The 573,966-nt window shown below is 36.9% G+C and overlaps 41 protein-coding genes across 70 annotated transcripts in view; 22 read left to right on the plus strand and 19 right to left on the minus strand.

The window, feature by feature from the left end:
• bhlha15 (basic helix-loop-helix family, member a15) overlaps window positions 1–2,021 on the minus strand; it is a 3,431-nt gene extending 1,410 nt beyond the window's left edge. Inside the window, exon 1 of the mRNA XM_058793977.1 lies at window positions 40–2,021. The gene's annotated coding sequence lies outside the window, so the exon portion shown is untranslated. The remainder of the gene's footprint in view (window positions 1–39) is intronic.
• Window positions 2,022–13,021: 11,000 nt separating this feature from the next.
• On the plus strand, window positions 13,022–14,160 carry LOC131551011 (parvalbumin, thymic-like). The gene is made up of 4 exons (XM_058793588.1): window positions 13,022–13,140; window positions 13,284–13,416; window positions 13,911–14,020; window positions 14,106–14,160. Exons 1-4 carry the CDS (start codon window positions 13,080–13,082, stop codon window positions 14,132–14,134), a joined length of 333 nt encoding a protein of 110 aa, XP_058649571.1. The 5' UTR covers window positions 13,022–13,079; the 3' UTR covers window positions 14,135–14,160.
• Window positions 14,161–15,249: 1,089 nt separating this feature from the next.
• LOC131551013 (parvalbumin-2) lies at window positions 15,250–17,169 on the plus strand. The gene is made up of 5 exons (XM_058793590.1): window positions 15,250–15,282; window positions 15,697–15,767; window positions 15,863–15,995; window positions 16,112–16,221; window positions 16,671–17,169. The coding sequence occupies exons 2-5, from the start codon at window positions 15,707–15,709 to the stop codon at window positions 16,694–16,696; spliced, it is 330 nt and encodes a 109-aa protein (XP_058649573.1). The 5' UTR covers window positions 15,250–15,282; window positions 15,697–15,706; the 3' UTR covers window positions 16,697–17,169.
• Window positions 17,170–19,504: 2,335 nt separating this feature from the next.
• On the plus strand, window positions 19,505–21,272 carry LOC131551012 (parvalbumin alpha). Its single transcript, XM_058793589.1, has 5 exons — window positions 19,505–19,595; window positions 20,023–20,090; window positions 20,525–20,657; window positions 20,769–20,878; window positions 21,007–21,272. The coding sequence occupies exons 2-5, from the start codon at window positions 20,030–20,032 to the stop codon at window positions 21,030–21,032; spliced, it is 330 nt and encodes a 109-aa protein (XP_058649572.1). The 5' UTR covers window positions 19,505–19,595; window positions 20,023–20,029; the 3' UTR covers window positions 21,033–21,272.
• Window positions 21,273–33,791: 12,519 nt separating this feature from the next.
• On the plus strand, window positions 33,792–36,274 carry pvalb9 (parvalbumin 9). The gene is made up of 5 exons (XM_058793873.1): window positions 33,792–33,937; window positions 34,343–34,410; window positions 34,527–34,659; window positions 35,324–35,433; window positions 36,040–36,274. The coding sequence occupies exons 2-5, from the start codon at window positions 34,350–34,352 to the stop codon at window positions 36,063–36,065; spliced, it is 330 nt and encodes a 109-aa protein (XP_058649856.1). The 5' UTR covers window positions 33,792–33,937; window positions 34,343–34,349; the 3' UTR covers window positions 36,066–36,274.
• A 5,520-nt stretch (window positions 36,275–41,794) lies between these two features.
• Window positions 41,795–51,967, plus strand: ccz1 (CCZ1 homolog, vacuolar protein trafficking and biogenesis associated). Its single transcript, XM_058792610.1, has 17 exons — window positions 41,795–41,953; window positions 42,554–42,629; window positions 42,734–42,830; window positions 43,035–43,132; window positions 43,220–43,313; window positions 43,436–43,516; window positions 44,050–44,097; window positions 44,215–44,298; window positions 45,088–45,263; window positions 46,009–46,090; window positions 47,031–47,092; window positions 47,752–47,863; window positions 48,286–48,319; window positions 49,790–49,907; window positions 50,553–50,711; window positions 51,180–51,307; window positions 51,473–51,967. Exons 2-17 carry the CDS (start codon window positions 42,616–42,618, stop codon window positions 51,526–51,528), a joined length of 1,443 nt encoding a protein of 480 aa, XP_058648593.1. The 5' UTR covers window positions 41,795–41,953; window positions 42,554–42,615; the 3' UTR covers window positions 51,529–51,967.
• Window positions 51,968–52,718: 751 nt separating this feature from the next.
• dlgap5 (discs, large (Drosophila) homolog-associated protein 5) lies at window positions 52,719–60,956 on the plus strand. 2 transcript variants are annotated; one of them, XM_058794410.1, is made up of 20 exons: window positions 52,719–52,877; window positions 53,651–53,871; window positions 53,951–54,132; window positions 54,217–54,273; window positions 54,947–54,980; window positions 55,092–55,172; window positions 55,346–55,420; window positions 55,498–55,575; window positions 55,715–55,743; window positions 55,841–56,016; window positions 56,104–56,298; window positions 56,561–56,649; window positions 56,942–57,102; window positions 57,195–57,293; window positions 57,383–57,623; window positions 58,148–58,838; window positions 58,933–58,981; window positions 59,969–60,143; window positions 60,248–60,285; window positions 60,644–60,956. In XM_058794410.1, exons 2-20 carry the CDS (start codon window positions 53,652–53,654, stop codon window positions 60,746–60,748), a joined length of 2,775 nt encoding a protein of 924 aa, XP_058650393.1. In that variant the 5' UTR covers window positions 52,719–52,877; window position 53,651; the 3' UTR covers window positions 60,749–60,956. The 2 variants fall into 2 exon arrangements, with proteins under 2 accessions (XP_058650393.1, XP_058650394.1); XM_058794411.1 differs by lacking the exon at window positions 60,248–60,285.
• Window positions 60,957–61,026: 70 nt separating this feature from the next.
• Window positions 61,027–66,773, minus strand: rsph10b (radial spoke head 10 homolog B). Of its 2 annotated transcripts, XM_058794412.1 has the most exons (18): window positions 66,439–66,773; window positions 66,275–66,350; window positions 65,760–65,828; window positions 65,432–65,605; window positions 65,258–65,343; window positions 65,013–65,133; window positions 64,732–64,908; window positions 64,536–64,656; window positions 63,975–64,102; window positions 63,700–63,889; window positions 63,500–63,593; window positions 63,345–63,424; window positions 63,061–63,206; window positions 62,871–62,978; window positions 62,676–62,804; window positions 62,374–62,428; window positions 61,446–61,593; window positions 61,027–61,204 (listed from the first exon to the last, which is right to left on the minus strand). In XM_058794412.1, the coding sequence occupies exons 1-18, from the start codon at window positions 66,690–66,692 to the stop codon at window positions 61,036–61,038; spliced, it is 2,325 nt and encodes a 774-aa protein (XP_058650395.1). In that variant the 5' UTR covers window positions 66,693–66,773; the 3' UTR covers window positions 61,027–61,035. The 2 variants fall into 2 exon arrangements, with proteins under 2 accessions (XP_058650395.1, XP_058650396.1); XM_058794413.1 differs by lacking the exon at window positions 65,760–65,828.
• A 122-nt stretch (window positions 66,774–66,895) lies between these two features.
• On the minus strand, window positions 66,896–73,900 carry pms2 (PMS1 homolog 2, mismatch repair system component). Its single transcript, XM_058793200.1, has 15 exons — window positions 73,763–73,900; window positions 73,442–73,581; window positions 73,273–73,359; window positions 72,580–72,682; window positions 72,214–72,397; window positions 71,972–72,139; window positions 71,781–71,878; window positions 71,534–71,633; window positions 71,353–71,437; window positions 70,954–71,106; window positions 70,031–70,865; window positions 68,245–68,412; window positions 68,058–68,158; window positions 67,798–67,967; window positions 66,896–67,627 (listed from the first exon to the last, which is right to left on the minus strand). Exons 1-15 carry the CDS (start codon window positions 73,774–73,776, stop codon window positions 67,484–67,486), a joined length of 2,550 nt encoding a protein of 849 aa, XP_058649183.1. The 5' UTR covers window positions 73,777–73,900; the 3' UTR covers window positions 66,896–67,483.
• Window positions 73,901–73,938: 38 nt separating this feature from the next.
• On the plus strand, window positions 73,939–80,743 carry eif2ak1 (eukaryotic translation initiation factor 2-alpha kinase 1). Of its 4 annotated transcripts, none has more exons than XM_058793201.1 (16): window positions 73,939–74,064; window positions 74,853–74,931; window positions 75,493–75,660; window positions 76,018–76,154; window positions 76,263–76,300; window positions 76,840–76,939; window positions 77,028–77,108; window positions 77,212–77,308; window positions 77,423–77,483; window positions 77,574–77,928; window positions 78,034–78,145; window positions 78,486–78,592; window positions 79,547–79,676; window positions 79,897–79,976; window positions 80,081–80,314; window positions 80,443–80,743. In XM_058793201.1, the coding sequence occupies exons 1-16, from the start codon at window positions 73,939–73,941 to the stop codon at window positions 80,560–80,562; spliced, it is 2,025 nt and encodes a 674-aa protein (XP_058649184.1). In that variant the 3' UTR covers window positions 80,563–80,743. The 4 variants fall into 4 exon arrangements, with proteins under 4 accessions (XP_058649184.1, XP_058649186.1, XP_058649185.1 ...); XM_058793203.1 differs by lacking the exon at window positions 73,939–74,064 and adding an exon at window positions 74,083–74,467; XM_058793202.1 differs by lacking the exon at window positions 73,939–74,064 and having other exon boundaries at window positions 74,501–74,931.
• Window positions 80,744–81,120: 377 nt separating this feature from the next.
• On the plus strand, window positions 81,121–92,238 carry usp42 (ubiquitin specific peptidase 42). 6 transcript variants are annotated; one of them, XM_058793196.1, is made up of 20 exons: window positions 81,898–82,362; window positions 83,088–83,179; window positions 83,307–83,557; window positions 83,680–83,889; window positions 83,973–84,083; window positions 84,391–84,490; window positions 84,637–84,704; window positions 84,930–85,000; window positions 85,109–85,191; window positions 85,448–85,559; window positions 85,801–85,941; window positions 86,028–86,128; window positions 86,230–86,383; window positions 86,492–87,130; window positions 87,256–87,350; window positions 88,921–89,826; window positions 90,095–90,351; window positions 91,142–91,296; window positions 91,519–91,565; window positions 91,653–92,238. In XM_058793196.1, the coding sequence occupies exons 3-19, from the start codon at window positions 83,317–83,319 to the stop codon at window positions 91,537–91,539; spliced, it is 3,465 nt and encodes a 1,154-aa protein (XP_058649179.1). In that variant the 5' UTR covers window positions 81,898–82,362; window positions 83,088–83,179; window positions 83,307–83,316; the 3' UTR covers window positions 91,540–91,565; window positions 91,653–92,238. The 6 variants fall into 6 exon arrangements, 5 of the variants coding, with proteins under 5 accessions (XP_058649178.1, XP_058649180.1, XP_058649179.1 ...); XM_058793195.1 differs by lacking the exons at window positions 81,898–82,362; window positions 83,088–83,179 and adding an exon at window positions 81,121–81,660; XR_009273628.1 differs by lacking the exon at window positions 83,088–83,179 and having other exon boundaries at window positions 81,896–82,362; window positions 91,485–91,565.
• Window positions 92,239–93,023: 785 nt separating this feature from the next.
• cyth3a (cytohesin 3a) lies at window positions 93,024–108,756 on the minus strand. Its single transcript, XM_058794552.1, has 13 exons — window positions 108,491–108,756; window positions 101,885–101,967; window positions 101,593–101,657; window positions 101,415–101,481; window positions 101,176–101,294; window positions 100,136–100,216; window positions 99,287–99,399; window positions 98,165–98,313; window positions 97,952–98,063; window positions 97,486–97,562; window positions 96,694–96,765; window positions 96,415–96,569; window positions 93,024–95,431 (listed from the first exon to the last, which is right to left on the minus strand). Exons 1-13 carry the CDS (start codon window positions 108,513–108,515, stop codon window positions 95,359–95,361), a joined length of 1,191 nt encoding a protein of 396 aa, XP_058650535.1. The 5' UTR covers window positions 108,516–108,756; the 3' UTR covers window positions 93,024–95,358.
• Window positions 108,757–114,114: 5,358 nt separating this feature from the next.
• Window positions 114,115–115,914, plus strand: LOC131551539 (dual specificity phosphatase 29-like). Its single transcript, XM_058794550.1, has 4 exons — window positions 114,115–114,182; window positions 114,333–114,535; window positions 114,637–114,823; window positions 115,662–115,914. The coding sequence occupies exons 1-4, from the start codon at window positions 114,115–114,117 to the stop codon at window positions 115,912–115,914; spliced, it is 711 nt and encodes a 236-aa protein (XP_058650533.1).
• A 2,802-nt stretch (window positions 115,915–118,716) lies between these two features.
• minpp1b (multiple inositol-polyphosphate phosphatase 1b) lies at window positions 118,717–122,864 on the plus strand. Its single transcript, XM_058793636.1, has 5 exons — window positions 118,717–119,425; window positions 120,102–120,296; window positions 120,410–120,507; window positions 120,832–120,962; window positions 121,091–122,864. Exons 1-5 carry the CDS (start codon window positions 118,852–118,854, stop codon window positions 121,467–121,469), a joined length of 1,377 nt encoding a protein of 458 aa, XP_058649619.1. The 5' UTR covers window positions 118,717–118,851; the 3' UTR covers window positions 121,470–122,864.
• Window positions 122,865–124,074: 1,210 nt separating this feature from the next.
• Window positions 124,075–132,722, plus strand: papss2b (3'-phosphoadenosine 5'-phosphosulfate synthase 2b). Its single transcript, XM_058794120.1, has 12 exons — window positions 124,075–124,657; window positions 126,000–126,114; window positions 126,339–126,574; window positions 126,664–126,802; window positions 127,556–127,674; window positions 127,816–127,929; window positions 128,381–128,492; window positions 129,304–129,509; window positions 129,614–129,749; window positions 130,003–130,271; window positions 130,412–130,641; window positions 131,681–132,722. The coding sequence occupies exons 1-12, from the start codon at window positions 124,631–124,633 to the stop codon at window positions 131,820–131,822; spliced, it is 1,845 nt and encodes a 614-aa protein (XP_058650103.1). The 5' UTR covers window positions 124,075–124,630; the 3' UTR covers window positions 131,823–132,722.
• atad1b (ATPase family AAA domain containing 1b) lies at window positions 132,526–137,555 on the minus strand. Its single transcript, XM_058794121.1, has 10 exons — window positions 137,350–137,555; window positions 136,365–136,552; window positions 136,023–136,121; window positions 135,789–135,909; window positions 135,503–135,703; window positions 134,636–134,742; window positions 134,437–134,526; window positions 134,257–134,307; window positions 134,050–134,174; window positions 132,526–133,886 (listed from the first exon to the last, which is right to left on the minus strand). Exons 2-10 carry the CDS (start codon window positions 136,536–136,538, stop codon window positions 133,766–133,768), a joined length of 1,089 nt encoding a protein of 362 aa, XP_058650104.1. The 5' UTR covers window positions 136,539–136,552; window positions 137,350–137,555; the 3' UTR covers window positions 132,526–133,765.
• A 3,231-nt stretch (window positions 137,556–140,786) lies between these two features.
• On the minus strand, window positions 140,787–147,908 carry LOC131551324 (outer mitochondrial transmembrane helix translocase-like). Its single transcript, XM_058794162.1, has 7 exons — window positions 147,590–147,908; window positions 142,451–142,638; window positions 141,840–141,938; window positions 141,631–141,751; window positions 141,334–141,534; window positions 140,991–141,097; window positions 140,787–140,875 (listed from the first exon to the last, which is right to left on the minus strand). Exons 2-7 carry the CDS (start codon window positions 142,622–142,624, stop codon window positions 140,843–140,845), a joined length of 735 nt encoding a protein of 244 aa, XP_058650145.1. The 5' UTR covers window positions 142,625–142,638; window positions 147,590–147,908; the 3' UTR covers window positions 140,787–140,842.
• A 195-nt stretch (window positions 147,909–148,103) lies between these two features.
• On the plus strand, window positions 148,104–267,987 carry ptenb (phosphatase and tensin homolog B). 2 transcript variants are annotated; one of them, XM_058792947.1, is made up of 11 exons: window positions 148,104–148,831; window positions 152,256–152,340; window positions 154,436–154,480; window positions 154,754–154,797; window positions 154,913–155,151; window positions 156,181–156,322; window positions 157,747–157,815; window positions 158,174–158,340; window positions 159,298–159,519; window positions 159,642–159,907; window positions 267,977–267,987. In XM_058792947.1, the coding sequence occupies exons 1-10, from the start codon at window positions 148,753–148,755 to the stop codon at window positions 159,816–159,818; spliced, it is 1,269 nt and encodes a 422-aa protein (XP_058648930.1). In that variant the 5' UTR covers window positions 148,104–148,752; the 3' UTR covers window positions 159,819–159,907; window positions 267,977–267,987. The 2 variants fall into 2 exon arrangements, with proteins under 2 accessions (XP_058648930.1, XP_058648931.1); XM_058792948.1 differs by lacking the exon at window positions 157,747–157,815 and having other exon boundaries at window positions 148,105–148,831.
• Window positions 191,511–230,060, minus strand: rnls (renalase, FAD-dependent amine oxidase). 2 transcript variants are annotated; one of them, XM_058792955.1, is made up of 7 exons: window positions 229,815–230,060; window positions 227,999–228,104; window positions 227,645–227,790; window positions 226,275–226,433; window positions 205,522–205,695; window positions 197,500–197,675; window positions 191,511–192,062 (listed from the first exon to the last, which is right to left on the minus strand). In XM_058792955.1, the coding sequence occupies exons 1-7, from the start codon at window positions 229,930–229,932 to the stop codon at window positions 191,910–191,912; spliced, it is 1,032 nt and encodes a 343-aa protein (XP_058648938.1). In that variant the 5' UTR covers window positions 229,933–230,060; the 3' UTR covers window positions 191,511–191,909. The 2 variants fall into 2 exon arrangements, with proteins under 2 accessions (XP_058648938.1, XP_058648937.1); XM_058792954.1 differs by having other exon boundaries at window positions 191,512–192,062; window positions 226,275–226,436.
• lipf (lipase, gastric) lies at window positions 230,295–242,436 on the plus strand. The gene is made up of 10 exons (XM_058792952.1): window positions 230,295–230,593; window positions 231,516–231,627; window positions 235,480–235,597; window positions 238,742–238,940; window positions 239,563–239,672; window positions 239,983–240,119; window positions 240,590–240,736; window positions 240,824–240,895; window positions 241,640–241,708; window positions 242,088–242,436. The coding sequence occupies exons 1-10, from the start codon at window positions 230,571–230,573 to the stop codon at window positions 242,319–242,321; spliced, it is 1,221 nt and encodes a 406-aa protein (XP_058648935.1). The 5' UTR covers window positions 230,295–230,570; the 3' UTR covers window positions 242,322–242,436.
• Window positions 242,753–247,535, minus strand: ankrd22 (ankyrin repeat domain 22). Of its 2 annotated transcripts, XM_058792958.1 has the most exons (7): window positions 247,398–247,535; window positions 246,319–246,355; window positions 245,390–245,581; window positions 245,071–245,178; window positions 244,741–244,818; window positions 244,525–244,623; window positions 242,753–243,220 (listed from the first exon to the last, which is right to left on the minus strand). In XM_058792958.1, exons 2-7 carry the CDS (start codon window positions 246,337–246,339, stop codon window positions 243,143–243,145), a joined length of 576 nt encoding a protein of 191 aa, XP_058648941.1. In that variant the 5' UTR covers window positions 246,340–246,355; window positions 247,398–247,535; the 3' UTR covers window positions 242,753–243,142. The 2 variants fall into 2 exon arrangements, with proteins under 2 accessions (XP_058648941.1, XP_058648940.1); XM_058792957.1 differs by lacking the exon at window positions 247,398–247,535 and having other exon boundaries at window positions 246,319–246,484.
• On the plus strand, window positions 246,586–257,123 carry stambpl1 (STAM binding protein-like 1). 3 transcript variants are annotated; one of them, XM_058792950.1, is made up of 12 exons: window positions 246,586–246,626; window positions 247,786–247,850; window positions 249,450–249,556; window positions 250,431–250,648; window positions 250,837–250,912; window positions 251,632–251,727; window positions 251,841–252,150; window positions 252,925–253,049; window positions 254,266–254,403; window positions 255,227–255,339; window positions 255,618–255,717; window positions 255,843–257,123. In XM_058792950.1, exons 3-12 carry the CDS (start codon window positions 249,527–249,529, stop codon window positions 255,897–255,899), a joined length of 1,263 nt encoding a protein of 420 aa, XP_058648933.1. In that variant the 5' UTR covers window positions 246,586–246,626; window positions 247,786–247,850; window positions 249,450–249,526; the 3' UTR covers window positions 255,900–257,123. The 3 variants fall into 3 exon arrangements, with proteins under 3 accessions (XP_058648933.1, XP_058648934.1, XP_058648932.1); XM_058792951.1 differs by lacking the exon at window positions 246,586–246,626 and adding an exon at window positions 246,703–246,753; XM_058792949.1 differs by lacking the exon at window positions 246,586–246,626 and having other exon boundaries at window positions 247,537–247,850.
• acta2 (actin alpha 2, smooth muscle) lies at window positions 257,697–263,461 on the minus strand. Its single transcript, XM_058792953.1, has 9 exons — window positions 263,303–263,461; window positions 261,863–262,034; window positions 261,374–261,502; window positions 260,661–260,771; window positions 259,743–259,827; window positions 259,497–259,658; window positions 259,120–259,311; window positions 258,846–259,027; window positions 257,697–258,218 (listed from the first exon to the last, which is right to left on the minus strand). The coding sequence occupies exons 2-9, from the start codon at window positions 261,989–261,991 to the stop codon at window positions 258,075–258,077; spliced, it is 1,134 nt and encodes a 377-aa protein (XP_058648936.1). The 5' UTR covers window positions 261,992–262,034; window positions 263,303–263,461; the 3' UTR covers window positions 257,697–258,074.
• A 15,388-nt stretch (window positions 267,988–283,375) lies between the features above and the next one.
• ch25h (cholesterol 25-hydroxylase) lies at window positions 283,376–285,019 on the minus strand. Its single transcript, XM_058792956.1, has 2 exons — window positions 284,876–285,019; window positions 283,376–284,592 (listed from the first exon to the last, which is right to left on the minus strand). The coding sequence occupies exon 2, from the start codon at window positions 284,476–284,478 to the stop codon at window positions 283,723–283,725; it is 756 nt and encodes a 251-aa protein (XP_058648939.1). The 5' UTR covers window positions 284,479–284,592; window positions 284,876–285,019; the 3' UTR covers window positions 283,376–283,722.
• Window positions 285,020–285,449: 430 nt separating this feature from the next.
• Window positions 285,450–290,639, plus strand: ifit10 (interferon-induced protein with tetratricopeptide repeats 10). The gene is made up of 3 exons (XM_058792945.1): window positions 285,450–286,049; window positions 288,490–288,612; window positions 288,984–290,639. The coding sequence occupies exon 3, from the start codon at window positions 288,986–288,988 to the stop codon at window positions 290,411–290,413; it is 1,428 nt and encodes a 475-aa protein (XP_058648928.1). The 5' UTR covers window positions 285,450–286,049; window positions 288,490–288,612; window positions 288,984–288,985; the 3' UTR covers window positions 290,414–290,639.
• On the plus strand, window positions 286,041–288,609 carry ifit9 (interferon-induced protein with tetratricopeptide repeats 9). The gene has a single exon (XM_058792946.1). It carries the CDS (start codon window positions 286,379–286,381, stop codon window positions 287,786–287,788), a length of 1,410 nt encoding a protein of 469 aa, XP_058648929.1. The 5' UTR covers window positions 286,041–286,378; the 3' UTR covers window positions 287,789–288,609.
• A 1,250-nt stretch (window positions 290,640–291,889) lies between the features above and the next one.
• Window positions 291,890–296,774, plus strand: LOC131551062 (interferon-induced protein with tetratricopeptide repeats 1-like). The gene is made up of 2 exons (XM_058793677.1): window positions 291,890–292,168; window positions 293,981–296,774. Exons 1-2 carry the CDS (start codon window positions 292,155–292,157, stop codon window positions 295,404–295,406), a joined length of 1,440 nt encoding a protein of 479 aa, XP_058649660.1. The 5' UTR covers window positions 291,890–292,154; the 3' UTR covers window positions 295,407–296,774.
• Window positions 296,775–314,704: 17,930 nt separating this feature from the next.
• slc16a12b (solute carrier family 16 member 12b) lies at window positions 314,705–321,864 on the minus strand. 2 transcript variants are annotated; one of them, XM_058793222.1, is made up of 7 exons: window positions 321,428–321,864; window positions 320,052–320,299; window positions 318,565–318,668; window positions 317,470–317,613; window positions 316,784–317,369; window positions 315,455–315,714; window positions 314,705–315,082 (listed from the first exon to the last, which is right to left on the minus strand). In XM_058793222.1, exons 2-7 carry the CDS (start codon window positions 320,159–320,161, stop codon window positions 314,844–314,846), a joined length of 1,443 nt encoding a protein of 480 aa, XP_058649205.1. In that variant the 5' UTR covers window positions 320,162–320,299; window positions 321,428–321,864; the 3' UTR covers window positions 314,705–314,843. The 2 variants fall into 2 exon arrangements, with proteins under 2 accessions (XP_058649205.1, XP_058649204.1); XM_058793221.1 differs by having other exon boundaries at window positions 320,052–320,302.
• LOC131550808 (5-hydroxytryptamine receptor 7) lies at window positions 320,881–355,582 on the plus strand. The gene is made up of 3 exons (XM_058793226.1): window positions 320,881–320,937; window positions 349,979–350,484; window positions 352,162–355,582. Exons 1-3 carry the CDS (start codon window positions 320,902–320,904, stop codon window positions 352,913–352,915), a joined length of 1,296 nt encoding a protein of 431 aa, XP_058649209.1. The 5' UTR covers window positions 320,881–320,901; the 3' UTR covers window positions 352,916–355,582.
• pank1b (pantothenate kinase 1b) lies at window positions 323,491–331,951 on the minus strand. 2 transcript variants are annotated; one of them, XM_058793224.1, is made up of 7 exons: window positions 331,419–331,951; window positions 329,173–329,525; window positions 328,707–328,960; window positions 327,901–328,077; window positions 327,678–327,801; window positions 327,129–327,254; window positions 323,491–326,039 (listed from the first exon to the last, which is right to left on the minus strand). In XM_058793224.1, the coding sequence occupies exons 1-7, from the start codon at window positions 331,678–331,680 to the stop codon at window positions 325,980–325,982; spliced, it is 1,356 nt and encodes a 451-aa protein (XP_058649207.1). In that variant the 5' UTR covers window positions 331,681–331,951; the 3' UTR covers window positions 323,491–325,979. The 2 variants fall into 2 exon arrangements, with proteins under 2 accessions (XP_058649207.1, XP_058649208.1); XM_058793225.1 differs by lacking the exon at window positions 331,419–331,951 and adding an exon at window positions 330,486–330,699.
• An 8,996-nt stretch (window positions 355,583–364,578) lies between the features above and the next one.
• Window positions 364,579–382,403, minus strand: kif20bb (kinesin family member 20Bb). 5 transcript variants are annotated; one of them, XM_058793076.1, is made up of 31 exons: window positions 382,165–382,403; window positions 381,842–381,964; window positions 381,658–381,747; window positions 381,327–381,446; window positions 381,079–381,217; window positions 380,577–380,761; window positions 380,411–380,468; window positions 380,086–380,283; window positions 379,855–379,966; window positions 379,692–379,763; window positions 379,469–379,618; window positions 379,172–379,334; window positions 378,833–379,078; window positions 378,516–378,652; window positions 378,175–378,304; window positions 375,407–375,611; window positions 375,270–375,331; window positions 375,039–375,158; window positions 370,971–372,028; window positions 370,628–370,766; window positions 370,402–370,524; window positions 370,252–370,312; window positions 370,024–370,146; window positions 368,955–369,058; window positions 368,747–368,863; window positions 367,987–368,139; window positions 367,656–367,847; window positions 367,179–367,253; window positions 366,932–367,070; window positions 366,683–366,819; window positions 364,579–364,961 (listed from the first exon to the last, which is right to left on the minus strand). In XM_058793076.1, exons 1-31 carry the CDS (start codon window positions 382,357–382,359, stop codon window positions 364,863–364,865), a joined length of 5,025 nt encoding a protein of 1,674 aa, XP_058649059.1. In that variant the 5' UTR covers window positions 382,360–382,403; the 3' UTR covers window positions 364,579–364,862. The 5 variants fall into 5 exon arrangements, with proteins under 5 accessions (XP_058649059.1, XP_058649060.1, XP_058649061.1 ...); XM_058793078.1 differs by having other exon boundaries at window positions 364,581–364,961; window positions 382,152–382,295; XM_058793075.1 differs by having other exon boundaries at window positions 364,581–364,961; window positions 381,842–381,954; window positions 382,152–382,286.
• Window positions 382,404–382,484: 81 nt separating this feature from the next.
• rpp30 (ribonuclease P/MRP 30 subunit) lies at window positions 382,485–390,986 on the plus strand. Its single transcript, XM_058793080.1, has 11 exons — window positions 382,485–382,625; window positions 383,044–383,099; window positions 383,178–383,234; window positions 383,316–383,381; window positions 383,469–383,537; window positions 383,668–383,757; window positions 389,759–389,875; window positions 389,956–389,985; window positions 390,075–390,112; window positions 390,204–390,283; window positions 390,471–390,986. The coding sequence occupies exons 1-11, from the start codon at window positions 382,544–382,546 to the stop codon at window positions 390,581–390,583; spliced, it is 798 nt and encodes a 265-aa protein (XP_058649063.1). The 5' UTR covers window positions 382,485–382,543; the 3' UTR covers window positions 390,584–390,986.
• Window positions 390,987–391,120: 134 nt separating this feature from the next.
• Window positions 391,121–397,519, minus strand: ankrd1b (ankyrin repeat domain 1b (cardiac muscle)). The gene is made up of 9 exons (XM_058793082.1): window positions 396,970–397,519; window positions 396,245–396,388; window positions 396,060–396,158; window positions 395,880–395,987; window positions 393,753–393,851; window positions 392,097–392,195; window positions 391,905–392,003; window positions 391,728–391,826; window positions 391,121–391,250 (listed from the first exon to the last, which is right to left on the minus strand). The coding sequence occupies exons 1-9, from the start codon at window positions 396,994–396,996 to the stop codon at window positions 391,164–391,166; spliced, it is 861 nt and encodes a 286-aa protein (XP_058649065.1). The 5' UTR covers window positions 396,997–397,519; the 3' UTR covers window positions 391,121–391,163.
• A 6,139-nt stretch (window positions 397,520–403,658) lies between these two features.
• Window positions 403,659–426,456, plus strand: pcgf5b (polycomb group ring finger 5b). The gene is made up of 9 exons (XM_058793081.1): window positions 403,659–403,803; window positions 410,208–410,485; window positions 411,914–412,010; window positions 412,513–412,568; window positions 412,658–412,717; window positions 416,335–416,474; window positions 416,981–417,079; window positions 423,970–424,059; window positions 425,573–426,456. The coding sequence occupies exons 2-9, from the start codon at window positions 410,374–410,376 to the stop codon at window positions 425,618–425,620; spliced, it is 702 nt and encodes a 233-aa protein (XP_058649064.1). The 5' UTR covers window positions 403,659–403,803; window positions 410,208–410,373; the 3' UTR covers window positions 425,621–426,456.
• An 8,511-nt stretch (window positions 426,457–434,967) lies between these two features.
• Window positions 434,968–456,202, plus strand: hectd2 (HECT domain containing 2). Of its 2 annotated transcripts, XM_058794057.1 has the most exons (21): window positions 434,968–435,494; window positions 436,246–436,372; window positions 437,192–437,330; window positions 437,415–437,517; window positions 438,084–438,173; window positions 438,308–438,372; window positions 438,484–438,529; window positions 440,112–440,221; window positions 440,428–440,576; window positions 440,695–440,818; window positions 442,670–442,766; window positions 443,131–443,238; window positions 443,526–443,658; window positions 444,827–444,915; window positions 447,171–447,329; window positions 449,335–449,409; window positions 449,572–449,659; window positions 449,774–449,880; window positions 453,075–453,190; window positions 453,279–453,422; window positions 453,506–456,202. In XM_058794057.1, exons 1-21 carry the CDS (start codon window positions 435,417–435,419, stop codon window positions 453,624–453,626), a joined length of 2,268 nt encoding a protein of 755 aa, XP_058650040.1. In that variant the 5' UTR covers window positions 434,968–435,416; the 3' UTR covers window positions 453,627–456,202. The 2 variants fall into 2 exon arrangements, with proteins under 2 accessions (XP_058650040.1, XP_058650041.1); XM_058794058.1 differs by lacking the exons at window positions 438,308–438,372; window positions 438,484–438,529.
• Window positions 456,203–477,809: 21,607 nt separating this feature from the next.
• On the minus strand, window positions 477,810–481,457 carry ppp1r3cb (protein phosphatase 1, regulatory subunit 3Cb). Its single transcript, XM_058793651.1, has 2 exons — window positions 481,222–481,457; window positions 477,810–480,357 (listed from the first exon to the last, which is right to left on the minus strand). The coding sequence occupies exons 1-2, from the start codon at window positions 481,233–481,235 to the stop codon at window positions 479,418–479,420; spliced, it is 954 nt and encodes a 317-aa protein (XP_058649634.1). The 5' UTR covers window positions 481,236–481,457; the 3' UTR covers window positions 477,810–479,417.
• Window positions 481,458–484,489: 3,032 nt separating this feature from the next.
• Window positions 484,490–500,069, minus strand: mpp3b (MAGUK p55 scaffold protein 3b). Of its 3 annotated transcripts, none has more exons than XM_058793534.1 (21): window positions 499,949–500,069; window positions 499,569–499,605; window positions 496,820–496,930; window positions 496,292–496,410; window positions 496,132–496,209; window positions 494,585–494,665; window positions 493,905–494,042; window positions 493,695–493,776; window positions 492,571–492,656; window positions 492,376–492,450; window positions 492,072–492,268; window positions 491,267–491,331; window positions 490,709–490,729; window positions 488,892–488,933; window positions 487,487–487,552; window positions 487,011–487,172; window positions 486,863–486,943; window positions 486,542–486,635; window positions 486,148–486,256; window positions 485,592–485,720; window positions 484,490–485,466 (listed from the first exon to the last, which is right to left on the minus strand). In XM_058793534.1, the coding sequence occupies exons 3-21, from the start codon at window positions 496,842–496,844 to the stop codon at window positions 485,287–485,289; spliced, it is 1,830 nt and encodes a 609-aa protein (XP_058649517.1). In that variant the 5' UTR covers window positions 496,845–496,930; window positions 499,569–499,605; window positions 499,949–500,069; the 3' UTR covers window positions 484,490–485,286. The 3 variants fall into 3 exon arrangements, with proteins under 3 accessions (XP_058649517.1, XP_058649519.1, XP_058649520.1); XM_058793536.1 differs by having other exon boundaries at window positions 499,759–500,036; XM_058793537.1 differs by lacking the exon at window positions 487,487–487,552 and having other exon boundaries at window positions 499,949–500,068.
• A 277-nt stretch (window positions 500,070–500,346) lies between these two features.
• On the minus strand, window positions 500,347–542,399 carry lrp2b (low density lipoprotein receptor-related protein 2b). The gene is made up of 79 exons (XM_058794551.1): window positions 542,183–542,399; window positions 536,797–536,907; window positions 536,588–536,710; window positions 536,361–536,477; window positions 535,544–535,654; window positions 535,308–535,421; window positions 535,072–535,188; window positions 534,837–534,980; window positions 534,412–534,528; window positions 533,073–533,201; window positions 532,356–532,525; window positions 532,026–532,249; window positions 531,731–531,937; window positions 531,037–531,239; window positions 530,783–530,923; window positions 530,438–530,647; window positions 529,699–529,891; window positions 529,367–529,492; window positions 529,074–529,204; window positions 528,797–528,934; window positions 528,168–528,446; window positions 527,838–528,077; window positions 527,529–527,651; window positions 526,917–527,033; window positions 526,245–526,622; window positions 525,889–526,137; window positions 525,455–525,663; window positions 525,139–525,323; window positions 524,053–524,281; window positions 523,754–523,931; window positions 523,537–523,665; window positions 523,272–523,438; window positions 522,716–522,859; window positions 522,458–522,567; window positions 522,168–522,345; window positions 521,873–522,086; window positions 521,291–521,527; window positions 520,939–521,127; window positions 519,927–520,847; window positions 519,667–519,832; window positions 519,005–519,163; window positions 518,623–518,912; window positions 517,951–518,154; window positions 517,586–517,828; window positions 517,075–517,200; window positions 516,835–516,954; window positions 516,624–516,755; window positions 516,335–516,536; window positions 515,931–516,226; window positions 514,918–515,434; window positions 514,679–514,831; window positions 514,426–514,596; window positions 513,846–514,069; window positions 513,579–513,756; window positions 513,295–513,491; window positions 512,865–513,110; window positions 512,651–512,779; window positions 511,986–512,105; window positions 511,789–511,905; window positions 511,215–511,331; window positions 510,978–511,115; window positions 510,663–510,785; window positions 510,062–510,187; window positions 509,803–509,934; window positions 509,527–509,652; window positions 509,307–509,450; window positions 508,495–508,660; window positions 508,270–508,398; window positions 507,790–508,010; window positions 506,944–507,126; window positions 505,715–505,834; window positions 505,403–505,490; window positions 505,222–505,286; window positions 504,942–505,089; window positions 504,723–504,792; window positions 504,113–504,244; window positions 503,772–503,885; window positions 502,632–502,697; window positions 500,347–501,253 (listed from the first exon to the last, which is right to left on the minus strand). Exons 1-79 carry the CDS (start codon window positions 542,397–542,399, stop codon window positions 501,212–501,214), a joined length of 13,959 nt encoding a protein of 4,652 aa, XP_058650534.1. The 3' UTR covers window positions 500,347–501,211.
• An 841-nt stretch (window positions 542,400–543,240) lies between these two features.
• On the minus strand, window positions 543,241–557,858 carry muc13b (mucin 13b, cell surface associated). The gene is made up of 18 exons (XM_058793066.1): window positions 557,147–557,858; window positions 554,858–554,944; window positions 554,203–554,289; window positions 553,542–553,628; window positions 552,877–552,963; window positions 552,218–552,304; window positions 551,553–551,639; window positions 550,324–550,431; window positions 548,919–549,038; window positions 548,644–548,750; window positions 548,403–548,461; window positions 546,335–546,453; window positions 546,085–546,216; window positions 545,529–545,577; window positions 545,332–545,369; window positions 545,140–545,227; window positions 544,523–544,718; window positions 543,241–544,356 (listed from the first exon to the last, which is right to left on the minus strand). Exons 1-18 carry the CDS (start codon window positions 557,205–557,207, stop codon window positions 544,213–544,215), a joined length of 1,743 nt encoding a protein of 580 aa, XP_058649049.1. The 5' UTR covers window positions 557,208–557,858; the 3' UTR covers window positions 543,241–544,212.
• Window positions 557,859–561,556: 3,698 nt separating this feature from the next.
• On the minus strand, window positions 561,557–570,729 carry znf281b (zinc finger protein 281b). Of its 4 annotated transcripts, none has more exons than XM_058793063.1 (8): window positions 570,534–570,729; window positions 566,529–566,941; window positions 566,306–566,419; window positions 565,835–565,958; window positions 565,641–565,724; window positions 565,445–565,563; window positions 563,187–564,892; window positions 561,557–561,951 (listed from the first exon to the last, which is right to left on the minus strand). In XM_058793063.1, exons 1-8 carry the CDS (start codon window positions 570,595–570,597, stop codon window positions 561,897–561,899), a joined length of 2,679 nt encoding a protein of 892 aa, XP_058649046.1. In that variant the 5' UTR covers window positions 570,598–570,729; the 3' UTR covers window positions 561,557–561,896. The 4 variants fall into 4 exon arrangements, with proteins under 4 accessions (XP_058649046.1, XP_058649045.1, XP_058649048.1 ...); XM_058793062.1 differs by having other exon boundaries at window positions 566,306–566,422; XM_058793065.1 differs by lacking the exon at window positions 570,534–570,729 and adding an exon at window positions 568,704–568,928 and having other exon boundaries at window positions 566,306–566,422.
• kcnj19b (potassium inwardly rectifying channel subfamily J member 19b) overlaps window positions 569,643–573,966 on the plus strand; it is a 5,995-nt gene continuing 1,671 nt past the window's right edge. Inside the window, exons 1-2 of one of the 3 annotated variants that reach the window (XM_058793067.1) lie at window positions 569,643–569,725; window positions 573,808–573,966. The exon at window positions 573,808–573,966 is cut by the window's right edge and continues 58 nt beyond it. In XM_058793067.1, coding sequence (XP_058649050.1) covers window positions 569,723–569,725; window positions 573,808–573,966 — 162 coding nt within the window. In that variant the 5' untranslated portion in view covers window positions 569,643–569,722. The other 2 variants (XM_058793069.1, XM_058793068.1) reach the window with 2 other exon arrangements.

A 573,966-nucleotide genomic window follows, 5' to 3' on the forward strand; every position in this document is an offset into this window, starting at 1 on the left:
TCAATCATCTCTGCTGTCTGGAAACAAAGTTTTGCTTACCTCGAAATAAATGTCCACCAAACTCGTGGTGATGTGAGCGCGATAAGAGGCTTGCGGAGAGCGATAATGAGTTGACGCGAGGCGCTGTAGTCTTCCTGACAGCCGCAGACAGAATGAAATGATAACGGTCACGCGCTCTACCTGTTGCTGCTCGATGTCCACGTAGCGCTTTTGTGGCCAATCAAAGGAGGGATCCGTTTCGTCTCGAGTCACCCATGAGCTGGCGCAAGCATCGGAAATAGCGATCTGAAACTCTGTGCAGGCTTTCAGATGATGATAATAGCGGGTCTGCTGCTGCAGGTGGTATATGCAGTGTGCACTCTTAATGCTTTTGTTTTAAAGCTGTGGACGGAGTTGACAATTCAAATCACATAATGTTGCATTACATTAGTTGGGACTTTCCACTGATGAACATACATAAGTTTATTTAGATTAATTATTTTATTTTTGCAAGAAAGAAAGAAAGAAAAATACAGACGTGGTAGTGGTGGGTTCATGCAGATGATTAAGTTGTACTATTTCCATGGTACTTTATCAAGTGAAATATTTGCTTATATCTTTGCATTTCAAATGGGCCTTGCATACATATCATTTAAGCACTTTTCAGAGCTTTACTTTATGGTGATGCATTCTTGAACGTATATGGTTCTTTGGAGATTAATAGGCCTATTTGTATTTATTTATTATTTATTCACACAATCACAATTTTTCTACACTTCTACGTCTGTATATAGTGCATTATTTAATTTTCTGTTTTTCTGTATATTATTATATTCCATCTCTACTGTGTTATTATGTATGTTGCACTATTTGCACTGTCCTAAAGTCAAATTCCTTGTGTGTGTAAACATACTTGGTAATAAAGCTCTTTCCGACTTGTATTCATTTAGTTTTTGACATTAGGCTCTTCAGATCACTGTATTGGTTTCTACATTCTTCATTAAAGCTATGTTTTTAAACCAGGGGAAAACAGAAAATAGTTTATTCTGCTTTTACTTTGTTACATTTGCGATTACATGTATGTATTTGACAGAGCGATTCAAATAAGTGATTGTGATTAATCTCATTTCCTGTTTCAGGAAAGAAAATGTGTCTAATATATAGGTTTTGAAGTGACTTAAAGTTATTTAAATAAATATAATAAAAAATATATATATAAATAAATTTGAAATGAAATTTGAGAGACCAGAATCATGGTAGTCTAAAGAACAAAATCCTTTGTGGAACCTTTTGAACCTTTCCAATAGGATCAGGCTTCTTACTGGATCCTTTATTTGTAGAAGTGTAGATGTGTGCAAAGAAACACCCTTTTCATAAACTGTGGTATCAGACAGATCAAACACAGACATGTTTATTTTGTATCTGAGTACAGCGAACCTGTTCTAAGTGTGCCTGCGTTAAGATAAGTCTCTTATTCTGATCTTAAAATTGTGTTTTTGAGCTTTCTTTACAGCGTTGCATGAAGCAAAACTGCAAACATGATTTTGAGTCAGGGATGGATGCACACTTTTAACATTTGACATAATATTAAGGCACAAGTAACGCGGTGTTGGACAAACAGGACATTTTCACATAGTTTCTGGGAACAAGTACATTTCACACCTGTTTAACTCACAGCAGCTATCAGCTCAAATGTTCCCTCCCCCACATCACTGATGGCCTTGGTCGAGCTGGGCAAGACTTACTCCCTGCTCCGGTCTCAATGCTGAGACTATGGAAACAGTTTCTATCCCAACCCTCAGTTTATTCAGTGTGGAACCTCCGGTATACACCACTTACACTGATAACAATCTGCCTGCGAGCAAAGCATTACAGACAGAGCTCAGAAAACAGCAGCAGGCATAAAAACTGTACAAACACAACTAACATTCATGCAAATCCATCCAGGTATTCACTAGTAGTAGTCTAGTTTATCAGCACTTGGTAGTACTGATAAATTGCACCTCGTGTATAACGCACCTTCTATAGTTTACAACTGTTCAACATCATGTTAAATTTCAAGATAACTTTTTGATTTGCATACTCCACACAGAGGTATCTTTAAAGTCCTGCTCAAATTTCCCTTGAGTAAATAAGTCACTCATTAGCAACCCCATGCTAAGCGCTACATTCCAGTGAGGGGAGCTTGTGAGATGTAAATGACAAATGAAAACGTTGTCAGAAGCTTAATGGGCTGTTTGATGAGAACTTAAGGTGATAAGGAACCATGTACACAAACTATTTTGATTAGTAAACAAATATAACGTTTCATGGCTTAATCAAGACCTAAAGCTCACAGCTGGCTACCTTCAAGGCTAAATGCAAAAATAGCTGTTTAAACATGGAGCCTCTCTCCACTGCTCTGCACACCTGATGTGTCTTCACACAGAACAGTGTTTGAATGAAGTCAAAGGTAATTTGTTTCACTGAATGAATGCTTATTTGAAGGGTTAGATGATGTTAGATATCAAAACTACTAATTAAAGAGACAGTTCATCCCAAAATGATAGTTCTGTCTTTTACTCCCGCTCATTTTGTTTCTAAATCCATATGATGTTTTTTCTACTGTGGAACACAAAATGAGATATTTAGCAGAATTTTCACGTTGCTCTTTTTCATATGAAAATTACTGGTAACCTCGAGCTGTAAAGCTACAAAAAATTCCAAAAAGCAACATAATAGAATTGATATGACTTGTGTGGTAAATATTACAAGTCTTTTGGGGTGATGATATAATTATGTGAAGAAAAAAAGACAGAAAGACTTGGTCACCATGGTCAAAAAAGCAGTGTGACCATTCATCCTGCATCTCCTGTCTCATATGATTTTGGAATTTTGGTGTGAACTATTCCAAAATGATCTGGCATGCCTCATCTAATAACATTATGCTAATAATGCTCTCTGTTTTGCTCCCTCAAAATTACATAATGATTTAAAAAAAAAAAAAAAACAGACTATCTAGTTTTAGTGCTTATACACACTTTTGATTCATTGATCTGATCTGTAATGTGAGCAAATAGATCATATTTTTCACGCATCATCCATTGATGTCATACTGCCACTTATGTCATCATTTGTGATCTGACTGGACAAAACAGCAGCCAGGGACTAGTGCATTAAAGCCTGACTCACGCAGCATCATAAAAAGGGAAAGAGGGGGACAAGTCAGTTTTTCCATGACCCAAAAGCTGGTCAGACGAGAGGGGTAAAAGTACAACCTGTTATATCAGTATGGCTTGAACAGATGCTAAGGAAATGCATCTTCATAATACACACACAGAAAACATCTGCCATTAATATGTGTGTAAATGATCATTTATCTAAATCATTTAATCATATAAAAAAGTATAAAATAATAATAAAAAAAATGTTAATAAAATAATACAAAATAATACAATTAAAAACTATTTTTTATTGTAATTATTTGTATTTATTTCTATAAATGCATGTCCATCTCATATTTCTGTTGAAGATCATCCACTTGCAAAAATGGCTTGTATAAATCATTTAGCATTTTGCAAACTATGCAAACCACACATAACCACCGATAATTATTAATAATTATAAAGTAATGACTTTCCATTGAACTGAAAACTGAAAACTATCATTTAAAAGTAACATGGATTTTTCTGCTTTTGAGGGAAAAGCAGGTCAACACTAACTAATCCTGCTGCTGTAAGGGGATGCCTCGGAGCTTCAGAAGCCATGAATATGTGCAGTAGGTGTCTCCACCTGCTTTTTAGAGTTGGTTGTTTTCTTGTTAACGTGGAAGGTGTCAAAACAGGAAATATTGTCTTGCGGCACACACACTACCCTCTGTGCATTACTTGGTAGCGGTAAATATTTGTCTAGCAACATCTTTTGTTATGACGCTTCTTTTCACAGGAAACCTGTAAAACCACTTCATGAGCACATTCAACACACTATTGAAACCAAACAGGCTTTACATAATTCTCCTAAAGTTCTGTTGGCTTTCCTGTATATGTGTGCTGATTTCGTCTTTGACTTAAACATCAGCATTCAAATGCATATCTGAGAGGTTATATTAACTCGATTCGTTTTCACTGATGTTGACATCTTTCATGAGAGGAGTGTGCCAGCCTGTAGGAGGAGCATCATGTCCTCCAGAAAAGACCAATGAGGGCAAATTAAAATGCCTCTTATTTTAGCTGTGAGGCTAATAAATGATGCCTCAATGCGTAGAGTGAAACAACCAGCTGAGAGGAAATAATTCTTTCAGCAAATATTCCCAACCATAAAGGAATAGTTCACCCAAAAATTATATTTTGCTTGAAAAAAAATTCTCACCCTCAGGCCATCCAAGATGCAGATGAGTTTGTTTCTCCATCTGAACACATTTAGATATTTAGCATTACATCACTTGCTCACCAATGGATCCTCTGCAGTGAATGGGTGCCGTCAGAATGGGAGTTCAAACAGCTGATAAAAGCATCACAGTAATCCACAAATAATCTACACGACTCCAGTCCTTCAATTAACATCTTGTGAGGTGAAAAGCTACATGTTTGAAACAACATTCATCATTATAACATTTTATCTTTAAACTGTTGGTTCTGGCCAAAATAATCCATTAAAAAAAAGAGGACATTTTAATACTATTAATAAAAATGCTGAATGATGTCCAACTTAATATGAGTCAAAAGAAGTCCATTTCTGCATTGGTTTCCATGAAAGTTTACATCATGATGTAAACACTCAGAAACACTGATTCAGAGTAACTGAATCCCACCATATATCAGTTTTATTAGGAAGTTGATTCGGTAAGCATGAAAAACAAGGGAAGTACAGAATCCGCAGGTAAACATTTTTTACGGATGGCCGAACATCCATGCAATCATGTGAAATGCATCAATTATTTTCTCTGGCCCTCTTACTGCAGGGCTTGAATAAATATTGGTACCAAGCATCAGCGAATGCGCAATAGGAAACATTTCCCCGCCGCTGTCACTAGGCAACCTTGAAATGGATGACTCAGAGAGCTGACTCAATAGGTACTGTGACGAAGTCAGTCAAGAAACACACACACACACACTCATACACTCATACACTCACCATCTGTATGCATAGAAGAAATCTCTTAGTTGAGGGAGAGAACTAATCCCTGCTTCTTTACCTGCTGGCTCAACACCTCTGTGTTCAACAGGTGTGTGTCCATATCTTCTGACAGCCTCCACCCAGCCTTCTCCACACCCTGTAAATAAATACAAAAACACACACCAGAAACTACCCACTTACTCGCAAACTTTGTTGAAACAACTACTTTACAAATAAAGACCTTGGCCTACATTAGTTAGCTAAGCAATTTAATAAATTTAATTAAGATGTATACCACCGATTTCATCTTGGTTTCACTAGCTAGATGAAATTAACACATACTGTAATAGTATTGTAGAAGTTTTTGGTCCTGTAATACTTTGTGCTCTTTTCACGCATGTTACTCAAACAGACAAGAAGGCCCTGCACTGGGGTTGAAACAAGGCAAAGTGTGTGAGTGTGTGAGTGTGTGTGTGTGTGCCCTCTGCTGGATATTTTCCAGAAACACAACCTCAAATTGAACTTTGAGGACACACAGTGGACAATCGTGAACACAACACCTTATGAAGAATGCTAATGGAGTCTCAAAATGACTTTTTATTGCACAGCTGCTATTTTTCATATTTTAATAGATATAAATATATGTATATATTATGAATTTATATCAGTAAATAAATAGAACATAACATAATAGCCACTTATTTATTGTTGTATACTAATAAGAGTGGAACATTTACAGGTATAAAACATGCATTTAACCTAATACCACCAGTTCTGAGGCATTTTTTGCACTGCTCTCCGACCGTGTGCGGATCAGGATGAGGGAAGTTCCATCTCTGAGAAAACACACACACACAGGATGTCCAAGGTGCTCCTCTGGCAACAAAATCACTGATGCTGGAGTTTTACACAACACACTCATTCAGCATCAGGATATTGTTCCCAGCTGGCAACAGATGCACACATATACACATACCCATCAGGCCTGAGCGTGGGGAGGAGCAAACATGCAGCTGGTAGTTCAATCAGACGCCTGACAAGAAAAGTACAGGGAGCTTCGGGTTTCTTCATCAGGAATTTCGTACACTTGTCGTGGTTTTGCTCCAAGCTTCTGAAACCGAAGACCTAACCTAAATGAGCAGCTAAAAGCACTGAGACAGAGAAACTGGAGCACAGGTATTACGGTATTATTGCTAAACCAAATCCTTACAGTATGTCATGCCCAGATGTTGTTCGTTTTTATATATGTTTCTAAAGAGTGTATGTTTTAAAACATTAGAAATACCAGTACAGCTCTTTGTGCTATAAATGAAATTATCAGACACAAGAAATCACGAGACCAAAGTTCTCAGATAAATCATCTGGGCTCATGTTTCACTCTCAGTAAAAAGCGCTTCTGTGTCTGTGTTCATTTTTCATAAATCACTGAGGGGAATATGCTCACCCCGAACTATGGCAACAGTCCTTGTAGGGGCCTGCTACCAAAAAGGGAGGAGGTTCACTATTTTAAGTGAGTTTGTGTTGATCTTCCCACCAATTGAGTGGTAACACTTCACAAAAAAAAGGGGCCCAGAACCTCATGATATCCTTTTACACATGAAGAGCAGAATCATCATATCCCTCAAACAGATGATAAGTGACACCAAACAATCCATGAGAGCTGTGTAATTGGATGCCTTTGGGCTTATTCTGAGCATGCAAATCAGAGCCAGTGGCGCGGAGAGTTACATGCCCCACTACAACAGCAACTCCATTCGTCTGGTGCCCCGCTGCATTCTGGGTAGGGGACAAAAATGAAACGTCAGCCTTGGCTGTCGTAACCTTTTTTGGAAAAGTTGGGAAGTGCCTCGTACAGCAGCTCTGGTGTACAGACGGCCTGAATAGTGTGAGTAATTCAAGATGGATTTGTAAACACAAATATATTACCACCTTCTGCTTAAATTAAAATGGTGCCGTACATTGCATCATATTAATTTATGTGTTTATAAATCAGCCCAGGGACCTGCCAATAAAATTTCGAACCACACTAAACCATTTGAATTTATATCACCATAATAATTGTCTTTTCCCAGTTTCAGTTCAGCATGTAAACTTTGAATCCCCTTTTTTATTTAATAATCAATTTTACAAGTGAACATATTTTTTTCCATTTAAATATTGTTTAAAATAAAACTATTTTACTGTATACATATATGTATAATTTTTATAATTATATGTATAAAATTATAATTTTTGTTAATTAGATTCTCTGATTTAATTTGAAAGTTTAAGTAATTGTGTTTTGTTGTTATTGTTGTTATTATTATTTAAATATGTTTATATAGATTATTTTATTTTATTTTAGTTTGTTAAGTTTTAGTTATTTTAGCACTTCAGCTTAAACTAAACAAAAATGAGAAATGTTTGGAAGGTTTTTTATTTTTATTTGTATGGTTTTAGTATTAGTTAACAGTAGTGACCCTGATCTAAGGATGAGTTGATTTGGTACTTGGTGTGAACTACTGAACAGTCTAAATTTGAGTGGTAGGAAGTTGGCTGTAAGCCAGAGATGCAACAGAGAGGCCAGTTAGGGCTAACTCCACTCTAACTATTTACAGTCCTCTTGCTGTGACATGACTACAAAACATGTTACAAAATTCACAAAACCTTTCCAAAAACAGTAGTTTGAAGGGGATGTTGGTTGTTTGCCACTGAAATAAAATATAAAATATAAATACCTTACTACTCAAAGCTGTATACATTTTGCAGCAAGTGTCCCCCTAGTGGATCCTGAGGTGAAGTGTCTTCACGTGTGGCTCAAAGATTTCCATTAAAACTTGACAATGGATTGAGGAAACAAACTGTTTTAGATTATTACCGTTTAGCTACCAAGGAGATTGCACAGGGATCTGGTGTGATTTTGAGAATTAAATGGGCTGAAATATTATTTTAGAGATGCCCAAAGCTCTTCACATCATGCCAGAGTTTTAACAATATGATTTGAATGGTTATATTTGATTAAAGAGTTAGATTAGCGAACAGATCAAGCACCATATTCATTTTTATAGGGAACATATCAAAGTGTAACACTCTGTACTCTCAGTTGTCGGCTTTACATCCTTAATCTAATCCTGTATAGTAACTATATATGGGCAGGGATGTTTAGTAGATTTCTCTATATGCTGTGTCACTATAATTTAAAAATAAAAAAAGCTCTGTCAGTCTCGGCAGTCTGCCTGCCTTTGCTTTGCTGTCATGGATCAGGTTTACAGGTCCTGTGGGTGAAAGGACATACTGAGAAAATAATTATTTTATTTGATATGCCACAAATCAGTTTATTTGGATAGACTTCTACAATATGTACATATGCTGAGCTGATTTTTTGCAAAAGAAATTATATATGCCCAAGAAATTAGGTTACAGAAAACATCTGCTAAAGAAATAGAACGCCAATTATTTTGGAAGACACCCAGAAATCATTCAGATCATCTGGATTACTACTTTATCTTGTTGTGAATTTCATTAAGCATATTAACCCACATTACCACATGATATAATAGGCCTACTAATCAGATCATTAGTTTCATTTAGTCTGTTGTATAGTGTGATGTAAATATTTTATTGTTAAAAACATTAATATTAATACAAATTTAAATAGTATTTTAATTAAAGATCAAAATGAATCCTATATAATAACTTTTATTTAACTTTGATTGTGAGTCTAAAGTGTCAGATCACACATCTGCAACCTTTGCCCTATAATCTCTAATACTAGTATGTTTTACTTACTGGGACTTTCTATTTTCCTCTCTTCTCTGTGTTTATGCAAAGAAAAATGTCACCTGTTTTAAGTCTGGCAGACGTCTCACTTACTGGAGCACTAAAACTGCCAGAAGAGATCTGTACCAGGCTGAGAACATGTATGTGATCTCAAAATAGAGAACGGAAAAAACATTTATGGGATGAAATGCTATAAAAATGCAATGCCAGATTTGTATCCAATGTCATGGCTGTATGCTGCCATTTTGCTAAGTGTGAAGTCCATCCAAGAGATACTGTCATACTCATAAAACTAGAGCCAGGCCTGTGGCGGCTCAGGGAAACCCCAAAGGAACTGTACAAGCAGAGGGTCTGTCACGGAGTCGTAATGGAACTGGCATGCTCTGCTCCTGTTGCATGGCCGACTGCATTTCAGTCCAAAAGATACTTGGGACCACTTTAACAGACTGACCACACAAATAAAGCTTAAAGGGTTAGTTCACTCAAAAATGAAAATTCTGTCATTAATTACTCACACTCATTGTTGTTCTAATCTAATGTTCTAATCCCGTAAAACCTTGGTTCATCTTCAGAACACAAATTAAGATGTTTTTGATGAATTGCGAGAGCTTTCTGAATTCATCAAATAGACAGCAAGGATCCTACCATGATCGAGGTCCAGAAACATAATAAAGACATCTTAAAATAATCCATGTGACATCAGGGGTTCAACCGTAATTTTTTGAAGCTACAAGAATACTTTTTGTGCGCAAAGAAAATAAGAATAACAACTTTATTCAACAATTCGTATTTGAGAGTACCAAGATGTATGCGCTTGCTTTGATTTGAAGATAAACAACGTATGCTGTTCTGTGTCAGCAGCACTACGCGGATACGTTGTTTACATTCAGATCAAAGTGTAAACAATGTAAACAACGTATCCGCGTAGTGCTGCATATGCATACATCCTGATACTCTCCAAAATGGCGCGATAGGGTGGAGATGAATTGTTGAATAAAGTTGTTATTTTTGTTTTCTTTGTGATTTGGAACGACATGAAGGTGAGTAATTAATGACAGAATTTTCATTTTTGGGTGAACTATCCCTTTAATGTCCATACGATAAATGTCAATGGGGACCAAAGTTGTTTTTGACTTTCATTATATGGATAAAAACATTCATTGTGTGACAACTTGAGAGTGAATAAATGATGACAGAATTCTAATATTTGAGTGAACTGTCCCTTTAAGTAAATCACAAGACCTCTTTCTGCATGTCAGCACGGCATTGGGAAAGACCTGGAGCTCCTGGGGGGGCTTTTCTCATTTTCAGCGGCACGAAACCAACTGCTCACAGGCTTTGTTGGATGAAGAGTACATGAGATCCACAGTGTGAAGTGTCCAACTCTGTGGCATGATACATGAGTGCTGTTACACAACTGATCCGAGTCTTGGTGATCTCATTGTGCAGGTCCAGGACTCTTGCTGGCCTCTTGCCACTTTTACAGGCCCCCAAGAGGCATATCAACGATCAGCACAAGGGGAATTCGCAGCCTGGCAAGATAGGCTGCTCAATTAGCGCCTTGGTGTATTTCACAGGCATGGAAGTGGAGCGGTCCATGGCCACATCACTCACGTGCAGGGGGAATCGTGGGATAGCAGAGACAGGTGTTGCGTAAGACCTCATTTCATCTGCGTGTAAATCAGACGGTGAGGAAGAATGCCCAAATGTGCTCTAAATGTGTTTGTTTTGTGGGTGCCTTCAGATTTACGGCTAATGATGTGATCTGGGCCGAGGTCACCTCAGGGTGTCCACACATGCACACACAAACATTCCAACCTACACACACACACACACTTGGTGTTGAGTGATTGATGCTAGGGAAGAGGAGGGGCGGGAACTGAAACTGAGGCGGCCGTCTTGGCTAAATCTGAGAGACCCATCGGCATGCTTCCATCACAGCTGGTCTGCTGGAAATAGATAGAGATGCAACTAAACCCGAGAGACGGGGAACAGCGCAATCTGTGTCCTCGCTTATGAAAAACACAATCAGCTTTAATTAGGGATGGCTTTTGAAAGATATTCCCATCCTCAGAGTCACTCTTTGTATATGCCTAATGCTCTGATGACAATGCCATTGGCGGATCAAGAGCAATTGATGATACATCAAACAAGTTGTAAATCTATCAAGAGAGGCTTAGTGAGAAATCTCAGTCTGTTACTGAGAATCTTGGCATGGAAAAAAGTGTCTCAAAATAAAACAGGGCGTGTTCCAGTCATGTAATGATTTAAATACAGTAATTGCAACACATTACTCACTTATCAGCTTATTAATCATTTCTTTTAACTACCCCCTGACAAATTTAACAAGTATTAATGAAAATAATCATGGGAATAAAACAAATACACTGGTAACTGATGCATAAAATGGAAAGGATTTCTCACAAAAATAAAATCCTGTCATCATTTACCCATTCACCATTTACCACCTTATCATTTCCAAACCAGTAGGACTTATTAAACCAAAGAGAGGATATTTTGAACAATGTTTCAGCTGTTTTTGTGCATACAATGAAAGTGAAGGGGGACCAAAACATTTGACCCCACTGCCTAAAGTAAAAAATAAACTTATTTTCTAAATATCTAATTTTGAGTACATAATATCTCATTTTCATTTTGAAAGGCATCCATTAAGGTATAAGGGCACCATAAAGGATCTTCATTATTTTTAAATGGTCCTTTGATATGACATCTGTGTGTCAAAATGCATACAAAAATAATTATAAAAGAAAATGATGTTTTAAATCACATTGCAGGACATTTCATTTTCCCAGTAGTATTTCCCAAAAGCATCAACTACCTACACTCCCACAAAAAATACATATAAATAAATAAATAGAAATAAAAAAGTGCAAAATCTTTACTTTTAGGTACACGTTATTTACACAAAAAGTGTATAGTAGTACTTTAACGGTACAAATTACTAAGGTACCTAAAATGCACCTTTAAAGGGTATGTAAGGTATACAAAATGCTGTTGTACCCATAAAGGTACAATTTTGCACATTTTCTCTTAGCTCAACATGTTCAGTTATTTAAAAGAGCTGCCATACATTCAATAAAAGAGGCAATAAACACTCACCAGCAATAAACAAGCACCATTACATTATGGTTTAAACACACTCTTTTGGTCCAAAAGCAGCAAAAACAATGCCCTTGTCATGAAATATACATTTGCATAGTCGTTAACGCTGTTCTTAAAAGAAGACTAAAAGAAAAGCAAGATATTTAATATTTTCTATTTGTTAAAATATACCAAATAATGGTATATTCTAAAACAAATTAACTCACCAGGTCAAATATCTCCTCTGTCCGTTTAAAAAGCATTTCTAATATCATAAGGCTCCAGATGCTCTTCAATGCACCTGATGTAACATATAAACAAAGACAAAGCAAACAGTGTAATTGAGAATATGAAAAGTCCAGCCCCGATCCCCACAAATCCATGTCACTCAGGAAACATGGCCTTCCTGCAAACAAGAGGTAGTTTGGAGCGGGACAAGGCCACAGGGGCAGGTAGTGGGCTGGAAGGATGTTTTTGTCATTGCTTTGGCCCCTGGTTGCAGCAACACAGGCAGGCAGACGTCCATCCTCAGGAAAAGAGCCTGCGGAGGAAGTGAAGCTGACGTCACAGTCCGCCTGCTGTAGATCAGCACGTGCGCAAAGACAAAGCTATCGGTAGAGTCACGTAAACACAAAAGCAGGTGGACTTCATCTCATTGTGCTTCAATACTGTGATCAGGCCTTCTGCCTTTGACCTGTGAGGAAAATAAACATACTTTTCTGAGCAAAATTCTCCACAGAAACTACTTCACGGCTATACTGCTTTTAAATCATATTGTAGGCACACATCCGATAATGACAGTGAAGCAATAACAGGATGTTTACAAAGATATTCACTTTAATGGCTGAACCAAATATAACCTGCTGATATTTAGCAACACATCACATTTATTATAAAGCATAAGATTTGTGTTTGTTTAAGCCAGTAGATTGTGAGGTGCTTCACTCGAGTAACAATTACAATGGGATGTACTTCTGTGTCCAGGACAGGTCAGGTGGTGTAAAGGACACAGCTGCAGCTGACAAACAAACACTGGTGGTTTTTGACATCATGTAGTGATGGTCAGACTGCAGGTTATGCTGTTATAATCATCGAAGATACTGCTGCAAGTAGAGGCCTCGGGTTTTCCTCAGATCCATTGAGAAATGGCTGTCACAGATGTTTTGGCTGCCTCTGATATTTCAACTGCCATCAATGCATGTAAAGGTAAAGTGTTAATGATACTCCAATGAACAATACTTCAGATTCACCTCTGTGAATATTAGTATGAGAGTTGTTTGTTTTTAGTCAGAAAAATTGCATTCTTTTTTATTTTGTCTGAATTTTTCCTTTTAATTTGGCTCTTGCAGCAAAGGATTCTTTCAGCCCAAAGACATTTTTTGCAACAGTAGGCTTGTCAAAGAAGTCTCCTCCTGAGATAGAGAAGGTCTTTAAAATGTTGGACCAGGACAAGAGTGGGTTCATTGAACAGGATGAGCTACAGTTGAGTAATTTGAGTAATACTTTTTTTCATGCATGTTTATGAGGCAGCTAGAGTGTTATATGTCATTCAGCTTATTACACGGTCAATACATGTTTTACATGGGCATGAAATATTGATTTGAGTGTACTGTTCTCTTATTTTAAAGCATTTCACTAAGAAAAAGAAAATGCATTACAAAGTACAATACAGTAACAAGACGAACAATATTACAATAATGTTACTAGTTCTCTGACTTCATTTTCAATGCAATTGATAATTGTAAAAAAGTGAGTGAGTCCGCTGTATAATACAAGAGACATAAAAAGTAGTGCTGGTTTTAGCTACCTGATAATCACACTGATATACAGAATTGCCATAGAAAAAAATAGGAAATATCACACAGCTGATGTTCACTGTAATAAATAAGCGTGACCCATGATTCCATGATTGCACAAAACGTTTCAACCAAATAATCTCCACATGTTCACTTATTATATTGTGACTCATTTTCTAGGTTGTTTCTGCAGAACTTCTCTAAAGGGGCTCGTGCACTAACAGCAGCTGAAACCAAGGCCTTCCTCATGGCTGGAGACCTGGATGGGGATGGGAAGATCGGCTGGGAAGGTTGGTATCTAAAATACTCAGATATTTTATAAATAAGTGATGTATAAATGTAATAGATTAATCTACATCTCCTCGTTTCCTGTAGAATTTTCAGCCCTCGTTAATGCTTCCTGAGACCAGCTGTGACTGTCAAACATGGCAAAGAAAAATGATGAGCTTTGCCACAGGGGTCTTGTCAGTAGTTTTCAAAGCTGAATTGTTCAGGATTCTGCTCTGTCTTCTATGTTTTACTGTAATGTTATTGTTTGAACTCAAGAGAAAGGAACACAAAATAAAAAATTGTCAACAATATTTTTTGCATCTATATTGTGTATATCTTGCCATTTTTATTTATTAATTTATTTATTTAGTTAGTGAGTTTTATAATTCAAACTAAATCTGTTTTGTAGCTGTTGGGTAAACAAGCTAACACATTAAATATCTGTAATCACTGAAGTAGAAAGTTTGTATTGTTCAATGTTGAATACACATAGAACTATTAAGGTATTGAGAGAAATAGCCTCCTTTAGAGATAAAAAGCTTATGTGTTTTATCATATTTGCCAGTAATCTGAAACTCTGAAACATTTGCTTGTGCTCAAATCTCCAGCTGTCCCAGAATCTGCTTAGCGTCGTCTTACTGCATGTATAGAATATACATGGTACAGAAACTGTAAATGGGTTAACACCCCCCTCCCCTTCCACTGAGGCAATATTCTTACATGTTTACCTAGTGAAAATATCTTAAATGGAATGAAATAATAATTTGCAATGAATAATAAAGAATCCTCATGCGATAAGTCATAAAATCCAACTGGATTTACTGTACAAAACTTCATAAATAAAATAATTAATAGACTGCAAAATAGGAATTTCAGTTTATCCAGTAGGATCTTGTGTGACTCTCTCTAAAGGGATTCCTGTTTGACCCCAAAAATTGATTTCAAATGATCATAGTACAAGGCTGAATGGGCAAAATATAAGAATTATGGTACAAAGAATTACTTTACATATAAATGCATTGCACACTTTTTCATGCAAGCACGACATGCAGTGTGTGCACTAGGATGTCCCACCTACGTTTCCCATAAGGACTCAGAGCATCCCCTTTTCAAATAGATAAAAATAGAGCTATACAGTGGACACATTTTTGTTTGAAACTTTACCCAACCTAAGCAAATGGTGTCTGTTACAACCTCAGAGACAAAAAGTATAAAAGCCAGGCCCATGGGTGCTTGAGTAGTCGTCACACATCTGTGGAACAGTTCCCAGCGCAGCGCAAAGGTGAGTTTACCAGAGACACCTTGAGGATCTTACACCAGGGGTCGATGAATTTCTCTAATCACCATGGAATATAATTAACGAGAAATGGAGGAATAAAATAAGGATGTGAATGGACTTGCAGCAGGACAGAAAATGCGAAAGTACATCTCTTCAATAAACCAAACCATGGACCATATTTTCTACTTACTACTTTCTACTTTTTGGATGAGCTTGCAATGGTTGTCAATTTTTTAAATGACTTTTTTGGTGTTTTTCATTTGGCAATCTCACATGAGCTCACATAAATCATATTTTAACTGTAGGAAGAAGTTTAACCCAAATGGGAGAAATGACACTAAATGTTGCAGTTAATGTATTGTTACAATAATTTATGCATCTTAATGCATCATCATCTTGTTTGCGTCTAAATTCCAGATAAATCAAAATGGCATTTGCTGGAATTCTCAAGGACGAGGATGTGGCTGCAGCCCTTAAGGATTGCGCTGGTAAGACACATCTTCTATAACTCGCCACAGAAAAACAATAGACTATTGTTTAATTTGCTGATTTTTAATATGGATTCTGTTTTATGTGATTCTAGCTGCTGACTCCTTCAACTACAAGAACTTTTTCGCCAAGGTTGGCCTGAGTGCAAAGACCCCCGATGACATCAAGAAGGCCTTCTTTGTCATTGACCAGGACAAGAGTGGCTTCATTGAGGAGGATGAGCTGAAGTATGAAAGCAACAGACTTAGAATCATTGAACTCATTGTTATGCATTTATTATAGTACATTATAATATATAGGCAGTTTTCTTAATGCTCTTTTCCACTCTCCTCAATGTTCCCAGACTGTTCCTGCAGAACTTCTCCGCTGGTGCCAGGGCACTGACTGATGGTGAGACCAAGGCCTTCCTCTCAGCTGGTGACAGCGATGGTGACGGCAAAATCGGAGTTGATGGTACTTAATCTCACATTCATAATATTTAGGACTTTATAGCACTGAGGATACAAAGCATAACCAGATAAAACATGGTTAAACTATGAATTCTGTTGATGCAATCAAACTTAAAAACTCTACAGAACAATTGTAATATTTGCTTAATAAGTCCTCATATTAATTGATTGATCATCTTTTATAGCTCTTGATTTTGTAGCTACATTTATATTTATATTTAAAGCAGGTCAGCAAGCCAACTAGCAGAAGCAATAGACCTAATAAAAGTGCAGTAAATCTTCATGAAAAACATCGATAATTGTTTAAGTTGTAATAATGTCATATGCCTATAAAAGATTAAATGATGTTGAGATAGAAGGTACCTCTAAACTTTGAGCTGCTTGAACTGAATGAATTGTTGAAATGAAAAGTGCCAGACTTTAATTGTTTTCTTTATCAATGTCTTTCCACAGAGTTTGCTTTGCTTGTAAAGGCCTAAGCATTCATGGACCCTTGTCTTTGGAACCAGAGCTCTGCTTACCTATCATCTTTTTTATATTTATTTATGAATGCCCTGCAAACTCCTCCTTTCAAAGAACGCACGTTCAATGTCTTGAAAAGCTATTTATTATTAATGTTGTTTCATTGCATTGTATTGTTCTGTAAAAAAAAAAACCTTCTGTGTGCAAACTTACAATCTCTTTTGCACTTTAAGGAAATAAAAATACATTCGATTTAAAACAACATTCTCTGCATCTTCCTCTTATTTTTACATATGAGAGTACAAAAATCTTAACATTGACATTTCTGAATTAAATCCTAATTTTTACATTTCAAGTGTTAAAACTTTTACTTTGAAAATATAGGAATATCTAGACATGGACAGTGTTAAGATTCCACAGTGTATAGAAGCACAACTGATACATGTAGAGGCCTATAGTTAAAATCACAGAGATATAAGCAGTTTTTAAACATGTAATGGTCCCTGTCCAGCACAGGGACTTACCATGAGGATTTGTACACATGCTCAAATTAATGCCCTTACAATCAACAGGAAGTGCAGGCTACAGGCATCACTTACAGCTCTCAGTGACTGAGTGAGCATGTCACTTTATACTCTGATCCCAAAGGCATATCACACACAACTCAACTGAAGCAAAGCAGGAGAAGCTGACTCTCTGAATGCTGGAATGTACACTCTTAAAAATAAAGGTGCTTCAAAAGGTTCTTCACAGCGATGCCATAGAAGAACCATTTTGTCTAAATGGTTCTATTAAGAACCTTTAACATCTGCAGAACCTTTCTGTTTCACAAAAGGTTCTTTGTGGCGAAAGAAGGTTCTACAGATTATAGAAAGATAAGAAAGAGATTGTTCTTTAAAGAACCTTTGACTGAATGGTTCTTTGTGGAACCAAAAATGGTTCTTCTATGGCACCTTTATTCTTAAGAGTGTTCTTCTAACAACACAGTTCTATGTATGCCTCATTACTGAAAAACAGTATTAAATTACAATGTCTCATAGCCAAAGAAAGTTTATTCTCTGATCTAATATATGAATGTGCACAAACTCTGTCTAATAGCATAGTATAATAACAATTCTGATTTAAAAAAATAAATAAATAAAAACTATAGTAGATGTAGCCTTATAGTGCCTTTCTAATCATTTTCATCCATCTAATTGTAAAGGATTAGCTATTTTGAAACAGCTGTCTGTTTATTTACGTTTTCATAATGTAAAGAATGCTGAAAAATGTTTCAAAAGTTTTCCAAAATCATGTTTTGCAAAATGTGACCCTGGACCACAAAACCAGTCTTAAGTCGCTGGGGTATATTTGTAGTAATAGCCAAAAATATATTGTATGGGTCTATATTATACATTTTTCTTTTATGCCAAAAATCATTAGGATATTAAGTAAAGATCATGTTCCATGAAGATATTTTGTAAATTTCTTACCATAAATGTATAAAAACTTCATTTTTGATTAGTAATATGCATTGCTAAGAACTTCATTTGGACAAGTTTAAAGGCGATTGTCTCAATATTTTGATTTTTTTGCACCCTCAGATTCCAGATATTCATATAGTTGTATCTCGGCCAAATATTGTCCGATCCTAACAACCCATACATCAATGGAAAGCTTAATTATTCAGCTTTCAGATTATGTATAAATCTCATTTACACTTAAGACTGGTTTTGTCGTCCAGGGTCACAAATGTTTTTCAAAAATATTGGAACAGATGTTTTGTTATAACCAAGAATCACTGTCCCCATACACCTGTCATTATTATGGGGGACAGCTATTCATCTTAAGACTTTTAGCATATATCATGATCTGACAGTAGCTTTATTGGGTATCAGTACCAAACAGGTTAATATTTGAGAATTGTAATTTAGATTTATAACTTCTTTGTATTTTACATTCAGCCTACAGTTTACATTTGTGCATTTAGCAGAAGCTCCAAAAGTGACTTACAGAAGAGGAAGAAAAGCAGTGCATCAGAGAGCCAACAATATATGAAATACATCAGGTTTATAGACATGATATGCCAGATTTATTAGATAATATGATTAGGGAACAAGCTAGAAAAGTAATGCAGAGAAATTAAGATAAATGAAAGTCAAGTCCAAGGCTTAGAGATGTTTTCATTAGAAAATGTTTCTCTGTAAACAAGGTCCAAATTCTAGTCAGAAACATGTTATCATTGGTCCAATGCACACAATAGCTGTCGATTTTATAAATGTATTTAAAATCAAACGCGAGGCTGGCAAGCAGTGGTCAAGAGAATCGTAAATCCATACGGTGGACGTTAAACAAACAAGGACCAACAGCTGAAATGTTTTGACTAGCCTACATCTTCATGTCAAATAAACACACGTTACAAGCGCTACGATGCCCTGTGAGTTTGCATTTACCTTATATTTCCAAAGAAAACAAGTAACGACTGAAAATGAGTATTATGGGTTCATTTGTGATTCACGCGCTTCCTCTTGAAGCTCCAAAGCTTGTGAGATGATTTGCTCCAGTTAACTTACACAACTGCAGAGCGAACTCAGTTTCTCTCAGGCAAAATGACCTTAACTCTTCCCTCTCATCTTCAGATACATAGGCTACTAGCGCTTTCATCCATATCAGCATCGTATATTATTAGCCGACGCGATATTAAGGACTTATACATACGTACCTTTTATGCATCTTCATTTTAGTGCATAAAAATAGAACGGCCTGACTACTGGACAAGTTTTTCAACCAACTGCCCGTCATGCGGTGTCCATTACATTATGCCTTATATTTCGGTTGAGTAGTGGTATATAAGGTGGAAGCCACGGAGTTGGTGCTCACTGCAGTAGCCAGTTTCATCCCTGCGAATCCAAACCCAAACCCTAAGGACAACCAGAGGTGAGTGTCTTCACAGCTGAAACTACAAGAGCTCACAATATCTTGCAAGGAAGGAAGAAAAACGACAAACAACAAAGGCAATATGACTTCGGGTTGCTCCAGAGAGGATGTGTTGATCTATTAAGTCTCGGCCACCTGGCGTGGGAATAATTTGTGTCTTGGAATTTGGACGTGTTGGGATATCGCTCTTTATTAAGCGGTTTGATTACGCCAGGACTGGGTGGGATTTATCATAACACACTGTGTTGTTAAAGACATATGCAATTAATGTGTGCCTTTTACCAAGCATGGGAGCACATAATTTCTGATGATCTGTTATATGGATGGAGTATGATTTTTTGGGGGGTTTTTTTGTAATTCAATTCAAATGTATATTCAAATGAATATATATAAGTCCAAGTAAAATAAAACCTCTGTCATTTTTTAGGCTAATCATGGCATTCGCTGGTATTCTGAATGATGCTGACATCACTGCAGCCCTGCAGGCCTGTCAAGGTAACCTGCATGTTTCTGGACCGTCCCATTGACCTACAAGCTAAAGTGAGAACATCAATTTCATGTCGTTCCAAACCCGCATGACTTTCTTCTTTCCGTGGAACACAAAAGGCAGAATGCTATAGGGACCGACAGCCTCAGTCACTATTCACTTTCATGTATGGACAAAGATGCAATGAAAGTGAATGGTGACTGAGACTGTCATTCTGCCTAACATCTCCTTCTGTGCTCCACGGAGAATAGAAAGTCACGTGGATTTAGAACAACATGAGGGTGAGTAAATAATGACAGAATTTTCATTTTAGGGTGTCATTCGTTAGAGTATGGCACTTGAAACTGTGGATAAGCAACCATGTTTTTCAAGACCCTAAAGTTCTTCTTGTAGTCATTCATCTCCACTATCGTGCTAAAATCTTGATGAAATTACCTTCCAGCTGCTGACTCCTTCAACTACAAGAGCTTCTTCGCCAAGGTCGGTCTGTCTGCCAAGACTCCTGATGACATCAAGAAGGCCTTTGCTGTCATTGACCAGGACAAGAGCGGCTTCATTGAGGAGGATGAGCTTAAGTAAGTCTGGTCCTTAAACACTTTTTAATATTAAATAAATTATTTTTAATACTTTTAAATAAACTTCCTTGAACAATAGGCTTAAGGGTAATTGCCTGTTGTGCTCTTCAGACTGTTCCTGCAGAACTTCTCTGCTGGCGCCAGGGCACTCACTGATGCAGAGACAAAGGCCTTCCTGAAAGCTGGAGACTCTGATGGTGATGGCAAGATTGGAATTGACGGTGAGGAATCCGCTCCTTGTTGAATATACCAACTGTATATAATGACTGAAATAGTGTAAATATTTTGTATATAATAACCATTTGCTCCATTATGTCTTCTGATGAATTCTTTCTCCTTCATTTCCCAGAGTTTGCTGTCATGGTCAAAGCATAAATGGCACCTGACCAACAACTTTTGCTGACAATCAGTATTGTAGCCTGAGATCTCCACTTTTTTACCGGGGTGGCTGATTTTTATACAAAATTCTAACTGTCCACTCCCATGCTGCACCCGGTCCACAATGACTGTCAACGTCACACGGTCTTTTGCGTTGTAGATATGCATGTTGGTTTCTGTAAAATCTTTGATGCTGTTTTTGGGAAAGGACAATGAGAAAATAAATACTATTTTTCATTTTTGAGTCTTTGTCCTCTGTGTAAACATTACACTGCCATTATAGCTTAGCTATTTTTGTCCTCTAAGAGGGGCACATTAGCAATGCTTTTGTAGTAAATAATACAGTATGGAAAGTTATAATAGCATAAAAGAAATTATGGTAAAGGATCATAAAAATGTCTCTGGCAAAAGACTATAAAAATGGGACATAATCAATGAGATATAGATCTAATGGGACATTTAATAAAATACTGTTAAATATACAGTTTTTGGAAGTGGAATAAGAACAAGCCATCTTAATTTTCAGTGAAAACTACACTGACATCTAGTGTTACTCTTCACATTAGGTTTTTTTCCCCCCTTCATTTAAAAAGATATTTTTTGTTATTAAAGGCACAATTGTTTGCAATAGAGATGAGGTACCATAATAATATGTTTATTTAGCAAAAGAACTCAGGAACTAAACAACCAAAATAACAATGAGAACTAACAATGAACTGAAGAAAACACAGAGCTACACTGAAACAAACCAATAAAGTAAAAGAACATCAAGTGCAAAGAGTAGGCTACCATATAGTAACTAATGGACACAGACAAAGGAAAATAATCTAAACAGTGAAACTCAAAGTCCAAATAAAGCAAACACAAAACAAAGATGACCTGTTATAATCAGTTATGTACATAATGATTTTATGTAACATTGTAACATATTATGTGTTTGTTTGTTACATGAATTAGAAAGAGCTGTCATTAGGTATCTTGAAGTTCAATGTGGCCGCCACTAGGTGGTGTCTGGTGCCAAAATTGATTTGATTTAAACATGCCAGCAGCCTCTCAACTAAATAATTATTATTATTATTTTTATTTTTATGCATACTTTACTGATTTAAACGACAACGTATTCTTATCTGAAAAGTGTGCTGGTAATTTAGGATTTTTGAAAAATGTGTTATTTGTTTTATTTTTAATTTGTCATTAATGTCATTTGCATACTCAACAAACGACAGTAGAAGACATGTTGGGTATGGAGCGAATTTTGTGCCAATATTTATCAAACAAATCCAGTGTTTTGCAAATAAACGCAATCTGCTTTGCAAAGAAAAACTCGACTTTCAAACAAACGCAAAGTGATTTGCAAATACAAAACTCTATTTGAGAGAAAATGCAGAGGTGTGGATATATATATATATATGTATTGTGTGTTACAGCTTTGAGACTCATTTGCCTTTTTATGAGAAAACTTGGCTTGATTTTCTCACACGCGTGCGGGCAGATTTTCTCACACGTACAATTGAGCAACTTTCTTTTCCATAAACAGCAGATGGCGCTGTCGGTCAATTTAGGCTAGTCTCCCGAGACCCGAAACACCTCTTTACCTTTTCAGACCAATATGAGTGGGGAACAGGTGAGTTTCTGTCTTACTATCTCTATAATTAACCATTTAGATGTTTTCACAAAGCGACCCTACTACAGTGTCAGTGAAATTCACAACAAGCTGTAAAGTTGTTAACATGATTGATTAGTTCAAAAATCAGTAGTGACATGGCTAAACATTTAACTAGGCAGTCTTTCCCTATAAAAACAGATCCATTCTCCGTACTTCTTATCCTCTGTTGGATCGCGGGATATAGAATATACATATATATTGATACAATTGTTCAACATTCAAAACAATACAGGGGTATAACAATATCCATGTCACAATATATTGTGGATAGTGACAATATTGTGTACCAAAAATGAAAGCTTAGACAATTAAATTTAGCATCAGATATAGTAATATCACCCCAGATGTCATTAATTATTAATAAAAAAAATTAAATCAAATCACATTATTTAGTACAATATCTAAAACTTTTTTTTAAATGATGTAACACTGTGCAGTCATTTGTCTAAAATAATTACGTATTTTTTAGCTAAGCAAAATGATGAATATTTCTCTTCTGGTGTCACTCTTGTTCTGTGAATTGGGGAGAAGGATCAAGTTCACACTGATGTAATACTAAATTCAGCATTTTAATAAACAGTGGTTTAATAAATAGTGTGCTACACTAGTGAAGATAATGCATACAATACTCGGCAGAGAGGGAGAGAAAGTCCAAGGCTTATAAAGAGTGTCCAATGGGTTTCAGCTGTGTAATCAGTGCAATGTGTAATCTGACAGCTGTGTGATCTGTGCGATGGATGATGGGAAATGTAGTTAGGTGAAATGCAACAGTAGTGTAGTGCAGTGCAAGAGTCCATGTGATGAGCGGGTGACCTCTGGTGGTGAGTGAACGGAAGTGCATGGACAGGATTCGTGACATAGCCATGCCATTCGTAACCCCCCCCCAAGGAGCGGCTTCCAGACGCTCCTACAACATCCAGGAGGGTGGTGGAGCGGAGGCGGAACAGGGGGAGGGACGGAGGGCCAGGTCCATGTGGAAGTGGAGAGAATGGGGACTGAGGCAGAGCCGGCCAAGCAGGAAGCCGGGGCAGAGTCAACGGAACCGGAGCCCACCAGGGCGGAGCAGACGGGACCGGAGCCCACCAGGGCGGAGCAGACAGGACAGGTGGAGCAGAAGACCACCAGAGCCAGACAGCAGACCACCACGGTGGAGCAGACGGGACAGGTGGAGCAGAAGACCACCAGGTCAGAGCTGACAGAACAGGAGCCCACCAGGGCGGAGCAGACGGAGCTGGAGCCCACTAGGGCAGAGCAGAAAGACCACCAGAGCCAGACAGCAGACCACCACGGTGGAGCAGACGGAACAGGTGGAGCAGAAGACCACCAGAGCGGAGCAGATAGAGCAGGAGCACACCACGATGGATCAGGAACCCACAGCAGAGACTGAGACCTAGGGAAAACTGAGACACAAGGAGGAGAAAGAACATGCACGGACACAAGGACTGAGGTAGGGAACATGGTAAGTATATCAATGTTTTTCCTGGGAGCAAATGAGTAGGCAGACAGTCCATAAATAAATGCATTGGTAGAAATGGGATAGACAGACTGTTCATTACTGATTTCTTTGGCAATGGCAGGGTTAACAGGACAGATATGGGGTGTATTTATGGTTTCTGGGCTCAAAACAGGCAGTTCAATATAGGATTTATGGATGGAAACTAGGGAGACAGACTGTTCACTAGGGGTAGATTTCTTGACAGAGACAGACAAAACAGACAGTTCACAATCAGCCACCATGGCTGGTTCAGAACGGGGTGAGAGTTCAAAGATGGCCTCCTCGGCCGGTTCAGAGCTGGGCAAATGTTCAAAAGTGGCCTCCGTGGCCGTGACAGGATGAGAGTTCAGGGGTAGCCTTTCTGGCTGTGACAGGACAGGCAGAGAATTTACAAGCGGCCTCCATAGCTGTGACAGGGCAGGACGAGAGTTCAGGGATAGCCCTTCTGGCTGCGGCAGGACAGGCAGAGAACTCACGGGCGGCCTCCATAGCTGTGACAGGGCAGGGCAAAAGTTCAGTGTCGGCCTCCTTAGCCGTGACATGACAGGGCAAAAGTTCAGTGTCAGCCTCCTCTCCTCATGAAGATCAGCTGTGACTTGTCTTGACTCGTGAAGATCAGCTTTGACTTGGTTTGATTCGTGACGATCAACGGTGACTTGACTTAGCTCATGAAGATCAGCTGCGACTTGGCTTGACTCGTGAAGATCGGCTGCGACGTGAAGATCAGCTGTGACTTGGCTTGACTCGTGAAGATCAACTGTGACTTGGCTTGACTCGTGAAGATCAGCTGTGACTTTCCTTGACTCGTGAAGATCAGCTGTGACTTGACGGGGTGTTGTTGTGGCCTCCATTTTGCGAACGGGCTCTGCTGTCGCCGCCATTTTGTGAGTCTGCTCTAGTGCGGCTGCTATCATACTAGTCAAGTCAAGTCACCTTTATTTATATAGTGCTTTTAACAATACAGATTGTGTCAAAGCACTTAACAGTATCAAATTAGAGGATAGAGTGTCAGTAATGTATAATGATAAGATTAAACACTCAATTTTCAATTTTCAGTTAAAGGCATTTCATTATTGATTTCAGAGATGTCATTGTCTAGCTCAGTTTAGTTTAAATAGTATCTGTGCAATCAAATCGGCGATAATCGCTAGAAATTAAGTGTCCCCAACTGAGCAAGCCAGAGGCGACAGCGGTAAGGAACCAAAACTCCCTCTGTGACAGAATGGAGAAAAAAAAACCTTGGGAGAAACCAGGCTCAGTCGGGGGGCCAGTTCTCCTCTGACCAGACGAAACCCGCAGTTCAAAAGTTTATATTTCTATTTTAATTTTGTTGCAATTTCTAACAATAGTAGTATTATGTAGTTAGGTATTTTATTATATTTTAGTTATTTTGTTATTTTTTTAGTTTTATTGTATTCAATCGAGGTTTTCACTGGGGATATGTCTCTGGGGGTCATCTGGGTGTCCTGGTCTCCGCTGACGGCTGTAGACATCGTCTCTTGGTGCTGATCCACCATCTGACCGGATACGGACTGAGAAACAGAATAGGAAAGAAACAGACAAATATTAGCGTAGATGCCATTCTACTTACGATGTAACGAGTACATCGTGTGTTATGGGGAGTGTTCCCGGTTCCGGTTGATCTAATTAATGCAGCCTAACAATCCTTTAACGGATTTGAATAATAGAAGCGTATTAATGTGTTATGTGTAAGCCAGGCTAAAGAGATGGGTCTTTAATCTAGATTTAAACTGACAGAGTGTGTCTGCCTCCCGAACAGTGTTAGGTAGATTGTTCCAGAGTTTGGGTGCTAAATAGGAATAGGATCTGCCGCCCGCAGTCGATTTTGATATTCTAGGTATTATCAAATGGCCGGAGTTTTGAGAACGCATTGGACGTGGAGGACTATAATGTGATAAGAGCTTGCTCAAGTACTGAGGAGCTAAACCATTCAGGGCTTTATAAGTAATTAACAAGATTTTAAAATCTATCCGATGTTTGATAGGGAGCCAGTGCAGTGTTGACAGAACCGGGCTAATATGGTCATATTTCCTGGTTCTAGTAAGGACTCTAGCTGCTGCATTTTGGACTAACTGTAGTTTGTTGATCAAGCGTGCAGAACAACCACCCAATAAAGCATTACAATAGTCTAACCTTGAGGTCATAAACGCATGAATTAACATTTCTGCATTTGACGTTGAGAGCATTGGTCGCAATTTAGATATGCTTTTGAGATGAAAAAATGCAGTTTTACAGATGCTAGAAACATGGCTTTCAAATGAAAGATTGCTATCAAACAGCACACCTAGGTTCCTGACTGATGAAGACTCAGTCATACTAGTGAATGCAGTGTCGCGTTTTCCTCCGCGACACCCACAGTGAATGAAGAGCCAACACACAACAGAGCATAGTCCATAAACTGGCTAAGTGATGAACGCGGACCCTCGTTTCTGAGCTTAGACCTCAGTGGTTGATTAATGCCATCGCAAAAAAACTCAATCAACAAACAGTCCGGTAAATCTGAGTAATAGGCAATGGCTAGATACTCTTGAATATATTTCTCCAGGGAACGCGGGCCTTGTTTAAGAGCTAGTAATATACGTGCTATGTCCATACCTGGCCAATGTTCCTCTGAAAAGCCGCTGGATCCTTGTGTGGCCGAGTATTCTGTAACGTGGCTGACGAGACATGAGACGTGCGGATCCATATGCAAGCGTTTATTGACAAGAGACGTGGTCATAACAGGCAGGGTCGAACAATGGCAGACAAGTATATCACAGGCAATGCACAGAGTTATCTAAAACGGGTGTGGGTCAGACGACAACGAACAGTATCAAAAGGGGCTAGACAAGAGAGGTAATCCAAAACGTAAGCAAGAGTCCAGGCAGGGGAAAACACAATCCGAAAAAGGCAAGACTAGGGAAACTAACAAGACTCTGTAGGGCTTCCAAAATACTGATGTCCATGTGTTTTATTTTTCTGATATGGAACACCATGAAAAATACATACAAACAAAAACAACAGTTTTACACACAACAATTCAAAGGACATCAACGCAAATAAAGAAATACAAACATTAACACAACCTGGGCATGTAAGTTCTCTTCGTCCCTAGTGGCAAAGGCTTACACTGCCTCTGGACAAGCTGCGTCCCCCCTGTACGCTATGGCCATCCTACAGGTCTACCAGGCCAAGGCGTTGAAAGAACTGCACGAGGGCAGTCCCAACCCAGAGGTACTGCAGGAACTGCACTCGGAGACCGACTATGCTCTCCGGGCTACGAAGGTCATGGCGCAGGCCCTGGGAAGGGCGATGTCTACTATGGTGGTCCAGGAACGCCACCTGTGGCTCAACCTGGCCGAGATGCGGGAAGCCGAGAAAGTTCGCTTTCTTGACACCCCCATTTCACAGGTTGGTCTCTTTGGTGACACTGTGGAAGAATTTGCCCAGCAGACGGAGGCCATCAGCCACATCCTGCCTCGGCGTGGGTCAGGTCCTGCCCCTGCACCCCCGAGTCAGCAACCTCCGTCTGCTCATCGCCGGGGACGGCCCCCTGCGAGGACTGTAGAGGCCCCACGAAAGCCTGGGCCTTCAGTCAAGCCTGACCAACGGCCCACCACTCGCAGGAAGGTGGCACCGCCAGCCCGTCATCAGGCCACTAGGAACCCTTGTAGGGCCACAAAACGTTCCTGAGACGGGCGACCCAGGGAGGAGGGACCATCTGGCCATCCCGGATCCACTTCCGACGGGGGGATGGGAGGTGGATTCGGCTCCAACATGGCTGTCTGCCACCTGGCAGATAACCACCACATGGTCAATAAAAGATCAATTTCCTTCTTCTCTGGGTCACACACACAGTGTTATTGGCCCTCCCATGTGCGAGGGCCTAACGCTGACACCATGCATCAGAACCCACTTGGATACAGACACTCTGTCTCCTCACGTTCAGATGCAGGAAATCTGTCACTTAGCCCACTTGACGCATGCTGGTGAACTCATGTTCCCTCATCCGTCGGTGGTGCATGTGACAGGTACCATGGACAAGGCATGGTGTGTGTTACAGGACGATTCACCTCCTACCACTGTAGGACCACTCCGATCAGCCACAGCAACCTTCCCCAAGGTACGTCGAAACTGGTTCCCCTGAGACCATTAGCAGGATATCTGGATGCTTGGCTAAGCCTCTCCAATCCCTCGCGATGGCTTCTCAGAACCATTCGATTCGGCTACGCGATTCAGTTCGCCAGGCGCCCGCCCAAGTACAGATGCATTCTGTTCACCTCGATTTGAGGCGAGAATGCTTCTGTCCTTCGGGCGGAGGTTGCAACCCTTCTCCAGAAAGGTGCAGTCGAGCCTGTGCCCCTAGCCTAAATGAAGAGGGGGTTTACAGCCCGTACTTCATTGTACCCAAGAAAGGCGGAGGGCTCAGACCGATCCTAGATTTGAGGGTTCTGAATTAGGCACTTCACAAGCTTCGGTTCAGAATTTTAACCCTCAAGCACATATTAACATGTGCCAGAAATCAGGATTGGTCAGTGGCAATAGACCTGAAGGATGCGTACTTTCATGTCTCAATCCTACCAAGGCACAGACCGTTTCTTTGGTTTGCATTCGAGGGACGAGCATATCAATCCTTCCCTTCGGGCTGTCCCTATCTCCTTGCGTCTTTACGAAAGTCGCGGAAGCTGCCCTTGCCCCTTTCAGGGAGGTGGGCATTCGCATTCTCAATTATCTCGACGACTGGCTAATTTTGGCTCACTCGCGGGAATTGGTTTGCACACACAGGGACATGGTCCTCGACCACCTAGCCCGATTGGGACTTCGGGTCAACTGGGAAAAGTGCAAACTCTCGCCTGTGCAGAATATCTCTTTTCTTAGTGTAGAACTGGACTCAGTTACGATGACTGCACGTCTTTCTCAAGACCGTGCCCAATCAGTGCAGAAGTGCTTGAGGGCTCTCAAGCAGAAAACAGCGGTCCCTCTCAAAAACTTTCAGAGGCTCCTGGGGCATATGGCATCCTCAGCCGCGGTCACACCGCTGGACCTGATGCATATGAGACCGCTTCAGCACTGGCTTCGTATCCGGGTCCCGAGATGGGCATGGCACAACGGCTCACACCGTGTGAACATCACACCGTCGTGTCGCTGTACATTCAGCCCTTGGGAGGACATTTCTTTTCTACAGGCAGGAGTGCCCTTAGAGCAAGTGTCCAGACGCATTGTTGTTACAACAGATGCTTCCAAAACAGGCTGGGGCGCCGTGTGCAACGGGCATGCAGCATCAGGGGTTTGGACAGGACCTCGGCTGCATTGGCATATCAATTGCCTCAAATTGTTGTTAGTAGTGCTTTTAGCCTTGAGGAGGTTTCGACCCTTGATCCAAGCCAAGCACGTCTTGGTCCAGATGGACAACACAGTGACAGTTGCGTACATCAACCACCAGGGTGGTGTTCGCTCCTATCGCATGTCACAACTTGCCCGCCATCTCTTACTCTGGAGCCAGCACAGACTCAAGTCTCTGCATGCCACTCATATCCCAGGCGACCTCAATCGGGGAGCGGATCTCCTCTCATGACAGGTCTCACTCAGGAGTGAGTGGAAGCTTCACCCCCAAATCAGGTTCAGCTGATTTGGAGTCAGTTTGGCCAGGCACAGGTAGACCTGTTTGCCTCGTCGGAATCGACCCATTGCCAGTTGTGGTACTCCCTGTCCGAGGCTCCTCTCGGCACGGACGCACTGGCCCAGGGGCTTACTCAAGTATGCGTTTCCCCCAGTGAGCCTCATTGCACAGACACTGTGCAAAGTCAGGGAGGATGGAGAGCAGCTCCTGCTTGTGGCCCCTCGTTGGCCCAACCGGACCTGGTTCTCGGAACTCGTGCTCATGGCATTAGCTCCTCCTTGGCGAATCCCCCTGAGGAGGGACCTTCTTTCTCAGGGGAGGGGCACGATTTGGCATCCGCGTCCGGATCTCTGGAACCTTCATGTTTGGTCCCTGGACGCGACCAGGAGAAACTCAGAGACCTTTCACCAGCAGTGGTGAATACCATTACTCAGGCCAGAGCCCCCTCGACAAGGCGGTTGTATGACCTGAAGTGGCACATTTTCATAAATTGGTGTTCTTCCCAGGGGAAGGACCCTCGGAGATGTGGTATTGGGTCTGTGCTCTCTTTCCTCCAGGGAGGCCTGGACAGGCACCTGTCTGCCTCAACACCTAAGGTTGGGTTGAACCCTCCGAGGCCACGCCTCGTTCCCTCTTGGGATCACACTATCGCCTTACAGGCCTTACAGGAAGATCCGTTTGAGCCCCTTCAGTCAGTTGAGTTTAGTGCCCTCTCTATGAAGACGGCCCTCCTGACTACGCTCACTTCCGTCAAGAGGGTGGGGGAACTCCAAGCCCTCTCCGTTAACGAATCATGCCTGGAGTTCGGGCCGGCAGACTCTCACGTTGTCCTGAGACCTCGGCCTGGATATGTGCCCAAGGTTCAACCTGTCAACAGGTTCTGGGTTCTTGGTAGTTCTCCCCTTACGCGGAGCCCACCTCAGAATCTTCCCTATGTGGTACTTCCTCTGTAAGTCCATAGGTGGATATTCACATGTTACCTCCCCATCGGGTAGGATGTGATCTCCGTAGTGCCTTTCCCCCATGGGGGAATAGTCACTGTCCCAACGTTCACCACCTAGACTTTTCAGTTAGAAATATTATGGTGAGTATTAGGGAAAAGGCTAACCGGTTGAGGGGACCTTGCCTTTATGGCGGCTCTCCTGGATGTTGAAGAGTGTGGTCTTAAGTCTTGGGTCGTTGGAAGGTTACGAGGAGGAGAGGTGCGTTTGGTCGTGACACGCTGGCTTGTCAACATCTGCGCCCCTGTGGACTCATGACGCAGTTCGGCGGTTGTGGCGTTTAGTATAGGGACCCCTAGGGTGGGTTGCACCAACAAGGATTAAGCTTAAATCTAGATTAAATCAAGGTTCTAATAATAATTCTGTTGCACCAAACTTTAAACCTTGTTTAAAAATAAGCAGGTTTACATTTAAACCATCAGTTTGATCCTGGATTTATTTTATATTTAAAATAGATTAACTTTAATCCTGTTGCTTCATAATTTTATGAATTATCACGAGCGGAGGTAGTCACTCCACGAATCATGCCAGTTATTTTCTCTTATCTTGGTTGTTTTGTCATGAGCTATACTCCATTAATTAATACTATATTTATATTTCCAAGATTATGAAATCCTTATGCACTGCAAGTTTTCATTGCTTGCTTGATCAGCCGTTTGATCAACGGTTTCTCTACGTAGCAGACCATTTACAAGTTTATTTCCTTTATCGACAAAAGCAACTTATATCAGAGACAGAGGATATTAACATTGTTGCTGTTTAATTACATGACTAATCCATCATGCCGGAGAAAAGTAATCGTAGATGGATGTTTTAATCACAGGTTAGAATTCTAATCCAGATTTGTTCATTTAAGTTTAAAATTAAGTGGTGCAACACAACTCGATTTAAAATAAAACCCAGATCAACAAATCCTTGATTAGCTCTAAACTTTGCTTAATTTAATCCTTGTTGGTGCAACCCACCCCTAGTGTCGTACAATCAATACAACGTTGAAGTGAACAACAGAAGGGGAACGTCTTGGTTATGTATGGTAACCCTCTTTCCCTGATGGAGGGAACGGAGACGTTGTGTCCTTCTTGCCACAACCTCAAACTGCCTCTTTTGGGTTGAGACACTTCTCAGATGCTACGCTGGCCTATTTACACCCGGATATCCGAGTTTTTCTTTGCAAAGCAGATTGTGTTTATTTGCAAAACACTGGATTTGTTTGATGAATATTGGCACAAAATTCGCTCCATATGTGGCTGTAATGTACTAACAAATTAGAGAATGTAAATGGATAGATCACTATACAGTAACACTACCAGTCAGTTCAGTGAAATTAGAGTGTATTGGTTTGTTGGCTAGGTGGCTCCAATGTCTTGTCTTCCCCTTTCCATGACAGGCCAAAGGCACTCAGCAGTGCCATTTCTTCATAAATTTTCAGTAGATTACATGTCTGCTTAATTATAAAAAATTATTATTATTTTTTTTTTTTTTTTTCGAATTTTTATTCGATCCATAGCATTGCAATGTGAAAATTATGTGGTGGATTTTGACACAGATGTTTTTATAGGGACACTTAAGTAATCATTTTAACCATTTAGTTCTCACATAAATACATTTTTACAAGTCATCAATTATCTTTGCTATACATATACTATTTACTTTGAATTCTGACTGATTTTCCTGAACAGTAAACGATGCAGAAAATTCTCTGTCTGTAAGCTCAATCATTACTCTGTCGGATATCGGTCAGATTAGTGACAAAGTAAGAGAAAAGTGTCAAGTTGCATGAGTAGATGATTAGTCTAAGTGGATTGGACTCCTGACTACTTATTTAAAACTAAGACAAAGTGAATCTCATTAAATGTAAAGCTATATTTAATTATATGGCATTATATCAAGCATACAGTAAGAATCTGAGTAAGCATGTATAATTGTTAAACAGCGAAACTTATACATCGGCATCAAATACTGTCTTACAGTATTGTTATTAATTAACTGCTATGGGCCACAAAATACGTGATGATGTTAACTAAATCTTGTGAAACAGATCAAAGGTGAGTCACACAACAGGGATCAAACAGTTCATAAGAAATAAATAAGCAAAACGTGTCCACAAAGTGGCAACTTTTTCATTTTTATAACATGATTTTATCATGTAAATTTGAATATGTTAAATATTCTATCACACACACACACAAAATGTGTTAATAATTAGCATTGTACTATCTCAAGCTAAATGTGAAAACTGTAAAATATGTTGTGATATATAGCTATTCCTTTAAATAAATTAACATTTTAGTTAACATTTTAGTGTAATTCTGCTCAATTAATACAAATATCCAGTTTTCAATTATCAGTTTGTTTATTGTACAAAATGATAACAGGGTCACAGGGTTGACTATATGAAATCACCCCTTTAACCTAATTAGTAGTGCTATCATGATATAGTGATAAAAGGTGAATACACTTAACTGAGATAAAATAATTAAATAAATATGATACCAAGGAGGCATATAACCAATGCACACACACACACACACACACACATATTGAAATTATATATCACTTGAAATTACAAAAATGTCTAATGCACAGCAAAAGATGTAAACATTTAATTGTTAAAATCAAGGTTTACACATAGGCTATAGGCCTATTTATTTCTTTATATACCTAGGACTACATATTTATATATTTGCATATATTTATATACATTTATATCTTTATATACCTATATATTCCAATATATATATAAAACACTAGCATATCTATCTATCTATTTACACAACAGCACCCTTGTAACAGAGTGACACACACACACACACGGAGCGTTTGGTTTCAATCAAGTACGCGCAATATTAGGGAGAAGTGCAGGTACCTGTGTGTGTGTGTGTGTGTGTGTGTGTGTGTGCATTTGGTCCGAGGCTCATTTAAATAGTAACGGATAATTAGTTAGGCAAGAAATTCAAGTCGAGCCTTGCAACACGAATTTGATACACGCACAGGTAACCCAAGCATCTGTCATTGTCCGTCCCATGACCATGTACATATATATAAGTTGTCAGTGGATGAGAGGCGCTATCGCACAGCCTTACCTCTGCTCTGGATCAGCGCGAGGAGAAATCTTCACAGGTCAGATGCTGCTTTCCGTTTACCATCAAATAGCATTTGCTATACTTTATAACAGTTGATCCCGCTGTCTTACATGTGTTTTGGATTTGAACTAAATTCATTTAAAGTTTAAAATGTTCTTTTTCAGCAATAGGAGAGTGACAGAACGTAAACTAGAATAAATAGTGTAAACATACTAGAAAATGCATGATGATGATTTGGAAATGTTATAAATTGTCTGTATTATTGTATTGCTATTAATGTCTGTGCATTCTTTGAATTCAATGAATTTCTAATAAATTTATTTCTGTCACAAATATGTTAAAATGTATAATTAGGATAATTTTAGTAATAAATGTATAGAGTAACAAAATAAATATATAACAAAATATAAAGGTAAAAAAATAATACTTTTTTCTTCAACAGTTTGAATATGTCACTTACTTCCATCCTCTCGGCTGAGGCCATTGAAAACGCTGTCAAAGACTGCCAAGGTATGTAGACTACTAAAAATTTGTATAATAATAAATAATAATGTGGAGACAAGTTTTAATTGTCTCATGTTGAGACAACAATGACAATAATTCTCATGTTGCTTTTTCTCCAACAGCTCCAGACTCCTTTTGTTATAAAAAGTTCTTCCAACTTTGTGGCCTGAGCCAGAAAAGTCCCCAAGAGGTGAAGGATGTCTTCCGCATCATAGATGAAGATAACAGTGGATTTATTGAGGAGGCTGAGCTCAAGTATGTCATTTTGGCTGGTATTAAATTCATGTGTGATACATCACAAACAATGATGTGATGTGAATTCAGTGTTTGCCAATGCTCTAAAACCCCCAGCTACAGAGCCATAGACTATGTTGTTGTGATTTCATGTACTCGAGGCACAGTTCCTAAAGCTTTTATTGCTTCAATATGTTGCTTTGTTGTTCAGTGTGATCAGAGAAAGCACTTTCTAATGCTAAAAATACTATGCTCGTAATAGACATACATGAAATGCATAAAGAGAATTACTTATGTTTATGCTTTACATTAAAGGTCCATGTGCTACCTGATAATACCACAGTTCCATTTAAACTTTGTCCTTTTCAAATGTAATCCGTGGAGATGCTGTCATTATGTTTTTTCTGTCCCTGCTTTATGTGATTTATCTGCATTATGTAATGCTAATCAGCAGAACTAGAAACCAGGGCTGGAGAGATGACATTCACAACAGTCCTTTGAAGGGTTTCATTTTTAGCTCGCATTTTAGCCAGGACAGGTGAACGAGATCATATTTGATCATTTGATTGATGAGCTGTATGTGAAAGATCTAAAATGAAAAATGGGTTAAAATGCAGAGCTGCTTGAAGTTGAAGAGTTCAGTGCAGCACTTAATTCTTCTCATCAACGGATTTCTGTGAAACAGGTTCTTTCTCCAGCGATTTTTCCCGGGGGCGCGAACCCTGACAGAAAAGGAGATTAAGAGCCTTCTTACAGCTGCAGATGATGATAGCGATGGCCGGATTGGAGTAGACGGTAATGTTTTCTCATAAGATTGTGCCTGTTTTTTCTTGTCTTATTTCTTGTGTTTTATGCATCTACATGTTCTATTATTTTGAATGCACAGTCTTCAGAAGATTTTTTTTTCCCCTTTAAAATGGTGGGAAAGCCGTATTTATTTTGCATTTTTACTTAAATCTGTCACTTTATGTCCTTTGCTTGTCTGTTATGTAATTTCTCTGATCATTATTCAGAGATGTGCAAAGATTTAATAGCTGTCTTAGCTCATGGAAACTCCAGTGGAAAAAAAAAACTATCACTGCATTACATAAGAGGATCAAAGATCAGGGTCACCTCAAATTATTATTTCAATCCTGAGTAACAGTCATGCACACGCACTGGGACAATACAAAGTCTAAAAGCAGCATGCAAATTACTGAGAAACAGAGCACAGAGTAAAATTATCTCCTTATTTTCATAAGTGTTTAATTTGATCAAATCACCCCTTTAGCATATGCTCAAACACTTAAGTGAGAACTATACAGAAAAGGTTTATTTTGGACTAACCCTGTTAAATCAGTAATGTCATTGTCTGAATGATTTTACTACATTTTAAATTCTAATGTTCCTCTTTCCCTACAGAGTTTCAGACTATGGTGTTATCCTGAAAGACTTCTTGAGCCCTCGGCTATAAGCACTGTAGCCTCAGCTTTCATTTGACTTTTTACACCTGATTTCTTTTCAAAAAGAAGAATCAGCACATAAAGTAAATGTACTTGACTTTTGAATACATGTGTCTGTTTTGTTGTCCCACATTCACCCCAAATGACCAATGACAAAACTGTTCAGGGAAAATAAAATAAAGTCACTAAACTGATGCATCTGGTTGACTGTGTTTTAAATCTGCTTTAGGTTCATGCACATAGAATTGCAAGACATACTTATGGATTCTGTGATATTTACTTACAAGCTGCAGCATTTCTGTACCACAAAACCACCAGCATGTGACTGTGCATAAACTTTGAACTATTTCTATTGACGCTGTTTCCACGGTCTGATGTTTAGCTTTGAGATTTATTCATTTGTGCACTGCACAAAACAAAGAAAATGCACTTTTACTGTACATCTGAAAAACCTCTGAAGGTGAACTGTTCTTAACAAAACTTATAACTTCCACAAAATGGGTACAAACAGCCAAGTAAAGACATTCTTGATAAGATTTCAGAAAGTTGGTTAAACCTGTTTACACATTTCAACATATTTTACTCTTACAATTATACGTCTGTTTTTAATACGAATGATTGTTGTTAGAAGATAATACAGTACACTAAGAATGTTCTAATGTCCTCAGTAGTTTAAAACCGAACTAGACTTACTTTAGATTGTTAAGGTGACCAACATTTCAGACGACACCTGATGTTCTCAACAAACCTTTGAAGTGCAATTAAACAGAAAAAAAGAATAAATGCACCTTCATTTGCGAATAGAACTTTCAGAAACCAAAATTTTAAATTGCATATGTAATGTTTCACAAATGTGTGGATCTAGCAGCATGTAGTTTTTAGTCAAGTTATTTAATTTGGTCCTTTTTTAATGCTTTCATGCAATGCATTTTCTCAATTTTTTTCTAATCAATAAATACAACATAGCTCACTGCAAAGTATAAACCTTTAAATCCTAGATGTAACCAAAGCCTTAAAACAAGAGAGTTCAAATGTAAAGCAGACTAAGTAGGCAAAAAAGGTACAGACACTGAGAGCAGGTGTAAGTTTCAGTGAAGAGGGCCTCTCAATACTGAATGGCAAGGATATCCCACTCAGGTTACCGCTTAAGCCCATTAGAACAATGGAATTGAAAATGCTGCATCAATCCTGGCTTCTGATTATCCCCTTTCTGCACTGAAGCCAGAGACCAAAATGAGCCAGGCAAACATGTGCCTTAATGGCATCAGCTCCACTGAGATAATCCCAGTGTGCGTGCATGGACCAATATGTCAGATTTAACAAACAACTAATGGGGGAGTTTATACAGCAATTATACTACAAAGCTTATCCTCCATATTATTCAGCCAGAGGTCACGTGTTTAAATATAACAATTTTTATGTTTTAAATATAGCAATGTTTTAACAATGTTTGCGGTTGGTTTCAAGTAAGGCAAGGCAAAGCAAGTTTATTTATATAGCACATTTCATACACAGTGGTAATTCAAAGTGCTTTACATAAAAGTACATGAAATAGTCATTAAAAATCTAAATAAACACAACAATAAAAACAAGGAATTAAAAAAAAAAAAAAAAAATGATATAAAAATTTATTTAAAAAGAATTGAAAACAGTTAAGAATAGAAAATGATTATACATATTAGTTTGGACATAGCACAGTGCTCATTTAACAAATGCACAGCTAAACAGATGAGTTTTGAGTCTGGATTTAAATGTGGCTAATGTTTTAGCACATCTGATCTCTTCTGGATGCTGGTTCCAACAGCGGACTCCCCTTGTTTTATGTGAACCCTTGGTATTTCTAACTGACTCGATCCTAATGATCTGAGTGGTCTGTTAGGTTTATATTCTGTGAGCATATCTGCAATGTATTTAGGTCCTAGGCCATTGAGTGATTTATAAATAAAATCAATCCTAAATGTAACTGGAAGCCAGTGTAAGGACCTAAGGACTGGTGTAATATGCTCAGATTTTCTGGTTCTAGTCAGAATCCTGGCAGCAGCGTTCTGGATGAGCTGCAGCTGCCTAATGGTCTTCTTTGGAAGGTCGGTGAGGAGACCATTACAATAATCCACCCTGCTGGTGATAAAGGCATGAACAAGTTTCTCCAAGTCTTGACTGGACACAAAACATCTAATTCTTGCAATGTTTTTGAGATGATAGTATGCTGATTTAGTTACTGCTTTGACATGACTTCTAAAACTAAGGTCTGTCTCTAGAATCACCCCAAGATTGCTGACTTGATTTTTAGTTGTTTGACCCCTAGAGTCAAGGTATGCATTCACCTTGAGAACTTCATCTTTGTTTCCAAATGCAATGACTTCAGTTTTCTCCTTGTTTAACTGAAGAAAGTTCTGGCACATCCAACTGTTAATTTCATCAATGCATTGGCAGAGGAAGTCAATGGGGCTATAGTCATTTGGAGATGAGGCTAGGTAAATCTGGGTATCATCAGCATAGCTGTGATAGGCAATTTGGTTATTTCTCATTATTTGACTTAGTGGGAGCATATACAGGCTAAACAAGAGTGGTGCAAGGATTGAGCCTTGTGGAACTCCTCATGTCATGGACATCCACTTAGACTTATGCTCTCCTATACTCACATAATAACCTCTCCCTTCTAAGTATGACCCTGAACCATTTGAGTACCATCCCAGAAAGCCTGACCCAGTTTTCCAGACTCTCTAGAAGTATGTTATGATCAACAGTGTCAAACGCAGTAGTACCAGCACTGATATTTTGCCAGAATCAGAATTGAAGCGAATATAATTTATTATCTTAATAAGCGCTGTCTCTGTACTGTGATGCGCTCTGAAACCAGATTGAAAATTGTCCAGGTATCCATTTGAGTTTAAGTAGTTGTTCAGCTGATTAAAAACTACCTTTTCAATAATCTTACCTATGAAAGGAAGATTTGATATTGGTCTATAGTTGCTCAACATTGTGTTATCAAGATTGCGCTTTTTCAGAAGGGGCTTAACAACTGCAGTTTTCAGGGAGTTTGGAAACGTCCCAGAGAGAAGTGAGGTGTTCTCCATTTCTAAGAGATCTGCTTCTAAACAGTTAAGCACACTTTTGAAAAAATATGTGGGAAGTGTGTCAAGATAGCAGGTTGACGATTTAAGGTGCTGTACTATTTCTTCCAAAATGTTGCTATCAATTGCTCCAAAAACAGACATAGTAACTTCTTTTTGAAATTGTGGTCGAATCTGTGTGACCTCTGCATAACCAGAAGATGTGCCAATCTCCTTTCTGATATTATTGATCTTCTCAGAAAAGAAGGAAGCAAACTCATTGCATTTGCTGTCGGAGAGCATTTCACTGGGAATCTGACTTGGGGGTTTGTCAGTCTCTCCACAGTAGCAAAAAGAGTGCAAGTGTTGTTTAAGTTACTATTTATGAGGTTTGAGAAGAAGGTCTGTCTAGCTGTGGCTAGTTCCACATTGAAAGCATGAAGGCTGTCTTTATAGATGCTATAGTGAATTTCAAGTTTCATCTTCTGCCACATCCACTCAGCTTTTCTGAATTGTCTTTTCATACTCTGAACTGCTGTTGATTTTCTCCATGGTGATTTTTGTCTGCCAGTCTTCTTGCAGACCTTTACCAGAGCAATATCATCAATAACATTCTTAACTTTTGAGTTAAATGAATTCAGGAGAAGATCAACAGAGTCTGCAGAAATGCTTGGTGTTAAAGATATAGCCTTCATAAATAGCGCACTAGTGTTCTCGTTAATGCATCTCTTTCTGACAGAGACAGATCTAGATTCAGTGGTAACAGAGATCAATATATCAAAGAAAATACAGAAGTGATCAGATAGTGCTACATCCTTAATAACAATGGATGAAATGTTTAGACCTCTACTGATGAGTAAATCTAGAGTGTGTCCACGATTGTGTGTGGGTCCATGCACATGCTGAATCAGGTCAAAAGTGTTTAAAACGTTTATAATTTCTTTTGCAGTTTTGATTTCAGCATGAATATGTGAATATTAAAATCCCCTGCAATAGTAAAACAATCAAACTCTGAGGAAATCATTGATAACAGTTCTGTGAACTCTTCCACAAAGGCTGGAGAGTATTTTGGAGGCCTGTAAATAATGATAAACAGAATGTGTGGAGCACCATTCAGCACAATACCTAGCTATTCAAAAGACAAATACTGACCAAATGACACTTGCTTGCATTGATAAACATCTTTAAATAGAGCAGCTACACCTCCACCTCTCCTGACAGTCCTGCAGACACTTGTAAAATTAAAGTTAGGAGGGGCTGTTTCATTGAGGACTGTTGCACTGCAGCTGTCTTCTAGCCATGTTTCATTTAGAAACATAAAATCCAGGTTGTTTGTGGTTATTAAATCATTGATCAGAAATGATTTATTTTTTAGGTAGCAAATGTTTAAAAATGCTAACTTGATGGAATTACATTTTGTCTCTACAGCAATCTTAGATTGGTGCATTACAGGCCGCAGATTAGATAGGTCTGCCTTACGGCTTGAGAAGGCCTTAGATTTTCTATCACATGATAAAACAGAGATAGAGAAAGTTGCAGGCACGCTGGGTTCCTGCTTGTTTAAATTCCCAAGCGGGGGTGGGGGAGGGGGGCAAATTCCGCAGCAGCCCCCACTCTGGCGCTGGGCCTGATGAAAACCAATCTATGGAAATTTACAAACAATTCATTATCTTCAGTGGACTCAATCAATACAATAGGGCCATGACATGGTCACGATACTTTCCAAGAATCAGCTCTAGACGGCTGTCAGTTTCAGCATTTTAGTTGACAGTTTCAACATTTTGACTAATAATTTCAATGCCCTTGTCTGACAAACCATGTTATTAGTCAAGTTAATCTCAAATTTAAATTTGAACTTAAATCATACAAATATTGCAAACCATAACAATACCCAACACAGTCGATAGTCAATTAATATACGTTAATATAATTAATATTGACCACAGAAAGAAAAAAAACAACAACAACGTGGCAATGTGGTAAACCATTTTTGGTTGTTCATTTAGTGACATAGCTGACAGAATAAGAAAAATATTATAAATAAAATAAGTATTTTCTTAATTTCCAGAAAATTACATTTAAACTCAGTTTAAAAAATGAAGTATTTAGATTGAAATAATGTTAACTGGAGTATTTTCCTAGTTATATCAGTGGCAAAAAGTGCCCAGATTTACCTGAACGTACCCCTAAATTTAATATGATTTATTTGTTTGTTTGTTTATTTAATATTTTGAACTTAACACCCACTCATTTAAACAAACAAAAAACCTGTAAAAAAAAAAAAAAAAAAAAGAACAGGCAAATTAAAGAAAATTAAATAATGCACAAATTATTTGTGTGAGCCAACAATATGATTTTCCTTAAATATTATATTTCTGAGGAAAATTGTTATGGAAAAAATATAATTATCATCAATGGACATGAAATGTAGGCTACCCTAAATCGTGTAACCATTCTGTATTGGTTTTGAAAACAAAACGCTTGCTTGATAATTAATCGACTGACATGGTCTGAAAATCCCTTGAGTTATATATATATATATATATATAATTTAACGTGAGCCTACCTGATTTAAAAAATCCCTTTAAAGTGCTTTTTATTTTCTTTATACGTAGAAAGTTCTGAATCATGGGGTAAAAACTGAGTGACAGGACTAATAGTGAAACGGAACTGTGGATGAAATTTACCCGATCGCATCCAACTGTAACACACAGGCGACTGTCAAGAGCAGGAAGTACATCTTTTCCATTGATCTCAGCTCTGTTTTTCCTCATGAGATAACAAATCAAGCACTTTGTTTCTGTTGTCATGCTGTAACAGGTAAGCACAAATTGGTTGAACACTTTTTGTGATAGTTGTCGCTTTTGAAACATGGCATGAAACAGTCAGATTAATGCTGTAGCTAACCAGCTAGCTTGTAAGTAATAGGCTAATTTGTCTGACCACCGTCACTGTTTTCATGGAAAGTGAAATGCTTTGGGTTCCTTTTTTTTTGTTTAGTTGCCTCACTTATCAAATTCACGTTTCTAACTATATAGGTCATGTACATAATTATGTAACGTATCTTTTTGTCTTGTTCACTAGTCTAAGAAACATCTAACTGCTTTCCATCAGCAGTTTATATGAAAAGTATAAAAGAAGGCAGTTTAGTTACAGTTTATTCGCTTTTCTCATAATCTTAACCTAAACAATTAAATTACATAATTTAAAAAAAAATGCGTTCAATTTAACTGGCGTCCATAATGTAAAATAAAGTATTGCCATGAACATTCTTTACATTGTAGCTTTTACAGTTTATACATATGATCTAAAATTAGTTAAGTGATTTAGTAGGTATACCTTTCTGTTTCTGTTTATACTTGAAAATGTTTTCACCGCGTCCTTTGACAACAATCCCAATAAAGTTTATTCTGTGTACAGATCAAAGGCATGCACGCCAAACTCAATGAAAAAAGAGGGAACCGTAGACACAGACCACACTAATGCTGATGATCAGGTATTTTTATCAAATACCTGGGGTCTAAATGTGAATTATTTTTAAATCAGATATGATGTTAATTATCTGCTTTATATTCCAACTTTATATCATCATCTCATAAGCCCAAGAATGGCATCTGGAATGCAAGAGAAACAGTACACCCCATCTTTGCTCAGTTTTTTCATCTATAACCCTAAGTTTGGACCACGTGAGGGCGAGGTAAATCCTGTTTATTTTTTAAAAAATTAACAACTGGTGTAATTGTTTTGCTAAATAAATAAATAATCTCCACAGCAAATGTATAAAATGTCTACAAAACCTGTCTGGGCATGGTAATAAACTGAAAGGTGAACTAATGCAGGCAGAAGTCTAAGTTACTGTATGTTAATCATATGTTTATAGAGCTGTTATTGTATTTTGTAGGAGGAAAAGAAAATCTTGTTTTACCATCCCATTGAAATAGAGAAGAATGAAAAGATTCGCAATGTTGGACTCTGTGAGGCCATCGTTCAGTTCACCAGGTTAGCACTTTACTAATGATGGGATTAAAAAAAAAAACAAACAAACATAGAGAGACAGGCTTAAATGAGGGATTTTCTTATTTACAGGACCTTCTGTCCAACAAAACCAGCCAAATCCCTCCATACTCAGAAGAACCGACAGTTTTTCCATGAGCCAGAGGAGAACTACTGGATGGTCATGGTACGTCTATGCATCAGTAATGTTTTGTAGAGATTTAGTTTAAATCCAAAAAAGACAGAAAAAAACAAACTAGCCTGACACAGTGATGCTAATGTTAAGCACCCTTGAATTCCTCTCTCAAGGTTGTACGGAATCCAATGGTTGAAAAACCCAACAAAGATGGTAAACCACCCACTGTAGAATACCAAGAGGAAGAGATTATTGTAAGTAATGTATGGAATGATAGTTTAAAATATTTCATTAAGGCATTTTTTTATTTTACACACCCTACAGAAAAAAGTAAAATAATATCCACAAAACTGATTAAACTGATTAAAATTGACAGTAAAGACAATATAAAAAAAAAAATAATAATAATAATTGTTGCAAATAAACGCTGATGTTTTGTGTCTATTCTTTGATAATAATAAGACATGTTTCTTGAACACCAAATCAGCATATTAGAATGTTTTATGAAGATTCATGTGACACTAAAGACTGGAGTAATGGCTGCTGGAAATTCTCCTTAGCCATCATAGAAATATAAATGACATTTTTCTAAATATTATAGATATAAAAAAAAACATTATAAAAATGATTAAATTATATATATTAAGAAATACTGTTTTTACTATATTATTAATTAAATAAATGCAGAGCATAAGAGACTTATTTCAAAAGCATTTAAAATAATCTTACCAACCCCAACCTTTTGATTGGTTGTGTAGATTAAGTTGTTCCCCTCTTTGTGTTCTAGGATTCAGTTTATGGGTCTGTATTACAACAGTGCTACAGCATGTATAAGGTAAACACTCTTTATATTTATCTATTTTCTCACTTACAATCTATTATTTACTCATTATTGTTACAAACAGCTGATTGCTTCTAAGTTTTTTTTGTTGTTGTTGTTGTTGATCTTTAGCTCTTCAACGGCACATTCAGCAGGGCATTTGAGGCTGGTGGAGTGGAACTGCTTACCCAAAAGCTTGAAAAGTTCTTTTACAGGGTAAATAAAGTATTAATTAAGAGAACTCAATCCTTCAATCAGATAAAAGGTAGACAGTGCATACCTTTGGTCTGTTTGGTACATGCATCTGCATTAGTTTTAGGCTTTGAATATTGCTTTTCTTTATAGTCATACTGTTGGCCTGCTATGAGAGCTTCTTTACTTGACTTTTTAAGATGTCACTGATAATCTGACCACTTGAAATTAAAGTCCCACAGTTAAGGAAAGAGATAAATTACAGACATATTTCATAGTTCAAAATTGTAGAGATATGTGGTGTTGTTCTTTATTTCTGTTTTCATAGTCCACATATATGTGCAAATGGTTAATGTGAGACACATATATATGAAAAGGAGGCCTGACAATCTCATTTGTCCGTGTTTGCCTTATTGGTTCTTCGGTTCAGATTTCCTTGCTGAGGGCATGCTTACTCACCTGTCTGAATAATTCAACTTAGGTCAAGGGAAACCCTTCACGTCACCCCGTCCCTAACCTGAGCTGTGCCCTGAAGCTCTCAGTGAAAGTGCAATTTGTGGCTTTGGTTAAAGTCACACTAGGGCTGCATCTCAGCACGTCAAGTTGTCCAATTACATTACATCAGCCTTATCAGGGACGCTTTGGTAATTTCATCCGTGTTTGAGGGCATAGTGCTGTTGTAGTTTTTTTCTAGACCGTTCTTGATAAGCAAAATGTCAGTTCTGTTATTTTATCTGATAATTGAGAAGATTTTTTAAATATATCTTTTAAAAATATATTTTTTTAAAGTTGTTGTTTTATGCTTTGTCTTAGTACCTGCAGACACTTCATCTCCAGTCATGTGACCTGCTGGATGTCTTTGGGGGAATCAGCTTTTTCCCTCTTGACAAGATGACCTACCTGAAGATCCAGTCTTTTGTCAATAGAGTAGAAGAGAGCCTGAGTCTTGTCAAATACACGGCCTTTCTCTACAACGACCAGCTGATCTGGTGAATGTCAATCTACACACGCCTCAAAAATGTTAAATTCTGTCATTTTTAACTTACCCTCATGGCATTACAAACCTGTAAGACTTTATTTTGTTTGTGGACAGTGAAAGAAACTATTTAGCAGAATGTTCATGCTGCTCTTTTAAAAGTGAATTTTGAAAAAGGATAAAAAGAGCTATGTTTAATATTAATGTATGTTGATAATTAATGATTGTGTATTCAGATCACACATTTGAGAATTCTTGTGTGTTGATTATAGCTTTAAATTTATATTTTGTGTTGAATTATAATTTTGAAAGATTTTTCACTAAAACTGCAAATGCATGATACGAATGAGGATTTACCTTAAATAACTGAGTGCTGTAGAGGACATGAAGTCTGAGAGATGAGACTGCAGGGACTCAATAAAGCAGCGCAGCCAAAGCTTCTTAATCACAAACTGTCTGGCACAGGGATCCAGATAGACTTTAAATATGACTTTTAATCCTCTTTGTTGAATTCAAAACATGACTTTCATATCTTGTTTTCAAAAATTGCTTTCACCGAAGTGCCTGCGTTTATGCCTGTTGAATGTTATTTGACTGATTACTTGTTTAAATTAAAGTGTCGCATCGATAACATATTATCAGCTACCAAGTTTTGTAAGACATTTAAACAATTCACATTATTATTGAAACACTTTCTTGTATTTGAATGAGCAAGTTTGTATGTGGTTTAGTCTTATGTTCTGTGCTGTATTTCGTAGGAGTGGTCTAGAGCAGGATGACATGCGTATTCTGTACAAATACCTGACGACCTCACTGTTCCCGCGGCACACTGAACCTGAGGTGAGCTGAGCATTAGGACACTGTACTATTATATTGTAAATGTGTAAGCCCTAGATACATAATAGATAGAATTAGCCATTTGAATCATTTCCCTTTTTACCCTAGTCTAACACTGTTTATATATAGGGGTTCTTTTCAATGTGTCAAATTGGCCCCATTAATAATTTTTTTAAGCATTTTAATTCCCTGTCTGTCTTTAATTGTTACATTTTTAATTTTCAAACATCATGTGTGTCAATTAATTGCTATACGTTTTGTGATACACTACCATTCAAAAATGTAAAAAAGCTAAATTGTTTTTTTGGAAAAAAGTCTCACACCAAGCCTGTATACTGTATATTTAATTAAATATACAGTAAAATGTTTATGTTTATATTATAATAATATGAAATATTATTGAAATTTAAATTACAGTTTTTTATTTAAACATTTTAAAATGATCCTTCAGAAACAATTCTAATATGCTGATTTGTGCTCAAGAAACTTATCAATGTTGAAAATAGTTTGCTTATTCAATATTTTGTGCAAACTGTGATACTACTTTATTTCTTTGATTTAAATTCAAAAGCATTTATCAGAATTTATTTACAAACCTGGTTGCTACAGCAAAGCCAGCTTCTAATGTTTATAGTCTCTGGCCTACTAATACAATCTTTTGTGTGTAACTGTACTTATACAGTTTCTAACAGCATGTGTGACTTGATTTAGCTATTTTAAGATAGTGCGAGCATTCTGTGCAAATTAGATTTTTATACCAGTGAATTTCAGTTAAATATATAGTAGGATACAATCATTTTGAGTGGAGAGACAGTGTAACTGATGTCATGCCATAACAATACAGTGTGTGATTTTTGGAATGTGCTCCAAAGACTTGTGCCATCTACAGCTGTATTTATGAATGACCTGTGTTTGTGTGCTTGTGTGTGCAAACATTCGGCAGCTTGCAGGAAGAGACTCTCCGCTCAGGCCAGAGGTGGCTGGGAATCTGTTGCACTACGGGAGGCAAGTATCCAAATATTTCCTGCTTTGAACTCAGGGCTGGAACAGCGGGCTCTTGGCCTTCTGCCTGTCTGCTTGGGCTCAGTGCTTCGGGGACACAAGCAGCCAAGCGTAGCGCTAAGACAACACAGATCAACCAACACTGCCAAATATCAGATTGCACAAGGTTAATTTAATTGCTTTAGTGGCAAAGAGAAAACAATAAGCCCAACAGACTTCACAATAACCCGTCTGGTTGTTCGACGAGTGGATGATGGCACAAAGGGGTTACGTTTGACTGATTCCAGTAAGATTTATAGATTATTCTCGTGAGATCAATGAAGGAGAGACTGATGAATAATTGTCAGAGCTTCTTTGTTGGTATGTGTTCAGTGTGTAATGTGGGTAATGGGAGCATACTCTTCAGAGGGTCGGTTGTGACTCTTGAGGCCAGGGCCACCCCATGGAGGTTAGCAGGACAGTGTAGCTGGTAGCAAGCTGTATGGACTGAGAATTTGGCACTTATTCAGAGGCATGGGAGATGATCACAGATTATTCATCATCTGAAAGAGATATTTGTGGACTCTGGATTTTGGTGCCTCCTTAAGAAGTCAGTGAATATTTGTATTATGCATGAAAAGTCCAGAGTTGTACTAACATCTTATGTTATGTTATGGAAACAGATTTTTAACAGGACCAGCAAATCTTAAAGATCCAGATGCAAAATTCAGATTTCCCAGGATATATGTGAACACAGAGGACAGTTACGAGGAGCTACATTTGATTGTTTACAAGGTGAGAGAAAGAGTCAAACTCAGTGTTATTCTTTATGCATTTTAATCTATAACATTCATATTTTGAATTATTTATTATTAATAAATGAATAAAGTATATTGTTAATAATAATAATTATTATTATTTTTATTATTTAATTTAGTACATCTGGGCAAATGGAAACTAACACTAATTCAAATAAGATACAACTTATTTGTTTAGTTGTTCATTCTTATAAGGTGATGTGTGTGATTTTAAGTTAAAATACTTAAATATAGCAATAGTGGCTCCAAAGTTGTGGGTTTTCTTTGAGAATCTGTTGAACAATAAGTGCTCAGTTATGGTTAATAATTTTGTTTCTAGACAAATAAAAGTAGATTTTTGATTAAAATAAAGCATTTCTGCTCATTTCATATTTTACATAAATGTTATTCCTTATCCAGGCAATGAGTGCAGCTGTATGCTTCATGGTAAATGGTAAGTATCCGCTTTTAAGTAATTTTAACTAATTTTTGTTCTTGTTTTGTTAACAATTTACACTGTGTGCAGAATTATTAGGCAAGTTGATATTGTGGTCATATTTTTTTGCCAAGAATATTTTACCAATTCCAAACCACATCAATCTTAATAACTACTATTGATTTTGTATTTAATCATTTCTAAGTTATATATAATTGTCCATGAAGGCTGAAAGTCAAAAACTCCTTATTTCAGGTGTGCTGAATTATTAGGCAGGTTTTCTTTACAGATAAAATGAGCCAAAAAAGAGATTGAACTCAGAGTGAAAGTAAAAAAAAAAAAAAAAAAAAATAATAATTAAATGCCCATGAGAAGGATGCAATACTAATTCAATAATAGAATTAGCAAAGTTAAGGCATGATCATTGGGCAGTGAAATGCTCATTGGGTCAGCAGGGTCAGAAAAAACAGGTGGAGAAGAAAAGACACGTTAACTGCAAAAGAATTAAGAATTAAGGTGAAGAATTAGCTGTGAAACCATCAGGAATCATTTAGTCTCCAGCACCATCATTTTCCAGAACTGCAACCTTCCTGGAGTCTCCAGAAGTGCAATGTGTCAGGTTCTCAGAGACCTTGCTTGGGTAAAAAAAATAAAAAATAACCCTCACTTAATATGAATAACATGCTGAAGTGTTGTGAAATACATGAAGACTGATTTTGTATAGGCTTTATGGACAGATTGTTGAGAGTGACTCTCGAAGGACCAGCATCACATCCTCTTGTACCACTGTTTGAAGAATTTATCTTCCAGAATCTGGCAGTAAGTTTTAGGAGCTCATTTTTATTCCATCTCCTATCCTAAAAAGTTTGTCTTGCAGAGATTGACTAAAATGAGCTCCTAAAACTAATATTAAGTGAGGGTTATTTTTTAGCATTTTTTACCCAAGCAAGGTCTCTGAGAACCTGACACATTGCACTTCACCTCTTAATTCTTTTGCAGTTAACGTGTCTTTTCTTCTCCACCTGTTTTTTCTGACCCTGCTGACCCAATGAGCATTTAGCTGCCCAATGATCATGCCTCAACTTTGCTAATTCTATTATTGAATTAGTATTGCATCCTTCTCATGGGCTTTTAATTATTATTATTATTTTTTTTTTTTACTTTTACTCTGAGTTCAATCTCTTTTTTTTGGCTCATTTTATCTGTAAAAGAAAACCTGCCTAATAATTCAGCACACCTGAAATAAGGAGTTTTTGACTTTCAGCCTTCATGGACAATTATATATAACTTAGAAATGATTAAATACAAAATCAATAGTAGTTATTAAGATTGATGTGGTTTGGAATTGGTAAAATTTTCTTGGCAAACAAATATGACCATAATATCAACTTGCCTAATAATTCTGCACACAGTCTAGTAATCATATTATCAGGAAGTCAGTCAAATGTTAACTTTTCTTTCAAACCCTGCTTCCATTTGTGCACGTAGTGGCAGTGGATTTGAATCGTGAGTTTTGTGAACAACTAGACAGCCTGGTTGGTCCCCAACTCACCCTGTTGGCCTCTGACATATGTGAGCAGTACAACATCAACCGAAGGACATCAGGGTCAGTATTACTCCAGAGCTTCACTTCAACTGCTGAATGAAGAAAATCTAATGTTTGCAGAAAAAAACTCAGTGTCAAGTCATGAAATAATATCATAAAGGCATTGTAAGTGATTTTATTTTTGCCACGCTTAGGCACTGAATTAGCCCTTGAACCACACTCACTAAACTATTTTAATGATATCTGTCAGGTAGTCGGGACATTTTATTTGTGGTACAGCACTTTTAAACTATTTATATTTATGTTGAGCTGTCACTGCAACTGTCAAGTTAGTCCTGCTTCACTGCTCGTAAATGCATCAGTCTTAAATGACTGGGTCATCCTGTGACCCAGGTAACCATTCAGAAATATTGACAAGGCTTTCACTTACCCGCATGCTGAATACAAGTGTCCACTGTATCATCTCTCTTCGAGTAGCAGTTACCGGAGCTTATTCATTAATCATATCTAAACAGTGTGTCCTTATCTTACCTGAGCCCTATGTGGTGTGCAGTATTGTTTTGTGTGGTACAATCCCTCATATCAACTTACATGCCACTTATCACACTTTAAAGACACATAACTGCGTTTATTCTTCCGTGCATGTTACATTGGGAGGGAAAACTATACCTCAGCTTCACTAATTCTCTCAAAATGTTGTTGTAGGCCAGAGAAGGAGCCTCAGTTTAAGTTCATCTATTTCAACCACATGAACTTGGCTGAGAAAAGCACCATCCACATGCGCAAGACGGCCAGCGTGTCCCTCACCTCTGTCCATTCGGACCTCATGAAAATCCTTGGAGACATCAACTGCGATTTTGCACGGTAAGCAATGCCACTGATCTACTGTATTTGGAATAAATGAATACATAGGACCAAAAATGAGCATGGTGAAATAGTATGTATTGAGTAATAATTGCATGCATTATCCATTATTATATGCACATGAGAATTTCTCACGATAAATTTCAGCCTAATTCACAAATCCAATTTTTTATCTTAAACTCATTGTATTCTACATGAGTGACCACATGCCCAAGGTTACTAATTTGCATAAAGCATGTCTAAACCGTATCCTTATAAGGGGTTTCTGTACAACAATAAAGACACGTAGCATTAGCAATAAAAACACAGCTTGAGCTATACCGCTTTTTTTTTCTTTCTCTCTCTCTCTCTCTTTCTCTGTATATGTGTATGATTTTAAGATTAAATATCTATGTATATAGTTTCATTTTAACATGTTTATAAGGCCACACGGTTAGTGAATGAGACTCTGTGTCTGTGCATGTGTAGGGTTGATGAGGACGAGGAAATCATTGTTAAAGCGATGACCGATTACTGGGTTGTTGGAAAGAAGTCTGATCAGAGGGAGCTGTATGTCATTTTGAACCAGAAGAATGCCAACCTCATTGAAGTGAATGGTATGTAAAAATTAGCTGGCCAACACTGAGGTGATATAATGGTGTGAAGTTATTAAAATCTACTAGTTAACTTTTGATCACAGTTATTTATTTAATTTAAAAGTCAGCATTATAAAAACATTTCTGTTGACCCAAACTCTCACCAAGATTCTGTTTGTGTTACAGAGGAAGTCAAAAGGCTGTGTGCAACACAATTCAATAATATTTTTTTCTTGGACTGAAGAGATATGATGGGCATGGACTACTTCACTACACTAAAACTGTCAACTGTTCAGGTTTTACTGACAGCATCAGTGTAATGCAATAATTGCATTGTAAAAAAAAAAAAAGATTTTTCACATCATGCAATTTTTTAGATTTTTATTTAATCTATACAGAAATGTGGTTGCTTCCTTGTAATTAATTATAAAATCTGAATTTTACTGTAATTGCCTCTCTTCATTTGTTTGTGTGTACATATGTTTAATTGTCCATCAGCTATCCTTTCTTTTGTTTCATTCCCATTGTTCAGATTTGTTTTATCACATACAGATACAATTAAGTTGACATTTAGGATATAATTCTGTCGAGCTATATTTTCTCTTATTTTAAATGCTGTCATGTCATCAGTATCGTGGTTTAACATACATTATTTCACAATAAATTTCAGTTTTCATTAAATGAAGGTTGCTGTTCTTGTTCGACTACACTTCACTCTTAAAATTATATGATCTTGAATAACTTTGCTATCATGCTCCACTTTTAATATGGATTTCAAGTCTCTGACTGCCTCATGCTGATCAAATTAAGACACGAGTTGTGTGAAATGTATCTGATCCAGATTTTCCTTACATATTGAATTCATATATAGCCTTTATATAGCCTTTAAGGGGTAAAAAAGTACTTAATTCTGGTCTATGGTAATTTTCATACTTATAATTCAGAGTTGCAGCCATGCAACGTGAACGTTTCCAGAATGAAAATGATTAACCTTACATGGCTTGGGAGAATAATATGCTAATTGCATCATATAAATCGTTTAAAAGCTATAAAGTATGATTATATCCGCTGGACATCTGGTCAGGGTGATCCACCTTGACTTTTATCCTCAGCAAGAGGCTTACCTTTCTGAACACAATCATTCAAAATATTAACGGACAGAGCAGCGTGCAGCATATATGATTTATTTATTTATTTATTTAAGTTTGGATGTAGCGGATTAGTTGTTTATAGTTGTGCCAAAAATAGAAATATATTTTGAAATGTCCTAGTAGACAGCTAACGAACCATATGTACGGTCACCAGCGTCACACGTGACCACCAGTGTTAATTTAGGATTTGTAAGAGGGCGGTGCATAACGCGTCATCCGAATTTAACCAATCAACGGACAGAGCCATGGCCCTGTCAACGGAGGGGTCTGCGCAGCAGAGCAGCCAATCAGAAGAGCGGTATTCACTTTTCAAAACCTGCCCGCCATCTTGCATGCCGTACGCGTTGGGCAGGTAAACGTTACAGAATATAAATATTGCGAATCATTTTGTATCTGGATATAGCATTTTTTGGACTTCCGTAACCCACCTTAATATAAAGGTAAGAAATATATCCCATTATTTCAAACAGATGGATAGAAAATAAACTTAGTGTGTTAAATGTGGCCTCAACGCGCATAAAATGTCATTGTGTACAAGTGCAAAAGACGTAAAGCGTCTGACGGTGTAAAGTTAGTATAGTAAGCAAAATTGCGATAATATGTTGCTTTGTTGATTCAGGCATGATAAAATTCTAATTTTATATTACTAATGTAATATGAATCGCACACATCAGTTTGAAGGATTTCGTTAGGAATTTACTTTTTACAAATGATATCAACAAAATTACAACTCTTAAGTCGGACCTTCTCCTGTAAGAAATCAAGATGTCTGTTTATTTCTTAGATCTCTGCTGCATTAAGTTTTGGTTGTATTTATTTAGTTAGTTAGTTAGTTTGTTTGTTTGTTTGTTTGTTTGTTTAACTAAAACCAACCCGTTCTGTGACTGCTCAGAGAAAAAAGATTTACATGAAGTCAGCATGAAATAAATAAAAGAACAAAAAAAGTTACAGAGACATTATCCATGTTTTTACCAGGTCAGCAAAAAAGAAGCTATTAAGTTTGATTGGAAACAGCCTTTGATGTCAAAAACAAAGATTCACTTGTAATAGTTGATAAGCCTGTCTATAGATAGATAGATTTATCACATAAATTATATGATTTTACGGAGTTGAATTAGTACATTAAAATAGACCTAATGTTAAGTCTATTTATAGATGAGCTGTGACACCTCTGCTTTAAATAATCATGTTCCTGTTGTAAAAACTCTTATAGGATGGACTCTCGCTTCACTCACCTGTACAAGCGGGGCAGCAGTGTGTCTATGATCCGGCTGAAGATGTCCAGACGCCGGTCTCAATCTCAGAAAGAGAACCGAGAGAAGATCCATCACCTGCGCAGACACCTGGACAATCTGCCTGAGATCGAGCTCTCAATGGATGCATCCAGCCTCATGGCCACCCAAGACAAAGCACCAAAAACAAAGGCAGCTAATGGTCAGTATCATAGTTATTTTTGTTTGATTTTGTTTTGGCATGGCCTTTTTTCCCAAGTAGTTGCAATTGTACTTAACAGATGTAAATGCCGCTGCTGAGGAGAGAAAGAAGATGCTTGCTCGTTACAAAGAAAACAAGATGTTGCAGAAGGAGAAGGAAATGCGGGACAAAGAGAAGAAAGGCGTGTTTAAGGTCGGCCTGTATAAGCCACAGCCACTCGGGTATCTGCCTTCAAACACTGTTGCACAAAGCAGAAGCAAGGTGAGTGATGGGAATAACTGTTTGAAAAATCTCAGACTTTAATAAAGAGTACTTAATTTCCCATTTCATTCCTTGTCATGACAGATCACAGAAACTAATCAGTCCACACGAGTGACCCGCTCAATGGTGCAGAATCAGAAGGTATCATTTAAAAGCTGAAGTGTCTAATTTCTACGTCGCAGACATTAATTCTGTCATTTTATTTGGTGATGGCAGTTTTCAAACACGTTTCCCCGAGCATACCCCCATTTGACATTATTCAACAAACAGGTAGACCTGGCCCAAATTAACAACATAAAACAATGTCCTCAATAGGTGAAAAATGCACACATCAGCTTTCCTTTATGTATATTAACTTTCAAAAATCTGAGGTCAGTATTTTTTGGAAATGAAATCTATACTTTTATTTAGCAAAGTATTTGTTGAATAGAAAATTCAAAAGAATTTTGGTAACATTACAAAGAATCCTGAAAAAAAAAAAAAAAAGGTTTCCACAAAAAATATTACAGCTGTAGCACAACTTTTCAAAATTGATCATAATAAGGAATGTTAGAATTCTAACAACTTGTTAGAATGATTTCTGCAGGATCATGTGACACTGAAAATTGTAGTAATGGCTGCTGCTAATTCATTTAAATATTTCAAAAACATTAAAAAAATCTTACCAACCCCAAACTTCTGAACAATGTGTTTTGTCGTCATGTAAATAAATCTGTATGTATAATGATGCTACAGCATTTTCTTGTGTAATTTCTTTATTCACAGTTTTAAATCATGTAAGCTTTGTTTATTATGTACCTCTGTTACATTACAGCCAGCAGCAGACAGACACGCTGTTCAAAAGAAAGGTTTGTTGTGCTCAACTACTCATGTTTTTTTTATTACCTAATGCGAATCATACAAATCAACAAACTGTGGTGTCTTCATGTTGTTGATGAACAATCTTTGTGTTTGAACAGTTGAAAATGTATTGACCACCAGAGCTTCAGCCAAGACTAACTCAAAAGCTGTGAATACCACCAAAACCAGAGCAGCTACAGGTAAAATCTACTTAATTAATTTTAGAAGATGTGAAAGATGTAGTTAGAGGGTAACATTTTCATTTCAAGGTTCCACGAGAGCTTTTTTTACTGACTCCTAACTTTTGAACAGTAGTATACTCTTGAATTAGGACCCCATGCAGAGCATGATTGTGCATGAACTTCTTTTACAGTTGAACCATCTGTAAGAGCTCCAACCACACGATCAGCTGCTAAAACACCAGCAGCTGTGGTTAAACCAGTTACTGGTGAGTTTTATTATAACATTTTAAGCCTTGCTGTACTTGTGTTGCATGCACGAAAGCCACATTCTCTGTGATTTTAGATTCAAGGACTGCAAAAACAAGATCAACTGTTAAATGTCCTGTAGCGCCCTCTTCAGGCAAAGAGAAAGATGTACAAGGTAAGAAAGATACAACTTTTCTTCTTGCACATTTTCTGATCTTGTACATTTATATTGCCATAGTGTTACTCTGAAGGCAGTAATGTTGCATTATTTGATAAATGTGTCATTAATCAGTAGATCTCATTATCTTTCTCAGGCAACACAAAGGCAGTTATTGAAAATAAGGTAAGGTGATTTGTCATGTCTTTTTGGCTTTGAAATATTTTTTTATATTGTATTTTATATTATATATTTTATATTTTTACTTTTTTTTTTTTTTTAGACTGCTGAGAAAAAGGACACTGCAGTTGATTCTTTGAGACCTGAGGAAGAGGAACCCAAAGCTGCTGCCCCCTCATTTGCCCCTCAGGGGTTCGTGTTCCAGCCTCCTGTTGGTCTAAGGTCGTTTGAGCCTGCACCCCTCTCTCCACGTTCAGCCGGCACCTTCCTCTCACCGAGGTACCTTTAGAACTTATTCTAACAAACTACTTGATAATTCTATACTTTAAGTTGGTTTGAAATACTGTTTGTTTATCTTTTTCATAGCTTTCTCTCTGATGGCAACGTGGAGCCCACCTTCCCCTCTCCCCCAAAACCTGTTCTCCCTGCTTTTTCCCTCTCCTCCCCTCCACCAGATCATCCTGCCAACCCTCCCTTAGTGTCCTCTCCTCCTCCTGCCCCGTCCATCTCTACAGCACCATCACCTCCCTTGGAGCCTAAGCATGATGTTGCCTATTTCAGGTGACCCAGATCTCTACTATACTTAATAAAACAGAGTTGTTAGTATGGTATAGTACTTTATCACGATAATTTTTCTGTTCAAAGAATACTGAGAAAGTTTTAAAAAACAGCATTTATTTGAAATGGAAGTCTTTTGTTACATACATGCTGTTACTGTCACTTTTGATCAGTGTAATGCGTGCTTGCTGAATAAAAGTGACAGTTTCTTTCTTTCATAAAAATCTTTCAATCTTTTAAACAGTAGTGTATGTTGTTTCATTAGGGCAGTGATGGTCAGCGAGACTGAGCGTTTGACTGGACTTTCTGAGCTGTGGAAGTCACGATTTGATGATACTTCTATCCCGGAGGAGAGTAAGTCTTTTGTTTTGATCAGTGTTTAATTTGAACCTGTCTTAAATAAAGACTAACAGGGTATTCTAACCAGGGGGCTGCTTCATAAAACATGTTTACCAAATAAGCCAGGTTTATTTCAGTTAGTCTGACTTATTGTCAGTTGATTTGATTCAAAATAAGTCAGACTAACTGAAATAAGCCTGGCTTATTTGGTTAACTTGTTTTATGAAACAGGCCCCAGGTTTCCCCAGAAAGGCTGATATTTCTGATATAAGGCTGATAGTAAGTATATTTCTCCCTCTTCGTGCAGCACGAGACCAGATGCGTACGGTTGTGGGCCAGGCCAGATTGTTGATGAAAGAGCGATTTGGTCAGTTCAGTGGGCTGGTGGATGACTGCGACTTGGGTCGTGGAGAAAAAATAACAACCTGTACTGACTTGCAGGGCTTCTGGGACATGGTGTACTTTCAGGTGGGCTGATGTTACTTTTTAAAAGTGCTCAAATTCTTTCCAAGCCTTGTTTTAATGATGTATTTTATTTTAATTGAATTTATTTTAAATAGGTGGAAGATGTTAACAAGAAATTTAATGCTTTGAAAGAGGCAGAAGCAAGGGAGTGGAAAGAGGAAGTCCGGCCTGTTGCCAGAAAGAAAGTGGCAAAAGTAAACAACATTATTAGCACCATTTTAATTTGTAGCATTTTAAAGAGGTGAATTGTGTAATTTTCATATCCTGTACTTTTATCCTACAGAAGCCTCCTGTTGTGGGAGGGAAGGCTGGAACAGGTGCCAGTGCTGCAGCTAAGAGTCGACTGGCTGCTGTAAAGGCCGCCATGAGAGCCAAGCAGGCTGAACAGAAAGCCACTGAGACTTCAGACAACATCCAGGATGACTCGAGCTCTGTTCCTGCAGCCCCTGCCATCACACTGCCTGCACAGACCGTGGTGTTTAATGGAGGCTTCTTCCAGGTGGAAAGTCCAGTCAAGCCATCAGGTAAGATCGAAACACATGGGATGAGATCTGATGACTGACCCCTGCAAGTTTCAGAGTAAAGCACGGCTATGTGTGGTTTTTTTTGTTGGTTTTTTTACATTTGACCAGCTGATCATCCAGTGTTTTAAGTGTCTCGGAGCAGCTTGAACTCAAACAAGTGCTGTGTTTTAATTAAAAACTCAAAAGCTCTATAATTTAATCTTTCAAAGCAAAGAAATTAAGGCAGCCATAAATATTAGTACTGTAATTTTACTGTTGTTCTGTAAAATAAAATTTAACTAGTAGTATTTATAAGTTATTAAATACTATTTTGTCACAGCATAATGGTATTATTGCAATAATGTTATTTTTATTTATTAAACTGTAGTCCAGGCCTAACGGAGTTATAGTAATATAATATTTATACTTAAATATTCCTCTTTTTTTTTTTTTTGAGCTTAACTTAATTTGCCTTTTTAACCTAATTCAATATCCTTTTTTAATGTTGTCTTTGTTTTTAATATAGATAATTCTCTTGTTTTTAGGTGCTGTTAGAAGATCATGTCGAACCAGTGCAGTTTCTTCACCCTGTGTTTCTAAGTTCAGCACTCCAGGCAGGCAGTGCAGATCTACTGCAGTTTCTCACGCTTCCTCTCTACCTAGCTTGTCTGCCACACCTCCTCCAACCCATCGACCTGATGTATTGCCTGTTTCCACTCCTCTACGTTGTGCTGAGGCCCTCCCACAGTCACCCAGAGCTCCTCAGATTGGTCCTGACCACAACCAAAATATTTCGCCAGAGACCTTCTGCAGCAGCCGTATTAATTTTGATTTAAGCTCTACTTGTACCCAACCAGATATCAGTAATGGACCAGAAAACAGTCCAGTAGCCCAAACACATGACTCACCCAGCCAGTGTGAGCTAGCTGTTGATTCTTCAGAACCTCAGCATGAAGACTGCATTCCAGAGTCTATGCTCAGTCCTTCTTTCCAAGAGGAACCACAAGAGAACATCTCTTGTGAAGTCTCTGAAGAGAGTTTGCATGTCCAGCCTGGAGCAGATGCTGGTCTAGATACTCCATCCCAGGGCTCATCTCATAGCTCTTCAGAACCAGTGGAAGCAGAACTCAGTGTCTGTGCACCTGCTTCCCCTACCCTGATGCCCTCCACACCAACCAAAGATTTCACAGTTTCTACAGCTCCCTGTAATGAGGTCTTCATTCTGGCCAGTAATGGGTATGCTACGCTTCATGTGTATGTTAGTTGTAGTGTGAATTATGTCATGTTTTGTTGTTAATGATCTTATATACTCTTTCCTCTGTCCATACAGATCTCCAACCAGTATGGATGTTGAAATGACTGGAAATCAAGATGTTGAGGTATTTATCTATAAAGTCTAACTCTAGATGCACAATATTTGCAACCAAATGGGTTATTGATATTGAAATCATTTAAAGTTGATCTTTTAAAACCCCTAATAATTTAATAACATTCTTAAATGTAATCTGCACTGTACATTTTAATATTGTGGTGCCTAAATTTTAAATCAATTGCACCATTTAAAATGATTGATTGTCAGACAGTCTGTTGCTGTTCATCCCAAAATGGATATAAATATTAGGGGTTGACCGATATGTGACCCTGGACCACAAAACCAGTCATGAGTAAGTAGTACGAATATATTTGTAGCAAAAATCATTAGGATATTAAGTAAAGATCATGTTCCATGAATATATTTTGTACATTTCCTAGCATTTAAATATCAACTTAATATTTACATTTTTTGCTCCCTCAGATTCCAGATTTTCAAATAGTTGTATTTCCTTATTTATTCAGCTTTCAGATGATGTATAAATCTCAATTTCAAAAAATTGACCCTTATGACTGGTTTTGTGGTCCAGGGTCTCACATTTATTTTTCAGGGCCGATACTGATTTATTACAGATTAAGTAGACTGATAACCGATATTTTGAACGTGTGTGTGTGTGTATGTATGCGATAACTAATGTCAAAATTAAGAATAACAAGGACTCTGACAAACTCTTTAAATGGTTTTTAAATTATTTTATCAGCAAATCTGTTTTGAAAATGACCGATAACCATAAAAATGTGTAATATCGGCGCTGATAATCGGTCAGCTCCTTATCCACACAGAGGTACAGAGCCGAAGCACAACCAAAACAATGTTCCTCTGCAAGAAGCATACAGGTTTAACCAGTAGAGGGCCACAAATTTTCATAGTGTAGCTTTAACCTATATTGTATATCCCTAAATCCTACTCTTTTGTAAAGTGAACGGAGTCTACAGAGTTTTTTTTACTTTGACTTGATAGTTTGAGAATCATCATCTGATGCATTTTTTCCCAGGGTGCTACTGGTTTGGACATTGAGCGTTACCTGCAGCCAACAGTGAGATACAGCATGTCTCCTGCACAGAGTCCTGCAGCAGAGAGGTTCTCGTTTGGGCCAGTGGATGCTGAGATGGAGAGTCCGGGGACTCAGGCAGAGGAGTGCCCACATGATGTCTTGGCAACACCTATAGGTAGTTTATGTCCCTGACATCACATCACAATGTTCTTAATGCTCACATGTGGTTTATTGGGGGCACATGGGCACTCACACTTCTTCCTTGCACTCCTGTCTCAGCTCTTCACGGAATGGTGTTCTCACCCCAGATCAGTCAGGTGAGTTAAATCTTTCCTTTATGAACTGTCAATTCCCTCTTAATCTTTCAGCAGGGTTTCCTACAGTTTTCCAGTCATGAAAATTCACAAATACAGAGCAATTTTGATCCAATAAAATATCTTGCAGCTGTTCATTTATTTTATTAATTGGATTAATTTAATTTAATCAAGAATGAGATTCTATTAATTTCCTTAAGCTTTTTTCCAGGCCTAGAAACCACAATTTTAAAATGATCAGGTGTTTCCAGGTTTTTCATGACTGTGGGAACTCTTTCAACCACTATATCACAACTTATTAAATTTCACAATTTTAACTGTAGCATTTTGTCTATAAATGTCTTGTTCTCTGGTGTTTCAGATGTCGGAGAATCTGTTGCTGTTCTCCCCAGAACGGAAGGAGAACGTGAGACAGTCAGTGTGTGAACGTGACCTGATCACATTCACACCTCCCACGTACAAATAAAAGCACATCCACTCACTGTTTGGATGTGGATCATTTTATTTTTATTTTTTTTATTTGTGCTTGAATTAGATGTCTTTGATTTATTTGGTTTGTTGTTGAATTAGACTCCTTTTGATACTTAATTTGTTTGCTACTCTTTGTACTTCATAATGAGCATATTTAGATACAACAATAATATTTCTATGCAGTTCTGACCTCAGAAAAAAATATATTTTTAAGGTTTTTAATGTCAAAAGATTTTGTGAAAGCTAATTAAATAAGAAAACACAATATACCATTCTGTGGATTTACTTCTTTTTCTTACTACCGCTGGTGACTGGCTGTTTTGAAATGACAGATGTGGTGGAGGTCACAGGGGTCATGGGGGTAGAAGGCGAGCAATTAACATCATTGTTTGGAACCTCTCCATTACCATCTTCCTCTTGTTTTTCCTTAGCCTCCAGCTGTTCTATATATCTGAAAAAAGTCATTTTGTTAATAATGATTAAATGGGCTTCAAAAGGCCAGTCCACATTACACCGACCGACACAGACCAATACTGACAGCCGACATGTCTCAGACATTCCACGACCCAATAAATGCATATTCAGCATGTTTAGACCAACACACTGATCAGACAAATGTTTGTCAGAATCTGTCGGTGCAGTGTGAATTAGAACTTTTCTTGGAATCAGGGAAAGCGCTAATTTTTAAATACCTTGCATTGTCAGTCTCTGCGAGAGAAATTCTCTTTTGTCTCAGCCTGAATCTCTCCTCCTGTAGCTCCACACTGTGCTCATACGCAGGGAAAAATATCTGAGTGAAGAACTGCTGTGTTTTCTGCATCCAGCCCTTCAGTTCTGTCTCTGAGGATATGAAATTACCCCACTATTAGTCATAAATCAAAGATGGAGAAATGTACTGTTTGTGGAGGAAGTATATGAAAGACTAATGTCAGTATAACTATATTACAGTAATCTGAGAATATATAGACCTGTAGTAATGTAGTTACTTTATAAAGTGTAGTGGTTCTCAACCTTTTTCAATGCAAGGCCCCCTAGTTTTGTTTTCAAAAAAAAAAAAAAAAAAATTTCCCACTCCTACAGTTTGTGTAATTGTAAAAAAAAGAAAAAGTGTATAATTAATTAATATTTTAAATTTTCAAAACTTTTAGGATCTGAATGTTCTTTAGGTTTCTACTCTTTAACCAATTAATTTATATAATTCTTCTAGTAGTTCATGATTTACTAGATTTGTTTTTTTTTTTTCAAACTCAAAAAGATATTTGAACTCGGTTTCTGATAAATATTTCAGAGTTTCACACTAACTAATATTTTATTAACTTGCATGACAGTTCCAGGTCTAGAAATGACACTTAAAATCAGGCTACCTCATAAATTTCAAAAAGTTTTCAAAGGCAGTGAGAACCCTAGTTCTTCAAAGGAAACAACAGTTGTTTAGGGGGGTAAATGAAAATAAAAAATATCTTGATTTGTTTTAACAAATTTTAATGCTTGTTTTGTGTTATTTTAAATCATTTAAAATCATCTTGAGGTCCCTTTGGAAGTTTGCTGAGGCCTCCTAGTTGAGAAGCACTGATACAGTAACAAGACTGACCATCAAGAATTGCATTTGTGAAGTCAAACCTTTGAAAGCAAGCACAGGACTTTGGCTTCGCTCGGTCTCCTCAGATAGGGATGACTGAAACATTTCAAAAGATGAGAACGCCTTAATGGAGATTTAAAAGCTTTAAACCCAAGCTTGAGATAATCAACTTAATGTGAGACTGACTCATATCTACAAATCTCAAAAGACTTTGTTCTGTCAACATGGGAGAAAATGCTAGAAAGGGATGATTTCTTTCTTAAAAGTAACAAGAAAAAAAAATCTATTTAAATTATGTAACTATAATTTAGTGAACAAGAACAGCAGGACAGGCGGCACAGACCTGAAGTGAACTCAGAACAGTGTCCTCCTGATGATTTGTGTCAATCTGGCTCTCGATATCAGTTTGGATTCTTTGGCCTTTCACCTCAGCACAGCCCAACAATGCCTCAAAAAACTCCAGAAAGCTCATCTACAACCAAAATCATTTATCAAGTCGAATCAACATATCATCAACCAAATACCATCAGCTACTGACCTCCAGGTCCAGGTTGCTGTAGGTTCCATCATAAATTGCTGGACTGTCCACAGAGAGGATCTTTAACACTTTAGACACAGTTAGCTCACTGTCATACAGATAGAGGTCCTGTGAACAGGACTATGCATCAGAATCATTTATGAATAATTCTTAGTAAGCTGAAACTAGATCAGAGTAAGAGGCCTGTTACCTTAAGCATCCAGACAAATTGCCTTACAGTCAAGATTGTGTCAGACTGGATTGAACTGGCTTTACACAGAGCCTGGTAAATTCCCCAGCATCTGTCTGAGTAGTTATATGCAACCGCAGCATGGACAGGATGGCAGAACAGAGGCCCTAAAAAAAAAAAGTGTGTATATATATAAAATTAACCATTGTAATAAAAATAATATATTAAGTATTAATTATAACATTTATTAGTTTCTAAATAATTTTATACAGAAAATTAATTCTCTACAATCTTTATCTCTATACCTTTTACGTGTTTCGCATTGGGAATGATGTTCTGCCTCATGAGCTTCGAAAAACATGCTGCGAGTATGTTGTTAGAGGATCTAAAACATGACAAAGTAATTTGTGACTTGATGATAGCATAAAAAGAAACTTTATTATGGTATGAATGTACTCACTCAATATCTTTGTGGCAAATATGATATGCTACAATGATAATATAGCTGATACACTCTCTCGGTAGAATGGCAGCAAAAGGAGAATGAACCTCATCTAAATTCAGACAATGACAACAAGCAAAACCTTTAATTATGCGTAATAGATTTTGTGACAAAAGAAAAGCATCATCACTTAAGATTCTTATGCTCAAAGGCATTACCGTTGATAAGACGATCCATTTGTGCTACTGTGATTCCATGCTGGTGAACTTTACAGTCCATGAGAAAGCGAGAGAACTGCAGGTGGGTCAGTGGGAATATTTTGTCTGAAGACTGCTCATGTCCAAGGCAGCTGTAGAAGCTGTATATTTCCCTTAACAAACCAATGTGTCTCACTACCGCAAATTCCACCTAAACAGATGTAAATAAAATAGTGCTTACACACAGATTTGGCTCTGGATTTACCTTAGGATTCATCTCAAAATAGGACAAAAACCTGTTTAAGTTCTTGATCTCTGTGGGCCTCAGGTAATCTACTTAACAGGGCTTGAATGTTCAAAACCATGTCAGATCCAAGCGGCGAGGAGCTTGTGCTTGACTGTGAAGCTCTGTTTGATGAATCATCTAATGTACAGAGATAAACACCGTTAGATTAAAGAAGGACATAAAAAAAAACTTAGGTAAAACTCTGACATCCTGTATGTAGGGGATAATGCACTGTCAGCAAGCCATTTTTGGAAACTAAACCCTGACAAAGTAATCAAGACCCCAGTGTGAACCAGAGTCGTCTCTTAACATCCTGATGAGTTTTGACTGACTGTACATTATCTACTAACAAAATAAATGGACATTAATTATTCATTTTAGTTTAATACAATACATATTTGTTATAAACATTTTAAACTAGATTTTTTAATATAAAAATTCAACTACAGACTTAAATGTAGGAAATCATTTAGGGAGGACTATGGTTTAGCAGCCATTATTTAACTAATCAGAATCAAGTATTCCGGAGAGCTAATAATATATTTTGCTTCTCTCCATGAATATTACTTACTCTCGCCCGGAAAAGGAGTTGTAATTCCACTGAGGCCAGGAGTGAAGGCAGGAAATTCAGCCATGCAGTCCTTAATAAACTCCCCTTCATATACCCGTCCATTTTCAAAAGTGTACCTCCCCTGCAAAAGACCAGACCATTTTGTGTTGGAATCACAAAACCATCTCAGCTCATCATCATTTGAAAGGTGGCTTACCTGTCCATGTTTTTTGTCATGTTTCCACTCTCCACAATACACAGCCCCACTGGCATAACAGAACTGTCCTTGACCATGACGCATGCCCTGAACAAATTCTCCTGTGTACTCGTTCATACGAGGGTACTGAGAGCACGGAACTCTTTTACGGAACCACGTGTGCGTTCCTTTTCCATTCTACATTAAATAAGAAACTTCTGCTAGAATTTCAGTACAAAATTATATGAAATCAGACCTAATACAGGGAATGACCCTTAAAAAATGGGTAAAGTTAAACAGACCTGGATGCCGTTTACCCACTGCCCACTATATTGCTGATCCAACTGAACCCATTTCATTGTTCCCTCTCCATGCCGGACATTATTCCTCCATTGTCCCTCATATACATTTCCAGATGGGTAACTTTAGTGAAACGAAAAATTGTAGTTCGTAAGGAGATATTGAGCAGAGCTTAATAATAAACTTAATTTGAAAGTATTTTTTTAATGAAAAAAATGATAAAGAAATGTGCATTAATATCACATACCACCGCGTTCCCCAGCCCTCTCTGCAACTGTTCACCCATTCTCCTTTGTACCATGATGTGGCTGCTTGGTTATAGTACATTACCCCCTGTAACCATCACAGGACACCAGTAAAGATATTTATTATTAAATACATATGCGGAATATTGAGACAATGGATGTGTGTACGTACATACCTGCCCCTGTCTTTTGCCCAGATACCACTGACCTCTGTACACGGTAGAGGTTTTGGCACATTTATACACTCCGACACCATGACGGACACCTTTGTGTACCTCTCCCTCATAAGTGCTGCCATCCAGCCAGGTGTAAGTTCCATGTCCCACGGGAACATTTAATTTGAAATCACCCTGCCAAATGCAACAGGAGGGAATTTTTGTAATTATTGGCGAAACTCCAGAAAGTGTGTGTGAATAAAAAAACACTGGGGTATTATGTGACTTGTTTAAAAATTTACATGAAGATGAAGCACAACTTAGTGACCTGCGTTAAATTTTTACATACCTGATACTTTAAACCGTCTGACCAAATATATTTCCCATGGCCATGCATTAACCCATGTGAAAAACTACCCTAAAGATTGCAAAATGTTAGAAATCAGTTGATAAACTACTTTTTTTCAAGCAGGGTCTGTAGTTGGACATATGAGTAAACCTATGACAAGAAAGTGTAGTTTATCAGCAAATACAAAACCAACAAAAGTAAAAGTTTTTTTCTACAATTACAATTTACTTACATATTAAACAGTTGTTACTCATAGTTTATCTTTATTATGAAAAGTACAAATAAATTATAATTTAATTGAAATTTTACATTATAGTGTCAACTTCAGGGGGTTAATAGAGAATGTATAAAATATACAACTTGCAATTTCAGACATTTCTATTTACACATTCACATCCGTTGAGTGATATATATTGTAGTAATTTAAGCCATTTTACTTAGATTAAATTATATTTTAATTAGATTTATGCTGAGGTCCCAGGGTCTAAAGTTCAGTCCCGTCGTTCACCAGTCACCTTGTAAATGTGGCCACCTTGAAAACAAACGACACCTTCTCCATGAAACATGTCTCTGCTCTTATCACCCTCATATCTGAGAACAAAAGATTAACAACAAACACTATGAACACTATTAGTCAACAAATCTGGGTGTTATCTTTTTGCAAGAATGCGTGTCTAACCTTTCCACGATTATATGATGAAGAATGGGAACTTTACGGCACTGATCATGCTCGTGGTTCTGTTGATGGTCATTCGTGGGTAGAGATGCGGCAGATGCGGAGCATACGGTGGAACTCGGTGAGTTTTGTACATCGTCAGGCTCTGCGACGGACTCCGACAGCAAACTGGACGTGGAGGACTCTCCTAACGCTTTACTAAACGTTGGTTCTGGTGTAGATCTGTTAGAACTTTTTATTTTGTATCCTTTAGCCATCGTTGGTGGTGCAGAAAGGTAGAAGTATTCGCTAATACACCGACTAGCTGGAATCCCACCGGAGTGTACATAGTAACACGGTTGCTAGGGAACGGTAAGTACGGCAAGTTAGACCTGCCAAAATAATTAAGAGGACCTGTTGAATACAAATATTCAAATATAACCTGGAAAAACTCTTAATAAATATTTATTATGGTTTTATTTTTTTGAAAGTCAGCTTTTGTACAAGCACATTTAAAGGAACAGTTCACTCAAAAATGAAAATTCATTATCTGTTAATATTTACACACTTTTTTGTCATTCCAGTTACTTACGTTCTTCTGTGGAACAAGGAAAATAATATTTTCAAGAATGTTGGTAACCAAACCGTTTTTGAGGACTTCTTATGGACAAAAATAATTTATTTCTCAAATGTCTTTTATATTCCACCAAAATAAAAAGTCATACAGGTTTGGAACGACATGAGGGTGTGTAAACCATGACGACTTTTATTTTTGTACTAAAACTAATTCCTTTGATTAAATTATTCAATAATTATTAATATTCTGTAAAACACATGCACTTGGAGGTTATGGATTTGAAACTTTAAAATCTACCCACTTTAAAGAAATAAAAAATACATAGTGAAAGGTGACATTACAGTTAGATAATTACAACAGCAAACACATAATGAAAAACTTACTTTATTGTAAAAAAAAAAAAATACAAATAATAAAATGCTTTATTAAAACAATAGTGTTTGGCAGAAAATATAAAATTTGGAAAAAACACAGCAAAAACAAGAAGTTGCTTTAGTCCTGAGAAACCATATCCAGATTAGCAAGGTGTCTCATTGTAGGTCTACCATGTGGACAATTCCAGGGCTGTTCAATTTCCCCCATGTGGAGCATAAGTTTCTTCATTTCACTGGTGTTCAGGGCAGTGCCAACCATCACCTGGGTAAACAGACACACATTAACAAACCGTACAAGACAACAACACAAACATGCAACAACTCAATCACACATTCTGTTCAACCTTACAGGTATTTATTTGGGTAAAACTGATAAATAGCAGACAGGTAGGTTAGGTTATTTTGACAGGAAGAAAAACCTACTGCACTCACTGATTTGCGACATGCCCTGGATGCAAACATCTGCCTAACTCGAGAAGGTCGACACATGATTCCAGGACTGTCGCTAAGCATGAAGATGAGTTCTTCAATGTCACTTGGGCCAAAGGTCCAATTCTTGCTTGTAGGTAAAGACACCAGCTTTACCCTCTGCATAACCTGAGCTGAAAAACAGAACACCATCTTAGGTCAATCTGGGGGAAAAGGTACCATATAAGATACTGTATGAAACACTACTATAGTAGATAACTCACCATCCTCATCAATGAGGAAGTCAAAACCATTCTTTCTGAAGATTTCAAGGTTTTCCATAAGGACAGTTTCACTGATAGCTGGGAGGTGGAGACTCTGTGGACTGCATATTAAGAAAGAAAAAAATAAGTTAGCCTTAATATAAATACCTGCTTCCAGTTTCACTTATCTCTGCAAGGTGTGACTTACACTATGAGTCGTTGTCCCTTTAAGACTGTATTCTGTTGTAGCATCTCAAAATTGTACTTTTCGTCTGTGGCATGCTGGTCAATTATGAAAAGGTCGGATTTCAGCTTGGTGATAATAAAACCCAGGTTGAACTGACCAATGATTTCCATATCCTTGAACATATCTTTGCTGCAAGAAAAAGTTGAAATCTTGTAAATGGCATAGTCATGGACAAAAATATCAGCACCCTTGGAAAATATGATCAAAGAAGGCTGTGAAAATTGATCTGCATTGTTAATCCTTTTTTCATCTTTTACTTTAAAAATTCAAAAAAATCTAACCTTTCATTGGATAATAATAATTTAAAATGGGGGGAAATATCATTATGAAATAAATGTTTTTTCTCAAATACATGTTCGACACAATTATTGGCACCCCTAGAAATTCTTATGAGTAAAATATCTCTGAAGTATATTCCCATTAATATTCACAATTTTTTAGCACTCCAGGGTGATTATGAACATGACATTACCCAGCCATGGCTTCCTGTTTCACAGAAATATAAATAGGAGGGAAAACAAAGCCCAAATAAAAAGTGGCTTTAAGAAAAGAGCTAGAGCAGTGAAAATTCCCATTTCCACCATCAGGGCAATAATTAAATAATAATAATAATAATTAACATAAAATGTTACGAAACTGCCTGGAAGAGGACGTGTGTCTTTATCGTCCTAATGCACGGTGAGGAGGAGAGTTTGAGTGGCTAAAGACTCTCCAAGGACCACAGCTGGACAATTGCAGAAAATAGTTGAGTCTCGGGGTCAGAAAACCTTTAAAAAAAAATTGTCAAACAGCACCTACATCACCACATGTTGTTTGGGAGGGTTTCAAGAAAAATTCTCCTCACTCATCCAAAAACAAACTCCAGCATATTCAGTTATCAGACACGACTGGAACTTCAAATGGGACTGGCTTCGATGGTCAGATGAAACTAAAAAATGAGCTTTTTAGCAGCAAACACTCAAGATGGGTTTGGTGAACATAGGGATAAAAAGTACCCCATGTGTACAATGAAATATACTGCTGTATTTTTGATGTTGTGGGCCTATGTTTCTGCTGGAGGTCCTGGACATCTTGTTTAGACACATGGCATCATGGATTCTATCAAATACCAACAGATACAAAAAATCAATAAGTGACTGACTCTGTTAGAAATCTTATAATGGGCCATGTTTGGATCTTCCAACCGTACAATAATCCAAACACAAACCTCAAAAACAACACAAAAATGGGTCACTGAGCACAAAACCAAGCTTCTGCTGGCCATTCCAGTCCTCTGACCTGAACCCTATAGAAAATGAGTGGGTGAACTGAAGAGAAGAAGCACCAACATGGAGCTGGGAATCTAAAGGGTCTGGAGTGATTCTGGATGAACGAATGGTCACTGATCTCTTGTCAGGTGTTCTCTAACCTCATCAGGCATTATAGCAGAACATTTAGAGCTGTTAAACTAACAAATGGAGGTTTCAAAAAGTACTGAATAAAAGGTTGCCGGTAATTGTGGCCAGTGTGTATTAGAGAAAAACATTTATTTCATAATGATATTTCCCCCCATTTTAAATTCTAATTATCTAATGAAAGGTTAGATTTTTGTGAATTTTTTACATAAAAGATCAAAAGGATTAACAATGCAGATTAATTTTCACAGCCTTCTTTGATCATATTTACCAAGGGTGCTGATATTTTTGGCCATGAATGTAAACTTCTTGATTTTGGTACTTTAAGAGATCAATCTAAACATCAGTGTAACCTTATTTCTTTCTTAAGTTCATCCTCAGCACTCTGGTTTTCACCAGGGTTAATATTCGCCCTGAACCGTCTATATTTTGGCTTGTGATCATTGTTCTCTGTCTTCTGAGCCTTTAGCCTCTGCATCCTTTTAGAAAGTTCCTGTAGAGAAAACTGCAAAAGCACTGTTTTCTTCTGTATGCTGACAGGTGAATCCAATTGCAGAGAAGCATTCTTGTTTTTGGAATCCACCAAACAGCTTTGTGCTAGAGGTTCAGCTTCATGTCGAGCTCTTTTAGCTTCAGGACTGGAAATTCTGTCCTGGTATTGTTCTGACTTTGTCTCTGGCACCAAAGGTTTATAACTCCAGAACTTCTCACCTACAGGTTCATCAATAGTCTCAGTTTTAACATCAGTTTCATGTATACTAGGGTGTAAAACTGACTCAGAATTGTTTTCATATAGAATCTCTGGATCATTTTCAGCTGAATTTTGGTTTCCAGCCCCAGAATCTTCAGCATCAATATCAAAGGTGCTTTTATATTTAGCTAAACAAACAGTTGATTTTTTTATGGAAGAAACGGCAGAGAAACTTGGAGAGGACTTCATAATGTCTGTAATTTTTTTAGAGCTGCTCACAAAGGAAAACATCTTCTTCTGAGAAGGACCAGCACAAGCAGCTTTATGACTAGACTGCTTTGAGCCAGTTCCAGGAAACTGATGTTTAGAAAATGCTTCTTTAAGTCCAGCTAGATTGATGGAGGTCTTTGGGGGTCCATCATATGGAAGTGCTTCAGAGACAGAACCTATATCCTGATCTTCTGAACCAGCACTTGTCTCGGTTGGTCTGCACACATCTTGAATGAAGAACAACATCACGTCTGTAATAACACTTCAAGACAACATATATGTCATGTCATGTCTTAAAAGGTCTGAAGTACTTACTGGCAATTGCTGGAGTAATGTGATTGAGACTGATTTTATTAACACCAGTCTCAAACATGGCAATGAGTGAGCTTTTCAGAATTGCCAGCAAGAGTTTTTCCTCTTGTAGAAGGATCTGACGTTTGTCTGGAGTCACATTCACATCGACACAGTCTAATGTGAAACACAGAATCAAAACAAAGGGATAAATTAAAAGTATCAATAAATTAAGTACATTTAGCATTTATATTTTACATACTTTGTATTATATACTCTACCTTTCAAATGTTTGGGGTTGGTAAGATGTTATGTTTTTGAAATAAGTTTCATTTTTTTACCCTGACTGCATTTATTTGATAAAAATGCAGTAAAAATAGTAATATTTTGAAATATTTTTTTTTTTGTTCTGTCAAGTCTTACCTGAAGCAACAGTGATGTTTAGAGCGACAAAAGGGTATTGATGCCGATTGTACATGTGATAAACCTCATTCACAAGCTTAGAGACCTGCATATTTTACAAAATAAATGAAAAATGAGGATGTCATACTTATTCCATATAATTATGAACACAATAAAGCATACTTAAATAAAAAGACCACACCTTTACTGGATCACAGGGTCTTTTATTGATAAAGAAGAACTGTCTATCAGTAGCACTTCGACCAACACCATGATCCGCTTGTGACACAAATCCATCAATGCTAGAATTTAAAAATATCAATAACCATCACTTTACACAGAAATATTCCAAGTTATAAAATGGTTTTCATTTTCTTATTTGCAAAAAATGGTAATAAGTGAAGCTTAAGTGGACAAACAAATTAATATGTTTACACAGAAAAACTCACCTGAAAAGGTCTTTAGGAACATCTACCCCACAGAGGCCATAGTCTTCCTTAATTGAGTCATTGGGAGATATTTGTTGGAAGGGAATCAAACTTTGTAGCTGTGAACAAGTAAAAATGTGAAATACATGTCAATTTTGGCGTCAGAATTTATCTTCTTAAATTATCCACTACAAAGAATACGTCATTCTCACCTGTTTAGGTCCAAACACAGCTCCAATGTTGTCTCTCATGCTGTTACTGCCACTGGTGCATAATACTGTGGTGCGCTTGCCTTGTCCCATCTGGTTGGTGCATGTAATACGCACACCAGTGGAGATGATGCAGTAGGACTGCAAGACGAAAATCATCTTGGAATATTCCTGTGAAGAAACTCTAGTTAATCTCTTCCTTATCATGTGTACAAACCCATGTTCCCAAGTATCTCCCAGCTGACCTTTTTGATGTTGCGTTGGAACTCCTTGTGTCGAACAGGCAATGTGGAGAAGAGCTTCTGCAGAGTGACAGTAGTGCCATGCTGACGAGGATGTGGCACACGCTGAGTGAGACAACCGTTATGGTCATACACCAGCCGAGCTCCGATCTGAGCGCTCTCATGGCAGGTCACAACACTAAGATCACTGCAATCATATAAAACAGGGTAAATTAACAAAGCACTAGTGACTAGAAAGATTAATAAAGAGATTAATAAAACAAGACATCAAAGCATGAACAACTGTGAGATCATCACTGTACTATAATAATATTATCATAATACTTATCCTGTAAGATTTAAGAGGACAAATCCAAAGTAAAGTGTTACCTAAGAGCACAAAGTGAGCTCAGAGCTTCACCACGGAACCCAAATGTGTCCACATGTATCAAGTCGGAAAACTCTCTTAGTTTAGAGGTGTGATGTTTTAAAGCTGCAGAAGTTGGAAGGACACAAATAAATTACTACCGGTCAAAAGTTAAAAATCATTTAGATTTTATAATGTTTTTGAAAGAAGTCTCTCATGCTCACCAAGGCTGAATTTATTTGATCAAAAATACAGTAATAAAAACAACAATATTGTGAAATTGTATTGCAATCTAAAAGAACTGTTTTCTATTTTAATATATTTTAAACCATAATTTATGCCTGTGATGGCAAAGCTGAATTTTCTGCAGCCACTACTCCAGATCTTCAGTTTCACCCGATCCTTCAGAAATCATTCGGGTTTCCACAAAAATATTAAGCAGCAAAAACTGTTTTCAACATTGATAATAATAATTAGAAGAAATTTTTCTTGAGCACCAAATCAGTACATTAGAGAATGATTTCTGAAGGATCATGTGACACTGAATACTGGAGTAATGGCTGCTGGAAATTCAGCTTTGCTGAATAAATTAATAAATTTTAAAATATATTAAAAATATAAATAAATGCTGCCTTGGTCAGCATAAGAAACATCTTTCGAAAACCTTTAAAAAAATCAGTTATTCCAAACTTTTGACTGTTCAAAAGACAACTTACTTAGTCCCTCAAAGTTTTGCTCCTCAACGCCTTTTCCGTTGTCGGAAACTTCCACCAACTCTATACCATTGTCTTTGAGCTTGACATCTGTATGAAAACAAAACACTTGACCAAATGTAGCATAACCTCAAATGCAATGTTTCCTCATGCTGTCATCCCTTGAGCTCACCGACATTAGCGGCACCAGCATCGATGCTGTTCTCCACCAGCTCTTTCACAGCTGTGGCCAGACTCAGCACCACCTGTCCAGAGCAGATCTGATGCACAGACTGTTTGTCTATTGCCTTTATAGCTCCAGCAGAACCTGTGCTAGGAATGTAAAAGACAGAATGTGAAAGGAAACAGTAGTAACAGTACTGTACAATACTAAGTTATAGTAAACAGTACGTCCAGCATAGCAGATACTCTCACTAGTCTATTCTTTTGTTATTTCTAGTTGCTATAATGTAGCAAACTACTGAAAAGAATATGCAAAGCATTAAACACTTACCTTGAGTCTGACATTTTTTCTGGAGCAATATATATATATATATGGTATCAGTCACAGAAGCTTAACTTAAGAGTTGCATCATTGTGGGTGTTTTGATAGCTTTTGCTCCCTGCGGTATTCGGGTCAAACAAGGAGCGGTAATGTAATGTGTTTTCATTGCTCAGTGTGAAAACCCAATGCTTCGACAAGGGAGTAGTTCTGATAAACTATATACTTCAGTATTTCATATGCAATACACGCGCACATTGAATAGCTCTCTGCAGCTCAGTGGACGTTTCCCGCGGTGTGACGCACAACGTCAGGTCACCACATATTTTGCGTAACATGTGATCAACTGTGTACACAGAGTTCACAGTTTCGCCTTTTCGTTTTATTACTTTGTACAATAAGTTAATTTTTAAAATTTTTAACTTAACGCGTCTTATTTTTTTTTAAAGTCTGCTCGGAATTACATTTTCCACAAATGGCTTGATATTCTCATTGTTTATTGATCGGTTAATTTTATTGCCGTATCAGATTGCGAAGCATTGTAATAAAACTAAAGTACCGATTTTAATGTTTTATTTTGAAACGTTTCATCATCCTGCGCGTTGTTGCCTGAGTAGGGACTGTGTAAAAAGTTCAGATCTAGTATTAGCCGAAACTGACAACAACAACATTGTTAATGTCATTTTCTTTTAACCTGTGTTGTTTATGGAGAAAAAAGTACGTAAAAACTACAATCAATACATAAAACGATTATTGTTTAGATGTTTAGATGCATAATGTCATGATGAGTTGTTCATCACATCATTAAATGATAGTAATTTAGAGATACTTCCTAACTCCTGTCAGTAGAAGCATGGCAGGTTACTGTCGGTTTACAGTGGTATTTTTATTCGGCCAGTTTTAAATCTTGTAAGTGGGGTTTGCCAAATTAAAAGGGCTGGGTGGTTTTTTTTTTTTAACTTTGGCCCTTCTGAATGGCATGAACAGAAGTGTCTTTTAGCAAAACGTCATGTTTCACACTACAGAGAGAGTCATGGCAGAAGAAAGTTCGAGTAGCAGTGTAGTTTCTACTGTTAACAGCCGTAGCTTTCATATCCGACAGGGCCTTTCCACTCAAGACAGAGGACCAAGAGGAGGGATATTCAGCCTGACAGATACGGAGGAGGACGTCCAGTTTGATAGTGAGTCCATTGCAATGTTATGTGCAGCCCCTTTCATTCATGAGTGTAGTCATGGCAAGAATTTGGGTTTATAAGCCAAGTATTAAGGTTATTTACTCTTTTTGTATGTTAATGACATTAAATATCATGTGGACAATCTGTCAAAGTAGTATGTCCAAATAACTAAATTGAGTTAATGCAGTTTTAAGATGTCCCTCCTCCTCCCTAATATTTCTTCTGTGGGACTTCTTAGGGGTGTGGGGGTAACTTGAAAATGTTTCAAGCTGATAAGTTACTTAGACCTTACCCACCCCTACTGTACACTCAAGATGCAGCATTGGTATATTTCTATTTGCTCAGCTGTTAAGTGAGTACCGTAAATGCTTGGTATCTAAATGGAGTCAGAGGAAAATGACATTATAGCTTTAATTGCCAGAGTTATTGCAGAAGGTAAGTAATCTCCATTCCAAGTCGTTTTAGACTCAGTTTGGTTAGGTTTCACTTATTTTGTGGATTTGATATTCAAAAATAGTCAAACATATAGGCTAGTATTCACCTTTTTTATTTGTCATATAAATGTAGCCTCAGACTCGGACAATAACTGTGAAGTGTTGCTGGCGGGGAGACAGTATCCATCGATCCAGGAATTTGCTTCTGTCATTCCCAACCAACTGCTGCTGGGATCTCTACTGGAACACTTGTGCTTTGTTTACGAGCATGATCCTACACGCTCACGCATGCTGTTCAAGGGTAGGTTGACACTGATACTGATACTGATATTTCTGTTATTTGTCTTACAGTTTTTTACATTTGCTAAGACTCTGAACCAAATTCTCAATAGCCTAAACCAATTTGTGCAAAACCTTTAACAAGTTCAGGCAGTTTAGACACTGTTTGCAGATCTCATTCACTTTTTTTTTTTGCAAAACTCTAAACACATTCTCTTGTAGATGATTCCTCCTATACACACACACACACACACACACACACACACACATTTGGAGTTGTGTTTAAGGTTTTGAGAAAATGAGTGATGGTTTCAAGAAATGTGTTTTAGCAATTCAGGAAAACTGTAAATTTTGTTTTCTTGAACACCTTCTGTTTCAGTGATAGGCCAGCGTTTAGCTGCCATGAACCTCCTGTCTCCACTGGCTATCAGTGATGAGTTTAGTACGGTCCGACTACAGCATAACCGGGCATTCACAGAGCTCCTGCATGCGACCAGCTCATCACTCTTCCCTCAGGTATTCCAACAGAATTCATCACTGATTTCATTTTTTTTAATGAGTTCTGTCCAGCTGTTGCTTTCATGAACAAAAACAAAAGACCTGTTTATCTTTTGGATTCTGCAGGAACATATATACTTGAGTACAGAAGGCCAGAACCTAAGGTGAAACCTTGACACTTGCAGCAGTTCCACTTACATTGCTTTGTAATACAGTACTGTTAAAGGCTTTGGGTCAAATGGGATCTGATTTTTTAATGTTTTTGAAAGAATCTCTTATAGTCATGCATTTATTTGTACCTTAATATGTTTTAAAATGTAATTTAATCCTGTGAAGGCAAAGCTGCATTTTCAGCAGCCATTACTCTAGTCTTCAATATCACATGATCCTTTAGAAATTATTCTAATATGCTGATTTGGTGCTCAAAAAACATGTCAATGTTAAAAAAATCAAATGTGCTTCTTAATATTTTTGTGTAAATTTAGATTTTTGTTTAATTATTAATAATTGTTTTTTAAGTTCAAAAGAACAGCATTTACTTAAAAATAGAAATGATCATTTGTAATGTTTTTAGTGTCACTTTTGATCAAATTAATGCATGTATAAATATGCTGAATAAAAGTCTTACTGACCCAAAACTTTTGAATGGTAGTGTACAGTACATTAACATTTAAAATAACTGAGATATACTTATTTATTCTAGAACCAAAGATGGTCTTTTCCAAGCACAGACATCTCGTTACCTTAGTGAATTTGAAGAAATTGCAACACTGGGTAAAGGATCCTATGGCAAAGTGTTTAAGGTAAGAAGATGTTATGATCATATTTTACTCCAAATATACTAAACACTTGACTTGAAGGTGCATACTGAAAACAGTAACACTGTTTTAGGTCACAAACAAGCTTGATGGTCAGGAATATGCAGTGAAAAAAATTCTCATCAAGAAAGTAACAAGAGATGACTGCATGAAGGTAAAGTATGTCAGATTCAGTTATTATAGTAGCAATTTACCCACCAAATCTATATGATTTAGTAATAATACACCTTATCGCATCTGTTTTTATCTCCTTGCAGGTTCTTAGAGAGGTTAAAGTTCTCTCCAGCCTTCAGCATCCCAATATTGTTGGATATCACACAGCATGGATGGAGCATGTTCAGCCTGCAGTGAAAAGTAAGTTTGATTTGCAGATATAGCCATTTGAATCACGCTTTGCTTTTATTCAGTATTTTCTAAAGCATAAAAAAAATGATACACGCATGTACAGTTTTCTGTTTTTCTCACTAGATCCAAAATCCCTTGTTTCACAAACATTTCCAGCATTAGAGAAACCTTTACAGAAAGATGGGTAAGATGGTTTGAACATTTTTTACCCCCAACACAATTAACTAATTGTAACATGTTTACAATAGCAAATTGAAAATGTGTCTTGCTTCAGGTGCACACAGGAAAACACTAACAGCAGCAATGGATCATCCATTGTTTTTGAACATTCTGAACAAGCAGAAGCCAAAGAAAATCAGGTTGCATTAGAGAGCCTCTCAGTGAAACCCTCAACTTCAAAAGAAGAGATGGGACATGCTGTTTGCCCAAAAAATGTCCGCAACCCACAAAACTTTGTTCCATGTGTGTTTCTGGGAAAGCCTCGTGCTACGGTGAACAAATGCCCAGCAGCTAAATGGGACAGCTCAACACTCTCAGAGGATGACCTCAGTCAAAACAGACTGGAATTGAACAATAACTCTTACATTGATACAGATGCTCCTGAATGGTCCGAAACGCAGGCACACGAGGTATGTGGTTCATTAAACCCTAAATATAACAATTAATTTAAATGAGGAATAAGTCTTTTGTAATCTTTTATGTTTTTCATCAGTTTTTCTTGTTCTGGTCTATAGGTTCAGTTCCACTTAATGCTTTATATACAAATGCAGCTGTGTGAGCGATCTTTGAAAGACTGGATACAGGAAAGAAACTCAAGGATCACAGAGGGACTTTTGATGTCAGTAGGTAAGATTACTTTATTCGTGAGTTACTATAGTTTACATAGGAGTTTGCACTTCTTTCTTTACATGCCATTAAATAGGTTTTTTTTTTTGGAAGTTTGTCTTATAAATTGCTAAGATTTCATTCCTTTATATAACATTTATATAATAAATAAAGAAGTCACTTGTATACACCCTTTTCCTGTTTTTGCATTGGATGACACACGGGCTGAACAGGAAAGACAAGAAAAGTCGATTTCCAGAATCTTTCATGCAATCACAGATTTTTTTTCAGCATTTAGTCACAGCATATAATTGTTTTGTTGGATTATTTTAGCATTTTTAAGCAATACATTTATCCACAGATCCTTGTGAGTCAATTGACTCTGAACACGCATTGAAAATTTTAAAGAAAATACTTGAAGGAGTGGAGTACATTCATTCCCGTGGTATCATGCATAGAGACCTTAAGGTATGTGTACTTATTTTGTTGGTTTGCATAACTTGGTATTGTTCATCACCACACATATCTAGTACATGTCTGGCTTGGAACTGGATGTACATTAGTCTGCATGGGAGGAGGCCTAGTGTTTTGATAACAGATATTGGGCTGGTGTGGCACAACAATTTGCAAAGTAGGTTGGACTTTTGCAAAGCAACATAATTTAGTAGGCAAATGGCTTGTCCTTTTCACTTTCCACCCTGTTCTTTGTTTACAGATCCATTTCGCAATGCTTAAAAATTACCCATAAGTGTCGGCACTGATTAGTGTGCCGACATATACAGTGCATCTACGCTCACGGCTACCCGAGTTCAATTCCCATCTCGAGGTCTTATGTCGATCTGCTCCCCTCTCTCTACCCAATGCTTTCCTTTCATTTCTCTACTGTCTGAATAATAAATGAATAAAAAGCCCAAAATATAACTTAAAAAACAATTTCTTTATTTTATTTACTGATACATTTAGTTGCCTCTTGACAGTTCTTGAAAGCCAGCATGGCATTTAACAGAATCAACTATTTCAAAATCAAATTAATTGCAGATATTCACTTTGACAAACTCTGTTATTGTCCTTTATAAACCAACTCTGTATCTGTTTGTCACAGTAAGGTAACACAGTATTTCTCATGCATCTCTTCTGGATACTTTGTCATATAAGCATTAATTGCTTTCTCAGAAGTATTTTTAATCTATATAATATTAAGCCTGAATACCACTTGGATCTGCACACATTTTTTAATCAACAAAAGGCAAGAACACATCATTACCTATGAAACAAATGTAATGATTCTGATGTGTTTAAGATGTTAAAATGGTTTAACATACTAATTTTGGATATTTATTACTGGGGATGTGTAGTAATAAAAATATAAAAAATGCTTTTAGTGTCTGTTTGTTGCAAGTTAAAATGTATATTTATTTACAGCCTAGAAACATTTTCCTTCATGGACCTGAGTGTCATGTGAAGATCGGGGACTTTGGATTGGCTTGCCGGAACTTAATAATGGACGAACATGAACAGCTGCCCTCCAGCTCTCAAGCAGGTGTAAACACAGGTGAGACCTCTTCTGTATTCACAAGAGTAAATGACAGTTATTTTAGTTATTACAAATTCTGAACTAAAATACATTTAAATAAATACATTTTTACTTTGATTATTCTCATTTTCCCATTTGTTGCAAAACTACTGCTGAATTATTGTTAGGTAACAGTAGATGGCAGCAGTGATTTAATACAACCTTGCAATATAATTTCTCATTGCACTTTTTACACTAGACTCAGCTCACACAAGTGGAGTTGGAACTTTTGTTTACGCTGCCCCAGAACAACTTGAGGGTTCTCACTATGATTCAAAGGTAAGGAAACTGTAACTGTAAGTTCACTGTTTTTTGGGCTGTACTTCAGTTTGTGGCTGTTGCATCTTAGGCACATATGCTCAGTGTTTGTTTCATTTGTGCAGTCGGATCTGTACAGTGTAGGAGTGATTGCGTTTGAGTTATTCCAGCCATTTGGGACCGAGATGGAGCGTGTGCACACACTTGGAGAACTACGGCAGGGCAAGATCCCCAACATGCTGTCCAAAAACTGGCCACTTTTGGCAAAGTATATAACCCTACTGACCAGCACTGATCCTTCAATGCGACCAAGTGCATCTCAGTTACTTCAGAGTGATCTCTTCAGCACCAATGACATGGTATGTGTAGCTCTAATGTTTTTTTACCCCCAAAATGGAACAAAAAACAAATTTCCATGCATGTTCACATTTTAGTTACTTTGAAAAAAAAATTGACCTTTTAACTTTGTTTACATTCTTTATTTTAGGTTATTCACAGTTTGAAACGCAAGATTGATGAACAAGAAGAGGAAATTTTTCAGCTCAGGAGACAGATCAGTGAGCTACGGATCTCTCAAAATGCAATACACAGACCAGAAAAGATATAATAATAGTAACTCTTTTGAACTGCCATAAATGCTCAATATTTGTACATTATGTGAATTGATGTTTGGAGATGGTTGTATGTGTGAGGTCTGCTCTGCTTGTATGTATATAAAAGAGTGCCATATTTAACTTGACAAGAGGTTTGTAAAGTAAAGTCCCATGCCAATAGTGCATTAGTCTTCATTTATCTGACTCTTTAAAGTGGAGTAAATATTACCTCAAAAGTAAATAGTATTCTTAATATTCATGACAATTATTGTAAATATGAATAATACCCAAAGGTCATAGATAACTAGATAAGGCTACAAAACTTATTTTAGCAAGAAACATATACACACACACGCATAGTTACATTTAGTTATTTAGCTGATGCTTTTATCCAAAGTGACTAACAAATGAGGAGATATTATATATATATATATATATATATATATATATATATCATAGACTGTATTAAAAAAAAAAAAAAAAACGTACACACACTAATGACGTTACTACAGAAATATATAATACAAATATGCAACACAAAAATTAATACTTGCAATGACTTCATTACATTTTAAGTTTAATTATTATTGCTTTCATATCACTAAAATAACTTTTGTAGCCTTATCAATGACCTTGGTATTTTTAATATTCATGATAATGACGCAATATATGATACTGAAGCCGCACAATTTAAACTTTAAATTAGAAATAACACGATGACATTTACATAAGAAAAAAAAAGTATGTTCATGGTGGACACAGAGATGCCACAACCTACCGTACGATCCACCAATACCCACCCATTACAAACTTTAAAACGCCTCTACAGTAATGCAAATGTGCACGAAACACTACTCTGAATTTATCCACGGAAGCTGTTTAAAGCGTTATAGTAAAAGCGATTCTTTCTTAGTCGACGAGTTGACAGCAATAAAGACATTAACTGGCTTGACGGCAGCGTTCAATAAGGCCACATCCACACAACACTGGGTTGGCTGACATTACGAAAGTACCCGGATGGATCCGTGGGGAAACTACGTCATTGTTCACCGCCGGACGCTCTTTGGATTTTAGAATGGATGAACTCATTTAAATTAATCATAAATTTACAGGTACGTGTATTATTTGATTTAAATATCACATATGATTGCTGCAGGTGATTTTTGGAGAGCGCGTGTTGTGTGGTTGCGTGGCACGAAATTGAAAACACCGGGTTTCGCAATGAGTCTTTCGGCGGCGTTGCCTCCTCGGCCACGGCACCGGTGAATTTTAAATACCGTGCTCCTCCTTTCTACCTGTTTTCGATTAAAATCGAAATTTGGCTAATCACATTTAGTACTATTGTATTGTTTATGTTAATGAAGGGACAACCCACATATATCAACATCTTCTTGATTCACAGACAGGCTTCTCGAAGTGCGTGACCATGTTCAAGCCGCGTTCCATCTGTATTGTTACGTTTCGCCGTTACCATGGCGTTTGTAGCTACAACACGGCGCTCTTTAAATCAGTCCTAACTTCTCGCGCCAACAAAAAAGGTGGCTAGCCACGTTAGATTTCACTGACAAGTATTTCGCATTCTTTTAATACCACTACAAATACATTTATTCGTAGTCTTTCGTGTATAAATAACGTGTGGCAGAGGCCTATCTCGCCCGCGAAGCCTTTAGCCGAGCACGCCAGATAACAGTTGGCGGACGTGCGGAGAGAGTGTGTACTACAGGATCATTTCCTCATGCAAAAATCACAAACGGAACCGCCTCTGTAGTTGAACTGTGTTTTAAGTGTCATAGAGTCTGACGACCTAATCGAAGGTACACACATTTGTCTGAGGTTTTATTGTGGAACGTGTTGATGTGACAGTTTACTGTAAACTATAGCGATAATGAAGTAGCCGAGGCCACGGGCCCATGCTGGCGCTTAGCTCAATAGATCAGCACACACCGGCTAGTACACCAACACTTATTTAGCTTAGTCTATCAAATCTTGGTTGGCTGTTCATAAGGAAATAAATATGTACAATTTTAGATGTTGTTTTGCGTCATTAGGGCCATCTAGTGTGTTTGGAGTTCAACGTTCACTTACATTTGTTGTCCTTTCACTTTGGCGCGATGTCTTCTCGGGCATTTAACGTAACTCGTTGTCTTCTTAGACGCTTTATTAGTGATATTTAGTCTTTTTTGCACTGTATTTACTTGTTCCGAAGTTATGTGACTATATGTCTTTTTATGAAGGGATGTGGTTTTTAGTTTGACAAATATAGATTTTAAACCTAAATGGCTGGAAGGAATACTATTTATTTAATGTCCCGAAAGGCAGTATTTTTATATTTAAAAAATGGCGTTACTGTAAACGGTAACAGAAATCTTTAAAATGGTATAATTGGCAAATATCCGTGTTGTTTACATTGACCTCGTGCTGTAACGTGAACAGCGATTGATGCTGCTTACATATTATTGTTCTGACCTGATTAGCTAAATTTGTTGTGACATTGTTGATGAATATATCCGTTTGTGTTTAAAACTATATATTTTATTAGAGGAAGGGAAAGTCAGAGGCAGTTTACACTATAGACATCTTCACTTCTGAGGAGCAAAGCAACTTTGTGCTAGAGTTTTGCTTTCCTCTCAGGTACCTGTTGCATTTGACACTAGCTTTGCCTGAACCTGTGCCTTTAAAACCACTTCACATGCAAATGCAAAATCTGTCTGTCTTGTCAAAAATGATTGAGTTGAGACACACGTCTGTTTTTCCACAGAAAATGAATAATGACCATAGTTGACAAGCCTCCAGAGAAACCTGACCTGGAGTCAGTGCGGTGCAAGCACTCCAGCTCCCTGACACCTTTCTCCTCCAGAGACATGGAGAGCAGTAGTTCGAGCTGGAGTGTTGGCCCTTCTGCCACTGAGCATTCAAGGGCCAAGACTGCCTGTATGGCCCCGACCATTGGAGTGACTGTGAACGGTAGTAATAACACAGCAATTCAAGTCGAAAGGCCCAGAGAGCAAGGTGAGTGCTTTTCTTTACTGTTGATGTTTAAAGGTTGTATCATCACTTTTAAAGTACCACAGTAGTTTATTGTATTGTTTGTGTAATATATGTCTGTGTTTCTTTTTTTTTGGACCATGCAGTGGTCATGACCAGTGGGGATGGCATTGCTCTTCCTCAGAAAGTCCTGTTTTCTCCAGACCGGCTTTGCTTGAAATGGAACCAGGGCCAACGCGTTGGAGCAGGTCTCCAAAACCTGGGCAACACCTGTTTTCTGAACTCTACCCTGCAGTGTCTGACCTACACGGCTCCCCTTGCCAACTATATGCTGACCAGAGAGCATTCCAAAACATGTAAGTGTGCAAGATTTTTGCAACATTGCACATGTTGGCATGGCTTTGTTCTAACAATGTACATTCATCCTCTTTACGTGCAGGTCATGAGCCTGGGTTTTGCATGATGTGTACCATGCAAACTCACATCACCCAAGTTTTCGCCAACTCTGGAAATATCTTTAAGCCTCTCGGTGTGCTTAATGAGCTAAAACGTGAGTGCTCAGTTTAAGATATAACATTTGCTTAGAAATCATGTGACAAAATTACAGTTTACCCCCACTAAACTAGTAATAAACACTCAAGTGCTATATAAAAAATCACAATTCCAAATATGGTGCCAAAACACTTTTAGTGCTAGATAATTGTTGAGGGCTTTGACAAGATAATTAAGGTTAAACCTTGAAGTTTGTATAAAAACAAGCGACACTGCCAAGGTGCTGGAGTTGAGCGATAAGGAATGGTCCAGGATGATCTAGTTATTTATAACATGGACCACTGATCTTTTGTTCTTATCCTCAGGGATTGGAAAGCATTTCAGATTTGGAAGTCAAGAAGATGCTCATGAGTTCTTGAGGTACACAGTGGATGCTATGCAAAAGTCCTGCCTGCCTGGAAACAAGTGAGTTCCCACAATTCAATTTTGTTTGCCAGTTTACTGGGATTATAAGGCATGAAATAAAAATGTCTTCATTCATCAGTGCGTTAACTGTAATGACTGCATACTTATATCCAGTCTAATACTTCATTATTTTAACTTATTGTCAGATTGGACAGGCAAACTCAGGCAACCACTTTTGTACATCAAATATTTGGGGGTTATCTGAGATCCAGAGGTAGGTCATAAGATTTATGTTTATCTTGATTTAGTTTAAGGTTAATTTTATTCTTTCTGAATTGCACATACAGTATTGCTTATAAAAAGACACCTCTAAATTTAGTGTCTTGAAGTTTGATTTATTTTATATGTATGTTTTTTGAGACTTTGTGCAATGATGGAATATTTAATGTGTGCTCCAGATACATCTGTTGGTACATTAATGCACATTTCTTTTTCACAGTCAAATGTTTGAATTGCAAAGCTGTCTCAGATACTTTTGACCCATACCTGGATATTTCACTGGAGATAAAGGTGACCGAAAGTTTTCTTGACAAACTTATCTTACAGCTGAAGCAAGTAATTTTTAGCGTGGCTTCAGTAGTGACTTTTTTTTTTTTTTTTTTAAATGTTTATTTGCAGGCGGCTCAGACACTCAGTAAGGCTTTTGAGCAATTTGTTAAGCCTGAGCAACTTGATGGGGACAATGCTTATAAATGCTCCAAGTAAGTTTTCCGTGCATATTAACACCACATCATTGTATTACCCAAATTCAATTTTTGCGTGTACAGTTACCATACATTTGAGCATTGTCCACTCTTGACAAGGGCCTTCTTTCAGTTGTAACCTGTTTTATGACTTTAATTTCTTCTAAATAGATTAGTGCATTTAGAGACCAAATCATGTGTCCATGTGGAATTGTTTTATTTTTATATTTTCACTTTCATTCAAGCTTATAGTAATATTCTTTTATCTTGGCAGATGTAAGAAAATGGTTACTGCCTCAAAGAGATTCACCATTCATCGCAGTTCTAATGTTCTCACCATCTCACTGAAGCGGTTTACCAACTTCAATGGAGGAAAAATTACAAAGGTACGCTGCATAAAGGTCATAAGACAAAAGTTAATTTTATAGCTGCTTGCTAAGATACTAGACAAACTGGTGTGACCAGATTAATCATTCATATTTTCGAGATGTCTTGTTGCAGGACCTGTGATAGGGCTAGGTCAATGTGCTTAAATGAATTAAATACATTTTTAACAGCATTAAAATGTCATCAGTTAATGCATTAATTTTGGCAGCCTTAAATATGATGATTCTCAATCCTTCACAGGATGTGAGATACACAGAGTATCTAGATTTGCGCCCATTCATGTCTCAGTCTCATGGGGACCCACAAATCTATGCTCTGTATGCTGTGCTGGTTCATTCTGGCTTCAGTTGCCATGCTGGACACTATTACTGCTACATTAAGGTAAGTCATCAAGTACAGACCTGCATTCTCTTTATTATGTGCTTACAACTTAATATCTGTATGATTAACTTGATCCTGTATTTCAGGCTAGCAATGGGCAGTGGTATCAGATGAATGACTCATCGGTATCTCTCAGTGATATAAGAACAGTGCTTAATCAGCAAGCTTATTTGCTGTTCTACATCAGGTAAAGGTCTTAATTCACTTCCCGTGACTTAAATGAATAATTTGTGTGTTTGGCGCTAAGGGTAGTCTCATCTGATCTGTAAAATGCTTATTTTAATTTAGGTCACCTGATGCGAAAAATGGAAGTGATTTTAGCCAGATGAATCATACTCCAGGCCAGTCATCTCCTCGACCATCCATTCCAGCCAAGATGAATGGGCCTCAGTACACCTCCACATCCTTCATTGGCCCTCAGCTGCCACCCCATATGCTAAAGGTACTGCAAGACAATAACGCATTTGAACAAATTACAATGGTTCAGCAAATTAGCCTAAGCTAGGTTTGCTGCTTCCCTTCACCTTTTCACTCTTTGTGCACTTTGCAGAACTCGTCGTACGTAAACGGGAACGGTTCTTCAAAGGAATACCATGGTGGCTCCAAACCCAACAGAAGTTTATGTGGTGTGACCAAATTAGGCTCTGGCCTATCTCATACGTCCTCTTCTGCATCTGCATCCTCTTCTACTTCACTTGTTCGGCCCATGGGCATTCCCGACTCATCCAAGAGGCCCAAGTTGACTTTTATTATTGGGCAGAACAAGCCTGTGAGACCTACTCAGACCCAGTCAAGCCCTAACTGCTCTTTATCTTCAGCCTCTCACCCTCAGCCCACATCTTCCAGCACCTCAGTGTCTACCTCAGGCTTCTCGCAGGTCAATGGAACTCACACTGGAGCTTCTTTCTTGGTTCCTTATGGTCAGGAATCATCTGAGGAATCCGACCAAGAGGCTGGAGCCTTGGAGAACGGATCAGTTAAGCCTTATCTTGCTCCCAAGATAACCAATGGGAATGGGGTAAAGGATGACACCCAGTCCCACAATTCCAGTTCACTGCCTCAGCTTACCCCGAAGACAAATGGATCTAATAGCTTTCCAGAGTTACATGTGCGAGAAAATGGATCAGGAGCTGCCCACAAATCCCAGAATGGCCTTCCCAAAGCCAATGGTTTTAATCATGCTGATAAGGTACATACTTCAAATGTAAACTTTTGGCCTGTATATTACTTATAAAGGCTCATATTTCCCCCTATATATCTTTTTTTTTTGTTTGTTTTTGCTAAAGAAGAGCGTTTTATTCCTTTTTTTTTCAGGTTGTGGGTGCACCACATTCTTCATCACAAATTACTAATCAATCTAATAGTTCAGACATGCAATTCAGCGTAAAGCCTGGAAACAGTGAGTCAAGGTGAGATGCTCAAACACCACATTCTGTTTTTATTTATTTTTTACTGTTGTGTTGTTTGATCTTGTAATGAATATCCATGTTTCGTAATGTACACTGCTGTGATGCCTAAATGTACTTGTAGCCAGTGTTGTTTTAGAAATATTTACTAAAATATTTACTATTTTCAGGTGGTTGCCAAGGCAGCATAACTAATTTGAGTTTTTTTATTTTTTTTATTTTAACTTCATTTCATTTAACAAATGTAATTTGTAAAAGTTTTCATGATTAACAATAACGACTGCTTGTAGCATTTAGAATTATCAGTTTTAGTTTTTATTCCCGTCAAAATACAATAGAATTTTAATTAGGGTTGTGCCGGTTATAACTGCCCCACCACCACAGTACCACCGGCTATGGTACTGCAAAACACATTTTTGTGCATATGAATTATTTTTATTTAATTTTTTTGCCGTGAATAGTAAGCCAAGAATGACGCACAAAACCTTATTTACAAAAGAAATAATTGGTTAGCAGCCAGATGGTACATCGTGACAGAGTCCTGCACGCAGGCCCACGAATACCCTACGGGTGAACCTCTAATATTTGATGTAACTGGTGGAATAATATTTATGTGTCGGGTGCTGTGCGGGTGTGGGTAAAACGGATGGGCGGGTTGTGGGTCCAATAGCAAGACTATTTTGACTCAATCCAGTACGGGCTGGTAGGTAGCTGCTTTCAAATGGTCCCATGCTTGTGTTCATGCTCTGTCTGAAGGCCGTTAAAGGCTCTGTGATGTAATTTACAGTATGCGCAATTTGTTCAAAATGGATTGTTCACATGATGTAAGTAATAGTTTTATATTGTTTACACAATGGATGTAGTGTGCGCTCTCCTTTTATTTATTTTTATTTCTGTTAACATGTTGATCTGCGTGTCAACATGTTTTTGTTTTTTCTTAAATGCATTAACTCAGAATGACTAATGGTTTATTGCTTGTGATGCATGAGAAAATAGTTTTATTTACCTCATGTAGGAGATGTAATGCTTGCAGTTCGGGTCATGGTTCTTATGTCAGGTGGGTTGGGTCGGGTAGAGTACAGAATTTAATTAGGGTTGCTGTTGGATAATTACTGCAGGTGTGGGTTCATCAAACTCTGCATCGACCATGCAAACATGGATTCATGTGAATGAGCCCATAAATTTGAATTAACCAAATGCAACTTTGTCACAATTTGAGTGACCAGCCCACAAAACAGAACACAAAGTATTATTAAACTTTTAGAAGTTTTTTTTTTTTTTTTAATTCTGTAAATGTCAGTCTACACAACAGGTGAATATTTTATTTAATTTTTTTTGACAAGTGAGACATTACTGGTCACATTATGCACAGGGGTTATTTTATTGAAACTTTTAGGTTACAGCCTATGGGCCATTAATGGTTTCTGGCCATAAAATAAAAACTGCTTAAGAGTATCAGCCCTAACTTTAATATTAGTATATACCTAGTTATTCATTTTTAGCATTAGCAAGTTTCTGATGTACTAAACGGTCTTTGGGTTTTCTTCATTAATTCATTTATTCATCCGTCCAGCAGCTCAAGTACTGATGGCCAGCCATGTTGCTCACCTTCAAGAAAAAGGATGAACCCTTCTTCAGACTCTTCATCTCAGTCTGCTTCACAGGTACAACCTGCATCTGCATCTGATGCATCATTGGTCTCAAAAACTGCGGACACTGACCTTCATACCCAGACAGCTTCAAAAGATGAGCCGATTCAGGGCCATGACGCCCATGCAGAGGCTGGCATGTCAGATCTTCAGGGCAACAACAGTCTCAGCATCCATGTTGGTGATGGTCACACAAGTCCACACAGGTTAAAGGAAGAGTTCAGGTGCAGTGAAGGAGAAAGCAAAGAGTCAAAGCCATCACACTTAGACAAGTTTGGCTCTGGAGATGGACGGAACGAGGATCGGAATAGGGTTTTAGAGCGGCCACACTTTTCTTCAGCTGTGAATGACAGGGACCGGTACAGGTACTATAGGGAAAACAGAGAAAGAAGCCGGAGCCGCTATGGTCATAGCTATCGAGAGACTCATCCCTTTAGAGAGCGTTCCACCAGTAGAGACCGGCATCACAGAGATCACTGGGACAGATTCTCACATCACCGTCGAGAGCTCCACCATTCCCAAAGAAGACCCAGAGAGGAACGCGAACGGAGTAGGGATAGGAGATTTGTGAGTGACGCTTATCGTCCTTCTGGATACCATAACCGGGACGGATATTCCAGTCACAACCATCGTGGGGTGGATGGTGGCTATGGAAGGATGTCCCATACAGTGAATGGTTCAAAAGTAAGACCCTCATCTCCACGTTCTGTCAGCCCACTGCCTGGATATTACAAGCGGAAACGCAGTCCATCGGCTGATGCAAGACAAAGCTCTGATGAGTGCAGAGCGAAGAAATACAAAAAGAAAAAGAGAAACAAAGAAAAGCACAGGTGAATCATTTTTACTAGAATTCCTTGTTAGTGCTTTCTTTTGCTCTGGATTTATAGATTTATTCAAGAAAACTTAAGTGGTCTTGTATTATAGTGTCTTACAAAAATATTTTAACAGCTGCTTCACTGCTTTTTAATTTGAAAAACTTAAGTTTTGTTTGAAAAATTTATGTCATTGACCATTTAATATTTGAATGGGTGAGAATTTAAAACCATTGAGGACTATTAAAATTCTAGTCAAATTATCATTGTGACTTTCCACTTACAGGCACTCGGAGAAGGACCCATCTGAGGGCAATGAGGATAGCAGCTCCAAGAGACATAAAAAGAAGAAAAAGAAAAAGAAGAGGAGGGAGGATGAGGAGAGGCCTCACACTAGGAGAGATGTCACTCCGAGGCGAGAAGAGTATGATTCTAGAGCTAGGAACGGTGCAGAGAAAGGAAGTCTGCACCACAGCTCTGAGTCTCTTCACAGTGTCCACCGAGACCATATGGAGGACCAGCAACAGCTCAATGGACACAAAGGTGCTTAATATTTAACAGCTTAGACTTGATGTCTTTTTGAACAGAGCAAAGAAGCAGCAAAGCATGCTTCAGGCAATAGCATACTTTTGTTTTGCACATTTTTACTCATCTAGGTCACTTTTCACACTTAAATCAAATGGTGAAAAAGAAACCAAAGCATGATTTTAATATTAAAATTTGCATTGTGATTGATATTTTCATGGCAGCTAAACGCATTTCCCTTGAAAGTTATCATTGCCATAAGTTTTTTTCCAGTGAGCTCTGCCGAATGCAGTTTAAATATTACGCATACAAATGAAGTAATATGCAAACAATTGTTTAGGTGCTTTTTGATTGAAATATTTAAATTAATATTACAAATAACCCATGCTGTCTTTTATTTTCCATCATGTGCCAGAAAAAAATGTGTTTGTGTTTCATATAGAAGATATAAACAGGGCCTTTTGAGTGATTTGGTTTATCTTTGTGACTTTTCACATTGCACGGGGTCAAAGCTTAGTAGTCTCTTATAGATGGCACTGTTAACACTGAAATGGTCAAGTAAGCTGATGGTATCTTCTGATACATACAGCATTAAATCGGTTGAACCGGTTTGCCGGTAATTGACTACATATTTACAATCTGGATTTTATGCAAACCCTCCCCAGGCTCACATACATCCACAATCACACTTTTGATCTCGACACAGTATTGCACATTCACTCGTAAATGTCATTTGGGGGAAAAAATTAACTAATGTATTTTGTATAACTGTATTTGTGTAATGTATTTTTTTTTTCTTTTTCTTCAGCTAATGGCCTGAGCTGTTACAGTGCAAGTGAACTTGATCATACTGGGATGGATAAATATATTGATCATTCTACCACTGTCAACGGCACAAAGACACTCTCAAATGGAAATGGAGATATGGACGGTGTATATCACAGGACCCTTTCAGATGTTGAAGTGAGTAAACTCTATACATTTTATGACTCAAACACAAAAATACAGGATTCTAAGCTAAAGTAGCCATATTTGTAAATTATCAAATGTAATTAAAATTGTATACTACACTGTGAAAAAAAAAATATATATATATTTTTCTTGCAATATAAATGCATTAATTTTGTATGTATTTTTTATGGTTGTTGTAGTTGCACAACTCTGACTGATCTCTGGTTTTCACAGAAAGCCACACATCCTCACTAAAGGGAAGGTGATTTCTTACACCTAAGGTAAGAAATTTTATTTTTGCAGTTTTTAAAAAAATGAATAAATAAATTCAGCTCTAATCATCTCGTTCCTTCTCTCTCTATTTGAAGACTCTGAAAACCACCCATGCAAGCATGTGAAAAACAAAATCTACAGCTACAGTTCCTGACATGGTGCTTAACATTTAGAACATACTGTATTTTTACCACGAGATGAATTTTAAAGTTTCATTATTTTGTCTTTTCCGTTTTTCTTTATTTTTAAGGCTATGGATTTTATAGTACACTGTACATAAATGAACTTTGATCATGGAAAAAAAAAAATTCTATATAAAGTTAATATATGCGATTAAAACAAAAGCCTGGAGCTTAACATCAGAATTGCTGCTCAGACATACAGACTCAGGATTTTCTCACTTGTGAAGATGAGACAAGCGCTCCCTTTAAGGAATTGAACCTGGGAACGACAAGAACATTTATATGCTGCATCGGCGGAGAAAGACTGCTTGTCTCTTGGCTTCAAGTTATGATGTCACCATTTTCACATATCGGTTGTGAGAACTGTCTCAAAGGAGCAGCCTTTGCTAATGCTACATGTGCACTTACATCACAGTTAACCTGGACACACTTGAGGACATAAGATGTTTGCTTTGCTGTCTCTTGTCCCTCTCTTTTTTTAGCATCTCACTGTATTGCTCACTATCTGAAATTCCTCAATCAAACCTATCTAGAATGCAAGTTCATTGCATCTTTTGTTTTTAATTCTCACTGTTAAATTTTCTTGAATCCGCTTTGATTTTAGTCAAGATAATACTGTGAATTTAAGTTGAACTGTACTATCAGTTGTTTGTTTTGGTCCTGTATCAGGAGTTCAATAGAGACACTTTCTGTAAAGCCACTCGTAATGTAGACTGTTCTCTGAACATGTCAACTTTTTCTTTTCTTCTTCAGCAAAATGAAATAGACATGAAAATGGTTATATTCAACTTCATTTTACTGTAGCATGTCAAAGTAAATGTATACAGTGTACAATATGTTGAGTGAGAGGAAACAGCCTTAATGTCTGAAATTGTAATATTTTCTCTCACTATGTTTACAACTTTTTGTTGGAGTGAATGAACATGTATGTGACGATGGGAAGTGTTTGGTTTTGTAAAGGGTGGGGTTTCCTTTTTACATATAAAGAATGACTTGTGAGATTTCTGTTTTGTTTTGTGAAAAAAAAAAAAAATCTTAATTGATGTCAAAGTGCAGAGCTTTTTTTGTTTCAGCTACATCTCAGTAATTGTAACATAGCTTGAGACAGACTTGAATTTGCTTCTGCCCTATACACCAGCAAACCAGGCTATAACACCAGCAAACCAGGCTATAACGGTCATTTATTTACATCTCAATAGCAAACCAGGCTATAACGGTCATTTATTTACATCTCAATACTAGATTACTAGATTAGAGTGCACACTACTTGCAAAGCAATGACATGCAAAATGTTTAATCTTTTCACTACTGATGCAACATGGCTCCCTAAGTACATAAGAAAAAGAAAAAAAAACATTAATTCCCTCAGCTAATAATATTGGGATCCGTTATTAATATGAGCAAAATGGTTCGTTTAGTGATTTAAAGATTCTGTATGAAAAAAATTATGGCATCCCTTGCCACATGTTCTTCAAGAAGACTCAGAACTCTAATCTTGACAAAAAGAGGTTGAACAGTATTTTTTAATAATTTATTTTCAATAATTTAGCTGTGATTGAGGGTGCGATTTTTGTGAGTGTTTTGAATAAAAGACAGGATAAACAGTAAAGACATTCTTCAGTCGGTTGGCTCATATTTACTAACTGAACAAATATTAGTGGTGGACACTGAATATTGCTTGGGAATAAAAAACAAAACAAACTATGGTGTAATTACAGCATCTACCATTTACCTTGATCCCTGGTGTACACCGCCTCATCTTTGTAGCCTGGAGACCACAAAGTGGGAGGAGCCACAAGTAGGCGGTGACCTTCAATTTAGTGGAGGGCTGCAGCGGTACCTGTTACAGTGAGATGTAGGACGGTACAATACAGCACAAGCAGCTCAAGAATAATTGGAGAAATAGCTGCTGTGTCCTTCTCTTAATGAAGTCAAATCCTTGCAGAATCTCAACATAAAAAATGTTTTATTAGGTCAGTTGCTGAGGTCATGAGTTCAGGGCCAGTGGCTTCATCGACAGTAATGACAAACCTGTTTCATCTGAGATATCTGAATTACTCTTTACTGACACGCAGGGTTCTGAAATACAGTCTTTAGAGCATGCTGCATATTTACCATAGAAATGTTAAACAGAATACAAGTGACAATATTTTACTTATTAACTATTATAATCCAAAAACTTTCCATAAAATTATACAGGTATTCGATTTTAAGCCTTAAATTTCAGATGGGTTTGGTTGCATATCGCTATGGTTTTGTCTATGTCTTAACAGGTAAACTTAGAAAAGGAGGCCTCATTGTTTCTTGAATTTATGTGTCATAAAATGTATTCCCTATATTTCACTATGATTAGTATTGCTGTCCTACATAGAACTGGACAGTGATGACAGTGGACCGTTGTTAATTCAATGTAAATCATATTGATTAATGAATCTTTTCGCAGTGTATCTATGAGTATTTCCTTTACACTTTGCAATAAACTATGAGAAATAATGAGTTTCATGTTTACAGAGCCATACAGCCTTCGCTTAAAAGATCTCAGCTGAATAGCTGTATATAAAAATTGCATATACATCAGTTTTTAGATCCATGGTGTTTCCAAAATAGTTAAAATAATAAAAAGTTAAAATAGTTTCCAAATAATAAAAATAATTTTGTGATATTATTTGTGTGTGTGTGTGTGTTATTTACAAACATAGTAAAAACAAAACAATAGGTTCACATTGGTATTATTACATAAATACAACAAAATACTTATATTAACTTATATTAGCAACAATTTAAATCAAAAGGTGAATACAAACGGGTGTAGAGTATAGAGTTTGCATTATTCTAAAAACATAATAATGTTAGCATATTAAGAGAACGTCAAAAATTTATTTTTACAGTAATTTATATAATACTAGGCTTATTAAGGACCTTAGAAACATAATAAATATAATATGAATAATTTTCTCTTCCAATTAATGCAACCAGTCCGGCTGATTTGGATGATAATGATATGACACAAATGAAAATAAAACCATTTAAAACTACTGATGCAATTAAGACAATATTTGATATTATACCATAGCACTAAAAATTATTCAGCATGAATCCCTGCCATATCAATCTATTTTCTGTATTCATAGACTACTTCTGAATTGACATCACCAGCAGTTTGGTATACTTTACATACATTTCATCAACATGTAAATATTACCAGAGCTTAAAATTTAGACTTTTGACTTGAGAACATCTCCATGCAACTATACCTGGAAATTTGCGATAGCAGTTCCTGTTGTAAGCAGCAGGGGGCGCTACTTACTCTATATTAGCGTAGTCGAATCATTCATCACTCTTAAAGCAAAGTTCTTTCTGAACAAACACACATTCAGTATATAATTGCATTATCACCATCATTGTTTTCCGCATATAATCCATTTGGAGAGAAATATTTAGTACACATCCCTTACATTACCTCAGGACCTATACAGACCCATCATTTTAAAAATCTTGTCCTTCTTTATCCTCAGAGAGTTCATGTCTCTGTCTGTCACCTCCTGCAACATTCAGGATTCCATGTGAAGGTTTCCCCTTGAAGAGTGATTATTAAACCCGAACTCGAAAGGTCTACAGCTCACTTTTTAGATGCCACTCGCCGTTTCCTAGTAGCCAACATGTCGTAGAAAGGATCCCTGCTAATGCTTGCCCTGTAGGATAACAACAATAAAACAGAAACTGTACAATCACAGCATAAAAATATACATCTATACAAAACAATAACAGTATTTTCTGGAAGCAGTCGACCTGATTATAAAACGATAAAGGGTTCTTTTATGTAGGGGTTGGGTGGCACAGAGTTTTTGGCAGTCCCACAGGACATGCTGAGGCAGCTTTTGATGTAAAACACCAGGCTAAACTGACCACAGAGCAGTTCCACAATTCCAGCTGAGTCAGAGGACATGTGTCAACTAGACACTTACATAGACGCCTACAGTGCCACAGATTTTCAACTACTATACACAAATGGCCTTCAGAGACCTACATAAGACCTGAACATACGTGTTCCATTTTGTTTAAATCAAGTCTGTTTTAGGCAGGAAAACAAAGAGACTAAGTGGTCTTTGGCTTCCCTTTCTCCAGTGATAAATGCTGATTTATCTTCAGGGAAGACCATTTAACCTTCAGAGGATGTGGGTCACTCGGAATTCATTATAGTCTCGTCAGCCCTACAGTGTGAGGTTTATATATGCACCACCACACTATTTTCATACATAAAACAATTACATTTAATCCAAATTGTGATTCTAAGGGTTTTTCAGAGTTTGAAGAAGAATTATTGATTTTAGCATCCACTCAAACAATAGTATTTATTCAATTGTATTTTAAGTATAAACCTCACAAAATTTTGTTAGAATTGTGCTTAAAAAAAACTATAAATAAATTCAAGATATATTATCTGAAAACAAATCTTAACATCCAGTGCCATTTAAATTGGATGAGATATTTTTACACGTCTAAAACCCTGGAAACACTCACTTCATCTTATCAGCACAATGGCGATGTTCTATGATAAGAGAAGCCAATGTTCCTTTCTAAGCATCTGTGGGTGTGTGTGTGTGTGTGACCTACAACCAGCACACATCGGTTATCCTAGAAGAGAATAATGAGGGCTGACATGGTGAAGCCTTACTTGATGGATTTGATCCACTCTTCTTTCTCCTCCGGCGTGGGTGCGGATATTCTGTAAACCACGTGATTCCCCTCCACAACCTTCCCATCAGCCTCCGTCTTGCATGCCTTAATTACCTGCCCCTTATGACTGGAGTTGTAGAGCTCAAAGCAATTCTGAAAGTTTGAAGCATGAAACGGTCACTTTTACTTCTTCATTTCTTGATGACTAACTTAGGATGACTAAATATAGGATTCTTCTTAAAGACTGACTACAGAATATCATTTATCTGAAACATACTGGTTTTCTTGGCTCCTCCACCTCTCTTATACTAAGATTCTCCAGTGGAATGATCCCCCGAGGCTCTTTGTCCTGTGAACATATGAGTAACAGACCATTAATCCACTATGTTTATTTGTTATTAAAGCAATTAGTCTTAGACTTAATCCGCAATATGTTTCCTTTAACGAGATATGGATGTTGGGGACATGAAAAAAGTGAGGGAACTAACTATGTGCACATTAAGCAACTACTGTCTGTCTCTTGATCTAAATCTGGCACATGACTAGGGAAAAAATGCATTATTTCCTTCCACTTTGCTGATGAGATGACACAGTGGGGAGGTTGTAACAGGCAGTGTTTTTTGGGTTTTAGTCCAAGTGCATTCAATTGGAGGTCATATATATATGCTAGTGTACTCATAAACACTCACAAAATTCATTTTTAGCATGTGTACACATTTAATATGACATGTCCTGCACTACACAAATTGTTGACCAATCAAAAGCTCGAAAATGAGAATGTTCCTCCCTTAATTCCAGCTGAAACTAACAAATAGCAAACTGTGGCTAAAAGTTCCGCCCAAACTTCGGAAATGCATCAACAGAGGAAAGAAAGTACTTTCATGGAGTGTTCCTTTATTGTAAATGTGAAGCTGTTGAGAAGTGCTGCTTGTGTTCTTTGCTGTTCACTTACTCTTTTTTTCCCTCACTTCCTCTTCTATCTGACCTATCTGAATCATTAATACATTTTATAGATAAATCTTAAATCTATTTATTGCCCAAACAGGACATATCGAGCAGTTGTACTTACTGTTGTATATTCAAAGTAATACAGACAGTTGTCTGTCAAAATGAACCACCTCCTCTTCCAGGTCTTTACTCTTCCCCCTGCAATTCAAATACAGATAATAACAAAAAATAAACTATGGGAAAAGTGCTTAAAAAGTGGCAGAACGTTTATGCTGTAAATAAATCACTGCATGGCATGGGATTAGTGTAGTTCCAAAATCCATTTGATGGATACAGAATCATAAAAAACTGTAAAAAAAAAAAAAAAAAAAAAAGCTTCAATGGTCTGCATTATCTGTAATCCTGATCAACACCGGAAAAATCTTTTAAAAGCTCTTTAATTACTTTGAATGATGTCACAGTAGCAAATCTGCTGTATGAGCCATAATGTAAAATAGTTATTGAGTGAGATGCTGGATAATACCACATTAAATCCAATCTATAATGAAATCAGATGGCCAGGCATACAGATAGAAAGATATACAAACCTAGTTTTAGCAGCCATCCTTCTCTGTCCGGATTAAAGAATGTGTGAGTCAGATCATTCCCATCGTCTTCAGGAATTTTGAAAGGCTCATTCTTAATGCTTTCATATAAATTCTGTGAAGACAAAAAACAATATGCAAATGCATATTCTATCATTACATAACTTAGTGATGAGTGTGCAGCTCTCTCCATCACAGTATGACGCAGAGACTCACTCTGAGCAGCTCCTCAGGCAGATCTCCTCCCTCGTTGATGCCCCGATTCATGGATATGAACCTTTCCACCGTGGGCTTGTCTCTGACATTAGGGTTGTGCAAGCTGGTGTTGAGCATGATAACGGAGAACGAGAGAACATAGCATGTGTCTGTGGAGAGCAGAAACTTGGATCAGTGACTCAGCTCTGTAGGTCCAGACCGGCAAATTAAATGGAGAATAAAGATACTGAATGAAGAGCATGCAACTCTACATTTTCTCATTTTAATTTTTTATTAGTTAACTTCTAAATGATAAATTCTGAAAGCATAGAGTTTGATGCAAGATACAGGCCAGTTTTTAATGTTTCTTCATCTTTATGTATGACTCCATACTGAAAGAAAGATATTAATGCTTTGGACATTTGCAGACTCTGTTTATGAATAAATAATCATTCCCTTGCGCTTTGTTTTAGCACAGTGTCTTTAGTCCATTTCTGGGGTGCTGCATTTTATACAGTCTCTAACAGCGTGTGCCAACATCTCCGCTATTTATCCCTGCAGTAATAAAGCTCAGCTCTCAGAGGACCAGATATCCCACAGATACTCAAAGTGTGCTGTAATTCAAGAGACTCGGCCCGGCATGCAAAAATGAAAATTCTTTCATTAATTACTCGCCCTCATGTCGTTCCAAACCCATAACGCAACTACCATGTTCAACAGAGGCAATAAGGACATCGTTAAAATAGTCCATGTGACTCCTGCGTCAGCAGTACCATACGTGGTACTCTCGTGAATGTGCATATTCTCATAGCTTCATAAAATTAATGTTGAACCACTGATGTCACATGGACTGTTTTAACAATGTCCTTACTACCATTCTGGGCCTTGAAAGTGGTAGTTGCGTTGCTGTCTATGCAGGGTCAGAAAGCTCTCGGATTTCATCAAAAATATCTTAATTTGTGTTCCGAAGATAAACAAAAGTCTCACGGGTTTGGAACGACATGAGGGTGAGTAATGACAGAATTTTCAAAGAGTTAAAACTAACCCTTTAATCTTGAGTAAGAGCTTTAGGCCAATGAGGGGTTTAGGCCACAAAGAGGGGTTCAGGTAGAAGTCAAGTTTACTACTGAAAAAAAGTCATACCTGTGGACTGAAAGACACCTGGGTTGCACTGGCAATATCGAGAAGCAAAGGCCTCCATCATTCGATCAATTTTCTGTGCTTCACCAGGAAGTCTGAAACTCCACAAAAACTGCCTGCCAGGGAGAAATGGCAATGACACTTAAAATTATAATGGTTATTTGATGGACCTTTGCCTGAGGGAGTTAATGAGTATGTATGATTTTATTTTAATAGAGTAAGTAACAGAGTGATGCAAAGACAATGAATGGCTTGTGTCTCTCACATTATGTTCTAATTATTGAATATTTTGTCTCATTTATTTTGTTTTTTTGATACATCAAACAAAACAAATGTGGCTAAAAATCATTAAAATATTGTCTTTCAAGTCTTTTATTTCAAACAATGCAATCTGTTGTAGTTTTTCTAAATAGCAAGAAAGTAATTCTCTCAAAGTTCATTCTTCCAGTAATGTTAATAAAACATTCATTTAAAGTTACCTGATCTTAAATAACATTTTACCTCTATGCAAAATGATAAAATGGAACATTCCCTCTAACATTTGTATAACCAAGAAAAACATTTTTAAAACATTTCAAAAGCTGGAGGTTCAGAACCTTCAGAGAATATTCAGAAATAACATTTTCATAACTTAATGGGATTGTTAGCAAAACATTGTTTCGTTGTTAGACGAAAAATTAGCAAAAATTATTGAAATTGTTAGTGATCATTGAAAATGAAATGTTCTGCAGTTAGGTTCTAGATAAACAAATACTATAGCTTGATGACATTTCTTATAATTCCATTTCCATATTTCGAACATAAAGTGGTGTTTATAGTTATAATGGATGGTGAAGAAAACATCTATTTCACCTCAATGCTTGCACCAGGTTGAGATCAGCAAACTCATGAAGCTCCACGAACGCCTGCAAAACCTTAATGTTGAAGTCATCTCTAAAAATATTCAGAAAATAAGGTTTAATCAGCAATAGCTATTTCCTCGTTCGCTCTAAGCTCCATCTCCAGAGATACATGCACTCATTTTAGCAGAGGTCAATCAAAAAACAGTACAGACTTTATACATTTAGGAGTCAGTTCATTTGTTCAGTTTTCTACAACAGGGTTTCAGACCAATTTTTTTTAAGCACACAAGAACAATCATGTAAGACCACGTTTGGTGTATGGATATAAAAACCATCATTTGAATACATACAACTAGGGTCTTTAAAAAACACAGAGATATGAACATAAAGTGTAATGAAGCGATGTACCACAGCATGCCTGATTACACAAGCTAACATCTCCAAACTCTTTTAATCAGAGACACAATAATTACAGCTTCCAGCTCTTTCTCGTAAATACAATTAACAGTAATTGCTATGTATAGTCTATAACCACACTTTCTAGTACCAAATGAAATGGATGACTGTACAATTGATCTTCAGGCTAGAGCATAGCCAAGACAACGGTTATCAACTTGGACAGGATGCCTACGTAGACAAAGCTATTTTTATATCTAACAATTATTACACTGTAGATCAAGCTTAGTCTCTTTTTTGTAAACATGCCTCATGGGACAATGCTGAGCAAGTACATTTTTGTAGACCTTTACGACTACAATTACACCTTCATTTTTCTTGATATTGACAGGTGTAGCACTGGGTGGCAATAAGAATGTTTTATATCAAATTCTGTGTTAATAGATGTCGGTAAGGGTGAGATAAGGCGCCTTCGTGCTGTCTGGGTGACATGCTAAATATTGTTTTGGAAACTTGTGGTCATTTTCAGCTTTTACAAATGGGGAAGTCATTTCCTGAGAGAGCAGAATCTTTTATGGAAAGGCCTTATTTGACAACGCACATATATTTTGCAAAGATGGCAAGATCTATACGAGCGAGAGCGATGTGACTTACCGTTCCCCTAAATAATCTCCTATGACAGTTTTGTTTAAGCCTTCGCCTTTATAGAGGAACTGTGCGATGTCCTCAGGTGTGTGCTGCAGAAGATCATTCTCCAAAAGAAATTGGATTCCCTGCAAGGATGTTTGAGATGTTAACCACTTCATGATGTTTGCTTAGGCTCAACGTAACACATGACCCTACACATCATTTTATATATGGTATGGTAAATAAAGAAATAGTAACAATAATACCTTTTTAGGATCCATATTGAATTTCTTTCTTCCGACAGCAATCTGCTTGTTCCTCTGAGTGCTTTTGCTGGAATGTGGTGAAAAACAATAAAGTTCTCTTTTAAAATAACAAATATGAACTAATACTATCTCAATGTTAAACAAATCATTGTAATCTGTAAAACAAAAAGGAACATACGTCTCTCTGACACACGTTAAATGTTCGATCTCTGTCATGACTTCTGAGATCTCAAACTTTAACCGCTGCAAGAATAACAGAAAAAGTGGTTATTTAAGTTATATCACTTAAGTTAATCAAATTAACCAATAAGCTTTCTTAATATTCTTAAAATACATGCAGTGTATAATAAAATACATAATGACGTTCAGCCCCCATCAGGTAGAATTTGTAGTGAAGGGTGACATGATAAATGTCAATCACTTAATATATTAATGATTTTAAAAGATAGCGGCTACATTAAAGTTGATACCTCAATGTCATCTAACAGCTCTTTTTTCCTTCGTCTAATGTTGGACAGTTCATCTCTCTCTTCAAGTGAGAGATCTTCAGGCACTGTTGAGAAACAAATGTGACATTAATGGTTCATCATCTAATAATAATAACCAAGAAAAAAGAGATTCTACGGTAAAAAAACAGCAGCTGTGGTTGCCGGAATTCTGCCGTAAAAAATACGATAACAACATTTTAGGTTTTAAAATTAAGTAACTTAATTTTACAGTTAAATACCATAATTTCATTAACTGATATAATGTTAATATACAAACCTATTGAAGTACTGAAATCTGTTTTGTACCTTTGAAATACACTGATAACCACCAAATGCAGAAGGTGATGAGAAAGTCACATGATGAACCAAAGCCCATCACAAGCAGCTTTTAAATTGTGACATATATAGAAGGTGCACAGTGTCATTCACACAAGCACTAAACACCATCATGGTGAGACTCATTAATCTGAAATATGCAATAAACATTCATTTAACATCATTAGATGTAACATACAACCCTAATAAACATAACTGATAAGAAAAAACTAAGAAGAAACATAGTTATTTCAAAGAAAAAACATCAAATTCAAACTAAATTTGAAATGCAACGCATTCTGGGAACGTCAGTTTACGTTTTTTTCCCTGTAAATTTTACAGGAACTTACCGTTAACCATTTAACAGGTTTTTACTGTAGCATTTTCACAGTTTTTTACTGTTAAAATCACGGTCATATTTTACAGTGTACAAGACATACAAATAAGCTGTATACTTTATCTTTTGTTAAAACAGCTATATTCCTGACCTAAACTCAAATCCCAAAGTGCTGTGTAAGACAAAAAAAGAAAAAAAAAGATATGTAAATTACCCATGGCAAGAAAGAAAGAAGCTTTTGTTTTAGGCTGGAAACTGAGTATTTTATGTAATTCCTTCAGAACACCTACGGTATGACTCTGAATGTTCCAGACAACTTGACCTTCCATGATCAAAGTCATGCTGCACCTAAATACGAGACTATAAGCTGATCCAACTTTACAACATTAAGGTGCCCAATGAAACACAGAAGGTTACAGTAAAGAAAACATTTACTGAACATCACTAACTCCTCCGTGGGTGTTATATAACTCATTTGTAGACATTTTAGATGCTTAATTAAGTCACAAAGGACCATAATCTCCTGAACTGATTTTTTATCATTTTTCAAAACTTTCACAAGTAGGAGAGTGTTTTGGATGAGGAGGACCTCAGTTGCCTGTGGCTCAGTGGTTGTAAATGTGGACGATACGAGTACATTATGTAATTGCACCTTAGGCACACCAGGATTAGAAAAGAGACGGGCTAATAAGAGGGGCACAGGGGAATTTCCTGTGGTTGTCTGGTTCTGCCTTATGACAATGGAGAGGAAGTTGAGAATGAGTGCATGAATCAGGGTTCAACCTTAACAATAACATTATAGGGTGATTCATTGCAGTCATTCTGAGCTTTTATACTGAGTGCAGTGGTCTTTTTTCAGTCTTTTATTATTATATAAAAGCCATACTAAATCTTAATGAGGAGCCATTTGTTCATTACGCAACAGTGTATGGTCAAATGTAACTAGTATGGAAGAAATGGAGTAAAAATAGAATCTTCCTTCAAGATATGAACATTCCGTGCCTCTAACTTGCCTGTGGAATTGGCAAAAATCAGTAGAACAGAAGTAAATTCCCTTCTCATGAAATTAAGCCACAATGGCCTGAGGCTCATTGTTAAAATTAGTTTGTCTTCATCAAGACATTGCACTGATTGGCAGGCATTATTATTACCAAGTGGCTTTCCATTTTATTCATATAAACCGTAATGCTTAATTTTTGAAAAAAGGACAAATAAGGAACACTGAAAACATCCGTGGCTAGTGACGACATCACCACCCTGCACCCTGTCTTGTGGGAAAAAAGGAATGTTTACTGCACGCAAAACTGTCAATTCAAAAGCTTCATTCCATCAGTATGAGTGACACTTTGCTTAGAAACTATTACAGCTAAATTCAGTATAGCCTAAATTAGACAAAATTCAACTGAAAATCACATATACATTTGTGGGAAAAGATGAGTTGGATATGTTGACATTCTGGGTGTGAATACAGATATTAAAGTGTTTGCAGCAAACACTGCATCCTGGTCTCAAATACCCTCTTTAATCTACACACTGGCCTCAATCCCTCTAACTATATCTTATCCTTATTTTCAATAGCTGCATGGGCCGCCAGCTGCTCTAAATCCACAGGCTTACCCATTGATATTAACCACACACTCAGACCAGTGCCCACAAGGAAGTCTGCTGCATACACAGATGTGTCACTAACCTATCCAAACATGATAACAGTGCATAAAGCATCTATACTGGCTTATGTGGGCTACTGTATATGTTGGTCCATTGCACATCTTCAGTGCTGAGTTAATGTATCTGTCAGTCATGATCATTAATATATTACAATAATATAGCTGATAATTAGACCTCTTGTACCAAGATTCAGAGATGATATGGGCCTGGTAGGCATGTTAGATTGTTTCTCTTATACTGTTTTTGACAATGGTACACTTAATACCCTGTTTTTCAGAAAGAAGGATACTTACATTACTGTTTACCAGTCAGACAGATGGAATGGGCTTATCTCTATTCAAAAGAGAAAAAAAGTTGCTTTCTGATCAGTGTGTGATTCTCTTTATCCTCTTAAAGCCTCCTGAATGTGTTTATTTAGCAAATAACAGTATTAGCTAAGAAACATTTGGGATATACAACAACATCTGCTTTTATATTCCCAGTTTTGGGGTGCGTTTTGATCAGATGGTAGCAGTCCACTATTGTAAAACCAACAAACCTGGACCTTTTTTGTAAGGGTTATTCAAAAAAAAAAAAAAAAGTACCACCTTTTTTTATACTTTTATTCAGCAAGGACACATTAAATTCCATTTACAAAAAAAACAAACAAAAAAAACAATCTATTCATTAAAACATTCTGATCAAAAAAAAAATAAAATATAAAAAAAAAATTTAATTTTGATAATAATGAAACACCAAATCAGCATATTAGAATGATTTATAAAGGATCATGTGAAGGATCTGCTACTGAAAATTCAGTTTTACCATCACAGGAATAAATTACATTTTAAAATATATTAAAATCGGAAAATTACTGTTTTTACTGTGTTTCTGATCAAATAAATGCAGCCTTTGTGAGTATCAGAAACATTAAAAAAATCTTACCCACTCCAAATATTTGAACAGTAGTATGTAAAAAATATCAAAAATAATTATATAAAATATAAAAAAATAAAAGATTGCATTTTCAACTACACAAAAATAATATATATTTGTTTTATTTTTAAGCATATCTTCAACATACAGGTGACAATGAAAAAAGACTCTGTGATTCAACAAGCAAAACGATTCGATCATTAAACATACAGTAATTCAAACTGTAACAGTGACCAAATTGATCTTCTATCAAATCGATCTTATGTAATACCCACATCCTCTTTAATGTCTCTTTCTTTTAAACCTGCAAATGATAAAGAAGTAATGCCCAAGAATGCACGGCTGCTGAATACTGCATTCCTGACATGAAAGAGATGGGGCTCTGGGACGGTCCTGACTCAGTGGGTGGAAAACTGGACAAGGGTCCTTTGTAGTGACTGTTTGTTTTTAAATCTCCTGCCGGGACAAGATGTTTTGACAACCCCATCAAAAACCCTTTAACATTTTAAAACAAATATGAAAATATTTGCATTCAACAACAGTAATTCACCCTCCATTCATTCAACACTGTTCAACTGGTGCTACAGCTCATAAAGTACAGCTCATAAAATATCTTGGATGACTTAAGACTTTCTTCAAATCAGTTCCATATGTGACGCTTAGACTACAACAAACACACTAAAAGCTCTCTCTCTCATTCTTCAGTCTCATCCACTCACAATAATAAGGATGTATCGACATGATAAATGTTTGACATTATCTGTAATATTCACAGATTAAACCTCATATCAAAATCTCAATCGTCAGCAAACACAAACATCAAATCTGCACTCATTACGTCTCAGATCTATCAGTATTCAGAACGGATATTACACAGCAGTGAAATGAAAACACTACAATGTTTTTGATACAATAACATGGCTGACATTGTCTTGACCTTAAGCAGATTTGCCAGGCACGCTGTCCTTCAGATCTCTGCTGGTGCAGTCACACCATTGATGAGGTTTTGACCACTGCCTGTGTCATGCCTGGTGCCAGACGGCTCCTCAGGAGAGCCTGGACCAGACACCGGTGGCATCAGACACAGACAATGTTAATGAGTGCCAGGCCTCACTATCTCTCCTTTAATCAGTCTGACAAAGTCTGCCTCTTTGTTGGACCTTATCTACGGACAAAGCAATGTTTTAAAAATGTGAAAAGGCCATAAATTTGTGGTTCTGATAGAGACTGTTAAGAGGGCTGTCCTTGACGTCCTATCGGTCTTTCTTTGCAGTCAACCATCTGCCACAGAAATGGAGGGAAAATGGTTTTCCATTTGGTTTTTCCCACGGTAAGATAAGACAAATAGCCATTGAGTCCAAGGCTTTGAAGTTCTCAGGATCATGATACAAGAGGAACTGGAAAGACCTAGTGAGCTAATGGTACCTCTACAACTCTGTGCTTTCTTGTTCTTGTAGACATTTACAATTGGTCTTTGTCAGATAAAGTGATTACGGCTGTAAATCAACATAGTAATGAAACAGGCTCAAAAGTGCTTGAGAGGTCTGGTTTCTGTTTCCGTGTTTTTTTTTACACTGATATACCAAAACAACTCTAAGAGCATAACAGCCACAAACTAAATCATTACCATCTCCACTGTCTAGTCAGATCCCATAACCGTAAGCAGAATCACAGCAGACAAATCATCGCAAAAGAGTCATCTTAAAGCGTGCTTATGCAAAATCAAGTTCCATCAAGTTTTGTTATCTTTCTAAAATAGTCAACACAATAACCCATGCACCAGAGGACTATAATCAGTATACTGTTAAGGTGCATATCAAATTTAATATCTAAATACAGAACAAAAGAAATCAATGAAATCTTCCATTCCCTTAAATATTACCATGGAAACCATGCACTACCACAGTTACTAGTTATTTGTTACTATTCTAAAATGAAAATACATGAATATCTCAAATAGTGTAAGTAGCTTTGAGAATATAAACATATATCCATCTCCATCTCTCCATCTCTCCATCTCCAAAACACTTGCCTGGAAGTCTGGCGAGTCTGAAATGAGTCTCAGGACCTTGAATAGCTAATTAGGGTTGGAGCTAAACTCTCCAGGACAGTGGCCCTCCAGGAACAGGTTTGGATACCCCTGCGCTAGGTCAGTGGTTTCCAACCATGTTCCTGGAGCTGACCCAACACTGCACTGCTTGCACATCTCATTTATCAAACACACTTGATTCAGGTAATCGGCTCATTATTAGAGACTCCAAAACTTGAAATAGATGTGGCAGAAAAAAGGGGCATGCAAAATGTGCAGTGGGGGGCTCCAGGAACGTGATTGGGAACTATGAATTCCAGCGTCTTGCCAGAAGTTGGCATGTGCAGCATACTCATTCAGTGAGCTATTTTAATGGAGCGAAGAGTACAGGAGGCGATTTTTGATACATGTTAAATGTTTATAAATGGAGCGTACTTAAGTGCAAAATGTAAAACCTGAAGTGTAGGCTACCTGAAGCTGAGTGAACTTTTTGAATCAGCAAAGAAATCTCTCACTCTGCTCCACTCATTTACTCATTTATTGGCAAAGTTTCTTTGTGACAATGATCATTGTGGTAGCTTCTTTTGAATTTTTTTTTTTTAAGATATATACAAAATAACTGTTATTTTTCCCCCTGAAACATCTGTTATTTTAAAGCAACATTACTCTCCCAATTGATGTCCTAATTGAATGTCAGTATGGCACTCAATTGATACTGTTCAGTTCTAAAAGTAGTATTTTCTAATTAATAAACTGGTAGGCTAATTTATACGGTGCTCTATAAAAAATACGAGCACTTGACTAATTAAATGCCTCATGATCCCTCTTGGCACCACAACTGTACTCATAAACATCTCGCGCGCTACTTCAAAGGATCTCACATCAAACAAACTGACGACCTACATATGAACAGCCATATGAACGGCTCCGGTATTAAGACTGAAGCGATGTTCAAATTCTCATTAAAACACAGTGACAACACATCCACAGTAAGAACACTGTAAGTCATTTCACGTGAACATGAAACACCGTTTATAAAAAGCAAAATGTTGAAGTGTAAATAAAGTCATTTCTCTCATCCAATCACTGATAACAGTATTAAAAGTAGGAAAAATGTTATATTAAAGTTTACTTTTTCCCTCCCCGTTCAGTGCTGATGATTGATGAAATATCCTCCACAGTGACGAAACCGAGTGAGCTGTCTATCTAGTGCTGGGCATCAACCGCACGCGCCTGTTACACTCAAAAATGCCATCTAGGTAGGTTTTGAGACAAACCAGAGACTGACAGCTGTTTGTGCTAGCGAATAAAACAGAAACCTTACCTCGGTTGTCTTCATCCATGTTCATTCTGCGAAGGGACTTGATGTAAATAACGTCCTAGTCTTAGATTACTATACCCTAATAATATAACACCGGTCTGTGAAACACAAAATTAAATCATATACACACTGAGCTCATCGTAACCCAGTTCAGGGGCTGCTCTAAATGTCATTCGCATAGTCCATAAATTGCTGCATAGATGAACATAAATCCTGGTGAAATAAATGCTCCCATTCGCCTTCATCCATAGAACGACTAGTGAGTGTGAAGAAACAGCTTCATTTAGCCTACGAATAGAGGCTCCGCCCATCACCATAATCTATGAATATATAACTGATACTAAGTGATTGCATCCTGGTCTTTACCTAATCTAAATAAATCATACATCAGAAGAATAAAATGAAAATATTCAAATAAAAATCCGACAGAATGCATTGTAATTTCCTATTTCTAAAGCAGGCTATTGGTGCTGGGAGAGAAAAACATGAAAAAAGTGTAAAGCATGTTTTGATTACTTTGTAATTAGCCTATATAATATGAATAATGTTATATAATTTGATTAATATTACACAATTATAAAAACAAATATCATTCATAAAGCATGTGCCATTATTAATGTATATAAGTTCTACTGAATATACAAGACCTGGAAACAGGCCTGATGAGGTAATATGCAACATCCTGAACCTCATATGAAAGATGTCAGCATTAGGGTGGAGAATCCCATGTTCCTGCAGAGACTGCACAGTGTACAGGAACTTGCCTGTTTTTCCGGACACCACATGTCAGCCAGTATTAGTCAGACTATTTTCCAGGTAAACTGAGGTCATTATCCCTCCAAAATGTCTTACCTTTTGTGTCATGAATTCCATTTTGAGTGCAATGTGCTTTGCGTCTTTCCAAAGAATCATGCAAAATCCATTCAACAGCTCAAGAAAGTCATAGTCACTTTGAAACAAAAACATCCTCTGATGTTTCACTTCATTTGCATGGATTCAAATGCCCCAGTATTACTTCACAGCAAATAGGTTTTGTATTTTGCTGATGGCATCATTCAGTCAAATGAACTTAGACCTATGAAACTGAGAGAGTTTTGTCTCTGTGTCTCTCTAAAATATTTAAATGATCCCATCTGAGGATGTTATGTAGGTATAACTGGATATGAGGAAATCAAAAGAGCAGAATGTAATGTTCTGTGACCGCAGCACACAGCCAGGCCCTGTGCGTGAGGGAAAGACTATGAAGTAGGTGCAGGGAAAACAGGGGCTTCAGGGTGGGAATGACATCCTGTGTGGGAAACAGATATCCGCTGAAGCTCAGGAAGAGAATGTTGTTTGCATTTTTCCTTTTTTCGAGGGCAAAAAAAACCTCTCCATGATCTTCACTTGTAACACCCAGTTCACTCTTAGACCAAACAAAGATGCATTTGATTCAATAATACAGCTCTAGTGCCGAATTGACTAATTCATGTCAATCTCTTGTCAAAACAGCTGACAACAGGTTGTTTGTAGAGAACCTGTTTAGCCAGTCAGCAATAGAGTGGAAATCTGGGATCTGTAGATTAACATGAAACAGAGTTTACTTAAGCAATACATTTTTGCATTGATAAGATGTATGCACCACACCACCAGATAATAATAATAATAATGACCATCCATCCATATGTATATTACAGAGACAGACAGAGACAGAGAGAGACTCAATTTCTGTTTAGCATTATATGAAGGAAAGCCATTGAATGAAAACAAAAGAAACAGAGTATAATATATTTAATACTACATTTGTTTTTCTCTAATATTGTCCCATTTTTTTTCTTTCTTTTTTTTTTTACAATTAGTTTATTGGCAATTAACAAATTTTGCCAGTATACAGAAAAAAATGGGTTAAATCTCTGTATTAATAATATTAAAAGAAAAACAACAATTAACATAAAGAAAGGGAAGAAAAAAGCACAGGTCAGTTCAAAACACCACACAATAAGAGAAGTTGGGGATACTAGTCATGCATACCTGGGACACAAATCATAAAATAAAAAGGGGAAATTTAGTAAAAACAGAAAATGAATAAATGACAGCTTAATAATAAATTGTGGCTGAAGGTGATAAAAGAATCAAGTACATTTTCTCCCTCCTTCATTATATTACAAAAATCTGAACATGAAATAAAGGATATAAAAGGTTTCCAAATATTTTCAAATAAAGATATTTTACCTTTCAGAATATATGTAATCCTTTCCATTGACAAACAAAAGGACATGTTGTTGATCCACAGTACAATGGGTGGTTTTTCTGCTTTCTTCCAATACATAGCTATTAGACACTTTGCTTGTATTATAGCCTACATATTTCAAAAAGTGTCCGAGTTCTGCTATACAATGTTCTCAGGAAAAATTCCCAAAATAAACATTTCTGGTTTCATTGGAAAATTTACAGATACCATCTTAAAAATAAGTATAACAACCTCTTTCCAAAACTCCTGCACCTGTGGACAATCCCACGTACAGTAAAAAAAAATGTTCCCACTTTTTTACTTTTATAGACAGGCAGGTTTAAGAGCAAGACAATGTCACTGCATATCCTCTGGAAGCCACTTGCACTTGTTTGCTGGTAGAAGCTGATAGCACAATGGACATAACCTTCATAGATGTTTACATAAAGACCCCACATACAGTGGTGCCAAAATGCAAATTAGTGAGACACTGTCTCATGGCTTTACATGATAGCATCGGTTTACATTTTAACATCCACATGATATTGAATGTTGTTCCCTTTGTTATAATCTTGATTTTGCATTCTGCTGTTTATTACCAGCTTGCATGATATGGTAGTATACCTGCTATGTATACCTCAAATATTCTGTAATGGTACATAAATACTTTCAGTAGTATATATACCATGTACTAAAGTGTTACTATTTTAAATCATAACTGCTTTAATACTTTTAGGTTGCTTGTTTATGTAAACAGTATTTACACCTGTATTTTGAGATATACAATGTATTTTGAGATTCGTTTACATTGACCAAATTCTATACAAACTAATAGAGACAGTTTTCAGCCACATTAGGTTTGTAGTGTAAATGCTTTTGCATTCAATTTCTGTAAGTTTAAACAATGCTGAAAGTCCATAGATTAAGGAAGGTCTTAAAACTAAAGTGGTGGATAAGCAGCAGTTGATGAAAGACTATTAAGAGACATCTTCATCATCTTTATCTCAATGATGAAATGGTTTTTAATATTAGAACATGTAGCAATAGAAATGTCCAAAGTTTCCATTGCCAAAAACATGACATATACTGAAAAACAAATGAAAATCAAACAAGGGAAAGTCTGGTAAACGTCATTCAAAAGCAAAAAGCATTAAAGGGATAGTTCACCCAAAAATGAAAATTCTGTCATCATTTACTCACCCTCAAGTAGTTCCAAACCTGTATGAATGTCTTTGTTCTGCCGAACACACAAAGAAAGTTTGTAACCAGGCTGTTTTGGGGCACCATTGACTTCCATAGTAGGAAAACAAAATACTGTGGAAGTCAATGGTTCCCCAGAACTGCTCTGTTTCCCACATTCTTCAGAATATTTTCCTTTGTGTTCAGCAGAACAAAGACATTCATACAGGTTTGGAACTACTTGAAGGTGAGTAAATTATGACAGAATTTTCATTTTTAGGTGAACTATCCCTTTAAGTTTAGAATCAGTTGTCAAATACCAACACACTGGACAACATTATCTTTTAGTTTCTAAGTTTTTCAGGCAATTCTACTACGCTCCTATAGCCTGTCAGATACCAAAAGATGTAAAAAAAAAAAAAATGCCCACATGTGGCTGTGGGAAGAAAAGCAACCATGTCAAGCAAATGGAAGGCCTCGGCTCATTTTCTCCAGTCCCAGAGCTTCTTTTTTTGGCAGCTCCAGTCAACCCAGAAGTTCCTACCAGTTCTGCTCCAGTGGTTTCTGTCAAGCCAGTTTCTTGTCACCATTGCACCAGAGGTTTTTTGGCTGCCGAAATGTTTCTCTCATAGCCACAGAACCAGCTACCATTCCTGTGTTCCTTGTCGTGGCAGCTTTCCTTCTTGTCTTGGCAGTTTGTGTTGTGGACAACAAGGAAGAGGAGCTCTTTGCTATTGGATGCCTCAGTGCACAATATGAACAAAACATAAAGCAAGTTTATGTGTTGAAAAATATATATTTCTTTGTATTTGAAGCAATTTAAGGATAGAGGTCATACAGTCTAACATCTGAATCCATGTTGCTATTAAAACAAAAACGTTAGCAATTATTAAAAATATATATATTTTTTTAAAGCATTAGGCTATTTAAAGTGAACTGAAGTCCACTTATGTTTCAATAAAGATTAATCCCTTTAAAGAAATTACTTGACAAATCAGTTTTTGATGACTTGAGTCAAATAAGGGGTCTGGGCCTTAGAAGTATCATGACAACATTGACATGTTTCTCACTCCATCTACTGGTGAGTCTACATAAATGCATCAGGTTCATTTTAAAGCAGACAGTGTTTAGTATCAGGGCAGTGCTGGTTTTGAGTATTCTTCAAGAAAAAGCTCTTGGTCAGGGGTGGGCAAGTCTGGCCCTTGAGATCCACTTTCCTAAAGAGTTTAGGTCCAACTCTAATCATAACAAGCTAATGAAGGTCTTCAGGATTACTAGACTTATGGGCACAATTTGAGGGGACACCCATGGTGAACATTATTGAATGCACTCATTAAATCTCATAATGCACCTCAGTCCCGACTGTACAATCAATGTATTTTCATTGGCTAGCTGCTATACACATGCACTATAAAGGTGATGATACATGGAGCAACTTTTTAAGCAATTTTGCTGAGCAATGTTGCAGTCAATAGGCAACCAGGTGAGACAAAAAAATCTGTCCGTGAAATAAGATTTGTTATTCCTGCCTACAACTTGTAGACTGCTTACTTTTTCTTACTGACCATCTGGAATAAGCCATTTAATTATTGTTTTACTGTAAACCTTGTGCATCACTTTATAGCAGTGTTATTTTAGTATCATTGAGATATTTTTGTAGTTTTTATTAACATTTTGAATTAGTTTTTATTTTATATGTTCCATTTTACTTTACGTTTTAGTAATTTTGTTGTGTTTTTGATATATATATATATATATATTTTTTTTTTAAATGTCTATATATATTTTTATAATTTTTTTTAATTCAGTTCCAGTTATTTTAGTATTAGTTTGTATAGGTATTTCAATGTTTTATAGTTTTAATTTTAGTTTACTATAATAACTCTATATTGCTATATATGGCTAACGCTATGTATGTTCTTTGTGAATTATCAACAAAATTAGTTTTAATAGACATTATGTGAGAGAACAAGAACCAGGTTTAGGAACCATTGCCATAGAGCAACAACTGCATGTTAAAGCCACCAGTTTCAAACAAACACAACATTTGCACAATCTTACAAGTTAGACTAATTATTATTCATGTTTAATCTGTGGTTAGCGATGTTCCTAATAGCTTATTATTTGTTTTTATTCTGAAGATACTAAAGTGAAGAAGAGCAAGAAAATCTGTGCATTCCTCCGAAGAACATGGAAGGCTGTTCTTCCATGTTGAAACATTTTCCAACTGGAGCGTCGCATGTGCAGATGTAAAGTGCACTGGACACCTGCCACTGAGGTTTGGCCCAATGTCTTCATTGGAAATGAGTAAGTCTGCAAAACACTGCTATCGTATATAGACAGGAATCAAACAATACATGCCGTTATATTTCTCTCACCGTAAGAGTTGTTTTATAATTCTACCTTGTAAATCCTCTTTAAAGAAAGACTAATCTAGGCTGTTGTGTTTTTGTGCAGAGAGACAGCAATGGACCGAGCCAGACTGAAGGAGATGAACACTGCGGCATACAAGGAATACCTGCAAGGAAAGATCGATACAAGGGCGGAATATTACAAAGAAATGAACATTGCTTACTGCGGTGTGCTTGTAAATGATGAACATAGGTTTGACATCAGTAAGGACTTATTCCCAGCTTCAGAATTCATCCACAAGGCCCAACACAGAAAGTAAGAGCTGACTCACACACATAATTGATCATTTATCCTAAAGTGACAAACTGAGTATGGATGAATTTGATTTAAGTGTCTTTCTTTTTTATTTCCCCAGATAAGTTTTTAGTGCACTGCTCCGCCACATTATTTCTGGCATACCTGATGATCCACCATGAAATACTGCTGGAGGATGCCATTGACCACGTCATAGACAAGAGATGGATCAGGCCAAACAGGGACTTCTTGAAGCAGCTGACAATCCTCAATTCAAACCTAAGAAGTCAGCAAATACTACTGTTAAAAAAAAGAGTACAGTTAAAAAAACCAAACAAAGTAAAAAATTTATTAAAAAAAACAGAGCACAGATACATAAAAAAACAAACATGTTATTTACAAATACATCAAATCTTACCTTTGATCAAAATAACATTTTTTTGTCTAAATTATATTAAAATACTCTAAATTATATTCAAATACTGTGGATTAGCATCATGTTAGTAAATCAACAGAAATATACAAATAGTACAAACTTATTTACAAAAAAATAAAGGAACACCTTGCCTACACGAGGTGTAAGTGCCTCTTCAAAAGCACACAGAACCCATTACAGTCTGTCATCGGTGGCAAAAAGTTCTGACAACAGGGCAAATGAATCTGGAACCTTTGACGCCTTATTGTAGACAGCTGCACAATTGTTTAAATAAATCCTGTAAATAAATGTCTCTGCTCATGTACAAACATACTCTCTAGCCATGCTAATGCTAACGCAGAATACCTTAACATTTTTAACATTATCATTAAATAGATTGGTGACATATGAAGGTAATATTGTTTAAAAGTATGAAAACTGTCTGTACAGTTAACAGATCCACCTATCACTGTAGCTGAATAAAATACAGATAGAGACTCATTTACTGATGAAACATGAAGACAATAAATGTCTCTGGTTAGTCCTGTAACCTCCCTGAGAGGAGGGAATGAGACATTGCGCACTAACACTATTGGGTATCCTAAAAAATTTACCCTGACGCTTAGACGAGTGCTGAGTGGAGAATGATCTATAGCATGTTGAAGGGAATGCAGCTCGTTTAGGCTTCTGCAGCTTCTGGGCTTCTATGAACTTTTCTGAAAAAGAACCCACAGTATCGCCAAAGAGGCCGTGGGGGCTTATGGGCACGTCCAGCAGCTGTGCCTCCTTAGAATCCCTAATGTCCATCAGCATGAGCCACAGGTGATGCTAAAGGACCGCATTGGACCTGCCCATACTGTGACCAATGCCCTGGGTGGTGGTTTTCTTCATCGCTTCATCGCCAGATCAGTGGTGGAACACATCTTCCTGAACAACTTAGGATTCAGGCCTGCAGTATCTTCTCTTGGAAGATCTTAAGTATAGTATGGATGGAACTACCATGTGCACTTTCTCAGTGATGTGGGCAACAGCACAGCACAGTTTCAAAGGAAGTGATGACGATGACATTCACCCACGTGCAGTCGGGCATAGGTTGGTGAACAGCAGTTTGGTGTATCCCAAGTGGTCGGCCCTGTCAGCAGAGAGAAGGAGATGCAAGCACAGCTTGGGCTCAGGCTGAATAGGGGGAGCATAAAGACTGCTATCTAGACCACATATCTATTCCATTCCTTGCTCGATTCCTCCTACAATTTACCATACTTTTCAACAATACAGTGTAATGCAACAGTTGCAAAAACACTGTATGATTGGTAAAAGCTTAATTGCATGTGCAATAGAATATGTAATTATTACCCGTTTCTCAATGTCCCTAATGGCCATCCCTGGCCAGTAATACCTGGCACACAATGCGTTCCAGGTTTTAAATATCCCACAATTGGAGTGCTGTGGAATTCCTCAAACATCAGTGTGTACTCCTGCTTGGTCTTCACCGCTTTCCTTCTTTCATAGTACAACATGTCATCTGCAACCATAAATTAACCTGCTTAATTTGTATTAGATATTTACCAAATTCAAAGTACTTCTGGCACAAAATGCCGACTTTGTCACTAACCTGTGACTCTTTGCAGCATATTACCTCAAATTCTGCCATTCTGTCTTGTACTGTACAGGGTACATACCTTACACATTTTTAGTGAAGACATTCAAAACTTCTCCATATATTTCTTCCATGATTACCATGCTGTCAGAGCGACAAAGGATTCAGGAGCAGTGATGGCAAAGCAGGACTTTCTTTTTAAACACATGTCAAAAATTCAAATCAATCTTAGAAGGCTGGAAACAAAAACAAGGTAGCTCACTTGGAGACAAAGTACAGCAGGATAGTACAGCAGACACCAAGGAGAAATGGCACAGAGAGATGGCAAATAAAATAGTGGGCTAATCCAAGTGGGTAAACCAAAGAGCAGAAGAGCGAATGAACCAGGCAATCAAACTCAGAATCAAAAAGATGTAATCCAGAGAACATGCAGAAATCAAGACCAAGAGGAGCAAACACACTGGACTAACTCGGATTAGAGCAGAGATATGTGTCAAAGCATTATAAGAAACAGTATTAGGGGCCATTCACATATCGCGCCTAAAAACGCGTGGAAAACGCTAGGCGCGCCGCTTTCTCCTTTTTTCCAAAGCGCTCTGGCGGTTGCACTCCGGAGGCGTCTGTCGTTGCTAAGCAACCATCAGCTGCACTCTCCGTTACAACAAGGAAATTTCAGCAATGGATTTCCACCACCGAAAAACCCTTGCTGTAACTCTGTTACAAGATTTATTTACGAAGAAAAGTAAAAAACGCCGCATTGTTTGGGTGTAGCTGCTCCTCCATTTTTCTGTTGAGGTTTCAAATTAACGGCAAAGGTGAGGAAGCTGATTGGTTGGTTCTTGTCACATGACCCGCGGTGCGCTTGCGGCATTCTGAAAAGTTGAGAGTGTTTTATCTCGATGCGGCGCGGACGCGCCTGGAAAAAATGAGCGCGTCGCACCGCGTGCGCGTCGCGACCGCGTCGCTTCCATTATGAGCGCGCATACCGCGCGTCTACATTTGAAATAACGAACTTGAGCGCGCAAAAGACGCGATATGTGAACGGCCCCATAACCCACTGGTTTTGCTTTAATTTTAATGTTGTACAATATCAACAACCATAACTACTGTAGTTCATTTACAGTGACTAACAAATCACTATTTTAAGATATCTCTTTCTTTCTTTCTTTCCTTTAATTTGTTTTTAACAAATAAACATAGCCAACAAAATTAAGGCACAGTAGCCCCTCACTGCAGAACAAAGATCCAGAGGGCGGGGTTGGGTCCACATCTAGCGGGTGGAGATTAAAGGCGCCCCGGGGTAAAAGGCTCCTTGGATATTATTTTCATCTAAACCACTAGATGGCACAAAAACTTGGCGTAGCACTTTCCAAACCATCCGCTTTTCAAAATGCACAATGCGTTCATTTTTATTTATTTATTTATTTTGTAACTTTTGGGCTAATTGTAAAAGTGTTGCGCACGAATAAATTAATATTATTTTTTTTAAATGATTGAAATGATTTGAACAATGAGGAAACATGCCATCTGCAACCATAAATTAACCTGCTTAATTTATATTAGATATTTACCAAATTCAAAGTACTTCTGGGAAAATATGTCTTATTGGTTGGAGACAAAAATTCAGTCACTGCCCAATTTTGTTAGAAAATACATTATGTTTAGAATGCTATTAGATGATAAAAAGAATGATTTTTTCAATAATATAATGTTGATTATGGGCAAATTGTTTCTTCCTAAATGCAAATGTATGAAGACGAAACCTTATTTTTCTGTTTTTAAAAGAGACTTTATTTATAATTACTTTCCATCATTGGAATATATAAAAAGTAAAAAGGCCCAGATTGTTGGAATAATAAGAGAACTTGATTTATTTGAAGAGGAATGAAGAGACCCTTCCTTACATCTTTTTTTTTTTTTTTTATATATATGTAAGTTTATTGGTACTTTGCATCTATATTGTATATGTGCCTTGCTTAATATTTATTTATTCACATTTATCAGTGCCATTGTATATGTATATTCTGTTCAATATGTTCAATAAAAAAAAAAATTAAATAAATAAAAAACTTTTAACCCGGAAGGTGTTGTATCTCGATATTGAGGCTGACTTCACATTTTTAGCCGTTGACTGCAATGTTGCCAAGTCCGCGGTTTCCCCGGAACGCGATTGCGCTTAGTTTTGGCCGTGGTTTGCCCTTTTTTTGAGTAGCGACTGGACTGGTTTTGTTACGCAGACCTGGCAACCCTGATTGAATGAACGTACAGGTGACCAAGCTACGGGTATTTTAGATGAAACAGGTATCGCACATCCAGAAATGAAAACAACTTTCTTCCTCGCGAATTTTCTTATAATTTCTTTGTGCATTATGGTTGGTTTGTCATTCTCTAAACTTGCCAGGCCAACGATACCGGCGATAGCGTATCACTTTGGAACAAAAGGCAGGTACGAGGAAGTGAACTCACATCTGTTAGATGACATTTTGTTTGTAAACAAATCACTGGGAGCTCCCCCCTCTCCAGATTGCCGTGCCATTCATATGGTGTCGGTTATACGTCACGGGACGCGCTATCCAACCACCAAAAATGTGAAAAAGATCGCGCGACTGTTTGATCTGGTCGTGTCTCACGCGTCGGGTTCAGCCTCGTGGCTAAATGATATTAAGACATGGAAGATGTGGTACACCGAAGACATGGACGGCAGACTGGTGGAGAAAGGGCGCGATGACCATCGGCATTTGGCTATGAGACTGGCACAGTCGTTCCCCTCTTTGATTTCTGAGGATCATCTCCGTGCCGACCGCATTGAGTTCATCACCAGCTCCAAGCATCGCTGTGTTGATAGTGTCGAAGCTTTTCAAGAGGGTCTTCACCGACTCTGGGATGTTCAGGGTAGGCTTAGTGTCCCTTACTTATTAGATGTTGAGTTGGCCTCTTAAACGTCTTAAAGAGAGTTCGTCCAGAAATAAATATTTTTTCTCACCCTCATGTCATTCATGACTTGTGTGACATTAGAAGATGTTAAGTTAGTAGCCAAACAGTTTTAGTGACCACTGACTTGCGTTTTATGGATAGAAAATCAATGGGACATATCTCAAAATATCTTCTTTATGTTTCATACAAGCTTAGATCGACATGACTGATAAATCCAGAAGAATTCCAGCAAAATATTTCTTATTAATGTCTACTACTTCACAGTGCTTTACATTTAAATAACACCACAACTTCTGTTTATTTTCAGATTTATATATATATATATATATATATATATATATATATATATACTCAGTGGGGTGAAATATTTTTGAGCCCCACCTTGGTAGTAAACAAAGGCAGATTGCTGAATTCTCAGTTGACTACAGCACGTTTAGGGCTAGTGTGTAAAGACACTGAAACACAATGAGAAATTTCCTCTATATATTTGCCGTAAAGTGCTTATTATTATCTTTGTGAACTTTTTAAGCAACTCTGCACCAGGTGTGGTTTACCTGTAATCCAGTAAGCTTTATGGTTGAGGTAATGGTCCTTGGTAAATGTTGTTCAAGTAACCACACTTTTTGTTTTATAGATATGGATTACAAGCACTATGTGGATGATTCACTCATGAGATTCTTTGATCATTGCGAGAGATTTGTTGAAAGTGTTGAGAAAAACAAAACCGCTTTGAAGGAGGTAGAACGCTTTAAATCTTCAGCAGAAATGGATGCAGTACGGAGGAAAATATCCAATCGCCTTCAGATTCCATACAGTCAATTCACCCCAGGTAATTTAGCTTCTTATATTAATGGACAATTTGTTTGACTGTTCAGCTGTAGTTGCTTAATGTAAATGTCTCAATTACAATAATCCTAATCGTGATTTAAAATTTGTTGCTAGATATGGCAGAGGCAGCTTTCTTTTTGTGCTCCTATGAGTTTGCCATTAAATCAGAGAACTCCCCCTGGTGTGATCTGCTGGATGAGTCTGACGCTCAAGTACGTATGTCCGGTTGGAAATTAAACGCTTCCATTTTCAGTGGATCTAATGAATGGTATTAAGATTCAAATATTAATTCGACATGTCAGCTCCATTACATACAACTGTTTTTATTCAGCATTTATTACATCTTTGCTATTGCAGTGATGACAACTACACAAAAATTGCAGTTTAGGGAATACTCTGAATTTAAGATTAGACTTGAGCTCATAAAATAGATTTATTGAGTATATTAGAGTTCTCCTGAGTTTCTCAACCGCATTAAACTTGGCAACCAAATGTATGTTCTCTTATCCAGTAACATGTTTTTGGCTTCTTGTTAGGTCCTGGAGTACAAAAATGACCTGAAACAGTACTGGAAGAGGGGATATGGACATGACATCAACCGTAAATCCAGCTGCCCTCTCTTTCATGATATTTTCAAACGTCTTGATAAGGCTGCTAATGACTACAGGTTAGGAGATTGAGATGTGGACTGGTTCCCATCCCATTTGTGGTGTATTTGTCCGCTTAAAAACACTCCATAGAACATATTGATGTTTGTGTTCATTTGTGTTTTTCCTATCTCCTGTAATCTAACAGATTTGGAGAGGTAAAAAAGACTGCCAGCATCCAGGTTGGACATGGTGAAACCCTGCTGCCTCTGCTCTCTTTGATGTCCTTCTTTAAGGATGAAAAACCTTTAACTGCAGAGAATTTTTCATTGCAGCACAACCGCACATTCCGCTCCAGTCAGATTGTACCTTATGCTGCAAACTTAGTCTTTGTCCTGTACGAATGCAGTGATGGACTCAGAATACAGTTGTTTCTCAATGAGAAGTTAATAACCTTTCCCAACATGAATCATTCGGCTCCACTGTATGAAACAGTCAGAAAGCATTACTCAAAGCTCCTTAATGGCTGTGAGTTTAATAAGGAATGTAATGTGCCTCAGTCAAACCTCAGGAACACTGAACTTTGAGTTAGGTTATTAAATAGTGGATTACAAGGATCAATTACTGTGCACTTGCAATAACTGCATCTTTATGTTGTATTTTTTATTCTATTTTTTTTCTTTGTTGTGGTTGAAGGTTTAATATGTTGCTTTATTTATTACTAAATTGCCAAAGGGGGGTGACATTTGTGCTTTAAGAATGATTTATGTTTGTTCTTGTTTTATTTTCCAAAGAGAATTATGCTTATACAGTGCCAAATCATTTGTAATTTTGTGATGAAAGCAATTTAACAGAAAACTTGGAAGTTTTTATATTTTATTTTAATAGTAACTGCATTTTCTAGTGGGTAGTTCACTGGGATCCAATCTTGAAAATGGGCTGTTCAAAAGAAAAATGAAAGAAATCTGATATCGTGGTTTTAATCTGGATCAAACCTTTTGTATGGGTTGTAAAATTGTTTTAATAAGATTGGGATACCTTTGATCCAAAAAAAAAAAACCAGGATTTTTTTGCAGGATTTTTTCAGGAACCAAATGTAATAAAATGTTTATTCAAACATTTATAGTTTACACTTGCTTTGTTTAACTGTTACGGTGATAAAGCAGATAAAATAAGAGTAGAGTAAGAGAAAAATAAGATATTTATGTGGATAAATATGTGGATATTTAATGTGGTTTTTGTCCACATAATCACTCAAACAGCTGTTAATATCAAACAAAAATAATAGATTAAATTTTAAATGTCATTAGTCACTTTATATTAATTACGGTGATCGAATCATAAGAGATGAACCAAACATTTTATTGCATGTGTTTTTGTTTACTTTATTTATTTGTTGTGGAGAGGCTTGACTGTTTAAAAGAAATTGAAAATGGATGCGGATATTTGTATTCATTAAGTGTGCAATTTTCTGTCTCTTCAAATCAAAACACAAAGTGACCCAACATTGACTATATCTTTTATAGCTAGTAGCCTTCATTGTGATATGGAGTTCCATTTAGAGTACTGGTAACTAGGGATGTGTGATATTGAATCTCGATAACGATAATTAGACAATATTTTGTTAGTGTGTTATTGTGCTGATATCTGACTACTGTGGACAGCTGCAGTTTTTGATATTCTTTATATTCTGCATGGTCATTTCACATCAGTGATAGAAATTCATCTTTTCATATAAGTATAAATGGATTTTTACCTTTTATGGGCAATTTTACCTTTAATAAAACCATTTTTTCTAAAAGTGTGCATTTTTTAGTCAGATTGTTACATTTAATTGGTCAATTAGAATAATAAGACATTTAGGCTGTTACCAAAACAAATGAAACCAGTATCAACAAAATTAATCTTTGAAGAAGGAAAGTTGCATCTGAAGTGGCATTTAGATGTATTTACACACTGTTTAATGCAGCTCAGAGGGACATGGAATGCTTTAACCTGCAGTTACAAATGCATAATGTTTTGATATTTTAAACATAAAACATTGAATACTGATATTTGAAATTGTTTTAAAAATGAAAAGATACTTTAAATGTGAAATTAAAACCGCCAGTAGGTGGCAGCAAGTCACTGTTAACAAGTGAGTCATTGCGACTGAACCGAATCATTTAAACAGTTGATTCATTCAGGAACGAAACATCGTCGTGTTGCTCAGAGACGCAAAACAGCGCTGTGGCTGTGTTTAGAATGATTTTTGTTGGCGAAATAGAGCAAAAACAGGCAGCATGGTGTCTCAAAAGTCTCTTAATATTAATGTATTGTTTTTTGAACTGTTGTATAAAATCAATATCACATTTGTAATCATGCTTAGTTTTGAAGAAAAAAAAAAGCACTCTTCGTGTGATTTTTAACTATATGAAATTATATATATACATTTTCTGCCCCCATATCTTGAATTTTGTGATCATTTTAATGCATTTTAATAGACTGAATCATGCAGTAAAAAAACACACTCTAAATGCGCACGTGCACTGTTTAACCCACTAGACTTTATCACGTAATGTAAGCGTGCACTCCGTAGGTGTTTTGTTTGGTTTTTGCAAAATACTCGATAATGTCAAATTGCACATCGTTAAAACAACAATTACGATATTATCGCAGACGATATATGGGGTGATTCTTAGACTATGAGCATTTTTATGTTCTTTGGTCATATTTTTACATTTACATTTATGCATTTGGCAGACGCTTAAGCGACTTACATTGCATTCAAGTTAAAATATTAACAATTTCTCTTGTAATCTAAGTTTGTCCTCTTACAGACCTTAAAACTAGACAAATTATTTAATTATTTACGTGACTTTTGAACAAGTTTTTTTTATTCAACTTCACAAGGCTAAAAGTGCCCCTAGTTGAAGAAACGCCCATATATCGCACACCCCTGGTATAATCTGGGAAATTTGTATATGGATCTGAGTGCTGTAATGTTAAAGATGGATTAACTGAGCCTTCCAAACCCGGTTCGTTCTGATCCAGTTTAAACATTTTTTTAAACTGGGCCCTGGGGTTCAAAACATGGAACTGAAAATCAAAAATAAAGGCTTAACATGATTAACAGGTTTTACACAAATTTATATAGTTGTTCTGCTCCAGTGCTGCTGTCATTAAAGCAAAAGAGAGACAAATCAAGTACTGAGACATTCTAAAATTGATGTCGATATTGCAGTTTTCGCTTAAATTTTTATGTGGATAATGTGATTTGTCTTCATGGAGAATCATGAGGCTCTATGAAGCGTTTCCAGTGGGGTTGGTAATGTTATTAAAGTTAATGTTTTTATTTTTTGTCTTTTTAATGGCTGGGATTCTGCGTGGGTGAGGTGGAGAGGTCTTTGGTTTGCAAAACGGGTCAACTCCTGTGTTATGGAATAAAAGAGAACAAAAGAGATTGCAGCTGTGCTAATTGATTTTTTTTTCTTTATATATGTATCTTAGCACTTCCGTTTTGTGTCACGCTGCGTGTTGTAAGAGATGTTGAGACTGCAGTAACTGAGAATCAGAGTCAGTATGCAGTCTGATTGTGACGTGAGCAGCGCACGCTGATCTGATGGTGGGAGGATTTCAGGAAGAGCGCTGAGTGCTACGTGTCCAATATATCCTGACTTCCACTGACTTTACTTTACTTTTACTCAGTGTTAGTCTCTCAACGGTCACGTCTTTAGAAAGCCTCGGCGCGTGTTCGCTTTGTTGCATCATGTCTGGGATGAAAAAGCAAAGAACGGTACGTTTGCAGATGTCCGGCTTTTTTTCTTGCTTTTGTTTCTTTCTCGCTGAACTTTTAAAAGTTGCATCGATGGGAACTACGAAATGTCAACAGACTTTAAAAGATAGCAGAGGTCTTTTATATTAGTACTAATGACTTTAACTGTTTTTAGAGAATGCATTTATAATAAAAAACGTTTATTTTAAAAGGCTTTACATTCACAGAAAGTAAGAGTTGCTCGAGGTAATCACTTACGGAACTACTGGAAAAATGTGGAGTGGCAGCCCCTTAAAATAACACAAATATCTGTTTTCGGCGGAACGGATATTTAAAATGTAAATCTGTGGTGATGTGGCAGGATGTTATGAATCAGGTTTATCCTTTTCATCACCTTGTCTAGATTTGACATGTGACTTAACTTTATTTGATGATGTGTTTAGAGGTTTTGTTCAGTATAAATTAAACTCACCCGTTTTATAATATAATAACTTTTTTTTTTTTTACATGGCAGAATCATGGCATGCATGCCACCATAAAGAGCTTTCTTGTGATCTGCAATATAACCATATAAAACTAACCAAATCCCATGTAAGATTAATGTTATTAGTAACTCAGTTCCTTATGAAGCCAGATTTTGCATATCCTGTGACACTGTGTACCAGTGTGAATTAAAAAACCCCAGGGTTACTTGCATCAAGCTGGGATTTCTTGTGTATCCAAAGAGCCTTGGTGCAGAGAGAGAGAGAGAGAGAGAGAGCTGGCTCTGCTCCAGCTGGCCACCTCTCCATGGGCCTGCATGAATGGCCTTGTTTGTTTCTTCAGTTTTTTTTCCGAAGCCGCTCCCTCCTCAATCCTGATGACCCAGTCAGATACACGAGAATATAATCCACAAGAACACAAAATTGTATTTGTGTTCTTTTGTAAGATGTAATTCTACTCTTCAGTCAGATGTGGCTCTTGGATGGTAATATTACCTTTTCACGAAGTTCAAATAAAAGGGACAGTTTGCCCAAAAATTAACATTCTGTCATCTACTTACCTTCATGTTGTTCCAAACCTGTATGACTTTCTTACTTCTGTGGAACATAAAAATATTTTGAAACCCAAAAAGTTTTGGTGATCGTTGACTTGCATTGTATGGACAAAAATGATCTTCTTTTAGATTTGTAGTGACATGGGGGTGAGTAAATGTTGACAGAATTACAGCATTTTTGCATGAAGTATCCCTTCAAACACTTTTGTAAATTGTCCCTATAGAAATACTCTGTCGATATCAGTAAGGATGGAAATTATGCTTTAGGCTCTGACTGCACAACTTACTTTTCATATAATGTATATCTATTTTTTGTTTTGTACATAGGATCTGCAGAGAGCAACCAATGTTGTGTACCAGGCTCATCATGTGAGCAGAAGCAAGCGTGGACAAGTGGTTGGGACCAGAGCTGGATTTCGTGGATGTACTGTCTGGCTGACAGGTGGGGATTTCTTCCGTGAGAAAATTAGATCGAACAGATTATTAAGAATAGTTCACTAAATGTAAATTCAGTCATCAATTATTCACCCTCATGTTCAGACCTGAATGACGTCCTTTCTTCTGTGGAATGGAGAAGGAGCTGTTAGACAATCTGAGTCACCATTTATGTAAAATATCACATCTTTTTCCCATACAGTTTACTTCAGTGTTTCTTTTTTTCTACAGGGCTGTCTGGTGCTGGGAAGACTACAATTGGATTTGCTCTGGAGGAATATCTAGTTTCTCATGCCATTCCTTGCTACTCGCTGGATGGTGACAATATTCGACATGGCCTAAATAAGAACTTGGGCTTCACGGCGACAGACAGGGAAGAGAACATCCGGCGTGTTGCTGAGGTGGCCAAATTGTTTGCCGATGCCGGACTGGTTTGCATCACTAGTTTCATTTCTCCATTTACACAGGTGGGGTGATATTTAATGACATCAGAGGTTATATACAATTCCTAACTCAGGATGAATTAAGAGGATGATTTTACATGTGCTCACAACAGGATCGAAACGACGCCAGGAAGATCCATGAGAATGCGGGTCTGCCGTTCTTTGAGGTGTTTATAAATGCCCCACTGGAGGTGTGCGAGAGCAGAGATGTCAAAGGACTTTATAAAAAAGCCCGTGCTGGAGAGATTAAAGGTATTTGTTGGGAAAATAAATGTATAAATGCATTGCTTATAGATGGCCCATCATGTTTATCTTGGATAGAAGAAAATAGTTAACACTAGAAACACACACTTGACTTATTTTGGACTTAAAGGGATAGTTCACCCAAAAATGAAAATTCTGTCATTAATTACTTGCCCTCATCTCGCTCCAAACCCGTGAGACCTTCTTTCATCTTTGGAACACAAATTAAGATATTTTTCTTTAAATCTAAGAGCTTTCTGACCTTGTAGTAAGGACATCGTTAAAATAGTCCATGTGACATCAGTGGTTCAACAGTAATGTTATGAAGCTTTGAGAACTTTTTGTGTGCAAAGAAGACAAAAATAACGAAATTGTTGAGAAGTTGTTGTTGAATACAAAGTTATTATTTTCTTATTATAAAAAGTATTCTTGTAGCTTCATAACATCACGGTTGAACCACTGATGTTACTTGGACTATTTTAATGACGTCCTTACTACCTTTTTGGGCCTTGAATGTATCAGTTGCGTTGCTGTCTATGCAGGGTCAGAAAGCTCTCGGATTTCTTCAAAAATATCTTAATTTGTGTTCTGAAGATGAACAAACGTCTTGCGGGTTTGGAACGGCAGGAGAGTGAGTAATTAATGACAGAATTTTCACTTTTGGGTGAACTGTTCCTTTAAGAATGCAGAGCAGCTATTTGGCAATAATGTCGTTTCAATGAATGTATATAGAAAACTTTTATTTATTTACTTGCCATGTAGGTTTTACAGGAATAGACTCTGACTATGAGAAACCTGAAGCCCCTGAGCTTGTGTTGAAGACCGGAGAGCTAACTGTCAATGACTGCATTCAGCAGCTAGTGGATCTCTTGAAGGAACAGGTGGGTCTTTCTTTTATTTCTGGTCATCAAATGGATCCTTGTGTTTTGCCAGTTGTCCCTTTCTTTTTGCCAGCTCACAGACTGTCAGTTTTCAGTTGGGAGATGTTGAAACATTACTGACCAGATGATTCGTTATCACAGGATATTGTGCCCACTGGTGTGACAGAAGAAGTGAATGAGCTCTTTGTTCCTGAAAACAAGCTGGACCTGGTGCTGAGTGATGCCAATATACTCCCCAGTTTAACCATCACAGAGGTAATGCAACCCTTCATGAACTCACACACATGCCCTGCTGTGTGAATCAACCGCCCTGCATGTTACACCACAGGCATTTCATCACAGTTCAGTTAACAGAAAGCTTTTCACTGTAACCTGGTCTTTAGAAATGGAAATCTACTGCATAATTCAATTCTGCAGCAGCAACTAAAATAACTAAAAAAATGAACTGTAGTAAGTCATAGTTGTTATTTTATGGCAAACTTATAATGATGGAACACACTATAATGATGCTGTAGCAAATTTAACACTACATTTAAACCTAATTTTTTTTCTTTTTTACACAAGTTCATGCCCTTAAGTACTTGCTTGAGTCGACAGTACGATGCACAACAGCCATGCACTCCTGTTGTTATTTTGTGGCAAACTGTTGGTCTTGTCATGAAATTAAATACAAGTTCTGTTTGTGTGTTTCTCTCTGGTCCTGTAGCTTGATTTGCAATGGGTACAGGTTCTATCCGAGGGCTGGGCGACTCCACTGAGGGGATTCATGAGGGAGAGGGAATTCCTGCAAGTCTTGCACTTTGGAACTTTGCTTGATGGTTAAGACATTTCTAAACTGTTGGCGCACTAACAGAAATGTTACCCTCAAAAATATTTCATTTTTTATATAGTGTTTCCATGTAATTTCACAGTTCACATAATTTTAAGAAAAATATTGAGGTTTGTACTATCAAATATTACATTTTTCAGATTTGTTTTCTAGCTTTTCTATTTTTGGGTAAATAATGTTTACTCTGAGCTTTAGAAATAACAGACTACCATTCAAAAGTTTTTTTTCAAAGAGAAATGAGGAAATAAGGATGCATTAAATTGACATTTATAGTGTTACAAAATATTTTTATTCCAAATAAACACTATTCTTTTGAGCTTTCTATTCATCAAAGAATCCTGATCATAAAAAATATTAAGCAGCACAGCTGTTTTCAACATTGATAATAATAAGAAATGTTTCCAAGTACCATATCAGCACAGAATGATTTCTGAAGGATCGTGTGACCCTGAAGAATGGAGTAATGGCTGCTGAAAATTAATTGTAATAATATTTCACAATATTACTGTTTTTATTGTATTTTGGATCAAATAAATGCAGCCTTGGTGAGCATAAAAGACTGCTTTCAAAAATATTACCAATTCGAAACTTTTGAACGAGTGGATATAATATTAAATATAAATTAATAATAACATGGTAATAATAAGTTATTATAATCAATAATTTTAATTTACATGCATTCAGTTAGCAGATTGAGTTTACATGAAACTTTACATGAAACATTAAACTTTACATGAAATAATATTATTAATATTGATAAAAAAAACAGTAATTAATAATTGGTAATATTTTGTGTTTAGGTGGAGTCATCAACATGTCTGTTCCCATTGTGCTGCCTGTATCCAAAGACGACAAAGAGAGGCTGGACAGTTGCGCTGCTTTTACCCTGGAGTTAAAAGGTCAAAAGGTGGCAATCATGCGCAACCCTGAGTTTTATGAGCATCGCAAAGAAGAGAGATGTGCCAGGCAGTGGGGGACAACATGCCCCCAACATCCATACATCAAGGTGAGAAGACACATCTCTGTGCCATTGCTTTTATAACAGTTGTGTGTTATACTTGCTAATACAATCAGCTAATGAAATGAAAACACCTTTTATGCTTTGTACAGATGGTAATGGAGAGTGGTGATTGGCTGGCCGGTGGAGACCTGGAAGTGTTTGAGAGAATTAGGTGGAATGATGGTCTTGACCAGTACCGTCTCACCCCACGGGAGCTTAGACAGAAATTTAAAGAAATGAGAGCAGGTAAAAGTGAAACTGTTACCTAAGATTAATCTTATTATGATAATGCTGTAGCAAATAAACCTAAACTTTTTATATATATATATATATATATATATATATATATATATATATATATATATATATATATATATATATATATATATATATATATATATATATATATATATATATATATATATATATATACACAAGGTCATTCCCATAGGTACCTGCTAGTGTGACAAAACCTTCTGCAATTGCCTTTCCCTTGCAGATGCCATTTTTGCATTCCAGTTGCGTAATCCTGTGCACAACGGCCATGCGCTGCTGATGCAGGACACTAAGCGTCGTCTGTTGGAGCGAGGCTACAAAAAGCCTGTGCTGTTGCTGCACCCTCTGGGTGGCTGGACCAAAGAGGATGATGTACCGCTGGACTGGCGCATGAAACAGCATGCTGCTGTTCTGGATGAAGGAGTGCTGGATCCAGAAAACACCATTGTGGCCATTTTCCCCTCACCCATGATGTATGCTGGGCCCACAGAGGTCAGACTTTTGTTACTCTTTTAAAAAAAAAAAAAAAAAAAAAGAGGCAGTTTCTGTAACCATTTTAGACCTTTTTTAGTACAAATAATTGAGTCGAACCAATTCTGAATTGCACAAAAAATTATGTCATGCCTTTACAGGTACAGTGGCATTGTCGGACCAGGATGATCGCAGGGGCCAACTTTTACATTGTAGGACGAGATCCAGCAGGTATGCCCCATCCGGAGACAAAGAAGGACCTGTATGAGCCCACACATGGTGGAAAAGTGCTGACCATGGCACCAGGCCTCACTTCTCTAGAGATTATTCCCTTCAGAGTTGCTGCATATAACAAAGTTAAGAAGGCCATGGACTTCTATGACAAGGAAAGGTATGTAAATGTTTCATTTCAGCCCTCGGGACTGCACTTAAATGTTTCGAACGGTTTAAACACGATGAAAATTTGTAATACTGAAAATATTTACACATTGAGCCCTCAGATTAATGAAGAATCATGATAGCTGAAAAATGGATAAAAAAGGATATTTAATATGGCCTTATAAATGGTATAAATTGTAAATTCTTCCTCCCTATCTATTAGGCCTGGGCAAGTTAATGTTATTAACGCGTTAATTAATGCAGACAAATATTTTATCGCACATTAACACAGTTTTATTATTATTATTATTATCATTTTGAAAGTCAATTGCTCACTGGCTCTGAATTCACATACAGACAAACCATGGGTCACAGGAGGGGTGGGATGTAGATCAGTACTGGCTTGGGATGGGCATCATCACGCATCTCAACCAATGAGAGCATTTGGGGTGGGCCTAAGACTGCAGCAGCGCTCATATGAACGCTCCTGATAAAATTATTTAGGCTAAGCATTAAAGGGTTACTCCACCCCAAAATGAAAATTTTGTCATTAATCACTTACCCCCATGTCGTTCCAAACTCACAAAAGCTTCGTTCGTCTTCGGAACACAAATTAAGATTTTTTTTTTACCATTTTCTAAACTATAGCAAATAAACTGATAATGTGAGAAATGTTGGTGTCTGAATAAATTTTGGTTTGACTGTATGTGTATATATGTATATTTTTTAAAATCTTATAACATTTAATTTAAAATACACCTAGAACAATTGTCACAAAAACCAATTATAATGAATGTCACATTTAGCTTTAAATAGTGTTTATTTAGTGTGAAATAACACCTAAAATATTCCTCTGTCTACTGTTTTATTTATTTTGAAGCTTATTTATGCATTTATTTTCATGCAGAATAAGTATAAAATCACTTATCACACGACATCAATTTGTATATATAATATTTTACTCATTTTTACAAGAATTGTTCACAGCTCACAGCTGTTTCACCAGGAACTGTTGTTGAAACTGAAGCTCAAGTAAATATTTTGTTTTGCAGACATGGTGAATTTGAGTTCATCTCGGGGACCAAAATGCGGAGCCTTGCCCGCAGCGGGGAGAACCCCCCTGATGGTTTCATGGCCCTAAAAGCGTGGAAAGTCCTAGCTGAGTACTACAGTTCTCTACAGAAGGACCAGTGAGCACAAGGCACTGGACTGTATGCAGACGTACAGTAAAGCTCTATATAATCTATCTTATTAGAACTGATAGAAATAGGTTTATAGAGAAATGCATTATATACTACAGTCCTACACTGTAGTGATATTAAAAATAAATCTTTATTAGACTCCTATCTACTACACATTTTTAGATAAATGTTATCTATGTTTATGCCCTGCAAATTACTTTAAAATACAGTATATTTTGTTCCCTGAAATCACCCCGTGTAAAAGCATGGATGGATCAAACTACACAGCTACTGCTGTTTCAGTGGTGTTATAGACTTATAGTCTGATCAAGCAGCTCGACGTAATATGCCTGACAGTAATAGGACCAATATTTTGCCTACCTCAACTGGAGCTTTATTTGGAATATTAGAAGTGTTTGTCTTGGCAGTATTTCCACCAGTGGAGAACATCTTATACTCATTGTAGATACAGATTAATACTATAACATTCTTTATAAGAATTCAAAAACAAATGTTCAGTACTGGCAGCAGAGTATAACCACAGACAGATGTATTTGACATTAACACAATATTGTCTTGCAGTGCACTTCAGTGTGCCTCAATGTAAATGTGGCATTGTTACATTCCCAAATGAACGAGTTACTGTAAAAATTGATGCATGAATGTGAAAGGTTTGTGCTGAATGCATAAACATGAAACTCTTGAGGAATCCAATGTGAAGGAACAAGAGCATATTTATTGTCTTGCCATTTTCTTAACGGACCAACCTAAACATATTTATTATCTTACAGGAAATGTATTTACTACTTCTACTTTTTGTACAAACTTGTGAGATTTACACTTTGTTGTTTCTTACAATATTTGATGTAATGTGCATCGGGCAGTCAATCCAATAAACGTCATTAAGACACAACCATTGTCATCCAGTTTTTCTACAGTGTAAACAAAACATTTCAAACATATTCAGACTTCTAAACACATTTAGACTGAAAGGAGCAGTGGACTATTGCGAATTAGGAAACCTAATAACTGAAAAATACTTGTATACAACTGTACAATTGTATTGCTGGCAATCTAAAATGGTTGTTTAATCCATAGACTGGTTTCTCCAGAAGAATACTTTTTCTTTCCACTTTCAAGTCTCCTTCACCCACTCAAACCACAAAAATAACACCTGACGGACAAGCACAAATCTAACAGCAGCAGCTTGGCACTGGCCCCAAATATTCTGTGCAAGCATATTTAAGGTTTCGCAAATAAATATCTATACAACATGCCATTAAATAACCTCTACTCTGGGCTAAATTCAACGCTTAAACATCTTATTCAATATAAATGGCTTATAAATCTGTAAATGCATCTCAATAAAATCATTCACTCGCTGGGGGAAAACAAACAGGTGAAGTTGATCCAAGTAATAATTCTATTAATGAACACACTTTGTTTTTTGTGCTCACAAATCAGCAGAAATGTTACATATTGTTGATGTAAAAAATAATCAAGTGCCTTGTACATAACTGGAAATAGTAACTACACTGTTGCCCATCTACACAAACCTCTCTCACAGGATTTTAAAGAACAAACAAAACCACACAAACCAAACCAAACCAAACCTATGAAGACAAACACAATGGGCCTTTTTCTTGAAACACAAGCAGAACAAATTTTAATGTGAATCGTTCATCCTTTTATAAACTGCCCCACTGAAGCGACAGTTTACTTAAGAATGGTTTTACACGATTAACTCAAATTCATTCTTTTTTTTAAAAATAAGGCTCATTGATTGAATGGCAAAAACATTAAGGAAATTACAGTGCAAAAAAAGATCATTAGAGAGAAACACCTCCATTCTACCATTTATAAATCCTGAATTCCCCCTTTTGCAAAACATGACGATATGCCACAAATAAGAAAAAACATCAAATCTAGCTTCTTTTTAAAACAGCAGCATCACATTCAGTCCAGTGGTACATGCATAAATGCCTCATGCACTCCTGCAGATTTGGACTTCCTCATCTTCTCGATTGCCCTCTGCATGTCTTCCTGCCTCATTGCGCGGATGAAGTCTTCATCAGGACTGTCGTGGGATGGAGGAGAATTAATAAGGAAGCAGCGCAGATCAGTTTCGCAATGATTCAAATTTAAATTGTTTATGCTAGCCCAAAACTTCAGATAAAGATTTTTTTTTAAAAGCCGGATACGTTTTGAATTGAGTCTGAAGCCCTTTGTTAAGAGTTTACCTTTCTTGGTGCACAAATTCACGCACACAAAGCAGAGCAGCATCTCGGCACATCTCTCTGAGGTCACTTCCTGAGAACCCATCAGTCTGTTTTGCAATTTCAGCAAAGTCCACCGCAGACTCCACCTTCAGAAAAGGAAAAATGATCCTTTTAGCACTTGCAACTTTCAATAGCCATATAGTTAAGTTTAAAAAAAAAACCACTTACATTCTCATTCTCCAGGATCAGTTTTAATATGTCTTTCCTCTGCTTGATATTCTAAACACACACACACACACACACACACAACAAATGATCATTTATAAAATCCGCTACAGAGTTTACTGATTCAATAGTAAAATTTAAGATTTCATTTAAACCTTATAAAGATATCTGGAGTGGACTTACGGGCTGATTGATGTGGAATCTTGTGGGCATCCTTCGGAGTATAGCAGAATCAAGATCTTGTGGCCGATTGGTGGCTCCCATTATTATGACCTTTGTGTAGAAAACAATCACAACACATCAAAAAAGAAGACTAATTTGCATATTGGGTCACTGACCAAACCAGTAATCACAAAAAAAATAATAATAATCTTAATTGTACCTGGCAGTTGTAGTCAGTATCCAGACCGTCCCATAAGCTCATGAACTGAGCCTTCATCATGGCGGTGGCCTCATGATCTGAACTTGAGCGACTCCTCAAAAAGGAATCTAAGACATAAAAATTAACAGAAGGTACTTCAAAAAAGTACACTGTGCTTAACCCTGGGTTATCGTAATTCTAAACCCTGCTTTTAACCTCAGGTAATGGTGCGTTTCACGCTAGTAATTTATAAGTGGGGTTAGCACTGCTTTTTACCTGCAAGAAATTAAACCACAGATTCACGGAAACACAGCACAATGTAAACATTTCAGAGTTTGAGATGTCACATAAATTAGTGTAAAGAAGAAACCTTTCTTTTTTCTTTCCTTCTTACACTTACAGTCCGAAAAGTATATTCTGAAAAACTTGATAGTACTGTAAGCAATGTATAATATGAGAATGCACAATAAGTCATTATGCAAACACGTAGAGTGCTGCGTTCGTCTGATCAATGACACTGACACCACAAATATGCAAATAAGAACATTAACCTGGGGTTTAGGAATCTACAGTGTGAAATGTCATCTTATGACTTCCCAGAATTAACACCGGGTAAATTATGAGTCGTGTGAAAATAGAATGACCCAGGGTTTCAGGTGTGAAACTATTTCAGGTGTGAAAAGCCCTAATGACAAATATATATAACCTCACTGCCATATTATGTGACTTTAAAGGAATAAAATGAACCAATTAAGGTTCAAAAGTAGATTTTTAGTGATCCATAAATGTGCAATTAAGCTAAACAGATCTAGCTTTAAAATTAATAACTACTGGTATATCAATGTAAAGGGGTGTATGAGGGACATAAAAATCTAAATATGCATTTACCAATCTCATCGATGAAGATAATAGAAGGTTGTAACTTGATGGCCAGCGAAAACACAGCTGCAGCTAGTTTCTGGGATTCTCCATACCATTTGTCAGTGAGAGTCGAAGGCTGCAGGTTAATGAAGCGGAATCCAGCCTCTTTGGCAGTAGCTTTGGCTATAAGAGTTTTCCCACAGCCTGGAGGCCCATACAGCAGCACACCTGAGAACATGACAAACCACCTCAGAATGAAGTGTGGAGTTCAGTTATAAACACTTTAAGGAAAAATTTCCATTCTGGTGCCTACCTTTGGGTGGCTGAAGAAGTCTGGATCCTTCAAACAGATGTCTCTTCTGGATCGGAAGTATAACAGTGTCTTTCAATTCAGTTATGACTTCATCCAGACCTGCAATGTCATGCCATGTAATCTATGGACACACATAAATGAATTGCATAACTTGCTCTTAAAATATACAAATAGACTGTGATGGAGACAATTAAGGACTGGTAAATAAAGTCACACTGTGATATAATTCCTCACCTGCATTGTCAATGGATCCACAAGATGAGCTGCAATGCTCATCTCATATTCAGAAAGCTTCACATTCTGCACTCCAATCTGCCGCATGAGTTTCTCTGCCTGTGAGGCGGCAATAAAACTTTACATTAAACTTCAGCTATGCGTTGCCAAAAGTTCAACTTAGTAAGGCTTCTTAACTTGTATTATATTAAACAAACCTGTGGCAAACAATGGAACAAAATACAATACAATGACATTACAATGTTCAGTTTACATGAAAAGGGGATAGGACTATATAGGATAAGGAAGTAAACAAATAAAAAGCTACATAATCCTGTAAACTACTGAAATTAAAAGGCATACCTGTTTTTGTGCCTCAACTTTCTGTTTTCTTGTTGGATCAATAGCATCCACCATCCACTTTATTGTAAAATAGGTGACTGCACCAAATATTGTGAGGCGAAAGAGTAAACCTATGACCTCGTTCCGGCCCAAAGGGCGAGTGATATTGTCTGTTGGTATCTCTTTCAATACCATCTTCTTAAATTCACCTGCAAAATAAAAACAATAAACTCTAGGGGGTTCTAAGGAGCCATTTACTTGAATATGGAGTTTGAATGTGTAAATAAAGCTCTGTAAAAACGTTATTTGCATATATACAATTGTATGATGTACTGTGTTGGTAATCAAAAGTTCTACACAATCTTTACGCCCACTCCTACACTTGGTCCAAATACAGGAAATACGTAATGTATGTAGACAAGTGGTCAAGTGCAAAGACGTGTGGGTATAAAGCAGGGGTGCCCGAACTCAGTCCTGGAGGGCCGGTGTCCTGCAGAGTTTAGACACACCTGAAGCAGCTAATCAAGCTCTTTCTAGGCATTCTAGAGACTTCCTGGCAGGTGTGTTGAGGCAAGTTGGAGCTAAACTCTGCAGGACATCGGCCCTCCAGGACTGAGTTCGGGCACCCTGGTATAAAGTGTGGGTATTGGGACAGGCCCCATGCGAGTGCAACATAACAATTTATTGTTATTAACATAACAATCACTCCGTGTTCGCTCCATGGGAAAATTTGCGCCTAATTACGTCTCTACTGTATAAAAACATTTCAGTATGTTTTGAAATATTACGAATTTCTGTACAGAACATGTATTAGATTAAAATAATAATAATAATTACACAGTACCGCCGTTTCCCGACACGTGGAGTACGCAAATTTGTCAATTCGCTTTTATTGTGGTGAGGAGTCAGCGCAATTTCGTTTCGTTTTCATTTTCAATAATTTTTACTAAAGAGTTATTGGAGCTTTCCTGTGACCTTCCTGAGAAAAAATAAACAGATCACATACCTGAACCGTCTTTGTTACTGGGTCTTGGAAATATTGTTTTAAAAAAGCAGCTTCCTTTTAATCCAATGATTCATTTACTTCCTGCGATCAGACTTTTTTTTTTTTTTTAACACATTTTATGAGGAGGACCTCATTCTTCTTCTGTTGCTGCTGCTTCGTCTTCTTCTATGGTTTATTAGCGGTTGGAAAACGGTGCGTTACCACCACCAACTGGATAGGAGTGAGAAGCGCGTTGTACTATTAATCCTAGATAATCTACCAAACTACTGATGGCAGGGAGTCCATAACTTTAATCATCCCAGAGCTACTTCAATTTATCAGTTTTATGCATTCTGTTGGAGAATGTTCTCTTCATGGTAGGGACCAAGTATTCACAGAAAGTCTTAAAGTTTGTATCTATTGGATGGCAACAAACACTGCATAAAAAGAGTTGCATTCGGATCAGTAGACTCCTGTATACACCAGCAAATTTTGGGTGAAATTACTGTCATATTGTACATATCTGTATCCAATTATGTACCATTTGTGTACCAAATGCAGGACTTCTCCAATTATTTAATCCACCAACCCACCACAAATAATGTTTAACCAATCTTTTTTTATTTTATTTTTTAAGCGCTGTAAAATGAAATGGCTTGGGCATGTCCTTCAGAAGGACCAGAACCACTTCCCGAAAGTAGGTATGAGTTGGAGACCACCTACACTCTCAGAAATAAAGTACCTTTTCAAAAGGTACATGTTTGTACCTAAAGGGTCCATTTTGGTACCTTAAAGATACATATTAGTACTTAAAGTGTACATATTTGAACTTAATAGGTACAAAAGTGTACCTTTTGAAAAGGTACCGCCCCAGTGACAGCTTTTGTACCTTTATTTCTGAGAGTGTAGGAAAAGGAAGCAAGGAAGTCTGAAAACAACCTGGAGGAGGACTGTAGAAGCTGAACTGAAAGAACTACACCTCTGGAGTGAAGCACAACATGCTGCCAGTGATAGAACAAGATGGAAGAAAATTGTAATATGCTCATTTGCCATGGGGAACTAGGAGACATAAAGAAGAATCACTCTTGTGACATAGTCAGTCACAATAACAAGATTGTCACAATGGGAACTAGGGTATTTAACAACTTTTCATCAGTAAAATAAGTGTGATAAACAAAACAAACATGACAGAAGCCATGTGGTCACACCAAACATGACAATACACGAGCAAATGGCCAAAAAACACAATTCCAAGTCATGTATGCAACAAAAAACAACACTCAAGACTTACCTGTGTTAGCTGTCAGAAAACAAACAAAATAATTTGGTGAAGTAAAAGCTATTTTACAAGGTGTCATAATGGCAACAAAAAACAGAAAATGCTTTTTTAATAAAGACGGCAAGGAGGACATATACCTAGATGAATGTCTGTGGTTGGCTAAATTGCTCAGCGCTACAAAAACACCTCTTTTGATGCTTTCCAGAGTGCAAACACAAATGCGCACTCAAGTGTTTACCAAATCTGTTTTGCCAATATCCTATTATTACAGTTTTAACTGAGGGTGCTTTTCACTGCGTGAGAAAATGGACGTGTGCCATGAGAGTGTGAGAAAAGTGTTAAGTCTCATGTTGAATGCGTGAGAGTTGGCAGCCCTGGTCATTGTAAATCAGTATTTACATATCATAACAGTAGTAAATGTATCTGTCTCACACATGTTCTTCATTGTCCAGCAAAATCATATCCACTGTCTCGCAACAGATCTATTGCCAGGTGGTCACCCTACACGTAATGGGTTAAAACTGGCTATCTATTAAGTTCCGGATCAATTACAAAATATTATTACTTGCCTATAAGGCACTAAATGGTTTATCTCCTGCGTACCTAACTAGTCTTCTCGTCAGTCTGGATCCAACCCTTAAAAAGATCCGAGATGACCAAACACCTGAGAAGAGATGATGGCAACACCTCAGAGGACCACGGAGGATGCCAACTCTCAGACAACATACACAATTACCAAGTTAAGTCTGTCATAACTTAAATATATTGGGTTTCTTCTGCGTGTATGTGTATATATATGTGCATGTGTGCGTATGTGTATGCATATATATAGTAGAAACTTAATTTCCTGTAAAGCTGCTTTGCAACGATTATATCGTAAAAAGCGCTATACAAATAAACTTGAATTGAATTAAATTGAAACATCTTAAGCCCTTGATCATTCTTGCGTAACTTGCCTAACCCATGTTCTCCCTCTAAAAACAGCCTGGGAGGACTCGATACTCCTAGTAGAGTGAGCTCTAAGACCTAGACAGAGGCTATGAGAGATAGCGTCTCTCACCCAATGAGAAATCCTGTGCTTGGAGAAGTCAAGCCCTTTGCAGCTGGCACCAAAACACACTAGCAATTGTGACAACTTGCACCACTGACCACATAAACCTGGGCCTGAACAGGGCAAAGTAGATGAAGCCTCTCCTCTGCAGAAGAAGCAAAGGGAGGATGACAGAAAGCATTAAGCACAACCATTTAGGAACGGAATGACTCGGACAAGACTTTGGGGACATAACCAGTCCTGGGTCGCAGAAACATCACAAGACCTGGGGCAAATTGCATGCACGGCTCACTCACAGAGAGAGCCTGCAGATCCCCCACACACTTGAGAGAGGTCAAGGCTAACAAAAGCGCTATACTTTAAGGGTCAGAATCCGGTCAGGAGCCGACTCTATAGGTTAAAAAGGTGGTCCCAATAATCCCTTCAGGACGACTGACAAGTCCCAGGAAGGAACAGTAACAGGACACACAGGTCTAAAGTGCCTAACACTATGCATATAAACTAAGGCCCAAAAGTAATCATTTGTTATGTTATATTCAATCATGTGTTAAAATTACGGTCAAAGAAATGTTTGCAAAAAAATCGCTAAGGTTTGCTAACGTTAAACCATTAACGTTACTGACTGCACGACAGTGCCACAACGTATTTTCATGTCTGATCAGGGCGATAACCACCATAGATACTGAGGGGGTATTGATTGGATTTTTTTGGTTCGGTCATTATCCTGTGTATGAAACACAAACAAATTTCTTTGTAACTAGCTCTTAAACTAAATATTTTGTAAGCTGTCCCTATGAACTGAATGCAGCAATGTACTTACAATTTAGACTTGTTCTGTTCCTGTTTTTTTTTTTTTTTTTTAATAAGGTTCATTGACAAGGTTCAGCACCAGAACGTTTCTAGGTTCCCTTTTGCTAACCATGAAATGCCACAAATAAGAAAAAAAAGACTAGATAAAGGTTCATCTTCTAACAGATCAAGGTTCGTGTTAAAACAGGAGGATCACATTCAGTCCAGTGTTGTGTGCATAAATGCCTCCTGCATTAATAGTAAAATGATTCAATAGTAGAACTGAAAATTTCATTTAAACTATCAAAGATATTTTGAGCAAATTTCAGGGGACTTACAGGCTGAAAGATGTGGAATTTTGTGGGCATCCTTCGGAGTATAGCAGAATCAAGATCTTATGGCCTATTGGTGGCTCCCATTATTATGACCTTTGTGCAGAAAGCAATCAAAACACATCTTTAAAATTTAAAATTTTGGGTCACTGATCAAACCAGTAAACCTCACAAGAACTGTGATAAAATTCAAACACACGCTGAATTGTACCTGGCAGTTGTAGTCAGTATCCAGACCGTCCCATAAGCTCATGAACTGAGCCTTCATCATGGCGGTGGCCTCATGATCTGAACTTGAGCGACTCCTCAAAAAGGAATCTAAGACATAAAAATGAACAGAAGGTATTTTAAACTGCCCAAAATACAGATTCTTCCACTTATTACCATATTCTATGAATTAAAAGAGCAAAGTCAACCAAGTTAGGTTCCGATTTCCAGTGATCCATATACTTTATGTGCCATGAAACTGAACAGATCGATATTTAAAAGCACGAATAACGACAAATTAGAGGTGTATAAGAGAAATGCAAAGCATAAAATAAATATGCATTTACCAATCTCATCAATGAAAATAACAGAAGGTTGTAACTTGATGGCCAGCGAAAACACGGCTGCAGCTAGTTTCTGGGATTCTCCATACCATTTGTCAGTGAGAGAGGAAGACTGCAGGTTAATGAAGCGGAATCCAGCCTCTTTGGCAGTAGCTTTGGCTATAAGAGTTTTCCCACAGCCTGGAGGCCCATACAGCAGCACACCTGAGATGACCACATGCAAACCACCTCAGAATGAAGTGTGGAGTTGAGTTAGGAAATGGTGGAAATTTATGGAAATATTTCCATCCTGTTGCCTACCTTTGGGTGGCTGAAGAAGCCTGGATCCTTTAAACAGATCTCTGTTCTGGATGGGAAATATAACGGTGTCTCTCAGTTCAGTTATGACTTCATCCAGACCTGCAATGTCATGCCACGTAATCTGTTGACACACATGATTTGTCTAACTTGCCTTAATAGAGACAACTAATTACTGGTAGATGAAGTCAAATGGTCTCTTCATTCTCTACCTGCATTGTCAATGGATCCACAAGATGAGCTGCAATGTTCATCTCATATTCAGAAAGCTTTACTTTCGGTACTCCAATCTGCCGCATGAGTTTTTCTGCCTGTGAAGGAACAATAACATGTTGCTGGCACTTAAAATATAAAATATCCATAACTATGACATTAAAACATTTCAGGGCTTCAAAACTTTTCATTAAAAATGCAATTCTACAGTCTACATGAAAAGGGACTATAATCATGAAGAACAATTTCCTGCTATTAGAATTTTAATGCTAAGCATAATAAGAAATATTGTACTATAGCTAAACATTTTATGGAACTCTCACCAAACCCACCAACACTGTTCGACCCATCTCTCAATTCTGAACCATTATGAATGTATTCTTCAATCTTTATCTCATTCCTACCTAAAACAACTACATCTCGATGTGTAACTGCCTTTTTGTTCACCTAATTCTCTCATATATCCATTATATTATATTTCCAGAACTATTCTTTTTTAAATTAATTTTTCAGCCCTGATAAATCACACAAATTCAGCGATAATTCAATTTTGACATTTTCCATTTCTGAGCCCTCTAATTTGCAAAACTGCTGAAATTAAACTGCATACCTGTTTTTGTGCCTCAGCTTTCTGTTTTCTTGTTGGATCAATAGCATTAACCATCCACTTTATTGTAAAATAGGTGACTGCACCAAATGCTGTAAGGCGTATGATCAAACTTATGACCTCATTGCGGTTTAATGGTCGAATAATATTTTCAGCAGGAATCTCTTTCAGTTCCATCTTCTCATAGTCATCTGCAAAATAAATAAAAATAAATAAATACATAAATTACCCATATTAGAAACTTCTTCCACACTCAAAAATGTACTGATTAGCTTGTTGCCTATTTGCGCAGCTGCTGTTTATTTTCACTAAGCTCTCAGAAAGCTCTCTTATCATAATTAAATGAAGAACCAGCACAGTTGGCTTTAATTTTCACTGGAGAGTTGATATTACTGAACTGAGATGTGCTTATTCATGTTAATCCTGAGAGCTGTGCACTTCCTCCATTAAATTTCAAGTGAAATCAGCAGGCAATAAATAAATTGCCTCTTGTTAATTAAAAAATGTATAAATTAACAAATTTGGTCAGTGATTAGGATGACAGAACATGAAAAGTGATATAAAAACATGAAAACTGAAGATAAGTAAAGTAATGAGATATATCTTATCTAAATATGTGAGCAGAGCATCAATGTGCTCAGTGCTGACAGATTCACGCTCCCTCTTTCACTGGGATCAAAAGTGGAATATAAGTTATACAGCTCACAATGTAATAATGGTGTGGTCTTTCTTACTGTCCAATGACAACTCATTTTACATTTAATATGAGTAGCAGAGGGGGTGGCTCCTAAAAAGCTGACTGATTGCCTCCTCGAGTGCTGTCCAGTGGCATATTTTAACTCGATTAACAAATGGATAAAAAAGCACCTGATAACCTGCACTGTACCACAGATGAGCAATTGCTTTATTTTATATAAATTAATCAATTAGTTTTCATAAACTACATGCCTTTTGAAAGCAAAAAACCTTAATATTTGACCTCTGAAGTTTGTTTTTCCATCAAACAATTACAGCGGAAATAGTTTAAAAAGTGGAGACATCATTAGGTTTCTGCTCCTCTGTGATCAGAGCATTTGAAACCTGCTAAACTTCGGGGGAACGTTTTCTGTCCAAGCATCCAGTAAGTGAATGCTGCCTGTTAGTCAGTCCAATACAGTGCAAAGAAAACCTGGTCGATTGTATCAGAGATGGCAGAGAGAATAGTGACTCCAGTCTAGTTTTTAGTGAATTATTATTATTATTATTTTAACATTATAATTTTGGGCCTTTTTATGCCTTCACTTGACAGGATAGTAGAGAGCAGACAGGAAAGCATTGGGTGAAGAGAGGGGAGTGGGTCTGGCAAAGGACCTCAAGACAGGATTCGAACTTGGGACACCGTGAACGCAGACGCATTGCATGTCGGCGCGCCAACCACGAGGCCACCAGTGTGAACGTTTTTAGTGAACTATTCATTCCAAAGTGTATTTAGCTTTTTAAAAAATTAATTTTCTCATATTATTTTTTCTCCAAACAAACAGTGTGTGTGTGCTAACAATGTATTTTTGTACATTTAAACACTTTCAACAGGTATTTACTTTTCATTTGTGTTTTGCCGTTTAGTATTTCTGAATAGATCAATATTGTTTCCATGCAGCCAAGTCATGCAGTGGTCTTCTGGCATCTCCATGTAGGCTACTTTTAAACTGTTGGACAACCAGACTTGGGACATCCAGGGACAACAGACTTGGGACCACCAGACTTGGGAGCTCTGGCATTGGACTCAGGAATGAGCTCTGGGCTGGATATAGGCGCTATCAAAATCCTCCTCCTATTCCACAGTGAGGAGAGATCTCTAAGAGGATTTCTAATGATCATAACTTCTAGATAGAAATAGTGCAAACACTGGACAAGGATGAAGGTTTTATAGAGCACGTATGTTGCTGTGAAATGTAGTATACTTTGAAAGGCTGTGCACATGCACAAAGCAATGTTGTTAAAACTGAAGTATACTTTGGGCTAAACTCTGTAGGAAGATGCCCCTTCAGGAGCATAAATGGACTACACTCTTAAAAATAAAGGTTCTTTATTGGCATCAATGGTTCCTCAAAGAACCTTTACCATCCATGGAATCTGTTCGTTCCACAAAAGGTTCTTTACAGTGGAAAAAGGTTCTTTAGATTATTCAAATATTCTTCACACTAAGAAAAAATGGTTCTTTTAAGAACTGTTCACTGAAAGGTTCTTTGGGGAATTAAAAACTGGTTCTTCTATATGGCATCGCTGTGAAAACCCCCATTGGGAATCTTTATTTTTAAGAGTGTATGCACACCCTGACTGAAGCTGCATTTATTTTTCATGGGTATTTTAATGACCTGAGAAAAGTTGCTCCTAAATAATATAAGCATGTTCATTTCCCACATGAGGTGATCAAACTGGTTTAGCAGTGCTGTTTACCAGTGAAGGACAGTTTAAAAAAAACAAAAACAAAAACAAGAAAGAAAAAAACACACACACATATACACAGGAAAAACTGGTTGTCAAACAAATCCACAAAATGAGCGAGGATGACATTTCCAGACTCCTACTTTGAATATAGGCCTACAAACTGGGAAATGTTCCATGATGCAGGAGGAATTGACATTAATGAATATATAGACTCTGTGATCTGACAAGAGGATCTGACAACAAAAGCACACAGTATGTTATCACTTTTGAAACTATCAATAGTCATTTTCTCAATAACGCTAAAAAACTGTATATTTTAGGTTGGCTGTTTAGCCAACGCGCAGTGTAAAGAAAAAAGCTGAACACATTTACAATGACATTTGCTGATTGGTCTTAAAGTGAGTGTGATCCTTTAAGAGGGTCAGGGTCTGAAGGCCTTGATATATTTATCAGAACTTAGGCTGAAGACAGGTTATATATATATATATATATATATATATATTTTTTTTTTTTAATTATTATTATTATTTTTTTTTTGTAGGGCTTTTATTTTGGAATTCAGCATGTGACATTGATCTCTGAAAACAGGGAGTTTCCTTTCAATATTTATCTGTCTTTTATTTTGAAATTCAATATAAAACAGTTATTTGAAATTCAGAATTCAATAGTCAGATTTTCTTAGGAAATACATGCTTTATTACCTTATTATAAAGTTTGCAGACATTGTTTCTCTCTCTTTTTTTAGTATTTTAAAATAGGCCTTTATTTTACTGATTGATTGATTGATTCAAAGTGGAGGCTGAACTACTTACCAGCAAAGTAGTTTTTAAAAGGCAGATTCCCTTTAATCAGTTGCTTTATTTAGTTTCAGCAATTAGATTTGTTTGGAAACAGGTTTGTTTAAGATGGCTGTGGCGAGTTAATAAATAGTTTAATGCCCTACACTTCACTAGTCGTATTCAGCTTTCACTAGTCTAAATTCCAGTTGCTTTACATTTAAGTTGTCTGTAATCCGTTTTTGTAATTTGTTTTACTAGTACTGGTTTGGAATTAGTTAGTCATTCATTACGCACTTTGCAGAGAAATTGTGCTTTAAAGTAATTTAATGGGATCAATGCAATAGATACGGACGCAACAAGCGTCTCATGGCAGGAGAAAATGACTGACGAGTATTTGGATTAAGTCTCGTTTTTAACGGACCAACTGTCAAATATTTAGATGTGTGTAAATTGTGATTTAGTGCCCATTTATGCCACAACAGGTGCCGCACAAAATGAATATAACTTGTTAGAAATGTAACGTTAATGGTTTTGTTTTGGCAATGCTTGCCTTCAACTGTGTTGCGACGACCCTCGATCGTCACCTAGTGATGATAGGCGCTTTGGAAATAGATATCAAAATAGAATACGCTTTCTGTTTGAATTATGCAAAAAAAAAAAAAAAAAACTAAGTTCTTTTGCCTATGGTCAAAGACACTGATATTTATTCAATAAAAATATAGTTGTTTAATGGTGTCCGTGTTATGTTCTATTTCATCTGCATTAATATTGTGAACTTTCATAAAGATGCAGTACGAACAGCACAGTGGCAAAACATTTGGCATTATTTGCATTATTAAATGCCGAGTTCTCTGCATGAAAGACACACGACAAGTTGGATGCACTACTTTTTTCTAGAAAGAATTGTCAAGTATTAGTATTTATTTGTTTGTTTATTGCAGAAAGGCCGTCTGAATAAAACAAATAAACTGAAAATAAAATAAAAAGGCTCCGTGGTTTCAAGACACAATTTTAGGACATAGTATGTATCAGTACCTACTCTTCTGATACACACTCATACACACTGGCTAGAGATGAATTGGGAATCAGATTCTAACAATTCTATCTCTCTCTGCGCACCACTACCCTCTCCTGGCTAAGAAGAGCTGTCATTGTGTAACAAGAATAAGGGACGATATTATTCAACGACAAATGGAATAAGCATAAAAAAATTCCAGATATAAAACAAAGATATCTAACATACTAATAAATCATAAATAACGTATAAATTAGGCATAAATTGGGTCATATACAAAGGACCAAACATATAAAAATACACCAAAATCCGAGAATAAATTTGGTAGAATCGTTGTTGTTGATATTGCTGTAAGAGAAGGACCAAACTGCAACATCTCTTTGAAAATAAGAAAAAATAGGTTTAATATTTACATATATTATGAGATGTAGCTATTACATCCATGGATAAAAGCAAAAATAATTACTAAATAATAAAACTCATAAAATGTATAATTTTTATTTCATTCAGTTGTTTGATTTTTATATAGTCCTATGATTGTCATAGAATAAAATGTGGGAAAACTTGCTTTTATACAATGTTGCTACATTTCCTTCAAACAGGTTTAAACAGGAGGGATCTTTTCAAAAACATTTAGAAAGGGGTTGTACTTCAAAAACAGGAGAATGTGACATTGTAATATCCACGAATTTTCTTTCTAGATTATTCTGACAGATGGCGCTGTACAATAAAGATTTGCCATCTGAAACGCAGCTAGAACCTTCCACCACCTTTCTTGGGGGCTAAATGCACATTTGAGCAAATGGTACAGAACACGCCTATAACATGAATACATGGTAAAGTACATTTGCATAATCGCTGGTGCAATTAATTTTCTAGCATTATTTTATGGTGTGCTTGTGCCTTTATGCAGTAACTTACTTTACTGCTTGCGTAAGCATTTCAGCAATTTCCTGCCTTCTATTGCAGCAGGGTAGTAGAGGTATTGGTGAGGGGGGTAACTACGCACATTCTGATATTTTCCCCCGTATTGCTACTGTAGTTTTTCAAAAATATACATTCCATGTTGTTCTTTTCAGTCATCATGTGTCAAACCAATAAATAATTATTTCAAAAACGGAAACGAGAATGCTGGTGTGTAATACCTACATACCGACTTGAAATCTGATATAAAATATTGGAAACTTCCCTCATTTCTGTGCACACGTGACCCTGGAACAAAAAGTAGTTCGTTTGTGCTCTATCTGTATTCTTCCGCTTGCTGTACCAAAAAAAAAAAAATTGTTAATGTATTTTATAATTTAATGTCATAACAGTTAAATATTTGTTCCTAATAATGTGTGTATCTACATACCGAAACACAGAAAAATCATTGGTATATTCATAAAATGCAGCATTCGTGGAACTATTTGGTACGGCGTATGAATATGTTGGCCGAACGTCACCTTTTTTCAATGGGAAGCCATGATGGAAGTTTGAGAGTTTAACAGAGGAGAAGTGAAGGAAAAGGACTCGACTTGATACCGCTCCTACGCGACATTTAAATATCGACTTTTTAATTTCTTGGTGGAGGCTGTCACCTTTCATTTCATGTGTTGGAACCTGGGCATCGCGGATTGTTGCAATGTTCGATGGCTTTTATTTTTTTAAGGATGGGTAGACGAGCTAGCGCGCTAGCCGTTGAAGCTAGCGGCTAGAGTAGACGGAGCGCGAGCTGAGCGCGAGCGGGGCTTTGACAACCGTTCTTGAAGTGGAAGCTCACGGAGAGAACCCTCTCTCCGCCTTTCCGTTTAATCACGGCGGCTACGGTGCGAACAGAGACTTGTCGTGCACTAGAGATTCTGCAGTTTGAGACGTGGGACGTCGCTTATCTTTTCACCCGGGGCTCGTCTGAGCTGAGGAGGGCATTTTGGAAGCCGGGCCTGTGGTGGTTTGGAGCGAGGCCCTTGATGAGAGATCCACAGCAGACTGCTTTCTAGCTAGCAGGGGGACTGCGAAACGAGCAGAGCATTAAGTTGACCGATCGTCCGAAAGCAACAATACTCTCACTCACACTAAAAACCTTAAAGACTCCTGTCACAGCCATGGCTGCGATCATAAAGGAATTTGTCAGTCGAAACAAATATAGATACCAGGAAGATGGATTCGACTTGGACTTGACCTGTATCCTCTTTGATCAATCAAATGTCCCTGTTCTGTCTATTGTGTAGAAACCAGTGTCTGCTGTGAAGGTAATGGCTTGCATCTTCTTCTAAATCGAGAAATCTCTTAACGCCTGATCGGAGGATACAGACGAAATGAGCGTTTATTTTAAATGATGAATTTATTTTTATTTAATTTTTTGCGCGAACTGTTGGCACTGGCACCTAGTCGGCGACTGGAGTTTGACATGATCTAGATTTATTAGTTTCTGTATCTGGATCAAATCGAAGCCAGCGCCGTTTAGATTCATGTCAGTTCTCGATTTAACCAAATTAACGAGTACACAGAAAATCAACAGACTGCACGCGCACTCATTTCATCTGTACAGTTGTTCTGGGCTAGTTGCATGTGCAAACTACAATATAAGCAACGCCAGTTAGGTTGCAAAATGTCATTTTCCCTTCTTATGTAATCTGGTCTATCGATTGGCTGCTAATCTGTAATCCAGCACACAAAACGCGTTCATTTCAACTAAAGGCTTCTCGCACGAAAACTGCAGTTTGGGCTTTTAAAACAAAAGATGCGTCGCGTAGAGGACTCGCTGGCTTATATAATGCGATGGATTAGATGAAATGCACAAGCAGTGTCACACAAAGAGCCATTGCATCAGCTGCTCGCAGAAAATAGATATCGCGTTCAGTTTGGTGTAGTTTTGATTGAGCAAAAATGAGTCCGTTCACACGCTTGCGTACAAAAGGAAATGCTTAAGTATGTTAAGTATGCCTTTTTCGTAATTGCAGGAAGAGATCCGTGCAGTCCTTTTAAAGAGGACTCTTTCTGTTGAGCTGCATTTTAGAGACGTCACTGATGCCTGCTCACTGTTATGTGCCATATGTCAATGTCATTTGCGTTTTGTAAAGGCACAGGCATTGTATGAATGTACATTGTTGGTTTTGTGATGACTTTGATCAGGTGCATTACATCCTTACAGCTGAAGTGCAAAGCATATGTGGTTTGAGTGCTCGTTTTATTTCAGCAGGATTAAGTGATATTGAACATTAACACCAAACCTGACGTTTAACTGTAGTCCTGTTAACCCCACTGTCCCATTCGTTGTCCTGTAGTATTTAAAAAAAAAAAGGCAGGTGTACCAAACAGGACTGGAAGGACAGTTAGAGGGCAGGATCCAATCATTGAAGAGGTGCAATTATTTATCTGTATAGCGCTATAACAATAGGAATCTGGTAGGCCTTGTTGCATGTTTTGTCAAGAATTTTGAAATGTTAAGTGTATTTACATTAATCAAGGATGCTCTTTTGCTTTAGAGTGAGTATATTACATGTGAATGAATTGATTGCATTGACGTTGATTTGCCCATGCCTGCTTAAATGGTGTGTGGGTTCACTATCTTGCATAGCATCATGCTATGCACTCATTGCATTTAAAACACACAGTGTGTTGAAGTGGAATGTAGAACTCTCTGTATTTACAGAAGTTTTGAAATGATAAATATGGAGAATGATTTCATTCTTTCAGTCCCTTTTTATGTTACTGAGGCAACACCGTCTACGGCAATGATTGGTGAGAAGACAAACTCTTCATTTGATGAAATGCATACTGTGTGATCATTCGTCATGAAATATGTTTACTAAATTTAAGACTTCATTTTTTTCTTTAACTTCCGTGAAGTTAGCCAAGATTAGACAAAAATTCGCCTAAAGCATTTCTGGATCGAGGAACTGGCCTTACTGTATCTGCACAGCTATTCCTCTTGATGTACACGGTGCTCAACAAATAAGTTTTTTTTTTTTTTTGTTTGTTTTTTGTTTTCTTAGGATTTAGATTTTATTTGATCCATTTATTTCCAGTACATTTTCAGTTTTCATTAAAAGGTTTGTCTTCAAGACAAAAAACACCAGTGTGCGACGTAATGTCAGTGCAGCACTCACCTGATTGGCCAAGTGACAGTTTCTGCTCGAAACTGTCCAACAATGGCCTCGGACACTTTTTATTGTCAAACCTTCAATTACTTTTGTCTAGTGAGTATGAATGAGGCATGGATGCACCATTCAGTGCATCGTGTTTATAGCTAGTTGTTTATTTATGCATGGCATTTATCTTAAGAGATATGGTCACATTCACCACGACCAAAGAGGTCATGGTGATTTGAATTTAGATAATTATGTGCGCGTATCTTAGAAAGCTAGATATGTGGTATGGATTTTTCTACATATTTTGTTCTTGGCAATTAATATAGGGAGCTTTTTAAATGACAGCAATGCATTTTTCTTATTGATTAAATATCCACCTTGAATTTGACCAGATCACTGTGATCTGTGTTTACTAAATGCGGGTGAATTTGTCATCTCTTAACTTCCTTAACTTTTTACTGTTTTATGACCTTCTTTTTAGACCTCATTTAAAAATAATTTAAACTCATTATGATTGTCATGTGAAAACAGTGCAAGTCTAATTTCCTGGCTGGTTCAGATGGTAAACCTTTAATCTCTGAGCTCATATGCATGCAGCTGTCAAAAAATGTTTTTTTCTTCTTTGCTGAAATGTCAAGTTTGCTAGTTCAGGAGTGAGAACCACATGCTACACCATCTGAGAACACAAGACGTTGCTTACCGTCATCTAGTTCAGACTTTTCTCTTTTTTTCTCTCTTTTTTTCCTAGAGCATTATGTCAGAGGCTATCATTGTATGCTACTATGATTGATTTTCTTTTTCTTTGAGATTGTAATTTAGGGTCTGTTTAACTCGTTTGTATACAGATTGGAGTGATCATGATAGATTTAGCATTTAATATTTTGTTGTATTTCCAGAGTTAAATTGTTGATGTAGATTTAAACAATTGTTAGTCTCGTTTTGATAAATATTGAGAGAATTGCACCAGCTCATCTGCTATATCAGGGTCTGATTAGATAATCTTTGATAATAAAGGTCTGAAAGTGTGTCAGGCTGAAGAAGTGATGCACTCGTTATGGAAAGGTGAGGAAGGAAAGTGATTCCAGGCTGGGCTGAGGCACAGTGTGATTTATTTAGTGCCCCTGTGTGGCCCTCTGGGTTAGAGGTCTATGCATTGGTCTCTTACAGCGAGAGCCATCTGTTCTATATTACCCAGAATGTTGTTATCTGAGCTCTCATTGCACAACTGAAAAGTAAAGCGCTACTTTAGTGGAAATGCGTAAGTTCTCAACTGAAACCGGGGCTTGGTGTTTGTTAGTTTTCCTGCTCTTGTGGCGTCATTTAGCTGCTCTGTATTGTTCACGAACGTTGTCTGTGTTTTGGATATGTGTTTAACTGGTTGATATAATTGACTATGACAAGCGGCCAGTGGACTTTATAAATGGGTTCATATTTAATCAGATGATTGTAGTTTTTTTTTCCGTCCATATCAGTTTTCCTAGAAAAGTCTAGATTTCCTTAACTCTGCTATCTAGATATTTATCCTAACATTATAGCAATGGGCTTTCCTGCTGAAAGACTTGAGGGTGTCTACAGAAACAACATAGATGATGTAGTCCGGTAAGTATTCGCTTTTTATGTTCTTTTAGAAATTTTGTCAGTATAACATTTGTGTCTGTAAGTCTCTTATAACATTTGCAACCCATGTTGTAGCAAAACAAGAAAAACCGCTGTGATAGATACAGTCATAGGCCTGTCACACAGTGTATCCAGAACCTCTGAAATGACCTGATGCACTGCTTTATCAGTTCACAGTGTGGTAGTCGCCTTCAGTGACATTTTATAAAATGTGTAACTAATGCTAGACTGTGTGTCATTCAATATGCCATTACATAGTCATACAAATAAATGCATTTGTGATTTTAATCGCTTGACTGTAAATCTTAGCCCTGATTGTGCAGAAAATGTTTAAAATAATGTATTTAAGTTCCACAACAATTCAGTGCATTCAACATTTTTTCTAGTCATCCATAGTTCCTTAGTGACGTTGAGTCTCATGCACTGATTATTGCGTAGATGCACATTCAAACTAATTCACATTATCGATTAGTTGACATTATTGACAAGCATCTGATCATAGTGATGTGGAGGTTTGCACCAGCTCTGCAGTTCCTCACTCCAGTAAAGTCATGTTAATTTACATAGCACTTTATACAATAGATTGCTTTAAACCAAGCAGCATTGTAGAATTTAACATGATAAAACTGTCAGTCACAGTGTCTCTTTCAGTTAGAATTAGGCCTACCGCTTTAAATTACCTTTTAAATTCAAGCTTAATCTAGCAATAGACTGCTTTGATTATTGTAACACTATAAGGTGTTTTAAGAGAGACCATGTTCTGAATAAAAGTTTACAAAAGTCAGACAGTTCCTTTTTCATACAGTTAATTAAATGGTGATTGAGAATGTCTTTGTCATCTCATTTTGTTTGCCAAATATTTATTTGTATTGTAAAAAAAAAAAATTGTAATAATAATTGTAATTGTATAATTGTAATATATTTGTCTGACATCTGACGGCTGCATGCACATTTGTCATTCTAGAAAGACATATGCTAAAGACAAATGAAGATATTTTAATTAAACCTAAGAGATTGTCGTCCTGCCGTTCAACCAAAACTTTGACACTTCAAAAAGTTCATAATGTTAAATTGTAAAAAATCCATATGAATCAAGCGGTTTAATAAAAAAAAAATTCTGTAGAGATGTGATCTCTTTATAATGTACTAATTTTGTAATAAAAGATTTCATTCATTTATTCATATATAAACATGGATTATTGTTGGATGGATAAAGCACATCAAATACGGTAAATGGAAGAAGCAATGAGGTTAGTTCTTGCATGTCAGGCAAGCACATTTGAGCTTCTACAAGAACCAGTGAGGTTGGTTCTCTCACATCGAGCAGTTACCGTTGAGCTTCCTTTTACCATATTCAATACGGAGTGTCTATTTACACTTAAGTGCAAACAGCCCACCTTGTTGGCAGAGGCTATTTACACTAACTTCGCCCACCAACGTGTGATTGGGCTTGTCAACACTACAAAATATGACTGTCAAACGTCAGCTCCAGTAACGTAAATGACAATGCACGATCGACCCGGGTTCGAACCCGCTTTTTGCAGAACTTTTCAAATCTCATATCACATTGGAAAGGCATTTATTTTCAATAAAAATGAAGGAAATAATCTAAAAGTTGAAAATAAAGTGTAGGTGTAGGGAGGGCTTTATTGGCCCAATAAGGTGACATCCATTTAATAATTTGAATTAAAATGATAATTTACACTCAATAAGTTATTGCATGCTGTTTTACAATGTACTACAATACTAAGGTGTAGATAATTGCCACTATTTGCAGAAAATCCTGCTATTTTAACAGTGCAAATAGAATCTATAGCTATTTGCACTTAGCGTAAATAGAATTCATTGTTGTTTGGACTTAGTGTAAAAAGCATCCATCGCTAAGAAAATGTGCTATTTTCAATTAGTGTAAATGAGTGATTTTCAATGGAGTGACAGAAATCTCTCCAGTGGTTTCCATAAATCTTTGTGTTTTAAAACTGAAAAATTTTAGGGTTTTCATTTTTGTGTGAACTCTTCCTTTAACCAAAACTAACCGTGATTGTCTGGGAAAGTAATTGTTGTCCTCTTTCTGCAGATTCCTGGATTCAAAGCATAAAAATCATTACAAGATATATAATCTGTAAGTGTGTTTCAAACAACTTCAGTTCTGTAAAATGCTTTTACTGCTAGAACATTTCCTCCAGTTTGCTGTTAAAAGTAGAAAAGCAGCAATCGTGTTCAATTGAACATTAAAGGAAAAATAGCTTTTTGATCATTGTGAACGGAGGACATTGTCAGTGCACACAGGTCTGTTGTTTAGCTGTGAATGTTCTGTTGGTTTTGGCATTGATGCAAAGTTCTTAGAAATGTTACATTGAACTTCTGTACTTATCTGTTTCTTTGTGTTGTTTAGATGTGCGGAAAGACATTATGATACTGCCAAATTTAACTGCAGAGGTATGATACTTGGATTGCATAAATCTGCCATTTACAGATGGTTTTGTAAATGTGATGTCAGTTTTTGTTTGGTAATGATGAAGGTCTTGATGAACTTTTTATTTTTCTCTCGCAGTTGCACAGTACCCGTTTGAGGATCACAATCCTCCTCAGCTAGAACTCATTAAACCTTTCTGTGAAGATCTGGATAAGTGGCTCAGTGAAAATGACAATCATGTGGCTGCCATTCACTGCAAAGCTGGAAAGGGACGTACGGGTGTCATGATATGTGCGTACTTGTTACACCGAGGCAAATTCAAAAAAGCACAAGAGGCTCTGGACTTCTATGGTGAAGTTAGAACCAGAGACAAGAAGGTGATGTATATATTTTTGCTTTGTGTTTTCTTTCAAGTTTTTGTATAGAGATGTCAATCACAAGGTTACATTTTAAAAGTCCATACTGATGTAGGCAGGTATATTACTATCATCATAGTAATATTATAGTCAAATGTGTTTCGAACCTGTCAAGTCCTGGTAGATAAAAATCTACTGACCTACATTATTTCCCCCTGAGTATTCTTCTGTGGAAGGTGCCCATCCACTTTTTCGGTGGCCTTTATTCCAGAAGTATTTTTCCCATTTCCCATAGAGAATTAAAAAAAAAAAAGTATTTTCTAAAGAGTTGTATGCCATGAATCAAACCAACCAGCTATGAGGTGAATCACAACCTTACAAACATAGATTTGAAGCAAGAAGTATTTAAATATTGGATAAAAAGGCAAAGGTGCAAGACTGTGTACTTTATTGAATTCTGTGAAGAACTGCAAATGACCTAATGAAATTAAACGTGATGGAGAAATATAAAATTATTGATTTTAAAGATGTTGATTTATAGAAACAATATTTTACATTTATTGCAAAATTTGTATATAAAAAAATATATACTTGTTTATAAAAATATTTAATCAGTTTGAGGGCTTAGGGAGAACTGACTATTACGTCTTTCGCAGTGCTTTATGTGCGGGTGGGTGCTATGTAGCCCTAGGGCGCGGTTTGCTTGTTTCGATTCTCTGATTGGTTGAGATTTCTTGGCAGTATCATGGGTCATGTAGTTTGTTTAAACCAGGAATTCTGTTAAAGGATTACTAAAAAATTTATTTAGAATAATGTGGGCTGATGGTATCAACAAAAGCATATAACATAAATTAACAACCTTGTAGATTACTCTTAAAGGTTTGTAAGTAATTGTTAAAAATCATTTCCCCTTTGGAGTAAAGGGGTGGGATTTTTACTTCTGGAACCCAACTGCTGCACCCTTTTACTGAAGTATGATGCATATGTGTTGTGGTGTTGGGGCCAAGGAGGAGACGTTTGCATTAACACTGCAGGATTGCCGTTTCACAGGGAGTGACTATTCCCAGTCAGAGGCGATATGTGTACTACTATAGCTACCTTCTGAAGAATAAGCTGGAGTACAAACCAGTGGCCTTGCTGTTTCACAAGATGGTGTTTGAGACAGTGCCTATGTTCAGTGGAGGGACCTGCAGTAAGTGAGCCCTTTCTTTTTGTCTTTTTTAATTTTTTTTTTTTCTTCTTCTTTCTGACACTTGTTTATACTTTGTATTGTCATCTGTTTCGGGCTATTCAATCTCATGTGGTCAGGTGAGACATATTGGTGTTTACACCTGGTATTACTTGTATCTTGCATGTGTATTCTGTGACAAGTATGGACATTTCCAACTTGTGATTAGGCATTATTTTCTTTTAAAGTTACGTGTAACTGGCAATGTTTAAAACTTCATTGTAAGTTGGTGCGTGGTGGATAGGTGAGTTGGAGACCCTTGAAAGCATTAGTATTTACCATACAAATGCAACGTGGGCACATGCATTTCTAACTGCTGGCAGTTTCACATAGGATGTGCCAGTCACAAAGGTCTGGGTCTGTTTCAGTAAGATGCACATAGTAAGTCTCTGTTCTATTGCCCAGCTCTAAACCTCTAAATGTGGACAATTGGGCATTAAGGTATTACTAACATTAACATCATGAATTTCTGTAGCTGTTCAGTGAAAGATTTTGTCCTCCATTTATTCGTGTATTTTAGCGACAGACATTAATACCAGGTGTACACAGGGTCTCTGTAACTGGAAATCAAGTCTCTCACCTACCTCCCTTCCCCCCTTCACACTTCTTCATCATAACTGTGCTGAGAGGCTGCTTTCACACGCAGTGTTCACGGCTGCTCGCGGCTTTCCTTTTTGCTTCAACTGCTGTAAATTCTTCCCTACAAATTCAAACTCCTGCCTTTTTCTATGCACCTAGACGTTTAACCTTTATCCAGATCGTCCTAATGTACTTCCAGGAGTATTATATGTGCTTTAGCCACTTAGTCTTGATGTCTTCAAAGAAAAGTGGCAGGAATGTGTAAAGATTTTCCAGGCCGATTCTTTACCTGGAGTACGAGTTTGTCCCGTTGGAGCTGTAGCATCCATGTCTCTCTGTCTCTGACTGTACCTCCTCCGGGCCCTATTCTGAACACACTCTTGGTGACACTGACCAAGCCTGCTCTACGCGGTCCACAGCTTCTGGACTGGATCATTCATAATGCTTTAGACAACCTGCTGTGTGAAATCTGAACTTTATCCTCCATTTATATTTTATTTTTGTACTTGTATGTTTGTAACGTGTGTTACGTGTGAATGGGTTTTTTTTTAAAAACATTTTTTTTAAAGAGTGTACCTCATCGCCGAAGGGCTTCCCAGTGGTGTTGCACTTATGGTTTCCTCCATAGAGTCTTTCATGGCCATGAATATTTTGGTTCAGCCCAGTATTTTGGTCTAGCTCTGTGCGTTGCATGAGTGTGTGTTGTGTGTTAGCTCTGTTTAAACGTTTCTTCCCCTCATAGTGCCCTCTCTTGCTCTTGCTCTGGCCAGGCCACTGGACAGTCTTTAATCTCCTTCTTTTTCTCCAAGGGGATTCTGCTGTAAAAAGCAAGAGTGAGCAGATTCCGCATGGGTTCAGAAAAACCAATTGGCATTGGGGTAACATCAGCTTTTTCTAAAATGTTTCTCATTTTCAGTTCTGTTAGCCTAGCCAGTGTTGCTCTGTAAAATGTGTTTGCCATGTACAAGTAAAAGCCCCTAGCGCCACTTTTGGGTGGACGTTTGTAATGCCTCATCTGAGGGAGATGGGAAGCGTGGTCCAGGGTCAGCTGTTCTCAGAATAGGGCCCTTAGCGTGCCACTGTTATTTTGTCTTTTCTGTATCAATATTTCTGCTGTTTCTATCCTGTTGTTTTCCTCTATGCTTTTCTTCTGTTTTGTTAACAGATATGCATAAGCTCACATTTTGTTTGGCGCACAAGGCTGGTAGAGCAATTACACATTGTTTTACTTTGCAGATCCTCAATTTGTGGTGTACCAGCTGAAGGTGAAAATCCACACTTCTAACCCAGCGCACACAAGGCGAGAGGAGAAGTACATGTACTTTGATTTTCCGCAACCGCTGCCTGTGTGTGGAGACATCAAGGTGGAGTTCTTCCACAAGCAGAACAAGATGATGAAAAAGGTACGTGTCAGTTCCCAAATGACGCATAGTGCTCTTACAGATCAGTATTGCTTTACTTTATTGCTGCATAGTAGTAAATGTAATGTTGTAATGTTAGTTAAGAGTGAGGATTAAGAATCATTTTTACTTCAGTATTTCATGCAGGTTTTTTTTAGGAATGTCCTAAATCTTAACACAGTATGAATAATTTATATCATGGTATCAGTATAGATCACAATATAGTGTTAATTATGCTTGAAATTCAACCTAAATGTTTTAGTATATGGGATATAATGGCATATACTATGCTTTATAAAACAATATATAAATTCTTTTGATTATTTAGTGATAAATGTGCTCTAAATGCTACAAATGGAGGTAAATTAAAATGAATAAATAAAAATAAGGTACTTGATCTCAATTTATTACAATAACTAACTTTTATTTTGAACTTGATCGACGCAAAAGATAAGATTATTCATAACAAATGAGTAAGTCTGGCATCAGCACCAAAATGTTTTCTAACAGGGTTGGGCGGCATGAAAAAATCTTATTGTAGCATGAGTAATAATATATCACAGTAATGATATATCATTATGTAGTTATTTTTTGTGGACATTGAGTATAATGTATTATATATTACAACCATACAGTAATTTTATTTTTTTCAATTATATATTGACTTAAGTACTTTTAATGAAAGGGATGGGTGTAAACCGCAGGCTGTATCTGAGATTATTAATTATTTCTTTAAGTCTCATGTCAGAACAGATACTACAAAGCAAATCTCAGTTTATATCACTGTAAACTCAACTCTAAACTGCTCAGTGTGGATTATAAAGCTATTATAAACATTAACAATATGAATTTCTTCTAAAGCCGCTTTGAAGTAATGTTTATTGTGAATGCGATATACAAATAAAAACTTGAGTTGTAAATAAAGCCTTATTTTATAATATGATTTATTTTGCAAAGCAGGATAAGATGTTTCACTTCTGGGTGAACACCTTCTTCATCCCTGGACCAGAGGAGAACTCGGAGAAGGTTGAAAACGGAGGTTTAGTGAAGGAACTGGATGGGATCCAAACCACGGAACGGGGAGAGAACGACAAGGATTATCTAATCCTGACTTTAACCAAGAACAACTTGGATAAAGCCAATAAGGATAAAGCCAACAGATATTTCTCTCCAAACTTCAAGGTGTGTTAAGCACTATTGCTGTTCATTAAGGTGTTAAACTGCTGGTAGGCTCATCCAAAGTTTTAATGTTCCAAGCTACAAATGTTTAAATGGCAAAAATGTGCTTTTTTTCCCCTCATTAGGTGAAGCTGTACTTCACAAAACCAGTGGAGGAACCATCCAACTCGGAGGCCAGCACTTCTACATCTGTAACACCGGATGTTAGCGATAATGAACCGGACCATTACCGGTATTCGGACACAACAGACTCGGACCCTGAAAATGAACAGTATGATGAAGAACAGATTACTAAAGTTTGAAATATTTTTATGGGAAGAAAAAAGAAACCATACGTAATAGAGTTGTATAAAGGAGAAAACTTGAATATGAACTGAAAGCAAGTACTTTTTCCACCCCTTTTTTTTTTTTTTTTTTTTTTCTTTCTTTCCTTTTTCCCCCAAGCAGAATTAGGACACACGTCACACAAATGCCACCAGTTGTAGGGACAAAAATGCTGACCAATTTTTCTTTTGTTCATTCACCCTGCTCCATGAAGTATCAACACTGATGTTCCATGGAAAACAGCGTCAGTAGCTATTATGTAAATACATGTTCATGCCGTAACACGAGAGAGGAAACCCAGTCAGGATGGGAGATCGTTTATGGGAGAAATTCAGTGGAGTTCGAAACTCGCTGCTCCATCAACCTGTTTAAACCTAGGCCAGTGCTTTAATCAAGATTCATGCCCCCATGTCTGTCCTTCTCTAGTCTGTCCTACCTACTGTGAAACGCTTCTCATGCTGCTGGAAGGCCACCACGTGTCAGTCGGGCTCTGCTGTGCAGTGGAAACTGCGTCTCTTGCCTTTTTTTTTTTTTTTTTTTTTTAAGTCTGCTTTCTTCATTATTACTACTACTACTAGAATGGAGGTGGTAATGATTCTACTAAACTACATGACACCTTGGCAGAGAACACAACGTATAGCTCCATGTATTATTATTATTATTTTCTTTTTTTAATGCAAATATACATACAACACAACAGGGAAACCAGTGTTGCAATAATGTTGATCGAAGGTGTGCATGTTATTGGAATCAGTTTCCATGTTGTCAAATAAATAGTATACAATGTTTTTCTAAAAAAAAAAAAAAAAAAAGGTTTCTAAAGTCATTTACAATTTGATTGTATTTGGGAAGAAGAAATTGCCATCACTCTTTCTTCTGCAGATGGGATATTAATCTATAAACACACATTCAGTGACACTTCATTTATATAATTTACAAGTTTCCCTTTCAAAATTGGCACTTCACAGAATGCTTTTGTTTTCTGTTTCTGCTTCTTAAAGGGTCATGCTTTGAGCTCAAGGTAGCGTCAGTCCTAAAACCTCTCTTCAGTATGTTGTGGGATACGGATCAATCTTGCTTCAGGGCTCTGTGGCCACGGTTCACTACAGCGATCTCTGGTCAGAACGGGTTTGATGGTGTAATGCATGTCAACATGGAGAAGCCCTTTTCTGAATGTATCAACCTTGGATGCAAGTTTTGATTAGATTTCAACAGCGTTTACATTGTTTTTCTTTCTTCCTGGCTGTGTCCGACATCAGATTTTTGGCTCCCTATAACATGTTTGTAGCCTTACTGTGCATGATCTAATGAAATCTGGATCATTTATCCAGCAATGGTGCTTGCTAAACTAAACTCTCAATGTATAGTACAGTCATTTTGGAGCAAAGAACCTCATGGTGCAAGCATTCAAATGCACTGCGGTGCGTTGTTAGTTTCTAACAATTTGATGTCCCTCACAAGCTATTCTTGTTTTTTTTTTTTTTTCTTTTCTTCTTGAACAGGCCTCGTTCCCTTTGGAATGAGCATAGTGCAGCTACGGATTTTACACAGTCTTGTGCTTGCTTCAGAAATATTAAAGCCCTATATATGAGAATATTTAAATGTATAATTTTCTTTTAAGCATGCCAAATCTTTTTTAACATCTGGCTGATGTGGCCAGACCAAAAAAACAAAAACAACAAAAAAAAAACTTTCTCAGTCTCTTGGGCAAGAATCTTCACTAAGGGTAGTGAGTAAGCTGCCTTTCTCGTACTGTTAACGTTCAGGCTTCACTCTTCTCACCAGCCCACTGCACACCGTACATCTCGCCTTCGTTTAGAGAAAGAATACGTTTCCCTGACATGAGGAGGAGACTGGGCCTTCCTTTATGAGATTGTACACTAACCAATCCAGGAATAAAAGCAAGCCTATCAAGGATTCTCATTTTGTTTACATTTTATCACATCACTGAAAACCTGCCAAAATTAAGCTTAATAATTTTTGTGTTATGATTTTCATTGTGCTCAGAGGAGGAGGCAGGGCCCACGGGAGGTATTCTTTGCCTTACTTGAAGTTGACAATGCTTACTCTTCTACTGCTTTGATACCTACCATTCTGCCCAAGCACTGACTTATTTAAAGCTACTATAATAGAGCAACATATTGTACTAGACATTTGCACTGTTACAGGTCTTTGCAGGGTTTCAGTCAGCGGTCCACAGTATTTTTTTTTGTCGTTTTATTTTGTCTTTTTTTTTTTTTTTCTGGAAATGCTTTACAGCAATCAAAAGTAGTAGAATAGAGGTGAAATGAAAAAGACGTTAATATTGTCTCTGTGCATCCCAATAGAATCAAATGTGTTTTTATTGACTGAATTTCTTTTCTTTTTTTTAAAGAAAGCATAAAATAGAAAAAAAAAACGAAAAAAAATGAATAAAGCGACTATTTATGAAAGTATTCGTTCACATTCTGGCAATGACCCTCTGCAGGTATTTCCCATAGTCCCTCTACATGTACGCTGATGTGTTTTAAATGTTGAGCGGTTTAATGTGTGACTCTACTGAAGAGTATCACATGATGAACTTGAATTTAAAGGGATAGTTCACCTAACTATACTCACCCTAGTGTCGTTCCAAACCTGTATGAGCAAAAAAGATAATAATGTTTTTGTCCACACAATGAAAGTCAGTTGGGTTCCACCATTCACTTTATTATATGGACAAATACAGGTTTAGAACAGCACACTGTAAAAATGGAGTATATTTAACCAGAAAATACTATTTCAGTCTTTATGCTTAATTTCAAATTTATTTGTTACGTGCCATTTCTTAGTAGTTATTTATGGGATTTACTAGCAATTTCACCACCAGATTTGTTTTAGCGCAGGAGAGTGAGTAAATGATGAATGTTCATTTTTAGGTGAACTATCCTTTTAAGCCTCAGATTGTCTCTGCAATGAGACGCATCCTTTGACAATTTAGCCACAGTACCTTTATACGCAGACCCTCAGACATCTTGTACGTGGCACGGGTGTGTGGAGCTCACAGGCAGCATGAAAAATTAATTTTCAGCTTTAATGAAAAACAAAACGTCTTCAAAGGTGCCAGTGTATATGTTTCACGTCACTCTTTCTTAGCTGATTTGTGCAATATGTTGTTATGATGCCTGTGGTTGCCACAAAGTGCCTCTCGTTTACAGTTAAAGAAAAAGTACTCGCTTTAAAACCTGTCGTAGGACATCGTGTCATGCATGCGGACGGTTGGTTGGATGGATGGATAGACGGGGTGGTACTGTGCACTAAATCGTCCAGCTAGACTTGCAGCAGGGGGCCCTGGGACTTCGGCCATGCTCCTTTAGAAATCATTCTTCTCCCCAGAGGGTTTTTTTACGTTCACGTAATGTAAACTCGGTATATTTTCAGTCTCTTAAGAAAACAGCCTTACTCCGTTTCAGCCTGTTCAGATACTATTGTGCTGTGCAACAGTTGCTCTGTGTGTAATGCCTATGCACTGAGAATACACAAACAAACCATGTATGAAATATTGTACAGGTAATCATGTTGCTCATACAAATCACGTTTGTTTGTAATTGTATGTGTAAACTGCCCTTTATCTTAGTGTTATAAACTCCACATAAATCCAATAAAGTCTCATTCTTGTCAGTTTGTTGTTTTTGACCGCATTCGATATTTATCGATCTGAATTTGTAGTTGCATGGCATTGGGAGTTTTTTTTGTTGTTGTTGTTGATAACCATAAAAAATGCATTTTGACTTCCTCATTCTCAAGGTTATGAGAAGCAAAAATCAAGCTTTTGCAGAACTTGCAGTGTATTCCTTAAATTGTCTTCTTTAAAATAATTTTAAGTTTTAAAGCTTAATTGCATTTCACAAGTTTAGTAAGTGATTCTTTCACACTAAAACAATGCTACACACACAATATGTTATCATATTGCATAAATAGTGTTTATTTGTACGCTTACAAGTTGGCCCCATTCATTTCCATTGTAAGTTTCTCATTGAAACTTTTTTTTTTTTTGGAAGAATTCATTTGCATAAACCGATAACTCCAACAATAACTCAATTTTCAAAAATCATGTTTTTTTCATTGTGCATTCCAATTAATCTCAATCAAACTGCACTTGAGTTATTTTCATTAGGTTAAAAAATAACTAAATAATACAGCTAACACAATAAAAACAACAATAAAATACATGATTTTTGAAAAAAAAAAAAAAAAAGTTTTAAAGAAAAGAGTTTAATTGTGGTCATCAAGAAATGTTTAACAATAGCTGTCAATCGAGTATTGAACTTGGAATATTTCTTCAAGGAGCCCTAAATTGAAGCTGTAATGTTCATGTTCATATTCATAACCACAAATCATCAGTTTTCACTCAAGTACATGTATACTTGTTACCGAAATGAAATGATTATCTCACTCTATGAAAATTCTATTGGGTAATAGTCTTGCTTTTTCTGGCCAAATGCATTAATGTGATGACTGTTTTGCTTGAGTAGGCCTCCTGGTTTTTGTTGCCAGCTGCCCATTACAGCTCTAGTTCTGGCTGAACTCATGACTTCAGTCTCATGCTGAAGGTGCTTTTCATGTCAGCTGAGAAAAAATTCAGGAAAACGAATGTAGTTCTGTTTTTTTCTTTAACTTCTCTAAAACTGCTCTCGGGGACTATTTAGATTTTCTCAACAGAACGAAGAAATATTTATAACCTTCTGTAAATAAACTGCCGTATGGGATACATCTTTGTGCCCAGAAAATAAACTTTGATTTTAAATATATCTCTATTAGGTTTAAAAAGAGATCCAAGTTAAAACCTCAAACCACACTTTGTGTCTGGAGCCTGACTGAAGATCTGTTAATGTTAATGACCTCTGATTTACCCTTCCACCCTGTTATCTATAAATAAAGGCCTCACTGTCGGACCTACAGGAGCCGCAGAGACGCTGCTTACATAACCTGCGTGCATGAATCTCACTAATTTCCAAGAGAAATTGGTTTAATGTACAGAATGATGAGCTTGTCGTCTTCAACACTGATCTTTGATAGCGCCGTCTCTCCTGTTTGCAGTAAATGTGGCGTGACAAACCCTTTTAAGAAGAAATCATTCGAATTTAGCATGTTATTATTCAAGGTCAAGGTTTGTTTTCATCGGTTCATATTTTTCTCTTCTTTAGGCTGAGATTTTATACTATTTTAAAAACATAATTTAATAGAGAATCCCCTTTCTGGGACACGTGACTCAAATAAGCTTCTACTCCGAGATATACATTACATTATTACTGTTCACTAGCTTTATTTGTCTTATTAGCCTGTTAGCAAATTTTATCTGGTTTAATACTACTACTACTACTACTAATAATAATACGATAACAAATACGATGCACTGCTTTTTTAAAACAAAACCCTAAACTCTCGCATTCTGAATACTCCAGAACACTGCAATTTTTTTCTTGATCAGTATTTTTGTTTTGTTTACCAATAAAACATCGAAACCACTAAAACAAGTTTCTTTTCTTTTTTGGATAAAATATTTTTAATTTGCATACTATACATGCTTTTAGAGAATTCATCTGGTTGAACTTGTCCTACCCCAGTGGCAAAAAGCTTTTGTCTTGTTTTAAGCATAATAATAATAATAATAATAATTAAAGTACTCTTACTACTATTAGTAATAAAAATGCTGATAATAATAATAATAATAATAATCAGGGCCGTTCTTTGGGCGGTGCAACTGGTGCGGTCCAGCTGTGAGGGGGCCCCGCGGCGAACGAACCACTCCCCGAAACGCGATCATGAACGGTCCGAGGGGGGCCCCGCTCCCTACCTCGCACCGGGCCCCGTGTCAGCCAGGGACGGCTCTGATAATAATAATTATAAAAATCTTAATTCAAGAACCGTTCTCAGACTGTATATATGTATTTATTTATACAACATATTGCTACGATTATTATTAATAATACAAACCAATACAATAAGTTGAATGCAATTTTTATTTATGACATTTTATAATTTGACCTCATAAGGCCTCACAGGACATTTTTACTTTAAGAGGGGACAAATAGTACTATTCATGTTAATTCAGGGTTAAATAACAGATTCTGTTCTAGCATATCAAATAATTATCGTAAACAAAGTAACATTTGTGCTTTTAATGCTTTGAAAAATAGTAATGGGATACAATTTGTGGTCATGTTGTGTAATACATAGTCTGCTTTGTCCTGTGGCTGATGGGGGGAGATGGCAGTGACCCAGGACATACTCAGCTCAGGACAGAAATCAAAAGGAGAAGTAAATGTTTCAACACCGCCTCCCCTTTCCACATTCACATTGTGACCATGTCATGATGGCCATTATCTGTCATGCTTGACAATCTCGTGATGAATATCAGTGTCACTCTTTCGCTTTTATTTCTCTCTTTCTCGGACACATATCTGCATTCATGTCATTTGATGCTTCCATGACCAGGTGTCAGGACCCTTGAAAACAAAACAATGCATGAACATTCGGAATTTTATAACTGGCGGTTACTTAAGTCACATTTATAAACAGACAGGCCTGATGGCAGGGTTCTGCGGTATGTTTTCCACTCGTGGCCCTGATCATCAGATGTAACAGATGGATTTGAAGTCCTGTTTTTCTTTTCAGTGAAGTTGACTAAAGCTCAGGGCTGTGCCGCAGTTACCTAACAACACCAGCAGCATGGTAACTCCCCAAGAGGAGCATGACATAACCGCCTCCCACACACTCCTGCCTTAGTAGCTACAGAGAGGGGAAAACGCTGCTCTTTGGGAACTGGGGAAAGTCTGCTTAAATAGAAAGTGTTACCTTCTGTGAAAGTCATTTTGTGTGAAAAATCATGCCCTTTCTTGGAGTTAAGGAAAATGGCAAAAATTTCTGCTTACATTTTTTTTTTTTCCACATTAGACTCGCAAAACAGCTGCAAATAAAAGAATGAAAAAGAATCGACTGTTTCCAGCCTGTCACAAGCGTCTCATTGTGAGATGTGCTGTCGGACAGTCTTGCATAAGCCGTATTTACTTCAGTGTCTTCCAGCATGAAGACCAGCGTCAGACGGTGTTTGTACTTACAGCATGCTGCGGTCGGGTCTCACATACATGATAAACCTGTGACATACCAATACACAACCCTCCTATTCGGAATACTCCAGAACACTGACATTTTTTTCTTGATAATTTTTTTCTTTGCACAATGTACTTGTTTTCAGAAAATGTATCTTATACTAAGGTCATTTGTCTCACTCCACTGTTTTTGTTTTCAGCATAATAATAATAATAATAATAATTATTATTATTGTTAGTAGTGGCATAATAACAACAACAACAATAATAATCATCACCATCATCATCTTCTTCTTCGTCATAATCATCGTCATAATCAATATCATCATCATCATCAAAGATATATTATGTGAAAATGTTTTTACAAAATACTGCTGATTATTATTATTAGTAGTAGTAGTAACATTAATAATAATAATAACAATAACAATAATTCAAGATATATTCTCTGAAAAAATTCTATATTTAAATATTATAGTTATTTAATATTTACAGGTGCATCTAAAAAAAATGTCGTGAAAAAGTTCATTTGTTTTGTAACTTATTTCAAAAAGTGAAACTTTCATATATTTTAGATTCATTACATAAAGTAAAACATTTAAAAAAAAAATTGTTTTAATTTTGATGATTAGAGCTTACAGCTCATGAAAGTCAAAAATCCAGTATCTCAAAATATTAGAATATTTACATTTGAGTTTCAATAAATGACCATCCCTACAGTATAAATTCCTGATATCTCTTGTTCTTTGAAACCACAATAATGGAGAAGACTGCTGACTTGGCAGTGGTCCAGAAAGAAGGTAATTCACAGAAGGTCATTACTGAAAGGGCTGAAGACTGTTCACAGAGTGCTGTATCAAAGCATATTAAATGCAAAGTTGACTGGAAGAAAGAAATCGGGTAGGAAAAGGTGCACAAGCAACAGGGATGACCGCAAGCTTGAGAATACTGTCAAGCAAAACTGATTCAAACACTTGGGAGAGCTTCACAAGGAGAGAACTGAAGCTGGAGTCAGTGCATCAAGAGTGAGCTACGGAGAAAAAGGACTGGACTGTTGCTCAGTGGTCCAAAGTCCTCTTTTCAGATAAAACTAAATTTTGCATTTCATTTGGAAATCAAGGTCTGGAGTCTGGAGGAAGACTGGAGAGGCACAGAATCCAAGCTGCTTAAAGTCCAGTGTGAAGTTTCCGAAGTCAGTGATGATTTGGGGTGCCGTGACGTCTGCAGGTGTTGGTCCACTGTGTTTTATCAAGTCCAAAGTCAATGCAGCCATCTACCAGGAGATTTTGGAGCACTTTATGCTTCCATCTGCTGACAAGCTTTATGGAGATGCTGATTTCTTTTTCCAGCAGGACTTTAGCACCTGCCCAGTGTGACAAAATCACTTCCAAGTGGTTTGCTAAACATGATATTACTGTGCTTGATTGGCCTGCCAACATACCTGACCTGAACCCCATATGGAATCTATAGGATATTTTCAAGAGAAAGATGAGAAACAGCCGATCCAACAATACAGACGAGCTGAAGACTCAATAGTGCCTCAGCAGTGCCACAGGCTGATCGCTTCCATGCCACTCCTCACTGATGCTGGAGTTTGTGCTAAAGGAGCCCCGACCAAGTATTGAGTGCATAAATGAACATACTTTAAAGAACTCAAACTTTTCTGTTTTGCAAATCATTTTTTTGATTGATCTACAAAAATATTTAAATTTTTTGAGAGACTGGTTTTTTGACTCATGAGCTGTAAGCTCTAATCATCAAAATTAAAACAAAAAGACTTTTGGAATGTTTTACTTTACATGTAATGAATAGAATTTACAAAAATTTCACTTTTTGAAATGTTACAAAAAAAACCTTTTCACAATCTATCTATCTATCTATCTATCTATCTATCTATCTATCTATCTATCTATCTATCTATCTATCTATCTATCTATCTATCTATCTATCTATCTATCTATCTATCTACTAATGAACATTATTATAGTAATAGAAATTATTATAGTTTATAAATTCTAATATTTTTATTGAAAAAAAGTAAATTTATCTTGTTTTAAGGATGTTTAGATATTTTATTGGAAAATCCTTTTTTTTTTTTTTTGGTGAACCTCACATTCATCTATGATGATGCCTTGTGGAGGACTGGAACAAGAGGGCAATAAAAGATATGATCTGGCCTCTCATCCACAGCTCTGGATACAGGCATGAGACAGAGAAGCCAGGTAGAGGCCGCTGGCCTGAGCGTAATGGAGTGTGTCTTGGCCGGCTGAATGGCTGGAGTGGAGGGTCTGCTGACAGACAGACAGGTGGGCCTTGTTCCTCTCCGTTTCCAGCCAAGACATTGCACAGTCATCAGCACTTCCACTGCCAAAATGGCTGAGCTCAGTAAGACAGAAAAATGGAGACCTCTCAGTCTGTCTGGCACCTCTGTCATTACAAAGGGTCATGGGTAATAAGAAGTAATCTCAGTTTTATCTATGGATAGTCTAAATAGTTGCATGGGTAAACAAACACTCACATGCTGATAATCGTGATGTATACCAGTGCAAGACAGCAATAATAGTGACACCAGAGTGAGCCTAAAGTCAAACAAAGCTCATCTGCTGGTGAATGAGGAGCTTACTCATCTCTAACAGAGGGCAAGTGTGATTCACCACAGGTCAGTCAGTTCATATGAATTGGAGAACAGGAGTAATCATAAGACTTTTTTTTTGTCTAAAATGTGAAATTATGCCTCAAATTACATATAATTCTCAACAGTGTTCAAAAGTTTGGGATCATCAAGGTATAGATAGATATTTGATATAGGAAGATATTTGACATTATAAAATGTGCAATATTGTTTTTGTATTTTTCTGTGTTGGTTGTAGCCATTCATTTCAAAGGCTATATAGAGTCAAATTGTGTTAATGAATAATATAATTATTCTTGAAAATTCAAAGAAAAGTTGAGAAATGTTGGATGAATCCCACGAAACCAGTGTACAACATGTCCAGTTATTAATAGAGGAAGAAATAAGAAATATTTTCTTCATTTTGAAAATAATCTCCACTGATTGATTTTTAGCAAGCTTAGTGTTCACAGTATATCTCGGCTGCTCCTGTGCCACCACTGTTGGTCTGACTTGGTGACGCTTGCCCTCAAATATTATTGAAGCCATCTGTAATGAATCAAGTCCTTCCCTTTCAAAAGTGCTGAGTACAAACTGAACATAATGTTCAGACTCTATTGTTTTGGCGTAATCTATCAAATAAACAGCTAGTCTGGGGTTATTGACAAAAGTCATAGTCATTGTTTGCTGAAGGCTAAGGTTGTGTGTGGTCTCAAAGTTGACGAAAAGCATTTTCTTTTGTATTTCATTAAATTGTTTGATTGTTACATCTGTTATATAATTACATTTATAACAGCAGTGCTTTGCTTTGCACTTCTCAATTCATGCAGCAAAAATAAAGCCGTAGATCAAATTTCCTCATCTGCACTCTTAAAACTGATCTCTGTCTGAGAGGTTTGAGGCTGTCCTTGAAATATTTTAGAAGTTAATTCAATCTCTTTGCCATCTTTGTGGTCTATCTAATATGATACAGTTTAGTCATTTTTAAATAGAGAATCATGATATGAATGTTCTTACTAATAGCAACCAATACCTCTCAAGGTGTCTGTCTGAGGTCAGGCTTTATTTTAAAGTCCAATTCTCGCTATTAACACGACTTTTGCCTCAATAAACTCCTAATTAGCTGCTTATTAATGGACAGTAAGGTAGTTGTTAAATTTAGGTATTGGGTAGGATTAGGGATGTAGAATAATGGTCATGCAGCTTTATATGTGCTTTACAAGTACTAATAAACAGCCAATATTTTAATTATAGACATGCTAATAAGCAACTAGTTAATAGTGAGAATTGGTCCCTATGCTAAACTGTTACCGAGTTTTCTTTAAAAAAAAAAAAGTGATACTTCATCCAAAAGTGAAAATTAACTTAAAAAAAAAAACTTATTTTTTTAAATTATCATTTACTTAAAATTTTTAAGGCAACGGGTTTCCTTATTTTTTTAAGTTAAGTCAACATATCACTTTTTACAGTGTGTGAACTGGATCAGACAGATTCCCAAACAAATAATTCACACCAGGCATGCGTCCAAAATCGCATACTTTCTAAATAGGTACTTCTTTTGAATAAGTAATTGAAGAGCCTAAAATGGTATCAACCTGTGTATGGTGTACAGGATGCTGTTACAGCCTGGCAACTGCAGTGTACATCATTAGTTTCTAAGGCGTGCTATAAAGTAACTATTCTCAAAAACGGTTGTTGAGATAGTATACTTGGACCAGCCACTCGATAATATTGTAACATCTGCTATGGGAGTGGATTCATCTGAATCCCATCTGGGAGAAGGTCCCTGCGGTCTCCAGAGCCTTGCTGGGAGAGATAGATGTCCTGTCTGGGCCAGCCTGTTCAGGGCTCACCCTGTGCCCTGAACTTAATGACCCTGTGGAGGTGAGGGGACATGCTACAGTCGCTTTTTCCCCCCGTTAAGAAGCCAGAACAAGGCCAGAAGAGAGCAGACACAGAGTCGAAGCTTCCCCTGGGGAGCCCTACCGAAGCCTTTCAAGTTCTCCACAAGACTGCACTATGGACAACACGAACTGAGGATGTGTAAAAATCTTTCTTCTTTCTCTTTTTATGAAGGAAAGACCTTGCAGAAGTATTTGATCAAAAACTCTGTATGTGGACGGGAAAAAACAAAGAAAGGGAAGATGAAAAATGGACAAAGGATCCATATTTAAATACGAAGTTCACTGAACCCTCAATGAGTCAGTTGTTTTCTCTTCAGAAATTCACTTCTTCCCACTGCTTGGGTGCTTAATCTATATTTACTCGAGCTACTTTTTTTTTGCCTTATAAAAGTTTAGTCACTTCCTTCGATTTTAAAAGAGCGGTAAACAAATAGCAACACTTCTGCCATATGGGTTTACTGAATAACTTATTGATTAGATAAACAAAGGCATAAAAATAAACTTTCTCTCATATTGTACATGCAGTAGCACACATACTGCTCATGGTGAATTTAGCAGTACTTCAGCTAAAAGGTACAATTCAAATGTATTTTGTATAGCACTCTTCACACATTATTTCAAAACAGCCTTTCAGAAAATCATGATGTTAATGTTTATAATAATAATTAATACCTTAATATCTTAATGTCTTATTGTCATTTAGCAGATTTGCTATATAGTATATATTGCTTTACATGCATGGGTATACAGTACTGTTTTGCGATTATTTAAATTGCCAAACAACGCTTGATGTGGTCTAGAGCCTGTAGCCAGAAATCACACACAGAAGGCTGGAAACAAGGCTGACATGCCGCCTTGCATTGATAGTGCTACACAACACCGCACACTCTGGTTCCCACAATCAGTTAAAACAGTTGAAGAGGTCACTTTCTCTCATATAACCCGCCCCCTCGCTCCGCTGCACAGCTGTCTTTCGTTTGGATTAAGCCAAGAATAAAGCAGGAAGTGGAAATTAAACAAGGGCAGAGGGGGAAAAAAACAACACTGATCATGTAAGGATGGAGAAACCTGTATCCAACAACCCATGGAGTGGGTGGGACATCAAAGTTTTTATCTATGAAAAATATAACGGAAAAAAAAAAAACAGAAGTGATCTTTCATTACACTTTGAGGCTTGAGTTTTGTAGACTTTTTTTACAGTTTGACTAATTTGTCTCCTAACAATGTCCTAATTAATGTCCAACAATTAATTTACACGAAGAGAATTTTACTTTATGCAACAAACCAAAAACATGTAATTTCCACCACATCTCAAGTTTGATCTCACTAATTTCATAGCTAGGATTTTATGTATCCTAAATGATCATCACTTTTTTGACAAATATATCTAAATTGGAGAAATGCACAATACAAATATACTGTTCACAAGTAACATTTACCTTGATTTACACGTGATTTATGATGCATTCAGGTTATTTTAGTTTGGGTCAAAAGCAATTCTGTCATTTTTTTTATTATACATTGACACATTGTATTAAATGCAAGCTAACAAAAAAGACAAAATAAAATGTTAGCCTGCTTTCCCATTTTCCCATGCTGCTGCTTGACATACAAATGGGAAAACATTTTGTACCACTTAAGTAAAGTCGTGATTGTATGTAGAATCCAATAATTCAGACAGCATCTCTTCGCTTTCATCCTGCCTCCAGAAGTAATGAAAGAGGTCATGTCTGACGCACAGACCTCTGGAAATTACTGCAAAAAAGAAACCTTAATGTTAAAAGACTTCATAAATCAAAACTGAAGGATGTTTACATCTAAACAGGGATCTTTTGCTGAGCTCAGCTGTTGGATTGGCTAGTTTTATTAGAAGCAAAAAGGAGGCATAATCGGAAGCATGAAATATTTTGATAATTCTGCATTCGCTAGTTTGACCTAATAACGTACACTCAGTGTCTTCTTCTTATTCTTCTCATTTGCTCTGTTTGCTTTGGCCTGGCTATCGCTGAAGGAAAAGGATCTTTCTTCCCCCCACAAGGCCGAAGGAGGCCTGTATACTTGTGTGCTCTCCGCTCAGGCCAGTGAGATGTTGGCCAACGCTGTTTCTCTTGTTCTGCCCGTCTCTGTGTTACCAGAGGTCATGGGATGAGTCACACATGAAGGCAATGCGTAGAAGCAACGCAGCAGACCTTTACAGCCTCTGCAGGTGGATAAATACCACAAAAAAAGTCACGACGGAAAGATGTGTGTGTTTGTGTTGTAGTCTGCTTCAGACCATAAAGCACCATCAGAAACTGGCGGGTTCAACTGTTACAGACGGTAATGGGCCAGAACTTGTGCTGTTTATCTTCAAACTCCTAAATAGTGATGATACTGTAAATAACCTTTTCCGACAACGCTCTTTCGAGGGGCCTGATGAGCTTTCAAACACATTCTTTTACAAATAATTTTAACCATTTGGTAACAAACTGGTTTAGCAGATATTCACACAGACATAATCAGCTAATATCTCATGTGTAAAAATCATTTTTAGTTGATTCTGAACAGGTTGTCATTATCATCTCGTGTTTGTGCAATCCGTCTATAAATCCCACTTGATACACAAATGACAGTTAAACAGGTCAAATACATATTTTAGCGCTGTATTACAATACTATTTATAAAAAATGAATTTATCAACATAATTAATTCATTTTATTTGTTTAGCTTAAATTATTTTAAATTAATTTATAAAATTATAAAATGTATTAATTGAGTTAACACTGATAAAAAATAATCACAAATAGACATACATGGGTGAATAATTAGATGATCGACTGTCTTTTGTCTAGATGAGCACATCCACCCAGCACTGAAGTAATTTCAGATTAACAGAGCCGGATCTGTGCCCTTAAAACCAGGACGAACCGAAAGAACTCGGGTCCCGTCTGAACTCCAGCACTCCCCTGACAATTCATACAACCTCCCCGATCCATGTGTGTTTCAAAGTTCACTGCAAGTGCACCAAAAATAGAAAGAAACAGAGTGTAGGTCTCATGTGCATGTTTGGAAAGAGCATCAACCATATGAAAACAAGTCAAACTGGATTTTTTTAAAGGTGTTTTTCATACAAAAGCTGTTCATAATTTAAAGGATGCTAACATGCTAGTACATATACATGTTCCTTTGCCTTACTTTGCATCTCTAGTGTCCACATGTTTAGAATAGAATGAACCAAAACAATAACAGCATATGGGTTTGGAACAACATGGGAAAATTAAATAATGGCAGCAACTATTTCTTCAATACATGTAGAGTACAACAGCTAAACATTACAGTCTTTGGTCCCACTTTATATTAGGTGGCCTTAACTACTATGTACTTACATTTAAATTAATTATTTGGTACAATGCACTTATTGTGTACATACATGTTTTTACATTGTACTTATATTTTTCAAAATACCAATATGTAATTACATTTATAATTACACTGTTGACCCATCCTTTACACATTAACCCACCCTTAAACTTACCCAAACCACCAAACCTGTCCCTAACCTTACCCGTATCCCACCTCAATAGCAGCAATAGTGTTTTGCAATACAATATGAACACAATAAGTACATTGTACTTTTTTTTTTTTATTTAAGTACATAGTCGTTAAGGCCACCTAATATAAAGTGTGACCCAGTCTTTTATTCCCAAGGAATCTAAAGCCGTTTTCTTTCTCTTTTTTCTAAGAAACATGAGAGTGGCTCTGAAGGTCAAGTGTGCAGGCGGTGGAGGGTGGTGGCAGGGGTTAATGAGGATGTCAGAGGGGGTCTTACGCACATACATGAGCATGTGAAAGGGTTAAAGAGGTTTTAGTCAGGGAGAGCAAACCCAGATTAAATGGCCAGTAGAACAATACCACGGATTTAGTTCGGATAACCCACATCAACAACCAGCGAGATGGAACCTTTTAGCCCCGAAACAAAATAATAAGTATCTTTACAACCAGCTTATTAACTACCATCTGTTGGGCCGCTGACCAGACCCTCTGGCTGCAGAGAGCGTGTTGTTTAGTGTGGGAGCGAGAGGTGGCTGGAGGGGGAGGAAAGAAAAAGATTAAAAGAAAGAGTCAATCTGTTTCACAAAAGCGATTTATTTATAATGTCATTTATTTTTTTTTAAACGTAAAAGCTTACCAATAATGGAACCACAAAACAGATGGCAATGGCAGTATGAAAAAAGTGTTCCATAACAGTTCCATAACAGTTACTTATCTTATCAGCCTAATATTGTTATTCCAATGCATAAAGCGACATACTGTATGTAAATATTTTAATTCTATCTAGTCATGACCATGGCAAAAATCCCATATTAAACATCAAATATGTTCTGATTTTTATTGTGGACAGACACGTTACTTGATGCTGTACATGTAGTCTGCTTACAACTGACAAGCAACATAGCAACTTGTCACATAAACATAACCATCTGCATTTTGCAACAGCTGTAAACATGGGTTATCCAATCAGAAGTCAAACTATTTATTTCATAGTGCTGGATTCACCTTACACTATGCACTAAAAATATGTTATGTTTTTGGGATGAGAAAGTACGCTGAAGATCTATCAGTCGCAGTCTTTCATGATGCAGCAAGCTCTGCTGATGCTTTTGAATAATGATTAATTTAATAATGTGCAGATAATGCAAGCCAAACATCTTTTGAAATTTTTATTAAATGTGTGTTTACAATGTGTTTCAGATTAAATATAACATGGAAAGCAGCAAATAAATCATTTTGATGTAGTTCAAATTTGATTCACATTATCATTTCAAGTAAAAAAATATTGTATTACGCATTTAAAATGACACAACACATGGTGTTTAGAGGTCTTATTGATTTCTGGTTTGGCAGCATCACATCTTTCAGATCAATACAACGGTCCCCATCTGACCTCATACCACATTTGAGCGATACAATAAATGGCAAAATAAGAACTTTATATATTTAATCCACGAGGCTGGCAGTTCTGCGTAGAGATTATTTTCTTGAAAGAAAGTTCTGAGGACATGTATTTACTTTACAGCAGATGCACATCACCCATTTAAGATGAAAATGATTATTAATCATGTAAATCTTTAGGAGCAGCATTTAGGTTCCTGGAGTTCAAGGTTCCTTAATGAAGTTGAATGTTTTTTTCTCTCTCCTTTTTTACAGTATTAGCCATTACGCCCAATATATCAACACCATCATTATCAAACAATATTAGATTTATTTTTGTATAATTTTGTAAATTATTACTACTACTAATAATATCTTTAAAAATACTAATAATTTAATTACATTGTTAAATATAATCTTTAGCAAATCTATATATTCTAAAATATTTAAATATATCTAAATATTTCATTTAATAATCGTACATACATTTACTGCCACTGGTGCGCCAAAACATGAAAATAAATAACACAAAAAACATTTTTGCAGTCCTTTTTTTATTACTTTTTTATTATTTTTTATTTTACTCTTTTTAAATTAACGCTCTCAACTATCAGAAACATTGCTTAGGATGCAAATTAGGATACCGCTTTAGTCACCTTTTAGAATAGCCTAGTTATAAGTAACAAGCATATTTTAATGAGTTTTTGCGTGTATCTGATTAGGATGGTCTGTGCGGTTTATCCCAGCAGAGGCAGTGGGGCCAGATATGGGTTAACCCACTTTTCCAGACGCCCTGTGGCTGTTCTCCCTCATGTTGCCATCAGTCACAGCTCAATGGCCAGTCCTATCCTCTGTCTTTTATTCTCACACATGAACCCACTCGTTCTCAGGTGCGAGAGCCTGTGAGAGGAGCAGGGGCAGAGGTGGGAAAGCCTCCACTCTTTAGGGATGACAAACATCTGTGTAAGCCATCAAAACAGCCGCTGAGCTCCTCGCTCTCACTCTCCAAACTCAGCAACTCCTCCACCCCCACCGCCGCTTGAACCGCTGTTTGTCTAACGCCCCCAAAGACTTCCATCCAGGCCTTGACGCGGGACAAGAGCAAATGAGAGATTCATCATCGCAGGAAGTCGGGACTGATCAAAGCGTTACACGGTTCCTCTAAGTACGACCAATGCCTGGGTCGCAAGGTCCTCCGAACCGCCCCTCTTCGCATGAGCTGAGAAAGTCGAGATTGCAGTTTGTCTAAAGGATAATTACTTTGCCGGTCATTAATGCCGCTTCTCGGAGAGGGAGATTGTTTTAATATTAATGTCCGTGGGGGATGTGGAATCAGAAACGTAGCTGGGCTTTGGCACTCTGATCAGAGGGTCTAGTGTGTGGAGTGAGAAGAGTCTCTTTGATTCTCTCCTGAGTTTTACAGTCCAGCGACCACATTGTTATTCCTGAGTTGTTTGCTAATGAGATTTCCAGTCAAGTTGAAGCCATGTCCCATCTCATGAAACTTAAGACTACTTCTTCTTGCCTTTTCCCAAAAAAGGCAGCAGGACGCCAGTAGTCTATCTCCCAGGCCCATCATTACACCAGAGAGGAAGGATTCTACCAAGGCTATCTACAAGAGCGGGACGCTTCTGCTAATGATGCTAGTCAAGTCACCTTTATCTCTAAAGCGCTTTATACAATATAGATTGTGTCAAAGCATCTTCACAGAGATAAACAGGAAATAGCAGAAGCAATTATGGAAACTCAGCTATGGGGGCAGTTCAGATTCTGCGGTAAAGTAGCCCCAGAGAAATACAGCTGGGCCAGAGTAAAACACGAATGATAAATTGTTGAGATGCCAGATTTGCTCTAATCAGTCACTGAATAAAAGGTGAACTGACTTTAAATGGGAAATTGAGTGTTTAGTATTGTCCTCTTGCATTATCAACACTATTTTCCTGTTTAATGCTTTGACACAATCTGTATTGTATAAAGTGCTATAAAGGTGACTTGACTTGTAATGGGTTTGCAACATATCTGAAACTGTTTGATTCATTTAGACACTTCACTCACACAAAGAATCTTCTGCAGGGTTTTTTCACACAACAAAACATATTCATTCACAGAAAACAAAAAAGCGTTGGATGAGGTGGATATTTACCTACAATCTATTGCATGAAACAAAACAAACTCATTTCTTTATTTGTCAACAATGAAGCAGCTCTTTATTGCACGTACAGCTTGTACTGCAGTTAAAGCCAATTTATATAAATATATCCATGACAGTAAAGTTTTTTTGATTCAATACAAAGAACCGAATCTTGAGACTCATTTCTTTGTAAATCAGATTACACTTGGAACTTGCGACTAATTTTGTTCTTCATGCACTTTAATTGTGCATGAAGTACAACTAAAGATATACTGAAATATATTTGAATGTGCTAATGTGAAACTATTGCAAGTATACTTCAGGTACACTTGAAATATCTTGCATTTAAATACAGATATTATTCAAAGATCATACAATCCTTATCAAATAGTGACATAACACATTTTAGGCTTAATATTAAGAAATATGCATTGTGCACAAGCAGTACTCCCAATAAAGTTTAATTATAATTTTTATATCAGCAAGTCTTGAGTAAATATGTTAACAGATTTTAACTATACTTAGTATGAAATAAATGTATTTTAAATATATATCTTTTTACTAGGGTATGTATGGACTTGAAAAAACAACAACAGCAAGCATACTTCTGTGTGAATGTAGCCCCTGAAGTACCATGTTCATGGATTCTGTCCCACTCAACCAAAGGCAAAGGCAGGGAAGGGGTGTACAAACGTAGAGCGCATATTCCCCAGACTGCAGTGGAGCCACGCAGTGGGAAGTGGATGAAAGTAAACATGGCATGTGGAGGGAAAAAATATGCTGAAATCTCTTTCTCTAAAAAAATGATGTCTGACGAAATTTGGGTGACCTCCTGGCCTTTCCCACAGCCATAAAAGCCCCAGAGTCTGCAGGCCACAGCCTGCCACTGCAGCGGGTAAACCATGATACAGTCCCTCACTCTGTCTCTCTCCCTCCCATGCTGTTGCATTCTTTCCTTTTCTTACCCCCACTCTCCTTACATGTCCTAATTACTTTACTTCCATGAAGATAATGTGTCTTTCTTAACAGCATGGGGTCAGAACAAATTCCTAATAGAATATTGGAGGAGTATCTAACCCGTGCTGCTTTGCTGAATGTGTAAGTAAACGTGTGAGTTCTGTAATAGAATGACAAATTATTATGGCAACTGTGATAATCTCGGTCCTTATATTGCCATCCGGTTTACCAAATTTGACCATTTTCAGCTCTGTTTAACAAATGTAACCAGGTTTAAACCCATTCTGGAAAAAAAAAAAAAAAAAAACTCCCTCTTGGCCAACCTATAACCCAAAAAGCAGTAGCTACTGTAGAGGTATACTGTGAAATCCCCTTGGTTCAATATCCAAAAAGTCAAAGAAACCGAGAGAAAGTCCATGACCAAAAATCCATGATGAGTTGACTAATCCAAAACATCCGTATCTATGACAACATTACTGTTGAAAAAGGAAAGAAAACAAACAGAGTTTGAGCAAAAGGCTGTTTATTCAACAGTGGCCTAAATGTGCCTGCTTTGATTTGGTGAATGAAATCTAGTTTAAAACACATGTGCCAACTTCTTGTAATCTTTGCATTTATATTGGTTTCATGTGATTTTTTTTAAACATTTTATACCATTTTCAAAAAAGTTTAGGATTACAGACTTTAAAAAAAGGTTGTTGTGTGGTGTGGTAAAAATATAATGAAATATTAACTTATGATTTATGCCACCACTGTATTAAATAAATAGTTCACCCCAAAATGAAAATTTTGTCAACGTTTACTCAACCCCCCAGTTGTTCTAAACATGCATGAATTTCCTTTTAAATAATTTTTTGGCAACCAAACAGCTGCTGGCTCCAAGTATTTTTTTCCATGCTATGGAAGTCACTGGCTACCAGAAAATACTTGGTTATCAACATATTTCAAAATATATTCTTCTATGTTCAACAGTAGAAAGAAATTCATACAAGTTCGGAACAAATGACGACAGAATTTTAATTTGACATATGTCATTGACCCACTTAATATCTCCTATTATTGCATTATCTAAATGGAAAAGTGAGATGGATAAATAGAGAAAGTTCTGGGTTTGTTATGTCACTACTTGTGCTGTATCATTCTCCAAGCTGGAATAAGATATGCATTTTGAGTAAAGATTAGTAAAGTTTACAGTGCCCACAAGTTAATTACCAAAACAAAACAAAACAAAACATTCTCTATAGCCTCATACGGTGAATGTTCGGTACACATAATCAAATGTACTTGAAGGATGATTTTAATTTTCAGACTAGGGTTTAATATTCTCATCAAAGTCTCAACCAAAACAAGTACATCAGGATTCTACTCGGGTTCAGATAAGTTCAGACAGTGTCAGAAAACTTTAGAAGACTGAACAGAAGCGATTGAATTCTTCTCCATAGACTCTGCCTGACAGTTTAATATACTCAAGGCTGTCTGAAATGCAATATACATGCTCCATTCTATTGAAAGCAATATACCTTTGAACATCTAAATGAATAATACACTGCATATGAGACCAGGCTGAGAATATTGAATGTTTCTGTGGCGTTGAGGAGAGGAAAATGATGGGAAATGTATGTGACCAGTCAAAACAAAGCAATAGACGTGTCCTCACATCCGATTGGCTGTGCCTCCCAGGCTCTCGCTCACGCTCCCTTCCCCCACTCAGCCCCAAAATGAGCAGAAGTGTTCGCGCCAGCTCTCCCAGATTTCTGCCCTCTTTTCTGCAGTCTAAAGTCCAAAGCTGTAACAGATTTACAACTAGGGGAGGGCTATTGTGTATAATACAGAGCGCCGGTCTAATCTGAGCTGAAAAGGCTTTAGCCAAGCGTTAGATTGTCCTGCTCATAGCTCTGGCCAAATAACACACTCTTCCTTCTACACACAGGCCCTTTATAAAGCTGATTAATGAGAGAAAGACCGTGAAATGTCTAGCGCTGAGCAGATAGCAACTCAGACCGCATTGGTAGACCAACTTCTTTTTACTTTCAGGAAGTTAAAGTAGGTCCTGACCAGGGTCAGAAATTCACGCGGGTGACAAAAATGCTCCAGTGGTTAACTTATCAGATTTTAATCTATCATTTAACATTTAATATATATTTCTGAATGTCCAATAAAAGGTAAAATGCCTCTAAATTCTGAATCATTTGTATATATTTAAAAAAAGTTTTAATTTAATAACTGAAAACAGTAAATAAATAGTAAATAAATAACATACTTCCTTTACCCCTTGAATACATGTCAGTGTGTGTGTGTGTGTGTGTGTGTGTATATATATTTATAAAACTTTTTTTTTTTTTTACTTTTTATATATTTTAAGGTATTTTAATTAATAAAGAATTATTATTATATAATTATTATTATACCTTGGGGAGTTGCATCACATGACATTTTATAAAAATTTATATTTATAGCATTTATTATTTATAATATCAGGACAGTTTTATTTACCCTGACATTTTTACTTTATTTTAGAGATGTATTCAAAAATTGTTAGTTACTAACAAAACAAACTTTAACAAACTTAAGTTAAATGGAAAACGAACCTATAATCTTAGATTACCCTAGAAAAAATAGCAAAACAGAACAACTTTAATGAGTAAAACTGTCTGGCTGCAGTCAGTAAGTGAGGCATGTGGCGTTTCAGGCTCACAGACATTAATTTGTGTGTGTGTGTGTGTGTGTGTGTGATTTGACTCCACTCCCCTGAGAGTGTGAGTGTGCACACTTCCCCTAGAAGTTAAGGGTTAGGGTGTGCCACTGCCGCAGTACATGTACAACCAGTCCTCTCAGTACTCCTCTCCTCTCACAAGAGGTTAGGCAATTTAACATACACTTAACCTGTCACTGAATTCATACCAGACACATATGGTCTTGCATAACGTCTGAGTCCAATTCATATGCACGAATACTCATTAAGTGCATACCATGCATGTATCCTCCAACACAGCCTCCAGCTCAACCTATTTTAACTGCAAAACCCTTTTCAAGGCTTCATACAAAGCACCGATTCAGCATCTGCCCAAAGGTAGCGGTGTACGCTCCTGATCTGCACACTTAGAGGAGATCTTTACAAAGGTTCCTGTACAGCTTGAGCTGTACGTCAGCACTGAACAGAGGGCTTTGAGCCATCACTTCCTGTGGGGCAGTGGTCAGTGCCTGTCCATCCCCAACATGCTGAAGCTCCGAGCCCATCTGTTGTCCGTGCTCTCTGATCTGAGAATGTTTTTATGATGACAACACAACCAGACCTTTGATGCTACAGTAAAATGTTCACCATTTCATGCACTCAAATAAGCATTTGTGGACTTGATGCCAAAACGGACAGGATTTGCAGGTGATACAAAGCACTTACAAGGGAAATACAAGAACCCAGAGAAAAAATGTATGCTTTTTTATGATTAAATTACAAACTTTCTCTCAGATGTTTATCCTAAAATTAAAAAAAAAAAAAGTGCTAAATAACAGCAAAAACTGGCTTTAGCATAAATAAAATGCAGGTTGACCGATAATTTTATTGCAACATAATATAGATTATGTGAAGAATTTTTTTTTTCTCCATGTGACAATACATATATGATATGTTCCTTATGTTAAGGCACCAAATTAAAAAATTTGTGTGCAACAAAAATTAATTTTGGAAAAATATAAATGCAAATAAAATAATTGCATCACTCTTCCTGCTGCTAAAACAATTGAGATATTAAAGAGATCTCATTTGTGATTTTTCCATCCTACAGGGATGCACATTTCCCTGACAAGGCCTACTTTGTGGTGTGGCACCATTTCACAAGCTACAGATGGCGCGGATCCTGCTAGCGTTGCGCAAAGCATAAGGGTTGTTAATGACTCTCTGCACTCTCAAAACAATTCCTGAGAAGAGCCCAGGCAGGAGGCTTGCACTAGTTGGACGGGTTGTGCTCAAGTCACCTTGATGTCTAGCTTTCTGAGCCAGTCATTGGGCATGACAGTGGACAGAAATGACAGTTTAATGTGCAGCTGCTGATACCAGGTTGACAGCTGGCATGCTGCTATCAGTACTGAGAAGTTGCAAAGCTACTAACTTAACCACATTTTTTTTTTAGAAGAGTGACAGCAGCCTAGCTTTTAAAATGAATATCTATTTTTTTTTTTTTGGGACAAACAGGATCATAAAATGCTATTACAACAATTTTACAAAACATTATATGCTAATATTTATTTAAATGCTGCCGTTCATCACTACATTTGAACATTTAAGCAAAAATGTGTGTAGTATGAATGAAATCCTGACGTACTACATTTATCATGTTGTGTCGCTTCACTGCCATTCATACCTCCTCTCCCGTGGCCTCATGGGATATTAAAGGGATAGTTCACGCAAAAATGAAAATTCTATCATTAATTACTCACCCTCCAACGTATGCTGTTCTGTGTCAGCAGCTCCGTACGCGGATACGCTGTTTATGGTTTGATTTGAAAGTAAACAATGTATCCGCATACATACGTTGCATATGTTGTTTACGTATGTGATACTCTCCAAAATGGCGCTATAGGGTGATGTGGAGGGGACGAATTGTTGAATAAAGTCATTATTTTTGTTTTCTTTGCGCACAAAACGTATTCTCTTAGCTTCGTAAAATTACAGATGAAAATGTGTTGTTTTAAGTACTGTAACATAATGGGCATAGTGATTTTCAAGGCTAATTATCGCCTGTGTCTGTGGATAAAGAGTTAAGCCTTATAGCTAAAGTTGATTGCAACCTCAACGCAGTGTATATGGGCATTTCTTGTTCAAAAGTCACGTAACAGTCTCATAAGTTTAAATAATTTGTCTAGTTTTAAGGTCTGTAAGAGGACAAACTTAGATTACAAGAGAAATTGTTAATATTTTACATTTTTCCAACCTGCAATGAACAAATGTCATTTCCACCACATCCCAATATACAGCTGTTATTTAAAAATAGAATAACTTATGCCACTAAAGATCTAAGTCTAAGATCATTCTTCTAACTAGTTTTACCAGTTTTTCCACAATGTACAATAATTATATATTTGTCAATGAGATAAATTAACTGCCCTAAGGACCAAATGCTGAACTGTACATCTGGTAAGAGCTTATTAGAAAATAAATAACTTGAATTTTTATATTAAGTAGAGCATGATCTCATAAATTGTGGATACATTTTTAATGTGTGATGAGAACTTTTTCAATATTTTTAAAAAATGTGTGGTGATGGAAATGACAATGAATTAACGTGAATGTAGAGAAACAGCAGAGATATTTAAGTCTTAAACTCATCACACTCATTAAACTCAATTCACAAAGTCATGAAACATATCAATTATACTTTGTAACCATAAATGACATTTCCACCACAGAGGCGGTGGTGGAAATGACTGTGGTGGAAATGACTGTGGTGGAAATGACATTTCTGTAGTTTTTTGTGAAAAAATGGAAGATATCTTCAATGCTTAGCTTTGAATTAATACTTAGCATTTCATGTATGCAAAATACTCTTATTTAACTTTAAATTTTTAGCTTTTTAAAAACACCCTTGAAGGTACAGTATGCTTGGAAATGACGTAAAATAAATATATTAACTGATCAAGCAATATTTACCTTTATTTTTCTTCCATTTGTTGTTGATGAAAATTAAAATTTCCTCCATGTCCAACATGTGCTCTGATGTCACTGAACATTTCCATAGAAACCACCTAAACAATCTTTCACACAAACTTTTTAAAGGGACATTACAGTGTTGTGGTGGAAATGACACCAATACTGTGCGACAGCTATATTTTGTATAAAAAGTAATATCGATAGTGGTCTCACATTAAATACTATAATGTATTTTAATTATTTTACTAGTGCTTAATTCAGGTACATTAATAGTTACCAGATAAGTCATATTTTTAAACTGTATTTTCATTGTTGAAGTTTAAAAGTCTGGGTGTGCGACAAGGAGAAAACAGTGATTTTGACACCTATAAGGAGGTTGAAAAGTATAAAAAATCATAATAGAAAGGTAGTAAAAAGTTTTTAAAGTGGTTTTATTGTTAGTTTGACAAATAATTTGTCCAAAATTATATGTATTTTTAAAAATATGACCAAAGAACAAAAGTGCCCATAGTCTAAGAAGCACCCATATACAGTACATGCCTCTATCTACAGTTTTGCAAAACTTACCATACTGTACATTTTAGTTCACTGCAATTTCCAGTTGAAATTCACACAAACCATGGTTACAGGTCTGACTGTCGATTAATAAAGACTTATTTTCGCATGGTTCCTTGTACAATACAATGATATAAACAAATACATTTTGATGATTGAATCACATAACTAGGTCCATATATATTGCTTTAAAGTTGCTTGGTAGCTTACATGGTACAGCTTTGGTACGAGACCTGTGAAACATGGTCAAAGAGCTCAAAGCAAAAAATGTCATGGTTTCTTCAGCAACTGTGTTTTTATCTCATGTTTGCTTTTGTTAATGCTATCAGTTAGGTTTAGGGTAGGGTTTAGTCAGTGTGGGTGGTACTTTACAACAACCAACATAATAAAATGTTACCAGATTCATGTTTTGGAAAACTGAACACGCACTTTGAAAGTGTCGCAAAAAGTGCAATAAGCAAGGAAATATAACTTTGCAGTAATGGCACGTGTTTCCAGTGAGCCTGGGTTGGTCGCTTGAAGGCTGGAATACATAACGTGACTGTTCTGAGCAGATCCAAAAACACTAGGCATCATACACTTGCTGACTTTGTAAATGGTTACAGAGAAAAACTGGACATCAAACACTAAACGATTGACTTTCAAGTCTATGCCCATCATACACCAAGCGATTTCCCTCAAAATTCTGACAATTCTGACTGACCAAAATCTGCAGACTGCCTCTGACTTTTGGCTACTAGAGAGGACTCCTTCAGACTCTAAACTGAGGCAAAAATCTGTACCAAAGTCATGTAGTGTATTCCAGCCTTTTGCTAAGGGTAGTTCGCTGCCATGTGAGTGAAGCCGTCCCTCCCAGATCAATAGAGAGCTTTTGGGTATATTGACTGCTGAGAAAGCCATGCTGTTGGGCCTGTGAGGAGAAGCGGGAGAGCGAGAAGAGGGGCCAATGACGTCAGCGGCCATTACCCGTAGCACCACCCCTCTAATTAAACAAGCCTGAGCTCCCTAGAGATGTGAGAGAGGGAGAGGAGTCTAAACATCCCAATCGCCTGTCTGCCTCTTACACACACACACACACACACACAAACAGGATCCTCATATCCCTAAACCCAGGCACTATCTCCTTTCATTTCCTCCCAGAAAACATCTCTCCCTCTAACCAAATATGAAGGGGGAAAAATCTTATTAGTGATGCCCTTGAATCCAGCTACAAATGTCTTTCCATTCTCAATGTGAGTGAGGGCCTAAGCACTTCTGATATGATGCCAGCGCTTTTCATCCGGCTCTGGGGGGGTCTACCTAAAGAGGACACACATGACCGCCATTCATCTGCCTCAGAGTGGGGGATGGGATTGTGTATGATGCCGAGGAGGATTGTATGTGTGTGTCTGTGTCAATTGGGTAGGGATTAGCCTACCGCTATCTCGTCAAGCTCTGGTGCCATCTGCCAGTGACTTAGCAAAAATGCAAATCAGATACCCAGAATGCACAGCAGCCACGCTCCGTCGGAATAGCCTATAAAAATAGGTCAGTGGAGCTATGATCCTCATGTCTGCGGCAACGCGCTCTGCGGCTTTACGGCGTGCGCGGTTAGAAAGGGGGGACTGATGAACAGTCAGGGGGGAAGAGAAAGAGTCTGGAGGGACCTTCGTGAGCATGCGAAATGTCACCAGGGATGAACAAAGAGGATAAAAGAAAAAGGGAGCAAGAAGATTTCAGACAGGGATGAAAGTAAGAAGCGTAAGGAGTCAGGGGAACATCTGAAACGAGCCTTGGCAGCAAAACAAAGGCTTTGCCTGACTGTGTAGCACGAGAGTGGCACGACATTCGCCAGCTCATAATTACCCCGACGCCTGTCCATCAGCCTTTCAGGACAGACAAATCAAATCACTAACAATTTCAACCCTGCAATGGAGTGTTCAACCACAGCCCATTCTTTTTTATCGACTGCTAAAAAAAGATCAAAGACCCCTAGACGGTAATGTGCGTATTAATGAAAGCGAGGTGGCTGATGCAACATTGTGGCAAGGCTTTTGCAACCCAGGCAGCTGAGCTCTATTCCTTGCAGGATGACTTGTATGAATAATGTATCCATTAGAGTAAAGCCTCCCTCTTTCTCTCTGCCGCTCTCGGTTTCTTTCTAGCAGATCAGACCAGCACAGCTAGAGAAAGAGGAAGACATACACAAGGCTTTTATTCATATATAATAAAGCGGAAAGGATGAGCTTTATCCGTGTAACCTTTGCTTTTTAATTCCTTTAAATCAAAGCAAGCTGGAGACTTGCCTTTCTAACATGTTGCTCTTGATAACTTTGTTCCTGAAAGTATTGCCGCAGTACAGCATGAAATACTTGCTGAAGCCTGGCCTTGGTATTTGTTTAACGTGGAAGACATGGATGGTTGCTTTTTATTGAAAAATCACAGCGGCACATGGTCAATCTCTTCAAAGCAGGACACAAATAAAAGACATTCAGAAAATATACTCATATACACAGTAGGTCTGAAAGTATGAGACCATGTGAAAAGTCAAAGTGAAAATATAGTATAGTGATGCACAGAATCAGCTTCATATCTGTCAATGCAGTGAATTTGTATTAAAAAAGAAAAAGTAAAAGAAAAAGAAAAAGAAAAAAAGACCGTTCCTTTAGAAAACAGAGAAAGCATGCTAAGCGACTGGATGCATGATAAATGCAAAGTGTAGACGAGTCTAACCCATCTATCTTGAGATGGTTTGTTGACGCTGTATTGATGATATAGTGCGCTGTATGTCAGGAGGGGAGTAATATAATCCTGGTAAGGTCACAGAGGCTAATATTAGTAGTGAGAAGAGCAGTTTGAAGTGGGGGAGTAACTGATAAAGAAAGAGAGAAAGGGAAAGGTCAAGAAAGAGAATGAGGCAGGCCCAGCTGTGCAGTGGGCCCCGGGCCCACCCGGCTGTAATTACGGCTGGATTACGAGCGACTCTCTCTCCAGACTGCCTGCCAAACATTTTGTCCCAGATTATGGCCCAGATGCAGCAGCACTAAGCTGCACAAGTCGGTCAATGGCTGCTCTCGCTCATCTAAGCAGAATTACTGCACACAGAGCAGTAGGGGGTGGCAGCCGAGCTGGGCCAACTTTCCCCCCACTCCTGCGCTCAAAAAACCAAATGCAAGATGGGTCTGATTTGCACAAATTATCTATGAGCTCTTCCCAGGCTATGCAATCAAAAACCCAGAGCAAACACACACTTACACAAGGGTGGTTGATGCATGACATATTTTAATAAACATCAAAATTGTAGGTTAAAATTTAAATAAATAAATAAATTACGACTTTATATTTCACAATTGCAAATTTGTCCCATAATTGTGAATTCCTATCTACAAATTTCAACTTTATATTTTATAATTACAACTTTATTTCTAACAGGCAACTTTTTATCCTACAAAAAGAATTTTATAGCTCCCCTAGTAAAAAAAAAAGTAGCTAATATTTATTTCATACTAAGTATAGTTCAAATATATAAAAATTTTCTGACATATCGCTCAAGAATTACTGAAATAATGGGGTAACACTTTACAATAAGGTTGTATTAGTTAACGTTAGTTAATGTTAACATGAACTAACAATGAACAACTCGAATGTTCAGGATTACTTAATGTTTTGCTAATGTTTACTTACACATTTACTAATGCATCTCTTTACATTAACAGATTAAGTTTACACAGTGGTTAATGCAATAGATAAAATGAACTTAAAATTAACAACACATCTGTTCAGCATTACTTAATCTTTGCTCATGTTGACTTATTTATATACTAATGCTTCTCTTCACATTAACAACTTAATTAGTTAACGCTAATTAATATATTAGTTAACATGAACTAAAAATGAACAACGCATCTGTTCAGCATTACTTAATCTTTGCTCATTTTAACTTATTCATATACTAATGTATTAGTTCATGCATTAGTTAATATGAACTAACAATGAACTATGCCTGTAAATAGCTTTATTTAATTATACTACATACAGTATATACACATAAGTTTATTTAGCAGCTAACACACACAATGGATAAACAATACCAACTTCCCATTTGGGCACTGATTAGGGCTATTGGTAAACTTGGAAACCATCTAAACATCAACTGATAAATGTTTCTCATGTTTGTAGACTGTTTATTAACATGACTTACCATTAACAAAGCATTTACTAAGGGAATTTGTGAAGCTTATTGTAAAGTAGGCATGTAACGATTCACTCAACTCATGATTCGATTCGATTCACGATTGTTTTTTAGAAAATTAGATTTAAGACAAAATGCTGCTCGTTTCTTTGTGAAATTGAAATATAACACTATAATAATATACTAATATAGCACTTGCATTTTATTGCTCTTTTGTTGGTTTTGATTGCTTCTATTGTACTCATTTGTAAGTCGCTTTGGATAAAAGCGGCTGCTAAATAACAAAATGTAAATATAATGTAAATGTATATAACAAAACTAAAATGAAATTTTAAAACAAGCCCCAAATCAAATAAATAAGTAACATAAATAAAAGAAATCTCTTCATATAAACAAACATTTTGTCTAATGCATTAACCACAACGTTAACTAATTAATCTGTTAATGTAAAGAGATGCATTAGTAAATGTGTAAATTAACATTAACAAAACATTACAGTGGAGTTGTTCATTGTTAGTTCGTGTTAACTAATGCATTGACTAACACATTAGTATATGAATAAGTTAACATGAACAAAGATTAAGTAATGCTGTGCAGATGCGTTGTTCACTGTTAGTTCATGTTAACTACTGCATTAACTAACGTTAACTAATACAACCTTATTGTAAAGTGTTACCAATAAGGGAGTACTACGTGTGCGCTATGCACATTCCTTAATATTAAGCCTAAAATGTGTTCTAATGTCATTATTGAGGATTGTATTATATTTGAATAATATCAGTCTTTAAATGCAAGATATTTAAAGTGTACCTGAAGTAGACTTGCAATAGTTCCACTTTAGTACAATCAAATATACCTCAGTATATCTTTAGTTGGACTTCAGCACTACTTCTGCACAATTAAAGTGCATTAAGTACAAAATTAGTTGTTCCAATTCAGCAGACTTTAAGTATACCAGTTAAGTACATAAATAGTTTACTAAGCACATAAATATGTAAATGTATTTTTAGTGTACTTAGCATGAAATACATGTATTTACTTTTAAGTATATTTATTTTTCACTAGGGTCATATTTAACTATTTCTCTCAACTGTGATTTCCGCACAATCTTTTACTTTACTTTATTTCTCACAATTATTTAAAACTTACTTTTACTCTTTTACTGAGAAATTGTTTATTTTAGGTCTTATATACTGTAAAAAAAAAATTGTTCCAAAACGTTGTTTGAACCCCGCTGACTTAAAATTTTTTAGTTTAGTCAACTTGAAATTTTAAGTTACTCAATGTTAATTTAAGGGATAACTGGAATATTTTAGTTGAATAAACTAAAAATTTTAAGTCAGTGGTGTAACAAATTATTTTAAGTTGAACAACTATTTTTTTTTTTACAGTGTACCTATAAGTTTTCTAATTTTAATAACTTTTTTGCCTTTGCTAGTTAATTTTACATGATCTTGCAATTTGACAAACAAACTTTTAAGTAAACTACAATATTAGTCTTATATAGTCTTTCAAATAATACGAGGTATAAAATGTTAGTATAAAAGAATTGTTATATTTTATTGCAATTATTAAAAAATAATTAAAATGTAAATATGAAAAATAATTCAAATACAATGATTAATGATTAAATAATAATAATTAATGACATATTAATTACTATAATTATTATAATTTGGAATTTTAATGATAAAAGCACAATACCATAATAGTTTGGATGTCAAATACCCACATGAGAGACAATTTTAAGCATGTTTTAATTACTTTATTTATCTGAGACTATCACAGGAGAAGGCTGACAGTACTTGAACGCATTCATAATATTTGCTACACATCAGAAAACTGTAGTTCAAGACATTGTATCAAAGCCAGTATGAGGCATCTGCTTCAGTCACAACTGAACTTGCACAGTGCTCTGTTGTCCTCTAATCCTCAGCACAGACGGTATAATTGGTTTTTGTAACAAAATGTATGTCTGCAGACACAGGCGAGATAGTTCGACTGTGCTTTGTGCAGTACATCCATCTTCTTGTGGGGAGGGGCTTAAATCTAATTCAATGTGCCATCCTCCATAGCAAAAAACCGAAATGAAAGGCATACTTTCCCAACCCCCTTTCAGAGAGAAGACTTCAGAACCCCAAAGACCTTCAGGGCAGACTCGATGCAGCCGTCGAAATTGGAGTGTGTGAAGCCATCCCCCCCACACACCAGCAGAGGCTGGGAGTGCAGTGTCATCTGCCCTGGGCAATCAGCCACCGATCTTGTCACCTAATTAGAGAACAACAAAATTGAGTGACCGGGCATCCAATAACTGATGCAACCTCATTTTTATTCTGATATTGAACAGAGCTGTTTACCCTTAGTTTCTTTAAAAAATAAATAAATAAGTGAAACGAGCATGTTCTCTCTTTGAGCAGGGATGTGTGCGAGTATCAAATGAATGCACATTGAAAGTATTTTGTTCATATCACTATGTGGAACATTTCTGTGGGTAATGCATAGCATAAAACTGGATATGTTTATTGGACTGGTCATTTCATGCCACTTGTACACTGTAAAAAAAAAATTGTTTCAAAAAGTTGTTTCAACTTAAAATAATTTGTTACCCTGCTGACTTAATTTTTTTAGTTTAGTCAACTTGAAATTTCAACCTCAAGTTACTCGAATATTTTAGTTGACAAAACTAAAAATTCTAAGTCAGTGGGGTAACAAATTATTTTAAGTTGAAACAATTTTTTTTTTACACTGTATTTTTATATATATACATATCATATTACAATTGTAACTTGAAAGTATTGAAATCAGTAAACAATTGTACTTGAAAGTATTGAAACCAATGATTATCTATCAATGATATCTGGATGGTGAATGCGAGGGTGGAGTCAGTTGTGATGTTTTGAATAATCTCAAGAGATCTTAGATAACAACGATTGGACTGCAAGATGATGTGGAGTCAGTCAGTGTGCATGGCAGTACTAAAATACAGCACACTTCTGAATGCTGCCTAACAGACCTGTTTGACAACTGAATGTGGCCCGTGGAAAATGTTAAACTGATTATAGCAAAAAGTCTTTAGATGGACAATGTCTTCCTTTATTGGTGGTTTACTCAATATCAGGAAAACAAAACTGTGTCTTTAGGACTCCAGGCTCTTTTTCAACAACAGTGGAAAATATTGTGGCAAAACTATTTTGCCTATAGTGCAAACAGAGTTTCACTCGTCTATAAGACACAAAAGGAGAGGGTGGCTGACAGACTGTCCATTCATATGTAATTTGTCAGCACAACTCACCAAAGACTTTAAGAATTTAATGAGATTACATACCCATTTCAGTGTCAGGTTTCTGTGAAAATTATTTTTGCCAATCATCCTAACTTCATTCATTTTTATAAGCTACAGAATACATGGAAGACTAAAGTGATCCAGGACTTACAGGCCTAATATTCGTACTATTCTGGAACAGAGAGAAAGGCGTTAATAATGCTTCTGTTCATAATTCAAAAGTATTTATTATAAATAATAATAGTTATTTTTATTTGTGTTGAAACACAAACAGTGTTCTCAAAAGTCAGTTCTGCTGTTTTCCATACATTAAAATGCAGATCACTGGCAGTCGAGTTCAGTTGTAATTTTGCATGTTTCTTTATTAAGATGTATATTATATCAGGATTTGAACCAATGGCCTCTATGCATACTAAAAAATGATAGCACTAGACTATCAGGATTTACAGTTCTAGGTGCATGACGCCCCTGCTTGTTCTGTAAGCTTTATTTCCTCATAAGAGAGATTCTCGAGAATCAAGAGATGGGGGAAGGAAAGGGCTGTTAATATATTTGGTTAAATATAGAGCTTTTAATAGCAGTGGAGGCGCCTTCATTGGGTCAACCAGAGTCAAGAATAGACTTGATGGTAAAATGAGCAGAATTTGGATGATATTCGCTGTCTCTGTGGGTTGTGGGTTTTAAAGAGCACATGGTATGTGTGACCTGTGTGTAACCCAGCTTATAACTAGAAAAGCAAAGTTTGTCAAAGCCCTGGTTTAAAGTAAAAATAAATAAATATAAAATGTAAAGCTTTTAGAAAGTTAACTATTTGAAAGTTAAGAATTTGGAAGTTAGTTTTTGAAAGTAAGAATTTCCGAAAGTTAGGCATTTTTGAAAATGAGTTTTTTAGAAGTTAGGCATCTGAAAGTTTTTAAAGTTAAGCACTAGAAAGTTGTTGGCTGCTTCGTATATGTTGAATGTGCTGTAACTCTAGCTTTTTATATATTAATATTTACAGTGGACAGACATGTTGCACTGTAAACTATATATCTGGGTTGATCTTCTTTATAAACTGCCTCTGTAGCTCATTAAAATGATGTATGTATTCTACAGTCAGCAGTCAGTGATACCGGTCCTCACTGTAAATCTGACCCACGTTTGCAGATAACTCGAAAAGAGCCACAGCTAGAACAGTGTCTCTGTACAATGTTTAAATGTAGAAATGCAGCATGTAAATGACTACTGAGAGTAAACACATTCCCTGCATGGCCCATTACAAAGGCTTCGGCCGGCCCCAAAAACCAGATAAACATCGAAGTGCAACGCACTAGAGCCAAGGAAATAGTGTCCATTTCCTGGGCTTTCACTAGGCATCTTACAGACCGAGCGCTATCATCATTCTGTCCAAACTCCCCTCCTCTCTTGTATCTTTAAATGGTAATCTGTGTGTAAATCAATTGATAAACGTTTGGCCTGAAACATGGCCAAGAACAAATTGTTTGGTTTATTTCAGAGGTACGCTGAAGTAAGAATGGCTGAACTCCTTAACCTCCTTAAATCGGCTTTACTCTGCGTTCCTCTGGTGTACATTCAGACATTAAAGATCCAGTGTGTCAGAACTGTGGTGCATCAAACTGCAGGGCCTGGCTGCGACAAACTCCTTACAGGATAGCTCACCCCTAAATGAAAGGTCTGTCATAAAGGCTTGGAAATCCATTAAGGTGTAAATAAAGTTCTCTCTTTAAGCAAACAATTATTAACTAGCCTACTCCTGTAAGAGAATTAAAGGGTTCTTCCCAAGTTAAGGAGTTGTAGAAGTGGTAGAACCAACACCTTTCACAGCCATTAAAGGGATACTCCACCCCAAAACGAAAATTTTGTCATTAATCACTTAACCCCATGTCGTTCCAAACCCGTAAAACCTTCGTTCGTCTTCGGAACACAATTTAAGATATTTTAGATGAAACCCGGGAAGCTTGTGACTGTCCCATTGACTGCCGAGTAAATTACACTGTTAAGGCCCAGAAAAGTATGAAAGACATCGTCCGAATAGTCCATCTGCCATCAGTGGTTCAACCGTAACGTTATGAAGCGACGAGAATACTTTTTGTATGGAAATAAAACAAAAATAACGACTTTATTCAACAATTCATAAAATATCATAAATTGTGTTCTGAAGGCGAACAAAGCTTTTACGGGTTTCATTTTGGGATGGAGTAACCCTTTAAGTTATGAAATAGTCATGCCAACTTTTTTGTTGGCCAAAAATGGGTCGCACATCCGTTCAAAATGCTAAATGCCAACGTATGGTAAATGTATAGTCATCCATTTACAACAGGAATATAAATAAGCTTATCAATTTTAAAAAGGGAGAAGAAAAGGTTTGGCTTTTGATATTTTGTGACAGTGGTGTTAAAGATTACGTGTCCAATAAACTCTAATATTTTGGCACAAATTCACCCATAACTTGGTAGAAGCTGAGGCCTTCACCCTCATGAATAAAATGAGATGTACAGGAAAATAAAATCCAGACAACACTGACTAAGTGCTACATGTGATATGTATGGTTGCAACATGATGATTAAACTAAAATGTATTAGGTTTATTCCTTTTGCTGACACTTTGTCACGGTGAATTCATATTACTCTTTATTATAAATTTTTTTTTTTTAACACTAATTATTTTTAACACTATTGTTTCTAAACAATGTATTTGGATATAATAATTTTTTACTTATTGTGTGTTTTATTAATCACACTTAATCAACATTTAACTGACAGCCCTAAATCCTACACATTTTAAAAATTATATTAATGTTACACCTAGACCACACCAGATGTTAATGACTGAGGTTGTGTGTGCATCCACCATGCCTTTTAATTATGAATTGAAGTTATGTATCATTAAGCATGAGTGATAAAAAAAGGAATGCACATGTTCTGTGCTCCAACAATGTAGTGTCTGCATTTACAGTAGATTGAAAGTCATGACTCATGAAGAGTCTTTCCAGCCATTAGAGTCCAGAGAAGTCAATGACTTTGACATGTGGTGAGTGTGAGTGTGAGTGTGTGTTGCCGGTTTATGCTCAGCAAACTGTGATGTGGCAAGTGACTGTAAGACCGACTCCTGCTCCATGCCCTCTGTGTGTTTGACCGGGAACTGGCACGTGCACAGGTGTGTGTGTGTGTGCATGTGAGAGTAAGTGTTGTGTTCCCCGCCTTTGCAGTCTAAACGGGCCTTGGCCCACTCTCTGGCACTCAGCGAGCTCAGCGCTCCCACACAGATGTTCTATGTCCTCTGACCTCAAACTGAGGCCCAGTGCTGTGTGTCACAGAGGAGCTGAGAGTGTGGGGGCTTCGAAAGAGAACGTCTGTGTGTGTGTGTGTGTGTGTGTGTGTGAGAGAGAGAGAATGCAACTGTGCGAGAAAGGGCGCAGTCCCACACAGTGTGTGAATGCATAAAGTACTACTGTAAGATTGTGTGTGTGTGTGTGAGCCAAGTGAGTGGGGGGAGAGTATGGATTTCTATGCGTGTGAATCTACCAAGCCTCTTTTGAAAAAGTTAAACTAGTTTTTTCTTAATCTGTAGTTTTGTCTGTTTTCTAGTAAAAATATATGTTTTATTCCTTATTTATTAGAGAAGCAAAACTAGACAAGATAATAAACAGGTAATGTGTCTAAGTTTATTACTTGTTTTAAGCAGAATTCTAACAAAACTGAATGAGGCTTATGCTGAACTAAAATATTTGTCAAAGAATAAAACAGGTCTTCATTTTTGAAAATAATGTGTCTTAATATATTATGCAGTTTATCGTATTGAGTAAATCTTATTTTAGATAGTTTAGATGTTTTTTTTTTTGTTGGAAAAAGGACAAAAGTAGAAGATTCTCTTCAATCAGTAGAGCGATTTGAAGACGATCAGCCTGGCTTAATTAAAAATGAATGTCTTCTGCTGTATAGAAGGGACGCTTCTATTAGTAGCACTTGCCTGAATAAGCCAAAACATCTCTGTTTCACTCTTCACACAGATTACAGTGGACCCTTACAAAGAGAATTCAAAATGTAGCAGATCATACAATAACTAAAAGAAATTAGATTAAATATAAATCAAAATAATGAACTATATATGAATTATAAAGGACTGACCCAGGATGGGACGGAATGGGGGATGATAATACTGACTAAATAATGTTTTTTATTATGGTACTGCTTTCAGTGCCCCAGTTTAAAGATCTATAAATCTCTCTATCAAGATATCTCAAGTCAAAGTTCAAAGTGAACTCTGTTTCAGGCCAAGTAATTCTGAAGCAATTTTGAAAAAGAGCATAGAGTGTGTATTTCATTTCTTTCATACAAATCTGACTGACTCCAAACTTTTAAATGGCAGCGTATATTTGAGTTTCTTAGTCAAATTCGCACACACAGACTAATGTCGTCTCACCTGGGAGTATCTCCACTTCTGACACTTGATGCTGTCAGGTTGAGGTAGATCTGGCATCACCTTTTCCAGCTCTTCCAGGATGATGGGCTGTACCGCATCCTTCTCCTCCTCCAGGTGCTGGATGCCAAAGGGCACACTAGTATGCACCACCACAGAAGGTCCGCAGTTCTTCGAAGCTGTCAGAGACAGACACAGTTTATCAAGATCACAAGTGGCTGCTTTTGAAGTAATTCACAAGCATACACAGATCCCACATTGTGTGCTAAAGTGAGAGAAAGACAGAGAAAAGTTTAAAGGGGAAAATATCAAACGGACGAAGAAATGAGAGTTAGATAACAGCACAGACAGCAGAAAATGACATAAATGCTTTTTATCACTTGGAAAAAAACACTTTTCTATGATTTAATGTGATGTTTTAAAGAGTTAGTGCACCAAAACTGAAAATTCTGTCAACATTTACTTACCATCATGTCATTCAAGATTATAGCAAAATCAAGATACTTGGAAGAATATTTCAAATCATTTTGCCAGTGGGGACTAAACAACATTGGATCCCATGGACGATCCCATCTCAAAATATCTGCTTTTGTGTAAATTTAGTAACCGATCATTTGTGTGAATTATCCCTTTAACTTATCAAGCTAGCTCTTTCATATTCACTGTGAATGTGACATGAACAGCTTTATTTGTTAGTCATAACAGGTTAGCGTGAGTAGTGTTAAGTATTAGTATCCAGCTTTCTCTTCTCCAGACGATGGTTTCTCAGTGATATCATCTATGGGCACACCAAACCCCATGATCTAATGCTTTACAGGCCAAGCCCATTGCCAGAGACACGACCCGTGACTGAGACCAGGCCTGATATATTAGCCTTGCACATAGTGTAGTCATTTCTCTAACGACACTGTTTTAAAACACATATTTAATATGATTGGAGGAAATCATGCTTTATTGGGCTCCATAAACATAGGGGTTGTGTTTGAGCAGCTGGAGTGATTTGGCCCAATGACTCCAAGTAGAATGAAGATGCTGAAAGCCATCATTGATCAACACTTGAGGAACGAGGGCTAGGTCTGAATAAGACCACAGAGACTGGCTAAAACTTAATATTAAAGCCTCTGGCAGATTCACAGGGTAACACATTGACTTTATGGATCACCTGTGGGGAGGAGCCTTATACTTCAGTAAAATCTATTTTGTTTAGCAAAGTTTTATGGGCCAACAGAGAACGATGAGCCTTTTAAATCATGACCACTGGCATAAATGGCAAAAATGTTGGAATAAATGTGGAAAAAGTCAGGCAAATCACATTCACATGTTATTCTCATGCCTGGTCTTTAAACAATATTGGACTAATAAGGAAAATGAGTATTCCTGAAAGTATAGTTGTGGATAAAATGCCACAAGGAATAATAAATGAAGATTATTTTTCGACTAACAGCGTCTACACTTCACTCAACAGTGGGTTTAAGTTTTTGTTTCAAATCAATTTAGTGAATCCTTGTTCAATAAAAATACTATTTTCTTTTGTTTGACTTTTTTGTTTATTAATCAGGTTTTTGATTACATCTAAATGGCTTAACAGACAATTTTGTTATATTAAATACAAACATGAAATCATGCACAATAAGAACACACTGTTTGAGGATGCAGGAAAGGGTTTCAGATATTAGCTGCAAAGCTGGCATGGTTTAAGCGAGGGAAAGAGGAAGTCATTTTTTCAGTGTGTTCACTTGCTTATGTAAGAGTTTACAAGCATTTCAGTTAAACCTAAAAGAGAGCTCCACATAACTTTCACATTTCACTTTAAATCAGCCAAATTTATCAATGGAAGTCTTAACTTCACAATCATGGAGTGCTGTTTCTGTAAAAAGAGCTTAGTATCTGAAGTGATAAGAGCCAAAAGTATTGTTCTAACCAGTCGAGATTGACTTTGGCTGACCAGTATGAATATCAGTACTGGGCTGAAACACAGAGACACGGTCATTTTCCGTTTGCAGAGCAGTCAGACTATATACGTGTTTGGCACACCGCCAGGCAGAGAGGAGGGGAAAAGGAGAAGCAGAGGGTGAGAGAGAGAGAGAGAGAGACCTTCCTTTACAAAAAAGAGTTTGAGTGTTTATTTGTAAGTGTGCATGTGCCAGAATGTGACTGTGCACGAGAGAGAGAGAGAGGTCATGGAGCGTGGGTAGAGGGCTGGCATTGTGCCCGCTGGTTGAGTCACTTATTTCTTGGTGGGGGGAAGAGCTTGTCACAAAGTTCACAGGGTAAATAGGAAACTGCTTTTTTTTTTTTTTTGGCAAAAAAAAAAAAAGCATTACATATGAATTAAAAGTGGAGTCAGTAATTTGTTTCTCGTTAAAACTTTTTATCCATACGGAATGAATGGTACTTTTAATAAATATGTTCATTTTAACAGTTCATGAGATGAACACTACACAATCACTAAACTGACTCATCACTTGTGGAATGAATTTATCATGTCCGACTAAACAAATCCCATCTACAAATTACTGAAGTGTAATTATTTTATGTTAAAAGATTCTTCAACTCAACCACACAACTCACTCACACGTATATACTGTAATTTCAAACCTGTATGACATTTTATAAATGAAGACATGTTGTAGGATAAAAGCTCTTTTCCTTCAATCATACTGAATATGCTTCAAATTATGCTTAAAAAGATCAAAAGCACTATAAAAGTAGACCATGCACTTAAGTTGTCCCTGAGAAGTCCAATCTTTTCACCGAATATAGCTCACAAATCCAACTTGAATAATTATTTTACAAATTTGACTGATTTAGTTCTCGAGTTCAATTCAATGACTTGCAGCAGCTCACTAGAGGGAAGGATTCTCAGTGTAGTATACAGTCAGTCGGTACAGTCAGTCTGTATATAGTCAGTCTGTTCTTCACAAATAGCTATCATATGCTTTCAGACGATATGTAGAATACGTGAATATAGCACACAAATTGTATGGACCACTTTACAATTTTACCTTTATGGTGTTTTGCATCCTTTTTGAAGCTTGAAAGACTCAATGCAATGAACAAGAGAACAGAGAAACCGGCACAATTCTCTTTTTGTGTTCCACATGTGAAAGAAAGTCAGACCTGTTAGGATCGTCATGAGGGTGAGTAAAAATAACAGGATTTTCATTACTGAGTGAACTATTCCTCCAATTTCCTCTTTTAATTATATACATAATGTTTTAATTAGACAATTAATCACGTCCAGAGAACATTAACGTCTGTAACGCCCACATCCAGACACATTAGTATTAACTACAGCGATCCCATGGAATGGAATAAGTACATGAAATGACAGATGTTCTATGTTCATAATTATAACTTAAACATCCTTTCAAAAATGAATCCTCTCTGAATAGTCCTTCTTCTTTGACATTTTGGTAAGAAAGTTTCAGACTTCATATGTAATCAAATTCATATCAATTATGAACCAGTTCTGTTTTTGGGAAACCATCATCCAGCCCAGATCTAGCTCATTCCACATTTACTGAATGGCACAAATGGGTTTTCGCCAGACGTTCAGGAACACAGTAATAGCTTATCATTAGCGGCCTGCCAAAAAGTTTTCAAAGAGAGCTCGGGGTGCTCTGTGAGATCAGACTCAGACCTACTTTACTGGAACTACAAGCAAAACACATTACAGAAATGAAAATGAAGATTAAAGCATGGCCGTGTGAAGGCTGAGGAGGCTGGAAGGAGCGTGTCGGCCTAAAAGAACAGCGCAGCAGAATGCAAAATTTAACAGCTCCCCTAATTATGATGTTGCCCTCGGAAACACTGGAGTGGATGAAAGGTGACAGGTGCAGAGGCTGTTTTCACAAGACTATTTCCACCGGGCTCCTGCAGATACACGGTCATGAACTGGTGAGGAAAAACTCACAAACACAATCACATGCAAATTCTTCAAAAGCAAAAGCTTTCTTTAGTTGCACACACACTAAAATCATATACGCACACATCTACACTGTAAAAAAAATTCCGTAAAATTTACGGTAAAAAACCGACAGCTGTGGTTGCCAGGAATTCTACTGTAAAATATACGGTAGCAACGTTTTAGGTTTTACGGTTTTAACTTAAATTTACAGTTAAATACCGTAATTTCATTAACTGATATAATGTTAATATACCAACCTATTGAAGTACTGAAATCTGTTTTGTACCTTTGAAATACACTGATAACCACCAAATGCAGGTGGTGATGAGAAAGTCACATGATGAACCAAACATATATAGAAGGTGCACAGTGTCATTCACACAAGCACTGAACACCATCATGGTGAGAACTGAAATATCAAATAAACATTAATTTAACAACATTAGATGTAACATACAACCCTAATAAACATCAAACAAAAAAACATCAAATTCAAACAAAATTTGAAATGCAATGCAGGGAATTCTGGGAACGTTTTACATTCTTTTTCACTTCCAAAAGTGGTATTTCACCGTAAAATTGTCTGAAATGTCTATTACAGTTTTTCATCATATATATATTAGGGGAACTTACCGTTAACCATTTAACAGGTTTTTACCGTAGCTTTTTCCCATTTTTTTACCGTTAAAATCACGGACATTTTTTACAGTGTAGAATACATATGAGCTATGTTTCCAAAATCTAGTGAATTTCACACAGACAACCTACTAAAAGGGTTTGCACACTGGATGAGAAAGGCAGTGCCACGTTGTGTTGCGGCTAGACCAACTCACAGGTATTGCACACCAGACATGGTCCAAGATGGCAGTCCAAAACAGTGAATCTAATCACCGAAAAGGCAAAAGTTGGCACTGAAGAACTGGTGGTTTGGTGTTTGAAAAAACCTAAGCAAACCTTTGGTGAAAAATGCACAAAACACAATCTTACAGGCTAGGGTGAAGTCATTACGCACATTAACAGTGTTTTGGGATAAATATAATGTAATTTAATGGAAAACCATGTACGTGGCGCTCTGTGGTGTGGCAGGATTTAGAAAAGCTTTCTTAGTCATAGCTGGGCGCCATGGACAGACTCCGAGTGGTGCTGCCAGTGTGTGCGTACACTTATAGAAAACAATGTATTCGAAAACAAAACAAAACAAAACAAACCACAATAAATAAGGCACAAACAGTGGTATGTTTTGAAGTCATTTCCCGACACACTGTGTAAACATTCACAGTTTAGGGTGAAAAAAATGTGAACCCTTGGATGAACTAACTAGTTTATTTTATGCAGAAATTCAGGTAAATTACATGCTTTTTCCTGTACCTGTAGCACCCACAAATATTTAGACTGAACTATTTTCAACAGTTATATTCTTTTTTTTTTTTTTTTTTTTTTTCTCAATAGTTCAATATTTAACACTGGAAAATAACTATGGTCAATACTTTCCAGTGCTGAATAAATACAACCAGCAATTCCTTGGACTCCATCTATCATCCAGAAGAAAAAAACAATCATCACAGTGCGGTCTGAGAGCATCTCTTTTGTAAACGATAAAGGTGATACTGCTTTAGCAAGAACAAGGTACCTTAGTGGGCATATTTGAGCCATCTAATGTTAGGTACAGCCTTTGGAACAGAATAATTGACACTTTTAGATCAGAGTGGAAAATTCACAAAAAGTGTTTCTGAGAGAACCCTTAAAATACTAGATAGGATAATATAAGATAGGATGTGTGTACATGTGGTTTTCAATTAATATGTCATGTATTATTTCTAACATAACATGAATGTCCACACATATGCACACATTATCATGCGTGCAGACATTGGTGTAAATACACATACAGTATGTGACCCTGCACCACAAAACCAGTCTTAAGTCACTGGGGTATATTTGTAGCAATAGCCAAAACTCCATTGAATGGGTCAAAATTAGGGTAAACGTACCTATAAATCTCACCAAAATCTTTTTTTACAAAATGTAAAAATATATATTTTTTGAAGGTACAAAGTCAATCACAAAAAAATAGAACACTAGAATCAAGCAACAAGGCATTGAAGTCGATCAGTTGTATATTCATAATGAAGTGTCATCTAAGCACAACATCTATACTAGTCCACGTTCAACTAACGCATTCAAAAATCAAATAAAACAAACCAATAAAACATTTAATTCATGGGAATGAACACAGCAACTAGCCTCATTATGAAACCTCTTTTTAAATGTATGTCAACTTATCTACAGTCTCTTATGGCTGCAATACACTACATGATTTTTGCCCCGATTTTCCACAGATTTACAGTCTGGAGAAGTTGATGCTAGTTGCTAAAGATCAGAGCCAGTCTGCAGATTTGAGTTGACAGAATCCATAGAAAATTTATTAACTTAACTTAAAGTGACAACCATCAGTTAATATTTAAAGTCTGTTTATGAAGTATTTACATAGATGTTCAATGTGGAAGAGCTTAAAGAGAGCACACTGAGCTTAATTGGAGCAGCAACAATTTTTAATCAATTTCATGTAATATTTATTAAAATGACAAGATTTTGCTAAATAAATAGCCTAGGTCATGTATTAAGTTCATACATATTTTAATATGAACAACTATTATTAACAATATCTATGAAATTATACTTTTTCTTATTGATGTCAAACTGAAGCTGTGTGATTTTCATAGTAGTGCACCCTTTAAGCTCACCTTAAAATATTATGAGATCTTTAAAAATTACAGCACTGTAAAACGACAGACCAGCAATAAACTGTCAATTCATGATATTATAGATGTAAAAGTACAAGCCAGTAATGCCTGTGAAGTAATATATTAGTGTAGCACACAATCTTATACAGCTAGTCAGCTAACTGTGTTCTGTAGCATCTGTGCTATGTTGCTAAAACTATCTTTTGGATCAAATGTAATTATTTCCCACATCCAAGTTCCAGGTTATAATATGCAAAAGTCTGAACATTAATCTCTTAATTTTACAATAAGCAGTGAAACTTACCCCCCCAAAAAAGGCTTAAACATCTAAAAAAACAAAAACGCACATTTAAGGGGCTACTCTTTTGGTGAAAGTTTTTAGACAGCTTTCAAAATGGCTGCCAGACAATGTGAACACATGGAGACTCATATCTCAGTGTGCAATGATCTCATTGACTTGAAATTATAGGAGGTTTATAGTAACAAACATATCAATTGGTTAAGACATCAAGTAGGATAATAAATTATTTTTATAATCTGATCTCAAAAATGGAAGTGTGCTTAACTGGAACGTGAGCTTAATAGGTACGTTTACCTTATTGATTTTTATTTTATGCCAAAAATCATTAGGACATTAAGTAAAGATAATGTTCCATGAAGATATTTTGTAAATTTTCTACTGTAAATATATCAAAACGTAGCTTTTGATTAATAATATGCATTGCAAAGAACTTCATTTGGACAGCTTTAAAGGCAGTTTTCTCAATATTTAGATTTGTTTGCACCCTCAGATTCCAGATTTTCAAATAGTTGTATCTCAACCAAATATTGTCCGATCCTAACAGCTTTCAGATAATGTATAAATCTCAATTTCAAAAAATTGACCCTTATGACTGGTTTTGTAGTCCAGGGTCACATATGAGCATTTAGCATAATTTTAAGACACGGCCCTTTTCTTGACACCTCAAGGCAGACAAACTCAATTAGACAGTAATGTAATTCAAAGAAAGGACAGAAAAGGACATGACAGGAACATGGTGGAAAGGAAGGGAAGGGTATTAGCAATGTCTTTAGGGCTGTCAACCCCCACCCCCCAAAAAAACCTAGAAATACAGTGACATTGTCTAAACTGTGTCATTTCTGTCTGTGTCTGAAACCGATTATGACCATGACCATGACCGTAAAAGTCAATCGGCACCAGTTTGGATTTGAAAAAAGTCGCAATTACAACCAAATCAGATTTGTGTGCAGTGTGAAAAAAGATCCTTATACATGAAACACATTGAAAGAAACAGAAAAGGCAGAGAAACAGAACGAAACATGTCAGAGCGGGAGTTGCAGATGAGAGGAGGAAAATACGAAGGCACTGACCTAAATTGCGCTTTTTATCATCTATGGCGATGAAGCGAATGCAGGGATTATTGGAGACGTACTTGGCCGCCCAAGGGACGTCGATTCGTGTGTCGGCTTTGTAGAAGAGTCCAAGTGCGTAGCGAGAAGAGTAGCTGACAGCCTCCAGCATCCTCCTCTGATTCTCTCCCATCACTGCACAGAGACACACAAACACAGAAGCACAGGATGAAGCCTCTGGGCCTTGGTTAGTTCATCTCTCTAGACAGCCGCCAGCATTGCTGCTTGTGAAGAACAGGCCTGTAGCATTCACGTCGCACAGATCAAATGAGAGAAACACTGTGCCGTCAACTCACAGAGCTTCTACAGCACCAGGTCTGATAACACACCTGGGTTAGTGTGACAAGAGCACGGAGATAGATGTGTGGTTGATGCGTAGGTCTATATAACACAACCAACAAGTCCCTTCTGCAGATGAGATGAGCTGGGCGGAGGTTAAGATGGACAGTGAGTGACACTTTAATGAGAACACGGTGGATGGACTCGCTTCAGCATGTGGGGCTCTTTTTTAGAAAAATGCTGTCCTTGTTTCCTGTCTGGAACATCTGTTATTTATTGGAAACAAGCAGTCATACTAAGGCCTGCTTTAGTTATTTAGGGCCCACAGGTACTGAGTGTAGTTCAGGTCAAAGGTCAGCCCTTGTGGAATCAAATGCATATTTCTACTCAAAGACACCCCTGTTTCCAGTAAGGAAGAAAGCGCTTTCACGGACAACCGACAGAGAGAGCTGATCAACCTTAGTCTATCTGAGCAGTATCTTCCCCCCCTGAAGCAACAAACAGATGTTTGGTGAAAAGTGATGAACAGAATGCTAACTCATCATTTTCCCTTCGCACATGTGTGATTCAGTTCCAAAGGGCAGTGTCAGTGTCAACAAGCTCGGCCCCCTTCCGTGGCCCCAGTAAATCTGTATACTGTTTAAATGACCCTATGAAAGTTGGCGAGGGCAGTTTCCTTTCCTGTTTTAATGCAATTCCTAATGAAACGGGAAGTTTAGGTGGGACAAAAAAAAAAAAAAAAGCCAAAAGCCTTCAGCAGAGATTGGAATCATACAGTAAATAGATTAATGATTCTGGATTTGATCAGTTTATCGATTCCAGTTCCCTAGTGGTTCCATTAACAATGTAGTGCTTTAAAGAAATAAATATTTGGAGGAAAAAAAAAAAACTTTTTTAAAATGACTTGTCTTGCTTTTGGCATAAATGTAGTCCTATAATTTGCCATAAATATACATTAAACAGCAAAAATAAAAAAAAGTCTATTAACCAAACCGCATATTATTTTTTTATATATTGATTTATATGGAGGGAAAAAAACTTAAGTTAAAGAAGCTTTAGCACGTCATGTTTGAGATGCTGTAAATAACGTGAGGCACAAGAGCAATGGTCCAACACGCTGTCTAGCACGTATTTACATAGAAAAACAATCGTATGAAAATACTTGCTTGCTTTCTGGTTGTGTGGCTCGGTGAATGACAGTGATGCCACACAAACCCCCATAACATCGTCAACCGTTGCTGTAATTTTGTTGTCACAAGAAACGCTCCACCAACTGTTAGTTCGATTAGGAAGCAACCAACTGACGCTGATAGAATACGACAATAGAGGTGAAACGGTCACATGACTGTCCCTGGACATGTCCCTTTTATCACTGTCTGTGTCATTGCAGAACATCTGGGGGAGATTAGGAGCATGTAAATGTGCCCCTTGGTACAGAGACAATCTGCTGCGGCATCTGAGCGTGGAAAGCCCAGGGATAATGCAAACCCTGTCAGCTGAATCCATAAAGAGGCTTTCTTTTTTTCCTCATGGTAATGGAATCTGGTTACAGAACACACCATTGTTAATCGGCATGAAAGATCTTGACGCGGGAAGGGTTATCTAATACAGATATGAGAACGCTTCTTACCACATTAACCCATTTAAGTTGTCAGAAATCACTTTCACTAGAGCTGGACAATGAGTGCAGATGCACATTAATGAATCATCCTTTTTCAAAAAGCTATGACTTCCATTTCAAGTAAAACGAGACCACCTATTTAGGGGTCTCAATGACTTTAGCTTAGCCACAACTATTGAGATGTTTTTAGAGCTGTGCTTTCAAAAAAGAAAAGTACAGGCTATGTATTTTCTGGTAAAGCTCTGAGTCATGGTGTAAAGTGGATACTGCCCTACATTACCCCCACCCTCTTCCTGCCCGCTCAGGTTGGCAGCACAATTACCTCTGACAGGTTTGTACTGTGGGTCTGCTAGATTTCAGCTCAATCACATGTTCAGAGCTCACAAACCAGCTGAACTGAGAGAAAGATCAAAGCAGAGAATAATCAAACTGCTTTCTTCTCTGGTTAAAATCATACTATTTTATAGACACAGTATTTCATTTTTAATCAACGTAACTATTACAATGAAAAAAAAAAAAAACATGCATTTAAAATACATTTATTTCATACTATGCATACTTCAAACCCATTAACATATTTAATGACGTATCACTTAAGGCTTACTGACATAAAATTATAATTAAACATTATTTGGAGCATTTCTTTGTTGCACAATGCACATTTCTTAGTATTATTCCTTAAATGTGTTTTAATATCACTATTAATAAGGATTGTATGATTTTTGTATAATATTGAAAAACTGAAAACAGGAATATTTTTAGTACTGTACATTATAATACTGTAATGAAAAATTCACTTGTAGCATTTAAAATCACTTTTTTTGTTTAGAGTTTCAGTTTTAGTCAAATCAAAAAATGTTATTATTTTACTTTTAAAAGATGTTGGTACAACAACAAATTTTTACACCCATTATGAGAAAAAAAATTAAAAAATAGGGGGAAAGAACTATATTTGAAATGCTTTTGAGCAGTGCACTTCAAGCAAAGTCATTTAAGCAACAGTACAAAATAACTTTTAGTGTGTGGCTTTCCTTTAATCAAGCCTCATTCTTTGAAATAGTTCCTACAAAGTAAGCAAGAGTTTGCTTTAGCTAGACTTGAAATGACAAGCTGAATTATACAGCCACCTGTACAAATGATGTTCACCTGGTGGAATATTTACCCCCTTTTCCTCTCCCAGTTGTCCCCAGCCTATGGAGAGACAATGTATGCTTTTTTACTTAAGTAAGTAATAAATTATTCACTGAAATGTGCAGTTTTACGTTTTCCACTTCTTTATACAAGATGGATATCCTTTGTCCGCTCACTCTGATGGTTTGCTTGCTTAATGATAAGTAATGGCACTAATGTGCAATGAGAGCACTAGTGAGTACTTCAGTAAAAATTTCCTCTTAGTTTAGACCAGAGGGATTTGATTTCATTACACACATCTGTGATCTTTAGCCTCCTTCCCTGACACATCCTCCGGTCGAAAGACTAACAAATCCACATGAGCAGAAATCTACCCAAACAGTCAAGCTCTTTCAATATCCTGAAGAAAAAAAAAACTCTTTACAGTGCTCTGTCAGTGAGCCCTGCATAGCCTCAACATGAGACATACCTTACACGAAAGAACATTCACTTGCAGGGACATATACACACACGCACCTGATGTCCTCTTCCTCTTTAGACACTTGTCACCACTTTAGAGTCTGCTTTACATCTGTCTGAAGGTTATAAATCTCCAATCTGTGTAAGCAGGGCAAAGCGGAGGGGCTTCTGACAGCTATGCTGTATGTGCAGGATCAATCTCACACAGGCTACATTCACAAAATCAGTGTTTGGCAACTATTTACTGACAGATGTGATTCTGAAACTGCCCTTTTCATACAACAGCTATCAGGAGCAAGTCAAATACCACCGATATGAAAAAATTTACCAAAGTTAAGCTGCATTTACAGTACATTTCTGTGTAACTACAGTAGTCAACATTTGAAATGGATCAAAAACAAGAATGCATTTTGGTTTTAGGACAACTTTGATGAAAGTTTTTGATCCATTTCAAATGTTGACTACTATATATAGACAGACAGAAACTTTAATGTACTTTGAGGTTTACTTTAATGTTATTTTACATTTTAGTGTTTTTGAAGATTAGCATTTAGATGAAGGTGAATGCATTCTAAATGTAAAAATAAACTGATTTAACTTGAACAACGAGCTATCCAATATAAGACCTTACAAGTAAAAAAGTGATAGTGCTGATAACCGATATGGTACCGATGTATTGTGCACATTAAAGTAAATATAAAATATGGTGACTTCCATAATACTAAAAAGTTTCATCAAAACATTATCAAATAAATGAGTCCAATAGAGTTAGACTTTATTTGCCAAATCTGAAGTAACCGAAAGTATCTTCCAAAGGTAATCTAATTATTAAATGAGTGTAGTTTGTAGCATTTGTGTAGTATCCTAACCAGGATCTGTTCACACAAAGTTCACCAAAAATGTGACTCAAAGCCATACAAGCCATACAAATAAGCAAATGATTATGATAAATTTGAGGATGATCAATTTTCAGAACTCACAACCAAATTTTGAGAGAGAGTTTGGTTAGTCTGTACTTTTAGGTTAACCACCACTTTAAGAAAGTGAACATACCACATTTTTCTGCAAAGTGAACACATAGCGGTATTTATTGTTTTTAAAATAAATCTCTTATACCCATCAATGCTATATTTATTTACAGCAAATTCAGTGAAAAACTGAAGTATTGTGAAATATTATAACAATTATGAATTTTAATACAGTACATTTCAAAATGAAATGTATTCCTGTGATGGCAAAGCTGAATTTTCGTCAGTGTCACATGATTCTTCAGAAATTAAATGTTGAAAAAAGTTGTAGTGTTTAATATTTTGTTATATTTTTCAGAATTGTTTGATAAATAAGAAAGTTCAAAAGAGCAACATTTATTTGAAAGAATTCTAATAAATATAAATAAATATTAATAATTAATTAATATTTATTAATATGAATTAATTATTTATTCAGTCTTTGCTGAATAAAAGCATTCATTTCTTTAAAACAATCTTACGGACCCCAAACTTTTCAACAGAAGTTTAGGAAAATAGGGCAATGCTAACCACCACCTGCTTTTAAATTTCCGTCACACATATGCAGCACATTTGAAAAAGCACACTAAGAGACAAAAGCCTGGATTTCCAGTTACTCCCAGTAAATACCAAAGCATCACAAGCTGCCTAAGTTAGCCGTCACCTGACTGTGAGCATTTTGCTCGTCTAACCTGAAAAAGCAAACTGTCTGCTGCTCTATGGCAGGAACCTGAGGCTAGTCATTGACACGTGTTTGGCTGTGAGAGTGACTACATTAGTATCTGTGAGCGTGTGTGCGTGCAGCTCTGGGACAAGGAGGTTAACATTTTCCAGTTGGCTGCTCGGGGGCATGTGTTGAACCCTGCACTTGCGGCCCCTGGTTCTTTGATGTGGGAGTGGGTGAAACGTTCACGAAACTCAGCTTGTTGACAGAGCGATTCTTAATCAATACAGTGAGTCTTACAATATGTGTCTGCAAAGTGACTGAATTCACATACTTCATCTATGTCACTGACCAACTTTTAACTCAAAAATGGCAACATATCATGTCGGGAACATGTTAAGACATCTAACATCTCAGTTAATTATACATGAATAAGAAAATAGCAAAAAGGTGGTAGTTTTGATCTCTTATCCAACAGAAAATCCACAAAAACAAACAAACAAAAAAAAAAAACTTGCAAATAAAATGCAGAAGTTGTGTGCACATTACCAAAGGTCTGGTGGTCTCATGCTAAAGCATGAGATATGAGGCTTCCTTATAAAGCTTCCTCTCATAAGCACATGCATGTGTGTGTAAGTGTGTGTTTGTGTGTGTAAATGTGTGTTTGAGTGTGTGTGCGTTCACATAAGGGGGTGGAGAATTACTGAGCTACGGGGTGATTAGAAAAGTAAGTACACAAGGGAACCTGTGGGAGTGAATCTGGCACAAGCCCAGGTAGTTATGCACATCTGCATTACATCCACACACAAACATACACAAACACACACAAAATGGATCTCAAATTACTCATGCACAGTATGCTGTGGTTTCCAGAGACGAGCATCTGAACTTGAATAGGTGTTCAACCTTACCCACATCCAAATGCTTATGTTCAGTGTACACATGACAATCCTCTTGTCTCTCAGAATGAATGCAGAATGTTTACAGCAATGAGAATATTCAGAAACACATTATAAATATATACACAATTGCATTTCTATTGGCACATATATAGACTCTGTTCCAAAACCTAGTGAGCTATCTATGGAGGAAGCACTATAAAGCGTTTAAGGCACGCTACCAAGGACTGTATCAAAATGTAGGCAGCATGATAATCTTGCCTTCTAAGATACCTTGTTTTTGCCAAATTCTAAAGTAGCGCCGAAGGTAATCACAAAATGCTCAGTAAAGAAAAATCAATCCAAGATGGTGGACAGTGCAAGATGATCAAAACCGTAAAATCAAAACATAAAATTAAATATAAGTGTTTATTATTAATACTCAAATAACATTGAAATTTAATTAAATATAAAAACTACATTACTACAAAGTTTCAAATCATGAGATTCCGTTTCAAAATGCTCCCCTAGATAGCTGCCTATGTAGGCAGTAGACAGCAAGATAGCTCACTGAGCTTTTGAAGAGAGCCATTTTTTATTCCTACTTCTATCAGGAAGCCTCTATTTTGGAACAAGTAAATGTGCCATTTTCAAATGAGTTTGTGTGGATATAATTAGCAATAGTTAACATAACAATGAGGCTGATGAAAAGTGCTATTTGCATGTAAACAATCTGGGTTGTGATTTCATGCAGAGCTGCATGTTATTTGCTGGCCTGGTTACACATCATAAATGCTGCTTGGCTTGAAAATATAAATCCAGAGTTATTTTGCAACAACCTCTCTGGTTCACAGGCAATCAATGAGGGGTAAAAGGGAGAAGGTGATGAATTACGATACAAGGGCATTTTCTCACAAAACAAAGTGCATATTTTGGCTACTAATGTGTCATTTCTAAGCACACAAAGTCAGCCGGGACTGTTCCAGCAGTGGTTGTGGAATACGTGTGAATATTCCCTTAAGAAATGGGTCTTGGGGATCAAGTTTTCGTCCCTTGTCAATGATTGGCCTAATTGGAGACATAAGTGTTAGGGTGTCAGGGGATGTGATTTAAACCCTTTTAGGAGGAATGACTGTCCCATGGTCAAGTAAAGTTAGGTTTCTTTGGTGTTCTTTGGTGCTGGAGCAGCGATTACAAAAGGGACCATTGTGAAAAATGAGGGTCTACTTTGAAGCGGTGTCAGCCATTCATCCCCAAAATAAAAAAATTATATCATTATTAAAGGAGCACTCCACCCAAAATGAAAATCCTCTCATCATTTACTCTCCCTCATGCCATCCCAGATGTATATGACTTTGTTTCTTCTGTGGAACACAAACTGCCATTTAGGGTAAGCACACTGCCATTTTTGAGCTCAGTTTATGAAAGTATTATCCTACTTGAGATCTTAACCAATTGATGGGTTTGTTACTATATACCTCCTGCAAGTTCAAGTCAGACCATTGCACACTGAGATATGGGTATTCATGTGTTCACACTGCCTGGTGACCATTTTGAAAGCTGTCTGAAAACTTTCACAAGAAGAGTAACTTCTTAAATGTGCTTGTTTTCTTTTTAGATGTTTAAAGCTTTATTTTGGATAAGTTTCAGTACTAACTGCAAAATTAAGAGATTAACGTTTAGACTTTTGCATATTATAACCTGGAACTTGATGTGGGAAGTAATTACAGTTAGATCCAAAACATAGTTTTAGCAACATAGCACAGATGCTACAGAACACAGTTAGCTGACTAGCTGTATTGTGTGCTACACTAATATATTACTTCACAGGCATTACTGGCTTTTTAAATGCATAATATTATAAATTTACAGTTTATTGCTGGTCTGTGGTTTTACACAGCTGTAATTTTTAAAGATTTCATATTATTTTAAGGTGAGCTTAAAGGGTGCAATACTATGAAAATCACACAGCTTCAGTGTGACATCAATAAGAAAAAGTATAATTTCATAGATATTGTCAATAATAGTTGTTCATATTAAATTATTTATAAACTTAACACATGACCTAGATTATTTATTTTGCAAAATCTTTTCCTTTAAATTTCATGTATTATTTATTAATAAAAAATTGTTGCTGCTCAAATTAAGTTCCGCGTGCTCCCTCTTTAAGCTCTTCCACAATGAACGTCTATGTAAATAATTCATTAACTGACTTTAAATATTAACTGATTGTCTGGATGGAATCATAGTCTGAAGCTAAAAATAATCGGAGTTTGTGACCATCAAACATCACGTGATTTTCTATTAAATCAGTCAACTCAAATCTGCAGACTGGCTCTGACCTTTGGCAACTAATGTCAGCTTCTCCAGACTGTAAATCTGTGGAAAATCAGGGCAAACATTGTGTAGAGTATTTCAGGCTTAAGAGAATATAAACAAGTTGACATCCATTTAGTTGACATAAGAGGCAATCCACTGGGGTTGTATGGATTACCGTCATGTTCACTTTGTGTGGTTTTTGAAGCATCAACTTTGGAGGTCTCATACACTGGCATTATATGGACACGTAGAGCAAGATTGTGTTCATTTGAAGATAGAAAGTCACACAGTATACATCTGGGACAGCATGAGAATGAGTAAATGATGAGAGAATTTACATTTTTGAGCGGAATATCCTTTTAACAGCATTCAGAAAATGGCAATGTTAATTTTTTCTTTGAGAATAAGTAGCAACATGGATTGTATACAGATTTGGCCATATGATAAATGTCATACTGGGTTGATTCAAGCTAAAATACTGAATGAAACGCCACATCCAGCATGCAGAAAAATTCAAAACAAGTTTATTTTTGAATTTGGGTGGTCATTTTTTTTCTCATTGGCATTGTTTGATTGTTTGAGGCAACATTGTTGCAAGCGCACCAACTCCCAAGCATTCATCATTGTTCCCTGGAAGGGCTGGCCTTTGCTGCTACCCTCTGGGACGCCACACAGCAGCACAGCATACTGGAAGGCTACACAGAGTCCACAAGAGAGCTGAACCATTTCCCAATTTATGATCTCTCAGCCCTTTAAAGGTTGATTTAATATTTGCCTGAGAGGTTCTGGAAGGCTTCCCAAAAATAAAAAGGAAGAGAGAGAAAAAAAATTAAACAAAACCAAACAAAAAAGGGAGTCAAATGTTGTTTAGCTAACCTTTAATGCACTTGTTGGTGAACTGTGTCCAACAATAAGAAGTATTTATTAGTCTGGGTGAAGTGGAGGGGGACTGACACCATTCAGATTCAAAGTGGCTTTGTACAGGAGCGAGAGGCCCATCATTAACCGTAACTCTTAATGAACCACGTTTCAACACACATTTGCTCCAATGAAATGTGATTGGGATGATGAACAGCACGTTGGGTGGGAAGAGGCCTGAATTGCTTTTCCAACTGCTCACGAGAGCCAGTTTATATTCGAGTCACTTGAAAAAATAAAGCCGATGAGATGTGTACTCTCGGTGCCAAGGCAAGCTGAAGCTAGCACTGCCAAACCACCTGGATGCGAAAGCACTTTATCTCATGTATGCAATTAAAGAAGTGAAGGCCAGCAGCATTACAGATGCCTCCAAGTTGTCTGAAAACATTTAGTATCCAAACACTGATAAATCACCACTCTTATTTGCCATGTGATTTCATTAAAGGTGACTCATGAAAGGGCCTCCATGTAGGCTGGATTTACTTAAATGCTGATCCTGTGGATGAGGTTTTGCCCTTCAAGTCTTAGCCTGAAAAGAAAACCAACTTCAAATGATGGCACTTTTGGTTTTGAACGCACCAAAGTCTTTAACACATGCTCAGTCTTTTCATATGTCTGCCAAATGTGATTAAATGTGTAAAAAAACAAAATGCGTGCTGTAATTCATCTGCAACAAGATGTTCCTGAGAATGTTCTCTGTGTATTAAAGAAGCTTATAGACACATTAGAGATAATGGCCCTCACTATAGCACATATCCAGGTTTTCTCCTACAGCTCTGGCCCTGAACACTGAGGATTCTGTTGGCCAACTACAGATCATCCATAAACCGCAGGCTTTGGCTGATGCTATAAATGAAAACTTCTCAGCTCTTTATATCCGGACTTTGAGCCCTGGCCGCTAGAGAGACGGATGTGCCTCCACAGCTGCAAGCCACTTTAAAGCAGCACAGGTTTTCAGGGATGTTTATGAATGTTTTTTGCTGGAGGGACTTTTTTTTCGGTTTCCCTGCAAACAGGGCAATAATGGACACTTTTGTGTAGCCAGGTAAACGAAGAAGAAACCACTCTGATGTCAGCTGAAATATCTGCTAGATAAACAAGGCGCTTGCCAGCATGCCCGAGCGGTTTGTTTCATAGATAGCTCAAGTGTAATTTGGGACCAAACAGAGACATTTAGGGCAGCTACCTGAGGGCTTCGGCATTGACGTCAAGCCACAGGTTATTTTAAGCAGTAGGTCAAAGGTGGCCTGTTTCTTTTACAGAATATTTTGCCCCAACATGGCGAGTTGAAATCCATGTTACAGCGTAAAGGTCTGTTTTTAACTAATGGACAATGCTAAAAGCCTTCATCATAAATGTGTATAGTGTGTCTGGCGCTGCAGTGGACCTTCAGTGATGTGGTATAGGAAATCAATATGTCCCATTTCTAACTCCAGACTCATTCAGTGAGCAAATAAAAGCTGCTTTAGTGTGGCAACGCAATCAATTTGGTTATCTAAATTATAGTAAATTACTTCAGGAGTGCTACAACTCAGCTTTCTGGATGTAATACGACATTTTTAAAACTATCTAAAATCCTTTCCAGGCTCATTGGAAGAACGTGCCTGTTGTGACATGACTGCAAAATTATATTACGTTGCTTCTTGTATGTTTCACGACACTTTCAAAGTGAAATGTCAGGAAAGTGGCACTAAATGTGTGTTCAGTTTTATCAGAAACAAATGAATGCGAATATGGCAACTTTTATGAAGAGTTGCTTGTTGTACGTATTGCGTCAGTTTGAAAATATGGAAAGTGCTCTATAATCGGAAATAACATACCACCTAAACCTAACCAACAGTGCTCACATTTCACAAGACTCATCTCCAAATTGCAAGTGCAATGCTATACCAGGTGAGCTACAGAGCAAGTTTACTATATCAAAAGCGCAATTACATTTGGATGTGATGCAAACACATCCAAATTTTATGTGACGCAAACATCAAAATGTATTAATTTACAAATCATGCACTATGGTAGTGTGTTGAGGTCATATTAAATCAATAAGCTGCCCTATAATCATAACTTGTGTAAAAAGGAGTAAAAGTTGTTGCCGTTTTACTGCCGTGAATTAAATGTATAGATTTTTGGAGTTTTGCAAAAACTGTAGTGAGTGGCATGTTTTTCCAATGAGCCTGGGGTGCTGAAATCAAGGTACCGTCTATAACAGATCCGAGCCTTCTTTAAAAATAACAAATGGCTGTTTGACAAAATGGCAGTTGACAACCGTTGCTAAGGCAGGATTGGTCAGCAAGTAACATTTTAAGGTGGGTCTTAGTGTACATTGAACAGTTTTTACAAAATCATTGTAAGAATGTGGTACTATGAGCTTCCTCAAATGTATGACTAATCAGTGTAAAACACACATTCTTCCTGTATTTAAACGGAAAAAAATAACACTTTAGTATCTCACAGGACAGGCTCTATTTTATAAGGGCAGACGGTTCTTTTTTTGTGCAGTATAGCTGAAGTTAAATCTGGAGTGCATGATGAAATAGACGAAGCAGAGAACTGACATGCAAATGTGCAAGAGCCGCCATTACTCATAAAAGATCATTTCAGTTTTAAGATGGCTTGGCAAGGGAACTGCTATTAGGAGCATGACTTAGCCAGAGCCTTTCCCGGCCTTGTCAAAAGAAGCTCTTTCTCTGCATCACAAATTCCTCTTAATTTAGAGAGCAATTCACTGCTCATTCATCTTCTGTTCTAATCCAAATACAGATCATGGCACTACCCAAAAATGGCATTCGCTCTTGGCACACCAGGGGTGAGATTATCTCAAGCCTCTGAAGTCACAGTGAGCCTCTTCAGGCAGCGGAGGATTTTACACTCACAACTCTGAGGTTTGGGCTCAATTTCTCACATGCTTGACTATGGTATCTTCTTTTCTGGGTGTGACTCTAATTTTAGCTTTGTGCACCTTACGTCTTCCTCTTTTTATGCAGAGTTTCCTGAATGAGTTTTGTATGAAAGCGCAATGAAACGCATGCAAAAAAGCATGTTTCTGCAACAAATGTGTTTGAAGTATGTTATTGTTGACATCCTTAAACAAGTTCTGTTCTCTAAAGTTGGAGTTTCACTTGAAAAAAAAAAAAAAAAACAGTTTATTAATTAAAAAGGTAAATAAATCAATAATTAATCTTTGACAAAAATATTTAAAGTCACCATGAAATCAAAATTCTTATTTTCTTATGGATTACTGCAGTGTTTATTATGCAAGAAACACTGATTGATCTGTGCACATTATTAATGTTTTATCATGTGCGCTTCTAATCTTTAATCAAAATAACTTCCTCTCTCTCTTGCAACGACATCTCTTCTCTTCTCTGATGATGTGTGTCTCAGACAACCTGTCACTCACTTAAAGGGATAGTTCACCCAAAAATGAAAATTATGTCATCATTTACTCACCCTCAAGTAGTTCCAAACCTGTATGAATGTCTTTGTTCTGCTGAACACAAAGTAAGATATTCTGAAGAATGTGGGAAACAGAGCAGTTCAGACCAGGCTGTTTTGGGGCACCATTGACTTCCATAGTAGGAAAAAAATATATTATAGAAGTCAATGGTGCCCCAAAACAGCCTGGTTACAAACTTTCTTCAAAATATCTTCCTTTGTGTTCGGCAGAACAAAGAAATTCATTCAGGTTTGGAACTACTTGAGGGTGAGTAAACGATGACAGAATTTTCATTTTTGGGTGAACTATCCCTTAAAGATAGCAAACAGCAATAGCAAAAGGCAGTGATCAAAAGATCCAATCAATTTCCGATGGACCAAATTAAATCCCGCCCTATATTTTTTCTTGTTTGAGAAGCAGTTTCACTCAAATATATGTCAAAATAAGGACAGAAAAGACAATAACAACTTCTGTTTCATGTCGTCTTTAAAATGATTTATTTAAATAAAGGGACAGTTTACTCAAAAATGATAACTCTGAATGCAAATGCCATTCCAAACCTGTATGACCTACTTTATTCTGTGGAATATTAAAGAATGTATTTTAAAGAATGTTGACTTCCACTTTATGTCCAAAAAAAAAACAAACAAAAACAAAACACACACACACCTCAAAATATCATCTTTTGTTGTCCACAGTAGAAAGTCATATAGATCTTGAATGACATAAAAGTTTGTAAATGATGACAGAATTTGCACTTTTGGTAAACTAAGCCTGCAATGTTTAAGTGTAGTAAAATGTAAAAAAATAAAAATAAAAATAACTCACTTTTCAAACATATAGAGATGTACAAACATTCATATAAATTCATGTTTACTATGTTAATTAATTAATAACAGTAAAAAATAAAAATAAATAATAATAATAATAATATATATATATATATTATATATATATATATTTTTTTTTTATTATTATTATTTATTTTTTTTCCATTGGCCAGCTGCTTTTCTTATTCATTTAGATTCATTTAAATTCACAAAGAAAAATCAATTTAAATATATATTTTAAAATATATTTCACATTTACAGATTTATTGCACACAAGTAACTATTTAACAATTTTACAATTATAATTACTTTAAACATGAATGAAATAAACTGTTTTGAATATGTCAATTGATGTCATTTACTTAAAAAAAAAATTGTCTAATTATTTTTTTAATACACTGATAAATGATTTTCTTTTGTTTTATTTTTAAGTGGCACTCCTATTCTGACATATTAATCTAAATTAACTGCTTATTCACCAATGGTAAATACATTTACCCACCATTATTTTCATTCAAAATGGACATGATCTGTCAAATCTGTCAAAAAAGGTGACTCGCAGAACAAAGGTACCGCACCAACTGTCAACAACAAACCAAGCACTACTTTGATGAGGTTAAGCGACCCAATTATAAAGAGAGAGAGAGTGACGAGAAAAAAAAAAACGCTATCCCTCTATTGTTTGTACTCCTGAGTGCCTTTGAGAGAGCTGTGGAGAGAGGAGGACTAAGTATCCATTTAGCGCACAACACCCAGACAGTGCAGGGGAAATAAGCGTGCCTTTCTGTCAGGAGTCAGAACAAGGGATTACATCATTCCCGACTTTAAAGCAGCAGACCCAGACAGCCACTCGATGAGAGACAAAAAGAGAATCTCTAACCAAGAGGAGGATGATGTAACTTGACACATTTATTGTATTCTGAGCACGGGAGGAGCTCAAGGTAATTGCTAGCCAAACGAAAAGCTTGGATATTTATGTTTGGTGGCGGGGAACAAAAGAAGCGCCGTTTTAAGTTTAACGACGCATCCTGTCTTTTATCATATCTGCTGATTAACAACCGCTCTTTAAAGGCAACTGGAAAAAGGGGAAATAATCAGCATGCTACCTATCTCGCACAGCCAGACCCCAAATCAAATAACGCAGCCAGGGAGACTGATTACCACATGAGAGAGAGAGAGAGAGAGAGACTGCCAAAAATAGAGCTTTAATTTCATTAGAAATGAAGAATCATGTTTCTCAACATCAGCAGAGTTTCAAGGCTGTCAGGGGATCTGGGCCATGGAAAAGATCCGCACGAGTGTAACTGCCTGCCACACAGAGGTTAGCTGCAAAAATGCCCCATTTCAGCACAATGACGTAATCACTTATAGGCACAAAGGCTTGCTAAGTTCGGTGCACCCTGACAGACCTGCACACGGGCCGGACAGGAAGTAAAAGCACACAATAGGAAAGGGTGTGGGCACGCCATTACTCATTGAGAGTAACAGAACGGGCAATTGAGTCAATGACTTCTATATGCAGACATCAATATTGCCTTTGTCATCCTTAAATATCAAGATGCAATTTGCATAAATGCATTTAGAAGTGGCCCATAAACTGTCATTGAGTGAATCAGGAGTTATGATTCACAGATTTAATCTCATATAAAGAGGTTAAAAGTGGTGATTCAGCACTTGGAAGGGGAACGTAAACTTTGGAGGGAGTGTGACTGTAAAACTTAAGAGCTGCTTGCAATCGTGAAGACAATTTATAACAATCAATTGATCAATCAATCAATAAAATAAAAATGTCTAAAAATAAATATGCCCCACTTTCACAGCAGAAAATGAGCACATGGAAGTACACTACAATAGTTCAAAAGCTAAGATTTGAAAGAAGTCTCTTATGCTGAACAATTTATTTTATGAAAAATACAGTAAAAGCAGTAACATTATTACAATTTAAAATGACAATTTTTTACTGTAATGTTTTAAAATGTGATGGTATATTTTCAGCAGCCATTACTCCAGTTTTCAGTGTCACATGATCCTTCAGAAGCCATTCTAATTAGCTGATTTGGTGAAACGTTTCTTATTATTTTCAATTCTGAAAACAGAAGTCAAAACAGTGCTGCTTAATATTTTTTGTGGAAACACTGACACATTTTTTAATCAGGATTCTTTAATGACTAGAAAGTTATAAAGAACACCGTTTTTTTTTTTAATAGAAATCTTTCGTAAGCCTAAATGTCTCCAATCTCACTCTGAATAAAAGTATTATTTCTTTCAAAAACAAATCCTACTGACCCCAAACTTTTGAATAGAAGTGTATATAATGAACAATAATATGGTTTGGGAAGCATTTACTCAGCGTTTAATACTGGAGAAAGAGCAGAAAATCTAAACCGTTTTTGTAGGCATTGGGTCAACTTCCTCTTTAGGGTCTTCTGTCTTTAACCACAAAAGCAGAAATGGTTCTGCATAGGCTTAAGCAAGCCTGCCAAAGTGGAAGTGAATGCTGATCAGATTCTAATTTTGAAATGTACTTATTCAGCCTCTTACTGCGTCGCTGGAGAACAGGCCCAACCACCTGTCATAGATTACATCCTCTGATGCGCAGGAAGAGCCAGACCCAGTGTTTTATGTTCAAAAATGCACACTCCTTAGTTTGTGTAAGTACAAGTGCAGGGTTAGGGTGTGTGCGTGTGCGTGTGGCATGTTTCCTAAGCTAGAAAACGTCCCTAATGTGATTGTGGAGTTACTATGGAGGAATTCAGAGGTCTGAGAGTGCTCAAACATGTTAAGTCACTCCAATTCAAAGGGACTGTGCCAGCGCTTGCAAAAGCTGCATTCCACTCTCTCATGTTAATTTCTGGCAGCTGGTGGAGCATGTCAGTGACAGCAGACAGCTAGAATGAAAGAATTAAGGAAGAAAGCGTTGCAGAATATGATGAAAAACATCCAAACATTAAGGAGGGGAATTTCTGGCCAAGAAGCGAGCAGAATCTGTCAGGAAGTCGGCTGCAACTGAATGCATCAGAGTTGGCAAAGCACCTCTGGCCCAAACGTATGTTCCATAACCCCAGTCAAACCGCTAACCCGAAATGTTCAGTAATATATTAGAGGAAACAAATCAGAGTCAAGTCCAGGGAGGGCTCCGATCCACATCAGGCTCGCCACAGCCCAGCAGCACGCATAGAGTTCATTCATCTTTTGCAAATGATACACGCTCATATTTCCTCCTCATTTCCCCAGCACATGGAAAGCCACTGGGAAAACCAAAAGTCCACTGAATGGAAGGGCAGGGCTGTAAGGACGTGACTGTCACTGCATTCAGGTTAAAAGAAATATGGCTGTTCTGGGTTTCATCGGTTTCTATGGCTATTCTGCTAACACTGTATAACCACACACAAACTATGAGCGGATGTAACAGCCACATAAAGAGCTGTTCAAGATCAACCCCTGAAAATCCTGTCAAAGTATATGTAAAATAAACAAATAAAAGTGTCATATTTGCATTTTACCGCAAAGCCAATAATACACAAAATTCATGTGGAATATGAATCATTTTCATGTGAATCACTATGCCGCTACACTGAAGAATTATCTACTTCATCAAAAATACAACTTACAATAATAACCTGCAATAAATATTTTTGCAAGTCTATGATATAAAATAAAGCAATTGTCATTTTATATAATATAGTCATTTTATTATTATCTGCGGATTCTTGTTCTTATTTGACAAAGAGGGCAAAGATATACAAATGTTGGCGTGAACAATGAAAGTATAAAAAGGAAAAGCAAAACATATTCTCTTCATTTAGTGTTAGAGTTGCTTATAGCATCCTTTTAACCTCTAAAAACAGCATTAAAACAATTCCAATCAATTTGCTTTTGCATTCATAATTATTTTCACACACATTAGACCTAAAGACCTAAAAATTGAGGTCAATAGACACTTCTGTGGAATCATGCTGTGATGAAGCATGAAGTGTGAGGCATCCATTTTTTTGAGCATGCAGCTCCAATCTGTGAAAATTATTTCCAGATTGCATCTCTGCAAGTGCCAGTGGCTCATACCTGCCTGCTGCCCCCAACTGTCCAGCAGCCGCCACTACAAATAGGACCACTAACACAGTGACATCATGGCAAACAGGACAATGAAGAGAAAATGAACACGTTTAATCTGTGTTGGATGTTACCATCATCTCTGAGAATATAAAGCTTTTTTTTCTCAACCTTTCTAGTCATTTTACTACATCTTAAAAGTTTGTGGGTTGGTAAGATTTTTACAAATGTTTTTGAAAGATGTCTCTTAAGCTCACCAAAGCTGCATTTATTTGATCAAAAATACAGTAGAACAGTAATATTGTGAAATATTATTACAATTGAAAAATATCAATTTCAATATCAAATATCAATACTGAATATTTTTGTGGAAACCATGATAATAATAATAATAAAAAAAAACATGATAAAAATAGACTTAACTTCTTTAAATAAATAAAATAAAATCAATCTTACTTGCCCCGAAATTTGGAATGATATTTGATCTAGCCAATGCTGTTTAAAAATTACACAAATTTATACAATTTGCCCTGGACAATCAGCTCTGTCATTAATCAGTCTCAAAGGCACTATAACTACATCTTAAATTATGAAGAAGTCAAATATATAAAGGACACCTCTGCTAGATGACTCATTTACTTAAAATTATGAATACAAAAACAAAGAATATAGATTCAGCTGTGTCAAAAAAGGTTACAAAATCTCCAACCGAATATGATAATATGTTCTAGGAAAACAAAGATGTACGCAGAAGAGAAAAAAAAAGTCACAAATGAAAAACACAGCCCACTAAAAATGAAAGATCAGAAGGGTTTAAGGAATTTCAAAAAATGGCTGTAATATGTCTCCCAGGAGCAGTGTTTTTCAGAACACATGGGTTTTCTCACAGTAAAACCAGTCGTGACACAAAACAGAATAACACTTAAAAGAGTCCAAAAAGCCATGTCTTGTTGAAGTGGCTTTAAAATAACTATGATTTGACAGAGAAGCAGTTAAATGAGAGCCTACATTGACTTCAGCCTGCCAAACAATAAATCAACATAATCTCTATGGAAAAAATTCTCACCTCCAACTCTGAATGGGAAATTAAGAATAAAACTGGCCAAGAATTTGTGCGTGAATTGTTACATTTTGTTTCACATCTTACAGTTTCGACCCTCTTCTTGTATTCGGTTATGTGGAGTCCTGTGCAACTGCACTGTGACATTAATCACATGGCCTCCATCTCCATCCAGACCACTTCAGATTAATTTTTCAGCTGCTCCAGCGCAGCCGTTTCATAGCGTATCAACGGTGTAGAGACCCATCTGCCTCTGCCCTACTTCTGCTGCTCTGTGCGTGACACCACAACCATTTAGAAGCACCGTTTTTTCGCTAGCGACTCCTCCACCATTTTCAGCTGTCTCATTCCATTTTTCATTCATCCCTTAATTTGCGATGCAGCTCTTTTTCTGAGCCTGTGACTTTCTCCTCACACCCTGCATTATTCACAGTTTCTCAGAAGCTCCAACACCCAGAAGGCCCAGATCTCACTCTTCCATTTCCATATTTCTACTTAAGGACTTATGTTTTACCATTTCAAACACGTCATACTGAGAATACCAATTTGGACCCTGATGCTAACCTGCAGCCGTGAGGCAGCTGGAAAACAGTTTAAGATGACGATATGGGGTCTCTGAAGCCCACCGGCCCAGGGAAAGTCTGAATGGATGTAAAGGAGAGGTGGACGTGTGCATTTGAAAGCAGATCTGAGATTATTGAACACGCAATCTGGCAATTGTTCAACCCACCTGTTATGTTAAAACAACTGTGTACAACTTTAGTGTCTACTGGTTTCCATGCAATTTGCTAAACATCAACACCATGAAAAACAAAGATTTGTGTAAAAACAGAAAGAACTAAACCCTTCTCAAACACTTTTGAAGGTAAAATGTTCGGTACTGCAACAGTCTAGTAATTGAGATCCAAACTAACAAACAAAAATATCTATAAATCAACTATAAAGAAACAGTGAATTTTGTTTCGATAATTCAGACGTGTCTTCAATATTGAGTAAAATTTGAGTCATAAAATGAATAACTTCCCATGTATCTCACATTTTAGTGCTTTACAAACTACAATAAAGATTTTCTATTTTCTGACACTTTTTCAAAGTGTTGATTTTTGGCAAATTGCATGAAAACCAATGGTGGGGTCAACGTGACAGATGGTTCAAACATTTTTAGGCATTTAGGATATGAAGACACATCCAAACCACCATAGGAGATGACCTTTGACCCTAGGAAAAAGTTGATTGTGTGTCTGTGTGTGTTTTAATTAAAGACAAAGCCAATTCAAATGGCTGACAAAAATGGTAAAGCATTAAAGGTATCTTCCACTTTTATCTTTCATTCCAGGAGATCCAGGCAGGTAAAAAAAATACTAAAGGGCAGATTTACTATCAGCTTGCACCACTGCAAAACCTCATTAGGTGTTAAAAAACTACTTTCAGGATTACTAATTAATTTGCGATGAAAAGGCATGAATACAGTTATTTTTGCGACTCACCTTATTCAATATGCATTTGTAGGAGTTTCCCTTTCGATCGGTAAATTTATGGGAGGAGAGTATTTAAATGAATCATGCAATGGGATTTACTAAGATTTGTGCTCGTCAATTCACTGGTATTCGTGGCATTATTTAATTTGCGCTACTCTTGGTAGATTGCGCTGGTCATTATGTAAATGAGATGTTGCGTCTGTTTTCTCCAATGTGCGAATTGTCAGTAAATCACACGCAGAATTTTCCCCTCCCATCCATGCTTTTATGGAATTGCGCTCTAATGCTAATCTGCCCTGTTTAGTAAATCTGGCCCTTAATCTCAGAAACAGATTTATTATGAATTTATTTGCGGTCATTTAGTTTCTATAACTAAAAATACATCTGTCCACTGCAGTTAACGCCATGCATTAAAGGGAATATTTCTTTATTAGGAATGTCAATTCAGCTCTATTATATTTTATTGGGGATATTTTTAACAGAAACAAATGGCAGACAGCAAAACCAAAAGTCATATTTCAATTTTAAGGCCGACATGTGTGTGTACAGTATATGTGTTTGCGGCAGTGTGGTAATGTACTCACAAGATCCCACATCTCCTTGCAGCTGAAGTATCTGGGGTACTGGCATGGTTAAAACCACTATGTCAAATCGCTCTGGCGTTCCCCCTTTGCGACACACTTCCCAGCCAGTGTCTTTCCGGTGAATGTGAGTGACGTGTCGGTCGTAGAGCACCTCTGCTCCTGCTTGAGTGCGGAGGAGCACATTTGGAAATGTTGCACATAGCAAAAGAAGTAAAAGGAGACGAAAACAGGGAAACAGGGAAAGAAAGAATTCCAAAGAAAGTCAGACAGAAAGAAAGGTCAGATTATGTATCATTGAGAAGTCAAGATTTGGTTTATAGCACATGCAAATGATACAAGAGCAATGGTGAAAAGAAACCCAATCCCAGAGTTACATGGAAAATAGGTCTACATCTTATGTGAATTAACACATCGTTTATCACAAAAGGCATAAGGTGACAGAACAATGTTGACAGCAGTATATGATATCAATATCAGGGCAATGGTGATAAATAGAGTGCAAATACACACAATTGACTTTTCACGTAAATCCCTTACTGTTTTGCTGATCTTTAAATAACTGTGTTGTTTCTCAATGTTGCTGCACACATTAAAGCACTTCCATCTGACTGCTGCTTCTTGTTCTTTGTTCCAGCACATGCACAATATCAAAACATCCTGAACTGTTTTTAAAGACTCAGTCAAATTATTGACTAAGAGTCGTGATCTCTAAGTTCATAAATCAGCTTGCATGGTCTGGCCAAATTCTTCTGCGCTCTCTCTAGGAAATCAGTCATATTGCTAGAAAGGTAACATGTAGAAGGAACAACAGCTGGATGACTCAGGTCTTGCAGACCCAAAAATAATTTTCTGGCAGCACATTCCTGTCATTAAACAGCTGATGAAAAACAGCTGCTTTATGAACAGCGATAAAATCGGTTATTAAATCCATCTTGCTTCTCTGATTGTGTAAATATATAAAAAGCATTTCTGTGTGAAATTGCCCTGATGGAAAACGCTGCAGTGAATGTTATTTTTGCTATTTTAATACATGTTTTAAATAAAATGTAGTCATTTTGTTTGTTATAACAAACTGCCTGGCATTTTTGATGGAAAACAGTTTGCATGGCTTAAAAGTCTATTATGCTCACCAAAGCTGCATTTATTTGATTAAAAATACAGTAAATCCAATAATATTGTGAAATATTGTTAAAATTTAAATGAACTGTTTTCTATTTTAATATACTGTCATTTAATGCATCCTTGGTGAATAAGTATTAATTTCATAAAAAAACAAAAACAAATAAACTTGGTGACCCCAAACTTTTGAATAGTAGTGAATATCAGTATGACTTTGAATCAGCAGAAGTAGTTAAACACAAATGATCTACCTGACTCTTTGAGATAGTGTTTGACGATGGACGAGACTCCATGGGGTGTCACATAGTTCACAATTTCTTCTTCCTTTAACATCATGCCTTCAACAGGAGCAATGAGAGGTTTTAAAATGTCTTGTGCTAAGAGTTCTTCATAAAAACTGAAAAAAAAAAAAAAGCATTAGTCACTACAAAATCCAAATCTTTATTTTCACGTAATTAAAGTGAAAAAACTTTTAACTTTTAAATGTATAAAATGAGACCCGACACTATAACAGATCAGATATACAGTAGCTGAGAGAAGACTAGTAGTATATATTTATTTAATGCCATGTCAGCATCATAGGCTAGTTCATAGAAGAAGCCTACCTGCTGTGAATACGAGCGTAGTACGGTGTGGCACTTATATATTGAGCACCAAGATCAACTGTGCATGAAGGATCATTTAGACTTCTGCTTGTGGACATTCTCCCCCCTATAACATAAACGCAAAATATCTTCACCATCTATTCAAAATATCACCAGGTCAAATCAATACGACACATAAAATTATGCTTTTTAATTATTATAGATAAATTAAACATCTGAATGAAAACATGCATTGATTTAGCATCAATGTAAATACATAAAACATCAGTAATTACACTACTATTGCAAAAACTCACAAAAATTATTGTACAGTAAATATTGCAAAATACAATATACATATCGTAAATAAGTGGTTATATCAGATATGATATATTCAAAGCATCATAACATTATGTTTTTTAATGTTGCTGCGAATGACAAAAATCAAAAAGACAATTTTAATTTTTTTTTGCATATTTGTAGTTGAGATTTGGAACAATTTAATCATTGCAAGAGATGTTAACAATATAATTAAGTATACAAGAACATATTGACTTGCCTTTGCAAAAAAGCTGAAAGGCTAAAAATCTGACACATTCATGTCAGAACACTCTTCTTCATGGTCTTGGGATACTTCTACATCTCATTAGCCCTTGTAAAACACTTGGCATGCAGTACATAGAGGCCCACAGTGCAGTTCACTGATCTATATAAGTCTTTCAAGTGAGCTTTAAAAAACTAATTCTCCTCAGAGCAGCTCACTTTGTTACACTTTGTCTATGATAAACTTAATTTCTCATATATATAACCTATATTGTGTAAATAATATGAAAAACCACAATCCACTGCAATAAAAATGCTCATGGGAAAAAAGAAATTGTGTAGGCTTATATTTTGGGGATTATTTTATTTTATTTTTAATTTTTTTTCCAAAATACAGGCCAGATACTTGATTTAAAAACTACTAGAATTGTTCCAAAACCTTAACGGTTTTCTTACATGAAACAATAATGTTTAATCTTCTGTTTAACATATTTGATGTTCTCTATCAAAGAAATGCCTAAATTAAACCTGTTCCTCATATAAAGCGATGCGTCTCTTTAGAAGACTTGAATTAAGCTGCTCATTATGGAATACTTTCAAATTGTATTTCTGACATTTTGGTGAAATTGACTTTGAATGGATTAACAGAAATCTCTCAGGTTTCATTAGAAATATCTTTATTTCGAATGACATAAGGGTGAGTATTTTTTATTTTTTTTTGGTGTACAAACCTTTAATGGTCATTGTCAGTAAGCACTGGTCTTCTTGTGTGATTATGTATTCCAACCACATTTGTTCTGTGTAGTTTTACCAATATTGAGTAAAAAAAATGACATTATTGAATTACTTAAAAACAAGTGTTGTAATTTGCTAGAATGGGTCAGCGTTAACTATTTTGTTTTATTAACATCTAATCATCCACATTCTAATCAATATGGGCCTGTCCTGTCAATCAAAGGACAAAGTTCAAGACTTACCTCCATCGTACATTGAAAAACAATGAGGACTTGCTCAGTCTGCTCTTTCAGGCGAAGAGTCAATAAGCAAATTGACGTCGAAAACTTTCAATAATAAAGTTACCTCGTATCATATCTGCTTATTGTCTACTCCTTTATAGATCAGCAGGTCACCAGTTAAGAACAGCGCTTTGACTTGTGTTTAACCTTAATGAATGACAGTTTGTTGTACATACCACTAATTCAATTATCGCACGAGACACCCGCCACTCAATAAAGTGTTTCACATCAGTACATAAAATAAACATTGAGTGAGTGAAAACAGATAAGATGCTAACCTGCACCCCGAGATTTGTCCCACACGACTATATTTACTTTGTTTGGCAGCTCTCTCCGCAGCAGACAGGCACATAAACTGCCTGTAAGTCCAGCACCAACTATTAGAACCCGAGACATTTTTAGAAAAGGTACATAAAAAACTGCTTATGTAAAATAACAAAACGATCTTGCTCGTTTGAAGATCACACGCGATTTAGCACCCTGTCCCTTTAAGAATTATGAAAGTCTGAAACGTTTGAGTTGGCCAACCGAAACATTCCCTTCGTTTTTCAATATTTGACTGATGTGTATGCACAACATGTCCAAACATCAAAATAATGATAATATTAAGTTATTTGCAAGTTTTACAGGTACACTGAAGACAGAGTACGAACTCAAATGTATTTATGAGTTCTTCGTTGCATTTACAGCAATTTAAAATAATTATTATTGTAGCCTACAATTGTCTCAGTGATGACCACTGCAATGCACAAGTTATAATTTTTCAGTCTCGTCTAAAAAACAAAAAATTAAAGTGACCAAATGACGACGTCAGTTTGACAAACATTAGAAGAATAATGGAGTACTTAAATCAGGAAGAAAGCAGCTATTATATAAACGAATCACACTTCTTCAGGAGGGGCACTGATTGATTAAAGGCAGTGATCAGGTCATGATGTCATTGTCAGCTGATGTTAAAGCATTTTCATCGCTATAATAATCAGTGTGTGGTCAACCGAGGCTCCACACTTTGATTTCAGTAACGTTACGCTGCTATGGAGGTCTCAACCGAAGTTGGGTGAGTTTCACTAAATGAGCTTGTTTTTTTCGTTATTCAGTGCTTATGACCATTTAATAAACACACTCCATCAGATCGGTCTCGATCAGCCTAAAACGATCCTGTTTATTAATGTGCTGCAAGGAATTACGTTGTGGCGACTCAATGAATTAGCAATGAACGAGTTTATGTCATTTATACGTTTTGTTTGCACCGTCTAACTTTCGTGCGTTTGTTATTATGTCAAATGCATTGCCTTGGTTACCTGTCATTCAAAACCATTCAGATGTGCGACTGCTTTCGTTTTGTGAAAACAAAGGGTTGTCAAATTAAACATTTAAACCTTGCTTTAACTATAATGTGCATAAACACATGAAATACAATATCTTTTGGTGACATAAATGTTTACATTTTTAAAAAACGAAGCATTTTCCAAACATATTTTTGTATTTGGTTCCTGCTCTCATATAATAAAGTGCAGTAGTGATGTTCAGCAGTGTTTGTTTTGGCAGCTTATTTTGTCTGAACAAACAAAGATTTAGCTACATTGACCTTGTATTTTCATGTTATGTATCCTTACAGTCACGTGTTACATGTTGAGCAACACTAAACAATCTGTTGCTATAGCATTAGCATAGCTTTTTAACGCTGGTCTAGTTTAGTGTGTCTTGGGAGAACCTCCCTTACAAAAATGAACTATGGTTTTATTGTAGTAAAAGTGTGGTAACCAAGGTTTTTTTTTTTTTGGCGTATTGATTGCCATTTGTATAACCACAGTTTTACTACAAATACCATGGTTAAACTATGGTTAGTGTAGCAAAACCATTGTTAATTTGTGGTTACCCACATAATAACCATGGTTTTTTGGTTTTCTTTGTGGTAAAACCATGGTTAATTTTCATAAGGGCTGTATGTTAATTCGCTGTTTGTGAATGTTTGACAGAAAGATGTCACTGCTGGTGTTGTCTCTGGTACTGCTTACATTTGGGTTCATTCAGTGCAGGCCGCCTGTTGAGGACAAGACAGGACTGGACCCTGAAGTGAATATGAACATCGTAAGTAGCCAGTAGTTATAAATAACATGTAATAAGCTGCAATGAGTGTTCTTCATTACTATCCAGCAAATTGTCAATAAGTGCTGAAACACCAGAGAATAAATTCAGGTAAATTTAGTTACTTTTGCCATTAATTGCATTGCAATGACATCCTATGAAGTCAACAATTCAGCAGTTCACTATATTACAAATCACTGAATTGTAATATAGTGTGAATATAGAGCTTGTGCTCAAAGTAGAAAAAGACATCAATTTTATTCAAAAACTCAAGCTAAGCTGCTTGGTGCAGATGTTGTTATTTATATGGCCAAAAATAAGATAAAATTCTGATATCTTGTTATGTAAATCAATGAGATTTTTATAACAGCATAACAGACATACATTAAAATGCACCATGTAGACAAAAATGTCTGTTTTTCTAGCTTTAATTGCTTTAGGTGACCTTTGAATGTCATCATGTCTTATTAAGTGAACTTTGCACTACATTTGTAATATTATTTCCAGTTCTCCGTTTTGTCACATGCTCTAAAGAGAAGTGGATTCATTAGCTGACCATCTCTATTAGAAAATACATTTTGCACTTTGTCCTCCCATGATTCAATGTGGCTCTTGGAAGCTGCATGCAGAACACATCATCATGTTATCACTTGTAAAAGTGAATATTCCCCTAGTGGAAAAAAATATACTAAAATGTATTTGAAATGTATTTACATATTTACCTGTATGCACTGTAAAAAAAAAAAAAAAATTTTTTTGAAGGAGATTTTTGAATTGTCTCAACTTTTTGTTGTATAAACTTAAAACAACAAGTTGAGAAAACTCAAAAATCAGCTTGAAGCTGGTTGCCTTAAAATTTTACGTTGGCTCAACCTTTTTTAATTTTTTTATTTTACAGTGTGTGCTTAATAAAAATACCCTGTAGTTGTACTTTTGGTATACTTAAAGTCTGCTAAATTGAAAAACAAATTTTGTGCTTAATGCACTTTAATTGTGCGAAAGTAGTGCTGAAGACCAAATAAAAATATACTTATTATAAGTATTTGATTGTGCTAAAGTGGAACTAATGAAAGTACACTTCAGGTACACTTTAAATACCTTGCATTTAAAGACTGATATCTGAAATCATACAATCCTTATAAATTGTGATATTAAAACACATTTTAGGCTTAATATTAAGAAATGTTAAGAAAAATTAAGCACAATAAAGAAATCATTTTATATAAGTCATCATCATCATACTTAGTATGGAATAAATGTGTTTTAAGTGAATTATGGCATTTTCTTTTATTTATTTTTGTTTTTTTACTAGGGTTAGATCTTGGTTCATAAGTGCTTTAAATTATATTTTTTCAGTATGTGAAACAGGGAAGAGAAACATAATTCACCAGTTCAGCTATTTTTATTTTTCATAATTGACATTAGACAGCTTTATGTAACATATTTTCCCACGGACTCTGAAAGGAAATTGTACTCTAAGTGACGTTCGTGCACTTTCATGTGTGGTTAGATATGAAACAAGATTTCTTGGTTTAAATAATGATATCTCATAATCATTGTTTGACAATTTGCACAAGTCAAGTAACCATTTGCAGAAATGCAGATAAGTCAGTGATTTGTTGGTTTTAGTACAATAACTGGTTTTTATACACTGCGCTTCACCTACTTGCTTTCACAAGGAGACTATTGAACCTTCAAAATTTGTCACTTGGGCTTAAAAGAATAGTTTACCCCAGAATTAAAATGCTGTTGTTATTTTTTCATTAGATCTTGATAGGAGAATTTAAATACTCTGTACACAGTTCTTTTCCATACAACAACAGTTTGTAGTGGCAATATCTGTCTAGATCCATAGGCAAAAAAGACAATCCATATAACTTGTACACCATATTCCATATTTTCTGAAGCCATACAATAATCATTTTGTTTTCCAAAGAAAACATAAATGTACAGAATGATTAAAAACAAAATTACAGAATTTTTATTTTTGGCTGAACCTTCCCTTCAAAGCCATGATGTAATAGAAGTAGCAACAGATATTTGGATTGTGATGTATATCTCAGTGAAAAAGAATATTAGAAAAGGAAAAATGTTGGGCAGGGGCTTGGTTCTATCCATCAGTTGTTGATTGGATGGAGGCAGATCTGAATGTGAGCTTGCAGGCACTTGAAAGTAATTGGAAGGGTTTAAGTGGACTGAATGGCTGGAGAAGTCTATTATACACCATCAGAGAGAAAATTTACTGGGGGAAAAAAACACATTTAAAAAAAAAAGGTGAAGTGTATAATTTTTAAAGTGTGTTGAATACCTATTAGTTAAAGCTGCAGTCCGTAACTTTTTTGGTTAGAATAATTAAATTTCAAAAAATAATTTTGATGGCGGATTGTAATCCAGAAAGGATTATATGAAACACATGTGAATTAAATTAAATTATATTCCAGTTTTAAATGTGCTTCTAATTACAGATAGCCTGGGATTACACATGATTTGTATTATGAAGAAAACCAGTTCAAAGGGAGCATAGTTTGCTTTTTGGGTTAAAAGAATTTCTTAATATGAAATTCGAATGGTGTGACAATTAGAGATTAGACTGTACATAAATTGAAATCTACACGCTAATGTTATACTCATAGTCACGCAGTGCTGATGTTGTTAACATTAATAATTTGAGAATAAAGTATAACAATAATAATAATTTGCACGGTTTGATGTGAAATGAGCTAAACGATCGTTAGATTTAATTACCATTGGTAGCACGATTTATTGTAATGCTTTTTTCCTCAGTTGGTCAGAACAAACGTGGCAGACTTGTTCAGATGACAATATACAGTGAAAATTCTTATTTGGGTCATATATTCCAAGACGTATGCTAGAATCTGTGATTAATAAATACAGGTTTCACACCGGAGTACAACCCCACGCAATAAAAATAATTCCGCAAGTAACTGCAATTCCAGGTTTTCAAACAGAGATGGCGACAAAGAGGCAAAACTTACGGACTGCAGCTTTAAGTGTTGCTATGTTGGACTGCTAAAAATTTAATGAATGAATGAATGAATAATGTAGAAAGGAGCTTGTTGTCCATATTTTCAGAAGTTGGTCACATTCTGCACTTCATCAGACTTTCCTTTTGCATTTTCACTCTGCAGAAGTGCACGAAATATTTATTTTTTCCAACACACACTATTTCTGCATGAAAAGAGGACGAATACGAGACAGAGAGAGAGAGAAGCACATCCCCCAGTGCTTACTCTCCCCATAATGTGTGTTGAGCCAGCAGTGGGTTTATCCTTAAGTGGCCTAAAGTAGAATGAGCAGACAGTAGACCCAGGGGGAGTGGGAAATTGCAGAGCCTTTAATTATGCATGGGGAGATTGCATGGCAGGCCTGGAACCAACAAGCTCACACAGTTTCTTTGAAGTCTCTGATTATAATTTATCTCATATCTGGAGGAGGAGGAGGAGCAGTGTGACACCATACAGCTGAAATAATTGTGCTCTTGAAAAGACAAATGACTAAACTAAGAATTTAAGCTGAACTGGTGTTTTCTATTTTCATTACATTTAAAAATACTGCCACGTTGATGACATTTATTGTAGACCTTAGCAAAGAAGAAATGTAGCTATTCTTAAAAAATCCTTAGGTCTTATATTTCTTCTTCAAATGGATGGCATTATACTGCTTTCATCAGAATAGAACAATGCTTGTTGTATTGTCTAAAGAGAGAAGGCATGTGTTTGCTGTCCTATTTAATTTAATTTATCTTACATGGAGGTGTGTTCTATTGATTTCTCCATGCTGTCATGCTTCTCATGGACTTTGCCCATTGCTCACTGTTGTGTTTATCTCTTGCAGAGTGAGATCATCAGACACTGGGGCTACCCAGCCGAAGAATTTGAAGTGGTCACTGAGGATGAGTACATCCTGAGCGTCAACCGAATCCCACATGGGGTCAAAAACAAGGATGGACAAGGTAAAGGTTTGAGCTGGTGTGCCAAAAGATTTGAATGAGCCCATTCATGCTTCTGTTTGGGTTAGGTTAGTTTGAATTATTGAAGATGGGAGCTTTTTGTCCTCACTAAAGTGGCTGTCTGAAAGAGGAATGTCTGTAAGATGAACTCTGAATTCTCACATTCACTGGTTCACTGTGAAGCCATTATGAAACATGCACTGTCACATGTACGCACTTGGTGAGATGTTCACATCTGAACCTTAACATCTTAACATCCCGTGGTTTTTAATAGTCACGGAGCAATTTAAAGAGGGGAGAGAAGTGGCTTTAGATGAGTCAGTGTTGTATGGAGGAGGACCTCCTGTTACACGCTCGTATAACGCAACCCACACATGATGTCTTCTTAGGGTTTTCTTCTCATGACTATCAAGATCTCATGACCTCTCGTGATGGTGTGAGGTGGTTAGAAGATCCTGTTTCATAAATTAAGTTTTTTACTTTTTTAAGTGTTTTTTTTTCTTGTTTTATCTTGGGAGAGATATGTTTTTTTAAATAGTTAAGAATCTGATGGGATATAAATTCTAGTGTATAGAGCAGAAGTCTCAAACTGGCCTAAGTTTCATATGGCCCCACAAGTGTTCATAGATATTTGGAGTATGCATATATGTGTATATATTTGTGTGTGTGTGTGTGTGTGTGTGTGTGTGTATTCACTTAGAGTAAATCTTAAAAAAAAAAAAAAAAAAAATATATATATATATGTATATACATACATCTGTACAGTATATACACACACACACACACACACACACACATATGTGTGTGTGTGTGAGTGTGTGTATGAATATATATATATGAAGAGTTTATTTGCAAAAACTGATAACTCGGTTTTTAAAAATTTTCAAAAATCATGTTTTTTATTATGTTATCATGTTTTTATTGTGTTAGTTAGCTGGGGTTTTTTTGTTTTGTTTTTAATCTAGTCAAAATAACCCAATCTGCAGTTTGATTGAGATTAATTGGAATGCACAATGAAAAAACATGATTTCTGAGAATTGAAGGAGTTATACTGTTTTTGCAAATGAACTCTTCATATATATATATATATATATATATATATATATATAAAACAATATATAAAACACTTTTAATTAAATATCACAAGTAAATGTTATCTTTAGCAAAATTAATCTTAAAAGGAATATTCATTTTTCATATTTTACTTTAAAATGTTGTGATGCTTAGAATGTAATACATTTGATTAGTTAAGCATTTTTTATTTTTTATTCATTTAGACAAAATAGATGCCATTTATCCATTTTTTTGTATGTATCAGCAAGCATTATAGTAGGTGTCTATAGAATAAATCAATACCAGCTATGACATTATCAGCTGAAAAACAAAGGAATCTCTGTGATGATAAATCAGGCTGAAATCGGTTCAGTTCAGATGAGCGTTATTGTGGTGTTAATGTTCTCGGTCCTGTACAATAGTGCTTCTGGAATCAGTATTCAGTTTGATATTTAGCGCTCCCCATATTTCATTAATGAGCAGAGAGATCTCTAAAGCTCATGCTCTCACACTAATCTCGCCAGGGACGCCACTGGAGCGGAAAACCAATTCAACAGCCATACATCAGCTTCCACTCTCCCTCGCTGTGCTAACACAATGTCTCATGTTTTTCTAAATGAGAATACATTTCCCCGACACAAATCCCTCTGCTGGAGGATTTGAGGGCCTTTGAGAAACTTTGGCCTTGTGCATCTTTGCTTTTCACTCATTGTATTAGATTAAGAGCGTTGTTGGCTGCGTTCTTGTGCTTGACCTTCAGAATAAAATTGGCTTATGCAAATGAACGTGTGGAAATCTGTTCGGTACATTTATAACCGTACTTAATCAGGAAGACTGGGAATTTTGAAGACCACGTTGACAAGACAAACCCTGTGAGCCGTTTTTGTTTTATGGTGATCTTAAAGCTTTGTGTGCTGGGAGCTGGTAAACGTTAATAATAAATTCAGAAATATGATAAATAAGTAAAGAGCCATCAAGCTGTTTGTTTTTAGTGGATGGCTGGTGCTGAGTGGTGTGACGTTGGGTGTGATAAGCACTGAAGCTCTGAGGTGGCACACGGGATATGCAACTCATTTCCTGCTGTCCCAGTTCTCCAAGTCACACGAGACACTGTGCCGCTTGGCATGAAAGAACACCAAGGAATGACAATACTTTTTAGCACCAAAGACAGTCTCACCTGAGAAAATACACTCTCGTTCTTTTCTCCAGATCTAGTAATTCATTCAAAAACACTTTAAAAAGGCAATCCATACACACAGTGACTTTAATACAACTCTTTTGTAACAATTTTGGAGATAAAATCATTTTGATTTTTTTAAAGTCAAAAATGCCAGGGTGATCTTTTAAAAATGTATTATTTTATTTGTATTGATTTTATTGTTCGTATTATTAGATAAAATTGTGATTTTTAACAAAATTGCTTATACTCATAATTAATATTAGAAAAACCTTGTCTGCCAAATCAAATCGTGTAGTGCAACAAACAATTAGAAACAGTAAACCTGCAGACCCCCATGACAGCGTATTAGTCTCTTAAAATATCAGATGAGTTTTATGAGAAGGCAGGATTAACATTAATAATTGATGATATTTGTAAAAACTAGTTTTTACATTTTAAAAATATATTTAAAAGGAAAATAATATCTAAAACCATATGCAACCAACACAAACAGATTAATATATGAGGTCTGAAGCAGTGATTTCCTTTGAACTTCATTTCCCATAAAACCAATCTGACTCATTGTGCAACTACTCCCCTGGGATTATTCTGCAGTTATGTAAAATTGAAAGTCTCCAGCTCCACACCACTTCCAAAGTCTTGCTGTGTGAGTTGCAGGGTTTAAGGGGGGTAGAAGGAATGGCTGGTATGAAGTCAAACAATGCTATCAGTTCAAGGTCTGTTTGTGCTACTAAGAGGACCAACTCACATCCTGTTTCTGACAGATATTCACGATAAAGGTCCCAAAAAAGAAAGGATGGCATTATCAGTATAAAGCTAATGCACACACTCCCTCTGCTGGCCAAACATGTAATCTCTAAAAACATATATGAGTATATTTGATTCAATTTTTGGTCTCTTAATTCATATTTCAGAAGCCAAGCCTGTAGTGTTCCTCCAACATGGTCTTCTTGCTGCTGGAAGTAATTGGGTGACAAACCTGCCCAACACCAGCCTGGGTTTCCTGCTAGCCGATGCTGGATTCGATGTGTGGATAGGCAACAGCCGTGGGAACACCTGGTCCAGAAAACATGTCAGCCTTGACCCCAAACAGAAAAAATACTGGCAGTTCAGGTACAAGAACAACATTTTTATGAAAGAGTTTAGCATGTGGTTTACACTTTCTCATCAAAACCAACCTTTCTACTTTTTAAGACATTTAAATAAATCATTTTTGTACATACACTACAATCCACAAGCCTCTTATGCTCATCAAAGCGATTTATTTGATCAAAAATTCAGTACAACAGTAATATTGTTAAAATACTCCCATTTGGTACCCTAAAATAATATCTTATCAATTTTGAAAAAGTTTGTGCTGCTCAATTTTTTGTGTAAACTGTGATAAATCTTTTCAGGGTTCTTTAAGTTCAAAAGAGCAGTTTACTTAAAATAGAAATATGTTTCCTGTAAATCTTCCTTGTATTTATTCAAGCATTTATTTCCTCTTTTCAGCTGATGCTTGTGTGCAGAGCTTGAAACCTAGTCATACTTCACAATTTTGACATTACTCTTGTTCTTGCCTTGCAAGCTTTGGTATTTCCTTCCGGAAATGCAGATCTAGTTCTTATTTTTTGGAATTCACTGTTGGGTTAATAATATATCAGCCAGAATATTGAACTAAAAAAAACCTGTTTTTTTCTTCTGTGTTGTTTGTTTGTGTGTGTGTGTGTGTGTGTGTGTGTGTGTGAGCCAGTCATGATGAACTGGCTAAGAAGGATCTTCCTGCAGTGGTAAACTTCATTACAAAGACCACTGGCCAGGAGCAAATCTTTTATGTGGGCCATTCCCAGGGAACCACTATAGGTATCACATATTCTCCAAGCATTTTAGAGTGATTCATTATTTTGATCTCAAATCACTGGTGTGCAAACTATGCTCAGAGATGTGTTGTGCATTATGCATCTTCTCACACTGACAGTAGACAAATGCATTATCATACGTGTTATCGTGTGGGAATATCTCACAGCTCACAGCAGCTACAGTACTTCACACTTTTTGCTATGAATGATGTGATTCCAAGCCTTATATAATTTTATATTTACATATTATTTTATATTATGTATTTATTTCTTCTTGAAATGTTGATGCATAACTTCCTATTCTTGCTTCTTAGCGTTCATCGCTTTCTCCACAATGCCGGAGCTGGCCAGCAAAATCAAGATGTTCTTTGCTCTGGCTCCTGTCGCCACAGTGGGGTTGACCAAAAGCCCCATGTCCAAATTGTCTGTTATTCCAGAGTTTCTCATTTGGGTGAGCATTTTGTTTATAATACTATACTATAGCTCTGTTCCAGAAACTAGAAAACTACCCTATTTCCTTCCCTAGCCAGCTGCCATTTTTATAGTTTGGCAATTGGCACTACAATTTTGCTAAGCTAACAGCATGAATAAATAAACTAATACAGATATTGGATAAAATAGTGTATTCTAAATTACACATTTTAATTATGTGTACTACATATATTCTTTTGCTCTTGTGATGCCTTAAAATCTAACTTCTGTTGACAGTTCACTAGGTTTTGGAACAGAGCATATAACTCACATTTGTAGTGTTTTTACACATTCAAAATTAATCAGTAGTCAGTAAAAAAAAAAAAAAAAAAAAAGTGTTTTCCTTACAAATGAAGGTCATGGAAGTGAGTTTATGTTTTTTTAAGGTTATTTACACCCATGATAATTTTTTAGGATAATATATTGTGTGTATTTTTTTTACATTTGTAGGATCTCTTCGGACAAAAGGACTTCTTTCCTCAGAATGAGTTGATTAAGTTTTTTGCCACTGAGTTCTGCAGCAGAAAGCCTTTGAGTGTGCTGTGCGGGAACGTCTTCTTTCTTCTCTGTGGTTTTGATGAGAAGAACCTGAACATGGTATAGCACTCGCTTTGTTAGATCATGCTTTTTAATGTCAGTGAATTTGAGAATGTTCCTTCATGAGTTCCTTCATCTCTCTTTCAGAGCAGAACACCTGTGTACACAACACACTGCCCAGCAGGAACCTCGGTCCAGAACATGGTTCATTGGGCTCAGGTAAAAAAAAAAACCCCAAAAACCCCCTAAAAACTCAGTTTCAATGTGACATGTCTATGTGCCTTACGAAATGTCCCTCTCCACCTGCAATACATTTTAAAACATCCCCACATTATTTCCTCAAAATGAGTGAAAGCATAACCACCAGAAGTTGCAACAGTTCCTTAATCTGTCTCAGAGTAAAATATCAGTGTGAAGTGACCGAGCAGAGAAGCATTGAGGTGTTTCAATAGGGTCTTTTTGGACCTGCTCGACCACATTGCCATGCATGTGTTCTCAAATGCACTATATATATATATATATATTTTTTTATATTATCATTACCACTGTTAGGAAACTTTAAAATGGATGGACAGGACTCCATTGTGAACACAACCTTTGTAGATATGGCAAAACGCTGAGTAATTCAGTAAGACCGTAGTTCTACATTGCAGCAATTACTTGTAAAGGCAATTAAATGCAGACTACACCTTACTTTGTATGTCTTAGGGCTGGTTCAAACTGCCACACCAAGCACCAACAAACTGCAACAACTCAAACAATGTAAAGATGTCTGTTGGATTTATGTTAAGAAACAACTGCCACGTTCTTCCACAACTTCCACTGATCCAACAAATACCAACATGTTCCAATTAAAGCCACACAAAGACTGCTCTTTGATACAAAAGGCTCTATCACACATCTGAACATTCTACTTTATAATTTTACCTGTTCTTAAATACATTTCTTGTATTCTTTATACAGGCTGTGAAATCCAGTAAGCTTATGGCATATGATTATGGAAAAGCTGGAAATATGGCACATTATAATCAGGTAACTATTTCTGCCTATAAAGGGATCCAAAAATGAAAACTCTGTTATCATTTACACACCCTGTAATGCGTGTGCGTGTGCGTGTGTGTATATATATATATATATATATATATATATACACACACACACACACACTTCTTTCTTCTGCTGAACACAAAACAGCCCTTTTTTTGGAAACGATGACTAAATGATGACATAATTTCCCTTTAAGCTAATTTCACCACTAACTGTACTAACTTGCCTATCCAAGGCATTTTTGAAATACTGTAGACTCTCGTGAGGATGAATGTGTCATGTTTGCTGTCACTCTATGAGAATCAGTAGTGGAACTGAGCGGTGCTTGAAGTGTTAATGTCTCTTCCTGCTTCTCCATTATCAGTCGACCCCTCCCCTGTACAACGTGCGGGACATGACAGTACCCACAGCGTTGTGGTCTGGTGGGCAGGACACTCTGGCAGATCCTCAGGACGTGGCTCTACTGCTAACACAGATACCCAAATTGGTGTACCACCGTGACATTAAACACTGGGAGCACCTGGATTTCATCTGGGGTTTGGATGCCCCACAAGAGATGTACAACAAAATGATCGAAATGATGAGGGAGAATGTGTGAAGAGACATTTTGGTTTGATTTTAAAACATAAAATCAAAACATTCCTTGAGCTAATACTTTTGTACCTCTTTGTTTGTTCTTTCTGTAAGCAGATGAATCCATTTGTTTGAGGTGCTGGTAACCGAAACTGCAATTTGTGAATGTAAATTTGATATTACAAACTGAATTAAGCCTTCGAGCCATTACCCAGAGACTGAGTTTTACACTCATGATCAGGGGTTGCCTTTTAATGTCTTTTAAAGGACATGCACTCGTTTAATGTGTTTTTTTTTTTTTACTTTAGCTTTTACTAACCACTACATCCTCAGTCTCACTATACTGTAGCATTTCATGACCTGTCTTATGGCCTTGTCATGTAATCAACTGATTTTGTAAAACATAACTGGAAATAAACATACATTGATGCAGAAAATGTGTATACAAAATTAATATCGCTTAGTGAAAGGTTTTACTTTTAAACCAACAATTTGACAATCCAAATCCATTTGAAATCTTACAGTGATAAAAAAAACTAACTTTAACACTTTAAAACAAACTGAATATACATATACAGTACATTAAATTATCAATATACAATATAAGAAAATCAACAACACAAATATGAGTAATCAAATGAAAAACTAAATCAAATATGCTTAAATACATCTTTCATCTGAGAAATGCATTTCTTATAACATTAAGTGTAACAATGTGCGGTTCAAAGTGTAAAAAACTGTGACAATTGGTGAAAACCCAATCTTAAACTCAGCTGGTGAATTGTAAAGGACCCCGCTGCTGCTGCACATGAAACAAGTCTCTTCTCTCATGTCCTCTATTAATACTCACATTGATTTTGTTAACATTGTAACAATTTTGTGGAATTGTAGTCTCTTTGCAATATCTACTGGGGTTTCATGATTCTGTAAAGACAGAAACAACATGTCAAACTATTAAAAGAGTCACACAATGTGTTTAACAGAGAGAAAAGAGAAAAAAAAAAAAAAATTGTATGCTTGTTTCACATCACAGATCATCACCAGTTTGAAATCCTGTCAGTCTCAGCAAATGTAACTTCTCTAAAACACTTTATTACTTTTGGTTACATTTAACATTCACTTACCAAGTTCTCAGTTGACATTAACCCATTTAACCCGTAAAAAAGTTTTTCATTTATAAAGCTCTATAAACCGTACCGACTGATGTTTTCGTGCACTTCATGCAAATATGGAAAAAATAAAGGGTCTCAATTAAATATGTGCAGTTTCACATGATTAGTGCAAATTGTCACATGACCAGAGCAGTTTATTTCCTGTTTGCACCTTGAGCAGATGATGGATGCATCAAAGCTCCAAAACGAAAGGCTAGTAAAGTATGTTGAAGATATGACAAATATTTTTGGTACCCATTATCTTTAGGGTGTCTAGTATTAATATATGCATTTGCATATATTCAGTTTTGTTGAGTGTGGTTATAGAATGAGTAAATATGTTGATGGTCACAAAAGTGACTGGTGGGATAACGGTGAACTTTATTTTACAATATAATCAGTTGGTATGGCAGTTGCTAGTGAAAATGACAATAAAATGTTGCAATGACAAAATATTGCACTAAATTAAAAATTCAAATGTTAGAAAAATTTTACAATAATGATGTTGTAATACTCGTAGCATTGATTTAAAAATTTTATGTTATATTTTAGAAAAAAGTAACAATTTTGAAATGCAGCGATGGTTGAATTTTTTTTTTTTATCTCAGTGTTCCTATCAATGTTGCATAAGGTTTTTTTTATGCATAATAGTAACCCTAGAATTTGATCAATCAGTTTAAAATAGCTGAGCTAAGATATATGACAATTTTTATGACTGCAGAAATATGTGATTTCAGTACTCTCCATATCCCACTATTGTGACCCAACATAAAACACACTTTTCCAAAAAAATTAAAAAATAATTATTGATTATTTCAAATGGTTACTAATGACACATCATTTGGATATTTTCATGTCTGGGAAAAATTTGGGATTAAATGGGTTAAGAGAATGGGTTGCTGTTAAATACAGTGCAACACCTGTATGTCACCGGTCACTACTTTGTTCATTTTCACCTTATCTTCTGTGTAGAGAGTTTAACATTTTTTACAGTTACTTTAATAAAGAAGAGAGTAAGATTATGGATCTCTAAATAGAAGTTCATGTTGAAATACTTGCTATAAATAATTAACTTACTTTGTTCTGTACTGAAACATCTGCATTTTTCTCCAATAACAAAGGAACGATCCTTTGACTTTTTCTTTGGCACGCATAGTGAAGTCCAGTGTTCCCCTTCTGAAAAAAGCAAAACTGCACAAATTATACCATGAACATCCTTTTTAGCATGATAATTATCTCTTAATTACCTAATTTCCCACTGAAAAAACAAAATATGATGAGTGTTCTACTTACATAGTCTACAGCATTTACTTCCACCTTAGTGGCCAACAGAAGCTCCATCAATTTCACATTTTTTCTTTGCTTCTCTTCCTTTTGAGAGATAAAATGTGCAATGCTTTAATATTGTCTAATTAAACACATTTAGATCAGTCATAAATTAAAGTCAGATTATATAAGTGATGGACAGGAACAGGACAATTTCTATTCCTGTACACTAATCTCAGTAAAATTCCTGATCTCAACAGGTTAATCTCAACAAGATTAATTTTCAATTTCAATTTTTTTTTCAGACAGTAACTAGTCTCTTCCAGAAATGCCATGACTGAGGGATAACCTACATACCATTATAAGATAACCAATTAACAAAATGGGCATTAATATGGCAATCATCAAGTAGTCCAGGAAGGAAAATGTTCTTCTCGTGGCATAGTGCAAGCAAGTCCTTTCTTTCTAAAGGAAGAACAAACATATAGATATGTTTAAACAAGTAAGCTGACCGCACAAAATAAACAATCATTAATAAAATGAACCACAGGGTGAGTCAGAAAAACAACATGCATTAAAATTAATCATTGTGCATTAGACTCACTCGTAACAATACAACTGCAGCAGCATTACGATAATCACAGGACTATTTTCAGTCTCCTCACTTATGCAATACCTTATTTCTAATAGACACATTTGCATTGTAACCTAGAAGGTATTTGACAGTCCTGAGGTGTCCCTGTCTACAGGCGGCTATGATCGGTGTATCTCCTGTTCCTTCATCTTGAACATTTAAATTTTTGGGATCTGCTGAGATCAGTTTTTGCAATGTGTGGATGTCATCGTCATAGGCTGCCTGACACATTGGCTATGGAAAGAAAGTAGCACAATATATGATTAGAAATAAGCACATGAAACAATTAGTTATCCTATGCCCAAAACATTTAATAAAACTAAGACAACTAAAGTATAAATTAAGGAGGCATGTGATTTTGACTTGAAACATGGCTTTATATCAGATGATGAGCAAAACAGGTCTGGTGACATCCCAAGCATGACATGTAACTTAACACATAAACACACCCTTTTCAAACACAACATTACAGCAAAAAACTAAACAAAACACTGTACATAAAAGGTACATAAACAGTAAAGTATTTTCCTTTTCACGCATATGTAAACTATATTATGTCTTTTAAGGCCTGAAGATCTAGTAGGTAACACCGTAATGAAAATAACAACAGCAGTGCCATAAATTTGTCTTTTTTATGGCACTGCTGTTGTTATTTTCATTATATTATATATATATATATATATATATATAAACACATGATTCTCTGGTACAATGTGGAACTGTGTCCTGTATTGTCTGAGAAGAGGACAGTTATTTGGCATTGGCATGTCACAAAAGTTAAAATAAGCATTTTTTTTTTTTTTGTCAGTAGAAAAACATTATGTTGACGCAAAATTGAGGTATGAAGAACAAAACTCATTAAGTTGTTAGAGATCAAATTTAGCATAACACGATCAGTGGATTGTCATAATCAGTTGTTTTCTAAAGAAAGGAAGATCAAGACACATTTCAAAGGAGTTAACGTTACTCACCTCTGAGTACAAGATTCCCATTTGGTTTCCTCTGTCCCTAAAGGGTAACGAAATTAAACTTGTAAATCCTTAATGCGGTCTCTGAAGTTATACAACTACCAGCCCTTTGCTAACTTGTTTGCTTTCGCCCTCGCGCTCTGTGTGAAACAGCGCCTCAGATAAGGGTGTGGTCATGTAACAATGACGCACACGTCATGACGCAATCAGTGCCGTGCAGGTGTGTAGCGGTGGATTCCCGTCCATTAACATGCACTCACTTCCTCTCAACAGAAGATAGAACAGACTGACTAACATGCCAGTTTAAACAGGTATAATGAAAACAGTTTCTTAAGTAAGAAGAAGCAAGAAAAACAAACCAACGAATAAATAAATGACAATTGGCCTTGTCATTTCAATCAATCAATGGAAATATAGCCTGTGAATACAGAGGGTTGTGTAAGAAACCAACTAATTCTTATCTGGCCCTTCACACTTTATTAGATAATAATGTCTCTGAGTCATAATGCTAAAATTTGAATTTTTATTGTGATAGTAGCCTAGTATTTATTTATTTTATTTATTTTTTTACTGAAAAACTTTGTCGTTAATTTACCAATAAAATATGTGACCCTGGACCACAAAACCAGTACAGGTATATTTGTAGTAAGCCAACAATACATTGTATGGGTCAAAATGATCATTTTTTTCTTTTTTGCAGCACTGTTTGTTATGATTTACAGAATCATACTTTTACTCAACTTTTGCAAAAACGGGCTTTGGTTTAGACGTAGCCTATGTTTATTATTTTAAGAGATTTTCTTTGTTTTATAGATAGAATCAGTAGTCCTGCAGATGTAATTTGGCGAGTCGGAGGAGTGCCCCATCTGGTGGATAAAAATATACAAACAATCTTCTTATTTCTGTGGCATAACAATTTCGCTAAATAAATGCAAACAATTCGACAAGAACGTGTCAGGCTACAGTGTCTTTGGAATGTGAATTATGGGCTCTGTAACTGGTTAATGCTTGAGAATAATGTAACGTCTGAGAGTGTCTATTCATGCAAGTAAAAGCTTGAAAATGTCATGATATACATCTACCTTTACAGACGTACGGTCATTCCCACCCCTTTAGCTGTCGCACTGGTTGCGGCTCAAATCTAGTGAACTATACAGCGTTTGGGCATCAGAGAAGAATCCGGATGCTGACTAGATAGGCTGCTGGTGAGGTTTTGAAACACAGCCAGTAAAAGCACCGCTGCTACAGCAGCATTTATCTGACTCGCTGAGCTCCGGGCGAACCATCTGACATCGCAGGGTTATTCGCTCTGAAAGACAGCAATCAGCCATTTTAGCCTTGCGCGCATATCTATGCCAAAAGAACAAAGCTTCCATGAGGCACAAAGGCAAAAGACCGAGAGTTTTAGACAATAATAAAAAACCTGCTCTTTTATTTACGCGAGTTGTCTGTTTTCGAACTGAATTCTAGCATGTGCCACATGTGACGATTGTAGGAATGTGGAGCATGGGATCACAGCTGCTCTTCACCTACAGGTGAGGATGTTATTCTATTTATACATTTAATTTTTGTGGTCTTAATTTAGACCTGTGATCAGTACTGCTTTTGTTTTTTCTTTTAACTATTTTATGTTTATATCGAAATTGTTGCAATCTTGTCAGGTGGGAAATGTATCATTGACCTGATCATTGTGACTGGTTTACTGGTAAAGTAATATTATTTGTATGATCTGTATCATTATGATGATCATATCTGTGCTGTAGGATTTTGGCTTGACGTCTGATATTGATTGTTTATTGGAGGAGCTCCAATTTTGAGTACTTTAGATGTTCATCATATAAAATAAATTTGTATCATAAGTTTATAGTGACCGAGAAAAGCAGAAGTTACAAGTCATAAATCAGAAGAGATTTGAAAGTATATAAAAAAAAGTTACTTTAGTGTAATATTACTTCTACCTATAGTACTCACTGTTAAAATAATGTATGCAATTACAAATGTATATACATATTAGAGCCTGAATCATGTGCTGAGCAGGAATGAGTTTTTCATAAACTTTTACATTATACATTTCAGGAATATTGTAGCAATTGCTAGAAACAGTCATTATGTTAATAATTTAATAATTTAATCGTTAGACATTGTTTGAGACAGTCATAGAGATTGTATTTTTGGACTGTGGTTTGATTTACCTGGCTCTTAAAATATGTTGAAGAACCATCCCTCCTTGAAAATGCATGTGTTTTTTTTTACTGTATAAAACCTGTTTAGACTTCAGTTGAACAACATAATAAATTAGTGTTTGGGAGGGCTTTTATTTCAGTCTATAAAACATACCATTATTTTTATTTTTCAAAAAAATGTTTTGGTATTTTTGGCTTTTTTTAACCATTTATGACGCTTAAAATCCTTTTGCTAGTACTGAGACATGTGAATCCAGTCAGCTGCTTGAGTCATTATGTACTACTTAATCATTACCTGAACATTAATATACACTTCATAAATTATATGCATATAAACTCTGCTGCTTATTTTCTAATCAAATGCAAATTGACATTATACAAGGCCCAAATGATCAGAGATTTCTCAGTGTAAATTCTATCACATCTCCTTTGCACTGCCCTCTTACTTTAACAGTGAAGCTACATTAAGTTGCCATGGCATCGTTAATTAGAACATTTTCTTCTATGGTGATGATACTTTTTCCATTTGTTACTTTGCAATTTGCTCTACTCAGCTTTCAAAGAGTAAAAGAGAAAGGAACAGTCCAATATGTACCCAGCTTTGTGCAAAATTAAAAAGCTCACCAAGGATTTTTTTCTCAGCTGAAGATATCCATGAGTCACCATATTTTGCTGCATGGTAACAAGCTGTCATAGCAACTGTAGCACAGATTCTGGAACGAATAACTGTGTTATTTGGACCGAGATTGTGAATTATATTCGATAATCCCCATGGAAATGCACAGGCCACGGTAACCGTGTTAATAGATTAGGAAGAATGCGCTAGGAATTCTACAGCATAGAGTTGTAGCCAAAGCTAGTGTTGAGGAACTGAAAACAAAGACTGTATCGACCCAGCGGCCTCTTAATAGCACTGCTGTAATGCCAGATATGATGTTTCTTGCTCCTCAGCTCGGAATCGTCTTGGGAGATGACAGATGGATGCATAGGGAGGATCGAAGCCTACCAGCCAACGTTGTAAACTCACCATGGACCAGGGCTTCAGTTTCAGCACACTGGTGAGTGGCGTTGTGGGAGGAGGAGGAGGGTGGTGGGGGACAGCTGATCTTACTCGGAGGTGGGTCGCAGGGACAGAATGGCTTCCTCTGACTCACTGCCATTAGTATTCCCATTGCAGCTGCTCCGTCATTCAGATCCCTCCATCCTGGAGTGGGCGAGAGGGAAGGAACGGATGCAGCCCCCTTCACACTTCACTTCCCCTCTTCGTGAATGCGTGATCAAACATAGGCTTCTTATTCTTGCCACCCAGAATCCTGTTCTCCAACAATAGTGCAGAGACTTTTAATGTGGCTCCAAACCAACATTTGCAGATTTTTGTGCCCATACTGTTCAAAAGTCAAACAAGTCCACCAAGTGTAACAGCTCGGCAGTCCCTCGTTGGAGTCCATCAATGTCCTGCTGCATGTTGATAAGACGCCCACTCTTTTCAGTGACCCTAAAACAGAGGCTCTGTTTAGTCATTAGTATGAGAGCTGGAAGCGAACTCAGCGTGGGTGCTGCTGGGTGTTCCGGTTTGCTCAAGCTGTGTGATGAACAGAGCTTATGTTGTGTTTATCGGAGGCCTGTGATGTCTTTGGGACCAAATGTTCTGTGCCACTGGCGTATGGGGACCGATCCTAGTTCAGTTTGCCTATCTAGAGCAATTTTATTTGGCGGAGCTAGAATGTAGCTCATCAGATTGACGCCTGTCAGAAATCTAGAAAAATTTCAGCACACAAAATAGGCTAAATTAGGAAATAGTATTTAGAATAGAGGACTAAATTGTCCAAAATAACATCGCTGTATGTCTTTATCAGCAATAGTATTTCGTAGCTGATAAAACAGGTCACTGCTCTGTAGTCTCATGGTTTTTGTTGTCCTCTCCGTTTGCAGAAGAAGTTAGCGGCCGAGCCAGATCACACTGACGTTACTCTGCCAGCGGTCGAACGTGTGCGGGCCCTCAGCAAAATGGGCTATAACATTGAAATAAATGAAGACATCGCCCCAAGACGCTACTTCCGCTCTGGCGTAGAGATGGAGCGCATGGCAGCTGTTTATCTAGAGGAGGGCAGTCTGGAGAATGCCTTTGTCCTCTACAACAAGTTCATCACGTATGTTTTATTATTTACTTTACTTAATATCACTAATGCTCCTACAGTATTTAGGGTCACAGGGATGCTGGAGACTATCCCAGCATCTTGGCCCATTTTTGTCTTGTCTTCAGAGCTGTCATAAAATGTATTTTCTAATCCATGGCAATCAGTCCTCAACTTTATTTTCCTATTTCACTCTTGTGCAGTTTATTTGTTGAGAAACTCCCCAGTCACAGGGACTATCAGCAGTGCAACGTCCCTGAGAAACAAGTGATAATGAAGGTAAGCCCCTGGCATGTTACTCATAGAAACTGATGGAGCCCTGTGGCGCTCAGCCCACTGTAAATCTGATTAGCATCATGCTCAATTACCTTGGCTAGAGGACTTGTCAGGCTCCCAGCTGCTCACATGGTGGGTTTGCCTTGTGTGGGCACATTTCAGCATAGTGACATGAAACTGACTTCAGTCAAAAGGTTCTTTCAAGTCACCTGATGTATCAATCGTTGTTTAAGAGAAATAGTCTGATTAAAACAGTATTTATTTATTTGGTAACACTTTATTTTAAGGTGTTCTTGTTACACGTTACATGTACTTACTATTTGTATAACAATAAATTATGCATAGTTACATGCAAGTGACCCTAGAAGCCAAACCCTAATCCTAACCGTAAACCATATAATAAGTACATGTAGTTAATTAATATTACTCAGTACTTAAATGTATAATTACACTGTAGTGTAACCATTTATTTTTTATTATGGAGGTTTCAAAGCATTTCACAAAACGCATTTTTATTTCATGGGGTCTTTAACCTAATGATCTTAATGTCTGCTGATGGTCCCTGAATGCAAAAATGATGAGTAATTGGTTTAAATATCTCTATTCCAAGCTTTTGAAAAAAATCATTATGTCCCTGAAAGCTTTAGCGCATATTGATCTGGTACTCGCTGTCTGTAACGCAACCCCTAATGTTTGTCCCATTATCTGTTCATTATGTTCAGAAATTGCAGGAAGTGGCCTTTCCACGAAAGGACCAATTGAAGAGACTTCTCCATGAGAAATACAGCAAAGAACACAGTGAATATCTGAAGAGTCAGGTACATTCGACAGAGTACTTCTCATTCACTGCTGATGAAATTTCCTGTTCATCAAATTTCAGATTCATTTCATTATTGTAAATATCAGTCGTGATGTGTGAATATTTTTGCAGGCTCAAGCCATGGCTGTTGACATGTGTAGTGAACGACTGCAAAAGATGTCTATGTTGGAGGAGGAACGGCAACGTGTAGCACAGCTCAGGAAGATGCAAATTGAGTCCGAGCAGTTCCGCTACTTCGAGGACCAACTGCGTAGACAAGAGATGGCCAGTCGCAGGGATGAGGCTGTCCCCAAAGTGCCTGAACAAACTGACGGGTCCTGTTTATCCCAGACCCCGAGAAACCATGTGCGCCTTGACCCCAATCGTAACAAACCAGCGGCCCCCATCCCCAAACCGGCAGCCACTTTAGCAGCTGTACAAAGTGAGTGCCCTCATCTAGCTCATATTTGCCTGTTAATCATTTTAGTAATTTATTACCCAGCTCTCTCATTATTCAGTTGTGTGTGTTTTTATTTTACTTTAATTGTTAAACTGCACATTGCTAGGTATATATTCTTATATAATCAAATAATTCATGTTAATGTTTTTACACTGCCATTTAAAAGTTTGGGGTAAATCTTTTTAAAAGAATTTATCTTATGCTCACCAAGGCTGCATTTATTTGATCAAAATACATTAAAAACAGTAATATTATCAAATATTATTGCAATTTGAAATGACTAGTTAAACCATTACTTTCAGTCTTGACTCCAGTCTTCAGAAATTGATTCTAATAGGCTGATTTGGTGCTCAAAAATGTTGCTCAAAATTTATTTCAAATTTAAGTTGTTTGTTGTGTCGTACTGTATATGTATTTACATTTGGTCATTTAGCAGACGCTTTTATCCAAAGCGATTTACAAATGAGGATTACAAAGACTTACAAATCTTTACTGTCATCTTTGATCGATTTAATGCACCGTGGCTGAATAAAAAGCTTAATTTTGATCAGTAGTGTATTTATTAGGTTAGTAGCCCTAATAAGTAGGATAATGTACAGTCAGATAGTCGTTATCACAAAATAAACCACTTCAGAATGCTAGAAAGAAAGCTTTAATGATCCTGAAGGGGTTTATTTTGCATTAGTACCTGTCTCCGTACATTATCTTTTACTTGTGTTATTAGGAGTACTACAGTATGTTCTTGTGTGTTTCTAGATCAGCGTGTTGAAGGCCTGAGGCGGGTTTTAATCCCACGAGACCTGACTTACAGGTTCCTTCTGCTGGCTGACAGTAACACGGCGAGAGGAATTGAAACGTGTGGAGTTCTCTGTGGAAAACTGGTAAGGCCTCAGCTGGAGCATACCTCGTCTTTGTGGGTGTAGATTTATTTTGTTCGTGTATTTGCTGATTTTTCCTAATTCTTTCCTGGAGTGAGTGTAAATAAGGTTTGGGGAGTGTTAAAGGTCAATTGTGCTTATTTTTTGGCTAGTTATGTGCAGCCTTTCTCATTCACTGTAAAACTAGGAGCTTCGGTGTTGCACAATCATTGTAAATATTAGGTGTGGATGTGGACTTCCTCATACTTTCACCACAAGTGAGACTATTCATGAGCATTACACAGAATTTCAGTGTCTAATTCACCGACCACCTGCAATCCATCTGAATCATGCAGAAATTGCCTTCCTTCCCAGCATTTTTCATCTCTGATTTGTCTGAGGTTGAGCGTTTTTTCCCCTTTGTACACTTTCATCACCTGCTTTAATTGTCTGTCCCACAATCCTCTATGGCAGTCATTCCCAATTTTTTTCTGGGGGACCCCTATTTTAACATTCAAATTTTTTAATGATTTTAATGATGTTAAGTTTTTAATAATTGCAACAACAGCGGGAAATCTAAAATAACAACATTAACATTGATGGCTGGAATTTAAATTTGAAAAATAACATGTTATCTAATTTTGACAAAAATGGATTATAAAATGATAAACCTCTCATTTCAGACTTAAAACCATTTTAAAGAAAAGGAATATGATGAGTCAAAATGCTGAACGATTATAGGTATTTTATCTGCTCTGTTAATAATTCTTGATACTTTATTATCCAAATTGTTTAGATTTTTTGAATGCACATTAGCTTATTTTCCATCAACCAGTAAAAGTTTACCACAGTTTCAGTTCATGTAATTTCCCTCTGTAAAACCTTCCACTGCCTTCCTTCGTATTTTCACACAAAACAAAACTCTGCATGCTGCACCTGCACGAGACTGTTGCTAACTTTGGTAATGTTGGACAGCCATTAGTTTTTCAAATAGTTTAATATTAACCGTTGGGTATTTTTCTTCAAACTGTAACTGTTTCATCCCTATTTCTAACCCTCAATCTTGAGTGAGTTTGGCAACTCCTTATAAATCTTTAGCGACCCCTAGCTGTTGCTCAGCTCCCATATAGAATGAATTGGTCTTTTTGTTCAGTTTGTGTCAGAGGATGCATAGTGTGATTGTGGGACACTGTGACCTCCTGATAACAGACAAACTAAAATCTGTTTTGTTGTCACGCAGACACACAATGAGTTTGTGCTGACCCATGTGATCGTCCCCAAGCAGTCCGCTGGCCCTGACTACTGTGACATGGAGAACGTGGAAGAGCTGTTCAGTTATCAGGACCATCATAACCTTCTGACCCTGGGCTGGATCCATGTGGGTGTCTCTCTTTTTCACGCTGTCACGTATTTGCTAAAATTAGAGCTGTGCACCTCTTTTTTTCACACCTTTAGCAGGTGAAAATCTTGCTGGTGACTAATTTTTTAGACCCACACAGAATCTGAGCCTGCAGAAAATGCCAGATTTTGAGCAGCCATTGTTCACATCCTATTCCCCTTGTGTTCTCATTTAGAAAATATTCTGGCTAATTTGATAACTCCAAACTCCAAAATCAGTTGAAAAAATGAAAATGAAACCTTTCAAGTGGTGTATATACACTACCGTTCAATTGTTTGAGGTCAGTTAGATTATTATTTTTTAAAATATATAACGAATTCATTATTTTATTCAGTAAAGATGTAAGAAATGTATAATGTTACAAAATATAAAAAATATTGTTCATTTGAACTGATATTAATAAAAAAATGTTTCTTTGGCACCAAATCAGCACGTTATAATGATTTCTAAAAGATCATGTGACACTGAAGACTGGCGCAATGGCTGCTTAACACTGAGCTTTGTCACCACAGGAAAAATAAACAGATACAAATAGAAAATGGTAGAGTGGCAGACCATGTACTTAAAAACTGATTCTGTACCCAACTGTATTAATTTACTATTTGAATAATCAAATATGATGGGGCATCAGTCTAAGGATCACCATGGAAACTCAGTTTAACAATTCACTGAAATGTTATTCTTAGTCTCCAGGTCAACTGGGGATCGTTTTTCATGGTCAATTATTTCATGGCTGCATGAGAACAAAGACTACTAAATGATGTTAATTTGAATATTTTTTTTAAACGTTTTTGGCTCATAGACACACCCGACACAGACGGCCTTCCTCTCCAGCGTGGATCTACACACACACAGCTCTTATCAGCTCATGCTACCTGAGGCCATCGCTATTGTCTGTGCACCTAAACACAATGAGTGAGTGTAACGCTTACAAAACTCCCACACCCTCCTTTGTGTTCACACAACCTAAAGGCTTTTTTTTTTCATCTGCAGCCTCTCAAGTGCTACATCAAATTAATGCAGATTAATGTATTTTTTTTAACAGTAGATGTTTGATTTATTTTTTTTGAATGGATACATTTCTGAAATATGAAAAAGTAAAGAAAGTATGTAGACACGTATATAGCTACACCTATATATATATTTTGAACTATGATTGAGGTCATTTAATGTGTGTCGTTTTGCTTCTTCAGCACGGGAGTGTTCCGACTCACCAGTGCTGGAATGGGAGAAGTGGCTGGATGCAGATTGAAAGGTTTTCACCCCCACTCTAAAGACCCTCCTCTGTTCACTGTAAGAAGCCTCTGTTCCTGCTGTGAATCTGAAAATCAACAGCTATATGTGCCTTCTGTTTCAAATGTTATATTAAACTAGAAACACCTTTAGAGAAGTGAAACATCGTTTTTTTCTATTTGCAGATTTGCAAGCACATTGTGGTGAAGGACACGAAAACGACAGTTCTGGATCTCAGGTGACAGAGGAAGAGAGGAAATATTTCAGTATCGGCAAACCATTGAGAATATTTATATCTTTCTTTACTTGAAGGCTTTTTTGTATTTATTTATTTTACAAAAAGGTACTGTGAAACAGAATCCCTCAGCTACACAGTTTGCTGTGAGCAGGTTTAGTGAAGTTATTGAGACGTTCCAATGGTGTTTTGTGTTTTTTTAGGTCATCATGCGCTTTTTGTTCGTGGCCAGGTGTTTTTCAAAAATGTTGTGCTGTCTTTGTCCTCAAGGGGGCGTCCTTTATCAAGGCATACTATAGTATGAGGCCGCTACAATGTGAATTGATTTCAGGACATTTTAAAAGGAAGTTGTGTGTGTGTGTGTGTGTGTGAGTGAGTGAGTGTGTGTGTGTGTGTGTGTGTGTGATTTGCCTTTTGATATCCAGTGATATCACTTGCAGTTCTCATTCTAACACAATATACACTGAAGAAGTGAAATTTCTATTTAAACCTAACTGAATTTTCTAGTTTTGTGTATGCTGCCAGTACAAAAATAAAACAAATTGCTACGAGAGTCATTTCTAGGCCTTACTACATAGTACTATTGTTTTTGTGGTTGGATGGTTAATAATTATACTTTGTCAGTTCAGATAATTTCAGGCTAAAGGATTTCTGTCTTTTCCAGCTTCAGCCTAATGACGCAATATGAAGTTGGCCAGTGAGCCGTTTTGATTTCCAACTTAAGCATTCTTTCCAATGTGGATCTAATTACAAGGGAAGTGACTCTTGAAAAGTATAAACAAGATTGGGATCTCTTAGACCACACCAAAGTTCCCATAACAGAATAAGCAAAGAAACCTAAGAGACATTACCAGAGGGCCTTGGATGCACTGATCTCAGGGTTACATTCCCTCATTTTAACATCTTGATTTTTGTCTCCACTGTTTTTATGGTTTGAGAAGGAAACTTTTTGTTACCAGCGGAAGTGAAATGAAATTCAATGTATGATAAATTGTGAACTGATTCGTGCAGTTCAGAGAGTGTTGACTATAACTTGTTTTTCTTGTACAATGTGGCATTGGGTTGTTTCTTCAGTTGTGTGGCTGTGTGCCAGTGGCTCCACTGAGATGTGCTGTGCTGTTGTGGGTCTTTGTGCTCAAGAGAGTACAATGAGGCTTATATGTCTGTACGAGCACCATTTTTTCCTCAGCGCATTTCTTAATAAAAGCAAAACAGCCTCTGCTTTGAAACAGCATGACAATGTTTATTTATTTAAATAATCTGTAACTGTTATAGAGTGGGAAACTTCATCACCTTCCCAAGCTAACAGATGCGTATAGTATGATGAAATGAGAAGCAAACGTTTAGCATGATTCATCACTGGTTAACGATTGCTCATACATGCTTCAACATATCATGATGTGCATTTGATTGTTGATGATTCATTTTCAAAATTGGGAACATTTCGTTAAATTAACATAAAAAAAGAATAATTTTGATGACACTAATAGATCCAAAGAATAGTAGTCTCCTTTAACAGAAATTTCAATCAAAAGCACAAGCTGATTAAATATTATAGAGATGATCTACCTTTTATTCATTTCCATCAGTTTTTCAGGCCTGAAATTCACCATTTTAAATATTTCCAGGTTTTCCATGATCATAGAAACCCTGTGTATACGGAAGTTTCAACTAAATTATTAATTTAATAATCAACTTATTAAAATTATTAATTTTAAAAATAACATTTAGATCATTTGTATTTGGCAAATATTACTCCTGAGCTGTGTAATTTGTTGCAGAAACAAAAGAAGTGAAACACAGGTTATTATTGCAGAGCTTTATTCCTTCATGGAGTTATCATATGATATCCATACAGACTGCCCGAAAGCCGACATGCAGTTGTGTTACCTCGTAGCATTTGAACACAAAAGGGAGAATGAGCCCTGTTCCTCGACGCCCTCTCCTCATCTCTGGATTCTCACTACCCTAAGCAATCTCCCAAATCTTTCATATTGGCAGCACAATCAAGCCCATTGAGAACAACACTATATTGTCATGGCATAATTAAATTTAAAACATTCAAACAGATGTGGGCAGTGCAAAGACAAAACAATAGAGGGAAGTAAAGGGTACGTTCACAGTTTACAGGCCATGAAGCAATAGCAGAATGAGGGGAACAGGAGGGAGTTGGAGGTGTCCTTTAGAAGCACTTGCGATGCACAATGGATGGCCCGGCCTCGTCATACTCCTGCTTGCTTATCCACATCTGCTGGAAGGTGGAGAGGGAGGCCAGGATGGAGCCGCCAATCCATACTGAGTACTTGCGCTCAGGTGGGGCGATGATCTGACAACGTAGAAGCAGTGGAGTTTTAGTATTGTTGATATAGTTCATAATTTGAACTAGTTTTTACTTTATTTTCTGTTTTCAGGTTTTTAGTTTTTTTTTAATGTCTATATAATATACAGTTTTGGCTATTTTAGTACTTAAACTGAGTTTCTTTGGCAACTAGCTGAAATAAGTAAGTTTTTTTCATATATTTTATTTCAGTTTAAACCATTTTTATTGTTGAATTTGTTTCATAACTACTGAATATAACATCAACTCTTTCATTGAACTGAATTAAATCAATAATGAACTGAATTGAGCTGAATAACAACATTGTGACCTTCTGTAAAGCTGCTTATAGCTGAAATGAACTTGTTTCATAATTAATACAGATACTGATTTGAACTGAATAGTGTCTGTTTTAAAGCTGCTTTGCAGCAGAATTTGAATTTGTCTCATTTAAAAAATATCGTATTTTCCTGTTTATTACTGTAAAGCTGCTCTGAAACAATATTCATTGTATAATGCGCTATATTAAGGGTGACTTGACTTTTAGTTTAGTTAACACTAACTCTGGTTAGATGAGAAACTGCGATAGTACTTATTAATGATCCAATCAGATATACATAATCTGCCTGTGCTGACCTTGATCTTCATGGTGCTGGGGGCCAAAGCAGTGATCTCCTTCTGCATCCTGTCTGCAATACCAGGGTACATGGTGGTACCACCAGACAGCACGTTGTTGGCGTACAGGTCCTTACGGATGTCAATGTCGCATTTCATGATGCTGTTGTAAGTGGTTTCATGGATGCCAGCAGATTCCATCCCTAACAATAAGTGCAAATCAATGCATTTATACCATAGTGCTCTGAATCCATCATTTGAAAAGAGAAGTGAAGAAAGAGGAATGAGATATCACCGATGAAGGAAGGCTGGAAGAGTGTCTCAGGGCAGCGGAACCTCTCATTGCCAATGGTGATGACCTGTCCATCGGGAAGCTCATAGCTCTTCTCCAGGGAGGAGGAAGAGGCTGCAGTGGCCATCTCATTCTCAAAATCCAGCGCCACATAGCACAACTTCTCTTTGATGTCTCGGACAATTTCCCTTTCAGCTATACAAGGCAAATGAGAATAGTAATTTGTTAAACTGAAGCATTTAAATGATACTAATTAGAACACATATTAAGGCGTATTTTTCCCTATCCCATTGTCAGTTGTTTCTTGTTTTAGCCATAAATCTTTAAAACAAAAAATAAATATATTTCATATCATTATGCTGGTTCATGTCCAAACTCACCAGTGGTGACGAATGAGTAGCCTCGTTCAGTTAGGATCTTCATGAGGTAGTCAGTGAGATCACGGCCAGCCAAGTCCAAACGCATAATGGCATGTGGAAGAGCGTAGCCCTCATAAATGGGCACGTTGTGGGTGACACCATCACCAGAGTCAAGGACAATGCCTGTTTAACAAGAATAAAGTGCTTGGTAATGCACAGCAGCGTAAATCAAATGTGAGCTATGACCTGTTTGACAGGTGAACTGACCTGTTGTACGTCCAGAAGCATAGAGGGACAGCACCGCTTGGATAGCTACATACATGGCTGGAACATTGAAGGTCTCAAACATGATCTGCAAAGTGAGACCAGCACTGTTTATTAATAGAGCCAACAATCATCCAAGTGCTTTTGGTTTTACTGAACAGTAGGTTAAAAATATTGATTTTCTGATTAATCTTCTCTTTGACAATCCCAATAGATTGACTCTTATTAAAATCTGTGGATCAATCACTCTATGTGTATACTGTATAAATGTGTCGTCTTATAGAAACTTTGTTGTATAAACTTAAAACAAAGAGTTGAGAAAACTCAAAAATCTGCTGAAGCTGGTTGCCTTAAACCTTTAAGTTTGCCCGACTTTTTTTTCTTTTTTCTTTTTTTACAGTGTAGGATTTTTTAGAATTTTTGATTATAAATTAAATATAAGGTCAGTAAGGTCTGTGGTTGACATTACTTGACTTTTATATTTTATTCTACAACCTAAATTACATGTAGATATACCTCAAACATGCATTTTGACACAGTGGGGGAATTTTCTTCTACTTCCAAAGCCACAGTGGGTTTTTATTTTTACTACTGACAATCGCAGCAGTTAAATAATTAATTACATTGAACATTTGCAGTTTGACAGTGTGTAATTTATGTTGTGCAAAATAATGTTAATCACAAATCCACAGTTTATTTTTATGTTCTTTCTGCATAACTTACCACCGACAAAGGCTTTTGTTCTAAAATACTGCACACAAGTGAATTCACCATTTGTCTGGTGATACTACTGTAGGCGTACCTGATAACATCTCAAATCCCCGAAGGCTTAAAGGAAGTATGGTGGTGTTAAAGCAGATGCTTGTCTGTTTTATACACTACAGATCAGCTTTCTCAATTGACCTTGAATTCAACTCAAACCTGGGTCATCTTTTCCCTGTTGGCTTTGGGATTGAGAGGGGCTTCTGTCAGCAGAGTGGGGTGCTCCTCTGGAGCCACACGGAGCTCGTTGTAGAAAGAGTGATGCCAGATCTGGTGAACATAAACAATGGACATTGTTGAACAAACCACTGTCACATGAAATGCACTATTAGTGTAATAGATGGGCAAATGAATCACTTTGTGTCCTTGTGTAGAGAGTGAAAGCTGATTCTCATAATTACAGTTTAACGAACAGATCACAATCAGAAGGTACCGTGTGGGCCGAGACAGTTAGTGAATAATACCATCTGTTGCGTACATGTGTTGAATGATAACACCATGTGGCATAAAATGTGGGACATTGCCACAGAGTGAGTCATTAGTGGGAATAGCTGGAGTTATTTGGAAAAATGCTTTTGATGGATGTAGGTGTAGAGAATGTATGTGTCGAGACTAGAGGTGATGTAGGTGTATCTGACGCAATCTCAAGACCTTGAGGGCCATTGTAGCAAATGCTGCCTATTTTATGTAATATGGAAATGTAGTACAGTATTATGGAAAGATCACAGAGGATAAATTTAAGCATGAAGTACAATAAGCATGTTCATGGAAAGATAAGAGCTATTTTTGGTAGACTGTTTACAGTCCATCCTTATTCGCACACATATTGTTTTGGTTAGGTGTCTGTTGGCTTGATGATAAGATCTGCATACTTTTTCCATGTCGTCCCAGTTTGTGATGATGCCGTGCTCGATAGGGTACTTGAGGGTCAGGATTCCCCTTTTGCTTTGCGCCTCATCGCCAACATAACTATCTTTCTGCCCCATTCCCACCATCACTCCCTAAGGAAAATGTAAAACTGGTCATACAGAAGTCACACAATAAACAATCCCCAGAAAAGTGAGAGTAAGTTCTAGTAAACTCTATCTTTATAATCTTGTGCAATGCAGACAATCTGGGCTGTGGTCCAACTTTCCACAAAACATTTGGAAGCAGAACAAGGCAAATATGTAAAATGCGCAGGGCATAACATGAATGTTAGTTGTCACCCAATACTGTAAATGTACATTAAGCAATAGCTAAGCTCGAATACAAACTAAAATATATTTTATGTTGTTGTTTCCTTAAATGTATTCATTGATGTTGGCTGTGAGTGACTGCGGTGCTTATCGCCCCCTAGTGGTGTGTCGAGGGAGGCTCACCTGGTGTCTGGGACGACCCACTATGGAGGGGAACACCGCTCTGGGAGCATCATCCCCGGCGAAGCCTGCCTTACACAGTCCTGATCCATTGTCACACACAAGGGCAGTGCTTTCCTCGTCGTCACACATTTTCAGCTCAGATTTCCTTCCTTACTCCTACAGGAGACAATCACTACAAGAAAGTTCATCATTAATTCTATACCGTATGAGCAATTTGTACCGTATAAGCAAGATGTTTAGCTACAGTATGGGTAAAAAGTGGATCCAAGAAAGAAGCTAAATCCCCTTTTAGAGACATTTTGGATCTGTCCTAAATTGGAAAAAAATATTCCTAAATGAAATAAATATGTTATTGCAAAAATGTAAAAGTTTTCTTTTAGGGTAGGAATAGTCATTATAATTAGCTTACTATAAAAACAAAAGTCAATGGTATGTGTATGTCATTGGAAATAACCGTGTAGGTGGGAGTTTGTGTGCACACCCACTGAACCATGAAAAGGAATACTACAAAGAATGTAAGGTGTACCAGGTAAGTCCATTCATAAACTGATTCATGCTTCTTTTTTTCTTTTTTTGGGGGGGGAAAGCATTAAGGAAAAACAGAATTGGTTTAAATATCGTTTAAACTTTGGTGAAACTTAAAGAAAATGTGCACACACACACACACACACACACACACACACACAGACACTCACACACACACACACACACACACACACACATCTCCTTTAAGTCCATCCTGCAGCCCTTACTGAGTGCACCATGGGAAAACTTCCTAATTTGGAAATGATGGGGAAGCATGTCTCTCTTTGGACTCTCCCTCCCTCTCTCTCTCTGCCTGTCTACAGTACTTTATGAAAAAAAAGAGTGGGTGAGGAAAATAGGGGATGGGTCAGTAGTCCAGAAGAACCATATTTAGTCATAAACCTCACAAATCAAATGGGCTTCCACACTTGTCCTAAATTATAAGCCTTCACCGTCAACTCAGATCCTTTAACAATCAGCATCATCATACAATCACATTACAGATGCTAAAATAAAGATGACATATATGTGCATATTAGTTCCTCTTAAACATAACAACATTCAGTAATATCCTTTGATTGGTAAATCTGCAAAAAGAAAATCATTCCACTGTGCTAATACTTGGAAGCATTTCAATACACAATAATATTTACTTAAATTAAGATGAATCTATTCTCACAAAACATTCAAAACACTATCAAAGCAGCTTACACCTGTGCAGAAATCATTTCTCTAAAAAACAGTTTCAACATGTTTCAAGTTCAAGTGCTTAAAGCTTGACGAAACCTCATTTGAGTCTATCAGCATCAGGTAACTCTTGCAAAGCACACAGCCAGATGCACAGAAAAAGATGGAGATTGAGAGACAAAAAGAGAGAGGATGCGAGTGGTGTGAGGCGAGATGAATGACACTTACCCTGACAGTGCTGGGCCGGGGGGGGATTTAGCCACTTGGTGATGGTGTACCACTCACTGGCTTGTGGTGTACTTATGTAGTTCCCATCCCTGCTCACCGCACCCTCCCACATCCCAAACAAGGAGCCTGGGCTGCACTCAGATCGGTAGCCTCACTCCACTAAAGCCTTATAGGGATGACTGGGAGAAAACACTCCAATCCGGGCGGCAGCAGGGCGGCCTCCTGCTTCATCACTCAGGGCATTCCAATGGCACTTTTCTTTTTTTTTTCTCCTTGGACATTTTGGGGACCTCACCATGCAAAAACATAAACACAGAGCTGGGCCCTGCTCTACTACAGACACATATCACAGCCCACACCTGAAACAGAGAAAGAGTGGCAGAGTGAATTTAGATCACATTTCGGGGTTAGGTCACACACTACAAGCACTTGGGAGTGGGAAAGTTCAAAGTAACATGTAGTAAAAATGCCACAAAAAGTTTGGGGTCAGTAAGATTTGGTAATGTTTTTGAAAGAAGTCTCTATTTTAAAATGTAATTTATTTATGTGATGGCAAAGCTAAAATTTCTTGATATTATCAATGTTGAAAACAGTTGCTGTTTAGTATTTTTGTGGAAACCGTTATACACTATTTTTTCAGGATTCTTTGATTAATAGAATAAAAAAATGGAAATCTTTTGTAACATAATTATTATTTTGCATCATTACTAAATAAAAGTATTAATCCCCTTCACAAAAAAACCCAAAAACATCTTGGGCCAACGAAGCATTTGTAAAACACTATAAGGATGGGATATCTAACATGAATGTCCTGTGTGGCACCAACTCACAAGCTTCAACTGTGACAACAGGCCTTCTAAAAATATTTTTGTGGGGTTGCGTAAACTACAAAAACCCATTTTGAGGAAAAGAAAACAAGAAGAGCAGTAAACTAAAGCATGGCAATCAGTGCTAAAAAGTCTTATGTAGAGGAAATCAGTTTTTTTTTTTTCACAGAAAATGCATGAATGTATGAATCTTATTGAAAAATGATAGCAGCTCTTTTATGGTCTGTTTATATTTTGAATCATCATCTTCTGGAAAATTAATGCTGACAAACTTTTCACCCTGAGAAGTCCTGTTTTCACCTACAGTATTTGTTTGACCAATACACTAAAAAGAAAAGAGATGCAGAAACAAATTTTAACTCAGAAACTGCTATTAATTACAAAAAAATGACAGTAGTTACAGAAGGAAGTAGACCAACAAAGATATTTAAGCTGAGGTATGAAGAACAACATCTTGCCAGTTGCCTTGCCTGTTGACACCTGAAATGCTAAAAATACACTCATGAAGCTCTATATCATTAGAGCTTTAAGGGAGTTTCGTTTCAAAGACACTAATTACTACAACTATCGTTTCTTTCCAAGTATCTAGTATCTGCCCTTGGATCACGTGACATTCTGGCTCAAGCCTACAATGGAAAAACTCCATGGAATGCTTCTGATGAAATAACAGTCAGCAAATGTATTCTATTTGAATGGAAAGTTCACACGGATGCATAGAAAACAATTAAATTACAGCCTAGAGAAAGGAAAGCAGCCTGTGATGCAACACGCACCCAACTAGTCGCACCAGTTCACTTCAGGCAGGTTTGGCCTGTGTTTTTTTCTTTTTGGATACATTCCTGGGAAGAGCTCAGTTCAGGATTATTCTCAAGTAAACAAACTTGCAGAATGCGTCTGTCTCATTTTAGGCCATTTTCTGCTAGGCCGTCCTCATTCAAGGAAAGAGCTCGCTTTTCCCTTCCCCTTCAGCAGTATGCGCAGCCTTGTCGCACCAAAAAAGGAACTGTTCTGTAAATAAGAAAGTCTTGGCAGTCCACTGCACTCAGAGGCATGTAAGGGAAGAAATGACCCCTCTGAAGGTGTGGTCTGGGAAATCAGCTTCAGAGAAATACAGTGTATGTTGTACACTATTGTCTCTGTCCTTGTGTATATGGAGGAAGACCCCTTGGATGGGGGAAAGGCCAGAGGAAGAGAAATCTTTGCACACCCTGTAAAAAGCAATTTGTAGATATCCTTAATGAGACTTTGCAGCTTCATTGCCATGTTTAGATGTACTTCCGACTCCCATCCCACTGCCTTGTATTCTGTTTTGGAAGTACAGTAAGATTCAAACTCAAAGTATAAGCAATAGTATGTGAAAATTGATTTTTTTTTTTTTTTTGACATTTGCATCATACAACTTTACCTACACTGTCTAAATAATTATAACAGCTGTTTTTTTTTTTTTTAATATCTTTTTTTTTTTTACATTTTATATCACATACTTATGTAGATTGGGCCAATTGTGTTTCTTAAATGCTTAGAATTGTGTTTTTTTTCCCCCTTCATCAGTAAGTCAACCACACCTTGTCAGTACAAAATTAACCAGCATTTCAAGCTAAGGCTGTAATTAAATGCATTAAAGAGACAATTTATCCAAAAATTAATTTCACCCTTATGTTGTTCCAAAACTGTATGACTTTCTGTCTTATGTGGAACATCAAAGTACATATTTTGAAAAATGCCTCTTTTTTAATAAAATGAAATTCAGTGAAGTCTAGTGTTGTTTTGGATGTCTTTAACTTTGTATAGACAAAAACACTTGAAAATGTTTAATTTTATGTTACAAAGACAAAAGAAAGTCATACAGATTTGGAACAACATGAGTGTTAATTAAATTAACATATTTTTTGTTTTTGGGTTATACTTTTAATATATTTAATGTACTAAGCTAAATTATTATCAGTAGCAACATGTAGAAGAGTTTGCGGTCCCACTTTATATTACGTGGCCTTAACTAATATGTACTTACATTTAAATTAATAATTTGGTACAATGCACTTATTGTGTAGATACGTGTTTTTACATTGTACTTATATTTTTAAAAATACCTTTATGGAAGTACATCTGTAATTCTGTTGACTGTTGACCCATCCCTCACACCTTAACCCACCCTTAAACCTGCCCCTAACCTTACCCATATCCCACCGCAATACAATATGACCACAATAAATACTTTGTACTTATTTTTTGATGCAAGTACATAGTAGTTAAGGCCACCTAATATAAAGTGTGACCGAGTTTGCTACTGGGCGGTGGACAAAACCTCTGCTCGTTTGGAATGTGCTTTGACCGAAAATGGCAAAGCAGCTGTGCTCTTAATGGAGTCCAGCCTGTGTCTTATTGGACACCTAGCATCAACATGCATCTCCTCGCAAGCAGCTCTGGAATGTCTTATGACAGCTGTGTGCAATGCTGTGCACTATCACTGTTCCTCAATCTCACAATCCTCGTTATGCCATTTCTCATTTAAAAACTCCCCACTGATGATCCAACCCTTTAAAACTTTGAAAGTATGTGAGAGATAAAACGAGAACCTAAAGGGAAGGCGGCAGAGACAGAGGGATTTTTTATTTACATTTTTTTCAAACAGTAGCCTACGTCTTGGAAGCAAGCAATAAATTCAATCAGCCTATTATATGGCAAACTGCTTCCTTCTCCTAATACATTTTCTTAAACCATATTTCAGTTACTCATAAACCACCAAATATTAATGTCCACTCACTGCATCCATTCCTGTTTTGCCCCCTTGTGGCGATTATTTTCAGACATCTTTTTATGTGACTTTTTCGTGCATCAGAAAAATGTTTGCTTAGCCTATACTTTATCCTATAAACATATGAATTTGAAACTAGTCACACAGGACTAGTTGTCACACTTAACTCCAGTGAATATGTCTGAATTTTGAATATTTTATGTAGCCACATACTTTAAACTATTAGCTAAAGCAATTTCAAGCATTCACTGAAGGGGCATGGTGTCACACATGGGGTAAGTTGTCATAAGAAAATCTGCCACGGCACAAAAATATCAAACCATTATTTTAAATAATAAATTGTATACATGTATAGCATTTAAAATGTGACAACGTGCCCTGGCCTGGCATCGAGAGAGAAAAACAGCCTTATCCTTTATGGTTTAATAGGTAGCCTACCACTTTGTTACACAACAACTAGCAAACTATGAAGATATTGAAGTTTAAGTTTGGAAAATACAATTCTGAAACAAATATTTTATTTTGTGTTGCACAGTTGCTGAGATAAAGCGTACTAGCTCCGGTCTCCTCTATTTATTTAACAATTATTCAATAATAAAAAACGCACTTTTTTAGAGCCGATGTTTGTCTGACTTACACATGGCATGTTGTTTCCAAGTACTTCATCACGCTGTGAAAAGGAAACCGTCAATAGAAAGCGTACGCGTCATGGACTTTCCCTTCAGGTTAAACAGCGATGAAAGTCAATTACTACCCTGCCTTGAAAGAAGAGTTTTGCTTTATCACGTGAATCATCAAGCTGCACCTAAACAAAGATCCTCTCGGGGCGCTCCATTCATCCTTCCGTGTGACACTCTGAAGGAGGACCGATGTAACGTGGTTTGGGATTTCCAGATTTTCGTAAATATGATAGCCTACATATATATTTATACTGTACATTTATTTTGAATGTATAGCATGCACACTATTTAAAATACATTTTTAAAATATAAAATAAAACAATCCGATGGAAATTTGTCATATAACTGAAACGCATGTTTTTGAGTGTAGGCTATATAATCTAATAGGCCTAATCATAATGAAATGTGGTTCTTCCACCCCCCTACTTTGAATAGGCCTATTTATGTACCAAGCAAAGTCAGAATTTTTAATTTCAAACCATCATTTTTAATGTTTAATTTTTAACATTTATAAATATTACAAATTTGCCATTTGTAATAATCCTTTGACCTAGATGTGCCAATGTGGTTTAAACCAGCAGGAAATGCATGAATGCGGTTGTGACATGTTTAAAGACACCACAAACTACCCGTGAAAAATATGCCAGAACAAGTCATTACAAGAAATCCAACATAACAGAATACACACAGCCTAAATCATTTTACACCAGCACCTGAAAAACTAATTTATTATGCTTGAGGGCACATATTGTAATATTATTTTAACTTAACCCTCTTTAAACTTTGCATTGAAAATGAACTGAGCTCTTATGTCACAAATCGGAAGGAAAATATTAGAGACATGACGGAAGACATTAGTGTATTCATCTACATATTCTGTGGTAATTATGTGCATCTGCTTGATTTCCTCTCTGTTTCCATCTTACATTGTGGTTTTGTTCATGTGGAAAAAAGTGCTGAAGGGAATTTCAAATCTATTTAAATGTAGGCCAAAGACCATTACGATATTGCCGAAACTTTGTCCAGTGGCACATTTAATAATGTTTTAAGCAGACCACATGCCACTGTTTCAACTGTAAAGCGCCTATAGGTATTGGTTCATTCAAACAAATAGAGAAATATTTAGATAGCTCTACAGTTTTTTATTTTATTTACAACCCCAATTCCAAAAAAGTTGGGACATTTTGTAAAATGCAAAAATCAGTGATTTGTTAATTCTCTTTAAACTTTATTTAATTGTCAAAAGTACAAAGAAAAGATTTCCAATGTTTTCACTAACCAAGTTCATTGAATTTTGTAAATATAAACAAATTACAATGTTTAAAGTCCGTGTAAAGAGAATTCTGAGAATTGTATCTAAACACATTACAAATGTTAGAAATGTATTGCTGAAACACATTACAAAGTATTTTCGATAGGAGACAGATCTGCTGGCCAGTCAGTCACATCCACATGTCTACAAAACCATGCTGTTGTAGCACATGCCGCATGAGACATGGTATTGTCTTGATCTAATAATGATGGACTTCCTATGAAAAGAAGTCCATGCACCCCCATACCATGACAGATGTTTGCGTCTGGATGGTCCCTTTGGTCTTTGGGACTGAGAATTTGATTTTTGCTTTCGTAATTCATTTTTCCCAAGAACAAGCTGAAATGTGAACTCTTGAGAAATGAGAACCCATCACTGCATAGAATTGATATATATACAGCTTTCTCCTAGAGTAACAGAGATTTAAGTTGCATTTATTGATGCAGTGGCAGTGGCAGTGACTGTGTTATGTCAGCAGTTTTCCGAAAGTACTCCTGAGCCCATGCGGCTATATTACAAACTTGATTCCAAAAAAGTTGGGACACTGTACAAATTGTTAATAAAAACAGAATGCAATGATGTGGAAGTTTCAAATTTCAATATTTTATTCAGAATACAACATAGATGACATATCAAATGTTTAAACTGAGAAAATGTATAATTTTAAGGGAAAAATAAGTTGATTTTAAATTTCATGGCATCAACACCTCTCAAAAAAGTTGGGACAAGGCCAAGTTTACCACTGTGTGGCATCCCCTCTTCTTTTTATAACAGTCTGCAATCGTCTGGGGACTGAGGAGACAAGTTGCTCAAGTTTAGGAATAGGAATGTTGTCCCATTCTTGTCTAATAGAGGCTTCTAGTTGCTCAACTGTCTTAGGTCTTCTTTGTCGCTTCTTCCTCTTTATGATGCGCCAAATGTTTTCTATGAGTGAAAGATCTGGACTGCAGGCTGGCCATTTCAGTACCGGATCCTTCTTCTACGCAGCCATGATGTTGTAATTGATGCAGTATGTGGTCTGGCATTGTCATGTTGGAAAATGCAAGGTCTTCCCTGAAAGAGACGACGTCTGGATGGGAGCATATGTTGTTCTAGAACTTGGATATACCTTTCAGCATTGATGGTGCCTTTCCAGATGTGTAAGCTGCCCATGCCACACGCACTCATGCAACCCCATACCATCAGAGATGCAGGCTTCTGAACTGAGCGCTGATAACAACTTGGGTTGTCCTTGTCCTCTTTAGTCCGGATGACATGTCGGCCCAGTTTTCCAAAAATAACTTTTTTCACTTTGAAACAGTCCATTTTAAATGAGCCTTGGCCTACAGGACACGACAGCGCTTCTGGACCATGTTCCCATATGGCTTCCTTTTTGCATGATAGAGCTTTAGTTGGCGTCTGCAGATGGCATGGTGGATTGTGTTTACCGACAGTGGTTTCTGGAAGTATTCCTGGGCCCATTTAGTAATGTCAATGACAGAATCATGCCGATGTGTGATGCAGTGTCGTCTGAGGGCCCGAAGACCACGGGCATTCAACAAAGATCTTAGGCCTTGTCCCTTACACAGAGATTGTTCCAGATTCTCTGAATCTTTGGATGATATTATGCACTGTAGATGATGATAACTTCTGAGAAACTCCTTTCTGATATTGCTCCACTATTTTTCGCCGGAGCATTGGGGGAATTGGTGATCCTCTTCCCATCTTGACTTCTGAGAGACACTGCCACTCTGAGAGGCTCTTTTTATACCCAATCATGTTGCCAATTGACCTAATAAGTTGCAAATTGGTCCTCCAGCTGTTCCTTATATGTACATTTAACTTTTCCAGCCTCTTATTGCTACCTGTCCCAACTGTTGATCCAATATTTGGCATGACATTTCAAAATGTCTCACTTTCAACATTTGATATGTTATCTATATTCTATTGTGAATAAAATATAAGTTTATGAGATTTGTAAATTATTGCATTCCTTTTTTATTCACAATTTGTACAGTGTCCCAACTTTTTTGGAATCGGGTTTGTAACACAGACGGTTTCGTATGCAATGCCATCAGAGGCATGCACATTCACCTATAGTTTCTTGCCTTGCCCTACATGTACTGAGATTTCTCTGGATTCCCTGAATCTTTTCACAATATTATATATGGTAGCTGGTGAAAGACCCAATTTCTTTGTGATTTTACATTGACTTTACTTTATGAATGGATTAACATGTGCAGTTGTTTTTGCATATCAAACTGGGAAAAGGCATTTAACTAGATATCAACTGATATTATAATTCTTGCCAAATAAGCAGATAATTGCATGTTATGGCCGATGAATGGCAGATATTAAAATTTAGCAAAATTAAAAAAAATTAATTCACCTGTTTTAAATGCTATAGTGCTTCACAACATTATACTGTACACAAAAATATTACATTTACGTATATTATATTATTGTTAAAATAACTCTATTCCTATTAAAGAGAAAAGCACAACTGAGCATCCAATTTTATGGTATCGACAGAAACCAGTAAATTAAAACATTCTATAATATCAGACAAAAAATAAAATAAAAATGTGGTAGAGATAAAAATAATTTTAAAAAGTCGCCTTATGCAGGGTATCAAACTGTTGTTATAATCCTTAGATCTGTCAGAAGTGATATGGTAACTTCTTGTTAACAATATAACGTACGGTTTCTGTTCCTCAGAAATACATTTTGTTTAACACATCACTTTAACACATTTGTTTGTCTTGCCATAACTCTCTTTCCTCTGTACTGCCATCTCCATTGCCAGATCAGATTGCAATCAGCCCACCTAACATTTCTTATAGGGCTCGTATTAACTGTCAGTAAATTACATAGAGAGAGCCTTGGATTGACGCAAGTAAGCAGTGTGATTCAGTATGTGTGATGAGCTTGATATCTCCTATTGCCGCCAGAATGCAAGTCTCAAGAAGAACAAGTTAGTACAAGGCTGCTTTGATTTATATCAGTATTGCACTCTATCAACCATAAAGCTTTCTGCATGTCTCTTTATTTCTCTTCATTATTATAAAATGTGTTATTAACATTTCTAGAACTGAAATTCACAATGTGTAGCAAACACACGGATTACACAGTACTCCTGTAAAAAAAACAAAAAAAACATATTTTCCAGTTTGCGAAAAGTCTCAAATAATGCATTTTTTTTCTTCAAACTACATAAAAACCCATGTCAGACCAACAGAATTCCCTAAAATGTTGTCCCAACTAGTCAAACACAGTTGTATGAACAAAGAGGGGTTTGTGAGTTCCCAGCATGCATTGCAGCATGAATAAAGTTTAGTTAAACTATTCATCAAACTATTTACTCTTGTGTTACTCTCTCTTCCTCTCACAGTTTCCTCATGTGACCACATTTTACCTTCAGCTGAAATGGTACTTGGGTATTTAAAACATTTTGACTCATTTCTATGGGTTCTATTTGAAGTAGTAACAGACTGCTTATCAGGGACAGAGTCAGTTCCTCATAGCTGAGATAAGGTTCAAATACTGGTCTGTGCCACCAATATTTAATTCTAATTCATTTGACACAGCTGTACATGAGTAATATAAACTGTGTGATAGCATAAAACAAATGGGGAAATGAGTAATAATTATAAATAAATGAATAGTAAATAGAGTTTTATAATGAGAACTATATTTTGAGGATATTCAAATAACATTTTTAACATACAAGTGAATGGTTAGAGATATAGATGAATTCAACATAACCAGACAGAAAGTTAGTGAGTTAGTGGAGAGAGCATGGTTGGAGTAGCAGTGGGTTAATGGTTAGCAGCAGACATTGGTTAGTCCATATCTTCTCTGGAAATCAGCAGTCTAACATAGTATTGGAAAGTCCGATTCATTTGAGCCAAAAGAAATGACTTTGATTCAAGACTCAAAGCGTTTAAGTCTCCATAACTAGAATTAGTGTACAGTAAAATCTAGTGTCTTAGTTTGGTTTGCTGCTTCCACCCTAATTGATACCCCATAAGTAATGGAATTTTCTAAACTGACCATTAGAAACTTGACAAATAAGTTGTTTGTTTAAATGACTAATACCTTTCACAACCATGCAACATATGATTCAACTAGCTCTGGGTTTACACAGTTCAAGTTGCCCTAAAGGCTGAGTGAAAAAAAGCAGAAGTAAAGCTTTTAATGTATGTCTTTGGACTGGGTGACGTTTCATGAACTCTATCACACCCTTCATTCACATTTTGTACTAAAATAAAAGCCTCTTTGAGTCGCCTGACTGATGCTTTGACACGTCTTAATTTTCCACTACTGAAGTTTATAAGGTTTATTACAGGATTATTTTTGCTGGATCAAACCTCATTCTAAGTATTACATGTTTTCCCCCTGCATGTCTTGAGATTGGTAGATTTAGGGGTGGAGGTGGGTGGGTTTAGGGATCTTGTGGATCCCCCTGGATCTTGTGTTCTGCAGCGAGACGCTGCTCGATCTCACGGCAATTCGTTCATATTTTACAAGGTGGCTAATTCGTACGAATTCGTATGACCTCACTCGTACAAATTCATTCGTATTTTACGAGTTTCACAATTCGTATGAATTTGTACGAATGACCCTGCCCCTAAACCTACCCGTCACTGCGGTTTAGACAAATCGTGCAAAATCTTACGTGTGAGGTTGTACGAATTAGCCACCTCGTAAAATTTGTACAAATTGGTCGTGAGATAGCGTTGATGGACTTTAATCATTACACATGTCAATCTCGTACAAATGTCAGTCAGGAAGTAGTGAAAACATAGCAACAAAGGCCTGGGGGTACAGGGTGATATAGAGGGCCCCATCACCAATTACAGAAATGTCTGATTACAGCCCTTGGAGTATGAGCACTCATGGATAATTGGCCCCCGAGGCACTTTCATGTCATGATCTGACCCAGTAATGATTTTTCTTCTTGGAGTGAGCTTACAGTAAGCATCACACCTCAGTAAATTATACAGTGGTTATCCTCTATGAGAGTAAAAAAATTGCCTAATATTATTGTGCTGAAAAAGTTAGCACTCAGTATATGTCAGTTAGGGTGTCTTTTGGAATTTGTTTTGTTAGTGTTTTACTGTTGCATCATGTGTTTGCATTGATCTGATTTTATTTCTCATTGACCAAAAATAACGCACCTATAATTAAACTGGGTGTAATGTCTTGGAGTCACCCACGATATATTTATAGATTCCATTGCGGTTTGGAACCTTAAGGCTGTTCCACCTCAAACACTCATTATTTTCCATTGTCATTTGTGGTTTTGTAGTCATTAAGTTCCTCAATTTGAATTTCCTTCTTTTAAAGGAGCTCCTAATCTGGTGAATGAACAGGTTTATGATTTATTACTTTAAATATGTAAAAGTGTTTATTTTCTTCATCCCATTCCCAGATTAAGTGATCTCTTTAACAACAGGCTATAAGATCTTTGTAGACTATATAACAGACTACCTACAAAACACTCTACCTACTTACAGAAAAAGATTTGTTGGGATCAGCATTTATAGACATTCTAAACTCTATTGGTGTTAAACAACACGTGTCAGGACCTACTCATTGTCGAAATCATACTCTAGATTTAATACTGTCACATGGAATTGATGTCAGTGGCATTGAAATTTTGCAGCAGAGCGATGATATCTCAGATCATTATCTAGTCTCCTGTATATTCCATATAGCTAAAGCTGTAAAGCCAACTCCTTGTTACAAATATGGTAGAACCATTACCTCTACCACAAAAGACTGCTTTATAAATAATCTTCCTGACTTATCTCAGTTCCTCAGCATATCCAATAGCTCAGAACAACTTGATGATGTAACATAAACTATGGACTCTCTCTTTTCTAGCACTTTAGATGCGGTTGCTCCTTTACGCTTAAGGAAGATTAAGGATAAGAGTCCAACACCGTGGTATAATGAGCACACTCACACCCTAAAGAGAGCAGCTCGGAAAATGGAGCGCAGCTGGAGGAAAACTAAATTAGAGGTATTTTGTTTAGCTTGGTGGGAAAGTACCCTATCCTACAGAAAAGCATTAAAAACTGCTAGATCTGATTACTTTTCGTTTCTTCTAGAAGAAAACAAACATAACCCTCGGTATTTATTCAATACAGTAACTAAATTAACGAAAAATCAAGCATCAACAGGTGTTGGCATTTCCCAAGAGCATAGCAGTAATGACTTTATGAACTACTTCACTTCCAAGATCGATACTATCAGAGATAAAATTGTATCCTTGCAGCCGTCAGCTACAGTATCGCATCAGATAGCGCACTATAGATCCCCTGAGGAACAATTCCACTCATTCTCTACTGTGGGAGAGGAAGAATTGTATAAACTTGTTAAATCATCTAAACCAACAACATGTATGTTAGACCCGATTCCATCTAAACTACTAAAAGAGCTGCTTCCAGAAGTCATAGATCCTCTTTTGGCTATTATTAATTCATCATTGTCATTAGGATATGTCCCCAAAACCTTCAGATTGGCTGTTATTAAGCCTCTCATTAAAAAACCACAACTTGACCCCAAAGATCTAGTTAATTACAGACCGATCTCAAATCTCCCTTTTCTTTCAAAGATACTAGAAAAGGTAGTATCCTCACAATTATGTTCCTTCTTAGAGAAAAATTATATCTGTGAGGAATTCCAGTCAGGATTTAGATCGTATCATAGTACTGAGACTGCTCTCATTAGAGTTACAAATGACCTGCTTCTATCATCTGATCGTGGTTGTATCTCTTTATTAGTTCTACTGGATCTTAGCGCCATGCTCGACACTATCGACCACAACATTCTTTTGAATAGACTAGAAAACTTTGTTGGCATTAGTGGAAGTGCTTAAATCGTACTTATCTGACCGCCATCAGTTCGTAGCAGTGAATGAAGAGGTATCATATTGATCACAAGTGCAGTATGGAGTACCTCAAGGCTCAGTACTAGGGCTGTTACTTTTCACGCTTTATATGTTACCCTTGGGAGATATTATCAGGAGACATGGTGTTAGCTTTCACTGTTATGCTGATGATACACAGCTCTATATTTCTTCGCGGCCCGGTGAAACACATCAAATTGAGAAACTAACGGAATGCATAGTCGATATTAAAAACTGGATGACGAGTAATTTTTTACTGCTAAATTCTGAAAAAACAGAGGTGTTAATTATCGGACCTAAAAACCTCACATGTAATAACTTAGAACATTATCTAACACTTGACGGCTGCTCTGTCAATTCTTCTTCATCAGTCAGGAACCTAGGTGTGCTGTTTGGTAGCAATCTTTCATTTGAAAGCCATGTTTCTAGCATCTGTAAAACTGCATTTTTTCATCTCAAAAGCATATCTAAATTGCGACCAATGCTCTCAACGTCAAATGCAGAAATGTTAATTCATGCGTTTATGACCTCAAGGTTAGACTATTGTAATGCTTTATTGGGTGGTTGTTCTGCACGCTTGATCAACAAACTACAGTTAGTCCAAAATGCAGCAGCTAGAGTCCTTACTAGAACCAGGAAATATGACCATATTAGCCCGGTTCTGTCAACACTGCACTGGCTGCCTATCAAACATTGGATAGATTTTAAAATCTTGTTAATTACTTATAAAGCCCTGAATGGTTTAGCTCCTCAGTACTTGAGCGAGCTCTTATCACATTATAGTCCTCCACGTCCAATGCGTTCTCAAAACTCTGGCCGTTTGATAATACCTAGAATATCAAAATCGACTGCGGGCGGCAGATCCTATTCCTATTTAGCACCCAAACTCTGGAACAATCTACCTAACACTGTTCGGGAGGCAGACACACTCTGTCAGTTTAAATCTAGATTAAAGACCCATCTCTTTAGCCTGGCTTACACATAACACATTAATACGCTTCTATTATTCAAATCCGTTAAAGGATTGTTAGGCTGCATTAATTAGATCAACCGGAACCGGGAACACTCCCCATAACACACGATGTACTCATTACATCGTAAGTAGAATGGCATCTACGCTAATATTTTTCTGTTTCTTTCCTATTCTGTTTCTCAGTCCGTATCCGGTCAGATGGTGGATCAGCACCAAGAGATGATGTCTACAGCCCTGATCGTCAGCGGAGACCAGGACACCCAGATGACCCCCAGAGACATATCCCCAGTGAAAACCTCGATTGAATACAATAAAATAAAAAACAACAACAAAATAACTAAAATATAATAAAATACCTAACTACATAATACTACTATTGTTAGAAATCACAACAAAATTAAAATAGAAATATAAACTTTTAAACTGCGGGTTTCGTCTGGTCAGAGGAGAACTGGCCCCCCGACTGAGCCTGGTTTCTCCCAAGGTTTTTTTTTTCTCCATTCTGTCACAGAGGGAGTTTTTGTTCCTTGCCGCTGTCGCCTCTGGCTTGCTCAGTTGGGGACACTTAATTTCTAGCGATTATCGCCGATTTGATTGCACAGATACTGTTTAAACTAAACTGAGCTAGACAATGACATCTCTGAATTCAATAATGAAATGCCTTTAACTGAAAATTGAAAATTGAGTGTTTAATCTTATCATTAGACATTACTGACACTCTATCCTCTAATTTGATACTGTTAAGTGCTTTGACACAATCAGTATTGTTAAAAGCGCTATATAAATAAAGGTGACTTGACTTGACTTGATAATACTGGTAGGTGTATTTGAGCGGGACTGAACTGAAGTGAACTGACATGCAATTATTTTTAGGGAAATGGAACGCAAGGCTAAAGTAGTTCTAGGCAAGTCTTCACTTCATTCCTTGCCAAATGATTTCAGTTATTTCAAAGCATTGTAAGTATATGTAAATACAGAATATAATTACATCACCAAAGTAATAATATAAAAGAAAAGGGAAACAACAACAACAAAAGTAAACAATATCTCTAATAATTATAAACAATGACAATTATATACAATAAAGCAAACAAATACAATGGATTAATCATTTGGTGTATACACATAACATCTCTCTCTGGCTCTCTCTCTAATAGCTGCATTTCTTGAACATGAAGCAAAATTTACAGCTCGTTCAGTCACTGAGAGATAACGATTATTTGTCTCACAACTTCATGATTTGAAGTGATTTGTTATCGTCTTTTTGAATGCAACTTCCCCAAAAAGTGCCTCCCCTAATTTAAAATGCAGGTCACTTTCTAGGAAAAATGTAGATGGGGCAATTTCAGACGCAGCCATTGAAGTAACCCCCATACAACATCCCTCATCCCCCACCCCCATGTTCTCTGAGAAATACTTAATTGCGTTGAGCTGTAAATCTGTGACGCATAAATGTTGCCATATCCAAGAAACTTTACAGCGTTCATCTGCTGCATGGATTTCATTAAGGACTTAGCACGGCTCATATCCTGCCAAGTAATGACATATCTTTTTAAGGCCTTACCAAAGAATCATGGAATCATTGTGTGAAAGTGCTCACTAAGCATGACAAATGCACACAATGGGCTCAGATATATGTGAGAATATCTTAGGATCAGTCTGCCATCATCCAGTTTCAATTTGAACACTTCTTTATCCAGTGCATCTGCATGTGCATGTTCAAGGCATGCTGTCTGTTTTGACATGGCTTAACAGATCCTTTCTACAATAATGAAAGGTATTTAATGGGTCAAATATTTCTCAAGAAAGTTTCCTGTGAAAAGTGTTTCATAATACAGATTTTGAGAGAAAATGAAACAAGTTTAAACAATTTACAGTTGATGCCTTTATCAGTAATTAAACTATAAAATGCCTGTAGAAACTTGATTTGATGCTCCTCCTATGCATGCCATTAAATCAAATGAAAAATCCTTGGGCCTGGAAATGAGTAGGACATTTTATTGAGCGTGTGTGTTCTCTGAGGCACTTTTGATTACGAAGAAGTCTTTTGGCAGATTCATGTATTTGTACAGAAGCATGATCATTGCTCACGTCACAACTTCCTCAATTCATAATAAGAAACTGATGTCAGCACAGGCAGGTGATGATACTTGTCTCCAAACTGAACTTGTACTTTCCCTGGAGGACTAAACCTGGTTTAGTCTATCCGTTTTTTTTTGTTTTTTTTTAACATTATCATTTTACTTTGAATGTGCAAGGCTTCCGGTCAGCCACTTTCAGTTATTTTATTTGTACAAACAACAGCCTTTTATGCTGCATGATATTGCAAACTTCTATTTATTATCGGAAAATGAATCAGACTCTCACACATTTACAGGAAACAGCTTACATCTGTTTTGAAATATATGGTCAATAGCACATCGGTGCCTATGGTATAACTCATTAAATGCCTGAGGTCAGTTGGTCCTGACTCTGGAAACCCCCTTGCGCATGGATATTGCACACACAATAATCATTTCTGTTGATAATTACTTGTCTGAGGACAAATACCCCATTATTGTAAAAAAAAAAAAAAAAAACTGCTGTTATAATTCTGTCTTTATTTTCCTCAAGCATTTTACTTGTTAGTAATATGAAGTTTGTAACAAAGTCTGCAATATGTTATTTGCATAAATTTAGTGTGATACGTGTTACCATAATGCCGTTTGTATTTGGGTGAATAACCCTGTACTTTTTTGTTATTATTGGTCATCAATGATGGAGGACCTAATCTGATGAATTTTAGTCCTTCCATTACGTTATTAAAAGCACATTAGCAAATTAACATTAAATCATTAAATGACACAAAATGCCACAATGCTTGTATTTTTTATAGCAATAATTTATATGGTGGATAATGGTGCCTACTGTATAATCCATTAAATGCTTGAGGCAAGTTGGCCTTGACTCTGGAAACCCCCTTGCGCATGGACATTACATACATGTTATACATTTTCTGTTGAATTTTACTTGTCTGAGGACAAATACCCCATTTTTGTTGTAAAATTAAAACTGAAACTGTTATAAATTTCTTCAAGTATTTACTATATACCAGTATTTAATACACAATTTCTGGGTTTGTGTTTTTGTCAGATCATATAGCCTACCACTGTTTAGTTGAGCACCAGTGTTTTTCCCCTGAGGTCTATAAGATATGTTTCCCGCCCACAACAAAACCCCAATATACTCAAGAATTCTGCACTGACATTTGGTACAGTTCACACAATCAGTTATAGGGGACTATCTACCCATTACCTATTGATCACTATCATGCAGTGGAAAGTGTGAGAGATGTTTGCTCTTTCAGCATCACTGTACACTTTAAATCAGGGGTCCCCAACCTTTATCAAGTAAAAGACATGGGCATGGTTTCACAGACAGGGCTTAGTCTAAGCCAGGATCAGTCCATAGATCAATAAAGACATTTAAGTAATTTTTATAAAATTACATTGCTGGTGTCCATCTTGAGACAAAACAAAGGCACTGATATATTTTAAGATCAGTCAGTGCAAGTTGCTTTCAGTTGAAACAACTCTGACTTACATTTTAGTCTGGGACTATAGGCTTAAGCCTTGTCTGTGAAACCGGGGGATGTTGTATTACATTTTAGCCTGGCCTATAATAATATATGTAGTTTTATATTCATGTATTTACATACTTTGTAAGGATGATTACATTGCAAAATCACTATTTTAAATCAAATATGTTAATTAGAAGGGACAGGAGACATTTAGCTGAATTTGACCTTCTTACCATTGCTTAGAATTAGCTTAGGTTAAACCTGACTGATCTTGGTTAGCATCAACATTGCTTGTACATGCGTAGTGCAATGCAGTTTTAAAATGTCTAAATGTCAAAATCTTTATAATGCCTCTCTTTGTGTCCTCAGATTGGAACCATAATAATTGCGTAGGAGCCAGATCTCCTTTTACAAAACTGTCTGTCTGAACTTGTACAGGAAGTTGCACAATAAGTCTTTTTGATTCAGTATTCCCAAAGGCAAGATCGAAATCCAACCTTTTGTTCTCTGAGTATTATGCAAGCTTCATGATTAAATAGGATGTGTGTAGTTAAATGTTTTTACTTGGAGGAAAATAATTTTTAGCATACTCTCACTTTTGCTGTTTCTTCTTGTTCTTTTTCCTCTTTCACTTTTGTGGTTAAGAATAGCTGTCCTTTTCTGTCTGACTTTTGAAATTTCTCCTGTTGATCAGTGGTTGTTTCTGCTTAAAAACATTAAAAGTTTTCACACGCTTTTCAGGTCATTGGCAAATCAGTTTTACAATTTCATATTCTCTGATATGACACGATTCTTCAGAACTGATTTTATCTTTTTTTTCTTTCAAAAAGCTTTGGGTTTTGTCTGCTAAAAAGGATGTGTGACCTCACGTCGGAGTCCCCCATACTCCTGGAAACCACAGACAGACAGCAGACATGGTATACAAGCACTGATCTCTTTTTCTTTTTCTTTTTTTCTTCTTCTACAGGTATTCATAATTTATTGCAGAAAACTCACACAAAAAATACAATTTCAAACCACGCATTCTATTTTGAATATTTTATTGATTTTTGAATGTTGTTGTATATTGAAATGCAGCCATGAACTACACCCTGACTGTTAGTGATTTAAACTGAAAAAGAATGTAAAAAGTGATATTATCATATACAGTAGAGTAAAATTATATCTTAAAAGACGTATAATTTAACTGTAAAATATTTGTTACCACTAAAGAGTATGCATTTGTATGATACTCAAGAAGGAAATACAGTGTCAGTAAAATATTTTAAAATATTATAAAATATTAATTTAGAATGAAAAAAATGTTTGTTATCATTTATGTAAATTGTAGTGTTTTCTGCTGTAATACACATTCAGTTAATGTTTATTGCATTCATTTAGTGTGATTCGTGTTACCATAATGCTGTTCTGTATTTGTGTGAGTAACCCTGTACTTTTTTGTTATTATTGGCCACCAATAATGGAGGCCTTAATCTGATGAACTTTAGTCCTTCCATTATGTTATTAATAGCACATTTTACAGCAAAACAGCTCAAATATGTTAGAATATTAAAAGTAAATCATTTAATGACATATACAGGTCCACCAAAATGCCATAATTCTTGTATTTTTATAGCAAAGTTCTGGCAGCCACTTTTGTGATTTTTGTATGATAAACAAAAATATGTACAAGTGCATTTGAGATCTGTTGAAGAATGCTGAACGCAGATATTATTAACATAGTGATGATGATTGACAGCTGTGCATTTAAATCTGTTATTTCCTCTTAAATTCACAGTTAGTGACTGTCATTTAAACATACAATGTCTTCTTCCCACACATGAAACTCAATCTAAAGAGTATATTAAGGTAGCCAGTTTTTTAAGATTACTTCACAAACTGCTAGAAGTGGTAAGGGCAGAAAAGCATGTATGAAGATAAACAGGTTCCACATGGATGATTGGAAATTCTGCTGATTTTCAGTGGTGTAAAAATTTGACAGCTTATATAAGATGTATAAGCTGTCATATACACACACACACACATACACATACACACACACACACACACACACACACACACACACAAATGAATAAATATAAATAAATAAATAAAGTGTGAGAACATTATAGTGGTCTTCACGGAAGAGTTCACAATAATAACATGTCTATGTATTTGCCCCAGAAAAGGTATTTGGATACTTTATACATTAGTCTATGAATATCTGGGTTAAGTGTGCAAAGGTCTCCAAATACTGTTTAGAGCCATCTACAGTAGATTTGATCAAATAATATATATGAACTCAATCACCAGAAGCAAAGAACAAAAACATGATTGGATTTCACTTAGTGATTGAGGGGAATTATAGCAATTCTGGGAATTCTCACATGACTTGGGAATCTCTCCATTGTGTTTTTCAGGATGTGCGTTGTAATAACACACACACACACACACACTCTCTCGAGGCATGAGCTACTGGAACTGTGAGTTAATAATACCAAAATGACAACTCGGTCACTGATGATTATTAGTTTAGATGGTTTTGGTTTAGCGTTTTAAGATCTTTTCCTAACTGGAAAAGATTCAAATCTGAATCTGATACTTTCTCCTTTTTATATCTTTTAATTTTTTTCCCCCTGTTAATAGAAACAGTTCCAGGGCCACAATTGCTAGACATGCCCCACAACATATTTGTAAAGCACGATTTAAAAGGAGTGCAGTGCATGTCATTTTGACTGTTATTTGGCATGGTTTCATAATGTATCTGCACATGCTGTATGTAATTCATTAACTTTTTTCATTAATAAGATAAATATTGTACCCATGTATAATTTCAGTGTAATAATTTCAGTCGTTATTTGTTGGTTAAATACTTGAATTATTGAATAGAATTTTAATACATATTGAGAATGAATTAATTTTATGTGTCATTAATATTGGGTTATTTTATTTATTTATTTATTTTTAGCTAACTTCCTAAATCAATTTAGCCATACCTTATTCTGAGAAAAAAATTTAACAAGTTGTGATATATAGTTGCATAATTTTCTTTTCACTACTCTTAATATGCAAAATGAAAACACAAACATAGAATTATTATTTACTTCATAGCTTTATTGCAATTAGTTAGATTTGTTCTTCACGTTCCAGTTTAAAACAACCAGTATCAAAACAGGTTTATAAATAAATAAAAAATATTAGGTCAAGCTTAACAAATATACTTCACATAGTCCTTAGACATGATCATTTTTCTTAGTCACACTTAAATACAGACATTAAATAAATAAATGAGTACATTAATTCAACACACATGAATTATAAAGCAACTCTTTTTTTCAAAAAGTTTTAGAGTCAAAGGTATTCATTCATAGAATGGTAATGCACTTTTTACAAAAAAGACAGATGAAATCAGTTCATGTAGTTTGTTCCATTTGCTCAGTTCATTCGGAGTGCAGTGTCCCAAAGAGCTTGTCCCAGTGAGTGAAGTATGGAGCATAGTTGGACTTGAACTTCTGATGGTGGACATCATGGTGCAGAGCTCCTCCATACAGACCAAAAGGCACCAGTCTGTGTGTCGCCCATGGCAGGTCATAGCCACAGTGGTCCTCAACTGACAGCCACATGTTCAGCATATGGAAAAGCATCTCTGTCATAGGATGAACCCCCAGTAACATAGGATTCACAGCAGCGAAGAAACCCAACGACAGAGTCTCCCAAGCCCCTGAGTACTCAGTGGCCAGAGCGAAGGTGGACGTGTATTTGTGATGCACCTTATGGAAAGTGCGGTAGAGCCAAGGTACTCTGTGATGCAGAAGATGCCATACAAAGTACTGGAAGTCAAAGAGAAGCAGGCAGGCAGCAAGGTCCCAGATGACTCGCAGGAGCCCAGGTGCCATCGCTTGGTAGCTGACAGGTCTCCAGTACCAGTGCAGGACACTCAGTGGGAAGATGTACATGGCATGGTTGTAGAGCGAGAGTGCGAGGCAGCTCCATATCATCGTCCAAGACACGCTGGTTTTCTGTTGAATCTTGTACCTCCTTATCAGTGCCACCCTAGGTGATAGGGCATCCAGAACGACAAAAGGCAGGCAGAAGCTTAGGTAGACAGTAATTGAGAAGAGAACTGGGAAATATGGAGACCTTAGCACGGCCTCGTACTGCAGAATGCTGTCCCAGATGTACTGTAGTCCAAACATTGTAATTTCTTTTCAGTTCTGTGTCTGAATGGCAGAACATGTTTTTTGTGTGGCTTATAAAGCATACGGCCCCGCCCCTTTCCACATGTGGCAACTCTCCTAACATGGTTCTTCCTGTTGGAATTTCCAGAATATTTTGCGACCGTGTGAGATCTCAGAGAGAGTATTTTGAGAGAGTTTTGTCATTTTAATCAGATAACTATATAAATCTATATAAACTATATAAAAATCCTGCAATAGGCTACTATAGAGACAGAAAATGGTTTATTAGCCTACAAAAATACTATAATATAAACGATGATGGAAAGACAGTGTGTTGAATCACAGTCCAGAGAGAATAAGTAAACAAACGACACAAAAGAGTGAGGTAAGATTCACAACACATAAACGAACTTACCATTCACTGTTTTTCTGTTTAGAAAGCAGCTTAAGTAGTTAATCTCGCCCAGTCCCACTTGAAATTCCGATTTTTTAAAACCTGATAAAATATCTCTTAATCCTACAAAATATGACAGTTAATATTCAATTTCCGTGTGTCACTTTCAACTTCTGTAAGAGTACCTCCAGGAACAGCAATGAGACTGAGTTATTCCAGTTTTATTAGGTAAACACCGCCGTCTGCTGTTTTTAAGAGGTAAGTGCTGCTGCGACACTTTTTATTTGTTTGACACGCTCTAATTATAGGCTACAGTGCACGTATTATACCCCCCTCTCTCTATATATTATAATATTTATCATAATTTTCACCATACCCACTGATCATGTGTCCCTCATAACAATTTAATGAGAAAAAAATATAATATTGATCACATTTTCATAGGACTGAAGCTAAACAAAAAAAAAAAAACCCAAAAAAACAAAAAAAATAATTAATTTAAACCACAATTTTATTGTTTTAGTCCTTAACATGTCAGATGGTAATCAGCAAGAAATGCTTTCTTAATTGTCTTCCCTATTTCTTTTCCATATATGGAAAAGAAAGTAGGAGAATTTAATTTTTTTTTATTTAAGTTTATTTGCAAAAACAGATAACTTCATTTTTTTTTTTTTTTTCAAATAAGATTTTTTTTTTATTATGCTATCATGTTTTTATTGTGTTTTATTGTGTTAGTTAGCTGTATTTTAAGAAAGGAACACAAATAAATGCTTACATTATTGCAAAAAATCATACAAACTATGCACATTTAGTTAAATGTCTAAGTACGAACTCAAGTGCCTCAGGGACATGACAAAATGCTTAGTTTAAGATATTATTATATGCTAAAAATTATTAAAATGCAATAATTATATATATGTGTGTGTGTGTGTATATACACACACACTTCTATTACTATATATAATATTCTTATAACACACTTCTATTAATATAATATAATATAGCCTACTTTCATACATTATGGGTTTATGACAAACAAAAACAAAAGTAATTTGAATTTAGATCAACACGTCTGCTTTCACAGCGTACCACGAAAGCGACACCTATCTCTGCCTTTTAAGTTTCGTTTTCGTGACATCGAATCTTTCAATACGCAGACCGAAAGGAAAAAACACATCCTGAAGTATAATATGAGGTAGGAGTGAACAGAACCTACTGTAAATAACACATTTAACCAAATGTGCAGTTTAAATATAACCTATTGTCTCCGCATGTGCTGAATAATCTTGCCCTAAATCACCCTGTAGTCATTTGCATGTTCCTCAGTTGATGTAGGCTATATCTCGTAGCAGTCGTATTTTTTTTTCATAACATATCTATATAAACTTTCAATCTAAATTTGTTTTGCAATATGTTGCACTGGGCTTATTTATAAAAATATACTGCCAGTCCTACCTTGAAAATGATCATCATTATCATCAACAACACATAATTTCTTTTCCTCATGTCTCCAGCAACAAAGACATGGAAGCTAAGCTCAGGCAGCTGGAGTGTCTGTTTACATGGGGAGTAGAAAAATCAGACATCAGGGATTTGAACAGTTTACCAGACAGACTCCATGACAGGATCAGATTTTGTCCACAAAAGTATCATGCTACATATTTCAACCTTCTGGCTTTTATCAACCACCTGGAGGGTAAAACTGAGAGTGCACTGGATTACCTTCAAAAGGCTGAATTGGCATTAAGGGAAGACCAGAGAAAGAAAGCTGAGTTCCTTGTGACGTTCTCCAGCTTTGCATGGGTACATTATCACTTGCAGAGGCTGAATGAAGTGGAAGATTACTTGAACAAGATGAAAAGTATATGCAAGGACATACCAGGTTCATCTGAATACTCCTGCAGCTTGCCCGTAGTTCATGGTGAGAAAGGCTGGAGCTTTCTGAGACTTGGAGGAACGTTCTATGAGCAAGCAAAAGAGAGTTTCTCTAAGGCTCTTGAGGCAGAACCAGACAACATGGTTTTTAATGTAGGCTACGCAATAGTGCTTTACAGGATAGACGGCATGAACAAAGCAGAAGACACTGGAACAGTCACCGAACAGCAAAGAAAGGCTCTCAGCCTGGAGCCCACAAACACTGAGATCATGGTACTTTTGGCTCTGAAACTCCAGAGGTCAAGGAGACAGGAAGCCCAGAACCTTATAAAAGAGGCCCTCAGGGTGTCTCCTGACATCCCACAAGTCACCAGATATGTTGCTAAATATTTCAGGGCAGAGCGCTCCATTAAAGAATCACTGTCTCTCCTCACTAGGGCAGTGGAGCAGGCCCCAAACTCCTCCTTCCTGCACCATCAAATCGGCCTTTGCCATAAACAGCTGCTTATTCAGATGTTGGAGGAGAGGAGGCCCGGTAGACGCGTTCCTGCTGCTCAGAAATCTGCTAAGGTGGCTGAATGTATCCAGCACTTCTCAAAGTCTGTAGAGCTGAAGCCTAACAATATTTATGCCAAAGTAAATTTAGCAGAGGCCTATGGGGAGAACCGGCAACTTGAACAGGCAGAGAAGATTTTCTGCAGCCTGATAGATGACAAGGCTCTCAGTGAGTCTGATAAGCAGCACTGCTACACATCCTATGGTGTATGCCTGCTCTACAAGAAAAAGGTTGAAGACCAAGCCGTCAGTCAGTTCAAGTCAGCATACATGATTCCTATCGACAGCTACGCAAGAAAACAAGCCGGCAAGAAGCTCAGACTAATCGCAGAGAGGAATCTCAATACCAGGCAGAAAGTCAGAGAAGCATTCGAGATTTTGGCTTTTATATCCTCTGAAGACAAGCAGGAGACACAAGCAAAGGAGTATCTGCGGAGAGCCCATCAGCACTGCTCACATACTGATGAGCTGTCAAAAAACTTTGCTAAGGGACTGAAATTTTAACTTTCTTACTTATACATACTTTTATCAAAAAACTTACTGCAGGGGTGCCCAACCATGTTCCTGGAGATCTACCTTCCTGCTGAGTTCAGCTCCAACCCTGACTTACTGTAATGCTTTTAATGTGCACTTATTCATTTACATTCATTCTTTTATCAGAAGCTTTTATCCAAAGAGAATATAAAATCCAGAAAAGTATAAATAATTTTATTTTTCTGGAAATAAAATCCAGAAAAGTAAAAATATATATTGTCAGTGGCTGAATAATGTTTATATAAATAACAGTAGTATTTAATAGTATTTGAAATTGAGAAACATTCTGGGTGTTAGTGATGGTGATTTTGACTTCAGTGCAGGTGACATTGTTAAACAATTAGATGGTGACAAGACTGTCTTTATAAGTGAGTCAGTAGCAAACTTACTTTTACTTTAAACACTATCTTGTATATGTGTGTGTGTGTGTGTGTTTATATATACACGTCACTATATATAAATAAAATATATATAATAAAAATAAACAAAAAAATGATTTTTTTTTTTTATGTACAGTTTTATTGTCATTGTCTCTTTGCTGAAAATGACAGTTAAACAAAGAAATACATATGCTAAAGAAACATGACTAGTTTACAACCAAATATTACACTTTATTTTATGCAGCCTTAAGCGCTCTGTCTTTTGTTGTCACTCTTTCCCTTCCTCTTCAGCCAAGGTTTCAGTTTCCATTCTGAGTTTAACACTCCCATCTCTAGGAGAGGTTAATAAAGCCTGCACAACCTTCCTCATCAAGTAGATTCTGAAGCATTTATCGTACAGACGTCCTAGATAAGGTAAGTGCATGCCTACAATTACAAAGGTTTTTGCAGTTGGTCTACAGTGGTTTTTGCAAAGCTATTTAATATTTAATATATACTTCAAGAGGCAAGAAAATGCATTTCCAATTTTAAAATTACATTTTTAATAAATGTACTTTTGTCCAAATATATTTTGGCCAGAATAAATATATTTAAATAAAACATATATTACTAAAATTACTGAAAATATATTTATGTAAATGTATTTTAAAATCTATATTAGTAATGTATTTTTAACAGTTATTATGTATTATTAACAGTTTTTGCATGTTTTTTAATTTATTTATATATATATATATATATATATATATATATGAGAATTGAGAATGTTTTTTCACTTTTACCAGATATGGATCTGGACAGAACTCTGAGAACAAAACTTCACCAACTGGAGTGCCACTTCACCTGGGCTCTGATGAAAGATGATATGGATCTAAATGATCTTCTCAGTAGACTGGAAGAACAGATTAAGTTGGACCTCGCAAAGAAAGAAGTACTTGCCCGAACTTACAATGCTCTGGCATATGTCCAGTTCCTTCTGGAGTTTCACGAGGAGGCACATAACAACCTCATGACATCCGTGGAGCTACACATGGAATGCCATGGGGATGAATTTCACAAGACACTCATTGTCACTTATGGAAACCTTGCCTGGTTAAACTACCACATGAGCAACTACACAGAATGTGAAAGTTATCTGAAGAAGCTTCAGGAGATCAATGAAACCTTTCCAACTGAGTTTTCATCTGTTCCAGAGGTGCTTGGTGAGAAGGGATGGACTTTTCTTAAATTCTCATGCAAATATTATGATAGAGCCAAACAATGTTTCAGGAAGGCTTTAGATCTGGAACCCGAGGAAGGTGAATGGAATGCTGGTTATGCCATTGCTCTGTATCGCACCGAATACGAGAGAGTCTCTTTGGAGGATTCACCTACAATAAAGCAACTGAGACGGGCCATTGACACAAATCCAGATGATGACGTTCTCAAAGTCCTCTTAGGCATGCGACTGGTTATTTACAAGAGGTACGGAGAGGCTGAAAGCTTGGTAGAGAAGGCTTTAGAAAGATCTCCAGATCATCCACATGTCATGCGATATGTTGCGAAATTCTTCAGGAATCAAGGAAGTGTGGACAGGTCAATTGTTCTTTTGAAGCGAGCGCTTGAAAACTCACCCAACTCAAGTTTCATACACCATCAGTTAGCTCTTTGCTATAAGCAGAAGAAAATCCAACTGCAGCAGGAGGGAAGTCACCATGCCAAAGGGTCAAGAGTTCAACAGATTCGCGATCAATGCATCTATCATTTAGAAAGGGCCACCAGCCTGACAGCCTCCTTCATTTCTGCAATGAGCGATCTAGCGCTGATGTACGGAGAAAACCACGACATGTTGCGGGCTGAGGAGCTGTTTCAGGTCACTTTCAAAGCAGCCAAAGAGAGAAACGACAATCTACATGTGGTCAATTTTTATTATGCCGAATTCCAGCTGTACTGCCACAGATGTGAGCAGTTAGCTATCAAACACTTCATGGAATGTCTGAAGATGAGCCCTGATTTGATCGAAGGGAAGAGAAGTGCCTACAGATTAAAGAAGATCGCTGACAAACGGATTAAGAGAAACTCGCTGGAAGGGGAGGCTTATGGGATACTAGGCTTCCTTCATAAGATAAAAGGGGAGAAGCATGAAGCCATTGAGTTCTATGAGAAAGCTCTGAGTTATGAAGACAATGATGAGTTCCTCAGTCACCTTAGTGCACTCAGGATGTCCTTACAGTAAAGTCATCACGTATTATGTGCTTACACTATCAAATGTACATTATTCAATATGCATTTGGGTGTGCTACATGTACTGACACTTTATTTATTCTATAACTGTATAATGGAGATTAAGAAAAGAGAGATCAGAAAATATATAATATACTGCAACTTTATGTTTATGTTCTAAGATTAATGGCTAAAAATATTTTACAGTATTTCTAAACTGTCATAACCCAAAAGGTACACTTTACACAAAAAGCTTAAATAAAATTCATAATGTGTATAATGCTTATTTGTTTGTCTGTTTTTCTCAATCAGTTTTTTTGTACAGATCAAAACCTATTCCACAGGTAATGTGGGCTTATAAAAAAGTAAATAGCTTCTTTTCAGATTCCTATGTGAGAATAATGATTGTAAGTAATTTTATGCTATACGTTTCCCGCGAAAGAAAAATATATCAGGTACTGGTAAAATAAAACATTTACATTTAAACCTATGATCCAGCCACCTCAATCATTAGACAGCAATACAATGTAAATGACAGCCTGACCCAACGACATTCAATTGTGTCCTTAATATTTAACTTGTCAGCTGCAGAGTGTAACACACGTGTGTATTTGATTACATTGTGAGGTGTGGACTGAGTGGATCGCATTTCATTCTGGCACAAAGTCTGCACTGTATTAAAAGTAAATATCTCTACATTTTTTTTTTTTAATGGAGACATGCAGCATTTAAACTCATGTTGATTTTTCCTTGTGGCACAATTTCTGCAGGTCATTAATGAAAAGGCTATGCTATAAGTCTATTGCATTTACCATTGTTCTTTATAACAGTCTTTAAGTATTTTAGCATCACGATGACAAGTTTTGCAGCTCTTCTTCAAGTACACAAAATGCATATAAAATAAACTGTTATAATATAACCATGATAATATGACTTAAGTCTAAGTGGACCACAACAACATTTTTCAAAATGTCTTATTTTGTGTTCAGCACAAGAAAGAAATTCATACAGGTCTGGATCAGCTTGTGGGTGAGAAAATTATGACAGAATTTTCATTTTTGGGTGAACTATCCCTTTAAACTTCTTACTCAGTGCAGCTGAAGACAAACCAACATATAACTCAATAAATAACTGACCCAGCTGAATCACATGGGATATGAGAAAATAAGTCAAAAATAGCTTGTTTGTCTTGAGCACAACTGTGATTAGGCCCAAAGGCAGGCTTACAAATATATGAGAACTTTTTGCCACGTCTTTCATCACTAAGTGCTTGCTTATGTTGCACTCTCAGAAATAAAGGTACAAAAGCTGTCACTGGGGCGGTACCTTTTCAAAAGGTACATGTTTGTACCTAAAGGGTCCATTTGGTACCTTAAAGGTACATATTAGTACTTAAAGTGTACATATTTGAACCTAATAGGTACAAAAGTGCTTTTGAAAAGGTACAGCCCCAGTGACAGCTTTTGTACCTTTATTTCTGAGAGTGTGCCATGAAACTTTTATGGATGCGTGGAATGCAGGATTTGTCAGCAATTTGAACAAGCAAAGAACAATTATTACATATGTAATTTATTTTAGGATGTCATGAGTAGCTCCTAGAAAGCATTTCTGGATTTGATATGCCTTTTGTGCATCTCGGAAACCGAAACTGGCAGGACGCATCTTTCAGGAAATGAAAGTACTGAACTGCGTACTAAACTGAGCTAGTGAAACATCGCTGTCCCATCCGTATACTTTCCCAAAAGCCTGAAAGGATGTCAGAGATGAGGTGAGTGCCTTTTCTAAATATGAACTAAAGATATGTCTGTCTTGATTATCAAATGACAAACGGTAGCCTAATAATAACAATAGCAGGAAAGTTTTGTAATCTGGCCGGGAAGACCTTAGAACAGAAATTTGCTCACGGTCGAGTTTCAGTTAAGTTTTAACTTTGTAGAGCAGACAGAAAAGTTGTCTCCGTGTAACAATAGGGTTTACTAGACAAAAAAACAAAAAACAAAAAAAAAATCATTATAAAAATATAAACATGCGCGGTAATAAATTATAATTTCTTGTCAAGTTTACGATATGGCAATGAATGTTAAATAAAAGAGTGGTATCATTTGAGTCAGAAGGCTCTCTTGCTCCATTTGATATAACAACCACGCAAGCTTTTTAATCTACTTGTTAAAAAGTAAAAATGAAAATTTCATGTCTGATGATCAGGAAGAACTCGTTACCAGCAACTACGACGCTGCAGCTCTCTCCTGATTTCTGTTGAAACCTTTGGGAGCTGCATGCCAAAAGATAGACAGATAGATAGATAGATAGATGTAAAATAATAAAAATAAATGAGTATTTTTACTTTTATTTCCTTATGTATGATTGTATTATTTTACATATTTTTTCATTTATTTATATATAGCCCATTTCCACATGTATTTAGCCTATGTATTTATTTCCACATTCATTTATTTTCACATTTATATATTTCCTCATTTATTTGTCCATATGGTAATGAAGGGGGCGTGTCCCTGCTGAAACAAAACAAAACAATAGAACCCTGCCCAAAACAATAGAAAATGTAATGGATTTAATGGTTATAATGGTAATTGTATTGGTTTTAATGGAAACTGTAATGGTGTCTACTGGTATGTGATGGATTCTATTGGTGGGATGTTAAATCCTATTTTGTAATGGTTTTACTGGAAAAGCTAATGGCTTATAATGGTATTTTAATGGAAACCATTGGAATTTCTGTGATGGTTTCTATTGGGCTTCTATTGTTTTGTTTTTTTTAGCAGAGTTTTAGTTCAGATGTAGCAATCGACCTCAGAGTTGCGACCTTGAGAAGAAAGAAGAAAAATACATTTATAGGCTACATGAAATGAAAGTAGAAATATTTATTTTTGTGTGTGTGTCTGTTTTTACATTTCTTTGTAAATTTATTTATGCATTTATTTATTTTATTTGTTGTGTTTATTTGTCATTCAGCTCTGGGACTGGTCAATCCCTGCATGAGAGAATTCTGAGGTCGCTGGTGGATAAAGTGTTAATGTAGTCAGCAGGGGGCGTGCTCTCTGCACACAAATTTACTAGTATTGTGGTAGGACATACAGCCTACTATAAAAGTCCCTGCAGTTTAAATGATTTTTTTAAACGGAGGTCCTGATACTCTCTGGTTATTTAAAAAAAAACACAGGGTGTTTCCCTAAATGACTATAGGAGTGTAGTCCTGGCATCCTGGCCAAATTTATCACTCCATGTGCTTGTGGAGTTCAAGAGTTTCTCCTGTCCCGCACTTTGAATTATATAATGTATAAATATATAAATGTGTGTGTGTGTGTGTGTAATTACTGTGGAAAGCTATCACTACATATAAACATTCAGACAGATGTTTTTGTCTGTGGTGGTATTAATATTATTATTTAATAAACAATATTTAATATACAGTATTTTTGTTGTATATTATTTAAAACTAAATATCAAAGTGGGTGGGTGTTCACATGAGTGCTGCTTAAGTATAATATGAAGACATTCTGTTAAAAGGCAAAATCGATTATTTTTATTCTTTTAACCAATTGATTTGTTTTTTTGTTAGTTCAATCCAGGACAGTTTTCAATCGAAACTGGATCAGCTGGAGTGTCACTTCACTTGGGACCTTAAAAAAGAGGATCTAGTCTTGATGGATATCCTCAATAGGCTTGAGGAACAGGTCAAGTTGCGTCTAGGGAGGGAGCAAGGAGTTGCACGAACTCACTGCTCTTTAGGGTATGTGAAATCTCTTCTTGGGCGTGAAGAAGAGGCCCTTACTCACCTGTTGAAATCTGAGACACTCATTAAAGAAAGCCTCGGTGTCAACTGTGAGAAGCCTCTCATTGTCACCTATGGAAATCTTGCCTGGATAAACTACCATTTGAAGAACTACACAGAGAGTGAAAGTTACCTGATGAAACTTCAGAAAATAAATGAAAAGTTTTCAACTGAGCCTTCCTGTGTTCCAGAGGTGCTTGGTGAGAAGGGGTGGGCCTATCTTAAATTCTCTCGCAAATATTATGACAAAGCTGCAGAAGTTTTTCAGAAGGCTGTGGAACTGGATCCAGAAAATAGCGAGTGGAACGCTGGTTATGCAAAAGCTCTGTTTCGCACTGAAGCTGGTACATTATGCACTGTGGATTCACCTGCAATCAAGCAGCTGAGACAGGCCATCGACATCGAACCAGATGATGATGCCTCTAGAGTTCTTCTGGGAGTTAAACTTTTGTTGTGTTCCAAAGAGTTGATGAATGAGTCTGAGAAACTGATAGAGACAGCTCTGAATGGCTCTCCAGAACATCCACATGTCATAAGATATGTTGGGAAATTCTTCAGGAATCAAGGATCTGTAGACAGGTCAATTGCACTGCTAAAGAAAGCACTTGAAACATCACAAAACTCAGGTTTCATACACCACCAGTTGGCAATGTGCTACAAGACCAAGAAAATTAATTTACAGAAAGAAAAACGAGCACAAAATAAGTCAGAGATAAATAGTGCACGAAATCAGTGCATTTACTATTTAGAAAAGGCAACTTCCCTAAAAGCTTCCTTTGTCATTGCTATGAGTGAGCTTGCACTTCAATATGGAGAGAAACGTGATCTGCCCAAGGCAGAGAAACTGTTTGACAGAACATTTCAAACAGCTAGAGAGAAAAATGATAGTGTGCATGTTGTACATTATTTCTATGCTGAGTTCCAGCAGTATTCTAACAGACGTGAGGACTTAGCAATCAGCCACTACAAGCAGTGTTTGGAAATGAGTCCACATACTAGTGAGGGGGATAGAAGCGCAAAGAAACTGAAGTACATTGCCCAGAGATATATCAACGATAAGCCAGATGATTGGAAGGGAAATGAGATACTGGGATTCATTTATCAAATGAAAGGGGAAATGTTTGGGGACACAAAGAGCTATGCAGCCACTTCAGGCAATGAAGAGGATGATGAGTCTCTCAGTAATCTTTGTGAGATTAATTGTAAAATATAAGCTTTCTACAAGGATGCATAATTAATTGTTAATGGAAAAACAATGGGTCTTATTTGTGTATTTATGTGCGAAGAAAACATGCACATACATTTTATTGCTCTTGTTCTAATGTTAATGAATCTAGGTGGTTCCAAATGAGGGAGAGAGTCTCTGTAGCTGATTTGCATAATCATGCCCAAACTATGTGCGCATAAGGCTTTTCCATATAGTCCCACATCTCTCATTTTCTTGCTAGTTTTCTCTCGTTCTCACACACACTCCCGCCTGAGTGCATGTGCGGGAGGATCTTTGAGTATGACATTCTCAAAACTGGTTGAAGACAAAAACTTTTTAGTTTTATTTAGAATTGGGCCTAAATTTGGTCATACTTTCAGAATGCATTTTTGCGCACTTGATAATTCATGAATTCTGTGTGAAGATGCTCGGAAACAGATTTAAACTAGTGTGGATAGTGAACAAGATCTTTTTTTAAATTACAGTCTTAATTATAGTATGTTGTGCTGTAAGGCAAAAAAAAAAAAAACCTGTTGTAATACAGTTTTTCAGAATAGTAGAGTGTATTCTATTTAAAAAAAAAGAAAAAAAAAGTAGCCTCTTTGAACAGAAATGAAATGAAGGTGATTCGGGGGCTAAAAACTAAAACTAATGCAGCCCTGTTAATCTTAATTCATATAGTATATGCAGTGGTACTTCTTTTCATTCATATTGATTTTGGAGGCATACTTCGTTTTTAGGAAACGTTTCATTTGAAGTTTGTTATTGAAGTTATTATCTTTATTGCACTATAGACTCTGGACATTTAATTGCTTATTAGGCAAACAAAACAACGTTTCATGAAAGCATGAGATTTAAAGGAGCTGAAGAAATGTGTGTGTCCATTGAATCAGATAATGTTATTGATAATAAATATTGTTCATAGATACTTATCCTACTACTGGGGCTTTGTTTAAAATACTGAGTATTGTTTGATTACAGTGGCTAAAAGCAGTGCTATGGCGTTAGGCAGTGGTTCATATATAGATGATATTGCAGTTGTACTTTGTTCTTTTTAGAAGTTACTTATTTTTGTTCCTCTGTTAGCCGTTGATTGGTTTTCTGTTTTCTTACCTTTTAACAAGTTGAAAAGTTCTTATGATGGTAATTATTCATGAGCACCTGCTGGTTGATTTGAATGTCACTAAATGTATTTGTTGTTTTGTAATTTATCTTCTTATATGTTCCACAGAAGAAAAAATAATTCAGATTGGGAACAAGATAACAGAATTTCATTTTTGGATGAACAGTTATTTTAAGTGCAATTATAGTTGCATTACTTTTAAACGTGTATTACTTTGACAAACTGAAATATAAACAAATAAATAATATAAAAACAAACTGCTTTCTGTGCACTGAATGTTAAGAAAATTGATAAAGGCCTGTGGTAATTCTTTTATCAGTAACTATGATGTAAACCACACTTCATAATCCTGAAATTTGAAAATAAGCCTATATGCTTTTTTTTTAAATGGTTGTATTTGTTTTTAAAACCAATGAAACAGTTTATATTACTGTTTAGCAGCTAATAGTTTAGTAATTCACTATTACTAAAGCTATTACTAAACATTTAGTTGAGAATGTTAACATTGAATTCTAAAGGTTTTAGGTGTTAGTCCCATGCATTAGTAGCATACATACATCAGAATTTTGTAAAGGTATAAATATTTTGTAAATATAAAGGTACCGAGCTTTAGAAGTATGATATAGTAGAGTGTTTTTTTACTTTCTTACCATGTGTGGAAAAGTACAGCTGTTAAGAGTTTGTAACCTTGAAAGAGATATAAGGTGGAGGAGCACTCTCTCTCTTTGTCGCACTCTGCAGAAACCGGTGTGTCTGTAAGACTGTTGACCTTCTTTGCAAAGACTAAATCTGTGAGTTTGTCTCTTACATGGTGAGAGCTATTTGAAATTGCCACAACAATTTGGTGTCAGTTGGGATTCCTTTGGATATGCCTTTTGGACCCTGCGAGCAGACGGTGACTGATCATCCTGGACTCAAAGAAGTCACAGCCCTACCCCAAATTGATTGAGGGACGAGGGACCGACCGCCGGGGCCCGGAGGGGACACCACTGGAATCAATAAACGAACCCAGCAACAGAACTCTCTGGTAGAGACAAATCAAAATCTTCTAAAGAATTTGGGTTTTGAAATTAGAATTGCAATTAAGATAAGGGGATAAACCATACTGGTGGGCAGTGGCGGTTTTAGGCATGGGCGAACAGGGCAGCCGCCCGGGGCGGAATTTTTTCATGACACGTGGGGGGCGGCACAAGCACTTGGAAAAAAAAATAATCATCTGCGACGCTAAGCGGTTTTCTATTATCTATCATATTATCTATCATATAACTGTGCAGGGAATTGGCAAATTCAGGGGCGTAAATTTCATCTGACAGTAGGGGGGGACAATAAACGTAAAATTTCTCAAGAGCAATTTTTGAGGGGGACATAAGTAATACAGCCAAAATTGTACTTGTAAGGATAGATATGTGTACACAGCATGCACATAGCATGGAGACCGTGTTTAAATATGAGTTCATGGTTCACCACGCGGTCATATCGGGCCGAACGGTTTTGGTCAGGTATGGTTCCAGTTGTTTTTCCACGTGAGCCTGGTACGGCTCGGCACGATTACAAACCGTTCTCGGCCCGGAATTCTCGGCACGGTTAGAACTGTACTGAACCGTGCTGTTAGAGTGCGTGTGCATGACGTCGCCACTCAGGATCTGTCACTGTTGCCTGGCTGCTAGTTTTTCCGTAGCTTGCTAAGCGCGCTATTTTGAGCAATGTAAACACAAATTAGTAATAAAATCTGAAGAAATCATCCTCCATAACGCGGTGGTCCCAGATAGCAAATAGTAATTGAAACGATGTTAAATCAACATCCCGCTGTCAACGATAAAATCATTGAATCAACGTCGAACTCTGATGTTGATTCTTCATCATGTTGCACCCTCTATTATCATTGAAACAACGTTTAAATCATACCTAGAGATCAACAGAATTTCAATGGTATTTCGATTACAATGGATATTGAAACAATGTTGAAATCCCAGCATATCAACAAAACTTCAATGGTGTTTTAGTATACCACAGGTTTAATCTGAAGGTCTGTAATTTTAATATAATATTAAAAACATTATTATTAGGCTATAATCCTGCTTTATCGACAGCCAGGATGGGCTAGCAAAATATAGAAAATAGAAACTATACCTTTAGGCTATAACCTAGACTAGCACAAATGACACCCCACGCATTCTTTAAAAATTAAACAATCATTTTTATTGTATTATTTCATTTTTTTTTTCTTTTAAAGTGCTAACTCCTGCTGCGTCTGTCTTCCAGCTCCTCCCGCTCGGTCTGGGGCGTAGCGCAGCCACTTCAGATGAGGCTTATTATACTAAAGACTTGCTTACTTGAAAAACGATGTGGATTAATGATCTGAAAAAAAGGACAAAAAGTAAATCACAGTGTCAGTAAACAGCAATTTAATTCAGAATCATCCACTGCCCTGAGTATTTCCCCACAAAGCAGAACATGTTATTTTAAACTGGGCTTGCAAGGGTTTTTCTAAAGACTGAACAATTTTTATTCATGAATAATGGACTCCGTTCACTATATTTAAGTACAAGATACCTATATCACGTCACATCACGTAATTTTCTGTCACATGTGCTATAATGTCTGAATGGAACATATATCCGTGACTGGTCGAGTGGCAGCTCCACCTGCCACGCAAAGATTTTACCCCCTCTCTCAGCTTGCCATCTCATAGTTAGGTAAATCATTTTATATTTCTGGGTAGAAATGCATTTTTGTCGAGGCTGTATAAGACGGACTACATTCAAAGCACTTTTTAAAACTGCCCAATATGTTCATGGATGTATTCGAATTAAAGGGAGGCAAAAGATTAGCTTGCAGTGACATCTTTCATAAGGACAATTTATGAGGCCAAGTGACTCTAAAAAAAAAAATCATGTTTATTATTTTATTAAATCAGAACTAATTGTTAACTCAACAAATTAAATATAAATAACTGGATACTTATAACTAATTAAATAGTAAATGTATTGATTAGAGTTACCATAGACAAAAGATTTTTCTGGTTGACTAAATTGCACATTAATTTCTGCTTAAATACTGGGTGCATGGAGGAATATGCATAAATCTCACCGCAAAAACAGGCTAATAAATTAACGAGGCATTTTAATTGTTTCTAAATGAAGTATGTGGGGCTAAGACGCCAGGCCCGGTTGTCAGGCGCTGTATAACAGCGCTTCCCCGCGCTCAGAAAAGGTGCAGAAGATCATCAAAAATCGTGATATCGCATAAGCACTAGTATAAAACGACTGTTATCATTTCTGAAAACAAACACAATGGAGTTACAAATCTGTATCGCACATCGCAGCCCTGCTAGAGGATTATTCATATTTTGGATTTGTAGGCTATTACGAGATGGTCTAATCGGCATTTCCAGTTAACGTTACAACTCGAGACAGTTCTGCATTGAATAAAGTAAAGGTAAACCATGTCTTTTGTGTAATTCTGGCCCGCCGCTGCTGTGGGTAGAGCACTATGCTATAGTGTTGGTTCCGCCGGTGTTCTCCGGCGGTCATAAAGAAATAGCGGTGCTGTGTTAATAGATTTCACGACACTAGCAATGGGTACAGACATGTATTTCGAGCTAGCTGTCACAAAAATAGACTGGACCAATGAGGTTTTGCTAACTTTATAACCTAGAAGAGATCAAGTACTTTTGGCAGATTTTGACACATTGGTAAAACAAAAATCTATTTCAGTGACTGCAGCACTGCGTCGGTTACTACATTAACCATCATGTTAACGATCAACCTAACAGTATTTGATTTGGTACAATTCATTCATATCGAACATTAAGCAAGCTTACCTGTACGCTTGTGCCAAGGTCCAGAAATGAGCTGTGTCCGGTGCAGTACGTGTTGATCTCCCGGTCAACCAAAAATCGATGGATTTTCAATCATATTTCCCAGTCAACTATATATCGATGCATTTTCAATCATATTTCCCGGTCAACTATATGCCGATGACTCTTCAACAACAGCGTCGTTTCCCGGTCAACTATAAATCAATGACTTTTCAACACATTCAGCGATCGCCCGGTAAACCAAATATCAATGCTTAATCAATCATAAAGATAACTATAGATCAATGTTGTTCCAATATTGTTGCCATCAACATTAATAACATCAGGTTTTCATCGATATGGTAATGGTGATTCAACATTTATTTTGCATTGAAATTTCAACATCAACCATAATGATGATTCAGATGGAAAAACAATGTTTATTCAATGTTGGCTTGCTGTCTGGGTTACACCTCATATCATATGTAAACACTTGTGTTACCACGGCAACGACTGATGCATTCCACAGAGATCCGTTATCAGCCCCGCAGTGGAAAACGAAACCGTATCCGTGCTGACTGGCCCGGAACGGAACGGTTAAGCAAAGAGAACCGTTCGGCCCGATAGTGGAAAAGCGGCTGTACAGCACGGTTCAGCACGGTTGTCTAACCCTGCCGAGAACGGTTTGTAATCGTGCCGCGCCGTACCAGGCTCACGTGGAAAAACAACTGGAACCGTACCTGACCGTTCGGCCCGATAGTGGAAAAGCGGCTTATAATTGTTATTTTCGTCTGAAACCTAGTATGTCTCTTTCGCATTAATTCAACCGCATTAAACCCACTGATCTGCCACTTGACATCATATTGAACGAAACCCAACACGTAGGTCTACAATATTAGCCTACTATCAGTTCACACACAGGCTTATCGCCGTGTTAGTTGTAGTGGGTGACAAGCTACAGTATTAAGCTTGTTAACCTTATAATCGGTCATAGAAAATACATCAGATGTCATATTTTTTTTGTCATGACTAATTTATTAATGATCATCTGTATTAAAGAGAAATAATCATTTCACCCGATGTTTAAAGAGAATAAAATAGCCTTGACAGCCTACTTACACATAACTAACTTGCTCTCTCTCACTGGACTCGTGTGTGCATCGGTAAAGAAGGAAAGCAGGCAGTGGACCAAACCACTGTGAGGAAAGGGAGGGGGGGGGGGATCTAAACATTTCTGAATTTAAAACGTTTTTTGCGTTTATTTTGTTTTACTAATCACACAATTATTTTAAGTATATGTCCATTATATTATTTTCAATACACAGAGTCGCTTGTAATGATATTTTTAGGGGGGACAAGCCTCAGATAGGGGGGGTCCTGTCCCCACCGTCCCCCCCGGGATTTACGCCTATGGGCAAATTGGCGCCCCTGCTTGTTGAGAAGGTACCGAGCACAGAAGCTGTGTGAGAAGTGGAAAGGGGAGGGGGGTGCGGCCACGGGGGACAGTTGATCTCTCCCAAATTAGTGGGACAAGTGGGCTAAAGTCAGTCACACCCAGGGGCGCGGGAAGTGTTTTTTTATGTGGGCAACTGTTTAATTGTTGGGAATATTAAAAAAAAAATCGGAGTGTCTATTTAAGTGCAAATAGCTATGTTGCTGGCAGAGGCTATTTACATTAACTCCACCCACAAATGTATGATTGAGATTCAGTGGTGCAGATGGTAAAATTTGCGTTACACTTCTTTCGACACGATCGACCAGGGTTCGAATCTGCCTTTTGGCGAACTTTTTTTCTCCCTTTTTAAATTTCAAATCACATCACATCAGAAAAGCATTTATTTTTTAATAAAAATGAAGGAAATAATCAAAGAGTTGAACATAAAGAATCGGGTAGGCTTAGGGTAGGTGTAGAGAGGGCTTTTGTCCCAATAAGGTGGCATCCATTTAATAATTAGAAATAAAATTAAAAAATTACACTCAATAAGTTATTGCATACTATTTTATAATGTATTACAATGCAGAAGTGCAGATAATTACCACTATTTTTGCAATAAGTAATGTTTTTCTCTAATAATGTTTTTCGCCATGTTTTTATTTTATTTTAACATAGAATAAATAGAATCTAAAGCTTGCACTGTGTAAATAACATATCACTAAAGAATACTGCTATTTTCACTTTGTGGTTTAGTCTTGACTTCTGATCGTGAGTGACAGTGTTGGGGGATGGGAAATCTGTTGATTGTCGAGTGCCAAATAAACACAGAGTGTTTATTATGTATATACAGAGGTGGGTAGAGTACCCAAAAACTGTACTCAAGTAAAAGTAAAAGTACTTGAAGAAATATTTACTCAAGTAAAAGTAAAAGTAATAGTCTGAATAGTTACTTGAGTAAGAGTAAAAAAGTATCGGATAAAAAAACTACTCAAGTAGTTAGTTACTAGTTACTTTGGATCATATACTGAACATAGTCTATTTTTATTTAGATATATAGATATTTAGATACATGTTTATACACACACACACACACACACACACTGCCGTTCAAAATACCTTTAATTTTTTTTAATGTAATTTATTTCAGTGATGCAAATCAGAATTTTTATCAGCCTGATTTATTATCAATGCTGTTCTTTTTTTAGCTTTCTATTCATAAAAGAATCCTGAAGAAACTGTCACAGGTTCCAAAAAATATTAAGCAGCAAAACTGTTCCCTGTTGAAAAAAACAGCATATGCTGGTATGGTATGTTTTGAAGCATGGGATGCTGGTTTGAACTGATTTAAGCTGGTCCTTTGCTTGTCCTAAGCTGGTCCGACCAGCTCAAGACATGACCAGCACATGACCAGCACAAACCAGCATCCCAGCTTCAAAACATACCTAACCAGCATATGCTGTTTGTTTTTTGTTGTTGTTTTTTTTCAACAACACTGGTAATAAAACAATATGAAGGATCATATTACACCGAAAACTGGAGTAACTGCTGATACAAATTCTGATTTGCATCACTGAGTTAAATTACATTATATTTTAAAGTTTAATTATGTAGCCTATTATAAATGTATTTAACCTCTGACACGGAGAAGAGTGAAATCTCCTCACACGACCGCTACAGAACATCTGAACATAACGAAACAAATGCACATTGACGGATCTTCTTCCGTCTGTTCTGCAAAATGTAAACAAATGTAGCCTTTATTTCTGCAAGCGTAAATATTGTGAAAATTTCCATATTAATTGTCTCCAGGCAAGGCATTCCTCCTGGAACTAACGCGGGTTTGGCGGGTGTTTATTTCATACTCTGTGATAGCTTATTTAATGAATCAATTATACATTGTATTTAATGTGTAAGGTACATGTACAACAAACTGGTAATGTCATAGTGGTATCGTGTACTGTAATCGAATCTATACCTGTGGAACCATAGACAGCACACGCGGTGTTCGTCTAATAAAGATCTTCATAGCTAGTAAACCATAGCCTTTGCAGATTTGCTTTCAACTGACTGTTGATCCAGAGCCACGTCTTCAGCGCTCTCGATGTTACAACTCTGAGTGAGAACCGCTTCAGACGACTCAGCGCGTGCGGCAGGGAACTGAACGAATCATTCAAACTGATTCGCGAACCGATTCACTGGTCTGCCAACTGGTTTGATCAAGCCTTCGAACAGAATTGACTCAAAAGAATGAATCATTCGCGAACGGGCATCGCTCATTGCCCATAAAAAAAAGTAGATGGCGCGCTTGGAATAAACTGAAGGATTTTTAACTTGTATTGCATTAAGATAAAGTAACGAGAGGAGCGTCGCCCACAGTAACGATGTAAAAGTACAGTTTTTTCTCTAAAAATGTACTTGAGTAAGAGTAAAAGTACCCATTTTTAAATATACTCTAAAAGTATTAGTTACCCAAAAAATTTACTCAAGTAAATGTAACGAAGTAAATGTAACTCGTTACTACCCACCTCTGTGTATATAGAGTATATTTATTTAAGTTCTGATAACTTATACTGTTTTGTGCAGAATTGTGTTTTTCATGTTGAAGGATTTGTGCAATTGAGAAATGTAAGCTTGTCTTACACTTATATTGTTATAGTAAAACTGTTTGTGCAAAATTCTTTAGCAAAAAAACCTAAAAAAAAAAATTTCTCGAATGGGGGTGGGGGGTGGGGGGTGGATGGGCGCTCAGAGGGGGTCTCGCCCGGGGAGTAATTCAATGTAGAACCGCCACTGCTGGTGGGTCTGACTCTGTGGTAGTGCGTGATTAAGAAGTCTCTGGAGACATTGAAACTGTAGAGGCGCAGTGCGATCAAGAGGTTTTGAAAAATAAATTGAGAACGCGCGGGACAGTTAAGAAGTTTCTGGGAGAGATTGAGATTATGTGGGTAAATACAGCACAGTTAAAGGAAAACGCCACCGGTTTTCCATATTCTAATATGTTCTTCCCTCAACTTAGTCGAGTTGATACCAGGGGCGGCGTTTCCGTATGGCAGAGTATGGCAGTTGCCATACCCTAGCCCAGTCAGGTGCTGTGAAAAAAATATCCAAACTTGAGTCTATTATAATTCGTTATAATTATTTTAAATCAGAGGGTTTTAAAAATAGTTAACCAATGATAAGCATTAAGAAGAGCTTGTCAGTAAAACTTCGTAACGCCATTGGATCATCAAGCTCTCAGCGAAACCACCCCGCCTCCATTCAGATGGACGCGCCGCGCACAGCCTGGAGACAGATCTCCGCTTTTTCGCAATGAATGGGTAAATACATAATTGATGTTTAAATAGTACAGCGTTTTCTTTACGTAAACACTATGTCTGTAAAGGATAATGTTTTTGTGTGTTTAAAGAGCGGAGAAGAATTAGGTTATTTGCCGTCTAGCCAATATACTTGTGTACGTTTTAAATATCCTGTGCATAAGCGCTTCATTTGAGATTTTGGTCAAGTGTATTAAACAACAAGAAAAACTAAGCGCCCATATAGCTACAATCAACGTTATATAACCTGTAAAAGTTGATGAAAGCATGTAATGCACTTGCTGCCTCAGATAACAAACAGTTACAGCCGTAAAACAATATTTAGCACTATTCATTCCTTAGGATCCAGGGATGAATTTAGAAGCCACCAAACACTTCCATGTTTTCCCTATTTAAAGATGGTTACATTAGTGGTTACACGAGTAAGTATGATGACACAAAATAAAACGTGGCGATTTTCTAAGCGGATAAAAAATGATAACTATCATGTATGGCGGAAGAGCACGTCGCAGCACTTCGACCTCTGCGCATGATGATATTACTGCGCACTGAGACGGGAGAGGTACGTATCAACTCGTCTAAATTTTGGGAAGAACATATTAGAATATGGAAAACCGGTGGCGTTTTCCTTTAAGAAGTTTTCTAGAAAGAAATTGAAACTGGACAACGAGGCGTGATTGGGAAATTGAGATCACATGAGATCGGGAGATTTCGAAGCAAGAAATTGAGATCACGTGCAATGCAGTTAACATAGTTCTAAGAGGGGAAATTGAAACTGTGGGTATTAATCGCAGCTGTCTGGTTTTGAGATAAAGATCGGATTTGTTGGAGACGTCAGACAGATTATTTAGGCGCCTAAAGGAAAATGGTAATGCTTTAGATTACAACCTGCGTAAGTAAACAGAATTTACATTGTAACTTTTTTGTAATTATAGTGTACCTACTCAGTACCTCAGTGTAAGTATAAAGGAATGATATGTGAAGTTTGGGGAATAAAGGGGTAATAACCTGTAAAATTTCAAATTATGTCTACTGTAAGTATTTTGAAACTAAGTGGTACCTATTCTAATATTACTTATATTTGCAAGCGATTTAGCAAAAACGTACACTGTGTAGGCCTACTTTTTAAACACGCTAGGTTATTGTTTCAATCCAAACGCTCTGTTGAGACTGTTGCATTAGGAAGCTGATTAACCCAATTTGGGTTGATATCAGTAATAACCCGACGGTTAGGTACAATGTTGCTAAGTCTGCGGTTTTCCCGGGGAACCCCTCTCCAAACGCGATTGGGCTTGTTTTGAGTAGCAATTGGGTGGGTTTTGTTGTGAAAACCTGGCAACCCTGGTTAGGAATGTGGAGGTTCAAACGCGAACGGTGCAGCAGTCGATTCCGTTCCTCTCTGGAATTCCTGTTCCCCCTCGACGAAGCGACAACAAGACACTGCTTAGCGGGTTGCCAGGTCTGCGTAACAAACCCGACCAAATTGTTAATCAAACATTGCCCTAAAGTAGCCCAATTCCGCGGAAAAAAAGACTGTGGATTTGGCAACACTGCAGCATGCAAATACACCAAAACACAACTGGATGTACGGAAAGCAAAAAAGGACAAATGTCTTGCTACACTGCAGCATAGTAAAATGATTCTCACACTCCAGTTAATGTTCTGTGATTTTTTTTATTATTCATCTTGCAATTGCTCCTTTGTTTTTGTCTCATGTCCGAGTTTTTGCAGTTTAATTTTGCCTATGCAAATTAGTGTAATCTGTCCGTGCTGACGTCCAAACTCAGGGCATAGGCTATTACTGTTTCCATATAGAGCAACAACACATTTTAATTAATATTCTATTTGATTAATCTGTTTACCTTCTTACTGATACAGTGGAATATATTAAATCTGAACACTTATCCAAACGTTATTGTTTTCACAAGAAAGCCTTGCATACAAGATGCAAGTGTGGACCATAATGTTGTAATTGTAATTGGCATACAATCTCAGAGATAAATCAATTCATCAATCATTCAAAATAGTTCAGTTATAAATTAGGGAGATGACCACAACATGTTGTCACCTGAATGACTGTTCTTATTGGCATATGAAAGCAATGGATCCAAACGGAAATTCTAAATTACAAAACTTGAGGTGTTTATCCATTTTTCATAAAAAAGAGCAGAAATATTTCATTTGCAGATGTTCCTCCAGTTTCCAAGTTGATGGTAAGCAAACTAAGTGATAACTCCTCTACACTGACAAGTTTTCTCATGGTGTAGTGAGGTATAGTGACACGCCAAGACTTGATACTAACAAAAAGTCAATACTTGTCAAGGAACTGTACTTAACTGACTTGAAGCAACTAGCACATTGACAATAACCTGTTTTCCAATTTCGATTTAAATGGGCCTATTCCTTCAATTGGGCCTTTAGAACCTCATTGCAGGTTATTTGTTTAGATTTGAACAATAAAGCTATTTCAATAGATGGCAAACTTTATCACATCTCATCAAAAGAAAAGTGGTAGCTGGACAAAAAGAGACCAGCCAGTTTTTTATTTTAGAATTACACCACTGTGGAACCAAACAACCCCCCCCCCACCCCCCACCCCCCTGCCCTTTTCAAACCCCAATCTTTTTCAACATTGCTATGAGACATGTAAACTGATTATGTTATGGAATGCATTTCTCATGTGCTTATTTCTGAAGATCAGGTTTTGCAGTGTGCCCAGTGCCAATTTAGCAGGAGCCCAAGTACATCCCAATATGTTTATGTAAGCTTGTTGTCTACAGATGTGCGTGGGTTTTGAGACAGGGAAATCATGAGGTCATTCTATGGAAACGTTCATTTTTCTGTCCCTAGCCTTTACAGAAATGTTACATTTGAAAAACACTTTAGGGTTACAATTTCTTTGTATTTTAAAACTAGACAATATGTTATTTGAACCTTCACCTTCTTGAGCCATTAATGTGGCAATATTTGTTTTTAATTAATTATAAAGAATTCCAAGCACCACAAAACTGCTTGTCCCCACAGCCATGTACAGAGGGAAAGTGCTTTATTTTGAGGTCAAAAACAGGTTTTTCTACCATTTAAAATAGAATAATGTATTCATAACTATCAAATATATGAAATATATGATGTAAATGACATAAAAAACTAAACAAAATGCCAAATAAATATTATAAAATATATAATGAAAGTACTGGTCCCCTGGAGTTGTCACTGGTGTTACCGTTTAACAAAAATAGTTTATTTTGAAATAAAAATCACACTGATGACATCACTTCCTTCCTCCTCTTTCCTGAAGATCTATGAAGAAAGGTCCATGTTAAGTCCACTGTCTCTTCTCAGTTATCAGACATTTTCTCATTTATCTCATGATTTCATATAAAGCTTTTAGTTGAAGTCACTGGTATGACCTACTTTATTGTTAGAGAATTGTAAAAAACTAGAATACAAATGGATTAAACTACTTAATTTAGTGAGTATACCATGACTGACAACAAGTGGTTTGATATCTTGCAGCAGACATTTTTTAAAATGCATTTTTCATGAAAATTGTCACTGGTGTTACCGTCACCTTCCTTATGGATAACACCAGTGAAGACCAGTATAACAGGTCTTATGTATGTCACTGGTGATTCATTGTGTCACTGATGTTACTCTGTTTTTTCTGTCACATTAAAAAAATAAAACAATCTCCTTTTTTCTTGCATTTTCATTATTTTTCTGTAACTCTGACTACATGTGCTGGAAAAAAAAGAGAAATAATATTTAATAAAACATGTAATATTGCTAAAGAAGGTAACACCAGTGACAAAAAAAAAGAAAAAAAAGAAAATTGGTACATGTGGTCTTTAAATAATTGCACAATATATATATATATATATATATATATATATATATATATTTTAAAATCATTAAGCTGTCATTTATGTGTATTCATAAAGTCAAAAGGTAATCTAAAAATGTGGTCTAAGTTTAAATGTCAGAAAAAGAAATCAATTTTAAGACATCTTGCCATATAAAAAGTGGACATTTCTGTAGAATGACCCAAATGTATTAATGTTGCTATTTTAATTTTAAGGTGGACAAGCCTCTGGAACTGCTGGGCATGCATTTACTAAATACTATTTAGTGGGGAAAGTCACCAGGACCAACAATGGAAATGAGTACAAAAAGAAAAAGAATGAAAAGAAAAAAAAACAGTATCCATGAAAATTTTCATGTGTGCATAGGATTCTGATTTGTACACAACATTTATGGTTCATTGTATATTTATTTTAATGTAGGCCTATGTTTTGCACACACCTCACACAAAGATTTTTTTAAGCTTTCAGTGCACACATAAATACAACAACAGCGAGACATATAATAAAAAAATTAAAATTAAAATCGTAGAAAATAAAGTTATAATATTTTGAGAGTAGCCTATATTGCTCATGCAAATGGCCCGCATTGAGAGCACCGGGAGAAGTTGCCAGGCCACCGGAACTGATTTGAATATTGTTGCGTCCAAGCGGCAGCATCATCTTACTGGAATGTCAATTTTAAGGACTTGCGGAAACAGCTTAATATCAAGAATATGATATTTATTAACAGACTGAACAGGAACAACTGTTTATCTTAACATCAGCTCACACACTCAATCGACATTCCTTTGGGGGGCGCTGTAGCTCTCTTATTTAACCCTTTTTTAATAGGCTACACTACAAATATATGTGGGATTATTAGCAGAAATCATACCATGTGTCATACTCGCGGGGACAGTAGCCTATGCTTGGAAATAATGTTTAATGTCTTCCATTGCATTCGTTATTTGTAGTGCGCCAGCCACCCAATAACAATAGCTTAAGCTTTGTGCTTTTAGCGCTTTTAATATAAAACAAAGTCTCAGCTTTCAAAATCAGTTTTATAGCGAAATACAAATTATGTGTCTTACAATAATGTGCTTTTCAAGATCTTTAATGTGGCGTGACAGATCGCTGTATTTATGTGAATAAATTCATTAAATTACTGTGAAAACCACCTCGCAAAAACATCTGTGGAGTATTCGTCACATAGCAATAAAACGTTCTAAAGGTTGAAGTGGACTCAAATTTGTTAACATACGTTATATTGTTGTCTTTTCTTCTGTAAACTTTAAGTGACTATTCACAAACTGTTTTATTCATGGTATACTGTAAATGAGGACATAATATTTAATGTCTTCCATTCATTATTTGTAGCGCGCCAGCCAACCAGTAATCACAACAATTTTGTGCTTTGTTGCCTTCACACACAGCTCAGCTTTCAAATTCTGTCAGTTTTATAACGAAATACAAATTATAAATGTGTTTTTGCTCTTTATTTCAAGTTTAGCCAGATATAAAGTGAACATCATAAGGCATGAAAAAAAAAAAAAACAATTTAGCCTAATTTATAATGAAAATAATGTCTCATCGTTCCTTATTGTAATCGGAAAGATGATTGACACATGCCGCTTGACATTATTGCGATATAGCTTACATAGTTTGTAAAACTGACAGATTTTTAAAACTGAGATTTGGAATATCTCCCGGTGCTCCAAATTTGCATGAGCAAAAGGCTAGAATAGAAGCTGAGAAGCGGGCCTGCTGGATCTGCGAAACTGACGATGTGACCTACAAGTGCACCAAATGCAGACTGTCAAGTCAAGTCACCTTTATTTATATAGCGCTTTTACAATAAAGATTGTGTCAAAGCACTTAACAGTATCAAATTGGAGGATAGAGTGTCAGTAATGTATAATGATAAGATTAAACACTCAATTTTCAGTTAAAGGCATTTCATTATTGAATTCAGAGATGCCATTGTCTAGCTCAGTTTAGTTTAAATAGTATCTGTGCAATCAAATCGGCGATAATCGCTAGAAATTAAGTGTCCCCAACTGAGCAAGCCAGAGGCGACTGTGCAAGCAAGATAGTTATTGGGCCGAGGAACTCCCAGAAAATCAGCGAGGTCAAGAAGCCGCCTGAAGCGGGGACGGTGGAGAGCACGGAGGAGGGGCCGAGGGGCCGAGGGCAAGCAGCCGAGAGCTACGAACAGGAAAGTGACCACATTTTTTAACCACACACATACACACGTACATTGATGTACATACTGCTCTCTGCAATGAAGAAAAAGCTTGCGTTTCTTTGTGTAATTCTGATTTGAATGATGAAAATTCTGATAAATGTTTAATGATGTACAAAAAGAAAATGCCTAAATACCTCATGCTGGTGGAGGGGGGTAATGATTGAGTTTTTAGCCGATTCTGGGGTTTCAAGGTCATCTATACGACCATGTGACCATGTCAACCGTCATTAACAGACAAAACAAACGAGTCTATTTCTGTATCAGGGCATACAATTTTTGAAAGATTCACAGTGCCTCTAAATTGTGGAACAGAGGGGGGCAGAGTGCTGAAACATGCATTCATTTATTCACCAAAATCTGTTGTGCAAACTAAAATTGATTCTATAGTTGCTGACTCCTCGGGTGTCAGAGTGACAGAAGAGGGGGAGCAATGGTGTTGTTTGCAAGCAGAGCCTCAGTGGGCATATGAATGGCACATCAAAAATCATGATTGGGCTGAAATGATGTGTGAATAAGCTAAAAGTCAAACCAAGCCATTTAACACAGAAATTAAGTTGCCTGACAATTTGCATTGCATGTCACATGTCGTAATGGAATGAGATAACCAGTATGAAAAAGACTGGTTTGAGGGAGAAAAAGGAGAAACTTTGGACACAAAATATGTGTGCTGTTTCAGTCAGCCTGACAAAAAAACAGCTTGGGGGTGGGGAGGACTGTGTACAGACTGGTGCGAGATAAGCGCTAGTGTGAAACACAGCAAGAGTCTAGGTCGGAGCATTCATGTCAGAGTGCAAGCATGAAATTGAGGTAGAGAGAGTTATCCATTGACAAAAGCACAAAGGGAAATCACTGCATGGCAGATATTTGTGCTTCAGAAATTCACCCAGCTTTAGCGGATGTGCCATTCGAGCTGTGGGCAAAGCATAAGTATGATGTGGGATTGATTAAGAGATGTGAACTGGTTGTAATCACCCCAAAATCTGATTGCAGGCCGTGTCAACGTCAATATCCCCTGAAACCAGAGGCAATACTGGGAATAAAGCCAGTATTTGAGTCACTTTTGAAAGAGAGTGTGATAGTCGCATGCAATGATTCCCCAGTGCGTACCACAATTTTTCCTGTGAAAAAGATAAGAGAAAAATGTCAACCCACAGAGTGGCATTTTGTACAGGACATACAGGCAGCAAATGCAGCTGTCAGACAACGGGCTCCATCAGTTCCAAATCCATATACGATTTTGACACAAATACCACAAGATACAACATTCTTTTCAGTGGTAGATTTGGCTAATGCATTTTTTAGCATGCCAGAGGATAAAAACAGTCAATTCTGGTTTACGAGAATAGGTCAGGGGTACTGCGACAGTCCTACCCTCTATAACGAAGCACTTAGGAGAAGTCTGGAACCTTTGACCCTGACAGCTGGAACTGCTTTGCTACAATACGTGGATGATATTTGTTTGTGTGCACGTGATGAAGCCACGTGTGTGGCTGACACTGTGACTCTCCTGAAGCATCTGGCTCAGGAGGGCCACAAGGTCAGCTTGTCGAAATTACAGTTTGTAAAACAATAAGTTACATTTTTGGGTCATGTGACAAAATTGAATGGACAGGGGAGGCAGAGGAGGCATTTGTGAATATGAAAGTTCAGCTGTCTCTGGCATGTCCATGATTCTGCAAGAACTAAAAAACATTGCATGTATCAACGGCTCATTGGTTACGATACCACACTATCTTGCACGATATGCCGAATATCACTGTTAGACGATGCACAACCTTGAATGCTGCTACTCTCCTTCCGACGCAGGAGGATGGAGAGGAGCATCATTGTTGTTTAACCGCGCTAGAACAAGTGTGTACACCGCGTCCAGATCTTTCTGACGTACCACTTGAAAATTGCGAAAAATATCCTCTTTGTAGATGGCTCAGCTTTCAAAGATCCACAAAAGGATAAAAATGTCTCCCAGCTGGCACAGACAGGCCCTTTTGAATATCTACAGATGGACTTCATCGAACTGTCCCCATGTGAAGGGAAGAAATATTGTTTGGTGCTGGTTGATATGTGGTCCAAATGGGTCAAGGCGCTCCCGATCGTTCTCATGTACATGAGGATGGGAAAGCGATCCAGGGTAAACCTGAGCCCATTCAAAATTCTCTTTGGTAAACCACCATTTATGGGAATAGAGGGAGGTAAATAACAGCTGCCATCAACAGAATTGTGTGAGCTTGACATGTTGAGTTACTGCAAAGAAATGTCTTCTCTGTTGTCTAATGTCTGTGTGCAGGTGAAAGCTGCTCAGGGGAAGGTTGCTGAAACCCCCTTGTACAACATCAAACCTGGTGATTTCGTGGTGGTACGAGATCTGAGGAGGAAGAGCTGGAAAGCGAAAAGGTGGCTGGGACCGTTCCAGGTGCTTCTAACTACTCACACGGCTGTGAAGGTAGCTGAGAAGGCAATGTGGATTCATGCCAGCCACTGCAGAAAAGTTCCATCTGCACCTCAGAAGGAGGAGCGAGGGGAGTAAGAGATCCGAGACGAGTGTAAAACAGCCTGAATGAGTAAATAGTCTATGGCTTGAATGATTAACAAATCTGTGGGGAGGATGGGGATACTGGTTGTTTAATACTGTATTACCAACTGTGGCAGCAGGATTACTATTGCTATTGTGCTTACCTTGCATTTTTCAGTTCGTATCCAGCTCAGTACAGACTGGTGAAGTCTAGTGTATCACATCAATTGAATTAAAAAGACAAAACTGGGTATTTGAAACGTGGGGTGTTAGGGCAGTTTTTAGCCCATCTATGGCTATATTGTTTTGCTTGCTGAAATTAGGGTCTGTCCCCACACAAAAAGCATTAGCCTGTTTTTTTCTGACTTCTTTTATGAATTTAAGAGAGTGATCATTTATACGAAAATCAGAGATGAAGAGTATAAATGTGATGTAATAGCTTAAATTTGCTTTATTATTATTTTGAGTTTATGACATATAATCTAGATAAAGTAGTAAGAGTTTTAAGCATTGTAATGAATTTTGTTTTAATTAGTTATCAAGGGATGATAACAAGGGGGAACTGTTGAAGACAATTCATTTATATAGATTTTTGTATGATTCTGTATGCTTATGATACATTATGTAGTGCATGCTTTACTTCGAACTGTTATGAAGTAAGAATGAGATATGGTTTGGGGCCTAAATATAAGGGGACCGAGCTTTAAAAGTATGATATAGTAGAGTGTTTTTTACTTTCTTACCATGTGTGGAAAAGTACAGCCGTTAAGAGTTTGTAACCTTGAGTAGGGAAGAGATATAAGGTGGAGGAGCACCTGTTGGCCAAGACTGTTGACCTTCTTTGCAAAGAATAAAACCTTTGAAAGACTATTGAGTGAGTTTGTCTCTTACACGGTGAGAGCTATTTGAAATTTCCACAACACTGCTTACACATTACTATGAAATTTGAGAGATGGAGAAAAATATATTATAATCTTGATGTGTGTGTTTTTATGTTTTCTAATGCAGATGAGAATTTCTTTTGAACAGAAAGTCAATAAGAGGCACATAAGCATTTTTATACACAAACAATTCCTCTGTCAATTACACATTATTACTGACTATATATACTAACAAAATGTGATTAAACAAAGAACTAGCCAAATAAAATAAAAAATACAAATTGTTATCCCAATGCTATGAAGTGGCTGGTATAATTATCATCAAGTCTTTTTTTTTAGAAGTATAATAGTCTACTTCACATAGTTTGCCTTCACATGACACCAATTTTGGGTCTTTGCTCAGACTGTTCTTTTGGTTTCTCTGACAGCAGCGAATGACAGCGACTGAGAACAGCAGGAGAGAACTGGAGATCATGGCAAACCCGCTCAGAAAGAATGTCGCCGTGTAAGTCCCTGTGGTATCTACCAACCAACCTATGCAACAAAAAAAAAAAAGAGAGTTCAGAGTTTTTTTTAAAGTGACCTTTACCCTTCCAAGAAAAGAACTTTTAATGTGGTGAAATGGGAACAGTTTGGATGGTTAATGTGTCTCTGTAAATCAATAGTTAACCAATTATTGGACTATTTTAAAAGAACTTGTCATTACAAAGTGAAAATTGTGGTTAATGGTTTTCTTTAAAAAACATTCCAGTTAATCTTTAACATAATTTTTTATGTACTGCATGGGCGTGTTGTTGATTACTACAGAAAATAAAAACTCATCACTCAATGTGACAAAAAAATAACATGTTTATTATTATAATGGAACTTTGAACTGACCAAAATAAAATAATTTGAGGCTCTTACCTCCAATGGGTGGGCTGACCAGATAGGGAACAGCGTGGAGGAAGTACACAACTCCAAGAGCTGAAGACAGGTATGTTGTCCCTACAACATCTGATGTTACAACAGGAATGAGGGCAACATAGGCACCATCAAAGTACCCATAGAGCACAGAGAAGGGTACCAGCAGGACAAATGTGCGCAAGAGAGGGATAAAAAAACAGCATAGTCCCTCCATTCCCACAGCAAACATGTAGCATATATTCCTGTACTTCTTTAGACACCTGGGAGAGATACAGAAAGCGTTGATCAGTCGTCAGCATGATCAGCAAATAACCAACAATCTTTGTCTGTTTTTCTAAAACCTGAGCATTTTTTTTTTTTTTTTTTTTTATCTTTTTGACCTTTATGAATCATTCATCAGACAAGAAACCATGACATGTACACTCTTTTTTAACTCTAAACTGACAGCTGGGTCAATGAAAAATGAAGAAAAAGACAACAATTTTTAAACGTGTTGCTAAAAACATGTGTCCTAAGGTATTAAAATGTAGTCTGTCTTCATGTTGTTGTTTTAGAAAACGTTTTACATCATTTAAAAAAAGGCTTCAATTTAATGACTCTAAATGTGTCAAAAATGTTTCCTTACACCTTGAATACGAGTGAGTATTCAAACTTTAATAATTACTATTTATTTGATTATTTATTTATCTGTCATTAATATTATTTTCTTAAATTTTAAATTTTGTAGTTTTAGTGAATTTGTGATATCAGGACAGTTATTTTTTGACTTTATCAAAAAATATATAAAAATAATTTCAATACCGAAATGAAAAATATGCTCATCAGCGAATAGGTTAATTCAAGTTCAAGCTCATTGCATGTGTATTAAGATATGAAAAGTGCCAACGTCATTGACCCAGCTTTTTATTAAAGAAAAAAAAAAAAATCTGTGCTTAAAAAAAAATTAAGTATAATTAAATCTTAAATTAAAGAAGAAAAAAACATGTGGCTCAGTCAATAAATGACCTATTCCTGTTTTTGACTGTAATGCAATACTAACACAGCACAACCCTGTTGAAAAAAACAGCATATGCTGGTTAGGTATGTTTTGAAGCATGGCTGCTGGTTTAAGCTGGTCCTTCGCTGGTCATGAACTGATCCTGAGCTGGTTTAAGCTGGTTCTTAGCTGGTCATGTGCTGGTCCTAAGCAACTAGCTCCTGCTCAGGAGCAGCTTAGGACCAGCACATGACCAGCACACGACCAGCTTAAACCAGCTCAAACCAGCAGCCAAGCTTCAAAACATACCTAACCAGCATATGCTAGATTTTTCAGCAGGGAAAACAACATACCTCCTGTCAGTGAGCCAGCCAAATGTGATGTTGCCAACGATGTCAATGACCCCTAGTATGGACATCAGGAAGGCAGCATGCTGATGACCAACACCTACATCCAGCGCGTACGGTACAAGGTACACAAACGGCAGACTGCACCCGCTGGCCAGCAGCAGGAAGGAGCCTGCCAGCACCAGGAAGTCAGGCATGAGCAAAAAGTGGTATTCCTGCATGGACTGAAGACAACGTTGTTTAGAGTCCACTTCTAATTTGTCATCCACAGCCTTCCCCGTAAGATCGCTGTGCGGCTTAACACCATACTCGCACTCTGAGTCTACTGGAAGAGGACAGGCCTCCTCTTCTTTTAGAATGATAGGCCGTAACAGAGCTCCACATACACACAGGTTAGACACAAAGCCCCCTAAAATAAGGAGGGCCCCTCGCCACGAGTAGTGTTCAATTAGCAGCTGCACTACTGGGGCCAGGATGAAGGTCCCGATGCCACTGCCAGACATGGCAATGCCATAGGCCAACGCCTTCCTCTCACAGAAATATACACCGACCATGGCAATAGCTGGAGTGTAGCAAAGGGCGAAGCCAAGCCCTAAAAAAGAAGAATATAAAACATAGAATAGTAAATACAGAAATATTGAACAGATAGAATATGGGTCTATAGGTCAGTGTTTTATTCTTAGGGCTCTTACCAGTTAACACTCCCAGGGTAAGGTAAAGATATTCCAGACTGGTTGCGAAGGAGCTGAGGACTAAACCTATGGAGGCCAGGAATCCTCCTAGTATTACAGCTACACGGCATGACAACCGATTCCCGATCAGGCTTCCGAGTGGAGCTGCAAAAGCAACATGTGAATAAACATATTGTGCAAATCATATTGAACAATTTGATAGAAAAAACTTCAACAAAAACACATTTCTGGAATAAATTTACATTCACATCAGTGTCATGCTCCCAACCACTAAGCAAACATCATTTCATCAGATTGTTTTGTCTGTGTTTTAAATGGCCACTAATTTTTTAATATTACATCACACATTTTGCAATATTACATTGCACAACATATATATATATATATATATATTTTTATTTAATTAAACAGTCATCAGTCGTCAGTTTCCTCAGAAGTGGCGATTTTTTTATGTTGAACACTTGGGATTGAAATGCTTTATTTGGTAATCATCTTAATATTGTAATATTCGTAATATTGTCAATATTCCACTAATGAGCCGCTCTCTCATACTACATGACAACATACAGTATTATATGATATGCAACTATGTGCCTCTACAGACTCCTGCATGGCCCATATCAAACATATCAGCCTTGTGATAAAAGAGAACATGTCAGCCAATCACGATATTGGAAAGCTTTAAATAATAACAACAGCTTTTCTTCTTTTTTTTTTTACTGGTCAGCCATCTAAAGACAGCCCTTCCTTAGCAATGTAAGTCTTAAGATTGCTGTTCTGTCAACAGCAGACAGCACTGGGTGTAAGGAAAGCAAACAGGCCTGTTTTTTTGGGTCAAGCTTGCGACACTGACGTGTCCTCTCAAGATGTTCGCTGTGTGTTGCTGACTTCAAGAGAATGTTTTCAGCCTCCCACAGGCTGCAGGACATTTTTAGTGACTTATGCAACGGTATCGTCTCAGATGAACCAACTTTGAACCAATAAAGAAAAGTGAATTTGTAACTGCCGGAATTCCTACTTCAGACCGGGCCAATAATGATGACTGTGATACACTAATGTACAATGACTTTAGTGTCCAATATGATCATTACATACCACACAGCATGGTTGTGCAATCTACTAATGAATGGATCCATGCCGTCCCAGAGTAATCTCTTGCAAAGTGTATCTGAAACTCAACAAAGAATATGGAGATGCATCTGGAAAAGAGAAAAAGACAACTCTGATCAGACAAAACACACACAACACACGTTTGTGGTTTTTGAAGGACCATATTGTGACACTTCAAACTAACAACATGCTTTAAAGTCCAGTGCCATTCACAGTCAGTAACAACGAACAGCCGATCGGATCGTGGGTGCCTGGATATAAAGTGCTGAGACGAGGTAATGAGGCACAAGCCTCTGCAGTGCCTGTTCTGCACCTGAACAAACAAAACTAGATCACCATGCAGGTCAGTCAGGTCAGAGCACTCAGTGTGGGTATGACAGCCAGAAACTCTCACGTCTTCCGCCACTAAGACAGACATGTCTGGCCATCAGCCATCAAAGAAGGACAGTCAACTGTCCACAGACAGTAAAAAAACACCCAGTCAGCAAAGCCAAGATACACACACATAAATAGATAAATAACGCACATGTGGATGATAAGAGCTTTCAAATGGGTTAAGGGCAAAGAAGAGAATATCCATAAGATAAAGAAGAGGTTAAAAAGGCTTTTTTTTTTTTTTTTTTTTATCTGAAGACCACCGGCTGCCCTTTAAGCTCTAAAAGAGTTTCATCATCTGGTACTTCTTTAGTTGATTATTACCACTTATCTCATCAGGACTTAAGAAATGGTCAAAAGTGTCCTTGTTTAAGAGGTGAGAGGTCACAAACTCTTTTGTTTCCACCAGCCTGCTTGCAATTTCATCCTACCAACATCATTAATGGATTTGCAGTCCAGTTCTTCTGGTTCTCGCATTTCACGCCTTTCCATGTCAGTCAGTGTACTTGAACATTTCAACTGAACAATTAAAAAATTACACAGTGTAGTTTGTTCAGCACGTTCCTTGCCTGAAGGGTAGGGACAAAATAATGCTGAACAGAACAGCTTGTTCAAAGCCGTGTGAAAGGAAATAATTTCTAAACATATAACAGAAAAACATCACAAGTGGGTTAACATAACCAAGTAAGTAAAAACACCCAAGAGTTTCAGGACATTAGATGCAAAAAACAACACTGTATCCATGTGTGAAGGCCTGAAAGTTGTTTACAAGTCTGTCAAATGTAACCTGACCTCAAAGGCTGCCTCAGAAATATCAGATAGCGCTTGTCACTTTGTGAACCGGTGACTCATTCTAGGTAATTCTCAGCGTGGAATGAACTAAATATAGTTGTGCCTCATGTACTGTACTAAACAAAAGTATGTATTATTTGACAGGTTAAACCCATTTGAGAAATAAACCATGATAATATTTGGTACTGAATATCATGTTAAACCCTATGGTTTAATTATAGCTGAACCTATCGCTAAAGTTAGCTTAAAACTGCTCTAGTTCTACACAGGTATGAACAACAGCATACACCTTCCAAAAAGCTTACCTTGTAACAGCTCTTGTGCAAACAGTTACCACAAAGCAGCCAGCCACGATCATCCATCCCCACCCTCCATCAGGAGGAAGGACCCCTCCTTTCTTCTTTTCCAAAGCCATGGAGTCTGTCCTTCCCACCGCTTTTATTTCCCTCAAACTCCAAAACTCCCGGTCCCAAACACACGTTGCACCTCTCTGCCGCCACACTAACACCGGTCATGGAATTCCTTCTGCAGATGTGAGGCCTGGTCAGTGACTCTGCTGAGCGCAAGATGACACAGACAGCAAAACAGGCAGGAATAAGTAACGAGCTCAGCTAAAATGATTAACATGCACAAAGGGTGATGGACATCTTCCAGGGTTTGGGGCTCCTTTTTGCTCCTACAAATGATTCACAGTGAAAAGTGAAATGATGCATGAATGCATTCATGGGAAGTGTTTATGAGAGAGAGCCCACAGTTCCTCAGTAAGCTGATGGGTTGCCATATTAACTTGAGACCTTGCAGTCTGCCTTCCTGACCTCTCTGACCCCTCTGTCCCAATTAAAAAGCTGCTTTTCCCCCTAAAAACCATCCAGTTTTCGGTATCCTAAATAAATATACCTTGACACACTAGTTTTCGATCTATTAAAATAAGTGACAACGGTGTGGAACGTGAGACGCATACTTTAGAGCCACAAAGAGCTACAGTACAAACAATCAAATGTGGCCATGTACACAATGTACACAGTCAGGATAAGATGATACCAGTCCCCCACCCCTTATTATGCAACTGAACTTGTACTGTAGTTTATGACTCTTCTAATCTAGATATCAGTCGACTGTGGGAACAGCACCAATTGCGCATTATTTCAATGCAGCATGAAAAACACATCAACTCAACAGATTTCTTTGAAGGTAGGCTTGTCTTGTCTAACTGTTGATTTCTGGGATTATTTCTCCTCTTCCAATATTTAAAGTATGCTTCGGTATAGCAAATCATTTTATGCGTGTAGAAAGCAACACAACCAAAATAGTCCCCCCATTAATATTAAGTAGTATTATATTATTATTACATTTTGCACCTGCAAATCTTGTCATGAATTTGCCTAATTATCAAAGGTTATACCGTTTTTTAGAAGATCAAAAATAAACGCGAATTATTACATTTGACATAGTTAAACCCAATATATTAATATTGTTGTTGTTATTAGAGATGGATTTTTCGTCTTTAAAAGAATGCGTCAAATCGTAAGAAAAATAATAATTACTTCTAATAATTATAAAGTAAGAAAACTGAGGAAGTTTCATGTCTTTAATTTAAATTAGTACCAGTACACGTCATTCGCTTGTTGAAACCAGATGTTTGAAAAACCAAAGTGGTAGGTTACTAAATAAAGGCACTTACCATTTTATAAAACGACCGCAAACACGGTCCAAACTTTCCCCATTCAACTCCTCTGCAATCGCATGAGCTGGTCCAGACGTTTGAAACTGTTCTGCACATTCGTTTAATTAAGTTGGTGCAGGATGTTCATCAACATCCTGCGGCTTCCACCAGCGAACAAGTTTGCAGCTGGCGGAACATCAAGACCAGGGTACATTGACATGTTTAGACGTGCGAGCTGTGAACCTGTTTACCTTTGACTCCACTCCCCCTACACGTGAAAAGAAAATTATGCAAGTATGCATGGCAGGGCATAAGTGTGGATTTCCCTTCTCTGGCTTACAAAACTAGCTGCTTGGGAGTTGCCCTAGTTTCAGTTGCTGTCGAGGAACAACGCCACAGTTTTCAAACGTGCTCAGCATAGGCTACAGCAATTTATCATTTCATAAGTACTATCTATCAGGCCAACCTGTTTTTCATTTCTGATAAATACATTTAGAATACTTTAACTATTCAATAAACGTGTAGGGATAACGTCAAGAAAATACCATTTCAGTCTTTCTTCAAAATGTCAAGTTTAATTCAATGTGTGTCTTGGCATTTCTTGTAGTGCTGTCGAACGATTAATCGCGATTAATCGCATCCCAAATAAAAGCTTTTGTTGACATAATATATGTGTGCGTGTGTGTGTACTGTCTATATTCATTATAAATACACACATACAGTATATATTTAGAAAATATTTACGTCTATATTTATATTCATATAATTTATATTATATATATATACATATATTAAATGTATAAACAACATATTTTTCTGAAATATATACATGCATGTGTGTATTTATATATAGGGCCTACATTATAAATATACACAGCACACACATATTATGTAAATAAAAACCTACATCATTTTTTGTCAGTGAAATATGAAAATATCTGAAATAGTGTTGAAAAAATTCTGTCATCATTTACTTTTCAAACCCAGACTTTCATTAATCACAACTGGATATTTTTTTTTTTTATTAAACCTGAGAGATTTCTGTCCAAAGCATGATTCAAACAGTCCATAAGGACATTGTAAAAGTTTAAATAAATAAATAAATAAAAATTAGTTTGTTTATGTGTCAAACGTTTCTGCTTCTGCAAAAACCATGGCTGTTTTCACATGTCAAGTATTTATTTTTATTTTTAACAATTTGAATATTTTATCATTAAATTCTATGGAGATTTGGGGTTTGTAACTATTTAAACAACTAGCATAATTTTCAGATTTCTTATCCTGAATAAACAGTAGGGTGTACCGTTTTTAGTATTTTTCCTCATGAAATTGCAATGTTTCCAGTAACAGTTTCACGTCAAAACTGGGATAGTGAGTAGCAAGAAAGTAATACAAATATTAAATGAAAAAGTACTAGTTTGAATGAATTGATATAAGTGGAATAAGTATTCATATACAATGAATAAAATACTAGTATGTAACGATAGATGCAACGTCTCTTGTCACGTTTGTGAATATGCAGTAAACTGGTGTTGATTTTTGTATGAAAAGAAAGAAATGAAATTAAGCAATTTCCATAATTAACACATTTATTAGATATTTACAAAATAGTTTATTGACAAATGAAGTTAGCTTTTCACATGGTAACTCAAAACCAATATAAAAACTTCTTAGTGACATGTGTCAGCCAGTAATATGATTTCTTCATTCCCTAGGAGGCATAAGTAAATCAAGGATTTCTCTGACCAACATCAAATGTTATATCATAAGAAATACACTTAAAATTTGTGTAGTGATACAGTTTGAGATTCATATGATTGCCTGAACACTGAATAAACTTAAGTTAAAAGAATTTTCAGTATGGAATTACACATATTCACTCAAATCACATACATTAGACAAGTTTGTCAGGAGATTGAGGTCATTAATGAGGAGTATTAGCAAGGAAAATTAACATCTAATTATCTAAAATGAGATGATTTATAAAGACACAATTTAGCTCTAGAAAATGCTTATAATGGCGGTTCAGCATTGGTGATTTAGAACATGCTTCCTGAAAACTGGGCAACAAACATGTACAGTTTGGGACAGACAGAATACATTTATCAAAGGAGAGAAAGGTTTCATACAATTGAACATATAGCGCAATGAAATGAACATGCGCTGACATACGGTCCAAGCGTTATGCTGGTTTACAAGAACAAAACCTGATAGAAAGGCAATTCGACTACATTAGATGGAGCGATCCATCCAAGTCCAAGGAAATGACACACCGGTTCAGAAATCGCTTACATGCTTTGCATTGGCTCAGTTAAAATACAATGTACCGACACATGCATTCAGTCTGCTGTGGCATAGGTAAAGCAATACCCCCTCAAAGAAGAAAAAGAAAGAAAACACCTCAAATATACTGTTAAGGATTAATGTATGCAGTGACATCTGGATTTAGCATTAGCAACAATACAGAGGGTACAGAGATAAAGCCTTGTCTCTATCAGTTAAAGGCACCCCGTAACACTTGGAAGTTACTTTTGTGGCTCAGAGAGATGTTGGGGTGCCATTGTGCATAATCCAGACATCCAAAGACGAAATGGCACCCCACTGCATAAGGCAATTCTAAGGACTGAGCAGAGGAAGTAAAGCATGAATCAACAGACAGAAGGAACAGATGTAGAGGCAGTGTGCTTAATGTGCTGTTACAGATCTTACCAGCAGCTCGAAGACACTTTAATGTCAGCACAGGTCTGTTGTTAAGCATGTAGTAGGTTTAGTACACTCACAAGAAATTATTATTTTTGACACAATAGACACAATCCTCTAAAAGAAATTGCATTATGATAATATTCCTCATATTACCTCCTTTTAGGAGTTTTGGTCTTGCTTGCAATCATGACGATCAACACGATGTCTCAATGTCGTTAAAAATAAAGGATTAAATGAACTTTTTAGTTCATATTTACAGTGTTGAGGCAAAATGAGAAAATTAAATTGGTACAAATGTGATTGCTGTCATGCTGTGTGGCCCAAAGGGAGGGAAAGGCAATACATTTTCTCTTAGAAGTGCTTGTGTTTCTGATCTTACATATTTACACAGATTATAGTGACTTGGAATTTATGATTCCAGCTTTAGGAGCACATGTTTAACATATATCTGGTTCTGAACAACAACCTGGAGCATTCACAGTCAGACCCAGCTGTCCAGAGAGTTAAAAGGTGTTTAGGCATACAGTTAGAGATTCTCATGTTGATACATGAGGAAAAAAGGCAAAATATTTTCAGTAATAGATAATGTTTAAGCTGAAAATGTTTAAAAGGATGAAGGCATTTGTGAGGAGGTTTGACTAAATATATGTCTTGGTTAGCTGTCTCAAATTAAATGTAAGACATTACTGCATAATGGCATGAATATGACAAGAAATGGTGTGTGCAAATTAAATAAAAACAAAACCGCTAAACATTACACACTTCAGTGTATATACACACAGGGTAAACTGTTAACATTCAGATTAGAGAAATCTCAGCATTTGGGACTGCAAAACCAAATAGAAATCATTATCAGGGTAGGAAAGGACTTAATGTACTGAATGTAGTGAACTATGAGAATACTCCATCTGATAAAGATACTGTTTTCCAGTCAATATAGACAATTTGGTCCCAACACAATCAGTGTCAGCTCAGGTGCATAAGTTCTCTGTTCATTACACAGACCAGTTAAAAGGAGGTAAAGATATCTTAGCAACAGCTACTCATGTCAACAATCCACTAATCATACAAGTCCCAATGTAGATAAAACAAGTCTACCTGACAACATTTTGCTAATTCTGTAAAACTGTTCAAATATAAGCTTTATCTAATTCAAAAGTACTGAAATTCAATTGGTATTTGATGTATTATTGTAAAAAAAAAAGAAAGTCAGAATTATGAATTTAGACTTGTGCATTAATGTCCAAAATGACTTTAAGTTTAGTAATACAACTTAGCAATTTTAATGTAATACAGGTATTATAAATGCTCATATGTGACTAGAACCAGGAGAGCAAAGTCTTGCATAAATGGAGTGCTCTTACGGACTGCTCATCTATGCGTAAATATAAATCTGATTTGTGGTTCAAAGCATGATTTGTTCAGAGGGGATTGGGGAAGGCTGTTTTATACAGCAGGCCTAATACACATAACACTCACCTCCAAACCTTTTTCATATGTTACAATTGTTTTCATAATGCTCACAAACAGGGAGTAGAGGGAGTACACAAGCATTAGTGTCCTAAATCATCTTCCAATCAAATCATCAATACATGGCAAAGGCAAAGCTGTACTGGGATTATGGCAACGGTGACAAGGAACAGTTAGCACGAGGTGCAGCTTATCACCACTGAAAACGGTGCACTTTTGCATCACAACCTCATGATCACCTGCTCCTGTCACGAGCATAGAAGGGCCAGCATGTAGATGATTTGAAGGGAAATGGAAACTCGTCACATTATTAAATGGCTTTTCCTTATTAGGGGATGTGGCTTTCCTGAAATCTTACAGCAGCTTCTGGATTAAAGGTTGGGGTTTCCTCAGTGTCTCAGGAGTCTTCAGTCATCTTCAGTAGCTCTAGGAAGGCACCAACAGCTCCAAAATAACCCTGCAGTAAAAAATATATTTAAATGATAAATATCATTTCATATGATATGATGGAATTTGTTGAGGCCTAATGAGCAATCTGTGACTGATACTATGCACTACTGTTGAAATGTTTTGTAAAGAAAATTATTTTATTAAATGAATACACATACATATATGTATGTGTGTGTGTATTTATATAGAAAACAGTCATTTTAAACTGTAATAACATTTCACAATATTACAGTTTTTTCTGTATTTTTGATCAAATAAATGCAGCCTTAGGGAGCACAAAAGAAACCTTTAAAACATTTAAAAAAAATAATAATAATAAAATCTTACCAACCCCAAACCTTTGAACGAATATAAAATCTCTTAAGAGATGTACACAACTTTTATTAATCTTTAATCATTTTAATTTACATACTACTTTTTAATTAATATTTTCTAATAAATAAGTTGACAACATTTGACAACAGAAATCAACATTATTCATGACAGGTCTGAGTCAATTTTGGAACTGACACAAGGGGGAGCTAAAAGTCCTGTTAATCTGCAAAATGGTCATGCAGTGACAGCCGCTGACCATCACAGAGTAGACAGTACAGTATAAACAGTATTTGCACCTTGTTTACTTTTAATTTTTTATAGACCCATAAATAACTCACATTTACAGCAGGAGGCCAATCCATCTGTTGTATTTATTTGTTTTTAAATAAATCATCATGCAACAGGTGCTCATTTTCATCTTTCTTCCTAATATTTACATCCTCACACCACACTCTTTTCTGATACCATCGATATTTTTGTATGAAAGTTAACTAAATAAAATTTTGATTTTATTGGCTGTTTAAAAGCACCTAATTGTAATTTTGTTCATATTTCCACCATTTAGAAAAATGTGCATTAAAACATTAATGATATGGGTGTGTTTATTGGCTGATGTCAATCATTTTAAAATATACTTAACATATACTTGCTTGGCTGATATATTGATTAACCACTATAAAGATGGTTATGGTGTAAGTCCAATATGGACAAACATAATAAATGCAACTGATTCCAACATTGGCAAGGAATTCCAAGTGATTAAAAAAGGAAAAAGACTTACTTCATGTTCTAAGAAAAGGGCTTTCAGTTGTCCGTTAGACCAGAAGTCCATGGCATAGGCTAGCAGCTTAGTTGATACTGTGTTGATCCGAAGGAAATTCCCAACGAAAACCACTTTATCGATATTCTGAAGAAAATTAAAAAACAGACGGTTAGAATAAAGAGTTAATATTGCTCTATTTTAATTCTGAAGAAGAGAAAAGAGGAAATATCTACATTCCACTTGTTCTTGACTTTTACACCAGAGTATTTTAGGAAAAGAAAAAAAACATTTATCCATCTTGTGGCTGTTCAGTGTGCTGTGATAGCCCTGTACAATGCTGCTTGATCTCCATGCCACAAGACAACACTGTAAAGAAGCTCAGAGCACACAGAGTTCAAGGTCATCTTTAGCACCACAGACTTGGCTTTTATATTGATTATATATGATTTAACTTATATATTCTAAACAAAAATCAATCATTCTAAATGGAAATATGAATAGAAACCACAAAAACAGTTCTTAAACAGAACAGATGAGCTTTTGCATTAAGAGAAAATGTTTTCAAACCTCGTTCACTGCACACATGCGGGCGATGGAACCTATGTTGTTTGTGATGGTGACAAGAGTGGCCCTGGCCAGGTCCTCTTTACTTATACTATCACGTTTCTCCTTGCTCATCATATGACCAAAACTAACAAATTAAAGGAAAAAAACACTTGAAGATCTTCTTTAATTACAAACATCGTAATTTTTAGATAGAAAATTTTTAGATAGGCAAATCTGTCTATACCTGGATGCAACGGCGGAACCCTGGAGACCGAAGCGTTCGTAATCACCTCCATAGATGTCCTTCACTAGTTTGTCCACATTTGTGCTGTCCCCTTTAGCTGCCATCTCTAAGGCCTCCTCAAATGTATCACAGCCAGTCAGCAAACAACACAGGCCTAGAAACGTACCACCTCCTAAACTGAATCACAACCAATGAAGCAAATGAATGGCGGTGTATTTAAAAAATGTTGCATTACTTTAGGTAGATTACAGATCTTGTTTCTACAACATATTTAGCAATTTTCATTACAAAATACATTAAAAATAAGTAATTTACAATATTTACTTTACAGTTACAGTACTATAGAACTTTAGGCTCTTTATCGCCATCTGTGGTTCAAACATAAAATTGCAAGTTAGAATAGAATGTTTTTTTTTTGTCAGTTGCACTTTGGTAAGGACATCACACATGACCTGAAAGAAGAAATAGACAATGTGGCCACAAATCAAAAATTTCGTCCTATTACATAATTCATGCCATGGCCACATTTTATTAATGATTTTAATAAAGTCCTGCATGTCAAGTGCAGGACTCCGTACTTTGGCAATTCTCTGCTGCGAGAATAAATCATCAGCTATTTAAGCTATATCTGTGGTTCTCTGATAACATATCTGATAAATGTGTCATCTGGTCAGTAAGAAGCATATCTGCCACTGTAGTAGCCAGATCTTCTTTTCTTTACTTATGTAATTGACGTATATAAGCAAGGACGAAAGGCATAAACCTGTTTGCTTAACTACAAGAATAAACATGATGGTGGAATTCACCTGGTGCCTGTGACTCGCTTGTAATCATCCTTGGAGTAGACAGCCAGGATGCTAACCCCCGAGCCAATGTTTACCAGCAACATAGGGAAGGGGTTCTCCAGGCTAAATGGCCTCTTGACACAGTTTTCAGGGTCGGAGGGATTTTGGAAAAAATAACACTCGGGATGGCCATCGAACCCAACCGAGTCAACGTAAAGCAGACCTTGAATAAGACAGTCCAGTTCATCCAGCTTCTGCAGCTCCAAACCAGCCACCTGCAGGAAGAAGCAAATACACAATCATGACTGTGATAGGCATAGCTAATGTTAGCCATTCATTGTCCTGATAGCAGTAACAGGATAAGTGGCAGTAAGATAACAAGGCATTACAGTATGTCAACAAAAAAATTGCCTGCTACGGATCAACATATTGTTTTTACATTCAATCAAATTTAATAAATTCCATTATTATGTCGTCATTCACATACCGTTCTGAAGTCGTCCTCAAACTTGTATGCGCCCCCACCCGTGGCGCACAGTGTGGTGTGCAGACTGGAGAAGTTCTTGTCTCTGCCCATTTGGATGAAGCGGTGCATGTCTTGCGTGGGGAAACGAATGAAGTGCAGGTTGCCTTTCCGGCCACACATGGTGAGGTTCTTCAACTCCAGGTGAACATCACGGATACCAGTGTTTCCATAGGCCACGTTGGAGGTCAGATATCGGCGAATGCTCTTCAGGCTCTCCACTTCCTCTTGTTCTTCTTCAGCTGTTATGTCCTTGGGCTCAAAGTAAACCAGCTTTACTAGGGTGCCTCCGATATCCATTCCAAACCATGGAAAAGCTGAAAAAAAAAAAAGTTTTAGAAAGGGAAATTTTGATATTCTTTCTTGACAAGCATGACCTGCATCTTTCTGTGTGGTACTGATGAATGTGAGAGAAACAGGTGTGGAAAAAATTATAACGTACAACGTAATAATTAAAATATAATACTTAATTGACTTTTTTTGGCGTTTTTTAAGATTTTAGTGCAATAAGTATTTTAATGAATAATGAATGAATATGACTGCTTTGGTAGTGGGGGAAAAAGAAAAAAAAATAGTATTTTTGTCTATTCACACTGCAGCTTGTGGGTCCTTTTGTTGCCATGGTAACAGTGTATTCAAAGAGATTGCCTGGCAATTCTGAGAAACATCCTGTCTTCAAAATAAAAGTTACACATCAGGTTCACACAATCTGTCTAACGTACAATATAATCTCTAAGTTAAAACCATTTAGATCTTACTGATACAACCTCAGTATTTTCGATAGTAGTGAATCAGTGAAATATCTTTGCAGCGTTTGGGAGAAAACTGTTTCTTATGTCACTGATTAGTTAAGAGAGTGATGATAATGTAGCTGGCAGACGTACATGTAGGCGAAAGGTGTGTGTACTTCTCGTCTCAGAGTGCAAAGTACTCCAAAGCCACCAGGAGCCCAGTGACTTTTCAGCAGTTAATGGACAAAAAGTGAAGTTACGGCAGTTTACAGCCAACAACCCAAAATGTAGTAAAGCAATGGAATATTCATTTAAGACAGATTTATATTAATATTCAAAAACAAAATTTAAAATCAATAACGAATAACTATAAATACGTTATCGGATTCTGGAGAGTGTAATTGCTGTTACTTCAACTAACGTTACTTGATTGTCAGTAGACTGTAAAAAGATGCCGAATAATTAATACCAACAAAACGGAATTACTTCGAGTTTTTATGTCGTGTACGGCTTTTATTGATTAAATAATATTACGCAGAACCTTACCTGATTTCTTCACAATTAATTTCATACTTTGCAGTTGAGACAGAACGGATATTGAAAACAGCAATATATGAAGCACGCAGCGATCTAATCAATATATGTATATATCATTCAAATGCTGCTGTCAGAAGAATAAACGTCCTCATGTGACTTGGCAGGTGTAAATAGTAAACTTTATGTTAATTACACAAGTAGCCTACTGTAAAGTCTACCAGTTCGATTCCCCCACCCCTTTATGTGGTCCTTTCCTCTCATTGGATGAAATCGCATGTCCTTCATATCTGGCGTGTTTTGGTCACACCCTCACATTCTCATCTGGCCAATGAAATCCGCACAGCGAACATCACATTGATTTCACAACACTAAATAACCCGGTCTTTCAAAACAAATAAACCTCTTAATACAGCCAAGTTTGAAATGTGTTTACAGTTCCAGCGTTTCCTCTTTTAAATAGGCCTCTTATTTATTTTTTAATTGCGAACGATAGTCAAATAAAACACAAAAAGAAAACAAAAAAATGGTTCACTTCCGGGACTTAATGACACTAAAAATATCATCTTTCACGTTCTTGGTACAAATATGAATATGAACGAAATGCGAAAAAATAAAAATTTCAAAATTATTCGCTATTAAAAAGTTAGTATAAAAAAATTGTAACGTACAGTGATAACCGTCATTTATAATGACGAACGAAAAACGAATGTGTAAAAAAAAAAATGTATGTCAAGATTTTATTGTACAAAAGAAAAACAAATAAATAAAAACAAACTGTTTAATGCGTTGAAATCGTTTCTTTAGCTGCTTAAATTACGGACCGTTTTAAATGAACCTTACCTCTAAAATAGCAATTTACAGTAGGCTGTTTTGTTATAATTGTAATCGTTCAATTCAAGTTACAATTGAATACATTAATTAAATACTAAAAACTCGACTTACGCGGTCTGTTCTTCTTTCCCGAATCCACGCGTCTTCGGAGTCTGCAGCGCTTCGCAGGCGAACCATTGTTGTGTACATCCTGATGAAGATGGTGGAAATTTTCAATACCATTATGGCCACTGCTGCTGTCACTAGCACCCAGACCTCCTCCGTTAGATGAAATACACTCCCCGTTATCGGACTGTAGGGTGTGAAATCCGTTTACTAAACCGTTCGTGTAGTGCGTCGTTCCGTTTTGATCGGATGTTTCAGCATTTTCCATTATTTTAGGCAGGAAATAAAAACGCTCGGAAGACAGACAGATGCGTAACGACTCGACGTTTCGAAGGCCCTTCAAAATTCTCAATTGTTTTATCAGAGTTCTACATAAATGCTGAAGTGTTATAAAGAGATGAAGACAATAGACAGGTCTTCAACATCTTATTTGAGGTCACTGTCGGTCATTTCTTCTTTACACGCTGTACGGCTGTTTCAGCGTCAAACAGCCGGTATATGCGACGTCACCGAAAATGCCTCCACTCCCTCTTGCTGAAGCGTCATGTTTTAGAGCCGCCTACTTAGATATGGCATACTAGGCATACTATGGCATACTATTTGGACCTACTATCACAGTTTCCTACAGGTATTTAAAAACTGACAAAAGTTTTCGCGTTCTCTACGTTTATTTAAGTAACATTTAGGTCACCTGGTAAGAAAGTCTTGTTCAAATGCAACTTTAAACTGAATATTGTCTCACTTGCACCACTCACGTGGGCTTTGGCATAATACCCGTCTGACAAAAAGAGTGTATTCATAAGGAATGAATGAATACACTTTGTCTGTATTGTTAAACCAGTTATTAAATAAAACTGTAGGAACAATATAACTAATAGCCTAGGGTAAGATGAAAAAACAAACATACAACACTGGCAGACAATGTAGGCTATACACCATATATGTGAAACATTGTTTGCCCTATTCAGTTTTTGATTTCATATTCAGAGCAAGATTCTTTGTCTTCTACAGCAATGTGACGACTGTTAGCCTATTTCTAATGTGTGGGTGGAAAAATTGTTCAAGAGCTAACAAAAGCAAGTTTTACATGGACATGAACAGTTTAGGCTACTTAATATTTTATTATTCTCCAGAATTCCAGCATAAGAAAGAAAAACAAGTTTATGATCAATAGAAGCATGGCTTCACCCTACCTTTTAGGTATTTTCAACTATTGTCTCAAATTAATTCTAAGTAATAGGCCTACTACTTTAGCCTATGCCATTTTGAATTGGTTTATTACAGATTTCTCGTTCAACAAATTAGTTGTTCTGCAAATTAACGCAATAAATTGAGCTATTATTTTGATAACCATAGGCTATATAGTTTTATAGACTATTTCACTTGTGAAGTAGGACTGCTATCTTTCTGTTGCGCCTTGACAATCAACAAATGTAAAAAGATGAGCTCTTTAAATCACAACACAATAAATGACTAACAATAATGATAAAAAACAACAAAAGGTTAAAAAAACTATCAGCAAACAGTGAAACAATAATCATATGATAGTAACCACATAAGTTATTCATGCTGCAATGCATGCTGGGACCTCAATATTGTTCAATGTGAAATTCGTTTGGCTAGTTGGGATGACATAGGGGGAATTCTGTTGTTCTAACATGTTTTCACATTTCTTACACTGTAAAAAGTGAAAGTTGACTTAACTTAAAAAAATTGAGGAAACCCGTTGCCTTAAAATTATTAAGTACATAATAATAGTAAAAAAAAAAAAGTTAAGTGAACTTGACATTTCAATTAACTTATTTTTTTAATTATTCATTTACTTAAAAATTTTAAGGCAACGGGTTTCCTCAATTTTTTTTAAGTTAAGTCAACTTATCACTTTTTACAGTGTAGTATTTAGTACTTCAGTATTCAGTGCAGATGCAAATGTATACCGAATAGACATAGTCATCTAAATGAAATCTTGGGTTGCTACTTCCAGTATACGTATATTCTGCAGTTAATTACAGTAAATATGCATAGTGAGGATACAGTATAGGGGAATTTACAGTTAAGACCCAAGAACCAGGTGTGTTGAATGAAGACCAGGAGTCAGAAATGCGATCAATTAAAGAAAAATTTACTGAAGAAAAGAGTTTTATCAGCAGAAGTCAGCTTCAATATGAAGTTCGTAGGCCGCTCTGCATACATGTTCAAAACACCAGTAATTATACTCTAACAGAGGTCACTAATTACGTCAATACATAGGTAAGAAAGATTCTGGTTGGTTGAAACATAGATAAACTAGAAAATCTCCACACATGGACGTAAAACTCGAAGCATATCTTCTAGTGATTATTTTGGTGACAACTGATCAGAGGTCAGACGCAATAGGTCTCTCCAGAGATGTATATCGGATACCATGGACATTAGGGTGACGGCAAATGACAGTTTCCTCCTAGAGCTCTCTCTGCATCTAGCCGCAAAGATAGACATTCACACACATACGCAGAGAACACTTATCTGTACTTCAAGGTTGCCGGGCTCTGCCCTGAATCTTATCAAATTTAACTACACACACACACACACACACAAGAGCAGCTTCTTAGAGAGTAAAAAGGCAGACTAAAGCCATATTCAACTTATTTTCTAACATGCATAAAGGTAACTTTGATTAATAATTATTCAAGAAGAAACAAATATTTATTTTATGAAGGTCACGATGACTCCAGGATTCCACTCCTTCAGCAAAGACCTAAGAGAAGAACAACTCAACTTTATATTTACCCAAAGCCTTAAAATAATTTTTAAATGGTATGAGACATTCCTCATGCCTTTCTGAAAAACCCGTTGAACACAATCTTCTACATGCCTTCTGTCACTTCTTGCCTTCTGATGGTTTATACTTTTTATTTTTTAGAAAGTAAAAGGCCTTTTAGTGTAATTCTAATCATTTATTTTTCAAAGTAAATATAAGATTAACTTTTATATTTATTAGTTATATTTCAAGATTTACATTTACTGGACTGACTATTGAAGAAACTTCTACAAATCCATGACTTAATTCATCCTTACGATCAAACGGAAAGAAACATAGGTGGATATTTACATACAAAATGATTTTACATAGTTTTATTATTTTAAATCTGACATAATTTTGGAAGAGACATATTAAATAAAAAAGCTAAATAAAGCAAAATATAGGCACCAGCATGAAAAGTAAACCTTTAACATTTTGAGTGGCATTGCCTCAAGAGGGCGCTATGAGTGCGATAGAAGTTAATCTTCAGTCAGTTACATACTGACCAGCCACAATATTATATAAATATAATAACGTGTAGCGAAATTATCGTGTAGATCCCCCCATGTGCTGCTCTGCTGAATGTATCCTATGGTATCTGACCCCAAGACATTAGCAGCACATCCTTTAAATCCTACAAGTTGTGAGGTGGGGCCACAATGGAATTTTGTGGCCCAGGCACACTGTCATTTTCCTCAAATCATTCCTGAACAATTTTTGCAGTGTGGCAGGGTGCATTATCCTGCTGAAAGAGGCCGGTACTATTAGGGACCACCATTGCCATGAAAGGGTGTACATGGTCTGCAACGATCTTCAGGGCATCCGCAGAAATGAAGTGTTTCCCAGCAGAACATTGCCCAGAGCACACTCCACCAGCCTGCCTTCTTCCCATAGTGCATCTGCATCCTGCTGCCATCTCTTCCCAAGAGCCTCAAAATTCCAAATGTCCATTTTTATATCTCGTAAGTTATTAGGAGAAATATTTTTATTAAATAAAACAACTAAGAGGCCTCAATAGCAATGAAATCAATAACATTGTCCTCTGGTTTCATAAGAGTGATGGTCTCTGTCCAAAGTGCTAGTTCCCATATTTGTAAAATTCCTGCGAGATGTCAGATGTTTCTATCTTTTTCTATCTTTTGATGTAGAGGACAGCCACTGTCTCACTCGTAAAACAATCTCACAGAGTATGAAATAAGGGAATAAAAGTGCAAAAGGTGTCTAAAAATTTACAGTATGTGTGTCGACTGGGGTGTGTATCCGCTAAGTCTCAAAACTGAGTAACAGAGAAGTGTCTGCTAGGTGTATGGTGTCATCGTTATTAAATTTATTTCATTTCTATCTTATAGACTTTCTTTTGCTGTTTCTGTCAAGTCTATGTATTTGTGTTCTTTCCACCCTTTACATTCTTTCTGGACTATAGCAAAGTTTAAGTTAGATCTCTGTTCAAAGCTACAATAAAACACCAACATTTGGCAATGCTGTAGTTACACATATTTTAATAAATCATAAATTTCAACATTCTTTTCAGTGTAGGAGATTTACTGATTTGTGCTATTCTAAGATGCTTTCTACTGTCATTCTTCAGAAAAGTTAATATCATCTAGTGTCAGCCCAAATAGGACATTACACAGTTATGTGCTATTACATCTATAATACAGCACAAGACACATTAGAAGCACTTGCGTGGCAATGATGTCTTGTTGTCCTCCAACCACTGAGAGTAACATAACTCCCCTAAGCTCCAAATAACAATGAAACAAAAAGACTGATATTAGTCAGTCTTTATATTAGACTGCCTTCATTATCAGACTCTCCATGTAAATCCCAGAGGCAATGGAAAGGAAAGGGTTTTTGTCTGCTGAAGGCTATAAGCCTTTTAAGCACAATACATACAGTATACCCACCCCCTTCAAATTATGCACTTACTCTTTTAAATTATTTATAGCATTAAAAAGTTTTATAAATAAAGGAATTAATAGTAGCCTACTTTAAATGTTTAAACTGATGGCACAAAGACTCATATCAGTAAGGAAGGTGTCAGGATCCTGCCCTCACTGTTTTGTCAGTCTTGTCTCCGTTTCATGTTATGTTTGTTTTGTGTCTGAGCACATGGCTTTGTCTTTGTTGTTGTCTGCCATGTGCTCCTCCTGTCCTACCTCCTTGTTACCTGTTACCACGGCCCCTTGTTTAGTCCTTGTGGAGTCCTCGTTTGTCTGAGTGTCGTCACCTGTCCCTCTCGTTCTCCCCTTGTGTCCTTGTTATTCTGAGTTTTCTCACCTGTCCCTCATGTTCATTTTGTGTCTGAGCACATGGCTCTGTCTTTGTTGTTGTCTGCCATGTGCTCCTCCTGTCCTGCCTCCTTGTTACCTGTTACCACGCCCCCTTGTTTAGTCCTTGTGGAGTCCTCGTTTGTCTGAGTGTTGTCACCTGTCCCTCTTATTCTCTGCCTTTCCCTCTTGTGTTGCCAGTTCGTTGTGCTTTGTCTCCATGTGTGCTAGTTAGTCTACCTTTTGTAAAACTGAGAATTCCCCGCCTAGTTGTCTGTTGAGTATTAAGTCTCGTGTCAGTACCCAGTCTAGTCTCGTCCTGTCCTGACCTGCAGGCTGAGCTACTGGTCTTCCCCCTGAGTCTGCCACGCTGCCAGGCCTGTGTTGTGCCTGAGACATCGTGAGTGTGGAGTGGCTGGAGAGTGGTGAGGAACGTTGGGCCACTGCTGCTAACCTCCGGCCTCCTGCTTCGCTGCATTCTCTGCTCTCTGGCGGTCAGCCATCCCGGACTGGACTCTGTGGCTGTACACCCAGGCCTGCCTGCCTACAAGTCATTCCCTGCCTATTGTTTGGACTGTTTACTCCCCTCCTCATGTCTTGTCTGCAAGTTTGTCCAATAAAACTGTTAACACTCACTCTGCATTTGAGACCTTCCTCCAGATCCTTGACAGAACGAACTGAACAGCACTGGACTCAGCAGAATAAGTATCAAGATCCTGCCACCTGCTAATGCCCGGGAGAGGCTGGCTCGCCATCGAGGTCTGGCTTACCTTTGACAACAGGGAATGCCTCCTCCACCTAAGCCTGCATGCAGCAACCACTCTGCTCCACTTCTCTTGTCAGTCAAGACCAAGATCCTCTTCTGACTCCTACTCAGAAGCGAAGGGCAAGAATGAAGAGGGCTCTTCAGTCGGCTGCATCCATTCATGACCCTGACACCTGCCCAGTCACCCCTGAGTCTGCTGAGATCGCTCATGTTTCCCTTGAACCAGTTAAGTCAGCTGTTGTCATCTCCCAGACAAATAGGTCAGTCCCAGTTACTTCTGAGTCTGTTGAATCTACCTCAACTTTCCCAGAGATAGTCAAGAGTCTTGAGCCTGTCAAGCCCACTCCAGTCACATCGGAGCCAGTCAGACCCGATCCTATCACTCCAGATCCAATCAAGCCTACTCCAGTCATTTCCAAGATGGCCAAGTTGGCAGCTATCCAGTCACTTCCAGTCAGTGCTAAGCCAGAGTCAACTTCCGTCATCCCTGAATCAGTCACCTTCACTACCGTTATCCAGGAACAAGTTGTCAACCACAGTCATCACTCAGTCACTGAAGTTTGCACCAGTCACCTCTGAGTCTATCAAGTCAACCTGTGTCTTCCCAGAGTCAACTGAGTGCACTCCTGTTATTCAAGAATCAGTCACGTCTAATGTTGTCCCTCAGTCCCTAAGCTCTGTTCCCGACTTGTCAAATTCTGCCGGGCCAATTCCTGTCTCCACTGAGACTACCAAGATCACAACCTCTCTGCCAGTGTTGGCCGAGTTGGCTACAGATACTACAGAGACGGTCAACTACACAGTTTCTATCTGTCAGGAGAGGAGGAAAGCGGCCCGTGCTGTGTAGTCTAATGCCCTTCCTGTTAGATCCACTGAAGCCATATTTTTGAATCCTGTCTTGTCTACAGAATGTGTTTCCGCCATGTCAAGACTAAGAACGTTCCTGCTAGTCAAGTCTAAGAATGGCCCTGCTTGTTATGTGACGTCAACAGGTGTTCCTGTTAGTCAAGTTGTGTCCACAGAGGCCATTACTGAACAGTGGCTACTCTCACTGTGTTAGCCACGAAGGCCATTCTAGCTGCTCTCATTCAGCCCGTTATGGTCGTGGAGGCCATTCCAGTGGCTCACATTCAGCCCGTTATGGACACGGAGGCCATCTCCGAGCACCCCGCTCTCTCTGTCACAGCCATGGAGGCCGTTCCTAAGCAGCCCGTTGTCACGGCTGCTGAGGCCTTCTCTGAATCTCTTGCCAACCTAATCAAGTCCACTAGGGAGTTTCTCGCCACCATTGCTGTGGCCACCAAATACGAAGTTACCGAAGAGGAGTCCCCAGAGTCCGCTATGGAAGAGGTTGTTTTGAAATCTGCTCCAGTGTCGGCTCCAGGAAAGTGCTTTGCAGGCCTGCCTGTCTACAAATCATTCCCTGCCTATTGTTTGAACTGTTTACTCCCCTCCTCACCATCTCACATCTTGTCTGCAAGTTTGTCCAATAAAACTGTTAACACTCACTCTGCATTTGAGTCCTTCCTCCAGATACTTGACAGAGTTGTTGTAGTGTACATAGAGGGTTCTACTCAATTTTTTAAAGGGATAGTTCAAACAAAAGTAAAAATGGTTGTCATTAACTCACTTTTATGAGGTTCCAGACCTTTATGACTTTATTTCTTCTGTGAAACACACAAACACAATTTTTTTTTTTTAAAAGTGTTAAAGGTAAATGAGGCCCAGTGCTAGACAAAAACAGTTCAAAAAAATCTTCTTGCGAGCAATTCATATCTGTAAGACTAGATTCATTAGAGGTTTAAGCAGCTTCAAATGGCAGGTCTAGTTCACAGCTATAACTATTTTGAAGTTATTTTATTCAGTCAGCTGCCTTATGTGTTTGCTGCATTTAGTCTGGAAGTCAAGTATATTCTTTGCGCAGAAATATATTAGGAAAATAAGTTTCTTTCATCAATGACATTGATTTCAAATCACAAAAACACAAACAATCTGGAAATTATTTGTTAAGGTGGCACATTTACATAACTGATAATTACATTTATATTAAAAATGTTAAATTATACATTTGTAATAAAAAAAATGTAAAAAAAAACTTTTTTTAAAGTCACAATGAAATGGAAACTCTCAAGGATCTGGAGGGAAGACTCAAATACAGAATGAGTGTAAATAGTTCTATTTAACAAGCTTGCAGACAAGACGAGAGAAGGTGAGGTGGGGAGTGAACACTGTCCAAACAATAGGCAGGGAATACGACTAGAAGTCAGGCAGGCTGAGAGAGAGGCTGTAGGGTCCAGCCCCGGATGGCTGTAGGCCAGAAAGGAGAAGGGACTGTGCAGGTGATGACAGCGGTGGCCTGACAGGAACATGCGGTGCAGCCACTCCACACCAGCGATCTCACAGACACAGCACAGGACTAGCTGTGGCGCAGATGGAGGGGGCAGACCAGGAGCTCAGCAGGCAGGACTGGACTGGACTGGACTGGACAAGACAAGACAAGACAAGACAAGACAAGACAAGACAAGACAAGACAAGACAAGACAAGACAAGACAAGACAAGACAAGACAAGACAAGACAAGACAAGACAAGACAAGACAAGACAAGACAAGACTGACAAAAGACAAAATTCAACTAACTAAGCAGGGAATGTTCAGTATGACAAAAAGGGTAGACGAGCTAGCACGCAGACACATACGTACAACAGGTAAGAATCAACGAACTGACAACACAAGAGAGAAAGGGAGCACAATATAAAGGAGCGGAGAACATGAGGACCTGGTGAGAACATTCAGACAAACGAGGTCAGAGACATGAGGAGCAGGTGACAACACTCAGACAAACCAGGACTAAACAAGGGGGCGTGGCAATGGGAGACAGGGAGGCAGGACGGGAGGAGCACATGGCAGACAACAACAAAGACAGAGCCATGTGCTCAAACACAAAACAAACAAGGAAACATGGAACACAGACAAGACTGTCAGGGGAGATCCCTGACAGAAACAGCGACAGATCTTTTCTTTCGTATTGCAACGTACATTCAGATTATCCAGATTTACAGATTATTGAAAAAGAATGCCATTTAATGCTGACTATAAATGGTCAGGCATGTTTTCTGAATAAGGTAAAGGTCAAAACAGGAGGGCACTAATAGATCTTTAGACTTTGAAATAAGAAAAAAAATGGCAAAAAAAAGTCTTAAGCCTCTTTGGCAGAATTAAAAAACATGCAACCAAGTACCAAACAGATGACGTGAATATAATCAACCAAACGTACTTCAAGAATACACATGCTTAGCTCAAGAAGTAATTACAAAGGCAAGTGCAAACTTATGAAGAAAGAAGGGTTTAGCACTGGACTTAAATAGGGCGAAACGTTTAAATTTAAGAATATAGCTGTAAACAACAATTATGTGGTCAAGCATGTTAGTAACATTAGACATCACATTAAGAATGATCCAAAGAATAAAACAAGCATATTATACTAGTTGTTTCAAAACAACTTATGCCAAACTTTTATAGTTCTGTGAAGCCATGTTCCCAAGGTCACATGCAAAATTTCGTCTTTATAAGCCAAATAATTGTTACAATACAACATCACTTCAAGCTTGACATTGTTGCCATCAACTTTACTAGGATGTTGCATGAAAAAAACAAAAACTTAACTATTAATGTAAAATGGCAGACTGGGAAAATGATTGACCTTGGGAAGACTCAGACTCAGAGCATCACTGTATTTCATATGACAAAAGGAGTTTAAATATTTAATGTTTTTCAACCACTTGGTGTTGCTTTTTGAAACTGCTAATACTTCCATGGCAATTCTTTGATGCATTACAGGTGAGAACATCAAAGTGTGGAATATTAACTTTTTTTGATATTTTTTTAACTTTATTTCTCATATTTGTGACTTTTTATGTCACATTGTTTCTTATTTTAAACCTTGTTTAACAATTATCTTTTTATTTTTTGCTCTGTGGTGGAAACAGGATGAATAAGAATAAAACAATAGGGGTGTCACACCTTCTGGACTCTTAACAAACGTACACAATGAGGATTATTAACTTAAATGAATAATTTATGCCTGCTGGAGTTATCTAGTGACTAGCAGACAGAATTACTATGGTATCTGTGGGTCTATCCATCTGCAGATCAGATAGCGGTGGCAAACTGATGAATAAAAATGCATTAGTAACAACTAATTAATTAGTAATTAGTAACACTGTTACATTCTTGTAATGTGCCAAAATTCTTTATTTCTTTTTGTTGTTTATATTTCTATTTCTGTTTGTTTGCATTCACCTATATCTATATTCTTGGCACACACATTTTACAAATGTGGTATTATGGAAAGTGTGGCAATATTGTTTCCTCTCCTTAGCTGTGACCTGTCCTTGTGTAGATCTTAATGCTGAACATTCTAAGGATGAATGTTGTGGGGTGGGGAGGGGAATGGGGTCCATCTGCTTCCATAACAAGACCTGACCTTGACTCTCACAGTCTTATTTATTCTGCTGTATAAATTCAGGAACCATTGTCAGCACTATAATTTGGATTTTGAAATAATCCCGATCCCTTGGGTTTATTCTCTATTCACAGGGAGGTAGAAGTCCCCAGGTTTCATCAGCAGGAGGAGCTTTCTGAAGCTGCCTTTATCTTTTATACATCTCCCAGCCCAGACATATTTTCTGCAAATGGATGCCCTCTGGAGAGATAGATAATTTTCTAAATGTAGCTGACAAATGGCTTCAGATCTTACATGCATTTATACTTTCCTCAGACAATCCTCATAACTGGCAAACCCCTGAGATGTGGTTCACTACAGGAATGGAGTCTTCCTATTCAAAGAATATGTGGATAAGGGATCATGTACAGTCCATTGCTCATTACTACACAACAAATCAAATCAAATTTTAATCAGAAATATTAACTAGATTATATACACAACCTCATGTTTATGCTGACATATAATTGCATATAATCTCATGTCACAAAGTTTATTAAATTAACACAATGTATGTTCAGCACTTCAGATTTTCTGTTAAAGGGGTCATCAAATGCAAAATTCACTTTTACATGTTGTTTGAACTGAAATGTGTGTTGGCAGTGTGTGTACACAACCACCCTATAATGATAAAAATCCACCCAGTGTTTTTTTTTTAAATTATTTATTTTTTAAATCCCGATAAATGATAACCCCTTTCTCAAATCAAGCCGTTTTCAGATTCTTGGATGTGTGATGTCACACAGACCCAGGCCGCTCACGTGATTATTGATTGACAGATTGACGTTTTATCACAGACCCGCCCTGAGTGAGCTGTCAACAGTCTGCCATAGTTTTGACATCGGAGCAGGTGTAGACAAGAAAGGCTCCTAAGCGATTGAGGTTCCCTATGGTTACAAGCCAAAGAACCACTTAACGGTGCTATATAGCACCTCAACTACCACAAAGAACCGCTGAAGAACCTTTGTGTGTGTGTGTGTGTGTGTGTGTGTGTGTGTGAAGGGTCAGGGAGTCTATCACAAATTCCTTCCAGTGCACTGGAACATTTGCTCCTTAAAAAATCCAACAATGCACAGCAAAATCCAGGGTGCATTGATGCTCCCTTAACAGAAAATCTGAAGTGCTGAACATAAATTGTGTTCATTTAATACATTTTGTGACATGAGAAATGCAATTATATGTCAGCATAAACACATGAGGTTGTGTATATAATTTAGTTACTATTTCTGATTAAAATTTGGCTGAAATGTTGCATTGATATGCAACAGAACAAGCATAAACTTTAAACAGCATAAAAAAAATACTATGCAAATAATCAACTGAATTTAATTATTTATATAGTTTCACACAGAGCTCAGAAAGAAAACATATTAGTAATTTTAAAAGTTTGATAAATTAAAGCTTATCCATATGTATCCACATTTAATTTAAATGCAAAGCTTAAAATTAATTGCCACTTCATGTAATAATTATATGAATATATTATATGAATTATGAACAATTATAATTTATATAATATAAATATAATAAATAAGTAGCCGCAAAAGTCGGGCAATTTTGTCTCTAAAATTCTAACTGCTTTAATTTGGAGCTAGAGATATGGGGGAGTGGCTTCATTGCATCAGATATACAGTATGTCCCTTTGCTCACAGCTAATTGGACCAGTTTGGGTTTGAGATCTCTAACCCAGAATACAACCTTCTCCGGAGCAGGGTAGCTGTGTAACACAAGTTACCATGGTGACGAAACCCGCTCAAAACCAACCCGTCTTCTTGAGCCCCAAAACTCAGTGTTTGTTAAACTAAATGCAAACTTACCTGGGTAAAAACTGAAACCCGCTTTGTGCTACAGGCCACTGTTCTGTTTATTTTCAGTGTGTTTTGGTTTAGTCCTCCCTGTTTCCATTTTGCCTGTGTTTAGTTTGACCTAGTTTCTTCTTTTTCTCAGTTTTCCCACCACTTGTTTGTTCCCATGGCTTCTGATTTAGTTTCACACCTGTTCTCCCTTCCATTGATTACTCCTTTTATGAATAATAGCCCTCAGTTTCGTCAGTCCTTTGTCTTGTGTTTGTCATCAGATCGCTCGTCTGGAACAACCCCTTGGGCTTTGCACTTTGCACCTGGGTTATTGTTGTTGTAAACCCCACTTTTTAACCCCAGGAACATTTCACACTTGTAATCTAGAAGTGGGGTTAGGGGGTTAAACTACCCTCTCTCGATGTCTCTTGTTTCCGTCGCTTTCAGGTATAGAATGGAATTATGCTGTACAGAATGTTATTCTTCGGTTTAAGATTTAGGTGTACACTAACATTACTCAGGGACACGGACATTGATGGAACATTTATATATCATCAATATTAATGTCTATTGAACTATTGAATGAATGAATAAATATACTTTAAATTTAATATTTCAATACCTTAATAGTTTATTAGCATTTTATTTTGTATTTATACAGCATAAGGTATATCTAGATAGATGTACAATATGAACAAATACATGTACCATTCTGATCCTGCTTGATTTTGCTGTTAGCGACCCCTAGTGACAATCTGGTTTATTAATTAAAGTAGAGCACATGCTGTTCAGACACTTGAGAGAAGACATGGACGATATCCATCTCCAATCCTCATTTACGCTTGAAACGGAATTGTCTGTAAGTGTCAATTTTAACAATTTTATAAATGTTATGTAGTTCTTATCAATGCCATTTATCATGAAGGTGTGTCACTGCCACAGTAAAGCCCTGCACGATGCTCACTATATAGTTTTAAAGAAGAACGTTTTATAGAAGACATTGTAAATGTATGTATGCCATGCTTAAATGTTGGTTTTTTTCTTTTTCTTTTTAATCTGCATGGTTTGTTGAATTTGAACACTTGCATATGCAAATGTCTGAGTGGGAATTAGGGGGACTTGTTGGACTAAGGAATCTTATTATAATTGACCTGTCAATTACGGGGAGTGGATGGCCATTTTGGAAAGGTGTTTTTGGTGAGGTGGCATGTTTTTTTGTTTTTTTTTTAGCCTTTTCATCAGGACTTTCAGTTTGCTACCTACACCAAAGCAGAAAAGGACCGAGTCAGCAGACTGTTGAGTATCATCTCTATTATTACCTTTTGTTTGCATGGACTAAGGGCCGTACGTTGTGCTGTGGGCAATGAGCCTACTCATGAACTTTCACTATTTTGAATATGTTAAATAGGTGATATAGCTTACATACTGTAACATATTTAAGATATATATTCTCATCCAAATATTAGAAATGTAGCCTACACATTTTCTGCTGTTGTTTTTTCAGTTTTTACACCACTTGGTTCTCCAGAAGCCATCAAAGCTTTCCTGTTCTACAGACTTTGACTTTCGCAAACAAATTGTGTACCTCTCTGCAGGATCTAGAGGGGTTCAGATCTTACACATTCATTTCTTTTTCACAAGCTCAGGGAAAAAGTTAGCATATTTTGTGATGCATCAATTTAAGCTATTACTGCTGTTGCACACAAAATAAAGTCCAGGCCTGGTCCTCTCTCATCTTGCACTATCGTCACTCCTCCTTTTATTCTTCCGGAGCTCCAGAAAAATACTGAAAACGATGCTACCAATTTTAAACTTAAGTAATAAAATGTGAAAGACATGCACAAAATCAACATTTATAAGATAAATTTAAAATGAATACAATTTAAAAATTTTTACTACATTACAGACTCACGATCTCCATGATTTTTTTAAAATATTGTATGCCCCTCACTTCCGGCCTCAGACAGGTGGCCTGGCTCATGTGTCCAGCTGAATACTATCCTTTTTTTCTTTTCTTTTCTTTTTTTTTTACCCAATAGTGTTTCAACCACTAGCGTAGCCAGAAATTTTTAAGTGGGTGGGCCTACATAAAACTGGGTGGGCCAGGTGTGTATATGAAAACTGCATGTCAAATTGCCAACAAAAAATAGAGCACCAAGGTTCATTACACAGTACTTCTAAAGCATGCATTAACATCAGTAATTTGTTATATTAATATTCATTTCAAAATTTACTAATAGGACATTATTCAAATTAAAAGTTGGATCTGTTAACATTTGCCTGAGCTGGTTAACAAAGATGAATAAACATGGTAACAAACGTATTGCTAATGTTAGTTAATGCATTAACTAACGTTAACTAAGGAAGTTTATTAAAAAGCATTACCTCAGTCTGAAACAAAGGGGCTTCGCTGATGATTTAATCAAAAGTCTCTGTCAGTTCACGCACATCGAGGACCGCAGAAATGTGCGCAGCTGCAAATTATGCAGTTTGTTGTGGCGACCAGGATCTAGCACAATGTTTATGTGTTTCTTTCCACAAAGGACGCATCTGTTTAGTGGATCAAACACTGTACCTATGCTAATATGATGTTTCAAACACACTTGGTTCAGAAGTTTCCGATCGATAAATCCAGCACCCTCAGATGGTCTGTTGGGTTTCATTTGTAGACGGTTCGGATTTATTGCTAAGACTTTTACTTTTTAAAAGAATTGATCTGATTTATGTTTGCTTCACTAGGCTATTTTCAAATTAACTTCACAAATGCGCACATTTTACTATTATATCCGTACGTCATGAACAGAGGTCGTAAACATAACATTGTGGGTGGGACTAACAGAAACGGACGAATCATCATTTTGACAAGCATATGCACCTATAGGAAGAGGGAAAACGACCTGTAATTGACCATGAAAACAAGCGTTTAATATTGTTAATAAATAAAGTTGCAGTGAAATAAGACGTTTATTAGTAACGTTTAATAAATTACATCCATTTGGAAAATTACAAACTTCTTATTGGGTGGGCCAAGTCTAGCTACGCGACTGGTTTCAACACCCTGGGTTTCTGGGTAAATTGGCAGTGGGTGAAATCACACAGACCAAAACAAAAACAGATATTCAGACACAGAACACCCATTCCAAAGTGGATTAACTGGATTTAAACTTGTTTCCTAAATATTTGCAAATATATTATTCTATTTTTATGCTTTATTACAGTCTAAAAATGCATACAGTATATTTTCAGATTACCCTCACTGAATTGGTTCTGGAACCCGGCCTGCCCAGGATTAATTTGTAACGGCGGGTAAATTGTGAACAGTGTAAAACGTTAGCAAGGCAGAAGTAAGGAATTCTTTTTGACCCAGGGTGAACTATTTAAAGTAAGAAAAGCTCTTTTGGTCATTGATATCAGATCACTAGGTGATCAAATTATTATTGACCAAATCAGTAGCCTATTAAGAGGCTCATTCACACACTTGAAAACAAACGTTGGATTATGTGGATCAAAGTATATTTGTAATAGTTGTAGTTATAAAGAGATATTTTTTCTTTTTCTTTTGGCAGCTTGACTCTCATCTAGTGCATTTTGGAGTTGTCCATCTTTGGCTACTCGCTTGCTTCAGGAAGCCAATGAATCTGTTTAAAAGTGTGCTTCAGGAGACAAGAAAATGCTGTTTTTGTGGGCCTTAGAGATGACATTATGAGAGGAATTGTGGTTTCAAAAAATATCCAGGCATATTAAAATATTTAAATGTTTTTCAAATGCCATTGAATAGAATCGAGAAGGATTAATAACTTTAAAATGATTGTTTTTATGAATAGCACAGATTTAAATTTCACATTTAAATGCCAAATAGTCTTCTTCATTATACCCTTTATTTCAGCCTTTACAAATGAATAGATTCAAAGTAAACAGAGCCATAGAGTCTAGAGAAAATGAGGAGGCAATAATGCCCATCACAACCACAATACTGTCACTTCTTGGCATCAACCTCACCAAACAATTACTTTAAAAAAAAATTTTTTTTTAATGAAAATACTGGCCATTTTAACTTAATTTGAAAGATGAATGTGTTCTCATTGTACTGAAGTATAGATTTTCACAATACATAATCCGTTGTTAATAAAATCTATCTGTGAGTTTAACATTACATGATAAATTATGAATCTACAATGCCCACTTTCATACATAAATAAACCTATTTAAACTTGTCCTTGACGTATCTCCTGTTACTCTCTTTATCCTCACTTACTCTCCCGCCTCTTTCCATGTTTCCTTCCCCCTCTCCTTGCTCTCTAGCCACTCATCCCTCTCTTTTTCTTACCTGTCCTCTCTGTCCCTCGCTGTCCAATGTTTTTTTATTTTACTCCTCTTGAATAATACATGGCCTTACCTCTTTATTTCTCTCCTGCAGGGTTTTTGGGACCGCCATTCTCCCTCGTCGTGTGAGCTGAGGTCATTCTGTAGAGGCAGAAGACACTGTCATGAGTTAATGATGACTGGAAGCCAAATACTGTTCCTGTGCCTCAGTGTTCTTCCAGTTTTAGTCTTATTCACAAATACTCCTGTATTATTCACAAATACTATAGCTTTCTCTGCAAATCTAAATGATTATCTGAAATTATCCTGCATTAAGACATCTCATACAGTGCTACACACAGTTCACAGGTTTCATTTTTTTTTTACCCCGAAAAAAAGTATTCATCTTATAATAACCACAATACGTTCTAATTAATTTTATGAGTTTTAAGAAGATTAAAATTCAAAGTGATCAAAAAATGCAATTAAATTTTATTTTACTTATGGTAGTATTAAACCTTTTCACTTTTAGTGGTTTACATTTGTTTTTGTTTTTTATAGTTTAAAGTGTATGGACACTTTAAGAATTAGTAATTGTAATTCTATGGTAGGCCATGAGATGGTAGTAAAGACTTTTTTAAGCAAAGCGTCAGGAAATATTATTTGCTTTTTTGTTTTGTTTTGTTTACACTTGCCCAAAATGATTATGTACACTCTAAAAAATGTTGGGTTAAATACAACCCAGTTCTGGGTAAATATTGGACAGAACACATGCTGGGTTGTTTTCAACCAAAAGTTGGGTTAAATGTTTAACCCAACCTTCTGGGCAGTAACCCAACTGCTGGGTAAAAACAACCCAATCGCTGGGTTCGTCCATATTTTACCCAGCGCTGGGTTGTATTTAACCCAGCATTTTTTAGATGGAAGTTGAATGCATGTGATGCTTTTAGCCTATAGATGATTACACAGATGATAGTGTCCTGTTTGACATCCCATTACCAGTGTTTGGATAGTTACTCAAAGAATGTAATATTACTCATTACTAGTTACTCCTTTCAAAAGTAATATTGTTACTTTACTTATTACTTTCTGGCAACAGTAATTAGTCACACTACTAGTTACCTTTTCTTCACGCCCCACAGAAGTTGTAACTGTGCGTCTTCCAGATAAAATTCTTCTAGAATGTTACTAACAACATATTTCTGCCTCATCATTTGACCAAAATCCACATTGGATCGCAGTCAGAAGTTATTCACACACTCAATAGTGATTGATAGTGGCATTCAAGTAGAAGTGTTGTATTCATCTCATTAATTGTCATGTGTAGCTTGAAATAATTTTTCTGTTGCCCATATGCGATTACATTTTGTTATGTATTTTATCAAATCACATGAGTTTGTAAGAAACTGTTTAATTTTCCAAAAATATTTTGAATTATATTAATATAATGTACCACATGCTGATCAGAGGGATGTAGGCTAATGCCAGAGTAAAGTAAAGCCACAACTTACACAACAGATCTTTTTTCCTGACAAAATCAATATAATGCAATATTTCTATCTGCTGAATGTAAGCTTTTCCATATTCCAAGCTTGCCTGCTGCGCTGGGGACATCACATGTATGTGCAAGCCATGAAAATTATTTAAAAAAATCTAGGAATTATTTGATTGTTAGATTTTAAATCAGCGGGGTTGAGGCATCAAAAGTAACTAAGTAACTAAGCTGTTTTATGGAAAGTAACTGTAATATTATTACTGAAATCTTATTAGTAATTAGTTACACTACTAGTTACTGCAAAAAGTAATATTATTACAGTAACTAAATTACTAGTAACTAGTTACTGCCCATTACTACAGTCTTTCAAAATACTGCACATCCATTTTTTTTAAAGAGTCACGCCCATAAACATCTCACGTCATTACGCACAGTCAAGACGCCAATAAAATAAATGCCGTGAAGAGCGCGCGGTTCGTTCTGTGAGCGTTATCTTGACAACTTGAATGGCTCTTCGCGTGTAGATGGGATGTTCTTTCTTTTATCACAGATAGAGCCAGAAAATCAGTACAGCACATGTGTGTAGTTATTACATATCATGTATTTAACTGGGACTTGGATATCTGATGGATAATGAGAGCAATATCTTTTCAGAACCAAGGACAGCTCTCAACAGCCAATATGATTTCGACCCTGACGAAGGATCGCGTGCAGGCACTCATGACTAGTTTGACATCTGAAGTGATGGACGTGCGTTTTCTTAACAAGATGCACGACACCACTACAACTTTGCCGACGCCAAGTTTCATGGATAACGAGACCAGATGCGGAGAGCCGATTTTGAGTTACGGACATGTTGAGAAAGTGCTCATCGGAGGGGTTCTGACCTTGCTTACCTTTTTAACGGTTTGCGGCAATTTGTTGGTGGTCATATCAGTGTGTTTTGTGAAGAAACTGAAGCAACCTTCTAATTACTTAATCGTTTCTCTGGCCGTTGCAGACCTGTCGGTTGCAGTGGTCGTAATGCCGTTTGTCAGCATCACTGATCTCATTGGAGGACAGTGGATTTTTGGTCGTGTTTTCTGTAATGTTTTTATCGCCATGGACGTGATGTGCTGCACCGCTTCAATAATGACACTATGTGTTATAAGCATAGACAGGTAGGTCTCCCAGATAAAGGTGCTGTAATTAAAAATAGATGCAAGCATAATTTGGTTAAACTGATCAATGGTAGATGACTGCATACATTTTAAGTGTTTAATTTAGTCTGTATATTATATGTACTGGAGAAGTTTTTACTCCATTTAAAATGTTCTCAGCGTGGTTTATTTTTGAAAATCAGTTTAGACTCATATTTTAGCTTGACTACAAATAAGCTACTGAACATTTTCACCATCATAGACCAGAAAGATACAGGCACATCTACTTCTAGTGGGGTCATGCCTGTACATTTCACAACAGAACACGCCGATAAACAGCCTAATTTAAACACATTTTCAGGAAAATGTAAACACTAAAATAATTATGAAACAATTTCTTAAAAAAAAAAAAGTAATGTAAATGTAATTAATTAGACCATTAGTCAAACAATATATATATGAAGAGTTCAGATGCAAAAGCCTCTAAGTGCCATTTTTTCAGGCTATGTTTAGGTTCAGTAATTTTACTCTAATGGCAATGTATAGGTCCTTTTCTATGCAATTAAAGTGAAATAACTGACCATAAATATAGGAGCCTGATACAAATGCTCATTTTAGAAGAATATTTCAGATGGCACTTAGATCTATATATAGAGAGAGAGAGAGAGAGAGAGAGAGAGTGTAAATATAAATGACAGCATTCACTAAAAACATAGTGACATCTAAATTAACTGGTTTTATTCAATTAAAAAATGAATGTTATCTAATATCACTCAATTTAAACACATTAAGTTATTTTCAAGCTTATAAACTTAATTTTATGGGATAATCAAGCAGATATAGCCTATCTATTCAAGATACATGTCAATTAAAGGTTACCACTTTTTTACAGTGTATGTAACATTTTTGAAAAACAATTCATGAGAACCTTGCAGTTCAAATCTCCCTTTTTATATATATTCAACTATTGTCTGCATGCATGTCAGTGTGATTATATTATAATCACTTGTTTACCTAACAAATATATCAAAAAAATAGATTGAAGGACAGAATAAAAATAATGAAATAATAAAAAACACGGTCCCACTTTATATTAGGTGGCCTTGTACTTACATTTAAATTAATCATTTTATACAATGCACTTATTGTGTACATACATGTTTTTACATTGTACTTATATTTTTAAAAATACCTGTATGTAGTTACATCTGTAATTAATTTCTGTAATTACATTTATAATTACTCTGTTGACCCATCCCTTACACCTTAACCCACACTTAAACCTACCCGTACCACCAAACCTGTCCCTAACCTTACCCATATCCCACCTCAATAGCAGTAAAAGTGTTTTGCAATACAATAAGTACATTGTACTTATTTTTTGATGTAAGTACAAAGTAGTTAAGGCCACCTAATATAAAGTGTGACCAAAAACACTGATGGACAAAACTTGTTTGACTAAAAATCTTACTGTGCCATTTACATATTTTATAGCTATTTATTCATTCATTATGACAACTAGCCCTGGTCTCTTTTCAAGGAGATATTTCAAGCTTAGATTGTACTATTCCAAATAAGGACAAAGAAAGTCACCACCAAAGTGCCCACATTTATGCATTCTTTGACAGTGATGCACTTTAACAGTCCTTTTTTTTTTTTTCTTCTTTCATTTTCCCATTCTCCACTCCATTTTCCCAGGTACCTGGGCATCACTAAGCCGTTGACGTATCCCGTGAGACAGAGTGGAAAGTGCATGGCCAAAATAGTGCTGTCTGTATGGCTTCTCTCTGCTTCCATCACCCTACCCCCACTGTTTGGATGGGCTCAGAATGTCAACGATGACAATGTGTGTCTGATCAGCCAGGACGTGGGCTACACTATCTACTCCACCGCCGTGGCCTTCTACATTCCCATGTCCGTGATGCTCATTATGTACTACCGGATATACAGAGTGGCAAAGGTGAGTGCTGCCAAACACACAATTGCTGGTTTTCCCAAAGCCGAAGACGAGGAAAGCGTGAACTGCGTGACTGCGGTCCTAAAGCTGCAGAGGGAGGTAGAGGAATGTGTGAGCTTTTCTCGCCTTCTCAAAAATGACCGTAAAAACATCTCCATCTTCAAAAGAGAGCAGAAGGCAGCAGCCACCCTCGGGATTGTTGTGGGGGCTTTCGCCGTATGCTGGCTGCCCTTCTTCCTGCTTTCCACGGCGCGGCCGTTCATCTGCGGGGTGCAGTGTAGCTGCGTGCCTCTGTGGGTGGAGAGAACACTGCTTTGGCTGGGCTATGCCAACTCGCTCATCAACCCCTTCATTTATGCATTCTTCAACAGAGACCTCAGGACCACCTACCACAACCTCATCCGCTGCCGCTATCGGAACATCAATCGCAAGCTATCGGCAGCCAGCATGCACGAGGCTTTGAAACTAGCTGAGAGACCTGACCTGGTGCTGTAGGCTGTCTGTACCCTTCATGTCTCTCTAGGGACTGATGCAGTCACACAGAGGCTGAGAGACGTTTTTGATGAATTCCTTATTGTTATCACAGAGGAGCTTTTCTGTCACTTCAATTAAGTCAAATTGCAATGACTTCAATTAAGTGAAATTGGAACGGTTGTAAAGCTTCATGAAATGTTTTATAAAATGCTTTATAAATTAGATCTTATTGCTGTAATATGTGCTTGATGAAGGAGCAAAATAGTAATCAAAATCAAAGTGCGATGAATACACACTATCATGTTCGTATTTCATGAAGTATTCTTTATTGTTTATTTCTGTGCTTATATGAGACCCTGGGCCACAAAACCAGTCATAAGAGTCAAATTGAGATGTATATATCTGAATAAATAAGCTTTCTGTTCATGTATGGTTTGTTAGGATCGGACAATATTTAGCCTATTTGAAAACCTGGAATCTGAGGGTGCAAAAAAAAATAGAGATATTGAGAAAATCACCTTTAAAGTTGTCCAAATTATGTCCTTAGCAATGCATATTACAAATTAAAAATGAAGCTTTGATATTTTTACCAAAATATCTTAATGGAACATGACCTTTACTTAATATCCTAATGATTTTTGGCATAAAAGAAACATCAATAATTTTGACCCATACAATGTATTTTTGGCTATTGCTACAAATATCCCTGTGCTATACATAAATACAAATATCTAAAGTTGACAGATTTTTAACAACAAGAGGGTGAGAAAATAATGACAGAATTTTCATTTTGGGGTGAACAATCTCTTTAAGTTTCCAAGTACCTAATTTATAAAGCATAACAGACCACTAGAATAAAGTATACAGTGTATGAGCAATCATAAAGATGTTTTGAACACTTTGTTGCAATCCTGTCCCATCTGCCCTCGAAAACACCATCAGTGATTACCACTAATAATGTGACAGCAAGCTGAGTTAGTCGTCACACCAATAGTCGTATTATTAGAAGCAAGGCATTTATTGTCTTCTAGCTGTGAGAAAGACAGGGGTGGGCAGGTGCCTTTAATTTCTGTCAGCATGCTTGGCCAACAGATGGTAAACAATACATCAACATGTACTTAGTGGCTCTGCGGATTCGACGTTCTTTGTTATTAAACGTCTATATGCATATGAAGTTACAATTAATATTGTAAGAAAAAGTACTGAATATGAATGATGAGTTGAGATTAAAATAGGTTGTTAAAAATATTAGATTCGGTCCAACTCTGAGAAAACACAGCAGACTGCTCTAATTGTAATTCAGTTAAGCTACTGTATAATTAAAATAAGAAGAAGATGAAGAACTATTAAAATTAAATACAATATTATAATTAATTGTAGAAATACTTTTTAAAGAAACTATTACAAAATATAAACAAATATAACAAAAACATACAAAGGTAAATGCATAGTATAAAACCAAAGGAGCACCAATGTTAACATTGCATTTCATGGCCAATAAGCAATAAATACATAATAAAATATATAATGTGATATAAAAATATAATAGGTGAAAAAGTAGATTCACTTTAACTGAGCGTTAGTTGACAGCATATCTAAAATAAAGCAATTAACATGGAAAAATAAATAGTTAACATTGACAGATAAAATAAAAAAACTTGAATATTGACCAATACTAAATATTGTCCCTATGCATTCCTACCTAAAATAAATAAATAAATAAAAATAATAATAAGCCTGAAAGAGAAAAGATGGAAGTGTGTCATTAAGATGCTGAGGGAAACAAACAAACTGCTGAGGTCAATTAATTAAATAGGATTAATTAAAAAAAAAACTTTTGTTTGTGCTTTAGTATTTGGACACTTGGACTATTCTACATGAATCCACATTATGCTTTTATGATTGGCCTGATACTCATTGTATAAAGATTTGAAAGAAATGCTTTGAATGCATCCGTGGTGAGGATGCATATTGTCCTTTGTTCTATACAGAAAGGGAAATGAATGGGGATGTCATCAGCGGAATGAGTCAAGTATCTAAGACTAAAAAGCAAAGGATGTTAGGAGTTATTAGCTAGGCCACATTGCAAAACAAGAAAGCTTTTCCAAGTGTTTCAGAGAATCTATACTGGTCAAGAGGTTTTGTTCTCATGTTATACCTGAACTGAACATGAACGACTGTTCTTTAAATTGTACCTTTTTCTGAATGCTGTGACACACTGCCCTGCTGAGTCTTTCAGTCTTGTTTTTCCATCTACGGTGGCACAGCATGAGGGCTGGTTCCTGTCCATTTACCAGGGGCTCTTTTGGAATCAATGTACCTGCAAATATATTCAGATTTAAGGCTTCAATGTGACATGCAATAGCGGTGTACTCTATTCACAGAAGACATCTGTCAGTTTAATATTGTAAATTACGAGGTTAGACTGTAGTCCTGTAGTTTAATTCTAGACATATATAGCATCATTTTAAAAAACTTTAACACTAGCAGTTATCACTATTATATGAGCTTTGATATGGTTTATTGCTACTGATGCCATTGTTTTTCATGTTCTCCATGCAGTCTGGCAAAAAATAATATGAATATCTGAACAATAACAGTGTTTGCAAGGCAGCACTGTCTTGATATTTGTTCTTTTTTAATGTGATGTTGAAAAGTTAATAAAAGTTCAGTTAATTCAAATTGTAACTGACAGTGTTGGAACCTTGTTGTATTATTTACATACTGAATTACAATTGATATTCTTTCTTTCATCTATTGTCCTTGCATACATTTAACCATTTATAGTATATAATGATTTGCACAATGTCTTGAGTGTCATGGCAACAGCCTAACAAAAACTAAGCCTAAAAATGTACTTCAACCTTTAACACTCTTCACACGTTTGCTGTCTTGCAAAGCACGGGTATTTGCTTTCGGAAATGCAAATCTAGTTTCAATATGCAGTTCAAATTAAAAAGAAATGTATGTCTTTTTGCGCAGTAAAGATGATGTATTAAACATTATTTTGTGGTGAGGTTTATATTATCACACATACACTGGCATGGCAACATTAATTGCAAGATTTTTTCAAAATACACTGATTCTCTTAAAACATCTGTTAGTAATGAGTGCAATCAACAAAGATAGAACTTACTAATTACTGTATTATTACTAATTACAGACTTTATTAATATTGTACGTTTTAATCCAATCATCTAATACACCCCCTTTTAAATTTGGCCATCTGCAAATAATTAAATATTTCAGGAATGTATTCCAGTACATCAGTGCAGGGAGGCTCATTTCAAGGTGAATCTATTGCCACCAGTTTCAAAAGCACCGGCACACAAATCAGTTCAATTAGAGAGACACGTCCTTCAACCTACACCATTTATAAAGGATGAAAGAGTGATGTTTTCCAGCCTGGAGAGATACTAAAGATACCGATCTTCTGTATGGCTATCAAGCTCTGGAAGCTACATATGGTGGCCGAGAGAGCTCAACGCGCTGCAAATAGAAAAAAACACCTGCAAATTAAGAAAACAACTTCATCAATTCGACAACGCACACGCTGCAAATGCTCACAACACAACCAAATAAAGAAACACGCAGCAAATAAAATTCTTTATTTGTGTTGTGAGCATTTGTAGCGCGTTTCTTTATTTGTTTGCGTTGTGAGCATTTGCACCACCTGCTGTCAGACTGATGAAGACGTTTTCTTGATTTGCTGGTGCTTTTTCTATTTGCATGTGTTTTCTGAAGTTGCAGCGCGTTGAGCTCTCTTGGCCACTGTAACATTCTTCACGCTTTACATCCTACTGATCAAACAGAGATCTTCCATACAAAAACACTATTTTTTTTGGTGTGTTTTATCATAGACATATCACATAAGCACTCTCCACCAGTTTGATGTCTTTGAATATTAGTGTAATGACATTAATTTCACCTGGCATCACTATAAGTGCAATCTAAATTTATAAAGGAAAGTGAGAATGAACCTGTCTGCTGTTCTTCAGTACACAGTGGGCCACAAGCAGATTCCACACAATAAGCCACTCCATGTGAACATGATTTCCGCCGCTACCTCTGAAACAAAGAAGTCTCAAGACTAATAAATCACACAGTCCTGAAGGACAGTCCAAACACACTGAAAGCAAGAGGAGGTGATATTATTAGACATCATCGGGGCTCTGGCACACAAACGGGAAGTACAGGCTAACAAGAAATTCTCATTAAGCACCCTGTGCATCCTATTTTGGCCGTTTAAAAAAGTCTGAACGTTATGCTGCTTGACATTGAGGCTTTATTTCCAGGAGCCTGAACGTCTCCTTCTTTGATGAGAAGCTGTAATTGACCAGCTGTCCTGGCGGTTAAAGTATTGCCCTTTGATACAATCAGACTATCATTAACAGAACTTCACAATCAGTCAGGAATAACTCCTCTGAGATTTCTGAGACAGCAGGTACCATTACTAACAAGAAGTCAGGGATTAATGGATGACAGCAATTAAGAACATGTATAATGAAGAAAGTGAGAACAACCTCTATAAATGCTGATTGATTTGTTCAACTGTTTTATGCCATTAATTCACTAGCCACTGTGAAATGTTTAAATGTTCCCAATGGGAATGAATACGATTGTCACAGGAACAGGATAGGAGCTTAAAAATAAAGACGTGAGGCTTAATTGCATCTGACAATGACTTTGAACAGAGAGACCATCAATATTCTGTCCATGCTTTCTGCAGATAATGGAATAAAAATTGCTTCTTTTTTTTTTTAAATAGCAAGGAAGACATGATTTTGATTTAAATAAATAAAAATATGTCATTGATGAACACTACATAAGACAGATACAGAGGTCCAAAAAGAAAGATGAGGGTCAGGGATTTAAGTGTTTATTCAAATTGTTAGTTAAAAAAAAAAAAAAAGTTAAAAAGTTTAGTTTAAAGAAAGAAATTTATAATGAGTAGTACTTATCAGCTAGGCTTTCACAATGCAGATGGATGGCAAAGAACTTTGCCTCTTGACTGGTTAAGTTGGTAAAGAAGCTGATTCGTTAGGTTTGTAGTTATTTTAAGCTCCTCAGCTTTTGCCAGCATCACAGCAGGTCTAGCTGTCGTCCTGTGCTAATGTGGAGAGGCTGGCTGCCATTGCACTAATCTCACTCTTCAGTGAACCTGGAGACCCAATTACTCTATCACACATATTGAGATGGTGAGTAAACATCTCTCATTTAACATGGCTGACATGACATTAGTTACTGATATTTATATGGAGCAACATGTGTAGTTAATCTCTTTTTTTTTTCACCATTTGGTATGGTAATTAAATTCTTTATAATAAAAGTAAGCACTTTATAAATGAACATTGTGCATGCATTGATTTTAAAGATAAAATACATATGTTCTAAATTTATGAAATACATTCGGAATTCAAATATATTGAGGCCTGGGTGACAATTTCAGGATTTAGTCTTCATACTCTGACATATAAGTGGAGAAATTGCATTTCACTCTGGTCAAAAAGAAACTTACAGAGTGCAACCTTCTGCTCACATACTGTTATTCACCAGGGCAACATTTTCAAGGACCTTTCATCAGGCAGCAAGGGGCCAAGGGTTTGTACAGAATGTCAGGTGTCAGCTTTATTGTCTAAATTGGAAATCCTCAGAGGATTTATTCACATCATGTTTTTCAATGAAGTCTGAGAGTGCCATAAATCCTAAAAAAAGGTCATCTTACAAGCTTTCTCCTATGTTCAAACATGCATTCAATCAATGGGGGACTAAAGAATCATCTTTAAAATTCAACTTGGCTTTGTTTGTTGAGGTTGTTTTGGTAAATAAAGAACCCTGTAACTCATTATAATCTATCCTTGCAGGTTGTCTGTGTTTATATGTGTGAGAAGGATGATTGAAGTGAGAACGTGCGGGGTGCCAGCCTGGAACACAGGGTGCAAACTGCAATCAAATGACACAGTTGTCTTTGTCTTTTCAAGGTTACATCTCATTTGTGTATTCTTTCACATTAAGTCCCCTGATGACAGCGCTTTCAAAATCAGGATCTTCTTAGTCGCAATCTGCTAAATATTTCTTCTGGTTAAGCAAGATTTCATTTCCATTTTATACCTACAACTATCCTGACCGATGTTTGGGTCACCCAATCCACTCTCACTATATTTTTACCTCTAAATGGGATGGACCTCACTGTAAGAAGCAGTCATGTACTGCGATGCTCAAAAAATTATTCATAGATGCTTATGTAAGTCAATCTCTCAACTTCAGCAAAGCCAAATGCCACGTTATTGCAGCACTGTGGCACTCCATGAAATAAATTAGGCAATGCCAGAGATGCTTTTTTTAACATCACTTCTTACATGTGCTGTGATTTGTAACAATCTTTGCTTCATTTTATGCATTATTGCAGATTGGTAATTGATTAATTTAGATGAGTAATTAAGATTAGAAAATAGGTTAATAGCGGTTCGCTGATTGTGCTGGGGCGAAATTAATGTGAAACTGTTTCTATTAAAATCAATTACCCTGAAGTGCTGAGAGACCCATTTTACATGGCCATTGGTTGAACCAAAAACATAATGAAACTGGTTAAATGTATTTTTTTCCTCTGGAATTTAAAAAAAGCCCTGGTGCCTGCTGTCTCAGCTGTTTCACACAGATTATGTGCTGACATTTGAGGTTGCAAAACTAAAACTAATTCTCAAAAACAAAATGTAATAACGTTCATGCACAAGAAGAGCGTGGCATACAGCCACAGACTAATTCAGTTTCAGCATTCTTATTAGAACATATCGCCTATTAGGTCTTCTTATTGAATTGTACCTGTTTGGTGCCATTCCATGAAAAAAGACTTTGATATGCATGTTAGCTAGCAAGAAAAAGAGTGCCATATCAGCAAACAGCTAAAGAAACTTATGTGGGCCATCAAAAAAAAAAAAAAAAAGGACACACACACACATATAATATATACAGTGGGTACGGAAAGTATTCAGACCCCCTTAAATTTTTCACTCTTTGTTATATTGCAGCCATTTGCTAAAATCATTTAAGTTCATTTTTTTCCCTCAATGTACACACAGCACCCCATATTGACAGAATAACACAGAATTGTTGACATTTTTGCAGATTTATTAAAAAAAAGAAAAACTGAAATATCACATGGTCCTAAGTATTCAGACCCTTTGCTGTGACACTCATATATTTAACTCAGGTGCTGTCCATTTCTTCTGATCATCCTTGAGATGGTTCTACACCTTCATTTGAGTCCAGCTGTGTTTGATTATACTGATTGGACTTGATTAGGAAATCCACACACCTGTCTATATAAGACCTTACAGCTCACAGTGCATGTCAGAGCAAATGAGAATCATGAGGTCAAAGGAACTGCCTGAAGAGCTCAGAGACAGAATTGTGGCAAGGCACAGATCTGGCCAAGGTTACAAAAAAATTTCTGCTGCACTTAAGGTTCCTAAGAGCACAGTGGCCTCCATAATCCTTAAATGGAAGACGTTTGGGACGACCAGAACCCTTCCTAGAGCTAGCCGTCCAGGCAAACTGAGCTATCGGGGGAGAAGAGCCTTGGTGAGAGAGGTAAAGAAGAACCCAAAGATCACTGTGGCTGAGCTCCAGAGATGCAGTCGAGAGATGGGAGAAAGTTGTAGAAAGTCAACCATCACTGCAGCCCTCCACCAGTCGGGGCTTTATGGCAGAGTGGCCCGACGGAAGCCTCTCCTCAGTGCAAGACACATGAAAGCCCGCATGGAGTTTGCTAAAAAACACCTGAATAAGATTCTCTGGTCTGATGAGACCAAGATAGAACTTTTTGGCCTTAATTCTAAGCGGTATGTGTGGAGAAAACCAGGCACTGCTCATCACCTGTCTAATACAGTCCCAACAGTGAAGCATGGTGGTGGCAGCATCATGCTGTGGGGGTGTTTTTCAGCTGCAGGGACAGGACGACTGGTTGCAATCGAGGGAAAGATGAATGCGAGTACAGGGATATCCTGGACGAAAACCTTCTCCAGAGTGCTCAGGACCTCAGACTGGGCCGAAGGTTTACCTTCCAACAAGACAATGACCCTAAGCACACAGCTAAAATAACGAAGGAGTGGCTTCACAACAACTCCGTGACTGTTCTTGAATGGCCCAGCCAGAGCCCTGACTTAAACCCAATTGAGCATCTCTGGAGAGACCTAAAAATGGCTGTCCACCAACGTTTACCATCCAACCTGACAGAACTGGAGAGGATCTGCAAGAAGGAATGGCAGAGGATCCCCAAATCCAGGTGTGAAAAACTTGTTGCATCTTTCCCAAAAAGACTCATGGCTGTCTTAGATCAAAAGGGTGCTTCTACTAAATACTGAGCAAAGGGTCTGAATACTTAGGACCATGTGATATTTCAGTTTTTCTTTTTTAATAAATCTGCAAAAATGTCAACAATTCTGTGTTTTTCTGTCAATATGGGGTGCTGTGTGTACATTAATGAGGAAAAAAAATGAACAAATGATTTTAGCAAATGGCTGCAATATAACAAAGAGTGAAAAATTTAAGGGCGTCTGAATACTTTCTGTACCCACTGTATATAACTAAATAAATAGTTTACAGAACAGGCCCATGGTGCTTCAACAGTCTTCTTAAAAATTAGAAATTCCAGTGATGATTTATAATAATTAAGGATGGAATGCATTCATGTGAAAAAACAGCCCCCCTGCCATATTAATCGAAGAGCTAGTGCTTATTCTGTAGGTCTGAATCAGGGTATTAGATTTGGAGCAGCCAATATACACTTATGAGACATAGTTTGAGTCCCACTGTGCTCATCCATGCCCTTGTAAATCACAACAGTAAGGTCACCCTCACCACAATAATTGCCGAAATAGACATGCTGACTTTAAGCAGCAGTCGCATTAGTGAAATTTCTGCAAAAATTCAAGGACAAAAAGATTGATTGTAGATTGTCAATAGTGTCGCAACGCATGAAACACAGCTCACACAGAAGTCCAAGCAGCTTTCTATGTGTAGGGACATCTTCACACGAAATTTATGAACGCATGAATTATCGGTATGACTGGATTTTGACAGAAATTGTTCTGAAAGTAATTACAGCAATATCATTCTACCCTGTCATTATCAAGGGTATTATCAAACTTAATGGTTACAGTTATCATCCTTGGTGTGAATGGGCCTTAAAGGGATAGCTCACCCCAAAATGAAAATTACCCCATAATTTACTCACGCTCAAGCCATCCTAGTGTATTAACTTTGTTCTTTCAGACAAATACAATCGGAGTTATATTACACAATGTCCTGGCTCTTCCCAGCTTTATAATGGCAGTGAATAGTATAGATTGGGGGGGGGGGGGGTTCTGAAGTGAATCTATGTACTTCAGTAAGAATAATATCACAACCAGACTTGCTTGTTTGGTATTGGAGTTGCTTAAACAAGAAGAGATACTACTAGTCATCCAATATGCAACTGCATTTAAAAAGCAGTTTGCCACAGGAATGATGAGTTGCTTGTTTTGCTGCGGGATCTTGCGGTAATTGATAAGTGGAGTTACTGGGCTGGTGCAGTGACCCTTCTGATAAGAGACTAATGAAGCTCAATATGGCACTCCTGCAAACGCTCAGAAGGCTGCTGGAAGGAGTATGGGATTTTCATTCTGAAACAAATGAAGCAGAAAATGAAAGCTGACAAGCTTGCACCAATTTCAATATTTAATGCCACTTTTCATAAGTCATTTCGCCTGCTGCTGTCTCTAAAATCAGGCATCCTGACAGTGTTTACATTAGGGCACCAATGCGCCTCATACATGAAAGCACTGCAAGTCCACTATACTGTTTACTCCTGTCAGACATAAGGATGTGGATGAGCTTTTAGTCCTAATAGTCAATGAATGTTTTTCCCTAATATTTACCACCCACAGACAATCAAAGGTATAACACAATACCCAGTGTTGCCTGAAATGACCGTCTTTGGTTGAAATCCCCAGCGGTTACAAGGAAATTCACACTGACTTTATTTCATTTAAATGAAACAAAATGAGGTCAGACAAGATTGAAATGAGCCAGCGGCCACCAAATTTATCCCTCAACCTTCAAACGACCATATTAGCACACGGCAACACGCAGCGTTGCCCCTTCTCTGGTCAGTAATACAGACAAAGAGTGGTTAAAAACGTAAGCACATTCCCTTAACAGACCACTTGCTGCCTAGAGAGTGAGCTGATGAACTGCGATGACACAGTGGGGATGTCAATCAATTCATCACACTGTGGCAGGGGCAGAGACCAAAGCAAAGCCTGACCAATTAAAATCCACTTCTTGTGTGTGATGGTGTTAAACTTAATACGACACTATAGAGCATTGTAATGACACTAAAACTCACGTTGCTCTGCAAGTAAATTAAAGTTGGCATGAAATGAAAATTCATCCTGCCTATTTTCTAAATGCATGTCATATCTTATTCTGAACAATTCATCCGTGCATGACCGTAGACATTTCCTAGTTCGGTGGTCAAAATATCAAAGAAATCTCAACTTTTTACGATTTATGAATTAAAATTTTTTGCATGTTTTTCGGTTTTTAACTCTTGTGGGTTCCATGTTCTATCATCATTATCAATAATTATCATGTTTGTGGATTAAACTGATCCTAACTGGCTTTAATACAACTCACACATGAGAAGAATCACACTATGAAAAACAGCAAACAGATAAAAAAATATATTATCATCAATTATATAGAAAACAAAATAAATAGTAAATATACAGTAAATACAACTTATTTTATGTGAAACCGTTACGGTTTACTATACTACTCTAAATCTTAATTGTGTTCTAGACTCATTTTGAGCACAAAATATGTGCTTGCAAATGTAATTGTTCCAAGCGTAATTGTTTAGTTGATTATTTATTCACATCGGGGTGTACTTTGATGATAGTACTGATATTAAAGGTGCTCTGTTCTCACCCAGGTTATGTTTTTCATAAATTAGCAGTGTGCAACCAAGCAATTAGTGGCTTGCAACCTCCTTTACTTATGAAAATAATCACTGTATGATTGCTGCGGTAACCAGAAGGTTGTGTTTGTCAGACTTTTTGCAGGATACTGTTGTCATGCTATAAAATAAAGACATTTCAGGAGGGACACCAAAAACCAGGACTGTCCCTAGAAAATGGGAACATCTCAGAGGACATTTATTGAATGCGTTATTGAGTACATTAAGGACAGCATACTTTTACAACCCAATTCCACAAAGGAACTTGCAAATACAAGCAACCATAGCCGCTACGACGATACACACTCGCATAGAAAGGTTTGTTTTCAATGTCACATTTTATTTCACCTCGCAAAGAGAGGAGTGCATTAGTGCAGGTGTGACCTGTGTTCGCGTAGAGTGCAGAGATCAAGGGGTGCAGGTAAAATGTATTACTTACTCTTCTCTGATGACAGCCACCCTCCATTTACTGACAGGAAATAAATGACTGTCATCCAATAAGGTGACCCCAAACATTCATCTGGAACATTCTCTTCATCCCCTTCACCTTGATTCTTTGGAACTGCTTTCCTCAACGGAGGCTTTTTTTTTTTTTTTAAGGATGTAATGATGGGAAATCCAACCTCAAGGGACAGCAATGCTTTGAGCATATTGAGCTTATATTTCTACGCATAAGAAATGCAACCCAAATGATCTGCTTTTAAGCTTTTTTTTATTTCTTTTTTTTAATGAACATTGTCACATAATCACAGGAAAGCAAAAGCTGAATTTAAAAAAGTAAACAATTTTTAAAATGGTTCTGAGTTACATTTATAAAATATTTACAAACATTTCCAGTGTTAATGAAACAAACATGAACACTTCAACAACATTCAGATATTAAACAAACAAAATCTACAAAATATATGACAAACAATTTATATGGAGAAAAAAAAACAAAAAAAACTTAAGTTATACTTGGCCATCAAATTAATGTTTGGACCATCTCTTGGCAGTTCTTGTTCTGAGTTTTCTCTTGATTATGAGATGATCGCTCTCTTTATTATCATCATCACTGCCTCCAATGATCTGTAAAATGATTTAATACACATTCATCTGACAGCATTGCAGCATGGATTTTTTTGTCCTGAACAAATACATTTTAAACTGTACCTCCGTACCACAACAAACAAACACACACGTCAAAATAAACAATGCATCACAGATTTCTTTTACTCAACAAGGCTTTAGAACTTACTTCAATTATTTCTAAACGTCAAACTTAAACATATAAAAGAATGATATTTCTAGGGGTGTCCCCGACTAAGGATTTTCATAGTCGAATCGGAATTTTCGAATCATGCCGATAGTCGAATCATATATTTGGGGGCGGGGCAAAATACATTACCAAGAGTCAAGTCAGTCATTCGACAGTCATAAATACACAGGGAAAATGTGTAACGGACACCTCGCAGATACAAACTGGGTAAATAATGTTTTATGTTTTAATTAAAAGATAGTTAACAATAAATGTCAGCGAAACCCTTAAAAATTCACAACATTTTTTTTTTTACAATAGTGCTCTCAATATAACATTATGTATATGATTGTAGTTATAACGTTATGCATTTCTGCTTTGAGCTGCGCGCGCTGAAGATGACCAGTAGAATGAAGCATATGATAGCAGGTTTTTAATCAATGGGATTTAACTAATTTATCTCACATAGAATACGCTTCGTTATTTATATAACATAACGTTAATATTACAACTTATAGGCTATCTGCACAAAATGCCCCGAATGCACATGAACGCGTCTGCGCGGCTCTGAATGAACTCCTTTTGTGGACGCGTTCTTCTTCACGCAATAACATGCAGAAACACAACTAAACACTAAAAAAAAAATCACAGAGTTTTATTATAATACTGTTCTCATTATAATGCTATGTATATGACAGTCATAGTTATTAATATTCTGCATTGTTGTTCTGCTCGCACCGAGCGCTGAAGAGATAATCACCGTATAGTACTACAGTGAAGCGCTTTACTGTAGTGTAACTCAAACAAATGCATCTTATACGAGATAAATAACATATACACGATATAAATAAACCGACTGAAACGTTTTGAAATCACTTGTTGTACCCTACTGATCGAAAAAAAATGAAGTCTTCCACTCTGCCTGTGTCAATTTGAGTCTTGTTATAGATTTAAATCCCTGCCGCCAAGATGCTCCTCTGTCGGTGACGGATTAGAAAGCGAAACTTTAATCTATAGGGGTGGTTGGATTTATTCACGCACGTTAAAATATTTATTTAAAGCTTTTTCTTTTAAGATTCTTATTTACAGCATTATCATAATAGGCTGTATATTAACTTATTGGGAGAAAACCGGTAGTTCTATGCGAAATCAGACACTGAGCACAACTGTATAGCCAAAATGGCATGATCATAACACCTTGCGAATATTCGACTGTGAGATTTGGAGTCGAATCAGCCTCCTCGAATCGAAGCATCCAATCGTCGACTATTCGGGGACACCCCTAGATATTTCATAAATATATGTACTGCTTAATTTACTCTGCATATTAAGTTGGGATTGAAAAAAGTAAAAAAAAAAAAAAAATGTAACACTGAAATTAAAACAATCTTTAAAGCAGATTGACTATCAACCTTGTCTTTTTGAGGCTTAAAATGGTATATAGTTGTCATTACATTATCTCTAACAAATGATATGCTTCTCATTCATTTATTCATACATACATGCTTATGATTCACTCTTACGTTACTAACGCACAGAAAACACTACTTACAGGATGAGAGGGTATGTCCAGCGGGGAGGAAACCCGAGTCTTGAAGAGCTTTCGTTTGGATTTCTTGGGTTTGTTGTTTTCAGAAGGATTCGGCGGTGCGGGGGATTTAACATTCACCACGCTCATGATCTTTTTGGCTGAGGAGGGAGTTAGAAGTTGGGTCATGCTGAGATCCAGTATGAAACACTTTTGGCAGAGAGCTCCAATCGATGCCATTGACTGAGTGTAAAATTAAGAGGCAGCGCTGACCTTTGCTCCCAAAGAGGGTTGGAGAGCTCTGGATAAAGTCTCCAATCTTCTGCAGGGCTCCGTCTTTTTTAACTTTCAGGATGGCAGGAGAGTATTTCTGCTTTAATTGACTCACCTTTTCCCCTTGCACTGTGGGAGTCTGGTAAGGTGCGAAAATACAGAATACAACTATCACAGTGTATTATCGAATAAACATTACAGAGTAAGACGTGAGATGTCACAGGTGTATTAAATGACAGAAAGTCACCTCAATAGATTGCATGTTTTCCTTGTTGTTCACCTTCAGCCGTCGGTTTTTTCGATTTTCTGGCTCCACAGAGTTCTAGAATAACAAACACATATAACACAAGTTATAGGATTATGTGTTGCATTATATGTACGATGACCAAGTCATTAGCACACATGATTAATGTTTTTCATTGTTCATTTTTTTAAATGTCTCACAATTTAACAAGAATTTCTAAAAATAGTTTACTGCAACTAACTGCAGCTGCAATACACGTTTAGAATTAATCATGTTTATATATCTAAATCAATTAATAGGTCTAACTAACTAATTAAACTAAATCTAAATAATTAAAAATGTGTATAGATTATAGAAACTTCCATGACATTTCCAGATGTGAAAACTCAAAACCTTTGAAATTCCCTGACAATGGGAACCTGGATCATTTTCAACTGTTTAGAAACCACAACAAAGTGTTTAGACATAGTGTGTGAATACCTCCATCTCTGGGCTCTTTCTCTTTCTGGCTGTACGTCGCAGTTTTATCGTGACAGACTCCGCTTCTCCTGGTTTCCTGACCTTCATTCGGTCAGGTTTAAGTGGTGTAAAGCTGATTTCTAGCTCTGGTTTGGGGAAGCGCTCTTTTCGGAGACTCTTTGTGGACAGGATGGAGGAGTCGAGTTCTGCCACCTGCATTGAGTGATAACCAACATATATTATTTATCCACAGTAACCAATTATCATACAGACCAGAGCTATTCCAGTCTTTGTATTGCTTTTACGCTTCTTATAAGCTCTATGCATTTTGCATTAATATCACTCTACTGACCTCTTGTGTTGGACTAAAAGAGTTGCCTTTATTCTTTGTCTTCACGGTTGATGTCTGTTTGGAACTGCCAACTTTCTGGGCAGCCAAATCTTTTTCCCTTTGTAATTTCCCAATGGTATCCTGCTTCTTAGCCAGCTGCTGCTTTAATATTTCCTGTAATCAGTATGAAGGTAAGTGAAAAAGAAAAAAATATTTACTTTAATATTATATTAGCACTATCGTAAAACATTGTTACTGATGTAAAGCCTTTTAAAATCCTTCAGTTTTCTCTCATTCGCAATGGCCTAATAATTCTATATCTTAACTACTGATAGGCTGTTACACTGCTCAGGATGATCAATGAGGCAATATTTAGTCATTTAGAAATTATTAGGCTTTGGCCAATAACATTCCTCAACTTGCCAAATAAAAATTATCATTCCACTTAGTGTCAGTTCCAAAATACAAAATCTGAGTAGTGCAAATTGACGACAATTTTTGGTGGATTTTGAGCAAATACTGTGTAAAAGAAGTGTAATGAATTAATAATTGTAAAATGAATTAAGAGGATTGCACATTCTACTTTTCTGCAGTGATATTAATGTCCTGCTGTAGTCCTGTCATTCCTCCTGTTGGCAGGTCACTTGGACCACAAAAATGATATTAACTTAGACACCTGCTGCGTAAATAAATTACTACTCAGAGCTAAATCCTGCCCTAAAGCCTGTGAAAAGAAAATAATGAGACCGGGAGAGAGAGATGGAAAGACTGATCCTATTACCAGCTGCAGCCTGTTCTGTTGGTCACCCTCTAGTCGCCTTGCTACCTGAGCCACTTTCCCTACGGCTGCTCCATCCAGCCCCTTTTCCTGCTTATCATCTGCCTGCTCCTCATTAGGCTGCCGAAACATCAAAAGGAAGTCATTTTCTACTGCTGGAAAAAGCCAGTTATGGAAAAGTCGGAGGGATCAAAGAGTTGGAGGTTTTTACTTTTGTGTTTTCCGCAGGTCTGCAAGCTCTCCGTTCTTCCTGCTGAGGTTCATCTGAGACACCGACACTTGGTTTCTGATACATCTCCTGCAGTTTTGCAAGATCTGAGAAGAACAGAAATGTCTGAGGTTAGCTTCAGTTAGAGGTGAACTGAACAGTGTGACCAAAGCAGCATTACCACGGTCCCGGAATTTTGGTAGATGACACCAGTACCAGTGAAATCTATGTCTTCAGTATCACATAACACTTCAGAAATCATTCTAATATGCTGATTTGGTGCTCAAGAAACATTTCTTATTATCAATGTTGACAAATGTGTCACACTTTAATATTTTTGAGGACATTAAATTCTGGTACTTCTTTCTGGTGACTGGTAAAGAAAAGAACAGCATTTATCCGAAAAGGAAATCTTTTGCAACATTATAAATGTATTTACTGTAATTTTTGATCAATTTAATGCATCCTTGCGGAAAAGAATCCAAATAAATAAAAATAGAAAATAGTAGTGTATATTTTAACAAACTAATTTCAAGTACTTAAACAGTAAGTAAACTAAGTAAAGAACAAAGAAATATTTTTTTTTTAATTCTTTGCACAAAATGAGCTCATTTCAAATTTGATACCTGCTACAGGTCTCAAAATAGTTGGGACGGGGGCATGTTTACCATGGTGTAGCATCTCCTCTTTTCAAAACAGTTTGAAGACGTCTGGGCATCGAGGTTATGAGTTTTCGTCTCATGTGATTTTTTTATTCAAATAAAAAAAAAACGTCCCAACATTTCCGGAATTCGGGTTGTAAGTTAATACATGAAATAATACATAAAAGAATTGAAATAGAAGATTAAAAAGTAGATATTGTCGTTTAATTAATATTAACACATTAGATTAATATGACAAATAATAGATTACTGCTGATACTGAAAAAAGACCGGCATCTTTTTATTCTTGTATCTACTTGGTATTGAAGTAACTTTACATTTGAATTCCCTAAACTGAATCTTGCTGACTTCTCACAGTATGTTGTCTAGCAGAGATTTATACGAATTACAATTAGAATAGACTCAGCCACCTTCAGTTATGGATTCAATCTCGTTCTGTCTGGCCTGCAGCAACTCCTCCTCATCTGTCTGTGTGCAGTCTTTATTTAAGTTCACACACGTCTTCTCAATCAGCTTCTGCTCTGCCAAAATATCTGCAAACAAAATCAATCTTACTGAGGACAAAACGTAAGCCGATTTTGTTAACACCAATTGGTACTGCAGAAAAAAGTGCTTAAATGAAAAGACATATAGGTTACCCTGACAGGTTGTTTGGAAAGTCTGAATGTTTTCTTCTTCTATGGCATGGTTAGACTTCACCTGTGAGTGAAAAGATGTGGAATAATCCAGCATTTGAGACCTGATAACATCACAAACTGAACAAAGCTGAGAGAAAGAGCAGCACTCACAGTCTGCTGTGGCTCAATAGATTGCTCTGTACAGCTCAAACTGTGTCCAGCCTGATCCCTCATCTCATTTGCTTCACATAGCTTCTGCTGAAACATTTTCTTTTCTTCACTTAAGATCAAAATCTGAAGGAATAAAACAGCATTGTTAAAAAAAAATAAGAAAAAAAACCCTGTTTATATCACTTTTACCACACTAACAAAAGACAAAGGCAGCGATTTTTCCAACCTGTTTCTCTAACTGTTCTTTCTGCATTTTAGCCTCAGATAACTGATCTCTGACATCAGATCGCTCTGTCTCCACCTGCTGCAAATCACAACTCATGGTCTTGATTTTATTAAGTCCATCGTTGACAAGTTCTCTCAATCTATAAAAAGACCAAAAGATCAATCAAACCAGCTGATGTTCATCAAATCATTTTTCTCAGTTCCATGCTTAAGCAACTATAAATAAATAGTTGAAGAGAATGAGCAGTAAAATCTAGTGCATAGAAAAAAAGACTCTGACTCAACAGAAATGAGGATGTACTCCTCAACTTATCAAAACGTTTGGATGAGAAATGAGAACCTACTTCAAAATCTCTTGGGCTTTAGTCTCTAGTTTTGCATCTTTATGAGCCAGATCTTTCTCCATCGCAGTTATTCTCCTCTTTGCCTCATCTCTTGGCTTAGAGATCTCATTCTCTACAATTGTTCTTACTATGTTCAGAACTTCCCCGTGCTGGTTCAGTTTGCTCAGAATTTGAATGAGTTTGTCCTGCAGAGTTTTCCAGCAATCATCTCTGGAGTCTTGCTCTTGTTCTTCTATCCTCCCCTGCTGATGTTTCAGAGCAGTCAGTTCTTCCAGGAGCTCAGAGTTACTTTTTATTTGGGCCACAACAAACTTTTGAGCGTCATAACGGCTCAGTAGGCTCTGGTACTCTTGTGCCTGGGCATCACGCTCATATTTAAGCTGACTGCAGAGTTCCTCCAGCTGGCACATGTTTGCTCTGGTCTGGCTGACCTCCTGCTCCAGGTCACTGATCTGTCGGCTCTTCTCATGAGATAACTCCAACATCTTCTCACATTCAGCCTCCTTTTTCTCATGAGTGAGCTGACAGACACTGAGTTCCTGATGCAAATTATCTGCATCTGTCATTAAGGATTCAATAGTTCTGGACTGATTGCAAAACTCTGCTTGATGTTCCTTAATCAAAGCTTTGGCTGCATCAAGTTCTTCTGAAAGCTCATTGGCAATCTTTGTCTGAGTGTTCAATTCTATCTGCAGAGTTTTGAGCTTTGAGCCCATCTCATTGGCTGTCTGCTGAAGTTCATGTAGCTCATTGGCAAGAGTCTTGTTCTCATTTGTGACTTTGTAGACCTCTGCTCTCTCCATCACCACAGTGGCTTCATGTGCACGAGTCAGCTCTGCCAGTCTATCAGAGAGATCACACACTTTTTTCTCAAGTGAACAACGCTCAAGTTTAAGTTCATTCAGCTGCTCCTCTTTCATTTTCAGTTCTTGCAAAAGCTGCTGAGTTTCCTGATTTGTCATTTCCTCCCCTCTAGGTTCACCATCTTCTTTCAGCATACACTTACAGTTGTTTCTGAAATTTAGGATTTCTTCTTTGATATTATTAATGAAAGCCCTCTGTACATTGGGAATGAAAGAAAAAACATGAGCCATTACACTGCAAATGCATAACTAAATGTACGTGTACCACCTCATAAAACTATTTATTTCTTGAAGCAGAATTCAAGAATTTTCAAAAAACTCCTTTGAATATAGTGGTAGTTTATAGTGACCATGTCTGTCAAACTCTAAAAAAAGACAAAACACCATAAAAATACACAGGATTTCTGCTGAATTTTCAGTGATTTACAGATTTCTAGATTTTTTTTCAGACAAGCTATTGTATTAAGACTCTGAAATAAACCTATTACGAGCTACTTTTGTGGTGTTTTTAATGTCCTTTTTGGATTTTGACGCACTGGTCACTATACACTCTAATTGGTTATAAAGAGTTGTGACAAGATACTTAAATTCATCTTTTGTGTTCACAGAAATAAAAATAAAATAAAAATAAAATAACAGCATACAGATTTGAAATTAAATAAGTGAAAGACAGAATGTTCATTTTCAGTCAGTCATACTTGTAGGTCACCACTCTTAATCAGAGATCATTCCGTAAGGACAAACCCTAACTGAACTGGAATCGGTCAACATGCACTACCATTCAAATATCTGGGGTCAGTATGATATTTTACTTTTGAAAGAAATTTATATTTTTTATTAATCAAGGATGCATTAAACTGACCAAAAGTGACAATAAAGACATTTGTGTCACAAAACATTATAAACTATATTACTGAGAGTTTCTATTTATTAAATAATCTGGAAAAAAATATTGATTTTCAATAAAATATTAAGCAGCACAACTGTTGTCAATAACAATATTTTTGAGCAACAAATCAGCATATTAGAATGATTTCTGAAGTATCAGGTGACACTCAAATCTGGAATAATCAGGGGTTTTCCGGGGGTTGGAGGATGGGGCAGCACATGCAAAGCATGCAATGACTGTGGCAACTTGAAAATTTGAAAGTATACTATACTACTTCCTTATTCAAAGGAAGGTTTTTTTTTTTTTTTTTCTCATGAATATATGGTTGACCTGAAGAATGAAAGCTATATCATACACTTGGAAAATTATGAGCTATATCACCGCTTATCGACACTAGGGGTGTATACTTGGTTCACTAGAATGAGACAATATTTTAATACTATTTTTAAGAAATTTTCAATGACAAAATACTTAATATATAATAATATATAAGTCTTAATTACAAAAAGTAAAACAATGCAGTTGTATTTTGAAATATTTTAACTAATCTAGGGCTGTAACTAATGATTATTTTGGTAATCAAGTAATCAACTGATTATTTTGATAACCGAGTAATCTGATATTTTTTAGTAACACAAATAGACCTAAGTGAAAACTAGGCTTTAGTATGCCTATTTATATATAAACTAACGATAAGGCAATAATAATTGGCTCAAATAAAATATCAAAACCAAGTAATTACATGGTTTTATTGAACAACACCGTAAAAATACATAATATAATATGCCTATAAATATATATATATATATATATATATATATATATAATATGAACATAACCAACTTAAAGGGTTACTCTACCCCAAAATAAAAATTTTGTCATTAATCACTTTACCCCATGTCGTTCCAAACCCATAAAAGCTTCGTTCATCTTCGGAACACAATTTAAGATATTTTGGATGAAAACCAGTTGGTTTGTGACCCATTGACTTCCAAAGAATTAACACTGTCAAGGCCCAGAAAAGTATGAAAGACATCATCTTACATTTGTGTCCCGTTGATAATCTCCAAAATGGCGCTACATTGATGCGGAGGAGACGAATTGTTGAATAAAGTCATTATTTCTGTTTTCTTCGCGTACAAAAAGTATTCTTGTAGCTTCGTAAAATTATGGTTAAACCACTGATGGCAGATTAACTATTTTGACTATGTCTTTCATACTTTTCTGGGCCTTGACGGTGTTAATTCTTTGGCAGTTAATGGGACAGTCACAAGCCTCCCGGTTTTCAACCAAAATATCTTAAATTGTGTTCCGAAGATGAACAAAAAAAATTCCCACTTTGCTATGACAATCTGGCGTTACTGAATCAGCTACTGTAAGTATGTTTTGTTATTAGTTCAAGTATTTTCTACTGACTGGAGTTTTGCACATAACGTGTCGTGTGTGTGTGAGAGGGGAACAGGGTCACATCACAGCTGAGTGTACAGCCTGCTTGTGTACTGCAAATACATATGAGCATCATCACTGTGTCTGTCACGCGACTCTGTTCCCCTTTCGGGCTTGAACTGATGGTAAAACTAACTTGAAAGCTGAAGTTCGCGATTATGGTAAAGGGTGTTACATTTCTGACGCGTGCTTGTGGTGTTCGGCCAATCACAATGCACTGTGTCAGCTGGCCAATCAGAGCAGACTGTGCTTGTTGGAAGGAGGGGCTTTGTAGAAAATGATGCGTTTGAGAGAGGTGGGGCATAGAGGAACTACAATAATGTACAGTATTTGAAAAATAATGTGTTTTTTGAACATTAATGCATGTATTCTGTTACACCAAATACACAAAATAATGATCTTTAAAATAGCATCATATGACCTCTTTAAGTACATTATGTATTATAAATACCTGCAGAGGGCGCAAACGACCTGGTGACATTTCACTTTACAGCGTGATTAAACAATGTTTAAATCCATTAAATTGTAATATTTGGCCACATGCAAACTCAGAAACTTTTATTTTGAAATCGTGATGTACATTAAATGGCATATTTAGAAATAGGTTGATGTATTCTCCTGCGTTGACAAAGGTTTATAAATTATTTACATTACAAATCTAGTGAGATAATACACACTGTTTTCCCAGATGAACGTTAAGCAATTCAAATTCACAGCAAAAACAAACGTGTTGCATTTATAATTTTGTTCAGTGTATTTAAAAATGTAATAAAATTTCAGAATATCTCTTTTACTGCATTTTGATCATGTAAATAAAGCCTTGGTGAGCATAAAAAATTACTTTTGAACAGTAGTGTATTATAAACTTACATCTTTAGTAGCTGCCTCCACGTTTTGGTCCAAAGCAGTCTGTAATTTAGAGACCATGTCATCTTTCTCCTGGCAGATTGACATGAGTTCCTGACATCTCAGTTTCTGGTTTTCATAATTCTAAAAAAGACAAACAAACAAACATCAATACAACAAAATACAGGTAGTCCATGTAAACAATCTATTGACAATAAACTTAGACCTTTCAAAGAAAACTTTAGTTCAAATTACTTTATTTGCTTGGAGAAGCTGGTCATTTGATTCCTGCATTTGAACACACATTGCTTCAAACTCTGAAATGAGAAAATATAATTAGACTTATGTCATAAAACACTGAGCTTTCCCCCCTTCGTGGTAACTGAACACACCTTTATTTTTAAGACTGAGATGTTGTTGGCTTTTGAAAAGCTCATCTCTCTTCTCCTCCAGCTGTGTCCTCAGATGATTAATTGTTCTGGGTGATTCAGGGACATTTGTCAAGCAATTCTGTACTGCCTCTGCATCTCCTTTTATCTTAGCTATATCATTTCGCATTGCCTCAATCATGCTGTCCAAAAGCTCAATCTTAGCCTCCTACAATGATGCAGAGAAGAAAAAAAAAAAAAAAAAAATTTTTTTCTCAAATGGCATTTCAATGTCAAATGTGTGCCATGATACAGATATGGTAGAATTCGCTATTTTTACATATAAAATGCATCAAGATTTATATACAGTGAGGAAAAAAATTATTCGATCCCCTGCTGATTTTGTATGTTTGCCCACTGACAAAGAAATGATCAGTCTATAATTGTAATGGTAGGTTTATTTTAACAGTGTGAGACAGAAAAACAACAAAAAAAAAGTTATAAATTGATTTGCATTTTAATAAGTGAAATAAGCATTTGATCCTCTATCAATCAGCAATATTTCTGGCTCCCAGTTGTCTTTTATACAGGTAACGAGCTGAGATTAGGAGCACTTTCTTAAGCCCTAAACACACTGCATGATTTTCGGCTGTCCCAGACGAAAGATTGGCATCGTGAATCAATAGTGGCCAATCAGAAATCATCACGATTGCTTCACGATGCCAGTCTTTCATCTGGGACAGCCGAAAATCGTGCAGTGTGTTTCGGCTTTAAAGGGAGTGCTCCTAATCTCAGCTTGTTACCTGTATAAAAGACACCTGTCCACAGAAGCAATCAATCAATCAGATTCCAAACTCTCCACCATGGCCAAAGAGCGGTCCAAGTATGTCAGGGCTGGACTCAAGTCTGGAATGGGCTACAAGACCATCGCCAAGCAGCTTGGTGAGAAGGTGACAACAGTTGGTGTGATTATTCGCAAATGGAAGAAACACAAAATAACTGTCAATCTCGCTCGGTCTGGGGCTCCATGCAAGGTCTCACCTTGTGGAGTTTCAATGATCATGAGAACGGTGAGGAATCTTTGGCATCACAAGCTCTTTGCCATCAATTCAACTCGCTGTGTGTGAAGGAGGAAGAATGCTGCCTATGAACCCAAGAACACCATCCCCACCGTCAAACATGGAGGTGGAATATTACACTTTGGGGGTGTTTTTCTGCTAAGGGGACAGGACAACTGCACCGCATCAAAGGGATGATGGATGGGGCCATGTACCGTCAGGCGCCAGGGCATTGAAGCTAGCCAGGACATTGAAAATGGGCATGACACATGAGCCGTTTTGGGAGAAGAAAAAAAAATTACTCGGTCCGGTAATTCTGATAAGCTGTCGGACATGGGACAGGCCGGGCCGGAGCGTCTCGGGCCAGGGCCGGGCTACGGCCTAAATTTGAGGCCCAAAACGGCTCATGTTTCAGCTATTAAAATAGTTCAGTTTTGTATGTAATGGCAGAGTGATTATATTTTGTTTAGTTTTTAATTAAGTTAATTTAGAAAAACGTTTGGAGCATTTTTCATTTATTAAATAAGTTTTTTCTTTCTTAAAGCTAACGACCAAGCGGCCAGTGGCAGACCGGCACTGATCATAGCCTATGTTTGATAAATTTAGCCTTCTCAAATCATCACGACTTGCCTAAAATAAAATCTATAGATATACTAAAACAGTTTAAGCATATAACAATGTTTAAACGTTAAACCTAGATAAATGTGCACTGTATCCTATAGTTTGTGCAGAGAGTGGAAGCTAAAGTGCAGGACATGGAGGCACCAGCGCAATCAATTGCATTTTTTTCAATGGAAACAACTTACGCCGTAATTTTCGCTCATAAAGGTAAGAGTAAATACATCATTCGGAACTGTAAAAGGTCTACTTTTATTTGTGTGCACTCACAATATCAACAAAAATAAATTTTTATAAAATAAATAAAACAATGATGTGCTTTCTGCCGTCTTGTCTTAAACAGGAGCGCTTCACAAAAATGAACCGAAAATCAGTGTATACATGCCTCACAGACATGATAAATATCTATAGAAAGCTTTAAATTACGACTTAAAGAAATATATAAAATAAAAAACAAAAACTCTTTCATTATAACCATAATCCGTGAAGATGCACTTCTCTCTAAAGGCACGTCTAATGAGGAGATGGCGAGTCAGGATCATCATCTTCATCTTTGCGACACTGACAGAAAACACTAGTTTATTAGTAAATAATTAAAATATCTCCTTACTATTTCCCCTGGACACATTCATGGTAATTACTTTTGCTGGGGCTTTACGGCAAGCTTTTTTGCGTGTATTTGAACGCAGAACTCTTCAGCTGCGCTGACGGCACGGTCTCGTGTTGTTTCCACCAGTGCGGCATTTGTTTTTTCATCACTAACTGACGGATGTCTAAAATATAAAAATAAGGTGAAGCCTAAAACAGGCCCGAAGCCCGGCCCTAGGGGCATAAAAAAGTCGGGGCCTGTCGGGCCTGGGCCGAAATGCAGGGCTCTAGGCAAACGTACAAAATCAGCAGGGGATCAAATAATTTTTTTCTCCACTGTAGATCAGTCTATCTAAAGTCATCAAATCACAATGAATAAAATGAAGCTAAAATTTAGTCACTGAACCAAAAAATGTTTTCAAAAGACAGCAGAAATAACAGCTATATTCACATAGGTTTTAACAGTGGACATAAATGGCACTTGATTTTGCCCTCTTTTTCTTATTAGAGGAAGCTCTCTGCAATTACCTTTGCAGCATTCTCATCACTGCTAACAGCAGCCATTTCTTCGGAAGTTTTGTTGACCAGATTCTTCAGTAGCTCAAGCCTCCTATCTGCTCTTTCCTCAACAATTTCTTTCTCTCTTTGAAGACGTTCACTGAAACATTGAAAAAAGGCAACATACATTACTGCATCTTCAATAAATATAAGAGAAATTCATAGAAATGAATTGCACCCACTGACTACTGTTGTGTGCACTGTTATGTCAGATTCACTAAAAGAATTAAGTGTCACAATTTGTGTTCAGCACAGGTTTTGAACCCTGTGCTGAACACAGTTTGAATGAATGAATGTATTGCTTGACTTACTTGTAGTCTTTTTCCATGTTAGAAAACAGCTCCATAAACTCTGCAGTGACTTCCTCACGAATACGAGATTCCATAATTATTTTTTCAGACTCTTCTTTGGACAGCTTCTCTTGGAGCTCTTCAATTTTCAACTGAAGCTGTATCGAATGTATCATATTAGCATATCATATAGTCTAAAATAACATTGAAAACTAAAACACAATAATTGAAACTAAAAAAAAAAAACACCTTGAATACTAAAACACAATAACTGAAACTGAAAAAACACCTTGAATATTAAAACACAATTACTGAAACTGAAAAAACACCTTGAATACCTCACACAGCTCTTGACTTTCTGTAGCCTCTAGGACAGTGTTGTCCTCCATGCTCTCACCATCATCCTCACCCATTTCTTCATCATCTTCATCCTCCTGCACGTCCTCTAGGCTCATCTCCCAGCCCATGAGCGAGCTTCTCCTGGTCCAATCCTTCTTATCAGCGTTATTGATTATCATGGACACATCTCTGGCAGATCTCTTGAGCGCAATGCTAGGAGCTGGTTTAGGGTTGTGGACCACCACCTATAAGGGCAAAAGGTAAAACAACAAAATTAATAAATAGCAAAGAGAGTAAAATGCCTGATAATTTAATATCCAATAATGGTTCCTGCAAACCTTCTGAGCCACTGCTGAGAACTTGAGGACATTCAGGGTTTCATCATATACAGAGGCACACTGGTTTATGTTGATGATCATGCAGACTTTTCCATGGCCACAGAAAAAACCCTGCAAATAATGTGTGAGTTTGCTCTCTCTGAAGGGGATGTGCTGATGAAACCTGTGCAAAAAGACCTATTAGTTGCGTTCTAAGTCCCAATTTCAAAGAGGAATTCAAAGGACTAATGAAACAGAAGACAAATACATCTAATGCAGCAAGCAAATTAGTTGTTTTAAAAGTGGACACTTTCTCACTTGGTTTGCGTTTGGTTAAGCCTCAGAGCATTGATGCATTTCCCTAGCGTTAACAAGGAAGTGTTGATGTTTCCAGCTTCTTTTAAGCGGTCTCCTCGGTTCTGAGTCTTTGCACATCGCTCAGATCCAGCCAAATCACATAATGACAACCTTTAAAAATAAGTTAATTAATGAATAAATCAATGATTCCATGTTAAAGCATGTTAGTATTGAGGTCACCTACTCGCTTATTGTCTGAACTCGAGGAACACCGACATCATCAATACGCAAGATCCGAATGGAAAATATACTGTGGCTATGGAGAAAATGTATATGTTATAAAATTTCAAAACATAATAAAATGTTCAAGTTAAATATTAACACTACAGTGATTTAAAATGAAGCACCTTCTGCTAGAGACATTGTTGAGCTTGGTGGATGAAAAACTTTGATTTTTCCTTCCGATTTTCACAACTTTTAATGCCTCTTCTGCACTGTTGACTTGAACCCATTTTAGATCTGGAGGGAAATATTTTTAAATATTAAAAATATATTAATTTTTTTTTTTATAAAATATTTAAATGTAAACATTCATTCAATTATTATTATTATTTTCAAGCCAGAAAACAGTTGGTTACCTTTCACAAAAGCATTTCCTTTAACATCTTGGGCTAGCCGCAAAACATTCCTTCTGTGAGAGCCATTTGGAACAACATCAAGCAGATCATGGACGTTTTCATTGTAGATTTCACAAAAGGAGACCCACACAGAAAATTTAACATAAGAGGTCTCATCCAAACAGACACTGTCCCCATTTGTGTCACTAGAGGTGGAGCCTGGGGAGAAAAAAACAAAAAAACAAATTAAAATCAATGTTTGTAATGTGTTTATGCTCACTGACAGAATGCTCAAAAACTATTTCAAAGGTAGAGTAAAATACATAAAACATTCAATAATACTTACTTTCAAATGATGAACAGCTGGAGCTGGACATGCTAGACAGGGTTTTCTGGGGGTCAATCTGATAAACAAAGAAACAGCCAAGATGTGAGTATTAGTAATTTACTTCTCTGTGCTAAAAAAACAATATACAATAAGAAAAAAGAAAATATATATACAAATAATTTACATCTTTAAATCGGCGAAGAAAGTTTCTCTTATTTGTCGCTTCCTCATCCTGCTGCTCTTTGGTGAGTCTTATAAAGTCGACACATCTGTGAGGCTTGATGTTATTTTGAGAATAATTTCTGCCTTCTATGCTGTTAAAGATCACATTTAATGACCTGGGCAGAATTCCACTATCTGAATCAGGGCCTACAACATAAAATAGAAAGCTATACATACATACAGTGCAATGTATAATTAAGTGAAAGTGAAAGTGAAGTGACATGTGGCCAAAGTCATTTTTGCTGCGGCGCCCGGGGAGCAGTTGGGGGTTCGGTGCCTTGCTCAAGGGTCTCACCTCAGTTGTGGTATTGAAGGTGGAAGAAAGCGCTGGTTATTCACTCCCTCCACCTACAATCCCTGCCAGACCTGACACTCGAACCCGCAACCTTCGGATTACAAGTCTGACTCTCCAACCATTAGGCCACGACTGCCCCACAAACAAACATCTCATACAAAATTCTTACCAAAAAAAGTAAACGTCTTCCCAGCATTAGTAACTCCATAAGAAAAGATCAAGGAATTCCCTCCATCCAACACTTCTTTCACAAGGCTTTTGGCTGTTCCATCAAATATATCTCTTTGTGTCGTTTCTGGACCGTACACCTAAAACATGAATTCAGCAATCATATTACAGCAGAAACACTTGATAACATCACTGAAGCCTGTCTGCAATAAATGACAATGCCAGAGGTGACTGTGGCTGTCCTCATACCTGTGAGAACTGAAATCGTTGTGCCAGCTGTGTCCCGAATCTCTCACTGTGTCTGGCTGTCAGAGATGCTCTAGGTGCCTTCAGAATCACGGTATCTGGAGGCTCAATTGAGATGCACTCCTGTTTGAAGAGATTACAGTCATAACAAATTGCATTGAGCACATTAAAAGTATAGTTCACCCCAAAATTAAAATTCATCATTCACTTTTCATCCTCATGTTGTTTCAAACCCATATCCACACAATAAAAGTTAAAAACACATATGGGTCATAACAGAATTTCTCAAACATTGTATAAAAATTTATAAAACATGTCAGAATTTAGCGGGCACCTGCGATTCTCCTTCTGTTCTCTCTGCAGTAGTGAATGGGCGGACACGGAGATAGACCTGCAGATGCTCTTTGTCCAGAAATACTGAGTCCTGTTGAAAACAGAAATATGAAACATGACATACTAATTTACAGCCTAAATTCGAGGACTTTAAAACATGAAATATGTTTGATAATAATAAATACCCTTGATAATTTGGAAAACTCGATGGAAAGATCTTTCCGGAGGTCCTCAGCCGTTATAGAGCCAACTCTCCCAGGCTTATGATTTAAACACGATTCCATCATCTTGACGAAGCCTACGTTTAGCTAAAAATGTTATTATACGACAAATTTAAGTGGCTACAAACAAAAGGGAAACAACAATGACGCATCGACTATTGAACGTATTAAATGAGCTACTGCCTGAGATTTTTTTCCAATTCAATTAAGCAACTATTTTGAACAACATGGAAAAATGTAAAAGTATCTATCACCCGTGTGTTTTCATACTCACCAATTTCACTTACTTTTCGCTTTATTGTTATTAACCGTAACCCGTTTACATCGATAACATGCTTCTTTCCTGCCGTCGCGGCCACTCTGTTCAAATCGGACCAATCGGAGAGTTCGCTACGACGTACCTTCACCCCCAAAGCGGAAGTAAAAGGTACTGTAGTTCTACTTGACTGACACGATAAGCGAAACCAACGCAAAAATGGCATATGCGAACTACATGACCCGTAAAGCCCAATTAACTCATGTGGTCCATGGCTTCTGGTTCACGCGTTAACGTGGAATGTGATGTGTTTGTGCATGTGGGTCTCAGTACATTAGTTGAAATGGTTTAGATTTATGTGATAAGAAGTAAGCTCTATATAGATTTGCGTTTGTAAAAACAGTGGGACAATGTCTGTGTTTATGGATCTAAATATCATCAGCAGTAATGATAAAAACAGACTCAAAAGCATCATAGAGACAGCAGCTCACCGTAAGTAGCAGAAATAGTAATTATATTTGCTGAAATTATGGTTTACACCGGTAGGTTAACTATCTACTTTAGTAATTATTAATAAGATGTTCATTAATAATGCATTTTGATTGTGAAGACTTAACTCATACCTTGCCAAACAAGTTAACATTATTGGAAATCCAGTAGTTCTATTTTGGCTGGGGTCTTCTAACTGCTCTAAGATGGTAATTAGCTGTTTGTTAGTTTGTGTGAGCTGGGAAATTATCTTGCACTAGCTATAAAACAACTACCAGTTGGTCATACCAGATCTGCTAGCTCATGACCAGTTTGGCCCAACTTTGATCTACTAGAAGCAGGGTAAACAAATGCATAGGTCTGATGTACTATTGAGAAAGAATTAATTCAGTTTAATAACTTTCATTGTTTTATATTTCAGTTGGCTACTCAACAGTCGCAATAAACTATGTGGTTGAACCACAAAAGAAGAAACAGGTATGATATAAAGTAGTTAGACTAACCTGTACACTTTAAGAGTTCATTTGACAATGCTCTTCTTGTCTTGTATTACAGGAAATTCCTAAGCCACAGAGTGTGTCAGACATATTTGATAAATTTCCAATAGTACAGGTAAATTACTTTAGCATGTTTCTAGAGCATACGTACCCATGATGGATACTGTTAATGAACATTGTGTGCTTTTTTGCATAGGGCAAATCTTCTCCCATCAAAGTACTGAATCGATTGACCATCATAGCCTCTGATGCATCTCATTTTGTAAGTTGCAAGTTTATAATGAAGAAACTCTCAGAAATTTGCTGATGTTTTATTTATATAGTGAAATTTGTATGTTATTTTCTTCAGAGACCAACCAATGAATACAAAAGCTTCGACCTTGTGGCTGTGCACCCCAAGACAGAAAAACTCTTTCATGTAAGGGAAATTGCATTTCTGAATTAGCTTATTATTTTCCATTTAGTATTATTTATTTTCTTTACATTTCTGATGAAAACCAACAGTTGTGATATTAAAGTTTCTGTATATTTTCCTTTGTCTGTGTCAGGCAGCCTGTATGACTTTTGACGTGGACATTATCTGCATTGCAGTGGCTGAAAAACAGCCCTTCCATTTTAAAAGGGCTCCAGTTAATGGGGTGAGTTATAGTATTTTATATTCATACCTACCAGCATAACAGGTGATTTTAAGCGGCACTGCAGCATTTATAGAACTCGGTAATAAAATAAGAAAAATTGCAAAGTTGTGAATATGAGGTCTTGAATATTCCACACCAAAATTAAAATGAATGTCCTTGCAAAATGTTGAGCTGCATGGACCACTTTAATGATACTATCATGGTGTTTTGCATTCTTTCCAAAACTGGACAGCACCAGTCTTTCACTTTTTTACTATATGTTTAAAATGTCACCTTTTAATACAGGTTTGAAACAACATGATGGTTAATAAATAATAGCAATAGACAGGCCCGGCTCCAGGTACGAGTTGAAGGGTGGGCCAAGTGATATTCCAGGTGGGCAGGGGTTATGATTTTTTTGGGGGGGGGGGGTATGGGGTATGGGGTATACTATTTTTATGCCCCCATTTTTTTTTAAAGTGAAAGGATGAATGCCTTATAAACAGTGACATTTAAGACTTGCATTTAATTCACCCCAAAATGGGCCATTTGCACATTTTCACGTAAGTTCTGCTACTTCATGGAGTAAGGATAATTATGAAATTAATATTAGCCACAACAGAGGTGCAAATTTTGCAATACATAATTCAAATTTTAAAAATTAAATAGACCGCAGCAATTAACATTTTGTCAGAACCTCTAGTAAATTACAAGCTATTTGTTTAGTTGTCTACTGAGAATCATAGGAGAATATGATCTCTATTTGAAAAACAAAAACAAAAGAGATACATTTTTCCAGAATTGTACATATTCCTATGTTTGACTGACTGTTTCTCCCATGGCAGTGACGGGCAAATGTAATCCCTCCCTCCCCTCCCCAGACCATTTACAATTTTTATATATAGTGAAAAATCCATTATAAAACACTCGTGCTTTTAAGCCAAATACAAGCTGAAACGACTCTCCGCAATCTCTGATCTCGGGTTTTCTGTATTAGAGCTGTTTTAAACTTGCTGTTTGAATGCGTTCGTTTACTGGATCCTTGGACTGAAAAGTTTACAGGAGTTTACCGGTTTAAAAAATATCTGATCGCAAAAACCTGGTCCTTTTGATTTTTCTTTTCATATTATAATGTACTGATTCAAATTAGAAATCAATAATTAATTATTATTTTGCCATCTTGTCTGGGGACAAAGCAGGCGCGGGCGCAATCATCAATCATATTTAAAGGGAAGCCGGCGTCCTGACCGCATCACTGTCTTTACTGGGTGTTTTAGGAATATTTGCATTTATTCACAGACGATTTGATTAGCGAATCATGTGGTGGACTGTCATTATTTTGACTAATGCGAGACACCACTGAATGCGCATCAGAGGGTATTTAGAAGTAGGTATAGGCTACGCAAAGCCGACTGATAAGCCTTATTATACCTGAATATACCCTGCACTACACCACTGAGACTGACGAAACCATACATCAACAGATTCTTAGCTTATTGACAAATATCTGATCTTGTAAGATGTTCTCCCTTTACACAGTGCACTGTCCCACTAAACATTAGACGCCTGACGGACGTGCAGATTATGTCTATATTGGCGTCCGTCGGTCCTAGACCAATTCTGCACGTCTACACGACGTGCAAACTAGGTCCCCTATTTGGACGTCTAACCAAGACCCCATTTGGACGCCAATATGCAGTTCTACATTTGAACGCCGGACTAGGTAACTTTTTTGGACGTCAAGACATGTGCAGAAAATTTACATTATTAATGAATGTAATATTTATTTTATTTAAGACAAATATCAACATTGTTCTTATCAGCATGGTTAATGAATATCAATATAGGTTACCTGTGATGAAACATTATTTGTTATTTAAATATTTATTTATTGAGTACATGATGTCTAAAATGAGTTTAAGTTTGATGTAGAAAAGACGTCCACAAAGACCACATTTGGCCTACAATTAGCCCTTATACAGAGGTCCTGTGGACGTCAATACTGGACGTTCATTAGACGTTGGAAAAAAGACGTCATCTGGCGTCACAGTCTGCACCTTCAGGGGACCAAAATTGGACGTTCAAAAACGAAGTACAAAAGACGTTGTTTGGACGTGTCTTTGCTCAGTGGGGTACGCGTGATCGCCAAATCGAAAGTGAAAGTGAAAGGCGCGAGCGCTCATTCAAAAGCATTTCAATTTCGCGCATGTTGATAGCGGCTCCCTGATGCGCGAAAATACAGTATTAGCACGTATTTGGGTGTGGGCGGTAAGAAAACGAAAAAGAAAAAATATATGAACCTCAATTGAATATCACAACAATTTTGTGATTGGCTGTTATGTGTGGGGCCAGGGTGGGCCAAGCTTCTGACTGGGTGGGCCAGGCCCACCCTGGCCCCCCCGTGGAGCCGGGCCTGGGTGGAACTATGATGTCACTTTGTAGGCAAAAACCCGGAAGCGAGTTCGCATTTTAGCACAAAATTGTATTTATTTTATTTGTCTTGTCAAGAGTCTTGAAGTTATTGACAGCAAAATGTTAAACGAATTTTGTGTCGTAAGACATAAAATTTGTTTAATATTTTGCTGCCAACACAGTAGGAAACAAAGTGTATTTTTATTCGTCTTGTCAGGATACAATTCGTTTAATATTTATAACGCAATAGGAAAAAGTGTCGCAGAGAAGTTGTACAAAAATAGCCTATTAGTTATTTTATTCTCTTGTCAAAATACTAAAGTTTAACATTTTGCTGTTAACACGGTAGGAAAAGTGTCGCAGAGAAAAATAAATAAATAAATACGACACCTGTCATTTAAAATTTATAGGCTAAGCAAAATATAAACAAAACCGAGTTGAACATTATTCAAGGACAGCGCATCCTCACTTTGCTCCATCCTTATTCTGCTCTGTCACGCATCGACAACCTCGGCTACAACCTGCTCTGATAGTAAAGTTTGGATACAAACTTTAAGTTGGCTTGAAAAAGCCTAGCCAGAAAGTTTGTAAAAGTTTTAAAAGCTTGAAGTTTGAAGGTTTTAAGTTTGAAGTAGTTTGAAATACGTAAAATAGTTTTAACGATTAAAGTTTGAATGTTTTAAAGGCAATACAGTCTATCAGAAGAACAGATCGCTGGGGTACCTGTGGTAGTTGTTAGGGTGTTGCTATGCGGTTGCTAGGGTACTTGAGGTGGTTGTTAAGGTGTTGCTAAGCGGTTGCTAAGGTACCCGGGGTGGTTGCTAGGGTGTTACTAGGCGGTTGCTAGGGTACTTGAGGTGGTTGTTAAGGTGTTGCTAAGCGGTTGCTAAGGTACCCGGGGTGGTTGCTAGGGTGTTGCTAGGCGGTTGCTAGGGTACTCTGGGTGGTTGCTAGGGTACCCGGGGTTGTTGCTAAGGTGTTGCTATGCGGTTGCTAGGGTACTCGGGGTTGTTGCTAGGGTGTTGCTATGCGGTTGCTATGGCACTCAGGGTGGTTTGCTAGGTGGTTGCTATGGTACTCGGGGTGGTTGCTAGGGTGTTACTAGCTTGTTGTTAGCATTATTAGCAAGTTACCAGTGTAGGGTTTGATACATAAATATAATTTAATTTAGCTCAAAGGGAGTAATTTGTGATTTTATAGGGAATTTGAACAGAATCACTGTTTTGCGGCTGATCACTGAGTCGGCAGCGATTCACTGAACGAGCTGCATAACATCAACTCTGCACTGGATATTAAAATCCAAAATATATTGAAAACACTATTAATAAGCACAGTAACAAGATCGGCAGATTAAGACATTAACTTGTAAGCACAAAACACAAGATACTTCTCTTTTAAATATAAATACGACTTTATTTATATAAACCTAAGACATAAACTAATCTAACACATGAACACAAGCAGTCACACATTCATACGTTGCAGAAAGAGAGAAAGGAGGAGTTTAGAGAATGAGAAAGTGAAATCCCAAGTTTATAGCAATATGTGCTATCACATAGACCTGAACGACCTGAACAACCATCAATCACATAATTAACCCTCGCATTGAGTTTCTCAATGAGGCTAAAATTTATGTTAAATGCGCCAGTTCAGTTAGACCTGGAGGTACTTGCTTGCGTTGCCTTTGTGTTACAGGGATTCCCTTTTGTCGTCGTCGTTGCAGGAAAAGGGGTTTCCCGAGTTGGCGATTGGCTGGAAGTTCAGTAGTCGTTGAAGGGATGTCTTGGGCGTTGGCTGAAGATGCAGAGTTGGTCTGGTTGAAGTTTTGAGGCGGTCACAGGCTCGAGTTGAACTCGGAGACAAGGCGTGGCGGCAAAACTTAAACTGAGAACACGAAACTCGCAATGGAAAATAAACTAAAATAAAAGAAAGAAAGAATGTAACGAGACTAGGTGGTTTTTCTTCTCATCGTGGTGTTAAGTAGAAACTGGCCTGTAGGCCAGAGCACGCTCAAAGAGCGCTAAAAAGCAGCGTCAAAACGCGGTGGCAAAAAGAAGGGAGAAGGGCAAGAAGGGCAGATTTGATGGTGTCCTGAGTTTTTAAACTCTGCTTTTGGACACATCCCATCTGGTGTCTTGACCAATTAGATAGGCTATTATCTTAGCTAGGGTTGTTCCTTCCATCATAAATCAGCATGTTATCAGTCACATGGTCCGAATTTTACACACTCTTGCAAAGTATACATTTGGATGCGATTTCTATAACCAGAATATGATACATTTGACAAAGAATCAATAGAATTGTCAAGCTCATACATACCAAACACGAATACCTTAAAGTCATTCAATAGTTATTAAAAAGACATACATAATATGTGCTTAAAACATGATAGTCTAATGTGTGGGTTACATACATAATATAGTGTTATGCCTAGCAATGTCCTTTTAGGGTGGTTTTATGTGCATATGAAAAAGAAAGTCTCTGTGTAGTTCTGTGGAGACCAAAAGACATGTTCTTTGGACAGAGGAATTTCAGTCTGGTTCTTTATCTTCTATGTGTGGGGGAAAAGTCAATCTAAAGAAGCCTGTGATTTCTTTCGTGGAACACGTGATGGCCATCTCTTTGACCATTAATCTTGATTATTTACCCCAAATTTGACGATCTCCTTCCTGCGTTGGACTTATCAATAAGTGTTCTTTTGTCTTAATGTTGCAAACTGTTCTGGAAGAGGCTTGTTGGTTAGGCTTGCTCCAGAGGTGAAGCTAGGAATCTGATTTACGACGTTGTCCTGTTTTCTTGGTGCCTCTCGGGAATTTTGGCTCCTCATGTTTCAATGTTCTGATCGAATCTTAGTTTTGTCTGACTCGTTCTGATCCTACACCAGCATGCCTCTAACATGATTAGCATGTTACTAGCATGTTGTTAGCATGATTAGCAAGTTACTAGTACGTTGCTAGCATGATTAACAAGTTGCTAGCATGATTATATGTTACTAGCTTGTTGCTAGCCTGTTTTCAAACATGATTAGCATGTCGCTAGCTTGATTATAGCATGATTAGCATGTTACTAGCAGGTTGTTAGCATGATTAGCTAGTTACTAGCATGTTGCTAGCATGATCAGCAAAGTTATCATGTCTTTAACATGATTAGCATGTTACTAGCATTATTCTAGCATGATTAGCAAGTTACAGGAGGTATCTAGCATGATGCTAGCATGTTTCTAGCATGATTAACAAGTTAATAGCATGTTGCTAGCATGATTAACATGTTGCTAGCATGATTATCAAGTTACTAGCATTATGTTAACATGTTTCAAGCATGATTAGCAAGTTACTAGCATGATGTTAGCATGTTTCAAGCATGATTCACGTTACTAGCATGATTCTAGCATGTTGTTAGCATGATTAGCAAGTTGCTAGCATGATAGATTAGAAATAGTATTCGATAGAGTGGAAGCTTATATGAGTTTGAATGGGTTAGTTAATGGGAACCAGTTTCATGCTAACAGCCAATCCGCCTACAAAGTGACATCATGGTTCCCCACTCTATTTAGGGGTGAACTATCCCTTTAAATTATGTATCATCACTGTTATATTGTTGGTCACTTCAGGCTATTGACAGGGGGGTTTTCTTTGAGACCTGTTATGCGGCAGCCATCAGAGACACCACTCTGAGGAGATACACCATTGCCAATGCCATCAGCCTCATGGAAGTCTGTAAAGGAAAAGTATGTCGTCCTTTTTACACATAAACACCTTTAAAATGTTAAGCTAGTTCTGAAATTACTTCTTTTTTTTTCTCTCACAGAATATCATTGTGTCCAGTGGAGCAGAAAGGGTAAAAAGGCTTTTGTAAATTGATATCATTTCAGTGTTACTGTATTGTATGGTCAGTATGACATTGTTGTCTTTTGTTCTTTTCCTTAGCCTCTTGAGTTGAGGGGCCCATATGACATTGCCAATTTGTATCCTTTTTTTAATTTGTGTATGAATATGTCATGGTACTTCTAAAAGGCAGTGTATCTGTGTTGATATGTTCCTTCATTGAGATTTCAGAGGGCTTATGTTTAGCCTGTCTGAGGGAGATGCCAAAGCTGCTGTTTCTACGAACTGTCGATCTGTCTTGCTTCATGGAGGTAAATGACTGGAAAATAGCTCAACTATTTCCCATTTCTCCAGTACAGGCCTTGTTTGTTGTTAGATTGCTAGTTGACTTGCTGAGTTTGCATTTATACCGATGGGCATTTCAGTCTGTCTGTTTGATATTAGTTGTAAAGTGTTATGTGAATGTTCATTGGTAATTTTCATGATTCTTTATAACAGAGACGAGAGCCACTGCATCTGGTGTTGTTTACACCATGAAGAAACCTAAAACTCCCCAGAAGCAAGAAGAAGAATCTCCAGTATCTAAAAAGGCCAAAACTGAATCAGCATAGCCAGTATTTCAGAATTCATGTGTATTATTTTTTTTTAAATTGAAGATTAATATTCCTTGAATCCTTTTTCCTCAAAATCTTGCAATCCACTTTAAATTAAAAGATGATACAGATATTTTAAAAATGACATTTATTTAGTCGAGCTTTAAACGAATTGCAAACAAAATTTACAGAAAAATTAAACTAGTACAAAACTGCTAATTTCACATTGAGTGCATTCTGTCATAAAACACAATTCAGAATACCAAAAATGTCAATCAATCATGCTCAGACTGAATCTAATCTTAGCAGTAGAGCTATTTCAGGCAATGCATTTCCATGTGAAGAGGAAGCTCTATGTTCCATTAAGTTTCTCATTCCTTTCTGCCTTTTCTGTGGTTTAATAAAAAGTTAAAGTACTGTGCTTCAATTTCCAAAACTCTTGTAAAACTTTCACATCACTTTTCCTTTTGAAAAAGGCATAATGTCATGCAGGGCTCAATAATATACCCTCCTAGATATCAGATTCTAATATGCAGGCAATCTAAAAATGCAGGTTTTTGAGTGTATTATGCCCAAAGCACACGGTCAAGTATTGCATCTACTTTTTTCCATCCTTAAAGTTGTCAAAGATGGTTTTAGCTCCATTCTGCCACTCGCAAACACTGTCCATTGGTGATTTTCCCTCCTGGAGAAGACAAAGAAACACTAAAGCAATATTGTTTCTAAGCCTTCACAAAAATAATTTTAGATGGCTGTTTCCACACTAGTAAAAGTAATAAGCTTACATAAGTACCAGAAGATGGCACTGTGCACAGCTTAAATAAGCATCCTAGTGAAATTTAGTGAGAACTGATTTAACTTGAATGTAGGAAATCACCATTTATTGGTATCTGATAGCATCGTAATACATGAGCACAGGGGCGCTGCTACGGTTTCAGAGCCCCCTGGACAGCATATTCACTCGGGCCCCTGCTTTCCTTGTTCTCTCGGCGAATCGCGTTCTGGGGAGGTCTCCCTCGGTAGCAATCGGGTTTCCCCCTTGGGGGGCCCCTCTCCATCGTCGGCCCTTAGAATCGTCCTAACCTTCCCCCCCTTACAGTGCCCCTGCACGAGCAACAAGATAAAAGTATATAGGCTAAGCATTACATTTAAGAATACTTACACAATTCTTGAGTTTTAAGTCACCTCCATGCAACAGAAGAAGTTGGATGAGCTTGACATGATTCAGTCTGACTGCATCATGCAGTGGCGTGTCACCCTCCTGATGCAGAAAGACATTTAAAGTGACCATTAAAGTGTTATTTACTTTATTTAATGACTGCGTTGCCAAATTTCTTACTATGTCTTTTGCATTGACTTCTGCACCACAGTGTATGAGATGTTCAGCACATTCATGGTGTCCTGTCCTGACCGCTACATGAAGGGGGGTGCTGCGAAGCTGAGGACGTCAAGTTTGGCCGATAGAGACAGTATGTCAGACCACACCAGCTATATTATTAAAACAGATTTGCTGTCAAATAACTGCTTTTACCTTGTCTCTAGAATCCAGTTTTGCCCCATGATTAAGTAGTGCTTCCAGCACAGGCAAACAACCACCACGACAAGCCCAGTGAACTTCAGTTGCTTGAAGCTAATTAAACACATCCAAAAGAATAAGATGATCCATTCATATTATGCAAATTAGAAGGATAGAATAGATGTACAGAATCGATCTTCACAGAATAGATGCATTACAGAGAAATGCATGCTGCTCATTTTTAAAAATTATTTAAAAATACATTAAAAGTAAAATTAACTCATACAATGTCACCTCTTCCATAAAAACTAAGCAGTTTAGTGTGATCTTTTTTTATAATTCGTTTCGTTAAAATATAAACCCAAAACAAAATCGTGGTGCAATCAACATGTGATACTTCCATGAAATGTCAAGATCAGTAAGGTTCAAAATTTATATTTATGAATTAATTCATAATATTTGTTGAATTACTTTTACCTTTAAATGTATTTTTAAACTTTATGAAAAATAATAATGTGAATTAAAAATGCATACATTCACATGTATTCAAGGATAAGGTAAATGTTACTACTTTTTGCTTGATGGTTACACCAGTTGCATTTTTGTCATTAAATTTAAACTTTTCTTAAAAATGGTATAAAAGAGTATTTTCTGTATTAGAAATTGGCACATGAATTTGAAGCTTACAGGGTTCCCACGGGTCCTTGAAATCCTTGAAAGTTTGTGAATCTGATTAAAAATTTTCAAGGCCCTGGAAAGTTTTTGAAAATAAACAAACATAGATACAGGTCCTTGAAAATTCCATATTATTCCCTCAGGTCCGCTAATGTTATTTTGCCAACACTTTGTGCATACTAGCTTGCTTGATTTACATTGCACATTTATGCGTTACGTTAAGTGTTTCCCACGTGAGGTACTCTGTGTTGTTTGTTGCCATGACGTTCACATGCACACGAAACTACTGAGATGGTACCTCAACGTTTCACAGACACACCGTGAAACATTGCAAAAATAGGCTGAAACGTGATGACTGGAAAATGCAAATTTCAAGATATTTGGCTCACCAAAGAAGATTACAAAGAATGGCTTGCCAGAGATCCAAAGGATGTAATGTTGAATTGCTTTGCTTGTTAAGATAATGTAAAGCCATGAGGCAAGAAAAACTTAAAAGCATATTCATATATCTTAAAACTTCTGGTTACATGAGATAAGCTCTTTTCAATAAAATCCATGCAAAAGTTAATATCAGATAATTTTAGAATACAGTATAGTATGTACTAAATATTATTAAATTTTATGCAAAACAGAAATACGACAAATATCAGATTTCTGTCATATGGCCAAAAATAAAAGCAAAAAAAAAAAAGAAATTGCTTTTTTGCATAGTTGTGTTTGACACATGAAAACTGTAACAATGTATCTTACAAGGTGACGCGATGTAACCTTTGCTCTCACTTGAAATGTGTCCCCACATTAAGTCCTTGAATTTGAGGGTATTGGACCTGGAAAGTCCTTGAAAGGTCCTTGAATTTGAAGTTAACCAAAGTGTGGGAACCCTGAGCTTAGATTTAAAATATTTTCTTGATCTTGCACACTCAAGTATTAATGTGTATTCATAGAAAAACGAAATGCACAAATATACTTAAGTATTATGTAAACATTATTCAATACCTTGTCCTTATTTTCAATTGAAGCACTGGCCTCCAGCAGGGTTTGCACAATCTCCACATTTCCTTGTGAGCAAGCTCTGTGCAAAGCTGTTCGGTTGAACTAGTAAAATAATAATATATAACATTATTATTAACAAAATAATTATATATAACATTATTATTATTATTATTATTATTATTAACAAAATAATTATATATATGAAGAGTTCAGATGCAAAAACCTCTGGTGTTATCTGAAATTTTCTTCTAAAGTGAGCATTTTTCTCAGGCTCCTTTGCTTATGTTCAGTTATTTCACTTTAATGGCAAAGAAATGCACCTATGCATTGCCATTAAAGTGAAATTACTGAACCTACACCTAGGAGCCTGATAAAACACTCATTTTAGAAGAAAATTTCAAACGGCATTTAGAGGCTTCTGCATCTGAACTCTTCATATATAATTATATATATATATATATATATATATATATATATACACACACACACATGTTCGTTTTTGTGAAAAGTGGGGACATCCCATAGGCGTAATGGTTTTTATACTGTACTTACTGTATGTGCTATTGCCCTACACCAATCCTACACCTAAACCTACCCCTTACAGGAGACTGTGCATTTCAACTTTCCCCAAAAAAACCTCAATCTGTATGATTTATAAGTGTTTTGAAAAGTGGGGACATGGGTCAATGTCCTGAAAAGTCACCTTCACCTTGTAATACCTATGTCATACCTTTGTCATTATACAAATCTATGTCCTGACTTTTCACAAAAATGCGTGCGCGCGCACACACACACAGCGGGTAAAATATGTATTGAACTTGTCACCATTTTTATATTTTTTTACAAAAAAATATATTTCTGAAGGTGCTGTTGACTTGAAATTTTCACCAAACGTCGGTAACAACCCAAGTAATCCATGAACACAACGAAAACAAAAATAAGTTTGGAAATTAAGTTTTGTGTAATAAAAAGCAATGGGAAAAAGTATTGAACACATGAAGAAAGGGAGGTGCAAAAAGGCATGGAAAGCCAATACACCAGCTGAAATCTATCAGTAATTAGAAAGCAATCCCGCAACTTGTCAGTGGAAATTAATATTAGCTGGTTCAGTCCCAACACCTAAGGTACCAGGATGATGAAGATAAAACATGGGTGGACATTTCAGCAAGACAATGATCCCAAACACAGCCAAGAAAACTCTCAATTGGTTTCAGAGAAAGAAATTAAAGCTGCTAGAATGACTTGATTCCAATAGAAAATAAGAACTAAAGATCAGAGTTCATAGAAGAAGCCCACAGAACCTTCAAGATTTGAAGACACTGTGGAAGAATGGGCCAAAATCACACCTGAGCAATGCATGTAACTAGATTCTCCATACAGGAGGCGTCTTGAAGCTGTCATTACCAACAAAGCTTTTGTAAAAAGTATTAAATAAATTTCAGTAGTTCAATACTTTTTCCCTGTCATTCCATTTTATTACACACAACTTAATTTCTGAACTTATTTGTTTTGTTTTGTTTTGTTTTATTTGTATGTATGGATTACTTGTGTCGTTGCCAACATCTGGTGAAAATTTCATGTCAACAGCACCTTTAGAAATATATTTACTGAGAATAATGGTGACGTGTTCAATACTTATTTTACCCGCTATATATATATATATGTGTATGTGTGTGTGTGTGTGTTACTAGTGCTGTCTATATATTAGTGCTGTCAAATGATTAATCGCATCCAAAATAAAAGGTTTTGTTTACATAAAATATGTATGTGTACTTTGTATATTTATTATTTATGTATATATAAATACACATACAATATATATTTTGAAAATATTTACATGTATATACATTTATATATTTATATTATTATATTTCATATTATATATAAATATATTTAATATATAAACAAAATTTTTCTTAAATATATACATGCATGTGTTTGTATTTACATAATAAATATACACAGTACACACTCATATATTATGTAAACAAAAACTTTTTTTCTGGATGCGATTAATCACGATTTATCGTTTGACCGCACTAATATATATATATATATATATATATATCCAACCTTCAGATTTAAGTGCTGTCAGGTGCCTTTTATTCAATATGTTGGGTAAACACTTACATTATCACAGGCGTTTGGGTCTGCACCTCTGGCGAGGTAACTTTTAATCATTGGCAATTTGTTATCCAGCGCTGCCTTCAGAAAGTCATCCTCATCAACAAAATCATTCTGTGAGACAATGAGATGATTACTTGAGAAGTTGAAATCTCATTAATAATGATTGCTTTGAAGTATGCTTACCACTATCTCTTGTTTAGGCTGTGTTTGGTAGACTGATGTACTTGTTTTTATCTTCTGACTTTCTTTAATCTTCTGGAGGTCATTAGTGCTGTTGCCAGTCTGCAAAATTATTCAAATATGCTAAAGAAAATGCACTTCTGCTTCATGAAGTATACAAATGAATGCTTAAGAAACCTATATCTTACATTAAAACCATTTAAAATGACTTCACTGTCACATTGAATGTTATAGGTATTCGGATGATGTTCAACAGAGCTTTTGCATTCTTCAGAAGAATGCTGTGCCACAGTGTCATCCTGCTCTTTGTTTCCACTTGTGATGTCTGTAACCTAAAGTAACATAAAATTAGAACACAGAAATAACCACTCAAAGTGATATAGTTCACCTAAAAGTCATATTCATCTTCATGTCATTCCAAACCTGTATGACTGACTTTCTTTTGTGGTACACAAAAGAACAAATTCATTGAATGATCATTGAAAAAAAGAAGATATTTTTTGTGTTCCACCGTAGAAAGGCCTATGCAGGTTTGGAATGACATGAGATTTTGGGGCGAACTTTCCCTTTTAAAACACTAGTGGCAATTTTAAAACAGCAAAGGTTTTGTATAAATAGCTAAAAAAGGATTTATATGTATATACAATCTATCTCTATTCACATTTCTTTAGCAATTGAAGTAGTTTGAAGAGGATCTTGTTTTTAAATATTTCATATAATATAATAAGTAGGCCTGCTATTATCTGTTTTTAAAGGTAACAGGAGCCCAAGACCTAAAAATCCAAGATGCACAAAATAAACTGAAATCTTGAGACAAAAGCATCAAATGAAACTATTAAAATGCATAATGGAAATCACTAAAAATGAACTGCTTTTTAAATAGACATTTAGAAATAGACATATACGCCCTTACCAGCTCATCGTCCTGTTGGATTCCCATGACTTTCCTTGAAAATTCCTTGTGCCAAAATTAAGGCATCCAAGCCAAGCATCACTTATATATGTGGTGGCGACAGCTGGAGATCACACTCCTGTTGTTCAGCTGACTCCTCCCACGTCACTGAGATGTCAGATGCATTTCGAAGGGAGCTGAGGGTGAAAAAAACCATTTTCAGAAGTCAGATGCCTTTGGGAACATTTGAAGGAATGGAAATTAAACCTGGGGGAACTCGATGTGCCGCCATAGAGCCCCCTGTCTATCCAAGGATGACTTACAGCTGACCACGAAGCCCAAGACACAGAACACCGCTCCACACCACACACAAAGATGACAGGAAATGTTTATGAAGTGATATGGAGACTTATAACATCATAATCAGCTTTGACTGTCTCATATATTAAGGGAGTTGTCTTCATTTATGAGGCTATTTTCTTCTTAGGTTTCATCACTTGCATTGCTTCTGTTACGAGAGCAGGTAAAATTGTCGCACCCTGTGACTATTTTTAATTGAGCTGCCCATGAATCACTTACAGTAATGAGTCACATGGGTGGTTGTCTTGCATGACAGCTGCTATTTTACTAGTTTTCCACATCTCCAGGGTCTATAAAACTATGAAATGATGTAGTAAAGATGTGAAGAGTTTATCTATTAAAATTAATATTGGTAGCATTGTGTCATGTCTAATTGAGTGTCATTTTCAAGGCTTTCTTAAGCGCTGTGGGAGGCTACATGCAGCATCTTTTAACAAGCAGAATGTTACACTGGTGTTAGACAGAGAGATATTTCCCTCCGTAATATCTAATATTTGTTTGCAGCATTAGCGCCAAAGATGAAAAAATATTGCCAATGCAGTCCAACATTTAACGTAAGGGTGTCTTTGTTCATTTATTAATTGAAACTTCAGAAGACACTAGTATCAAGAAGTCAAGGCCCTGCAAGAAGTTTCATAAAGTGACTCACAAAAATAGAAGTTAAAGAACATTTTCTCATTAACATGTTTCTAATTAAATAACTATCAAGAAATCAACTGGATGGATGTATAAAATTAGAATGTTTGTGCGATGGCTTTCAATCTGGGGGCATCAGCAGGGCTTCTACAGAAAAATATATAATGAACATTAGGGCTGTCGAAGGCTGTAAAACTGCTCTGGAATTTTGGATTTTACAATCAATATAATCGTAACCTGATGTTTTGTCAAAAAAGAGGGTTGATAATTTAGTAATCCTGTAAATACATTTATGAAAAAACATAATGGAGACATTAATCAAAATAATTTCATTAACGAACCAATAGAAGTTTTTGAATTTGCAAGCAAAAGTTGATGAATTGTGAACCTCCTGCATCATTAGGGTCTGGAATCCAAGCATCAGCCTTCAATTCGATCAGTTATGATTAATGGAAGAATTGTTTAAAACTGTATTTTAAACAGTTTAATCATAATAAGTGCATTGCATCTCTCAGAACAGGTCAAATACATTTATATGGGAACTTTCTGTATTATGTAATATCTTGTTAATGTATTTAGACCATAGGTCAGTAAGATATATGATATGTGAAGCTTCCATGTTGTGTTTTTATCTGTCCTCTTAAGAGTGTTACGAAAATGCTTGTAAAAGATGATCTGTAACTAAACACATTGCCTGAATATCTATCAACCATTTCTAGAGCTTGTAACAGCCTCTACCTGCTCTTTTTAGACCTCAGGTCTGTTAGTCACATGCAATGCTGTAAACCGGTTTTATTATTATTTTTTTTTTTCAGTAAAGAGACCACTTGAACTTATCTATGGCTTAAAAAAATTTAATCAGTATTTTTTATCTGTAAAAATATCTAAACATGAAATATGTAAATATGTTTTAAAAACAAACCTTATTTTAAATGTAATATTTTTTTGCAGTGTTGAGTGTGCCTCTAATCTGAAGGTATGTATCACATGTTCATGCTTTGAGTTTCAGTCAGGTGGTACTGTGACTGATTTATCTACTAAATGGCACGTGTGTGTGTTGAACTTGTCACCACGCAGCTCTGGTACAGCATACCGTGAGCAATATTAATATGCAATATGAAATATTAACCTTGTGCTGACACATTTTTATGCACTAGGGCTACATCAAAGATGTGCAAGGCAAGTTTTCAAACCTTTCATCACAATGAGTGATAATATCATATGGAAATATTACTCAGAGTTGATGCATGAAAGCTTAGCAGTCATAGAAATGTTTTTTTTTTTTTAAATTGAGCATTGGAATAATTAGTAGTGCAATTAATCTGCAATCATTCAGTGTTCTACTACTCTCTTAAAACACATTCCATGCTCTTGCCAGTAGTATAATTTATCTAACAACAATGTATAACAGTGAACATACTATTTTTATAGCTGAGGCTACTCTTTATAGATAACATTTTATCCTAAATACATAAATACAGCTAAATATGATTTCACTCATTTTGTATAATTGTCAATATTTTCCTTTGTTTGGCTTTTATACCCACTGACAATGTTAACAAGTATGAAATTCATGTTCACACAATAATAAATAAAATTGTGTTTTTGGCCTGTCCCGCCATAGAGGCCTTGACCTTCTCGACTGTTTCCAGCAATTAAAATCATACCATGTCAAAATTGAAACAATCTATTGAACTGATATGCATATTTAGCTGTGTCCTACATTTTGCATGCAACCATTTTATAGCATTTATTTATTTGTTTGTTGGTTTGTTTCCTGTTATTTACATGTTTTTATGTATTTATTTATTTTGTGCTTCATGTCTTCTTTTGAACCATATTTATGGAAAGTGTCCTGTAGTTCTTTTATAATAATATGTACAGTAAATTTTGCATTGTATAATGTTCCTCAGATTTCTCATGTAGACCAGCATTTCTATGTTTTATGTAACACGTATGTACATATTCATGCTATCTGATGGATGCAATTGTATTTTCACAGTGTGATCAGTGTGACTGATGTGAGGTACTGAGTGAGCAGACAGCAGTGGGACTGGAATGTGTGGAATGCCTCCTAATGAGCTGAGCCACTGAGAGGGATTCAGAACCCAACACATCTGAACCTTCTCCACAGAGTGCCAACAAGTAGTTAGTTAGGAAGGAAGAAGAGTAGAACATTATGCTCATTTTTCTTTACTGCTTGTTAATCTACCTGAATATTTTCATAATTTCTAACTATTCAGATCCTGAGATTTGATTATAGTTAATATATATTATATTTAATATATATTTAACATTCATTTGCATGAAATTGAAAATTCATCACTACAGCTACTTTATTAAGTACATTGTGTAAATCCTGCTCATCATAGATTCAAATAGTAATTCTTAGTGTATTTTACATGTAATTGTAAAATGTGTTAATTTATTTGAAGGCATTTGATTCATTATCACATTTGTATCTCCATTATGGCATGTATTTGTTTTATGTATTCATATAGAGTTAAGTCGCTTCTTGTCTAACTCTTGAGAACTATTTTCTGTTGTCCACTAGCAGTAGGACCTTTACAACAGCCACATTTCGGGTGTTCATGGGAACTTGCCAAAATTGGCAAGTCATTAAGTTCAAGCACTGACTGTAGTTTTTATAAACTAGAAAATGACCGCAACATATTGTTACAAATGTAACATCTGAGAATATGATGTGCACAATGAACATAATTTTATATGGTACGATGGGTGAAGAAACCCCCCTTAAGAACAATGCAGATTTACTTTTAAATTAAAATATTAAAAGAGGGACAAGTTTACACTCCCCATCTCTTAATCCATTGTGTGGCCTTCTTGAGCAGTCCATGTTTTCACCTTTTGTAATACAACCCGAATTCTGGAAATATTGGGACGTTTTTTAAATTTGAATAAAATGAAAACTAAAAGACTTTCAAATCACATGAGCCAATATTTTATTCACAATAGAACATAGAGAACATAACAAATGTTTAAACTGAGAAATGTTTAAATGGAGAAATACACTTTTATCCACTAAATGAGCTCATTTCAAATTTGATGCCTGCTACAGGCTGAAAAAGCAAGACATTTTGAAAAGATTCAGCTGGGAGAACATCTAGCAACTAATTAAGTTAATTGACATCAGGTCTGTAACATGATTAGCTATAAAAGGGATGTCTTAGAGAGACAGAGTCTCTTAGAAGTAAAGATGGGCAGAGGCTCTCCAATCTGTGAAAGAGTGCGTAAAAAGATTGTGGAATACTTTAAAAACAACATTCCTCAACATCAAATTGCAAAGGCTTTCCAAATCTCATCATCTACAGTGCATAACATCATCAAACGATTCAGAGAAACTGGACAAATCTCTGTGCGTAAGGGACAAGGCCGAAGACCTTTGTTGGGTGCCCGTGGTCTTCGGGCCCTCAGACGACACTGCATCACTCATCGGCATGATTTTTTCATTGACATTACTAAATGGGCCCAGGAATACTTCCAGAAGGAAAGGACATGACATGTGGCCAAGTATGGTGACCCATACTCAGTATTTGCTCTGCATTTAACCCATCCAAGTGCACACGCACAGCAGTGAGTTGTGAACAAACACACACACACACACACACACACACACACGTCTGGTTTGCTATCCTTGTGGGGACTCTCCATAGGCGTAATGGTATTTATATTGTACAAACTGTATGTGTGATTGCCCTACACCAACCCTACACCTAACCCTACCCCTTACAGGAAACTTTGTGCATTTTTAGATTTTCAAAAAAACACCATTTAGTATGTTTTTTAAGCCTTTTGAATTACGGGGACATAGGCGGTGTCCTCATAAACCACCTTCAAATTGTAATACCTCTGTCATACCCATGTCATTATACAAATGTTGTCCCCGTAAACCACAAAAACCAGTACACACACACACACACACACACACTCTTAACCCTAATTGGTTGCGTGGAAACCTGTTGCACAAAACCATTTTAGTTTTTACACAGGGTGAAACTAAACAGGTTAAGTTGTATTAACATAAAATAGGGTTCATCAAATCTTTCCCTGGAGGGCCAATCTGCCGCAGAGTTTAGCTCCAACCCTGATCAAACTCACCTACCTGTGAAATTTCTAATGATCTTGAAGACTCTGATTAGCATGCTCAGGTGTGTTTGATTAGGGTTAGAGCTAAACTCTGCAGGAGTGGGCCAGATTTGAGGAAGCCTGACATAGAACCTTAAGTTCATGAAGTAGACCAATCCGGTTTACATTAGTAGTCTTTACTCAGAATCATTAGTTCACATCAATTATTATTATTTGGAGTATAGGTTGTATAAAATAACTATTTCAAGTTACAACTACAAAAACATATATATATATATATATATATATATTAGCAAATAACATTTAACAAATGTTTTTAAGTAATGATAAATTTATGTAATGTCATCTAATTAGATGACATTACATAAATTTATTAGACATAGCGTTTGAGATTTATTGTATTAAACATTCAGTTTTCAAATAAATTGGAAAAAAAGAAAAACACATTTCAATGCACCAATGTTTTTTAAATTTTTTTTATGCTGTGCTTCAGAATATACTTAACTCGTGAAATATTCTTAAAAAACTGCACTTTTACACCTATTAGGCGAACTTTAAATAGGACTAAGCAGTGACCTCGAAATTTAGGAAATTGTAAGTTGTTCTCTAAATTTGATCTCCACTATATATGTTTATAAACTCTTCTATTTGACATTTTATGTTGACAAAATATTAAATTATAACCTCATGTATTATAATTAGTATTACATTTAAAAATAATGTTTCTAGTAACAACATGCCACTTGGGGCCTTCTGTGCCAATTGAGCTAATCTGACCACAAGGGTCTAATTTGATATTTTTGCTTCAAAATAAAAACTTTAATTTTTAATCTACAAAAACTTTGTGTCCACAGACACCAAAATGTTTGGTAGTGAACATAATACAATGTTATAGGTCACCATTTTCCAGAGGCACAAAATTTGAAAATTTAACCAAATCTCACAAATGTTGATATTCAGATGAAATGACGAAAATAAAAATTGCATAGACATTCATCAAAAATGCTGACGTGAGATTTTGTGCAATCTATGGTTAAGAGAAAAAAATAAGATTGGGGTTCATCTTGGTCCAGGCAGCATCTTACCCTATTTTCATTTTTCTTTTCTTTTTTTCATTGAAACTTTCATATTTTATTTTTTACTACCATTAAAATTATTTAAAACTTTAAAATATATTTAAAACATCAACCTCATTATTCCAAACATATGTAGGCTACGTTTATTTTTTCTGGGTTTTTCTACATAACGCCTACTCATTAGTAATTTGTGGTAAGATGTTTCTGGATAATGTTTTTTTTTTTTTTTTTGAGGTTGGCTGAGGAGGTTAATGTCACATTATCACTCATGCCGCTCCTTATTAACGCAAGCCTGTCTGACATGAACTGCAAGTCACAGGTTAACGGCAGGTAGCCTACCCGTCTTGAATGGGTCATAATCATATTAACAGGGATGCCACACTTGTGTGTCTTCATTGATAAACTGGTTCTAAACTGTTACTGGACTCGTTGGTAATTGAAAGCTGCGCCCTAGTTTGTGTCCAATCAGAGACAATCTGCCATGGAATGAATAAAACAGCAATGCGTAAACAAGAACTGGAAAGTCCTCCGCCCCCTTCCCCATATCATCTCAAATGAAAGCAGTTCCGTATTCTGTGCCGCTACTACAACCATCACTTTCAACAGCACAAATTCGTTCAAGCCTGTTTGTAAAAATCAATGCGCATCATCAACATGGACCCATGATGTGTAGAAGGTAAGAGATGGTCGTTACTGTCTGACTGCAGCTGTGTGTCGTTTTCACGCTCTCCCTTCATCGTAAAGTTTCGGGTGGGATGGGAATGCGGTCTCGTGTCATATATCAAGTTCGTCAGCATGTCTGTGTTTCTGTAGGATACTAGTTGTCAGGGTACAGCTGGTTATTTAGTGCGCACTGGTGAGCGATAAAGCACTCGCCTCTCGTTTACGGAAAGTGACACTTGTACAAATGGCAGCAAGTTAAAACGAGTGCGGCACTGACCGCACGTTATTCGTTATTGAGGTAAACGCAGCGCAGGGTTTTACAGGAAGATGACGCACAGAATGACACAGACGTTGGCCAAGTAGAGATAAACCGAGTAATTTTGACCAAAAAAAAAGACTATTGTATTGTCGTGAGGATGTCACGATAAGCGGCGTAGCTGATGAGGACCAACTGAGACATTTAGAGTATGGTAGAGACACTGGATCTGTTTGTTAACACCTTTCATTTAAGTCTGATCGCAACACAAAATAAGGGACGTTATAAGAACTACTATAAAATACGACAAAATGCTATGTTCACAGGCCCAAATTTTGTGTCGGTTAATAGCTACTTATTCTTCCAAACAATACCAGTCCCCCACTTTATACATGAGTTTTTTTGTAAGGATAAAAGTAGTTGCACATTTATTGAATGAGTCAAATATGTAATTTTCGAAGCCTCGTACTTTAACCCAATGGTTTCGTTTTGAAGATCGTGGGCGGGGCTTAACGCGCATGTAGTGATGCACCTGTAGACAAGTTCAAGTTTCTGAAACATTAAAGGTGCACTCAATAAATATCTCAGCAAGTGCTCAAAGGTGTATACAAAACATAAACATAAAAGCGTCTAAGAACAGCCAGACGAAATGTGACACATTTCACAAAACCATTCACAACGGTTATATTTGTAGCAATATTCAACAATGCATTGTATGGGTCAAAATGATCGATTTTTCTTTTATGCCAAAAATCATTAGGATATTAAGTAAAGATCATGTTCCATGAAGATATTTTGTAAATGTCCTATTGTGTCAAAATGTAATTTTTGATTAGTAATAGGGTGAAGTCAGCTAAAATGGGCCACATTTTGGTAAATTACTTATAATACCATCAAATAAGCTATGCATGATATTCTTATAAATTAGCATGGGTCTCTTAAATATATTTATATTTTTTTAAATGTGAAAAAATATAAAAGTTTTAAAATTATGAGAGTTCGAGTATCAGCAGGTACCTTCTTGAGCCACAGCACAACATTCAGGTAAAATGGGCCAGCTGTTCAGTTAAAATGGGCCAATATAAAAAGAGAATACAGGTAATTTCAGCTTAAACCATTTTATTTTAGTGAAGTGACGTGTGGCCAAGTATGGTGACCCACACTTGGAATCCGTGCTCTACATTTAACCCATCCAAGTGCACATACACACCTTGAACACAGACCTGGAGCAGTGGGCAGCCAATGCTGCGGCACCCGGGGAGCAGTTGGGGGTTCGGTGCCTTGCTCAAGGGTCTTGTGGTATTGAAGGTGGAGAGAGTGCTGGTTATTTACTTCCGCCACCGACAATTTCTGCCAGACCTGAGACTCGAACCCGCGACCTCGGGTAACAAGTCCAACTCTCTATCCATTAGGCCACGACTGCCCCCCATTTTTAACAGTAAATTAACACTATTGTCTTTAGTGTGTCATAGCAACGCCATAAATGTATTTCATTAAATAGAAAGTTGAATGAATATTTAATTAAACAATGCAATAAAAAATGAACTGATAATGTTTTATAGGTGTGTTTCTGTGCACTGGTGTCTTTTGTGTGCATGTATGCGTGTATGCTTGTATTTATTTATTTTTTTAAAGACTTAAGATTTTGTATGGATGCATATCTACAGTAGGCCTATAAACCTATTTTCACCCTCAATTTCTGTGTAAAATGTGTGTGTATGCAGGCCATTTTAGCTGAAAATTGTGGCCCATTTTAGCTTAACCAGCCATTTCTACCTAAACCTTTTTCACAAAAATCAAAGCTTCTTTAAAAATTGAACTTTTTTTTTATTTGAAAGAGCATGTCAAAACATTGTTCACAAATCTTTGCTTTGTTGGTAAGCTTACTTATAATTTCTTTAGTGCCCTTATTAGAGATTATTGAAACTTTCTATGTCAGGCTCACTTACCTTACAATTTTCTGACGAGCTTCATGTAACACTCTGCCCTGCTTGCCTTAAAAACTCAGACCAATAAAAATTGTTACATGTCAACAAGTGTTTAAGCAACAATGCAAGGTCAGTTATTGTGATTTTCTGTAAAAACAATTAAAGAGATATGATGCAACCTTATTTGGCCCATTTTACCTGATAGCCCATTTTAACTGACTTCACCCTATGCATTGCTAAGAACTTCATTTGGACAACTTTAAAGGCAATTTTTCTCAATATTTTTATTTTTTGCACCCTCAGAGTCCAGATTTTCAAATAGTTGTATCTCAGCTAGATATTGTCCTATCTTAACAAGCCATATTGATGGAAAGCTTATTTATAATGTATAAATCTCAATTAAAAAAAAAAAAAATTACCCTTGTGACTGGTTTTGTGGTCCAGGGTCACATATGACAAACACAACATATTACTTTATTGAAGGCAATAGCATAGGCATTGGTTTTCAAACTTGTTCCTGCATGTGGACCCACAGCTCTGCACATTTTGCATGTCTCCCTAATTTACACACCTGATTCAGATCATCACTCATTTGAGTTCATGGAGCTCTTTCCTAATGAGTGTGTCAGATAAGGGAGACATGCAAAATGTGCAGAGCAGTGGGTCCCGAGGAACAGGATTAAAAATCACTGGTCTAGAGCAGTGGTTCTCAAACCTCTAGTCCTGCACATTTTGTATGTCTCCCTTATCTAACACACCTGATTTAACTCATCAGCTCGTTAGTAGAGACTGCAAGACATGAATTGGGTGTGTCTGATAAGGGAGACGTACAAAATGTGCAGGACAGGTTTGGGAACCCCTGGTCTTCCCAAACCTGTCCTGGAGGCCCCCCTGCCCTGCAACTTTTGTATGTCTCCCTTATCTAACACACCTGATTCAGATCATCAGGTGAAAGTTCCATGCACTGAATTGACTGTGTCAGATAGCCTAAAACCCGAGATACACTGCATGATTTTCGGCGGTCCCAGACAAAAGACTGGCATCGTGAAACAATCGTGGCGATTTCTGATTCGCCATGATTGTTCCACAATGCCAATCTTTCGGCTAGGAGAGCTGAAAATCGTGCAGTGTTTAGGGCTTAAGAGAGATATACAAAATGTGCTGGGTGGTGGGTTTGGATCATTGGTTTTCAAACTCGTTCCTGGGGACCCACAGCTCTGCACATTTTGCATGTCTCTCTAATGAGCTGATGATCTGAATCAGATGTGTAAATTAGTTAAGAGCTCCATGAACTCAAATGAGTGTGTCAGATAAGGGAGACATGCAAAATGTGCAGAACAGTGGGTCCCAAGGAACAGGATTAAAAATCACTGGTCTAGAGCAGTGGTTCTCAAACCTGTCCTGGAGGTCCCCCCTGCCCTGCAACTTTTGTATGTCTCCCTTATCTAACACACCTGATTCAGATCATCAGCTCATTAGGAAAGAGCTCCATGAACTCAAATGAGTGTGTCAGATAAGGGAGACATGCAAAATGTGCAGAGCTGTGGGTCCTGAGGAACAGGATTTAAAATCACTGGTTTGGATTGAAAACCACTATCTATAGAGTATGGATCGGTAGGCTATATGTACAACAGGGATCCTCAAATCTGGCCCACGAGATCCACTTTCCTGCAGAGTTTAGCTCTAACCCTAATCAAACACACCTGCTATGCTAATCAATAATGTCTTCTGAATCATTAGAAAATCACAAGTAGGTGAGTTTGATCAGGGTTGGAGCTAAACTCTGCAGCGCATTGGACCACTTCAGCGCTACCAAAGCATGTATACTGACGAGCCTTCAGTGGGCGTGACAGATAGCGCACGATATTATATATTATTACAATACAGTTATGTATATAGCCTATATATATATATATATATATATATATATATATATATATATATATATATATATATATATATATATATATTATTACACTTTGTATTATTATTTTTTATATTATCATCTCACACATTGGCATTTTCTATAATGTATTTCTATAATAAAAAATACATATCTGATATGACTTAATATATAATTAGCATCAAACAAACAATATAATTTTATTCTCAAGGATTAAAGATTAAATGAAAAAAAAAAAAAAGATTGCAAAACCATCAATTAGGTGGCGATATGCTCTAAGCATAAGGCCTACATGACTGTTGAACAGAAGAAGAAAGAAGCAGTATGGCACGCTTATTCTTAGCGTCCGTTTCCATAGTGACTCGTCGATTCGTCGCTCTGTTGAGAATGTCTTGAGTCTTAACCAGGAACATACTCGAGTTGAATGAATTTACTCCCGGATGCGTTTTTGGAACCACATACCTCAAGTAAGCAAGGTTTGGGGTTAATCAACTGAAAGTTCAGGGTTTATCTGGCAGTAAGTTAACCATGCTTTCTGGAATACACCCCTGATGTACAATCAACCAACATAAACACAATGAGCATGAATGGAAAAATAAATGTCCAAACAAACAGGTTACACCCCAGATCAAGGATAACATGTAGTTACCTACTGTGTACTAGCACAAATCACCAAATCCTGTAATGACCATTATATGTGTCATATGAGTAGTAGTAGTAATAGTAGAAAAATAGACAGAAAAACAGACCTGAAAGGAAAACAAACAGCTTCACTGTGCTTTTATAAACATACTTCAGTAGGTCAGTAGGTGTCAGTATAAAATCCAAAATTACTGGTATTTTTAGCATGAATAAGAGTGCGCATAAACAACAGCTAGTACAGCGTTTTACTTGCTGCAGTGCACAATTAAACCTGCACAAAAATTATCATGGGAGCAAAGTGTTCATCAGTTGTACCCTTCGAAATTCTTCATTCCGAAGAACTCATTGAAGTGGCCAGTTTTGAATATTTCAGTTTAGAATGACCCTTCAATATGGCGGCCATGATTGTTCTCACTCCAGAGTGCCCTTGACTATGGTTGAGGCTAGAAGGGATACTGCAAAAGCTACTGGGCATGCACACATCAATACAGCATAATTTTTCTCACACCGTACAACAATAATTACTGTTTTTGCATTATTGTAAGGGGTAGGTTTAGGGTTGGGGTAGATGTATACGTTAATAAAACACAATATAATAGGTAGAAAATTTAATTTATTGTTAGCTTCTGGTTTTTGCTGCATCCCTTCTCGCCACAACCCCTGACTATGGCTGAAGGTCACATGACTGTGATAATGACAACGTGGTGAATATTCATACTATATAGAACAGTGGTTCCCCATTACGGTCCGGCGACCCACCGCCCTGTACTTTTTGAATGTCTGTTTAAGACACACCTGCTTCAGATCATCAGCTCATTAGGAGAGATTTCTAAGTGTTCCAATCGGAAGTGAGCGTCCCTATGCCCTGCTCACTCCAAAGGGAAGAGCCATTGAAGTGGGGACTTTGGAAAGAGCAGGGGAGTTCTGTGACATAAAGCCATTTGGAATGCCCTTGGCAAAGGGAGCAATGAAAGACTATGTAATTTGCTTATTATCTTCACCTGGAATGTTACAGCATTAATATGTTACAAATAAATATACATTTTATAATGAAGATTTTAAAATATGCTTTATGTGTGTGTGTGCGTTCCCTCTCTGTTATAAAAGTTGCCATCTCTTCTTTGAACCCTGCATGTCACAATTACCCAACGCATCTACTATTAAACATTTCTTACTTATGAAACTTATTTAAACTTAATATTAATTGTGTGTAATTTATCACAACAAAACACCCTAAATGTTTCTGTTCATACGTTACCAAAACTCTCCCGCCACATCTAGCTTTAAAATCATGAGGATGTGCCACATTGGGTCATATGACCATAAATTATGGACCATCGGACTTGTGAAAGGGCCTTTCATGGAGGGATTGAGGTGTTCACTTACGTTTGGAACGCCCTAACAAATGGCGTCCCCTTCCAAAAGTGCCCTTCAAGGGTGCAATAGGATTTGGAATTTGCATTGTGTCAGCCTGGACTGGAATTGAGAAACACTGATTTTTAAAGGTGACTAAATAAGAAATAAAAAAGAAGTACTTACTGAGAGAGTACGATTTCAAATGCAGCCTTTAACATACAAAGATTATAGGCTAATGTTACACACAAAGATATAATATTCACAAACCAATAAAACTTTCAATGATTTTAAAATTTTGATATAAATCATAATTGTTTTATCCACATCCACAGGTCTGTCTTAAGGGCATGTTTAATTTTCCATGATGTCATGAAGGAAGAGAAGGCCAGGGGCCCTTCAGCAGAATACTGCAGTTGAGCCACAGAGAGGCTGAAGCTGCATTCCACTTCATCCGTACACCATCTGTTTTTCCTTCATCCCTCCTTTGGTAACTTGACAATGACATCACATAGGAAACACCTGGTGAGGGACTTCAACCATTTCATCACCTGTTATATCTGTAAAGGGTACTTGATCAAACCCACCACCGTGACAGAGTGCCTGCACACCTGTAAGTATCTACAGTATCTATGGGAATTTAATGACAATTTTGAATGATGATTTAGCCGTGGTTTTCAGCTGGTGGGCTCTGACCCAAAAATGATCTGTTCTAATCGGTGCGTGTGGAAAAGAAACAATGATAAATTTAAGTAATAAACTGTAATTATTCATACAAAGTTAGGATAGCAGAATAAGGAAACGACTTTACATATATGTAATTGTTAAATGTTTAATATATGAAACAATGTGTCCAAACAAACTATTGTATTTTAGTGCAGGCCTACCTGATTCCCTGATACAGTAGGCCTATTTAGACCAGTGTTTGTTGCATGTATTTAAGCTGATAAATCCCACTCCTGCTGTTGTTAATGATTTTAGGGACAATTAATTTCATAATGCTTGATTAGGCACATATGTATTTCCATAGAGAGTATGCGAACGTCAGGATTTAGTGTTAAGTAATTGTCATTTCATTGTCAGGTGTAAGTGACCTACTTTCCTTTCTGCATTATACTGATACGGCAAACCAGATGTGAAATTTCCCTCATTTTTAAGATGCATGACCAACACACTGTCACTGTCATCTGTAGATCAGTCACCATGACAACAGATATTCTCCTCAAGGATAAGCTATTTTCACACAAAATATTTTCTTGATTGAGTTAGCTTGCAATTTGTGCTTTATTGTTTGATTGTGGCATATGAGAAAGTTAGATAGTAAAATGTTTTATTATTATTTATATTATTTGGTATTTATTTTAATCACTTTTTTGCTTTATATTTAATGTTAATTAGTGCCATAAAAGTAATTTAATATCTTGAATGTACTAGGCATTTGTTTTAGAAAACACTGTATTTTAGCCACCTGCCCAACTTATTATTACACACAGTGATGAGCTGATTGTGTCGTGTATCAATGTCAGTGTGTAATATGGGTGGGCAGTGGCTATTTTCCCCACTTACTCATGAGGTAAAGCAGTTTGATATAGTTTGTGTGTGTTGGTAGCTTTGTATGTGTGTATTTACAGAGCAATAAGGTAATGATTGTTGCTACAATTTTGCAGGTGAAAAATGAAAGATGTTTTACTGGCCAAGCAAAACCAGCTAAAGCTTTATCTCAATGTCAGTTTGTAAGACTTGGTTTTAATTGTAGTCTGTGGTCATTCTTGCAGATGTAGGGAATTTCAACTGTAAAATATAACATAAAAAATGATTGTAATTTTAACAGTAAGACTGTAAAAATGTTACAGTAAAATGTAATTGGTAAATGGGAAGTTCTGTTGCTATATACGGTGGAAATCTGTAATAGATATAATAGGACATCAAATACTATAAAGCAATGTAAAATTTGCTGTTTTTTTTTTTTTTTTACTGTAAATTTCAAAGATTTTTACTGTTACTTAAATATAATTACTTCTCTTTTTCTGCTTTTGTATAGTTTGTAAAAGCTGTATAGTCCAGCATTTTGAGGACAGCAATGATTGCCCAAAATGTGGTATCCAGGTTCATGAAACAAATCCTTTGGAGATGTTAAGGTAAACCACACTGGTCCATGATATCCTACTACTAATTCAAAACCCTTTCAGAAAATCTGCTTCAAGTGGTCTGGGATCAGATTCAGTGTAGAGCGCACAACAACACAAGCCATGATAAGGATTAATGAGATTAATTGATTTTGAAGAAATCTGGAACAAAATCTAATCGCTTTCCCATAATAGATCTCAGAGATTTTTTTGTTACCCACAGTTGCCTGGTTTTGAGCAGTGTGGGGTCATAAAGTGGCAATGAATTTGATCCTGGTTGGGAGGCATTCCAGACTATGTTCTGGAGCCAGAGTGTCAGCTGTGAGACTAACCCTGCACAAGACTGCCTCTCCACACCAGTGATACATCTCCACCCCAACACCAGACAGAATGATAACATAATAACAAGAGTATAGAGCAGCATTAACCTGAACCTGCTAACAGACATAACAGCGACATTAGCATGGCTGGTGTTCTGGTAGCTCACATTTCTGTGTATTTCTTTTCTCCAAAGGCTGGACAACACTCTAGAAGAGGTCATTTTCAAACTTGTGCCTGGTCTTCGAGAAAGTATGTATTTTGCCATTTGAAGTAACTCTTGTCATTTATAGATGCCATATATCAACTGGCATTTAATTAACTTTTTCATTTTCTTCCAGAGGAACAGCAGCAAGAGATTGAATTCTGGAGAAGAAACAAATCGAAAGAAAGTCCTGATGGTAATTGACTCAAACTGTGAAATGATACAACTGCACTCACCTGATAAACATGCTAACTCAAAGATTCACCATTTTAAAGGAATAGTTCACCCGAAAATGAAAATTGTGTCATTCATGTACTGTTTTCGCTGCAAAACTGAAAGAAACGTGAGAGAATTTTAGCAGAATGTTGACTCTGCTGTTTTCCATATGAAAGTGAGTGGAGACCATGAGCTATGAAAATTACAAGCTCTGAAAATGACAAAAAGCTCTGTAAAAATATGCCAAATAGAGTAGTGATAGAACACACAGGTTATATGAACTAGTGTTATGATACATTTATGCTCCCTGTTGTTCTTTTAGCTGTTTAAAAGCTCTTGGTCACACTTAATTTTCTTTTTATGGAAAGGAGCAGCAAGAAAATTTGCCCTATCACCTCCTTCTGTGGTTTACAGAAGAAAGAAAGTGATATGGGTTTGGAATAGCAGAAGGTTCAGTAAATAATGACAGACATTTCGGTTTTGGCTGAGCTATCCCTTTAATCCCACACATTAGGCTCTCCTGGCTATGAGTCCTATATGGGCCAGGTTACTCTGCTGTATCAGCATTTAAACTTCTTTCATCAGACTTTTGGTATCACTTTTGTTCCTTATCAAGTAATGTCTTTACAGCTCAAATTAATCTACCACACTGTGTTCCACTGACCTTGGCTCAGAGGTGGTGGGTAGTAAAATGTGAGTCATCAGAATACAGTAGATGTATCTGTGTAACTTTGCTCCCTTGACTCCAGAGAGAACTACTACACTCTGTACAACTGTTTTATACAGTTACAACTGTAAAGATAAGCACTGAAATTTGAAAACTGATAGACTTTAATGGAGTCAATAAGCTTGACTCTTATGACCAAATTTAAACATAATTTGGTGTTTTAGACAAACACCTTTTTATGTACAATAAAACAATGTAAATAATTGTACTATATAAATAATTGTGAGATAAAGGCAACTATCTAGTCAGAAGGTTTTTATTTTTATTTTTTAAATTCCAAATTGTCAGAAAAATCTGCCATGGTAAATAAATTTTATTAGTTTTTTTTTTTTTTTTGCAGTTTAGGCTCACTACCCTCAGTCAACCTTAAACACCTATTCTAGGCATTACTGCATTTTCCTCAGAGTGCCATCAAACTAATTTTATTAAGTAACACACTGGCCAGCAAGTTAGAATTTGCTCTCACGGGGGTTTGCATGAAGATGACTTAATTTCTGGACTTAATTTAAGACCATATTGAATGATGGTGAAGACACACAAGACCATGCCATTCATTTCTTTTTCTACATCATATCAGTAGTAAAATTACATGGCCTTATTTGTTTGGGATGCCCCATTTAGTTAAAAGAGGTTTTGTGTGATTTGTTGGAATGTATGAGTTTTTTTTTGTGTACTACAATCTTCGTAATCTGCAGCTCTTATGCTCAATGTATGAACCAAAATGAATGACTTTCATAATACTTGGAGTCTCCAAGGCAACTTGTAAGTGTTTGCAGCTGTAAGAAGTTCTTAATGATGAGATAATTACCACATTCATGATTTTCCCAAGAGCATCGTTTTGAATATTATCTATTTCATGTGAAAGAAAGCCTGAGAAAAGATGCAGATGCTATTTTGCATTAGCTATGAGTCTGAAATGTTTAGCTTTTGTGCCCTGCTTTGTCAAGGGAGCACATAATGTGGCACATATTTATTTTAATTTTAATGAAATTTATGCAATTTTCACAAAATAAAAATATTGGATGTTTAGATTGATACACATACAGGAATTTTGCATTTTAGGGAGTCAGAAAAATGTTAAAGTAAAAATAAATAAAATTCAAGTAACCCTATATAGTGCTTTATACAACACAGGTTGTGTCAAAGCAGTTTCACAGTAATAAACAACAAGAAATGAACACTGAACACATTAAATAACACTAACACTTAATGTTGAAAAATTATTCAATTGTGTTATAAATTGAATTTCATATGTAAAGCAGCATTATAGAAGACAATAGTATTATTTGGCTCAATTTAGTTAAATGTTGATTCAGTTTAGTTTAATAAAAAAAAAAAAAGAAAATCTGTGTGGAAGGTAGATGAAACAACAGTTCAGACCTTTTGATAAAGTAATTTATAATAATAATAATTAATGTTTAATTTATATAGCGCCTTTCCCAAGCTCAAGGACGCTGTACAAAAGCAGAAACACAATAGACAGTCGATTCACATAATCGTAACAGTCTTTTCACAATCAATTAATCAGTTAAGTGGACAGTAGACAGTTGCCCAGTCCGGGGATAGACATGATTGAAGTTGCATATCATGGTACAATTATGTACAGAAAATAGAGACACAGACATAGTATAAAGTAACAATAGAAAAAAAAAAGGTAATGTCAATAAGTAACAAACAAAGAATAGAAAATGCAACAAAAATAATAAACAAAACGAAAATACTCAGAGAGAATTACAGCTGATAGTATAGGATGAGAAGAGTATCTAAAGAACATGATATGACTGATAGTATTGGGTAAACAAGTAGGTTTTGAGTTGTGATTTAAATACAGAGAGAGAGAGGTTATTGACCTTAGTGCCAGAGGTATAGAGTTCCATAGTTTAGGTGCAATGACGGAAAATGATCTGCCACCCATTGAGGATAGACAAAATCTAGGTACAGCAAGAAGTTCACGTCCTAACGATCGAAGTGATCGAGGCGGAACGTAAGGAGACAGTAGATCAGAGAGATAAGAGGGAGCAAGGCCATTGAGTGATTTAAAAGCAGAAGAGTTTTGTAAGTAATGCAGGATGATACAGGTAGCCAATGAAGTTTAAATAAGATGGGGGTAATATGAGCAGATCGCTTAGTATGGGTTAATATTCTTGCAGCAGAATTTTGAATATATTGTAAACGAGAGATAGGGTGCAATGGTAATCCGGCAAAAAGAGCATTACAGTAGTCAAGGCGTGATGTAATAAAAGCATGCACTAATGATTCAGCATCTTTTGGAGAAACATATGATCGAAGTTGGGCTTAAGCGACCAAGCTGGAAAAATGCAGCTCTGGATAGTTTACTAATGTAAGCATCCAGAGTCAGTGCAGGATCAAGAGTAATGCCTAAATTTCTGACAGTAGCAGATGGAAAAACTGTTGTAGCATCAAGGTTGAAACTGGGAGTATTTACTATATTTTTTGTTAGTGAAGGGGGGCCAGTAATTAATTTCTGTTTTGTTTAAATTTGAACTGAGCCAGGCCTTTAGCTCATTAACACAGGTAGATAGTGATGTGGTCTGGTGAATGGAGTCTGGTCTGCAGGCAGTATAAATCTGAATATCATCAGCATAACAGTGAAAATCATGACGATGGATATGTCCAAGAGGCATGATGTAATAAATAGTAATGGCCTGAGAACAGAGCCCTGGGGAACACCCTGACTGAGTAAAGTAGTGGGAGATTTATTATGCATAGAGATGTAGTATTGTCTATCAGTGAGATCGGAAGAGAACCAGGATAGTGCAGCACCTGATACCTACCTCAGAAAGGCGGGAATGTAATAACTTAACATGACAATCCTTTAACATGAGCAACTCTGTTTTGTCTGTTTCCAGAGGATGGGCCTATATCTAAGAAGGCCCGAGTGGATGAAGATGTTAAAGGTGATGGAGACTACCACAGGAGTGATCCTCAGATAGCCATCTGTCTAGACTGCTTGCGTAACAATGGGCAGATGGGAGAGAACATTGTTAAGGTTAGCCATCTTGAACCATCTCTCCTCCTCCTGTAGGCTACTTTATATGTGCCATTCCATGTCTTTTATCTTCTTTCTGTGTTGGTCTTGCCCCCTTATCCCTTCTAAAGGAAAGGTGATCCAGGATCAAATTTTTGAAGATCAAGATCTGTGTGTTTGACATTTAAGATTATCCTGATCCTCATTCTTTACTAAAGCCTGGTATCAATCAGTGTAACTACCAAAGCTTAATCGTTCTATCGGCTCCCACATTGCCAGCATCTCCCTTGTTGCAAATAAATCTTTTACTTTCATTCTTTTTAGTAATAATGAAATTACAATTTAAATTTTTTTTTTTTTTCTGTTTTAATGCATTTTAAAGTGTCATTTATTACTGTGATGGCAAAGCTGAATTTTCAGCAGCCACTACTCCAGTGTCGCACAATCTTTCTGAAAATTTTATAATATTTTCACTGAGTTGCATTTTGGAAATTTGTTCAAAGTTGTATTTTCACCTTGTTTTCCAGGGCTTAATGAAAAAATTTATTCGCTGCTCAAGAAGAGTGACCGTTGGAACAATCAAGAAGTTTTTAAGTCTGAAGTTAAAGCTTCCCAGTTCTTATGAGGTAACACCTGAATATCTTTGGTCTATGTTTTTCCAAATTTTAAATGTAAGGAATTAGGTAGGTGACCATTTTTCCTGTAAGCAGACACGTTTATGCTAAGCATATAGTGTGATTAAAACCTATATCTTTTATCAGTACATGTGTTCCCTGGTAGTCAAACCAATGACCTTGGCATACAGAAACACTCCAAATGAAATATGCTCTTAGGACTCAAACATGTCTTATTTAATTGCATGCGTTTCACCAATTAATTCAATTCACGATACAAATCGTTGCAAAGCAGCTTTACAGGAAATTAAGTTTCTACAATATATTTAGTAGTAGCTTATCAGTGGGGACTAGGTCAAGCTGACGTACATATGGCAGAAATGTATGGTAAAAATCAGTTAATGACAATCAAACAGACGATGAACACTATTAGGGCTGCAACTAACGATTATTTTAATAATCGATTAATCTGTCGATTATTTTTTCGATTAATCGGATTTTTTTTTTTAAAAACACCAAGAAAAGCATTCATTTCCAACCCTTTATTCAAAAACAGAACAAAAATCTTTAGAAAGTGCACAAACATGTTGCTCCTTGAACATCCCTGAGCTGTTATAATAATAATAAATAAAAATAAAAATGGACTAACACAAAAAACATACACATGTATATTTTACATCTGCCAAATATATACACTTTTTTAAAATAAAGTGCCACCTGAGCTGCCCGAACAATAAATAATTTATAAAAAAATAAACAATACAAATCAGAAAATTTAACAGGATTTGTTTGAATGTCAGAACTTGTTCTCTACACTACACTGCAGACGCACACACTCGCAGACGCACACACTCACAAACTCTCACACTGACACACACACACTCTCTCGAGTTCACTTGAAGCTTATTCATTAAATTATTACCATCATTGTAGTAAGTGCAAGGTTCATTTATACACCACATTTGAACACAGCTTAAGATGACCAAGTGCTATAAAAGAACTTTAAAATTAAATTAAAAGTAAATTAAAATACAACACACAAATATATTTGTCAATAATAACCTATATGGGACAAAGCACAGAATATACACTGCAAAAAAATGCTTTTCTGACTTAGTAGTTTTGTCCTGTTTTCAGTCCAAATATCTAAAAAAATCTTAAATCAAGATACATTTACTAGACACATGAAATAGCATAAGAAATGGTCTTATTTTCTGAAAAAACACCTCAAAATTAAGTGATTGTTTGCTTAAAACAAGCAAAATTATCTGCCAATGGGGTAAGAAAAATAATCTTAATGAGATATAATCTCAAACAGTAATTTTGTCTCGTTTCCAGTCCAAATATCTAAAAAAAAAAATGGCATGAGAAAATTAAGTGATGCTTAAAACTTCTAAGTAAGAAAAGCTTTTATTGCAGTGTAGCTATACATGACAACAGATTGAAAAATTAATGGTCCAAAAAAGGCGAGTGAATAAAAACGTGTCTTTAGTCTTGCAATGTAATTGCGTTAAAAGCGGAGATCTGTCTCCAGGCTGTGCGCGCGTCCATCTGAATGGAGGCGGGTGAAGTTACGAGGTTTCGCTGAGAGCTTGATGATCCAATGGCGTTAAGTTTTACTGACAAGCTCTTTTAATGCTTATCATTGGTTAACTATTTTTAAACCCTCTGATTTAAAATAATAATAACTCAAGTTTGGATAATTTTTCACAGCACCTGACTGGGCTAGGGTATGGCAACTGCCATACTCTGTCATACGGAAACGCCGCCCCTGCTCCCGTGCCATGCCATGTCGCTTTTGCATATTTTGCAGTTAACACACTTTTTCTGTTTATTTAGTGTGAAATGCTCCCACACCTTGGATGACTTGGGTCGCACGGATTTCTCTGCCTCTGCCATGTATCTTTCCTCTACCTCCGCTCGTTTTTTAAAATTTTTGCTCCGCCCTGTCTATGAGGCGCCGAACTCTGCTAGCATCAGTGCGCGAGAGAGACCGAGTGTGTTCACTCCGCGCTCAACTAAAGTTTTTTTTTTTTTTTTTTTAAATAATCAAACGTCTCCGCGTCGCGCGACACAACGAATCGATTATGAAATTCGTTGCCAACTCTTTTAGTAATCGATTTTTATCGATTTAATCGATTCGTTGTTGCAGCCCTAAACACTATTGACAGCAATGATTATATGTTGCAATCAAACTTATAGCAAGATTTGGTAGTTCTACGTGTTGTTTCAGGGTTGGCATCATCTCTTCTCAGGTGTTTAGTCATCTCAGATCTTTTAAGGGTTGGATCCAGACTGAAGCTTGTGTAATTCCTAGTTACCACGGGATGTCAATCCCATGTCAGAAACAGAAACAAATAGAGACATAGTGTAGCTGCTGTTCCAACAAAGTAAAAATGATTTATTCAACCCAAGCTAAAGAATAATAATGTGCATTTGATCAGATATAACTGCAGTACAAGATTATGAGACATTATATGAATGCTTGGCTAAAGAGATGTCTTTAATCTAGATTTAAACAGAGAGAGTGTGTCTGAACCCTGAATGTTATCAGGAAGGCTATTCCAGAGTTTGGGAGCCAAATGCGAAAAAGCTCTACCTCCTTTAGTGGACTTCACTATCCTAGGTACAGTGGTGGAAAGAGTACTGAATTTGTACTCAAGTACAAGCACTGTTACATTGCTGAAATAATACTCAATTACAAGTAAAAGTACTGGTGTAAAAACAGTACTTAAGTAAAAGTACAAACTACTCAGTACTAGTTACTTTTTAGCGGCAATATTTAATGAGTTACCAAAAAATATCAATTCATATCTTCGCTTCTGGGTCCTAACGCTCTGCCAGATACCCCAAGAAAACACTAAACTGTGCTAATATACACCCACGATGTCATGTAATACTGAAAAATTATAACCCTAACCTTTATCTCCATACTGAAATCCCAGATGGCCAGACAGTGTTTCAGCTAAAATATTAGTGTCTGGGACACTGTGAGCACAGAGACTGTAGTGTGCCCAACAAATTTTTTAAATGCTTGGCTTAAATATATAATATTAATTAAATAGTGCTCATAAATGGTTGTGGAGCTAGTATTCTGAAATGAAATGAGTAGAGACATGGACCCAGAAACAGCATTCCTTATATCAGACATAACAAGAGGATTCTCCCCAAGCCTTCAAACTGATGTCATCAGAGCTAGAACGCCATTCCACAGTGGAAGCGAATTTTCAGTTTTTGATTAAAGATTATGACGGCAGACAATTTTTTTCTCTGTGTATTGACTTGCATGGTTTAATTATTCACCACAAGACTAGTCATGTGCACTAAAAAAGTAGGGTCATTTTTGATTTCATGACAACTTCAATCATTTTCAATACCATTGGAAAAACTACCACATACTGTATACTGCCATATAGATTTTAATATTTCAAATTGTTTTGTCCATCCATTTTTTCAAGGCAAACATTATTTCAAGCTTTGAGTGGTTTAATCCAAGTCTTCTTAAAAAAAAAAAAACGACAAGTACACAGTCAGTAATAAAATTAGAAACAAATGACCTCAATTCAGTTGAGGTATTCGAAATATGACAACACTGAATTTTTTATAAGCAGTGATTTAAGTGCCATATATGTTATTTATTTAGATAAATGGAACATCAGATGGCTTTGACCTGTAAGTCTGTACAATGTAGTGATGTAGTTTGTTTCTCCAAACTTTGAGTCCATAAATTACGCTGAGCTCCCGCCTCGCTGTCAGCTCAGCTCTTGCTGCAGCAGCGGGTTTCCCCGGGTCAGATATCAGGGCTTTTATTGGTCCGTTTACAATAGGACATCTTTATTGGCCACTGAAATAGCGTCAAAGGTTTGAATATTAATTCAAATTGGGCGTACTCAGTAACGAGCTATGATTTAAATGTAACCAAGTAGATTATTTTGCTCAATTTGTATTTAAGTACAAGTAAAAGTACAGCTTTAAAAAGTTACTCAAAAAAGTACAAGTACCTGAAAAAAACTACTTAATTACAGTAACGCGAGTAGTTGTAATTCGTTACCTCCACCACTGCCTAGGTACTACCAAAAGTCCAGAGTTTTGTGACCTTAGGGAGCGTGATGGATTGTAGCGAGATAGAAGACTAGTTAGGTACGCAGGAGCTAAACCATTAAGGGCCTTATCGGTAGTAATAATATTTTGGAAATGATCCAGAACTTAATAGTAGCCAGTGCAGAGACCGTAAAATTGGGCTAATGTGATCATATTTTCTTGACCTGGTAAGGACTCTAGCCGCTGCATTTTGGACTATCTATAGCTTGTTTATTGAAGATGCAGGACAACCAGCTAGCAGTGCAGTACAATAGTCCAGTCTAGAGATCATGAATGCATGAACTAGCTTTTCTGCATCTGAAACAGGTAGCATGTTTCAAAGCTTGGCAATGTTTCTAAGATGGAAGAATGCGGTTTTTGTAACATGGGAAATATGATTTTCAAGAGACAATTTGCGGTCTAATATAACACCCAGATTTTTGACTGTAGAGGAAGTAACAGTACATCCGTCTAGTTGCAAATTGTAATCCAAGAGATTCTGTGTACTTTTTTTTTTTGGTCCAATAAGTAATATCTCCGTCTTATCTGAATTTAATAGGAGAAAATTGGTCATCCAATCTTTCAAATTTTTAACACACTCTGCGAGCTTAGATAATTTAGAAGTTTCATCTGGTCTTGTTGAGATATAGTTGAGTATCATCAACATAATGAAAACTAATCCTGTGTTTTCTACTAATATTACCAAGGGGCAACATAATGAAAATAGCAGAGGACCAAGGACAGATCCTTGTGGCACTCCATACTTTATTGGTGATAAAACTAGCAATGAGATGCAGCCTTGGTCTGACGCAAGAAGCAAATCATTTGTCATTTTAACAAGTGCAGTTTCTGTGCTATGGTGGGGCCTGAAACCTGACTGAAATTCTTCATAGAAATCATCTTTTTTTTTTTTGCAAGAAGGAGCGCTATTGAGCAGACACAACATTTTGTAAAATTTTAGACATAAACGGAAGATTTGAAGTGGGTCTGTAATTTGCCAGTTCACTAGGATCTAGTTGTGGTTTCATAATAAGAGGCTTAATAACCGCCAGCTTGAATGGTTTTGGGACGTGACCTAAAGATAACGATAGGTTAATAATACTGAGAAGCAGTTCTTCTGCTACAGGCAACAACTCTTTCAGTAGTTTAGTGGGTGCGATGAATGAAGCTGACGTACTAGACGCAGTAGGATCTACATTTGTTATTGTATTTCTGATGTTATCTATTTATCAGTGAAGAAATTCATAAAGTCATTACTATTAAACTGTGAGGGAATATTTAGATTGGGTGGCATCTGGTTATTTGTTAATCTAGCCACTGTGCTAAATAAAAACCTTGGATTATTTTGGTTATTTTCTATGTGTTTGTGGATATGCTCAGCCCTGGCAGCTTTTAGAGCCTGTCTATAGCTGGACATAGAAGTTTTTAGAATTGCGTGGAAAAACAGCAAGTTAGTTTTTCTCCATTTGCACTCAAGATTACGAGTTTCTTTCTTGAGAGAATGGGTATTACTGTTGTACCATGGCGCAGTACGGTTTTCTCTAACCTTTTTCAATTTGATGGGGGCAACAGCTTCTAATGTATTAGAGAAGATAGTGCCCATGTTGCTAGTCATTTCTTCTAGTTCATGTGTATTTACGGGTACACAGAGCAGTTGAGATAAGTCAGGCAGGTTATTTGTGAATCTGTCTTTGGTGGCTGGAACAATAGTTATGCATGGACGATAACGCGGAGCAATATAGTTAATATCAGTAATAGGCATCATGCACGATACAAGGTAGTGGTCCGTAACATCACTTTGAGGTACGATATCAATATCAGTATGATCAATTCCATGCAATATAATTAAAACTAGCGTATGATTAAAACGATGAGTGGGCCCGGTGACATTTTGCTTGACTCCAAAAGAGTTTATTAGGTCAGTAAACGCAAGTCCTAATGCATCATTTGTATTATCAACATGAATGTTAAAATCTCCGACAATTAGCGCTTTATCAACATTAACCAGTAGGTCTGAGGGGAAATCTGCAAATTCTTTAAGGAAATCTGTGTTTGGCCCTGGCGGTCTATACACAGTAGCCAGAGCAAGAGATAAGAGATTTCTTTTGCATATGTAACACTGACAGTGTAACATTAAGCAGAAGTATTTCGAATGAGTTAAACCTGTATCCTGTTTTCTGAATAACATTGAGAATATCACTATATATTTTTGCAACACTGCCGCCATGACCAATCTGACGGTGCTCATGCTTATAACAGTAGCTTGTTTTCACTTCACTTTTGGTGGAATAGACTCATTTAGATCAATATAATCATTTGAGCCAGTTTTTAGTCAAGCAGAGTACATCAAAACTATTATCTGCGATCATTTAATTTACAATAACTGCTTTGGGTGCGAGTGATCTAATGTTTAGGAGCCCAAGCTTTAAACATTGTTCATTTATTTTGCATTTTTCTGGTATAATCATGATCAGATTTTTTCTAGATCCTGCATTAAATTTATATTTTGACCTCACTATTTGGCGAGCGGACACAGTTTTTATAGCTTGGACAACGCAAGTACTTCTATCATTTAAGTGGGTAGGACAAAAGCCATCATAGCGGTTATTTGAGAATTGGCTTACTAGTCATATGGAGCTTAGCGTCCTGGAGATGTTGTTCAACAGGAGTTCCGCTCCGACTCTGCTGGGGTGCAGGCCATCACCATATTCTCATGTTTATCATGTTTCTGCGGTTTATGTTTTGCTTGTTTCATGTTTGCTTGGCTGTTTTGATCTACCATACAATGATATTGCTCTGACAGTCACTAACTTTCTCTGCAGCTAGATGTTCTATGCAATGGTGAGATCATGGGTAAAGACCACACTATGGAGTTTATCTACATGACCCGCTGGAGGCTTCGGGGAGAAAATGTAAGCTATGAGAATACCAGTGTCTCCTCCTTTCCTCTCTTCTCATGTGTGAAATCTAAATCCTCTCATCTTTTCCACTGGAATGAGCAGTGCGGCAGACCCCATTACTCAAAGCAGGTTCAGCAAGTTGTGTGGCTTTGCATGATATTTACAATTTAAAGCAATAAATTTAAGACAGCCATAAAATTTTAAGGTTAATTTCAAAACAAGTCGAGTCAGTCCCACATCCCCCTCCTCAGTTGGGCATGCACTTCAGAGTTAATTCTAGCATTATGATTGTCACTTTTACACAAGGCTGTCATGGAGTATGGAGCTATGAGGTCCAGGGTCAGGGATCGCTGTTGTGGTGAACAGGCTTACAGACGCCCCACTGGGGGGTCTCTACTCTGTTTTCATGCCCAAGCATATCCTCTTGCAACTCACCAGGGGACTTCATAGGGTAATGCCACATCTTAATGAGGGTCCCTGTATACCCTGTTGATAAGTGTATGACTTTCCATCTGTTTGGAAAAGCCACCACTTAGGCTCTATTTTAGTCAAAGTACAGCTCACCATGTCGCCATTTCACTACTTCAAAGTTTGATCCATTTAGGAATAAGATAAGATTGATTAATTCAACCAGGGGATACTCACAGACAGGAGGCTCACATCTGATAGCCCCAGCTGAAAGCACGCACCCAAGGAAGCGTCAGGCTAGTTCAGCAGGGGAACGAGCTCAATAAACTCCTCCACATATCGCGCCAGCTTCCGGCCAGCCTGCCGCAAACCCCACAACTCTTCCTCAGCCGTCAGCATTTTCGGTGTCGGTCAAGTCTTCTTTTACGTGTAGTGCCCTCCAAGGAGTACGAGGAGACGAAGGAGTGAAATCAGACTCTTTAATAGTGATAACTGGTACAGGATCAACAGAAACAACACCAAAATAACATTAAGACTCAACACTGGGGGAACCCAAACTGAATGCTTATAAAGCCAACAGAAACTAGGGAGGTAACGAGATAAAGATCAAACACAGGTGAACAGACTTAACCTTAATTAACTAATAAGGAACTAATGAGGGAAACCGGAACAAAACCAAATAAGGGAACACAAGAACAGATAGAAGAAACAGAAACAAACTAAACTGAAGTCCCAACTTCTAACAGATATAATCAGTTTTGGGATTCTGTTTTTTCTGACCAGCTTCTGAGGTTATAAAAGCTACATGAGGTTAAAAATGAAATCCTTTTAAATTGAAGTGGCACAGAACTGGGTCAGAAAGAGCCGTCACCTCATCTCCTATTTTTCTGGTACAGTACAGAAAACTCCTTCCCTTGCTTTCTATAAACAGGTTTCTGAGAGCGTATGTCAGTTTGATTTCAACTTCAATTTTTAAAAACTGTTTAATTGTTAAAGAAATACATTTCCAATAAACTTGACAAAATCTGTATACAAATCCATTGATGTATTTTAAGTTTGCATGCTGTACTGTAAAATGTACATTGTATACTTATCTACAACATGTCTCTTTCTTCAGGCCTACCCAATGGTACTTGAATATCGACCACGCATTGATTTTGGCTAGGTTGAAATATCCTGCACTAATTTCAGCCTATCAACAGACAGCGAATTGAATGGACATGTCCAGTTCTGAAGATACACTCTACCCGTCTCTTCTGTTTAATTACTTTGGCTCTCTTTATTGAGATCAGAAGCTTGTGACACTTACCGTGTGCCACAGGGATTTGTGTGGTGTGGTTTATTTACCAAAGTAACACAAAAGTCATGTTTAAGGGCCTTTTCCAATTTGCATATGATGGTATCTCATTTTTTTAAAAAAGTCATGATTTACAAATCTCAAGTATATGCGGCAGTGCCTTTTTCCATACATCATCTTATAAAGAGCTTCTGTGGAAAGACATTTTATAAAGATTTATAAAGAGGTGTTTTCGAAAGAAAAAATTCCTTTTGTGTTCCACAGAAGGACCAAAGTCATACAGGTTTTGAAAAACATGAGAGTGAGTAAATGATGACAGAATGTTCATATTTAGTGGTTTAATATTTTAAGTCTCCTGATGTTTAAAGCTTTGGGCTGGTTCAGAGCCTCCAACATCCTCCAAGGCTTTTAAACTGGTCTGTTTTTGATTTTGCCCACTTAAGGGATTTTATTTATTATAGGCCATACCTCTGTGCTCACACAAATGCCTTTTTCTTTTGAGGGTTTTGGTGACTTCTCTGCACATGTGCCTCATTTTGTTTTTTAAATAAAGGTGAAATTAACTTAGCTAAACACGTTGAGTAGAGATTTTACGATGTCATCATACTTCCCTGGCATCCTAATTGAGAAAAGAGTTGAGCTTTACTGTCATTGTGCCATTATTTTGGTTTAGGCAATGACTTTCTTACAATTTGTAGTACTCTGCCCCCACACACACAATTATAGAAACATGGGTATAATGTTCATAATTGCTGGTTTGAATATTGAGTCATGCTTGCCTGTTTTATGTCAGAATGCAGTTTTATGTCAGTAAATCCTGAATCAAAAAATGACAAAGTAAGGAAAGTATTCATAGTTTATTCTTGCAAAATAGAATTAAAGCATTTACTTGACCACATACACAGGCTTCATTACAGTATATTAGTCTAGTCGTATTACACCAAAGACACTCTACATCATGACCACGTGGGACACATGCTAAGAACTGTTTGTCTTACCTTACAACTATACTTACAAACAGAGGCCATTTGGCAAAACTAAAGATTGAATGTCTGTGCATGGAACAAAACTACCTAATTTCTCAGAGTTCAGAATTATTTTCCCCGAGTACTTTTTATTTTTTTATTTAAGTGTCTTCACAAATCTCGCTAAAATTTACTTCTGATAGAATCACACAAATTCTATTTGGAAGAAATCTTAAGCAACAATCAAGGTCAAAAAAGAAAAGGAAAAATATTATTTTGCTATTGTTTTCACATTAAAGAAGTTGACTTTGAAGTATAAAATATTGTGTTTAAGTGGAAACCGAATAATATGTTTAGAATAGACTTTTGAATGTCCTTGTGCTGCAATGATCAATATGTATTTTTGTAAAGAGCCCTTGTACATATTTTAAAAATGGAAATGTATGTTGTATGTTTAACAAACATCAAATGCTGCTTAGAATAATCTATTCTATTTTTCAGTGTAAAGTCCCTGAGGTGATTCCTATAGAGATTAGAAATGTGTATATGACAATTACTGTATTTGTGTGTCTTTGTTCAGAAGAAAAATACACTTATGATTATTGATGTTATTGGGTGTGTGATTTTTGATTTCATACTCATGTTATGGTAATTAAAACTGATAATATGACAAAACACAGTGTTTATTATGTTGCATGTGTTCCAGACAGTTCAGTTCTTTCTCCCTCCTGAAAATGGTCTCATTGCACTGTGGTGGGTGCGGCAGCACTGCCTCATATTTTCTCTGTGATTTCATCTAAGATTCATCTGCCAAGGATAGAATTTCTCTACAGCCACAATCCATCAAATTTTCAAGTGATTCGGCTTTCATTGCTTTTGATGAGAAGAAAATGCTGCCGAAGGATCATTTCAAAATAAGACCTATAACCCATTCTCTTACAAACACACATATACTTGTATATACAGGCAATAATTATTTTGTATACAGCACAAACTGTATTTTATACCCTCTAACGCTAACCCTACCCCTCAAAGAAAATACTGACATTTTATGAATTTTAAAAAACACATTTATTGTTTTTTGAGACATTTGGTTCACAGTGGTAAACCTTGGTAAACCATGTTTATGTTGTAATACCCATGTCATTATACACTTTTTTTGTCCTCATAAACCATGTATTCAAGTGCGCACACACATTTTATTTAGAAGGTTTATGAGGGAATGTGTGTGTGTGTGTGTCTATCACTCTTCATTCTCTAAAATTTAAAGGACATAGAGCATCAGATACACAAAGGTCCACCAGACTCCGCAGCTTTGCTTTTGGGAGTTAATGCTTTGGAAGATGCACCAGTCTGCAAAGAGACAATGCCTGGGCTCTGCACTCAAGGAAGTGGATTTTTCCCACTTTCTCCAACAGGTCAGTCACAACACTTCTGGATTTACACTCTGTGCTATAGCCAGCCAGTCAGTTTTTCCAAAAGCACTCTCTTCTGTCTAGCAAAGTGTATGTCTCTTCACCTGTGCCAAATGCATTCTCCATCTGCACAATAGAGGATTATTGGAACCTTTCTGTACCTTTCTCCCTTTTTCTGTAAAACAGAACAGGGGTTAAATTATGAATTTGGAGATGGGAAAACACAAACATTTTGTGGTGACACTGGTGCCTTTGACAAGATATATCTCACCCATCCTGTTTTTTTTTTTTGTTTATTTTACCCACAGCTTGTTGGAAGTGTTTACACTATTTATACCATATGCTGTAATGTTTAGTTCAAAATGATGATAAAATTGATCAAAGAAAACACAGTTTATTAACACAAAAGAAGCCAAGCTACAAAACGAACAACAGGAAAAGAAGGGCTTAAATACACAGAAACTAATGAAATAACTAAACGCCAGGTGTTTAGAATAAGCAATTAAACAGAACCAAAACGACACTATTTTTATTGCATATCAGTAGATGTAAGTCACAAATGGGCATTTGGTTAAATATTATTTGGTGAATGACAGAGTGATGCATGGTGGGTGTTCATGGATCAAACCACATTGGAGAACACAAATAGAATGGATTGACAAAGAAGCTGCCAATAATTTCTTATTTATTTATTTATTTGGAATCAAAGGTGTTAGACCATTCCAGTCAAATTAAACCCCTGCTTTCAGGTCAAAATGTACTTTTGTGCAGGCATTTTGGAATCTCAGTTTGGCCTAATTAGTGTCTTTATTTGCTCAGCTGCCTGCATTTATATGTCTGTGTTGGCTCCCCTAAAGTTTAACCAAACATTTGTGCCACCCTTTTAACTGAGGTGCTTTTCAGTGTTTGACTGTATTAAATAAACATTTAGGAACACTGCTCAAGGTGAGACTGAGCTGAAAAAGATCAAGAGCCAAATATACTGCACACCAGCACAGTCAATCTTTAGTGTTCAGTATTAAGTTCCTCAGTTTTCATAAAGCAACAAATACTAGCATATATTTGTGTTAGTGGCTCGACGTTTGCCAGTCAAACATTCGGGATGGTGAAGACCCAGATTAGAGAAATCAGTCTGAGATCTAAACCACTGGCATAGTTTCTTTTTTTAAATAAATATATGAGAGAACTTCATTCATCCCCTCAGTGCTCAAACCTTATTGTGATGGACAGATGTTAAATTAGACTGTCATCAGCAGTTTAATCCATTAAGAAAACAAGTGGCAGGCCCAAGTGATACACATTAATGGAAGTGTTTGTGCAATCTTTCATCTGCATGCACTTTTATTTGAGCGCCCTGTGAGCCTTAATGCACTTTCTATCCTGTAATAAAAATTATTGATTTGTCAGTGAATTTTTAGAAATAAAGCATATCTTACTTGTTTTGGCACCGACGATTTTGTACTGGCCTATATTTCAGTCATAGGTGAAAATACTGCACAAGTGGTCAGCTGAGACAGTTTGCTTTTCACAGCTGCTATTAACATGCATCTCAGTTGCATCTCCTGTGGCCACTTGTGGTTGGATTTCATTGATGGGAGGTCTCTGATTTTGATATATCATTTACTAAGTCAGTATGTTACTGCATGTTGATAGTAAAGTGCAAACAAGCACCAAACATCACTTCACTTTTTCATACCAAATACTGTATACTTTCATTTTCAATATCAGCTCAACAAGTTGTCACAGGAGATGCAACTGAGATGCATGTTAATAGCAGCTGTGAAAAGCAAACTGTCTCGGCTGACCACACTATTTTCACCTATGACTGAAATATGGGCCAGTACAAAATGTACTCTTCATCCGATCGTCTGCACGTCTGTGCCAAAACAAGTAAGATATGCTGTATTTCTAAAAATTCACTGACACATCAACAATTTTTATTACAGGATAGAAAGTACATTAAGGCTCACATGGTGCTCAAACAAAAGTTTTATTCCTTACCACTAGGGATGCTAGGTAGGGTGTTTTAGGTTTCCTTAAGTAAAGCCATGTGGTAGAGGGAGTTAGCAATAGCAAGCAACAGTAGCCAGCATAGCTCACCTGTTGAACACGTTGTGCTGTGTCCTGGTTGGGAAATGTGTCATTTCAAGCCCAGTCTAAAGTAAGGAGTTGATTTTTTTTTTGCAGAGATGTTACATTTATGTATGGCCTAAGTTTGGATTGATGTTAAGAGTTTAAGACAGTGTATTTGTATGCATTTTAGAAGGACTCTTTATTGGTGAGGTCACCACATCATGATCCAGTTTGAATATGGATTTAAAGTTCTTTTCGATGTGAGACCATAATCTGAACTATTTTTTGACTGTTCCTGGTTAGGAAGAGTCTGGTGTTTGAGAGCTGTGGTGTGTTTTCATTACAAAAGGTTGGATTTTTCATTTGCTATCAGCCAACTTCAGCTATGGACAGCATTTGGACATTAGTTATCCATTTCAGATGTATAGTAACTGTTTTTCCCAAAGACTTAAGTTATAGTATAGCTGAGAAGTATTGATAGTGAAACAGATGTATTGTAGATTAATTGTGCGGGCCCTGTGTGGGCCTTGTGAGGGCTTCCTGGGGGCTAAATGAGGGCTGCCCATGCAGGGCCAGCGCTAAGGGGCCAACGTTTTGCCAATGAGCAAATTCTCATGGGCCCTGCGCTGGCAGCCTGCCGGGGGCCCTTAGACTAGCCCTAAGTGGGCCCGTAAAGGGCCACTGCAGGCTTGTTTGCAGGGTAAGCTACTAGTTAATAGTGAGAATTGGTCCATAACTAAAGTTATGGACACTTATGAAAGTGCGTATAAATAGTACGCCAAATAAAAATGAAAACTTGTGGTATTGATAACGCAAAATGGACTTTGGCGTGTATATGCTACGCGATAGAAAGAAAGAAATTATTCAGCAAGGATGCATTAAATTGATCAAAAATTACAGCAAAGACTTTGACATTGTTAGAAAAAAATTATATTTTAAACAAATGAAGTTTATTTAACAAAGTTCAGGTAATCCAACCTGTCAGTGCAAGAAGAGGCCTTTATTTATAGCCGTCGCTTACCACTGTCCAGTAACAGCTTTGAGCAATGGCTGCTGAAAATTCAGCTTTGCCATCATAAATTACACTTTTTGAAACATATTTAAATATAAAACAATTATTTTAATTTGTTATAATTTTTCAAAACATTATTGTTGTATCAAATATTGCAGCCTTGATGAGCAAGAGTCTTCACATCTTTTAAAAAAACTTTTGAACAGTATATTGTATATGTTCTAATTGGCCTGTTACAGAATGTACACCTGATTAACTTTAAATAAAATATGATTTAACATGGTTTAAATGTTGTATTTGCACTTGTGCGAAGATGGATGGAGAGGAGGAGAAGGACATAAATGAAAGCAGTGGTTTTTCTCAGTACTGTGGACAAAGACCTCCATTCTGCAGCACTCAGCTGCTTGCACTGTGAGAACTGAGAATGAGCCAAGACTCCATACACATCTCACACACACACACACACACACAATCACAATCACTTCCAAACCCAAGATGCAGTGTGTGAAACGTGCCTTTGTACTGCAACAACGACTAACAAGTCAAAAAGATGATTCAGTACGGCTGAGATGTTAAAAATGAATCTAAGGCTACTTTGAGAAACGTTTTCACACAGCATTTCTGCAGATTTTCAGAGGAAACGAATGGCTTCTGTGACTATAGATGATATTGTGCAACATAGCTTAGTTTACATCAGTACTGTGTCCTGCCATGCTAAATCAGCCAAAAATTCAGCCATGATTGTGTCAAAAAGTCACAATCTTTTTTTTTTTTTTTCCCTCCGAAAATACATGAACAGCTCAGCCATAACATAACAACCTTCAGGCAATTGATAGCTGTCAGGATGTGTCGGGGACAAGAGCCTCCTGCTGGGTTTGGCTCGCTCCACCAGGGTCCAGCATGACTCTGGAATGGCATGCAGCCAGCAGGATACAGATGAAAGTTCAGCGCGCTCATCCACGGTGTGAGATTCCTCGTGTGATGCAGTCAATGAGTATGGCGGCAGGTCACTTTCAGGACCCTCATGACACGCTCATTGTCATGTTAATGATGTGTTCACAGGGATTGTGTAAAACAGCTGCGATGCATCACGCATGATGTCAGTTTGTCAAAGACACACAGATGAATTCCTCTTGTTGTTTTCATGCACATATTTGTTAATTTGAACAATAAATTCCAAAGAAACTGTATAAACATCTCAGAAAAGCAAGTTCTGGGGTTAATGAAACTGAGATGACCTCTATGTTCTTTTCCTTCAGTCACATTGATTATTGAAACATGTATATGGGAGGTGGTGCAATGAAAGATGTTTCTGAGGATGGCATATGAAACCTAAGCCGTCTGGGACATTCAAGAGTAAATCATCACCTTATGCATGTTATGTCACAGTGGTGAACCATGCTGCCATACAGACTTGATCACTAAGGTCATTATCAGAAATGAACAAAATACTAAATATAATAAGGACTAAAAGTAGAAAGATGATTAACTATTAACTAGTTGCTTATTAGCATGCATATTACTGAAAGCTAAGAAAGAAAATAGACCAGTTACATAAGATTTCTATTTTAAATGAATTCTGTTCTTTTGAGTTTTCTGTGCATCAAAAAGTCTTTTCAACATTGATAATAATAAATGGTTTTTGAGCATGAAATCAGCATATTAAAATGATTTCTGAAGGATCATCTGATACTGCACCCTTGGTGAGCGTAAAATTACTTCAGTTAGAAGAATGCTGTTTGAGAACTAGATGAACTGTTGAACAACAAAGGAAAGAATGTTAAAAACACTCAGCTGTAGTGATTGTGAGGTGTTTAATAAAAATGTTTTTCCTCTTTCAGGCGAAAAGTGATTACTTGATTGATCCCTAGGAGAGAGGAAATTTCAGAATATATTTTAAGAATACAATACATATAAAAACAGTATTATGGTGTTACCTATTGGTGTACAGGTTTGACTATAATGTTTGTGAGGTCCAAAATGTCCTCACTGATTTAGTAAAAACGTGTTGAACACACAATTAGTGTGCGAGTATAGGGTCAGGTTAGGCATTAGAAAATGAACAGATTTGCCTTCAAAAACAGTGTGTCAAAGGCATGCTCCAAATGATTTAGTATTTCAGTGATAGCATTCGAGTCTCTCTGGAATACAAAAAGGCTGGACGTGCTTACTGAGATCTAAATCAACTGTGTATTAACTACATTAAAATGAGACCCTAGGAAAGGCAAACTCCCAAACGTTTTTCTTCAGTTCATATGTTGGATGTATTAAATGGAAAGCTTGTACAAACTGTCTTGTTAATTAAGACGTTATGATCTGGTTTCAATGTCTGTTCCATCAATAAAGAAGAGCCTTTTCAAAGGCGGTAATTTGAAGACATAAACAAATCAAACAGTAAAACATGGTGTTAGTCTATGGCTTAAGTCATGCTGACAGGATCAGTTGTACGACAGGGTGTCTATCCAGTTCTAAGAGCTGCCAACGGCACCTGAGCCATATTAGTCAATGCCAACCGCAGAATCCAAGTCGTGTACTCAAACACTCATGTTACTGTATAGGAATGTTCGTCTGACTGGTGGGAGACAGTGAAGGTGGGTTCCTGATATGGTCAAAACAAGTGGTGAACATATATTAAATATAGAAATCTAGTGATGGTTTAGTGTAGTAAGGAATATGCTCTTGTTTGGTTTGAATAATGAAAGAACTTTGTTTTTACATCATTTTAACCGTGTTCCACTGAGGAAATTAATTATGTCAGGTGAACGTTATTTATGTCATTCTGAGAGTTCTATTTTAGTTCTGCATAATGTGTTCTCTGCAGTTCTTCAACAACAAAAAATCTATTTTGTCTTCAACTGAATAATTTTAATATCCTGTTGAGTTTCACTGAAATAAAGGAAATCCATTAACATTTCAGTTTTGAGTTATAAGATCTATATAAATCTATATAGCTCATTGCATCTGCTGTAAACAAGTACGCTTTGAAGTATACTGTATAAGAACATCTCAAGACATATATAGACCAGATATCAAGACATATGCATCCAAATTGATATTCACATTTTCCAAAGGCAGATCTCTCCCTCCACCTACTGGCCGAGTGTTTCACCAGCAGCACAGTATGTTGAGTAATAAAGCCTATAGAGACAGCGTAAATTATTAGACAATAGCACTATATACTGGTATATAAGCACATATAAATATGACCTAAATTACAACTTTTTATTACTTAAATTTTAACATTCTTTGTAAATTGTAACATTAAGTTAAAAATAATAGATTGAACAACAAAGCAATATTTATGCAGCATATATGGTTTGTTTGCTCTGACACCTCTCATCAAGGTCACAATAAGAGAAAGCTGATGTAAGAGACCCTGAGCCCCTTGAGACTGAAGCTCACAGTTCACATAGACTGTCTGTAAATATGCCAATATAAGGTATATAAGAGAAAAGCTGAGATTCTAACGTTCACACAACACAGTGACAAGCGTGGTCAGATATTAAAACAACCATAAATAAACAAATCCACTATAGTGGGAAAAAAAAAATAATAATAATGTCTGAGACTTAGTGGACATGCGTAGGCCTTTCTTTATATTTCTTTCAACTTTAAACTTTTTTTTCTTTCATATAGTCCAATCAAAATGTGATTTTGATGTTACATACAAATAGAGTTTAGCTGGTCGTATTTTAAGTTCTAGGAAAGATCTTAATTAGAGGTGTGCAATAAATCTGACTCAGCACAGCACGGCCCCAGTGTTACGTCGAGGCAGCGGCCGTATCCAAGTCCGTAACTACAAACCTCATCATCATCATCATCCTCCTCAACAACATGGCGCCAGCGTACAGCTGGACTGCACATAGACGCCACGGCAATTCTTCAACAAGTTACTTTACTCACTAAACGCAGCGTCGCGAAGATTTTTGTATCTTTTCTTTTTACTTTTCTTCTTACCCGCTTCGTTTGTTCTCTTTGACAAGCAAAGACCAGCCTTTTTGGTCATCTTAGTCTCAAAAACTCACCTGCTTTAGCAAAAAGAACAGACCGTACTGGACTCACTCACTGTTGCTGTATTTCTCAAAGTAACGTTAACGTTAAAAGGAAAGTGAGCACTGAGATTACGTAGACGGGAAAAGTACTTTTTTCCAGAAAATTAAGCCATGTAACTGCGCTCGAAAGGCTTTTCTTCAGAGGACATGCATCTAAACATGAGCGAAAATAACTGTCCATTTGAAGAAAGGCATAGAGACAGACTTCCTCCTATACTAAATCATGTAAGTATTTTTCAAATATTGCTGACTATGGTTAATATGACTTTTGAATATTCAAATATAATATGTTAAAATATACGTGAATGCATAATTGTTGCACTTTTATGCACTATTAATCTGAATTTTGCTTTATTTTTTAATGCACATTTGCCTTTGAATTGGTGTGGTTAATGGAAATTCTACTGGATTCTTTACGAAATTAGTTTACTGCTGAGACAACGACATAGTGTTAAATAACTCCGTAAATCACTGTTAAATCGGCATATGTGATTCATGTAATATTTAGCTCAACCTACTGCACGCACAGCGCATTTTCTTTTAGTGATTTTATATTTTCCTGGTGTTGAAAGCACACAGAATACATCAGCCGTAATGTTTCGTTTCCTCAAAACAACACTGATGCTGCTGCTGGTTACGCAATGAGTGACACAATCTCAATTAACAAGGTTTTGATTTCCTCCACTATTGTTTAAATGTGCTTTAATGTGTTGTATTCTTTACTGATACTTATTTTTATTCAGATATTTGAATAAGGGGGAGGGGCATAGGCTATATTATTTAGCAGGCTATTTATTTTTCAGATTTTTGCTTAATTAGATGTTAATCTGTCAGTCTAGTGTAGTATAGTAAATATAGTTTATTGTAGTATCTGTTCTCTATTGCCATTTGTTTTATCAGCAGAGTACAGGTGTGCCGCAGCACAATATTTTTTTTTAGAAATATTGGAATATAACGAGGATCATTTCATTGGCAGAACTTGGATCGCGGACCGAAGCTCCCTTTCCCCTCATATGGAAGCTTCATCTCCACCCTGAATCACAAAAGAGAGTCAGGCAGCCACAGTCTCTCTTCTCCGTTCCTGCTACCTGCAGTCAAGCAAGGTCAGACTGCTTCCAGCGCTGCCAGTTTTAGCTGTTTCTTGTTGCATAACTTGATTTTTTTGATATTATTAAACAAATTTTATCTATCCATAGTCAGTGCTTTAGGTCTAAACGCAGGTAGCACAAGCAAGGGTTACTATGGTTTTAAAATGATATGCATGAGTGATTTAAAGGTAATTCCCTTTTGCTACAACAACAAAAAAACTAATTGCATTTCAAAGCAGTCCATCTCGGCTGCTTTGAATTGATAACCACTTCACTGTTTCAAGCAGATGTTTTCCTTTCTTTGTCTTGGAGATCAAAGATGTTGTCTATGTGATGCATTCATCTTCAAGTCTATGACAAGGCATAAGTGTGTTCACGTCTGTCTGTAGCACAGATGAGCTGGGGATTTGTTAGGAAGACTCTACATGGACTGAGGCCTGACGCAGTGCTAAAGCTCGTTAAATGTTCTCACTTTACCTTATAAATTCACTGGGCGAACCTTGAAAAGGTCACTTGTTCCTACTGTAGTCCACAAGTACAAATCTTTTTGTGAGTCTTAACTCATCAGCTTTAATCAGTGCATTTGTTGAGAATTAAAGGACTAGAGTGCCTTTAAATATAATAACACACTGCGCTGATGGTGATTGCATGTTACCAGGTGGTTGTTGGGATGCTGAGAATCATTGTTCAGATGGTTGTTTCTGATAAGATAATGACAAATGATTGTTTGCTATAGAGTGATTGCAAAAATCCCCCTGGAGAGCAAGATGAGCGGCCCACCTTGCTCATATTGTGAGCTGCTGTCTAATTAAATATGTGTGCGTTTGTTTTCAGTGAGAGAGCTTCCTCCAATATGTCCAGATGTGAGACAGAAGCATCGTATCTCTATTGATGTTCTCCCTCCAGAGGTGAAGGCTCGTTTTGTCTCAGAACCCATTATTCCTATTCGGACCAAAACCGCCAAAGAGTTTCAGTACGTGCTTCTTCCTTTAGTCAACCTGCAGAATTCCCAAGGTCAGTTACAGTGGTTTTTAATTGTGTCTTTGTCCGGCTGTAGGGACGATGTTGAAAGGGCAACTATCTCAGGGGATTGGAAGCAAGTCCATGATTTCTACTTGACCACATTTGATTCCTTTTTGGAACTCAATGGTGCATTTAAGGTGTGTTGAAGCTCTCAATACTGTGTCTTGTTCATGTTTTAAAAGTTTTTACTAGAGTGCTGTTGATTGTTTTCATATTGCTTGAAATCTCTTTTGAGCATAAGGCCCAAATTAACCACAGCTTTTACTGTGAATTATCAGTTAATTTACTGTGTGTAAAATATAACAACAATCATTTAAAATATAATTATTTAAAAAATATATTTTACTAGTTGCTTAATTATTAATAGCATATAATTGACTTGTCTAAATGTTTTTATTTAGGCTTTTGAATAATGGTCAATTTTATGAATGAAACATCCTTTTATGTTTAGCCAAAGTTTTTAATGAGAACTCTTGGAAGTCGGTGGAAAAAGTAACCGTGAAAGTCAGGAAAGGGGTAAACTGAACATTTTGGTCTCCAAATGAATCAATGAGCTCATTCAGGGAGTAAAAAACAACATCGGCATATGGTTTCATCAGAAAATGTTATTCTTATGAGGTGAATAGTTTACCACCCATTTTATATGTGAAGTATATGTAAAATGCACCATGATTCATGTTTTATGTTTAAATTTTCTTTTCAGAAAGAAGCAAATGCTCCCTTTAACACTATTGAAGACTCAGGAATAAACATCAAATTTGTCAATATTGTTTATGATGCCTTACTCCACACGGTAAGTAAGAAACTTTCCATCGTAAGAGCTGACTGAAGTTCTCTTATAATTGAATTACACAGTAAGCCATTGTGCTCTGTCTGTTGTTTTGAATTTGGTTTTAACAAAATTGGTTTAATCTGGCTAATTTGCAGCCCGCGGACACACAGAAATCAGTCCTGAAGGGAATTATTAATAGCTTATTAAGAGAATGGAAAGGGTGAGTAGTGCATTGTGTTCTCTCATTGAAGCACTAAAAGAGGACATGAAGTCTTTGCAGAAAATAGTGATTAAAAAAGAATCACTGTCAGTTTTGTTTTTGTATTTTTAGGCCTCGCACAAAGGATGACCTTAGAGCGTATTTTGTTCTTGTGCAGGTAATGGCATTGTTTTTGCACACTTTTGTGTTTTCTTTTTGTTTGTAAAGAAATGATTAGTTCTCTCTATCTCTTAAGAGAGTTATGTTCTGTTTCACTATTACATCCTGGCTTAATGGGCTGATCTGCAGTAGGTTATCAAAAAGTAGCTAACTATATTGAACCACATTGTTTATTGTTATAACCAGAGCTGTATTTATTTGTCAGAAAAACTGGCTCTAAAATTTGGATCTCAATTAGGGTGTTAGAATTAACATAAGATGCATAATAATTTATATATTAAAAATTAAACTAATCAATTTTATGAACCAGAATTGCTATCAGTTTGAAAACTTCGTGACATCAACATGTAACTAAATAATGTGCAACAACAAGGGCTGCACTAATCAGTGATTATTTAATCTGTCAATTGTATCCAATCTATGAATCGTTTAATGACTTGAAACGTATGAACAAATTGATTCACGAAAAGAACCATTACAGTGCACGGCACGAAAGTGAGAGAAGACAGTTTAGGAGAGCGTGTTTTATCTCAGTTTGCTCACCTGTAAAGCTTTTTGCACAATAAAATGTGATTAACAAATATAGTGGTGTAAAGTTTTGGTGCTCATTGGAAAAATTTGTTGTGAGAACAGTTACTGTCACGCTACTAAAAAATCTAGCATCTTTCAGTTTGTTACCCCAACACTGCTGATCATTCCTCTTACCATGCCATTAATACAAAATTGCCTTAATTACACACAGAACCCAAAGACATATGATACTTTTCTGCAATACCTGTAATTTCCCTTTGCGAACCAAAGCAGTTATCTGTGTGCAATCCTATAGATGTGCACATACACAGCAAAATTGCTCTAATCTATCTTTGATTTGCCCTTTGTGTTGGCAGCTACGTTAAACACCCCAAGCTAAGTAAGAGGCGAATGGGAGTTTCAGGAAACTCTTGATCTCCTCTCTCACCACATGGCCCATTGACTCCAGCCATAGCTCTGCTCTGGTGCAGACAGATCGTGAGCTAAGTGTTTACTTCACACATGACCAGCGCAGGCTGGCCTGGGACTGTCCAAATAAGGACACAGCCACTGGATTTAAGCCTGGGAAGCCGTAGGCAGAGAGAGAGGCGATGGCTTGGTTAGCTGGGATTTGATTCGTTTTGGGTTTTCAGCTTTATGAAACGTTTTTTTTTCTCTCCATTTGATGGGGATCAGTGGTGGTGAGAGTTAGACGTTTTCATAAACAGAAGCATGTATACAGATTTCGGTCTTCTCCAGAGTTTGCATATAGTGGTATTCATCTCCAGACTGTTGATGGGCTCTCTGACCTACATTTCTCTGGAGGACATGATGAAATTGAAAAGCAGAGGCAATTATTGGGCTGATCTGTCTGCCACTAATGTCAGGCAGCCTCTGTATTATTTGCGTTTGCCGTGCCTAAGGAAGGGATGAGGTCATACTGGAGAGGAAAAGAGCTGGTTTCCGCTGCAGTGCCACTTCTTATTAAAAGCCAGACTTCTTTCTCTGCTCCTAAATGAAAAGTTATATTTCCTTTTTGAAGTTTGCTGAAATGCCTCTCTGTGTCGCAGAACCCTCAGTACACCAGCCCAGCCACATATGTCATCTATGCACACTTACTGAGGCAAATAGCAGCCCTGGCTGAAGCGGACCACCATTTCCTGATGCACTGGTTTAAAAAGTGAGTCTGTACAAGAGAGCAATTCACAATGGAAAAGTCTAGCTCCTTTGCCCTAATTTATTTTAAATAAATTAGCTTTTTGGCTTTTTTGCATTCTAAGTAGTTGTTGTTTTAATTGTGAAATGTGTAAATCCAACAAATTGACAGTAAAAAAAGAAGTGTGTATGGATTATATCTTCCTGCTTACGATATGTTTCATCTTTCAGGCTGCCTCAGAAGCGTTTCAAACAGCTGGTGGAGCGCTTGCAGCTCTTCATCACTACCCGCCTATTTCCTGCCAAGCCAGAAGAGTTGCCGCCCATGGCCAAATGCTCCTGGTGGATTCCCTCAGCCACTAAAGTCCTTTCCCTGCTTAGTGAGTACTACTGTGCTGGCCACTAGAGAGGGCCTGGAGACAGTCGAGATGCTTTCTCGTAGTTCTTTACAACTGATTTTGAACCAAAAGAATCTAAACATTGGTCTTGTTCTAACAGATGCTGCAAATAGCATTTCCTCTCCTCCTATCATCCCTTTCACTGATTTCTACAACCTAACATTGGACCACATAGATTTTATGGAGGATTACCACACGTGGCAGGCTCACGGAAATTCAAACAGGTGTGAATGTAAAAATATAATTTCACATAACACTTCAAAATTTGTGTTTTGTCTTGTTTTTGTCCTTAAAACAAGAAATTTATTTGAGTCAAATATTGTATTTTTAGTTTTACAATATTGTTTTTTTTTAATTATTATTATTTTAATTAGCACAATGACATGTTTTAAAAATTACTAAGTTGTAAGATTTATGTGTGAAACATGTCATTAAAACACTGCCATTTAAAAGTTTGGGGTCAGTAAGATTTTTAGTTTTGCATATTTATTTTTTATTTATTTTATTAGTATGAATGCATCAAATTGATAAAAAGTGACAGTAAAGACATTATAATGTTACAAAAGATTTAAAATAAATGTTTTTTGTTCTTTTGAACTTTCTATTCATAAATCCTGAATTCTGATAAAAAGTGCATCAGTTTCCACGAAAATATTAAGTAGCACAACTTTTTTTTTCAGCGTTCATAATGATAATAAGAAGTCATGTTTCTCGAGTACCACATCAGCATATTAAAATGATAGGTGAAGGATGCTGTGACACTAAAAACTGAAATAATGGCTCCTGATATAGTATTTCTGTAGTAATAATAATATTTATATTATATGTATCTCTAATAACAATTATATATAATATATAAAACTATAATCAAAACTGTATTTTTGATTAAATAAATGCAGCTTTTGGTCAGCTTAAGAGACCACTGTATGCTTAAAAAAGAAAAGACTACTAGGGTTAGAAGAATAAACACAATTTAAAGGGGTCATCGGATGCAAAATTCGCTTTACAAGTTGTTTGAACATAAATGTGTGTTGGAAGTGTGTGTACACATCCATCCTATAATGATAAAAATCCACCCAGTAGTCTTTTAAAATCCCTATTTTAAAATCCCCTTTCTCAAATCAGGCTGTTCTGAGAGCCATGTCAGAATGACGTAGTTCTGAACAGACTGCTCCCACGATAGTTGATTGACAAGACCGTATTACCTTAGACCCGCCCTGAGTGAGCTGAGAGCTGTCCACAGACTCCAGTGCAGGGGAAGACAAGAACGTCTCCCGATTAAGCGATTGAGGCGTTTTGTTGTTGGATGTAATAATGAATATAGCAGTCTTCATTTACTCCCGACATCTGAGCCGCTGAAGACGCAGAGGATTAATGTTACTTTCGCTTTGAAGGGAATGTGCCGATCCCGATCTGCCTAAATGCATCTATGTTCGCCCGAATCATTCGTGATCCAGCTTTATCTACAGAAGAAGTGAGTACAAGGGTTTTTATGAATCTTTGCAAATCACCTTTCCTAATAATGTGCTGCTAGTTAGCCAGCTTCGTGGCTGAAGTTTAGTATGCTCCATAGATATATATACCTAGATGCCTCATTATGGACTGTTTCTATGGACCGCGATACGTAAGCCATCTGCCATTTTTGGAACGGTCTGCGAATCTTTGAGCGCATTGACTGTGCGTCTACAACAGAAAATTATACGCTTGTAAATCTTTGAATTTTCATTAATTATTATGGTGAATGCGAGATGGCCGACGCGTCAACGTGAATAGGGGATCTACACATATCTATGGTCTGCTCGTCACTCCACGGAAGAGAGTGGTCAGCAGAGCTCACTAGCATTTAAAGTAACATGAACTAAATCAGTGTGCTGAAAACAGAGCTGATTTTGACAGGGTAAAGAAAGTGTTTTTTACACTGCCATTTTAGACTTTTCATTAAGACCCTAAAGAATCATATCAACTTGTGTAAAATGGGCATCCGATGACCCCTTTTAAGATATATTGGTCTGTCACCAGTGAACACTTTAAACTTGTACCTAAGACCAAGTAATTTCTGATCTCTATCTTCTCAGGTTCACCTTCTGTCAGTTCCCCTTCATCCTGTCCACAGTAGTGAAGAAGGCCATCATCCAGAGAGACTCTGAGCAGCAGATGATCAGCATGGCCAGGGTGAGAGTTGACCTGCACAATGAGATCTCACTATAGCTAAAACTGTCTTAAGATGAAAAATCTAGTCTCTGTTTGGGAAAATATGTGTTCTAGTCAGAGAGTATTTTCTGATAACAATCCTAGCTTGGGTGGGGCGGCCATTCCTATGGCTCCCTCCCAAACATATGTGTCCAGACTGTAGGATAAACAGACACGTGGCTGGAGAATAATATCATCATACACCGCAAGTAGACAGACATCATCTGTTTAAGAAGTGTTACTCAGAAACAAGAAATATAGAGACATTGAATAAAACCTAGATGTGGTCATGTTCTGCAAACCTGTTTGTTGACTGACAAATGCATTCTCTCTATGTCCAATGCAGCAAACCCTGGTGGACAAGGTTTCTCGCAGGCAGAGGGTGGATATGAGTCTGCTGTTTCTCAACATTAAAGTTAGGCGTCTGCAGCTGGTCAGTGACTCACTGGATGAGGTAATACTGCTCGGTCCAAATCTGTAAACGTAGAATTGCGTCTGTTCCTGTAGATGTTACCAGGAGCTCCCTTGAACCATTGAAAACTATTTAGCTCTAAAGGAAGACATACTTATGTATGGGATGCATTGCTCTGTATAAAGTAGCACAAATCTAAGTTTTGTTTTCCTAGGCTGAGAGAACTTTCAGCCAACAGCATGTACATTATGTTCTGGAAAGTTCTAAGTCTGGCTAAGACTTAATTTGGAAAAATGGCCCCTCCATAAATGTGTTCCTTTTTTTAATAGCTTTCGAGAAAGCGAGCAGACCTGAAGAAAAAACTGAAAGTGACGTTTGTTGGGGAAGCGGGGTTGGACATGGGTGGACTCACAAAAGAGTGGTTTCTTCTCCTGATTCGACAGATTTTTCACACAGACTATGGTAAGACAATCAGGACGAACAGTGCCAGTCTTTGACAATATACAGGTGGTAAAAAAATCTGAAGAAATCTGTTGTCTCATTAAATATGTCTAGAATTTTTTTCTTGAGAGGCAAAATATGTTAGACTATTTAAATGTTTACTCTCAACATCTTAACAAAGATGTCTCCCCAGTAACAAAATTTAATGAGATTTATTATAATTTTTTAAAAAGTAGTTGAACATTAATATTCAAAACCATGATCAGCAATGCAGATTTTGTGTGTTCTCTCTCTCGCTCCCGCACACACACACACACACACACACACACACGCACTTTCCATAGACTTCTATTGTTTTTATATGGACCAAACAATATTTTCTATCCCCTAACCCAGGATTTCCCAAAGTGGGGTTCGTGAGGGAATTGCAGGGGGTTCGTGAGTTGGTACAGGGTGTGCCTACGAGTGTATACCATTAGCGAATTAATGATAAAAAAAAAATCAATTAAAACGTTTTTGCAAATAAATGTTACAGGTTTATACAATTGTCATGTAAATTTAAAATCTTAAATGTATAAATATAATTCTCTTTTTGGAAAACCTTGTATTTAAACAATTATTGTGGAAAAAATGTCATACATTATAAATTAAAGTAATGTGAATTTTTATAATAACATTAGCTATATAAATATTGCTGAAATTTAAAACTGATGAAAATAAGTATTTTTAAAATTAAACATACAAATGTGCCAATAAATTATTGAAATAGTTACTTAAAATATCAGGGGGTACCCAACCCTAACCCTAAACCTACCACTTACAGAAAATCTGTTTGTATTGTTACACTTTCAGATAAACATCATTTACTGTTCTTAATAATTTTTATTATTAAATAAAATTTAATAAAAAAAAAAAAAAGTGAATACAATTTTTATTACATTTTATTATTAAAGGGAAAATAAATGAAGTAAAAAAAAAAAGATAACATTAAAATATTAAAGTGTCTGGTTCAACAGTGCGCTCTAGTAGGAAAGTATCTTCAAGACTTCAAGTGTCAGACTTGAGTCGTCAGTCCTCATTTGAATAATTTATTTAGACAGTGGTGTAAATAAATAACACAATCAGTGATTGCTGCTTTTTCTTAGTGAATAGTAATTGTTCTTTTCTGCATCTGTGTGTCATGTTGCAGGCATGTTCACGTATGTGAAGGAGTCCCAGTGTCATTGGTTCAGCAGCTGGAAATGTGACAACTACTCTGAGTTCCGATTGGTTGGAGCCGTATCCTTTCATTTCCCTGCAGTTTATACAGTATAGGTGGTCACATGTGGGTGTGACAAACTTAAAATAGCACATAAATACAGAGTCAGCTCCCATTTGGCACATACATCTGACGTGCATTCTCGTCCCTCTGTTTTCTGGTGGGAAATGTATTTTCTGCCACCAATCTGTGCTGTGATGATGTGAAAATGGAGCATATGCTATTTTTATGCCATGTGATTTGTAAATGTCAAGAACACAAGGTTATAATGCAATATGACGCTAATGACAGATGCACAGTTATAGTTATGGTTATGAAATGGCTTTGTAAGTGATGTGGTGCGTGAGCGGGCACGTGTCAGAGTCGAGAACTGCTCCATACGGTGCTCTCGGGAACGTGTGGGGAGAGACACGGTGGCAGCCAAAGCCTACCGTGTCCTGGTGTTACCCCTCTAATTGTCCCCTCTGGCTTAGGCTTGTCAATGCATGTAGCTGCAAGTCCAGAGCTCGGCCTCAGAGCTCCCTCTCCTTCAGCACAGAATTGCTGTGTCACATCAGTGAAAAATTATGAAATAAAGATTCTTTTGTTTTGTCTCGTTAGGAACAGCCAGGGCTCGGTTTGTGTTGTCTCATCATTGAAGTCCTCATGGAAACTGTCCCGCCTGTCTGCTCTCTCCCCTCTCTCTCCTGAGCTGAGGACTTTTTTCCATCGCCCTCGCTACACATATGGAGAGCACATGGGGCTGAGTTGTCAGCTACAGCTGAAAGCACTTACGTGCAGGGCTCTTCACATTTTCCTTTAAATGTATTGTACACCTGTTGGGTGTTCTTCCATGCATCTTACTGTGCTACTATACTGTAGGGGATGTTACGATATTAGCAAATCTTAAATAACTTCTGTAAGTTGTGCAACACTAAAGTGTTTCAACCGCTCCCTTCATCTTCAGTTGGTATTAAATTTGGCTGCTCATGCAGATTAAAATTCCATTTGTTGCCACTAGTTGCACAGAAGATTACAGACTTTAAAGTTGAGCTTAAAAGGAAGTAGTGTCAGAGCTTTTCTTCAGCATTAGGACATACTTTTGAGTAAAAAAAAAAAAAAAAGTTAGGGTGGGTGCTAGTTTCTGTTCATCGGTTGTTGATTGGATGGAGGCAGATCTGAATGTGAGCTTGCAGTCGATTGTAAGAATGGGGCAGGGTTTAAGCAGACAAAATGATTGGAGAAGTTCGCCATACATCATCAGAGGCACACAAACCAGAAGACTTTAGTTTATATTACAGCCGTGAATCATTATTTGCTACTTGGCATTGCTATTCAAAAGTTGGTGGTTTTAGTGGATGGACATTCTTATTCAAGAGAACACTAGTACATTAGCATATAGAGTCGTCAAACTAACATGCATGCACTAAAAGGAATAAAATTTCAGTTTGTAATGATTGAAATTTTGAAGGCATAGCATAAGAATACAGGAGAAGATATGCATAAGGATTTTGTGTTTTCACGTTTGTTATGGCTGAAACCCAAAAAATGCTTATATGTGTTTTTATTGCCTTTGATATCACGCACTCCTGTGCCTATACACTTTTGTTCAAAAGTTCGGGGTAGATGAGATTCTTACCAAGACAATATTTATTTGATCAAAAATATAGTAAAATAGTAATATTGTGAAATATCATTACATTTTAAAATAACTGTTTTCTGTTCCATAATATTTTAAAATGTAATTTACACGTGATGCCAAAGCGGGATTTTCAAAGCTGAACGATTTATTACTATCATCAATGTTGAAAACTGTTGTGCTGCTTAATATTTTTGAGGATTTTTTTTTTTTTTTTCAGAATTCTTTGTTGAATAGAAGTTTCAAAAGAAGAGCATTTATGGGAAATAGAAATCTTTTGTAATATTATAAATGTCACTTAAAAAAAAATCTAATGCATTCACACTGAATAAAACTATAAATACTTAAAAAAAAAAAAAAAAAAAATACCCCAAACTTTTGAATGGCAGTGCAGTTTGGTAGTTAAAATAAGTAAACTAATTTGTAGACATGACTAAAAATCAATTCACCTTACATGGTGATCATTAGATGTGACATTATGGAAAGCAGAGTGTTAAAGGTGCCTTCATATAAACTGCTGCCTGTTAGATAATTGGCCATCAAGCAGTGAGGAAGCCACCTTTGGTTTCTGATGCAGCCATTGTGTAACAGAAGGCTGGAGGTGTGTGTCAGGTCTGTGAATCCTTCCAGCTGTGCAAACTTAACCCCATCTGTCAGCTCATGGGCTTGGCTGTGTACAACAGCATCACACTGGACATCCGCTTCCCCCCTTGTGTCTATAAGAAGCTGCTGACCCCGCCCATTGTGCCATGTGACCTCGACACCCCCGTCGGCATGGCGACCCTCAACCTGGACGACCTCCAGCAGATTATGCCTGTATGTACACAAGCTGTGACACACCACATGGTATCATATTCAATCCTGCCAAATCTTGACAAACACACATTTATCAATCGCTGATGGGTGAACCTCCTGCTCTCACTGTGTAGTGTGGTATTATTATTCCAATATAAAGTAATCCAGCCCCCATATAGCATATATGTACTGTTTAGGATGTGATGCTCATTATATGGTGACATTGAGCTCACTAAGCCATATATAAACAGTGTAGATGGCTGACAGAATAACACCGAGTCAGAAATAGCTCTTGCATTATCTTTTGCACTTCCAGGGTGTCACCCAGCCTTCTCAAACTCGCACACTCCTGTCGTCTAGTCGCCTGGATGCGATTAATAAGTCTCAGATGGTGCGTTGTTCTGAGGACAGCAGTAATAGTGCTCTGTTGGCTTTCAGCTCTGCTGATAAAGTCATACCTGTCTTGTGAATCTCACAGCGGCCTTTGAAGTATCTCGCTCTCCTTTCTTTTGATCTCCTTAACCCTTCAAATGCTAGTTTCTTGTGTTCCGTTTCAAATACAGCTAAATATCAAGTAAAAGTATCCCATTACTGTTACTTATTGCTGTTTATGAGAAATTATTACGAGGGAAAAAAAATCAAATGATTGTCTGAATGTATACAACTCTGATTTGACCATTTAAAAGCTTATGGTCAGTACAATGTTTTTTTTCAGCAAGGGTAATTTAATGTGATTAAATTTAATAGAAAAGACATGTATAATGTTACAAATTTCAAATGAATGGTGTTCTTTTGATCTCTCTATTAATCAATGGATCCTAAAAACAGTATAGTTTCTAGAGAAATATTAAGCAGCAATCAGCATGTTGGTATGAATTACTTACATTTTAAAATATATCAAAATAGAAAATGTTTGTTTAAAATTGTAATAATAGTTTGCAATGCTAATTTTGATTAAATAATGCATCTTTGGTGAGCATAAGACTTGTTTAAGAAAACGTACCTAAAAAATTTACTCTACGCTTTTGAATGATAGTGGACAGTAGTTTATTTGTTTTGCTAACGTTAAACTAGGAAAAGACAAAAATGTAAGTAATTGGTCATTTTTTTATTCAAAACCTAGTTACTGAGTTTAGAGGTCTTGTTTCATGTATTTTGTGTGAGAACTAGTCCTGGTCTCCCCAATATCATGCGAGTTGTTTTTTGAAAATGGTATATTATTAAACTTTAGCAAGATCACAGGCAGAATTTAAAATACATTTAATTTCAAACACATTCGATATTAATGGCTGAATGGTTCCAGTGTACTTCAGTGTACAGTGTACTGTTTTCTTTTGGTGACAATGATATTCCTGTTCAAATTCAGCCAGTGCCTCTCTTCATGTGTCCAGCAGATGGCGCCCGATATTAGCTATTTTTTTCTGCAGTAAAGCTCTTTGTCATAATACAGTATGCTGAAATTTAATGTACAAGAGGTTGATTGTATTTTGAAATACTAGTTATGCTCCGCTTTCATATTGATTCCCCTTCACTCTCCTGTTACTGCAGAGTCAGATTTAAATGAGCCAGATGTTCTGTTTTAACAGTCTCTGGCTTCCTCCAAAGTTACATAACTGCCTGCGGGCGTTGTTTGCTTCCTTGTTTCAAACTTTTTCCAAAGGTAATGTGGATGAGGAATCTCTAAAGCTACTTTCTTAAAATGAAAAACTAGATTTCTGGAATTTTTATCAAACAGCACACTCATTTGCTACCATTTTATTAGCTGCACAATTTATTTTTTTTAAATGAAGTGCTGCCTTCAGCAGAATATACAATGCTCTCACAGTCACAGAAATCTCACATAATGCCACATACATGATAAAATCTCAATTTTTTTTTTTAATAGTCAGTGCATTTTAATTTTATTATGATTTGTATAGATAGTGTCCCTTCTACTGCATTGTTTGCTGAAGTAGAAATGCACAGTATGGAGCACATAAAAAGCTAGCACATTTGTCAAATGTGAGTTCTTCTGTGTGCATTTTAGGATCTTGCTCATGGACTTGGGGAACTCCTCAGCTATGAAGGAAATGTCGAAGAGGACTTCTATACCACATTTCAGGTGAGTCCCCTCTGAACTCCACCTGCATCAGGATGTTTGCTCTCATAGACTTGTTTCCCGTTCCATCCTATCTAATAGATAAGTGTGTTTGCCTGATTGAACCAGGTGATAACGTCTGCAAATAATCAAAGCGGAGGTCATTTTTGTACTTTTTTCCTCTAGGTTTTTCAAGAAGAACTCGGAGTGGTCAAGTCATATAATTTGAAACCAGGAGGGGACAAGATCCCTGTAACCAACCTAAACAGAAAAGGTGAGAGAGTCTTCACTCTAGTTATGTGCATGACTGGATTTTCTCTTTTCTACATGAATTATCTCATTGTGTTATTCCTGCTACTGAAGGATTGATCTGTTTGTCCCTGCACAGAATACGTCCAGCTCTACATTGATTTCCTGCTGAATAAATCCATCTACAGGCAGTTTGCTGCTTTCTATCATGGTTTTCATAGCGTTTGTGCCTCAAATGCCCTGATGGTGAGTTTGTATAGTTTTCGCCAAAATACTTACTTGATAATTAAAAGGAATTCTGAGAGGAATACTCTGGAAGCAAGTAAATAGAAGCCAAGAAACAGCTTGACATTTAACTGCAGCTAGTAATTTTTAACAGCTAGTGCTGTTGTGAGGCACAGCAAGCCCTGGAATATTCTACAAGTGGCTCTCAGACAGAGAGAGTTTCAGGAGAGAGGGCAGGGTCTGTGGGCCGTTTCGTGTGTGTGTGTGTGTGTGAAGGCTACATCTGTGCATGGGCTGTCCCTTCCCCCTCTGTTGGAAGGGTGCCCTGTAACTGGGCCTGCTTTGTTTGTTCAATCTCCATACCATATCCAGGCTCTTCAGCTACTGGCTGGGAGAGACCTCAGACTCAAGGTCGTATAGAATGAATACATAGAAACCCCCAGAAAATTGCAAGTCTCTTACCCTGCTTAGCATGTCAATTGAAATCTGAACAAAGACCTTGCACAGCTCATGAGTATGTCACTTAACATGGTTTCCTCCATGTTTAAACACAGCCAATGCTAACTTAATTAACTAACTGGTTTTAACTACATTTTTTTATGTTTTCTTTTAAACATTGTACACAGGTTATATTTGTCTGACTATGGAAAAGTATGTTGTTAATAATAATGTTTATTATTACTAAGTAATTACTCTCTCAGCTCTCAGACCCTCCATAGACAGCAATGCAAACTGCAATGTTCCCAGGTCCAGAAACATAGCAAGGACTTCAGTAAAATAGACATCCATGTGACATCAGAGGTTCAACTGTAACTTTACGAAGCTATGAAAACACAAAGAAAACAAAAATAGTGACTTTATTCAACAATTCTTCTCCTCCTCATCCCGTCTGCAGTGGTGCGCTGCCATTGTGGAAAGAGATTCACGACGCATGTGTAATAATAATAATACAATACAATAAAATAAAATATAACTGTATAATAAACTCTAAGAGAATAATTATCATTAATAATAATGACAACAACAATGTGATATTAGTTTTGGTTTAAATTATTCTTGATTGTTGTTGTTTCAAATAATATGTAAATATACTGAATATCGGTTACAGTTTACAATATTGTCTGAATAAATACCTAGAATAATTTAACGAGACCAAAACTGTCATCGCATAATTGAGTTCCTTCATGAACTCTTTAGAAAATTTCCCTTTTTTAGTTTACTAATTAATGCACTCTGTTATCACTATACTGTACATTATGGTGGAAAATTGATTATTTTTTATTAATTTCTTTTAGTTTTTTATCGGCAGAACTTGAAGTTGTGTTTTTGTTGTTGCTTGTTATGCATGTTGGTACTTAGTTGACATTCGTGCAGTTTGCTAGTTAATAGTTCTTAATTCAAATTCTTGTGTCTTAACATGTTGAGGGAGTGTTTTAAACTGTGTGCTGGAATAGTCTGTGTGGAAACCACATTTACCAATACACATTTTCTTTCTTATTGCAAAATTTTCTTTTGTAAGAACAATAGTGACTTGTAGCGAGCCTAAAATACACAGGAGAGAGTGTTCAGGATGATGTTTTGTAGTTGTTGGTTATTTTTCTCTATATGCACCAGGGAAAAACATAAATTACACGTTTGTTTATCTGAGCGATGATTCAGCCTCGATTTAGACTTCCCAATATGGTGCTACTTCAGACTTCTCTCTTAATCAAGAGATGCACACAGAAAAAAGAAAAGCAGAGGAAGACTTATTTCATCTGACCATTTTAAGGAATGTTCAGCCTGTGAGTCATTGGTTTCTCTCTGGGTTCACTGAACTGCACAATCACCAGTTTGCTCTGCTCAGTTTTTTTTTTTTTTTCTCTTGCATGTTGTAGGATCAGCTATACATGTGTCCAGCTGATTATTTAAATAGCGTCACAATGAGAATATATAAACATGATTCCAGACCTCCTCTGACCTGATTCCACTGGCCATGATCAACGTTAGACCTTCCCCGTCTTTAGTGATTACACAACAGTTGACTATGTCCCTGGCTGCTTATGTAAGAGGCTCTGTAATAGTAATATCTGACTCGTTGGTCTTGGTGTGATGTGAGGCGGGAGGGGTGAGGTGGAGGGTTAGGGGAGAGGAAGGACGTGACGGATTGGTTTGGACCATTGCTACCTACAGTATTCTGTGGCTTAAAGACCTATCTTTATCTTTCAGTCTTTCACACTGTCTGACTGTTTCTCAACACACTGCACAGCACGATCTGTGTACGTGCAGGGTGTGGCAACTGTTGTATTTTGATAAGATATATATTTTACAAGGTTTTACACCAACATGGAGTAATTTTAGTTTTTTTTACTTTTAGTTTACTTAATTTTTGACAGGGGGTGGAGGGGTTGGGGATGTGAAATATGTGATAAGCACAAATGTAAAACATTGTTTAATATGCTGCTCTGACTGTGTCTTCTAAATAAAATGTTTTAATTATTTTTTCCTGGTTTACCAGGAATCTTCTGCTTTCATTTTTTCGTTCGATTAACATACGAATCAGACTAACATTGTCATGTCTTGCTATTTTGTATTTTTATTTATTTATTTTTTTGCTTTAAGTATCATAAACTAACAACGAACAATAATTTTTAAAGCATTTGTTAACCTAGGTTAACAATAAGATACTATTCACTATAATTCAGCCGTATATTACTGTTAACAATTCAGGCTTGTTCATAATGCACTACTATTCAAGAGATTAATTCTTTAATTCGGCAAAGACATTAAATTGATCAAAAGTGACAGTAAAGACATTTGTAATGTTACAAAATATTTATATTTTAAATAAATGCTGTTGAAATTTCTATTCATCAAATAATCCTAAAAACACAGATTTTTGAACAATAGTGATTCATAATGACTGTTTAAAATATATTAGCATATGTAGAAACTGACATTATCCAAGACTAATAAATGCTGTAAAATGAATATTCACTATTAGCTCATGTTGGCTATTGCCAATGTTAAACAATGTCCTTCTATTGAACTTGTATAAAAAGTGTTACCCAAACATTGTTTGTTGCAAAGAACACATGCAAGTGGGGGGCATAATTAAATGCATTTTTTTATCATGTTATTTATATTAACTTTTTTTTTTTTTCTGCAAATATGCATCAACGTAATCACAACAATGGTAGTATTATAAGGACTCGTTAAATCTGTCATTTATGCAGCTTCTAAGGCCAGAGGAGGTCGAGATCCTGGTTTGTGGAAGTCCTAATCTGGACATGGGCTCTCTGCAGCGAGTGGTGCAGTATGAGGGCTACAGCAAGACTGACCCCACCATCCGGTACATGTCCTGTTTACCATTTTTCATAGTCATGCTCTTACATGCATATCTATCAGTGGAAATGTTACTGTTCACTCTTGTGTTGCAGAGCCTTTTGGGATGTGGTGCTGGCATTTCCTTTGGAGCTGCAGAAGAAACTGCTCCACTTTACCACAGGAAGTGACCGCGTTCCTGTGGGAGGAATGGCCGACCTCAACTTCAAGATCTCCAAGATTGATGTCTCCACTGACTGGTAATCATCACATTGGCATATTGCAGTGAAATGACTGCATGCAAGTTCATTCTCTACAGTTTATTTATTCATTTTCTTTGCAGGCTCCCAGTGTCGCATACATGCTTCAACCAGATCTGTCTACCTCCGTACAAGAGCAAGAAAGAACTACGGCAAAAGTTAACTATTGCCATTTCAAATGCAGAGGGCTTCGGATTGGAGTAAATTACAGTTGTAGATCATTTAATCTGCGTTCACTGAAAGAATATGGGCTGTGATAATTTTTTTTTAACAACCAACAGGGTTGTGCATCAGAATTGAATTGAGAATGCCTTTTAAATTCTAGTGCAATTACTTAATTTGAATTGTGGTAACAAACAAGATGCAGAATTGCTATTCGAAATTGTATGCAAGGAAGTGGAATTAAAATCAATTAAATATTCAACAAAATGATCTTGTATACACTACTGTTCAAATGTTTAGGCAAGAAATTATAACTTTTATTTGGCAAGGGATGTTAAATTGATCAAAAGTGATATTAAATACATTAATAGTAATACAGTAAAGACATTACAAAAAACAAAAAACAAATGCTTAACTTTCTGTTCATTAAAGAATCCTGAAAGAAATGTATCATGGTTTCTAAATAAATATTAAGCAGCACATCTGTTTTTAACATTGATAAGAATAATTGAGCACTTGGATAATGTGATACTGAAGACTGGAGTAATGAATGCTTTGCCATCACAGGGATAAATAACATTTTAAAATAAATGAAAATAGAAAAAGTTATTTTTATATTGTAATAATATTTCACAAAATAATGTTTTTTTTTTTACGTTTAAAATTTTTTTTTTTTTTAAATCAATAAATGCAGCCCAGGTGAGCAGAAGAGATGTCTTTCAAAAACATTAAAAAATCATAGGTAGATAGATGGTATATAGACATAAAATTTTAGTTAACTTGTTGACAAGGGTGAAAGAGCACTTTATTTCCCAGAATGCATTGCCTGTCTTAAATTTCTGCAGTAAATTCCACTTCTTGTCATGCCAATTCAAATTCCAATTCATCTTCCTGTGAGTACGCTCAATTCAATTCACACTCACACTCATGAAGGAATTAGTAGAGAGACAATTCTACAATTCTGAGTTTTGCGCAATCCTGACAGCCACATCTGGCGGCAGTTGCATAAACGTAGCCACAATGTTAAGACTGTGTCTTAAGAACTAGTTTTACCAACTAGCAGTTGCCAAGGGGTAATCAGTCAAATAAGACCATTCTACCTTTTCAAAACTTAATTAAAAAGTTACGACCAGTCTTGAAGAAAAAAATTTGATGACTATCTTTTTAAGACTAGTCCAAACAGTTTATGCAGCTGGTCCCAGGATAACGCACAGCAGTGATAATGTAAGCTCTAGATATAAAGTCTAAGCAGTATGATGTATTGTGGATTGTGTGTACAGAGTAGTATTAATTGTTGTGTACCAGGGTTCTGTGAGGAACCCAGTTAAGCTGTTCGTCTTGCACACATCATTGCTGACTGTTTGAGTGAAGGACCAAACATTTTGTGTGGTATTAGAATATGTGGATTTATAGAAAATATAGTGTAAATCTGTTCAGGATGCTCTATTTTACTGCAATGTGAAATTAAAATTCAAATGTTAAGGATTTTTTTTCTTCAACATGGGTAATGTCCCATGCTCCTGTTAAAAGTAGGTCGATAAGGGGCTTGGTCTCAGCTAAAATAGCCTGGCAAACAGTCTGCCCAGCATTTTTAAAGAGACAGCGCTCTGTCTCCAGGGTTACAGGAGCCCACAGTTAATAAAAGCTCCTGTGTGAAACGTTCCTTAACTCAAGCATTCCCTCTGCTTCTGATTAGCTTATAAAATGTAGCTGTTAATAAACTAATGAACTTTTAAAATGAAAGGTCTGAGCTCAAATGTAAGTTGAGTGTAGTTTAGTAATTGTTGACAACCCTTTCTCAACCTCTCTTGGGCATGAAAGGAATATTGGTAATGTGACTAGATGTTGTGTGTGTGTCTGTGTCAGCGATTGTTTCATGTTTGTTGACTAGCCATAACATGGAAGAACTGTTTGTGCTTATTTGAATTTTGTATTTTTTATTTTTTGGATGGTGATTCCGGTTATTCTTCAAATAGAGTGGTTAACAGCAGTATTGGTCACAACAAAAAACATTATTTATTTTTATGACTAATGCTCTGCTTTGTGCCATCATTTTCTCAATTCATTTAGGACTCGAGGTCTAGTGATACTGCAGTATGTTAGTATGCTAGTGGATGACCTTTAACTAGTGGGGTGTACATCAGTCATCCTACACTCTCAGAAATAAAGGTACAAAAGCTGTCGCTGGGCCGGTACCTTTTCAAAAGGTACATGTTTGTACCTAAGGGGGCCATTTTGGTACCTTAAAGGTGCATATTAGTACTTAAAGTGTATATATTTAAAACTAATAGGTACAAAACTGTACCTTTTGAAAAGGTACCACCCCAGTGACAGCTTTTGTACCTTTATTTCTGAGAGTGTATTTATCCTGGCTTGGCTTGTGTGAGTGGATACTTGTAGGTGGTGTATTTTTGCATATTTCTTGCTCATCAAGTCCTGTGATTTTCATTGGGCTCATGCTTTATTTGTATTTATGTCATCTGTCAATCTGAATCACTCCTGTGTTCATGCTATGGTTTTATGTTCTCCAATGACCGAATACAAATGTATTTACAATGTATTTATTTCAACTTTGCTCATTCATTTTTAATGAATAAAGTTATACAGCTAAGTTTTCATTTTTATACAACATAGCATTTTTTATGTGATGAAAAAAGGTTCCCTTGACCTGTATTTTTTTGTCATTTTGGGGTTATTGCCACCTCCTGACTAGAATGTGAGCTTGACGCATTGCTTAAATGTGTGTAGGTCAAATGAAGAACTGCAGAGAACACAGCGAGAGCTGCCAACATTTCACCTCTGGCTCTTTAAAAGACCAAACAAAATATTCATTTGCTAAATATTTGTTATAATTTCTGCTGTTATGAGTGTTTTATGCATATTATTTGCCCATCAGCCGTTAATTTTTATAAAAGAAGAACCAAGATAATGAATGTGTCTTCACTATCGATCTTCTATTATCTTCATTATAGTCATTTCAAAATTTAGGTGGATATATAAAACAGCAATTCAAATTTTTTAACAAAGTCTCTTGCAGTCACCAAGGCATTCATTTGTTTGGTCAAAAATACTGTAAAAACAGCAATATTGTGGAATATTATTACAAAATTAACAGTAACTTTATAACATATCTATTTTAACATGTAATTTATTGCTGTGATGACAGCTGATTTTTAGTAGCTTTGGTCTTCAGTATCACATGATCTTACGGAAGTCTTTCTAATATGCTGATTTGGTGCTCAAGAAATGTTTCTTGTTAATTATTATAATGCTGAAAACAGTTGTGCTGCTGTTTTTTTTTTATGATTCTTTGATGAATAGAAAGTAAAAAAAAAAAAAAAATCATTTAAAACAGAAATATTTTTTATAATTGTAAATATATTTATTGTCACTTTTGACCAATTTAACCACTGCAGAATAAAAACATAACCATAAAAAAATCTTATAATTCAAAAAATACTTATAATATTACTTATAATATTCAACCATCCTACTCATTTGGCCTACTGTAATAGAGAAGTATTCAGACATCTTGTAAAACATACTGGTTCAAAGCATGACCAAGCAGACTAATATTTTACAACATAAAAAAAAACCTATCATTAATAAATCATGAGATTAGCAAAAAATATATATGGAAAATAATAAATGGTGTTTTTGTTCCACATGTGTCTAGTCTAATCTTTTTGCTGTAATAAGCCCTGGTGAGATCAGTGCATAATCTGCAGCTGCTGTGGTCTAATGGTGCTACTCAAAACAATGAGAGTTCATATATCTCATATATTCTAAAAAGGCAGAAGTGCAGTGCGGTTTGACCAAAGCAGTTTAATGTAATATCACATACCCCATCTGTCCTTACCTGAGATAAAAGCAAGTGAAATAAACACTCCTGAAATCTCAAGAGTGATCTGATTGAGATTGTCGTAAGGTCACTAATGTATCAGGTTCTCAAATCAGGAAACTAGGTGGGTAATAATATAACTTGTCAACATACGAGACATTTATGAAAGATTGCCAAATATCTCTGAGGGCCTGGCTGCTGTTCAGTGTGGATGGATGAGCTGACAGTCAAGGGTGAAATTTACCCCAGTAGTCATGGTGGCAGTGAGGAGCAGTGGAGTTGGGCAGGCGATAAATTGGGTTAACAGGTGTTTTCTGCATGCCTTGGCTGGGCCGACTTATTAAAAAAGGTACATTGACAGGTATCAATCAGTGAAACCTTTGTGAAGGTTCTAGATGTATGCATGCACACAATAGTGAATGAGTTCATCTGTCCCGTCCAGGTTTAATGCAAGGTTACAAAACAACGGAGCATGCAGAAAACTGCATGATTTAGCCTTCAAAAAACTTGAAATGACTGCTATTTCCCAATGTGGCCAAGGCTCACATTATCATTATGCTCAATGCATAATGCAATAATGGACAATCACACTATAAGGTAAAGTACAGAGAGCCCAAAAAGTATTTTATAGCCATTTTTTACATTAGTTTTAGTATTTACATAGACACACACACATATTTATATAGATGTATGTATATAATCTTCTCTTTTTGGTGGATGTACTGTTCAGTTCAGTTCATGTTATGCTTGAAACATTTAATGTAATAACATGCCTTTTAAAATGTTACAAATGTCAAATTACTGTTTGCAGCAACTGAATGTGCAATATAACATTGTACAGGTCAGACCTACTACAGTGCGTATTTGTTAGACATTAAATGGAAAGCTTGTATTCTCTTTTACATGGAACAGCTTGAATGCATATATTGATTTTCCATCAATCAAACCCCTAATCTTCTGACATCTTTATTTTTTGCATTTACATCAAGTTTAACTGCCATCTTATTTTAAGGTATAATCATCACCATTATAGTTGAAATACTGTGCTTGTGGTTAATTTACAGCTTCTGCTCAATGCTGTGAAGTATTGCTGACATCCCTGCTTTACATATCTACACTATTGCTGTGGTGCAATAAAAACTCTGGCTGCAGTGCTAGAGGGCTTGTTAGACATCCCAAAATGCAGTGCTGTGTGCCCTGGTTCTGTCTGTGACACACAAAGAAAGAGAGAGTCAGGTTCAGGACAGATTCTGTGTGATTCACAGCACTGAGAGATATAAGCTTTAAAGGGACAGTTCACCCAAATATGACAATTCTGCCATCATTTAATCACCTTCATGTTGTTCCAGGGTTGATGAATGTTGAAGCTGCTCTTTTCCATACAGTGAGTGAATGGGAACTAAGCATATCTTTACCACTTAATATTATGGAAAAGAGTGGCTTGGGCAATCAGATAACCTTTGTATTCCACTTAGGAAAGAGGTTTGCAACAACATGAGGGTGCATAAATGATGACAGAATTTTCATTTTAGGCTGAACTGTCTCTTTAAGAGCAGATACTATGGTCATCATCATATTATTTGAAAAGAGTGCCCTATCAGTTTTTAAAAGCAGCTGCGATGGCTTTACCCAAGCCATCGTTTATTTAAATAGAGAAGACTTGCTAGGTTCATGTGTTTATTGTGGCTTTACTATAACTCTTTGCTCAAGGGTAGCTTTAAAGGTACTTTCTCCTGCAGATATGTAGTTTATTCTGAAATATAATTCATCCATCTTAGTCAGAATAGTCCTCTTTAAGTCTGGTTTGGACTTCTGACCCTAAAGTCCACTACCATTACATTTATTAAAGTTAAATATATTAGTATTATCATTACATCAGATTAGAGTGCAAAATATGCTTATAATAGAAACATGACCTAGAGTGACTGTGATCATTTGTGCTAAATGAGTGCATCTAGTCACCACATGCTTCTTGGTTAAGCGAGATTATACAATCATTTGAATTCCTTCCCCTGGTTCTAAAGTATTGACTTTTATATATGTCACCCTGGACGACAAAACCAGTCTTACGTGTAAATTTTTCAAAATTGAGATTTATACATCATCTGAAAGCTGAATAAATAAGCCGAGATACAACTATTTGAAAATCTGGAATCTGAGGGTGCAAAAAAAATCTAAATATTGAGAAAATCACCTTTAAAGTTGTCCAAATGAAGTTCTTAGCAATGCATATTACTAATCAAAAATTAAGTTTTGATACATTTACAGTAAGAAATTTACAAAATATCTTTGTGGAACATGATCTTTACTTAATATCCTAATGATTTTTGGCATAAAAGAAAAATCGGCAATTTTGACCCATACAGTGTATTTTTGGCTATTGCTACAAATATACCCCAGCGACTTAAGACTGGTTTTGTGGTCCAGGGTCACATATGATTAAACTATAGACCTGTCGATTATGTCAAACATGTTACTCTTAGCAGATCACCCAGCCCTGTTTGAGTCTAAGTTTAGAGTGAACTTAGACAACCTCTCTCTGGTACATGCCAATCCACATGAATTCCAGTCTCATATGGTGCTATGGCTATATGTAAACACGTGCGGGGCCTCATGTTGGAAAACTAGATATTGCACATTGTGGTCTTTCTATATAGGGCCTATCCCATTTTTACATCAGCATGTATATCTGTTGCAGTACTGTATGTGAACTCTCAGAAATAAAGGTACAAAAGCTGTCACTGGGGCGGTACCTTTTCAAAAGGTACATGTTTGTACCTAAAGGGTCCATTTTGGTACCTTAAAGGTGCATATTAGTACCTAAAGTGTACATATTTGAACCTAATAGGTAAAAAAGTGTACCTTTTGAAAAGGTACAGCCCCAGTGACAGCTTTTTTACCTTTATTTCTGAGAGTGTGCATATATTATGCGTATGATTGATTGTTAAATTGATTGTGTGGATACTAACTGTTAAAACAGATATTTATTAATGACTTTAATCATTTCTGTGTACTAAAACAGCCATGTCTAGTTAATACTCTCTGTACAATGTAAATACTTAATAACTTTTGGACCACTTAAGTGGAACTTAAGTACATCTTTATATGTAATTTCATAATTATTTCTATTCTCTTTGAAATATGGTTAAAGCGTACTGCCAAACATACAGAGAAGCATTTATGGTAAACTAAAATATACTTTATTGTAATTTCTGTTGACACAAGTGATACTATTAGAATATTTAAATGTATTAACTTTAAATATAACAAATAAATATCAAATACAATTTTTATCAAAAACAATACATGTGTTTTAGTATATTAGTCAAAAGCATGACAAAAGATTATTAAAACAGATTTAAAATGTACTTTGAAGTAAAACTTTTAATTTGAAATTGAAAAAAAAGTGTACTTAAGTGTGTTAAGAAACATTGTCATGAAAGTGTACTCTCTTTAAGTACACTTAAGTGGTCTTTTATTTAATTTATATTATATTATGTGCAAGTACAGTTGTTTTTACATAGTTATGATTTAAAGTACATTACACGTGCACGTTCAGTAAAATTTAGCACACTTCTTTTTCACAAGGTTAGCGTTAGATCAGCACGTGCTTTGAAAGCATCAGCCATGGTTTACACCATAATAGATGCGTTTCAAAAGAAATTCATGCATGAATTGCGAATTGCATTCCTTCAAAGCAGTCCTCACAAAACATCTTTGTCATTTGCCTGTGGCAAGGTGGAGACTTTGAACACATTTCCTGTGAGATCATATGAAATTTGTCCAAAAGCTTGACATTGGTAAAATCAACAGGACTGAAAAATGCAAACAGCTGAAAGTTTGTAAATGCATTATTGTTACTCATTCTTGCTTCATGATTAGTGATTGTAACGTTTCTAGTGTATATCAAATATAATGCAGTGTAAAGAACTTGGGTTGAGGTTTTGAGAGGGTAGTGTCAAGTTAAAGCACATACAGACCTTAAGACTCTAAGTGCTGGAACAGAGCCATTTGATCAGTTTGCATCCTTATCATGTGTCTCATGCTTTAGATGACTCCCAAAGCATAGTTCTCACGGTATGATAATAACCTGAAAACTAGGTTAATGCTGCATGTTAAACTATGATTATACTGAGGCAGATGGACATTGCCTCAATCTATTAATTAAGAATAATCCTCACTCAGTGATTTCACTTTCTCTAGTTCTGTAAAACATTATTTTATGTACTTATGTACTGAGTCTTGTAAACAAACCGATTTGTCAGGGGGAGTCTGTGTTGATGGTGTTGTCATCTCTCATTCATCAGCTCTTTTGAGCTCAGTGCTACAGTCAGAATCAATCATGTACTGGTGCTTGATGTAGCAGCACATTTTGGCCGTTCCAGAGCCGCAGGCACTGAGGTGACGCTGTCTCCAAACCAAACCCTCCCAAAAATAGGATGCTTTGTGACTCCTTATATACAACCCAGGACGTTATACTCAGGGCTGTTTGCGTCATTAGCTTCAAAATTATGCGATTCTGTGGCACCACTATTTATGCCTAAATGAATTTGTGTAATCTTGAGTATAAATAAAACTGCAATACAAATAATAGTCATTGTGCAAATGCATTATTAAAGTTAGAGTTTATTAAGTTTATTAGTTTTGGCCAACTCTGCATCAAACTGTGTTGTATGCACAACTACAAGTACAAGTCAGAGTTCAAAGTTATAATTATGAGTATATAAATGCTTTTAAGAAGTCAGAATCTCTTAATTACAATAAATCTGTCATGAACACACCTTTAGGTCCTGTGTAAACTGCCCAACACAGCCAAATAACCAATGACATGAGTTCGGGGGAAGAATTTGTCATACCAATGGGAGTGTTCAGGAAACGATGCATGCATACTTAATCTTCATTCTGATGACTGCAATGTAACATTCCTCATTTGTTTATATCTATAGAAGGTCTGGTATAAGTGAGTGTTAGTCATATGTTGCCCTGGAAAAAAATACCCTGACCTTTTAGGTGGGCTTGACACCTCGGAAAACACAGGACAAGCGTGATCAGACAAATCATCCAGATGTCAAAACATGGTATGTGTCACATGTGATATGGGTCTGCATTTCAACACCATCCCTGTGCTATATGCAGGAGGTAGAAGAGAGTTTGCCTTGTTCACAATAATCAAGCTTTTATTTTGTTTTGGTTAAGTCCTGCTATCTCATGCTATCCCCTGGCTAGGTCACAGTGCCCTTGATTTGCTTGAGAAAACAAAAGGACACTGTAGAGCGCTCTTTGTGGAGTATGTTTTGAGACAGGTTTCAGTTATCACATTTTTTGGTCAGTTTACAAGCACAACAAAGTTTGGGGCAGGTGTAGAAAGTTTTGACCTCTGTATGCCCTGCCATCATCAGGTGTTTTTCTTTGGCATGGCTTTGTGTTGCCCTGTGTGTAAAATACTAGGGTGATGGAGAGATTTTTTTACCTTAAAGTAAGGATTTTGGAAGCCTCTGTGGAGCGTGCCACTAAGAAGACAAGAATTCAGGAAAGACTCACCACCGAAATTTTCAATTTCCGTCTCATCCCCAAAAGATTACAGTGGCTGGCCTTTTTCAAGATCTTCAAATGTTTGTGTTTGTGAAGGAATGATGTGTTTTCTATTAAGGCCATGCTGTTATTGTTATGAACTCTGGTTGCATGCTGGAGTAACCTCAGTGTTAAAGTAGAAAATAATATTACATTTAAACACAAGATTCCAGTAGGGATAGTATGAAAACCGCCCAGAGCATTTCATTCTGTCGGATTCTCTAAGTCCAATTTCATGCAGGTTTCACTAGATTTTTCAAAAGCAAGTAATGCAGGTTAAGTTTTGGGGATTTGTGCTTCTCATTGCTCTCTGATTGTACCACCATAGTTTGGTTGCACAGTATTTTGTGGTATAAGATCAACCCCGAGGGAGTCTTGACTGCAAATACAGATATATACCGATTTTAATTGAACTTCAACCACATACAAGATTAAAGGTCAAGAAGTGCAGTGTGTGATGAATAGTTTTAATATCTAAGTCTCAAATTATATTACAAAAATGCACTTGTGTGTGCAGATAAAATTGCACACACAAGGGTATTAAAGGGACATAAAGTAAAGTCTTGTTTTAAGCATAAATGTAACAAAATATAGTAAGGTTTATGCTTAAAATAAAAACAATATTTATTTATTTGCCAGTGGTGTGAGGAAAATATATTTACTTCAAAGGTATATTGTTTGAAAACAACTTTCAATATATGGTAGCTATCAAAAGTTGATAAAACACCATATATATGGTAATATAGTGTTTTGTCTGTGACAGTTGTCAGAGCATAAAGGGAGATAAACACTGGCCATAATAATCCCTGGATGTGTCCTACTTTAGAGGCCCGGCCCACTGTCATGTGTTAATCTCTTTCTATACAGCAGAGCAGATGATCTTCTGATTTCACAAGTACAGATTCACCTTTTGCAAGATACAAGATACAAGAAATAGATACTGACAGTGTATGTTTTACCTAAATACAGCAACATTTGCTTAACAGGTGAAGAGTCATGTTGATTTAATTGATTTAAACTTTTCTGAACCCTGGATCATCACTGATTAAATAAAGAACATTGGTAGGCTGATTTATATTCTTTACTCTGCCGTAACCTTTTGTGATTACAAATCATGAGGTGACAGCCAAGTTATTGTCCATTCCACATACTGACAAATGCAATTTTGAATTAAATATATTATTGTTTAAAGCTCATTAAACGTAAAGGTATATTCTATTTGTTTGTTTGTTTTTAAATTTTCTTTTCTTTGAGAAAGAGATTTCCAGCCAATGTGCTGTATGTGTGAAATTATTGGTATGTGTATGTAGAAATGTCTGACTCACTGAAAATCAGCAGCTCTGTATTCAAGCAGACATGTCTGTTCATGCATCTCTGTAAAATTCAAGCACATTAATAGTTATGGCACATGCCACTGTGGTCAGCACCTCCCTATATTCACTCTAGTCATCATTACATAACTACAAAATGTATTAAAGTGTATTAGTTTTTTTCGTATCTGATTTATGGCTAAATATACCAATATTTTAGAGCACGCGCTTGTCACGGGGAATGAGACAAAAGGATTCAAATGCGGTGAAATACAGTTTATTGACTGAAGACAAGTAATTGGTCACAAGAGGTTCGCTGGCTGGGTAGCGCAGGGACCACAATGGGCAGCCTAGCCGGACGAAGACCATCAGCCGGAGAACGAGAGGTGAAACTGGTCGAACAGCAAGAGGATCCAGGAACACGCGCCAGCCGAACCCAGGAACTAACACAGAGGAACTGACGAAGACAAGACAGGTTAGCGTGCCATAAATAGCCAGAGAGATACGAGCCGCACCTGACTCCAATCAACTCGTATCTCTGACACACCCACCACTTAAACACACACACACACACCACAAGCAAGAATGAGATACCGAACCCATGAAACGTGACATTACCCCTCCTCCTAGGAGCGCCTCTTGGCGCTCTCAGCCAACCTGCCCTGTTGATTGTAATCATCAATAAGGGAGTGATCCAATATGTCCCTGGCAGGTACCCAACTTCTCTCCTCTGGGCCGTAACCTTCCCAGTCCACCAAGTACTGGAATCCGCGTCCCCTCCGTCTCGAGTCCAGGATACGGTTTACCGAATAAGTAGGTTCCCCGTCTACGAGACGCGGCGGTGGAGGAACCGGGGTAGGCGGATTAAGGCAAGAATGAAAAACGGGTTTGATTTTGGATACATGGAACACGGGATGAATTCTCCTGTACGCAGGAGGGAGTTGGAGGCGGACTGTCACTGGGCTAATGTTTTTAGTGACAGGAAACGGGCCAATGAATTTGGGATCTAACTTATTACAAACGGATCGGAGAGGAATGTTCTTAGTAGAAAGCCACACCTTTTGACCCACGACGTATACGGGAGGCTTCGACCGGTGGCGATCAGCTTTAGCCTTGGTGCGCGCCCCCACCCGGAGGAGAGTCTCTCGGGCTCTCGTCCAGGTAAGGTGACACCTCTGGACGAAGGCGTGGGCAGAGGGGACCGTGACTTCAGATTCCATACTGGGAAAAAGAGATGGCTGGTAACCTAAACTACATTCAAACGGCGAGAGGCCCGTAGACGACACTGGCAACGAGTTATGTGCGTACTCAACCCACGAGAGCTGCTGACACCAGGAAGTGGGATTCTGAACGACCAAACATCGCAACACCCTCTCGAGATCCTGGTTTGCCCGCTCAGTTTGACCGTTGGTCTGAGGGTGAAACCCCGAAGACAAACTCACAGTCGCCCCCAGTAAACGACAAAACTCTCTCCAAAATTTGGATACAAACTGGGGACCCCTGTCGGAAAAGACGTCCATCGGGAGGCCATGAATGCGAAAGACGTGATTCACGACAGTAGCCGCTGTCTCCTTGGCTGAGGGTAATTTGGGCAAGGGAATGAAATGGGCCGCCTTCGAGAACCGGTCCACTACGGTTAAAACAACTGTATTGCCCAGGGAGGGCGGGAGGGCAGTAACGAAATCTAGCGCTATGTGGGACCAGGGTCTCGAAGGGACCGACAGCGGCTGAAGTTACCCCTCTGGCGGTCGATTGGAAGTCTTACCTCGAGCACAGACTGAACAGGCCAAAACAAACTCTCGGATATCGTGAGCCATGGTGCGCCACCAGAATCGTTGTTTGACCAAAAAGATGGTGCGACCAATTCCTGGATGACAAGCCACGTTGGAGCAATGACCCCACCGAATAACGTCTGACCGTAACCTCTCCGGCACAAACAATCTACTCGCTGGGCATTCAGGCGGAGGCGTTACCCCTTCTAAGGCCGTGCGGACCTTCGATTCGATCTCCCAAGTGACTGCAGAGACAATCAATCTCTCAGGTACGATGCACTCGGGAGACACCGGGCGGTCTGATCGATCAAAAATGCGTGACAGCGGCCGGGTTTTATGTTCTTAGAACCCGGCCGATAGGAAATGGAAAAATCAAACGTCCGAAAAATAGTGCCCAACGAGCCTGCCTGGAGTTAAGACGTTTAGCGGACTGAATATATTCAAGGTTCTTATGGTCGGTCCAGACAATAAAAGGAACCCCCGAACCCTCTAACCAGTGACGCCATTCCTCCAACGCTACTTTGACGGCCAGCAACTCTCTGTTACCAATGTCGTAATTCTGTTCGGCAGCGGATAAACGATGAGAAAGAAACGCGCAGGGTGCATCTTGTCGTCCGAGATGGAACGCTGGGATAACACTGCGCCTACCCCCACCTCTGACGCGTCGACCTCCACCACGAACTGACGTGTGGGATCAGGGGCTTGGAGAATGGGAGCGAAACGGCGGCCTTTCAGTTTAGTGAATGCAGCCTCGGCTGCACTCGACCACCTGAACGCCGCCTTGGTGGAGGTCAAGGCAGTCAGAGGAGCGGCTAGTTGGCTGAAATTGCAATGAAACGCCGGTAAAAATTAGCAAACCCAAGAAACCTCTGCAGGGCCTTGCGGGAATCAGGGGTTGGCCAATCTACCACAGCCTTAACCTTGTCAGGATCCATGCGAACCCCCTCCGGCGACACGATGAACCCCAGAAAAGGAACCGTCTGTGCGTGAAACGCGCACTTCTCCGCCTTGACAAAAAGCCCATTCTCTAGCAGTCTCTGGAGTACTGCCTGACGTGTTGAACATGCTCCTGGAGAGAAGAAGAAAAATCAATATGTCGCCCAGGTAGACATATATAAACTGATCGACCATATCTCTCAACACGTCATTGACGAGTGCTTGGAAGACCGCTGGGAGTTGGATAGCCCAAACGGCATAACCAGGTACTCAAAGTGCCCCCTGGGGGTATTAAATGCGGTCTTCCACTCATCCCCCCCTCTAATGCGGACCAAATGGTAAGCATTGCGTAAATCCAATTTGGTAAAAACGGAGGCTCCCTGCAATCGTTCGAAGGCTAAAGACATCAACGGCAAAGGATAGGTATTCTTAACCGTGATGCTGTTCAACCCCCGATAATCAATGCATGGTCGCAAGGAACCATCCTTTTTAGCGACAAAAAAAACCCCCGCCCCCGCTGGAGAAGAAGAGGGGCGAATGATCCCCGCTGCTAGAGAATCAGAAATATATTTCTCCATGGCCTCCCTTTCCGGAGCAGAAAGCGAATATAACCTACCCTTAGACGGAGAAGTACCTGGGACTAACTCTATGGCACAGTCGTAGGGACGGTGTGGAGGAAGAGAAGCAGCCCTGGACTTACTAAACACCTCCTTCAGGTCGTGGTACAATACAATACAAATTTTATTTTTATAGCACATTTAAAACAACTGCCGTTGACCAAAGTGCTTACCAGCCTCAATACATACAGTCACAAAAACAAAATTCCACAACAATTCAACAAAATTCAACATTAAAAAGTACAACCTAATCCCTCTAATCGACTCCAAAGGCTCTACTAAAAAGGTACGATTTCAATCTAGACTTAAAAGCATCCACAGATGGGGAAGATTTAATATGCATTGGGAGAGGGTTCCATAAACGGGGAGCAGCCACTGAAAAGGCCCTATCGCCCTTAGATTTTAATCTCGTTTTAGGAACATGAAGAATCATCTGATTCGAAGATCTCAAATTTTGATAAGGAATTAAAAGGTCAGCGATATATTTTGGAGAAATGCCATGCAACGCTTTAAAAACCATCAACAAAACCTTGAATTCAATTCTAAATTCTACAGGCAACCAGTGTAAAGAAACCAAAACTGGAGTAATTCTCTCTCTCTTCTTTGTATGCGTCAAAAGTCTGGCAGCAGCATTTTGTACTAATTGAAGACGAGATAACTGACCCTGTGAGATACCTATATATACAGAATTACAGTAATCGATGCGTGATGACACAAAAGCATGAATAAGAGTCTCCAGATCCTTAAAAGAAAGAATAGATTTCAGTTTAGAAATAATTCTAAGTTGATAAAAGGCAGCCTTCACAACACTAGAAACCTGTTTATCTAAAACTAAAGCTGAATCCATTGTAACACCCAAATTCTTAACATGATCTGAAACACTTATCTTCATAGAGGCCAACCTACTTATAATTTCCTTGGAAGCAGAGGAAGGTCCAAAACAACACACTCAGTCTTATTAGTATTAAGATGAAGAAAATTGCTTGCCAACCAGGCTCTTATCTCACCTAAACACTGAACAAGTTCCTCAAAAGATTGAGATGCACTTGGATCTACTGGGATATATAACTGAGTATCATCTGCATATAAATGATACATAATATTATATTTACGAAAAATTGAACCCAAAGGGCCCATATATAATGAAAATAAAATAGGCCCAAGAATAGACCCTGAGGCACACCACTACGTAATTTAGCTGATGTCGAACACAAATCTCCAAGGCAAACCGAGAAAGATCTATCATTTAAGTATGATTTGAACCAATCTAAGGCAGTACCCCTAACACCAACATCTTCCAAACGCTGCAATAAAATACCATAATCAACTGTATCAAAAGCAGCTGTGAGATCAAGTAAAATAAGAATAACTACCTTTCCTGAATCAACTGCCAAAAAATATCATTAAAACCTTAAGAAGGGCGGATTCTGTACTATGAAGAGACCTAAAACCTGACTGGAACATATATATAACAGCATTCGTATCTAAATATGACGCAAGCTGGGACAGAACAACCTTCTCTAAAATTTTCGATAAGAAAGGAAGTTTCGATATAGGTCGGTAATTACTTAAAACAGTACAATCTAAATTCTGTTTCTTAAGTAGTGGCTGGACTACTGCATGTTTAAAACAAACAGGGACATTTCCATTAATTAAACTACTATTAAGAAGAGATTGAATAGTTTTACCTAAAAGATCAAACAAATTTAACAACAGCCGAGGAGGAAGAGGATCAAACGGATGTGCAGCCAGCTTAGTGTGCCTTAATATATGCTCTAACTGAGGTAAAGAAATAGGTTCAAAACTACAAAATGAACTCTGATAATTTAACTCAGTGTGAAAGATCGTTACTGAGATAATCTTTAAACGAAGATTATCAACTTTGTTTACAAAGAATTGCAGAAAATCCTCACACATCTTTTGAGTAGGCTCTAGACAATTAGTAGGTGCAGGAAAAATAACTTTATTAATTGTTCTAAATAAGACATTAGGCTTGTTTGAGTTCTTATTAATTATATTTGAAAAATATTTTGCTTTTGCAGCCTTCACAATAGATTGAAAATTTGCCAAGGCTTCTCTTAATATATCAAATGAAACTTGCAACCTATCTTTCTTCCATTTTCGTTCAGACCTTCTGCAAATTTTCCTTGAGGTACGAATTTCATCATTCATCCACGGCTGTGATTGTTTATTTGATTCCCTATATTTTAAGGGTGCTATCTCATCTAAAATTTCTGTACAAACCGAATTAAAAGAATTAAAATACCCTTCCACACTATGGTTCTGAGAAGAAAACTCTAAATCATGGCAAAATGAAGAGGCTAAAAAGGCCTCTGAAAATGTATCAACAGTTGAAGTATTTATAAAACGAGTAGAGTGGCCAGACCTATTGCTTACTGAATTCAGCGAAGGAAATACAGCATCAAAACAAACAAAGAAATGATCAGAAAAACAAGCATCATTTACCACAACATTAGTAACAGAGAGACCCAAGGACAATACAAGATCGAGAGTATGGCCAGCTCTATGGGTAGATCCTGACACAAACTGAGTAAAATTAAATGAATCGATCAACTGCAAAATTCACTAGCCAATGGCTTAGAGGGACAGCACACATGTATATTAAAATCACCAAGAATAAGAAAATTATCACAAGTGGGAACTGTGATAGACAAAAACTCAGAAAATTCATCAATAAAATCCTTATTATACCTTGGAGGCCTATAAATAAGTGCACATAGAGAAGAGACAGAATCAACCCTAAATAATTGCATTTCAAAACTAGTATATTTCCTGGACGGCAGTTGACTACATTTAAAATGATTTTTGTACACTGTTGCAATACCTCCACCCCTTCCAGAAGTTCTAGGTGAATTGAAAAATAAATAATTAAAAGGACAAAGTTCAGACAAAGGACTTAAGTCCAACGCATCAAGCCAAGTTTCAGTCACAAAAAGGAAGTCCAAATTATTTGATGAACAATAATCATTTAAAATGAAAGTTTTATTCACCATGGATCTTGCATTTATTAACGCCATCTTAACTGAAATGGTGTTATCAACTTGTGGAAGATGCATGCACTTATCTTGTTTGAGCGATCGAAGATTGCTGACATTTACTCCTCCGTTCCGATGACGCGAAAGCCGTTGACCACGCCAATGAGCTGGAAGCACCCCGTTAGGCTCAACGGGAACCAACCATGAGCGTCTTAATTCCCCAAAGATTGAATAGTCCATATGCGCCACCAAATAATTCCTTTGGGAAGCCCAAGATTTTTTATATTTAATCAGAAATCCTCCTCGTTTTCCACGTTTTTTTCGACCTTTCTTCCTTTGCTGGGAACATCGTCGCCGAAGAAGCTCCACAGGAACCGAAAGTAAAGCCGCGGGATGAACGAAACTACGGTAACGAGAGTCTCGGGATCCAAACGCCAACATAGACGTCTGAATGCTTATAAGAGATTGACGATCGTAGCACAATATGGTTTTACCACTTGGCAGAGAGCCGCCGAAAGCACGAGAGTTGAACAAGTACATGATAGACATAAACAGGCAAAGAAATTCCAAAGCCTGACGGCATGCCGGCAAACACGCTGGCGCCATCTTGGGCTTGGGTACTCCCTGGGCACGTTCGACAGGTTCGCCACCTCATCCTGCAATGAAACACAAGAGACAGGGGAACACGCAGACACAAGACACGAGGCATAACATCCTTCACTCCACGCCGTCACACAGTTCTGTCTCCAATTGATCCTAGGGCCATGTTGGGTGAGCCAAGGATGACCCAACACTATAGGGGCCAGAGGAGAGTCAGTAATATAAAACTTGATACGTTCGGAGTGATTGCCCGAGGTGACTAGAGTCAGTGTGGGCGTGGAGAAAGTGATGCTGGGCAGCGCTAATCCACAAAGTGCCCTGACAGAAATCTGCCGACCCAGAGGAATTCTGGGGATGTGAAGGTGTTCGGCTAGAGCCGTGTCCATAAAATTACCTTCAGAACCAGAGTCGATGAGGGCGCTGCACTCGTAGTCTTTGGCTGCCCATTGCAATCTCACCGGGAGGAGAGTACTCGCTGAGGGTTTGTCCAACGAAGCTCCACCCGACAGTAACCTCAGTTCCGCTGTCGGGCTCGATCTTTTACTGGACACTCCATCAGAAAATGTCCTGTGACCCCGCAGTAAAGGCATAAACCCTGTCTTCTGCGGCGATCTCTCTCCTCCCGAGAAAGCCGAGCTCTGCCAATCTGCATGGGAAACTCCAAGGGAAACTCGGGAAAACTCACAAACGGCTGACTGTGGGCACGTCGATTCAGCTGGTGCAAACGTGAATCCACACGTAGCGTTAATACTACGAGATCCTCAAAACTGTCTGGTAACTCCAGCAGACCAATCTCCTTCTGAATGCGATCAGCCAGCCCATGCAGAAAAATGTCCCGCTGCGCCTCCTCGTTCCACTCACACTCCGCCGCCAGGGTTCGGAACTCGATGGAATAATCAGAAACCGACCGTTCACCCTGGCGGAGATCGGCGAGTCTTCTGGCCGCCTCACGCCCAGTCACGGCACGATCGAACACGGACCTCATTTCAGTAGACAGGCGGTGGAACGAGGAGCAGCACGGATGTCGGTTCTCCCACACCGCCGTACCCCATAGTGCCGCCTTACCAGTTAGGAGTGTTAAGACAAATGCCACCTTCGACGTCTCCGTGGAGAACGTAAATGGTTGGAGGGAAAAGAACATCGAACACTTGGTCAAGAATGCTCTGCACATGTTGTGTTCCCCATCATACCTCTCAGGAGTGGGTAAACGTGGTTCAAACTGTATAGAGTCAGACGCTGGTCTCGGGGGCATCGGCGGCGTGGGTGGCGCAGCGGGCAGTCTCAGCTGTTGTAATTGCGTGGAGAGCTCGGACACCTGCGCTACCAGCTCCTGGACCGCCCGTCCAGTTATCCTGATCTGATCATCCTGAGCGTCCATACGAGAAGTGGTGTTACCCAGGAAGTGCTGAAGATCGGTTGCATCCGCTGAATCCTGCATGGTCAGTTCCTATTGTCACGGGGAATGAGACAAATGGATTCAAGTGCGGTGAAATACAGTTTATTGACTGAAGACAAGAAGTAATTGGTCACAAGAGGTTCGCTGGCTGGGTAGCGCAGGGACCACAATGGGCAGCCTAGCCGGACGAAGACCATCAGCCGGAGAACGAGAGGTGAAACTGGTCGAACAGCGAGAGGATCCAGGAACATGCACCAGCCGAACCTAGGAACTAACACAGAGGAACTGACGAAGACAAGACAGGTTAGCGTGCCATAAATAGCCAGAGAGATACGAGCCGCACCTGACTCCAATCAACTCGTATCTCTGACACACCCACCACTTAAACACACACACACCACAAGCAAGAATGAGATACCGAACCCATGAAACGTGACAGCGCTAACCATAAAAATTCAGAAATTCATGTTTATGCATTTGGCAGCCATGCTGTAATGTTTGAACTAGAAATACTTATAATAAAGTACAAAAGTTGTCCTTGTTACACATTACATGCATTTAAAATAGTAATACGATTATGCAGTTTTTTTTGTTGTTTTAAGAAGTTTAAAAATACCACTTGTCTCACACGTCATCTTCTATTTGAGTTAGTTTTAATCTTAACTTGTGCAATGTTTATTATTAGATAACTGAGGTTATAGTTTTCAGACACAAAGCAAATTTTGCTTTTGGATGTGTGTCACATCTCAGCCTCCACTATTGGGTGAACACAGTGCCCTCCTTTCTTTGAAAATGTTTCAACACTTGTACCACCTGAGTTCCATAGAAGACAACCAAATCTTGGACATGCATGTCACCTCCCAACATCTAATTGTTTTGGTTGGTATATATAGAGTCCTGCATTCACTGAAAATATTTCTGTTTAAATGATATACTGTAGTATATCATGAAAGATGTTTGACATTTAGTTCAGTTGCCGGCATGTCAAGACTAAGAGGTATGAGCTTAGGAACTAAAAATAGATATGATCTACAGGGAGCAACGGTTTCCAGCTCTCCCTACACAAACACTTACCCAGCAGGCCAATCAGTGATACTCGTATGCATGGGATTTCAAGTGCTGAGTAAAACTGGGCTCAGTGTCCTCAACTGGGCTTGTAAGCCTGATCTTGACCCTTGAAGTCAAACAGGGGAGTGGAAAATTCTGGAGTGCTTCCAAAAGGTTTTATGTTACCTAATGATGTTCAGTGCAACACTTAAGATTAGAATATGCAAGGTTACTCAAGATTCAACCAATTGCTGTATTTGACATGCCTATTTTGTGCTAATGTACCCATTTCCTCTCATTAATGGATTTTACTAGTAACCATGGAGCAATATCACATGGAGGGAAAAAAAGATCAAATGGCCGAAAGAAATTTGTTTCATTGCTTTTGCAATTATGCTTCAGTGCTTTTGCTTACAAAATGTTTGCATTGCCTTGAGAAAATTGTTTGCTTGCAAAACTTTTGCTTTCTCTCGCAAAAGCTTTGCATTTGCCAAAGAAATTGTCTTCACTCTCAAAAGCATTGATATCCTATCTAATTTTTATCCATCTCATATTATTTCCATCACCAGTTTTGCATTCATTCAAAATTAGTATTTTTTTGCTCAAAATTTTTGTTCGTAAAGGTTTAGGGGATCACAAAACTTTTGAGAGTGAACGCAGGAGCGATGAAATCTCATTTATTCAATCTCATTTCATATTATTCTCAGTCACTATGTAACATTAGCATCTCTATGATGAACTCACCAAAAGTAGCCAAATGGCTAGACCATTGTGCACTGTTGTTGACCCCAACCCCCCACCCCCCACCCCCCCACAAAAAAAGCTCTCTAATGATCATTTTTATGCATTCAGTGAAGAAATATACTTGTTCACTTCAAAATTATTTGCGGTAGACAGCATGATGAAAAGCTGGAATTTTAATCAGCCGCTTGTTTGCCAGTGTGTCTTGTTTAATCAGAGAGTCACAATGCTGTTGGTTTTGCAGGCATAGCCTACTTCTGAACGCTTGCTACATTAAGTTTAAAAGACCTGTAGATTAGTGAGACTGTGAAAGAGGTTGACACTTTAGTTGGTTTGACTCCAGACACCTAGCACATGTTAATGTACTTTAGCATACATTATTTGGCATACATTATTTGAATTGTTATTGTACATATAAACCAAACATGCATGGTAATAAAGAGGCTCAGCAAAATATGTATGCTAATGGTATCTCACTATCACTATTAAACTGTCTGAATGATCTATAGTGCTCTGCAAAATTGTCAGGAACCAAAAGACTATGTAAGGGTATTTAAGGGTATCAACAAAGACTATAATGATAGCACTAGTGGATATAATGTGAAGGGTGAATTGTTATTAATCAGAGTGTGATCCATACTAAGCCATATAGTTACTGCACCGCCAATCATCTGATTAGTGCCTTTTGTGTAAAAGTCATTACAAACAATATGGCGGCTGCAGTGACTTTTTTGAAACAATTTGTGACTTTATGCAATTGTGATCCCTACAGTAAAGTTAATTTATTTAGCAGTTGCTTTTATCCAAAGCAACTTACAACGGACTTATTATGAGGATAATCCTGCTCAAGGGTTCATGTTGCAGTAGCCTACTTATGGGAATTGAACCAGTAACCTTCTGGTTAATAGCCCTGTGCATTAAAAAGTTTATAATCTATAACCTATTTGTGTATATTATTAGGGAACTATTATTGTTCCATCTTTTGACAAAAGTTTAATGATTTTGCATCAGGAGATTCAGCTGCTCTGGTTTAACGGCTGGAGACTGGTTTGCTCTGGAAGAAGCCTGTAATGCAGCACAGCGTCAGCCCTTTTTCCACATAGACTGCCTCTCTCTAATATTCTTTTCCTTGTAACACACGATTTGAATTACTGCATCACCTTCATTAGCTACTCTGAACACAATACTGTGATTGTGAAGTAATGCTTTGCTGCTTGTTTGCAATTTGGTTCAATCCAGTTTTAGAATCGTAACCCTTTTAGGATTGTGACTTCACATAATTTTGAATTACAATCTGATTATAAAGCTCTGCAACTTTTTTTGGATTCCAAGAATGATAATAGAATTGACAATTATACTTATCAGAGTGCATATACATCCTGACATCACAGACTTTGCTTATATATTTGCTAGAGGTGATGCATGTGGAAGATTTTGTGCATTTCCAATTTAAAACATTTTTAATGATTTTTTTTTTTTTTTTTATTAGAAATTATATTTTCTGGATTACAATTTAGGTGAAATGTTGAAACAGTGTCTTATTATTTGTTTTATCACTCTTTTGCATTAATGACAGCAGCACCCAAGCTGTATACTCCACAAGTTTGTGTAAAACCCGATGATTATTTTCTCCAGCATGACTTGAGAATGATCCAGAAAGCTTCATCTACATCTGTACGAAGAGTCACATAATTCACTTATTTGATAGGTTAGCAAGAAATGTATACCTATTTGGTATATCATTTTTAATGTGCAGGATAAAAACAAGCCTAAAAACTTAACAGGATTCTGTTAGTAAACATTAGTAAGCAAATTGAGGTACTGAACACTAATAGCAAAACTGAACGGACTAAACATTCGGCTAAACATACAGAATGTACTGACCATATTTTCCCACAAAAACACATCACTAACTTATAAAACATCTGGTAAATGATTGTCAAGTGTAGGCTAAAAAATGTGTTTATTTCCAGCTGTAGCTATGGGAGTAAATATTTGTCAGCAATCTTAACAGCACTCATTCTGTTATTAGAAATAATGGAAGTGGGTACGGGAGTACCCCAAGTATCTGTATTGGGGCCATTATTATTTACTATGTATATATATATAAATTGTTTAGATGTTAACATTGAAAATGCAAGGTTCCACTTTTATGCAGACATTGTTCTGCTCCTACACAACAACAAGTTCTGGGTGACTTACAATCAGCATTTGATATTATTCAGGCAAGGTTTTTTAATTTAAAGTTGGTCTTAAATGTTGAGAAAACAAAATTTATGTGGTTATCAAATTCTAGAAATTCTTTAGATAGTTCTGTTGTTCTCCGAAATCTGCAAGGGAAACTGATCGCATTAGTGTCAGAGTATAAGTACCTGGGTATCATAATTGATGACACACTACGTTTTAATTCACAAATTAATTATTTGAGACTGAAGCTGAAGAAACAGCTAGGATTTTATTTCAGAAATAAGTCTTGCTTTTCATTTAACGCAAGGAAGAAGCTTGTGTCTGGAACTTTTTTTACCGATTCTTGACTACAGGGATGTAGTGTATCAGCATGCCTCTTCTCGTCTCCTTGGAAGCTATGTATCATGGTGCTTTAAGATTTATTACGGATTGTAAATTTTCTACACATCATTGTATACTATATAATAGAGTTGCCTGGTCTTCACTTGCTGTTCGAAGGAAAATGCATTGGTACTTATTGATTTACAAAGCTATTCTGGGTTTTTTGCCATCCTATCTCTGTTGTTTGATTTAACAAAAAGTAGTTGTTAACTACTCATTGCATTCCCAGTCTGTTTATAATCTTTATGTACCTTCAGGTCAAACTAATTTAGGTAAAACTGCATTTGAATATGCTGCACCGTCAGACTGGAACTCAACTTCAAATGAAACTGCGGCTAAATTAGTTGGTGTCTCTTAGTAATTTTAAAACACTTTTGCGTGCAATAGAAAATGATTTAATGATCTGCAAATGCTTCTAATGCTGTAATATTGTTGTGATGTATTGTTGTTTGCAATACGTGTATTTGTACAACTGGGCCTCCTATCTTGGCCAGGACACTTCTGGAAAAGAGATTTTTAATCTCAGTGAGGTTCTCTCCTGGTTAAATAAAGGTTAAATAAAATTTAAACATTTATGCTTGTTGGTTGTCTGCACACTACACATTTTTCTCTCTTAACAAATATTTATTCTTCTCATTCAGGAATGATATACTCTAAAAGATCATAAACATGAAGATACACTCCAAATCAAAACATTCATTTTCATTAATTAGTATATAAGAGAGGCCTGGTGTCATCTCATGGTGCACTCTGATATTGAAGTCATGTTATTAATGAGAAGCAGTTGAAGTAAAACATGTCATATTCATAATAAAACACAAGTCCACTCATCATAGAAACATTAGGTTTTATTTCTAACAGGAACACAGAGTATAGTACAAGATTCTTTCAAACAAACATCTTTCTTTGCAGTAGAAAAATATGTAGGCATACACTGTGGCTTGTGTAGGCCCCTTTTTACAATCAACCTACATGATCCCTCTCCGCAATTACAGCAGCTCACGGTTCATCACAGTCCATAATCACCTTTGTTCAAGGCCTCAACCTGTTTTTCTATTGTAGCGGAAGAGGGAAAAACAATCATGAAAAAACAACAACAATCTCATTCAATATTATCACTCTCCTTTGCCACTCTTCCTGACTTACTAAGACCTTCATAATGTTACATCCAAATCCCTCATCTTCTATCCTCCAAATAACACTGGAGAGTTTCCACACACAATGGGTCATAAATCACAATGCAGTACACACAGCCACGCACAATACCATAGCAGCAAAATGTAGGAAAAAAACTGTTGTAGGAAAGTGCAGCTTTAAAAAAGTAGAACAGACGTAGGAAAAATCGGAAGTGCAACAGCAGGGATTTAGCACTTAATGGGCATTATTTTCTCTCATGGACTCCCTTATAATGCGTCTCGCTTAGTGCATTCACTAGAAAGTGACAGATAAACTGGTACTATCAAATGAGATGCACAAACTTCAATATGAAGCAATCTCATATTGTACCAGATTATTCCATAATCCGAAAATTACACACATTTTATGCCCTGCTGTTAAATGGACAATTATCTCAAAATTGAAAATTCTGTCATCTTTTAATCACCCTCATGTGGTACCTGAACAACTTTTTTCTTGAAGTTTTCTTCAGTGAAAGTCAGTGGGGTCCATAACAACATTTACTTTCATTATATGGCCAACACAACAACAACAAAAAAACACTGATACATTTTATTGAAAATCTTCTATTGTGTTAAAATAATGGAAATGCACACGTTTGGAGGTTGAATAAATGACAGAACTTTCATTTTTGGTTGAACTATCCCTTTAAAGATTACTTAAAATTATTAACGTCCAGTCACATTTCAAAAGCAGGATTCCCAAAATTCAGTGACTTTAGATAGAGTAACAAAATTATTACCCTTCAAGGTAACAAAATAGTATGTTGCAGAATCTATTTCAGAGTAAATGCTAGTTGTTCACTTCATACAAGGACATTTGGAAAGATATCCAAAACAATGCCATTGTATAACAGTTAATCACAGAATAAAACAAAGGAAGGCATCTATGTTATGAAAATGATTGGTTTACCCCATGTCAGATCTACAAAATAGTGTATGTAGTGTGCTAGAAAATTAGAAAATTACATAAACCAACATTTTTCATTCAAAGTAACTGCCATATGGTTAACATGGTTAGTCTCAAAGTTGCATAGAGCCCAGACTTCTCATTTTAAACTAAATGTGTATCTCAGAATCATACACCAACATTGAATTAATTTGGACAGTATGAAAGATGGCCACACATGGCCAGAAGGGTTTTCTTTTGAGGATATCATTGCTAATTTCTACCCTTCAGACTTTCCAAAAGTCAATTCTGAAAACATTTGCATTTGTCCTTGTTACAACATTTACTTCAAGTTCATAGGGTGTTTTGAACTGTCACCAGTAGGGGGTGTTGTTTTCAATATGACCCCAACTCTGCCACTCGGGGAAGAATCCACTAGACGTTCTCGGGCTCCCAAATTGATCAAATTCCATCTCTGGCCGTTTGCCTTGATTCTTGAAATCTGTTGCCATCTGTTGGGTTACACTGGTCTGGCTGAGGTCGTTCTCTGCATGTACCAGCTTGTAATTTTTCCCGTCGCTATTGTCCCAGTATGTGGTATCATGAGTTTTGTAGGATATGCAGAACTCCACCTGCTCATGTGGGGGCACAAAACTTGGAAGGTCGATGGAAAACGAGAAAGTGTCAACGTCCTCGCAACCATAAACATTATTCATGTATGTACAAGGAATATCAGCGTAGCTTTTCCAGGAATCAAATGTTATTCGCACATGGACCATTTTCTCGAAGCTTACGTTGCTCACTTTGATTGTGCCAGTGAGCGATCTCTCTTGAATTATACAGTTTTCCAAGCATACCAGACTCTTCTTTAGACGGTTCCGGAAGTCCAAATAGTCTGCAGCAGGCTGAGAGAAATCCAAAATCAAATTCTTCTCCTTCTCCGCTTTCAGGCCCACAATGGCATCCTCCAAGTCTGATAATTCGAATTGCAGGTCTAACATGGGGTCTTCCTCGAATTCCTTGAATACATGGACTGCCGTCAGAGACATGCCTTTGGAGTCAGCAAAAACCACTTTCTTTTTGTTTTTGGTCTCGGGACTTTTCCATCCTATGTTATCAGTGTCCACATCTGTCTTGGAGCTGATGCAGGATCTCAGAGGTTTGTACTGGTTGACTAGGCTCCTGGACTTGCAGTCCTCATATGAACTGAGGAAACTGCGAAGAGGCGGCGAATGTGCCAGACAAATTCTCATTGCCACGTCCACAGGCATAATTGGACTTGGCATTGGCCTGGGGTTCAGTATCTGCAGAACCCTGTCATGAGGACAATAATGAAGAACACTACAGTGACTAATTAAGCAGGAGATGTGAAAGACTTTCCTCAGAATTTAGAGATTAAAGTGGTTAACAAAACTATAGCTGCAGCTAGTTTGAGCTATTTTACAATCCAACTATAGTGCAATAGCTGGTAGTTAAAGCTTTTCAAATTAGAATAATTATCAGTTTTCATACTTCCATATTATATTTATTATTACAGATAATATTTATATCATACTTTAATACATTACAAAACTAAGGACTGGGATAAATCCAAAAGCAATCATTTTAAAACATTAATTTATAAAATATCTATTCCAGTCTTTTTAGCACTAATATTCACCTTATTAGACACCACTGTGCATTTGAATTGTTACTAGTCATTTTTTTGTAGTACTACTTTTAAGATTTCACCTATAAAGTAGGCAGTCTGTATATATGTAAAGACTGGCTAGTCATTATATACATACAGTAAACATTTTATTGTAACTAGTGAGATAAGCAATATTACTAATAACAGCATAGCAGTGTCTCAAAAATAGAAACTATTATCTAATACAAACCCCTATAGAATTAATTGGTAAAAAAATAGCAAAAACAATGGAACTAAATGTCAACCAATTGTCGCAGTTGGACTAATTACCAGCTATTCAAAATTCAGTACAAGTAACAAAACAGATAGGTTAATAGAAGTTAAAACAGCTTGACATTCCCAATGTTCAAATAATACTTTTAACAAAAATTGTTTTAAATTGAATCTAAATCATTAATAATATTCAAAGGTCATTTGTACACTTTTTAAGCGCGCAGTGAGCAGTGACAAACCCACTCGATGCACTGTGACGCATTCTGTATTCTTACCTGGTGCAATTCATTGAACCCCGTGGTTTGTTTCCAAAACGGCACAAACAGTTTGCTCTGTTATAGTTTGAACAAGTACAGTTTTTCCTACTTGCTTTTAAACTTCATTTAACAACGCGTCGACCATCATAACTAAAAACCCACTGACGAACAGTCGTTTGCAGCGGCACGCCCCCTTCGCGGTCCAGCTGTACTGCAAAAACCAAGAGCGCTCAGCCGGTACATCAAGCCTCTGCGCGCATTGGTTCACAGTAACCCATTCTGACAACCAATGGGAGAGCAGGAGAGCGAGGCGCTCGTGCAATCAGCGCGCAGGAAAGAATCAGTCGGGGTCTGCGTGCACCGAAGATCGGCACAGCAGTGAGCCGAGAGAGAGAGGCGGGGAAAGCGTCAACCAATATTAGATGGCCTGTAGACCTCTGACGAAGCTGTGACGCGTAATTTCTGGTTAAAAGTAATTTCTTTTCTGTATTTTTTTTTCTTATTAATAATACAGAGGCTTTTTGACCGCGTCACTGTAACTATTCACATATAATGAGGTTGTTAGTTTGTTTCACATGTGGGCTAAGGTTACTTTTGGCACAACTTTTGGTTCTTGAGTTGTGACACAGTGGGCATTTCATGTGCTCATATCATAAAAATAGGCCTAGTTCACGGAGAAGCAGGTTTGAAACCGGCCTCTGCCATGCCCCATAAACACTTAGGCCTAACAGGTAGAAATCTTCATAAATGTGACCCTGGACCAAACCAGTCATAAGGGTCAATTTTTTGAAACTGAGATTCATACATAATCTGAAAGCTGAATAAATAAGCTTTCCATTGATGTAAGGCTTGGGATAGGGCAATGTTTGGCCGAGATACAACTATTTGAAAATCTGCAATCTGAGGGTACAAAAAATAAATAAATAAATAAAATAAAAATATTGAGAAAATTGCCTTTAAAGTTGTCCAAATGAAGTTCAGCAATGCATATTATTAATCAAAAAGTATGTTTTGATATATTTACAGTAGGAAATTTACAAAATATCTTCATGGAACATGAATGATCATTTTGACCCATACAGTGTATTTTTGGCTATTGCTACAAATATACCTGTGCTACTTATGACTGGTTTTGTGGTCCAGGGTCACAAATAGGAAAAAATATCAGGCCAGGAAAATGGGGGGAAAAAATGGGGGCTGTTTTTTTACAGCCTAGTGAATTCAACATTTTCTAACTGATTGTGCTAGAAATGACTCTTTGTAAATGTAATCACTTTTTCAAATTATTAAAAAAAAAAAGTAAAATAAATAATTAATCATGAATATCTGGAAAGCATGGAAGATCATTGGTCAAAATGAGTGGGAACCTTGTTCATAAGTGCAAGATCACATCATACCAATTGCAAGCTGTCATTTGTGGGTGTTAAACATTTATGAAGCTGTCATGCTCTATTGGTGTTAGACGGTCAAAATGCTGCATGTTGCAATGACAGCAGCCTATTGAGTAATGTGACCTACATTAGCAAGATCCATATTGCAACATTTTACAAAATTTATAATGCATTTATGATCATCACAAAATACAGAGTACAATACTTCAACCATATTTCATAATAATGAAATAGGTAAGGGCACTTCTAAAAAATAAAAACATATAACGTGGTTTTTAAAGACAATTTATACATCTGTAGGATATATTTATTCCATAGTGAATATTTTTTGTTATAGATAAATGTATATGCTTTGAATAAGTTCAGGAGCCAGAAAAAACAAAGCATAGTTGTATAAAAAGTTTTAAAATGCATTGTCTAATAAAAAAATTCTAATAAAATGACATTAGAAACAGCACCCATTTAAGCAACAAATATATTACGATAAATTTGTGAAAGTACTTCGAATTTGGGTGCGCTGTCAGCATATTCAAAATGATATATTTTTACTTTTTAATAAGGTCTTCTATTCCTTTTAAGATGTCTGAGTTCGTTTTGCTGAAGTCTACTCTAAACACTTTAGTCTGTATCTCAAGAGTGGAAACTTCACGCAACTATTGGTCCATTAACCACACTTGCAAAACAGGAAGCATATAGACAGCCTACACAATCAATGTAGCTACAGCTGGCCATCAGCGTAATGATACAAAATACACTAATCAAATCACATTCTGTTTACACTAATGACGATGGTCCATGATGATGATCAGTGAGAATTAATTTACCTCTGTAATATAATATCAAGCAAAGTGCTTGATTTTCTTTTAACCAGGTGTTTTGCAAAATTTAAATGGTTAGTGCAATTACAGATTGTTAAATTATGCAGTTTAGTATAAGCAGGACAATATATTTACAACATTATTCAACATTTTGAGTATTGGACTGACTTATAGGATTATTGTTTTCACAGGGAGTGCTGTTGATTATGGATGATTTCCTGAGGTCGGTTAAACAATGCAGGGTGTGTTTGCTTAATAACAGCAGTCATGCAAACATGTATTAAGGGAAAGAGAGTGCAGAACAAGATAGAACTTGCAAGGATTTCTTCATTTGTCTGTGTGACTTTTTCCATTTTAAAAAAGTTTGCTTGCATTAATTGGACTGTGCACAAATATGATTGTTGTTGAGTATGAGACACAACTGTTTTACGGTCTTAGGTTTTTACGTGTCACTTCCTCAGACCTGACTTGTGACCAGCTGAAATGTGAGCAGTTTTGCATAGTGTGGCAATATTTACAGAGCTATTGCAAGAATATCAGTATTTAGAGAACCATCCAGTGAAATCAGATAAGAATGTGCTGCAGTACATGAGCCCAAAAATATTTGGTATTTTATGTGCTTATAAATGTTGGTTTCATATGATCTCGCTGATGTCGGTTCAGATAGAACATGCCATCTTATTCATGAACAGAAGATACTTTGGTATCATTGAAAAAAATGAAACTTCTTAAACGGCAATAAATGAATAATAATAATAATAAAAATCTTGTTTTTTTGTGTGTATTTAAAATGGTCCACTGTACCTCATGACGCTCTGCTTGTTTTTTTTATGAGGTTTAAATATAGAACTAAAAAGCCTGTTACTACCATCTGCTGCTGGATGGCTGCATTACCAGCCACTGAAAAATCAACAAGAGCACATGATGTAATGCTCAAGGTCTGTTGGCTTAAACATTCAAAGCAATATGTATTTGTTAAATGTGTGTATATGTAATATAAATATATGAAATATTCAAATAATAATATTTTATGTTTTTATGTTCTCTCTAATAAAAGAGAAATCTGAACGAACGAGATCCAGTTTGTCATTTTTATTATAACAATTACATTCAAAAATACTCCATGTATTCTAAAAGGGCACACATTCATAACATTTTGAACAGTACTATATGGCCATAAAGATGTTAACGTGCTTTATGCTCTTTGACTATAATGCAGAATTTGTCTAATAAACTACACAGACATCATACAGTCATGGGTTTGATACAAAAACGCTGACAATTACAACTAAATTATGACAGGCTGTGACCAAATACGAAATTTTATTTTACACAAGTATAAACACTGAAATTGTTTGCAAATATACAGTATGATATTTTACATCATTCCATTTACATTTGACTAAATATACACAGCCAGCATAAGCTGAAGATAACAAAACAAAAGACTTTCACACTAGATTGTTTGCCTGGCAGAAACCAGCTTTGACACAGTGAGTAAACCTGAGTCAGAGTCGTCCTCTCATTCAAGCGCTCCTGTACTCATGTGATGTTTATTTTTGCAGCTCACTCAACAGAAATAAGGACAACCATTTTTTTTTCCCACAGAAAACAAATTCTTTCAGATATTAGTGATACATTTCTTGTCAATGCTACTTCCATGCAAAATCTTATGAACAGAAATCTTCACCACTAGCGCAGTACAACAGACCTCAGTTTCAACAATTTAGACGGCACTTGTATTTTGCTTTGTATTACTTCAGTTGAACAGGATGAAACAGAAACTGGCAGACAGCAGGCTCGGAAAGAGGCAGAGAGGTCTATGTTTTCATTACACCATATGTGAGTGTTTGAATTTACGGAAGGAGGGAGGATCAAGATCGGACCCAGCTGACAGGCACCCACTGCGGCTCCCTCTCGAGTCGTTCCAGAATATTCCTCAGCTCTACACAGGCACTGGCAGAGTCCTCCTTTACCAGGACCCTGTCCACTAGGTGGCCATATTGCTGGTCCATCTGCTCGGCTGACTGCCTCATGTCCTGCAGGTCTTCATCCTTTTCACAAGAGGATAGAGAAAGAGAAATAGAACTAGAGAGTTCACTGTGTACAATATAAGAGTTAAATGACAGAGATTTACTAGCTGCATTTGGGTAGTATGGTGATATAAATCCCGTCTCACCGTGATGTGTCCGTTATCACCCCTTCCTGGTGATGTGGGAGAGCTACGTTGCCGACGTATCTCAGGGATGCGTGGCTTTACAAAAATCACATAGGGTTTAAACTCTGCTGTACGGAGAATTTTCAGGGCCTGAGATTAAAACAAAAACAAAACAAAAAATAAGATATAAATCATTGCATTTGTTTCCAATTAAGACCAAGGTCTCTGCTGACGGCAAAAGTTGCAGATTTAAATCAAGATTAGGTTGAGCAGAAACATTACCACTGTGCAACACATATTTGTTTATTAGCAAACACTTTTTTAATTAGAAATGAATACAATAATCTACCTGTAAACCTGTATGACTTGTTACCATGTAAAACAAAGGGAGCTATTATCAAAATATCAAAGCTATTCTTTTCAATGCAAAGAAAATGATCACAATTTCAGTGCAATTACTCATTTATTTAAATGAACTGTGTATTACTTCACATCACATATGACCAGAGCTCAGAATCAGAAATACAGAGAAAAGCCAATACTGAAAATAATTACAAAGACAGAATGTTATATTTACCTCAGGTTGAACATCTACCAGACATATTTTATTTCTCGCCAGGACACTCCGGATTGACTCCAGACTCGTCCCATATTGGTTATTCTTATATTCACCATATTCAATAAACCTGGGTATACACAATATATGTTTTGTGCCAATTCAAACAACAGTAAAATTAAATCTGATAACACTATTAAAGGAATAGTTCACCCAAAAATGAAAACTGTCATCATTTCCCAAACCTGCAAGACTTCTTCTTCCTCAGAACACATTGCCATGCAGTTACAACAGATGGCAGCCAAAAAAAGTTTTTGTGTGAACTACGCCTTTAACAAAATGCCACACAGATGTGTTCCAAGACTGACAAAAAGCACACCCAAGATAGATATTAAAAACGTTTCATATAACATACTTATTCGATTGAATGTCAGCCTCAAAGGCCTGCTTGGAGATGAAGTGGTATTCTACACCTTCCTTCTCATGGCTCTTTCTGGGTCTTGTTGTGTCTGTTATAAAATGAATGTTATAAAATTATACTAGCATTTCAGTTAATGTCACGTGATTTTACAATACACAATATGTAGTTATTAGAATAAATACAATGTAAAATTAGACCTCAGGTCATCAACTTGAAGCAAAAGTAGGTTCTACTTCGAATCAGCTTCTTGATGTACAGTATCAGCCAGGACCTCCATAGTCTCTAACATTGGACTAATGGAAAAAGTTAACTCACGCGGCACAGCGACACCATACCGATGAGGATTCTCAGCAATCACCTTCTGCTTCAGCTCATTGATCCGAGCACCAAGAGATCCTGAAGAATAAAAGGAAATGAGATTCTGAAGGCCGTTTAGAATGTCCTGACATCCCTTGAATCTTACCTATCAGCACCACAAGCCTTGGTTTGTCTTGGGGTCTCATCTGATATAGTGTCACCTCTTCATATATGAGGAACTCATTCTCTTCAGACTCTGCTGGACGAGACTCTTTGGTTGAACCCGGGTGATCCTTGCGGCTCAGTCTGAAGCTTCTCCTTAGACCAGCTGTGAGAGCAGAAAGATTTTCCAGTAGATCAACATAGGTAAAAAACATCTAAAAATATAGAGAAAATCAGAAATAGACATGACAGAATTACGTGAACACAAAGATCAGACAAAAAGACAAGGATGGAAAGAGGTATGTCCTCCAGACTAAAAATACCATGTGCCTCACACTGCTGCTGATTTTATGTAACAGCTGCATCTCAGGGGAAAATAGCAACACACTGTTCATCTGCTTTGTAAAATTTAATATGCAGTGAATAAGTTAAAGCAGCAATGCATCTATTCACCTTACAAGTATGAAAGAAATATGGTACCTGAGTAAAACTCCCAGGAAAAGGCCTGGCCACAGGACGGTGCCACCGTCTTACACTTTGGAGAAACTACAACTAATGTTAGACCATCACACATCCAGCAAAGTTCTATAGAGACTATCGCGAGCTATCAGCCATGCCAAAGCCTCTGTGAGCCATTAGCCAAAAGCAATAGTTCCCTGGCTATAGCAGTGCACATGTTGTTCATACTTAAAGGAAACATTCACCAAAAATAAAAGTTTCAAGCCCACACAAGTTCCTTCCCTGTAAAAGACCAATTCCATTACATAAGAAAAAAAAATGCTTTGCTAAATAATAATTATGAGATTAAAAAAAAACAACATATTTATGAGATACAAAGTCATACCTGAGATAAAAATCATTAATATGAGATAAATCAAATGACAAAAAAATCATGACAAATTTTTTTTTATAATTACAAAATTTTTACACATTATCACATAATTTCAACCATGTTATATGTTATACTTGTCATATTGTTGCCATAATTTTAAATCGTCATTATTATGACTTTTTATCTCATAATTTGGACTTTATATATCATAATCCTAGCTTTTTATTTTTTCTTATGTGGTGGAAATGCACTTCCATACTTTTCTTCCATGGAACACTAAAAGAGAAATGCTGGCAGTTTTTTTTTCAAAAAATGAAAAAAAAAAAGTGAATGAAGCTGTGAAGATACAAAAAAAATGCAAATATGGTGCCAATGTGTCAGGTTTATGTCAATATAACATGATAAATCATTGAAATTTATGAATATGCAGAAGTGCAGATTGAGCTTAATTTAATCTCATTAATTAATTATCGCTTTGGATAAAAGCGTCTGCTAAATGACTACATGTAATGTAAATGTAAATGTCTATTCCTCACACAAAACAACTGTATGACTTAAGAATACTGGCACAGATCCTCATTCACATTCATTAAAAGGAAAAACAAAAAACTGCTACCATATAATATTATTCAATGTTTCTCTTTTTGTGGTCAGCAGAAGTAAGAAAGTCATACAGGCTCAACTGAACAACATGAGGTTGATTAAATTACGGAATTTTCATTTTTGGTTGAACTGTCCCTTTAAGCAGTAAGCACCACAAACAGTAACTGCATCAATCTGGCAATCTTCCTCGTAGCAAAAAGCACACACTAAAAACCACTAAAACTCAAAGAGGGAGTTGTCCAAAGCTGGCAGCAGAGTAGTGGGCTCAAGATGTGACCAATGGCTGGGGTCTTAGGATGTGCCAAGCGTATGAGCTCTGTGGTGAAGTGTACCGAAGAACTCGCAACAAAACCAGACAATGTATAAAGCGCACCGCACCACACAAAAAAAGCATCATCCAAAGCCAAAGCCATGTGGAGTGCATTCAGTGTGTATGGTGCCAGCTCTCACCTACGTGCTGTCCACTGACACTGCCCTCACTGTCACAGTCCTCTGGAGGGTGGGTGGGTCAGGAGAGCACAAGAGATGAAAGGGTACAGGCAGGAGAGGAGAATCAGTGGGGATCACACTTTACAAGGACATTTCATAGGTCAGAGTTATTGGAGAGGCCAAGAGAACCACAACCGCAAAATAAAGCAGCAAGCACTGAGCGCAGGGATTTCAGCATCTGCACTGGGTATTCAGAGTCTTGTAGTTTCAAAATTTAAGGGTTCCTTTCATGGACTAGCCATGAATATAATTAGTAACAAATACCTGAAATACCCATTTTACAGATTTATGAATTACTTTGAAAAGAATTTACAAATATTTTAATTTCATTAGTTTACACTTTAGTTTACGGTGTCCTTGTCACAATACGAATAAGTACTGAGTAATATTAATTAACAACACATATTTACTATAGGGTTAGGGTTTATGGTTAGCTGCTTGTACAGCCCCATTTCCAGAAAGTACAAAGAAAAATCTATGTATCCACTCACCAACTTAATTGTATTTTGTATTTTGCAACTTAAATGTATTTTGGAATGTTTACATAATCTGTTTAATTGTTTCTGAACTGATGATACTACTAACTGCTGTAATTTTGCAAATGGAATATTTGTATCTTGTTTGGTGTAAGACTTCTCTGTGGTCATCATTGTCTTATTTCCCTCTACATGAAATGCTACACAATTTCAATAGAATACAGATCCAAAGCACATCCACTCAGTATCTACAAAACCAAGCTGGTGTTGCACGTGCAGAATGAGGGCTGGCGTTGTCTTGCAACCTCAGACTGTATGAAGTGACAATGGTTTTTCGTAGTACTCCTAAGCTCACGTGGCTATATTTAATACATGCTTTCTCATGAAGTAACATTTGAGGGCTCATAGGTTATGCACACTGAGCAGAGATTTCCAGCCTTCCCTATATGGCTTGATATTCCCTTAATCTTTTCACAATATTATATATAAAATATTATAAATGTAAAATATTAAGACCTAACTTCTTTGCAGTCTTGCATTGATAAATGTTATTTTTTCAATGCTTTTACAATTCTCTAATTAAATTGATAGTTCACTCCAAAATGAAAATTATCATCATCCAAACACAACCTGTTTTTCCAAACCTGTATGAATTTTATATTATATTATATTTTAAAGAATGTTGGTAACCAAACAGTTGCTGCTAGCCATTGACTTGGTTAATGGCTACAATCAACTGTTTGCTTACCAACATTCTTCACTTTTGTGTTCAACAGAAGAAAGAAACTCATACAGGTTTGGAGGAACTTAAGTAAATATGGCAGAAGTCTCATTTTTTGGGGGAAGCCATGATCTCCTTTGCTTGCAAGGACTGAGACTTTGGTGGATGATTTTTTTAGACCCAATTATGATACCCTTACCTATTACCTGTTCATCTGTTTTTAACTATAATCTTTTCACTTTTATTTTGCCTATGTCCAAATATTTTTGAAATGTGTTATAGCCACTGAAATCAAAATTTGTTTATATTACCAAAATACAATTAAGTTGGTCAGTGAAAACATTCTTAGTTCTTATATTCATAGTTTTGTCAGTTAAATAAAGATTAAAAATAATTAACAAATCACATTTGCTTTGATTTGTTTTTATTGGATACTTTTTTGGAAATGGGGTTGTAATTATGCATAATTTACCGTTACTACTATACTAACTGTGTCTGTGTAACAAGGACACTATAATATAAAGTGTTACCTTTTAATTATTTCATATGTAATGACATTTTTTTTTTCCAAAATCACCTACCTTTTTCACAAGTTTGGTCACCTGAGGTAAGCAGAGTGAGGAAACAAACACAATTGCTGAAACATGAATAAGTATGAAAAGCAAATGAATAAGGAATCTTGCAAGTATTGTCATTTGTGATAGGTCTGGGTAAAATATACATTGGTAATCTTCATTTATCCTATATAGATAGATAGGCCTATCGGTTCTTAAAACTATCTCAGTGTATTTACACAGCACTTTCTGCAGACTGGGAGAGTTGTGAATATACATTTGTCCTGCCAAATAGTACAGCATCGTCTGGGTAACCTTTAACAGGATTGGACAAAAAGAGGAATATCTGACTATAGACTGATTAATATGTCTGAATACCAGAGTTCCCTTCATTCCGCTTTGATACGATTCCATATTTTCTATAAGGGTTAGTCACACACCTAAATACGATGTGAGATGTTCAGCCGCCTGCTAAATAATTTCTGCATTTACAGAGTGTTTGTTTAAGTATTCACAAAAAACTCATGTATTTAGTTAGTAGGTAATGTACTTCTGTTAGCTATGCAGTAACTTCTGAGAACTTACATGGTGTTGCTCTAGGTGATTTAGGGCTCTGGTGTGTTCCCATTTTCATCCTATACACCAGTCTCCTGAAGATTTAGGACAAAAAGTCAAAATATAATTACAATAAAATAAATCAAACACTTTGTTTTAGAAGACCTATAGTGGTGGACTGTCACAGGGAGACGGGGCTGAGTATTCTCAAATATTTATTCAAAATGAAATGATTAATTTACCTACTAACATTCATAACTCTGATGAACTAATTTAAAAGGATGTTTTTTCCCCAAAATGTGATAGCCCATTAAACACTGCAAAAGGAGGCTGATTTTATTAAAAAATTACCAATCAGAATGGATATTAAAATAATGCATACAACCTAATTTTGGGTTAGGATTTAATACGTGTTCTATTAATAGCCAATTAATATCAGACCTTTAAAACCAGTTTTATTTACATTTTAATACATCATCAATCCTGCTTGTAATTCACATAAAAGGAGGAAAGAAACTTAATATTAATGTATCCAAACAAAGTTGGATAGTTGTGGATAGTTAGTTGTGTATAGGTTTTGACTTCATTGTTGTATGTCTGTATTTATGTAGCACCGTGGTCCTGTGAGGCACGACATTTCGTTCCACTGTATGTCCCCACATGTAGCGGAATGACAATAAAGCTCAACTTGAACTTGACTTGAAATCCAAATTCCTGAAGAATCAGCCTCCCCTTAAAATCTGCTCTTGAACAACCATTGCATATTACAGACATTTGGTTTATAAGGCAATAATAAAGGTAAGTTAAAGGTGCAGACATGATGTTTGTTGTGTACCTCTGCTGGAACTGTCTTGAAGGAATGAGGCCGGCACGCAGGTTGCTGTCTCCCACTCTTTTGGCCTGCCACCATGTTGGGTCATCTTGGCTCACCACCTGCAGGATGTCCCCACATGTGAAAGGCAGTCCTGCCTCCTGACAAGGTGTGGCCTTGTCTTCAAATGGTGTGTAATCAAACAGGGCTCTTAAATAGACCTTAAAGAGAGAAATAAAAAAACAGAGCATATAACATTGCATGCATATTATGAAGCAGCTGCTATCTGTTTTGTCCAATGACATTCAAATAAAGTGATTACATTCACCTTGCTCTCCTTGAATCTATCCTCCTCCTTAATGGCAGGGATTATCTTCAGAGTGATCGAGCCCTGAGACTGAGACTGCAGCCCGACAAACAATAAACAATCAAGGACACTAAATCAGGTAAGTGCCTTTTCAGATAAGGAATCTTATGGGAATGACTCAGCTTTTGTAAAACAACAGAGGAATAGTGAACACACCAGAATCTGGCTGATCTCCTCAGGACGTTTGTGTATAATGAGATTTCCATTGACCTCCCTTAACTCATCTCCAACATGTACCAGACCTGAAGGAGAAACAGTCAACTTGGTGCATTTAAAATACAGTGGGGTCCAAAAAAAAAAAAAAATTATATCTAAGGCTTTCACTATAGTGAATATAGAATATAGTTCACTTATCTTCATAATGTTATAACAATTGAGCTAAGATGTTTAAAAATATTTCTTTAAAAAATTACTATTATATACTATTATATTTTATATACTCAAATAAGTTTTATAGAGAATATTTTATTCGGGAACCTCTCTCCTGGAATCTGGCCCATTCCGCACTTAAAAAATCTTCCAATCACTGATCATTTTTGGTTGTCACGCTGCCACTGCTTTCTTCAAATTTAATGAAATATTTCTTGTAAATTCATCAAATTGAGGGTTTTTCTCAGTTTCTTTGATCAAACATTTTATTCCCCTTGATGATATTGTACTTGTTCTTCAGCACTCTCTGATATACTTTTTAAACTTATTAATAAAGCTGTGTTTCTAGGAACTGCATAACACTGCATACAAACACTCATTATACAACAGGACAACCTAGTTTGCAAGGTACATGTCATATTTCAACAGAATTTCCATGGCAACCATGAAATCTGCTCTGTATATTTCCAGTATAATCTGTAATCCCAAAGCAAAGCATAATCTCAAGGATTTTAGTAAATATTTTGCTCGTGATAAGAAAAATCCGCTGCTCAGAATGCTATTAATTTGAAAAAAAAAAAAAACGATTCTGCTGTGATTACAGTCTCCCCTTGTTGCTGACATCTAATTTTCAAAATGTCATTTTGGATATCTAATAGGAGAGATTCTCAGTAAATTCTTTGCATAACATTTAAATAAATGCTTATTCAATTCCCTCTCTTTATCTCTCCATTGAGAATTGAGTCGTCTGTCATGGGTTTTACAGTCAGTTTTTGACTCGCATGGTCCCTGATTGCGTCATCACAGATTATGTTACATCAAATCTGCCGAGAGAGATTGTGTAGTTGTCCAGCCACAGTGTAAAAAAAACAAGTTATGCTGACAAGGGGAAGGACCAGGCTGTCACTCACCACTACGGTCTGCAGCTCCTCCCCTCATTATCCTAGCAACCACTACCGCCCCAGTTACTTCATCCCTGCGGATGGTCGCACCCTAAAGAGACATAATTGATTGCAGAAATTAAATATAAGCCTATATTTTGCAAGTCTTAATGATAATGGACAGTACATTAAGAACATCAGTCCATTTTGTTAACAAAACAGCTCAATCCTGAAACTCACAAGAGGTTCCTTGTTTTTCACCAAACGCACAATCTTTACTGATTCCTCCTCCAGTTCATCGTCTAGATCATCCGGTAGAGGGGGAAGCACAGGCTCAAAGTTCTTCTGTGCCACTGTGTCATGTACTGTTAGCACTGCCTGATGGAGAGAAAAATCCCAACAAAAGTTGACAAGAAGACCCAATGGTGCTGTGGAAGAAAGAATGTGCTTGTGTATGAATGAGAGAGAGAATTAGCATGTAGGTGTAGATCGCTTGACAGAGAATGGTAAAAAAACAGAGAAGAGGAGACTGATGCCTGGGGCACATGGAGGAAATGAGTGAGTCTAATTAGAAGGCTGTAAAATGTCATCCGATTCTACTTTGTCATGCCGCTCACTATCAAATAAAAAATAATTAAGCTTAATTACATCAAGCTTCATTTAAATACTGATTTAACATGAATTTTATTGTGTCAGCATTATATCTGTTATAAAATTTACATACCCATGCTGCGGTTTTCAATTTGACAGATTATTATAATATAATGGGACAAGTGTTTATATGCATCTGAACTTATTTCTAAAAATATCGTAAATTGTACTTTAAGATCAATGTAGTATTTTTCTGAAAATTCACCATGAAGATATGAATTAGGAAAATCAACAGTCAGGAAAATCTCTACAAAGTGTGAGTTTTGCACCTTCACATGTGGAGCAGTAAGAAGTGTTAATAGCTCTCTCTCGTCTTCTTCCAGTGGTCCATTCTGTAGCTCCTCTGCGACCTGTCAGTGCAAACCACAAGACCAATATCATAAAAAATGCAAAAACATGGCAACATTTAATAGTACAGTGAAAAAAACGTAATCACTGTTTTTATTTTTCATTAAAAACATCTAGCCTTAAACACGTGTTGCTGTTTTACATACACCAACTTTCAAATGTTTTGGGGTCAGTATGATTGTTATCAACTATAGGTACTTTTTATAGATAGTATATTTATAGTCAAAATCTATCACTAGGATAGTTGTGTATAGGTTTATATTGTCTTACTCCATTGTTGTATGTCTGTATTTATGTAGCACCGTGGTCCTGTGAGGCACGACATTTCGTTCCACTGTATGCCCCCGCATGTAGCGGAATGACAATAAAGCTCAACTTGACTTGACTTGACTTGAACATTGATAATAATAATAAATGTTTCTTGAGCACTAAATAACCATATAATGAGTTCTGAAGGAGTGCTGAAAATTCAGCTTTGTCATTACAGGAATAAATTACATTTTAAAATATATTACAATAAAAACTGTTATTTTAAATATAATATAATATAAATATTATAAATATAAATAAAATAATATGAAATAATATTTCACAATATTACTGTATTCATAAAGTAAATGCAGTCTTGGTTTGCAAAAGAGAAACATTTCAGAAACCTTAAATTTCTAGCGATTATCGCCGATTTGATTGCACAGATACTATTTAAACTAAACTGAGCTAGACAATGACATCTCTGAATTCAATAATGAAATGCCTTTAACTGAAAATTGAGTGTTTAATCTTATCATTACACATTACTGACACTCTATCCTCCAATTTGATACTGTTAAGTGCTTTGACACAATCTGTATTGTAAAAGCGCTATATAAATAAAGGTGACTTGACTTGACTTGACTTAAAAAATATCACCAACATTTTGAACAACTTTTGAAAGGTTGTATATATATTAGATATATATATTAGTATATTTATTAGGTTCTATATATAAGTCATATACGAATAAGATATATGTGACACTGGACCACAAAACTAGTCATAAGGGTAATTTTTTTTTTCAAATTAAGATGTATCATCAAGAATAAATAAGCTTTCCCTTGATATATGGTTTGTTAGGAAAGGAGAATATTTGGCTTAGAAACAACTATTTGAAAATCTGGAATCTGAGGGTGCAAAAAAATAAATAAATACTGAGAAAATCACCTTTGAGGTTGTCCAAATGAAGTTCTTAGCAATGCATATTACTAATCAAAAATTAAGTTTTGGTATATTTACAGTAGGAAATTTACAAAATATCTTCATGGAACATGATCTTTACTTTTTAGGCATAAAAGAAAAAACAATAATTTTGACCCATGCAATGAATGTATTGTTGGCTAGTGCTACTTATGAGTTATGACTGGTTTCGTGGTCCAGGGTCACATATAATGAAGATTTGATTGTTTTCAGTCGAAGTAGAGATGCCACTTACGTCTTCAGCCAGACAGGATGCGCTGTGAAGCACTGGGGTCGGGCTCTGGAGCTGGAACTGCCTGAGTCGCTCATGGATCTGCATGAAAGGTCACTACATATGGATAATCATTCACAAAAACAATATTAGGATGTTAGACATTATCTCCAGCTTTACACACTTTCATAAGATAGCTGAGGCTCCTCTCACTGAAGACCTCCCTGAGGAAAACCATGTCCTCTTTGTGATTAGCATCTGGATGCAGCTGGGAGGTGAGGAGGGCTAGCATCTCATGCAAACCTGCAAGATAAAAAAAAAAAAAAATTTAGTTATTCCTTTTCTGTATACTTTTTCGAAACATAAATACCAGGACTTACTGATGTCTATTAGTGTGAATGCGGTATCACATTAATTTTTTAAATATTCTGTCAGCAAAACTGTTTCATAGTATAATGTTTCATAATAGGTGATTAAACAAATAGTATTCAATTGATCATGTCTTCTCAACATTTTCCCATGTAGGCCTAAAACATGAACATTTTTTAATAGGCAGCTGCAATGACTGGAATCCCATGTGAATGTGCATGATTTTAAACATTTTTAAAACAATTTCTTTATATGTACTTTTTTTAACAAGGAAGAAATGACTGTTCTTTATTATGATGATCAAGTGAGCTCATTTTTCAATCACAGCTACTGTATGACATACCTGTGTTAGGTGAGAGAACAGGCATTGCTGCTCATGAGACAGACAGAGACGAAGGAAAAATGGTTCTCCTCTTCTCTCAGGTCACTCAAAATGCGGGCTCATCTGAAAGGCCTGTTAGAAATAAAATGGCACAAGCCAACTTTAGGAAACCCTTAACATTATAACTGTTCCCTTCTATGGATTGTGTGGTAAATAGCTGTTCAATAATGATGTAGCACATCACATCAATGAGGCGGATCCTGTACGACACAATTAGAGGGAAATAATATTTTATGCTCATTTGATCATTTCATTGAAATGGCTTTAAAAGCCAATGATGTTTGCATGGTGAGGTTTGCTGTGTTAAGAAGTAACAAACCCCATCATGGAATTTTGCTTTTTTTAAAAAAGATGAGACAAAAATAGACTGTACCCAGTCAACAAAACAAGTAGAAAGAAAGAGAAGATAAAGGGAGAATGAAAGATATAATGATAGTCATTAGGCATGGCATTGAAATTAAATTACACTTAGTCATCTCAGTTTAATCAGGATAGAATGTTGTTGTGAGTCAGTTGAAGGAAAGCATCTCTCTTTAGAGGGGGATATAGATTCTGGTGGTCTGCACAGTTCACAGTAAATGAGTGAAGTAAGTAGAAATATGATCACTTCACTCGAAAATGAGTCCCTCAGGAAATAATCCCCACGGCAACAACAATCAATACTTTATCACTGCGTTTCATCCAGAGAGACATCTCATGAAACAGTATACTCTGCACTAAAGTAAGAAGTTTCTTTTTACCTAGTCTGAAAATGATGGTTTTCAGTTTGATTGCAAACATAGTGTATGGTTAAACCATTTAGCCTTTCTACAACTCAATACAAAATAGCCCTAAACATTCAATGCAACACTTGGAAACGAGTTTCTTGAAAAGGCAGTGCACTTTAACATAGATTCCATTGGAGAACTTTTTTAAATTCAAATTATAACCTTTGCATGTTCCTGTGATCCCATTGGAGAAACTTTTAAGTTGTGTGACAGTGTGAATGTTTCTGGTATTATGGGATAGCGTAGTGGTGTATGTCCATTTAAACTTAAACTTTAAAGCTATGTTTTATAATAGCTGTATAGTATCAATTAACCAGTCTACTTAAACTACCAAAATCTGTTCTGTATACTAACTGTACTGATAGCCATGACTATAATACAGGTGGCACAAAAGAAAAAAAAAACCCATGAATGAATGAGAGTTCATCCTACGTGGCCTGTTCAACATGGCCAATACTCATAGACGTAGGGGTAACACACATGAGACTAAAATAGTGCAATACACATTAACTATATAATAATAATAAAAAGCACACACCATGAGGTACAGTACATTATAAACTACAAAAATGAGAAGAAATAAATATTTTAACAAAATATATCTGGGAATTTCCTTGTACATTTTTTTTTTTTTTTACCATTAAAAAAAGAAAAAATCTTAATTTGAATACGGTAAATCTCAAGCCCCCTATATCACACAAACAGAGGTCTATGGTTTTAGAAATCACATCCTTGTGCCGATGAAAGATTTAATCTGTGACACCAAGAGATATTTTGTATTTGTATATTTCACACATGTAGCTTAAACCCCCAGTAAAAGTGATGAAATATTGAGAGGTGTCATGATCTGAAATTTTGGTACGGCTTGTACCAGACAAGCTGTAACCTTACTACAGACTTTTGGTTTTCTAAAAGCCCTCTAATCCATGCTGATTCTCTCAAAGGCCCCAAAGTATCTATCTATTACTCTTTCCCTTTCGCTCTGATTATGACGTGCATGATGGAAAGATTATGCTGCTCTGTGTCTCTCTCCATCTTCCTCATATGCTGCAGCTGCATTGAGAAGATTCTCACCAGACATATGCTCAGATCAGGGTCCTCTTGCTAGTACTTTGCAGCTCAGCCAAAAACCATTGGTGAAAATGTCATAGAAAATGCCACAAAACAAACACAGAACCTGAATGGTACATACGAATGCCAAATTGCAAATGGTTAATTTTTGGCTTGCAGTCTGAAGACCTTGGGCCTGTTCTGTCTGACCTTTCATCATCCTCTCTTTCTCCAGAGAAACAGGGGTTCTTTTGCCCAGTTCTCGCCCTTACAGAATGATTCATGTAAAGCTGAAAGCGTGCCCTGCTGGGGGACAAGGTCATTCAGCCACCCTTCTGCCACCATCTGTCCCTTTCACTATCACGCACTGCTAAAGGCCACCATTGGTGCTGACAGCTCTAGCTCTCTTTTGGTGTGTGTATGTGTGTGTGCATTATATACATAAATACATCAAATTAAATCTCTTTGGAGAAGATTATCGTAAATGACATCAGCAGGAGCCACTGAGCCTTATGGGATAGAGCCTAATTCATTCAGATTCAGTATAGATTATCAGAAAACAGCATCAAATCAAAACACGTCACAATATTGCACATGAAAAACGTGTTACAAGCAGGTTCATTAGTTGACAGGTTGCATATGATCTTGCATACCTGTACACACACACACATGCTGTAGACTTTTCATTGACTTCTACAGGTTTTATACAGAGCACATTATAATATCTATCCCCTACATCTTATATGGACCATTTTGCATTTTTATATTGTCACTAAGACATTATTTAGTATGTTTATTGAGCATTTTCCTTCTTAAAACCCATAATGTAGGTAAACCTGACCACACACACACACAGTCATGACAAAACACAAATCACAGGTGCAAGGGAATACCTTCAAAACGGCTCAAAACAGTCTCAAAGCAGAAGCTCTGGAGGAACAAAACAGGAAACACAAAATACAACATTTAAATCACTATTTTTCAGTTCACCTAATTCAGTAATGCTCTTTGAATGCATTTACTGTGACAAAATAAAGGGAATCTGAGAGATATTACGGTAGCCTATACCCAGCATCCCTCTACCTCATTCCAGCGGACGTGCTTCCCAGAGTCTCTCCGAAACTGTCCGTCAGGGAATGTGGCCAGTGAAAAATGCATCACTGGATGCTGAGATCCTTTTAAGTGCTGAATCCTCCCCCCTGCTGTTCACTCTGTCTGCACAGCGGATTATACACCCAGCATGCAAAAGGGAGAACGCCCCCGTATGTCTTACCTTTCACCGCCCGTGCGTGCGTGCGTGAGAGCGTTTCCGCTTTCATGGAAAGACCCTCGGCATCTCTGTAGCGATTCCTGCTACACTGGCTCAGTGTATCTCGGTTCTTCCTTAAACCCCCCCACCCATACAATCTTCAGCCCGCCCTTCTTCAATCTATCGCTCTATCACCATCCCCCACTGGTCCTCTTCCTCTCTCTCTCCTCTAATGATGCTCACGGTGATACGGCAAGAGCTGATCGGCAGCGCCGCTGAAGCTGAACAGTGCCTTGTACTCATGTGAGTCTTTCGCTTCCATCAAAAACCTGGTGTTTCTAACTTTTCATAATTATATTTGTTTGTAGTATATATGGTTAGAAGACTAGGATAGCAACAAAAATGGACACTGGCATGTTCTTTTTGACAAGCGAGTCGAGAGGTTCATTTGAGATCGCAGGTTGTTATTATACTCATGGGAATCCGGGTTACAATTGTCTTTCCCACTTACCTTTGTGTTGTATATTATTAGACCATACTATAAAAGCAATTTAATGAATTAAGTTGATCAAAAGTGACTTATACACAGTTACAAAAAAAAGTATCATGGTTAAAAATACTGAGCAGCACAGCTGTTTTCAACATTGATATGAAAAATGTTTGTTGAGCACTAAATCAGCATATTAGAATGATTTCTGAAGGATCATGATACACTTTAAACTGGAGTAATGCTTTGCCAAATGACATTTTGAATTACATACTGTTTTTTGCTGTATTTTTAATGCGGCCTGATATACTTCTTTCAAATCTTGCCAACTTTTAAATGATTCAGTGTAAGGCACAGTTTACATTTTTATTAGGATTACATTTTGATTAAATAAAAAATCCTCACAGAATTCACCCAAAAACATTTTGCAAGACATTATTATACTTTATTATTATGATATCAAACGAGACCAAGCAGCATTGCGGTTAATCATACACATACTAAAAAAAATACACAAAAACATTCAAAGAGTGAAAATGTCAATTAAAATGAATCATTGCAACAATTTACAGTCGTCTGAACTATCTCAGTGCAAATCTTTATCTATAAAAATATACTAAAAAGAACAATCAACAAAATTATTCACAGTTTACGGCATGTTTGTTGTAACTCCCTGCAAATAGAGCCCTAAATCACATGCCAGTAGATGGATGGTATACTGCAGCCATAATTTACCAGCCATACATCTTAGCAGCTGAAGTGATTGAGAGCCGATCCTGTAAGATGCTCTCAAATTGTCTTCAGATTGTAGATTCTCCCTGGCTGTGTGTTCGTGGTGCATCCTGACAAGACACAAGAAATGTGTATCAGGTCTCTCTCCTCAATTTTAGACAATTTTGGACACTTCACCTCAAATTTAGAAGAGGTAGCACAGAGGTACATTTGAGGAACATTTCAATTCTACTTGAATCACTACAATATATCATCTATCTACCAAGCCATTAGTTGCCATTAGGTGCCTTTCGTTTCTGCTGATGTGGGGAAATCATGTCTCGGGGATGGAGGGAATGATAAGTGAGCGGGAACTAAGCAAAAAGAGAATAAATCTGCATTTGCAAAAATCAATCTCCTCGCAGGTCTCGAAGGAGCAAATCAAGCTAGATCTGTGTCACAGCCATATTTTAAGCATCTGAGAGCCTGACCTTTCATTAGTCTATTTCAAATTAAGTATTTTGATCTAATTTTGAGACACTCAGTTACAGTTCATGCCTCACTTGCTAAACAGTGTGGTATATTGACTTTTAAATAGCACAGAATGTTATGAGAATGCTTTGAGAGCTGTTAAAAAATAGAATAATTTTAATATAATACTCAGATAATACAATAGACCTTTATATATTTAGTTGTATTTTATATGTTCAGTTATTTTATATATGCTCACCAAGGCTACATTTATTTGATCAAAAATGCAGTAAAGTGTAAAATAACTGTTTTCTATTTGAATATATTTAAAAAATGTAATTTATTCCTGTGATGGCAAAGCTGAATTTTCAGCAGACATTAATTCAATCTTCAGTGCCATTAATATGATGATTTGGTGCTCAGTTATTATCAATTATTATTGGTTTTACCAATTGGTATTACCAATGTGGAAAATAGTGTATATGTTTTAACTACAGCCTTGGTGAGCATAAGAGACTTTTATCAACAACATTAAAAAATCCAAATATTCACCGTTAGTGTAAATTAAATTGAAATAATTTCAGATTATCAGATATGTCCTTTTTGTTTTTAATCGTTCTTTTTTGAGCAAAGATCGGTTTCATTTATGTCTACATAATAGATGCCTCTCTCAATCACTTTCAAGGAGACTTTCAAGGTCTTCCACTTCTTTTATTTGCCTTCTTCACCAGAGAGGGAAATTCTCTTTCCCCAGTGGCCTTGACATGCCTTCACGAGCTGTTAAATGAGCCCCTCCTTCACGGCACACTGTTATAGCTTGCACTGTATTACAGCATTCATCTTTCTGCTTTCAGCAGAATAAGGAGAGAAGGGATGTCAACAGGGCTGGCTGTGTACTTACATCGGTGAGCCAGAGCTATATTACTATTAGGACACATCCTTCCCTCGCACATCAAAATGAAACCAATTCATGATATTTACCCAAACCCATACACAGTCCCTCACTGATCGCATTCAATCTTAAGCTCTTTTTCTCACCATATATAAGGGATTGTCGAACATATCATGCATATCCGCCTCGCTCTGTAGCTGTGAAGTATCAGCCTGTGTAAAAAAGAAACAAGAAATTAAGACACAGCCTAATGACCGACACGTTCAAAACTGACTGGCATAACAGGTTCGACTAAAACAGATCTATCTCTATAACATGCTGTGAGGTATGAAGGTCACCTGTGGGTTTGTGCTGTTTCTTATTGATGTCTCTCTAACTCCTCTGTGTCCGCTCCCACATACTCTATATCTTTCTTTCTGTCACATCTTCAGAATAACTCCTTGTGTGTGGGTGTGTTTAGGGCGTTTTTTTGCTACAGTGCTTGCATGGCAGCACTTTGTTGATATTGCTCAAACATTTTGTTAGGATTTGTTAGCTCCATTTACAGGCCTGAAACCAAATCTTACCTAAAAGTTGAACACTATTTATTTTAGCGGTGTAGCTGTACACATAGGCTATTTGTAGCAAAACATGTTTGGTACTGGTCTTTTGGTTTGGCACATGCTTACCGAATGAATGCAGTATTGTACATTGTATGAACAAACCTTGTGCATCACATTTCAATGTTTGAGCTTCCTTGTTTACCATACAGTATGTGATGTGCTCTATGTATGTGTGTTGATCATTATTTAGATGTAAATAAAAGCCTAAATCGGTTGGATCTTCTAAATTTTGTTACCTGGACTATATATATATATATATATTATATTGCATCCAAAAGTGGAAGCTTTTAAAATCTCTTCCCCCATTAAAACAGCACCATAAACTGCAGTTTACTGAGTATGTTACAGTGGGTATAGTATAGTTTTTTCAATATGCAACCATTTAACACAAAAAAGGTAATTTTATATTTAGTTTTCCCCTGCTGTACCCGAAAACATAATGAACTGCTAATTCAAACAGAGGTAAGTATCATTTTTGTGCACAGCTACATCCCTAATGTATATTTACTGCCTTGTGATCGCTTTGGTTGGGTATACTAAATCTAAATGAATGAAGGAGCTAATGGTTCATAATTGCTTGCCGTCCTTCTTTATCTGAATGGTTGCTGGATTCTCAAAGGTCTGACCCAATCACACAATAAACAATAAAGCATGCATCATGTGGTTACTGTCACTTTGGCTAACCTTGTCAGGCTCAGTGTTGACAGGTGTGGCATCTGCTTTGACAGGGGTTGCACCATCAATTGGCTGGGTCACAAAGCTCAACTCAGCAGCATACATCGGGTTTTCAACACTCTCCTGAAAGTAAGAGAGAGAGAGAAAGAGAAAAAAGCAATGAACCCAAAAAGCTTTTAAATGATTCAGCTCACAGTTTCAGTCAATATTTAAGGAGCAGTTCACCCAAAAGTCTGGGTGAAAAAGGAATAGTTCACCAAAAATATCCAGTCTAGAACTAAAAACGTAAAAATATTTGACATAACTACAGACAACATGCAGTAAACCCTTTCTGCCAGTAGAGGTCATACTTTGTCAGGCCCATTCATGACTGCAGTGGCTACAGCAGGAGGTGCAGCAGGAGGTCCCTGTGCATCCTCACTGTATGCTGGGTTCTCAAAACTCCTTCCTTTTCCCTCCACTTCTACTGATGTGCTGGATTCCTGATATTGACCAAAGGACAAAAGATGTTGACATGGCAAACAAACCTCTAATTGACATGAACTTTTTGCTGTCCTTTGCCCGTTTTCTTATTATTAGTGTTGACAGTTGTGCTGATAAATATTGTTGTGGAAACTGATTCTTTTTTAGTATTCTTTGATGAATAGGAATTTCAAAATGATAGATTTTTTAAAATAGATTTTTCTTTGCAACATTATAAATGTCTTTACTGTCACTATTGATAAATTTAATGCATCCTTCTTGAATAAACTGATCAATATATATATATATATATATATATATATATATATATATATATATGTATATATATATATATATATATATATATATATATATATATATATGTATGTATATATATATATAAATAATAATCTAACTGACCCAGGTAGTGTGTATTTATAATAAACTATACATGCTATATTTTGGATATATGTTTTAAAATACAAGGTGAGAACAAACCTCTTTGGGAGAGTTGCTGTTGTCATTCTCCGATTCAGATGGGTTGTTAAAACGTTCAGAGTTACCACCCCTAATTATATGAAGTAAAACCAAACCAAAGGTTTATTTTGTTATATACTGCAACTGTATATAATAGCCGCACAATATCTACATTCATTATATTCTCTTTTTTCCTTCTAATATTCACTAATATTTATTATAAACTTTTTTCATTCTCACCAGAAGCTGGGCTTACTGAAGTTTGATACACTAATAGGCAGATTAATGTTATGCAGAGAGTTCATAATTTTCTCCTTCTTTTTTGCAGAATATATCAGGCAAACCAGGAAAAGAGCCACAACAGCTGTAACTCCAAGAGCAATAGCAACTATGAATGGACAGAAAGAAAGAGAGACAGGATTTGGGTCATATCGTCGTGTTTGTTTGCCTAGGACAACAGCTTGAAAGGTTGCTGCATGATATCTTATTTGCTGATATCATGCACTGCCATAAATTTTACCTGAGGTTGTGACTACACCATAAACACTGGTCTCGCAGAAATCTCCATTCCATTCAGGAGGGCAACTATAAGGGGGGAATGAACAGTTAGCATTACCACATTCACAAGTTTATCCATCCCTACTTTTTAAACACTTTTTTTCTTATGAAACATGCATGTCAATATCAGATCACAAGCTTACATGCAGAGCGCCTTATTGTCATCAAAATAACAGGTTCCACCGTTCCTGCACTGGCATGGAGGGGGCATGGTGGGTTCAGGCTCAAACCCTATCAAATCAAACATCACAAAAACAATTGGATGGGAGCGGCTGCTATATTTAGAGCTGAACAGTAAAATGTGCCACAGTCTTAGTGTAAGTACTTATATCTTTTATTATTACTGTAACCCGGAGATTGACGTCAACAGTGTTGGTTGCAATAGCTAAAATGAATTGGTTTATGGTCATATTGTTAAGATTACTATAAAGACAGAAAAGGAGTTTAAAAGGCACCTGTGTCACATTCAGTACTGCTGCCAGGAAAGAAGCTGGTGCCCTCTGGGCAGGCGCAGGTGTAGCCTCCTGGCCTCAGCAGACACAGGTGACTGCATGTGCCCTTGCAAGGGTTCTTCACTGTGGAGCAGAGACATTTCAACCCACTGTATATCTATAAAATCACTTTAAATGGCTACCAACAAAATCCTAACTACCATCATTACCAGTGTTGGGCAGTAACTAGTTACTAGTAATTTAGTTACTGTAATAATATTACTTTTTGCAGTAACTAGTAGTGTAACTAATTACTAATAAGATTTCAGTAATAATATTACAGTTACCATCCATAAAACAGCTTAGTTACTTTTGATGCCTCAACCCCGCTGATTTAAAATCTAACAATCAAATAATTCCTAGATTTACTTTCATAATTTTCATGACTTGCACATACATGTGATGTCCCCAGTGCAGCAGGCAAGCTTGGAATATGGAAAAGCTTACATTCAGCAGATAGGAATATTTGATTATATTGATTTTGTCAGGAAAAAAGATCTGTTGTGTAAGTTGTGGCTTTACTTTACTCTGGCATCTCTGATCAGCATGTGGTAGCCTACATCATATTAATATAATTAAAAATATTTTTGGAAAATTAAACAGTTTCTTACAAACTCATGTGATTTGATAAAATACATAACGAAAATTAATCACATATGGGTAACAGAAAAATTACTTCAAGCTACACATGACAATTAAAATGTGATGAATAGGCTACACAACACTTCTACTTGAATGCCACTATCAATCACTATTGAGTGTTTGTAATAACTTCTGACTGTGATCCAATGTGGATTTTGGTCAAATGATGAGGCAGAAATATGTTGTTAGTAACATTCTAGAATAATTTTATCTGGAAGATACAGTTACAACTTCTGTGGGGCGTGAAGAAAAAGTAATGTAACTAGTAGTGTAACTAATTACTGTTGCCAGAAAGTAATAAGTAAAGTAACAATATTACTTTTGAAAGGAGTAACTAGTAATGAGTAATATATTACATTCTTTGAGTAACTAGCCCAACACTGATCATTACATTGTATATCACTTTAAGTGGCTACCAACAAAATCTTAACTACAAATCATGACATTTTTTTTTTTTTATATCAGCACCATAATAAAAGTTAGCTGAAGTTTAAACACAGAATGGATTTATAGGTCATCATGCAAATCTCGCTTTTATTGTGGTTACTCACAGGCTATAGAGTTGTATTTCTGCTGCTGGTAGACATTGATCTGGGTAAGCCAAGGTCCTGCTATTAGGAGTCTGGTTTTGGTGCCTTTGCCAAACTTGTCCTGTCTGAACACTTCACCCTTCTCCTGCGTGCTCCAGTACACATGGTCCTCAAATACATTCACACTGAAAGGGTTTCTTACATCTGACAGGGAAGAAATGTAGTAGAAGATATGAATGTCCCTTTTATTTTAAAAGAATATTATAACATTATTTTTAAGACACCTAATTGCATGTTAATTTCAATTAAAATGTGTTATAATTTAAGTCAAGTCACCTTTATTTATATAGCGCTTTTAACAATACAGATTGTGTCAAAGCACTTAACAGTATCGAATTGCAGGATAGAGTGTCAGTAATGTATAATGATAAGATTAAACACTCAATTTTCAGTTAAAGGCATTTCATTATTGAATTCAGAGATGCCATTGTCTAGCTCAGTTTAGTTTAAATAGTATCTGTGCAATCAAATCGGCGATAATCGCTAGAAATTAAGTGATTTAATTTAAATTGATATTAAATGCAAATAGTTGAATTTTGAGTGTTTTTTACATGTATGATTACATGTATTTTCAAAATGACTTCTATTGTCTTTAAATTATGTGGATAAAGTGCTGAATTAATTAAAAAAATATATTTTTTAAATGTAATTTTGAATAACACTTCAGTTAAAATTAGAAACAAGCACTTTACATGTGCTTTAGTATATTAGCCAACACATCAAGATAAGTGCTTTTCTTTAAAGCATGACAAGATTATAAAAACAATTTCAATTAAAACTTTAAATTGAGTCAACTCAAACTTTTACCTATGAAAACTGATATTTGTCTGCTCTGTCCATCTGGTAGTATGGACTCAATGCGACTCTCCTTTGCATCTGACCAATAGATCCGGTCGCTGTTTGTGAAGTCGATGGACAGGCCTGTAGGCCAACCCAAAGCACTGTCCACCAGAACCCTTCTCTCTTGACCATCCAACCAGGAGCCTTCGATACGTGGCGTGTTGCCATTGTCTATCCAGTAGAGCATGCTGCATCACAACATGACAAAACAAAATTCAAACATTTGCATTTAAATGTAGGCGAGCTTGAAGGAGAAATAGAGCTTTGTAATTTTTTTGTGCTTTTTTCATATTTTCTTTATTTTTTGTAAACTTTTCCTTATATGCTCCAGAAATCAAATAACAGAATGTAGATTTGGAATGACATGAGGATACGGAAATGATACCAAAATATTGGTGTGAACTATCCCTTCAAACACACCACATCCAAATAGGATGTAAGTCTCACCCCAAACGAGGGTTTACAGCCACAGAATTGGGTTCTTGCAGGTCAGTCTTAATCAGATGCTTCCTGTAACGTCCGTCCAACAAGGCCACCTCCAGACGTTTGAGCTGCGCATCAGCCCAGTACAAATTCCTGTATAGTAAATTAAAGTCTCATGAGCTGTTACATTATTATTTTTAAATCATTCAGCTTCAGTGCAGAGTTTGAATATTTAGTTTAGTTTTTTACCTGCCAACCCAGTCCACTGCAATCCCATAAGGCTTGGTGATGTACTTGATGTCCAGTTTGACAGCAACAGCAATGTTATTATTGTGATCATCCACAGCTGGCAGATAAGCTCTTTTAATAGCACCAGGCAATGCTCCATTTCCTTCTACTGTAAAATACACCATACCTAAAACACACAAGAGAGGTGACAAATCACATCAAACACAATTAATGCAATACTTTATCTCAAATTTCATTTTGATCAAATTGAATGTTATGTGCATTTATTTAGTATATATACGTTTCTAATTCATAATTTATTATTTGTGTCTTTGGAGGAAAAGCCAGGTGTTGGGCGTATATTACAGAGTATGGAAGCCCATTTCTGCCACAAAGGGAAGAAAAAAAAATGTTTAGGTAAACAAAGTTTAAATTACGACAAAGTCAAAATTATGAAACATTTACATTTACATATATTCATTTAGCAGACGCTTTTATCCGAAGCGACTTACAAATGAGGACAATGGAAGCAATCAAAATCTACAAAAGAGCAATGATATGCAAGTGCTATAAAAAGTCTCAGTGAGCCTAAATGCAGTACACGTAGCAAGGTTTTTTTAAATTATATAATAAATAAAAATAAATTATGATATATAATGTCATAATTAAGAGATAAAAAAGTCAAATATTTCATCATAATTATAACGATTTGTCTCATAATTATGATTTACCAAAGGATGTTTTTTTTCTTATTTGGAAATGGGCTTCCATAATACAGAGTACAGGAGTAATTACATTTTTGAGGGGCCGAGGCCCTAGAATTGAGTACATACTAAGTCCAGTGTTGTTGTGGTCCCAGTCATAGTCCAGCGCCACAATGCGCTCCTCTTCCTGCAAAAAGTCATGATACTCCTCTGTCTGGAGGTTGTAGCGTCGGATGCGAATGTTCTCTGGCAGCAGGAGCAGTGGTCCAGGACCTAAGAAAGAAAAGCTTTAAGATGCTACACATGCTCAGAAATTCTTGTCTGTGGCTCCTTACAATTTCTATCCTACCTTCAGCTTCACACTGATTGCCTGAGCCCACTTTCCTGTAGCCCAGGGCACAATCACAGTCATAGCTTCCTTTAGTGTTCTTGCAGGCCTGCGGGCATGTGCCATACTCTAAACACTCATCTATATCTGCAGGGTGCAAGAGACAGGCATGAAAAACAGCGAGGGATAAGGCAGATGTACCGGCATACACAGGTGAAACTTTCTGTTTAAAGATTACAGATTCTGATTTTGAAAGAAATTAGACTAGCAGCAAAAACTTTCTCTGTTTGTGTCTACCATTGCAGCGGAAGGTGTTATCTGGATCCACAGCATAGCCGGGTTTACAAGAGCAGATGAAGCCAGTGCCGTTCAAGTTTGTACACTCGTGCTGACATAATTTCTCATCACAGTTGCGGTCGTGGCCAAAATCTGAAAAGAGTCACTCATCAACTACCTCACAGGCACAATCTAAGGCAGTTCTCACAAAATTCAATTATAACTTAGTACAATGATTACTACATATACTGATCATATTTGGTAATATTTGTTGACTTACTGCAGCCCAGCTCATCTGTAAGGTCTCCACAGTTGTTGTTGTGGTCACACACGTAAGGCAAAGCCACACAGTGGCCATTAGTGCATTTAAATTCATTGGGCGTACAGGGGAGAGTGGGTTTCTGACCTGATTTAAAAACACAATTCATACGGTCGTCATTAACCATAACAACAGTATATATTACACTATATACATAATACAGTATGCAACCACAATGCAAATTAATCAGTACTGCTTTCTTAATCAGTATTTTTGTTGTTTTTTTCAGTAAAAATATATTTACTTAACATAAAAAACAAACTACAACTACTCAACATGATAAAACTTTATTTTAATTTGACTTATGTTATTGCCAAATTGACTTTTATTTGTGTTTTAAACGCCAATCACACAAACTTTATTGAGGTTCAAATGTTTGGGGTCAGTAAGATATTTGTTTTTTGAAAAAAATATTAAAAGGTGCCAGTAAAAGACATTTATAATGTAACATTTAAAACATTTTAAAGAATTCTTACCAACCCTAAGCATTTGAAGTAGTGTATTATGGTAAATTTAGAGAGTTTGATTTTAGTTGTTGTGAAAAGACGTGTGAATTTCTTACAGTTGTCCTCCTTTTCATCACTGCCATCCCCACAGTCATCTTTTTGGTTGCACATGAGACCACTATAAATGCAGTAGCCATTGTCACAGCGGAATTTGGCTGGCATTTCACATGTAATGTTCCCTGATCACAAAACAATTTTGACACTGTTAACAATTACCTGCTGAAAAGACTAGCTTAAGCCAACATGAATTTCCAGCTTTAGGTTTAGATTTAATAACGCACCTTATGTATATGTAATGCACCATGTATTATAATTGTAATGGTTAAAATTATCTGTAAAAATAATAATTTCATTTTCTTATAATGTCTTACAGCAGAGGCTGAGTTGCTCATCTGAGCGGTCTCCACAGTCGTTGAAGCCATCACATACCCACTGCTGGCTCACACACAGCTTGTTGTTACACTGGAATTGGTTTGACGGACACCAGCGTCCTCCAGGATAACGAGTTGCTGTTGGAAAAACAAAAGGTACAGAATAATATCAAGATTTTCAGTATATGCAATAAGAAGATTTTAAACATCCATATATTTCAAGCCCAGCACACTCACGGCAGGTGGACTCATCAGAGTAGTCTAGGCAGTCAGCAAAACCGTCACATTTAAGAGCTTCTGGGATGCAGTGTCCAGATGTACACTGGAATGTTCCAGGACGACAGGTCCGCAGCTCTGCACACAAAATAAAATACCGGTCAAACCAATAATAATCTAAAAAAAGGGGAATCCATGTACGGTATTTTAGCATTTTTAATGCTCAATCTGTATACCTGTAGCATTTAGTAAAGAGTAGCATACAGTACTCTTACATTATGTCTGAGTGAAACAGTATATTCCAATAAATAAATAAAAATAAAAACATGTCATAAGTGACTTGATGTCTATTTACATGTGCATGCATTTAATGGACACTTTATTCTAGAGTGACTTACAAAAGAAGAGAAAGAAAGCAAGTTGTCAAAGATTCAACAATATTTGCAATACACAATGTCAGGTTTATTAGACAACTAGATTAGTAAGAAAGCTAAGAGAACAGTAGAAATGCATTGCTTATTCAGTGACCTGTGCTAGTTGAAAAGGAAAGAGTTAAAAGAGTGAATGGGTTTCATTTATGGTGACTTCAACTTACCACAGTCTCGCTCATCAGAATTGTCCCCACAATCATTGTCATGGTCACAAACCCAAGATCCTGGAATGCACTGCTGGTTGTCACAGCGATACTCGCTCTCAGAGCAAGGTCTTGGTTCTATGAGCACATACATGAAAACTCTGAGCTCCATACAGTACATGCCTAAGAGGTAATGGATGGCTCAACGCATTACTCACCACAGCTTCTCTCATCAGATCCATCCCCGCAGTCATTGTTCCCATCACAGCGCCAGCGAATGGGCACACAGCGGTGATTATCACAGCGGAAATCTCCCAGAGGGTCACAGGTCAGCTCATCTGCATGCAGCAAAATGGGGAGGTTGATTTTTATTTATTTCATAACTTTTCAAAGTAAATTAAATTATAATCCCTGTTAAATAATCCATCAAAGGGGATGTATGTTTATTGTTGAATCATGACAAAGGAGGCTCTAATATTAGCTGGCTTGTTACATTTTAAATCTTATGCAAACAAAACGCTTACAAAACAAAAATTGTATTTTATTTTTTAAATAGATGAGTTTAGTGAAGATAGTAAAAAGCTGCCAAAGAGTGTCTTGAATGAAGAGAACTCATTGAATACTGTTTAAAATCATCCCAAGATGCACCTCATGTTGTTTAGTGTGCAGAGCTGGAATCGAGACAAAGAATAGTGACTTTGAAGAAGCTAAAATATGGACGTTTGTATTAATATAGTTTGAGCAGGTGCATCCAAACTTGTGTACCGATTGGCATTATAGCCCATATGTGCTTTTATGCTGCCTTTGTTCTGGTACTGGAGAACTGTTTTGTTTCTGTTGTGCGTCAACCTGTGAATATTTGAAATCATTATATGGGACTTACGGCAGCTCTGCTCATCACTGTTGTCTAGACAGTCATTGGTGCCATCACACACTGCCCACAGAGGTATACAACGATAGTTTGTAGTGCAGGAGAACTCAGTGTCTGCATCACACTTATGATCAGGACCCACTACGAACAAAGACAAATATCAAAGGTCAGTTAACTCCAAGCTGTTAATGAATGGCCCATTTTTCAAAAGGGACATGACACTCACTGCACTCATCATACGGCTCATCTGATTGGTCTCCGCAGTCGTTCTGTGCGTCACACACATAGCTTGGTGGTATGCAGAGTCCGTTTTTGCATTGAAACTGTCCAGGTTTGCAGGTTTTCTTAGCACAGCTGTCAGCTTCCTCATCGCTGCCATCTGCACAGTCCTGCACGCCATCGCAGTGCCAGGATATTGGGATACAGTGCTTATTTTTACACTGGAACTGGTTCTCAGAGCAGCGATGGTCACCTGGGTACAAATGCCATGTAACTATTAATTTTAAACATTAGCAGCAGGACCCAAACTGTGCAGTTCAGTTACCGGATTCAATAATCAACACAACCAAAAACTGTTCTGTTGATACAAACTGAAATAAACGTTTTCAGATGTTCTTGTTACAGTCATTATAACAATGCATAAAAGTGTTGCATACTGCAGAGTGCAGCATCTTCATCAGATCCATCTGGACAATCATTATGGCCATCACATAGGAAAAACGGGAAGGTGCAGTTCCCATCCTGGCATTGGAAGCGTCCAATTGGGCAGTAACGTGGAGAACATGTCTGAGGCTCATCCGAGCCATCCCCACAGTCTGACTGACCATCACACTTCCACCATATTGGAATGCACCTGGAGACAAAAGACAAACAGAGAAGAAAAGTAATAGTGGAAGAGCTCAAGATCATTAAATAATCATTAGAGAATGGATTCACTTACTTCTCATTGTCTCCACAGCGGAACTGAGTGCTGGAGCAGTCGGCCACACACTGTATCTTAAAGCCAATTGCTAGACCAATGAAGTGATCTGGACACTCACATCTGGCCGTCGTCCCACCCGGGCCAATCAGACACAGGTGACTACAGGTCAGGTGATGGTCATTGCAGGGATTGTCACCTAGGAAAATGTTAATAAAACAATCAAACAAGGATCATACAAGTTAAAAAGTACAAGTTAATGGTGAAGCGAATGATATATAGTCTTACTGCGTGGCTGTCTGTAAGTGTGGTAAACGTGGATGTCATTAGGGCGGTGTGTGTTGTTTCCCATTACAACACGGTTAGCACCAGTGTATTTGTGGGCTCTCTCTACGGTGTGGGTGTTCCAGTCGGTCCAGTACACCAAATCCTCAAACAGGGTCAGAGCAAAAGCATGGGGCATGGAGCCTGTTATAGCCCTGTGTCTGTTTTGTCCATCCATATCAGCATAACTGTTGGGAAATAGACATTAGAAGTATAGATTCTATAAATGATGAACCGGTACCATATATATATATATATATATATATAGCTGTGCTTATATAGAATATAAACCATTCTACTCATACATGCTGAGGTTTAAAAGTACATTCTGTTACACTACAACAGTACTATTTATAGTGTAATTATGAGTTTGCTCCTCCACCATTGATGATCGCTGTGAGAAATGCTTCCACAGTGATACAAATGGTGAAATGGTTCCCATGCCGATTCATAATATTCATAATACTGTATGTGTTACATAAAGCAAGTCTGTTACTGTCTGAAGATCAGATTTGGTTTGGATACAGTACAGGAGACAACTTACTCAAGGAAATTGAGGTGAGCGTCAGCAAAAAAGATCTTGTTGTTGGTGTAGTCGATGGTCAGGGCATGAGGCCACACTAGCTTGGTAGTGATGATAGCTGATGTGTTGGTTCCGTCCATTCCTGCCCTGCCAATGAAAGCCGTCCGTCCCCAGTCTGTCCAGTATAGCCATCTGATGGGAAATGGGAAAGAGAAAGTTTGCACACATGGTTCAACTGAACAAATATAATAAATGTGTGTTATCTTTAGCTCACCCATATTTAGGGTTAACAGCAACAGCCTGCGGATTGGTGAAGCAGTATGTAGAGTTGGCGTCAACACAACCTTTCAGGAGTTTTTTCCGGTAACGTCCATCAAGTTCAGAGACATGAATGGCTTCCATAATCACATCTGCCCAGTACAGCTTTCTGCAAGGAAAAACCCACCCATAGATTAACCCTGCCCATTTGTTTTTACAACATCCTTTAAGTAAATAAGTCCCTCATTAACCTACCGGCCAACCCAGTCCACAGCCAGGCCTTCTGCTCCGTCCAGGTCACTCTTCAATATGACCTCCCTTGCTGTCCCGTCTAAATACATCCTCTCAATGCGCTGTGTGCCAGTATCCACCCAGTATAAACGCTTCTCAGTAGTATCAAAGTCCAGAGCAACAGCATTCGATAGGCCCTGCAGCACCACCAACGAGGATGATCCATCAGCGGTTAGGTTACGGATGTAGTAACGGTTGCTGTAGAGGAGGTACGGTGCGATCCCACTGTTCTGCCGGCAGGTGCGTCCATCAGGCTCCCGTAGGTATCCCGGTGCACACTTGCAATAGAAGGAACCCACAGCATTCTCACACACCTGACTGCACACTCCCGGTTCCTCTTTGCATTCGTCTATATCCTCACAGGCCTTGCCGTCTGGCATGAGTTTGTAGCCATCCCTGCAGGAGCAGTAGTAACCCGTCTGGGTGTCTACGCAGTTCTGAGCACACTGGTGAATGGCTGGGTTATTGCACTCATTTATGCCTGTGGAGGGACAGAAAGGCACATCATTACCTAATTTGTCCAGTTCATTAGTTCCATTGTAATTATAAATATGCTATTTTATTTGTACATGTGTCTGCTGTAATGACCTAAATTGCAAATGCATGCAGATATGCATGCCATCACAGGAATAAATTACACTTTAAAAAAATATAAAAAATAATTAAGGCTATTTTGAATCATAATGATTTCACAATATTGCTTGATTTAGTGTAGTTTTCATCAATTGAATGCATTACATACAGAGTCATATTGGGTTTACAGACTCACCATTGTAATTTCAACCACATTTTAATAAAATGTTGCTTTGCCCTTGTGATTGTTGGATAATCAGGTGAGTAAACACACATGTTATATATAATAAATAGAATTCATTATTAATTTTGAAGTCCTTATTCTTGCCTTGGCAAATATTGTATTTGGTATTTTGGGCACATCCCTAAAGTGAGCCTTTTCCTAAATACGAGTGGTGTCTTACCACAGCCCTTCTCATCACTGTTGTCAGAGCAGTCCCTTTGATGGTTGCAGACCTTGTGAATGTCAATGCACTCCCCAGAATTGCACATGAATTGTCCAGGTGCACAGGTGGGTTCTGGACTCCTGCACAAGCCCTCGAGTTCATCAGTGCCGTCCTGACAGTCTATATAACCATCACATACATACGCTGATGAAATACACACTCCATTCTGGCAGGTGAACTCTTGACTGGAGCAGGTGCGGTACACGCAGCCCGTCTCATCACTGCCATCCCCACAGTCATTCACACGGTCACAGCTGAGGAGGAGATTCAGATGCACAATATAGATTTTAGATTTAGATTTTGAGAAGCATTTGATTTGATACATTGTTTGCGTGAGATACGGCTGGAGGGGAAGAACTCACTGGAGGGGCACCAGAATGCAGCGACCATTGGCACAAGCAAACTCGTTCATGTGGCAGGTACGGTTGGGGCAGTTGTGCAGCTCATCTGCGGCATCTGTGCAGTCCTTCTCACCATCGCACACATAACTCCATGGAATACAGAGAGGAGAGCCTGGGTACCAAGTGGGGCACGTGAAATCGCTGGGGTTACAAGTCCTTGATCCTGAAATACAAAATAATAGTCAGGCTAGAACTATTATGCATTGATTTTCTGGTTTCAACCATCTTGAAAATGGATGATAGCCCTCACCGCACTGTAGTTCCTGGGCCTCGTCACTGTTGTCTCCACAGTCGTTGTTGCCATCACATACCCACATTGCCAAAATGCAGTGTCCATTCGCACAGCTAAACTGCTGAGGGTTACAAGTACGAACCTGATCCTCTGTGGAAAGAGACAAAGAGAGTATTAGATAGTGATTCCAGGATCTACTTCACAGAAAGGTGAGGGATTTGATATGTACCGCAGGTGGGTGGCTCATCTGTGCCGTCCAAACAGTCTGAGATATGATCACACACCCATAACTGGGGAATACACTTCCCGTTATCACAGCGGAACTCATCTGCCGAGCAAGTCCGGCCAGCTGTTAACAACAAGACATGATTTTAAGGACATGCATGAGTATTTTTTTTCATATCATTCACTCAAAAATGAAATGTCTATCATCATGAAGGACACCTTGACATGAGACCCTGAAACTCACCACAGAAGAGTGGATTTTCATCACTATTGTCCCCACAGTTGTTAAAGCCATCACACAGGCTACTTGAAGAAATGCAGATATTGGTGGTGTCACATTTTACTAAGCCGGGTGCACAGGTTCTGTCCGCTAATAAATCAAATAAACATGTTTTTTCTCTGTTACAAGAAATTATACATTTCACCCATATTGTGTAATATATTATTACACCAGCTAAAGATTATCTTGTTCAGAGCTTGTTTTAGATAAAAAAGGTAACTCCATGCAACTATAAAAAAGTGTTTTCATTAATTAAAATAGAGCTGAGATAAAATAACTATTAGGCAAATGTTAGGTAAAAAAACTTAACATTTAAAAACTTTAGAAATGTTGTATTGGCAAATAACTAAAAAAAAAGTGTTTAGGTTGAAGTATATTTTATTTTAGAATTACTAAAATTAAAACTGAAAAGATAATTAAAAATATTAAGACATACTGTAATAGTATTTAAATGATACTAAAATACTGCACTCACGGCAGTTAACTTCATCCGTGGTGCCGTTGTCTCGGCAGTCATTGATTCCATCACACACAAAAGCTGCACTGATGCAGCGTCCATTAGCACAGGTGAACTCTGTGGTAGGGTTACAGGTTGGGAAGGGACAGCCATGCTCGTCGCTGTTATCTCCACAGTCGTTTGTGTAGTCGCACACATAGTACATAGGCACACAGCCTCCGTTATCACAGGTGAATTGCGTGGGTGAGCAAGTGTGGAAAGCTGTAGATGGCGCATTAATGTTTGCATTTTTTTTTAAATTTAGGTATAAATAAATGGTACAAAACTAAATTAAACAATTTTTTGCAAACAATTTAAATTAAACAATTGGTAAGATTACTTACCACACACTCTCTCGAGCTCATCTGAGCCATCTATGCAGTCCTTGTAGCCATCACATTTCCAGTGCTGGGACAAACAGCTTCCATCCAGACAGGTGAACTGATCTGCATGGCACCGCTGCCCATTGTCAGGGATGCAGTCTTTCCCATTGTTGGCCAGATACCAGTTACCAGTGCTGGGACACTGACACTCTGGACCAGTTGGACCTGAGATAAAGTGACAGAGAAAGCCATGAGAGATGTAAACTTCCCAAAAAGAGAAAAATAAATAAATAAATCAATCAACTAACAAAGTATATATTTATATCATACATTTTATGATCAGCATTGAAATTTGACTGAAGAGCTTAATTTAAAAATATCAACATTTCTTTAATATTTTCTCTTTTGCTTTAATTACAGTAACACTCAAGCTGCATGAACTCCATGTGTAAAACCAGATGGTCATGTTCTCCAGCTAGCATGACTTGAGAATGGTCAAAAGCACTTTAATGGAAAAATATCTGACTGTATGTACAAATAATCAAAAGATTAATTTCTTAATTGATTAGTGTTACAGTGCAGAATCCGTTATATTATTTCTTTGTTTAAAAAATTTAAGTCTCAGACTTTTGGCGCCCACTGCATGTATATTCAACTTGTTCTTCAAAGTCAAATAAGTGCCTTTAGACCGACCTGGGACACAAACATGGCTGCAGCCTCCGTTGAACAGCTGGCAGGGACTCGAGCAGCTCTCCTGCTTGCTGGCAGAGAAGACGTGGATGTCATTGGGTCTGTATTGGAGATCGGTGGCCATTATAGTCAGACCAGAACCGTCATCCTTGTTGGCGCGGTACACGATCCGTGTGTTCCAGTCAGTCCAGTAGATATCCTGCTGGAACACTGTCACAGAAAATGGGTACTGTGTCTGACTAAGAATGATCTCCCTGTTCTCTCCAGTCAAAGAGGCACGCTCAATCTTATCCCTGTGACAAAGAGAGTGAAACATTATTTTACTGCAAACAACAAATATTCAACAAACAAAACTGATGTAAAAATGAGGTCAATATAAACTCACAGTGTTGCATCAGCCCAATACAGCAGTCGTTCCTCATAATCCAAAGACAGAGCATTAGGCTGAGAGAGGCTTGTGTTTACAATTGGGATCCGAAAGTTTCCACCAAGTGTGGTTCGTTCAATTTTAGCAGGGGATCCCCAGTCAGTCCAGTACAGGTATCTGAGCAAGCAAAATCCGTTTTCAGAGAGTAATTCTTGTAAATATATTAACCTAATGTTAACAATTTTAACCCAGGCATTTTTAAAGCCCTGGAAGCGTCACACTTGTAATTTTGAAAGGGGGATAACACTGCATTGTGATACCAAAAGTATACAATTATAGTGTGGAGAGATGCAGTGTTTGAATATAACAGCCAGCTGTTTAGCAACAAACAACTAATCACAAACTGAACATCACAGAAACTTTCACGTTCTATTTCATCTCAGTGTTTGAGGGAAAAAAACTAAATGTCAAACAGTAACAGAAAATGCACCGAGGTGAAAAAGAGTTATTCTTTTATTCTTGCTGTTATGGTCCGAAAAGTTAAATCAGGACAAACTGGATGGTTCAGTCAGAAAAACAAATCACTATCATTAACTTTGCAATTGGATAATCACACAAAGCCATATTGTGGTTTCAATTATGGGGTTTAGTTGAGAATTTTAAGTGTGAACAGTTCTTACCCATAGCAGGGATCCACCACAATGGCTCTGGGGCGGTCACCATGTGCAATGAAGGAACGGTTTTGGCCATCTATTCCCATAGACTGCACACTCCGATTGTAATAATCTGTGAAATAAAGATGCTTGTGGATCCAATCATAGGCCAGACCTTCAGGATCATACAGATCTAACAGATGAAAAGAAAGCAGAGAACACTTTAACATTGTTATTGGATGGTTTCTGCTTACTCATTCTGATAATATTAAAGCGTTAGACTCTACCACTGGCTATGATGATCGGTGGGCTTATGATGCTGGTGGTTAGAATGTATCCTATTTTACTCCTGCCTAAACCCACATACTGGGTAAAGAACACTCTCTTGTCCTGGAAGTCAAACTCTGTGGCTAAAACACCGTAGCCCAGGGTAAAGGTGGGAAATGGGGTGCTGTGGTCTTCTGGGTCCAGCCTCATGCTGTTCAGGGTGTAATCCGTGGTGAAGATCAGGTACTCATCCAGGCCAAAGCCACATGAGACTCCATTGCTGAGCAGAGAACCATGGGCACAGGCACATTTGGGCTGTTGCTGCTCAGGTATTGCAAAACAAAACTGTTGACAGCGCCCGTTGTCCTCTAGGCATGGGTTGAAACCCACCAGGTTGGCAGAAGTGGGCTGAACATGAGAGTCAAACACTCCAATGTCTGTCAGATCATCTATACCATCTCGGATCACCTCTGGCGTGTCTGTATTCCCAGGACTCTTGCTGGCCTGGAACAGTTTGCCCAGTTTGCGATCCACCCACAGCATGTACTCGCCAAAGATGGCGACACTGTATGGCGCGGGGTAGCGACTACCGTAGCGTACAATCTGCCGCTGAGAACCATCAGACGCCATGCGGGAAATCATATCCAGTGTGTCATCAACCCAGTACAAGAAGTCATTGGTGTAATCGACTGTTAACCCTCGGGGGGATGACAGGCTCTCAGAGGCAAGAACTGTCCGATTGGTACCATCCAAAAGAGCGCTCTCAATCTTGGGTGACTGGCCAGCATCAGTCCAGAAGAGGAGACGCAGTTTAGGGCTGACGGCAAGATCTAGGGGACGATCCACTGAACTCTTCAGCAGGATAAGTTGAACGCTTGTGTTCAGACGTAACACCTCAAGGTATGTTTGAGAGGTATATGCCCTAGTGAAGTACAAGTTTCCTGACATAAAAAAGAAAAGAATCAGCCTGATATATAAACACATACAACCCACTTTCACATTATTCAAGGTTTCACTTTCACATTCATTTACCTGCAATCCAATCTACTGCCAAGCCCTGAATCCTTCCAGTGCCTAACTGACTGATGACAGTAGAATAGCGTGAGCCATCTGTCTTTGTTCTGTAAATGCCTCTGTAGGATGAGTAGGTGCTGTTATTAATCCAGTACAGGAATCCAGAGGCGATGTGCATGTCCAGCTTGCTGAGAACTGAGTAAGTATCTACAGAATAAATGCAGATTGTTTTTTAGTACAAAATGCTACATCACATGATAACATTTATTCATTTTTTTACATTTATTCATTTAAAAAATATTCAATTGAATTATTTTACTACCTCTCTAACAGAGATCAAACTGTTTAGCATACCGTAATCAGTACTTACTTGCTCCCACAGGAACCATGGCTTCAGAGTGGTCAGAGCTGTTGATGTGGAATCCTCTAATAAATTTGGAAGAGGACACTATAGCATAAGAGTCATACTGTTCACAGTGAGACCCATCGTGAGATGGGATAAAACCTGTGGTGCAGGCGCATGTCTTTTGTCCATCAGGTTTTGGCAGACACAGGTGGGGACAGCCTCCGTTGTTTGTACTGCAAGCATTAGTAGTGCCAGCAGAGCCTGGATTTAAAGAATTGATGGTAAACAGAACATAGTGAATGATTTTTAACAAAAGTTAAAATCCAGAGGATTACACTTACGGCTTGTCTTAAATTGTGCCTGATAAAATGTATTAGTAAGATTACTTACTAATATTTCTGAACGGTCAGTTTTGGCATGTAGATGTCAAATATTTTGTAATGAATGCTAACTTGAATATTTAGCCACTGGCAACATACCAGTGCTACTATCAGTGTATCAATCCACATTTTCAACAAGTTACCAGAGTTCATAGATGACATCTCGCAACACCTGTAAAATGATCCTTTATTTAAAGTAAAGTACAAACTGTAATGCTTCACTTACTGTCTCTGGCATGCACTTTCAGTGCCCGCACCCCTGCCATGCCACTCCTCATCACCACCATGTCTGCGCCTGTGTTCTTGTTCACTCTCTCAATGACCTCATAGTCAAGGTCCGTGTAGTAAAGGTAGTTTTGGTACACAGTGATGCCCCAGGGGCGAGACAGGCCGCTCACGATGGTCACCCTGCTCACACCATCCATCGTTCCAGATTCAATCTGCCGATCACAGAGAAGTTAAAAGCCAGGAAAGTAGAAAAAGTGCATAATAACTTATTTCCACATGTGGATATTTCTCACCATCCCAGTTTGATGGACACCCCAGTAGATTTTCCTGGCCTCTATGTCTGCAGCGATGAACTCAACATTGCCCAGGTTGCCAGTGTAGAGGTTTCTGAGGTTTCCACCATCCATGTCTGCACTTGCCACCTTTGGTGGAACACCACTATCTGAACCTCTGTCTGTCCAGAACAGTGTCCTGCATGATGAGTGGATGACAACAATACATTAATAACTTAATAACTAATACTTAATTACTTAATAACTAATTAGTACAGGACAAATGTATACTAGTCACAAAAAGTGTTTACCCTCTGGCTGGATCAAGAGCTATTCCTATTGGCTCTCCAGCTCCCTCTGGTTTCCCTGTGTTTGTGATGATTGTCTTCCTGTAATGTTGAGATCCATCAACCCTAATGACCTTTTGTTGGAGGACGAGCAAAAATAAAAATAAAATCATATAACAATAAACAAACAACAATAAATAACTAATTCGAAATAACTTGATTCAATATATTGAGATATCATATATGATAAAGTGTGTTAATGTGTGAAGAAACGTTGTTCACCTCAATGGCCTTAACGGTGGGATTAGTGTAGTACATGATTCGTGTTATCCAATCAAAAGCGAGACCGGAGGGGGAACCAATGATAGCAGCTGGTGCAAACTGAGTTCGATTGGCCCCATCTGTCTTACTTCTATAAATTGAGCCCTGGGAGGAAAAAAAATCAACAATATTTTCATGATAAACAGTACTATTTGGTTCAATTTCATTGTTTTTCTTTCTTTTTATTTTTATAAAGATTTATTTTTGAAATTTTCATTTTCACAATCTTTCAGTATTATTTTGCTTTGCTAATTTGAATCAGAATCAGAATGAGCTTTATTTGTTGTGGTTTCCAGGAGATTTGGGTACATGCATACATACATACATGGTAGCATATAACACAAGAAAATAGAAAGAACGTGAAATAAAATTAAGAAAAATAAGTTCAAAACAATAAAGTAATATACATCAAGACTGCAAAATATTGTGTAATAGTTAAAAAAATACTGTCTATTTATGAGTAATGTCATAGGTTAATTCTAAAACAATGTTCTAAGAAATTGTCTGATTAACTTACAGTGCCTTGCACCCAGTAGACAAACTGCTCTTGATCATCAAAATCAATATCTCGGCCTTGTGTGATGCCTGAAATTGGTGCCATGGCGTTGTTGGATGTGTCATTGGGGTTGAGAGGAATTCCCATAATTACTGTATCTCTAACGACCATCAAGAATGGTGTGTCATCTAGGGAAAATAATTATTACAGCATCATTAAGTCAAGTGAAAGGCCATTAGACCTCAAGAACTCAGTTGGCACATGCTCATTTTGCCAAGACTCTGACCTTTAGTACAGGTACGACCATCGCTGGCAAGGGTCCAGCCAGACTGGCAGTCACACCTGTAGTATCGTGGTCTTAAGACTGATAGCAGACACAGCTGACTGCATGGATGGTTCTCACAGGGGTTAAGTCCTGTATGGGATCCAACAGACTATATTAGTCAACCAAAAAAAAAAAAAAAAAACACTCCACTCATTAATAACCTGCATGAAAGCCTAACCTAAAGGTTGTTTGACGGGGTGAGCCATGGCGATACCCATGCACTGGTACACACTGGTCAGAAGGGTGGTGATGTTTCCTCCATGAAATTTGTTAGTCCTCATGATTTGGCTTGTGTAGCGGTCACTCCAGTATATGTTGTCTTCAAAGATGGTTATGCCATGAGGTTGCTGAAGAGCCTGCAGACACAGAAACGGTAGGAAGTTATGATTAAAAAATGCAACATTAGATAAACCATACTGTGCCTTATATTTAATGTAAAATATAGATGGATTTTAACTAGGGAATTTAAATGCTTACCATGTCACTTGCAAAGACTTGATGCCTGTTTTTGCCATCGTAGTCACAGTAGTCAATATATTTCAGGTAGGCGTCAACAAAGTATACTCTTCTAGTTGTGTAATCCAGTGTAAGTCCGTTGGGCCAGTATACCTTGCTAGTCACAATTGCTCTTCTTGCAGATCCGTCCATACTAGCCTGCTCTATTCGAGGGTTCTGACCCCAGTCTGACCAGAACATTACATTGGTGCTAAGAAGAAAACAGAAGGAATTCTAATTTTATGATACAAGACTTTAAAAACCCAAAAATCACCCACAGAAATTTTTATTTACCCGTATGTTTTTCCAAACCCAAAAGACTTTCTCCATCTTCTTAACACAATAAATAAATAAATAAAACCTGGAAGATTTCAGTCCCTACCTTGAAAACTTTGACGTCAGAGGTTAATGAAGAGATTGTAAAAGTAATCCATATGAATCGAGTGGTTTAATAAAGTCTTCAGAAGTGACGTGATCACTTTATATAATGAACTGATTTAATGGTTGCACATTATTTTACGGTACGTGTACTTACATGTACTTACAGTGTACTTACCTAAGAAAGTACTGGTAATATAAGGTAACTACATGGGGTAGGGTTAGGTTTAGGGGTAGGTTCAGGCTTAGTACCTAGTTATTACCTAGTTATTGTAATTACTATAATTAGAACATAGTATGTACATGAGGAACAGGACTGTAAAATAAAGTGCTACTGATTTCATTTAGGCTTGTACTTACATATACAGTAAACATCCACATGCATAGATTGCATAAAATATGATCAACGGAAGCTCAGATCTGCTTGCTTGACACACAAGAACCAATGACTAATGAAGTTTGTTATTGTGCATCAGTCGGTTGAGTTTGATTGAGCTTCTGTTTACCATATTATATGCAATTTCTTTTGAACAATAATGAATGAACAAAAGTCTTATGGATCTGAAATGACATGAAGGTAAATAATGACAGTAATGGGTGATAATAGGTGCACTAATCCTTTTAACAGCAAAACTACTGTTGCATTCTCTCAAAATAGAAACAAATCAGTAAGTATGTCAATATGCATACTAGTTGCGGGGGTCTAGAGCCAGTCCGCGAGGGCTGGTAACATTCTTGGTAATCAAAACCTTCCGGAAACGGCCATCCAGAGTAGATACTTCAATGTTTTCCATGACGTAGTCGGTCCAGTAAATGTTTCTACCCACCCAATCCACTGCTATGCTTTCAGGTACCATCAGGCCTGAAGAGAACACCTATCATACCAGCATCATCAAATGAATTAATCCCAAACTGTAGTTGATGAACATATCAGTAATATATGCATGACATGAAATGCATAAGCCATATTAAGACAACTAGACCTTTATATCTTTTTATTAGTTACCTGTTTTTTGTCTGTGCCATTCTGGAAAGAACTATAGATCATTTTCAAAGATGAATCACCCCAGTAGACTCGTTTATTGACATTATCAAAGTCTACAGTGACAATGCTTGTGCCACTGACAACAGGAACAATAAGGGGTGGCCTGAAGTAAATGCGGTTAGCGCTGATCTGGCTGCGTCTGGCCACCAGAAGTAAAGCATCACCTGGAGCTGAAACAGATTACACATTTCCTCACATTTCAGGTTTTACTATCCTTGTGTCCTTATAATACTTATTACTTTAAATATTATATGGATTTGGTGTTAGTTGGAACAGTGAGAACTAGCATTAAAACCATTGGCCATTTGACTAGAAATGCAATTCAGCAACATGTTATACTTGATAAAGTCTTGAGCAGTCATGTCTGATGTGTGAGTGATGGAGATGATGCTTACAGGTTACTCTGCATGTACGTCCATCAGGCTCTAGCTGGTAACCATCTTGGCAGTAGCATCGGAAGGAGCCACGCTCATTGTAGCAGGTTTGACTGCAGAATCCAGGGATCAGACACTCGTTTATGTCGTCGCAGGTCTTTGAGTCGTTCAGTAGCTGGAATCCTGGTTCACAGGTACACTGAGCTCCAAATGGACCCTGAATACAACCATGACTGCAGCCTCCGTTATTTACCAGACAGTCATCTTCATCTAATAAGGCAAACAGTGAGAAAAAAAGAGACCAAAAAAAAACAATTTGAATAGTTCATCAACATCTGATATTAATACATAAATCTGTTTTCAACAGCAGTACTTACTGCAGACGGGAGACTCGTCAGCTCCATTGGGGCAGTCTCTCTGGCCATCACACACCTGAGCCTCTGTGATGCACACCTGGTCTGTGGGACACAACCACTGACCAGATGGGCAGCTGAATGGAGGAGTGGGACAGTTGCTTTCATCACTCATATCCCTGCAATCATTATCCCCATCACAAACCCAGCTCTGAGGCACACAGTTTCCATTAGCACACTGGAACTGGTAAGAACTGCAGGTTCGGGGCGGGCAGCCATTGTGCTCATCAGAGCCGTCCTCACAGTCTGGATGGCCATCACATTCCCACGCTTTTGGAATGCAGAATCCATCAACCTGGCACTGGAACTCATTGTCATGGCACAGACCTGGCCCACGTGTGGCTGCACATGAATACCAGTCATTAGTCATCATTAGCATTATTTTATTGACATTAATTGCTAATTAATAATACAAAAATAGATTACAAACAAGAAACACAGTTAGTAGTTTCTATCCATATAAAAAATATGATATTTATGGCTATTGATTAAAAGTGCCTTATATCAATTAAGATAAATATGTAAAGACTGATTCACTTTCTGAAACATCATCCTAATCTGTTATTTCCCCCAAAAGTCACAGTTAACTGTAAAAAATTGAATTAAAAGCTGAAAAGAGAAACACATATAACTTACGACAGCCGCTCTCATCTGAGCGGTCCCTGCAGTCATAAACCCCATCACAGCGGTAACTTAGACTCACACACTGATCTCCACTGGCACATGCAAACTCATATGTTGCACAGGAGTACTCTACCCAAAACACACATCATCCATGGTAAATAAAGTAATCATGAAACAGAAGTGTAGCTACAGATCTTTTCTTTCATTGTGTGATGTACATTCAAGTGTAAAAAACTATTGACAGAAAAAATGTAGTGCCATGACTTGGTTCTATGCATTGTATGTTGATTGAATTTTGAGATGTGGGCATTGCTCTCAAAAGTGAATGCAGAGGAACATGAGCAAAGGCGGAGTTTAAGTGGGTTAAATAATTAGAGATGTCCTGCATACATCAACAGACAGAATTCGGTCATTGTCACCAGAAGGTCCAGTTATTTTGATTAATCAGATATTTTGATTATAAGATGAAAACCCTTTTTCTTTTAATAAAACATATGCACACATGAATTAGTCACAATAAAATCTACAACATGCATTTATAAAACAGATTTTTCATTTCATGCCAACTAAGTGGGTTTTTGGAGTATACCAATACTTCAAATTCATATTAAATCACTTCCTTACCACAGTCCTTCTCGTCAGATCCATCTAAACAGTCCTGGTCTCCATCACAGACATATGAGTTATATATACAACGGTGATCTGGACACAGGAAGAAGCCAGGCTGGCAGGTGGTGATAGTGGAATCTGGAAGAGGACAGAGAAGAATGAGAGTGGTTCAAATTAACTGTGTACATGGGCAGTTCTAGGGGTGAGATTCTGGGAATTTTATTTTATTTTTTTTACACTGTCTTTGCCAATAAGCATTTCTGCATATTCACTGAACCTTGTTCATGTATTTTCTGAATTTCCTCCAAAATTTTCAGTACTCACTGCACTGTCTCTCATCAGAACCATCACCACAGTCATTGAAGGCATCGCACACCCATGTTTTTGGGATGCAGTTTCCGTTAGTGCAAGCGAATTGGCTGGACGAGCAGGTAGTTGGAACACGTGTGGGGCAGTTATCCTCATCGGTCCCATCACCACAATCATCATGCCCATCACAGCGCCAACTAGCAGGGATGCAGTGCTTGTTCCCACAGGTGAAGGCATATGGAGAGCAGGTTGTTCCTGATTAAAAAGTTGAAAGGATATGTTCATAGACATGTCTAGGTCTTTAAATGCTGCTCAAGCACACTCACATCACATGTAAATACACACCTGGATCTGTGCAGTTGGCTTCATCTGTCTTGTCGGCACAGTCATTCACACCATCACAGCGGAAAGAATTCGGCACACAGCGGCCCCCGTCACAGGGAAAGGCATAGTCTCCGCAGTTATCATCTGGTGGGGGCTCAGTATCATCCTTCACACAGTCTCTCTGGTTCTGCTGCAGTTTCATTCCATAGGGACATCCACACACACGGTTGGATGCAGGCGTAGGGAAACAGAAGTGGCTGCATCGGCCGTTTGCATTCAGATTGCATCTGCTTTTGAACACTGTACACAGCAACGAGATTACAGTAGCTGAATGTCCCTTACTGCAACAAATGATAACTTACATCTAACAAGTAAAAGGGTCAATTTTAAGTCCTGTCTATTAACATTCAAAAATACAATAAAAATTCATTCATTTAGTAAAATGAATAAACCTCTTCTATGAAAAGGATATGTTTAATTTCTGAATTAAAAGTCATTTTAATATTTTCTTGAGGTGTATAAAGTCAAAATGATGAAGTGATATGACTGTCCTGGCATCATCAAGAAAAAAAAACGCCACTTAATTAAAATAATTAAATTTTTGGATAAAAAATTGGACAAAAAGACAGCAGCTTGTCTGTGTCACTCACAGTTCTGGAGATCAGCTGAGTAGGCCTTAACATTCATTATGCCTGAGATGCCCTTTCGTAAGATTATATTTTCCCCACCATCCCTCTTCCTCATTCGGAAAACTGAATTTGTCCTCCAGTCTGACACAAACAGATGATCTAACAAATAAAGTGGAGGCAGATCAGTCAGTGAAGAAAAAAAATTAAAAACATGTATTAAATTGATTTAGTTGAACATAATCATAAAATCAGCATCATAATGGTCATGTGAAGAATGAATAAATACAGAAGTGCCAACCTGTGTGTACTGTAAGCGAGAAAGGATGAGTGATTTGTCCAATACTGGAGAAGGCCTGTCTATCTAGCCCATCAATGCTCACATGCTCAATCCGGTCTAGCTGTGCATCAACCCAATACAGCCTATCCATCCTATTGAGCGCAAAAACAAGTTGTTTTTTTTTCAAACTGATCCTTGTGTCAGGATCAAAGCACAATGAAAAGTGTATAAACTCATCTCATTTATAAACAGAACGCTGAGAAATCAAAGTGTATAGGTACAGGAAACTATTGATTGTAAAAGGATCTCCTTACAGGTAGTCCAAGGCAAGTCCGTTAGGCCAGCCGAGTGTTGAGTTGATTAGTGGAACAGCATTGCTTCCATCTGTGTATGCTCTGGTGATCACAGCTGGACGGTACCAATCAGACCAGAAGAGGTATCTAGGGAAACAAAATAGAGCTGTCCAGTAAGTTCCATAAAAATCCATTTAATAAAATCACACACAAATGCTCAAATCTTCAGAACAGTTGTTATTTGGGTCTTATATTTAATTATTTTCCTCTGTATTTACAGGAATTGCTATAGATTTTTATTTAGCACAAAACTTTAATCTGAATGTTGTACTCTTGCCAGTGGTGTCTCATACCCTGCACTGGGATGCACGGCAATACCCCGGGGGTATTTTAAGTTCTGAACAATGTCCCGTCTTGATCCATCTGTTACTTTAAAAGCGGAAACGGTGCGATAAGTGCTGGATGTCCAGAAGAGGATGTGAGAGGTCCAATCATATGCCATTGACTCCACAGAGCCCACTCTGTAACCTGTCAGGATCTCGTGATCTGAGATATAACAGAAACACGTTTAGTGAAGTTGACTGTATTTTGTAAGAAAATAAACTGTACTTCTCTGACACTGAAAATGATGAGTGAAACTAATTTGTGTTACACAATGCCAACACAGGACACAACTAAACCAGTCTTCCTCAAACTGTGTTAAGCAGAAGTATGTATATATGTATATATAAGCAGATGTAGAATGCGTGACAACTATAGAATATATATATATATATATATATATATATATATATATATATATATATATATTAATAAAATCTAATATATATATTATTTTGAATTTATTTTGTATATACTTTTTGTATATACTTGTATATATTTTATTTTCATTTTAAACATTTTAAATTAATCTAAAAATTTATTAATGTTACATTTCTAACATTTATTTTTCCAGGTTTAGTAGTATTTTTAATCTCTGATAAATTTTAACATTGCTTTTTGGATTCAATCAGAGGTGGTACTTGGCCAGTTTAGTGTTTAACTGTTAAAAAACAAACAAACAAAAAAGAAAGTGTTGTGTTTTTCACTTACTGGTTCCATTGATGGGTGATTTGTAAATGAGTTGTCGCATTCGGTCATTGTAAAACACAGTCTCCACTAATGCATCGTAATCCACTCCAGAACCAGAGAAGGATTGGGCCATGCCAGCGAGTGGCAGGGTGACATCTTCCTGGGACGAAACGTTAAGAGGAATCCCCCTGACTGCTTGTGCACTTGCTACCAGCAAATAATCTCTAATCTCTGAAAGAGAAAACATGTTTGTTTTAGAGGCAGCTGAAACTGAAAATAAAATGTTCAATGTTAAAATACACTCTCCTATTCCAGTATATGACCATCTAATTCAACATGATTTGGCAGGCAGGCTCTCTCACTCACTAAAGCAAGTGTGGTGATCATCCTGAAGGTCGTATCCTAGGCGACACTTGCAGCGGTAACCCAGCCCGTCGTTGTCAGTACGGTGACTCAGAAGGCAGATTTGCTGACACCCACCATTGTGTCTGCCACATGGGTTTATCACTGCAGTCAGAAAAAGGCCAGGTATTACATACTTAATGTTGCAATGTGTCTTCCTTGTTCATATTTTGTGAGTATTTTACATTTTGCATTATCAACAATAAACTTTGTCTCACCAAAGGGCTGAAGAGCTGGATGGGAAACCACAATTTGTCCAGGTCTGTTAGTAGAGCGGTACAGAAAAGTTGGGTCACTGCCATTGAAACGGTTGGTCCGAATCACACCCATCTTGACCCAGTCTGTGAAAAAGGCATGGTTCTCGAATACCGAAATCCCAAACGGGTGGGGGACCTGATGACCGCCATTCAACACTGTTTTCCTAGTGGCATATTTGATAACACAAATATACATTTAAATTCAGTATTCAGTTAAAACAAAAACACTATATCAGTGATTCTCAACCTTTTTGACTCCAAGGCCCCCAGCTGTCCATAACAATATTCAAAGGCCCTATGACTGTTCCAGTTTTTCTTGATTGACTGGATAAGAATTAAGGATAAGGATCTAAAAAAATATATTTTCTTTCTACCTGATAAAATATTTTAGAGCTTAACATAACTATAAATATGTTACATAAAATGTAATATCAATATGCCCATGGAGATGGAGTTATAAAATTTCATTAATTTACATGACTTTTAAATGTTTAGAACTACCACTTTTAAAAGTGAGATTGATTCTCAATGAGAATCCAAAATGTTTCAACAAACGATTTATAGGCCTTCTAGTGGGCTCCAGCCCCCTGGTTGAGAACCACTGACTTACATGTTCTGGAAAGGTTTTAATTGGTGATTTGTTTGAGTACAATACCTCTCCAAGCCACTGTATGTAACAGTCTCAACCAGGTTAAAATGGCTATCTGTCCAGTAAACCCTTTTGGTGACCAAATCCAAGGTGATTCCAGTAGGGGAACCCAGTCTGGTCTTAACCAGCTCAAACCGGTTACTGCCATCCATGAATGCCCGTTCTAGTTTAACATCATCTGTGTTATAGCCAGTGTCTGTGAAGAACATGTATCTGTAGGAGACAGGTTAGACCACAAGTAGATGAGTTCAATATTCCTTTACAACACAATAAATCTCATCCATAAACATACTGTACTCACCCTACTGTTGGGTCCAGAGCAAGCCCGTAGGGGGTCACCAAGTTTTCTGCGATCAGCGTGACACGGTTTCCTCCATCATAATCACATGCTTCAATTCTCTCCACACGTTCCTCAACAAGGTACAACTTAAAGTTGATCCAGTCCACAGCCAGATTCTGGGCATTGTGCACTGCTTCAGACAGCACCTCCATCTTTTCACTACCATCAAAATTTATGGAGTAGACCTGGAAAATACATACATATGTTTTTTTTTAAATTAATTTATTTATTTTTTAAATATAACTGTTTTCATATATAAAATGCAATTTCACACTATAAACCATTAAACACCTTCTGAGAATTGGTGTCTGTCCAGAAGACCTTTTGAGTGTGCCAGTTGTAACCGACACCCACAGCATAACCTTTACCATCTGATTGGACCAGAAGCCTTTCAAACCGCCCATGAATATCTGCCATCTTGATATCACGGCCATCTGTGAAGATCAGCTGTGGTAAACCCCCTGTAAAGACAAAAAGGACAATGTACTATCAATAATATCAGCTAAAATGCTGTGCACAACAAAAACAATTCTATTTTTATCTGCATCATACTACTATAGTGGTTCTCATCTGGTGAAGCCATCTATATGGCGGGCAGCATTGAAAAAACTAAAACAAATAAATGCAAATTACAGAATGCAACAAACAACATAATGTGCATTTTGTATAGAAAAATACAATATTATTTTATTAAATTGTACTTTTCTGGACTTTGTCTTTATTACTTATTAGCCAATAACAACTCTATTAAATTGCCCCTAGAAGTGCCTTCAATGTAGGCAGATGATGGTTAACTGATGCTTTTAATGAGGTTCATAGTAGTGTTGGAAAGGCTGCTGTGATCCTGTACTACAATCTTGAACTCAAACAGTTTGAGGCACTAAAATAGATTCAAATAAAATTTATATGGACTTACAAATACCACTAATGATGCATTACGTTTGACACATTTAGCACATAAAAAAAAAAAAAAAAAAAAAAGCATTTTCAGTTCTAGATTCCTCTCACCTGAAATATTGGCCTTGCAGACATGACCCTGCTCCAGGAAGTATCCATCTGCACAGCTGCAATGATGTGTGCCTGGGCGATCCTCACAGAAATGATCACAGATACCCCAAATTTTACAGTCATCGTAGTCTGAGGATAAACCACATGCATCGGTCAATAACATGACTCATTACAGTTGTCCTGATCTAACCAAAAATACACTCATGTCTAGATTGTACCACAAAAAACCCTCTCATTATTCTTGAAAATTCTTGCCTTAGTTTGGCATAATCTTTTTTATAAAAATTTTTCTAGTCAAACAAGGAGTAAATCAGTTCTGTCATAAAATATGATAAACATTTTAACATTTTTCCAGCAAATCAGTCAGTGCTGCATAATAACCAGTGAAAATGAAAACTATAACACCTTAAACATTACTTGAAAAACAATAATGATTAGTTGTACTCACATGCATGAGGCATAAGGTAATACTTTATTGAGAACTTGCAACTAGATTTTTAGGTTTAAGGTTTTCACTTTTTCGTAAGATTGCAATCTTTTTTTTTTTTTTTTGCTATATTGCAGTGTTTAGTGGTGATTTTTTACTTATCAAATCTGTGCTGCAGCAGAAAAAACAAACACTGCTATAAACAACACTTTTCATGATTAGTTCATCTTGGCGGCTGTTAAAAACGAGAGAACAGTGGGTATTTACATTGAGGTCTCATAGCAGACAAGCCCCTTCCAACTGTACATTCAAATCAGAGGGCTAAATTAAGGGTGGAAAATTGACATTTATATCTAAATTATGACAATTTTTTGATGAACAAATCCTAAGAATTATATTTGAATATAAGACTATAAATATACCTCAGGAAACATTATAAAATAATTTAAAATGACCTTTGACCTTTTTAAATGGGGGTAGTCGTGGCCTAATGGTTAGGGAGTCGGGGTTGCCGGTTCGATTCTCGCACCGGCAGGAATTGAAGGTGGGATTTGTGAATGAACAGCACTCTCTCCACCTTCGATACCATGACTAAGGTGCCCTTGAGCAAGGCACCGAACCCCTAATTGCTCCCCGGGCGCTGGAGCAATAGCTGCCCACTGCTCCGGGTGTGTGTTCACTGTGTGTGTGTGTGTGTGTGTGTGTGCATTTGTTCACTACTCACTGCTGTGTGTGTGCACTTGGATGGGTTAAATGCAGAGCAGCATAACTTATCTTAACTTAACTTAACTTAACCTTTAAGGAACTGACAAACTCACAGTGATTATTCTTTCTAGCATGATGCGACATTATCCAGATGTAAATAGAAATCTGATCTGTAATCAGATAATAAATGGGTCTCGTAGCACTTACCCACACAAGTGCGACTGTCATTGGCCACAATGAAGCCATCGGGGCAGTAGCACGCACCACCCTGCGGACTGGGATGACAGCGGTACTCACAGCTCAGAGCAGAACACTGGTGCAAATCTACAAGAGAGACAGTTTTTGTAGGTAGTTACTCTTAAGAATCTTGGGCGCTTGAGTTAACTCAACAAAATACACTACTTTAAATTGTCCTGTAATACTGAGGGTTTCGTTGCGGTTATGCATATTCATTATAGATGTACTGGGATCTTGTAAATACTTTGTTACAGGCTGTTAGGCTTGTTAGGGAACTTGCTAATGTTAACTTGTTAATGTTTGACTGACAACACATCATCATTACATTAAAATTTATGAGTACTGTGAGTAACATGCTGATCAACACAAAATTGTTAACATTTAATTTAATTTACCACAGGTCAGATGTGCTGTACTATTGGTCTCATCGGTTCCACGAGGGCAGTCAGGATGTTCATCACACACTTTGTTTATGGGAACACACATTGAAGATTCTGGACAGGGCCATTCGCCAGGGTAACAGTCTCGGATACCTGGGTCTGAAAGTATGAGCATTTAGGGTTAACTAATTTACCATATGCTTTACTGATTGAATCTGTTGCATATTGAGAGGAGAGAGCTGAATCTCACCACATCCATTCTCATCACTAAAGTCCCCACAGTCATTGATGCCGTCACACACCCACTGCTGAATCATACAGCGTCCATTACTGCAGGTGAACTCTGACCCACTACAGGTCCGATACTCTGGAAGAAGACAACATAGCAGTGCTTTATATGGCAGAAACAACTTTTACTTCCTAAAAGATTATCTTTGTAACCCATGTGGCTTTGGTAGAATGGTCGAGATGTATTGTGGAACCCACCACAGTTTTGCTCATCACTGCTGTCTGCACAGTCATCCCAGTGATCACAGACAAAGGGCATTGGGATGCAGTATCCATTGGCACATTCAAACTGATGCGACTGACAACGCATTGCTGTATGAGGAATGAAAGACAAAGAATATGAAAGGAAATTACCATGATGTACATGGTCAAATGTTGAACATTCTTCTGAACATGCTTTACTGACATCTGATTGATTGCTACACTACACTCACTGCAATTGGATTCATCTGATCCATCTCGACAGTCTAGTATCCCGTCGCAGTGCTGAGTGTTGTTGTAGCAAGCGCCGTTAGCGCATGTCTTCTCTGTGCAGGCTGGGTAATCTGGATTCAACAAGAGGAAATTTGATGCATTTTATTGGAATTTCAAAACCTGATGATGGAGACAAAATCTGACAATTCCTTGGTAACTGATTTATCTTGAGATTTTTATGTGTATTGGACAATTTAAAACAGTCATATGCTTTTTGTCTCGTAAAGATAACATTGCTAAGGACCTTTGTGACATTCATTACAGGCCTGTTTGCAATTAATTTTAGTTTAAATTCTGGTTCAGAGAATATCATTAACAACTATATATGTCAGATGTGTTGTATCTGTTAACAAATAATATAATTATTTATTCAAATGGTATTTAGAATTTTCTTTTTTTAAATTACTATATATTGACCAATAGGAACCTGGTAGTACTGCCATCATATTTATTTCAGTGTTTTATAGGCCTAGTCTGTACTTTTTCAGTGACAGAGGTGCTAAAATAAACATGCACATTTGTTATGAAACAGTAACAGATATTTTTATTTTTATTTAATTAAGGTTAAAATAGTAGGAATGAATTATATACAAAATGAAATAAAATAAATAAATGAATATAATGAAAATATTATTGACAAAATATTATTTAAAAATGAAAAAAATCATTCATTTTCTTAATTTCAAACATTTAAAAAAAAAAAAATGCATACTGATAAATAGGAGCCTGTAAGTGCCACATTTCTTTTCATTGCATGGAAGAAAGAGACATTCTTACTGCAGTTGTTCTCGTCAGAGTTATCCACACAGTCTGATACATGGTCACATCTGTATTGTTTAGGAATGCACTGCCCTTCTCGACAGGTGAACTGGTCTGGGCTACATGTCAGCCCACCTTAGAAAACAAACAATAGGGTCATAGACCACCTCTGATAATACTCAATTTTTTTTTTTTTTTACTGAATAACTGTATTCTTTCTGTCATTTAAGGCACATAAATCATACCACAGGCTCTTTGCTCATCAGAGCCGTCAGTGCAGTCCGGTTCTCCATCACATACAAACGCTAAAGGAATACACTCCCCTCCTGTCAGGCATTTGAACTGCTGAGAGCTACAGGTGGGTAAAGCTGAAAATATAATACAGAGATGAGAAAATGTATGACCCTTGTTAAGGGTCAATCCAACAAGCCATTGTTCACATAGAGATACTTACGACAGTTCTGCTCATCAGAGTCATCTGCGCAGTCCTTTGTTCCATCACACCTCCAGTCTTGATTTATGCATTGACCATTACTACACTGGAACTGACCACTGGTGCACTGACCTGCTCAGAAAATGATGGGTTTTGTCTGACCAACCTTGGGTAATCTAATTTGACAAAACATCACTTAAACAAATAGCACATGCTGCAACTGGAAATGTGACAGATATGTTAATGTTATGTGTGCATGTTGTCAAAAGAATGTGTTGTTGGTGGTTTGAGAAGTGGGCATCACCAGTTCATTAGAAATTAACAAAGGTTTGTTCAATCTAGAAAATGTCAGAACCTGAAGGCTGATGTAAAAGGAAATCTTAATGATTGTGAGGACTTAGGTTTATTAGGTAATTTAGGAGAAAAAAATCTCGGTTTTGCAAGGAATAACTTAGCAATGAGTAACTCTGTTTATGGGTTTAGGAGCTACTGTGTAGAATACCTGAACTCTACCTCATGTGATACCGCATAAAATTTGCAATATTAAACTCACTTTTGCAGAGTAGCAAACTAAAGTTGCACATTTGTAATTGCCTCGTTGTTTTGTGCCAGCAAGTAACTTTGATTTATAAATTACATCATTGGTTAGTTGGTCCATCATTGGTAAAACGTTTTTTTTTTCTTTTTTCATTTTTTCCTTTTCACATTTTGTTTTGTTGCTGCCTTATGTTAAACTGCTTGAAATTTATTTTTCTCCCACATCAATCTAGGTTTTTAACATCTTTGCAAATTTATAAAAAACTAAAAACTTAAATGATTCTATTGCATAAGTATTCATATTATCTGGGACAGTTCAAATTTAGCTCAGGAGTATTCATATTGCATGTAGATGATACTACACTACAAGTTAACCTGTGGCAAATTCAATTGAATGGGTATGATTTGGAAAGGCACACGTCTTAATAAAAGGTCTAACAGCTGATAATGCATATCAGAGCAAAAACCAAGCTCTGAGGTCAAAAGAACCGCCTGTAGAGCACAGAAACAGATTTGCGTCAAGCCACAGCACATCTGGGGAAGAGTTTAGAAAAAAAAAAATCTGCTGCATTGAACGTTTCAGGCATGTAGTCTCTGTTACCCTTAATGGAAGAAGTTTGAAACAACCAGGACTCTTCCTAGAGCTGGCCTCCTGGCCACACTGAGCAATTGATGGAGAAGGGCTTTGGTTAGAGTGATGACCAAGAACCTGATGGTCACTCTAGTTGAGCTCCAACATCATATGTGGAGATAGGAGAAATTCACAGAAGGACAAACGCAGCTGCAACACTCCACCGATCTGGGCTTTATGTTGGTGTGGCCAAACTAAATCCTCTCCTCAGTGAAGACATATGAAAACACACTTGGAATTAGAAAAAAAAGCACCTAAAGGACCCTCAGACTGAGAGAAACAAGATTCTCTGGTCTGATGAACCTCAATTTCAAGCATCGTGTTTGAAGGAAGCCAGCTCTGCTCATCACCTGCAGATTACCATCCCAAAAGTAAAGTGTGCTGGTAGCAGTCTCATACTGTGGGGCTGTTTTTCAGTGGCAAGGACTGAGGGACTCATCAGAGTGGAAGAAAAGCTGAATGCACAAAAATATTGAGATAGCTTTAATGAAAACCCAGTCCAGAACATTCAGAACCTCAGACCGGGCCGAAGGTTCAACTTCCAACAGGACAATGACCCTAAGCACACAGCAAGAGTGGCTTATAGACAACTCTGTGAATGTCCTTGAGTGGTCCAGCCACAGCCTGGGATTGAACCCAAATATTTCTGGAGAAACCTGAAAATGTGCATCTGCCCCATCCAACCTGACAGAGCTTGAGAGGTGAAGAGGCAAGAAGAAGAATGGCAGATAATTGCCAAATGATGATGATCAAAGCTTGTCGCATCAAACAAAAAAAAAGACTTGAGACTGTAAGGTGCTCCAGCTAAATATTTAGATAAGGGTATGAATACTTTTGCAATGTACTTATTTCATTTTTTTATTTATTAATAAATTTACTAAGTTGTGCCAATATATATTTATATATATATATATATATATATATATATATATATATATATATATATATATTCTTCTATATATGTGGTAACACTTTACAATAAGGTTCCATTTGCATTTACATTTACATTTACATTTAGTCATTTTGCAGACGCTTTTATCCAAAGCGACTTACAATTAACATTAGTTAATATATTAACTAACATGAACAAACAATGATAGTAATATAATTGCTCTTTTGAGTAACTTCAATGTAGTTAGCTACTTTATGTTTGCGAAGTAGTTTTCCTGAAAGAAATTGTTTCAATTTTACAAAAATATATAGTATTTACATCAGTTTCACTAATTTCATTGCTCAAAATGTTCACAGTGGGATGAATTGGAAGCAGTTGAGAGTAGGCCTGCTGTAGTATTGTAACATTCATACACTCTAAAAAAAAAAAAAAAGTTCAAAAGGTACACTTTTTGTACCTTTTAGATACTAATATGTACAATTTAAGTTACCAGTATGGACCCTTTAGGTACAAAGGTATACCTTTCAAAAAGATACAGCCCCAGTTCCTTTATTTCTAAGAGTGTATTGTTTGGTTAACAGGTTAATAATCATCAAAACCATACTTTACAAAAAAAAAACTGAATCTAAATACAATCATATTTGCAAGTGCCAATACTGTACAGCAAAATATTACATTAAGAATGCAAACATTAAAATAATTGATTTTCAATATTACATTAAAACATACCTTGCACGATGCAGGGTCCATGGGTTAAAAATAAGATTGCTAAAACGTAAAGACCTGATCTGTCCATTATTGCTTTATTTGGTCAAAACTTTTGCAGAGTTGAAGATAGCAGGCCATAGAATGAGAATGACTCTATTCTTCTAATTCTATAACTGTCTCAGTATCCATCCATGGTGAGTTTGTTTCCGGACCAAAAATGTCTTTGATGAGCTTCTCTCTTAAAATAAGCAGGGACTGGATGAAGGAGACAAAGGTACAGCCTTTTATGATCCCAACTCTGTATGACTTTAATCTAATATTAACTTTTTTCCAGTTAAACTTATCAGCATCAGCAAAACCTTCAATGTAATTTTTGTATAACAAGAAGACCAGCCTTTTATTTGCTCTTTATTGGTAAGATTTTGCAACTCCTGCAGAAACATAGCCAATAGAGTGTACTGACTGACATAAATCAGATGTTTCGGAATTAGTGAAAACATTTTATGTTCAGTGTCAGATGTTACTACAAAAAAAGAAAGAAAAAAGAAAGAAAGAAAGTGCACATTTACTCATAACATTTTCATGAATGTTTAAAAAATGCAATATGTGTCTATATAATAATAACAATGGTTTGTGTTAGATTTTGTTTTGCTACTGTTACTGTATTATGGCTAGGCCTATAGTGTATTTAAAATATGTGTATTTAAAGTTATTTTGATATTTTGGACCACTTTTTCAGCATTTTCATCCTTGGGATATAAATCTCGTTTTCCCACCATACTGTGTTATGAATCCATCGAAGAGATGTTTTTACATATTTGCTTTTTGACTATACAATTTGTATGTTATCTTGGGCAAAACAAAATAAAAAAAATATGGCCAAAGATAATATTGACTCAATTTATATCTGTACGAATTTCATTACATATGTCATTCGTTTATCTTTGGGAGATAAATGGTTTTGTGGTTCTCAACTTAATGATGTCACATTGGTGATTGTGGCAGTGCTCATTTCACATCCATTTACTGGAAATCACATATAAATCTAAAATAATGACTGTGATAAAAATCTGTGATAAATCTTGTTAGGTTTAAGTTACATAATGTAGGATGTGAATAGTCAGAAAATAGAATGCAATTTTGAATCATAATATTTTCTACAAAATCTTTTATTTTCATTGTGTCCCAAATGTATCTGAGACATATTTGCAAAGTGGGAGAGGGTAATGCTAAGTAAGATAGCATATCAAGCAATGTTTTTTTTTTCCTTGAGCAAAACGTTTCACTATTGGGCGGACATTTCGGCCACCTGAGCAAAAACATTATTTATACCAGATCTGTACAGCGCACATGCAAAAAAGTGTATAACTTTTAAATTGAATGTGCTATTTAAATTTGATTTGACCCTTGATGTAACTAAAATTTTTTTTTTTTTTTTACAGTATATATATAATACAAGGCTGTTCAAAAGTTTGGGATCAGTAAAGTTTTTAAAAGAAGTTTCTTATACTCATCAAGGCTGTATCTATTTGATAAAAAATGCTGAATATTATTTCACAAAATAACATTGTGAAATATTATTGCAATTTAAAAAATAATAATAATACTAATCTATTTTAATATACTTTAAAATACAATTTATTCCTGTGAAGCAAAGCTGAATTTTCAGCATCATTACTACCATCTTCAGTGTCACATGATCCTTCAGAAATCATTCTAATATGCTGATTTATAATCAATGTTGGAAACAGTTGAGCTGCCTAATATTTTTTTTGACCTGTGATATTTTTTCAGGATTCTTTGATAAATAAAAAGTTAAAAAGAACAGTGTTTATTCAAAATAGAAACTTTGTGTTACAATATACACTAGCCTATACAAAAGTTTGGGGTTAGTTAATTTTTTTCTTTCTTTTTCTTTTTAAAAAAAATTAAATAAAATAAAAAAATAAAATTAATACTTTTATTCAGCAAGGATGTGTCAAATGGATAAAAAATGATAGTAAAGACTTATATTGTTTGGTCCCAATAACCAATTTATCATGAAATACTTTCATTACTTTAGATCACCCTCACAGAAGATACCCATAGTTTCACTGTGTTGCTAGTACAATCATTAATCCACGAGTTCACACTTACATATATTTAGCACGAGTAACATAAAGCGTATTTGGCGAGTATGGTAATACATTATTGGCGTGCTGTCCTGGGGAATTGCCCGAACCCAGAGTACCCCCCTAGTGTGTTGAGAACTTTAGTGATAGTGGAGAAGGGGTGGTGGAGGGATGCTGCTTAGCTGTCAAGTGAATGGAGGTATGTCAGCTGTATTTATACCCGTGTGTTGATTAGCTTGATGGTGTACCACTTGTGTCTAATTAGGCTAAGTATCTGACGTGCTCCTCCCGAACTTTGTTAATGAAACATCATATATAGTTGTACAAAACACATGGTGCAGGTTTCGTTATGGTTCTACACATTCATACATCATTTTAAAAGACCAGAGAAAAGTACAGGCGCTGGAATCATAATCAACATAGGCTTTTCAAAAAACTTTAGATAAGAAGGAGAATTTAGATAGGAAAAGAGAGAGCGAGAGAAAAAAAACAACAACAAAAAAAAACTACGGTACAGTAAAATGTCACCTGGAGTGTTCCTCACTGCACTTCTGTTTTCATCAACCGTGTCTTGTGGATTTGGCCACAGGTTCTCATCCACACAATGGATGTTTTCATTAGCTAAACATCTTGGAAAAAATCTTCTGGCATGGCAAATCCAGACCTGGCATTGGTCTCCTGTGATGCATTGCACACATCGTCCATGGCCTGGAGAAGAGAGACTTGTTTGTGAGGGTGCTGTCATAGACGATTCACCTCCGTGTGTAGAAAAATTCCTCAGTCTGGTTCAGGGAAGGGGAGTATAGGGGTATACAAGGTGATAAACTGTGGATGGGCCTGAAACCATGATTGCACACAGTATCGCTGTTAGGAATTCTGGGCCCTTTGCACTGATTTTGCTATGAGGCCCCCTCAAAATCACATTCAGTGGGGGGTGGTCAGGCCCTCCAGAGAACATTGTTCTGGGCCCCTCTGAATTGCTGGGCTCTCAACCTCTCCTCCATGTCTTGGCCAGGTTAAAGCCTGCCTCATCCAAAAATATGAATGGGTTTCATCAGAATCCTGCTCTATCACCCTCTAAAAGACATTTACTGTAGGAAAAACAAACTGGTAACAATGATACAGAATTTTTTTTCTCCCAACAATTGATCATACCTGAACATACTCAGTCCTGCAGCTGCTTCACTTTCATAATATTCTAAACGTGTAATATTGTTCAGCATTTTTCATTAGAAAAAACTATGCATCAACAGTTACTTAGCATTTTGAGCAGTTGCATCAATTGATAGTTAGATCATTATAATGAAACGAATAGACACTCAACTCAGATGTAATGTGTGAGTTGCATTTTGAAATAGTAATACTTTGATGTTAAGTTGTCATTTTGAACCAGTGATTTTAGTTCAATGAACAAATGATCTTAGGTTTATGTGTATTGTATCCAAGCATTTGAAAAAAGTGTTAAGGGTTTTGAATAATGTGCATTTTGATCATCGGTTGTGAATTATTTGTCTAGAGTTCTGAAAAATGACATGAAGGTTCTGATATTAATAATGATTAAATGCAGTATAGTAAAGTGCGTAATATAGTGAATTTACAAGTGTTTATTGACATTAATGAAATTAATTTAAGAATCAAATGGCAAAAAAATAAAGAATAAAATAACAGGAAGGAAAATTATAAAAGGCATAGCCTAACAAAAGTTGTTTAAGCTTTTAATGTCCCTAGTATTTCTTATTTTTTGCTTGTCCTAAGCTTTCCACAAAGGTATAATGTCAGAATACATGGCATTTGAAAAACAAAGCATTTAGATGAATTCAGAATGCATACAAATTGTGTGTCTGTTTCATAAGAATATCTCATTTGTTTAAAATGTCATACACTACCAAAAGAAGATACAAATATGTTTGAAAACATTATCTAAAAAATCATATACTTTATTAACTCCATGTTATTTAAATACAAAAATACCATTTTTTATTAGTTCTTAAAATCATTTGTAATAAAATACATCAATTGGCATAGTTACAGTTAGAACAGTTAATCATAATTTCTCTTCCTGAATAAATTATGTGTATTACTGCTTGAATATCTCAAAAGAAACACTGATATGTTCTGATTTATTTTGTACACCTGAGTTCCAGCCCAAGCATTAACAACACTAAAACCAAATAAAACATATGTCATAAATACAAACATTCAAATATCAATGATTGGTAAAGAAAAAAAAAAAGATGTAAAATAGGAATCACTGTAAAAGCTAAGGCCTCTGCAACACAGCTTCCATTCAACAGTTGAGGGATGACATTTTGTCCAAACATTTTTAAAGCAAAGGCTTAGATCAAGATTGAAGCCCACAAATTGAGTTTCATTAGCTGCTAATACCACAGAATATAAATACGAAGGAAATCTGAATTCTGATCCAATGGTTAAAGAGAGATGTATATAAAATCAAGAACTGTTTTCCATTTCAAATTTTGGTCAACAAAGAAGTAAAAAATGTAATTCAATCCACATGAAGATGAAGAAATGCAGTGATTTGTCCTGGTTAAATGATGTTAATATCTGCGCATTCTGTCATCATCTTGCCGAAAGTATGGGTTGTGGGCACCACCATTTTCCACTCCTCTCCCACCGTAGCCGGAGTATGCTGGGGGAATTGGAGCCCTATAGCTCATGTCCTCATCGTAATCAGTGTAGCGCTACATAAACACAAATAATATTTTTAAATACTTGCAGATGCTTTATTAATAAATGTGATTTTATGACTTTGACACTTTTTTTTGGATAATGCTCAACCAGGGTCATCACTGAAATTCATGTGTCCTGTGATAAGCCCAGTGAGTAGCATTGTAGTTGTGGTCTTACCGCTTTGCTCTCTGGGCGATCTCTGGTCACCAGTGCCTGATTACTCCCACTATTGGCCATCTCCAGATTGTTAGAATTCCAGCTAGCATCAGGGTTGGCCCGAGGAATCCTGGGAACTCCAGCAGGTTTATGTAATTCCTTATTGCCATAGCTTGAGCTAAAGTCTACCTGGGATGAGGAGCTTTCCTTTGGATTCCTACAATCATAAATGGACACACAGACAAAAATTAGTGTTTTATATCCATAGAATGTTTGTGTAAATGGGCTTAGGAAATGTGACCCTGTTTGCAGCAAAAGCCAACAATACATTGTATGGGTCAAAATGATCGATTTGTCTTTTATGCCAAAATTATTAGGATATTAAGTAAATATCATGTTCCATGAATATATTTTGTAAATTTCCTACAGTAAATATAAAAAAACTTATTTTTTAATTAGTAATATGCATTGCTAAGGACTTCGTTTTGACAACTTTTAAGGCGATTTTTTTGCACCCTCAGATTCCAGATTTTCAAATAGTTGTATCTCAGCCAAATATTGTCCTATCCTATAAATCTCAAAACTGACCCTAACGACTTGTTTTGTGGTGAAGGGTCACAAATGTCGTGGATCCTCACCTGCAGCTTACAACTATCAGGGCCACAATAAAGATGATCAGCAATGCACCCAACACAGTGGACACCACAACCACAACCAAAAGATATGCTGTAATGACAATTAGCATTACACACATATGAATAAAAGTTCTTCAAAAGTAGCATAACAGAGAAAATAAGCTTGTTTCAGATGATGGAGGAGGGCTGACTTACGATCATCGCAATTAAATCCAGAAAAGCCAAAAGGACACCTAAAATAATCAAAACATCTCTCGGTGATTACATTACATTTATGTTTTTGCACTGTAAAATGTAAATATAGGAAGCTGTTTCATTAGGGAGCTATTTCTGCCTGATACTAAATCAAACAGAATCAAGAAAATCTTGGATGATACAATGCAACTGCTTACTTTTCACATCCTTCTGAATTGTCAGTTGCCTTCTCCCCATTCGGACAAGCTGTAGAAAGATGGGAGCACAATAGTAAAATGATGAGAACCAGTTTAAAAAATGTTTAACAGGTTTGTGTACATAACAGTAAGGAAAGAAAATATATATTAGGGTGTATTCACACCAGGAGAGTCCACTAGTTCACTTGCTTTGGTCCGGAGCAAATACAATGTTGATTTTTTTTGTTTGTTTGTTTGTTTGGTGTGGTTAACTTTCACACTGCCCTTTTTGCAAGTGAACCAGAAATTGTAAACAAAACCACACATGTGCTAAGGTCATCCATTCATTGGTTCAGCCATTCAACTGTACCAGAGTTCATTTGGAACTGGACTGAGACCACCTCTTCAGCTGGGTCTCGGTATGGTTGTTTGGTCCGTACCTGAGTGTGATTGTTGTATTCACACCTGCCCAAAAGATCCACACCAAGAGGGGAAACGAACTTGAGTTCGATTCAATCGAACCAAACAAGACAGGTGTGAATACACCCTAAGAGCACATACGTTTCAAAATACTTACCAAGGCAGGCCTGAGATGTGGATGGTGACTTTATGTACTCTGCTTTGCAAGTGCACGTTGCAATACCAGACTGCTTTTCATCACAGGTTGTAGTGGTACGGTCACAGAATCCAGTTGCACACGCATCGCGTGCTGTGATTTCAGGAAAAAAGGTCATATTTACAAATGTATGCTTCATTCTAATGCTTGAAACTGTTAAATTGTTCAATATTTATGCAGGAAAACAGGTAAAAAGAAGCCTCAGACATACAAATGAATCCTGTGTTATCAGGTATTTGTCCATTCACAATCAGATTCTCAACCGATTGTGAATTGGCACTGGATGACAGCTCATAGAAATTCTCCACGTCTGCAATTATACTGCCTGCACTATAAGGGTAGGTACAAGGAAATTATGATGAAAAACAGACATGAAACACAACTTATTTTATATAAAATAATTCCTGTGAGGAAGCAAAACACTTAGAAGTTTTCAACTCATTTGCTTTTAGGGGTCAAATTAAAGCTGTTCTACATTGACTCATAATGCTAAGACTGAAAGTACCAATTATTATTTGCAGAGGTGTAAAAAGTACTCAAAAATTTTACTCAATTAAAAGTACAAGTATCTGGCCAAAAACATACTTGAGTAAAAGTAAAAAAGTACAACTTTAAATTAAAAAAGTAGAAGTACTTTCTTTCCTGACAGACATTCAGAAGTTTGGTTAAAGCGAGAAAATGAAACAAAGTGCAATGGCACAGGTCAAACACACATATCTACTGAAACAACAACAATTAAAATGCAACACAGCTGAAAAAAAAAATAATAATAATACAGGGAAAGGGATTAAAAGGAAACTCCATCCTTTCCACCCTCATGCCATCCCATGTGACTTTCATTTATCAGATGAACACAAACTAAGAGTTTTAGAAAGAAAAAACACGTGTATGGGACATCCAAAAATGACACTTCAAAAACTACACAAAGTGAATATGACACTAACTCATGCAACTCCTGTTAATGAATCAGTGTCTTCTTAAGTGAAATGATAGGCATATGTAAGAAGGATACAAATACTAATATTTTAAACTTGACTGTCATGTTCACTTTGTGTGGATTCTGAAGTGGTTCTGTCCCTTTGCATTATACAGACTAAAAATTCTTTGCTTGTGTTCACCTTAAGAAAGAAAGTCATAAACATCTGGGATGACATGAGGGTCAGTAAAAGATGAGAATTTTCATTTTTGTGTGAACTATCCCTTTGAAGAGCAAGATGTGAGGCAGAGGCTAGAAACATATTCCACACAGAATACTAGAATGTGTTGAATTAATGAGGAGAGTCATAGAATTAAAACACAACATTAACGTTTTGAAAGGCCACTTTTTTGTGTGGTCTATTCAACGTCACTGTCTGACAGGATAATTAATCTTTTAATTGTTTATTTGGGGCATTTAGAGTTTTTTTCTCAGCAAATATTGATAATTATTTGTGACTAATTAGATTAATTAATGAACAAATCATGTAATTATTAAGATTTAAAAAACAAATTCATTGACAGTCCTAATTCCTACTCAGTTTGTCATATAATGACATATTATAAATACAACTTATCCACACCTGGTAAGGACATCACTAAACATGAATTGCATTTAATTTAACAAACAATGTTTATTTAAACACTTTTGGAGATTTTTATTTAATTAAAAAAAATATTCCCACAAAAATATTAATTGTATTTAAATTCTCATCACTGATTTTATTTGCACTCAATCTTGTGCATTCAGCTAATATATTACACAGCTAATGGCTCCATCAAAACAGAACAAATAACGAATAAACATTTTTTGGGAAAACGCAACTTTGCTACCTCAACATGCTTCCTCATTTGATGGTGAACTTTTGAAGCCAGACATTTACCTGATTAAAGTCATAACCGAAGTAGAAATGTGTGTGCTTGATGCGTGAAAACATTGATCAGGCATGCACGTTTGTGCTTCTGTTTACCATATTTAATGTGCATAAGATAAAATAAAAATGTAATGTACTTTTCAAGATAAAATAAAATTGTAAGGAGTAAAAAATACTGTTTTTTCTTCAGAAATGTAATCAAGTAAAAGTACAAGTGGTCAGTTTAAATTGTACTTGAGTAAAGTACAAATCCCCCAAAATAATACTTAAGTACAGTAGTCAAGTAAAATTACTCAAGTATTTTACATCTCTGATTATTTGTGATTTATATTCAACAATGAGTAAAAGAAAACTAAAAGCTGTCTCAGAAGCTATTACATTCACAAGTTAATCTTTAAAGGAAAGGCTATTAAAACAAGTGGTACTCACCGTAGACTCAAAACGGTGGAATTAATGTAGCCGTCATCATTCCTCAGGATGTTTCTGAGCTGTATTTGGGTTATGAATATAGAAATCAATACTGTTTGACATAATCTGTTTTTTTTTTTTATTTCACTCATCCTTTACTAAGTAGGAAAAATGGAAAATCTTTACACTGACATGCTGCTATACAGTGTGTTGGTTAGGACTGAATGTCTACACAAATCAAAAAGGAAATTCAATCTCTTACCGCTTCCTCAATTGGACCAGCAGTTTCTTGAAACAATTTAGACCCTCTATTGTCCATACCTTCTACAAAAGTCCTATTCAAAGATAAAGTACCAGGGAAGACCTTTCCTGCAATTGTTTAAAAAAAAAGTATAACATAAGTGAATGTTCACAAGAAAGTAGATAATGGCACTAGATTTCTATACCACAGGCAACTTAGTGTCTGCTTTAAGCATATTATTGTGTGTCACACATCTGCACTTATATTCTGATGATTCAAAACTGAGCCAGTCATACTTTGAATACAGCCAGTCGTTTCCAAGTAAACCAGCCCAGGCCGGCAAATGCAAGCAAACGTGCTCCCAAACCGTTCTTCACAGGTACTGTCTCCAGTACAAGGACTTAAAGCACAGGGACCTTGAAATGAACAAACATGTTACAGACAGAACAAACGGAACATCATCTCCAGCAGTGATTTAAAAATTATTTTCTGTAAATTACATAATTAATGTATTCTAAAATGACAATCATGTTGCCCCCACCCTTATGTCACTTTAACTTTGTAGGACCTTTTTTGTTTGTTTTTTAATTGCACTCATCGCTCTTTTTCATGCAATTACAAAGAGTGGAGGCTGACATTTCCCAAGCTTCAAAAAATACTCAAAGTACTAGTGTCAAAGTCCATATGACTTCTATGCTATATTTCATGTTTTAAAGGTTCACCCAAATATGAAAATTTTGTCATTAATTACTCACCCTCATGTCGTTCCAAACCCGTAAGAACTTCGCTCATCTTCGGAACACAAATTAAGATATTTTTCATGAAATCTGAGAGCTCTCTGACCCTGTATAGGCAGCAACGCAACTGAAATGTTCCCAGGCTCAGAAACATAGTAAGGATATTGGTATAATAATCCATGTGACATCAGTGGTTCAACCGTAATTTTACGAAGCTAAGAGAATACTTTTTGTGTGCAACAAAAATAACGACTTTATTCAACAATTCTTCTCCTGCAAATCACAGTTACATTGCTGTCTATGGAGGGTCAGAAAACTCTCGGATTTCATCAAAAATATCTTAATTTGTGTTCCGAAGAACAAAGATCTTATGGGTTTGGAACGACATAAGGGTGAGTAATTTATGATAGAATTGTCATTTTTGGGTGAAATATTCCTTTAAGAAAGCTAAATAAAACAGACAACACAATAAAACAAAATTTAAGTCGTTATTCACTAAAAATCTTGACATTTGTCCTATAGTTTACTCTTGGCAAGTTCATGGTGTCGCAATATCTGAGTGGTCAAAAAATGGATGTCTTAAATGCATCGGTTGATTCAATTAACATTTTTGTTCTGAGTTTACAGATTGGTATGATTAAGATCCTGGGTTTAACCCATTGACTTAATGATATAAATTACAGCATGGAAAGTCACATGGGCCACTTTATGACATTTAAGGGATTTATTTTTTATTTTTTTGCCTTTTTGAAGCTTAAAGGCATCAGTCCCCATCCACTGTAATTGCACTGACCAGCACAACATTTCTTCTTTTAAGTTCCACAGAAAAAGGTCATACAGAATTGGAAGAAGAGTGAGTAAATTATGACAGGATTATGGATGACTTCTTCTAAGGATTGAATGTTATTATGAAGCATTTGGGCCTACAGGTGGGATTTAAAACTATGATAGTGTGAGTGAGTACCTTGTGTTGTAGAGGCTGTGGTGGCAGCAGTTGTGCTGGCCTGAGTATTGTTTGTAGAATTAGTTGTTGTGTCTGTAGTAAAAGTACCATTATTTGTCTCCTCAGTAGCTGTGAAGAAAGGTTTTATGTCAGGGGAGGTTGCAGAAAGACCATAGTAAACTCCATCAGGAAGATCAGTCTTATATCACTCTGAAAGGGTTTGTTTTGTGATAATAATAATAATAATAATAATAATAATGACCACATGTATGGTAATCTGATAATTTTTCTGATAATGACCTGACTGTAATTTCATCATTCAATATTACACAGCTACTCATTAAATAAATATGAGGTCAAGAAATATTGATTTGAGTTGACTGTATTTTATACCTTTACCTGTACTTTATCTAATAGCTGCCACTAAGAAAACAAAATGTCAAATACATTATACAAAACAATCTGCCTACAAGATGAACACTATAGCAATATTACAATAATGTTAAAACTGAAGTTGTGATTGTATGAAACAAGAAAGAGTACTGATTTTTGACTTTCATGAGTTGTAAGCTCTAATCATCAAAATTAAAAGAAATAAACATTTGAAATATATCAGTCTGTGTGTAATGAATGAATATAATATACAAGTTTCACTTTTTGAATGGAATTAGTGAAATAAATCAACTTTTTGATGATATTCTAATTATATGACCAGCACCTGTATATTAGTAATACCCCCTCGTGAATTTTTTTAAAGCTTTTACTTGTCTTGAAAATATTTTTACAAGTAAGACTGAAACAGTTGTCAGAAGCTTAATAATGGTAATGCTGAAAGTCATGCAACCATGGTGTAGTTCATTTCTAGCCTACGTTTAGCTTCTTACTTCTGATTGTATTTAGGCTTCAAAATTAATAAAAGTTGGGTTTATTTGTGAGGATTATCATCCTGAATAAAACATAAGAATCATAAACTTTTTTGTGAAGGGAACCTGGATGATGCTAACTTTCGTGTTGGCCTACAAACATACGTCATCACTGCAGCACTCTATTGTAGCTTCAGAAAACACAATCAGCTTGCTGTTTTCAAACAGTAACAAGGACATTGTAGCAGAAAACACAATAGTAAATCTTTTTTTATTTTATTTTTTTGTGTGTGAACTATTCCTTGAAGGACAACTTCTTATGATTAAAAGTTACTATGTAGACTTTAGGCCTGATGGTGGGGTTCCTGATTATAGAGATGAGAATACCTTTTGTCGTGACTGTGGTGGTAGGAGTATTTGCGCTGGTAGTTGAGGAATTTCTTGTTACGTCTGTAGTGTTAACACCTGGTGAAACTTCAGGAAACAGTGACACATTAGTATAACACTTTGCTTTTCTCTATACTCTTCTATCAGCTGGGAAAATACCCACTGCCAAATCCACACACACAAAATACTAAACACTTCTATGTTTTCTCTTAATCCCATATAGTCCCTTCTGCATTATGAAAATAACCCCATGTTTTCCATAAAATCATTATATGATCGTATGTGTATTTGACAGACAGATTCATCTGATTGTGTTCTCTGGATCAGCTGAATGTTTCTTAATGTTCGATTATCTGAACTGTCAACACAATATTAAATGAAAGGAAAAACCATGAACTGTAGAGTTACCATACTCAAGCAAGGCAGCACTCTATTGTAGCTTCAGAAAACACAATCAGCTTGCTGTTTTCAAACAGTAACAAGGACATTGTAGCAGAAAATGTCATGGCAATTTAAATCGTCAACACAATAGTAAATCTTTTTTTATTTTATTTTTATTTTTTTGTGTGTGAACTATGCCTTGAAGGACAACTTCTTAGGATTAAAAGTTACTATGTAGACTTTAGGCCTGATGGTGGGGTTCCTGATTATAGAGATGAGAATACCTTTTGTCGTGACTGTGGTGGTAGGAGTATTTGCGCTGGTAGTTGAGGAATTTCTTGTTACGTCTGTAGTGTTAACACCTGGTGAAACTTCAGGAAACAGTGACACATTAGTATAACACTTTGCTTTTCTCTATACTCTTCTATCAGCTGGGAAAATACCCACTGCCAAATCCACACACACAAAATACTAAACACTTCTATGTTTTCTCTTAATCCCATATAGTCCCTTCTGCATTATGAAAATAACCCCATGTTTTCCATAAAATCATTATATGATCGTATGTGTATTTGACAGACAGATTCATCTGATTGTGTTCTCTGGATCAGCTGAATGTTTCTTAATGTTAGATTATCTGAACTGTCAACACAATATTAAATGAAAGGAAAAACCATGAACTGTAGAGTTACCATACTCAAACAAGGCAGCACTCTATTGTAGCTTCAGAAAACACAATCAGCTTGCTGTTTTCAAACAGTAACAAGGACATTGTAGCAGAAAATGTCATGGCAATTTAAATCGTCAACACAATAGTAAATATTTATTTATTTTATTTTTTTGTGTGTGAACTATTCCTTGAAGTTCAACTTCTTATGATTAAAAGTTACTATGTAGACTTTAGGCCTGATGGTGGGGTTCCTGATTATAGAGATGAGAATACCTTTTGTTGTGACTGTGGTGGTAGGAGTATTTGCGCTGGTAGTTGAGGAATTTCTTGGTACGTCTGTAGTGTTAACACCTGGTGAAACTTCAGGAAACAGTGACACATTAGTATAACACTTTGCTTTTCTCTATACTCTTCTATCAGCTGGGAAAATACCCACTGCCAAATCCACACACACAAAATACCAAACACTTCTATGTTTTCTCTTAATCCCATATAGTCCCTTCTGCATTATGAAAATAACCCCATGTTTTCCATAAAATCATTATATGATCGTATGTGTATTTGACAGACAGATTCATCTGATTGTGTTCTCTGGATCAGCTGAATGTTTCTTAATGTTAGATTATCTGAACTGTCAACACAATATTAAATGAAAGGAAAAACCATGAACTGTAGAGTTACCATACTCAAGCAAGGCAGCACTCTATTGTAGCTTCAGAAAACACAATCAGCTTGCTGTTTTCAAACAGTAACAAGGACATTGTAGCAGAAAATGTCATGGCAATTTAAATCGTCAATACAATAGTAAATCTTTTTTTATTTTATTTTTAATTTTTTGTGTGTGAACTATGCCTTGAAGGACAACTTCTTAGGATTAAAAGTTACTATGTAGACTTTAGGCCTGATGGTGGGGTTCCTGATTATAGAGATGAGAATACCTTTTGTCGTGACTGTGGTGGTAGGAGTATTTGCGCTGGTAGTTGAGGAATTTCTTGTTACGTCTGTAGTGTTAACACCTGGTGAAACTTCAGGAAACAGTGACACATTAGTATAACACTTTGCTTTTCTCTATACTCTTCTATCAGCTGGGAAAATACCCACTGCCAAATCCACACACACAAAATACTAAACACTTCTATGTTTTCTCTTAATCCCATATAGTCCCTTCTGCATTATGAAAATAACCCCATGTTTTCCATAAAATCATTATATGATCGTATGTGTATTTGACAGACAGATTCATCTGATTGTGTTCTCTGGATCAGCTGAATGTTTCTTAATGTTAGATTATCTGAACTGTCAACACAATATTAAATGAAAGGAAAAACCATGAACTGTAGAGTTACCATACTCAAACAAGGCAGCACTCTATTGTAGCTTCAGAAAACACAATCAGCTTGCTGTTTTCAAACAGTAACAAGGACATTGTAGCAGAAAATGTCATGGCAATTTAAATCGTCAACACAATAGTAAATCTTTTTATTTTATTTTATTTTTTGTGTGTGAACTATTCCTTGAAGTTCAACTTCTTAGGATTAAAAGTTACTATGTAGACTTTAGGCCTGATGGTGGGGTTCCTGATTATAGAGATGAGAATACCTTTTGTTGTGACTGTGGTGGTAGGAGTATTTGCGCTGGTAGTTGAGGAATTTCTTGTTACGTCTGTAGTGTTAACACCTGGTGAAACTTCAGGAAACAGTGACACATTAGTATAACACTTTGCTTTTCTCTATACTCTTCTATCAGCTGGGAAAATACCCACTGCCAAATCCACACACAAAATACTAAACACTTCTATGTTTTCTCTTAATCCCATATAGTCCCTTCTGCATTATGAAAATAACCCCATGTTTTCCATAAAATCATTATATGATCGTATGTGTATTTGACAGACAGATTCATCTGATTGTGTTCTCTGGATCAGCTGAATGTTTCTTAATGTTAGATTATCTGAACTGTCAACACAATATTAAATGAAAGGAAAAACCATGAACTGTAGAGTTACCATACTCAAACAAGGCAGCACTCTATTGTAGCTTCAGAAAACACAATCAGCTTGCTGTTTTCAAACAGTAACAAGGACATTGTAGCAGAAAATGTCATGGCAATTTAAATCGTCAATACAATAGTAAATCCTTTATTAAATTTTTTTTGTGTGTGAACTATTCCTTGAAGTTCAACTTCTTAGGATTAAAAGTTACTATGTAGACTTTAGGCCTGATGGTGGGGTTCCTGATTATAGAGATGAGAATACCTTTTGTCGTGACTGTGGTGGTAGGAGTATTTGCGCTGGTAGTTGAGGAATTTCTTGGTACGTCTGTAGTGTTAACACCTGGTGAAACTTCAGGAAACAGTGACACATTAGTATAACACTTTGCTTTTCTCTATACTCTTCTATCAGCTGGGAAAATACCCACTGCCAAATCCACACACACAAAATACCAAACAGTTACCATACTCAAACAAGGCACCCAGGCCTAAATATTTCAAACATTTAACTGTATGAATGGCTTCACATTAGAATCATAAAATATCAAAATAAGTGGCATTTATTTTGAATAAATTTAGAACATACACAGAATTCAAGCAAAACAATAAAACAAAACAGGATTTATTTATTATGTATCAAATTATAAATACATTGTCAAAATTAAGACAAAAGTATGTGGACAATTTCTGGTTGTCAAATATTAATATCCATAGTTAATAGATTAACATGATAAAATAACATTTTGTGTGGCTTGAGCATTCAAATATGTTTTGGGGTCACTGTATATACGACCATGTGCAAGTTATCAGAAATGTTACTTGAGCATATAAAGAAAAATGCAAAAGGAAAAAAGTATGTTGTTTGTCTGTTTTTCATTGTTTGATTCCTGGAAAAACTCCTGTGTTTTGAAGTCTATTTTGAATCAAATGAGTTCTTTATTTGGGGGCCTTAATTACACCATATCTACTCATATCAGTAAAAAATAATCTTTGAAAATCCAATAAAAATGGTATGGACTTTGTAAGCAATAAAATTTCAACAGTTACACCTCATGATGAAAATAACAAAGTTCACATGCCAATTTCCCATCTACAAGGAAGTGCCGGCTCAAGGTTAACCTTTCCAAATTAATCAGTAATAGAATAGGCCTAGCCAAAAGAGCAATCAAAAAAACATTATACATTCACTACAAGAATATAAAGAACATATCGTTTTTCCACACATAATTGTGTACAAAACAATAAAAAAACCACAACAAATATTATCAAATATAAGGTCATTATATAAAATATGAGGTTGCTACTAGTTGCTTATCAACTTCAAAAGAACAATAACCCTTATATTTATTTGTGTCTTATTTCAGGTTTTATATCCAAGGAAACCTTTCTTTTTTGAAGCTCCAATGACGGATTTTATATTTAAGGAAATCTGTTTTCGATGATGTTAATCATAGTACAAGAAGTGTAATGTTACATGTATTTTACATAGGTAAAATGTTATATAACATTAAAACAAAACCTTATCCCTCTTCATTATTTATAAATATAGCAAATACTTTTACCTAAAATACAATTAATAAAAAAGACTGTCCTAACCTCTATGGATAAATAGATAGGGCTGTGCTGATTTGAAATGTCAGAGACTCAAAGTCTGCTCAAGCCCTTCCCACCAAACGTAGCTTTTTAATAAATAAAAATTCAATTGAAATCGTGACAATTAAAAACTGATCCTGTTTTTACAAACTTAAAGGTGAAGGCAAATACATTACCACCCCTCACTGATAACCTAGGTTAATACAGTTAAGAATAACTGATTAATAACAGTTTAAGGCACACTGATCGAAATCTCAAATAAATGGTTTACTCAACTGGCCAACCTGCAGATAAATAACAGAAAGTTCCAGTGTTGATTTAGGATTATTAATTACTTAATGACAAAAGTTATATTGCAATTTAAATTTGCAATATACTTGTAATAATAATAATAATAATAATAATATATATATATATATATATATATATATATATATATATATATATATATATATATATATATGGTAATATATATAAATAGAGGTCAAACAATCCAACTAACTGTGAATTATTTTTGGGCTTTTAGTGGAATGATTCTTAAAGTTCAAGACATTCTTCAAAATCGAAATTTACTGAACTTACAAATCTTCCACGTTAACACACAAAATGATGAATAATTAGCCTATGCAATTATAAAGTTAAGCCAAGTATGTTAAGCCAAAGTAGTCAAGGGTTCTGAAAACCTGTGTCAGAATCGCAAAACATTAACATGACAAAATAATTTACAACAACAACAAAAGTTTTTTAAAACATAAGTCAATTTGCAATTACGATATAAGAATCCAATAATAGCCTATAGGCTAGATGTAAAACAAACAAAAAAAAATAAATAAATAAAAAAATAAAATTCTAGGCTACAATGACCAGTAAAGGAACTTTTCCTTTTTTTGTTCAGCTAAATATGACATCCCATCCAAACTTCTCTATTTCAACATTTATTCCAGAAAAGAAATACACTCACTTTGTGCAGTCGTTGCAGCCACTAAGCAGAAGATCAGTAGGGCTTTTTGTGGTATCTTCATTTTCAAATTTTAGTCCGAATGGCAGTGTAGTACTTACTGGCCGAAATAGGACACCTTAAAGAGAGAGAAAAAAAGCAGATCCTCTGGTGATCGGTTGTCTAGCACTGCCCCGTGTTCAGTGATTAGAAGGTGTAAAGTAGACCAGTTTAAACCCAGCGATGAAGGTGGAGCGCTAAAGATAAATAATGACGTAGGTTGACGTCGACGGCAAAGTCACGCCTCCTGGAAGGGTCATGCAGGTGAGCTACAAGGAAGTTAGTTGACCGAATATGTTTAAATATTACTAATTAAATACGGTTAATTACTCTTGAATATGCTGCGCATGGGGTTTAAATAACCGTAAACAATAATTGTCTTACAAGAATGATTTGAAATAGTTCCTTATTGTGCTCAGCTTATAAATTCCAGAGAGGTATGCAACACATATTTAAGTGGACAAAAGATATAAATATCAATTTAACTTTTCTGATAAGTTCTTCACTTAATTAACAGCCCCTGTCATCATAGCAAGTCAAGTAGGTTACCCACTTAATCAGAGTCAGACTTCTGGAGACATGTTTTATTTCATTAAAAGAATCTCTGCTGAAAAAAACAATAGACACCATCATAAAATTTGTAATGGTTTTACTGGTTATAATGGGACTTGTATTGGTTTTAATGGAAATTGTAATGGACCCAGTGGGTTTCTACTGGTAATTGGTCGCCTTCTATTTGTGGCTTGTTAAAACCACTAAATCCTAATGGAATATGTCCCAAAACACACTACAGAAAAGCATTTTTTAATGGTTAAAAGTTGATTTTGAAAAGCTGAGTATGTAATGTTTGTAATGGTATTTGTAATGGAAACCATTTGAATTTCTGTGATGTTTCTATTTTATTTGTATTTTTTTTCCAGCAGGGATTTTATTAGATAAGGCATATGCAGGCTAATACTTTCAAGCCCACTGATTCATTTTGGGACCTTTGACACCAAACCCTTGATAAGAAAATGAACAAAGGTTTCTCTTAAATAATGACCATTACACCTATAACATATATTACTGGTACTGTTCTTTGGTCAAATGTCACATGTCATTCTAACACCGTCTATATTCTACATATGGGGATAAGAACAATGGCTGTTAATGTAAACTGCAAACAGAAAAAAAAAGTTGTGGAAACTGAAACAAGTCACCTTGGATTACCAATTTGTGATTACATGTCCAAATTGTACAGAATACAGAAAAAGTGATACACACACACACACGTTGGTATTTGTGGTTTACGGGGACTCTCAATAGGTGTAATGGTTTTTATACTGTACAAACTGTATGTGCTATTGCCCAACACCAACCCTACCCCTAACAGGAAACTTTGTGCATTTTTAGATTAAAAAAAAAACACCATTTAGTATGTTTTTTAAGCCTTTTGAATTACGTGGGACATAGGTAGTGTCCTCATAAACCACCTTCAGATTGTAATACCTCTGTCATACCCATGTCATTAAACAAATGATAAATTCACCGCACATGTGTGGAAAAACATATTGGATCCGTAGCCTCCTGCAAATAGCGACTTGTGAATGTACAACAGCACGAATCAATGGGGCCAAGTCTTCTACCATTGATGCTTGGCAGTGCTTTACGTGACTGTATAAAGGAGAGACTTTTGTGTTTTTCTTGTCCTTCCCTCTCTCCCTCCCTTTGACTGGACTTTGAGATATTGAGTATGTGTCTTTTGTTGTTTTTTTTTGGATATGTATGAAAAATAAAAAATGTTGATAACAAAAAAAAAAAAAGAAAAAGATAAATTACGGCTGAAGGGCATTGTTAGGCACAACGCGAAGGTACTTTTTTTTTTTTTTTTTATATAAAATACATAAAAACACTTCCTGCCAAAATCATCAATCATCATACTCAGATAACACCAAACAACAGTTTGTGACAAATGAATCTGTGTCAGACTGAATCATAGTCATAAAAGTTTAAAGTCACATAAAAACTCTGAACCCGATGTTTCATTAATCTAGAGTGCCTTTACCCTCTTCTGAAATGTAACACGCTCCAATCTATAATCACACAGGTCCAACTGAGATAACATCTGAATGAAACTTCTTAATTCAGGACTGATTATCAGCAACAGTATTACCTGGATTACCTGCATTGCATTGAAAATCCTTTTATTTCTACTTTATAAAGTTATAGTCTGAAAGAGCTGCAAAAGAAAATGTAACAGACAACTGCATATTCATTATTTAACATTTATACTTTTATAAAGTGAATCGCACTAAATCTTGCTGTTAACTAAACCCTTCGCTTAAGCACACAGTCTGCTATGTAATGAAAAGCTAAAATGTAATAAAACAGACTATTGTAAATTTTGACCAGAGATCAAGTCATTACAGCAGTCAAGCCTGGTTTACTGGAAATTTAAATTGTCCTGTTGCTAAGTCACTGACTCCATTTACTTGAAGTTCAACCCATTCTTTACAGATGGCAAATAAAGAACAAGCATTTACATTCATTATGCATCTGGTATGTTTTGATTGATATACATGGACAACCTGGTTCAGACTGTTTAAAAAACTGGTCAAATTATGTTGAATCAGGAAACTTATCTTTCTATTTCCCAGCAACATGAAACCTCCCTGTATGGGCTCATAAAACAAAGCCCTTTGTACTATAATTTATATATGACTTTTTTTTCTCCACTAGGAGCTACAGAAAAGGTGTTTTCATGAAAATATAAATAAAAAATACATAAAAAAAGTTGTTTTTTACGCCCATGTTATACTAATGCTCTCAGAACAAATCAATTTACATTCCAGAAAAGATCCAAGTCAAGCTGACTCAAACTCTGAAACTAAAAATGCCAAGTCAATTTACACTCCTGCCAATATTTATGGTCCCCAGTAAAGCCTTGCCCAGGAACTGATGTTTACTCATGTAAAATATTCATCACTTTTGACAACATCCAATAACAGAACACGTTTTTTCCATGTTAGATAAACACATGGTGAATCAGTTGTTTTGATCTGATAGACCTACCATTTTGTTGCAACAATAGAATGTGTCAAGGAGACTTTATAAAAGACTTGACAATTTTGCTGCCACCTGGTGGTACATAACAGATAACGATTTAGTAAATAACCATATAGGTATCCATTTTAAGATTTTTGCAATTTGATTTCCTTCAAAATTAAATTCAGTAAAATGAATTAAGAGTACACGTTAAGTATTTAATTAAAATTAAAGTACAAACTTTTAAAAGTTAGTTAACTAGAAACAATATAGTAAATGGCAAAGCAGCTACATTTTACACTAAAATGTTGTGCATAATTTAATTTAACCATTTGTTTAAATATTTTGCACGAAAAAAAAAAGTGTACTCTTCATAGCACTTTTTGCAACAATTGTTTCTAATTTGTCATCAGCTTATTATCCTCATTTCTTACCTTTGAGATATTTCATTTGGCCATGACTGGTTTACAAGAAAAGTTACATTATAGACAAATGGCATAAATGCTCTTTTTAAATCCCATGTTCTTTTACATGCCACCTCCTCTATCTTCCTGTGACATACCCATCGATAAATCTATTCAAAAACACATTCCTATACACATACCAGGGAAATCGCATAGATTTCTTCTAACATACTATCACAACTTCAACATCATTACTGAGAGTTGAATAAACAGAGCATGGGGGTTACAAAAAATTATATATATATATATAGAGAGAGAGAGAGAGAGAGTTCCTGTTGTATCAGCTGGCCTAATGTTACCCCGAACCTTATCTGAACACATGCTAAAATAGGTTTTTTTGTTTTGTTTTGTTTGTTTTGTTTTTATAACAAAAGGTTTTTATTGGCTTACCTAATCATTTATAAAGTCATCTGACATGCACAGCCCTATGACAAAAATCAGACTGAAGTCGGGACAATATACGCTACAAACATTTGGTGCAATAATGATCAGAGGAAAGCCATAAAAAAACCAACAAAAAAAACCAACAACTTCATATCATGCATCAGAAACAAAACAAAAACATTTTTAGTGTTTTTGTACATTATTGTAAACAAAGTCTCTCTAGAAATTATATCAAAACACATGGCAAGTAACAAAAACAAGGGGGAAATTAGACAAATCATGAAAGTCTAGGTATTACTCTACAATGAAACACTGCTTGGCATCACCGTTTAACTGAAGAAGAAAAAAAAAAAAGTGTACATTTGTATTCCAACAAATCAGCTTTTATCTGTAAACACGGGTGGCATTATACAATTATACAATAAGCTGACACATACTACAATATTTCCACTACATGAAACATGTCCCTGGTTTTCTCATTTTTACAATGATATGAGGTATATTAAGGTCAATCCTATTCTTCACGCCACTCTTTTCTTTTCCTTTTTTTTTTTTTTTTTTTTCATTCTACAAAAGCATGGAACGAGTTTGGAGTGCAGCATTCAGACTTTGTTCTTGACACCATCACAGCGATGGCATTTCTCTGGGACAGGTTTCCGTAAAAGGCAAGGGGAAAAAACAGGGCAGGATCACAGAAAGGCCACACAACAGACAGTGTTGCTGCATGGGCCAGAAAACAGGAAGACAAAGCAGCCTACCACTCTTTCCAAGGGCATCAACAATTGCATTGGGAAGAAAACACCTCGTCTCAACATGAAGTCTTTGCCTAATTCACTGCTCATTCAATAACAAAAACACCACAGGTTTAGGTCCTTCCGATTCACTGGGTTCTTCTCCCTGCAACAATGTAAAAGGGAAGCTTGCAATTTTGTCAGGCATTAAAATCAAAACTACACAATAAGAGGTAGAACTCCAATTGTGGCTGCTCAGCCCAAGTCAAATAATCATGATACCTGAACACCTTCAGAGCAAAAATGCTTCAGAGAAGCCCACAACTATAAAAAAAGTGGCATTTATGTCCAATAACAGTGTTTTCAATAAAAGGAACAAAATATCACCTATACCCCCAATGGATATTCAAAAATGCCCTTTGTTATGGCGGATTTTCCGTTCCCTCCCCCACTTTTAAAAATCACAGCTTTTTTCATCAAAAATAATAGTTTTGTGTCCTGAATCTGAATTCTTGCTTTCAGTGGTTTATAAAAGTGCTTATTTGATTCCTTGAGAGATCAAAGTGATGTCAGCTGACAAAAAGTAAAGTTTAAAGAAGGGGATAAGAATTACTGCTCACCCTGAGACAATAGTTATATAGTTCCATGTAGCTACAAATAAATATCTACATACACTTGAATGTTTCTATCAGCCTACTTGACTACCAGTATGTTTTTGTGTTTTAAACATGGCCCTTAGGGGATGAAAGTGTTTTCAAACTGATATCAGAAGTACCATAAACTTTACAAACGCACAAGAAGTGGAAAAAGTCTCCAGTGTCATACCACTGAACACGCAGATTCCCGATTGGCTTTGTCTTTTTCTCCAAGGAATTTCAAAAACAAGAATCTTCACTGTCATTTCAAAAGTACACCTGTAAAAAAGGGTGCTAGTGCACCTTATTTAAAAAAAATTTTTTTTTTTACTGCTTTTTCCTGAGTAATACTTTAGATCATTGTAACAGACAATACATTTTTTGCCATTGAATACTGGGCCACTCCCTGACATCTGTTATTATTGTAAATCATCTTTCATTTTTAACTTAATCTTACAATTGGACTATGATTGCTAAGACATACAAGATTTCTGAAAAAGTCCTTCGCTAGCCTCTAATTTCACCGGAAATTTCATTTAAATCTAGTTTTACCTCACCACTACGCTAATAAAATAAAATGACTAAAACACATTAAAAAGAAGAATGTGAAAAATTGCATTTGAGGTCTTGAAGACCTTCCCTGGTAACGTCTTCTATTGACATTTAATGGCAGTGTATTAAAGTCTTAATCAGCGAGGAGAGGGAAGCATTGGAGACGGTCCTCGTCCCACATAACAGGGTCAGGTATTCTTCCCTTAACCTTTACCTGTAACTTTGGCTTGTGGGGGTTTTGGATCCTGAGCTAGCTGGCTCGTTGACATCTGCTAACAGACTAGTATACCCTGAGAATTCAGACACGGGAGTCCGCTGTATCCTGTGGTCAACCTCCACGACACCCACTCGTGGGTCGCCACCATAACCGAGTGGGGTTCGGCGACCAGACTTGAATTGAGACCCGAAGGCTTGGGCGAAGTTCTCTATCTGGTAGGCGGAACGCATGTCCACTTCCTTAGATGGCTCCAGGGCAGTGAGGTCAGGGTAGACAGAGCCATTAGACGAGCCGCCACCGGTGCCGTTCCTGTTGTTGCTGCTGTTGACGGAAGAGCCACTGTTCTTGGACTGTTGGTCTTTCTGGCCACCGTTGGTCAGCTCCTGAGTTGCAAGAGGGTATGGCGGTGAGTGCTGCTTCTCCAGCTGGTCGTTGAGCTCTTGAGACGGGGTAAGCTGCTGGTGAGGGACAGGCTCCAGACTGCTGAGATGAAAGGCCTGTTGAGAGGATGGTGAGGCATGGGAAGGTGACGGAGAACCTACCAGCATTCCGAAATGGGACTTGCTTAGGGATGTCGAGGAGGAAGGTGCAAGAGGGGAGGAAACAGGCTGTCCGAATCCACACTCCAGTGGTGAGGTAGTGTAGATGTTTTTGTCTGGGAAGAGTGTGCTAGCAGGGCTGCTGCTAGATGACAACAGGCTTGGGTAGGGTCCGGATGGTCCCAAAATAAAGTTGCTGCTATGGCTGGTTCTCTCCAGGGTCTGGAGCAAGAACTTTGAGTATTCGTTCATCACCCCATTCTTGTCTCCAGAGCCAGGAGATCCCTCATCCTGACCCAGTTCAGAGGTGGTGGAGGCTGGATGCAATTCCACGTGGTGTGAATCTTGCAGATCGAATGTGACATCATGGTGAGAGCCATCAGATTTGTGGCTGTAGTGGTCCAGCAGGCTTTGCAGCACCTCATCTGGGATCCCTGATTTGTCATGCTTGTCAACGCTTACCAAAGGCGAGGTGTCAAGCAAGGCCAATGTAGGTTCTCCAATGCCACCCTGGATTACTGTCGGCTGCGGAAGGTGGACAGAGCTGAAGTCTGCTGCACTGTTAGCAGCATGCAGGTACCGTCTCTTTTTCAAAAACTGCATGGCATCATCATAATTGCTGCTGGTACCTCCTTGTTTGGGTACACTGGCGGTATGGAGGAGGCCGAGACCATCCATATTTCCGGCTCCAGACATGTCCATAGAGCCTGGCTTCTGCGTCAGCAGCTTCTGCTCATGGTTGGCCTGCTCCATAGAAATCGCACCCTTGTCATTTCCCTTGCGGCCACCTTTCTTAAATACAAGCTTGGGTGTGCGTCCATGCTGGTTGTCCATGCTTGTCTCATCCAGAGCCCCTGAAGAAGATGCCCCCGATCCACTGGGGATGTTCAAGGCATAGTCTTGTGGGCAGAGTCCTTGCGCCATCTGCACTCCTCCTCCCACAGCTGCTCCTTTCTTTCTTCGTCGTTCTCCTCCATCATTGCTACTTTTGGACTTGCCCCTCTTGCGTGATGGGGCACTAGTGTTTCCCTGAGTGAGTAGGTAGCTGCCTTGACCCATGTCCTCATCATCTCCGAGGTCCAGCATCCCTGGATCCAGACCTTTCTTTATGGCTTCTCCACAGGTTCTCTTGTGCTTCAGTAATCGATCTGTCCGTGAAAAATACTATGGGGAAAATAAAGTGTGTTAGTGATGCTCGTTATTTTGTCCAGATCAATGAACTTGTTAAGGAATACATTGGGTGGTTCTCAATACTCAAATTGATGCTTCTTCATTTCCTCGCTCTTCCGTCCTCCAGACATTGACTCGGATATAGGCCAATGTTAGCCATCTTGGAGGCTCAATTGTACACATTATTTTTAATGTAAGAGTGGGCACAGCCATTTTAACTTGCATGTGCAAGGATTTCCAGTGTCATCCACTTCCAGTCATCACAAAAACATTCTAATATGCCTCTTAATAATGCAAACTGGTAGTTGTTATATTTTCATTTACTGACATAATCAAACACCGTCCACTGCACTTATTATTCTTCAAAGCTATGTATCTCTAGCAGCTAATGAAATAAGAAAAAAATGCTGACTTCTATGTTTTTCCCCATGTCTTTATTGTGGACACTCTTATTTGTCACTGACCCAAATATTGTATATTTCAATCAAAATCCATTTTGATTACTACTACTTTCACACTAGATAATAATTATCTGTTAGGACTCACCTGTAGACAGGTGTCACATTTATATGGCTTTTCTCCACTGTGTGTCCTTTTGTGTCTCTCCATGTGGTACTTCTGTATAAAGCGCATGTTGCACTGGTCACAGCTGAATGGTTTCTCCCCTGAGGAAAAAAAAAAACATCTCAGCACCATCTTAATATTTACCTCTGACAAGTATAGAACAAAAGTAAACACTCACCGCTGTGGATTTTCTCATGCCGCTGCAGCAGATACTTCTGTATGAAGCTCATATTACACTGACTGCACCTGAAAGGCCTCTCACCTGTACAATAAAAAGCAAATCCATTTAGCTTTTTACCAGAAACACCCCATAAATACTGTTTGAGCCTGAATGTCTCCGCTCTAGTGGAGTTAACAGTAAAAGCTGCTCACCTGTGTGAATGAGCACATGTCTCCGCAGATGATATGAACTGCGGAAGGCTGCATTGCAGTGCTCGCAAATATGCGGTTTAGAGTTGGGAGAGAGGGGCCCAGCATCACCATCCAGCATGAGTGACTAAAACAGCAAGTAGACAAAAAGACATTAAAACGCCTGCATGTATTAACTAACAAAATGAATAACTCACTTATTTTAGGCCATACATACACACATGCATGTGTGTATATTTGAAAGGTCGGTGTATCGGAGATGTCTCAGGTTAATGTTGAAATAAAAGTTGATAAACTAACACTTCTGTAGACAATTACACTTCTGCTATTGGCAAACACTGTCATACAAAAGAGTCCAAAAGAATGTGCATGATCCATTTGTGACAGTTACATCACAATGTTTGCATTTCAAAATTCTACAAACTATGAAAGTTTTAAATGATGGTGAACCATTAAATGGTAGCCTATACATACCTTTGCAGAATCTCCTTGTTTCCTTCTGGCTTTGCCATCTGGTCCTTCTCCATTTGCTCTCCTCCCTCTTCTAGGCCCAGATTCTTTTGGGTCTTTCCCCAGTCTTCCAGAGAACTGCTAATTAAGCACAGAAAAATGGCATGAAATAAAAACACAAAGACAGTATAGTACAGCACGTAGAACACCGTGTATCAATAACATCTCATTTATCATCTTGACTTACGTTGCTAAGGCTTAGGTCATGCAAAAGCATATTCTGGTGGTTGCCAAGCGACATGTCCAGCATATCAGTGCTTTTTCCTCCTGTTGTTCCGGTTCCTGTTGCATACATTGGAAGGCGGTAATCCAACTCGCTGAGCTTCTCCTGTTTGATACCCATACTGTGGAGAAAGCCACCACCGTGGTCAGGAGAGTCACGCTCCTTCTTCAGGATCATCTCTTGGGGCAGATCCGACATGGAGGCTTGTGAGGTCAGGCGCGTGAAGCTGGTCACTGGAGGTAAATGGCTGAACATGATCATGCTGGGGGGGAAGTTGGGGTCCATGCCTCCGTTCCGTAAAAACTCATTGCCTAGCTTGTCTTGGATAATACTCATGCTTGGGTCTTCAACAGGCCAAAGTTCATTGATGAAATATGCTATGAAGACATGAAAATATGAGACGGATTATGAATTGATTTAGTACATCAATGTCATATACCATTGAGGAACAGACAATTTGTAATTTATAGAAAACATGCTGCATTGATTTTCCAAGATGCAATGTGTTAATTCCACCAGAAGTTATCAGATACCTCTGAAATCAAGGTCATAATTGCTGTGCTAGGTACAGGCAATTAAAGACCTCTCCAAAGTCAGAATGATTCTAGTGATTTACCTTATTACTGAAGCAGCTGACATATAAAAGCTGACCAAACCACCAAAATATAAGCAACTTCAGAACTATATTATTTCAAAATCATAAAACAGACTAAGCGTTCTCTCTTTCTTTAATGTCGTTATTAAATTGTCACGAATATTTATAATATACAAGGTCTAAGTGGGGAAATATGATTTTTTTCTACAATTAGGCCTAGTCCTTTTAAAACATTACAGATTGCGATTATCGAGTGTTGAGATCATTTCAACCAAATTCGGGTCAACGACACCATAAGTAATAAACTACAACAATGTTTTAGTTTTGATTAATGTGTATAAGCACAAGTCAAAATAAATAAATATATGCAACCCTTCTGAAGACCCGGATCAGTCCTTTTTGATGATCTGTTAGCTAACCTTAGCATCATTAGATTAAAAATAAAAAGGACGACTTTGAAACAGTTTTTGCAAACACACTGGAAATTGCTTCAATAAATACTTAAAACACCCTTTATTTGTAGTTTATCATCTTTTTAGAAAATTAAACACGGTCCGAGCTCTAAGTCTGTGGGTGCCCCAGCATTGTTCTCTATTGTGATCAGCTAACGTTAATGGATAGCTGCTTAATCTTATTGATATAACCCCGTTTTAAATACATATTTATTATTATTAGTAGTAGTATATCACGTTTAAGTACACGGGTAGTTTAATTTCATGGAATTGCTATGTTTACTTAACACGTTTGCAGAGTTTAACTGTGTAAAATGTAACCCGTTTAATCAAATCCGGCTAATCTAGTCGTTCATCACAATTACCAAACACATCTCGGTCTAAATGACTCCATTAGCAGCTAACGGCTAACTAAAGCGAAAGAGTACTTAAATACAATTTTAAAGAAACTCGTGTGTGTACATATGGATACCTCTCGACACGAATACGCCATACAAGAAAGATAAAAACTAAAAGACACAAGCAAAATCAAGTGTTTTATTGAACTACGTGACGAATGGGGTTAGCCAGCAATAGCATGCAGATGAAAGAGCTACTGCTAACAGCCCATCTCCACACCGCACGCGAGGCGCTATAATGCTCCCATTACAACAAACCAAGCCCGATACACTGAGAATCGTGCGTTTCCAGTGTAGTTTCTTTGATGAGAACTGAAGTGCTGCAATTTTGTCGCCGTTCTCGTGCTTGCCCTGTGCACGAGTGTGATATATCGTGACCATTCATCCATTCGTCACCATCACTAATTATAGCCCACACACAGTAACACAATCCGCCGTGAATATGCGGCGATAAGTGCGATGTAAAGAGCACACGGAGACTGGTATATGTGTACGTCTGCAAAAGTAGATTTAATTTTTTGCTAAAAGCGCCTTAATCGCCTCAGTCTCAAGCAGCAGAAACAATGATGCTCGGCGCTGAAACGCATCTCTCGCTTGAGCGGCTGTGATTTCATTTGGAGCTCTCAGCAGTGCGCAATCCCTCATCTTTACAACCTCAGGCACAAATAAATAGTACAAACGCAATCCCACTTACTTGTACATGACCGCGGCCGACTCGTAGCATTCAAATGAATCCCGGCGCTCGATTCTTTGAGTTACTTTACAGCCAAAACATTGTTCTCTTGCAGCTGTTGGCCTCTTCCATGTTGTGTCGACGCTGGGAATTATGGGTTGAGCGGACGGGTCGTGAGAGGAGACAGACGGATACAGGCAGGAGTAGTCAAGCAGGGGGCCACTATGCAAATGAAGAGTGTGCCTATCTGAACATCTGCGACTTTGTCCTGCGTATAAATGAGTTCTTTACAAAATTGCTGGGACGGTTTATTTTATTATTATTATCACTTAATCCTCTAATCAGGCTATATATACTTTTATATAACATATCTATCTATCATAAACTGATTTTACTGAGCACTCTACAAGAAATTAATCGGACTCAAGGACATTTGTTTTGTTAAATATTTCAATCACCAACTTTCATTCAAGCCCATCATTGACTTATAAACTGGTTTGGACAGCAACTTTTCAGATTTTAATGTATGTCAGCTGACAAAATGTGTAGTCAACTTAGTAGTAGTCAGCAACAACTTTTCAGATTTATGTGTGTGTGTGTGTGTGTGTCAGCTGACAAAATAAGGTGTAGTGTAAATCCTAAAACTATTTTATCCAATTTACATTCACTTAAAGCTTTTGTATAGGCTACTGTGTTTTGCAATAAAGAGCAAAAATCAATCAAATTGAATGTTCTTTAAACTTACAGATTTTCACATTTTTGTTTTGTCTATTATTTTGTAACCTGTTGTCATTATTTAACGAGGAAATCTGATTGTCGTTAACTTTTCTAAAAGTAGGTTTTCCTTAAAATAATTTTTCTTTTAGTCATTTGATTTTGGTAAACATCACCCAGTGTTCTATTTTTTATTTTTATTTTTTTTAAGCAGTCTTCATCTGTCTATGTGCCCTCAGCAGATGGCACTGTAATGCTAGTATTTTAGCAGACAAACGCACTCAAGAGAAACAACCCCTTTCTCCTCACACTACTACTGCTGCTCAATGGTTTGAACACACACACACACAAGAACGTTTGCTCAACCTCCCTCTCTCTCTCACACACACATCTTATAGGTAGAAGAAGCGCGCGTCAGTTCAGATTCGGTGCCGCAGTTTATCTACACTACACATCTCCAAGCTGAGAAGTTGCGAGAAAGACACGCGAGTACTTGCTGTTTTTACTAAATTGTTTTTTTTGCGCATCCATACATTTGATCAATTTGAGGATAACAGAAATAATCTTAACTGAAAGGCAGCAAGCGAAGTTGTCGATCTATGGAGCGCCACGGCGAACGTGTGGAAACAGACCCGCGCGAAACTTAAGACATCCTTCTAGCTTGCTTATCTAACAATTGTGGCTCGCGCATCATGTCTACGATCAGGCGAAAATTCGGCGAAGACTATCAGGTGGTGAACACCAACCGGGCTATGTCCTTTTCTGCCCCGGCCAAAAGAAAGCGCCAGAGGTTCGTGGAGAAAAACGGGCGCTGCAATGTCCAGCACGGTAACCTTGGCGGCGAGACCAGTAGGTACATCTCTGACCTCTTCACCACACTCGTGGACCTCAAGTGGCGCTGGAACATGCTCATTTTCCTTTTAACGTACACAGTCGCGTGGCTTATCATGGCATCTATGTGGTGGATCATCGCGTACATCCGCGGGGACCTCGGCCACGGCCACGACGAATCGTACACGCCGTGCGTCGCCAACGTTTACAACTTTCCCTCCGCTTTCCTGTTCTTCATCGAGACTGAGGCGACTATAGGCTACGGGTACCGATACATAACGGAGAAGTGCCCGGAGGGCATCATACTTTTCCTGTTCCAGTCGTTGCTGGGCTCGATCGTGGACGCGTTTCTCATCGGCTGTATGTTCATTAAGATGTCTCAGCCCAAGAAACGCGCAGAGACCCTCATGTTCAGCCAGGACGCGGTTATCTCACAACGGGACGGGAAGCTCTGCCTCATGTTTAGGGTCGGGAATCTCAGGAATAGCCACATGGTGTCGGCGCAGATCAGGTGCAAGCTCATTAAGGTAGTGCTTTCTGTAGAAAATACTATTAATGTCAATAGATCACGTGTGGTGTGTTTGTGTTTGCGCACAGGTTTTAAGAGCACAAAGGCGCATCTCTCAACAATGCTATAGGGAAAATATCATACATAACATTATGTTGTTGGTTCCGAGCCTAGTTAAGAGCAGTGTTGGATGTTTTGATGCTTCACGTGACATATGGGGAGGGGAGCTTGCATTGATTTTAAACAGAGCTCGCCATACTGTAAAATTGGCCAATGCCTGTTTGCACCTCTAATGTAATGCAATCCGACCTCAGCGGTCTCTGATTTGCATGGAGATCTGGTTTTCTCTCAGAACAAAGAGCAGTGACGTGCATAAATGAATTGGACACATTCCCATTCTGATTATATGGATTCCCGTGGGAAGCCTTGCGGTAAGAGTATGCTTCTTGGACATAAAGTACATTTCTTTTGGCTCGATTTAAACTGTCACTAGGAGTAGGAGAGTAACTCTTTGTAAGGTCCAAGGTCACATTGCATGACCATTGAAAGGGCAAAGATGTTATGTTGTTTAAAATTCCATGCCATTTTAAGTAATTCAAGCGAATCACATGTCCAAGCAAATGCAATGTGTTATTTCATGAGTTAACATATTACCTACCCAGCTCATCTTTCAGCTGTAATTGGTAAAACAAATAACCAAAATAATTATAAAATACTTGACAGAAAATACAAAAACATGATCTGAACTGGAACACAGCCAAATAAAACATTTTTAATGAATATTTTTGGTTTGTTTTCAGGAAAAATATCTAGGCTTCATTAAAAAAAAAATATATAGCTTGAGAAAATGGATGAGATTACTATATTACATCTGGGTTTCAAGAATATATCTTGCATTATTATTGTTTTATTTATTTACCTTTTTAACAAATTGATTTTTTTGTTTTTGCTTTTTTAGTTAGGTTTATACAAGTCATACGTCTTTTTTTAACACATTTTTGCCATAACTGGAAACCAAAACAAAATACTGATTAAATATATATTTTTTTACACTGAACAATCTCCAAATGGCAGAATTCACCAGTGCATCCCCAGTGAGAATGATGTAAGAGTGAGAGAACATATGGGGAAAGGGCAAAGAAAATGCGCCCCAGGATTTACGATAAGCAATACACAAAACATGGGGCTGAACAGAGCGGAAAGCAGTAGACACACAGAAGGCGGCTGTTGGGGTGGGAAGCTGTGTTCTGAGAAAAGAAGAGCATGATTGACACATGGCTCTCACCACACCACAGTAGGCGCAATGCAGTGAGCACGGGATGACGGATGGTTGACTTCATAAGCACCTTCCTCCCTTCCATTTTGCCCTTTGCTCGTTACTGTCCTATTCAGAGCGCTAGAAAAAAACAGCAACCCATCTATCGCTCTCAGAGCGGCCTGCAGCGTAAGCACTCTGTCCTGCTTCTGAAATTTACAGTCTCTTTTGCTTTCCTTTACTGTTTACTATGGCTAATGCCTGAGAAGTGTTTATGCTATACAGTGTTTTTACTGGCCTGGCTGTCTTGAGAGCGTCTCAAAAAGATAATGATCAATATTTTGGAAATTAATATATTGTCAATCATTGGCATTTGCAATTGAAAGTTCTCCCTCAGGTCAAAAAAGTTAATTTGACGTCCATGCAATGCACACACAAACAAACAAACAAAAAAAAACATCTCCTGCACTCATCTGTCTAAACTGGCAACTGCATGCTGTGTTCCATAAGCTTTGACATGTTTGTTTCTACAGATATTTGAAAGAAAAATCATGTGGACTTTTGCATGTGAAGACGATGGCCTCCCTCGAGTTTTGTGGTTAGAATGGCAGGGCTTTATAGCATCTCACTAAGGCTGAGGGATTTGACAAAAATGATTAAATATCACCAGGGACTTCATGCTGGGTACGAGCTGCGAGGAACGAAAGAGAATTTGTCTCATAGCTCCCTACCCCTGAACTCCAGGGAACTGTCTTACCTCCCCTTGCATCCTCGCTTTGAAAAAAGACGTTAAAAATTTATCTTGTCATTCCCTGTAGCAGTAGTCTTGGTTTTTGGGCATTTCCATAATATTCTTCTATAATTAAAACCACCTTTTTTGGAAGTGTTTACATCTAAATGTGTAAAGTATTCACTAAAATATTTTAATTAAAAAAATTAGCTAAATATTACAATTAAATTTGCAAGCAAAAGCCGAGCAAAAAAAAAAAAAAGACCCCTCAAAAGTTACATTAATGACATTCTGATATGTGATGTGCTTTGGGTTCACACGCATATGTGGGAAGTGCAATCCACACTTAGTTTCAGCTGCAGTCAAGGACTGTCAGCAGATATCTCTCCACTACCTTTATCACACCAGCAGATGACACATCTTGTGGTCCCCTTTGAAGGTTTTGCACTTGTGTGTTATAATTTCCTTAAAATAAGAACATTTGTGTATTTTTTTTTGTGTGTGTGTGTGTGTGTGTGTGTGTGTGACAGTGGCACTGCATCTATACTTGTGAAAACTCTCACTCTTTTCCTGGGAACACCACTGTGATTGGTGCTCTCAGTCTGTTCACCATCTGTGGCCTTCGGCACAGGCAACCAACCCTGCTGACTTCACTGCCAATCTCTAATGTTAATATGGAAACACAAGGCTATGTGTAAAGGTAGATTAACAAACTGTGGTTGACTGAAGATGCCCTTTAAATGATTTGTGACATCCTGCACAACACTCACACTCATCCTTTAAGGTCTGGGCAATTGTATCATGCAAACTGTGTTCAGTACTGATTTTTGGGGCATGTTTGTGCTGTTACCTGATTTGCATAATTCCTTCAGTGAATTCACAACAGCACAGGCAGCGTGTGCAAATAAACATTACTATCAGCACAATTAATTTTTACTTCACCCCTGAGCACCACAGGCTGAGATCTTTATCAAAAAAATCCTCTGAGGTGTATGGCGAGATTAAATGTAGTATTACAAACTCTAGTATATGAACGAAAAATTGTGAATGTGCCTTAACCGCTTATCTCACCCTGTGTTTGCTTTAGTCTCGTCAAACCCCTGAGGGAGAGTTTCTACCTTTGGATCAGCGGGAATTGGATGTGGGATTTGGAACGGGTGCTGACCAACTTTTTCTTGTCTCCCCCCTCACAATATGTCATGAGATCAATTCCAATAGCCCTTTTTTCGACCTGTCTCAGCGCTCC

Source organism: Onychostoma macrolepis, chromosome 12 (genome assembly GCF_012432095.1).
Source record: "Onychostoma macrolepis isolate SWU-2019 chromosome 12, ASM1243209v1, whole genome shotgun sequence".
In the NCBI taxonomy this organism is placed as follows: domain Eukaryota; kingdom Metazoa; phylum Chordata; class Actinopteri; order Cypriniformes; family Cyprinidae; genus Onychostoma; species Onychostoma macrolepis.

What these genes read in the sequence shown, in the direction of transcription:
- LOC131551011 (XM_058793588.1), top strand. Translation starts at nt 13,080, where the DNA reads ATGGCTGTCACAGATGTTTTGGCTGCCTCTGATATTTCAACTGCCATC. An exon ending in ATTGAACAGGATGAGCTACA is followed by an intron (nt 13,417 to 13,910) that starts GTTGAGTAATTT and finishes CTCATTTTCTAG; the next exon opens with GTTGTTTCTGCAGAACTTCT. An exon ending in TGGGAAGATCGGCTGGGAAG is followed by an intron (nt 14,021 to 14,105) that starts GTTGGTATCTAA and finishes CGTTTCCTGTAG; the next exon opens with AATTTTCAGCCCTCGTTAAT.
- LOC131551013 (XM_058793590.1), top strand. Translation starts at nt 15,707, where the DNA reads ATGGCATTTGCTGGAATTCTCAAGGACGAGGATGTGGCTGCAGCCCTT. An exon ending in AGCCCTTAAGGATTGCGCTG is followed by an intron (nt 15,768 to 15,862) that starts GTAAGACACATC and finishes ATGTGATTCTAG; the next exon opens with CTGCTGACTCCTTCAACTAC. An exon ending in CGGCAAAATCGGAGTTGATG is followed by an intron (nt 16,222 to 16,670) that starts GTACTTAATCTC and finishes GTCTTTCCACAG; the next exon opens with AGTTTGCTTTGCTTGTAAAG.
- LOC131551012 (XM_058793589.1), top strand. Translation starts at nt 20,030, where the DNA reads ATGGCATTCGCTGGTATTCTGAATGATGCTGACATCACTGCAGCCCTG. An exon ending in ATTGAGGAGGATGAGCTTAA is followed by an intron (nt 20,658 to 20,768) that starts GTAAGTCTGGTC and finishes TGTGCTCTTCAG; the next exon opens with ACTGTTCCTGCAGAACTTCT. An exon ending in TGGCAAGATTGGAATTGACG is followed by an intron (nt 20,879 to 21,006) that starts GTGAGGAATCCG and finishes TTCATTTCCCAG; the next exon opens with AGTTTGCTGTCATGGTCAAA.
- pvalb9 (XM_058793873.1), top strand. Translation starts at nt 34,350, where the DNA reads ATGTCACTTACTTCCATCCTCTCGGCTGAGGCCATTGAAAACGCTGTC. An exon ending in CGCTGTCAAAGACTGCCAAG is followed by an intron (nt 34,411 to 34,526) that starts GTATGTAGACTA and finishes TTTCTCCAACAG; the next exon opens with CTCCAGACTCCTTTTGTTAT. An exon ending in TGGCCGGATTGGAGTAGACG is followed by an intron (nt 35,434 to 36,039) that starts GTAATGTTTTCT and finishes CTTTCCCTACAG; the next exon opens with AGTTTCAGACTATGGTGTTA.
- ccz1 (XM_058792610.1), top strand. An exon ending in TTGGACCACGTGAGGGCGAG is followed by an intron (nt 42,831 to 43,034) that starts GTAAATCCTGTT and finishes TGTATTTTGTAG; the next exon opens with GAGGAAAAGAAAATCTTGTT. An exon ending in GCCATCGTTCAGTTCACCAG is followed by an intron (nt 43,133 to 43,219) that starts GTTAGCACTTTA and finishes TCTTATTTACAG; the next exon opens with GACCTTCTGTCCAACAAAAC.
- dlgap5 (XM_058794410.1), top strand. Translation starts at nt 53,652, where the DNA reads ATGGACTCTCGCTTCACTCACCTGTACAAGCGGGGCAGCAGTGTGTCT. An exon ending in CAAAACCAGAGCAGCTACAG is followed by an intron (nt 55,173 to 55,345) that starts GTAAAATCTACT and finishes CTTCTTTTACAG; the next exon opens with TTGAACCATCTGTAAGAGCT. An exon ending in CATGATGTTGCCTATTTCAG is followed by an intron (nt 56,299 to 56,560) that starts GTGACCCAGATC and finishes TTGTTTCATTAG; the next exon opens with GGCAGTGATGGTCAGCGAGA.
- rsph10b (XM_058794412.1), bottom strand. Translation starts at nt 66,692, where the DNA reads ATGGCTAAAGGATACAAAATAAAAAGTTCTAACAGATCTACACCAGAA. An exon ending in CATCATATAATCGTGGAAAG is followed by an intron (nt 66,351 to 66,438) that starts GTTAGACACGCA and finishes TTTTGTTCTCAG; the next exon opens with ATATGAGGGTGATAAGAGCA. An exon ending in AATGGATCGTCTTATCAACG is followed by an intron (nt 63,594 to 63,699) that starts GTAATGCCTTTG and finishes GTCTGAATTTAG; the next exon opens with ATGAGGTTCATTCTCCTTTT.
- pms2 (XM_058793200.1), bottom strand. An exon ending in AAGGGACAACGACTCATAGT is followed by an intron (nt 68,159 to 68,244) that starts GTAAGTCACACC and finishes CTTAATATGCAG; the next exon opens with TCCACAGAGTCTCCACCTCC. An exon ending in CTTCCTCATTGATGAGGATG is followed by an intron (nt 67,968 to 68,057) that starts GTGAGTTATCTA and finishes TCTGTTTTTCAG; the next exon opens with CTCAGGTTATGCAGAGGGTA.
- eif2ak1 (XM_058793201.1), top strand. Translation starts at nt 73,939, where the DNA reads ATGCTTCGACAAGGGAGTAGTTCTGATAAACTATATACTTCAGTATTT. An exon ending in CAAGAGATGACTGCATGAAG is followed by an intron (nt 77,109 to 77,211) that starts GTAAAGTATGTC and finishes ATCTCCTTGCAG; the next exon opens with GTTCTTAGAGAGGTTAAAGT. An exon ending in TCATGCATAGAGACCTTAAG is followed by an intron (nt 78,593 to 79,546) that starts GTATGTGTACTT and finishes ATTTATTTACAG; the next exon opens with CCTAGAAACATTTTCCTTCA.
- usp42 (XM_058793195.1), top strand. Translation starts at nt 83,317, where the DNA reads ATGACCATAGTTGACAAGCCTCCAGAGAAACCTGACCTGGAGTCAGTG. An exon ending in CGAAAGGCCCAGAGAGCAAG is followed by an intron (nt 83,558 to 83,679) that starts GTGAGTGCTTTT and finishes TGGACCATGCAG; the next exon opens with TGGTCATGACCAGTGGGGAT. An exon ending in GTTTTAATCATGCTGATAAG is followed by an intron (nt 87,131 to 87,255) that starts GTACATACTTCA and finishes TTTTTTTTTCAG; the next exon opens with GTTGTGGGTGCACCACATTC.
- cyth3a (XM_058794552.1), bottom strand. Translation starts at nt 108,515, where the DNA reads ATGAACATGGATGAAGACAACCGAG. An exon ending in AACCTGGTGCAAGCATTGAG is followed by an intron (nt 99,400 to 100,135) that starts GTGAAATAGATG and finishes TCTCCCTGGCAG; the next exon opens with GCAGTTTTTGTGGAGTTTCA. An exon ending in ATTACTTTGAATATACAACA is followed by an intron (nt 96,766 to 97,485) that starts GTAAGTACAACT and finishes ATATGTTCACAG; the next exon opens with GACAAAGAGCCTCGGGGGAT.
- LOC131551539 (XM_058794550.1), top strand. Translation starts at nt 114,115, where the DNA reads ATGTGCAGATGTAAAGTGCACTGGACACCTGCCACTGAGGTTTGGCCC. An exon ending in AATGTCTTCATTGGAAATGA is followed by an intron (nt 114,183 to 114,332) that starts GTAAGTCTGCAA and finishes GTTTTTGTGCAG; the next exon opens with AGAGACAGCAATGGACCGAG. An exon ending in ATTCATCCACAAGGCCCAAC is followed by an intron (nt 114,536 to 114,636) that starts ACAGAAAGTAAG and finishes TCTTTTTTATTT; the next exon opens with CCCCAGATAAGTTTTTAGTG.
- minpp1b (XM_058793636.1), top strand. Translation starts at nt 118,852, where the DNA reads ATGAAAACAACTTTCTTCCTCGCGAATTTTCTTATAATTTCTTTGTGC. An exon ending in CCGACTCTGGGATGTTCAGG is followed by an intron (nt 119,426 to 120,101) that starts GTAGGCTTAGTG and finishes TTTGTTTTATAG; the next exon opens with ATATGGATTACAAGCACTAT. An exon ending in AAGGCTGCTAATGACTACAG is followed by an intron (nt 120,963 to 121,090) that starts GTTAGGAGATTG and finishes GTAATCTAACAG; the next exon opens with ATTTGGAGAGGTAAAAAAGA.
- papss2b (XM_058794120.1), top strand. Translation starts at nt 124,631, where the DNA reads ATGTCTGGGATGAAAAAGCAAAGAACG. An exon ending in CCCAACATCCATACATCAAG is followed by an intron (nt 129,510 to 129,613) that starts GTGAGAAGACAC and finishes TGCTTTGTACAG; the next exon opens with ATGGTAATGGAGAGTGGTGA. An exon ending in ATTTAAAGAAATGAGAGCAG is followed by an intron (nt 129,750 to 130,002) that starts GTAAAAGTGAAA and finishes TTTCCCTTGCAG; the next exon opens with ATGCCATTTTTGCATTCCAG.
- atad1b (XM_058794121.1), bottom strand. Translation starts at nt 136,538, where the DNA reads ATGGTATTGAAAGAGATACCAACAGACAATATCACTCGCCCTTTGGGC. An exon ending in AAGTTGAGGCACAAAAACAG is followed by an intron (nt 136,122 to 136,364) that starts GTATGCCTTTTA and finishes GCCGCCTCACAG; the next exon opens with GCAGAGAAACTCATGCGGCA. An exon ending in TATCTTCATCGATGAGATTG is followed by an intron (nt 134,743 to 135,502) that starts GTAAATGCATAT and finishes TTTATGTCTTAG; the next exon opens with ATTCCTTTTTGAGGAGTCGC.
- LOC131551324 (XM_058794162.1), bottom strand. Translation starts at nt 142,624, where the DNA reads ATGGAACTGAAAGAGATTCCTGCTGAAAATATTATTCGACCATTAAAC. An exon ending in GCTTCTTCAGCCACCCAAAG is followed by an intron (nt 141,535 to 141,630) that starts GTAGGCAACAGG and finishes TGGTCATCTCAG; the next exon opens with GTGTGCTGCTGTATGGGCCT. An exon ending in ATACTGACTACAACTGCCAG is followed by an intron (nt 140,876 to 140,990) that starts GTACAATTCAGC and finishes TTCTGCACAAAG; the next exon opens with GTCATAATAATGGGAGCCAC.
- ptenb (XM_058792947.1), top strand. Translation starts at nt 148,753, where the DNA reads ATGGCTGCGATCATAAAGGAATTTGTCAGTCGAAACAAATATAGATAC. An exon ending in GTTCAGTGGAGGGACCTGCA is followed by an intron (nt 156,323 to 157,746) that starts GTAAGTGAGCCC and finishes TTTTTCTCCAAG; the next exon opens with GGGATTCTGCTGTAAAAAGC. An exon ending in AAAAACCAATTGGCATTGGG is followed by an intron (nt 157,816 to 158,173) that starts GTAACATCAGCT and finishes TTTACTTTGCAG; the next exon opens with ATCCTCAATTTGTGGTGTAC.
- rnls (XM_058792954.1), bottom strand. Translation starts at nt 229,932, where the DNA reads ATGTCTCGGGTTCTAATAGTTGGTGCTGGACTTACAGGCAGTTTATGT. An exon ending in GCAAGGAGATGTGGGATCTT is followed by an intron (nt 205,696 to 226,274) that starts GTGAGTACATTA and finishes GTCTCTGTGCAG; the next exon opens with TGATGGGAGAGAATCAGAGG. An exon ending in AGAAGTGGAGATACTCCCAG is followed by an intron (nt 192,063 to 197,499) that starts GTGAGACGACAT and finishes TTCTCTAATTAG; the next exon opens with GTGACAAGATCGGTGGCTGA.
- lipf (XM_058792952.1), top strand. Translation starts at nt 230,571, where the DNA reads ATGGAGGTCTCAACCGAAGTTGG. An exon ending in CTGAAGTGAATATGAACATC is followed by an intron (nt 231,628 to 235,479) that starts GTAAGTAGCCAG and finishes TATCTCTTGCAG; the next exon opens with AGTGAGATCATCAGACACTG. An exon ending in ATATGGCACATTATAATCAG is followed by an intron (nt 241,709 to 242,087) that starts GTAACTATTTCT and finishes CTCCATTATCAG; the next exon opens with TCGACCCCTCCCCTGTACAA.
- ankrd22 (XM_058792958.1), bottom strand. Translation starts at nt 246,339, where the DNA reads ATGGGAATCTTGTACTCAGAG. An exon ending in TAATTGGTTATCTTATAATG is followed by an intron (nt 244,819 to 245,070) that starts GTATGTAGGTTA and finishes ATCTCTCAAAAG; the next exon opens with GAAGAGAAGCAAAGAAAAAA. An exon ending in ATGTTTCAGTACAGAACAAA is followed by an intron (nt 243,221 to 244,524) that starts GTAAGTTAATTA and finishes CTGTCTTTACAG; the next exon opens with AATCATGAAACCCCAGTAGA.
- stambpl1 (XM_058792950.1), top strand. Translation starts at nt 249,527, where the DNA reads ATGGACCAGGGCTTCAGTTTCAGCACACTG. An exon ending in GCTTCAGTTTCAGCACACTG is followed by an intron (nt 249,557 to 250,430) that starts GTGAGTGGCGTT and finishes CTCCGTTTGCAG; the next exon opens with AAGAAGTTAGCGGCCGAGCC. An exon ending in TGACCCTGGGCTGGATCCAT is followed by an intron (nt 254,404 to 255,226) that starts GTGGGTGTCTCT and finishes TTTGGCTCATAG; the next exon opens with ACACACCCGACACAGACGGC.
- acta2 (XM_058792953.1), bottom strand. Translation starts at nt 261,991, where the DNA reads ATGTGTGACGACGAGGAAAGCACTGCCCTTGTGTGTGACAATGGATCA. An exon ending in TGGGTCGTCCCAGACACCAG is followed by an intron (nt 261,503 to 261,862) that starts GTGAGCCTCCCT and finishes CATTTTCCTTAG; the next exon opens with GGAGTGATGGTGGGAATGGG. An exon ending in ACTGGGACGACATGGAAAAA is followed by an intron (nt 260,772 to 261,373) that starts GTATGCAGATCT and finishes TATGTTCACCAG; the next exon opens with ATCTGGCATCACTCTTTCTA.
- ch25h (XM_058792956.1), bottom strand. Translation starts at nt 284,478, where the DNA reads ATGTTTGGACTACAGTACATCTGGGACAGCATTCTGCAGTACGAGGCC.
- ifit9 (XM_058792946.1), top strand. Translation starts at nt 286,379, where the DNA reads ATGGAAGCTAAGCTCAGGCAGCTGGAGTGTCTGTTTACATGGGGAGTA.
- ifit10 (XM_058792945.1), top strand. Translation starts at nt 288,986, where the DNA reads ATGGATCTGGACAGAACTCTGAGAACAAAACTTCACCAACTGGAGTGC.
- slc16a12b (XM_058793222.1), bottom strand. Translation starts at nt 320,161, where the DNA reads ATGGCTTTGGAAAAGAAGAAAGGAGGGGTCCTTCCTCCTGATGGAGGG. An exon ending in TGCACAAGAGCTGTTACAAG is followed by an intron (nt 318,669 to 320,051) that starts GTAAGCTTTTTG and finishes TCTCTTTTCCAG; the next exon opens with ATGCATCTCCATATTCTTTG. An exon ending in GGCTGGCTCACTGACAGGAG is followed by an intron (nt 315,715 to 316,783) that starts GTATGTTGTTTT and finishes TATCTCTCCCAG; the next exon opens with GTGTCTAAAGAAGTACAGGA.
- LOC131550808 (XM_058793226.1), top strand. Translation starts at nt 320,902, where the DNA reads ATGAAAAACACATCAACTCAACAGATTTCTTTGAAG. An exon ending in CTCAACAGATTTCTTTGAAG is followed by an intron (nt 320,938 to 349,978) that starts GTAGGCTTGTCT and finishes ATATCTTTTCAG; the next exon opens with AACCAAGGACAGCTCTCAAC. An exon ending in TGTGTTATAAGCATAGACAG is followed by an intron (nt 350,485 to 352,161) that starts GTAGGTCTCCCA and finishes CCATTTTCCCAG; the next exon opens with GTACCTGGGCATCACTAAGC.
- pank1b (XM_058793224.1), bottom strand. Translation starts at nt 331,680, where the DNA reads ATGGAAAATGCTGAAACATCCGATCAAAACGGAACGACGCACTACACG. An exon ending in TTGAGGACGACTTCAGAACG is followed by an intron (nt 328,961 to 329,172) that starts GTATGTGAATGA and finishes TTCTTCCTGCAG; the next exon opens with GTGGCTGGTTTGGAGCTGCA. An exon ending in CCCTTTTCTTAGAACATGAA is followed by an intron (nt 326,040 to 327,128) that starts GTAAGTCTTTTT and finishes TTTTTACTGCAG; the next exon opens with GGTTATTTTGGAGCTGTTGG.
- kif20bb (XM_058793076.1), bottom strand. Translation starts at nt 382,359, where the DNA reads ATGCCATTTTTGCGTTGGTTTCGCTTATCGTGTCAGTCAAGTAGAACT. An exon ending in AACGATTTCAGTTCTCACAG is followed by an intron (nt 381,218 to 381,326) that starts GTATGAGGACAG and finishes TTCATGTTTTAG; the next exon opens with GTGTACGGTCCAGAAACGAC. An exon ending in CTTTTAGTCCAACACAAGAG is followed by an intron (nt 367,848 to 367,986) that starts GTCAGTAGAGTG and finishes CACTCAATGCAG; the next exon opens with GTGGCAGAACTCGACTCCTC.
- rpp30 (XM_058793080.1), top strand. Translation starts at nt 382,544, where the DNA reads ATGTCTGTGTTTATGGATCTAAATATCATCAGCAGTAATGATAAAAAC. An exon ending in AGACAGAAAAACTCTTTCAT is followed by an intron (nt 383,538 to 383,667) that starts GTAAGGGAAATT and finishes TGTCTGTGTCAG; the next exon opens with GCAGCCTGTATGACTTTTGA. An exon ending in ATCTGTCTTGCTTCATGGAG is followed by an intron (nt 390,284 to 390,470) that starts GTAAATGACTGG and finishes TCTTTATAACAG; the next exon opens with AGACGAGAGCCACTGCATCT.
- ankrd1b (XM_058793082.1), bottom strand. Translation starts at nt 396,996, where the DNA reads ATGGGAATCCAACAGGACGATGAGCTG. An exon ending in TCCAACAGGACGATGAGCTG is followed by an intron (nt 396,389 to 396,969) that starts GTAAGGGCGTAT and finishes ATGTTACTTTAG; the next exon opens with GTTACAGACATCACAAGTGG. An exon ending in TCATTTTAAATGGTTTTAAT is followed by an intron (nt 396,159 to 396,244) that starts GTAAGATATAGG and finishes ATAATTTTGCAG; the next exon opens with ACTGGCAACAGCACTAATGA.
- pcgf5b (XM_058793081.1), top strand. Translation starts at nt 410,374, where the DNA reads ATGACATCACATAGGAAACACCTGGTGAGGGACTTCAACCATTTCATC. An exon ending in GACAGAGTGCCTGCACACCT is followed by an intron (nt 410,486 to 411,913) that starts GTAAGTATCTAC and finishes GCTTTTGTATAG; the next exon opens with TTTGTAAAAGCTGTATAGTC. An exon ending in ATCGAAAGAAAGTCCTGATG is followed by an intron (nt 412,718 to 416,334) that starts GTAATTGACTCA and finishes GTCTGTTTCCAG; the next exon opens with AGGATGGGCCTATATCTAAG.
- hectd2 (XM_058794057.1), top strand. Translation starts at nt 435,417, where the DNA reads ATGCATCTAAACATGAGCGAAAATAACTGTCCATTTGAAGAAAGGCAT. An exon ending in AGTTCCGATTGGTTGGAGCC is followed by an intron (nt 444,916 to 447,170) that starts GTATCCTTTCAT and finishes CCCATCTGTCAG; the next exon opens with CTCATGGGCTTGGCTGTGTA. An exon ending in ACTTCTATACCACATTTCAG is followed by an intron (nt 449,410 to 449,571) that starts GTGAGTCCCCTC and finishes TTTTTCCTCTAG; the next exon opens with GTTTTTCAAGAAGAACTCGG.
- mpp3b (XM_058793534.1), bottom strand. Translation starts at nt 496,844, where the DNA reads ATGCCTGTTCTCTCACCTAACACAG. An exon ending in TCAAGACAGTTCCAGCAGAG is followed by an intron (nt 491,332 to 492,071) that starts GTACACAACAAA and finishes CTAAATCTTCAG; the next exon opens with GAGACTGGTGTATAGGATGA. An exon ending in GTGATAACGGACACATCACG is followed by an intron (nt 485,467 to 485,591) that starts GTGAGACGGGAT and finishes TCTTGTGAAAAG; the next exon opens with GATGAAGACCTGCAGGACAT.
- lrp2b (XM_058794551.1), bottom strand. Translation starts at nt 542,399, where the DNA reads ATGACAGCACCCTCACAAACAAGTCTCTCTTCTCCAGGCCATGGACGA. An exon ending in TAGTGATGAGAATGGATGTG is followed by an intron (nt 534,981 to 535,071) that starts GTGAGATTCAGC and finishes TCATACTTTCAG; the next exon opens with ACCCAGGTATCCGAGACTGT. An exon ending in TCGACAATCCCTTATATATG is followed by an intron (nt 501,254 to 502,631) that starts GTGAGAAAAAGA and finishes GTGTCTTGTCAG; the next exon opens with GATGCACCACGAACACACAG.
- muc13b (XM_058793066.1), bottom strand. Translation starts at nt 557,207, where the DNA reads ATGAAGATACCACAAAAAGCCCTACTGATCTTCTGCTTAGTGGCTGCA. An exon ending in TCCACCGTTTTGAGTCTACG is followed by an intron (nt 546,454 to 548,402) that starts GTGAGTACCACT and finishes CTACCCTTATAG; the next exon opens with TGCAGGCAGTATAATTGCAG. An exon ending in ATCGCCCAGAGAGCAAAGCG is followed by an intron (nt 544,357 to 544,522) that starts GTAAGACCACAA and finishes GTGTTTATGTAG; the next exon opens with CGCTACACTGATTACGATGA.
- znf281b (XM_058793062.1), bottom strand. Translation starts at nt 570,597, where the DNA reads ATGAACATACAGCCGATGAGAAACGCGTCCACGATCGAGCCCAGCAAC. An exon ending in ATGACCTAAGCCTTAGCAAC is followed by an intron (nt 566,423 to 566,528) that starts GTAAGTCAAGAT and finishes GTGCTTAATTAG; the next exon opens with CAGTTCTCTGGAAGACTGGG. An exon ending in AACAAGGAGATTCTGCAAAG is followed by an intron (nt 565,959 to 566,305) that starts GTATGTATAGGC and finishes TTGCTGTTTTAG; the next exon opens with TCACTCATGCTGGATGGTGA.